Consider the following 576716-nt stretch of genomic DNA (forward strand, 5'->3'; position numbering starts at 1 on the left):
TAACTTCTTAATACTAAAATTATCAGAATTGACATTGAAGTATTTTTAACCAGAAATAACTCAGACTTTGCCACTCCCTTTGAGGCAGCTTGGGCAGAGAAATCATATTTGTTAATTTGGTGTTTAACTTTTCAGTCCTGTAAAGTGGAAGAATGCCATCTGGGTTTAATTTACTCAGAAGTCTAGCTTTTGCTAGATTAAAGGTTAGAAAGGTCAGAGAGAAGTAATTATTTACCACATCTGGATACCATTATAAGCAAGGCATATTGCAGGCAATTAAAAGGATTAGATTGAACGTTGTTTAGAAGGAGATAGAATAAATAATTCTAGATGATTTAGAATTTGTCTTATAAGGAATTCTGATTTCTGCTTATTTTAGAATATGTTTTATTCTGTATAATTAATAAGTTCTATTTCTATGTAGAATATCTTTCCAATTCAGTGTTACATCTTTGACTGACTTTTCAAGTGAGCTTTGTCTGCAGTTTAAAGAGGTCATCATCTGGTTTGAATTATCCACAGTCCTAGCGAGTTCTGTGTAGGAAGCTAATAGGTGAAAGAGGTCAGGGGAAAGTCAAGTCATCTCCTTAATTATAGCTAAATGAAGGACTGGTTTTCTGAAAGTAATAACAAATCATATATGTGTGCTATTAAGCAAGATTGGCCCCTTGACCCCTTAATGAATGCCAGAGTCCAGTTAGCAGTTAGTATGAAGCTATGACTGGGAATATGAGAATTTAATAATAATAAAATGTAAGAGATAGGTGCCACATTGTCTAGTTTGAGAGGCCCCAGGTCATAGGTCAGTTTAGGAAATATCAAACCTATGTAACTGATATTTTAAGTAATGTGTAAGTAATAATTAGTTCAAGGCAGGGTAATCAATCTATTCTTTACCATCTGGTGAGAAAGGGGGGCTAGAGAGGTGTAGGACCCTATATAACTGAGAGCAGAAGCAGCTTACGTCAGAAGAAAAGAAGAAGAGAAGGAGCTGAGACAGAAGCCACAAGACACAGAGAGCTGAGAAAGAGAAGAGACCTAGTGCTGATGTCCTACTTTGTTTGCTGGCAAATAAAGAAGATTTCTCTCTCATTCTGGTGTGTGGTGTTTGACTCCTGAAGTACCACAGATTCTGCTAACAATAGTGGTAATTCCTGCAACACCTTATCACTTTGCAAACTCACCAGCTTTTCTTCCCAATCCCATCCCCCTTTACGTCATTGAAAACGAACTTGTGCCTCATATAGCTAGTAGCATCCTGCTCTTTTTATTTAGCTTCCTGGAGTTACATTCCAAGAAATTTATCAAACGAATCCAATAAAAAGGTATCACCTTATATTCTGGATTCATTGTTTTACGGTTCTGTTTATATCTCACCCTCCTCTGGTTCTGCCCTAATTTCTTTTTCACTTTGCCTTACAACAGTGGATGTGAAAATAAACTGTATAACTATGAGGCAACTGTACTTTAGGAATGGGCAGTCAGAAAATTGTGTCACTTCTGGAAATATTTGTTTTAATTCTTTTTTTTTTCATGACAGGTGCAGAATCATATATCCTGGATTCTATAAAAGGTGCTTGAATTTGCACGTGGTCCTGAGATGCATACGCAACTAAACTGGGTAACATGCCAATTAATGTCAATAATTGGGTGCTAATAATCTATTATTGATGTTAACTGGCACCAGTTTGGATTTGTGCATGCATCTTGCTACATGCTATTCTATAAAACCGTTTGCCTAAATCCTATAGCATGCCAAAAGGGGGCATGGCCACCATGGATGGGTCACATATTGTTGGGCAGACTAGATGGACCGTGCAGGTCTTTTTCTGCTGTCATCTACTATGTTACTATGTTACTCTCCGTCCCCAAACATGCATGGGAAGCACACACGGATGCCAAAAATACCACATGCACCGTGGCAGTTTTTAATCTGTGGTAAGCATTTATTAGCCCTTACTGCAGCTTAGTAAAAGGGCCCCTAAGCGAGAAGAGGTAGATGAAGTCTGAGGTAGTGAAGTGATGGAAGAGAGGCAGAGACCGAAGATTATGAGGCATTGCTGAGGAAGAATGGGATTTGATAGGGCAAAAGCAATCAGATAAAGGGAAGATGGTAAAAGAACGTCAATGAAAAGTACAGAAATGAACAAATTGAACTGGGAAAAACAACACACACGTAAACTCTTGCATTTTTTTTTTTTGAAAGAAAAGATTTAAATACTGAAATATGTTCCTGAGGGTTTTCTTACTAGATCTGGCCTTGCAAACGTAGACAAACATGCCACAGTAACTAAAGACCATGACACAAAATTTTCCAGCCCTTGCCACAGTCAGTCTTTGAGCTCCAACAGAAAAATAATAAACCAGTGGCATCGCCTATATCTGGCTGAAGGACGAATTCAGTAAAAGTGTGCTGAACTATGTGCACAGAGCTGCAGTGAGATAAGCCAGAGATATGGACTTTCATAAAAAGGAACGGGCACAAGTTCAAATCCTTTCGCAACAGCTGGAATATAGGCAAACATTTGTGGTTTGTACCTAACCAAAACACTTCAAGCTGTGGGGTAAAAAAAAAAAACAAAAAACCCAACACTGTCTGAGCCGGAGCATTCCGGAAGTTGTATTTTTTGTGTGTGTACGGCGATAGCAATTTCTCCCACCGGGGTAGACCAAGTGGAACTACAACTCCCAGAGTGCGCGCTGTCCCTGGGGAGGGGGAAAGGGGTGGGGCGGGGCTGGCAGTCACATGCGGTGCCTGAGAGCGTGAGGCGTGTTGCTTGCAGTCGCTGCCGTGGCCGAAAGCTGCAAGGGGACGAGATGCCGGAGGTGGAGGAGAGCGATGAGAGCTCGGCAGTCAGGGTGGCGGAGCCGCTGCCCGAGGCTGGCTCGGAGCCTGCGGCGGGGGGAAGCCGCGATCAGGCGTCCAGGCTGCGCGGCCACCTGCAGAAGCTTTCGGGCAAGGGTCCGCTGCGGGGTTTCCGCAGTCGCTGGGTCGTGTTCGACCCCCGCCGCTGCCACCTCTACTACTTCAAGAGCCCGCAGGACGCGCTGCCTCTCGGCCACATCGACATCGCCGACGCCTCCTTCAGCTACGACCTGGAGGCCGAGGAGGGCCAGTTCGAGATCCGCAGCGCGGGCAGGGTGTCCCTGCTGAAAGTAAGTAAGGAGCCCCGGGGCACCACCCCTTTCCCCCTTCCCTTAGCTGAGCAAGGAACTGCCTCCACCCTGCAGATCACAGCGGGTCCTGCCCAGCACTTGGCAAGAGTTTCTGCGTGTGGTTTTTTTCTTTAAAGGAGTTTAATCATCATTGGGGTCAAGTGGCAGTCACAGCCAAAAAGTTAAGAGGATCTGAACTAATAGCTCACGATCTATTAGGAAAAACTAATGTAACCCATGTGCCCAGTTTGGGAATGGCCCCTTCTAAGCACTGTTGTTCTTTGGGTTGAGCGTTTACTGTCTTGAGTCTGTTTCACTTTCAAGGCTAAACCCTTCTACTGTGTTTTATAACGGAAATAACTGCAAACTTCTTTCTTCTATGTCCTTGGGAGAGGAAGATGCTGACAACGTAGTTGTAAATATGAAAAACGAATTGACGAGGGGAAAAAAATTCACATTGGCAAATATGAAGTTTTTGGCAGTAGCTTCTACTTCCTGTGTGTACTGTAGCCAAGCTGAGTTTAGGAAACGTTTCTTCATGAACCACAATTGCTGCAGCCCAGTAACGAATACATGAGTGAAAGACACTTTTCTTTGTGTCACTTCTGGTAGTGGCTGTACTTTTTAAAATCAGATATTACTTTCTAGCAGGTGGTTGGGAAACCTTTCCTAATACAAGAAGATGGAAGGAAGGTAAAAAGCATAGGACTAGAGGTTATGGAAAGAAATGGAATCTTATGGTAGGTTCTTTTCATAGAGGCAAATTCCCTTAAATGATAAATTGTAACAAAAGGCCATTTTTCCCAGTATTGCAGGCAGCCTGCCTGAATGCTGTCCTTGTCTGTTTAGTTGCTGCTGTCACATCGTCTGTCATGGAATTATCGCTTTTCCCCCAAATCTTCATCTGCAAGGTCTTCTGAGGCCTTCCTTTTCCCTCTGCACCTGTTTGGCTTTGAGTATTGTGCCTTCCTGTTCATTCTCCTTTTTAAATACATTTCTTCTCTCTTCGGATTTTTTTCTGCTTGATTCTCTCCTATCATCTAATGCCCAAGAAGTCTCAACCCCACCTGTCTTCAGCAGACAGTTTAAAAGCATCTTGATTCATAGTGGTCTCTTCTAGTGCGCTGTTCCTTGGCTTTCTTCTTGTCCTTCGTTATATAAACTTTGTATTATGATTTGCTTAGGTAGTATTTTAGCCTAAGGTATCCAGACAGAGCAGTTTATAAATGATGTGGATAGAGTTAATTAGAGAACCATTATGGAAGATCACAATGATTTCTCCGTTATTCCACATCATCTCCCATATCTGATAGACTTATTTTATTTTAAAACGTGTATTCCACCTAAATATGTAAGCGGGTTCCAAGTAGACATACATACTTATAAAGTACATGCAAAATATCTAACTAAAATGTTACAATTTAAAAAAAAAAAGTTTGACTCCACAAAACTACAGGTATATGTTCCTCGCTGCAATAAAGACAAAACTGGTTTAGGAAAAGATAGACCATGAACCACACAACTAATCTGTCCAACGTTTGAACACTGGACAGGGATCAGAGTTGCAGAAAAGTGCTTTTTTCACATCCAGCTCTTGATATTATTTAAATACCTTGATGATGAATTGACATGGAAAATATCTGATGGAGGTTTTTCTGATTGATGATTGCATTTAGAGCGACGTGGTTGATACAATAATAGCAGTTGAGACAGGTGCCAAGGGAGGTTTGCGTGCACTGTGTGATATATCAATGTTAAAACCTTATGTATAAAATTCAACTGGCAACCAATGATGATGCATCAGAATTGGACTAACATATTCACATTTAGAGCACTCTGCAATTAACCTTGCAGCAGCATTCTGGATCACTTGTAAAGCCTTAATTCTAGAAGCCAAAATTCACAGGTAAAGAGCATTACAATAATCAAGTTTACACATTACCTTGCTTTGTTTGTCACTTATATATACTGTTACTTATCAACATTTGGTTATCTCTGATGTGAAGATAAAAGTGTACTAACACGGCTACCACATCACTGTACCACTGTCCTAAAATCATAACATTAGATGAATCCATCTGCGTGAAGTATCGCGGTCAAATCATGTGCCTTGGTATGACGATTGGTTGAAAATGAAGAAACGTCAGCTTAGATGGGCAGAGAGAGCCTGGAGGAAATGTCCTTGGCGCCTTACTTTAGAAGATTATAATCTTCAGTTGCAGTTGTATTATTCTTTTAGGATGAATGTTCAGAAATCCTATTATAATAAAAGAATAGTTAAAAAAATTTAACATCTGCACGTAGTCTGAATCCAGCAGTCTCTCCATAAGATTCTACCGCAGGGCCCTTCTTACCTCAGATTGGTAAGAGAGCAGGAGACAACCCCCCCCCCCTTTCCCAAAGTGGGTCTCCCGCAGATGGCTTTCTGAAAATGACTTTCTTGCGCCCTATATATATGTGAAGTTGTTCTCTCTGTTCACTGATTTAAATCACTTTGACATGTTCAAATTAATGCACAGTGAAAATGAGCTGAGGTGCTGTTGAAAACGGGGCCATTTGAACAAAAAGCTCAGCAAGGCAGTTTACAGTCTAAAACTGGATCCTTAAATACTAGGATACATTGGGGGTAAAAGTGGGGAGAGGATTTGGATTTAGCTGTAGCTCCCACCATTCACAGTAGTTCAAGGTAATTTATATTCAGGTACTGTTTTTCTCCTTGTGTGGCTGTTTTAGTACTTTTCAGTAAGTCCTGAAAGCATTTGTCCAGTGGTTCAAACTTTCTGTACATAGATGTGGACAGATCATGGATAAGGCAGACACAGCTGTGGAATTTACCCTGCGTCTTGTGGCTATTTAGATTTTTCCAGGTAAATGCATAGGTTGCTCTTGCAGTGGCCTAAAGATTAGATACTGTTTAAACAGCAGTGCAAACAGTGAATTGTAAGATCCTCCCAAGAAATGTAACCGCTGTGCTTTAGCTTAATTTCCATTAATTAGTTCAGATCAAATACAGATGTAGTTCTGAATTCTCTAAGTGTGATGTTGCTATCTCACATAAACTGTTACTGATTAATGGAGGAAAAGCCTCAACAGACTCCTCATTATTTGGCCCTCAGGCCTTCAACAGTCTGGAGCATTTGCTTTCATCATCGGCATAAAAACCTCCTTAGGTCTTTGTATTCTTTTTTAAATATTTAAAGACTTTTTTTTTAATTTATAATTGATGCAAAATACAAAAACTTATCTTTGCAGTGGCACAGTCTCTCTTTCTTCCCATGGCCGACAATGGCCAAGGTTTCCAGTCCTTCTTCAGGGTCCGTGGTCAGTGCGACTGTTTCACTACTGTGGTTCGTTATTTTCTCCGGTAATCTTTTTCAAGTCCTTCACTGACCACGGACCCTGAAGAAGGACTGGAAACCTTGGCCAACAGGCTGTGGGAAGGAAGGGAGACTGTGCCACTGCAAAGAGAAGTTTTTGTATTTTGCATCAATTATAAATTCAAAAAAGTCTTTATTTAAAAAAGAATACAAAGACCTACAGAGGTTTTTATGCTGATGATGATAGCAAGTGCTCCAGACTGTTGAAGGCCTGAGGGCCAAATAATGAGGAGTCTATTGAGGCTTTTCCTCCATTAATCAGTAACAGTTTATGTAAGATAGCAACATCACATTAGAGAATTCAGAAGTACATGGGGATATCTGTATTTGATCTGCTTTACGTATTATTATCCTACTAGTAAGAAATGCCCGTTTCTGGAAAAAATGAAACGGGCGCTAGCAGGGTAATCCCCCCCCCCCGTCCTCCCTCCCGAGTTACAGACACCCCCTCCGTTCCGAGTTGCACACCTGTCCTCTTCCTCCCTTCGTCCCTCAGTGACGTGGTTGCGAGGGCCGCCCCGCCCTGAACGTCATCTCGTTTTGAAGCGAGGGCCGCCCCGCCCTCAACATCATCGCGTTTTGACGCGAGGGCGGAGCTTCAGTGACTGGAGCCTGCAGGCCAAACCAGATATCTCTGGCGCCTCAAGTTTCCGGCTTGAGGCTTCAAAGTGCCTTTTATATATATAGATTTTATATATAGATGTGGCACCTTGGGTCGATTATAGTTCCATTAATTAGTTCAGCCATTAAAAAAAAAAAAGTTAGTATACTTTACCAATAAATGAGATTATTAACCTTTGTCCATTGTGACCTCTTTCACTTTTTGAATATGCAAGACAGTTGTTGAAATTCATAATGTATAAAGTCTTAACTGGAATTGCAGTTTTAATTAGTCACTTGACTATTTGACCGCAGATAAGATTTATTGGTTTTACAGTTTGGATCTGAATTGGGTTTAGCTCACACTTTTCCCAGTAGTTCAAGACGAGTTGCATTCAGGTACAGTAGGTTGAAATGTAAAATCTCCAGTAATATTAAAATAACTGGTCTTGGAAAAACAGGCTGTCCCTCCCCCAGTAGCTTTATTCTTCTGAGGAAAAAGGAAAACAGCTGTGAACAAAAGGAGGTGAATATTGAGTGGTATTGGAAATTAGGTCAGTTTGAGTCCAGAGGTCACTTGTTGAACTGGATATTGTCTTTTAAATCAGCTCAGGAAGATGAGAAGCCTAATAATATAGCAGCAGGCTGAGAATCAGGGAACCTGATTCAAATCCCACTGCTTTTCCTTGTGATCTTGGATCAGTCACTTAACCCTCCTTTCCTCAGGTACATTATTTCTCTGCCCTCCTGGGATAGGGAAATAGTGTAGTTGAATGTAAGTTGCCTTGAATTACTGAGAAAGGTGTCTGCTAAATCTATATTTGTTCTCTTTTTATAAGAGAGAGAGAAATAATGCACAAGCAAATCTCTGCCAGTGGAAAGGAAGCTTTCTAGAACAATAGGTCATGGCCTTAGTCTCCAAAGGGATAGGCATGAGAATAGGCCTACGGCCAAGCTAATTGTACCCTGCGATGGGGTGTGATTCTCCCGAAGCTCCACTGGCCGAGGAAGGGGGAAATTGTGTTATGGGGGTTTCTTCCCTCAATATATGGCTTTTAGCGTGCAGCCATTCAGCAACCCAAAGGAGCTTCTAATTCCTTTTGTAGCTGCTGGTACCTTCTGACCAAGCCTGTCTGCACACTCCCTAAATGTGATCTGCTTCCTCCACCCCTTCCAATGGCCCTAATTGGGAGTAACAGAAAACCGTAAATACAGAAATGGTGGTAGATAGATGGAATGGTCTTCCAGGGAAGGTAATTGAAGAAAAAAACAGAGTTCACAAAATTAGGGAGTAAGCACTGAGGATCCCTTGTTGTGAGCATGTACCTACAGACCTGAAAACAATCGACGAAATAACTAACTTTCGCAAATCTCTGAAGACATATTTCTTCAACAAGGCCTACAAAGAAAACCTATAACCTCACTAATCCACTTCACCAAACCACCCAGTGTGAAAGTCCACCTTCTATACTTATCCCCTAATTACTTCCTTCTTTCTTCTATTATTAAATCTCTACACCTTACTAATAACTGTATCTGATAGCCTGGAATGACAATGTATTAACAAAATTATGTAAGCCATATTGAGCCTGCAAATAGGTGGGAAAATGTGGGATACAAATGCAACAAATAATAATAGCAAGAGAAGGGAGCCTAATGATCCTAATCCTGCCATCATTTTCTGTTTTTTGTTAAGGTTAGCTTGCTTTCTCTCTCTCTCTCTCTCTCTCTCTCTCGCCGTGCCTGCTGGTCATTCAGAGTGATTTTCCTTAAGGTGTGCCTAGGGAAGAGGGAAGATATTGAAAATGAAGAGAACTCCACCTGTTAACAAGGTGAATCAGGGATCCTCTCTTCCTGTTCCCAGAGCCTGACATTCCTATAATGGGTGCAGTAATAGTATTTGAGTTTGCAACATAAAACATATGTTTATAGTTCAATTTTTTTAACCGGATGCTCATTGTTCCTGGATCGTGAGAGTAGGTAGGTGCATATCTTAAGGAGCACGCCTTCATGACACCTGACAGTGGTTGTGTGGGGGAGTAAATAGTGTGTTGTTGAGGAGCTGCTTTCTTACAGATAGAAGATTCAAGGTAAAACCATGCAATTCAAAGCAATGGATCTTGACATATGGGGTTGCTCAGGGATTCCCATTGCCCTTGGTTAATGTTCTATGTGTGTTTAGAACCATTGGGGCAACTTCTTGAGATGTTAGGTTTCGTTCATTATTCATAGGCAGTTGACTTCCAGACCATCATACCTATTGAAGATATCTTAGAGCAGGGTAATGAACTATTGAACCAGAGTCTGATTGCTACACGGTTTATAGATGGAGGAGGATTTCATTAATGCAGAGAAGTCATTGATTACATCTGTTGTGGTATAGATGTGGCCACACCTTCACCAAACTGGAATGTGTCCTCAATGCGGACATGGACATGGCAAAATTGGCCGAGCATTGCCATCACTAGTGTCTTAAACAGTGTCACTGAGACAAGTTGGCTGTGTGATCCACCTTCACAATGCTAATGCAAAAAAAGCAGTTGGCAGTCTTGGACAACTATTAAAACATGAGCCTTTCTCAGATTATCTGGTTGTCACCCTGGACCACACACTGATGTACTGTGATCAGTTTATATAGACTGCAGGCAAATTGAAAAAAAATGTAATAATGTGTTGTCCAAACTAGTTGGCTCCTCTTGGGGTGCTAGTGCAGCCACTTTATATATGTCAGCCCTGGCTCGTTGTTACTCTGTTGCAAAGTATTGGGCGCTAGCCTGGGCATCACCTTCACATGCCAAACTCATCAATGTATTGCTTCATACCTTGATGTGGCTCATCACTGTTACTCTTATCTGACCCTGTTATGATGGCTTCTTGTTCTTCATGTTTGAACCTCCTGCGTTGCGTTGAAGGGCTGTGGCAGCAAGGCTCATTGGAAGATATGTGATCATCCTTACCAAGGGGCTGTTCCATGAAGTCTTACAGCTGCCAGCATACCATCTTACCTCTCGATATCCGCCAAGGAGAAACGAGGAATGCTTTGACTTATCAGCTGAGTGGAGAGAGGAAAAGAAGCTGGCATTTGTGACCAGTTTATCCTTTGTGGATGACCCTACTATTCTATAGCCAGGAATTAATCTTGCCCATTGCCAGTGGTCCCTCCTGAACCACTTCTGCATAGGACAGGGTCATTAAGGAGCCTAGCTCAAGAGATGGTGAATAGTGACCTGTACGATTTGCAGAGAAGTACAGGCAATGTCTCATGTCATTGTCTTATGTCCACTGACCTGACTAGACAGTGTTTGTGCAGCACTGTATGAGCAATGAGGCTGCCGTTGACTGGCTGACTATACATGGCTTCATTTGCACATGATAAAAAGTGAAGAGACACCACCACAATGGTGAAAAATCTTTCTTAAAGTTGCAACTGATTAAACGTTTCCTTGGAGAAACCAGTATCCAGAGCATCAAACATTTTTCAGGTAAAGGTTTGATGGTTGCATGTAGCAGAGAAAAGAATCTTAAAGATATTTTGGTTCTTTCAGCATTCCCATGTGAGACAACACGATTAGAAATGTACCAGGTGGATCTGGATCAGTGTGCTGTGCTAATTTGGAATGTCAAAGAATTTATACACCCAGTATCGGGGTATAAATTCATTTTGAGACAATGCTCTAGCTGTAAAACCGCTGGTGTATATGCTGCCATTTGTCCATGTAATTTAATTTATGTGGGCAAGACTAGACTAAGCGAAGGTTTAATACCAGGATTATAGAAAATCGAAGTGCACTGAAAAGAATCTCGGAGAAGCCGCTTGTGGAACATTATATTTTTGAAGATTACAGATTCTTTGTACTGGTCAACCACAAACCATCATGGAGAGGCGGGGACATGGATAAAGTTTTGCTGAGGATTGAAAAAAGACTTATCTTTAGATTTCAGACAGTGCATCCAAAAAGTCTGAACCAGGAGTTGGATCTATCTGTTTTCTTTGAAGCTGTATATGTAGTTAGAATATGTTTTTCAGATTTATTTTACTTTGTCAAAATATTATTTTTAGAGTTGGATAGAAGGTCCCTGCATTAGTGTATATTGTTTTTATGCTCTGATATGACTATACTGTATTAATTGGATGCTTACCTCTTTTAGTTTTTAATTCCTTATATATATATATATATATATATATATATATTGCATTTTTCTATTTATGTAATTTATATGTCTTCACTTAGATACACATGAATGTGTTAGTTGAAATAATTTAGTGGTGTCAGATGACTTTGCATTAGTGTGTGTAAGTATCCACTGTTTTTAAGTAGTGATAGATGAATATACTGTATTAGTTGGATTCTTACTCACCTCCATTTAATTTTTATTGCATTATTTATTTATTTACTTGTTTTTACGCACACAGTGAAATGTATTTGTTCCCACTGCAGTTTTCAGCTTTTATCGCCTGTTTTTAGTTTTCTTTTACTTCCTTTTTATAGTGTTTTTGCTTTCCAATAGGATCTCATGTTTTTTCCAGTTTTATTACGTTTACACTAATAGCCCACAATGCAATGGTTTTTGGAGTTCCAAGTGTACATTCTAAATTGTCCCAGACTTTTAACTCATATGGTTACATTCACAACATGCACTATTGTGTTTTTTGAGATTGTGGTTGTATATAAAGTTTTTTCACAACTGTGTGACCTCTGACCTACCCACAATCCCTATATAAGGTAGTAGAGACAGCAATGGTGGATTCACCACTGGACTCTTTGCTGCTTCTCTGGAAGTGAAGGCAAGACTTCTGCCACATTTTCTTTGCCTTTTTACTTTTTTGCAATTATGAGAGCAGTAGTGACGTTTTGGAACAGTGAGCCTTCAACTAAAGATTTTTCATTTATCCTAGCTGTTTTTACCTGTAAGGTGAAATTTTGTGGAACCACCTTTGGGGGTATATACTTATCTTTTTAACTGTGCTTTTGCCTGTATATGTTATTTTATTGTCTTTTTTATATATTCATTTTTTAGCGTCTTTTAAGTGGATTTTACATGTAACATTGCTTTTTTTTTTTTATACATGTGGCTTGTTGGTATGTTGCTTTGAGTGCTGCTTTAAGATTTCTTTTTGGTGGTTTTGATAACACGTTTGTATTTATGCTTACTGGCAGTTTTGTCATTGAAGCCCCTGATGCAGCCCTGGTTAGGGTGAAACAAGATTTATTTATTCAAAATTTATGGACCACCTAAAACTAGGTGGTTTCCAGTAATACATTCACAATCCAATATACATCATAGCACAAAGACAGTACATTTCAGAATACACTATGACAAATTCCTCAGAACATCAACAAAGTATTCAGAAAAACGCAGTCACAAAAAGCCTAGTCTTCAATAATTTTTTGAACTACATCAGACTATCACAAAAGCGAAGCTGTCCAGGAAGAGTGTTTCATAATGAAATTCCCGCTGAGGCAAAAGCAGTAGCTTGTGTGTCAGCATAATGTAAGCGCACTAGGAAGAGCGTTTCATAATGAAATTCCCGCTGAGGCAAAAGCAGTAGCTCGTGTGTCAGCATAATGTAAACGCACTAGGAAGAGCATTTCATAATGAAATTCCCGCTGAGGCAAAAGCAGTAGCTCGTGTGTCAGCATAATGTAAACGCACAAGGAAGAGCGTTTCATAATGAAATTACCGCTGAGGCAAAAGCAGTAGCTCGTGTGTCAGCATAATGTAAGTGCACTACCTCATCAGTTGACAGTCATATGGCAGCTTCTGATCTTAATACCCATCTTGGCTGATAGATAGGTAAAACTCGCTTCAGATAATACCGAGCATCACCATATAACCATCAGTACCTTAAATTGTATTCTTTGTAGCACAGGTAACCAGTGCAATTGTCTAAGCACTGGAGATATGAGAAAACGTAGGCTTTCCTACTAGGACTTGAGCAACCACATTCTGGATTACTTGCAGTGCCTTCACACTTGATGTAGACATACCAATATAAGGCATCGCAGTAATCTAGCAGCACTAAAACGACTTCGAAAGTCATATCAAGGTAATATGGTTTCAATTTAACTATCGTGCAAAAATTTGAAAGCTTTTTGAATCACACTGATAACCTGGGTCTTTATTGTAAGCTTACAGTCCAACATAACTCCCAGCATTCTCAATTCTTTCTTAACCGAAACAAGCATATTCCCCAAGCAAACCTTCTCTGGCCACTTTTCTGTTTCCTCTCTACCTACGATTACATCAGTTTTTCCACATTCAAAATAAAACCAAGATCTTGTCGGACCTTTTTTATGATTTATGATTCATATTTGTGTGGTGACTAAATTGGACTTTTATTGCTATCCTTGTGATCTGCTTCTTTTTAGCTCCCTTACGTTCTTATGTACATGCTTGAGTATATTATTCACATAATTATTAAAGCAAATTAAATTACAAGCAGTGTAATAAATTAATGACTCCTTTTATAAAGCGGCACTACTGATTAGAGTGCACTGAATGGGAATTGAATGGGTTCTTCACATTCAGCATATGCTAATCGGTAGCGCCGCTTCTTAAAAGGAGCCCAAGATCTTATTGAAAACTCGCAGAGTAATGTATAAGTATGTTCTTTAACAAGAGATTTATTAAACAAAGTTTTCCAAATGAGAGGGATCAAAATATGATGTACAAGCAACAAAGCCTGTTTCGTGAAAAATGAAACGGGCCCTAGGAAGGCTGTCATCTAAGCGATTTCTCCTCTCTCCCCTCCATGTCCAGCGATTCTCCTCTGCCCTGCCCTCCCATCTGTGTTCCGCGATTCTCCCCTCCCATCCCATCTATGTCCAGCGATTCTTCTCTGCCCTGCCATCCCATCCATGTCCAGTGACTCTCCCCTCCCATCCATGTCCAGCGATTATCCCCCTCCTCTGCTCTGCCCTCTTCTCCTTCCTGCCGCCTTTACTTTAAGCCATTCATGTTACCTCAGGTCGCAGTGGCGGCAGGCTTGGTTCGTGTCGCCTCCAGCCTTCCCTCTCAGTGTCCCGCCTTCCTCTGATGTCATTTCGTCTTTTCGCGAGGGCGGGACACTGAGAGGGAAGGTTACACTGGAGGCGAACTGATGTCAGCTCATTTGCATGCTGTTACGAATCCAGCCAGCCATCCAGGGAAGCAGAGTGACCAATTATTATATAGACTAGTAAAAAAAGCCCGTTTCTCATTGAAATGAAATGGGTGCTAAAAAGGGAGTCACCTTCTGCCATTAATGTTTTTAAGGGAAGTTCCAGCGTTCCCCCTCCCTCCCTCCCTCCCAGTTCCAGGGTCCCCCCTCCCTCCCTCCCTCTCAGTTCCAGGGTCCCCCCTCCCATCTTCCCAGTTCCAGGGTCATCGTCCCTCCCTCCGAGTTCCAGGGTCATCCTCCCTCCCTTCCAGTTCCAGGCCCCCTCCCTTCCAGTTCCAGGCCCCCTCCCTCCGAATTTTAAAAGTCATCCTGACTTACCTCGTTGGGATTACGGTGGCCGGCAGCAGCGGTAAAAAGCGTGCAGGCTTGGCACTTCAGTTTTCCCTTCTCTGACTCTCAGCTCTGGTCCCGCCCTCATTTCCTGTTTCCGCAAGGGTGGGACCAGAGCTGAGAGAAAACTGAAGCAAGTGCCGAGCCTGCACGCTTTTTACCGCGCGAGGTAAGTCAGGATGACTTTTAAAATTCGGAGGAAGGGGGCCTGAAACTGGGAGGGAGGGAGGGACGATGACCCTGGAACTGGGAGGGAGGGGGGACCCTGGAATTGGGAGGGAGGGAGGGGGGGATGGACAACGACCTTGGAGCTCGGACGAAGGGAACGAACGTCCGGTGGGTGAATATTATATGCAGCCTTCCCTTCCCTCCAAGGGCGGGGCACTGAGAGCGAGTGCGAGGCCTGTAGTTGGTCCCTTCTCCTTCTGACATCGCGTTTCTTTCCCTGGCAACTATAAAGAGTTCCCTCGAGGGTGGGGCAATTACGAACCCTACGAACACTACACAGCTTCACTGCCACGGAGTCAGCTTCAGAACGTTGGCGGTGCGAATTATTATATTAGATTGTCATATGTAACTAAACACTTCCAGGGGAATTTAAGAAAGAAGGTTGCTCCCACAGCTTAAGTTTTAGACCTTAGCTATAGAAAAGCTTTCTTCTGTAACTGCATAGGTTTGGCTACATCTGGAAATACCATATTTTTCCGCAATAAGGTATAACTGCTTATTTTCGCTCCTCAGACTGAATAAGTAACTAGGAGCATTGCTCTTTTTGTAATAATATAGGACATGAATTTTAATGGTTGAAACTAGGTATTTGCATTTATAGTATGCGCTGAACATTTCTGAGTTGTCTGGGTGTTTTTTGTTTTTTTTTAATAGAGTAATGGGAATTGAGTTTGTTAGAAGTGGGCTATAAACGTCATTTGATTGTGAGCACCCTTGCTGTGTTTTAGTACATCTTACATTTAAAATATTAGATCCTAATCTAATCCCTAATATAGAGAACACCTTTGGATAAATAACTCGGACAAAAAGGAAATATTTTCAACAAGAATCCAACAGTAAGCTTGTGTGTGTAACAAAACAACAAAAAAAGTATATGAATGCTTCATAGCAACTGATGGCTCCTTGGGCAGCAATAATTTCATTTAAATGCTTTCCTGTTAACTGTTGATCAGTCTGTAGAATCTGACCGCTACTACATAGAAAGTGATGAAAGATAAGAACCATATGGTCAGTCCAGTCTGCCCATTCAAACCAATTACTAAGCTTTGCAGTCCTGACCTCTCTGCTTGTCCCATGCTTTCTTGAATTCCGATGCAGGCCTCATCTTCAGTACCTCTGCTGGGAAGATTTCACCATCCTTTATGTAAAAAAAATATATCCATAGATTACTGCTGACTTTTACCCCCTTTCATACTCATTCTGTAGCCTTTGCTTCCATTCCTTTTGAAAGAGGCCTACATCTGTGCTCTTTTATCCTTGGAGGTTTTTACATGTCTGTCATAAAAATCTGTTTTACTGTTTTGGAATCTTCTGGATTGGCCACTGTTGGAAGCAAGATGCTGGGCTTGATTGACCATCGGTCTGTCCCAGTATAGCAATACTTTTGTTCTTATATCCAAGTTCTAAGTTTATTTATGCTGGCTGTAAGGAGTACCTGTTGAAAAAGCTCCAAACAGCTCAAAACACTGCAGCCAGGTTCATATACAAAATCTCTCGTTTTGAAAGTACCTCCCTTTTATTAATCAAATTACATTGGCTTCCTATCAAAGTGAGAATCACCTTCAAATTATGTACCTTTATCATTCAAATTCTAAATGGCACAGCTCCAGACTATATGGTACTATGAATAAACATACCTCAAAGAAACGCTAAATATGAGGCAAAAAACTATCTCAGACTACACCTCCCAAATTGCAAAAAAAGTGATTTACAAAACTGTCCACTCTGTAGACGTCACTTACCTAGGAACCAAATGGTGGAACTCCTTACCACCCAAAATAAGAAATATACAGGAATACACTAGATTCTGTAAAATCCTCAAATCGTTCCTATTCAAACAAACCCTCACAAAGAACAACCATATCTCAAACAATTACCTGAATTGGTTATCACTCTATTTACCATTAACTTTCTCTTTGCTGCATGTACAATTTCTCATTCATAATAGATTTTCTAAATGTTAAACATCCATAGCTATCCCAATATGTTTATGATACTATATTGTAAAATTGGATTCTTCAACAAATTACTTTCTTATGCATTATTTTTTGTTATGTATCCTATACTGTTTATTGTAAGCCACATTGAACTCAAACTTATTTGGGATAGTGTGGGATATAAATGTCACAAATAAATAAACTATTAATATTTGATATACTGTCTAAGGAACAACCATCAAGGTGGTTCACAATTTCAAAAATAAATTCATAATAGAAAAGGAAGAGAACTACAATAAAAACAGGAAAGCAGAGGCGAAGAATCTATAGAGTCGATGAGCATGTGGAGTAGGCCTGTGCAGGAAGGAAGGACGGGCATTATGTAGTCTGAGCCGCACCCGTGGTCGGTGAAGGCAAGCTGAGATCAAAAGCGAGTGTAAAGTTGGGATTTGAAGATGGACAGTGATGTCTCTGACCGTGGAGCCAGAGGGATGCGATTCCACAGAGAAGGGCCTATTACTACTCCTACTTTACAGTAAATATTCTGGAGTGAATAGTAGAGAGACGGACAGAGCGTAAGAGAGCCACTTGTAAGAGATGAGTTTGTGAGGAGCGGAGCGCCCTTGGTAGGCTGTAACTGGTTAAGCGTTGTGACAGATATTGGGGTTGACCCGATTGGAGAATCTTGTGAACTACAAGGAGTAATTTATGAGATCCAAAATGAGACAGGCAGCCAAATGTTCATCCCTCAGTAGTGGTGTTACATGGCCAAAGCAGTTGACTCCGGTGAGAAGCCAAATGGCTACATTCTGCAGCAGTTTTTTTTTGGTTACATTTGTACTCCGCGCTTTCCCACTCATGTCAGGCTCAATGTGGCTTACATATTGTATACAGGTACTTATTTGTACCTGGGGCAATGGAGGGTTAAGTGACTTGCCCTGAGTCACAAGGAGCTGCCTGTGCCTGAAGTGGGAATCGAACTCAGTTCCCCAGGACCAGAGTCCACCACCCTAACCACTAGGCCACTCCTCCACTTTAAGATATTGCGCATCTTTCTTCCGGATTCCCTGCAATAGTCTTATGGTAATCCAGTCCTGAGAGAACCAGGGAGTAGATGAGTGCTGAAGTGGTGAATAGTTTGTGGACAGAGTAGAGCTGTTTGAGTTTGAAGAAACAGATCCGTACTATTTTAGAAATCCAAGGGCGAAAGGTTAAGGTGTCATCTAGAATAACTCCCAGGACTCTGACTAAAGATACGCAGGGAGGATGACTGGCTATAGCAATGGTATGAACAGGTGAGGTAGTGGTCTGGCCAAAAATAGTACCTGTACATTTTTTATGATTGAGAGCGAGTTTGAGCGACGACCCAGGCAGCTAACATGTCCAGTTTGGCTTTAAGGATCTGGATCGAAAGTCAGAAGTAGATCTCCTTTATCCTGCTTTCTTCCAAAGTATACATATTTAGATCTTTGTTCCAATATGCTTTCTGATGGAGCCCACTAACCATTGTAGTAACTGTCCTCTGGACAAACTCCATTTGGTCTATATCCTTTTGAAGGTGCAGTGTCCAGTATTCATAAGTACATAAGTACATAAGTAGTGCCATACTGGGAAAGACCAAAGGTCCATCTAGCCCAGCATCCTGTCACCGACAGTGGCCAATCCAGGTCAAGGGCACCTGGCACGCTCCCCAAACGTAAAAACATTCCAGACAAGTTATACCTAAAAATGCGGAATTTTTCCAAGTCCATTTAATAGCGGTCTATGGACTTGTCCTTTAGGAATCTATCTAACCCCTTTTTAAACTCCGTCAAGCTAACCGCCCGTACCACGTTCTCCGGCAACGAATTCCAGAGTCTAATTACACGTTGGGTGAAGAAAAATTTTCTCCGATTCGTTTTAAATTTACCACACTGTAGCTTCAACTCATGCCCTCTAGTCCTATTATTTTGGATAGCGTGAACAGTCGCTTCACATCCACCCGATCCATTCCACTCATTATTTTATACACTTCTATCATATCTCCCCTCAGCCGTCTCTTCTCCAAGCTGAAAAGCCCTAGCCTTCTCAGCCTCTCTTCATAGGAAAGTCGTCCCATCCCCATTATCATTTTCGTCGCCCTTCGCTGTACCTTTTCCAATTCTACTATATCTTTTTGAGATACGGAGACCAGTACTGAACACAATACTCCAGGTGCGGTCGCACCATGGAGCGATACAACGGCATTATAACATCCGCACACCTGGACTCCATACCCTTCCTAATAACACCCAACATTCTATTTGCTTTCCTAGCCGCAGCAGCACACTGAGCAGAAGGTTTCAGCGTATCATCGACGACGACACCCAGATCCCTTTCTTGATCCGTAACTCCTAACGCGGAACCTTGCAAGACGTAGCTATAATTCGGGTTCCTCTTACCCACATGCATCACTTTGCACTTGTCAACATTGAACTTCATCTGCCACTTGCACGCCCATTCTCCCAGTCTCGCAAGGTCCTCCTGTAATCGTTCACATTCCTCCTGCGACTTGACGACCCTGAATAATTTTGTGTCATCGGCGAATTTAATTACCTCACTAGTTATTCCCATCTCTAGGTCATTTATAAATACATTAAAAAGCAACGGACCCAGCACAGACCCCTGCGGGACCCCACTAACTACCCTCCTCCACTGAGAATACTGGCCACGCAATCCTACTCTCTGCTTCCTATCTTTCAACCAGTTCTTAATCCATAATAATACCCTACCTCCGATTCCATGACTCTGCAATTTCTTCAGGAGTCTTTCGTGCGGCACTTTGTCAAACGCCTTCTGAAAATCCAGATATACAATATCAACCGGCTCCCCATTGTCCACATGTTTGCTTACCCCCTCAAAAAAATGCATTAGATTGGTGAGGCAAGACTTCCCTTCACTAAATCCGTGCTGACTTTGTCTCATCAGTCCATGTTTTTGTATATGCTCTGCAATTTTATTCTTAATAATAGCCTCCACCATCTTGCCCGGCACCGACGTCAGACTCACCGGTCTATAATTTCCCGGATCTCCTCTGGAACCTTTCTTAAAAATCGGAGTAACATTGGCTACCCTCCAGTCTTCCGGTATTACACTCGATTTTAGGGACAGATTGCATATTTCTAACAGTAGCTCCGCAAGTTCATTTTTTAGTTCTATTAATACTCTGGGATGAATACCATCAGGTCCCGGTGATTTACTACTCTTCAGCTTGCTGAACTGACCCATTACATCCTCCAAGGTTACAGAGAATTTGTTTAGTTTCTCCGACTCCCCCGCTTCAAATATTCTTTCCGGCACCGGTGTCCCCCCCAAATCCTCCTCGGTGAAGACCGAAGCAAAGAATTCATTTAATTTCTCCGCTACGGCTTTGTCCTCCTTGATCGCCCCTTTAACACCATTTTCGTCCAGCGGCCCAACCGACTCTTTGGCCGGTTTCCTGCTTTTAATGTATCTAAAAAAGTTTTTACTATGTATTTTTGCTTCCAACGCTAATTTCTTCTCAAAGTCCTTTTTTGCCCTCCTTATCTCCGCTTTGCATTTGGCTTGGCATTCCTTATGATCTATCCTGTTACTTTCAGTTGGTTCTCTTCTCCATTTCTGAAGGATTGTTTTTTGGCTCTAATGATTTCCTTTATCTTACTGTTTAGCCACGCCGGCTGACGTTTAGTCTTTTTTCCCTTTTTTCTAATACGTGGAATATATTTGTCCTGAACCTCCAGGATGGTGTTTTTAAACAGCATCCACGCCTGATGCAAGTTTTTTACTCTGCGAGCTGCTCCTTTCAGTCTTTTTTTCACCATTTTTCTCATTTTGTCGTAATCACCTTTTCTATAGTTAAACGCTAGCGTACTTGATTTCCTAGTTTCACTTCCTTCAATGCCAATATCAAAACCGATCATATTATGATCACTGTTATCAAGCGGCCCTCGTATCGTTACCCCCCTGCACTAGATCATGAGCACCACTAAGGACTAAGTCTAGTATTTTTCCTTCTCTTGTCGGCTCCTGAACTAGCTGTTCCATGAAGCTGTCCTTGATTTCATCAAGAAATCTTATGTCCCTTGCGTGTACAGATGTTACATTACCCCAGTCTATATGCGGGTAATTGAAATCCCCCATTATTATTGTGTTGCCCAGTTTGTTTGCGTCCCTGATTTCCTTTAACATTTCCGCATCCGTCTGTTCGTCCTGGCCAGGCGGACGGTAGTACACTCCTATCACTATCCTTTTCCCCTTTGCACATGGAATTTCAATCCACAGTGATTCCAAGGAGTGTTTTGCTTCCTGCAGAATTTTCAATCTATTTGATTCAAGGCTCTCGTTAATATACAATGCTACCCCTCCACCAATCCGATTCACCCTATCCACATGAGGTTTCATCAGAGATTTGTATAGAAGCTCCATCACCTCATTTTTTCCTGCTGGCCATTCTTCTCTCTTTGAACCCAAGCATCCTGACTTTTGCCATCGACCTTTTCTACTTCTTTTGTGCACAGATGTGTATTGTGCACTATACTGTACTGCTGCCAGCATCCAGGTCAATTCTGTGCCCCAGGAGTATGGGCAGCCATAAAAGCTCTGCTTACCTGGGCCCTTCTTATGTTTTGGGGAATCGCACGACTAAGTGAAAGATTCTCTGGGCAATTAAGTACATAAGTATTGCCATACGGGGACAGACCAAAGGTCCATCAATACTAGCATCCTGTTTCCAACAGTGGCCAATCCAGGTCACAAATACCTGTCAAGGTCCTGAAAATGTTCGATACAATTTTATCCCAGAAATAGCAGTGGATTTTCCCCAAGTCAATCCATTTTAATAATGGCTTATGGACTTTTAGGTAGCTGTCCAGACCATTTTTAAACTCCGCTAAGCTAACCTCTTTTACCACATTCTCTGGCAACGAATTCCAGAGTTTAATTACACATTGAGTGATGAACACTTTTCTCCGATTCATATTAAATTTACTGTTTTGTAGCTTCATCACATGCCCCCTAGCCATAGTATTTTTGGAAAGAGTAAATAAAAGATTCACGTCTACCCGTTCCACGCCACTCTTTATTTTATAGACCTCTATCATATCTCCCCTCAGCCATCTTTTCTCCAAGCTGAAGAGCCCTAGATGCTTCAGCCTTTCCTCATAGGGAAGTTATCTCATCCCCTTTATCATTTTCGTCATCCTTCTCTGTACCTTTTCTAAAATCCAGATTCACAATATCAATGTAATTCCCCAAAGTGTAATTTAAGCACCTGATTTTAATTAGGCAATCACTCTAGTGGAAACTAGAGATTAAATTACTATTTCACACACTGATTTTGAATTATATTTTCTACTTTTTGATGTTTGGGATACAATATACATTTATATTTACACACTGCATTTGTAAGATTGGTTTCGATTAAACAAGGGCATCATGGTAAGAGTATGCAATTCTAAATATTATACTTTGGGTTTACATAATGTTTTCTCAACGGTCAACGACATATGTTGATGGGGCCATGGGAGGCTGAATACAGTTTCTGCCTCACCTACCCCATGTCCCATTGCAGCCACAGTCTGGCAGGGGTTAGAGTGTTACTAACAGGTGGGGCTGAGTAGAGCAGGAAATAGAGAAGGCTGAGGGAAGCTTGAGAATAAGGTGGGGTGTGAGTTGAGGGAGGGAGTAAATGGAGCAGGAGATAAGGTGAACTAAGCGAGGGAGTGGGACAAGGAGAGATTGGTGTAAGAAGGGGGAAAGACGAGACTGCTGGGGTGGAAAAAAGAGTGGAGGATAGAGGGCTATATGGGGGAGGGGAAGGGGTGTTTGTTGACAGGGAAGAAATGCACTCACAGTGTATTCTTGCTGAGTTTAAATCTTATTTTTGTTATTTGAAATCTGTGATACAACTAGCCCTGATTCCAGTGGGAGAAGGGGAAAGATCAGCACATGGAAGAAGGGATTGGGGGTCAGAAGGGACAAGGGTGATCAATGTGTGGGGGTATGGGGAAGAGATGGGAGGAGGCCACCTGGCTACCTCTTGGCTGGCTCTAGTGGGATTTGCTGGTTTTCCACACTTGATAACAGCCAAACTTTGTACCTCTTGATGTAGAATAGAAGAAACCAGGGTTTGTGGTTATGCAATAGAAATAAGAGGCACAGTGCGATAGCATAAAATGCATTAGGACTGAGGGCAGTCTTGTGGTGAATGCTATGAGTCTCTGTCTAATTAAGAGGACATTACGGTTTTGGGCTGCAGAAGCAGGTTAAGTCTTGGCCTTGACTTACAGCTGTGCTTCATGATAGTATATTGGAGACATTGTTATAAGCTAAGAAAAAGCCCAAAACCTTATGATACAGAAAAAGAAAGGGGGAGGGGAGGGAGAATGCAGTAGGGATAGGATAAGACAGTGTAAATGGTAGGACTAATATTTTGGAAAGGAACCTTGACTGGACTGATCATAGAGGTGGGGGCTGAGTGCAGAAAGGATTGTGAGGTTGCACTGGTAGTTGTATTAGGACATGGAGCTGCAGTCCTCTAGCATCTGTATAAGTTGCTACATTTGGAGCAGGATTCTCAACCTAGCCAGTCAGGGTTTCAGGATGCCCACAATGAATATGCTGTCCTGTACTGTTTCTGTTGGTGAGCTCTCAAGTTCCCTAAGGCCCCGCAAGGCCCCAGAGGACAGCCGAGCACCCCGAATCTTCACCCGCGGCGACCGCCATTCACCGAGGGTTGAGCCCTCAGCTGCAGGTGGCCAGCAGGACTGCCGGAACCGCGGGGTGAGGGCTGACCTGGATGGTAATCAGACGCAGTCTTTAAGGGAGGACTAGCAGAGGCGGCTAGCTCTCCGAGAGGAAACAGTCACTGGAGGATAGCTGGCAAGGGCGGCCAGCACGTAGCACCGACTATGGGAGAGAGCTAGCCGGACGGCTAGCAAAAGTCGCAGTCTCTGAAAAGAGGGCTAGCAGGACGGCTAGCTGAAGGCACAACACTGAAGGAAAGGCTAGCAGGACGACTAGCTGAAACGGAACACAGTCTCTGGCGGTGGCTAGCAGGACGGCTAGCAGAAGTCACTGTCTCCGCAGGACGGCTAGCAGGAGATACCACACTGTCTCTGGAGGTGGCTAGCAGGACGGCTAGCAGAAGTCACGGTCTCCGCAGGAGGGCTAGCAGGACGGCTAGCAGGAGATACCACACTGTCTCTGGAGGTGGCTAGCAGGACGGCTAGCAGAAGTCACGGTCTCCGCAGGAGGGCTAGCAGGACGGCTAGCAGGAGATACAACACTGTCTCTGGAGGAAGGCTAGCAGGACGGCTAGCAGACGATACACACTGAAGGAAGGCTAGCAGGACGGCTAGCTGAAGATACACGCTGAAGGAAGGCTAGCAGGACGGCTAGCTGAAGATACACGCTGAAGGAAGGCTAGCAGGACGGCTAGCTGAAGATCCAACACTGAAGGAAGGCTAGCAGGACGGCTAGCTGAAGATCCAACACTGAAGGAAGGCTAGCAGGACAGCTAGCTGAAGATCCAACCCTGAAGGAACACAGTCTCTGGAAGTGGCAACACTCCGGGATCCACGGTGTCGGCTTCTGACGAACGAAACGGAAGCATTGGTCCCCTTCCGTTTCGTCGTTTAAATCCCCCGCCCGCCGGCCCCTGGGATCAGCTGGAACCAATCCCTCCGGCCTAGCCAGGCAAGGGAGGCCGGGATTGGCCAGCTGGCCTGGCGGGCGGGGTCTCTTTGTTCGAGCGCCAATCCGGCGCGAGGAGGCGGGGCTGGCTCGCTGGTCTGCTCCATCGAGGGAGATGCCGGCGCCGTCATCTTGGCCGGCGCCTCCCCGCCTCCGAGACCGGCGCTTGCTCCAGCGGATCGCCGGTCTCGGAGCGACCCGCGGCAGCGCTGGCCCCGTCGGCAGCTGGTCTTCGCCGCTCTGGATCCCGCGGCCTCCGTCGGTCTTCGCCCCCCGCTGGGGGCTTCCCGGTAAGGGCCCGGAACGGGACATATGCATTAGGTAGATTTGAATACAGTGAATATAGTAAATACAAGTTTCTCATGCATATTCATTGTGCATATTTGAAAATCCCCCAATTTGGAGGCAATGTACAGCTAATGTACAGCTAAAAAAAAGGAATGAACTAAATGCCAAACCCTTCCCTTTCCCTGTATTGAGAAGTGGTACTGAAAGATGGCACAATTTTTGTAAAGCGGTACTTTGAGTTCCCTTGGAGCAGGGTGCTTGTGCAGACCTGGTGGTTAGATGGAGGTTAAGAGAACTATTTGTGATACAATTGGAGCATCTTGTAAGGATGACTTTGCTCACAGATTAGCTATCTCATTCAGAAAGGATAATATCTATTTCTCAAACTGTTCCAAATACAGAATGTATCACTTCTTAGAATCTCATATCAAGTGCCTTTAACCTTAGGTCTGCCTCAGTAAAGACCAAGTTCTCTTGGCTGCAGAAGTGCATGTCAAACCTCTATACTGTGTTGTTGAGAAAAGACCACAGGATGTGGTGGTGTTACGATTTCCTAATCTTCAGTATTCAGAAATGGGTGGGAGGAGGATAGGAAAAATGAGTAATAATAATTTGCTTAGTTTCAGTCGTTGCATCCCTGATGGAAGATGACCAAAATGGCCCATTCAGTATGCTTAGTTGAGATGAGCATATAAGAGAGACCGTCATTAAGTATGAAATAAGTAACCACAGACTAAATACAGGTTGATGCATGTTCTTCTGTACAGTGCAAAATATAAAGACAGCAGATGTAAATTTCAAAAACTGACACATTCCAATCACTATATTACAAATTAACAAATACAATTAAACAAATAAAAAAAGAAAATAAGATGATACCTTTTTATTGGCCTAACAATACATTTTTGACTAGCTTTCAGAGGCCAAATCAATCCTCTTTTCTGAGGTCAGGGTGGTATACTGTAACAGCGGTGTACTGTCCTAACCTGAAAAGCTAGTCAAAAACATATTGATAGTCCAATAAGAAGGTATTATTTTATTTTCCATTCACATTTAGAGTGGGCTAACTTGGCTACCACATTACTTTTATCCTAAATTAAAAACATATTTTTCTACCTTTTGTTTTCGGACTAGCTAATTTTTCTTATTGTGTTGGTCCCAGTTTCTGGTTTCCTCTGTCTTAACTCTTTTGCCAGGGTTTCCTGACCGTTTATCATTTTTCTCTGTCCTGTAGTCTTTTCTTCTTTCACTACATCCATCACCTTTATAATGTCTTTGTATCGCTCCATGGTGCGACCACACTTCGAATATTGTGTGCAATTCTGGTTGCAAGATATAGTGGAATTAGAAAAGGTACTGAGAAGGGCAGCAAAAATGATAAAGGGGATGGGACGACTTCCCTATAAGGAAAGGCTGAAGCAGCTAGGGCTCTTCAGCTTGGAGAAAAGACAGTTGAGGGGAGATATGATAGAGGTCTATAAAATAATGAGTGGAGTAGAACGGGTAGATGTGAATCGCTTGTTTACTCTTTCCAAAAATACTTTGACTAGGGGGCACACAATGAAGCTACAAAGTAGTAAATTGAAAACAAATTGAAGAAAATATTTCTTCACTTGTAATTAAACTCTGGAATTCGTTGCCAGAGAATGTGGTAAAAGCAGTTAGCTTAGAGTTTAAAAAAGGTTTGGATAGCTTCCTAAAAGAAAAGTCCATAAGCCATTATTAAAATGGACTTGGGGAAAATCCACTGCTTATTTCTAGGATAAGCACCATAAAATATATTGTACTGTTTTGGGATCTTTCCAGATACTTGTAACCTGGATTGGCCACTGTTGGAAACAGGAATATTGTGCTTGATGGACCTTTGTTCTTTCCCAGTATGGAATACTTATGTTCTTATGACCTTTTTCCTTTTAACTTGCTTCCACTTGTTTCTCTGCCTCTGTCCTGATTTTGTTCATTCTTACTCTCCAGTCTTCAATTTCCCTCTTTACTATATTTAGCTATAGCTTTCCATCTCTTTCCTTCTCCCCCTGCCTTTGCATGCAGTATCCCCCCCCCCCCCCCCCCCTCGGCAGTGACAAAAAGAGAGAAAGGAATGGGTCCTGGCCTCTGCACACTGGAGCAGGGCATTGGGTGGGGATGGGTCTGGGTGGCTGTGGCCTTGTGAGTGTTTTCTACATTTTTGTTTGCTGTTGGTTTTGAGAAGCAGTAGAAATAAAGGAGGTGGCAGCGGGAGGGAGGCAGAGAAGGTCATGGCGGGGACTGGGGAAGTTTAGCCTCCCCAAACTACTACTACTACTATTTAACATTTCTGGAGTGCTACCAGGGTTACACAGCGCTGTACAAAAAAAACAAAGAACAGTCCCTGCTCAAAGGAGCTTACAATCTAAAGAACAAAAAGGTCAAAAAGTGCAGTCAATCAAAAATTGGGACAGTCTAGATTTCTTGGGTAGAGGTACAATGGTTAGGTGCCGAAAGCGACATTGAAGAGGTGGGCTTTGAGGAAGGATTTGAAGATGGATAAGGAGGGGGCTTGGCGTATGGGCTCAGGGAGTTTATTCCAGGCATAGGGTGAGGTGAGGCAGAAAGGGTGGAGTCTGGAGTTGGCGGTGGTGGAGAAGGGTACTGAGAGGAGGGATTTGTCCTGTGATTGGAGGTTACGGGTAGGAGCGTAAGGGGAGATGAGGGTAGAGAGGTAGTGAGGGGCTGCAAATTGAGTGCATTTGTAAGTTAGTAGGAGAAGCTTGAATTGTATGCGGTACCTGATCGGAAGCCAGTGAAGAGACTTGAGGAGAGGGTTGATGTGAGCATATCAGTCTTGGCGGAAGATAAGACACGCAGCCGAGTTCTGAACAGATTGAAGGGGGGATAGATGGTTAAGTGGGAAGCCAGTGAGGAGTAGGTTGCAATAGTCAAGGCAAGAGGTAATGAGAGAGTGGATGAGAGTTCGGGTGGTATGCTCAGAGAGGAAAGGGCGAATTTTGCTGATGTTGTAGAGAAAGAAGCGACAGGTCTTGGCTGTCTGCTGGATATGCGCAGAGAAGGAGAGGGAGGAGTCGAAGATGACTCCGAGGTTGCGGGCAGGTGAGACAGGGAGGATGAGGATGTTATTGACTGAGATAGAGAGTGGAGGGAGAGGAGAAGTGGGTTTGGCTGGAAAGACAATGAGCTCAGTCTTGGCCATGTTCAGTTTCAGGTGGCGGTTGGACATCCAGGCAGCAATGTCGGATAAGCAGGCCGATACTTTGGCCTGGGTTTCCGCAGTGATGTTTGGTGTGGAGAGATAAAGCTGGGTGTCGTCAGCATAAAGATGATATTGGAAACCATGAGATGAGATCAGCGAGCCCAGGGAAGAGGTGTAGATTGAAAAAAGAAGGGGTCCAAGGACAGATCCCTGAGGAACCCCAACAGAGAGCGGGATGGGGTGGAGGAAGATCCATGAGAGTGTACTCTGAAAGTACGGTGGGAGAGATAAGAGGAGAACCAGGAGAGGACAGCGCCCTGGAACCCAAATGAGGATAGTGTATCAAGAAGTAAATTATGATTGACAGTATCCAAAGCGGCGGATAGGTTGAGGAGGATGAGGATGGAGTAGTGACCTTTGGATTTGGCAAGGAACAGGTCATTACAGACTTTAGTGAGTGCCGTTTCTGTCGCGTGTAGAGGGCAAAAACCGTATTGAAGCGGGTCGAGGATGGCATGAGAGGAGAGAAAATCAAGGCAGTGGCTGTGAGTTCAAGTATCTTGGAGAGGAAGGGTAGGAGGGAGATGGGGCGGTAGTTGGGAGGACAGGTAGGGTCTAGTGAAGGTTTTTTGAGGAGTGGTGTGACTACAGCATGCTTGAAGGAGTCAGGGACAGTTGCAGTGGAGAGAGAGAGGTTGAGGATGTGATGGGGGGGGGGGGGGGGGTGACAGTAGGAGAGATGGTGTTTAGTAAGTTGGTGGGGATGAGATCAGAGGAACAGGTGGTGCATTTCGAGGAGGAGAGAAGGTGGGCGGTTTCCTCTTCGGTGATATCAGGAAAAAAGGAGAAGGAGGCCTGGGTTGGTTGGTTGAGGGAGTGGGTTAAAGGGTGACTAGGAGGAGGTGGCTTGGTAGTGAATTCAAGGTTGATCTTTTGCACCTTGTCACGGAAGTAGTCAGCCAGTGATTGAGGAGAGAGTGAGGGGGGTGGGAGCAGAGGGCACTTTGAGGAGGGAGTTAAGGGTGGCGAAGAGACGATGAGGGTTGGAGCCGAGAGAATTAGTCATTTGGGTGTAATAGTCCTGTTTGGCAAGGAATAGGGAGGACTGGAAGGAGGATAGCATGAATTTGTAATGAATGAAGTCGCTATGGGTGCGAGATTTCCTCCAAACCTCTTATAGTGGGTGTGTATGGTTCTAAGCATGCCCAAATCTGTCAAAGATGGCCACCACCTCCATTAGTAGGCTGTTCTTGGCCTTATCTTCCACGTTGCTCTTTACAAAACCGATAGCTTAAACCAACATGCAAACCTACTCCCTATGTCTTGTTATGCATTTTGCACCGTGGTCTGCAATGCTGTGGTTAAAGTAAAAGAAATAAATAAACAAACTGACCTGGCCATTCTCATTGAAGTTCAGGTTTTAACTATGATTTTTTTCCAGGTAGTTCACCTGGCCCTCTTTAAAGTTTTTGTTTGTTTGTTTATTTATTTTACTTTAACCAAACTGACCTGCCCATTCTCATTGAGGTTCAGGTTTTAACTGTGATTTTTCCCAGGTAGTTCACCTGGCCCTCTTTGAAGTCTGTCTATCTTGGTTAGCACTTCTTAATTGCCCATTAATGGTAATCACTTTGAACAGGGTACTGTTAGCCTGCCTTCCTTTCTTCATGGTCCAGCCCCAAGTGGTTGGCAGTGATCCATCTAGGGGAGGGACTGTGGCTGTGTGCACCTGGAGTTGGTGTCCAAGGTAAATCTGAACAATTTAACAGTATCCATAAAATGCTTGTTTCCAGTTTGCACAAAGCTGTTCCTTTGGTGTGATTCAGTATTTCAGAAATGCACCTCTGTAACTAAACATTGCTGCCCCAGATACCCTGCTCACCTTCTCTGTAAAAAGGTAGTACCTCGAAACCTTATCATTTGAATGTGGGGTATCCTCCAGATTCTGTAAGTGCCATGCTTTCCAGTATCTACTGGTCTAGATATTGTAAAGTTTTTTTTTTTTGTTTTTTTTTTTTTTTGGGGGGGGGGGGGTGGATATGCAGATTTAAAAAGGATTTTTCCTTTTTCAAAAGTACAAATCTTTCTTTGAGAGAATTTTTTTGAAAATGTGAATATTCATTATTGGACCATGATTTACTTAAAATCCATGTTAGCTAAACTGGCTCAAACCAGTATAAAAAGCCTAAATAAAATCTTTATTGTGCTTCATAGAGGCTGAGGCCCAGATGCACAAAACTTACTGAGCCAGCAACGTGCTTTTTATACTGGTTCAAGCTGGTTTAGCGAATATGAAGTTCAGCGAGACATGCACGAAGGGTTTCTGCAGGCTCTTTTGTTGTCCCAGTAGCAGCTAATCAGAATTGTATGCAAAGTTATTTTAATGAGCTAATTAATATTCAAATGTGCATTCTGAATGATGCAATGCATAGAAAGGGCTGTCTATCTTTAGGATTAAATTTTACGGGTGGTCAGGAGCTGTCAGTACTGCTATTTATTTCCTTCCCATTACCGCTGATTCTACCCTCGGTTGCAGCTGCCTGGATGGCTGAGAGCTGTGGCATCTGTAGAGCCCCCCCCCCTCGCAAGGCATGCATGCATGCATGCAATGCTTTGCTCTCTCCTTCGCCTTACTCTCCCTTGCTTCCCTCCCTCTCTTCCTGCTTGCAGAGTTGCCCTTGCTTCCCTCCCTCCCTCCCTTCCTACTTGCAGAGTTGACATGGCTGCCTGGCTGTACTGCTGCCAAGGAACAGATTGGGCAGATCTGGCTGCATGCCCAGGAAATCAAATGCTGCTTACACCAAAGGAGACAGCTGTGGTGGCAATATAAAAAAAAAAGTTTGAAAACAAAAAAAAAAGCTACACACTGCTTTCATACACACAGCTTGTATGCGTGTATGAAAGACGTATATAGCGTGTGCAGAGCAGCCACGCTTAGCAGTTGGCTGTTCTGCTCGTTCTCAGGTGAGCGATTGGCTTCCCCCCCCCCCCCCCCCCCCCCCCCCACCCCCCCCCGCCAAGCTGTTTGCTGTTTTTGTGAGCAGCTTATTTGCATCCTGTTTCTTGTGAGCTTCGCTGTCTATTTCCAACTCGGTAATTTTTAGCAAGGTGGAAATACCGATCGATGCTTTACCGGGACTTTGGTACATTTGCCACTGAGACAGGAAGGAAGAAAACCTTCAGACATATTTGGAGCTTGCTTGTTAAGTTCTGTGGATTATTTTAAACTAGGAAAAAAGGCCCGTTTCTGAAACCAATGAAATGGGCGCTAGCAAGGTTTTCCTCGAAGAGTGTATGTTTGAGAGAGTGTGTGAGAGTGAGTGAGTGAATGTGCGATTGTGTGTGTGTGAGTGAATGTGCGAGTGTGTGAGAGTGAGTGAATGTGCGATTGTGTGTGTGTGAGTGAATGTGCGATTGTGTGTGTGTGAGTGAATGTGCGAGTATGTGTGTGTGAGTGAATGTGCGAGTATGTGTGCGAGTGTGTGTGAATGTGCGAGTGAATGTGAGAGAGTGAATGTGCGAGTGTGTGTGTGTGAGAGAGAGAATGAATTTGTGTGTGAGAGAGTGAATGTGCGAGTGTGTATGAGAGAGTGAATGTGCGAGTGTGTGTGAGTGTGTGCCATGGCTCCCCCTCCCTCCCAGTTCCAGTGTCCCCCCTCCCTCCGAGCTCCAGGGTCCTCCCTCCCTCCAGGGTTGTCCTCTCCCTCCCTCACTTCAGGGCCCCCTCCCTCTCTCCTTCCCTCCCCCCCCCTCGTAACGCGACGTCACACGCATGAGGGTGTCGTCGTCCCTCCCTTACATAAGTAGATAAGTAATGCCACACTAGGAAAAGACCAAGGGTCCATCGAGCCCAGCATCCTGTCCACGGCAGCGGCCAATCCAGGCCAAGGGCACCTGGCAAGCTTCCCAAACGTACAAACATTCTATACATGTTATTCCCGGAATTGTGGATTTTTCCCAAGTCCATTTAGTAACGGTTTATGGACTTGTCCTTTAGGAAACTGTCTAATCCCCTTTTAAACTCTGCCAAGCTAACCGCCTTCACCACATTCTCCGGCAACGAATTCCAGAGTTTAATTACGTGTTGGGTGAAGAAAAATTTTCTCCGATTTGTTTTAAATTTACTACACTGTAGTTTCATCGCATGCCCCCTAGTCCTAGTATTTTTGGAAAGCGTGAACAGACGCTTCACATCCACCTGTTCCACTCCACTCATTATTTTATATACCTCTATCATGTCTCCTCTCAGCAGTCTCTTCTCCAAGCTGAAAAGCCCTAGCCTCCTTAGTCTTTCTTCATCGGGAAGTCGTCCCATCCCCGCTATCATTTTAGTCGCCCGTCGCTGCACCTTTTCCATTTCCACTATATTGTTCTTGTGATGCGGCGACCAGAATTGAACACAATACTCAAGGTGCGGTCGCACCATGGAGCGATATAACGGCATTATAACATCCTCACACCTGTTTTCCATACCTTTCCTAATAATACCCAACATTCTATTCGCTTTCCGAGCCGCAGTAGCACACTGAGCAGAATGTTTCAGTGCATTATCGACGACGGCACCCAGATCCCTTTCTTGGTCCGTAATTCCTAACATGGAACCTTGCATGACGTAGCTATAATTCGGGTTCTTTTTTCCCACATGCAACACCTTGCACTTGCTCACATTAAACGTCATCTGCCATTTAGCCGCCCCGTCTCCCAGTCTCGTAAGATCCTTCTGTAATTTTTCACAATCCTGTCGCGAGTTAACGACTTTGAATAACTTTGTGTCATCAGCAAATTTAATTACCTCGCTAGTTACTCCCATCTAAATCATTTATAAATATATTAAAAAGCAGCGGTCCTAGCACGCACCCCTGAGGAACCCTACTAACTACCCTTCTCCATTGTGAATACTGCCCATTTAACCCCACTCTCTGTTTCCTATCCTTCAACCAGTTTTTAATCCACAATAGGACTTTTCCTCCTATCCCATGATCCTCCAATTTCCTCTGTAGCCTTTCATGAGGTACCTTGTCAAACGCCTTTTGAAAATCCAGATAACACAATATCAGCCGGCTCCCCTTTGTCCACATGTTTGTTTACTCCTTCAAAGAATTGAAGTAAATTGGTCAGGCAAGATTTCCTCACTCTCTCAGCTCTGGTCCCTTATGAGGGCAGGACCAGAGCTGAGAGAGAGAGAAGGGTCGAGCCTGCACGCCTGTTACCGCTGCTGCTGTCGGCCGCCGTAAACCCGACTTCATAAGTGAAGTTGACTTTTAAAATTTGGAAGTAGGGGGCCTGGAACTGGAAGGGAGGGAGGGACGACGACACCACCCTTAATGCGTGTGACGTCACGTTCCGTTGCCTGGCAACTCTGTAGCGTTCCTTTCCAGTGATTGGTCTTTACGAAGACGGAAGTACGTGATGTCATTTCAGGAGATGGATACAGCAGGAGCACGAATGCTTCACTTTCTCAGCTTCAGAACGTTGGAGGTGCTTTTTATTATATAGGATAATTTACTTTTTCTTGCCACATGTTCTCTTTTTTTTTTGTAAGAGATTCTTCTGCTTAGCACAGTTATGACACACACAGTATGAGAGTCACGTGCCTTTTACGTTTGCTAAGTTGGGATATTATTGCTCACAGTACCGTGATTCTGTTTAAGGCTGTGAGAGCAGGAACAAGGGATGTGAGTGAGACTCTGAATATCTACCCCTTAATAATCAGTTTAAATAATATGAAACAGAGAAAAGAAAGCACAATACCCAGTGCCAAAGTGATTTAACTAGGCAGGAGAGGTTTCTGTCTGAATGTCACCTCACATAGTCTGGTCAGCCCTGCTAAATATTTGGACAGGCCACTGCAGTATTATTGGGTTAGTGCTGGAGTGGTCTAGGGGCATAGTTAAGGAAGAGCTGAGAGTTACCCAGATACTGCCGATACCCAGTGGACATAATGAAGGCTCTTCCTCGATGTGTTCAGCACCCCCAGAGCTGGCTACGATGAGTGGCAGGACCTGGATAGCTATTCGGTTAACTTAGGACTACAGTGATGATATCCTGGTAACTCCTGGCAGGCCACCAAGTACCCAGATAGGGGCCAGCAATGAATATCTGTGTCTGATTTAGAAGAAACACTGGCTGCCAGACTAGTTACTGAGTCTGAGGATGAAATTCTGTAATTAGTTTTTATAAATGTGTATCAGATATTTGTCAGATATTTTACTAGAGGTAAAATACTCTGCTAAAATTGTGATTTGCATGTCCCAATCCTTAGAGCTGTACACCTGGACATTTCTTCTGGTGAATTCAAGTGCAGCTCTTCAGATAGGTTACAGCAGACACATTCCTAAAATCTTAAGCCCACCCACCCCAAGACGGACACTTCATAAATAACTTCTCCAAATACACTACTTATCACAAATTAACTCCACCCATATTACAACTGTCTCTGAAAAGAAAACCCCTCATCACAGGAATCCCCAGTCTTCTACTCACCAGCTAAGGATTACGGCTCTAATAATAAGAATCTCAACCAACAGATCCATAGGCTGCTGTTCTCACTGTATCACACCCGTTCATACCCATTTCAACCAATCAGGATGACTTTTATTCTCTGTAATAATTGTGGTGCTTTAGTTTCAAGACCAATTATCTGGAGACTTAAGGCTTGGCCTGTCTGTCTGCAACTCACTAGATTAAAACACGAGCTCAGTAAAGTAAAACAGGAACTAGATGCACTTAAACAAGCATCTAGGACTGCACAATATCATACTGCACAGAATCATACCAAATTATCACCACTACCAAAAAGGATAAAACCACCTAAAAATAGATGGATCACTGTAGGCTCAGGCAGACTTCGTTATGTGACAAGAAAACATCTGACCTCACAAGTGTTGCCCCAACAAATTCTTTTACTCCATTACCAGCACTATGATGTTCTTGAAAACAGAACGGAAGCCATAGAAAAAACAATAAAAGTGAAACAAAAAGATATGAAGGTACCCAAAGAGAAAAGAAACCCCCAAATCACTAATGTTGAAACGCATACCAGGAAATGTAGATGGAAAGCAATGACCACAAATGCTCGCAGTCTAAGCAATAAAGTTCATGACCTTCAGGCCCTGATGTTGGAGGCAGACTTGGATGTTGTTGCAATCACGGAGACGTGGCTCAATGGTTCCCATGAATGGGATGCAAACATACCAGGCTATAATCTATTTAGGAAGGATAGAGAGGGTCGTAAAGGTGGAGGAGTAGCTCTGAATGTGAGGAATGATATCACTGCGACTGAAATGATAGGGACCTGGGGAAAGGAAGAAGCGATATGGATCACCTTAAAAAGAGATGATAGAACCTCTGTCCATGTGGGTGTTGTCTACAGACCTCCGACACAATTGGAGGAATTAGATAAAGACCTGATCGCAGATATTCAAAAGTTGGGAAGCAAGAGAGAGGTGCTGTTGCTGGGAGATTTCAATCTGCCGGATGTAGATTGGAAGGTTCCGTCTGCGGAATCGGAAAAAAGTAGAGGGATCGTGGATGCTTTCCAAAGTGTTTTGCTCAGACAAATGGTGATGGAACCCACGAAGGAGGGAGCGACACTGGATCTGGTGCTCACAAATGGGGATAGCGTGTCAAATATCCGAGTGGGTGCCCACCTGGGCGGCAGTGACCATCAAACGGTTTGGTTTGATATAACAGCTAAAGTGGAGAGCGGCCACTCAAAACTCAAAGTCCTGGATTTCAAGCGTGCTGACTTTAGTAAAATGGGGGAATACCTGAGGAAGGAGATGATGGGCTGGGAGGAAGTACAAGAAGTGGAAGGACAATGGTCCAGGCTGAAAGAAGCTATAAATAGGGCCACAAACCTTTTATGTAAGGAAAGTAAATAAAAGCAAGAGAAAAAGGAAACCGATATGGTTCTCCAAGCAAGTGGTTGAGAAAATAAAGGCTAAAGAGTTGGCGTTCCAGAAATACAGAAAAACTCAAGAAAAGGAACACATGGAGGAATACCGGATGAAACTGAAAGAAGCCAAGAGAGAGAGACGACTGGCAAAAGCGCAAGCAGAAGAACAAATGGCTAGAAATGTAAGGAGGGGTGACAAAAATTTCTTTAGGTATATTAGTGAAAGGAGAATGACTAAAAAAGGAATTGTGAGACTAAAAGATACTGCGAACCGCTATGTGGAAAATGATGAAGAAAAAGCAAATTTGCTAAATATATACTTTTGTTCTGTTTTCACAGAAGAAAATCCTGGAGAAGGACCGCGATGGACTGGAAATAGGACAACTGAGAATGAAGTGGATAGAGCACCATTCACGGAAGAAAGTGTGTATCAACAACTTGAAAAGCTAAAGGTGGACAAAGCCATGGGATCGAACGGGATCCACCCCAGGATATTGAGGGAGCTCAGAGAGGTTTTGGCGGGTCCTCTTAAAGATTTGTTTAATATATCCTTGCAGACAGGAAAGGTTCCGAGGGATTGGAGAATGGCAGAGGTGATCCCTCTTCACAAAAGTGGTGATAGGGAAGAAGCTGGAAACTACAGGACGGTAAGCCTCACTTCAGTTATTGGAAAAGTAATGGAAGCCATGCTGAAGGAAAGGATAGTGAATTTCCTGGAAGCAAATAAGTTGCAAGATCCGAGACAACATGGTTATACCAAAGGGAAATCGTGCCAAACGAATCTCATTGAGTTCTTTGAGTGGGTGACAGGAGAATTGAATCAGGGACGAGCTATGGACATAATCTACTTAGATTTCAGCAAAGCTTTTGACACGGTTCCCCACAGGAGGCTCTTAAATAAACTGGATGGGCTGAAGATAGGACCTGAAGTGGTGAACTGGATTAGGAACTGGTTGACGGATAGATGCCAGAGGGTGGTGGTGAATGGAATTCGCTCGGAGGAGGGAAAAGTGAGTAGTGGAGTGCCTCAGGGATTGGTACTGGGGCCGATTCTGTTCAATATATTTGTGAGTGACATTGCCGAAGGGTTACAAGGTAAAGTTTGCCTATTTGCGGATGATGCTAAGATCTGTAACAGAGTGGACACCCGGGAGGGAGTGGAAAACATGAAAAAGGATCTGAGGAAGCTAGAAGAATGGTCTATGGTTTGGCAATTAAAATTCAATGCGAAGAAATGCAAAGTGATGCTCTTAGGGAATAGAAATCCACGGGAGACGTATGTGTTAGGCAGGGAGAGTCTGATAGGTACGGGCGGAGAGAGGGATCTTGGGGTGATAGTATCTGAGGATTCGAAGGCGACGAAACAGTGTGACAAGGCGGTGGCCGTAGCTAGAAGGTTGTTAGGCTGCATAGAGAGAGGTGTGACCAGCAGAAGAAAGGGGGTGTTGGTGCCCCTGTATAAGTCGTTGGTGAGGCCCCACCTGGAGTATTGTGTTCAGTTTTGGAGGCCGTATCTTGTTAAAGATGTAAAAAGAATTGAAGCGGTGCAAAGAAAAGCTACGAGAATGGTATGGGATTTGTGTTACAAGACTTATGAGGAGAGACTTGCTGAACTAAACATGTATACTCTGGAGGAAAGGAGAAACGGGTGATATGATACAGACGTTCAAATATTTGAAAGGTATTAATCCGCAAACGAACCTTTTCCGGAGATGGAAAGATGGTAGAATGAGAGGACATGAAATGAGATTGAAGGGGGGCAGACTCAAGAAAAATGTCAGGAAGTATTTTTTCACGGAGAGAGTAGTGGATGCTTGGAATGCCCTCCCGCGGGAGGTGGTGGAAATGAAAACGGTAACGGAATTCAAACATGCGTGGGATAATCATAAAGGAATCCTGTGCCGAAGGAATGGATCCTCAGGAGCTTAATCAAGATCGGGAGGCGGGGCTGGTGGTAGGGAGGCGGGGATCGTGCTGGGAAGACTTATACAGTCTGTGCCAGAGCCGGTGGTGGGAAGCGGGACTGGTGGTTGGGAGGCGGGGATAGTGCTGGGCAGACTTGTACGGTCTGTGCCAGAGCCAGTGGTTGGGAGGCGGGGCTGGTGGTTGGGAGGCGAGGATAGAGCTGGGCAGACTTGTACGGTCTGTGCCAGAGCCAGTGGTTGGGAGGCGGGGCTGGTGGTTGGGAGGCGAGGATAGAGCTGGGCAAACTTATACGGTCTGTGCCCTGAAGAGCACAGGTACACAAAAAGTAGCACATATGAGTTATCTTGTTGGGCAGACTGGATGGACCGTGCAGATCTTTTTCTGCCGTCATCTACTATGTTACTATTGTTGGATTATTTGTAGTAAATAATTAGCAGATTTTAGTACACACAGCTTCAGCTTTAGAAATGTTAATTTCTATTTCTTCATCTCTCTCTCATTCACCCCTGAATAATTCACTGCTGAGTCACTTTAAAGTTGAAGTAACAAAACATCTGTTTACTCACAGTTTGCAGTTAGATTATTATCAGACAGGCTTATATATACATATTACTATACATTTGTATTATCAGCTCCTTCCATGTGCTTAGATGGTAATGGATGCTCACACCACCATAGATCCTCTCAGGTTAGGAGAGATCATGAGCTCCATGTGCTCCATGTGCTGCATCTGCTGTGTCTGCTGTGTCTAACCCCCACAGGAAGTTGCATAGCAGTGTGACCTCTCTAAGTAATTCACATCAGAGGTCACAGAGTAATCACAGAGAAATAATAGGTGACAGTCAATGCATGTAAAATACAATTACATTCCAACAACTATGTCAACCAAAACCAGGGTTTTCAGATTTGGCCGAAATACACTGCACAGTTTCAGCCAAAACCAGACAACTCACCCCTCTGACCAAAAGCAGGCTGTCCTCTGATCACCCGTATGCTCTCCCCAGGTCTACCTTAGAGGGCCCAGTGGCCACATTGGGGCAGGAGTGATCCCCAGTTGCTCCTTCCCATGCTGGCTTTTCATTCAAAATGGTACAGAAGCCAAATCCAAAATTTGTTCGGCCTCCGTGTTTTACACATGTCCTTTGTTCAAGAGCATCAATATTAAGCCCAGACCAACTGGAACAGGTCTCCTAAAACATTTTGTTATTGCACACCCGGTACTGGGTTCACTTTACTGTACCACACCATCATCCCCTCCTCCCCTGGTCCTTGGTACCCCAGAGTATGAAGACCTAAATTGAACTAAATAGAATTGAACTCTCCTCCTCACCCACTGGTATTGCATCTTTCTGTCCCTCCCCCTCTCCTTCTGGCATGACCTCTATCTCCTCTCTGAACTCTCACCCGCTGCTGGTGTCACCATCTTCCCTTTCCTCCTGCAGAGAGGAATTGGTTGACCAACTCTCCTTATCTGCTGTTGCCACATCCTCTGCTGGTTTTCTTCTCTAGTTGAAAATATGCAGGACCCTGTAGTCTCACTGGCCCAGTGCAGTGCTGCCATCTCTTTCCAGTGTGAGAAAGTTGTATGGGGGATAAAGAAGAGAACCAAAAACCTTGATGCTGAGTGCAGTAGCAGTGACTTATACCAGCCTTCTCTATGCAGGGGTTCAAACCCTCTCCTTCCGATGGCATGTACCATGGATCACTGACTGGGAACATCTGAGCTGGAGGATGACTCCCATTCTTAGGTGTGAGAATACAGGAAACTGAACTGGGGAAAAATAAAACTGAGCAAGCCTTGCAAGACACCCTCAATGGCTAGGATTCCTGTCCCTTTAATTTCTAACACCTTTTAAAAATTCCATATGATTCTGGAGAATATGAGCGTTTCATAAGTTAGGGTGGGGGAGAAAAATGAAAATATTACACAGTTTCAGTGACTTGAGTCTCACTTTTTCTCTTGTATTTCTTGCTTATTGTTGAAGTCAATAAAAAAATATATTTTTAAATTCCAGATGATATTTATGCTGTTTTTTGGCTGGTTGTAGCCTAGTGGTTAGTGCAGTGGACTTTGATCCTGGGGACCTGAGTTCGATTCCCACTGCAGCTCCTTGTGACTCTGGGCAAGTCACTTAACCCTCCATTGCCCCTGGTACAAAATAAGTACTTGAATATATGTAAACCGCTTTGAATGTTGTTGCAAAAACCTCAGAAAGGCGGTATATCAAGTCCCATTTCCCTTGTAGTTCTTTCATAGGGCGCAGCAAGTACTAAGGCCCATCCTCCGCCTCCGTGCTCCGCCCCCCTGAGTTCGTCGCCGCCACTCCCCCCCTCCACCGGTCCCCCCCCTCCGCCATAATGGCCGGTGCAGCGCCTCTCACCTAGGTTTGAAGGCGCTGCACGGGTTGGATCAGCTGTTCGTCGATCGCTTCTGTCTCCTCCGACGTCTCTCTCCTTCCTGTGCCCGCCCTCCTCTGACGTCAGTTACCTACGCAGATAACTGATGTCAGAGGAGGGCGGGCACAAGAAGAAGAGAGACGTCGGAGGAGACAGAATTGATTGACGAACAGCTGATCCAACCCGTGCAGCGCCTTCAAACATAGGTGAGAGGCGCTGCACCGGCCATTATGGCGGGGGGGGGGGAGCGGTGGCGACGAACTCAGGGGGGCGGGGCACGGAGGCGGAGGATGGCAGGAGGCGGAGCATTGGATACAGAAAGAGAAGAGAGACAGGAAGGGAGGGGGGCCCGGCACTGCAAAAGTTAAGATTTTTAACAGCTTTTATTTCACACACGGAGCAGCGGGGAGCAGCGGCGACCTCGGGGGGGGGGGGGGGGCAAGGTCGTCCATACAGAGGACGGTCCTTATGAGCGCCTTTGCCCCCTTCTGATCCTTTATGTTTGTGGAGACATGCAGGGGAAAGCGGGGAGCCATGTGTTTGCAAAAGTTTAGATTTTTTACAGCTTTTATTTCACACACGGAGCAGCGGGGAGCAGCGGCGACCTTGGGGGGGGGGGGGGGCAAGGCCGTCCATACAGGACGCTGCTGATGAGCGCCTTTGCCCCCTCCCGATCCTTTTTTAATTTTAGTTTCATTTTTTGTTTTTGGCAGAGGGAAGCGGGGGAGCTCACTTTTCTTTTTTAAACATGTTTTTTTATGGTGCAGGGGGCAGTGGGGAGATGACAGCTCAGGCCTTAACGACAGGTCTGAGCTCACTTTAAATTTCTGACGGTAAATGGTTCGTTGCAATCGTCTGTATGCTTAGTGCATTTCGAATTGTCCTCATTTCAATGGTAGTTTCTCGTTTGCATTCCGTTTTCGTTAGCTGCTAGCGTTGTCGGAAAATGGCCTTTAATGCATGCTACGTTTCAAAATATCCTCGTTAAAGGGTTGTTAAACGGTCATTAAAGTTTTGTGCATCTGGGCCTAAGTGGGAAAACTGAGCTGCTGTGAGTTTCTCCTGTACATCCTGCTTTAAAGGGCACGTTTATTACCGGCAGTGGGAATTGCAGTCCCTGAGATCTTATTTCCTGAGGAATTTAGACACCACCCCCCCTCGCTAAACTAGCAACATGTTTTGGGTTTTTGCAGTTCTGCTGGCTTTCCCTAGTTGTGGTTTTTAATCTGCAGAGGGTGGTGATGTTGATATGAAATTGGAAATAGTTCAAAAATGACATTTTTAGTCCAACAGTGGGTGTAACTACCTTCCTGTACTGCTACTAAGTGAACCTGGATGTACATACTCTCTTCCGTGTCCTAATGTGCTAGGGAGGAGCAGGGCCTGAGGATATCTAAACATCTTAGGATGTCCAAAAAGGTACATAATGTGATAGGAAAATCCAGACGTAGTCACTTAACTCCTCATTGCCCCAGGTACAAAAACTTAAGTTGTGAGCCCTCTAGGAACAGAGAAAGTACCTGCATATAATGTACTGACAGGGGGATGATCAGAAGCAAACGCCGGCGCTACAGGCTGTTAGCGCCATACTAGCGCCGGTGTTTGCTAACGCCCCATGATCAGAGCCCTCGAGCGTGTGAAACAATGCGCTCGAGGGCTCTGAACGCAGCTAACATGCAAATGCATTCTAAACAGGCTAAACATATTCATCCCCAATGATCAGCAGCCAGCGCGCCAAAAATTGGGTCACTGGCCGCTGCAAACCCTGCATGCTGGCAGGCCCCCATTCCCCCCAACAGCAAACCTGCCAGCGACAGGGGGCTAGAGGTCCATCGGATCTCCAGCCTTCCCTGAACCTGGGGGGGGATCGGTGGGGGACCGAAGGTCCACCGGACCTCCAGCCCCCCTTTTGCTGGGGGGGGGGGGGGGTTGGTTGGTCGACCACTAGGCCACCTGGGACCCTTTGCTGGGGGAGTTAGGGAGGGCTGGAGACCCACTGGATCTCCAGCCCTCTCTGAACCTGGTGGGGGGGATCGTCGGGGCAGGGGTAGTTTGTGGCCTGGTGGTCCCATGGATCTCCAGCCCCTGTGTTTGACAGGTTTGGGCTTTTGACAGCCCAGACCTGTCAAACAAGTGCGGAAGGATTGTGCTGAGCGTATGCTCAGGCACAATTCTCCCGCACTTCTACCCCATGATCAGAGATAATTGCGTGCTTAAATTTGCATGCAATTATCTCTGATCATAGGTCTAATAACACCCCGTGCTGTTCCAGCGCTATTTTTGTAGCGCTGTTTGGAACAGCGCAGGGTTTTGATCATCTGTCTGTCTGTACATCTAGTAGCACTATAGAAATGATTAGTAGTAGTAGTTAGTAGTATGTTTGGTTGCAATGGATGAGGAATGGGCAATAGGAAAAAGGAGGTGATAGTACCTGTAAAGGTCTCTAGTGAGGCCTTATTTGGAATACTGCACCTTGGAAAATACATAAACCAGATCAAGCCAGCCTAAAGGGTGGAGGAGTAGCCTAATGGTTAGTGCAGTGGTTCGATTTCCACTGCACCTCCTTGTGAACTTGGCCAAGACATTTAACCCTCCATTGCCCCAGGTACAAAATTGTGAGCCCTCTAGGAACAGAGAAAGTACCTGCATATAATGTGTACAGCACTGCGTACGTCTAGTAGTGCTATAGAAATGATTAGTAGTAGTAGTATGGTCAGTGGTCTTGGTCGTAAAGCATATGGGGCCAGACTTAGATGAGAGAAAGAAGAGGGGAGATATGATAGAGATTTAAATACTTCCAAGTCAGATCTTCAGAATAATAAAAGCAACTTAGCAGCTCATAAAAAAAAACTCCATAAATAAAGTACAAAAGATAAGCAATATATAAAACATAGCTTGAGATCAGATATAAATGGAATAAAATAGCATGAGATGACGAAAAAAATGCCCTTGCCAAACATAAACCAAATAGTCTGTTCACAGATTAAAAAGCAGATGTGCTAAATTAAATTTATTGTGAATTGTTGACCAAGTTAAAAGGAATTCTCAAGCTGTGATGAAGATAAAAATTATCCAGACTTGCCTTGAGTCATGTTTCATGCAGTTACTGTCAGTCTGGCACAAACCACTTCCTTTACAGTTAAAAGCAAGCAGGGACCCTTGGACACGATCAGCTGGGTGCAGTCAACATGCAAGCACAATGCACACTGCTAACCATAGAGGAGAAGCAATCATAACTGAGAGAGGAAATTTTCAGAAGCTTCTGTTCCCCCTCTGATCAACAATAAGTGGCATGCGTAATCTAGTTTATTGCAGTTGAGGGTTCAAAACATAGCAAGACTTTTCAAATGCTTTATGTTTCAACACTTTTTATTGATGATTCGACACAGAAAATCATACACATACAATTCCATGGTTGACAATTAAATTAACATAGCAGACTTATTTGCAGGAGTTATTAACTTCTATCATCAAATTTTGCAGTTTCTCCCACCTCCCTGCAAACCTATTATTATCTTCAGACTTTAATTCCCAAACATTAAACAATCTGCTATGGAACCAGAACTCACTCACAACAACTCTGATATACCTAGTACAACCATATCTAAATAGATAACCATTAATTCTGTGAATTCTCCTCCTCCTCACTCTCGCTACTGTCCCACTAAACATTCAGCTAGCATCATCCCTCCCCCAACCACTCCTTCCCCTTTACCCCCCCGCCCCCCAAACCCGGAGGATCACACAATCTTCTTTCACAAGTTCAGAATTTGGCTTTTATTTTGTGGCGTGAGCATGTCCCAGAATGGGGCCCATCTTTCTTGCAGATGTTGTAGCTCTATCAACGGGCAATTACGTATTATGCGCTCCATACGCAGCAGCAAAATCATTTGAACTCGCCATTTCTGTAAAGAAGGAGCATGTCTTGTCAGCCAATCTTGTAATATCGTTTTCTTTGCCATTATTACAGAGCATTGTACAAAGTGTTTGAACCCCTTCGGGATTGGGTAACTCTTTCAAATGCTTTATAATGTAATCCTCTTCACGGTCAGTGAGAGTTATGGTTTGTCCGCCAGATTAGCACATTTTGTTATTGTTGCTGTATGTATCTATCTAGGGGACATATTTGACAGTACCATCATTTAAGCAGTTTTGACAAGTGAAGTTGAGGGCGAGGGCCTTCTCAGTAGCAGTCCCAGGGCCTCTACCAGAAGAGTTGGGACAGGAATTCAATTATGGGAGGGAGCTATGTGAAGAGAATAGAATCTGTAGAAGATTATGAAATTTGGGGGGGGGGGGTGAGGAGAGTATATATATATATATATATATATATATATATAAAAATTTTTTAATTGTATTCGATTTGTTTGTACACTGGGCATTTTTGGGGGGGGGGGGGGGAATGCTGGGCAGTATAAAAAATGTTAAATATACATTAAAGATATTTTTCTTCCATATTGCAAAAATTACTGTTTTGTGCTGGTTAGTGTACTTTTGAAATGTGTGCTTTAGGGAGGCATCGGGCTGTTTCCATTTGTTTTTTCTTTGTTTGTTTTTGCTTACACCAGTGAAATGGTTTTGGGGCAAGTTTCATATCCTTTCAGATGAGAAACAAGCCAAAACAACAAATATTGATGTATTCCATGTAGTTTTAAATAACTTGCACATTACTAGTTTACATTGAGGGGCATAATCGAACGTCGCCGGCCAAATAGATCGCCGGCGCTACAGCTGGCCAGAACCGTATTATCGAAAAAGATGGCCGGCCATCTTTTTTGTCGATAATATGGTTTAGCCCGGCCAAATGCCATGGAGTTCGCCGGGTTTAAGATGGCCGGGTTTGTTTTTCAGCGATAATGGAAAGTTATGTCGGCCATCTCAAACCCCGGCCAAATTCAAGGCATTTGGCCGTGGGAGGAGCCAGCATTTTTAGTGCACTGGCCTCCCTGACATGCCAGGACACCAACCAGCCACCCTAGGGGTCACTGCGGTGGACTTCAGAAAAGCTCCCACGTGCATAGCTCCCTTACTTTGGGAGCTGAGCCCCCCCAAACCCACTACCCACAAATGTACTGCACCCACTAAAATTGCTCCAGGGACCTGCATACAGTCTCTATGAGTTATTGCTGCTGTATAACTTTGGCACACCAGTTCACACCTGAAGACTAATCTCTCTGAAAATGTCCTTTCTTGAAATAACCACGTTTACTCACAGTTAACTGCAGATCAGAGGTTGTGCCCCACTGGCAAAGAGTCCCCTGGTACTAAGATTAGCAGTAGGTCAGAGCCGGCACAATGGTGTACAATGCCCTCTTTCAGCACCATTCAAGGTAAGAACTACGTTCTCTAACATGGGTAACACAGGAAAGGGAACTAAAACTGGCTTACAAAAATGGCCACTACTGCATGGACTACAACAGGAAACAAAACAGGGCACACTCTGACCCAGTTAGCAGGGGGGGGAAAGCACCATGGGAGTAGAACCCAGTACCCTACACCCACCACAATGCATTGATAATGTGACTCTGCAGGGCACATAACAGAAAAGGTGTCACACTCACCCGAGAGCCACATCGCAACCAGGGAAAGGCTTTCCGAGGATACAACACATTCTGCTGTCATGGAGGTGGGTACGGCATTTGAGGCTGGCATACAGGCTGGCAAAAAAGGTTTTTAGTTTTATTTTTTAAGTATGGGAGGGGGTTGGTGACCACTGGGGGAGTATGGGGAGGTCATCCCCCATTCCCTCCAGTGGTCATCTGGTCAGTTGGGGCACATTTTTGAGGCTTGGTTGTGAAAATAAAAGGACCAAGTAAACTCGGTGAAATACTGCTTAATGCCGCTTTTTGTTTTCCCATTATCGGCGAAAGCCGGCCATCTGGTAGCCACGCCCATGCCCGCCCATGTTCCGCCTTCGCTAATCTACCGACACACCCCCTTGAACTTTTGCTGGCGAAACAACGGGAAAGCAGCGATGCTGTCAAAAATGCCGCTTTCGATTATACCGATTTCGCCGCTTTTAAGAAATCGCCGGCCATCTCCCGATTTGTGTCGGAAGATGGCTGGCGATCACTTTCGATTATAAGCTGGATTGCTTGTGTTTTATTTGTATATATTGTAAATTATCCAGTAAACAGATAAGTATTAATACCCATTCTGTCTCCTATTAAATATTGTGCCAGGTGATTTATTTACCATTTTTGGTTTTAAGTGGGCCCCCACCTCCCTAGAATTTCAGTGAATGGATCATTTGAAGGCAGCCAGGTTTCTAGGTTATCTTGTACAGACTAATGTTTGGCTCATGCAGTATGCACATTACATCATTTGTGACATTATAGCCCAAAGTGATATGCCAGGTTCATTGAATATGAGAATTTGTGATTCACTTGCTTCACTGTTCTGTAGGTGTTTATCCCCTCCTACCAGCAGATGGAAGCAGAGAAAAAACCTGATCTTTTCCAGGATAACCTGGTATAACTGGTATAACCTGCTGGTGCTCAAGGAAATCTTCAGTATTTTTCTCTACTTCTAGTTGTTCAGGTTGGTTCTTCTGGTCCCTGGTCTAGCTCCCTGCTCTGCTGGCCAAGACTGCATAGCGAAGTAGAGCCTAACCGACCACACCAGATTGAGCATGGAGCAGCATCCACTGGGCGAAGCACTTGGCTCGGCCATGCAAGGCCCTGCTGAAGGGGCACAAGTCTCATCCCCTCTGGCCCCTTGTAGCCTGTACACCCTGTTTGAATGTCTTCTCCCCCAGGCTCTCCTGATGCTCCCAGGAAATATAAAAAAATTTTGACTGGGGTCTGCCTAGTTTAGCTTTATTCCCTCTATTGTGGAATAAAGCTAATTGAGTTAGTGGGAGGGAGGGGGGAGAAGCTTTGTGCCTAAAAATTTTTTAAAAAGTGACAGAGCACACCTGCAAAGAGCCAGGGGGATGTCTGAGCCTCAGGCCGAAATCAGTTTGCGTGAGGAGTCAGGCCTGCACATGCCAGCTGTGTGGCCGGGCATGCCTGCCAGCAGATATTGCTCTGTGTGCAAGAGCCAGCAGCTTAGCACAGCTTCTGACTCTGCTCCTCCTGCGATGGGCCATTTTTGACTTTGGAAGTGGGCGGGGGGGGGGGGGGGGGGGTTCCTGCTGGAGCTGCTTGCTCTGCTCTGCTGTGCTGTGCTCTGAAGCATCTGGACCCTATGGTCCCAATGACTTTAGCAGGAACACCAACCATGTTTGCCTCCCCTTCTTTTTCTCCTGCTGCTGCTTCAGTGCAGCAGGAGAACTCAATCCCCATTGGGGCTGGGAGGGGCATATCTCTCCCATCCACTCCAGGTCTGCCAACAGGGAGGTGGATCTCGATGGGAGGCCACTAGGGGCCCCTAGCTCTCTTTGACTACAGAGTTTAACCTAAATGGTTAAGCAAGCCCTGCCCTGTAGGCGGAGGCTGGCCCTTCAGCCAGCAATTGGGCCACTAGGGGCCCAGAGGCTCCTGGCTGGCCCCAGTTCTTGGGTCCAAGTGTCACTAGAGTGAGGATTTGGGGCCCTACAAAAATCCAGGTGGTTCTGGATGGTCCCCAGAGGATTAGAAGGGCCTCTCGGATCCCTCTGTGTCCCTTGAGCTCTGATTTTGAAGAGGATTCTTCTTCCAGGGAGGCAGATGTGTTCCCATATTATTTGGCTCTTCTGTTAGGAGGTCACAGAGGCCCTTGGGATGCTCAGGGCTCCCGCTGCAGACCCTTCTGAGGGGAATCCTTTATTAAAAAGCCACACGGGGTCCCCAAAACATTTTCTGCTTCACAGGGCCCTCACATGATGCTGGTGGAGTGGTATTCCCTGTATACCTTTGCTCCGAGTATATGGACAGGTACTGGTTGTACCCCAAGATTGACACACTCATCATGGCAGTCCCCATGTAAAGAGAATCAGCTCTCCGTGAGCTTCATGAGAAGTGGCTGTGGTGGCACTGTTAGGTTGCAATGAGGCCTCCAAGAATCTTCTCAATCAGCTACCCTTTCAGGGGGTGGTTGTTGTTTGAAGACCTGCAGAAGCTGGTGAAGGGGCAGCGCACCCTCTTCTTCTTCTGGAACTGTGAGAAAAGGGCTCCTGGCGATCGTTGGCCACTAGAGGCCGCTCCAAGGCAGCCTGCCCAATGAGGTAGTGCTGGGCCCCTTGGTGGTTCTGGTAGGGGGCAGGTTGTCCCTCTTCCTCCACAAGTGGGCCTGCATCATGAGTTTGCCCACACCATTCCAGATATCTTCATGGTGTCTCAGTGTGGCTCGGAGCTTAAGTGATAGGCTGTCTTTCTTATCTTGCAACATTTGCTCAACCTTGAAAGCATTGGAACCTGTAATTTTTGAGAAGCAGGCTCTGGGCCAATATTCCATTTGTTTCATGATCTCAGAGACGGGAGTCTCCTTTCAACCCATCCTAGACCTAAAAGGAGTGGATGCTTACCTTCAGCTACAACACTTTCACAAGAATACGCTCAAGTCTGTGATCACTTTGATTCATCCAGGTGAGCTCTTGACATCTTTTGGCCTCATGGAAGCTTATCTGCATATTCTCATTGTGGATCACCTTAAGTGATATCTCCACTTCTGGGTGCCATTTCCATTTCAAGCTTTGCACCTTTTCCAAGGTGATGGTGGTGGTGGCCCACCTGTGACTCCAAGGCATCTGGTTTGCATCCCTACCTGGACAATTTGTTGATTGGGGGCTGACTTGGAGGCCTAGGCCAGGGCAGTGACTTCTCTGGTCATCTCCCTCCTGAAGGGTCTGGGCTGGCTTGTGAATCGCCTGAAGAGCCACTTGCACTCTACCCAGGTTCTGGAATATCTGGGACTCCACTTCGATACTGCTTGCGGGGGATGGTTTTTCTCCTAGAGGATTGGGCGGCCAAGCTACAGGCCCAGAAATGCAGGCAGTGCAAGCTGCTGACTCCCATGGTTTGGGACTACCTACAGCACCTGAGCTTCATGGCAACAACTCTGGAGGTGGTGCCTGAGGCACGGGTGCACATGCAGGCCCTGCAGTTGGCCCTTCATCCAGGTGGGCGCCAGTTTCTCAGGACTTCAAGTGCTTGTTGCCCCTCTCCGACAAGGCAAAAGCCAGTTTGGCCTGGTGGAACTGTCCCTTTCACCTCCTTTGGGGGGGGGGGGGGGAGGTCTCGTTGGACCCTCTGCAGTGGGTGGTGGTTACCACTAATGCGAATCTCCTTGGCTGGTAAGGCCTGTGTTAATTGTCCATTTAAGTTTGATGATACATACCAAATGTCAGGTTGGTAAGAGAATATCTCTCCAGGCACAAGGTAATGCATTACAGAGAAGACCAAAACTAAGGTGACACACTAAGGCAGTTAACTTATGATCATGATGATATAACAATTTCAAAACTAGCTAGGAATGTAAGATATTCAAAACTTAATTCTTTTGTCTCCCTCACCTTTCTTGGCAGGATATCCATGGCTACCTCTCCAAAGTCTTCAATTCTCCTCTCATATCCCTCCTGTACTGGTATTCTCTCTCAAGCAGTAGCTCACTGTCCATGGTTTGTTTACATATCCCTTTTGCTTCTTGACTTAGTGGCTTCAAAACCTGTAATGAACATGATCAAAACTGAATAAGGTATTTTATTTTAGGGTGTAAAATCAGTGACCTTCAGGCCAGAAGCGGAGCCAGGTTGACGGCGCGGGGGGAGCGAAAGCGACGCAAGAGTGGACTTCTGTCGGCGCCGGTGCACATTTTCAATGCAACATGACGAGAAAAAAATAGGCGCCGGTGCCAGCAGAACTCCATTTGGGGGAGCGGCCGCTCCCCTGGCGCCCCACCTAGCTACGCTACTGCTTCAGGCATCTAAACATAAATCCTTCATTAGTATTATAGTCAAAACAATGAAGTAAAGAGTAGAACAGTTAGAATGATTGCTCGAAGACCTCTGTTTAGAGATAATGAACAGCTTTATTGAGTTCATGGCTGTGTACAAATTACAGCATTATAATACATGGTGCTTGGGACTTCGCATGGGGAATTTCTTTGTCATATTTGACCTGAAGTCATCTCTATATGATTGCCCTGCTTTAAATATTCCAGAGTACTGAACACTGTATTGTAACATCTGACTTTTTTCACGGATGAAGGACTCTGTGATTTGACAAAGCTAATGCACACAGCATGTGAATATCAAGAAAGCCTCAAGAGCTTACTGTCATGTGTCCAGTATTTGAACTTTGTGCTCTAGGTGAGGAGCCAAGATTAGACTTGAAAGCTGTTGCTCTTGTGTAAATATTAAATGGGTCTCAAGCAAATAATCTTATCTTTCAACTGGTAATGTAACTGTTGTTTTTCCAACTCTGAATATCTTCCCCACAACACACACAACTCCTGGCCAGTTTGAGTTGTCTGTGGCACACACAATGGATCTCATTTGTCTCTGTTAATTATGATGATGTGAAATGTCACAGGCTGCAGGAATCTGTCCGTTTCCAGAGTGTACAGGGCAATTGTGGCACTGGTCTAAAATGTAGTACTATGTATATAGAGGGTGGAGGCAAGCTAATTTTCTCCCTAAATCCTCAGGTGGAGATAGTTGTGAAGTATTGGTGGAGAGCTGGCAGTGTTTAATAACTCCATTGGAAAACAATAGTATCCTGGCCTCAGCCTTGTTTTCCCTTCCTGCTAGGCTCTTCAGATGTACATTAGTTCCATTATTCTTCGTTAGCAAAAGTTTATATTTAAGATGCAGAAACATTTCCTCTCATTGTTTGTTATAATTGGACTTCAAATTATTGTATGATAAACAGCATTGGACAAAGAGAGCCCATTTTCCTGTGCAACCTGTTTTATTCAGATATTGTAAAATAGCTCTGTCGTCACCAAGTACATAGAAACATTAGAACTTGATGGAGGTCTACAAAATCCTGAGTTGTGTACTACGAGTAGAAGTAAATTGATTTTTTTTTTACTTGTTCCAAACATACAAAGACTAGGGGACACTCAAGGAAGTTACATGGAAATACTTTTAAAACAGGAGGAAATATTTTTTCACTCAATGAATAGTTAAGCTCTGGAACTCTTTGCCCAAAGATGTGGTAACAGCAGTTAGCATATCTGGGTTTAAAAAATGTTTGGACAAGTTCTTGGAGAAAAAGAGACATGGGGGAAGCAACTGCTTGCCCCAAGATTGGTAACATGGAATGTTGCTGCCAATTGGGTTTCTTCCAGGTGCTTGTGACCTGGCTAGGCCACTGTTTGGAAACGGGGATACTGGGCTAAACAGACCATTGGTCTGACCCAGTATGGCTATTCTTATGTTCTTATGTAGACCATACAGTGCATCCATCTGCCTGTCCTGTTCAGCTGTTCTACAATCTCATCCTCTCCCTCTGAGATACTCTGTGCTTCTACTGTGCTTGCTTGAAGTCCGATGCTGTCCTTGTGTCTGACATCTCCAGTTGGAAACTTTTCCATATATCCACCACCCATTCTGTAAAGAGATTATTCCTGAATCTTCCTGCTTGCACCTCTGTCAATTCATTGTAGAACATCTTTTCCATTGAAAGAAGCTTGACTCCTGTGTGTTAGTATTTGGAGGTAAGAATTGAATGTCTTATGTCCCCTTTCCTCCATGTTAAATATGTTTAGATTTTTCTGTCCTATATATCTTATTATATGAATTAACATCAAAATTATTGGGGGTGCTAAACCCAATACAAATTATTCCTATGTGGGTGCAGTGAAATAGTTTGGGGGTGCCCAACACCCACAGAGCTCGCACCATATAACAAAGATAGTTGACTATTTTAGGAGCCACCTTCTAAAACTTACAGTTTTTGTATCCTTTTGGAGGTGTAGTCTCTATAATTTTACAGTTTTTGTATCCTTTTGAAGGTGTAGTCGCTATAATTTTACACAAATGTCCAGATCTCATCCGAGACATGCAAAGGCAGTATTACCTCCTGGTTCCTGCTGGCTATTCCTCTCCCTCTACACCCAAGCATCCTTCTGGCTTTTGTTGGCATCTTATCTACCTGTTTGGCCATGTCAATTGTACCACAAAATTAGTTCAGGAGGATTCAGCAGATACCATATTGAGGTAACAGTGGTGGTCGCTGATGTGGATGAAACTTGCAATATAAAAACTGCTTTGACCTCCTCTCATGGTATTAGTTATACAGTGAGCAGTGTGTAAATAAATGTATTTCTTTGTGCAATTTGCTTATATAAGGAAAAAGGGTCTTTTTATTTATATAACATTTTCAATATTTTGCATTTCAAAATAACAGAAATAAGAAAATAGAACAGTAGTTCCAAGATTGTCTTGATATTTTCTAGGGAGCTTGTACTGATAGGATCTTTTGCCTGGCAAGTTAAGGTTCAAATTCCACTTCTCCCACTGATGGTCTTTCACCTTGATCAAGTCATGTCTTCCTTGTTAGCCCTCTGAAGTAGGAAACTACCTGCTTTGTCTCAAACACAGGTTCGGAAAGTAATAAAATCTAGATCCAGGCCAGGCTTTACAGAGGAAAGAAACAATATAACTTAAGCCTGGACTTAAAGGCAACCCAAGTAGCGGGCCAGTTCACATGTCATTTATAGAGTTGGCAACCCTACTCTGTATTTGGAAGTATTTATTATTTATTTGTTGCATTTGTATCCCACATTTTCCCACCTATTTGCAGGCTCAATGTGGCTTACATTATGCTGTAATGGCGGTCACCATTTCTGGAATGAGAAATACAAAGTGGTATTGCATTAAAGTTCATAAGTGACAGAGTAAATTAAGCAGTCAAGTATAGAGAGTTCATTTCCAGAATGAGAAATAAAGTGGTATTGCGTTAAAGTTCATTAGTGACAAAGTAAATGACGCAGTCAAGTATAGAGAGTTCGGTTTTGCCCAGTTTTGTTATAAGTTTCGTTGTCTGGTATTTAGGATGGATCATTGTGGTATGCCTTTTTGAACAGGTTGGTTTTTAGTGATTTTCGGAAGTTAGGTCGTGCATTGTTTTTATGACGTTTGGTAGTGCATTCCATAGTTGCGTGCTTATGTAGGAGAAGCTGGATGCATATGTTGATTTATATTTAAGTCCTTTGCAGCTGGGGTAATGGAGATTCAGGAATGTGCGTGCTGACCTTTTTGTGTTCCTGGTTGGTAAGTCTATGAGGTCTGACATGAAGACTGGGGCCTCTCCGTGAATGATTTTATGAACCAGGGTGCAAATTTTGAACGCAATGCATTCTTTAAGTGGGAGCCAGTGTAGTTTTTGAGTTTGGCGCTTTCGTTTTTCCAAATATGAGTCTGGCTGCTGTGTTTTGTGCAGTTTGGAGTTTCTTAATGGTTTGTTCTTTGCATCCGGCATAGATGGCATTGCAGTAATCTAGGTGGCTTAGCACCATTGATTGTACCAGGCTGCGGAATATTTCCCTTGGGAAGAAAGGTTTTACTCTTTTTTGAGTTTACACATTGAATGGAACATTTTCTTTGTTGTATGACACAGTTATTCAAAGTTGTTAAATCATGACAGGATTGTGAAAAATTACAAGAGGACCTTACGAGACTGGGAGACTGGGCAGCTAAATGGCAGATGACGTTTAATGTGAGCAAGTGCAAGGTGATGCATGTGGGGAAAAAAGAACCCGAATTATAGCTACGTCATGCAAGGTTCCACATTAGGAGTTACGGACCTAGAAAGGGATCTGGGTGTCGTCGTCGATAATACACTGAAACCTTCTGCTCAGTGTGCTGCTGTGGCTAGGTAAGCGAATAGAATGTTGGGTATCATTAGGAAAGGTATGGAAAACAGGTGTGAGGATGTTATAATGCTGTTGTATCGCTCCATGGTGCGACCGCACCTTGAGTATTGTGTTCAATTCTGGTCGCCACATCTCAAGAAAGGTATAGTAGAATTGGAAAAGGTGCAGCGAAGGGCGACTAAAATGATAGCGGGGATGGGACGACTTCCCTATGAAGAAAGATTAAGGAGGTTAGGGCTATTCAGCTTGGAGAAGAGACGGCTGAGGTGAGACATGATAGAGGTATATAAAATAATGAGTGGAGTGGAACAGGTGGATGTGAAGCGTCTGTTCACGCTTTCCAAAAATACTAGGACTAGGGGGCATGCGATGAAACTACAGTGTAGTAAATTTAAAACAAATCAGAGAAAAGTTTTCTTCACCCAACGTATAATTAAACTCTGGAATTCGTTGCTGGAGAAAGTTGTGAAGGTGGTTAGCTTAGCAGAGTTTTAAAAGGGGTTGGACGGTTTCCTAAAGGACAAGTCCATAAATCGCTACTAAATGGACTTGGGAAAAATCCACAATTCCGGGAATAACATGTATAGAATGTTTGTACGTTGGGAAGCTTGCCAGGTGCCCTTGGCCTGGATTGGCCGCTGTTGTGGACAGGATGCTGGGCTTGATGGACCCTTGGTCTTTTCCCAGTATGGCATTACTTATGTACTTATGTATTTTTCGCATGGCTTTATAGTGTGAGATTTCGGTCGATTGTAACTCTGAGAATTTTCAGGCTATCTGAAACAGGGAGGGTGTAGTTTGGGGTGTTTATGATGGTGGGCTTGTTCGTGTTATATTGTGATGAGAGGATACGACATTGTGTTTTTTCTGCGTTGAGTTTTAGTTGAAATGCATCCACCCATGAGTTCATGATTTGGAGGTTGTGTTTGATTTCATTTGTGATTTCTTTTAGATCATGTTTGAACAGGATGTAGATTGTGTCTTCGTCTGCGTAGATGTAAGGATTAAGGCCTTGGTTGGATAGTGATTTGGCTAGAGGTGTCATCATTAGGTTGAAAAGGGTCGGTGAAAGCGGTGATGCTTGGGGTACTCCACATTCTGGTTTCCATGGTGATGATGTATTCGAATTTGATATCACTCGGTATGTTCTTGTGGTTAAGAAGCCGTTGATCCAATTAAGTACGCTTCCTCCAATTCCGAAGTATTCTAGGATGTTTAATAGTATTTTATGGTTTACCATGTCGAACGCGCTGGACATGTCGAATTGTAGTAGAAATATACTATTGCCAGTTGCAATTGCTTGTTTGAATTTGGTTAGGAGAGTGATTAGTACTGTTTTGGCACTGTGGTTGGATCGAAATCCTGAATGTGATTCATGTAGTATTGAGAATTTGTTTAAGTAGTCGGTAAGCTGCATGGTTACCATACATTCCATTAGTTTGACTGCCAGAGGGATGGATGCTACCGGGCAGTAGTTGGTCATGTCATTTGCTTTTTTTCTTTGAATCTTTAGGTATTGGGGTGAGTAGTATGTTTTCTTTATCTTTATCCATGTTGTAACATGTAGTTTAGGTGTGACGTGAGGTCTGCTATGAAGCGTTGAGGGGCTGATTTTATTGGGTTGTTGGGACATATGTCCAGTTTGCAGTGGGATTTGGCAAACCTGTTGATTGCTTGGGTGACGGTTTCATCGGTAAGTAGAGCGAAGTTTGTCCAGATTCGGTCTGCTGGATATTTATTGGGGATTGGGTCCAGACAGTCAGTGAAATTTTCGTGGTCGGTGGTATTAAGTGGTAACATGATTCGTAGCTTTATAATTTTCTCGTTGAAGTATTTAGCAAGGTTGTCTGCTGATGGGGTGTCTGTGTTGGTTGTGGTAACCGGTGTAGTATGTAGTAGTGTGAGTTGGAAAAGTTTATGCGTGTCTTTGTAGTCTGGCCCTATTTTGGTTTTGTAGTATGACCTTTTGGTTTGTCTTATTGCATATTTGTATTTTCTTTGCATTTGTTTCCATGCGTTAAGTATCAGTACACACAAAGGTAAAATTATTTTTCATGGTGTGAATCATTTGCCAGAATGAAGTGCTTTCAGCATCACAGTTTCATATGTTCATGAAGTATGATTATAAAGTGTTTACAGGAAGTGTCACTGAAGAAAGCTTCCATACATTTTACAAGGCCTGTTTTACAGTATTGCATGTATTTGCTTGCAGAAAGGCTTTGCAGAAAGTTTAAAAATTGTTCTGTAACTGGTCATCAGAGACGTTTACCATACACTGTATGATTTTTCTAGTAAATTATAAAAAAAAGTGAAAAGTTCCCAGTTGCTTTTAAACTGAGTACCTTGTAATTCTGAGGGACATGTGATGTATTGAAAATTCCTGCACCACTACATTTTTTGTTAGTCCTTTGCAAGCACATTATCTCTTGCATATTTATTGTGGGTATCCTAAATACCTGAGTGGCTAGATGTTCCCATATGGCTTATTATGGGAACATTGGGCACTAATGGGTTAAAGGTATTGCAGCTTAAACTCCAGTTTCTTGCAGGTGCAAAATAGCTCTTAGAAATAACAATCATTGGGGGGGGGAGCTTTGCCAGTGTTTCCTGTACACACATACGGGAGTGTTCCTCTCTTCAGAGCCAACTTATAGTTAGAAAATCGATATATTCTCCGATTTTATGACGCAGTACCTCCCCGCTACTCTTATGGCTGCAAATCAAAAAAGGAAAGCAGGACCTGCTTCACCCTCTCTGAATGGGAAGAGGCCTAAGCCAGAAAACAAACACACCTGAAAAATGGTGTTGAAGACTTCAGGGTCTCAGCTCGATCTTCTGCTGCAGGAAATGAGATCTTTTAAAACTATAATGACTGAGTAAGTTGCTGCTACTAAAGCTATCCGCATTGAAATTAAATCATTAAATTCTTAGTTTGTGGAAGTGTGGATAAACAAATGCTACAAAAAGACCTGTAGGATTTGTCCAGTAGAAACCAGAGATGTAACGTACGGATCCTTGGGCAAACCGAGGTAAATGCATTCTCATTGTTTCAGTCTCAACAAAAGAATTTCTCCAGCTTCGATAGCCCTTAAAGGACATCGGGGCCAAATTTGGTCTCCTTTATTTCACCAAAATGAAAATCACGTATAACAATCTTCCTCACACTTATTTGGAACCCTTGGAACTTAAACTCTTCATAGAATCGATTAAAATGAATGAATGATGCCCACCTTATCCTGTATCCATCCTCTAATGCAATGCATCTTGCAATGCTACATCAGTTCCTAAAAGCCTACATTTGACATTGCACGATGCCTCCATTTATTTTGATGCATCTATATGTTCCTGATCCCGTGCTTTATATTCCTCATTTCATCAGGAGAAAATATATTATTGGTGATATTTAGTGGCTTCTGAAAGTGGAATTGCCCCAGAGTGATCTCTCGGAATCCAGTCCAGTCTCACCCACAGCTACATTCCTCTCCTCTGTTACTGTTTAGTATAACTCTGCTGGTTTGCAATGAGTTATTTCTGTTTATACTGATGATCCTATTAACCACATAATTATTTGTTGTATTTCAACTAATCCTTATTATTTGTTACATTTGTATCCCACATTTTCCCACCTAATTGCAGGCTCAATGTGGCTTACATAGTAGTGTAGAGGCGATCGCCAATACCGGTTTTAACAAATACAAAGTGAGGTTGTGGTAAAGTAAAGTTCATGTGTGTCAGACACATTGGGAAATTGTAAGAAGGAAGAGTTATGTCCAGTATGAGCTTTGGTTTTGTTGTGTTGCTGGGTTAAGGCATTTAAGTTGGATCGTTAGGGTATGCCTTTTTGAACAAGTTAGTTTTTAGTAATTTCCGGAAGTTCAGGTGGTCGTATGTTGTTTTCACGGCTTTTGGTATTGCGTTCCATAGTTGTGTGCTTATACAGGAGAAGCTAGATGCATAGGTTGATTTGTATTTGAGTCCTTTGCAGCTTGGGTGATGGAGATTTAGGTATGTTCGTGTTCGTTATATTAAATTATCTTGCAAAACAAACAAACATAAATGGAAGAAATGTCAACATCTGAAATGTAGACAACCCTGCTTAAGATAAATACTCAGTAAGCCACTTGCTATTCTAAATGTCAAACTGTGAAACATGATAACTAGATCTACCAGACATTAAAAACATTATGAACAATACAATGACTATCAAAACAATGTCCAATTCCAACACTAGAAAAGCACCACACAGCCACAATCTTCATCCACACTTACACTTATTTTGTTCTACCACTGTGGAAAACATGCCCAAGTAAGGAGAACACACAAACCAAACATAAAGGGCCCTACCGAAGAAATTATAGAGTCTGAGCAACAGGTATCAAACAAGAAAAGAAATGCACACAGGGTAAGAGGCTTGCAGCTACATATTCAGTGACAGGTGACTGCTCTCTTTTCTTCCGGAATGGTGATTTCTTGTATTATGGCATTTCATTTCATGTACTTCCTGTGCTAACGTATGACTGACCTCCACATTGTTACTTATAATGTTACTATCCCCCACATAACACATAGGCAAGGTTGGATTATTTCCTCATCTCTGCTGAGTATTATCTTCATCCATTATCCACCCTATCCATCTAGCTGACCATTCTGCAGTCTTACTGCACTTACATTCTCAGCCAGCCTCATGTTCTCCATTCTCTTGGAGACACGATGAGGACTATTGACAAAATTGTAAATTTCAGTATAGAATTTTTTTTTAGACATGATTCCACAGAGCTATCCCCGACTACTATCTGGGAAGTATATAAGGCCTCTCTTTGAGGCGAAACCATAAGCATGATGGCTTGGAAAAATAAGCATAATTCTAATAAAGAATGTGCTTTAGAACATGATATTAAGAAATTAGAATCTAAGCACATAGTAGATCCCAGTCATGCTGCTTATCAAATCCTCAAAGCTACGTATGAATATAACTCATTTTCCAGCAAAGCCAGAAATTATCTTTTTATACAGGCTTTTGGTCACTACTCTGGTACTAATAAAGTAGGCAAACTATTAGCAAAGTTTCTAAAAGTAAAGAGGCATAGAGAATAAATATCTACTTTACAAAGTGAGCAAGGACTGATAACTCAGCTAAGGATAAAACCACACTTTTTGAAAATTTCTATTCCTCCCTTTTTAAATCCAAGGCTAGGGGATCTGCTTAGGACACATCTAAATTTTTGTAAACCATTATTCACCCCACTCTTTCCCCTATCGCTCAAAAAATTCTGGGCTTTCCTATTTCCAAGAATGAAATAATTGCTGCTATTACTTCTCTTGCGTCTAGTAAAGCACCCAGCCCAGATGGCATCATCTCCGAATTTTATAAGAAATTTGCTAACTTACTTTAATTTTATCAGAGCCCATTCTAAGAAACAACGCAGATTCATTGAAGCTACAATAATTCTTATCTCCAAACCAGGAAGAGAGCCATATAAAGTACAGAACTATAGGCTCATTTCCTTTTTAAATTTAGACTATAAAATTCTTGCAAAAATTCTGTCTGAAATATTGAATAAGGTCATTGGCCAATTGATACATTCTGACCAAGCTGGCTTCATGAAACACAGATACATAGAAGATAATTTAAGACTTTTCCATGCCATTAACCACATGGCTAAGACCATCCAGAACCACCTAAATTACATGCTTCAACAAGGTCTCTTCCCTAAGGAAAATGGCAACATCCTACTTACCCCAATACCAAAAGACACCAAGAAAAAAACAGACTCAAAAAAGATGTCAGGAAGTATTTTTTCACAGAGAGAGTGGTGGATGCTTGGAATGCCCTCCGGGAGGTGGTGGAGATGAAAACGGTAACGGAATTCAAACATGCATGGGATATACATAAAGGAATCCTGTGCAGAAGGAATGGATCCTCAGAAGCTTAGCCGAAATTGGGTGGCGGAGCCGGTGGGGGGAAGAGGGGTTGGTGGTTGGGAGGCGAAGATAGTGGTGGCAGACTTATACGGTCTGTGCCAGATCCGGTGGTGGGAGGCGGGACTGGTGGTTGGGAGGCAGGGAATAGTGCTGGGCAGACTTATACGGTCTGTGCCAGAGCCGGTGGTGGGAGGCGGGGCTGGTGGTTGGGAGGAGGGGATAGTGCTGGGCAGACTTATACGGTCTGTGCCCTGAAAAAGACAGGTACAAATCAAGGTAAGGTATACACATGAGTTCATCTTGTTGGGCAGACTGGATGGACCGTGCCGGTCTTTTTCTGCTGTCATCTACTATGTTACTACGTAACTACCGCCTAGTAGTATCTATCCCACTGGTAGTCAAACTGATGGAAAGTATGGTAACCAAACAACTTACTGATTACATAAACAAATTTTCAATACTACATGAATCACAATCAGGATTTTGCCCCATCCACAGCACAGAAACAGTACTAATCACTCTCCTAGCCAAATTCAAACAGGAAATAGCAACAGGTAAAAGCATACTACTCCTTCAGTTCGACATGTCTAGTGCGTTTGACATGGTAAACCATAATATACTACTAAGACTCCTAAATTACTTGATTGGAGGAAGTGTACTTAGTTGGATCAAGGGTTTCCTAACCACCAGAACATATCAAGTGAAATCAAATTCGAATGTATCACCACCATGGAAAGCAGACTGCGGAGTACTTCAAGGATCACCATTATCACCGACCCTTTTCAATCTAATGATGACCTCACTAGCCAAGGCCTTAACCAACCAAGTCCTTAACCCATTACGCAGACGATGTCACAATATACATCCCGTTCAAACATGATCTAACAAATCACCAAGGAAATCAAACTCTGCTTGAACATCATGAACTCATGGGAGAATGCATTGCAACTAAAACTCAACACAGAAAAAACACACTTGTCTCATCCTGTCATCCCAAATCAACACGTACAAACCCACCAACTTAAATATCCCAGATTACACCCTCCCAATTTCAGACAGCTTGAAAATTCTCTGAGTTACAATCAACCGAAACCTCACGCTAGAGAGCCAAGTGAAATCTGCAACGAAGAAAATGTTCCACTCAATGTGGAAACTCAACGCGTGAAACCTTTCTTCCTGAGGGAAACATTTCATAACCTGTTACAAACTATGGTACTAAGCCATGTAGGCTACTGCAATGGAATCTATTCTGGGATGCAAAGAACAAATCATAAAGAAACGGCAGCTTATATTTGGGAAAACGCGGTTTGAAAGCGCCAAACCCCTCTGAGAACAACTGCACTGGCTCCCAATCAAAGAATGAATCGCATTCAAAATCTGCACTATGGTTCATAAAATTATCTACGGCACAGCCCCGGGATACATGACAGACCTCATAGACCTACCACCTAGAAACACAATAGGATCAACACGAAAATACCTAAATCACTACCCAAGCTGCAAAGGACTCAAATACAAATCAACGTATGCATCCAGCTTCTCCTACATAAGCACACAACTATGGAATGCATTACCTAAGGCTGTGAAAACACATGACCACCTAAACTTCCGGAAATTACTAAAAACCAACCTGTTCAAAAAGGCATACCCCACAAACCCAACTTAAATGCTTGAACAACTGCAACACAACGAAACCAAAGCTAGTACTGGACATGAATTAGCTCTTCCCCTCTACGAATCCCTAATGTGTCTGTCACACATGAACATTATTCTACCATTACATCATTTTGTATTCATACTGGAATTGGCGCTCACCTTTACGGTACCATGTAAGCCACATTGAGCCTGCAATTAGGTGGGAAAATGTGGAATACAAATGTAACAAATAAATTAAAATAAGACAAACCCCACTCATCCATGGCATCTAAATCAAACACTGCCAAATCAAATTAGCTACCTATGCAGATGTCATTTTGTTTGTCACAAAGCCACAAACTTCCCTCTCCACATTCACTGACCTAGTTTCTTCATACTCTATTTTCTGGTTACAAGGGTAACTGGGATAAGTTGGAAATCATTCCCTTGAATGATCTTTCCTCTCCATGTATATGGGCACATCACACTTTTAAATATCTCAGTATTCTTATCCACAAAGACTCAGAGCACCTCCTCAACCTTGAATGTTTCTAGAATAAAGAATATAATCACCAGACATCTTAGTAAGTGGTCCCCTTTGAATTTGACATGGTGGGGGACAATCTCAACGATAAGTACATAAGTATTGCCATACTGGGAAAGACCAAAGGTCCATCGAGCCCTGCATCCTGTTCCAACAGTGGCCAATCCAGGTCACAGATACCTGGCAAGATCCCAAAAATGTACAAAACATTTTATACTGCTTATCCCAGAAATAGTGGATTTTGCCCAAGTCCATTTATTAACGGTCTATGGACTTTTCCTTTAGGAAGCCGTCCAAACCTTTTTTAAACTCTGCTAAGCTAACTGCCTTTACCACATTCTCTGGCAACGAATTCCAGAGTTTAATTACATGTTGAGTAAAGAAAAATTTTCTCTGATTCGTTTTAAATTTACTACATTGTAGCTTCATCGCATGCCCCCTAGTCCTAGTATTTTTGGAAAGCGTGAACAGACGCTTCACATCTACCTGTTCAACTTCACTCATTATTTTGTAGACCTCTATCATATCTCCCCTCAGCCGCCTTTTCTCCAAGCTGAAGAGCCCTAGCCACTTTAGCCTTTCCTCATAGGGAAGTTGTCCCATCCCCTTTATCATTTTCGTCGCTTGCTCCTCGAATTGCTTACCGTATTTTTCGGACTATAAGACGCACTTTTTTCCCCCCAAATTTGGGAGGAAAATGGGGGGTGCGTCTTATAGTCCGAAGGCCGAGACCGTCAGGAAGCAGTCAGGAGCACGGAGAGCAGCGCGATGGGCAGGAAAGAGGGGGCTCTTTCCTGCCCCGACGTCACTAGACCACCAGGGAACATGGCATCGCGTAAGTAGGGGACGGCGATCCAAAACTCGGACAAGACGCACCGGAGCACCTAGGTTTTAGAGGAGGGAAAAAGGAAAACATTTTTTTTTCCTATTTCCCTCCTCTAAAACCTAGGTGCGTCTTATGGTCCGGTGCGTCTTATCGTCCGAAAAATACGGTATATACTTTGTTACCTTCTTTATGCCCTAAATCACTGTACAACTAGATTGATCGGAAATTTTTTGACTTTATCTGGAAAAACAAAAAATACTTTATTTCTTTGTGTAAACTTAAAGCATCTCACTTAATTTACCTGATCTTTATCACTATCCCCTGCCATCTTTTGATAAGTATGGTTCTTTTTTGACTTCAGTTCACTCATTCTGATAATGATACTCCCCACCCGCACCCCTCCCTGTACCTTTAGACGGTGGAGGTAGAAGTAATAGCTTCTCCTCCTGCCTTGGACCCACCCAGAACACAATGTTGGCACCCAGGCCCTGTCCATTGCAAGAGTGGATGCTGCTGTTGTGTTCTGGGCGGGCCCAAGGGAGGAACTGTTGCTCCTGCCCTCCTCCACCTTGTAAAGGTACAGGGAGGGGTGCGGGGGAGGTATGTGTGCACCATGGAGGGAAGGAGTCTGGTTCACTGGACCACCAGGGAACATTTTTAAAAGTGATTCAGCAGAGGTCACAGGGAGGAGGGGTCAGGGTCCACTAGACCAGCAGGGAAAAAAAAATTGGGGTGGGGGGAGGGGGGCATTGGGGGGTGAGAAGTGGGAAGCACAAACAGGCAGCCTTTGCAGCTGCCTGCTTTTGCTTCTCTACTCTACAACAGCTCCAGAGCAGCTGTAAAATGTGTTTCTTAAATTTCTGCTGCTCTGGAGCTGTGCATACCCCGAAATACACATTAGAATACTAATGAGCTCATTGTAATACATTTGCATGGGTTTTCAGTGGCTGCTAACAGCACACAGCCATAGAAAACCCCTTTGTGCATTATTAGCTACATAATCGCTTGCTTTAAACTGGCTAGAATCAGTCTAAAGTAGATGTTAATGGCAGGGTAAGCTTTGTGCATCTGGCCCCTGGATTGCAGGATCAGTGTAGTGTTGCTGTGTTTCATAAGTCAGGACCTACAGTATGCTTGAGACTGGAGTGTGTCTATTGATACAGTCTGTGTGCAGCTTACAGTCGGGATTTATTCATTTTAAAAAATTTGTATTCCGCACAATCCTAAGTTCTAGGCAAATCAGAATAAACATAAAAAATTTATAAAAGAAGGCTCTCTAAAAACAATACAAAGACTAACAATAGCCTTCCAAAAAATAAAATAAAAGTCAGCATTAAAGGTAAGATCAGACAATTGGGACATTTAAAAGTCAGCTTAACTAGTTACATCTCTGGGCTGTACGTTTTGCCAAACTATTTGTACAAAAGTAGGTTTTAAATTGCTTTCTGAACACCACTAATGAATCAATTTTCTTTGACTCCAAAGGTAAACTATTCCATAGCATAGCACCAACTACTTGGAAAACAGTGGAATGAAGTCCTGAGGAGCCCTTTTACTAAATGGTTGCTACGCGGCAACCCGGAACTACTGCCAGCACAACACCACCCCCAGTGCGGATCCATTTACGGTGCTAGTGGAAACATTAAAAAAATATTTCCACAGAGGGTTACCCAGTGTTAATCAGTTAGCGTGGGAGCCCTTACTTCCATCTCAGTGGGTGGCGGTAAGTGCTCCCTCCTTAAATGGCCGCACGTAGGGTTACCATATTTGCTCCCCCAAAAAAGAGGACACATGGCCCACCCCACTACACCCCAGCCACACACCCCCGTTCCCATGTCACGCTCCTGTCACACACTCCCCCGTCCTAATGTCATGCCCCTGTCACACACACCCCCATCCCCCTGTCACACACTCCTAAGGGTGTCCTACCCTCCCCTCCCCTTACCTTACTATACTGCCCTGGTGGTCTAGTGACCTCTTTGGGGCAGGAAAGAGCCCCTTCTTTCCTGCCCGAAGTGCCAGCATACTGTTCCTTGCTGACTCCTGTCCCGGCGCCAATTCAAAATTGCCGCCGAGAGTTGAAGCAGCCTCACGAGACTTCAATTCTCGGCGGCCATTTTGAATTGGCGCTGGGACCGTCAGCAAGAACAGTATGCAGGCGCTCTGGGCAGGAAAGAGGGGGCTCTTTCCTGTCTCAAAGAGGTCACTAGACCACCAGAGCAGTATAGTAAGGTAAGGGGAGTGGAAGATAGGACACCACACTAGGCCCGCCAGCCTGCCTGTTTGTCCAGAAATCCAGACAAATGGGCAGGCTGGCAAAACCCACCCGGCCATGTCCTCAAAAAGAGGACATGTCCAGGTAAAACCGGACATATGGTAACCATAGCCACACGGTAAGTGCAAACTTACTGCACGGCCATTTCTTTTTAGGCCTTTTTACCCGCTGCAGTAAAAGGGGCTCTGGCACATGGCAAAAACCCGCACTGCTGCTAGTGCAGGACCCCTTTTACCACAGCTTAATAAAAGGGCCTAAGAGACTAATTTATTTGAAAAGTTGGCATATATTGTTGCAGGAATTACCACTATTGTTAGCAGAATCTGTGGTACTTCAGGAGTCAAACACCACACACCAGAATGAGAAAGAAATCTTCTTTATTTGCCAGCAAACAAAGTAGGACATCAGCACTAGCTCTCTCCTTCTCTTCAGCTCTCTGTGTCTTGTGTCTCCTGTCTTGGTTCTTTCTCGTCTCAGCTCCTTCTCTAACGTAAGCTGCTTCTGTTCTCATTTATATAGGGTCCTAAACCCCTCTAGCCCCCCTTTCTCACCAGATGGTAAAGAATAGATTGATTACCCTGTCTTGAACTAATTATCTCTACACATTTACTCAAAATATCAGTTACATAGGTTTGAGATATTTCCTAAACTGACCTATGACCTGGGGCCTCTCAAACTAGACAATGTGGCACCTATCTCCTGCATTTTATTATTATTAAATTCTCAGATTCCCAACTAACTGCTAACTGGACTCTGGCATTCATTAAGGGGCCAATCTTGCTTAATGGCACACAGACATGGTTTGTTATTACTTTCAGGAGACCAGTCCTACACTTAGCTATAATCCATCAAGGAGAAGAGTTGACTTTTCCTGACCTCTTTCACCTAGCTAGGACTGTGGATAATTCAAACCAGAAGATGACCTCTTAAACTGCAGACAAATCTCACTTGAAAAGTCAGACAAAGATGTAACACTGAATTAAAAAGATATTTTACATAGAGAAATAGAACTTATTAATTAAACAGAATAAAACATATTTTAAAATAAGCAGAAATCAGAATTCCTTATAAGACAAAATCTAAATTATCTAGAATTATTTAAATCTAAACTATCTCCTTCTAAACAGCATTCAGTCTAATCTTTTAAAACTGCCAGCGAAACTGTCCAGTATGCCTTGCTTAGAGTGGCATCCAGATGTGGTTTATTTATTATGTCTTTGAACTAGCATTAACAATCCATCACTCAAAAAGGGACAAACAAAGTTTCATTTCTCTCTGACCTTTCTAACCTCTAGTCTAGCAAAAGCTAGACATTTGAGTAATTAAAACCAGATGGCATTCTACCACTTGCAGGCCTGAACCAAACTTAAGCAGAATTAACAAATTAATATGATTTCTCTGTCCAGACTGCCTCATTCCCCCCTTTGAGACTAAAATCAGCTTATGCAGAGATAAGTCTCGCAACTCAAACTCTGGGGACTATAGTGATCCCAACTCCATACCTCCTAGCCAAAGGCATAACATTCCAACAGTCTGTGCTAGTCACAGATTACTCTAATATAATGTTCTCAGTCTTTGAGTTCTTATACCAGTTGGGATAGAACCTCAACTGACAAGGATCAAGCTCTCGAATTCCAGGAAAGCCAGAATCAGGCAAGAAGGAGTCTCAGTATGAAGCCGAATTCCAGCAGCTCCTGCGGTATGCAGTTGACCCTTCTTTTCAGCTAGTAGATTCTCTGGTTCGGGTCAAGCGCAACTTCAATGGCTCCGCTGGATCACTTTCTGCTCTCCACTGTTTAGGCTCCGTCTGATCCGTGCTGGGCTCAGTCTGGTCAGCAGACTTGATTCGAGACCAATGGACCCATGGAGTTATCCCTGCGACCTTCACAGCTGTAGGGGTAGAAAGCAAAACAGTAAAAAGTCCTTTCCACCGGGGCCCCAAGGGCTGGAGCCTCCAGTCTTTCACCCAAACTCTATCCCCTGGCAGGAAGGAATGTACCTGAGCCTGGAAGGGGACCGGGTTTATTTCTCTCACATAAGACTGAAGCTCAGAAATTATCCTGCCCAAGAGGGCTACCTGCTCCTGCACCTGGGCAGACCCTAAAGTCCCTATGTCTCCCTTAATTCCCTGCAAAATGGCTGGGGGCTTCCCATACACAATTTCAAAGGGAGAGAGGGCTGTTCCTTTAGTTGGGGTGCATCGGAGGCGGAAGAGGGCTAGTGGCAGTGCCTGTGGCCATTTCAGTTGGGTTTCCTGACAAATCTTTGCTAGACTATTTTTCAAGGTTCTGTTTGCCCGCTCAACCTGTCTAATCTTTTAAAACTGCCAGCGAAACTGTCCAGTATGCCTTGCTTAGAATGGCATCCAGATGTGGTTTATTTATTATGCCTTTGAACTAACATTAACAATCCATCACTCAAAAAGGGACAAAGAAAGTTTCATTTCTCTCTGACCTTTCTAACCTCTAGTCTAGCAAAAGCTAGACATTTGAGTAATTAAAACCAGATGGCATTCTACCACTTGCAGGCCTGAACCAAACTTAAACAGAATTAACAAATTAATATGATTTCTCTGTCCAGACTGCCTCAATATAACAAATTCTTTTCCAAAGATCTCAAAGACCTTGCAGGTATGTAGACTTTGAGGGTAGAAGACATTGATGGTGCTGCTTTATTCTAAGCCTTAAAAATGAATATTAATACTTTAGGGTAGTTGCTGTCATGCTTTCTTTGCTTGTGTATGGAGCCTGAACCTTTGACCCCTTTCAGCTTTGTGATGCTGTCTCAAAACTTGGGAAGGAGGATAAGCAGAAGTGAAATCTTCTGCTTGAAAGTGTATCTGAAGGTCATTGATCTCAGCAGGCAAGAAGTGCTGACCTCTGAATTTTGAAACATGCTTGCGGGTCAAACAGAAAATATACACAGCAATTGGCAGCAGTGGAATGGGCTCCTGTCTCTTTTCTTTCGGGTCTTGAATGGGCATGATGCAGCAGTCTGTGTTGTCAAGTTTGCAGTGTGTGGAACCACTGGAGGTCTGTATAACTGCACACACTTTAAGAATATTGGTCAGCAAAGAGAAGGGTTGAGTACCAGGGGCTGGGCTAGGTTTCTGAGACCTATTCTGAAGCAGGGGACAGGCTAGAAACAAATACAGAATGCTGATTGAATTAGAGATCAGTAAAGTGAAGTGATGTATGAATCAGTTGAACAGTAATTGAATTCTGTTTGTATAATTCCTTCCCAAAAGATAAAGGCAAATTCATTCTAGCGCCAATCCCCAAGAACACAACCAACAAGATCAGCAATCTCACAAACTACAGATCAGTGGCCTGAATACCTCTATTGACCAAAATGATGGAGTGACTGCCAAACAACAACTGATGGAATACCTAACAAAATTCTCAGTCCGACACAGTCAGGTTTCAAACCACAATATAGCACTGAAACAGTCCTAACCACTCTGTTAGCTTATTATGCTTCTGAACTTCGTTAAGGTCAGAATGTACTACTAATGCAATTCGACATGCCCAGTTCATTTGATTTAGTAGACCACACAACACTGATGACCCTACTCAACTAATTGGGGAACAGTGGCCACATGGCTCAACGGCTTTCTAAAAACCAGATCTTACATTGTAAAGATGTCCAACCAGCTATCAACATCCTGGACCTCTGCATGTGAGGTACCACAGGGATCTCCAATATCATCGACACTGTTCGACTTAGTGATGGCACCACTTGGGGGGAAAAACAGTTCCGGACCTTATGGAAAAGTCTATAGGCCAATTTTTTTTTTTTTAATTTTGTAAGGGTTGATTCCTATGTTAGAACTAAAGGGAGGGCATCTCACAATGTAGATGCCAAAATACTAAGGGGGTCTTTTACTAAGGTGCACTAGCGTTTTTAGCTCGTACTAAAAATCAGCTGGCGCTAAAAGCCAGATTCTGTATATGGCGCCTAAAAAAATCTGTGCAGAATTCAGTTTCGCCTAAGCATATTCTATAAGATTTAAGCCTGGTATATATGCTTAGTCGATATCATCATTCCTAAATCTGCATGCGCCCATTTACACCAGAGAAAACCTGGCTTAAATCCCGGCGCATAGATTTAGGCAGCCTGGGCCGTATTCTATAACTATGCGCATAAATTTTGGAACGCCCACGAAACGCTCATAAACATGCCACTTTTGAACTGCATGCATTACCATTTAGGCGGTTCATTATAAAATGCGCTTACCGAGTGGTGCACTTGCAATTATTGTCAATTAGTGCTCATTATTGCTTAAGTGCTGTTAAAAACACTGATTGGCTTGAGCCAATTAAAGTTACATGCGTAGTTTTAGAATGCACCTGGATTTCGCGTGCAAAGCTTAAGCACCATGTATTTATTTATTAGGATTTATTTACTGCCTTTTTGAAAGAATTCTCTCGAGGCATTGTACAGTAAGAATAAATAAAACATAAGCTATAGACTATTACAGCAGTAAAAATATTCAAATAACAATACAAAGTATGGCATATATAGAATCCCCAGCCAAATGCTGAGATACCTATTATATTCCTATGGGCCTTCCTATGGGCCGCTCAGCATTTAGCACCAACTGATTTTTATCGTGAGCAAAAAACGCTAGCACGCCTTAGTAAAAGACACCCTAAATGCAGCACATCACATAAAATCTAATGTTTTTATATGCCTGTGGGATGATAGAACCAGTACATTGCATTGAGAAGAGTGTAAAGAACATGAAAGGATACGTGGAATTAAAAGACTTGAAAGAAAAAAAACAGTAACCCAGAGTAGAAAAATCGTATGGACCAGAATCAATAATTTGAAAGGTATCCTGAATGAATCAAGGAAACAGTGCTCCTCAAACAGAGTAACATGATCATAACTTTTTTTTAGGCAGTGGGTATTAATTTGATTTCATTATTTTGCACTAATTTAAGACCTAATATCTGAGACGTTAGATCAGAGGTTCTTTTTTTTTTGTTCCCACACCCCTTTAACTGATCAATGAAACACTTACACTCCCTTTCCTAAATCATGTGTTCACTAGTGACTTGCAGCTACAGATGTCAATGTTAGCCACTAATGGTACTAACTATAAACATGTCACTAAAATTACAGTAGTAGGGAAATGAAATTGGACTTGATATATATACCGCCTTTCTGTGGTTACAGTGGTTTACATACTATACTTACTTTGTACCTAGGGCAATAGAGGGTTAAGTGACTTGCCCAGTCACAAGGCGCTGCAGTAGGAATCAAACCCACTTCCCCAGGATTAATGTCCACTGCACTAACCTCCACTCCTAGCCTAGTACAGTTTATGCGACCAAAGAAATCACTCTTAAAAGCTACAGTGCTAAATGAATTGTACATAATGTTGTTAAACAACATGACTTTTTTTTTTAACAAACAGTAGGTACTAGGAGACATTTCATTCATAAGCAGTAATTTCAATCATTAAGTCACAGCCATTGTCGTCATGACACAATTGTGCAACCTGGAGAAGATGTGTGCAAATGAAATGTTAAGAAAAACATTGTTGCCATTAATGAGAGTGTCATTGCTGTTTACCCTTGACCAACTTTCAAAACTGTGGTTCAGTTTTTGACAGTGCAGCACACATATTGTCACATGCATTGTCTGTTTCTGTTCTGGGCAAATTTCTTTGAAAACTGTTCTAAAGTATGCCTTCAGTCTGTCTAGAAACTTTTAATAAATTGCTTCCGATTTTAAGACCCTTCTCTGCTCCCCATTTAACCTCTTTCCGCACCCATTGGGATTGTGGGTACCACTGGTTAAGAATTCCTGCCTTAGATCCTTGGAAGTGTTGTAATACTTTATGTAAATGAGTAACAGAAAAGGCCCATTTCAGGCAAAAATGAAACGGGTGCTAGCAAGGTTTCCCCCCCCCCCCCCCCCCCCCCGTTCCAGACCCCCCCTCCCTCCATCCATCCAAATTCCAGACCCCCCTCCCCTCCGAGTTCCAGACCCCTGGACCCCCCTGTCGCGACCCTCTCGAGCCCCCCTTCCCGCCGCGACCCTCTCGAGCCCCCCTTCCCGCCGCCAAACCTCCCCAACCTCCACCAGCCAAAGTCTCCTCGGCCGCGCGGTGTGGAGGAATGACGTGATCAAGTTTGAATCAGTTTGTGCTCGTGCGTCTGACGTTTGTCGCACGCACACAAACAGATTCCAACTTGATCACGTCCCCTGGGTTTTCGGCGTAATGCGTTGTGATGTCAGCTGGGGCTTCGGAGCCCAAAGTTACGGAGACAGGCAGCCAGGCTCAGAACGTTGGAGGGTGAGTATTATTATATAGGATCACCAATGAGTAAGCATAAAGGGAAATGACTCATCAGCATAATTCTTGGTCTATAATTGCGTAAGGGTCATCATTAAACATTTTTATTGAGATAGTTATGCCACAAATCCACAGCACAATGAAGCAGGACACATTTCTAGAAAACATCAAGGTCTCTAATTTTTTCTGGATTTAATTTATTTTGTAACAACCAATCCACAGTTGTATGTAGCTTGCAATGAAGAGTCAAAATATCCTAAGTGTTGTGTATGTCTATGGTGGCTCATAGATGGATGTCATCTCTGTAAATTAAAACTCAATATGTCAAGAATTTGAAATGGTTACCAGGAGAGACAAATATTCAGAAAGAAATGAGGACTAATGTTGAACTATATGGAAACCCCCAAGACAAACTGTGAGTGGAACAAATGAACTCTACAGCACCTAGGGGTCCTTTTTACTAAGCTGCGGCAAAAAAAAATGGCCTGCACTAGGGTCAGTGCGTATTTTTGACGCACACTGAGGCCCCCTTTTACCGCAGCGGGTAAAAAGGCTGTCTTGCTGGAAAAGAAATGGCTGAGTACTAACCGAGCTACTTGCCATGAGGCCATTTCGTGGGGGGGAGCACTTATCGCCACCCATTGAGGTGACGGTAAGGGCTCCCACGCTAAGCTGGCGGTAACTGCGCTGCCCAATACTGCTGGGTAAGCACCAGCACTACAAAAATAAGAAAATATTTTTGTAGCGCCAGAAATGGTGGTGGAAACCAACCCTGGGCTCCTGCAGTAGCACGGCTGTAGTTAAAGATTGGTGCACAGCAAGCCTGTTGCCACATGCCAACCCTTTAGTAAAAAGGCCCCTTAGTTTCCAAAAAAATAATTTAAATGAGTCTGGCAATTCTCTGCAGACCAAGTTCCTGCAGTGTTATGAACAGGGGCGTAGCCAGACCTTGGCGGGAGGGGGGCCCTGAGCCCGAGGTGGGGGGCATAGTTTAGCCCGCCTCCCCCAGTCGTGGACCCCCCACCACTTTGGACCCCCTGCCACCACTGACCCCCCAGCCGCCAGGTACCTTTGCTGGCGGGGGTCCCCAACCCCCACCAGCCAAAGTCTTCTTCAGTGCCGGTGGACTCTGGCGCCTTCACTGATGATCTGTTTCTAACTCCTGACATCCTGCGTGCACATCCTGTATGTAGCCCCAGGAGTCAGAAACATCATCAGCGAAGGCGCCGGAGTCGACTGGCGCTGAAGAAAACTTCGGCTGGCGGGGGTTTGGGACTCCCGCAGCAAAGGTACCTAGCGACGGGGGAGGGTCAGCAGCGGTGGGGTCAAAAGGAGAGGGGGCCAAGGCTTAATCTGTGGGGGCCCATGCCCCCGTGGCCCCACCTAGCTATGCCTCTGGTTATGAAGCAATAGTGTATGGTCCAAATAAAAAGGTGGAAGACAGACTGAGAGAGAAAAATAAAGCATTCTTGTGGTTCCTCTGCTCTTGTGGGTGCAGAATCTTGTTCTGGCTGTACCACCTGTTACACTGATGATATCTAAATTTTCAAATCTCTGCCTATATCTGCTAAGTAACCTATAGGTCTGGACTGGTCTAGCAAGATAATAAGGAAGTTGAATTTTCCCAGTATCCATCAGCACATTTTTTAAAACTTTTGATTTATTTTACAGGCTCGTAATCGTCAGGCTATGATGTTCTGGCTGCAGGAGTTACAACAGAAAAGATGGGAATACTGCAATAATCTCGATGCAACAAAAAAGGACAATGTCAGATCCCCCACTGTTAACTTCCCCACAGGTCTTGTTGCCAAAGACAATACAGGTAAAAATAAAAAGTTGTAGACAGCAAAATTATTTAATATTTTATGTTTTAATTTAATTTTGTATTTCTATTCCACCTTTTCTCAGAGCTTTCAAAGTATAACATCTGGGAGCAAATCACATTAACACAGATTTTATGCTTTGTGCTTATTTCTATTGATAAATACCAATAGTAAGATCAAAAATTACAAAAAAAAAAAAGAAGAAATCATCTAAAAGAGCCTAACTAGTTCCAACAAATTTATGAAACAGCCAAGTTTTCAACTCCACCGAAAAAGAGTAAGAGAGGGCATCCCTGAATTGTGTTAGCAGATTTATCCCAGTCTTAGGGACTGCTCTGCAAATTATTTTGGAATACATTGCTTTTAATTTAAAATGTTGAGGAAGGCAAACACAACTTCCTTAGCGTCCCTCCGGACTGGCCCAGGGTTGGACTGATGGGTTGTGCACGCCTTCCAGCAGGTGGAGACTGAGAAACCTCTGACTCTAGAGAACCAATAAGAGCCCTGGCCATGTGACCCTAGCCTCAGTATTTTCTCAGTCTCTAGCAGGTAGGAGGTGAGCCCATTAGTCTCTCACTTTCTCTTTCTCTAGTTAAAAAAAAAAAAAAAAAAAAAGGCCTTCTGTGCCTGAGGAATCTAGTTAAAGAGGCTAGGTAGGATAGTAACTTGTTTCCTCTCCAGTCTCTGAGGTGCTAAACTCAGGAGTCCCCGGGTCCCTCCCCCACTTCCTCCCCATCTCCCTTTGGTGCAGGGAAGGGCTAACCCTTTGGGAGGAAAGGTGTTTAGCCTTTGGGAGAGGCAGCCACTTTCTTGTTTGATTGGGAAAAAAAAGCACCAGTTTGTTACCGTCGTGCTGCACTGATTTGTGAGCCTGCTTCAGTTCCTCTCGGCTCCTGGTTTAAACACCCCCCCGTGGCATGAATGAGCAACCAGCTCCGCCGTGATTGCTGGTTTCTTTTCAGTTTTCTTTCTTCCTTGCGTTCAACAGCGGCTGAATTTGTTTAAAAAAAAGAGAGATGACACTATGGCAGAGGAGTTAAAGCGTTGTGCTGTATGACAGCGCAGGGGAGTAGGTGCGCTCGGGGCGTGTAAATTTTGCACTGCGATTGCTGTACCAGAGCCACCCTTTCCCACGAACGCAGTGGCCTCCCAGTCTTCTATACGCGTTTCCTCCGTGGCCTCCCTTGGGTTGTCTCTTACAAAGAATCGAGGCTCACAGGGGTCAGGTAGTCCAGTTCTTAAGCGCTATCTGAGGGTTACTGACGACTTCAGGCCCGCGGATCATCTGTTTGTACTCCAGGTCGATTTGCGTAAGGCTTTGGCTTCCTCTAAGCCCACTATTTCTCGGTGGCTCAAAGAGATGATAGCTTCTGCTTACTTGCTTGCTGGGTAAACAATCCCAAAAGGTGTTAAGGCTCACTCCACAAGGGGACAAGCAGCTTCTTGGGTGGAGCGATTCTTGGTGCCACCCGCAGACATTTGTAAGGCAGGGACGTGGACCTCGCTACATTCCTTTTCTAGACACTATAGACTGGATGTACAGTGTCAGCAGGAGGCGATTTTTGCAACTTGAGTGCTAACAGCGGGTTTGCTGGGGTCCCTCCCTTAGGTCTACTGCTTTGTTACTTCCCATCAGTCCAACCCTGGGCCAGTCTGGAAGGACGCTAAGGAAGGAGAAATTAAACCTCACCTGCTAATTTGCTTTCCTTTAGATCCTCCGGACCGACCCAGGTCCCTCCTGTGTTCTTTGAAGAGTGATTGTTTGTACATAGTTCCGGAGTTCTATGACAGAGTTGCTCTGCAAGTTGACAGTTCATTTATTTATTAAAAAAAAAATTCAAACAAAATAAAACATGGAAAAGAAAATAAGTTGATACCTTTTTTATTGGACATAACTTAATACATTTCTTGATTAGCTTTCGAAGATTGCCCTTCTTCGTCAGATCGGAAATAAACAAATGTGCACATTTGCTTATTTCCGATCTGATGAAGAAGGGCAACCTTCGAAAGCTAATCAAGAAATGTATTAAGTTATGTCCAATAAAAAAAGGTATCATCTTATTTTCTTTTCCATGTTTTTATTTTGTTTGATTTCTATTGATAACCTTAAGAGTGGACTAACACGGCTACCACACTCCTCTACTTAAAAAAAAAAAAAAAAAACCTAAATAAAACCCTGTTATGCCATACCTCTTCTCCTTGACGGAGTTGTTGGTGAGCGTTGCTGCATGGCTTGGCCATCGTTCAAGTACGATTTAAGACTGCTTGGTGGCTGCTTAGATTCCACAGGACACAGAAGGTTGGGTCTTTTTCTTTCCTGCTTTGTTAGTCAAATACTGAGGCTAGGGTCACATGGCCAGGGCTCTTATTGGCTCTCTAGAGTCAGAAGTTTCTCAGTCTCCACCTGCTGGAAGGTGTGCACAAACCCATCAGTCCAACCCTGGGCCGGTCCGGAGGGACTAAAGGAAAGCAAATTAGCAGGTAAGGTCTAATTTCTCCTTAGTTTCACCAGCCGAAAACAAAGAAGGAAGGTAGCACATAAAGTGCTGCAAAATCACATAAATATTTGAGGCTACATCATGCCTCAGAATAAAGTCTAAAATAGCTCCCATTCATTGACTCCTGGACCAACTACTCCATGAAACAGTGAACTATTTTATCTAGAAACTTCTTGTACTACCTCCCCAGCATGTCCTGCTGTGATATTTATCCAGGCAATATGGGCTAACTGAATCTCCCAATTATTGGGGGAAGGGGGAAATCAATATGTGACTGTCTCTGGGAAAAGGTGACTAAAGTAGAGGGATCCAAATGTTGAGAGTGGCTGATTTTTCAAGTAACAGGCCCATAAGCAGTCTGAAAAAGTTACATGTTTGAACTTCTTAACTTTTTTTCACATAAAAGAATGGTGTTTGGACTGCTGTATTAGAAATTGCTCTAACAGAATTCATTAAAATCTAATTTTTGTTTCTGGTGACTTTAGTCCTCTTTTACCAGAGAGGGCCATATATGGCTGCCAGCATAGGCTGTCTCCTCGAGCTCCAGTGACCTTTAAGGTTTTCCTTCAATTATGGGAAAAAGGAAAGCCAAACTTTGTACATACCCCGTGCCATCTACCCCAGCAGCTGGCACAATGAATTATTTTGTCCCTCATGGGAGATTGCCTGGAGAATTGTCAGCAGTTCTGTCCAGCATGGGAGGCATCTGCCTGTTGAACGACTTCTTGAGCTCAAGGGGAAGATCGATGCTGCAGCAGCTGGCGTTAGTCCTACAATTCTCTAAGTGCCTGAGAGTGAGGTCTTCAGTATCTTGGGTGGAGTATCGGTGTGCAGTGGAGCCTTCTAGAGGAGCAGGAGTTCCACTGAGTGCAGCAAGGAATGGTGATACCATACTTAGCCCCACCACTAAGTTTTCAGAGCATCTGACAGAGTTAGGTGACATTGAGCAGTTAGTGGGAACATCAGAAGCTGCTGTTCTAATCTGCCCCAGTTTGTTTACAACAAACGCCCAACTGCTTTGCCAGCAAATGTTTCACTGGGCAAGGTATGGACTTTGGTTTCCAGAATGAAGTCTTCGGATGTGTTTCCTCAACTATGTCAATTTACTGAACAGACAGCCTCCAAACTCCTGGAAGATAAAACTCATATTGACCATCAGGCAAGGTTGCAGCAGTGTGGTAACCTTTCACAGGACTAACGGTCTTATTAGTAAAGGACAACCAGCATCTGTTTCATACATCAGATATCTTGGGGGACCAATTGAAGTCAAGAAACTTTTGTTCTTAAAGTTTCACACTTGGATTCAGTTTTGCCACTTCATATGCTTAAATGTTACTTGACATTCCAAACACTAAGGGAAAGTACTACACTAGTGTTTAGCTTAAGTAAGGGAGACGCTGATAAAATGAGGAATACGGATAGGGAAAAAACTAAAAGGAACAGCGTCAGGATTGAGAGTTTATATAAAACATGGACATGTTTCAAAACAAAAGAGCTTTTTAATTTTCTCAGGTCTTTCATGAGGAAATTTCATATAATCTGGATTTTCAGAAAGCATTTGACAACCGGCTCACCTTTATTCACACTTTTAACCCCTTGGCAAAATGGAGCAGATCTGTGAGGCAAGACTTCCACTGGCTTTCCTATTAAACCAAGTCTCTGTTTGTTCAGTAATTTTGCTGTTTAGAATAGTTCCTACTATTTTACCTTGTGTGTTACATTGTCTATAGCTTCCCAGAAAACACCAATTAAGGAAAACAAAAAGAGCCCCAGGGGTGTTCTTTAGTACTCTGATGCATATATCACCTGGTCCAGGTGATGTACTACTTTTTAATTATCAAATTTGTTTATTACATCTGTCAGGTTAACTGTGATTTGTTTCAGTTACTTGAAAACACCACCTCTAAATATCATTTCTGGCATGGCCGTCTCCCCAATATACTCCTCTGTAAAGAACAAAGCAAAAGAATTCACTTACCCCCCCCCCCCCCCCCCCCTCCGTTTACAATGACTTGACTTGAAAAACCAGCCATTCTCAACATCTGGATCTTCTACTTTAGTCATCTTTTCCCAAAGACAGTCACATATTGACTGAATGGGCTGTATCGGCATTAGTGCGTGGCTTTGTAAACAGGGGTGTTAGTCTTTCTGCTATAGTCTTGCCCTCCCTGAATGCTCCTTTTACCCTATAATCATCTAATGGTCCAACTGACTCCCTGAAAGGTTTGTTGCTATGTACGTATTTTAAAAAGTTTTGATTATTAGTTTCTTTTCAAATTCTCTTTATGTCTGACTTATCAGCGCTTTCCATTTTACTTCCATTTTTTTTTTCACAAGGTGCTCTTTTGGCTTTAATGGCCTCTTTCACCTCTTAACCATGCCAACGGTCATTTGGCCTTCTTTAAACACAAGGAATACATCTGGTTTGGGCCAGGGGCGTATCTGGACTCTGGCGGTAGGGGGGGCCAGAGCCAGAGGGAGGGGGCACATTTTAGCCCCCCCGGCGCCACCGATCCCCCCCCTCGCCACCAATGACACCCTCCCCCGCTGCTGTCACTTACCTTTGCTGGCGGGGGACCACAGACCCCACTACCACAGACCCTCTCCACCTCCCCCTCCCTCCTGCCCGCCACCAACCCGTCACCGATCTTTGCTGGCGGGGGACCCCAAGCCCCCGCCAGCCGAAGTCCTCTCTTCCATGCAGGATGCAAGTTTCAACGCTTCCTGTTCTTCTGAGTCTGACGTCCTGCACGTACAACGCGCAGGACGTCAGACTGAATTCCAAATTCTGAGTCTGACGTTCTGCACGTTAGACTCAGAAGAACAGGAAGCGTTGAAACTTGCATCCTGCATGGAAGAGAGGACTTCGGCTGGCGGGGGCTTGGGGTCCCCCGCCAGCAAAGATCGGTGACGGGTTGGTGGCGGGCAGGAGGGAGGGGGAGGTGGAGAGGGTCTGTGGTAGTGGGGTCCAGGGCGAAATCTGCGGGGGCCCAGGCCCCTGTGGCCCCACGCAGATACGCCCCTGATTTGGGCTGCCAAGATGGTGTTATGTATTGGGAATTGGTTATGTGGTAAGTAACAGAGTAGGACTAAATGGTCAGTTTTCTGAATGGAAAAAGATTTAAAGATGCATAATGGATTGCCCCACAGGGATCTGTTTTGGTATCGGTGCTTTTTAACGTATTTAAATGATCTGGAAACAGAAGCAATAAAATCATGTTTGCAGACGAAATGAAATGAAAGCTGTTGATTCACAAGCAAATTGTGAGAAATTGTAGGAGGTCTTTACTTTTTCAGCTTGGAGATGACTGAGGAGAGGTGGCCTAGAGATCTATAAAATCACAAGTGGAGTTGAAGGGATAAATGTTAATCATTTGTACCTGCTAGAAGAGTAAACTACCGGGGTGAGAGAATATTCACTCAATGCAAATTTAAGGCCTCTTTTACCAAACTGCGCTAGCAATTCCCAGCGTGCCACAACAGCTCATTCACTTTGAACGGGCATTGTCAGCATTTCCTCACGGGAATCGCTATCATGGTTTGGTAAAAGAGGCCCTTAAAGCTGTATAATTTGTTGCCAGAATGTGGTAAAAGCATTTATAGCAAGATTCAAAAAATGTCTGGACAAGTTGCCAGAGGTGTAGTTGATAAGCTGCTGTTAGGTAGATTTGGGGAAAGCCACTGTTTCTCTTGGTTTAAGCAGCATGAAATCTATTCACTTTTTATAGTCCTGCCAGATATTTGTGACCTGAATTGGTCGCTGTTGGAAGCAGGATACTGGGCTTGAGGACCTTTGGTTTGGTTAAGTATGGCAGTTCTTTAATTCAGTGAGATGCTAAAAGGAGAGAGAAATGTTTCTGATAATGAAAAAGATTTCTGGATGTCAAAGAACAAATTCCTTTAAAAAAAATTGCAGATAAACATATTAGGTCATAATGTAAAAGGCTTTTAGCATGTTCATCTGTTAACCATAAACTCCCAAAGGCTATTTTCCAGGCTTTGAAACTTGAAACCATGGGTGATGACTAATTCTTTTGAGCAAACGTAGGTGGAAGAATTAGCCAATTTTGGATTCATTTACTGTGTTTGTTTTTAAACACTGCTGCATCTTATGACTCTCATGATCAGATCTAGCCTTCACAGCTGTGAGGTCCTGGGGATGGGGTAATGTGGGTAGGGGGTAGAAACATTATTAGAAAATGGGCATCATAGCAAGGGGATTGTTTAAAAACGTTAAATTGTAACTCACATTCAGTACAAGAATAACATATAGCACAAAGTAAGATCAAGAAAAACAAAACAAAGCTATAATAGTTAGAATTCCACTGCAAAGGAAATGAAGTAGCCAATAAAAGAAAAGTAATATCTTGTAGAAATCAAGGAAACTACCTACCCAAAAAATGCCTCTTATCAAACCAACCCTTCAATAACATCCCTCATTCATAGCCATTAGAATCCCACCATTCTAGGAAAACAGCCCTTAATTCGGCCAAGAAAGCTTTTAAATATTTCTGAAGATGAGTAGGATCCATAAAAGTATAGCTAGTGCCCTGCATAACCATAAGTATTTGCAAGGAAATCTTTAAAAGAGAAAACCACCTGCAGCCAAGACACTAGGCCTCAGTTACAAGAAGGCCTGCCTTCCTGTGAACTTGTGTGGCACGAACCACATCTGGGAACAGCTGAACCTTATGGCACAAAATAAAGCTTTTTTTATTCTTAAGATTTGTGGGCAAGTAATTTATCCTGCTATGCACCAAATAAGACTGAAGGTCACTCCAGTAGCATTCAAATCCTCAGAATCTTCCAGGAACCCAATAAGATCAAAATTAAAGGATATAAGATACTTAAGGCTCCCCTCTGTCCTGCAATACTGGTGTCTTCCCAAAGATTAAATAAAGACATAGCATCAACATTAGGAATTCCAGTACCTCCCAGAGATACTGTATTTTTCGGACTATAAGACGCATCGGACCATAAGACGCACCTAGGTTTTAGAGGAGGGAAATAGGAAAAAAAAATTTTCCTTTTCCCCTCCTCTAAAACCTAGGTGCTCCGGTGCATCTTGTCCGAGTTTTGGATCGCCCTCCCCTACTTACGTGACGCGATGTTCCCTGGTGGTCTAGTGACGTCGGGGCAGGAAAGAGCCCCCTCTTTCCTGCCCAGCGCGCTGCTCTCCGTGCTCCTGACTGCTTCCTGATGGTCTCGGCATTTTGAATCTCGCCGAGACCGTCAGGAAGCAGTCAGGAGCACGGAGAGCAGCGCGCTGGGCAGGAAAGAGGGGGCTCTTTCCTGCCCCGACGTCACTAGACCACCAGGGAACATCGCGTCACGTAAGTAGGGGAGGGCGATCCAAAACTCACTACCTTCGGACTATAAGACGCACCCCCCATTTTCCTCCCAAATTTTTGGGGAAAAAGTGCGTCTTATAGTCCGAAAAATACGGTACTTCTGAAGCAGTATTTCTGATGATAACTTAAGAGTCTTAGGAAAGTTCAAGAAATGCAGATTTTTAGATGGCAATTGATTCTCCAAAGCCTCTAATTTAGAATAGTTAAATTATTTTTAATCCCAGAAATGAAGGTATTATGAGATTCCAGAGACTTAATCTGTTTAGACAAGTACTCAAATCTACCATCAAGTGCCTCAAAGTTTTCAGCAGACTGCTTAGAAAAAGTCACACAATTGCTGTACTGAATATCTAAGCATATTCTGTCCTGGTAACTACTTGCGAAATGTCTTGTAGAGAAACTTCCCAAGAGGAATCTGGCAGTGATGGAACATCAGCACACATGATAGAACCACACACCTAGGACTTTAGGTAAAAAGGACAACATAGGAGAATGTCCCAACTCTCCTTGAACTTCTACAGAAGCCAAAGAGGAAGAACCATTTCTCCCCACTAAGGGAGAACTGAGAGGTGGAATAGGAAGAGTAGGTTTGCCACCAGAGCTTGAAGATGCTCTGGAATCAGAAGAAGAACCTTGCAAAAACAACTCTGGGTTTGACTCCTTAAGCACAGAGAAATCTTACCCAATGGCCCACACACCCAACCAGAGGGTACTGGAGTAGACTTCTCTTTTGCTCTTCCTCTGGAGTGGAGGAGTAGCCTACTGGTTAGTGCAGTTACTTTGATCCTGGGGAACGGAGTTCGATTCCCACTGCAGCTCCTTGTGACTCTGGGCAAGTCACTCAACCCTTTGCCCCTGTTACCTGAATATATGTAAACTGCTTTGAAGTTACTTGCAAAAAAAACCTCAGGCGATATATCAAGTCCCATTTCCCTTCCCCATTTCCTCTGTTTTCTTCCTTCCAGTGCCTTTAGTGTTTTCCCCTTTGGGCACACCCCTTCGGGCATACACCATAGCTTTGACGCACTTTTAGATAAAACTCCCCAGTTGCCACAGGATGACTTCAGCAGCGGGGTTCTCAGATGTTTGGGCAACCTGGAGACCTGCTCTTCCAGTATTACAAGGCACCCCTCGGCACCTGGTACACAAATTCCAGTACGTCATCACCTGATTTTTTTTTTTAACACTATGGACAGAGAAAGGGTCTGCATATAATAAATGTAAACTGCTTTGGTTGTACCAAAGAAAGGCGATATATCAAATCCATGACCCTTCACTCTTTTTAATAGCATAGTTTTTTAGATGTCCTTTTTAAAAACTCTTTCCTTTCCCTTTAGTTTGCTTTATATTACTTTCTTTACCCCTTCCCCCATCATTCCTTCCATTCCCCTCCTGTCACTCATGTTCAGTGGTCAGCAGCCATTGTGGCAGCTAACAGATGTCATCCCCTTACAGACCTAACTCTTCTCTAAACCAGTTAGAAGCTCCTCCCCTCTTCTTCCCAGGCTCTGATGGATGCTTCTCCCAGGTACCAATGATAACTCCTTGGGTGCCACCACTCTTCTGTTTTTGAATGCTACCAGAAGGTCCTTTCCAAGTTCTGGGTACGTGCACAAGGTACCAGATCTTAGGCATCCAGGTAACTTTCTCCCTAGATTTAAGCTGTATGATACCGATATTTTCAAAAATAGTCTCTCACAGTATTTGCATCGCTAAGCTTTCATTTTAGATCCTTGGGCTCATCACCACTATAGAATTAACTGACAAATACATACATTTTAATCTAATGAAAGGTTCATAAAACTGGGCTATTCACAGATTTAAAGGACAGGTCTTTCTAGAGGTTTTTCTTCCACTTTTCTTGAGAATTGAAACGTGCTTTGAGGAGTGCCCCAGAAGCCTCTAAAATATTTTCATGTGCACCTATGAAAGCCACTATGGGTCTGTTTTCCATGACCAAGTGGTGTCTGTCAGCCTCCTGCCACCAGGTTTCTTTTGTTTAAGCCTGGGGCATAAAAATTAATTTTTAGAGACCTTTTTTTCCTTCTCTTGGGGGGGGGGGGGGGGAGGGGAGAGACACATTTGCAGAAGGCCCAGGCTTGAACGGACAAAAATTACTTTGTGAGAATGAAAGATTTAGCTATGAACAATGACCAGAACAAGCAGTGATGACCACCATGCTGCTTGAAGGATCGGTGGGCAGTATTGTACTTTTTGGTAGTCTACTTGCTGCATATGGCTGCTGTTATTTCTGCGTAGCTCCTAGTCTTTGCTCTGTCAGTCATGGTTGGTATATCTTGGTTGTCCTTACAAACAGATGTCTTGTTAAATGGACTGTATTTTGGATAGTGATTGTAGAGAGAATAGGAATGACTACATACTGTATAATATTAAAGGTGAGTAACCCAGTGATTATAGTGGGTTGAAAACCATGGGAACCATGTTAAAGTTTCACTGCAGCTCTTTGTGACCATAGGCAAGTCACAACCCTCCATTGCCCAGATACAAAAAGCCTTGTTGAACCCACTAGGGACAGAAAAAAAATACCTGTATATAATATGTAAACTGCTTTGATTGCACCACAGAAAGGCGGTATATCAAATGCATGACCCTTATATAAAGAAAGCTGGACACTGTTACAGGAAGATGGTGGAGGCTGCTCATTTTAGGATGTTACCCTATTTATTAATACTTTTTAGTATTTCTGTGTTTTATTCAATGTATCATAAGTATACATAGCAAGTCCAACTTAACGCAACACATCTGCATGCTATGCTTCACGTTCTGTACAACACAAATTCAGTTGTGCATCGTATAGTGATCAAGTCTTCATGTCTGTCCACACTGAAATGCTTGATTGTATTTCTCTTCCATAATGGATTCATATTTTCTCTTTATATATATGATCCAGCAGATTGGGGAAACACACTTCTAATCAGAGTAAGACAAACCACTGAGTTATAAAATACACATCCAGTAGAAATTTAATATTCATCAGATCCAACACACTGTTCACAGAAATAATTAATCTGTAGCGCGTTTTCTTTGGTGTATTTTAATTAAAACAAAAAAAAAAACAGAAATGTGTACTTGATACCTATTTATAGCAAATTGAAGTTGTATCAACTGAACTTTTTTGTGTTAGACATTTATTATTAAAGTCTTATTTTGATTACTGATTTCTACAGGGAAATATGTTAGATTGTGACATTTATAGGACTTAAAGGTACAGACAAACCAGTGACTTTCGAACTTCATCCAGTTTCATATTTTTGTCATAGCCCTCTTTCCTACACTTTTCTGTTTTGGGATCTTGCCCAGGTACTTGTAACCTGGATTGGTCACTGTGGAAACAGAATGCTGGGCTTAATGGACTTTCGGTCTGTCCCAGTATGGCAATACTTATTTATGTACTTATGAGTATTGCATTCCGTTCTGGTCCCCACATCTCAAAAAAGATAACAGCGGAATTAGAAAATGTTCATAGAAGAGCAACCAGAATGATAAAGGGGATGGAATGCCTCTCATATGAGGAAAGGCTAAAGTGGTTAGGGCTTTTCAGCTTGGAAAACAGACGGATGAGGGGAGATATGATTGAGGTCTACAAAATCATGAGTGGCGTAGAACGAGTAGAAGTGAATTGATTATTTTTTTTTGTTCCAAAAGTATAAAGACTAGGGGACACTCAAGGAAGATACTTGGAAATACTTTTAAAACAAATAAGAGGAAATATTTTTTCACTCAACGAATAGTTAAGCTCTAGAACTCTTTGCCAGAGGATGTAGTAACAGTGGTTAGCATATCTGGGTTTAAAAAAAGGTTTGAGCAAGTCCCTGGAGGAAAAGTCCATAGTCTGCTATTGAGACAGACATGGGGAAGCTACTGCTCGCCCTGGGATTGGTAGCATGAAAGCTTGCTACTTTTTGGGATTCTGGAATGTTTCCACTATTTGGGTTTCTGCCAGGTATTATTGACCTAGATTGGCCACTGTTGGAAGCAGGATATTGGGCTAGATGGACCATTGCTCTGATCCAGTATGGCTATTCTTATGTTCTTATGTATCTTTCCTTAGGAGTACTGTAATAAAACATTATGAGGCCATCCTCTCTCCATTCCCCTGAGCTGAGCTCTTTGTCCCCTGACACCTAAACCCACACCTAAGTCTGAAACCTGCATTTTGTTTATTTATTTCTTGTATCTCATTATTATCTAAAACAAGTTTCTGTTCAAAGTGGCTTACAGTTTACAGTGAAACCACAGTAGTTTTACAGTTGTGACTTAAGAGGCCATTTGTGGCTTATGTGGTTAGTTATAGAATTTTTTTAAAGATGTGTATTTTAAGTTCTTTTCGAAACTGAAGATAGAGATGCTGATGATGATTTTGGTATCATGTTCCAGCATTTGGATCCCAGATAGTTGAAACCTGATGTGTAGATGGTTCTGTACATTGCTTCTTCAGTTGGGTAGGAGCAAAAGTAGGTAACTTTTGGTTTCTGGGCTTGCTTTTCATGGTGATAGTTCAATCATGTCTTGCATATATATAGGTGCCATTCCATATAGTTTCTTGAAAATGAGGGTGCTAGCTTTGATTGGCTGCCAGTGTAGTGCTTCAAGTGTAACATGGTGTCAGAATTATTGAGCAGTATGTCAGTTGATTGTGCTGAATCAGATACAAATATATATAGCAATACAAAAATACAGCTTTAAAAATATATTTGAAACTGCAGCAGAAACTGGCTCTCATTTCAAGCCCATCTTCTTTCGTCCCTTTTCCTGGGAAACTTTTGGGAACACTTAACAGAGACAAAAGGGCACTGCTTCACAGAGATATAAAACTTCCTTCTCCTCCCACTTGAAGGACTGGTAACAAAAGCATGACTAAGGTGGGTACCTGAAGGCTCACCAGCATCAAAACACAATTGCAGACAGAGGGTCTGGGAAGGCGTAACTCCAGCTATTGACAACAAAGAACTCAGAGGGAAAACCATAAACAAAACATTTGCTGGTCATCAGACATGCCCCCTCCCATCAGCTATCAGACATGAAGACGCCAAGACATGTGCAGAAAGGGAAGACTTATAATGTGATCTTGTGAACAGACTACAATAACCATAATGCCTTGCAAAATATCCAGTGCAAACCAGGAAGCAAATGATCCAGGACATGCACCCACCATGCTTCTATGCTAACTATAAAAAGCCTGGAAAAAGCCCAGCTCTCCAGCTCTTGGGACCTGCCTGCTCTTGGGAATCTGCTCTTGGAAATCTACTGCCATGAGAACCCCTCCTGTGACCACGCAGCTCATCACTCAGCTCTGTAACAAAGACTCTCCTGTAAGTTAAATTATAACCTTAACTTTTAAACTGGCTACCTTACTTTAAGCACAGATTCTCTGTAAAGATCTCTTAAAAGAACTATGTCTCGCTTGTAACCTTATTTATACGATTGCATTAATCATATTGTAACTTAATAAACCCTTTTGAATCTAAATATATAGTGCTCCTGTTCTTTCTTAAACCTGGTAATGCAGGCTGCAATTGTGAATATTGTTGCTTTAATCGGCAACTGGTGGATAATTATATATATAAAAACAAACATTAGCGAGTGCTCTAGAGCTCTTCCCCCAAGATAAATCATTTCAAGTAGTGGGGTAGCTCTTTCAAAAATCGACTTTTTGAAGATCAGCCTTGCTGCTGTGTTTTGGAAGGTTTGTAGTGATTTTAGTGTGCTTTCCTTACATCCTATGTATGCCGCATTACAGTACTCTAATTGTGATAGTATCTTCGCTTGTACCATTATCCTAAATGATTGGGAAAATAGTCTCTTATCCTTCTTAGTTTCCATAGTGTTGTGAAGCATTTTGATATTACTGCTGACATTTGATTGTCCATTGATAGATGTTTATCTAGGATATTTCCCAGTATTTTCAGTTGTGTTTTGATTTGGTATGTTTTATTGTTGATTGTGAAATTTTGGTGATCTGTGGGTTGTGTGGGCTGGATAGAACCAGGAATTTGGTTTTGTCTCTGTTTAGTTTGAGTTTGAAAGTTGTTGCCCATTTTTCCATAAAGTCCAGCCTGTTTTGACTTTATCCAGTATTTCTGGGATGCTGCTTCAATTTTTTTCCGAGCAGTGCCATCATTACATTGAACAGTATTGGTGATATTTGAGATCCCGTGGTACCCCACATTCAGGGATCCAGGACGATGATGTCTGGTTTGACATCTTTACAATTTAGGATCTGGTTTGTAGGAATCCATCGAACCATGCTGTCACTGCACCACATAGTCCCATGTTGTCGAGTAGGGTCCTTAGTGTTGTGTGGTCTACTAGGTTGAATTTGCTTGACATGTCAAATTGTAGCAGTAATATATTCTGTCCTTGGCATATTAGGCTTCTGAACTTCGTTATCAGGGTGGTTATTACCGTCTCTGTTCAATGTTGTGTTGTGGTCTGAATCCTGATTGGGAGTTGTGGAGGATTGAGAATTGTGTCAAGTATTCCATTAGTTGCTGTGCAAGGAATTATTTCTACCCCTCAACAGCTCACTTTTCCTCTGCACCTTGCTGTTTGCTTTTCACAGACCCTAAACCCCTATTCTCTCCACCCCCCTCAACCCCATCTTCCTGTGTACTCTTTCCCCTTCAATTCCAGACCCAAACCCCTCAATTCTCTTCCTTTCTTCCTTCCTTCCCCCCTTCACCCCAGATCCAGCCTCTACATTTTCTTTCTCTGTGCTTCTTTACCAGGCCTGATCTCTCATGTCACCTAGTATCACTCTCACCAAATTTCTTCCTGCAGATGCAGGCCAAAGCTTAGACTGACTTTCATTACGTTCTTTCCAACCACTATCCACTCTCCACACTGCATCTTTCTTCTCCTGGAGGAAGGGCAGCAGTGTGGACATTGGCCTGTATAGGCCAAGGTATGTCGCTCCCAACTTTGCCACTACCTCCTTCCATCTAATATGACTGATGTGATGTTCCTGAATCCTGAATCTATCCCTACAGACTGATATTGCAGCATATTCCCTTCCTTATTTGGCCTCCTGTAGTGTCAAATCATATGTGAAATGTGTCCCTCAGTGTAAATCCTATGTTGTAATATTGTACAGCATCCTCCAGGTGCGAACATCTGAAGATGGTTCGGGTATACTGTAGTATCATTGAGCATTTTTAAAGCTGCTCTGCTGTTGATTCACACATCAGTTTTGTAATAAACAGCCTACTTGTAGACTTCTGCATATACTTACCTATAAGTTCTTTATATTTACCTATAAGTTCTTTGTGGTTAGGTGTTTGCATTACTAAAAAAAATGTTACATTTTTATTTGAAATTCCATATGCATTATTTTTATTCAAGAGTACTCCTCTCCAGGAGGGGAACATCCTTTGCCCCGATAATTTTTCAAGGTAGTTCTGTATTGCTTTCCAATATAATTTAATTTTATGTTTCATTTGGTACATAAGTCCAGAATTCAGGTGCCATCATACTCTAAATCTGCAAAATGAATCAGTTAGGGTCCTGTGTACTAAGTTGTGTGGAGAGCAGGCAAGGCAAAAATTGTAGTTTTCAATCAAATAGCCACAGTTTCTGGTCATAATTTATTTGGACAACCTAATCTGTATTATTATTATTATTTATTGCATTTGTATCCCACATTTTCCCACCTCTTTGCAGGCTCAGTGTGGCTTACAATGTGTTGTTATTAGTAGATAGTATAAGTATTTTTCCTCAGGGTTTATAGTGAAAGTTTTTTGTTTTGTTTTTTTAAATTTAAAAATAAAACCCCACAGATTGAAGTGGAATAAATTGAGGTCTTTTACAAACTACAAGTGAAAATGTTTGATCATTTGCCTTGGTGAATTATCTCAGAGCTATACAAATCCTAGGCACTAGGTTGCTGTGAAGCCTAGAAATTGCACTCTGGTGTCCGGAATTTCAAGTCTCTTTATCTGTTCCTTTTGCAAAGCCTCCTTAGAAACCTGATCACTGGCAGTAAAATCATATATTCTACCTGCATCATGATGCAACGTCTGTTTTCCCATGAGGCAGGGTATGTCAGTGGGAAAGTTCCAGGGCAGGCATTGTATGTGAATTGCTGCTGCTGTTGCGAGCAACCTCTAGAAGTAAAGACAATGTAGACTTGGGGGGGGGGGGGGGGGGTGAGATTTGAGAGAGAGAGAGAAAGGGAGGTGCCCGATTGTGGGCAGGTAGGGAGAAGGTGAGGAACAGATGCCACCCACACAACTCAAAAGGAGACCAAAAAATCAGAACCCACTACTGCCAGTAATTTCCCACAGCTGGCCTTCAAAGCTATCCCTATATGGTGTGAAACCCGCCCATCTAGAGCACTGAACACATTTCTCACTTCCACACCTCAAAGTGGCACTCCATAAGCTTGAGCCACTCAGTGCAGGAAGTCTTACAGGGCTTGAAACCATAAGACCAGCCCATATTTCTTGCACTGAGTGGCTCAGCCTTACAGAGAGCTGAATTGCAGTTCAGAAGTGGGAGACATGTTTCTGAGACAGCTCTGCAAATAAGTCAAGGGGATAGATGATAGATTTTAAAGCACACTAGTTGTCTGGGAGTGATAGATAATGACAGCAAGAGAGACTGGACGAAGGCTGGAGGGGGGATATGAGGGAGAGAAGCTAGGGAAGATATATGAAAGAGAGAGACTGGATGAAAGTTGGGGGAAGGTTGTGAGAGAGAGAGAATGACTGGTGGGACCCTGGCCGTGCTGATTATGTGAAACAGATATGCAATTGCCTCTTTCACCTATCAAGTGGGTACTGTCACGCAGCTGACTGCATGCTTTGGGAAGGGAGACTGCTGACTTCCGCAATTTGGTTGACAAATGAACCAATTAGTGCTGTTAACTGGGTTCTAATAATCAGTTGAAATTAATTTACATTTACGTGCGCATCTTTAGATGCCGGGATCCGTGCGTAAATTTTATGCGTGGATCGAAAAAGGAAGCACAGCCATGGGAGGGGCATAGGTGGGTCAGGGGTGTTCTTGGAATTTGTGCACAGTGTTACAGAATAAGGGAGAACCGTGCCTAATTTAGGTATGAGAATTTACAGTACATTTCAGTTGGTATAAATCCTCATGCCCAAAATTGGGTGCAAATCCTGGTGCCAAATGCTATTCTATAAACAGCACACAACTCTGAGCTCCTAATCTTTATTGGCGTTGATTTTTTTTCAGCACCATATATAAAATTTAGCCCTACGTGACTGATTCACAAAAGTTTATTTGTCCACAGACACAGAATAGAAAAAGAGCCCCAGTAAATTAATTTCTAAAAGAGTTACTGCTGATTCCCACCCCTCCCCCCCTCAAAAAAAAAAAAGAAGCAACAAGCAAAAGAGATCTCGGCCACTGGCTCCTGCGTTTTTGGACTAGCTTCTAGATTTACTGAAAACTAGTTGAGGCATGGACTGTCGGAGGGAAGAATGTTTATAGAAGGTTGGTGCTGTCACAGGTATGGCACTCCAAGCCAGCAGAAGTTGGAAGCACAAAGAAAAACTTGCATTGCAACAGCATGATGTACTTGTTAATGAATACGTGGAAGATATAAGTTAATTTTCCCTATAATAAGCACTTTTTAATCTGTGTTTTTGTTTTGTTTTAACATTGCTTATTAAGCATAAGCAGATGCTTGTAACAGAAAATACATCTGGTTTTAATCATACACAAGTCTGTGTATGCAGGCTAAATTATTTTTTTCAACAAAATTTCATGGGCTGTAGGAAAATGTTAGCATATTGCTCAACTGTTCAGGGGGGGGGGTGGAGGAGGAGAAGAGGGGGGAAGGAGAATTAATGTAGCAAGCGAGAGGGGATGCATAGACATATCTTGCTAGGGTGTCATTTCTTGTATTTAGCCCAAAACAGGAAAAAAAACCCTGACATTTTTGGGGGGGGGGGGGGGGGTTGTCATAAACAGTGCATATTCTTTTTGGAATATGTATGCGCTCTTTCCAAAGAAGGCATACTCTTTCACAACATTGCCTCCAAAAACAATGGAAAATAACGCCAACATTCAAGTGACCTAGGAAACTAAAGAAAATTATATATCTAGATTTTCAGAAAGCATTTGACTAAATCCCTCGTGAGATACTCCTGAGGAAATTAAAAACCAATAGGATACAAGGCAATGTTCTGTTGTGGATGGTTAAAAGATAGAAAACAGAGTAGGGTTAAATGGCCAGTTTTCCGGATGGAGGAAGGGCAAATAGGGCCCCAGGAACCTCTACTGAGACCAATGCTTTTTAACATCTATAAATGATCTGAAATGAGATCACATTTGCAGAAGACACAAAATCACATGCAGACTGAGAAACTGCAGGAGGACCTTACAAGACTGGAAGATTGGGCATCCAGATTTAAGGGACAATTGCAAAGCAATAACACATTGGGAAGAATAACTTGAATTACTGCTACTTGATGCTAGATTCCACATTAGGAGTCTCCGCCAAGGAAAAGGATTTAGGTGTCATTATTGACAATGTTCTTCTCAGTGTGTGGTGGTGGCCAATAAAGCAAACAGAATGTTAGGCATTATTAGGAAAGTAATAGAAAATAAATAAAGAATATTATAATGCCTCTGTATTACTCCATGATGTGACTTCTTGAGTATTGTGTTCAGTTCTGGTCTCTGCATCTCAAAATGAGAAGTAGCAAAATTACAAAAGGTACAAAGAAGAGTGTCAAAAATGATAAAGGGAATAGAACTGTCATATGAGGAAAGAGGTTAGGACTGTTCAGCATGAAGAAAAACAGCTGAAGGGGGGATATGATAGCGGTGGGGTGGAATGAGTGTTTAAAATATTTATGGTCCACATCTGGAAATCTATCAGGCTTATTTTCAAAAGAGAAGGACGCTCATCTTTCGACACAAATCGGAAGATGGGCGTCCTTCTCCCAGGGTCGCCCAAATCGGTATAATCGAAAGCCGATTTTGGGAGTCCAGAACTGCTTTCCGTCGCGGGGACGACCAAAGTTCCCGGGCGCGTGTCGGAGGCGTAGCAAAGGCGGGACTTGGGCGTGCCTAACACATGGGCATCCTCGACCCATAATTGAAAAAAAGGGCGTCCCTGACGAGCACTTGGACGACTTTACTTGGTCCTTTTTTTTGTTACGACCAAGCTACGAAAAGGTGCCCGAACTGACCAGAAGGACGACTAAAATGATAGCGGGGATGGGACGACTTCCCTATGAAGAAAGACTAAGGAGGCTAGGGCTATACAGCTTGGAGAAGAGACGGCTGAGGGGAGACATGATAGAGGTATATAAAATAATGAGTGGAGTGGAACAGGTGGATGTGAAGCGTCTGTTCACGCTTTCCAAAAATACTAGGACTAGGGGGCATGCGATGAAACTACAGTGTAGTAAATTTAAAACAAATCGGAGAAAATTTTTCTTCACCCAACGTGTAATTAAACTCTGGAATTCGATGCCGGAGAAAGTGGTGAAGGCGGTTAGCTTAGCAGAGTTTAAAAAGGGGTTGGACGGTTTCCTAAAGGACAAGTCCATAAACCGCTACTAAACGGACTTGGAAAACTCCAAAATTCCAGGAATAACATGTATAGAATGTTTGTACGTTTGGGAAGCTTGCCAGGTGCCCTTGGTCTGGATTGGCCGCTGTCGTGGACAGGATGCTGGGCTCGATGGACCCTTGGTCTTTTCCCAGTATGGCATTACTTATGTACTTATGTACTATATGTACTCCCCCAGAGGCCACTAACCACCTCCCACCCTAAAAAAAAATAGTTTAAAAATACTTTGTGCCAGCCTCAAATGTCATACTCAGGTCCATCACATCTGTATGCAGGAGGTCCCTGGAGCAGATTTAGAGGGTGCAGTGCACTTCAGGCAGGCAGACCCAGGCCCATCCCCCCCCCCCCCCACCTGTTACACTTGTGGTGGTAAATGTGAGCCCTCCAAAGCCCACCAGAAACCCACTGTACCCACATCCAGGTGCCCCCCTTCACCCGTAAGGATTATGGTAGTGGTGTACAGTTGTGGGGAGTGGGTTTTGGGGGGCTCAGCACACAAGGTGAGGGAGCAGTGTACCTGGGAGCAATTTCTGAAGTCCACTGCAGTGCCCCCTTAGTGTGCTCGGTTGGTGTCCTGGCATGTGAGGGGGACCAGTGCAAATGCTGGCTCCTCCCACGTCCAAAAGGCTTGCATTTCGTCATTTCTGAGATGGGCGTCCTTAGTTTCCATTATCGCTGAAAATCAGAAATGACCAAGTCTAAGGACGACCATATCTAGGGACGACCTATATGTCAAGATTTGGGCGTCCCCGACCATATTATCGAAACGAAAGATGGACGCCCATCTTGTTTCGATAATATGGGTTTCCCCGCCCCTTCGCCAGGACATTTCAGGAAAACTTGGGCGCCTCTCTCGATTATGCCCTTCCACGTGACATACAATAAAACATATGAGGGTTAAATGAAAAATAATGCCTCTACCTCCATAATTCTTGTTTAAATGAAGTTATTGTAATGAATAAAAAATGATGATAATGCTTGAAACTTGCTTCTTTTATTACATGTCTTTACTTTCTACATAGACGCCACCATTCGCCACACATTTCTGCCAACAATGGACAAGTTTTTGAAATCCATCGCGAAAGAATTGCACATCTTGTCTCTTTAGCCAGTTGCTCAGAGTCCTTTCCACCTCTTCACAGGAGTCAAATAGATGCCCCCAAAGTTATTCCTTAATTTTGGATAAAAATGGAGATTGCATTGTGCTGAGTCTTGTTTTCCAAAAGCACAGAAGCAACAGGTGTGGCTATCCTTTCCTCATGTTTTATGCTTTACTGTATTCAGGAGTTTCTTTAGATCTGGTAGATTTCTGCTCTTAGAAAAAAGAAAGATGAGCTTAGCTTCCTGCATGGATTCCTACCTAGGAGATATGTGGGTCAGGACAAGGTAGTATTACACTGCTCTTGTTTTTCGATGCGGTTAGCATCGGCTCCCAGAGTAGCTTGTAATTTGTATTAGTCTCTGCTGCTCCCCACTACTTTCATTGGGTTCATTTTGTGATGGGCATTTCAATCCTTCCAAACTGCCTGCATAAATGCAAGCTGACTTGCATTTGGAAGCACAGTAAGGTTGACTGTTATGTCGATGCTTTTAAAATATCTGCCTCAACAGTCAGTGAGGACTGTCTGGAGACACAGTTCTGAATGCTGTTATCTCTGCTACTGCTACTAATCATTTCTTTAGTGCTAGTAGATGTACGCAGCGCTGTACACATTATATGCTTGTACTTTCTCAGTCCCTAGAGGGCTCATAATCTTAAGTTGATTCACCTGGGGCAATGGTGGGTTAAGAGACTTGCCCAGGGTCACAAGGAGTTGAAGTGGGAATTGAACCCAGGTTGCCAGGATCAAAACCCAATGCACTAACCATTAGGCTACTCCTCCAGTTACTTTCATTACTTTTAACATTGACACTCTAGAGAGCATCTTATGACTTGATTTGTTAACTGCTTTTATGAAGAGATTCTCTCCTGGCAATGTACAGCAGATTACACAGTATGCTTTGTCCTCCTACAAGGATTTCTTTACTGTGTTGAGGTTTTTCATTCAGCAGAATCATTGGATGAAATATCTGGTATGTTTTCTGCATGGTCTTCTGCCTGGACAGTGTTTTAATATGGGGTCACAGTGCTAATAGCCAGTGGCGTAGTGGGGGGGGCTGCCACCCAGGGCGGGGCGGTTTGCCATTGCACCCCTCCCCCCCCGGGTGCAGCACGATGACATCCCCCCCCTCAGTGCATTGACACCCCCCTCCCCCCGACCAGCTCCCGTACCCTACCTTTAAAAAGAATGTCTGAATTCGAGGCGAGGCGCAGCCCCTCGCGCCTGCCCTGCACGTAAAAGAAATGTGGACCATTGGGCCTTCTCTCGCTCTGTCTGTCCCGCACTTGCGGAAATAGGAAGTTGCGTCAGCGGAGGGCGGGACAGATAGAGCGAGGGAAGGCCCGACGGTCCACATTTCTTTTACGTGCAGGGCAGGCGCGAGGGGCTGCGCTTCGCCTGGGATTCCGATATTCTTTTTAAAGGTAGGGTGCGGGAGCTGGTCGGGGGGGGGGGGTCGATGCGCCGAGGGGGGGAGCTGGCAGGGAGCACACACACACACCCCCCCCCCGAGCTGACACTCGGGGCGGACTGCCCCTCCCGCCCCCTCCTTGCTACGCCACTTCTAATAGCTGTTGCCTATCTTGGATATACTCACTACCTTCAGCTTTCTCTATGTGGAATGTCCTGTATGTGATCTTTCTCTATAATTAGTGATTTTCTCTGGAACCTAAATTCTGAAGCTCTTCTTCATCACTGTTCAGCTCCATGATATCAGTACTGTCTACCTACATGGCTAGTGTTTTATTTCTCTTGGGCACATTGCTCTTTTTAGATATATATATACTAGTAAAAAAGCCCCGTTTCTGATGCAAATGAAACGGGGGCTAGAATGTTTTCTTTTGTGTGCATGTGGGAATGTGTGTGTCCCTGCCCTCTGGCCTCTCTCTCCCCTCCCCCCTCTGAGTCCTTCACTGTTACAGAGCCAACGATTTGATTTCGTGCTCTGCTGTTTTCCTTCACTGACTGTGTTACAGAGAGGGCGGGGCAGACACTCATAGGGAAACCGGATATCTCGCCCCCTTCACACTTCCGGCTGGAGGCTTCATAGAACGTTGGTGTTGCCTTTTATATATATATTCACACTTCCGGCTGGAGGCTTCATAGAACGTTGGTGTTGCCTTTTATATATATATATATATATATATATATATATATATATATATATATATATATATATATATATATATATATATATATATATATATATAATATATAGGGACTTCTTGTCCCTTGGTGTATCTTTAACGGTAAGCTGCGATCTTATTCTCTCTCATCAGTCAAACTTTGAGACTTTTTTTTAAAGAGTCTATTCTCCAGAGACCATTGGTAGTGGATTTTATTTCTTTTCCATGCTGCCATTTCACTTTTCTCTACAGTATTGCTTCCTGAGGGCGCTCAGGTTGTCTTTACCAGATTCTTTCTACATCTTGCTTGAGTATGTTATTGTGAAGAGTTACTGTCTAGAATCAGGCTGTGTGCGAGTTCACTTCATACAGTTTTACTTGCACCTTTACAGGGAGCTCTTAGATCTCCCCCTCCTTCCTGCTTTTCATCCTTTTATCTGCTCCCTGATGGGCGAGATAGCTTCCCCTGGAAGGTGTCCCTAGAGGGTCACAGGTGCATTTGTGGTTCTTCATCGTATCTCTCTTCCCTGGGAAAGGATGCAGCAGTTTGAGAGGTTCTACTGTCTCACACTGTGCATGTGTCCATTAGGTAAATACCTAAGTTTCATCAGAGCTTCCTATTCATTCATAATGTTTTTCATTTCTGCATACCTCATTTTCTGGTTGGCAGGTATGGTAATAGGTGTACCATTCATTCTCACCTTTACTTTTCTTACTCTAAGGTTAAGCTCTGCGTCAATAACCATGTGCAGTGTATCCTCCTGTTGTCTCCTCGTTGGTTTTGAGGTCTTTAATCATATACTACTTTCTGCTCCTTTTGTAGGTTTTATAGCCCTATCACTTACAAATTGATTTCTGAGCATTCATTGGTACCTCCCTTCTCATGGGTAAGCTAAGATTGACTGTTCTCATGGGAATAATCAGTGTTCTCCTTGTCCTCCTGGTGTGGTTCTATGGTTTACTATTTCCTAAGAGGCTGGTCTTTTAGGGAATTTTGCTTCACTGTATCTGCTTTTTTTTGTAAGCAATATTTCACCTTAATTTATTTGTCTAATGCACACAGCTTCTCCTACATTTAGAGTTCAGCTTCTCAGTTACAAGCCTTCAATCCCATCCTCATTGGATACTGCTTTGCTACATCCCACTAGCAGAAGCGTAGCCAGGTTTTGATGTCGGGGGGGGGGGGGGGGGGGGAGCAGACCTTTTGTAAAATAGGTGCCAGTGCAAAGCTGAATGGTTGATCTCCATTTCCAATCTTATACCTGAAGTAATGGATTCCACATCCCTGGACAGGCTACTGAGCCCTATTTGTATGTTCAAGCCTCAGTGAAGGACCGTTGAGTGGACCCTGATTCTGAAATCACAGAACCCTACTGCAGTTGATTTATATTATGAAATTTCTCCTTAGTTTGGATCTTGACAGATGCAGTAGAAGTATCTCTTATGGCCTGGCATTTTTCTGATGCCCTGTTGATCACTGAAGCTTTGATGTTCAGCCGAGTGTTCACAGTCTGGCAACCAGAATCTGGAAGAAACCCTTCCTTTTGGAAGCTATTTTCTCTTAGGTGCTGTATTTTATCACAAAATCCATAGAGAATATTTCAACCTTGCCAACTGTATTTGGTCATTTAAGTACAAGTATTGATTTAGCTTATGAATTCCCGGCTGTATGTGTTTTTGGTTTTGACCTGTGTTAATTCTGCAACTTGTTAATATAGATTTGGATTGTAAGAAAATATTATTACTCTGTCAAGAATAAGCACCATATCAATCTTCTTTTGCTCCCCCCTTCAGATTACCTGAGCATTCTGGATCCAAATGACTCAGCAGAAAAAGCCCGAAATGTCTTAGCTGTAGAAATGTCCCCCGAGGAGCTGGCAGGGGAGCAGACTATTCATCAGACACCAACAAGTCCCTTATCGACCAGTAACTTTTTTCTAAAGAATTGGGGTAGTGAGATCAGGTAAGACTGTCATTCTGCCATGTTAGTTCTCTTAAGTTTGCCTCAAGTTTAACTAGTTGCTGCTGATTTTTCTGTATGTCAAACCCGGCTGATGAATATGATCTGCACCTCCACTCTGATTTCAGAATGGCTATTTGGAATGCACAGTTACAGATTATTCTTTCTAGGACTAACACGAGGCAATAGGAAAGCAATGGCTAATATCATCAGGTTCTGGAAGTCATTCAAGTCTACTGGTATTTGTTGTATCCAGTGCCTGAGTAAAATAAGTCAAGAAATGCATTTGATGAGCGCATGATCTGTATATGTTGTGTGTTACAGAAGCTCTGGTTGTAAGTGTCTACAAGTGACTTTGGAAGATGGGGGAGAATTGAGTTGGGAGGGGAGTGACAGTATCTGGATGGTGGTTGGGTGCATGTGGATGTGTTTGGGGTTATGTGGGTATGTGTTTTTTTGTGTACTCCCTTCCCTTCCCCCTCCCCTTACCCAAGCTTTCAAGCCCTCTTCTACTGCCCCTTTGTGTACACACTTCCACAGCTGCCAGTGGCAGTTCCATGTCCTCTTAAAGCTTAGATGCGTGATTAGTCAATCTATGAATGAAATGAAATTTTCTGCTGGTATTGCCGTGGATCCTAGAAGCACTGGTTTTCCCATTCTTCCACGTCACTTAACCCTCCATTGCCCCAGGTACAAAACAAGTATCTATATATAATATATAAACCGCTTTGATTGATTGTAATCACAGAAAGGCTGTATATCAAGTCCCATCACCTTTCCCTTACTGGGTTTATCTGACTACTTGTCCTCTGTTACTCCCCTGTCTGTGACATCAGTGCCTTAGTAGGGCCAAAAGACCCAAACATAAGCACTCCTTTTTTCCTTTAAAAAAATTTATCTTTTTTCTAGTAAACTGAGTGCATATGTTTTCCTGACCACTAGGTTACTCTTCCTAAGTGGAGGAGTAGCCTAGTGGTTAGTGCAGCGGACTTTGATCCTGGGGAACTGAGTTCAGTTCCCACTGCAGCTCCTTTTGTGACTCTGGGCAAGTCACTTAAACCCTCCATTGCCCCTGGTACAAAATAAGTACCTGAATATATGTAAACCACTTTGTATGTAGTTGCAAAAAAAAACTCAGAAAGGCGGTATATCAAGTCCCATTTCCCTTTCCCTATTTGAGATTCTACATGGAATGTTTCTACTATTGGATAATCTAGATGGAATGTTGCTACTACCGTGTTTCCCCGAAAATAAGACACTGTCTTATATTAATTTTTGCCCCCCAAAATGCGCTAGGTCTTATTTTCAGGGGCTGTCTTATTTTTGGGGGAAACATCGGGGTTGGCCCACCCGCCCTCTGTCGCTCCCGAAACTAACCTTAAACGCCTCCTTTCACCTTCACAGCAAGCAGCAGCAGGGCAGGCCACTCCTTCCTTCCATGTCCCGCCCTCGCCTGACATAACGTCCGCGAGGGCGGGACACAGAAGGAAGGAGAGGTCTGCCCTGCTGCTGCTTGCTGCAAAAGTGAAAGGAGGCATTTAAGGTTAGTTCCGGGAGCGCCGGAGGGTAGGTGGAGGGGGGGGGGCCCGGCGACCTGGGGTGGGGGGGCAGCCTTGTCCGGCTCTCGGCGGCCCTGCTTTCAAACAAAAATTTGCTAGGTCTTACTTTTGGGGGGAGGCCTTATATCTACCAATTCAGGAAAACCTCTACTAGGTCTTATTTTCGGGGGATGTCTTACTTTCAGGGAAACAGGGTATTGAGATTCTGTTGCTACTATTTGAGATTCTACATGGAATGTTGCTATTCCACTAGCGACATTCCATGTGGAAGGACGTCAGACTCACAGAAACAAGCCTGCGCGGCCGCATTGCTGATCTGCAAAGGCAGGCTTCTACATGGAATGTCGCTAGTGGAGGAGTAGCCTAGCGGTTAGTGGAGTGGACTTTGATCCTGGGGAACTGAGTTCAATTCCCACTGCAGCTCCTTGTGACTCTGGGCAAGTCACTTAAACCCTCCATTGCCCCTGGTACAAAATAAGTACCTGAATATATGTAAACCGCTTTGAATGTAGTTGCAAAAACCTCAGAAAGGCAGTATATCACTCGTCCTTCCCTACACCCCTTCCCGTGCACTCCGCTCCATGGATAAATCCTTCTTATCTGTTTCCTTCTCCACTACTAGAAAGCACGAAGGCAGACGGTCTGCAAACTCCAAGATGGAAAACAAAAAAAGCAGATCGTGTAGAAATGAAATGCAATTTATTTAAACAATACAACAATATTTATATGAGTACAAACAGCCCGACACAGGCCGTATTTCGCCCAACTGGGCTGCTTCAGGGGCTATACAGAAAATCCTTTGTTGCCAAATATAAGGCAAAATGTAGAAATCATGCATCAAGGGTTGGTTTGGAAAAAACCCATGCATCAAGGGTTGGTTTGGAAAAAAACAGCTGAGTCAGAGATTTCAAAACGTGATCCACTGATATGGAGCCAGTGCTTCGGTCACATATCTCTGGGTTTGCTGAAAAAAACCCAGAGATATGTGACCGAAGCACTGGCTCCATATCAGTGGATCACGTTTTGAAATCTCTGACTCAGCTGTTTTTTTCCAAACCAACCCTTGATGCATGTATTGTTTAAATAAATTGCATTTCATTTCTACACGATCTGCTTTTTTTGTTTTCCTTCTCCACTACTGCCAACTCCAGACTTCGCGCCTTCTGTCTCGCTGCACCCTACGCCTGGAATAAACTTCCTGAGCTCCTACGTCTTGCCCCATCCTTGGCCACCTTTAAATCTAGACTGAAAGCCCACCTCTTTAACATTGCTTTTGACTCGTAACCACTTGTAACCACTCGCCTCCACCTACCCTCCTCTCTTCCTTCCCGTTCACATTAATTGATTTGATTTGCTTACTTTATTTATTTTATGTCTATTAGATTGTAAGCTCTTTGAGCAGGGACTGTCTTTATGTTTGTGCAGCGCTGCGTACGCCTTGTAGCGCTATAGAAATGCTAAATAGTAGTAGTAGTAATATCCAGTCCCATTTTCCTTTCCCTAAGCAACTTATCACCTTCCTATTTTCTTGTTATGCTTCCCAGTGAATTTAGCCACTAAAACTGCTATTATTTTTTTTTTGTGGGATTTATTCACTAACAGTGCACAGTAATGATTAGTGTGCATTACCTACCACAGGGCCCATTTTATTTCTGTAGGCCTAGCAGAAGATAAGTGGTCATTTGTTCATGGTTAACATACGCTAATATCTTTCTGCACAGGTACAATATGGGAGACCTTTTACAGATTATAGGCCACTACATACTATTTCCATAAATCTGATATAAGAGGAGATGGAAGATATGTGAGAAAAAGATACCAGTGTTAGTCATTTCAGGTGATGTAATGAATGTTAAAATAAATGTGAAGTAGAAGAAACAATGTCCACCCTGAATCTGCTGCACATGGTACTTGTCCTCAGTCTGCACATATTGTAAAATGAAGTGCTCAAGCTCATGTAGACTGACCAGGTCCTTGTACCATGGAATAATCTTGTTAGCTTAATAGAAGAAAAAAAAAATCCCTTGTTCTGTTCAAATGGTGATCATAGGTGCAACTGCAGTTAGAGGTGTGAAACCAGAGACATTTGTTTTATTATGTTGATCCCAGCTATGTGGTTTAATTGTATGACTGCATATTTCTGAGCTGATAGCTTTCTATTGAAACCAGTTCTGAGAAATTGTTCTTTGGTTGTGTGCAATGCATCTGTCAGATAGAAAATGTATAGCATACTTAGGGCAGCAGCTATCATTTTTTTAAACAATTGTTCCATTTCCTTGTATAACTGTTTTGTGTTTATTATTCCATGTGGTCATTGAAGACTTACATGTATCACAGAAATACCTCTCATGAGTTCAGCTGCCATCTGCTGCCTGCTTGCTCTGTACAGAATCTCTTAACGTTGCATTCCCTGTCCAGATGGTGACTTGTTTTGTCATGGATGTTGGATTGCAGTTTGGCTGGAGAAATAATCAGGCACAAAGAAAATTCCTCTTAATACAAGAGTGTTCCTGTTGTTCTAGTATTATTAAACTCTTTTTATTGAAGTTTGAGTAAATACAACTACTGCAAACAACATACAGAAGGAAATTCCCCTCCTCCATCCCAACCCAAGAACAATCCCACATCAGACAAATACAGCATACCACAGAAGAAGAATACATATCACAGTCAGAGGCCATAACTTTTGGACCCCCAACCAACAGCAGCAGACGATAAAACTCCCTAGAGCTCAAGACTCACTTGCAGGATCTGAAAGGTATCTGAAAATCTATTAAAAACTTGACTGCGCGCTGTAGGAGAGATCTTCTGTAAGTAGGCTCTCCAGACAGATAAAAATCTTTTCAGCCATCTGGGAGATAAGTGAGACCCAAATGATTCCCATAACATCAGAGTTAAGCCTGTTCCTCCAGTACCAGTTTGAGGGTGGATAGTCAGACAATCTGTGATTCAAGATATATTTCTTCCCCAAAATACAAGATTTACTAATAAATAATATGTCCCCAAGGCTTCTCAAACCCATGACCTTAGTCGAACCCAAAAGAACCTCTTCAATGGAGAGTCGAGGACGATAGCCCAAGACAAAATGCAAGTTTTGAAACCAAGCATCCCAAAATGCTGTAATAGAACTGCATTGCCAAATGCCTTTTAAAAACGGAATTGTGCCCTACCTGACACTTCTGACAGCTGGGGGCCTCTGTGCAGCCCACCAAAAAAGCTTGATGCTGCAAGAAATATGCCCTATGAATGGTACGAAAATGGCACTCCTGTAACTCTGCACTACAGGCGACATGAGGGATTGCCCAAACAGCGTCTGATATGCAGGAAGCACGAAGAGGCCGTCCCGTTCCCACAACACCACAAGCCGCTGAAAATCCTTCAAAGGTGTACCCCTAGATAATTCCCCATAGAACCAGAATACCGAGACCTGGCCTAAGGCATTCCCTTCCTAGAATTCTTGCAACTGAGCTATAAACCCAAGAGTCAAAACTATGCCGAGGCAAGGAAGAGATATAGGGAGATAATTGGATATAGGCAAACCGGTCCACCAGACTAGAACCACAGTGTTGTTGCAATTCAGAGAAAGTGAGAAATGTTCCGTCCTCTTTAATGAGATGTTCCAAAAGAGAGAGACTCTGGGCTCTCCACCTCCTAAAGCTGCCATTCTTCAGCCTGGGCAGGAACTCCGCATTGTCCACCAAGGGAAGTTGAACACTACTAGTGGGCACCTGCTGCCACCAAGGTAACAGTTCTCTCCAGAGAAGCCCACAAGGCTCGAAATAACAGACTTCGTTGTATCTAGGAGGGCAACTGCCCCAGGTCAACATGAAGCATATAGTTAAGATTCCATGGATGGAAACGGCACATCAGTAAAAATCAGAATTCAAAAGCCAGTCCTTTAAATGGCACAAAATATATGCCTGGTTATAGCATTTCAAATCCGGGATGCCCAAACACTCCTGTCTCCAAGAGCTAACCATATGTCATCCCATTTTGGGTTCTCTTCCCCCACCCCAACAAAATCACGCAAGAAGCCTTTGCAAGGCCTTGATATCTTCATGCAAAAAATGGAGCGGCAGAGACTGAAACACATATAGAGCCTGTTGTTCTAGAGAGGACAGTTTGAAATCTGTTTTGCAAACCTAGTGGTATTTGTATTGAGGTTTGGTTTTAGCAGTTCCTACCCTAAGATTTCAATTACAAGTCATGATTCCTGGTACCAAAATCATGGGCTAACGTAGTGACTTAGTTGATACTTACCTCAAGGGTAAGCAATGGCTTCCCTGGACCTCCTTGTCTATTTACTTTTCTTCAAGAACTAGTCAAAATATTTTAGAAACTCAGCTATGCTAACTTCTTTTACCACATTTTCCAACATTGAGTTCCAAAGCTTAACAATTCATTGAGTGAAAAATAGTTTCTCTTGTTTTAAATGTACTACTTTGTAACTTCATGGCATATCCTCTAGTGTTTGTTTGCTCATTCAAAAAATTGCAATCTGTTTGTGTTTACCTGTTCCCATTGCTCAGCATTTATAGAGCTATATCGTATCTCCTCTCAGCAGTATCTTCTCCAAACTGAAGGCCCCAGCCTCTCTAGCCTGCACTAACTGCACTAACCACTAGGAGTAGCCTAGTGGTTAGTGCAGCGGACTTTGATCCTGGGGAACTGGGTTTGATTCCCACTGCAGCTCCTTGTGACTCTGGGCAAGTCACTTAACCCTCCATTGCCCCTGGTACAAAATAAGTACCTGAATATATGTAAACCGCTTTGAAGTCTCGGTGGCCATTTTGAATCTCGCCGAGACCATCAGGCTGCATACAGGAGGATGGACAGCAGCGCGCTGGGCAGGAAAGAGGGGGCTCTTTCCTGCCCCGACGTCACTAGACCACCAGGGAAGATCGCGTGAGTAGGGAGAAGTGGTGACAGGGCCGGGGGGAGGGATTCGGACAAGACGCACCGAAGCACCTAGGTTTTAGAGGAGGGAAAAAGGAAACAATTTTTCCTATTTCCCTCCTCTAAAACCTAGGTGCGTCTTATGGTCCGGTGCGTCTTATAGTCCGAAAAATACGGACTTACCCCCTCCCTTTTTTTTTTTTTTTTTTACAAAGCCATGCAGCAATACTGACACAGCCCATTCACTTTGAATGGGTTGTATTGGCATTACCGCACTGGCAGCTTCTAGCATGGCTTTGTAAAGGGGGGGTAGTTGTTTTGATTAATAATGTGATGCAGTGTAACCTGTAAAATTTCTATTTTTTAATTTGATCAACATGAAGGTTGTATAATTTGTGGGGGGAGGGGGGGTTAATTGATTGATATTCACTATAGTTATGTTTTAATTCAGTCTGGCAGATGTGTTTCTGAATAAGTTATAATGGGTCCCAGATGAAGAACATTACAATAGTCCAGGTGTGGGAGGATAGTCATTTGGACCAAGAGGGCAAAAACATGTTGATCAAAGTAAGGCCTTTGAAGACGCAACTGCCTAAGCTAACAAGTGTTACGCCATAACTAATGAACTTGAGAGTCATAAGACAAAGAGGAATAAAGCAGCACACCTAAAACTCTGGATTCTGATTCAGAACCAACCGGTTAAATCAAATTTGATCATGTAATCGCTATTGCCAGTTGGCCCCAACACTATTAACATTTGCACCAAATCCTGCATTCCACTAAGGATTAGGTCTAAAATAGCTTACTCTCTCGTTGGTTCCTAAAGCAGTTGCTCCATGAAGCAGTCAGATATTTCATCTAGGAACTTTACCTCTACAGCAAGTGGCATAGCCAAGGGTGGGTCTGGGTGGGCCCAGGCCCACCTAGTAGCACCACACCTATGATGTGGCTGGCAGGGATTCCCAAGCCCCACCAGCTGAAACCTCTCAACAACTGTCCCTCCTGCATACCTTGTAAATAGCAGCACAAGCAGCAACTGATACATACTGCTCGCACCAGCCCCACAGCCTTCCCTCTGGTGTATTCCTGCCTATGCGGAAACAGGAAGTTGCATCAGTGGAAAGGCCATGAGCATGTGTATGAGTTGCTGCTCGCTGCCGGTGAAAATCTGCTATTTAAAAGATATGCAGGAGAGGGAGGATGTTTGAGACACCTTATGGCATGCAGGTGAGAGAAGGAGAGACCAAATCACCTGTGGGAGGGGACTGGGTTCTTCTGCCCACCCAAAATTGGGTGTCTGGCTACGCCCCTGTCTACAGCACGTCATGATATGACATTTATCCAGTCAGTAGTATACAAGAAAGAGTGCTCATGTAACAGCAGTACTGCGTTACGTTTTTCAGTAGCTTGTAAACTTTACGTTGGTAATATATTTAGAATTGGGCATGTCAGCTAGATCCAGTTCATGTTGGTGTTCTATTGTGAATTGCTTTTGGCTATTTTTAAGGAATATGGTATAGAGATTTAATAAAGGAATGAAAACCGTACCTTGTAGCACTTCCTTGCTGTCAGAATTTAACACTTTGATATCCTCTTATAATAGTACTCCTCACAGTTTCTTAACCAGACCAGTCCCAGATGTGTTGTAGATCTTTATAGACTGCAATTCATTTTTTGCTTTGCAGAAATTCAGTGTTGTATTTGCGAACAGGCAAAGGAAGCAATGAAAACAGGAAGAGTGTGTTTTATACCACAGATGAGTGGGAGATGCTAGACCCATCCCCCAAAGAACTGGAGGAGTCCTTGGCACATGAAGAAAGGAGAAGAGCCTCAGCTGAAGGAAACAAAGGTACAAGCACAGGTTTTTTTTTTCTCTTTACCCACACGCATATACGTCCTATTTGACAACAAATTGAACTTGAGTGTATGTGTAAAAGTATATACATGTATAGCCCTACCTGCTGTTAGTACCAATGTGCTATTCTTAGCTCTGATTGAAACCACATGGTGCCTTCTAGGTCTTGCAAGATCTGCAGGGCAATGCATGATTAAAACTGTAGAATTAATGGTGTACTGGAGACAGCAGGAGGTAAGTATGACCTGTACTCTTGTTGACTTGGGAGAGGGGAGCAGAGGACGAGTTAGAGGCTCACAGATGGAGAGGGGAAAGGGTCAAATAGAGGACTGCTGAAATGGGGCAGAGTGAACAGAATAATGCCTTGGAACCTTTTGTCATACCCCCCCCCCCCCTCCTGCCAGCACAACCCTTTCTGGACCTCAGGTTTGAAGGCCATGTAATACTACATTTCCCAGGATTCTCTGTTTATTTCTAATACCTAATTATTTATATTTATTGAGCATGTATCAATCACATCAAAACAGCAATAAAACATAATATCCAGCAGAAACAGAAGAATTTGATGATAACAAGCACGATAGGGCTACCCACCTCATTTAAGTAAGTAACAAAAGGCCACCCCTCACCTTCCCTTCCCTCCTCTCCCCCCCCCCCCCCCCTCCCAACCCAATAGGCTTGCACCAGAGGGCTACACATTCATGCAAAAGAAATAAAACGTAGAAAAGAAAACAAGATGATACGTTTTTTTATTGGACTAACTTAAGACATTTCTTTTTGATTAGCTTTCAAAGGTAACCCTTCAGATCGGAAATAAGCAAATGTTGACAAGTATCAGAATATATAAGTGAAACACAAAAGCATTCCAATGACAGTCTCACAGGAAGAGGGTGCGGTGGGTTAGATAAGAAACAGGGTGAGCTGGGTGGAATTTTATGGTTTATAGTTGGATAGAAAGCCCAGGTCTTTGAGTCCTGTCTGATGGGTGTCAAAGGTCTTACAAGTTCCTGGTTTGTCTTAAAATTTTCTTTTAGTATTCTTACCATAAGATCATTGATGTTTTGTGAAGTACTAAACAACAAAGGTGGCATCATGGTTGGCATTGAAACGTTTAATAGTGTGTCTGTGTAAACTGAGCCTCATCTTTAGCATCTGGCTTGTTTCTCCAATATAGCACCCTTCTTTACACTTTTTGCATTGAATGATGTATACCACATTTGAGGATGAGCATGTGAAGGAGCCCCTTATGCTGAATGTTTTTCCCATGTGAGTGATTGTTTTCCCATGTGATCCTGTGAGATGTGCTGGCACAGTTTGCAGCTAGGTATATTGCAGGGACGTGTGCTACACCACTTTGTGCAAAAGAAAGAAAAGGCAACCACTCAAACTAGGAAATATTCAGTACCCGACTGTGGGCTATAGGGGTGAGCATCTCCCAAAAATGCTTCTAGACTTATTGGAAAGCATGGCCCCTCACTGTAGCATTTTTTCCATCTAATACCTAATTATAATTATAAATCACACAGTTCCTTAAAGTGCCACTGAGTGAGCTGCAGTAAAATACATGAGCAATATTACAGAGAAGAAAAGTTTGAATTGGCAGATGCTTAGCTTCTTTTTGAAGAATTAATTAAAATACACTTTTCCCAAGTTCCTGCATTTTCCTGCTTGCCTGCTACATGAATGGTCTGTAAGATAATCTTGTGCGGCCCCAAAGCACTTATAAGAGGAACATACTATTTTTATACAACTCTCACTAATTAGGTAAGAGTACATACAGTATGTTTCCTGTGTGCTCATCTGTTCATAAAGTTGCTGGGATGTGCAGTCCTGTAATTACTACTGCTGTAGTTATTTTAATCCACGCTACTCTGTTTCTCATGGTAGTTTTATAGTAGGGCTTTGAAGTTATCACTAAAAGAACAATTGATACCTGGATCTAATTGACTCCCTAGAACGCCAAAATCTGGCCTTGTTTCAACATGGCATATCAGCAGCTGCTAAATCACTATATAATTGACTTTCTATAGTAAGTATATTGAGGATTAGGTGAGATGTACAGTACAATAACGTACCAGTGCAGGATATACAACCTTATACTTAAAAGTAAATTGCTACATGTCCTAGAATTCTTAAAATCTAGGATGGCTTCACTAGTGCTGTTTGTTGTGGACAGAAACATGCTGTGCTTGGCCACCTATTCCCCACAGAGTAAAATGTTGATAGTTTGTGCTTGAAGTGTAAGATGCATTAACTGAGGGACATGATGCAGCTAGTGGTGACCACTTAGATGTACTTACATGTCCTTTATCACACTGTTCAGTGAAAAAGCTAGCGGTTTCGTAGGCTGCGATACATTTTAAAGCAGTGGGTGTCAAACCTGTCCTAGGGGATCACCAGCCGGTCAGGTTGTCAGGATATCCCTAATGAATATGCATCAGATAGATTTGCATGCCTGTCACCTCCATTATATGTAAATATCTCGTGCATAGTCATTAAAAGGGGCGGACTGACCATTCGGGCAACCGGGCAGTGCCCTGAGGGCCCAGATCAGTGGGGGGCCCAATGCTAACCTCCCACGTGACGCACTGGTGCCTCTCCTGCACTGACTAGCCACTTGACTATGTGAAGCATGCAGCATGCAATTCTCTTTCCCTCTCCCTTTACCTTGTGCTCCGCTCTGCTCCTGTCACTCCACGCCCGCACCCCCCTCTTCCAGACTCCTCGGGTGCTGACCACGACTGGCGCTGCTGTTCCTCACAGCGCTTCTGCTGGCACTTGGTGCTCTGCTCCTACTTCCGCCTTCTGTCAGTCACCAGTCCCCACCATCCTGTTTCCTCATGGTGCCGCCGATCATGCTTTCTCTCTCTCTGAGTCTTTTCCCCGCGGCCCCACCTCTGCTGGCACTCGGCACTCAGTGCCTACCTCTGTCTCCTGGCTGTCAGTCACCAATGACCCCCCCCCCCCCCCCCCCGTTTGCTTGCGGCATGCAGGAAAGACCAAGGAGGTTTAACAGACAGGAGGTGAAGTGACGTCAAATCGCTGAAACCAATTAGGTTTGTCTGAGTTTTCCCTTACCCGCGGTGCTGTCATCCCCGTATACTCAAAACAAAGTAAACAAACCGATGAGCTGCTGCATCTATGTTGTCCTTTATTATTGGCAGCATTTTTATTTAATCTCACATATATTTTGCCAGCTTGTGCAGAATACGATGTACACAGAGAAAGCATAAAAATGGGATAACTTTTCATTCATAAGTAGAGTAGTAATTTGTTAAATCTTATTAATCAGTGGTCAGTTGGAGGGGCTGGTTACAGGGACATCTAGCATGTGTTACATTCGTGCAGAGATTTTTTTTCTCCTGGTAATGGGCCACTAAAACAGACATCATGTTGTGAGAATCAGGTGCTTAACATTCAAGAGTTTCTATTTATTTATTTATTGATGACAGTCATATCCCACATTCAACATGTATCAGGTTGAAACCTGGGAGCATTTGAAAGCTTTTTCTTTTACCTGTGCCTAGATGGTTTGTGGGAACTTGCTCCTTCTGTTTTGAAGAATGCAGTGGTATATTATAAAAATGCACTTAATATTGTTTATTACTATTATTTACTACTGGTTGATATACAGCAGAAGTTAACCAAATCAACTTCATGCTTTGTTATATAATTTTTAATAGCATTCTTCTCAGTCATTACCCAAATACAAATAAAATTATAATGTTAATTATACGACTGTGTCTGCCTCTAATGGTAGCTTTTGTTAATTAAAGCCGTGTCAGAAAAATATTTGCAAGTGCGATTTTATTATGCAGGCAAACAATACACCGCCAAAATACAAAATAGCAAGCAGCAAGTATTAGTCGCCAAGTTTATATAAAGTTGATTATTTCAAGTGGAAAATAAATCTGTTGGCTGCCTGCTGTGTGAATATTACATCACTGTTTAATTTTTGCTACCAAGTATTACATATTTAGGGCACATGCCTTAAACATTGTTTACATTTGTTTATCTAGACCTTACTTACACATGGTATTGCTTATTAAACCCGAAAGCAAAACCAAAGTGTGGTTAAACAATTTGGTATAACCTGTGTTTATGGCTTTACTTGTTATGAAGTGCTTTGAGTCCTACTGATCTATACATCTGTTGTGTTATTTTGGCGGGTGGAAACAGTTGGGCTTATAGGGAGGGAGGGGAAGGGTTCTTGGGGTAAAAGTAAAAGTTTTTTATTGTGCCATGTTGGATGGTTTACTGTTTCTTTTTCCTTGATCTGTATGAAGCTTATCAACCAACATGTTTTGCTTTTAATAAAGATGATTAAAACATAAAAAATAAGTTTTGGATGTTACTGAATTCTATTATTCTGTCTTGCTATATTTCCAGTTTTGGTACAGTATAAGCCATCACAAGAACAAAATATAAGAAAACCAGTGGGCTGCATTAGGGGCTTATAGCCCATTTAGTTATGTTTCCACAAATGAGAGATCTGTTTGACAGAAAATATTTTTATTATTTTGACTTATAAACCACTTATAAACCCTGAAACATGCTCAAACAGAATAATCCATTTGTGTATCTAAAAGGTAAAGTTCTACAAAACAGATGAAGATGTGATTACATGTGCCCCAATGAAAGGAGAGTTTTAATTCAACTTCCATTTAATTTCAATATATTCCATCATCTTTATAACACCAGGCTTCCCAAGGCAGATTACAACAACATTTACCATCAGGAAACAGGATATCCTTACTGAAATGTGGTCATCTGTATTGTATACAGTGTATTTATTTAGTTTTTAGTGTAGAAAAATGAGCACAAAATACAGAGTTTAAAATTGCTGTTTCTAGCAGCTATAATAATTTTTTAAGCTGTTTTAGTGATATTCAGTTGTTACTTCATGATATTTATATCTACACTAGTAAAACATGCCCGTTCCTTGCGCAAATGAAACGGGCGCTAGCACGGTTTCCTTCCGAACCTCCCCCCACCCTACTCACCCCTTCGGTGTTCTGAAGGCACTGACCGCCATTGTTGCGGACCTCGGCACGCCACCTTCAATCTGCTGAGTCGTTGGTTGTGAAGCCACTGACGCCATTGCTCCGCCCTCGACGTCATGACGTTTGACGCGAGGGCGGGGCCCCAACACAGTGTTTTCGGTGGCTTCACCACCACGAAGGCTTCGAACCGGAAGGAAGTGCCCGGAGGACCTGACAGTGACGTCAGTGTCCTCAGAACTTTGAGGGTGAGTTTTATTATATAGGATATGGGAAGCTTTCAAATAAATTAAAAAACTGTCCAATAAGTTGAAAAAAAACCCCCCCCAAAACCTTTGTCCTCCATCTTTTAAGGCACTGCCTATCCAATTGAAACAGCTTTAGACTTGTTACAGATGGACCAACAATTTAAAAAAAAAAAAAACGACAATGTGGATGCAGCAGCTCATAGGTTTGCTTGCTTTGTTTTGAGTAAACAGGGATGACAGCTGCGCTGGGAAGGGGAAAGTCAAACTGTCCTAATTGGCTTCATTGCTTACAATGGATTAGATAGACTCACTTCCACTCTTGTTTATTAAACCTCCTTGGGAAGGACACCACCAGAAGGCTACAGCTAGCTTCAATTGGCTGATGATGCAGGAGCTTCTCTCTCCTGTGGCCCGCCTCCCTTCAGAGATGACCTCCTTCCTCCGCAAGGGCAGGTCGCAGCAGAGGGAAATTAAGTTCCGGCGTCAGTTGGACCTCAGGTGACATTACCTCTCCACACCAGGCACCAAGCAGTCTTCATTGACGAAGAAGTTGGCAATGTGTTCGGGTTTCAGCTTCTACTAGCCTTGAAGCCTTGTAAGAAGTAAGCTGAGCAAGCACCCGCCACCTTGTGGAAAATTAAGGCAAGTCACACACACACACCTCCCCCTTTAAAAAAAAGCTCAGCCCGCCCCAGAGTTTTTTGTTAAAAGCAGCAGCAGTGGTGATGCTCTTTCTATGTGAGTTGGCTGCACTTTCAAAGTTGCAAGTGACGCTGCTCCTGACCTGAGGCTGATTCCTATCCTTGGACTTTTTAAAACAATTTTCTTTTTTTTTTTAATTGGCAGGTAGTGGTACCAGAGGGCACTGCAGAGGCTGCAGCCTAACACAGCAATTTCTCCCAAACTAAAAAGGGGAATCTTGATTTTGTTTCATTCTGCTGCGCTGAATGAAACAAAATAATCAAGGTTCCCCTTAGTTTAGCAGAAATTGCTGTGTTAGGCTGCAGTGCCCCCCCTGCCAATAAAAAAAAAAGAAATTTTGTTTTAAAAAGTCCAGGAAATGGAATTATGATATTAGTATTTGTTCAGGCTCAGCTCAGTCAGCTCGCCTGGTGCTTTCCTCAGGGAAGGGAATCCTTTATTATTCTAAGGGAGGAGGGGGTGCGGAACATTATTTAAATAGGAGAAAAAAAGAGTTCACTCATTGGGTTCATTAATTTAATAAAGACTAGGGGAACTGGCTTGCTTTTACTTGTATAAAATGGTACAGTAAATTTAGTGAGATTATTATGAGAACCCCTTACAATTAGAATTCAACTGGAACTAGCAGATAACTAAGTAAATAATGCTGGCCATACTGTGTGTGTACATTTCCAATGCTGCCTTTTCCTAGGAAGGTCCTTGTTGGTGCTGTTATGGAAGGGTAGATTTGTGTCATACAGGTCCCGAGTGACTTTTGTAGGGTTTTGTATAAATTCATAATATGCCTGCTGCTGGAGAGAGGTTATGTTGTTGTGTTCCTTAGATTAATGTTTGGTTTTCTCTTTTTCTGCTCATGATCCAACATGGTGGGAGGGAGGCAGCACAATGGGGAATGGGGCACTGGTGGCGGCAGCAGCAAGGCGGGGGGGGGGGGGCAGAGTACTCTCAGTCCGCCCCTGGTCATTAATTATTTAAATGGGATTACAAAATAGAAAGCTAAATTAGAACAATATCCCAGGTCAACAAATATCATAAATGTGACTCTTTCCTGTGTGTCAAAACAGGAAATCTATTTAAAAAATGTGATGGTGTTCAGAAAACCACTTGGTGATTTTTCACTTTCAGTCACAGTGGTTTTCTGAGCACCTTCACAAAAAGTTTTAATATATTTCTTTTTTGATTACTAGGAAATAATCATATTTATGCATGTTCAATAGAGAGATCCTGAAAGTCTGATTGGCTGGTGGTCCACTAGGGCAGGTTTGAGAACAGGGTCGTGCCAACACGGTAAGCGAGGTAAGCATGGCAGGAGGGCGCCATCCTCTGGGGGGCGCCCCGCCGCACCATGCTTACCTCGCCTTCTTCTCCCCAGATCCTTTTCCTTTTTTAAATTTCTGACGTCAGAAGAAGGCGGGAACTGAGCGAAGGGAAGACTGACGGGGCGGGGGAGCGCCGCCTCCTTCTCACTAACGCTACGCTGCCGCCGGACAGAGGTAAATTTAAACAAAAAGAAAAGGATCTGGGGAGAAGAGGGCGGGTAGTGTAACGATCGTTTTCGGAGGGGGGGGGGCGGGTAGTGTAGCGATCATTTTCCGGGGGGCGGGCGCGGGGCCAACTGCAGGGGGGTGCTGGAGACCCTAGGCATGGCCCTGTTTGAGAATCACTGTTTGAAAGGACCATCCACAAAGATGATGTTGTACAGAAGCTTTAGAGATCTCACAGGCCTGAGGAAGTAGCTTATGAAATATCTCAAGATCGTTTGCTGCAACATCTTTATGATTGGTTCTTTAAAATGTGTCACAGCCTAAAACTGTTTTCTCAAGGACTAATATTGCCAGGAACCCCAAACCAGTGGTTCACAAACCATATAAGGGAGTTGCATGCCCATCCTCCACTGCATACATGAAACTCATTCATAATCTGGCTGGTGGTTCCCTTGGAGAACACCTGCCCTGAACTGTGAACCTGTTATGGTATTTCAGTATGTTGTTCAGATATTGATGTTAGCCCATATTAAATCTATAGGGTGCCTAAATGCGAGAGTGTAACACCATTATACCATAAATTTCGTTGGTTGCCTGTTGAGCCATGACTTATCTTTAAATTGTGTGCTCTGTTCAGTCTTATTGTTCAAGGTTGAACCAAAGCTATAAGACTCATCTTGTTCACCTATCTGCAAGAAACTGTAACATCAGGAAAGCAAGTATGCAAATAAAGAAAAGAGAGCCAATACAATAAAACAGTAAAGACATTTTTTTTTTAGATACGTAAGTGATAGGTAAGTGGTATTGTGAGGCACAAGGCTGAAGGGGAGAAATATGTAGAAGGTGATAAGATTAACTGCTTAACAATTTCTGTTCTGTGTTCACGTTGAAAGGCTTGGGGGTAAGACTGCAGAAAACAAATGGTAGTGGATGTGTAGTAGACTAGGACCAATTCTCAGAAGACTGAGGAACTAGCTAAACTAAAAATAGACAAAGCAGTGGGGCCTGATGGGATACATCCAAGGAACTATGAGAAGTTCTGGTGACTCCGTTGCCTGACCTTTTCAGTGCTTCGTTAGAGTCTGGAGTGGTCCCTCCACACAAGAACGGAAGGACTTGCAGGCATGTTAGCCTGACCTCATTGGTGAGTAAACGAATGGAAACACTTCAGTTTCTAGAACTGAATGGGCTGTAGGACCTGAGGCAGCATGGTTTCATTAGGTCTTGTCAGACAAATCTGATTGATTTCTTTGACTGGGTAACTAAACAGTTGGATATGGGAGGGGTGCTAGATGTGGTATACTTGGATTTTAGCAAAGCCTTTGACACGATACTACATAGGCAACTGATAAACTGAGCCCTTGGTAAGGGCTCTAAATTGACTGGGTGAAAAACCGGTTAAATGGAACAAGAGGGTTGTGGTAAATGAAGTCTGCTCTGAGGAAGAGGATGTTATCGGTGGTCTATCGCAGGGATCTGTCCTTGGGCCAACTCTCTTTTTAATATCTTTGTGAGTGATATTGTGGAACGATTGTCTGTAAGGTTTGTCTCTTTGTGGATGATACCAAACTCTGTAGTAGGGTAGACACCCCAGAGGATGTAGATAGCATGAGGAGGCATCTAGCGAAGCTTGAAGAATGGTCCAGAAATTGGCAATTAAGATTTAATGCTAAAAAATGCAGGGTCATGAACTTGGGTTTCAAAAATCCAAGGGAATGGTATGGTATAGAGGGTGAAGTACTTCTGTGTACAAAACAGCAGGACTTCCCATCTGATGATCTTAAGGTGGCCAAACAGATAGAAAAGGTGACTGTCAATGCCAGAAGGATGCTTGGGTGTATAGGGAGAGGAATGGCCTGCAGGAAAAAAGAGGTGATAGTGCCCTCCTTTAAGTCTCTGGTGAGGCCCCACTTAGAATACTGTGCAATTTTGGGACCTCGCCTACAAAAAGATATAAACAGGATGGAGTCAGTCCAGAGACTAGAAACTGGTCAGTGGTCTCTGTCATAAAGCGTATGGGTACAGACTTATAGACCTCAATATGTATACTTTGGAAGAAAGGTGGGAGAGAGGGGTTATGATTGAAACGTTTAAATATCTCCGTGGCATTAATGTACAGGAGGTGAGACATTTTCAAGTGAAGGAAAACTCTGGAATGAGAGGGCATAGGATGAAGTTAAGAGGTTATAGGCTCAGGAGTAATCTAAGGAAATACTTTTTTATGGAAAGGGTAGTGGTACGTGTAGAATAGCCTCCTAGTGAAGGTGGTGGAGAAAAGGACTGTCTGAATTTAAGAAAGCGTGGGACAGGGATGTGGGATCGCTTAGGAAGAGGAGGAAATAGTGGATGCTGAGGATGGGCAGACTGCATGGATCATTTGGCCCTTATCAGCCATCATGTTTCTATCATGGCTAGACATTACTTCCCCTCCATAAAAAAATGTAGTAGTATATAAGCCCAGTTTATCGAGGCAGTTTGCATATCAATCGGCAAAATGGTGGAACTCTTTGCCTTTTCATATCAGACGACTTACTGAGTATAAAATATTTCGTAAACGGTCACATTTGTTCTGAAAATTTGTTGCTTGTAAAGTGTTGTTTTGGGAAAGTTGATGTAATATCCCAAAGATTGCCTGGCTTCTTTTATTATGTAAATCACGCTAAACTCAGGCTATTGTGGGTTGTGTATATTTTCTTTCTGAATCTCTTAAGTGCAGAATAGGGTGTGATGGGTTACTGTGTGATGCATGCAATATAACCTCCTCTGATTAGTTATTGTTAGCTATATCAGGTGTGGGGGGTGCATCTCCAGTTCTCAAGGGCTGCAAACTGGTCTGTTGAACTTGTGCAAGATATATTTGCCAACAGTGAAGCAGTGCATGTAAATAATCTTGCATATGCATTAATGAGGTCCTGAAAACTAAGGGGTCCTTTTACTAAGGTGCGCTGAAAAATGACCTGCAGTAGTGTAGACGCATGTTTTGGGCACGTGCAGAATCATTTTTCAGCTCACCTGCAAAAAATGCCTTTTTAAATTTTTCCGAAAATGGACATGCGGCAAAATGAAAATTGCCGCGTGTCCATTTTGGGTGTGAGACGTTACCACGGTAACTGGGCAGTAATGACCTACATGCTTCATATGCTACTTGGCATGCGCCTAATAGACACGTCTGAGAATAAAAATTATTTTTCAGATGCACGTATCAGACATGTGCCAAAAATGAAATTACCGCAAGAGCTACGCGGTAGCCAGGCGGTAACTCCGTTTTGGCACGTGTTGGGTGCGCTTAGACGCTTACATAGCTTAGTAAAAGGGCCCCTAAAGCAGTTTGTAGCCTATGAGAACTGGAAACCCTCGTAACAGGGATGTAAAGAAGTGATTTCTTTTTGACTGCCAAGCACTGAAGTTCAGTGAAAGAAATTTGGACTTCTGGAACTTTTCCCTGCACTATAAGATTCTCTATAAGGCTGAAGTAAATATGTTTTTTTAATTCATCTGTTTATGCTTATATACCTTTTTAAAGATTTGTACTCAGATTCCAACATAACATTTTAGTGTTAGCCCTGTGTTCCCCTTCTGCCAACTTAACTGTGGATGTCTTGAAAATTCTGCACAGAAGAATGTAAAATTAAAATCTTCAAACCTGTGTTGGCATCTGCCAAAGTATCAGATACTTAACTTTTAGAAAGGAAGTGCAGGTCATTTCTATAAGATCAATGGAGGTTATTCTGCCTAACAAATTGTGTTTTGAATAGGTGTGACAAGTTCAGCTTTTACATTTGATTTTGGACGAATTCAGTACAAAGGGAAACGACCTTTGAGAGAGATGATCACCTCAAACAAGAACAAGCACAGCTTTGAATCAGCTGCAGTTGAATGGGTTTCTAGTAATGGCAGCAAAGGTACATCGGATGTTTACCTGAAGTTTCAGAGCCAGCAAGAGGAAATAGAAAAATTAAAGAAAGATCTCGCCAGCCAAAAGGTAACACTTTTTATACTGTTAACAGATGAGAATAAAGTGGCAAGATGTGGAAAGCCCCAAGCAGTTTGTGCTGACAAATTCCTTCATCACCTTATTAGCGTTATGTCAGAGTGATTCATATAAAGATGTAATTTAGGAAAAAATTAAGATCGACTTGTGGCAGCACGTGGATGTTGGATGTTTCCCATTATTCAAACATAGAAAGATTGTTAAAGATATATATTTAATAAACATAGTCATGCTTATCTCCTGTAGCTCTTCATTGTGTGTTTTATGCAAACCTGTATTTATTTATTGCATTTGTATCCCACATTTTCCCACCTTTTTGCGGGTTCAGTGTGGCTTACAAATACGTTATGAAAGATGGAAATATAGTTTGTTACAACTCAGTTATGGATTACATTGTGAGGAGTTATGCGAGACAAAGTCAAGTATCATTGAGGAATATAACAATGGAAAAGATCAGATCATTGAGACATTGGAAAGGAAACAACGGGAAACTAAAAGGGGCAATATATAGTGACAGGAAAGCATTTGGTGTACATTTTCTGTGAGTAAAGGTATGAGTGTGGTGAGAAAAGCAGACCTTCAAAATGAGTTCTGTGACTTATAAAGAGGTTCGTTCGTACCAATTTATTTTCCTTTGAGTAACATAGTACATGATGGCAAATAAAGACCTGATCAGTCCATCCAGTCGACAGTCACACTCAATATCAATTAATGATTAAACCAACAATAAATGTGGTCTAAAATACTTGATCCTGGTCCTTTTACTGTTTTGGGGACATAGGGCGTAGAAGTCTGCCTGGCACTGTCCTCCAATTACAGGAGTTGCCTCGAAGCCCTCTCCAGTCCATTCTAAATTCTTGTCGTGTACGGGACATAGTCTGTAGAAGTCTGCCCGGCACTGGCCTTAGTTCTTCACAATTGGAGTCACCATCTAAGCACCATGGGACATTTCTCCCCTGTAAGAAAAGTACCCAGTTAACCCGTGTTCATATCCAGTCACATGTTTCCGGTAAAGCAATAGATGCTCCTGTATAAAACAGCAGTCCTCTCTAGGTAGTGCTAAACATTTGATTTTTGGTTTTGTTGCTTCCTCATTCAGTCCTTATGAGACCATCTTTCCTTTTTACCACAGATAGGTTTTTAGCATTTTTGCAACACTGAGTAATAAAAGATGTCCACTTTTTGTTATCCCATATTAAAAAAATTTATTTTTCTCATGCTTGAGCTGTATTAGTTTTTCACTTCTGTCAGTGAGTTCTCTGTTGTGCTTCTGTTCATAGTTGGGGGGAGGGGAGAATTATGTAGCCTCGTTGAGCACTAATATCTCTTTAGGAATTAAGCTCTGGAGGATATAATAAAAGTTGCTAGTATATTGGGGATTATAAAAGTTCCTGGAGTAAAAGTTTATAAGCTGTTGAGGTAGACCTGGGGAAAGCCACTACTGATCTCTGAGGATAAGCTGCATGGGACCTTCCACTTTTGGAGACCCTGCCAAGGTACTTGGGATCTGGATTGGCCATGGTTGCAATCAGGATACTAGGCTTGGTGGACCTTTAGATTTCATAAGAGGATAAGAATTGCCCTACTAAAACAATGCAAATCTGAGTTGCAGATGGCGGGGTGGAGGAGTCCAAATGTTGGATTAGAGCAACACTTTGGTAGTACTTCAGCTTTAGATTAATATTGGAATGTTTGTAAGTACAGATGCCCCTAACAATCGGTCATGTTGCATTCTAGGATAATTTTCCTATAGCAGCCACCCCAAGAAATATTGTAGGACAATCAAATCATGTGATCTTTCTGCATATCTTTTATAAGTGTGCTGTGAATCACATTCAAAGAACAGTGGTGGTCCTGACAGGTTATTCTTCTGCTGGTCCAATATAAATTATGGCGCAGCGAACAGGAGAGAACCTCTACGGAAAGTCAGCAAACACAGGAAAAAGTAGAGGCTGACCCAAAGACGCAGGGGATGTTTGCTTGAAAATACTTTATTCAGAACATCAGTTGGATCATCTTTTGGTCAGCCTCTACTTTTGCCAATATAAAGTATCACAGCTTACAAAAGAATTCAGGTTTGTTTGTTTTTTCAGATTAATATAGCTACGAGAACCCTAGCAAGACCATGTCTTTTTGGAGATCCAAGAAGTCAAAGAGAGTCTTGCACAGATCCTTTGCCACTGCTGTTAACTGATGCCTCCTTTCTTTTTTTTTTTTTTTTAAGAAAAAAGGTCCACTGCCCAATTTAAAAAATGGATTACATTTCACTGATGTTTCCTAATCAGTATGTGAGAAATTCTAAGAAGCAGTTATTTCAGACCTGGCTCTTATGATCTTTTCCCAGTTGATTTTGAAGGACACCTAGCTGCTGGAAACATTTTATTCCTGGATTACTGATAAAATGCCATTTGGATCTCATTTCTTTCAGCCTCTAGTTGAGTTCCTGTATTTAACTGTTTTCTACATCTGTTTTGGTCAATAAACATGTGAATAGAGTCGGTCAGTATCTGGCTTTTCTGATGTTATGTGAGGAAGTCCAATGCCTGAGGAAATTAAAGTTATAGGATAGGAAACACTGTCTTTTACGGATTGGGGACTGGCTAAAATATAGAAAACAAGACCCTTCTTTTCCCATAAAGAGAGTAATAGTAAGAGTGTTCATGCAGAAAAGAAAAGAATGTTCTTTTTTCAAGTCATTTCTGGACTTTTCCCAATATTCATACATACGTTCAGTTTATTTCATATATTTATTAATTTTTAACTTGGCACTTAAATGCAGTAACCCCATGTTAATTAAACACATGTAATTCATAAGTTAATGTGAACTAAGCTTTTTTTTTAATGTGCTCTAAGAAATGTCAAAAACTGGAAGCAGTGCAAAGAAAAGCTACAAAAATGGTATGAGATTTGCATTGCAAACCGTATGAGGAGGGACTTGCCGACCTGAAAGTGTATCTCTTGGAGGAAAAGAGAAACAGGGGTGACATGATAAAGACGTTCAAATATTTAAAAGGTATTAATCTACAAACAAACCTTTTCAGGAGACGGGAAGGCCATAGAATTAGAGGTCATGAATTGAGGTTGAAGGGGGGCAGACTCAGGAGTAATATCACAAAGTATTTTTTCACAGAAAGGGTGGTGGATACATGGAATACCCTCCTGTGGGAGGTGGTGGAGATGAAAATGGTAATGGAATTCAAACGTGTGAGATAAACACAAAGGAATCCTATTTAGAAGGAATGTATCCACGGAATCATAGTGGAGATGGGGGGCAACACAAAACCAGTGCTGGGCAGACTTCTCTGGTCTACTCCCTGATTGTGACTGAATAGATATGTATGTGCTGAAGTGTAAATTTTAAGTGGCTTCAACATTGACTTCAGAAGTTTTAGTACAAGAACGGTGCTGGGCAGACTTCTACGGTCTGTGCCCTGGAAATGGCAAGGACAAATCAAGCTCGACTATACATATAAAGTATTGCATACCATGTAAAATGAGTTTATCTTGTTGGGCAGACTGGATGGACCGTACAGGTCTTTATCTGCCATCATTTACTATGTTACTATGTATACCAAGTAAAAAAAAAGTAGAGTTCTCCAGGGATTTCTGTTGAGACTAGTGCTTTTTAACATATTTATAAATCCCTTGGAAAAGGGAGGGATTAGTGAGGTGACTGAACAAGTATGTGTGATCTGCGAATTTAAAGTTGCTATATCTCAAGTGGCTTGTGAGACTGCAGGAGGACCCAGCAAGACTAGGTTACTGGGCATTTAAATGACAGACAAAATTTTAATGTGGACAGTAGCAAAGTGAAGAGCATAGGGAACAGTAATCCTAACTATAAGTATGAGGTTGGGTCCTATATTAGGAGCCACCACCTAAGAAAAGAATGTGTGACTGTGGTCAAAAAATATTATACTGATAATCTAAAGTTTTCAATATTGTTCATTACCACGTCATCAGATACATTTCAGTAACAATAAGAATTACTACAACTGCTGGATTACATAAAACCTAGTTGAACTAAAATGTTAAGCAACTGTTAGCATTCATTAATAGTATTAGATACATAGCTGTGTAATTTGATTTTTCCCTAGCTGCCATTTTGTATGGCAGGTTATAGAAAGCGTTCAGGTAGTGTAGGTTAATAATTCAGACCTGCTGCCACCATGACATTGTAGCCTGTTGGTACCAGCCTGGCTACCTTGTGTTAAGAACACCTCTACACAAGTTCAGCCTGCCCTAAGCATTCTTGAGGTGGGGTTGAGAAGGGGTTTACATTTTGTGTGCGTGCTTTTGAAAATACACACACACCACACACACGATAGTGTGTGTAAAATGCAAGTGCATAAATTCCTGGGTTAATTTTGAAAACAGACATGTCTACATCATACTTTTGTTTAGAAAATCATCCGTACGTGCATAGGGAAAAGTGTGTCTGTGTGATGAGTGCTTCTAGCCAGTGAGTTGGAACTCCAAATAAATGGAAGACTAATCATACTTTATGCTTGATTTAATTCTTCAATCTTCAGTAGAGTACCATTGCTATTTTACTTTGAGTAGTCATGAATTTGCTTCATGAAATGTATATATGCTTATTGGCAATCAGTCTTTAATCAATCCTAATTTTCTTATAAGCTTTTAATATAAATGGACTTGTTGCTTCAGATGAATTCTTCCAGAATTTAGACAGTCCAATTATGTTCTTTTTCTTAGGAACTTGTGCGACTCTTGCAGCAGACAGTTAGATCTTCCCAATATGATAAGTACATAGTAAGTCCCCTTTGTGATGGCAATTCAAAGACAAGCTAGAGCTTGTGCACCAAAAGGATAATCAGATTTGGGCCTCAACAACCAGCTTGAAAAGCTGAACCTGGAAAAAGAGAACCTTCAACAGGAAGTTAGAAATCTCAAATCTACAGTTGGTGAACTGAATGACCAGTTGAGTATGCTGATGGAAACCATTCAAGCCAAAGATGAAGTGATAATGAAGCTCTCCCGCCAACTCAGTGACTGTGAGCATAATCAGGCCCCCCAGAGCGGAACACCTGATGCTTCTCTGTTAACAGCCACCCACAAAGATCTGCAGGACATGAACAAAATAAAGGTAAGCTTACAGGAGATGAATGATTCGCAAGAGCGAGGATTCATTGCAATGAAGTAAATACAATGATAAAAGCTGAAATGTTTTGTCTCTTGAGTTTGGCAAGGGGTAATATGTAGACATAGCTATTTGGAAATTTAATACCACAGTGTTTTCCTTGATGAACATCCAGGATTGTATGGTTAACATTCATTTTCCATTCAGTCTTTCAGTAATAAAGAAACTGAGAATAGACTTGGCTGGGTCAAATGTTTTTTTTTTTCCTAGAAACTATTTCTTAGCACAGTAAGAGAGTGGTTGCAATTAACTGTATTTTTTTTTCTCTAAAAAGTTCTCTATAAATGAGGTTTATGGTCTTTTAATTTGATAGAATGGAAGATGTCATCATTTGGATCAGTTCTTTTCAATAATAAATCAGGAATATATCCTCATAATCGATATTTGTGTACTTTCAGCTTTTATGGAAGCTGTCAATTTAGCAGTAGTTATGGCTACATTAGTTTGAACTTTTATTCACAAGTTGCCTTAATTTACTTGTGGGTGTTAACAGCATTTTCACCCATTGAAGCACTATAGGGCCCAGTTATAAGCAGTGCTATCCTTTATCACAGCAATTTCAATTTTCCTACACTAATCTCACTAACGATGTAGGAAAAGCACTGAGACCCTGATGCTCAAAAGCAAACGAGGGCTCTAGAGGCCACTAATGCTGGACTAGCACCTGCATTTGTTACCGCAGAATGCTGAGAGCCAATGAGTGTGTGAAACAATGAGCTCGCCTGCTCCCAGAGCAGTGAGCATGCAAATGCACGCCAATCAGCTCACTCCCTATTCCTCCCTGATGCTCAGCGGACAGCGCACCAAGCAAGGCTGCTCTTCCATATCATCATGCTGATTAATCCATAGACTGGTGGGTTGTGTCCATCTACCAGCAGGTGGAGATGGAGAGCAATCCTTTTGCCTCCCTATATGTGGTCATGTGCTGCCGGAAACTCCTCAGTATGTTCTCTATCTCAGCAGGTGGTGGTCACACACAGCAGCAGCTCTGGCTAGGCCTCCAAGCCTAATTTTTAGGTTTTGTTGAGTGCCTGTCAAAGCTTGAGCAAGTGCAAACCTGGTGGCGCCAGGTCCCTCCTTTTCTCCCCCCTCTCGCTGGCTCCGTTAAAAAAAAAAAAAATTTTGGACGTCCTTAAGGGCGTTTATTTCTACGTTTATTTAAACGTTTATTGCAGCTACTCACTGGGACACCAGGTCGTTACAGCTCGGAGCGAGAAGCAGGTAATTTTTACCTTTTTATAGCGGGCAGGGGGTTCCCCGATTGATCTCCACATGGCCTATGGCGTCGGAGGGCGAGGGCGCGAAGAATCGCTCCCCGGACCGCGTGTGCGCTTCTAGCGGGGATGCGGGGGTTTTAAAGTCTGATTCGCCCTTGTTGGGTGTCAGTTTGGAGGCCGGTCAGTGTCCCGGGTCTTCCTTCGGCGCGGAGGTTTTTCCCGCCTTAAACGCCCATCCCCCGCTGCTCGCCTCCGCCATATTGGCCGGCCACTCTGCTCGGACGGCTTCTTCTTGGACCGCCCTTGAGCTGGGAGACGTTCATGCCATGGCCGCCCTTGATTTGGGTGACGGCAAAAAAAGCGGCTAAAGTTAAGCGCCGTTCTTCCCGCGCGGCTCCTTCGCGGAGTGTCGCGCCGGACGCCATCTTGGATGCGCAGCATGTGGCTCCCCCGCTCTTGCGAGCGCCGGTTGAGGGTGCGTCTAGGGCTGTGGCCCAGGCTGCTGAAATACACAGTCTGGGGGGTTTCTCCCCCGAGTTTATTTTGTTGCTGCATCAGGCTTTCCTTATGCAAAACGCTGCCCCTTCTCCCTTGTCCGATAACGGGGTTGAGGCCCCCGGAAGTAAACGCCCTCGGGTGGATTCCCAGGCCTTAGAGGACGCTGTTTCCTCTGATGTAGATGAGGGCAGCGTATCTGAGTTCTCCCAACGGTCCTTTGGGGATTCCTTGGAGGAGACGGATTCCCGCTCGGATGGAGTGGATGACCCTTCTGCAGCGCGGATCTTTCGCTCAGAGGATTTGCCCAACCTGTTACTGCAGGCCATGAGCATTTTGAAGATTTCCTCGCCAGAGGACGTCTCTCCCTCAGCCCCTGTTGGCTCTGCCATTATGCTGGGGACGAAGCGCCCGCCTAGAACCTTCCACGTGCATGATGCCATGCACACTTTAATTTCGGCTCAATGGGATGTCCCGGAAGCGAGCCTCAAAGTGGCTAGGGCTATGTCCCGCCTCTATCCTTTGTCTGAAAGTGAACGTGAGGCCTTTCTTTGGCCTACCGTGGATTTCTTTAATCACTGCGGTGACTAAGAAGACGGCGTTGCCGGTGGAAGGTGGCACGGCCCTAAAGGACGCCCAAGACAGAAGATTGGAAGCGGCTTTAAGGTCGTCCTTCGAGGCGGCTGCCTTAAGTTTGCAGGCCTCAGTTTGCGACTCCTATGTGGCCAGGGCGTGCCTGACGATGGTGCAGTGGGCTTCCCCCTCGGATCCTTCCTTGAGGGCTGACTGGCCGGCCCTGGAATCGGGCTTGGCTTATTTGGCAGACTTACTGTATGATGTCTTGAGAGCCTCGGCTAAAGGCATGGCTCAGACAGTGTCTGCGCGGCGCTGGCTTTGGCTGAAACATTGGTCTGCGGACCACGCCTCTAAGTCCCGCCTGGCTAAGTTGCCTTTTAAAGGCAAGCTGCTCTTTGGGGTCGAGCTGGACAAAATCGTGACCGATCTCGGCACGTCTAAGGGCAAGAGGTTACCAGAGGTCAGGGCTCGGGCCAGTGCTCGCCCTGGTATCTCCAGAGGACGGTTTCAAGAAGCCCGTCGGTACCGCCCGGGCAAGTCGGGCTCCTCTGCCCCCTCTTCCTTCAAAAGGAACTTCTCCCCCAAGCAGCATTCCTTTCGCAGAGACCGCCGTCCCGGAGGTACGCCCTCCGGTCCTCCCCCAGGGTCTCGTACCCAATGACGGGGTCCTGGTCCATGGCCCAGTGCAGATTGGAGGACGCCTGTCCTCGTTTCTGGGCGAGTGGACCAAAGTAACTTCAGACGCTTGGGTGCTGGAAGTCATCAGAGACGGCTACAAGTTAGAGTTCTGCCGACCCTTAAGAGACGGGTTTGTACTCTCTCCCTGCAAGTCTCCGGTCAAAGCTGTGGCAGTGCAGCAGACCTTGGACAACCTGATCCGCCTGGGTGTGGTCGTTCCGGTGCCAGAAAATCAGACTGGCAAGGGACGTTACTCCATTTACTTTGTGGTACCAAAGAAAGGAGGTTCTGTCCGGCCTATCCTCGACCTCAAAGGGGTCAATCGGGCCTTGAAGGTGCGGCACTTTCGCATGGATACTCTCCGCTCTGTTATAGCGGCAGTGAAGGCAGGAGAGTTCTTGGCTTCCTTGGACATCAAGGAAGCGTACCTGCATATTCCCATCTGGCCTCCTCATCAACGCTTTCTGCGTTTTGCAGTCCTGGGCCGACACTTCCAGTTCAGAGCCCTCCCTTTCGGGTTGGCTACTGCTCCGCGGACCTTCTCCAAAGTAATGGTGGTCATCGCGGCCTTCCTGCAAAAGGAAGGAGTACAAGTCCATCCTTATCTGGACGACTGGTTGATCCGAGCCCCCTCTTATGCAGAGTGCGGCAAAGCTGTGGACCGGGTGGTTGCTCTTTTGAGCTCCCTGGGGTGGATCATCAACTGGGAGAAGAGCCAGCTGCGCCCGACTCAGTCCCTGGAGTATCTGGGAGTTCGATTCGACACCCAAGTGGGCAGAGTGTTCCTGCCAGACAATCGGATTGTCAAGCTTCAGGCTCAGGTGGACCAGTTCCTAGTAGCCTCTCCTCTTCGGGCTTGGGACTATGTGCAGCTGTTGGGCTCTATGACGGCCACGATGGAAGTAGTGCCCTGGGCCAGGGCTCATATGAGACCACTACAACACTCTCTGCTGCAGCGCTGGACTCCGATGTCGGAGGATTATGCTGTGCGCCTTCCCTTGGACCCAGCAGTGCTCAAGGCGCTGAGCTGGTGGATGCAGACAGACAAGTTGTCTGCAGGAATGCCTCTGGTGACCCCGGAGTGGATTGTCGTCACGACGGACGCCTCTTTGTCGGGCTGGGGAGCCCACTGCTTGGGAAGGACAGCGCAGGGGCTCTGGTCTCCTGCAGAGGCAAAGTGGTCTATCAACCTCCTGGAACTCAGGGCCATTCGGTTGGCGCTTTTGGAGTTCATCCCGGTACTGGCGTTGAAGCCAGTACGGGTCCTGTCGGACAATGCCACGGCTGTGGCCTATGTCAACCGCCAGGGAGGTACCCAGAGCGCCCCTCTAGCCAAGGAGGCCATGAATCTATGCCAGTGGGCGGAAGCGAACCTGGAACAGCTGTCAGCGGCCCACATTGCCGGAGTCATGAATGTCAAGGCGGACTTTCTCAGTCGCCATACCTTGGAGCCCGGAGAGTGGCAGCTATCTGCTCAGGCGTTCTTGGACATCACGAAGCGCTGGGGCCAGCCGAGCCTAGATCTGATGGCGTCATCGGCCAATTGCCAAGTGCCGCGCTTTTTCAGCAGAGGACGGGACCCTCGATCCCTGGGAGTAGATGCTCTTCTCCAACAGTGGCCGACACAAGAGCTTCTCTATGTGTTCCCGCCCTGGCCCATGTTGGACAGGGTGCTAGACCGGGTGGCAAAGCATCCGGGCCGGATAATCCTGGTGGGTCCGGACTGGCCCAGACGTCCCTGGTATGCGGACTTGATCAGGCTCTCAGTCGACGATCCTCTGCGGCTGCCAGTGGAGCAAGGCCTTTTACATCAGGGTCCCGTGGTGATGGAGGATCCCTCCCCCTTTGGTCTTACGGCCTGGCTATTGAGCGGCAGCGTCTGAGAAAGAAGGGCTTCTCAGACAAGGTCATCGCCACTATGCTGAGAGCGAGGAAGCGCTCTACTTCTACTGCTTACGCCAGGGTTTGGCGTATCTTTGCAGCGTGGTGTGAAGCAGGCTCACTTTTTCCCTTCACTGCTCCAATTTCTTCAGTGTTGGCGTTCCTGCAAGAAGGTCTGGAGAAAGGCCTGTCGCTCAGTTCCCTTAAAGTCCAGATAGCGGCTCTGGCTTGCTTCAGGGGCCGCCTGAAGGGTGTTTCCCTGGCTTCGCAGCCAGATGTGGTGCGCTTTCTCAAGGGAGTTAATCACCTGCGCCCTCCTCTGCACTCAGTGGTGCCTGCGTGGAATCTCAACCTGGTGCTAAGAGCATTGCAGAAGCCGCCTTTTGAACCCTTGTCGAGGGCATCTCTGAAAGACCTGACGTTGAAAGCAGTCTTTTTGGTGGCTATCACTTCAGCCAGAAGAGTTTCCGAGCTCCAGGCGCTCTCATGTAGAGAGCCTTTTCTGCAGTTCACTGAGGCAGGAGTGACTATTCGCACAGTGCCTTCCTTCCTGCCCAAGATTGTTTCTCGCTTCCATGTGAATCAGCAGCTCTGTCTCCCTTCCTTTCGTAGGGAGGACTACCCAGAGGAATACTCTGCTCTCAAATTTCTGGATGTGAGACGTGTCATCATCAGATACTTGGAAGTGACCAATGATTTCCGGAAATCGGATCATCTGTTTGTCCTGTTTGCAGGTCCTCGTAAGGGTCTGCAGGCTGCTAAGCCTACAGTGGCAAGATGGGTCAAGGAAGCCATTGCGGCGGCTTATGTGGCCGCGGGGAAGGTGCCGCCTATCCAGCTGAAGGCTCACTCCACTAGAGCTCAGGCGGCCTCGATGGCAGAGGCCGGGTCCGTCTCCTTGGAAGAGATTTGCAAGGCGGCAACTTGGGCTTCGGCCCATACCTTCTCCAGGCATTACCACTTGACTGTGGCTGCTCGGGCGGAGGCCCGGTTTGGAGCTTCAGTGTTGCGGTCAGGGATTTCAATGTCCCGCCCTGGGTGAGTACTGCTTCGGTACATCCCACCAGTCTATGGATTGATCAGCATGATGATATGGAAGGTAAAATTATGTATCATACCTGATAATTTTCTTTCCATTAATCATAGCTGATCAATCCATAGCCCCTCCCAGATATCTGTACTGTTTATATTCTGGTTGCATTTCAGGTTCAAGTTTAGTCTTCAGTTCCTGTTCAGGAGGACTTCGTGTTCAAGTTTTTCAATGAATTCTTCAAGAGTTGAGACGAATTTGTGTTACAGTGAGCTGCTGCATTCCTCTCCCCTCCGTTTTACGGGGCTGGATTGAGACTTAAATTCTGCCGGCGCTCCCTCCCGCTTTGTGCGGCAGTAGGGCAGTTTTGTACCCCTCCCGCTTCGGCAGTGTTAGGGTCAGTCAGCTCCTCCCGTGGTTGCGGTTGCAGGATAAGCCAGATTCCCCCGCATCGGCGGGTGTGGTGTCCCTCCCCCGCTCCGCGGGGATGAGCTGGACGGATTCCCCTCCCCCACTTGTGTGGGGATGAGCTGGGTTAATTCCCCTCCCCCGTTTCGGCGGTGGTGAGCTGGGCAGAGTGTCCCTTCGTGGGTGTAATTCTCTAAGTGCTGAGTCCTGCGGATGGAGCTTGGATATCGACATACTGAGGAGTTTCCGGCAGCACATGACCACATATAGGGAGGCAAAAGGATTGCTCTCTATCTCCACCTGCTGGTAGATGGACACAACCCACCAGTCTATGGATTGATCAGCTATGATTAATGGAAAGAAAATTATCAGGTATGATACATAATTTTACCTTGCTACTGAAAATCCTACGCCAGCTCGGAGTTGGTGTTAGGGTTGTCAGCAACAAGGTCTGTCTGGGAGGAATAGGAACAATACATTGGCCAGTGGCCACATAACCTTTCATATCCATAACAACTCTCACTGGTTTGTGCCCACACTCTTTGACCAGCAGTAACAGGAGAGAGAGCTCCAGGAGATAATCCTCTTCAATTTCCAGTCTGTTTGGCCGGGCTCTACCCCTACCTGCAAAAAAAAAATCTAAATAACTTTTTCTTCGTTTCAGAGAAACTGGCACATCTTCCTCCTCCCCTCTGGTGTTCTGGGTATGTGCTGAAGAGCAGTACTTAATGCACAACTCTTCAGCGCACATGCCAGACGTTGTCCTCCCAGTGAACTCCCAAATGCTCAATGCTAACACTGCACCTAAATTTATACATATTAGCATTGTGCATTTAAGAGTTTTTTCCGCTGTGCTGTTTAAGTATAGCACCACCGGAGTTTTGAGCATCTGGCCCTGAATGGTAACACAGCAAGCATGCAAAATGCATAAATGTCCGAATCTGTAATTATATGTGTATGTAGCAAAAAAAAAAACAAAAGAAAAATTGTTGTTTTTTTGTTTTTTTACAAAACCTGTAGCACCGAATTGTTGCTCTTTCGGGAGCAAAAAGTCATTCAAGGTGATCTGTGGTACTTCACATCAAATGACCCTGTTCAGCCCAAACCGCTGCTTACACCCCTGTCCCAGACCCACACAGCCCCAGTAGCCCAGGTGAGAGACTGTGCCTTTGAAGCAGTCTTGTCCTAGACCAGAGCTTCCAAAACTCAGTTGGGACCCCAATTGGGGTCAGAAAACCTGCACTGGGTCATAACCTAAGTGGGTTCTCCATAGGTGCATCATTATTCTGCAGCTCTGGAGGGTCACACAATTTTATTTGGCCATGATCATGAGGTGACAGCCACAAAAACATGGATAAGCACTGTCCTAGACAACAAGCACAAGGAGGTCATGTTCAGAGTCTCATACTGCAGTATTGCCCCCTGACCAATAATACCTGACTTTGGGAAGCGTCCAGTGGCATTCTCTTTGTCCAGCTGCCATCTTGCAAAATGGTTGTACCAGACCCTTACTAGTGCATCAGAACACACCATTAGGGGTCAGTCTACCAAATACGAGAGCATTTGCCTTGGCACACTGACCCCCTAGCAGTGCATCCTGACACAGCATTGATCAATGGGGGGTGTCACTTAATCTGGAGGCTCCTTATGCTGGGAAGGCTGGGCCCAGGGTGCTTCAGACCAGATAACCTCGAAGAGGATTGGCTCACACACTGAAAGGAATGAAAAAAAAAACATTCAACATAATGCAGTAAATGCTGGTCTTCATTGATTTTTCTCAGTGCACATGTTTTAACACTGCAATAATTTGCATGCTATTTTACTAAATCAAGAGTAAAGGTTTCTTGCAACCTGTGTGTGAAAAAGCTGAAGCTCCATGTGCCCTCGTAATGCATGGCTTATATCAGCCCCGTACTTCTAGCAGATACCAAAGTCAACTCCAGAGACTTAGCAACAGAATGTCATAGGAGTGCATTGGTCAAAATTGCCTGTTTATATTTCAGTATACTTCAACCTTGTGATAGTAACTTCCTTAATTTTGTATGTTTCCAGAGTCCTCATTTCTATCCTGTGATTTCAGTGGAAGACAAATCTCTGTTCAGTATATGAACAAGGCTTTAGAAAACAGGAAGTAGAATTTAGTTCCTTTAGTTAAGATTTTTGTGTGCTTTATACCCAAGCTTTTATCTTCTCCCATCAATGTATCCCCCCTCTCCCTCACCTCCAGTCTGTTAGTGTATCTTGTTCCAGACCTGGACACCTTGAAGTCTGAAATACTTCATCTCACTCTAACAGTATCTCTCCTGAAGAAGGTTTTGAATTAATATTCTTGTCAGAAATTAGCAGTGTTATCAAGTTTTATGTGATGAGTTTCTGATGTGCCCACAAGATTATTTTATTTGGGATTGAATCATGTTTTTAAATGAACTTCCGTGGAAGGAAGAGGCTTATACACATCCACTTTCCCACACAGGGGCCGATGCAATAAAGTACACGAGACTTTGTGCAGGGTCAGAGCAACAGCACACAATTTTGTGGGCACACAGATGCGAAAAAGGGTTTTGCGCAGCAAACACTATACAAAGCCTTATGTTAAATTGCATTGTTTTTTATTCACTCATTTCTAGTGGGTTTTTGCTGCTGCTTTGGATTTCCAGATAAATTGGAATCAGCCTCTGTCATGCTATGAAACAGTGAGACTACAGTTCTACTATCTACAGTTTGCCCCTATTTTCTTTCCCATCTACTGTAGTAGTAATAAAACATATATATAATGCGTCACCAGAGGTATTACTTAAGTTAGAATTTGAACTTCTTATGTGTTAAATGTGTAGATTTAGGTGTTTATTTTCAAGCCAATTATGGTTCCTTTGAAGATATATAAAATCAGTGGATGTTGAAATTTTTCAAGCATAAATTCTATTAATAGGTATCTTTTTGGTTGAATCAGATATGAACACCTGTGCAGCTGAGTAGTCATAAGCGTAGAAATGGAGCATACAGTGAAAGATCCAAGGCAGGACAACAGAAATATTACTAGAATAACTGGGATTTTTCCAGTATTTATAAACACTTGTTTTTGCTTTAGGGGTATTTTACTGGTGTTAGTTAAACTCTAAAATCAGAAGCCCTCCTAATAGGTTCCCTAATAACCTGTCATTCCAATAAAAGTCAATAATGGCACAGATGAGAGAGAATTCATTTTTCGTGGTGTGCTATATCTTTGTTAGTTTTAGCAGGTCCTGTAGTGTTCAGTTCCAGGCCTTGTGTCTCAAAATGAAGTGTTGTCAAAAAATACTACTACTACTACTTAACATTTCTAAAGCGCTACTAGAGTTACGCAGCACTGTACAATTTAACATAGAGGGACGGTCCCTGCTCAAAGAGCTTAGTCTAAGAGACAAATGAACGGTCAGTCCGATAGGGGCGGTCAAAATGGGGCAGTCTGGATTTACTGAACGGTAAGAGTTAGGTGCCGAATGCAGCATTGAAGAGGTGGGTTTTAAGCAAAGACTTGAAGATGGGCAGGGAGGGGGCTTGACGTAAGGGCTCAGGAAGGTTGTTCCAAGCTTAGGGTGAGGTGAGGCAGAGCGGAGCCTGGAGTTGGCGGTGGTGGAGAAGGGTACAGAGAGGAGGGATTTGTCCTGTGAACGGAGGTTACGGGCGGGAACGTAAGGGGAGATGAGGGTAGAAAGGTAGTGAGGGGCAGCAGACTGAGTGCATTTGTAGGTAAGAAGGAGAAGCTTGAATTGAATGCGGTATCTGATTGGAAGCCAGTGAAGTGACTTTAGGAGAGGGGTGATATGAGTATATTGGTTCTGGCAGAATATGAGACGTGCAGCAGAGTTCTGAACAGATTGAAGGGGGGATAGATGGCTAAGTGGGAGGCCAGTGAGGAGTAAGTTGCAGTAGTCAAGGCGAGAGGTAATGAGAGCGTGGACGAGAGTTCGGGTGGTGTGTTCAGAGAGGAAAGGGCGAATTTTGCTGATGTTAAAGAGGAAGAAGCGGCACGTCTTGGCTATCTGCTGGATATGCGCAGAGAAGGAGAGGGAGGAGTCAAAGATGACTCCGAGGTTGCGGGCAGATGAGACAGGGAGGATGAGGGTGTTATCAACCGAGATAAAAAGTGGAGGAAGAGGAGACATGGGTTTTGGTGGAAAGACAAGGAGCTCAGTCTTGGACATGTTCAGTTTCAGGTGGCGGTTGGACATCCAGGCAGCAATGTCGGATAAGCAGGCTGATACCTTAGTCTGGGTCTCTGCGGTGATGTGTGGTGTAGAGAGATATAGCTGGGTGTCATCAGCATAGAGATGATACTGGAAACCATGAGATGAGATCAGGGAGCCCAGGGAAGAGTTGTAGATTGAGAAGAGAAGGGGTCCAAGGACAGATCCCTGGGGAACACCAACAGATAGGGGATAGGGGTGGAGGAAGATCCATGAGAGTGAACTCTGAAGGTGCGGTGGGAGAGATAGGAGGAGAACCAGGAGAGGACAGAGCCCTGGAACCCAAATGAGGACAGTGTGGCAAGAAGTAAGTCATGATTGACAGTGTCAAAAGCGGTGGATAGATCAAGGAGGATGAGGATGGAGTAGTGGCCTCTGGATTTGGCAAGGAACAGGTCATTACAGACTTTAGAGAGAGCTGTTTCTGTCGAGTGAAGAGAGCGAAAGCCGGATTGAAGTGGATCGAGGATGGCATGAGAGGAGAGAAAATCAAGGCAGCGGCTGTGAATGGCACGCTCAAGTATTTTGGAGATGAAGGGTAGGAGGGAGATGGGGCGGTAGTTGGAGGGACAGGTAGGGTCAAGTGATGGTTTTTTGAGGAGAGGTGTGACTACGGCGTGCTTGAAGGTGTCAGGGGCAGTTGCAGTGGAGAGAGAGAGGTTGAGGATATGACAGATGGAGGGGGTGACAGTATGAGAGATGATGTTAAGTAAGTTGGTGGGGATGGGATCAGAAGAGCAGGTGGTGCATTTCGAGGAGGAAAGAAGGCGAGCGGTTTCCTCCTCGGTGATGACATGGAAGGAGGAGAAAAAGGCCTGGGTTGGGTGGTTGAGGGAGAGGGTTGAAGGGTGAAGAAGAGATGGCTTGGTAGTGAATTCAAGGTTGATCTTTTGCACCTTGTCGCGGAAGTAATCAGCTAGTGATTGAGGAGAGAGCGAGGGGGGGTGGGAGCAGAGGGCACTTTGAGGAGGGAGTTAAAGGTGGAGAAGAGACGACGGGGGTTGGAGCTGAGAGAATTGGTCAATTGGGTGTAATAGTCCTGTTTGGCAAGGAATAGGGAGGAGTGGAAGGAGGATAGCATGAATTTGTAATGAAGGAAGTCTGAATGGGTGCGAGATTTCCTCCAGAGGCATTCAGCAGATCGGGCGCAGGAGCGAAGGTAACGGATGCAAGGGGTCAGCCAGGGCTGGGGATTAGTATGCTTTGTGGGACGGGAGGTGGATGGTGCGAGGGTGTCCAGAGCAGAGGAGAGAGTTTCATTGTAAGTGGAGACAGACTCGGAGGACATGATGGAGGGGAGGAGATTAGAAATATTGGAGGATAGGGTGGGAGGGTCAATAGCCTGGAGAGTCCTGGAGGTAGTGGTTAAAGTTGGACGGGGCTGAGGGGGGGGGGGGGGTGAAGAAGTGTAAAGGTGATTAGGTGATGATCGGAGAGAGGAAGAGCTGAAACGTGGAAATTGGAGGGAGAGCCGGAGGAGGAGAGGACGAGGTCAAGAAAATGTCCGTCTCAGTGAGTAGGGGTGGTGGAGCAAAGCTGGAGGTTGAAGGAGGAAGTTAGAGTGAGGAACTGAGAAGCGTGAGGGTCGGACTGGTCATCAACGTGTATGTTAAAGTCTCCGAGAATGGGGGACGGAGATAAGGGTTCAAGAAAGACGGGAAGCCAGGCATCGAAGTCGGTGAGGAAGGAAGAGAGGGATTTATTAGGGGGGTGGTAAATGACTGCCACTCTGAGTGGTAATGGGTAGATTAGCCGGATGGAGTGAGCTTCAAAGGATGAGAAGCAGTGAGATTGCGGTAGGAGGAGGGGTTGGAAACTACAGGAGGGCGAGAGTAGTAGCCCGACGCCTCCACCGCAGCCAGCTGGGCGGGGAGTGTGGGAGAAGAGATAACCTCCATGACAAAGGGCCGCGACTGAGGCAGAGTCGTCAGGGGAGAGCCAGGTTTCAGTACATAAAGGACTATGAAAGAAACATCTAATCTGTTTTGCTTTTAAGAATAGCATAAACTTCATTAATGGTAGACAACCTAAAGTTCTGATAGTACTGCATGACTAAAGATTGTATCTCTATAACGGAGTATTGGCTTCATTATATGAGGCTGGATAGATTATTTTAGTGTACTTTGATCTGATAGTATGATGCTGTTATAAATATAATGTGTATGGGATATTTGTAAAAGGATTGTATTTATTGAAATTTTATTTATGATTGCCACAGTGTTGTACAATGAGACAGGTATGCAGATATGGATGGATAAATAGAATGCCTAACAAACAAAAAAACAAAAACGTGTATATCAACCAAATTATTTACTGCTAGAAGATGTCTCATCTGCTGTCTACTCATCGGCATTAATAATGGGGGTATGATGCTGCTGTTCCCTCTAAACTGAGCAGGAGTCATCCACCTTCAGTCCTACCAGTAGGGGGGTGCTATTTCACTATCACATTTTCATTAGTGACGGACAGGCAAGCTCTGTAGGACTCCATGGAACCTACCTGTCTCTAGCAATTGAAAATACAGTATTGAAGCACCATTTCCCACTGGCAGCAATGGAGTTCGAGGACTCCTGCTCAGCTTAGAGGGAACAGTGTATGATGCTATACCACAGTTCACAGCTAAGCAGGATGCCTTCTGAAAGCTTGCAAGTTGGCAACCATTTGTTTTTAAAAAAAAAAATCAAAAACTAAAAATAGAAAAATTGACCTGGATTTGAAAAAATACAGAAAATTAATTTGGAAAATCACTTGGTTATCAAAACTAAACAGCTTCACACAAGTCTGTCCTCAGTTTGGGTTTATGCCAGCTTATTTAGGATGAGTTCTTTTATTGGAATGCCTAATCACTTAAGATTTCTTCTTATTCATAGGACAGTCTTCAGGGGTACAAAATGCAGAACGCATTCCTCAACAAAGAGATCTTGGAACTTTCTGCTCTACGAAGAAATGCAGAACAGAGAGAGAGAGATTTGCAGTCTAAGGTCAGCATGAACTAGGTAGTTGCCTTCCGGTAACTAACAAGAGGACTGACATTTTTACAGGACTGGTAAACACCATGATATGAGCCATAAGTGATATTACAATGCTGTTATAAAATGAGGAGTTGATTTGATGGCTTGATTTTAGCTTTTCCAAGTAAGGAAGTCTCATGGTACTGAATGGTGGTTACAACCCCAAGCTATAGCAGTGTGATTGCATCAGGCTTTCAGCAAAGTACTGGGGATAAAGTTACAACCTGAAATTGGAGTTTTATGTTTGGAACAAGTCTTCAAAAAAAAAAAAAATGGGTAATCTATACCAAGCAGCAATTACAACCCTAAACAGCAGTGATGTAACAGCATCAGGCTTCCAGGAAGGTTGGGGTGTACTGCTTAGAGTGACAATGGATAAAACCCAAAATTCAATGAAAACCATGAGACTTTTGTATTTATTTTTAAAGCATACTTAACAGAGTGTCTGTGGGAAGTTGAAGAAGGCCTGAGTATTGGTCTTGTAAGAATCACAGATGAAGATGGTAAAGCCTAGAAAGTCCTGCTTGTAGAGGGTGGTGGTGGCTATCAGTTTGACAGAATTCTGAGCAGCCTTAAGACTAGTGTGGTGGTCAGTGGTAGGAATGAAGTGTGAAGCATCTACCAACAGTGTTTAAAGCTGGGAAGACTGGATGGGTCAATTTGGGCTTTACCCACTATCTTTTACAATGTGGTAGGTTAGTGATGATCTGAAGTTTTGTGCATACTTACATGAACCAATTCCATGCAATTGTAATGAAATATTTAACTAATTCTTGTCTTGTGAATATTTAACATACAGATCTCAGAACTAAATTCATCTTCCTTATCCCTCCAGACCCAGTTCAGCCACTGCCTGTGTGTTCTTCTGCCAGCAGGTGGAGACTGAGAATCACTCGCTCAATTATGTCACCCTGTAAGGATCCTGTGCAGCCTTCACTAGTCAGTATTTCTCTGTCTCCAGCAGTTGATAGGTATAGCAGCATCTTATGCAGTCTGGGTCTGGTCTGTTAGGCAGGGTCTAATCTCTTTTGGGACTTGAAATTATTTCCTTTGTTACTTAGTGGGAGGGAGTAGACAGGTGAGGACCAGCAAAATAGAGTAGGGTTAAATGGCAATTTTTCTCAGTGAAGGAGGATGATTAGTGGAGTTGCCACAGGGATCTGTACTGGGACCAGTGTTATTTAACATATTTATAAATGATCTGGAAATCAGAACGATGAATGAGGTGAGAGGTGATTAAATCTGCAGATGATACAAGACTATTGTATCATCTACAAATTTAATTACGTCACTCACTTATTCTTCCCAATGTGCATCACTTTGCATTTGTCCACGTTAAATTTCACCTGCCATTTGGACGCCGAGTCTTCCAGTTTCCTAAGGTCTTCCTGCAATTCTTTACAATCCGCATGTGCTCTGACAACTGTGAATAGTCTCACTCACAGTTGTCAGAGCACATGTAGATTGTGAAGAATTGCAGGAAGACCTTAGGAAACTGGAAGACTTGGCGTCCAAATGGCAGGTGAAATTTAACGTGGACAAATGCAAAGTGATGCACATTGGGAAGAATAATCCAAATCAATGGTGATCGGCTATTTGTGGTAGTCAGTGAAGCCAGGAAAGGAGAGGTACCTTTTAAAGTGATGGTGACGTACTGGATTAAGGGGGCTATAGATTTGGTATGTATTCTACATAGTCAGCTGGTGCCTTTGGTTCTGAAAGCTCACTTTACCAGGGGTTAGGCATCCTCTTGAGCTGAGCAGAGTCAGATTCCACTACAAGAAATTTGAAGAACGGCCACATCAACATTAATGCATTGCTTTGTACATCATTACAGATTGGATGTGCAAGCCCACCAGGGGGTAATATTTGAGGCAAGTGTATTGTCGGCAGGCTTGTGTGTATCCCAATTTTGATAATTCTCTGCTTTGGTACTTCCCTCGTATCTGGACTGGTCTGGAGAGACCGTAAGGAAGGGGGAATATTAGGCCTGTCTTGATGATAATTTAATCGAGTCTCTCCATACAGGTCTAGAACCCACCTGGATTGTTAAGGGGAAGTCACTGTTCCCGGCTTCTGTAGTTGCTGGTGCTGTTATAAAATAGTTATATGTTGGCAAGTTGGTTGTTGCTTGTTCCCTAGTTCAAGGGGAATATTGCTTGGTTACTGACTAGTAGAGGCTGTACAGAATACTTAATAGTAGTGTGACATCATTGAGTCAGTGGTTCTTGGTCTCTACCTGCTGGTAGGAGAGCACATACCCATGTGTGTAGACTGGTCTAGAGGCACTCAAGGAAAGAAAATCAACAGGTTAAAACCTATTTCCCTCTTACTCCTGCTTTTGGGAACTAAGCATATTGCATGAAATAATTTGTATGTTCAGTCTCAGATTTGGGAGCAGGAGTATGATTAGAAATATCACCTATTAGTCTAATTATAATTGGATTGAGTTGTGCAAAAAGTTTGAGATCAACCTCAAAATCAGGTGAATTTCAGACTGGCTTAAATTAGAGGGAGACCAAAACCAAATCTGTGGATGAAATTCACCACTCAGTTTTAGCTAAAATCAAAGCCACCTCCCCTTTACAGAAAATTGGTCCACCTGGGCTGCTCCACCCTCCCCAGCCTACCTTAGAAGCCTTGGTTGTCCAGTGGTCTCTTCGGGGCAATAGTGAATGGGCATCATTCCTGTCCTGAAGAGGCAGCTAGACTACTAGGTCAGCTCTTGTGGTTGATTTGGGGGGGGGGGGGGGGGCAGAGAGTGGGTCACGTTGTGGTTGGGGAAGAGGGTAGTTCTGGCTCCACTGGCATTTTCAGCCAAATGGCCAAATCTGGATTTTGGACCAGTTTTGGCACCAAAGCTGAAACCGAAATTTGGTTGGCCTTTAGTTCAAATTTGGAATCTTTCCCAAATAAAACTAGTTAATTTCCCCTGCTAATCATTGTAGCTGGGGAACATTCCCTCACATCTGATGCTGATTTGCAAGAAATCCACATTCAATTTGTCTAATCTTGATATCTTGAATTAGGAGTATCTGCTCAAGCTATGATCTGAAATTTAAAACAAAATTCACCAAAATATTTTGCAAATGTTATTTCAAGGCTATTTGAATTGTCCATATTTTAGCAGCATGTAGTTACTGTTTCTTTTTTGGTGTAGTATGCCAGCCTGGAAGCCAAACTGTGTCAAGTTGAAAGTAAATACTTGGTCTTACTTCAAGAAATGAAGACCCCTGTTTGCTCTGATGGGCAGGGTCCTCCTCGTGATGTGATAATGCAATTATTAGAAGATGCCCTGAAAGTGGAGAGCAATGAGCAGCCTGAGCAGGCATTCTTCAGACCTCACCCAGTCAGGTACAGTGGTAGCTACGCTTTTAAGGCAGTTTTCTTTAGGACACTTGTTGGGAAATGTTTTGTGGATTCCATTGCTCATGAAAATTCAGAACCAAAAGTGCAAGACACAGTGTTGCAAAAAGGCAGATCTTTGGGATCTGGAATTATCATGGGACCCCACCTGATCTTAAATTAAAAAAAAAATGCAGTAATGTTTTATCCATGCCTTGATTTTAATTGCTAAATGATTGTCATTGACAAAATATCCAACCTCACTGGGAAATAGATTGGATACTCAGTTGGTATGTAATTATTCCCCTTAAGCTTTCATATGTTTTGCCACCTTATAACATCCTTCATTTTACAGGAGTTGGAGGAGTTTTGTACATTGAAATCTTCAGCTTCTAGTGAAGGATTGGGATCACTTGATGAATCGGAAATAAAAGATGGTTTGGCATGGGCTTTTAACAGATCTTTTTAAATGTTTCTGGATTTTTTTGCTCCAAATGGATTTTATTAACTGTCTTAGAAGAGCAAGTTTCATAGTAGTTTCCATAGGTGGTAAAGTATTTTATGCAATTAAGTTGGCTCTAGAACCTACCTACCAAGTATATGGGTTAAAATATGTGCATTATTCCACAATATGCGTACTTCTCCCTACATTATAATTAGGGCTTCTGAATTTAGATTTTAACCAGTAAACACCGTTTTAAAAACCCACAATGCAAAAAAAAAAATCATAATAATAATTACTAGATAAACACTAGAAAACCTCCCCTCCCCTGTCTCAGATCCTACACACTTTTTTTGCCTTTTCCACACAGAATATTCCTCAGCTGTACAGTTTGAAACTTAAATTGAAATTTATTATTTCTGACCCACCCTTGTCCAGGCGGGGTACAAAGGAAACATGCACAATTTAAAAAAAAATGCACATAAAATACAAAAAATAAGAACAGCACACAGTTGTCAGTAAGGAGTCCAGTATCACATTTATTTATTTACTACATTTATATCCCGCCTTTGTCCGAGGCAAGTAACAATAGTCACATACGTAGTCTTGAACGCATAACAATCACTAAGCACACAACATGATCAGAAAAATGGTCCTGACCAAAAAAAAAAAATGCAAAATAAGAAACAAGAGGCATTTAGATAAGTCTTCATGTAGCCAAAAAGGCTTTCACAAACAGATACATTTTTAGCAGCCGCTTGAATTGTTGAACGTCTGCACATGATCTCGGGTGGGTTAAAGCATTCCATAAGGCCCGCAGTTTTGTGTATGTGATTATATGATTTAGCGGAAGGTAAACAGAGCTGATGGGACATCTCGGATCTTAGTGCTCGTTTTGGTTTATAAGATTGCAGAGTATTTCAAAAGTAGGCTGGAACACTCCCAAATATACGTTGATGGATCAGTACGAGAGTCTTGAATTGAACTCCGTATGTTACCGGAAGCCAGTGTAGTTTTTTTTAGTGTTGGAGTAATGTGTTCAGACTTTGAGATTCCAGTAATCAGTCATGCAGCTGCGTTTTGGATGATCCGCAGAGCTTGGATTCAGTATGATGATATTTCCAGGAATAGAGAGTTAGTAGTCAATCTTTGTCGGTACCAACCTTTGTACAGTCATCTGAAAATCGTATGGTGTTACCATATCTTTCAGCTTGCTGAACATGCAAAGTTGAAAAAAAGAGGCAGACTTACATGGTCTGTATGCTTTTGCATAGTTAAATTAGTGTCTTGGAAAACTCCTAAATTATAGACAAAGGGTTTCATGGTCATTTTGTCACCCTGATACAAACCTTGCTGATGGAGATGGGTCAAGGGTCCTATCTACATATATTATTTCTGTCTTAGCCACATTTAAAGACATCTTAGCTTGTCCCATCCGATCAATAATTTTGTCAAAAATATTCTTCAGTTGTACAATTAAATCCTGATCCTGTTTTTTTAACAGGGATAATGAATTGTACATCGTCTGCGTTTATTCTATACAATATGTGTAAACTTTGGAAAACATCCCCTAGAGATGCCATAAATAAGTTAGAGTGCCGAGAGGGCAGAGCCTTGTGGTACACCACACGTGATTGGAAAGCTGGTGGAAACTGCATCCTGTACTTTAGCATGAAATCTTTTTCTCTACAGGTGAGAGAAAGCAGGATAGGACTTGTCCACCAATGCCACAATCTGACAGCTTGTTGAGTAGGAGTTGATGGTTAAAGTGTCAAATGCTGATGCATTATCAAGTGTAATAACGCAGAAATTAATATTTTGATCCATTCCAATCCTTAATTCGTCCAGCATTGACAACAGCAAAATTCCACTCTATAGTTTGGTCTAAAACCATATTGAAAGACATTTAAGAAATGATTTTCTTCTACAAACTCTATTAGTTGGTGCAGCACAGTTTTCTCAACATTCATCATTTTGTGTCTCGCTTTTTGGTGGGGGTTTTTTTTTACCAAAAACAGCATCAGCAATATGAAGAACTATGCATATTATTATTTCCCAGACAGGAAGTGGGACAGCAGTTATTGAATACTTTCAGATTCTGTTCTCCGGATTAGAAGCGGGAGCACTGTGTGCTATTTAGAGGAACATGCAGAAGACTTCTTTCTGCCTCACATCACCTTATGCCTGGAACAGACTTCCCGAGCCCATATGCCATGCGCCCTCCCTGCCCATCTTCAAGTCCTTACTCAAAGCCCATCTCTTCTCCCTTGCTTTTGGCGCCTAACCACCTTCCCCATTCATGTTACCTACACTGACTACATAGTTTGTAACCTTTAGATTGTAAGCTATCTACACTGACCACATAAGTTGTAAGTTACCTACACTGATTACATAGTTTGTAACCTTTAGATTGTAAGCTCTCTCGAGCAGGGACTGTCCTTCCCCATGCTAAACTTGTACAGCGCTGCATAACCCTGGCAGCGCTATAGAAATACTAAGTAGTAGTATTTAAGAGTTCTGAGTTTCCAGTGACCCCTGATGCAGGCGCTTGGTGGCCAAAACAAGGCCCATGTTGGGTCTTGTCAATAAAGTACTTTCCACTGTATTGTTTCTGGAAGTTGACGTGTGCTCCTTTTGTTGCACTCTCTCTCAAATAGAATCATGATAGGCCTGATGTACTTGTTTCACTGGAAAAGCTACCATCTAATGGCACTCGTTCCATGAACACACAAATACCTTCAAAGGACCCCTGATTGGTTGGAAAATAAAAGCATGAATTTACTTTTAATAAGCCCATATAGTCAAGGTATTAGTGGGGTGGGGTTAAGTCAGGGGAGAAAAGAACACTTCATAATGTTAGATTTTAAAAATAGTCTCCTTGGGTACTTTTTCCTTGGGCAGGTTTTAAAGTGAAGTTATTATATTTGTTTTTGTTGTAGTTTTATTTCTTTGTAAAGAATGTGGTGTATAAGATTTTTTTTTAATAAAATTAAGTGTAAAGACCACAGATAAAAAGTAACAACCCCCTTAGGCCTGGCATTAAGCTTAGGTGTTTCATTCAAGTTAAGTCTGTAAGGAAATGTAGCAGGAATTCAAAGTATCTGAAACATTATCATGTTTCTGAGATGTTCTGTGTCTACAAAAATATACTTTTGGTCTTGCTAAGGGACTGACTATTAAATTTAGTTCAGTAAGAGAGACTAGTGGTCGTAGCCTATATTAAGGTCATAATGCTTATTTTTTTCCAGCTACAAGAAATGTTTGTGTATTCTCTAAAATGTGGTTTATGCATTTCTGAAGCAATACTTGAGTAAATATTTCAGCATGATGGTGCCGGTTACCTTCAGAATTCTGACCTTTGCTCACTCAACCTGTTATCAGATCCAACAGTAGTGTCTTGGCAGCTCTGCAGTGCCTTATTACCAGTGGCAGATTATCCCAGATTGTGGCCTATGAATGTAGTTTACGGGTAATGGACATTATGAAAATTTGCCCTAACTCGTGTGTGTATGTTGGAGTATTCTCAAGAGTGGGATGAGGCAGTGTACACACACATGCATACTTTCAAATATCCAGAAGCATGCACATCAGTTTGTAAATCTATGCATATACTTTTCCTGAGTTGATTTTTCAAAGGAAAATTGTTCCTTTTGTAAACTGACAGGAGCCTGCAGGTAAAAAGTACCCACACAACATGCTCTGTTTGAATGCTGCCCTTTGAATATCCTTCCATCATATTAGCACTACCACAGTATTAGAAGGTGGGGTTTGCTTTTTAGAACTGATGCTGCATGTATAGGTTTAAACAGAGTAGATGTGATCTACACAGTAGGTTTGGAAATGTTAGAATGAACTAACTTCTCTTTTCTCAACAGTGAGTACGACATCTATGGGTTTCAGACTGTCCCAGAAGATGATGAAGAGGAAAAGTTGGTAGCAAAGGTGCGAGCCTTGGATCTGAAAACACTTTCCATCACTGAAAACCAGGAAATTTCCACAGGGGTAAAATGGGAAAACTATTTCACAAGCACTGTCAACAGGGAAATGGTATGCACTCCTGAACTGAAGAGTCTCATTCGTGGAGGAATTCCACACGAGCATCGCTCCAAAATGTGGAAGTGGTGTGTCAACCTGCACATTAAAAAATTCAAGGACCGTACTGCCCCAGGATATTTCCAGTCTCTGCTCCAGAATGCCCTGGAAAAACAGAACCCTGCCTCTAAACAAATTGAGTTGGATCTGATGCGAACTTTGCCAAATAATAAGCATTACTCCTCTCCCACTTCTGAGGGAATACAGAAGCTGCGAAATATCTTACTGGCATTTTCTTGGAGGAATCCTGATATAGGATACTGTCAAGGTCTCAATAGGTATGATTTGAACTTATAGCACACTGAGCACTAAACTACTTGGTAGTGTACAGTATAGGTTTTGGGAAGAAGTGGAGCCCAGGACGTTTGGAACTGAGCCGTAAATTACAGTAATGGGCTTCACCACTGGATGTATTTCTAAATTTGAAACTGTTAACAGGCAAAGGCAGTTATCATGGGCTAGCCTTATGCTGAGGAGGAAGCTGTTGCTTTTAGAAAAAGGAGATCCTTTTTCTTTCCCTTTCCACCCCAGTGTTGAATTTTTTTTATTTTATTTCCACAGCTTTATTCTTACCCACCCTCCTTTTCTGACATGAAATAGTAAACAAATATGCATGTTATCAGTTTTTTTAGGAGGGGGATGGGAGAGAGACTCGGTAGCTTCTCCTTTCCCCTTTTGCTTCTGGTTCGTTCAGAAGAACACTGGCGTCTGATGTTAAGAACTTGTATTCAATTTGAAGGGATTTTTCCCCCTTGACAAAATTTCTCACTTTTCCTAGTCTTGATTTTTGTGGCAGCAGTCCTGAGGTTGAGAACCATGCACCACTTCTTCTGGAGCTCTGTGTCATTGGATTCTAAGTCCAGCTACCAGGTGTCCCTCTTAATGATCATAGCTCCCCCTGAAGTGAACGTAACTGAATGCATAATCCTCATTCCCAGCCACCTTGATGTTCAGAAGTCCCCCATTTGGGTAGCACAGAGTACTGCCACTAAGCCAGTCCATGCTTTTGTTGTGTTGAGCCTTCTGAAGAAGAACCTCGGGTGTTTTGTAGGTCCTGTACTTGTCTGTCCTGCTTTCTCGTGGCCCACCCTAATTAGATGTAATATTTTTCTTTCATTTTCCCTCCTGATTCTATTGTGAGGTACTGATGACTATATTCAGCTATTTGTTTTGATATTGCAAATGTTAAGAGTATCATAAAAAGTGCTCATGGTTTAAAAGAGGAAGAAGCAGTTCTTATAAGCCACTAGTTTGTTTCCATTTGACATTGCAACAGAGTAAAGTTACACTTAAGGGTTAAATGAAGATTTCCAAAAGCAGTTCTTATTAAAGAACCCACTTTCTCAGAAAGTAGAAGAAGCATCTTGTATAAACAGATGTTACATTTTAAAATAGAGCAGTCTGAAAGCAAATAAGTATGGGGCAACCTTGGTCTTTTGTAAGTAAGCATGTGGGAGCAGGGAAGAGGAAATGTTTCTTTCTGTGGATGTGTAATTAGCCTCTAGCATGCTGGCATTGGTCCAGGTTTGTTTCAAAACCATTGCAGATTGCAGCATTCCTCCTTTAACACTTATGGATGCTCCCAAAACCAGTGATTGGGTAAAATCCTCAGGTTAAAGTTTTTCTACCAAGCTGCTAGCAGTAGCCATCACTGGAAGGTGACCTCCAACACTTTTCAACTAACACCATCAAGTGGTTTTAACTGCCCTATTAGACAGTATCCCAAGCTGTAGTTTTCCATCATGAGGCCCATTTGATAGCTCTGATTGTTATGGAACCAACCATATAACTAAATAGGCATTTGTTCCAGCCTACTTGAAAGATAAAGTGGTTTACTGTAAAACATTTTAGATTTTCAGATACTTCGATGACATGAGCAAGAGGAAAGGTTTTCAAGCTTAGCTCACCATTGTACTAGTAGTGCTAAAGAAACAATTACAGCTAGTAGTAGTATGCATAAAACTGAGGAAAGCAAAACAGTCATTTATAAATTACTTTCACTTTCTCATATATTCTCAATTTCTCATACTTTCCTCAATTTTGAAGTTCTCTCATACTATATAATAATTCTCACCTCCAACGTTCTGACTTGCCTGGGACCGTGGCTCATTCCGAGTTGGTCTGCTAGGCTCCGTAGATCAGGCTGACATCACCGTAGCCATTATGATGTCAACTTCAGAATCCGGGGAGGAAAAAAAACATGCCTAACAGCTGATCCATGTCCAGAGGAGGATTGCTGGACATGGGTGGCTGGAGGGGGAGCAGGGGAGAGAGGAGGGCCGCTGGACATGGGTGGCTGCAGGGGGGCAGGGGGTCGCTGGACATGTGTGGCTGCAGGGAGGGCAGGGGAGAGAGGAGGGTCGCTGGGCATGGGTGGCAGGAGGGAGGGCAGGGGAGAGAGGAGGTTCGCTGGACATGGGTGGCTGCAGTGGGCACAGGGGGAGAGGAGGGTCGCTGGACATGGGTGGCTGCAGTGGGCGCAGGGGGAGAGGAGGGTCATTGGACATGTGTGGCTGCAGGGGAGCCGAGGAAAACCTTGCTAGCGCCCATTTCATTTGTGTCAGAAACGGGCCTTTTTTACTAGTACTACTGTAAGTTCTTGTGTTTTTTGCTACAGCCTTAAAGTAGGTTTTGACTAGAAAATTTTGGTCATCTTTGAATTAGTCGGACACCTTTTATTTTCATATTTACAAAAAATGAAGTGTACAGTCTGGTTGAATGACACCTTTGTCCATTAATCCCATAAATATATCTTATGTTTTGCAAACTTTCCACAACCCACTACTGCACCCTGTCCTCAGATTTGTAGGTAATGAACAGAGAATGGAAACAGTTGCTCTTAATATAACTGATGCCTCTGCATCTTACTCAAAACCAAGTAAAATTTCATTTCTTGTATCAAAGTTTTCTTCAGCAATAATACATTTTTCATGTCGACTCAGAATGAAACACAAATGTTGGCCGTTCTCCTTTTCTGCATCGTTTGCTCAAATTCCATTGGTACAATGAAGGTGAATGAGGTTTGCACAATATGTTTATCTGTATAGATAGGTTGAACATTTCCAGTATACCAAAAAGAAGCATTTTCCATATAATGAGCATCTCAAAGACAACAGGTTGTCGTATGAAGCTATAAGGAGGAAGGGCCAGAAGAAATGCAAGAAAATACTTTGTCACCCAGAGGGTGAAGAACAACTTGAACAGACTTCAGTGGAGGTGGTAGGAACAAAAAGAGTGGCAGAATTCAAGTGAGACACACAGAAACCTTAGTGGCAGGGGAGGAGGAAAGAAACAAATCCACAGATTAAGACATGGGATGGCACAGTAGGCTGCAAGATATGTGAGCAAACAGAATGGCCGACTGTTGTAGAATCCCTGGTGTCTAGTGGTTTGGACAGGAGCAACCCCCCAGTCACTCCTGCCGTCACTGGTGCCATCATACAGAGTAGTGCCTGCAACTCCCTACTAATGCTAAGGGGTCAGTTTTCCATATAAAGGCAGACTGCTGCTGGGGGGTCGCTGGTGTCATTCCAAATGATAGTGCCATCAATGGCAGGAACGATGGGGGATCACTTTTGCCCAAATCACTAGACTCCACAGATTCTAAAATGGTAGGCCTTCAGGTTGGGAGGGGGCAGTGAGGGAACCTTGATTTTTTTTTTAGGGGGGGGGGGTGGCTCTAGCCAGCTCTTTCAGATAAATGCTGGCCCCTTTAAGAGACAGCCCAGCAGTATCGGCTGCAGCATGGCAGACCAGTTCTGCAAGGTCAGTTGAATAACGCTGCTTGTGAGGTGGCTCACAAACAGCCTTTTTCATTTACCACAGGAGTCAGCAACTGCAGTACTGAGGTGCCGCAAGCTGGTGACTCCCATGGTGGAATGCCCTCCCGCGGGAGGTGGTGGAGATGAAAATGGTAACGGAATTCAAGCATGCGTGGGACAGGCATAAAGGAATCCTGTGCAGAAGGAATGGATCCACAGAAGCTTAGCTGAAATTGGGTGGCGGGGGGAAGAGGGGTTGGTGGTTGAGAGGCTAGGATGGGGGAGGGCAGACTTATACGGGGTCTGTGCCGGAGCCGGTGATGGGAGGCGGGACTGGTGGTTGGGAGGCGGGAAATACTGCTGCACAGACTTATATGGTCTGTGCCCTGAAAAAGACAGGTACAAATCAAGGTAAGGTATACACATGAGTTTATCGTGGGCAGACTAGATGGACTGTGCAGGTCTTTTTCTGCCGTCATCTACTATGTTACTATGAATCAAGGTGAGGTAACAACCTGTCTTTTACTGCATTTTGGTAACTTCCTCCCTGAATAGAAATTCCATCCCATCTGTGATACCAGTATTAAAGGGGGAGGGGGATATGGCTGCCTGGTATGATTTTAATTACTTTTATCATAGTATTATCAGCTAGGAAAGAGAATTAAAATTATTGACTATTTTGAACATTGTGCTGAAACAGTTCCACTAGAGCCCTTAATGTGGATCAGTTTTAGTCTTTTCTCTTGTTTTTGTTTTTTGTAGATTGGCAGCAATTGCGCTTTTGTACTTGGACCAAGAAGATGCATTTTGGTGTCTGGTTACTATAGTAGAGGTATTCATGCCTCGTGACTATTACACGAAAACTCTGCTAGGATCACAGGTATACACTGCATTATGAATGTGTTCATATATATTATGTGGTTCCTGTTCGCAGTTTAATGTGGTGTAGTCATAGCCCTACTTTGAAAGATGCCCATTGTACAAATATGTATACTTCAGAGGTCTTGCATGTGCCCTGTAATTATAAGAACCCAGGGAGTCAGAATGATGATATAAGGGCCATTTGTCAAAAAGGTTCAGGGCACTTAACTTAGCTGTCCCAAATTGAGCTAATTTTCAGCATCCTTTCTTCTTATCTTCTCTAGTGAGACATTTTGCTTCTATCTAACTGTCCCTTCCTTCCCCACCTCCAAAGAAATCCCCCAAATCTTGCGCTGAATCTTGGTTGTTGCAGAATTTAAGAACTGATTTGTCATGCTACACTACCCAGTATCAGAGCAATGCAGGATCCTAGTCCAGGCCCACCGAGAGGGGGAGGGCAAAATTCCCCATGGCCTGGCCTCCAAGGGGGCCCGCATGACACTGGCTTGGCTCAGATGGTCTCTCCTGCTCCTGTGTGTCGTAGCAGTGCCGGGTTAACACATTATCACGTTAACTCTGCTGTCTGTTCTGCCGGCCACAGGTCCTTATTCCTGCCTTGTCCCTTCTCCTGTGTGCAGCACTTCCTGTTCCTATTTGGACGTGGCAGGAAGAAAGACTTGTGCAGCAGAGTGGAGCAAGAGGAGACAAGCAAATGGGGGGGCCCCGGGGGTGCACACAGGGCCAGGGGGTGTACAGCGCTGTGTACATCTAGTAGCGCTATAGAAATGATTAGTAGTAGTAGCAGTAGTAGTGTTTGCCCCGGGCCCAGCTTTGTCTCTCAGTGGCCCTGTCCTAGTGCAGAAGGAGTAAGACTTATATATGCTGTTTTCTGTTCAACCTGGGAGCCTTGGGAGTTCTGCAAGGTAGGAGGCGGTTTGGGAGATGTTCACAATTTAGGTAGGGTGGTTTGATGCTTATAGATAAGGAGTGAGGGAGGACTGGTGACTTTTTATTTGAGATCAGGCAGGTGGGAAGAGTTGGATTGCTGGCTTCAGATTAGAGAGCTGCACAGGAACCGGGTTTGGGTAATCCCCTCCAAGGCCATGGGACTCCCTCGGGGAACCCCTCGAGGTCCGTGGGGATTGACGCAGGTCCTGCAGAGTTTCCGCGGTACTGCCTCCCAACAGGACAGAAAATGCAATTAGCAAAAGAAATAATAAGCGTGTTGGTGTTTTTATAGATGGTAACTTCAATTGCTGATTCTGCCTCATTCAGCTCACAGTCCCCTCCCTGTTTGTAAAAAGATATTGCAGTTTGTTTTTAATATTGTTTAAGATGAGTTTTCCCTGTGTTCTCACCGACACTCATTAAATTGTTCCAAAATGTTGCTATCCTACTTTAAAAAGGGAAAGCTAAAACTACGTGAAAATATCACACCACTTAAGGACAGAAAGCCATCCAAAAATACCACAGTACTGCTTGCAAAAAATATAGCTCGAAAAAGCATGCATTAAATATACTTTGTTGGAAACAAAGCTCCTACATAACTGGTTTTCCTTATTGCTGCTGTTTAGAACACAGTGTTCATTATCATAATGGGCAAAGCTACTGGCAAAAAGAAAATTTGTTTTGATTTGTCCTCTTGCTGCACACCAAAACAAATATTGTATGAGGGAGACAAGAAAGGCACTTCTAGAAATTAAAAAGTACATTTGGCTTAACTACTTACTGTGCATGGTGAAGGTAGCAGTCGAGCAAATGTCTTTGTTCCCTTTTGTATGAGGCCTTTAACTTTTCTAAGATCTGCCAGGGTTGGATTTGAGTCTCTAGTATCCATAGGTTATCACTGAAAGTGGGGATCTTAGACACCAGAGAATGGGGGGGGGGGGGGGGCCTTTTCCCACATTCCCCCTTCTGCATACATCCCAGTACAGTTACCTCTCCTCTCACCTCATATCCTTCACCTGTCTTAAGGAGCTAATGCTGCACACTCAAAAGCAATTGCTCTGCTCCTTTTCCAGCCCCTCCTTTCTTTTTCCCAGCATGTCATTTGAAGGGGAGGGGCCAAAGCAATAAACAAAGTTTTCAGACATAGGGGGTCAGTGATTCAGATGTTTGGGGGTGGGGCTAAAGTGGGGCGGGACTGGGACAGGGCATAGGTTGGGTTATTTTACCACAAGTCGGGTTAGTTTAGTACAGGGAACAGACGGGGATGGAGGAGATTACTTGTGGGGACGGGCATGGGCGTAGTTTGTTTCATTTGGGGGGGCAAAGGATGGGGCGGGCCATATTAGCATATTCATTTGCATATATATATGCAAATGAATATGCTAATATGGAGGGAGCGAGGAAGAAAGAGCTGGCCTTTTTGCGAATAACCATAATGAATATGAATGAGATATCATACATATTCATTATGGTTATTCCCAAAAAAAGCCAGCTCTTTCTCCTTTCTTTCCTCCTTATCCAGAGCTCCCTCTTCCCCACCCCCTTTCCCATACCATGCCAGTGTAGACCTTAGAAATGCATAAGTCCTATATGTAGATCCTTCAAGAGGTAGTGTGTCATGATTTAGGCTCTACACCCTTTCTGGTGTTTTGGTGCCACCTCAGTAAGGCCAACACACAGTCTCTCCACTGAAAAACACTATACACACTTGTGCAAAAACACACTCATAACCTTACCAAACCATAACAGCACTAATTCCAAGGACAGGACGAGCTACAACCTTATGTGTGGAAAGGCAGCACTGTAATTACACCGGGCTCTAAAACACCAGTACACTACCTAGTGACAAAAACAAAACAAAAAGGGCTGCAAATACTACACACTAGCAGAATAGTAGGCTTATATTTGGTAAAATGCTATTTGAAAGCGCAAAACCCCTCCGCGAAAAACTACACTGGCTCCCAATCAAAGAACACATCGCCTTCAAAATCTGCAACCTGTTTCACAAAATCATCTACGGAGAAGCCCCAAGTTACATGACAGACCTGATCGACTTACCAATCAGAAATACATCCGAATCAACACGAACTTATCTAAATCTGCACTACCCAAGCTGCAAAGGACTTAAATACAAAACAACTTACACATCCAGTTTTTCCTACATAAGCACACAACTGTGGAATGCATTACCAAAACCTTGAAAACAATGTACAACCACCTAAACTTCTGGAAATCACTAAAAACTAACCTGTTTAAAAAGGCATACCCTACTGATCCAACTTAAATGCCTAATTGCTACTACTACTTATCATTTCTAAAGCGCTACTAGGCGTACGCAGCGCTGTACACTTGAACATGAAAAGACAGTCCCTGCTCGACAGAGTTTACAATCTAATTAGGCCAGGCAAACAAGAGATAAGGGAATATTAAAGTGAGGATGATAGAATAAGGGTTAGGAGTTAAAAGCAGCATCAAAAAGGTGGGCTTTTAGCTTAGATTTGAAGACGGCCAGAGATGGAGCTTGGCGTACCGGCTCAGGAAGTCTATTCCAGGCATGTGGTGCAGCAAGATAAAAGGAACGGAGTTTGGAGTTAGCAGTGGAGGAGAAGGGTGCAGATAAGCGAGATTTACCCAGTGAACGGAGTTCCCGGGGAGGAATGTAGGGAGAGATGAGAGTGGAGAGGTACTGAGGAGCTGCAGAGTGAATGTACTTATAGGGCAATAAGAGGAGTTTGAACTGTTTGCAGAAACGGATAGGAAGCCAGTGAAGTGACTTGAGGAGAGGGCTAATATGAGTATAACGACACTGGCAGAATATTAGTCGTGCAGCAGAACTTTGAACAGATTGAAGAGGAGAGAGATGGCTAAGTGGGAGACCTGTGAGAAGCAAGTTGCAATAGTCTAAGCGAGAGGTGATAAGTGTGGATGAGGGCAGTGGCGTAGCAAGGGCGGGGCGGTGGGGGCGGTCCGCCCCGGGTGCACACTGCTGGAGGGTGCAGAAAGCAGCCCGCGCGCCTGTCAGCTCCGCTGGTTCCCTGCTCCCTCTGCCCCGGAACAGGTTACTTCCTAATAAGTCACTAAATATTTTGGGCCTTTATTAGCAAATTTATAAAGTAGCAATGAATTAACTGGAAACATGCCCAAACCTTTGCACCTGCTAATGTTCACATTATTTTCAGTCTAAATTAGGAAATAGTAATTATGTATTAATTTACAGAAAAGTTATGTTAACTTGGAACCATGTAGAGGCTGTCAGCTTCTGTTTAATTAGGTACTCAATGAAATGTAATTTGACCAGGAATGCCTAAAGTTTTGTTCACAGCTGTACTTAGCTTTGGTTAATTTATTGCAAATACATGCTTTGCTCAAAGTAGTTAGACTAACTGCCAAATGCTCTCTTCTCTGTAGGTTGACCAACGAGTATTCAAGGATCTTATAGCTGAGAAACTGCCTCGGCTACATGCACACTTTGAATATTACAAAGTGGATTATTCACTCATTACATTCAATTGGTTTCTAGTGGTATTTGCTGACAGTGTTGCTAGCGAGATCTTCTTTAAAATATGGGATTCATTCTTGTATGAGGGATCCAAGGTGAGTTAATGAACAGTTTGATTTGTTTTTAAACAAATGGATCTCAGCACAGGAACCTCTGCCCCTTACACTATGCAACCGACATTCCTTCCTTCCCAGTCCCCTTCCCCAAACCAACCATCCTCTTCCTTTTTCTTGAATTCCCCGCCCCTACCCCCCAGTACTGTCAGAGTCAGTTCCACCCTCTTCCTGCCCCCGCCCCCCCCCCTTATTTTGTTGTATTTATGCTTGACTTCTTTGCACAAGTATAGCACAAATTTGAGGAGTAGCCTAGTGGTTAGTGCAGTGGATTTTAAACCAAAGGACCCGGGTTCAAAGCACACTTTAATTCTTTAGGTACATTCAAATCTTTTTTAAACCCTACTAAGCTAACTGCTTTTACCACATTCTCTGGCAACGAATTCCAGAGTTTAATTATATGTTGAGTGAAGAAATATTTTCTCCGGTTGATGATAAATTTACTACTACGTAGCTTCATTCCCCGCCTACCCCCCCCCCAGTCCTAGTATTTTTTAAAAGAGTAAACAAGTGATTCACATTTACTCCTTCCACTCCACCCAGTATTTTATAGACGTCTATCATATCTCCCCAGTAAAGCTGTAACCAGAAAGACCCACAGTGAGAATCAAACCCACGTAACCTGCAATGAGGGCTCATAGCTCTAACCCCTACGCCACACATGTACCTAAAGAATTAAAGTAGGCTTTGAACCCGGGTCCCTTGGTTTAAAATCCACTGCACTAACCACTAGGCTACTCAAATTTGTGCTACACTTGTGCAAAGAAGTCAAGCATAGGAAACATCACATAAATGCACTAACATAAGGGGAGGGGACTAAAATCCACAAAACAGAGGAAGTTCAATTCCTAATTCTAAGGGAAAATCATAAATTCATAGATTATAGAGGCAGAAAGTAATCACTAATTTTCTCAGGACAAAATCTATAGTAGGGTTAACTTATTTCAGATGTGGGCAATGAAGCACTATCACCACCTCTAACCACACCATTCTTGCAGATATAGGAGGACAATTGTACAGAATAAAAAATATATTTACATGACAATGGCTTTAATGTATAATTCTCTTTAAAGGTGAGAGGATCAGAAATCTAAAGTAGGGGTAGGATATAATTATTTTTTTCTCACTTGTTTTAGTGACACAGGAGTTGCTGACTAGCAGCTTAAAAAAAAAACACTGGCATGAAATTATTCAGAATTTGTGTTTTTTTTAAGTTGTTCATTGCTGATGCTTCTAAACAGCATTTGAATATTTCCTGATGAATGTAATGCAGACACTGACATTCCTTTGGAACCAGTGCATGTTGAGTCTCTAACTTCATTGGGTGATTCAGATTTTGGGCGTTGTGGCTATTTGTATTGTGACATGGAGGATTAACCTCACTGCCTTTGCATGACCCATCAAAATAATGATTGCATATTTAATTATAACTTTAGCATGTCTATAAGGATTTCTTCTAATTGTTTAATTCTACACAGGTCATTTTTCGATTTGCCCTAGCACTTTTTAAGTACAAGGAAGAAGAAATATTAAAGCTGCAAGATTCAATGTCAATATTCAAGTATCTCCGATACTTTACACGAACGATCCTTGATGCTAGGTAGGTATTTAAGCTGTAAATGCAAATATCTTTGCAGAGGCTTTAAAATTCTTCTTATAGTAATGTATAAATATAGCACCATCAGCATATTTAGCATTGTACGGAAACACAAGCTAGACAGTCCATTAGTTTAGATATCTGATGGCTGCCTTAAAATGTATTTTCTGAATGCCTGAAACATAAATTTTTGTAGTTAGAAGTATACATAGAACTTCTTTCTTGTATTTATAAGTAAATGCACAGTATGTCATTACAAACTTTCAGATTTGACAATATATTATGCATTGTGAGCAGCTGGGCCTTGGAATATTTGAAGACATTTGCGTTTGGGCCTTGGGAGTGAGCTGTAACATCACTGAGACCTAGCCACTGCTTCTTACAACAGTTGCCACATGCAAGTGAAACCTTCCAGATTTCTGAGGAACAGCTATGAAATCAGGAAGGAAGTTTCATGTTGACGTAGTTTACCCTATGTGCACAAGTGTTTTTGTATGTTTTGTCCGGAGTAGTAATAGCTGACTTGGTAAACGTAGTCAGGGAATTCAGCAACTGTTAACCTGATTTTCACCTTAGCATGTCATCATTTGCAAGTAGCTGAATTTTGTTTTTCTATACCCACAATTTTTACACCCACAACTTTTTCAGCAACAGATTTCTTAGTGATCTGGACCCTTGCTGGGGTTTGAAGCGGTGAACACTGATATTGACCCAATGATTTTCCTTTTTTTAGTTCATCTGACATTTCAGTACTTTTCTGGAATGGCATGAGATATAAGATCATTTTTGTGGTGCTTTTAGTTATATGTTTGGAGGTGTCAGCAGAGCTGTGAAGTTGATACACCAAACTTTCAACTCTGACTCCTCTATTATTTTTTTTTATTGTCCAACTCTGACTCCTACTATGTATAGTAAATCTAAGGGAAATTAGATTAATTACAGAAACAGAATATTTCTTTATTTACAAAATTAGGAGGGACCAATAGTCCACGAAATATCTTTATTTGAAGTTTGCACAAAGAATTTGAAAAGAAATGCTGTCAAATGAAAATATGCAGATATCTGTTGTAAGCCTCCCCCCCCCCCCCCCCCCCCTCCCATTTTGAAGGGTTTCGCAGGCTAATTAAACCCCCTGTGTTGATATTTTGTTTCTGTTCTACTCTCCTCGATTGTTCCTTTGTCCAGAGTGGGTGGTTTAACAAAAATTGTAATTGGGGAGGAAGGGGATTCCTAATTTTTTTTTCTTTGCAGTCTAGAAAACAGAAGTTGGATTTATTTTTTTCTGATCAGGAGAAAATTGAGTTGATTTTACAGATCTGAACTTTTTGGAATATCCTGCTGTTGTCATTTTCTGCTTGAACCTAGCGAATTTTAGAACAGTTCTGTAGCGCCATCTGGTGAATTTAAAGATTATGAAAATTCAGCCAGGGCTGAAATCAGGGGCTAGAAATATACCAGCGCTATCTCTAGGTCCCTAGTGTTACTTCTTTTAATTGGACAGTTTTGAAAACATTATAGAGTGTTACCAAGCTGCTAATTAGATGTTAAATAATGGGTAGGATTTGACTCTGAACTATGACTGACTGATATTGAGGCCCATAAAGTAACAAAGATAGAAGAACATAAGAAAAGCCATGTTGAGTCAAATTGAGGTCTATCAAGCCCAACATCCAGCAGATTTCTCAGATTTTCACCTCACTAGTCTAAAAAACATCTGCAATTCTTTTATATAACTTTTCTCTCTCTCTCCCTGCTCTTTATTCTGTCAATGTGCCTCAAAAAATATTTAAAAAAAAAACTCTTCTTAATGGACACATGCTGTTATTCCCACTTCTTCAGCCATTTTAATGTGATCAGGAGCCCAAATCCATTTGTTTCATTTATTCACCTGCAACCTAAGTGGATTCCAATATAAAACATACACAATATAATAATACTCACTAAAACAACAAAACACAGCTGCTTCCCCATATCAGTAGTACTGTATGGTCTTACTCTCGTCCCTCAAAGTAGGACACCAGTCAACCTACAAAAAATGCAAACCCCATACTGTACTGCTATAGAAAAGGCCATTCATTGCCTTTTGATCAAGGTTGAGCTCATAGACTGCCTTAGGCCAGTAGCAGCTCTCAGCACACCAGGTTGAGATCTCAGACTCCAGTTCCCTCAGAATGTAGGCCAAGGCAGGTGATACACTCCATTTTAGGCTTAATATCAGTATAAGACTAATAGTGAACAAATACCGCAAGAGAAGGTCATAAAGAACTTTGACTGGAGGAGCAGCCTAATGGTTAGAGCATTGGACTGAAAACCAGAGAAGGCCACTTCAAATGCCACTGCAACTCCTTGCAATCTTGGGCAAGTCACTTAATCCTCCATTGCCTCAGGTACAGACTTAGGGCCCTGTTTACAAAGGCATGCTATCGTTTTAAGCGCACGCTAACCATGTAGACTTCCATAGCAATATTATGGGCATCTACATGGTTAGCATGCGCTAATTTTTAGCGCATGCTAAAAACGCTAGCGTGCCTTTGTAAACAGGGCCCTCAGATTGTGAGCCTTCCAGGGACAGGGAAATAGCTGCTGAAAAAGGTATGAGCTAAATGCAAAATTTGATCTCTTCCCTTCTCTTTGAAATGGCAGTTCAAGAGCGATGTGAAACCATTAAGAAGTCAACAGATAGGATCCACGCAGCCAACCTGTAGGATTCTACCCAGCAAGATGGTCAAATTGGGATGGTAGATACCCCAGTAGGAATGCCATCTGTGTTGCCCTGGTCATGTATATCTGTAGTGGTACACTGTTAGTTCAGTTCAGCTGGGGAGGAAGGGGCCATTGCTACAAATATGTGTCCTTGTTGCCATATGGCAACTGAAATACGATAGACTTACATATATAATGGCCACAAAAAGGTTAAAGCCCAGGACCAGAGAGGACCCTTCTGTTTTTGACTCTTGAATTTCCATGGCTCATAGGCTAAGTACCTGGGAAGTTCAGAGTTGACCCCGATCATATTTGATTTTGGAAAGATTGGATGAGAACAGTGTCTAGTGTTAAGCGTCATTGTTTTTTTTTAGGGGGGGGGGGGGGGCTATTAAGGAAAGGTCATGAAGTATATATAGAGAGAGAAGAGAACAAAAGCTGTGTAAAAATTGAGGTTTTTAGACTAATCATTATGAACATTTGTGGGCTTGTCTGGTAATAGCCCACTTCTCTGAGATATTTTTCCTCCAGTTTTATAACCCTTCCTTTGGTAAATTCAGGTGGCTCAGAGGAATGTGATAAGCTAACTAGTTACATTTTTAGTGTTTTGGAATAATTTGTGAATTCACTGTCTTCATTTGTGGTTTTTATAATTTGACCTTTATAAAATAGGCACTTTCTAGAAACATTTTTAGGCATCCTTTTCTGGAATTACCCTCCAAAATGGACCACTTATTGAAATGAAATAGATTAACTTGGACTGTCACTAACAGTAAGTCTTTCATCATAATTCCTACTTATATTTTCTCAGGAAGCTTATCAATATTGCCTTTGTGGGCATGAATCCCTTTCCTCTACGTCAGATTCGGAACCGCAGGGCTTTCCATCTGGAGAAAGTGCGTCTGGAACTGACAGAACTCGAAGCCATACGTGAGGACTTCCTGCGGGAACGTGAGACTAGTCCAGAAAGGAGGGATCTGATCAGTGATGACGAGGAGGACAGCTGAGAGACCATGACTCATATACTGTGTACTGTTTTCAATACTGTGACCAAAGCTTACCATGAGTGCTGACTTCATGACATGTTTCTGCTGAAGAAACCCTTCCAGACTGTGTGCAGCTGGTGGTAGCTGGGAATATGCAGGACGTATTTCCAGAATGCTGTATGCCCTTTTCATTTGCAGTCCAGTCAGTGACCAAGCTACTCTTGTTTACACTTGTGTCCTTGCAGCTACCTTAAGCAGTATGTGTAACCTGAGACTATGAAGGACTCTTCAGGGCCCTCAGCCTACCTTTTCCACCCAACTAGACATAAAAACAACTGGACTAAATAGAGTCTGTGCTCAACTGTTAACAACTGAAATAACACTGAACTGGGATCATTGAGAGCTGATTGAATGTTGAATGTGATCCATTAAGTTAAATGCAAGCTGATTAAGTATTGAATGTGGTCATTGAGTTATAGTTTGAATTTTTTTTGTAGATAACAAGTGCCATGTCCATTTTTTAACTTGGTTAAGCTGTGGTACAACTTTAAATGTTTTTGCGCCTTTGCCATTGTCAGAAGAACCTGGTAAAAGTAGGTACACTCTGTTGAGCAAGGCCAATTTACTGAGTACTTTTGACTGCTATGCACCAGGAGTATGTGGCATTCCAGACTGAAATGCCAGCTCTGGTTTCCACTTTGAAACTGTATTAGATGCCGGGAAGCCTGTGATGGAGCTCTGTTGCACCCAAAAGCAGGGTGCTAGCCACTTGGATATGCAAATAATGTCAACAAACAAGTTACAGAGGAGAGATTTTTATTGGATTAACTTATTTTTGTGACTTGCATTCCAGATCTACAGTCCTCTAATATGATGTGTTGTAGTTCACAAAAGCTAGTCACCAACTAATTAATCCAATAAAAAAAAGTATCATCTGCAACTTTTTTGGCCTTTTTATTCCAGTTACTGTTTCAAAACAAAGTAACTATTGAAGGTGGCAATGAATAGTAATATCTAGTTATTGGTTCGATTCCTGTTCATATCTGAATAGCATATTAACTTTGGGGTCATAATGCAAATATGCAAATTAGTTTTTATATATTGCCCATGACAAAACTGGGGGCAAAATGGACTGTGTCAGCTTCTTTCCCATAAATTAAAAAATGGGAGGAAGTCTTTCATGCATTCTGCTCTAAATACCTCCTCTTTACTTACATACCTACATACCTGTGGTGGTTAAATGTTTGATATATGGTTAAACCCTGAGTGGGGAGGGAGATACCTACTGCTCAGGCTTGGGGGGGCACAGATGCCAGGTTCTAGGAGGAGTTGCTGTCTGAATTCTCCTCACCCAAGGACTGGTCTAGCAATAACTGGGCTATATAAAGAGGGGATGAAGGTGGGGTGTTCAAAAATGGTTTAAAGCCTTGGGTAGCGTTGAATGAAGACTCATAGGGACATGGGCTGTGAAGGTTGACATTGATTGTAGCAAATGGTGAATGCCAAACCAAAACAAAAGATTTTTTTTCCAACTTTTCCATGTCAACAAAACTCAAAATCAATATATGGAAATGGTTTGAACAGCCTACAGTATATACAGAAGACTGTTCGAAGCCAGATGTGTAAAAAATCAAATCTGTAAGAGCGCTTGAAAGTTGTGATGAGACATTTTGCTGCTGTGCACATAAGTACATCTAATATCACTCTGAGGATCTAAGTCTCAGAATACTGTACCACTCCTTGTGCTGTCTGTTTTGCTGGGTTTCATTCTAAATCTAAAAGAAGTATTATTTTCCTTATAGTGAAATTTGTTGAACAAACTTGGCTTTTATAAGCATTTAAAAGAGTTTAATATTAAAATTTGTGGATGGTGATCCAAGTTACTTGGAAAAATAAGAAATTCAAAGATTGACTATCAACAGTTGCTTCATGACCCTTGAGTCCTCCAGTAAGTAGTTAGTTTTGCTATGCTGAAGACTTTTCTAGCCCAGCAGAAATGGGATAGAACACCTCTGATTCTGGAGCTCTAGTTAGCAGTCGGTGGACATCTTATTTCTACCTTAAAAGACGTCTTTGGATATAGGCAATGCATTTTTTTTTTTTTTTTTTTTTTAAGTATTACTGCCACCTTATCATAACAGCTTGCTTCAACATACATGCTTTTCATAAGTTTTAAAAACAGTATTTGCAAAAACAGTATAACTACAGTGTGTGTGTATATATATATATATATATATATATATATATATATATATATATATACACACACACACACACACACACACACACACACACACACACACAACAGTACAATGAAATTTGTAGTTGAAAAATGTCAAGGAACTTTTTTTTTCTCCATGTATCAGTATTTTGAGGGTCTTGTCTCTGTTGCCCAAGTCAGTGATGTAAAGTCTTATTTCATTTGTATGTTAAACATTCTCTGAGGACAAGCAGGCTGCTTGTTCTCACATGTTGGGTCGATGTCCATGGCGGCCCAGGAATCTGATATTTTGCAAGCAAAATAACAAAAGGTTTTTGCCAGAGAGTTCTGGCGCACATGCGCAGACGACTTCCCGCCCGTGGCACGAGCATGTACCTCAGTTCTTTTTTTTCTCCATAGTTAGGTGCGGCAGTGTTTTCGCTGCGCTCTATTCAGGCCCAGGAAGAGAACTTCTCTACGACACTTTCTTTCGCTTTGTTTTCACTTAGTTTTGTTATTCTTTTTCTTTCAATATAAAAAAAATTATAATTCCTGTAGTTTTCGTATTTCTTTTTGCCACCTTTAAAGTTTCCTTTCTTTTCGACAAGGTTGGCCTTTGGGCCACACGGTCCGGTTTACTCCCTTTTTATGCCTTCTCTTTTTGGCACAATCGCGTCATTTGATTTTGCTGAAGCTGTTTTTCCTTCCATGTCATCAAAGACACCCAGCGGCTTCAAACGTTGTACTTGGTGCAACCGGACCATCTCAGATACAGATACCCACGGCTGGTGTATCCAGTGCCTTGGGCCCAACCATAGCCCAGCCGCTTGTAGTCTGTGTCTTCGTATGAAGAAACAGATCCAAGTGTCTCGAGAAGCTTTTTGGGGCTCAGTCCGGTCCTTCGACATCGGTACCGAGGACGTCGGGAGCAAAGTTAATGGCTGGGAGCAGTGAGGCGTCGAGTGGGTCTCCACCTACCTTGAGGCCTCCTGCTATGCAGGCCCCCTGGGACCGCCCTTCGTTGGACCCGGCCTTGAGGAGACGTGAGGATTCCACGTCTTCCTCATCGGTACTGAGGAGTCTCGATGACAGGCATCGAGCGAAGGCAAAGAAGCATCATCATCGTTCTCCTTTGACACACGGTACCAGGAGCTCTGGGTCATCGAGAGAGTCTGCACCTGAGAAGCGTCGGTGCCAAGAGGACCACTCCCCCTCGATACAGGAGGTGCAGATGCGTCGGTCTCCTAGCAGCCCGGTACCTGCTCCTGAGCCTCCACGGATTCTGACATTGCCTGTTTCACCGACCCTGCAGCCTTCTCCGATGGTGGCTCTCGACAAGCGCATCCGGGCCTTGTTTCCAGAACTTCTGGAGGGACTGCTATGTCAGTCAGCATCGGTGATGCGGGTGCTTGTTCCTTCTGTACCATCTGCTGCAGCCGTGTCTGGCCCTTTACCTGTGGTGAGGTCCCCAACCGCAATGCCGCCTGCAGCATCGACATTGACTGCCACCCAGGTTGACTCCCCTTCGACGTCGATGGAAGGAGCTTCACCGCAGTCGGTCTTTCGACATTGTCACAGAGGACATCATTCCTCGGCGTCGAGGCGGGTCCAGTGTTGAAGCACCTTAACTCAGGTTTTATCAGACACTGAGCAGGAGAGTTCGTGGGAGTCAGATGAGGATCCCAGGTACTTCTGATGAGTCCTGGATTTCCTCTGAACCTTCCCCTCCACCAGAAAGGAGACTATCTCCACCGGAGAGTCTGTCCCTTCTCCTCTTTTGTCCAGGAAATTGCTACGTTTATTCCCTTCCCTGTGGAGGTTGAGGATGAATCCAGGACTGAGATGCTCTAAGTTCTGGATTATTCTTCTTCACCTAAAGAGGCTGTAACAGTTCCTTTTTTCATAAGGTACTGAAGGAAGTCCTAAACTGGTCAGCCCCTCTGTCTGGCCCCGTGGTCCCGAAAAAAGCTGAATCCCAGTATCGGATCCATGGTGAACCTGGGTTGATGAGGTCCCAGTTACCCCACAATTCTATGGTGGTGGACTCCGCCCTTAAGAGAGCCAGGAGTACTAGAGACTATGCTTCAGTGCCCCCAGGCAGAGAAGCTAGGACTCTTGATTCTCTTGGGAGGAAGACATATCAGGCCACTATGCTTGCTGCCAAGATCCAGTCATACCAGCTCTTCACGAGCATCCACTTGTGGGATTTGATACGTCAACTGTCCAGCTTGGTTGATGGACTCCCTGCGGAGCTGGCCGAGCATTTTCGCCAGGTGGTCAGGCAGCGGAATGCGTGTCGCAAGTTCCTGGCCGGGGTACTTTTGACATGACATCCAAGATCGCTGCTCAAGGTATAGTGATGCGCAGACTCTCATGGCTGTGTATCTGTGACCTGGATCATTCTGTCCAGCAGCGGATGGCGGATGTTCCTTGCCGGGGGGACAACCTTTTTGGAGAAAAAGTAGAGGATCTTGTTGATCAGATCAAGAAGCAAAATGATGCTATGGATTCTCTCTCCCACCGGGTGCCTTCTGCTACTGCCTCCTCATTTAGGAGGTATTTTGGAGGGAAGAGGAGTGCTCCCTATTCCTATCCTAGGCGTAGGTACACTCCTGTTTCTTGGCAGCCTAACCAGGCTCAGCCCCAGCGCGCTTGTTCTCATCAACAGCGTGCATTTAAGGCCCATACTGCTCCCCAGCAAAAGCAAGGGACGGGCTTTTGACTGGCTCCAGTTAAGCGTAGCCTCAATAAAAGTGTCCGTGCTGGACGACTTGCCGGTTGGAGGGAGGTTGATATTTTTTCACCAAAGGTGGCCTTTTATAACCTCCGACTGGTGGGTTCTTCAACTAGTCCAGTTAGGATACACCCTCAATCTAGAATCCAAACCTCCAAATTGCCCACCGGGAGCTCATTCTTACAGCTCCCAGCACAAGCAGGTACTTGCAGAGGAACTCTCCGCCCTTTTAAAAGCCAGTGCAGTCGAACCCGTTCCACCAGAGGAATAAGGGCTGGGATTTTATTCTAGGTACTTCCTTGTGCACAAAAAGACAGGGGGGATGCGTCCCATCCTAGACCTAAGAGGCCTGAACAAATTTCTGGTTCAAGAAAAGTTCAGCATGGTTTCTCTGGGCACCCTTCTTCCCATGATTCGAGAGAATGATTGGCTATGCTCTCTGGTCTTAAAGGATGCTTACACACACATCTCGATACTTCCATCGCACAGAAAGTATCTTCGATTTCGGCTGGCGTCTGCTCCCAGAGTGTTCACAAAGTGTCTGGCGGTAGTTGCAGCATCGCTACACAGACTAGGAGTGCATGTGTTCCCTTATCTCGATGATTGGCTGGTGAAGAGCACCTCGAAGGCAGGTGCTCAGCAGTCCATGTGAATGACTATTCAGGTGCTAGAGGTACAGGGGTTCGTAATAAATTATTCCAAGTCCCATCTCACCCCAGTTCAGGAATTGGAATTCATTGGAGCTCTGTTGAACACACAGACAGCTCGTGCTTATCTTCCCGAGGCAAGGGCGGACAACCTCCTGTCCCTAGTGTCCTTAGAACGAGCGTCTCAACAGATCACGGCTCTGCAGATGTTCAGACTCCTGGGGCACATGGCCTCCACAGTTCATGTAACTCATATGGCACGTCCACATGAGATCAGCTCAATGGACCCTAGCCTCCCAGTGGTGCCAAGCTACAGAAGATCTAGAGGATGTGATCCAACTGTCCACCGACTTCCGGAATTCTCTGCAGTGGTGGACGATTCGAACCAATTTGACCTTGGGACCAAATTCCTCAGCCACAAAAAGTGCTGACGACGGATGCATCCCTCCTAGGGTGGGGGGCTCATGTCGATGGGCTTCACGCGCAAGGAGCTTAGTCCTTTCAGGAAAAGGATCTTCAAATCAATCTCCTGGAATTACGAGCGATCTGGAACGCTCTAAAGGCTTTCAGAGATCAGCTGTCCAACCAAATCATATTGATTCAGACAGACAATCAGGTTGCCATATACTACACCAACAAACAGGGGCGCACCAGATCTTGCCCTCTCTGTCAGGAAGCCGTCCAGATATGGCTTTGGGCTAGCTGTCACGGCATGTTTCTCCAAGCCACTTATCTGGCAGGCATAAACAACAGTCTGGCCGACAGATTGAGCAGGATAATGCAACCTCACGAGTGGTCACTAAAGATGGACGTTGTCCGCAAGATCTTCCGAGCGTGGGGCACTCCCTCGGTGGATCTTTTTGCCACTCAGATCAATCACAAGGTCCCTCAGTTCTGTTCCAGGCTTCAGGCCTACGACAGACTAGCGTCAGATGCCTTTCTCCTGCATTGGGGGACAGGCCTTTTGTATGCGTATCCTCCCATACCTCTAGTAGGGAAGACCTTGCTGAAACTCAAGCAAGACTGCGGAACCACGATCCTGATTGCACCCTTCTGGCCGCGTCAGATTTGGTTCCCTCTTCTTCTGGAGTTGTCCTCCGAGGAACCGTGGAGATTGGAATGTTTTTCAACCCTCATCACCCAGAACGAGGGATCACTTCTACATCCCAACCTCCAGTCTCTGGCTCTCACGGCCTGGATGTTGAGAGCTTAGAATTTGCCTCCTTGGGTTTTTCAGAGGGTGTCTCCTGAATCTTGCTTGCTTCCAGAAAAGATTCCACGAAGAGGTGTTACTCTTTCAAATAGAGGAGGTTTGTCATCTGGTGTGACAGCAAGGCCCTAGATAATCTTTCTTGTCCTACACAGACCCTGCTTGAATACCTTCTACACTTATCAGAGTCTGGTCTCAAGACCAACCCCGTAAGAGTTCACCTTAGTGCGATTAGTGCTTATCATCGCCGAGAGGAGGATAAGCCTATCTCTGGACATCCTTTAGTAGTTCGCTTCATGAGAGGTTTGCTTTTGTCAAAGCTACTACTACTACTTATCATTTCTATAGCGCTACTAGACGTACGCAGCACTGTACACTTGAACATGAAGAGACAGTCCCTGCTCGATAGAGCTTACAATCTAATTAGGACAAACAGGACAAACAAGAGATAAGGGAATATTAAAGTGAGGATGGTAAAATAAGGGTTCTGAACAAGTGAACAAGGGTTAGGAGTTAAAAGCAGCATCAAAAAGGTGGGCTTTTAGCTTAGATTTGAAGACGGTCAGAGATGGAGCTTGACGTACCGGCTCAGGAAGTCTATTCCAGGCATATGGGTGCAGCAAGATACAAGGAACGGAGTCTGGAGTTAGCAGTGAAGGAGAAGGGTGCAGATAAGAGAGATTTACCCAGTGAACGGAGTTCCCGGGGAGGAATGTAAGGAGAGATGAGAGTGGAGAGGTACTGAGGAGCTGCAGAGTGAATGCACTTATAGGTCAATAAGAGGAGTTTGAACTCTATGTGGGAACGGATAGGAAGCCAGTGCAATGACTTGAGGAGAGGGCTAATATGAGCGTAACGACTCTGGCGGAATATTAGTCGTGCAGCAGCCCCCAGTCAAACCTCCACCAGTGTCATGGGATCTCAACGTCGTTCTCACCCAGCTGATGAAAGCTCCTTTTGAGCCACTGAATTCCTGCCATCTGAAGTACTTGACCTGGAAGGTCATTTTCTTGGTGGCTGTTACTTCAGCTCATAGGGTCAGTGAGCTTCAGGCCTTAGTAGTGCATGCACCTTATATTAAGTTTCATCACAACAGAGTAGTCCTCTGCACTCACTCTAAATTCCTGCCCAAGGTGGTGTCGATCTGAACCAGTCAATTGTCTTGCCAACATTCTTTCCCCGTCCTCTTACCCGCCCTGGCGAAAGCAGTTTACATACCTTGGACTGCAAGAGAGCATTTGCCTTTTATGTGGAGCAGCAAAGCCCTTCAGACAGTCGCCCAGTTGTTTGTTTCTTTCGACCCCAACAGGAGGGGAGTCGCCATCAGAAAACGCACAATCTCCAATTGGCTAGCAGATTACATTTCCTTCACTTATGCCCAGGCTGGGCTGACTCTAGAGAGCCATGTGAAGGCTCATAATGTTCGAACCATGGCTACGTCAGTGGCTCACTTAGCCTCCATTGAAGAGGTTTGCAAGGCTGCAACGTGGTCATCAGTCCACACATTCACATCTCACTGCTGCCTTCAGCGGAACACCCGACGTGACAGTCGGTTTGGGCAGTCAGTGCTGCAGAATCTGTTCAGGGTTTAGGATCCAACTCCACCCCCTTAGACCCATTTTTGTTCTGTTCCAGGCTGCACTCATGTTAGTTGTTTATGGTTTCAGGTCAATCTATGTTATGTCCTCGCCGTTGCGAGGCCCAGTTGACCAATGTTCATTGTTTTGAGTGAGCCTGGTTGCTAGGGATACCCCACATGTGAGGACAGCAGGCTGATCTCAAAAACCCACCCACCTCCCCTTTGGAATTGTTTGTTTTCTTTTTGATTCAACTTGAGGTACACGCTCGTGTGATAGGGCGGGAAGTCATGTGCGGTGCACGCGATTCGCACACCAGAACTCTCTGGCAAAAACCTTTTGTTACGTTGCTTGCAAAATATCCGATTCCTGGGCCGACGCGGAAGTCAACCCACATGTGAGAACAATCAGCCTGCTGTCCTCGGAGAATACCTGCTACAGGTAAGTATCTTTGCTGTATCTGTTTATTTCAAGATCAGAGTTTACTTTGATGTTTTTGGCCCTGCTTACTCAGAGGTGAATATTGGCTTTGCTTTCACTGACTCTCTGGTTTTTACCCTAACAGTTGTGAGCTATTGAAAAAAAAATGTTTACTTTCAGTACCATGATGATAAAGTACCCACCGCCATTGGAGAACAAAGAAAGGGTGAGGCTTACAGAGGAATGTGCTTTAATTTATTGCTGTTTTGAAAATCAGATAGTGTTACAATGCATAATGATAACAGATAGACCTGCATGGCCCATCCAGTTTGTAGAGAGCATCCCTTTTGTTCATATCTTCTATTGGACCTAAGAACGACCAGCATCTAACAGTATTAGTTTTCCTGTTCTTTTGGGAGTCCCAGTGCAGTCATGTATCTACTGTATCTTCCTGTGCTTTTAAGGGCCCCAGTGCCATATGTTAGGGATGTAACTAGTGTGATAAGTAGGTTATTCTCAAATTTGATTAACATCCATCTAGCCACTATGGATAGTCTTCATTCCATTATTATTTTTTTTTTTTTTTTCAAATTTGATACTGTTTTTCTTCACCACCACTTTCTCTGAAAGGACATTCCAGGTATCTGATCTGTAAAAGGCATTTCCTGATGCTCTGAATCTTCCCACTTGGAACTTCACCTTTTGACTTCCTCTGAAACAAGCTTGTGTCTTGTGTGATAATTCCTTTCAGGTGTTTGAATGTGTCTGTTATATCACTCCTGTTTTTTTTCTTTATCTCTAAGTATACATATTTAAAGGAGGGGGGGTCATGCATTTCATGTACCTCCTTTCTGTGGTACAACCAAAGCGGTTTACATATATATTATATGCAGGTACTTTCTCTGTCCCTAAGTATTTATACCTGGAGCAATTAAGGGTTAAGTGACTTACCCAGGGTCACAAAGGGGCTGCACTGTGCATCAAACCCAGATCCCCAGGTTCTCAGCCCACTGCGCTAACCCAGATTCTTCTTCCTAGAGCTGGATCTTTTTAATGTTTTATTTGTGTTTTTCTGAACCACCTCTAGGCTCTCTTTGCCAGTGCTTATTAATTTCTTTGGGCTATGACCCCATGATCATGGCTAAAAAAAAAATGTGTGCCCCCCCCCCCCCCCTCATCTTCACCCTTCAGAGATGCACAATATGCATCTATGGCAAGCCCATTTAGGTCGTGACCCCCAAATGTGATTTCTATGACACTACTTGGGGTTCCGACCCATAGTTTGGGAAGCTTTGCTCTACCCATATCAAGTTCTGGAAGCCGTATTCCAGGTCAGGCCCCACCACACCTTGTAAAGTGGCATTATCACTTTTATTCTGCTGGAGGAGTAGCCTAATGGTTAGTGCAGCGACCTGGGGAACTGGGTTTGATTCCCACTGCAGCTTGTTACACTTGGCAAGTCCCTTAACCCTCCATTGCCCTGGGTACAAAATAAGTCCCTGTATATAATATGTAAACCTCTTTAATTGTAACCACAGAAAGGCAATATATCAAATCTTCCTTTTCCCTTTTATACAGACCAGTATCCTCTTGGCACTGGTCATCAGCTGTGACATTATTTCACTACCTTAAGGTTATCAGGCTTTGCATAGCAAAAAATTGTGCATATCTGTGATATATGGCAGGGGTGGGGTACCCCAAGCTCCAGCTCCACCCATAACCCCCACCTATCTGTTCTTCAGTGTTCACCGGTCCCTGCCTATGCCCTTGCTTCTCCCACACCCCATTACTCATATCTCATCCCTTGATCAGCCTCTTGTGTCTTCCTCCCAGTCCCAGCTCACATTTCCACCTGTCCCCTTTTCAGTCCCTGATCACTTCTCCAACCTTTATATTCAGTCTGTTATCTCCGAGTCCTTTCCCTACCACAACATTGCCCCCTTTTGCCACCCTCATCTGCACATGAGCCCCTGATTGCCTTTCTCCCAACCTCAGCCCCTGCATCAGGTTCATCGCCAAGTTGCAGCCCCTTTCTCCTACCTAGTCCCTTGTCAGTCCCCAGTTCCTACATCAGATCCATCTCCACATCTGCCCCCTTGTTGCTCACCAGACCCTTTAAATCCCCTGCAGAGTGACAGGTGCTTTATGTTTCCACTGCCACCACACTGCAGGCGAGAGAAAGCGGGAGTTGGCAGGAAATTTTGGGTGAGGCCAGGAGCCCGTGTGGATCTGTGGCCACCCCCTCCCATTTTTAGTGCCTATAGTATATTTTCTGATCGTAACCACAACTTTCAGCAAACTCCAGTCATTCAGAGACCATCCTGTTTTTTAAACACCCAGTCCTTAACAGTAGGGAAATGCACTACAAATCTAAGAATGCCTAGTATTGGGCAGTTGGAAAACTTGGACTGATTCAGTGATCTTTATTGATTGAAAGTGTTAGTTAATCATAACCGAGTTCTGAAACTTTTTGCATACATTGGAGGGCGGCTTTCTGGTCTGAAGATTTTATTTATGGTGAAAGCAGGCCAAAAATAAAGCAAATTACTAAAATAAAAATTGTCTAGGAACCAAGAACTGATCTTTTAGCTGCTCATAGCAGTGACTCTGTCATTCTAGAGTTCTCTTCTTTTTGCAGTAGCCTTTGGAAAGAACTGGGACCCCATTTCCTAGAATATAATGGGTGTGAGAATGTAGATTATTCTTTTTCTCCACAATCAATTGCATTTCTTAGACTCTTGCAAAGAGAAAATTTGACAAATGAATGTGAAGAACAGCCAGCACTTAACACAAGTGGTGAAATTACAGTTTTATAATTAAGGGCCTTTTTAAAATTCAAGTAGAAAGGCAATATGCTGTACTTGGAAACGGTGACGCACAACTGGAGAATCTACAGGTCATAATTATTTGATGATGGGAACAAGTGCTTCAAAATGAAAGCAGTTATTTTTTTTTGTAAATAATGGCATATTCAGTCTTTTTACATTTCCTCACCACAGTTAAAACGTGGTTTGCTTTTTGTAAATTTATTTCCAGGTTATATATATAGTGTATGCAGAATGTTATGTTTTATGCATTCATATTCATGTAAACAAAGTTAAAATCTGTGCACGTTATTCTTCAATTCACTTATGCATGGCTGTGCAACCAGCATAAAACAGTGGCGTAGCCACAGATGGGCCTGGTTGGGCCAGGGCCCACCCACTTAGGACTCAGGCCTACCCAATAGCACAGGTTTAGTGGTAGCTGGTGGGGATCCCAAGCTCCACCAGCTGAAGATTTCCCCCTGATAATAGCGAAAACACTACTGTCCACGATACCGGCACCTGTGCATGCTCAGTTTTCAGCGCATGCCTGCTGCAGACTGCCAAGGTGGAAAGAAGTGTTTTCCCACCAGCTGAGGTATCTTTTTGGTGGGGGAGGGGGGAAAACTTGGTGCCCATCCACTTCTTGCCTAGGCCCACCCAAAATCTGTTGTTTGGCTACGCCCCTGGCATAAAAGATTATAGAATATATCATTGCAGAAATATGTGCTGTAGGTATAATTGCCAAATATTCTCAGTCGAACCATAGAGTATGTGCTCATCATAAACTAGTGCGTTCTCCTGGTCAAATGAATTATACACTGGACTCACCTGGATAGTAATAGGAGAGGGTGTAGCCTGATGTGTTAACTCTTGAGGTGGACACTGAGCAGTGAACTTTCCATGTGCAACCTCTGTAGGTGTTAAAAACAAACAAACAAACAAACAGTGGAACAGGTACACAAAGCCTGTGATTTTATCTCCCTGCAGATAGCTGAAAGCCAATACTAGTGGCTTTCAGCTTCTTAAAACATATAGAACTACCACATTTGTTTTAGAAAGTTATTTTCAATTTAGAATAATAAAATTTAAAACAAAAGCAAAAACCACTGAACACAAGTAGTTGTCAGTTCATTTTCTGGCAGTGTATTACTCTGCTAAAAAAAAACAAAACACCTAGGGCTAGGTTTACTAAGCGGCATTATGGGAGTGTTAGCGTTTTTAATGCACGTAAATGGTTTACGTGCATTAAACGCTAATGGGCCCATAGAAATGTATAGGTGCGTTAATGCCTTAAATTTACAGGTGCGTTAAAAATGCTAACGCACCTTAGTAAACATACCCCTTAGCCTTTTATGGATTGTTCCATGCTGTTACCATTTCAGAGCTTTTGTGCACTCAAAGTTCACATGAATCTTACATTTTTGTGTCTGCTGAAGAAGGGCCAACCTGACCATTACCTTGCAGCATAGTCTCCCTATGGAAGAGCTCCTGGCTAGAGCAGGGCCTTGAGCATTTGCGGATGCTTAAGGCCCACACTGGCCACTGTCTTCCATTGACATGCTGATTGCCACATTTGGTTAGACCCCCCCTTCCCCCCCCCCCCCCCCCGAAAGGGAGTGGGGTATGGGGAAGTAAGCTGCAGAACACCTCAGGGCAGGGAAACTGAAGGAATAGGGAAAGGGAGAGATGCTAGATGTGAGTGGGGTTGGGGGAGAGGAGACATAGCTGAAGTATCAGCTAGGGTGTCAGACACCCTTGGACAGAAAAGTCAACTGCACACTACAACTCAAAGCAGAAATGAAAGGTAAATATGTTTTTCTGGCAATTATAGCTACAGCTTTGCACATACTGATGATGTGTAAGGAGAACTGTTAACCAAGAGTATGAGAATCTTGTACATGGTAATAGGGTGTGCATTTGCCAAATGGAAAATCAGCAGTGTCTGTTTATTTTTGCATCAGTATATGGTACACTTCCTGTTAGGAGTGCCCTATTTTTGTACAAGATCTGAGCGTTTCATTAAAAATATTTACAGGTATCAAAGTTTCCTGGCTTTGTGTTCTAAAACTAAAGAAAAAAAAGCTGTGTTTCAGTTTTGATGATTTACATCTACATTTTTGTCCACTTTATAACTGGAATTGGTGGCTACATAGGAAATTAAAAGGAAAAGGGGATGGATTTGGTATGCCACCTTTCTGTGTTTACAATCAAAGCAGTTTACATATTATATATAGTACTCATTTTGTACCTGGGGCAGTGGATGGTTAAGTGACTTGCTCAGTCGCAAGGAGCTGTAGTGGGAATTGAGCCCAGTTTGATCATCCCTGCAGGTCTATTCCTTTCCCTGCTTCTCTTCTGTGCATTGTTTTTTGGGACACCATCATTTCTTGCAGCGTTTGGCCAATCAGTTAAGTGATCCTCACCAAATTATTTTCTTTCTAGAGTTCTACACACCTTACGAGCTGCTTTCTTAATCTTAGACATTCCTTAGTGCAGTTGTTCCCAAACTGGTTGTAAATCAGTGGATGGTTGGGGTGGGGGGTCACAGATATAATGCCATTGCTCCTGGATGGTCTTTCACTCCAAGCTTTAGCTGGCAGGGTCAGTCAGCATAGGGCTTGCTCTTCCTGTACAACTGCCCTGTTAATCTACAGAGCTGGCATCTGTGAGCATGCACTGACTCACTGGTTAAGTGCTGACTACTGCTGCTGGAGGTGAGTGGAGGGCTGCAATTTTGCTTTGGTCATAGGGGTTCATATGAAATTTCATTGTCAAAATGGGATCATATTGGATAAAAGTTTGGGAAGTGCTTCCTAAGAGGTTCATTTCTTATTTTCCTTGGTTGCTGCTTTTCACTTAATCCCACCTATAAACATCCTGGTTTGAGTTCGTCCTCCAGCATCATTGCTCACCTCAAGCACTTTTGCATATAAAGCGTGATTGATCAAGCACACACTTGGAGTGACGTCAGGAGAATGGAACAGCTCTTGCAGAGCTCAGAACTAAGTGTAAAGTTGAACACAGCAATCTCCTTAAGTCCTCAGTTTGGTAAATGGGCACAAAAAAACTCTACATTTTTGTCCACTTTATAACTGGAATTGGTGGCTACATAGGAAATTAAAAGGAAAAGGGGATGGATTTGGTATGCCACCTTTCTGTGTTTACAATCAAAGCAGTTTACATATTATATATAGTACTCATTTTGTACCTGGGGCAGTGGATGGTTAAGTGACTTGCTCAGTCAAGGAGCTGTAGTGGGAATTGAGCCCAGTTTGATCATCCCTGCAGGTCTATTCCTTTCCCTGCTTCTCTTCTGTGCATTGTTTTTTGGGACACCATCATTTCTTGCAGCGTTTGGCCAATCAGTTAAGTGATCCTCACCAAATTACTAAACACATGTCACAACACGATTAAATTTGAAGTTAAACATAGTGTTTCATCGATTGCTTTTCTAGATGTGGATGTACATTTAGACCAACTCCACGTGAACACCTCTGTACATATCAAACCCACTGACAGAAATACGACTTTACAATATAACAGCATGCATCCGTATCATTGCAGGACCAACATTCCTTTTGCACAATTTCTTCGATATAGAAGAATTTGTTCTTCTCGAGAGGGTTATGTACAACAAGCCACCCAATTACAATCTAAATTAATAGATCGAGGTTATCCTAAACAATTGGTGGCCAAGGCCAAAAAAAGAGCTGGATACAATCACAGAGATTGGTTGTTACACCCTCCACCAAAAACTCAGGAGATAGAAGAAACATTGACATTTGTTACACGTTTTAATGTTCATTCGAATAAAATGATCAAAATTGTCAAACGCCATCTATCTTTGTTACAAGTCCATCCTTGTCTTCAAGATTTACGCGTGATTTTTGCCTTCCAACGCAACAGTAACTTTAATGATGTGTTATGTCCTGCGGATGTTTGGAATAGAGACACCGTTGGACGAAGAGACGAGGGTTGCCACAGCTCATGTGGACATTGTTCTGTGTGCAATATTATGACACAGTCTCGCACTTTCATGGATCCCCAGTTAAAGAAAACGTATATGCTTCATGCCAATACTAACTGTGCTTCATCGCATGTAATATACGTTATTACATGCCCGTGTGGTTTATGTTATGTGGGACAAACTTCACGGAATTTAAGAACTCGGTTAATTGAACACCGACATTGCATACATACGGGTAAAGTGCATGAGCCCATGGTCACACATTGTTTGAAATATCAACATCAATTTTCGGCGTTAAAGTGCATTGTATTAGAACAAATTAAAATAACAGAAAGGAAGGGAGACATCAGACGAATGTTAAGACAAAGAGAACAACGTTGGATATTTAATTTACAGACTGTTATTCCCAAAGGTTTAAATGTGGCGATTGAGTGGAAAGCGTTTCTTTGAATAGTGCTCCGTCTGATTGGATGGAAATGAGATGACGTCAGACGCTGAGTATTTAAACTTTCCACGGGTATAGAGAAGCTGTCCGCCATTTTCTGTTCCAGTGAGATTGGAGACGGAGATATTTTACAGGCTTGGGATTGTGTACAGTGTGAAAGATTCCCCTGAAGCAGCTACTATATCTAGCGAAACAGGGCTTCCCTGTCGGGACCTTTCGAATGTCAAAAGAACATATTGAACACGGCTGGACTTTCTAAGCATTCTTACATTGAGATAAGTACTTTTGCCAAGCTTGAATGTATTTGAAAACAGTGTCTCTTATGCATCTGTTTGTTGGGACTAGACATTTATAAGTCATTTAGTGGAGTTTTTTTTGAGACCCATAACTGATAAGGCCTCCTCATTATACAAAAGGCTTGTCCTTTAAGAACGAGGATCAGCCGAGTGACCTGAGGTCTTTTTTTCTCCACTTTGTTGTTACATCAATAGTTTCCCGCAAACACGTTGCATAACGGGTAGGAGAGTGACAGTATTATTGAAAATAGATCCTACTTATTCCGGAATATTACAGTGATACTACACAAAAAAACTCTCCCATTTATACCACAGCTTTTCCCTCTCTATCTTATCCACTAATTATACTTTACTATTCCTTTTAAGCTTTCTTCTTCATCTCTCAGCCAAAGTCTGGGTTACATCCCTGCCTGCATTGCGACAGATAAATTGGAACTATGGTACCCATTCCCAGTATTTAATTTGCTTGTCTTCTGTATAGGCGCATGGTATAATCGCACCTCGTGTGCAGTCCATGTTTTGCCCAGCCCTGCAGCTTAGGCCATAGCACAGGTGTGATAAGATGCAGCTAAACTGGATTTGAGACTGCGTAGATGTGGCATGAAGGTAATGTGATTGAGCTCAACTTGCAGTTACGATTTATGAAATATACAACAGGTGTATACAGAGCTTTCCACAGAGACAATGGACAGTCTCTAGTCCTTTGGATATTACTGTCCAGTCAGGATAGACAGAACACGACTCAAAACAAGAGGTTTTGAGTTAAAATAGTGAGCAGGTGATTTTCCTTCAGCCAACCTCTGCTCAAGGGAAGTCATCTTCTTTTTTAGGCTAGTAGAAGCCTCTTTGCCACACCATGGTGGTTTCAAAGTTGGTTTAGGCAGTCCTTTTGAGCTTATGGATACATGTGGCCAGAGCAGTTGGAGACTTTAACTAAATTCCTTATATCAAGTTTCCTTTAAAACAAAAATAATGTTAAATGCTTTTGCAGCAGTTTTATTCAGTGATGATGTCAAATATAATTGCATAAGTGAACCTACTGTGAAGGATATCCACTACCTTGATGCCATTCATCAGCATCAGTCTGTATTCCCCTAAGAACTAGATCCAAAACATTCCCTGTTTTTTTGGTGCCATGGGCAGCTACTGCACAGAGCAGTCATTTGTGGCATCTAGGAAAGTTATCTCTGTAGCATGTCCTCATGTGCCATTCACCCAAAATCAATCAAACGTATAAACGGCAAGTGATTGACTCACCTGCAAATGCGCAGTAGAGTCTTCCCTCTCTGTCCCGCCCTCGCGTCAAGACGTGATGACGTCAGAGGGCGGAACAGAGAGGGAAACGGAGTCGGAGTCACTGTCGGATGCTGCTGCCTAGAAATGAACATCGCGCGCACCAACCTCCACCCTCCCCCCCATCCCCACCGCCGCTCCCGCCCTCCTCCGTATCGGGCCCCCTGCACTGACCTGAGAGCGCCTCTCACCTCTGTGTGGAAGCGCTGCAGGCAGCAGGTGAGAGGCGCTGTCAGGTCAGTGCAGGGGGCCTGGCACGGAGGGGGGAGGGAGCGGCGGCGAGGAGGATAGCTGGAAATCTTGCCCGTTTTAATGGGCTTAACGGCTAGTACTGAGATAATTGAGATCAATAATATTCATCCCCTCTCAGTCATATTCTGTTTGTAGATTCAGCTTCATGATGAAAGGGTTCAGAATTTCATTAGTTCAGACTTATTTTTGTAACTTTTAAATACAACTGAATTGCTAATTTTGAGTTGTCTTCACCATGTTCAGTTTGTACTAATAATCCCTATCTGATAGAGAGCCACGTTTTTGGACAGCACTGCATCAGCAAAATAGAAGAACAGACACACACACCAGAGCCACGTATGTCAATATGTTCACACTGATTCTTCTTTTGTATGGATTATTCATGTATATGGGTTTAGCTTATGATTTAATTTACCGCCTTTTTGAAGGAATTCACTCAAGGCAGTGTACAATAAGAATAAATCAAACATGGGCAATAGGCAATTATAGCAGTAAAAGTATTCAAATACAAAGTATGGCATACTACACTACTTACAATGTCAACACAATGCATAATAGAACGTTTAATTGACAGTAAACGGTATAAGCAAAGATGGAACATATAGATAGGTAAGAGAGTAAGAAGAATTAGAGAGTAAGGTGACTAATTTAAAGAAAGTTGCCCAGGAGGTCCGAGAGATGGTTAATATAGAGATAGGTAAGTGAAGTTAGAAAATAAGGTGACTAAAGAAATGTGCACATGAGGTCAGAGAGATGGTTAAATATTATATCAGGTAGTTCAAGGGTTATGCTATACTTCAGAGATTCTTAGCCTTTTGAGGTTGGGTGCCCCTTTAACTGATCAATGAGACCCTTGTACCCTCTTCCTAAACCACGTGTCCTCAAGTGACTACTGACAGCTACATGCCGTGCTTTTTTTGTGCCAGTATGTGCAGGTATGGCATACTGGCACCTTTTTTTTCTGAGGGCCGGCTCACCTGCCCGCCTGCAGCTTCCTGATTTTCCGTTCGTGCCCCCTGTGTTGAAATCTACTTTTTACCCAAAGTCGCAGTGGTGAAACAGCAGTGAAAGCAGCAGGCGGGCTCACCTTCTCCTCGCATCCCTTCTCTCTCAGCGTCCCACCTTCTTCTGATGTAATTTCCTTCCGTGAGGGTGGGACACTGAGAGGGAAGGGAAGCGAGGAGGAGGCAAGCCTGCCTGCTGCTTTCACTGCCGGTTTGCCACTGCAACTTTGGGTAAAATAGAAGATTTCAACGCAGGGGGCACAAACAGAAAGTCGGGGAGCTGACGGTGGGCAGGTGGAGCTGGGATTGGAATGATCTCAGGGGCAGGTGGAGGCTGGGGTGAGTCACTGGACATGGAAGGGAGGGGGAAGATAGGGGGCAAAGGAGAATCGCTGAACATGGAGGGGAGGGCAGAGGAGAATCAGTGAACATGGATGGGAGGGGGAAGATAGGGGGCAAAGGAGAATCGCTGAACATGGAGGGGAGGGCAGAGGAGAATCAGTGAACATGGATGGGAGGGAAGGATAGGGGCAAAGGAGAATCAGATGTGGATGGGAGGGGAGGCCAGAGGAGAATCGCTGGACAGGGAGGGGAGAGAGGAGAATCACTGGACATGGATGGGATGGAAGGATAGGGGCAAAGGAGAATCGCTGGACATGGAGGGGAGAGAGGAGAGTTGCTGGACATGGATGGATGGAGGGGAGGGCAGGAGATGCTGGACATAGATGGAGATGAGGGAAGACAGGAAGGAGATGCACATGGATGGAGGGGAGGAGTGAAAGGAGAAATGCTGGACATGGATAAAGTGGAGGGCAGGGAAGAGAAATGTTGGAGGGAAGGAAAGATAAAGGAAGGAGATGCACACGGATGGAGGGGAAGGGAGAGAGGAGAAATGCTGGACATTAATGGAGGAGAGGGAAGACAGAGGAAGGAGATGCACATGGATGGGAGGGGAGAGAGTTGAAATGCTTGACATGGATGGAGAGAAGGAAAAAGAGAGGACTGAGGAAGTGAGAGAAACATGGATGGAGGGGATGGGGAAAGGATAAATGCTGTACATGGGTGGGGAGAAAAGACAGAAGAGGAGATGCACATGGATTTAGAGGAGGTGAGAAATTCTGGACATGGATGGAGGAGAGGGAAAAGAGAGGAAGTGAGATGAACATGGATGGAGGAGAGGGAAGAGAGAGGAAGTAAGATGAACATGGATGGAGGGTAGGAGAGCGGAGAAATGCTGGAAATGGATGGAGGAGAGGGAAGAGAGAGGAAGGAGATGCATACTGACGGAGATGAAGGAAAGGGAAAAGAGGAGGAAAACTGCACATGAATGGAGAAAATAGGCAAAAACTGGATCCACTCTATACCTCCTCCAGTCAAGTCTGCGGAGGACCCAGCTTTTACCTATGAATTTAGAGCAAGAAATTAAGAAGAAAGGAGGAAAGTAAAGAAATAAATGGAAAAGAAGCCCTGGAAACGGAGTTAAGGGAACAGATAGAGAGCACATGGATGGATCAGAGACTGGGACCAACATGATCAGAAAAACAAAGTCACCAGACAACAAAGGTAGAAAAATAATTTCATTTTCATTTTAGTGTTTGGAATATGTCCAATTTGAGAATTTACATCTGCTGTCTGTTTTTTGCACTGGGTATACTGGAGCTGTAACAGCTTACAGAAATTAATTATAATGAAAAAAAAGCACAAGTTATTTTTTTTTCTTCTATATTGGTATAGTATTTTCAATGATAACTGTTTATATGCGCCATGGCTGGTATAAGGGGTGTGAATACTGTGGGTGTGGCTACCATATGGACAGAGCCATAGATGGTGACCCCCCACCCATAATGAGTACCAGTACCTTTTTTCCTACAAAAAAAAGCATTGGCTACATGTGCTCACTAACTGTGAGCTGCTAAAATTACAGTAATACACGGTTATAGTACCAAAGAAGTCACACTTAAAGCTCCAGTGCTACATAAATTGCACATAATGTTGAATAAAATGACTGTTTACAAACAATAGAGTACTAGGAAACATTTTCTTCTTAAGCATTACAACAACAATTCAGTAATTTCAGTAATTAAGTCACAGCTGGTACCTGTTCGACTTTCTCAAAGACGCATCTTGTTAACATAAGTTGGAGGTTTTCTTTATACACCTGTACAAAGCTAATTTCTTAGATAATATGTATACAGGCCAGCGTTTAAGTCATATTTTATTTCACTATTCCCATTGCCTCTTGGAAATACGTTTCATGACTCAGAGGGGCAACAAGCCTGAGAGAGAATTTAAAGAGATCCCGCATACTTATAACAGCAGTGGTGATGGCCTTTGGACTATGGTGGCTTGTGTGGAACCCCTTGGTGCCACTGTACATGCTAGGTTAGGAATACCCCTATACTTGCTATCTTTGTCCTCATAACCTTCCTGACAAGGTTGTTCCTATTCATGTCATCATAGTTGCTACTATATTACTGCAGCTGTGCAGTGCATAGAGTAAGTTGTTAATATTGTTAAATGGATAATCTCTTCTTGCCTTTGGATCTGCAGACACTTTTTCTTCACAGATCAAAGGAAAATAATTCAGAAAAGATTGCACTTGTTATTTTGGACACACTGATCTCACATGCTGCTACACTCCATTGATTGCTGTAGCTATGATAAGCGCTAATGTGTGCTTACCACAGGTTAAAATGGCTTACCGCAAGAGGCGCTCGGGTATCCTGCTGTAAGTTTTGGATTAGTATGTGCAAACCAGGGGCATAGTCAGACTTCGGCGGGAGGGGGGTCCAGAGCCTGAAGTGAGGGGCCCCACCGCCGCCACCAACAACAACTTTGACCCCCCCCCCCCCCCCCGCCGACTACCCTCTCGACCCCCCTCCCGCCGCCGCCAACCCTCCCCGCCATCGCCGTTGCCTACCTTTGCTGGCGGGGGACCCTAACCCCCACCAGCCGAGGTCCTCTTCTTCCTTCGTTCTGTTTCTGAGTCTGACGTCCTGCACGTATACGTTCAGGATGTCAGACTCTGAAACAGAGCAAAGGAAGAAGAGGACCTCGGCTGGCGGGGGTTGGGGTCCCCCGCCAGCAAAGGTAGGCAACGGGGGGTTGGCGATGGTAGGGGGGTCGAGAGGGTTGTCGGCAGGGGGGGTCCAGGGCCAAATCTGTGGCCCCACGTAGCTACGCCCCTGGCGCACACCACAGGCTAGAAAATATTTATTAATTTTGTTTTTGGGGGGGGGGGGAGAGGCGTGGATGTTTCTGGGCTAATCAGTTAGTGTACAGTAACTGATTAGCACAAGGGTTGCATGTGAGCCCCTTACCACCTACAAAATAGGCGTCGTAAGTGCTCACATGCTAATTTTTTTTTTAATGGCAGTCACTAATGGCAAAACTAGTGCATGGCTATTAATTCAGAACCTAGAAAAATCATTCACTTTACAGTTGCATAGAAATGGCCTTAGCATGTCCGTAAGGAGGCACTAGAGACACTTTTTACCACAGCTTAGGGCCTTACGGTTACATAGCTGAATTGTTCTACTAAATATAATGTTTGTATTTTATTTTCTAAATTGGTATTAAATCTTTCTCTTGGAAACTTTGACACCACCTGTGGAGATGACAATACATTTCTGAGATTGCTGGAGTCCAGTTTTTGAAAATGAACCCCTCCCATTTAGCTCACATAAATAAACTGAAGCTGCTGTACCATTAAAATGATGCTTGTGTTCTGCAGAAAACAAGGAAGTGTTGGGATTTACATTTTGTGGGACTTTTCTCCAATTTTGCTGGTTTTTATACCAAAATAGAAATCACAGGAGGTTTGTTTCAACAGGACTACAAGTGTCCCTGTCCTCTACTCAGACCATAGATATTTCCTTAAAGATGAGGTGGTTATCCCCACCATAACCAGTGCCTGCTTTGATTAACTACATTTTTTTTAAGTGAGCTGCTCTGCACTGTAGTGAACTTCCAGTTCCAGCAGCCAGACATTATGGAGCCTTCTGTATCTCCATCAAAACTATGCAAGCTATGAAGATAAATTGCTTTAAAGATAAACTTCAGTAATGTCCTTGTGAACATCAGCAGAATAATTTAGTTCCTTTCTTGATTGCTTGTGAAATATTTGAACAAATCCTTGGAAACTTCTGATTTAAATCAATTTATCTTAATTATAGCTTCTTATGTGCAGTTTGTGTAATTTCTGAATATGCTAGTGGGTTGTCTTCTGTCATATATTATAACTTGGGCATAAATTGATAGATTTATTTCTATTATTTTGAAGCAATAGACCCATTTTCTGTAGTGTAAGGCCCAGGCGCCTGTGATGGCTTCCACTGACTCCTAAGTATTTATTTATTTATTTTATTGCATTTGTATCCCACATTTTCCCACCTATTTGTGGGCTCAGTGTGGCTTACAATACATTGTGAATGATGGAAATACAATGTGTTACAGTACAATTATGGGTTACATTATGAGGAGTTGTGGGAAGACAAAGTCAAGTCAAAATAACATTTGGAGTGTAGAAAATATAGAATGTTACAAGGGGAAAAGATAGGGCGATAGAACAAAAGCACGAAAACCTTAAGGTATAGCAATTTTATATGTGGGTGGAGTGTTTGGGGTAAGAGAATTTAGAAGAAAGTGTATTGGTGCATTTCTGTTAGTATGTATGGAAATGCACCAATACACTTTCTTCTATGGCTTTCTGGCTCAGGATGTAGTGCTGCCTCTGGAGCAGCTATCCTGTTTTCTTCTGCCACTGCATGGCTCTCATGCTGTTTTTACAAGTCTTTGAGAACAGTTCAGGAGTTCAGGCATGGTGCAGTGCCACAAAGCGACAAACACAGAAGAACACAGGTCCTCCGCGTAGAAAAAGCAAACGAACACAGCGGAGGTGACACACAGGATCACGCAAAACAAAACGTCCAATGGACTCAAAGAGTTCACATCAGAAGCTTTATTCAAATTATAATGGACGACATGAATCGTGTTTCGGCCACAAAGGCCTGCTTCAGGAGTCCCTGTGAAATGTAAATATATGGCTGCTCAGTGCTATATAGGTATAGAAACCAAAGTAAACCTTGTCTGTATATGTCAGTAGCAGGAGCACCAACAAACAGAGTTGCTACTAAAGAAACAGCACTGACGTCAGGCCCACCGGTCTATAATTTCCCAGATCAGCTCTGGGAGCCGGTTGATATTGTGTATCTGGATTTTCAAAAGGGCATTTGAAACCCTCTCAGGGTGTGACAGCTGCCAAGAAAGCAAATAGAATGTTAGGTATTATTAGGAAAGGAATGGAAATCAAAAATGAGGACATTACGATGTCTTTGTATTGCTGTATAAACGACCGCACCTTGAATACTGTGTGCAATTCTGGTCACTGCATCTCAAAAAATATATGGTGGAATTAAAAAAAGGTACAGAGAAGGGTGACAGAAATGATAAAGGGGTGGGACAACTTTCCTATGACGTCCTACAGAGATCCCTGTTTCAGGACTCCATCAGGGATGCCAGTGCTGTACCTATTACGTTTTGAGCAGTTAGTGAAATAGCAACAAACTACTGAATCATGCACTAAATATTGAGAAGTTCGCTCCTTACTGTTTTTTGGACATACCTGTGTTGTTTATTTTAGAAATGTGATGACCGATACTCTGAGAGCTTTATTTCAGTCAACAGACATTGTGTTACTTTGTTTATTAGATTCCTTGTGGACCTTTTTACAATCATTGTTTGATACTAATTATTCCCTTCCCATGTTTTTTATTTTTAATAAGTGAGCCAAATTGCTGGACTTTATTCACTGTGAGAGTAAGTTCGGCAGTGGATTACAGCCTATACTGAATTCTCCTTTGTTTCCCTTTCAAAAAAAAATTTTTTTTTCAGATTGTTAGCCTGATATTAAAGCATAGGTCCCTTAGAACCTGATATATATATTTTTGTAGTGATTCTGTTTTTGTGATTTTTGTATATGTTTGTCTTTCCCTTGAGGGGTTTTGTATTTCTAGGATGAACAACATAACAAGCTACATTGAGCCTGCAAAGAGGTGGGAAAATGTGGGATACAAATGCAATAAATAAATAAATAAATCTTGCCAGGTACTTGTAACTTGGATTGGCCACTGTTCGAAACAGTATGCTGGTCTTGATGGACCTTCGTTCTGTCCCAGCATTTTAATGCTTATGTTCTTATGAACTGCATAGCTTTCTTAACTGTTGCTGTGGGACAGTGGCACCCTATGGTTAAATCATAAAGTCCATCTTTTGAAATTTGTTAACAGAAACCAGTGACGTAGCTAGGTGGGGCCAAGGGGGCCTGGGCCCCTCCAAATTACCTCCAGGCCCCTGGTTTTGCTGGCGGGGGTCCCCAACCCCCACCAGCTGAAGCCTTGTCCAGCACCGGTCTCTGGCGCCACCGAGTTGCCTGCTGTGCTATCTCTTCCCCCCTCATGTCCTGCACACTCCTCTTAGTGAAATTGACCATGACCACTGCCAGCCAAGGTACTTTGCTGCAGGAGTGGGTGGGGAATGGCAAGGGCGGCGGAGGGAGCGGCGATGGAGTGGCAGACTAAAATGTGCCCCCACCTCGTGTTCTGGCCCCCTCTCACCGTGAGGTCTGGCTACGCCCCTGACAGCAACATCTAATAGTCTGAGATATTATCGTGCTTGGTGTCCTTTTGTTGTACTTTCCAAATCAACAGAATGTATGGGTACCTTTCCAGTCAAACTGCACCACCTCTGTTTGTTCCAGATCAGAAACCCTATAAACAGGAGGAATAACTTCAAACAGGCTGCATGAGTATATGCATTACTTAAAACGGATATCTTGTCCATTTAAAATGATATCCCTGGTTTCCATCTGAAAATTGGCTTAGTTTCTCTAACAAAAGTATATATAGATACACCAACAGGTATAAGGTACTAGCAAGAGTCCCACTTATTTATTTCATAAAACTTGATATACCGTTGTGGCCTCACAAACAGGCATAAAGCGGTTTACAAAATGGAAAAACTAAAAACGATTAATGGTATACAATAAAAACAGAGTAATCATTTTTTTAAAAATTAACTAACTTCATGAGGTAGAAGGAAAGGTCAATGTGAACAGATGAGTCTTCAGGGCTCATTTAAAGGTCTGGAGCGAAGGCTGATTACGGGAAGATTGTTCAGAGTTTGGGCTCCAGATAACTGAAAGCAGTGTCATGTGTAGTTGTTAAGCAGAGTTGTGTAGAGGAGGGAAGGGAAGGGAAGGGCAAGAAGGTTGTGGTTAGCTGACTGGCCAAGCTTTTCTCTGCATAGGCTTATGTCTTTAATCTCCTTATTCCCTAAACAACTCAGTGCTGTCTACAGTCAGCTAACCAGAACCTTCTTACCCTTCCCTCCTCTACACAACTCTGCTTAACAACTACACATGACACTGCTTTCAGTTATCTGGAGCCCAAACTCTGAACAATCTTCCCGTAATCAGCCTTCGCTCCAGACCTTTAAATGAGCCCTGAAGACTCATCTGTTCACATTGACCTTTCCTTCTACCTCATGAAGTTAGTTAATTTTTAAAAAAATGATTACTCTGTTTTTATTGTATACCATTAATCGTTTTTAGTTTTTCCATTTTGTAAACCGCTTTATGCCTGTTTGTGAGGCCACAACGGTATATCAAGTTTTATGAAATAAATAAGTGGGACTCTTGCTAGTACCTTATACCTGTTGATGTATCTATATATACTTTTGTTAGAGAAACTAAGCCAATTTTTAGATGGAAACCAGGGATATCATTTTAAATGGACAAGATATCTGTTTTAAGTAGTGGAGGAGTGGCCTAGTGGTTAGGGTGGTGGACTTTGGTCCTGGGGAACTGAGTTCAATTCCCGGCACAGGCAGCTCCTTGTGACTCTGGGCAAGTCACTTAACCCTGCATTGCCTGCAGCATTGAGCCTGCCATGAGTGGGAAAGTGCGGGTACAAATGTAACTAAAATAAAAATAATATTTCTTGTGCTGTTGCTAGTGAAAAATAAAGATTCCTTTTCTTCTTCTAACTTAGCCTGAGTTTTTTTTAAATAAGAATAGCAACCAAACGCAGCCTAGTACAAACTGTATCAATCTGATAGAGCTTAAAAATGCACTCTTGACTTTTTACTGTGCTCAGTTACAACAATCCACACCAATTAATACAGCATGGTAGATTTTTAAACTGTACAAATGAAAGAAATACAAAGGGCTAGATTTAGTAAATGAGGCTGGAAAATTAGCACACAAAAAAAAAAAAAGTTGTGCTCAGTGCTACTCTATAATGGGCTCTCAATGATGAGCATCCCTAATTTGGGTACATATCCCCAGTGTTCTGTAACACGACACACACATTTTAGAATAGTGCCTAGCAAGATGTGTGTGAAAATTTAAATTGGTACCAATTAGCACCCAATTAGTGGCACTAATTGGCCCATTAGCCAATTTAGTTGGGTGTACATCTGGGATCGGTGCCCAATTTTGGGTGCCATATATAGAATCTGGGGGGAAATGCGTACAATAAACATTAACAAGAAACCTGTTGGCATTTTACTTTTTTATGACATAATGAAAACAAATGATTCAAAAGTTCCAGCACTGCAGTTCTGAAATATAAGTTATTAAGTCTAGTTACTCTGGTGCTATGTGAGACAATTACTTGCATATCTGTAAAGTGTGTCAAACCCTGACAGGCAAAAGACAGGAAAAACAGGAATGCAAGGCCACCTGTTTCACAAAAGACTTGGCCTTAGGTCTTCTTAGGAAACAGCCTATGACAAGGCCTCCCTACAGGACAGCTGAAGGCCAACTCTCAAACTGTGGTAGGTGGGTGGAAGCACAGAGATAGGACTAGAAACTGAAAGACTAGGAGAAAAGGCCGAGTACATAGTCATAAAAACTCCCAAAGCTCCACCAGATGCAGTTCTCCAGTGCCATTTTGGGCCATTCATGCCTTAGTACATAATAAACTATTTCCTTACACTTATACATTGTTGTTAGGAAAAGCAGTTTGCATTGCAAAACTTCAGAGTGGACTGATTTCAGAGTTAGACAGCTTCAAAAGGTTAAAACTTGGATCTCTATTCATTACATCACAGGATAATAGCATGTTAACACACTATGGACCGTACAGGTCTTTATCTGCCGTCATTTACTATGTTACTATTTAAAATTTATTTGGTGTTGCTGCAGCTAGAAACATCATGCATTGTAGTCACAGCAATAGCTTGTTGGGAAAAGAGAACAAGCTGGACTGTTACAAATCTCTACACAGGGACAAGGGAAAGGAGAAGAGATTTGATATACCGCCTTTCTGTGTTACACTCAGGAACTGCAATCACGCAATACCTCACCTTGTTCACATGTGCAAAATATAGTTAAATGACCATATATTAGAAATGGAAATGTGTATGGGATTACTGAAAAAGTAAATCCCTGGTTGAGAGTCACTGAGCGGAATGACTGGGAGGTCCCTGGGTGGGAGGAAGCCTAGCCCAAGGGGAGCAGCTTTGCAATAAGATGGAGAGGAAAAGTGCCCTGCTTTAGGGGTGGCCCAAGGCAATGTGTTGTCTGAGGCAGGAATGAGATGTCGCCTCCCCCGCCTGGTCTAGCATCTCCCTCCTCAACCCTCTTCCCCATGTTTACCTTATTTTTTTCCCCAAAAGTCAACAGTAGCAGCAATTCCCATAGGCTGCCCTGCTGCTGGCACTGGCCTCTTCACTACTGTGTCCCACCTCTGAGGAAACAGGAGGTTACATCAAAAGGCGGGCCACAGTGGGAGAAAGAGGCTGGTGGTGGCAGCAGGGCAGCCTATGGGAATCACTGCCACTGATGTCTTTTGGAAAAGAAACAAGGAAAATGGTTGAGAAGGGAAGGGGAGAGTGTTGCCCCTGGAGCATGCCACCTGAGGCCCCCACCTCAGGTGGCCTAATGGTAGGGCTACCACTGCCCTGCTGCATATGAGTGACAGGGGAGGTGGAGTTAGTGAGATGATACAAGTGATAGTTGCTCTTTGGTGGGGGGGGGGGGGGGCGGTCTTTGGTTGCCTGATGGTACCCTGCCTGGAGAGGAGTAAATGGAAATCCCAATGAGGAAAGAGTGAGAGACCCAGCATGGGAGAGGGGCCAGGGAGTGCCCATCCCAAGGCCGGGGTGGCTCCAATGCAAAGGCCATCCTGGAGGGAGGTCGGGCCATAGGGGTCTGGACCTGAGATACAGAGGACAGCACAATTTTTGGAGCACTGTTCTTGAGGAAAGGCATGGATGGGAGCCTGAACAAAATGTAAATATTCCTGCTTCAGAATAAGTGTCAGTATATCCCAGGGAGGAAAATATAGAAGAAGAACAGTTTACTTAAAGATTGCACCAGTTGATAGAGAGTTAATTCAGTTGGATGCTCCTGTGGTTTGAAGCTGAAGAATAAACAGTTTGAGTTTTACAAGCTGCTGACTACAGAGTGATCATTGGATCTGAAAGAGTATAGTTAACTCCCAAGACTGCATAACCTAACTACCAGCTTATTTCACCACTGTTCCTTTGGAGTTTGCATTTCTTTTGTGTCCTGGGGAAGAAGAGGGTAATCCCAGTGTCAACACTTCTTTGCCCCAGGTGGAGGCACCGAGCACCAAAAGAGTAAGGGACCAACGGAGACTGCCCTCTGGAGGCTCCAGCCAGATTGGACTCCGAATTCAGGAGCGCCCAAGTAAAGGGGCATTACATAAAATTCTGGAGGCACCGCTGGGGTGTGAAAGAGCTGGGAAAGTACTTTATTTTAAACTGTGGGAAAGACAGTCATCAAGTGAGTGAGCTGCCTTTTGTGGATTACAAATATCGGAGGGCCTGTCACGTAGACCTGGGATTTACAAATTTGTTACTAATAAAGGGACAGGACTATAGAGCAGGCCCAGTAAAAGTTCTACATTTTCCTGCCCAGAGGAAACCCATGCTAATGGACCACAGGAAAGCGTGCCAAAACTGAGTAACTGGGTATAGTGCAGGAAGAACTTGCTAAATCATTGTGGTGGTGATTCCAGTGCTGGTCAGGGAGGTAGAGGATAGTGTGCTCCCATGATGGCACACTATAGAGACTGTGGGAGCAAGTACATAAGTACGTAAGTAAGCACATAAGTAATTCCACACTGGGAAAAGACCAAGGGTCCATCGAGCCCAGCATCCTGTTCACAACAGCGGCCAATCCAGGCCAAGGGCACCTGGCGAGCTTCTCAAACGTACAAACATTCTATACATGTTATTCCTGGAATTGTGGATTTTTCCCAAGTTCATTTAGTAGTGGTTTATGGACTTGTCCTTTAGGAAACCATCTAACCCCTTTTTAAACTCTGCTAAGCCTTCACCACGTTCTCCGGCAACGAATTCCAGAGTTTAATTATGCGTTGGGTGAAGAAAATTTTTCTCCGATTTGTTTTAAATTTACTACACTGTAGTTTCATCGCTTCACATCCACCCGTTCCACTCCACTCATTATTTTATATACCTCTATCATGTCTCCCCTCAGCCATCTCTTCTCCAAGCTGAAAAGCCCTAGCCTCCTTAGTCTTTCTTCATAGGGAAGTCGTCCCATCCCCGCTATCATTTTAGTCGCCCTTCGCTGCACCTTTTCCAATTCTACTATATCTTTCTTGAGATGCGGCAACCAGAATTGAACACAATACTCAAGGTGCGGTCGCACCATGGAGCGATACAACAGCATTATAACATCCTCACACCTGTTTTCCTTACCTTTCCTAATAATACCCAACATTCTATTCGCTTTCCTAGCCGCAGCAGCACACTGAGCAGACAATTTCAGTGTACTATCGACGACGACGACGATGACACCCTGATCCCTTTCTTGGTCCGTAACTCCTAACATGGAACCTTGCATGACGTAGCTATAATTCGAGTTCTTTTTCCCCACATGCATCACCTTGCACTTGCTCACATTAAACGTCATTAAGTGTCATCACTCGCACATCTTCAGAGGACGGAGGACAAGCATGTGGGTTGAATGTGCGATACAGCCCTATATAAAGAGTGGAGGACCTGCCTAGCCAGGGTGGGATTTTGTTTGGTTAAAGCATGGCTAGCGAGGCGGGAGAATGGCGCATCGATTACAAGCCATCGAACTGGGAGTTGAGAGCATGGTAGTGGGGCAGATCTTGTGTCCCCGCTGTCCATATGGAAGTGAGCTGACCCCCACTAAGCTATGCTACCCGTGCTGTGGAACTGGATTCTATAAGCGTGAGGGGAGTAGCATGTCCTCTGGGAGCACGAGACCAGCACGCATCCCGGAGTAGATGCTGGTGTGGCCGGTCAGAGGGCTAGCTACCATAAAGACTTTGAGGTAGCTAGCCCTCTGACTTTGAGGCTGAGTTGGAGATACCAGCCAGTCCCATGGCGATGGGTATGGCACTGCTGGAAGTGGGATACAAAGGAGGGCTGGAGGGGACATCTGAACCAGAGAGGCCCTCCACCCCTGGATCAGTAAGGAAAGTTTGGAGAAGTATTGAAGAAGAAGAGCCGAGCGATAGCGTCCCCACCACTTCTTCCTCCCTGTCAGAGAGTAACCCAGAACCACCCAGTGAGTTGGATGAGGGACTGAGGCCAGAGGCAGCACCCTGTGGAGGAGGAAACTGTGTTACCCTGTGAGGGGACATGTGTCAGAGTAAGGAGAGCAACCCCAGTACCAGTACTCCTGCAGGGGAAGGTGGAACCATCAGCCAAATCCCAGGAGTTTGTAAGGACTTTCTGGAGCTGCATAATGTGGAAAATCCTGAAGGATACTGAGACCAGTTTGTCCACGCCGGCGACAATGTTAGACTTTCTGTGCCTGGCCACGGGAGAGCTAGATGCCAGTTTACCAGTCGATCTAACCTCCGAGTGGGTAGTTCATAGTCCAGACTTAGATCGCCTTCTATGGACCTTGCAAATAGCCACAAATGTCATGGACACAGAGGGAAAACCTGGGATAAACCCCAAGGCCAGCAAGGGGTGTTGGCTTGTAGAACCTGTGCCTGAAGGATTGAGGTATGGATTGAGAGTGGGAGAGCTGCAGGGACCAAATTACCCCAGATCAGTTGGGCAGACCACTATTTGAAAAGGTCCCCTGCCACTGACCTGGAGAGAAGTAAAGGGGAATACCAATGAGAAGGAGTGAAACCACTGGCTGTAAAGGAGAGCTGTGGCTCAGCAAAGCGACAACTGGGAAGTGGAACCAGGAGGGTAGAGGAGAGACCCAGTCTGGGAGCGTGGAAGAGGGGCCAGGGAGTGGATCAAACGCAAAGGCCATTCTGGGGGGAGGTCAGGCCGCAGAGATCAGGAACTGAGATACAGAGGACAGCACAGCTTTTGGACACTGTTCTTGGAGAGAGGCATGGACGGGAGCCTGTACAAAGTATAAATACTCCTCAGAGCACATGTAAATATATCCCAGGGAGGAGAATTACAGGAGTTCCCCTGGGGAACACCAGAAGGACAATTTATTTAAAGATTGCACTAGATGAAGAGTTCATTCAGCTGGATGTTCCTGTGGTGTGAGGTTGAACAATAAACAGTTTGAGTTTTATAAACTGCTGAATACAGAGTGATCATTGGATTTGAGAGAGTAAAGTTATCTCCCAAGACTGTACAACCTAACTGCCAGCTTATTTCACTACTGTTGCTTTGGAGTTTGGAGTGGAGGAGTTTGGAGTGGGTAGTGCAGTGGACTTTGATCCTGGCGAATTGAGTTCAATTCCCATTGCAGCTCCTTGTGACTCTGGGCAAATCACTTAACCCTCCATTGCCCCTCGTACAAAATAAGTGCCTGAATATATGTAAACCTCCCAATACAACACAAATAAATTCACCGCTATTAACACACCAAAACTACAATTGCCAATCTCCGAAACTTTAAAAATCCTTGGAGTCACTGTCGACTGCCACCTAACACTTGAGACTCATGCAAACAACACAACCAAAAAGATGTTCTACTCCATGTGGAAACTGAAAAGAATAAAACCATTCTTTCCGAGATCCGTCTTCCGTAACCTAGTGCAATCACTCGTACTTAGTCATTTAGACTACTGTAACTCACTATATGCAGGCTGCAAAGAACAAATACTGAGGAAACTACAAACAGCCCAGAATACAGCAGCCAGACTCATCTTCGGAAAACCAAAATACGAAAGTGCAAAACCCTTACGTGAGAAACTGCACTGGCTCCCTCTCAAAGAACGTATCACCTTTAAAGTATGCACCTTAGTCCACAAAATCATTCACGGTGAAGCCCCTGCATAAATGACTGATTTAATAGACCTGCCACCCAGAAACGCTAAAAGAACATCCTGAACTTTCCTCAACCTCCACTTCTCTAACTGCAAAGGGATAAAATACAAAGTACTGCATGCATCAACCTTCTTCTATATAAGCACGCAACTCTGGAATACACTACCACGCAACCTGAAAACGATCTACGAATTAACCGACTTCCGCAAACGACTGAAGACTTATCTCTTCGAGAAAATCTACTGCAAGGATCAAAACACATGAAGCCCATACACACCAACAGAAATGAATCAATACACTCTCCTTGAATTCTCTCACCCCGCATTTCCACCACAATTAATACTCTACCCACAAATAAAATTGTTATACCCTAAGGTTATCCGCTATTGTTCTATCGCCCCATCTTTTCCCCATTGTATCATTCCATTGTTCTACGCCCCAAAGATGTTCTGACTTGACTCTGTCTCTCATAACTCTTCACAATGTAACCATAATTGTACTGTAACATATTGTATTTCCATCACTCACAATGTATTGTAAGCCACACTAGCCTGCAAATAGGTGGGAAAATGTGGGATACAAATGCAATAAATAAATAAATAAATAAATAAACCACTTTGAATGTAGTTGCAAAAACCTCAGAAAGGCGGTATATCAAGTCCCATTTCCCTTTCCCCTTTTGTGTCCTGGGGGAAGAAGAGGGTGATCTCACCCGCCAACACTTCTTTACCCCATGTGGAGGCACTGATTGCCATAAGAGTATGGGACCCATGGAGACTGCCCTTGGGAGGCTCCAGCCAGGTCGGATCCTGAATTCAGAAGCACCGAATTAAAGGGGCATTACATGCGGAAAAAAATGAACAGTACAAAAAATAAGAAGCTGGATTCTGCTTACAGTTCAATGCTGGAGAAATAAAATCAGAAATGTAGTTCTTCTACTGTGCAAAACACAAAGATATCACAGGTGCCGCACATTTAAATTGCGAAAGCTGGAATATGCAAATCACTTAAACCAAAACTTAATTGGCACCTGTCTCCCACTTTTCACAGGGGCTGTTACATGCTGGCTACACATTGTTCTATGGGCCTGTAACACAGGGGCAGAGCCACATGGGCCAGTCCACCTCCAGCAGCTGTGCCCACCATTGCTGTAGCTAGTAGGGATCCCCAAGCCTCACCAGCTGAAGACATTCTCAGCCTGAACCCCCAGACCATCACAACACAGTGGAAGTCGGTGGCCACAGTCCCAGTCACCAATGCCAGTACTCCAACACTCAGTTTTTGTACAAGAACTGAGCATGTGCGGGGTGCCGGCGCTAGCGACTAGGATCACGGCCACTGACTGGCAATGTGTTATAACAGCCTGGGAGTTCAAGCTGACAATATCTTCAGCTGGTGGGGCTTGGGGTTGCCCACCAGTTAAGGTGGTGATTTGTTAAGTCTGATTCAGCCATTGCAAACTACTTAGAAATACATTGTTGGTAATTCAAGGGCGTTATTTTATCACTTTTACAATCTTAACTTACAGAGAATAAAGCAAAAACAATAGCAATATAATAATAAATGTAATGAAAAATATGCTACTAAACTTAGTCCACAACTCAAGAGCATTATTCATTGATAAAAGTATAACTAGTTTAGTATGCCAAGTGCCCATCCATATCTGTTGTGATGCCATTGAACTCATTACCTTTAATTCCAGTGCAGTCAAAGAACATATTCAAGTGTATGTCTGCTGGTTCTCTCAATTTTGGTATAGCAATTCAGACTTTTCTCGTCCATGAAGTATTTTATATACTTTAGTTGAGTTACCCTGAATTGCTTAATAAATCAACCAGTATAACCCATTTTACGCATCCAGTTTCTCCTTTTTGGGCAGCCAGCTTTGGAACGCTATACCCTAGACCAATCCGATTAATAAATGACTTCTTGCCCTTTAGAAAAATGCTGAAAGCTCATCTCTTTAAGCAAGCCTACCCAAATGCCCCAACCTAATCTCGCCAACTTCCACCCCCAATTCTGTTCTGACTTAAATACCAACCTCCCATCCTTCTCTTTCCATCTCTCCTTAATTTTATCCCTCCTTACCCTTTCTCCCAAATTACACTATCCTATCCTGTCTACCCTCTTTTATCCTAGTCATATATTATCTAGCTCAACTTATCATACACTACTAAGCCCAACTTCATATTGTTTTACTACTGTTTTATTAAAATTCTATTAACTTTGTATTTCAAATTACTATGTAAGCCGCATTGAGCCTGCATTGTGTGGGAAAGCGTGGGGTACAAATGTAATAATAATAATAATACCATGTGCTCTGCACCTTTTACCCACAGTATCAAGCCATTCTGGATCACCCAGAATTCTTTAGTCTCCGTTTCACTGATTCATTCTTGCTTTCTTCGTTTTTCTTTCTGTTTTTTTTTTCCATTTTCTTAAGGAAGCTGTCAAACAACAGATAAATAAAGCATTAATTTAAAAAATGATCAACAACCTTTTGACACAAGGAGTTCGATTTCTTGGCCCGCCTCCCATTGTCTGCAGTGGAATGCATTCAGCCTGCTATTTGGGTAAATAGTTCACTTCCATCCCGCTAATGGTCATCACTGTCTCGGGGTTTCTCAAACTATGTGCCAAGCTCCAGGACCTTGCTAATGTGCAAGACTGCAGAATTCTTTAGCAAACGCTATTGCATTTCACCTACCAAATAAACACAAAAAGAAAACATTCAGTTTCCATCAGTTTATGTAATAATGTGCATAATGTGTCATGACATTTGTTACACTTTTTTGTTGTAGAGTCAATCCTCTCCAGCCTTTGCTGTCTTATCTTAGAAAATGTATCCTTGCAGAGAGGAGGAGTAGCCTAGTGTTGAGGCAGCCAGCCCATTACCAGGGAAGCCTGCTTCAAATCTCAATTATGTTCTTTGTAACTTCGGGCAAGTCATTTTACCACCTCTTGCCTGAAGTACAAACTTGAAGGAAAGCCCTTTTGAGCTAGGGAAATTACAGGCTGACTGAATTTCAATTTTGGTTTCGGCTTCAACACTGAAACCGGCTGGTGCATTTTTGGCTTAAACTGAAACTCCCCCCTTTGACCAACCCTAAGCCTACTTTAGAAGCTCTGGTGGTCTACTGGCCTAACCAGGGTATGAGTGATCCTCAGTTGCTCCTGCCCCCACCACCTCCACTGTCAAAATGGCTGCTGAGAATCACTCCAATCTCAAAATTGCTGTCGTAACCTTCAGCGACAATTATGTGAGACTGCTGCTGAAGGTCTTGGCAGCCATTTTGATGGCGGAGAAGGCAGGGGCAGGAGCAACTGGGGAATCGCTCCTGCCCCAGTTAGGCTACTAGACCACCAAGATTTAAAGTAGGCCTGGAGGAGGGGAACTCATGAGTGGGTCTAGGAGAGGGGACTGTGTCTGCTTGGGGAGGGGGGAAGAAGAATCTGTCTGGTCATGGGGACAAGGAGTGGATGCTGTTCAGAGAGTGGGGCTGGGCCAGTTTTGGTTTTGGCTTCGATATCAGCCAAAACCGAGCAGCAAATTTCAGCCGCAGGTTTGGTTTCAGCTGAAACCAAAAACCCTACTTTCAGTCAGCCTCTAAGGGAAATACCAGGGCAAGCTTTAGGGTAGGGCAAGCATATGCATATGCCAAGATAGTAAAAATTTTTTTAGATACATTAAAAGCAGGAAACCGGCCAAAGAGTCGGTTGGGCCGCTGGACGAAAATGGTGTTAAAGGGGCGATCAAGGAGGACAAAGCCGTAGCGGAGAAATTAAATGAATTCTTTGCTTCGGTCTTCACCGAGGAGGATTTGGGGGGGACACCGGTGCCGGAAAGAATATTTGAAGCGGGGGAGTCGGAGAAACTAAACAAATTCTCTGTAACCTTGGAGGATGTAATGGGTCAGTTCAGCAAGCTGAAGAGTAGTAAATCACCGGGACCTGATGGTATTCATCCCAGAGTATTAATAGAACTAAAAAATGAACTTGCGGAGCTACTGTTAGAAATATGCAATCTGTCCCTAAAATCGAGTGTAGTACCGGAAGACTGGAGGGTAGCCAATGTTACTCCGATTTTTAAGAAGGGTTCCAGAGGAGATCCGGGAAATTATAGACCGGTGAGTCTGACGTCGGTGCCGGGCAAGATGGTGGAGGCTATTATTAAGAATAAAATTGCAGAGCATATACAAAAACATGGACTGATGAGACAAAGTCAGCACGGATTTAGTGAAGGGAAGTCTTGCCTCACCAATCTAATGCATTTTTTTGAGGGGGTAAGCAAACATGTGGACAATGGGGAGCCGGTTGATATTGTATATCTGGATTTTCAGAAGGCGTTTGACAAAGTGCCGCACGAAAGACTCCTGAAGAAATTGCAGAGTCATGGAATCGGAGGTAGGGTATTATTATGGATTAAGAACTGTTTGAAAGATAGGAAGCAGAGAGTAGGATTGCGTGGCCAGTATTCTCAGTGGAGGAGGGTAGTTAGTGGGGTCCCGCAGGGGTCTGTGCTGGGTCCGTTGCTTTTTAATGTATTTATAAATGACCTAGAGATGGGAATAACTAGTGAGGTAATTAAATTCGCCGATGACACAAAATTATTCAGGGTCGTCAAGTCGCAGGAGGAATGTGAACGATTACAGGAGGACCTTGCGAGACTGGGAGAATGGGCGTGCAAGTGGCAGATGAAGTTCAATGTTGACAAGTGCAAAGTGATGCATGTGGGTAAGAGGAACCCGAATTATAGCTACGTCTTGCAAGGTTCCGCGTTAGGAGTTACGGATCAAGAAAGGGATCTGGGTGTCGTCGTCGATGATACGCTGAAACCTTCTGCTCAGTGTGCTGCTGCGGCTAGGAAAGCGAATAGAATGTTGGGTGTTATTAGGAAGGGTATGGAGTCCAGGTGTGCGGATGTTATAATGCCGTTGTATCGCTCCATGGTGCGACCGCACCTGGAGTATTGTGTTCAGTACTGGTCTCCGTATCTCAAAAAAGATATAGTAGAATTGGAAAAGGTACAGCGAAGGGCGACGAAAATGATAGTGGGGATGGGACGACTTTCCTATGAAGAGAGGCTGAGAAGGCTAGGGCTTTTCAGCTTGGAGAAGAGACGGCTGAGGGGAGATATGATAGAAGTGTATAAAATAATGAGTGGAATGGATCGGGTGGATGTGAAGCGACTGTTCACGCTATCCAAAAATACTAGGACTAGAGGGCATGAGTTGAAGCTACAGTGTGGTAAATTTAAAACGAATCGGAGAAACATTTTCTTCACCCAACGTGTAATTAGACTCTGGAATTCGTTGCCGGAGAACGTGGTACGGGCGGTTAGCTTGACGGAGTTTAAAAAGGGGTTAGATAGATTCCTAAAGGACAAGTCCATAGACCGCTATTAAATGGACTTGGAAAAATTCCGCATTTTTAGGTATAACTTGTCTGGAATGTTTTTACGTTTGGGGAGCGTGCCAGGTGCCCTTGACCTGGATTGGCCACTGTCGGTGACAGGATGCTGGGCTAGATGGACCTTTGGTCTTTCCCAGTATGGCACTACTTATGTACTTATGTACTTATGTAAGATATCTGTGCAGCCTCCTGCTGACTAGTCCTGCCCTGATCACATGCAATCAAGAAGCACCACACAGTGGCACAGCCATGAGATCCTGCACTCACAAGCCCTCCTCTCTGCAGGATGAGTGCTATCAATGTCCTCCTCTCTCCGGAGGGGAGGACACCATGAACATTCCCCTTTCTCATTGAGGAACTCCATTGATAAGTAAATCTAAGTAGATAAATTGCATAACTCTGTGAGAGATGAAGCCAATTATTAAGCATCTCCAAAAGAAATTTGAATGATGTGAAAAGTCTGACGTTCACAGTTGCTTCTGGCACAACAAATAAAATATATCCTATAGCAATGAGCTCAATGGTCAATCTGTTTTTGAATTGGATTTTTATCCCTGTCATGAAGATGCCTATTAAAAGATCTTTAATATATTTTACATTGGAAGTAGAATCTGCATTTCCCCCAAAATCTTGATCTTTCCTTACTCCATGTACTTCCTCATCAGTTCTCATGTTCTTTTATTTTTCTTTGTAAGTTGCTATTTTGTCTCTAGAGTAGTCTTTGGCAGCTCCACATTTCATGAGAGCCAACTTTTCAAAACGATTGTGGGTGCTAAACCCAGTGGAAATTAGTCCTCCTGGGAGAATTCAAGGAGTTTTCTCAATATTGTGGGTGCTTGCACACACACAGAGCTGGCTCATATGTCACATTTATTTTCTCTAATTACTCTTTAAGAATAAAATGTAGAAATCTGGAGGAGTCAGGGAGAGCCACAGTGTGATACAGAAAATCAAAAGTGGTGCTGCTATAAAAATCTTGGCATAAAACAAGACAGCAAGGCAAAAGCACAGATTGTTCAGTGCTGGTGACCATAGGAGCCAGCTCTGTGAGTGGCTGTGGGTGAGGAGCACCCCCAAAATTGAGCAAGCTCCTTCACTGTGTCCAGGGAGGGATTTGTATTGTGTTTGGCACCTCCAATCATTTTGAAATGTCGGCGCCTACGTTTGTGACCTTCTATTTTAAAGCACATTAGACCTATGAGACCATGCAGGAGGCTCAAAAAGCTAAAACTCAAACAACGAAAGGGCAGATTCACACAATACGCAGGATGCAGTGTACATCAGAAGCAGGCAGACACTAGCTAATCTAACAGGCCAGTTACTGCCAATAGCACAGATAAGTGTGGTCTGTAAGGGTCAAAAAAAGATCACAAACCAGACCTGAAACCACTTAAAGATGCAGCCTGTGTTATAAACTTCCTGTCTATATATGCTTTTCAACCTCAAACGTCAGAAAGAATTCTGTAAAAGGGATCAGTGCCTGTCTGTCTGCCTCTCTGCCTGTATGTATGATAGATCTCCAAAAGTGAACAGAGGTTCACCAGTCGTAATACTGATAAGAATTAGGCTGTGCATTAGAGAATGACACGGGGATGGGGACAGAGCCCGCGGGGACAGAGACAGAGCCCACATGGAAAGGGCAGAAATGGAGACATAATCCTCAGGGTCGGGGACAAGCTTTGTCCCTGTCACTGTACTATTCTCTAATGCAGGCAGTGATGTTTTGATTTTTTGGAAAAACAAGCAAAAGTGCTAGCCAAAAAACTGGCAAAACTTGTATGGTGGGGGGGGGGGGGGGGGGGCGTTCCTGTGCATTCCTACTACCAGCACATCTTCTGAGCAGTGGTATAGCTACAGGTGGGCCTGAGTAGGCACAGGCCCACCTAGCAGCAGTGCCTCATTCCCCTCTATTCCTCTCCTCCTTCAGCAGCCTGTTATCTGCCCCCTCTCTGAATCCCCTCTTCCCGCAATGTACCTCAGAGGCCTACCGGCAGCTGCAGCGATTCATCTTCGTGGCCTGCACCGATCCCCTCAGGCTTCCCTCTGCCATGCCCCGTCCTTGCTGACATCACTTCCTGTTTCCTCACTGGCAGGATGTGATAGAGGGTAGCCTGTGGGAGCTGGTGTAGGCAGTGATAATGAATCACTGCAGCCACTGAGACACCTCTGAAGTACACCAGGGAGGGATGGGGGATTAAAAAAGGGGGCAGATGCTGGTCTTTGGGGACAGGGAGGTTGGGAAGGAGAGAACATGCTAAGTTAAAGGGGGGGGAGGTGGAAGGACCCACCCAAGTTAACTGTGGGCCAACCCAAAATAGTAGGTGGGCTATGCCACAGCTTCTGAGAGGACATTTTCTATCGTGGGAAGGACAGTGGAAGACAGGAGAACTAGACTGAATCTTGAGATTGCTGATGACGTATTATTCATCTACAGATCAAAAAATCATAACAGTGCTTCATAGGACATATTTCTCTCCCACTAGGGCATACAGAGCCAGTTGTATTTTGTCCCCCTGGACATTTTAATAGGGTGGATTAGGATTCCTTGGGGTAGTAGAAGTCAGCTATTGTTGGGGTTGGAAGGGTAGAGGGGGGGGGGGGTTGTTATAGTTGCTCTTTGTTGTTCTTGTTTTCTATTTGTGATGTATAAACAACAGTTGCACAGAATATTGTTTAATTTTATACTTTAATAATAAGATTTAAATATTCTAGGCATGTGCAGATGAGGACAGAGCCCATAGGGATGGAGACAGAGCTTGCGGGGATGGGGTGGGAAGGGGGGACAGAGCGTGTGGGGATGGGAACAAACTTTGTCCCTGTGTCATTCTCTACTACTACTACTACTATTTAGCATTTCTATAGCGCTACAAGGCGTACACAGCGCTGCACAAACATAGAAGAAAGACAGTCCCTGCTCAAAGAGCTTACAATCGAATAGACAAAAAAAAAAAAGATAAAAATAAAATAAAAATAAGCAAATCAAATTAATTAATGTGTACAGGAAGGAGGAGAGGAGGATAGGTGGAGGCGAGTGGTTACGAGTCAAAAGCAGATTTTGTTTCATTCCTTTCCATGTTTTTATTTGGGGGTTATTTGGTTTTGTTCTGGAAATAACATGTGCTATTTGACAAGAACTAGTGCACACTATTCCCAATATTAAATGAAACAAAATGAATTTTCTTTTCATTTGTTTTCAGCATTTTGTTTTGGAGCGAAGGAAAAAGAAAGAAAGCTCTTTTGTTGTTGTTTCATTTTGATACAAATGCACATCCCTATTATGACCAGTCAGCCACAGAAATTACAGGATGTAATTGGTATATATAGTGGTTCCCACATTTATACTGGAGGACCCCATTGCATGCAAGTCTATCATCAGATAAACATGCATAGTTGTCACAAAACGCCTAGCCACCCACCTGGGGCTAACCCTGTGGCCTCTTAAAGGGTCTATCCCTAGCACAGCTCAGGTTCACCTGCACCTGGGCATGTGCTGTACATTAGCACCCTCCTCCCACTGACTGGGTCTCAACTGCCTCTGGGCAGGTCTCCCGCTCTCAAGTTATCCCAAGTCTAGATTACTGGGGCCACACTCCCAGTGTTCTCACAGTTCCTAAAAAGCACTCACAGACCCAACACACAAACCACCAGGATTCTTAGTCCAGACAAGCAGAGTCAATAAACTAAAAAAAAAGGTTTATTGTCATAAAAAATATTCAACAGTGAACTATAAAACAAATGGAAAATAACAGGCAAATAACAGGTAACTGAATAAGGATCAATTATAAAGCTATCTCAACATCTTATCACTACCTGGATAGTGCCTGGGAAGTACAGGAAATGTAACTGCTCACAGGGTCTCAGTAAAGAGGTCTTTCTCTCTCTACTTTCAAACTGAGACTGGAGAAAAATCCAATATTTCCAGACTGAATTTGAGCTCCTGAGCCAATCAGAGTCCAGAACAACATTTTTAAAAGTAGCTGGCCACATTACTGCAGGTTACTTCCTCTTTGTTAAACTAAAGAAGAAACAGTCGTTTCTCTGTAACAGCTTTAAACATAAAATATGTACCACCTGCTGGCCAAATTAGAGAAATACACCCCCCACACACAATCGCTGCAACTGTCGCCGCAATCCCCGGTCTCCACCAGCCCACCCCCAGCCCCGTCGACAGACCCCCTCCGGCTGCTACCGGGCCCCTTGCATTCAAATCGCGGAAACAGGAAGTTACAGCAGACGAGGGCGGGACACAGTGAGGAAGGGCCCGAAGGGAGGCGATCTGCCGCTTTCACACAGAGGTGAGGTGCTGCCGATATGAATGCAGGGGGCCCGGTGGCGTTTTCATCTCCACCACCTCCCGCAGGAGGGCATTCCACATATCCACCACCCTCTCCATGAAAAAATACTTCCTGACATTAGTCCTGAGTCTGCCCCCCTTCAACATCAATTCATGTCCTCTAGTTCTACCGCCTTCCTGTCTCCGGAAAAGGTTCATTTGCGGATTAATACCTTTCAAATATTTGAACGTTTGTATCATATCTCCCCTGTTTCTCCTTTCCTCCAAGGTATACATGTTCAGGTCAGCAAGTCTCTCCTCGTATGGTTTGCAACGCAAATCCCATACCATTTTTGTAGCTTTTCTTTGCACCGCTTCCAGTCTTTTTACATCTTTAGCAAGATACGGCCTCCAAAACTGAACACAATACTCCAAGCGGGGCCTTACCAACGACTTGTAGAGGGGCATCAACACCTCCTTTCTTCTGATGGTTATGCCCCTCTCTACACAGCCTAGCATCCTTCTGGCCATGGCCGTCGCCTTGTCGCATTGTTTCTTCACCTTCAGATCCTCCGACACCAACACCCCAAGGTCTCTGTCCTGAGTCGAGCTTAGTAATCTCTCCCCTCCTATCTGGTATCTCTCTTTTGGGTTTCCGCACCCCAAGTGCATCACTCTACACTTCTTGGCATTAAATTTTAACTAAGTGAAATAAGTCTGGGGACCTATAAACTATAAGGTTTCTCCAAATATTTGATAAATACAAAAAAATATAAACCTATTATGTCTCTGCCTATAGTGACTAAAAAACTTATGTGATTTATTTTTTATTTTTGTTACATTTGTACCCCGCGCTTTCCCACTCATGGCAGGCTCAATGCGGCAGGCAATGGAGGGTTAAGTGACTTGTGATAAGTGTAAAACAATAAAGCTGTATAGATATAATTGAACAGTGCTCAGAAACTGGTTGCGTGAGTGAAGCTATAGGCCAGCTTTATGAACACAACACCACTTCCACCGTCAGCCCTCCCTTCCTCCCTGAATCTCGCTTAAAAAACCTAATTATACTGGTGGTCTAATATAAAAATTGCAAGCAAAAACATCGTCCAATAGACCAAAAACAGTACTTAGCTTGGGTTAGCAGGGTGCGACACGAGTGGGGTGTGCTGGACAACTATGCTTTGAACCCAGTTGTGTATTCTTTTTTTCTATGCAGTGCATGCAATAATAAAAACCAAGTGGTGTTGCCACATTATCTTTTCCTTCTCTTTCACGCGTGGGCATGGGAGGATGGTTTTATCAAGCAATTAAAGCACTTTACACAGGCCCCCCGGCGCGCTTGATTGTTAACTCATTGATTTCTTCTCCATTCGAAGTGCAAGTAGGGACCAGACAGGGGTGCCCACTCTCCCCACTGCTGTTTCTACTATATCTAGAGCCCTTACTGCGCACCATCTTAAAAGATGTAGATATAAAGGGGGTAGAGCTTCCCTCACAACTAGAACAAATATTGGCATATGCGGATGACCTCTTGCTGACTCTTACCTCACCCCGGGCCTCTTTGCTCAGATTGCTGTCGGCAGTGGATGAATTCGGGTTCTATTCGGGATTTAGGCTCAATCTGCAAAAATCGGTGGCATTACCTATCCAATTAGAAGTGAAGGAGCAGTGGGAGGGCAAATTCCCGCTTACATGGGTGACAGACTACATTGTATACCTGGGAGTTAAGATCCCTATTGATTTGGCCACCTTGTATATGCTAAACATAGATCCACTTAAGAACAGGGTAGCGGAGACCATGAAGGGGTGGCATTGTATAATATGCTCCTTTTCCCAACGTGGATATACACATTTCAAATGCTGCCCCTGTACTTGCTACGCAAGGATGAAAAATGGCTACATAAAAAGATCAATGGGTATCTTTGGAACGGGAAGAGGGCCAGAATGAGTATAGCGAGAGCACAGCTTCCCCGCCGTAAAGGGGGGCTGGGACTTTTAAACCTGCGGGTTTTTTCCATTTCCAGCTGTTTAAGACATCTGTCGGACTGGTTTAGATCAACATCATACTTCTCCTGTACCCCAGGGGAAACCAAGCTGTTTGGACATGTTCACTTTAGTAGTTGGTTGCAGGGGGGCGGGGAATGGTGTTAGGCCCAGCAGGCCACATTGTCCGGCCCCTGCAACAGACCTGGAGGTGGATGACGAAGTTTCTTTCTCTGGACAGTAGATGCTCACCACTGCTGCCAATCAGAGGCAACCCTGAGTTCCCGGTGGGGGACACATCGGCTACTTTCCGGGATTGGGAAACCCGAGGAATTCGATACTTATTTCATATCTTAACAGACCAAGGTGAAGTAAAGCCCTTACAGGACATATGTTCTGAATTTAAAATTACGTGGTCTGATGTGTTTGCTCATCAACAGCTGAGCCACTATGTTAACTCTTTGCCAAAGCACACGCTAACAGCAGAGGTGTGGGAGAAGCACCAAGAACTGTTGGGGCTGGAAGCCCAACAGCGTATCCCGTTGAAATACTTTCATGCCCACCTCAGGGATACCACGCAGGATTTCGACTTTTCAACAGTAGCGCGGCAATGGAGCTTGGAACTAGGAATCACACTAGATAAAGAACAATTGAAAAGACAACTGTTATTTGCCACCAAGCTTACGGAACAGGTAACGTGTCAGGAGATACAGCTTAAATTCATCCTGAGACTGTACATTTCACCATATAGAGCTTGGAGGGCCACACTAAAAAAAACGATACTTGCTCTAAGTATGGGGCACCTGGGACACGTTTTGGCAGTGCCCAGGAGTGCAGCAGTTTTGGAGGCCTGTGGCGGTGCAAGTCTCTGCATGTTGGCAGACCTGTTGGAAGCCCTCACCGGGACAGCTATTTGACAACTTTTCTTGTAGAGGGTGCAAGCATAGGCGTAGTTTGACTGTTTCATTTGGGGGGCCAAAGAATGGGCGGAGTATATTAGCATATCATTTGCATATATACATATGCAAATGAATATGCTAATATGGAGGAAGGAATTGAAATTTACAGGCAAAATATCACAGATGCACATTTGAAAAAGCTGACACATTTCAATTAATAAATTATGAATAAAATACTTTTATCTACCTTGTGGTTAGCAGCCACTCTAAACTCAAAGTCCTGGACTTCAAGCGAACTGACTTTAACAAAATGGGGGAATACCTGAGGAAGGAGCTGAAGGGCTGCGAGAACGCACAACACGTGGAAGGACAGTGGTCCAAGCTGAAAGAAGTAATAAACAGGGCCACAGACCTTTATGTAAGGAGGGTAAATAAAAGCAAGAGAAAAAGGAAATCGATATGGTTTTCAAAGCAAATGGCTGAGAAAATAAAGGCTAAAGAGTTAGCGTTCCAGAAATACAAAAAATCTCAAGTAGAGGAACACGGGGAGGAATACCGGATGAAACTGAAAGAAGCCAAGAGAGAGGTACGTCTGGCGAAGGCACAAGCGGAAGAACAAATGGCTAGAAATGTACGGAGGGGAGATAAAAACTTCTTCAGGTATATTAGTGAAAGGAGAAAGACTAAAAAGGGGATTGTGAGACTAAAAGATACAGCAAAACGCTATGTAGAAAATGATGAAGAAAAAGCCAATTTGCTAAATAGATACTTTTGTTCTGTTTTTACTGAAGAAAATCTTGGGGAAGGACCGAGAGGGACTGGCAAAAGTACACCTGAAAATGAAGTGGATAGAGCACCGTTCATGGAAGAGAGTGTGTATGAACAACTTGGAAAGCTAAAGGTGGACAAAGCCATGGGGCCGGACGGGATCCACCCCAGAATACTGAGGGAACTCAGAGAGGTTCTGGCAGGTCCTCTTAAAGATTTGTTTAATAAATCCTTGGAGACGGGAGAGGTTCCGAGGGATTGGAGAATGGCGGAGGTGGTCCCTCTTCACAAAAGTGGTGATGGGAAGAAGCTGGAAACTACAGGCCGGTAAGCCTCACTTCGGTTATTGGAAAAGTAATGGAAGCCATGCTGAAGGAAAGGATAGTGAATTTCCTGGAAGTCAATAAGTTGCAAGATCCGAGACAACATGGTTTCACCAAAGGGAAATCGTGCCAAACGAATCTCATTGAATTCTTTGACTGGGTGACAGGAGAATTAAATCAAGGACGTGCTATGGACATCATCTACTTAGATTTCAGCAAGGCTTTTGACACGGTTCCCCACAGGAGGCTCTTGAATAAACTAGAAGGGCTGAAGATAGGACCCGAAGTGGTGAACTGGATTAGGAACTGGTTGACGGGCAGACGCCAGAGGGTGGTAGTGAATGGAGTTCGCTCGGAGGAGGGAAAGGTGAGTAGTGGAGTGCCTCAGGGATCGGTGCTGGGGCCGATTCTGTTCAATATATTTGTGAGTGACATTGCCGAAGGGTTACAAGGTAAAGTTTGCCTTTTTGCGGATGACACCAAGATTTGCAACAGAGTGGACACCCCGGAGGGAGTGGAAAACATGAAAAACGATCTGAAGAAGCTGGAAAAATGGTCTAACATTTGGCAATTAAAATTCAATGCGAAGAAATGCAAAGTGATGCATTTAGGGAGTAGAAATCCAAGGGAGGCGTATGTGTTAGGTGGGGAGAGCCTGATAGACACGGACGGGGAGAGGGATCTTGGGGTGATAGTATCTGAGGACCTGAAGGCGATGAAACAGTGCGACAAGGCGGTGGTCATAGCGAGGTTGCTAGGCTGTATAGAGAGAGGTGTGACCAGCAGAAGAAAGGAGGTTTTAATGCCCCTGTATAAGACGTTGGTGAGGCCCCACCTGGAGTATTGTGTTCAGTTTTGGAGGCCGTACCTTGCGAAGGATGTTAAAAAAATGGAAGCGGTGCAAAGAAAAGCTACGAGGATGGTATGGGAGTTGCATTCCAAGACGTATGAAGAGAGACTTGCTGACCTGAACATGTATACTCTGGAGGAAAGGAGGAACAGGGGTGATATGATACAGACGTTCAAATATTTGAAAGGTATTAATCCGCAAATGAATCTTTTCCGGAGATGGGAAGGCGGTAGAACGAGAGGACATGAAATGAGATTGAAGGGGGGCAGACTCAGGAAAGATGTCAGGAAGTATTTCTTCACAGAGAGGGTGGTGAACGCTTGGAATGCTCTCCCGCGGGAGGTGGTGGAGATGAAAACGGTAACGGAATTCAAACATGCGTGGGACAGGCATAAAGGAATCCTGTGCAGAAGGAATGGATCCACAGAAGCTTAGCTGAAATTGGGTGGCGGGGGGAAGAGGGGTTGGTGGTTGAGAGGCTGGGATGGGGGAGGGCAGACTTATACGGGGTCTGTGCCGGAGCCGGTGATGGGAGGCGGGACTAGTGGTTGGGAGGCGGGAAATACTGCTGGACAGACTTATACGGTCTGTGCCCTGAAAAAGACAGGTACAAATCAAGGTAAGGTATACACATATGAGTTTATCATGGGCAGACTAGATGGACCGTGCAGGTCTTTTTCTGCCGTCATCTACTATGTTACTAGTTACTATGTTACTATGTTGTTGTCTGATCATTTCGTTTTTCTATTCGCTTTGGTCCCAGTGTCTTCTGTTTTATGCAGTGTCTTCTTTCCAGTAGGCTTCCCTCTGCTCCCCACCCTCCCAGTCCCATCCATCTTCTGTTCCTTCCCTCTGCTCACCATCCCTCCGTCCCATCCATCTTCTGCTCCTTCCCTCTGCTGTGCCTGACCTCTCCCAATCCCATCCATCTCCTGGTCCATCCCTCTGCTCCCCACCCCTCGCAGTCTCATCCATCTCTTGCTCCTTCCCTCTGCTCCCCACCCCTCCCAGTCCTAACCATCTCTTGCTCCTTCCCTCTGCTCCCCACCTCTCCCAGTCCCATCCATCTTCTGTTCCTTCCCTCTGCTCACCATCCCTCCGTCCCATCCATCTTCTGCTCCTTCCCTCTGCTGTGCCTGACCTCTCCCAATCCCATCCATCTCCTGGTCCATCCCTCTGCTCCCCACCCCTCGCAGTCCCATCCATCTCTTGCTCCTTCCCTCCGCCCCCCACCCCTCCCAGTCCCAACCATCTCTTGCTCCTTCCCTCTGCTCCCCACCTCTCCCAGTCCCATCCATCTTCTGTTCCTTCCCTCTGCTCACCATCCCTCCATCCCATCCATCTTCTGCTCCTTCCCTCTGCTGTGCCTGACCTCTCCCAATCCCATCCATCTCCTGGTCCATCCCTCTGCTCCCCACCCCTCGCAGTCCAATCCATCTCTTGCTCCTTCCCTCTGCTCCCCACCCCTCCCAGTCCCATCCATCTTCTGTTCCTTCCCTCTGTTCACAATCCCTCCGTCCCATCATCTTCTGCTCCTTCCCTCTGCTGTGCCTGACCTCTCCCAATCCCATCCATCTCCTGGTCCATCCCTCTGCTCCCCACCCCTCGCAGTCCCATCCATCTCTTGCTCCTTCCCTCTGCTCCCCACCCCTCCCAGTCCCAACCATCTCTTGCTCCTTCTCTCTGCCCCCCACCTCTCCCAGTCCCATCCATCTTCTGTTCCTTCCCTCTGCTCACCATCCCTCTGTCCCATCCATCTTCTGCTCCTTCCCTCTGCTGTGCCTGACCTCTCCCAATCCCATCCATCTCCTGGTCCATCCCTCTGCTCCCCACCCCTCGCAGTCCCATCCATCTCTTGCTCCTTCCCTCTGCTCCCCACCCCTCCCAGTCCCATCCAACTCTTGCTCCTTCCCTCTGCTCCCCACCCCTCCCAGTACCATCCATCTTCCCTCTGCTCCCCCCCCCCCCTGCGAGGTCCAAGATGGTGACTCCATTTACTCCCTCTCTTCCTCCCTCCCTCCGGCGCAGGCAACAGTCTTCAGCTTTTTCAGCGTTCCTGGCAGCGGTAGCGATGTACACGCTGCCTTCGGTCTGCCCCAGAAGCCTTCTCTTCAAGTTCCTGTTCCCACCTATGCCGGAACAGGAACTTGAAGAGAAGGCTTTGGGGCAGAGCCGAAGGCAGCGTGTACATCGCTACCGCTGCCAGGAATGCTGAAAAAGACTGCTGCCTGCGCCGGAGGGAGGGAGGAAGAGAGAGGGGTAGATGGACACGCTCCTCTCCATCCGCATGGCTTCCCTGCCCTCTCTGTCTGCGTCCCGCCTTCCTCTGATGTCAGAGGAAGGTGGGACGCAGACAGAGAGGGCAGGGAAGCCAAGCAGACGGAGAGGAGCGCGTGCCTGCATGTGTTTTTTTTAAACTAATGGCGCGGCGGCACCTCATCGTCGTTTGGGGGGGCATTGCCCCCCCTCGCCCTCCCCAGTCTAAGCCAATGAAAATGAAAGCATTCTTGCAACGAGTGGTTCTGATGGGAAAGAGGTCCATTTTGCTGCAGTGGAGAAGCACAGAATATCCCACGATAGAGCACTGGCGGTCGACCATGATCCAGATGTGCTCATTGGAAAAGAGGAGTGTAAAAGTCGTATCTTCTAAACAAGGGGACGCATTCTGTACAACGTGGGCACCTTTTTGGGACACGCTCACCCCGACTGCCTGAAGTTGAATTTTGAACTTGGAGGGGGAGGGGAAGGGGGAGGAGGGTGGAGAAAAGTGGTTTATTATGGTATAAATAAGAAGCACGTTACAGAGATTTTGTATTTGATTTGTTGTGACAAACACAGAGAAACAAGTATGTCATGTTCTGAAATGGTTAATAAAAATGAAGTTTAGAAAAAAAAAAGTTGTCATTTCCAAGGAAAGTTTACATAGAAGAACCCACCTAAAATCCTGGAAATGCATGCTGCTACCAACTCTGGCAATCCCATTTATAATTCTAAAGTCTGCCAATGTCAACCTTCTTCCTTGCTGTATTTACCTAGATTATAAACCCACAGGGAAATACCATACCTGAATTTAACACATTGAGCTACTACTGAAAACTTTTTTGTTAAAAAATCGTTGCAACACTGTACTCAGGCTTTTCCAATAAAAGTAGTCAAAGGTGCCAAAATTTCAAAATTAATTGGGGGCGCCAAACATAACACAAATTACCCTATCCTGGACACAATGAAAAACATTGCTCAGTGCTGGAGGTGCTCAGTATCGCTGCATCCACAGAGCTGGCGCCTATGATAAGCAATATAACCAGGATTTTGTTCCCTAGTTTCTACAGGACTGTGGTATCTGGGCTTGGGGAGAAATGTGTTTGGTTCAGATTTCTGAAAGCTGAGGTAAGAAGCACATCCCAGTTGCAGAGTCAAGCAACAAGTGAGTCTGTTATTGAGATGAACATGGGGGAAGCCACTACTAGTCCCTAGATCGGTAGCATGGAATGTTGCTACTATGTGGATTTCTGCCAGGTACTTGTGACCTGGATTGGCCACTGTTGCAAACAGGCTACTGGGCTAGTTGGAATATTGGTCTGACCCAGTATGGCTATTCTTATTTCCTAGACTTCCCTCCCAAGAGCGGCACCCTCACTTTTTCCTATTTGGCCACAGGCTCTTCCCTTTCCCCTCATTCCGCCTTACACAGCTCGCCTGGAAGCCGTAGCACAGTCCTGGGCCCAGCAGGGGGCGCTCGGCTTCACCCCCAACTCCCTCGCCGCGCGCTCCCGCAGGGAAGAGGTGGCCACGCCCCGACCTGGGCGTCGGGGGCGCGCCCCTCACTGTCGATCTGGGAAGTTAGTTGAAAGTTGGGAGCGAAGCGAGAGCATGAAGGGTTTGGGTGCATTGCTCCCGGTGAGTTCTCGGGTCCTGGGAAATAGCGCGGCTTCTTTGCACGTTTCTGCTTGGGATCGTGGGCACAGTGACATTCAAAGTCACTCGGAAGACCTGCGGGGGAGAGGCTTTGGGTTTTGGGATCGGTGTCCCGGTCCGATGCATGTGAGGCATATTTCTCCCCAAGACTTCTCCAGCCCAAATGACACCGTAAAAGATGAGTTCAAGAATTTACATGCAACTTTGATCATTTTACAGTCTTGTTTGCAAAAAAGTCTGATGAAGCTCTGATACTGTAATGAACAGTGGTGTAATTGCTAAAGTCGGTGTGTGTGTGTGTGTGTGTGTGTGTGTGTGTAGATAGGTATATGGATGAACATTTAGACGCATACACGGGCAAGACTGACTAGCGGAATAAGCGTAATACTATGATTTTCATCTTAAGGTTGCAAAAGGTCTGCGCTGGCGCTTTGTGAAAGTTTGAATAGTTGGCGTGAAGTGCTTAATGCTGGTGTACAATACAGTTATTATGGTTTGTATACGCCAGATCTGCAATATTTGTTTTCTGGGCACAGTTTTTGTTAAAAGTGTGATTAGTGGTTTCAAAACCTAAGAGTTTGAATATCGATTCATCACGGGGAAGTGTATGGGGTGTAGACACGCGGTAAATGACTGCTGAAGGGCAATTCATCTGTTTGCCTTTACCTGGACTGTAAAGTAAATGTCAAAAGTGAGGCTGCTATAGATTCTTTTTTCTTCACACTAGTAATAAAATCTGGATGGCAGTACATACGAATTCAGAGCATTCTCCTAGGCTGTAGTAATTTTGGAATATATGTCTCACTTGTACGAACAGGATCCCTTAATGTACACACAGAGGTACCTTTGCACAGTTCAGCCTCTAGTGCCCACGTTGGCTTCTGATCATCGGCCTGTTAGTTTGCGTGACAGCTTCATACCCAGCCTTCCCTAGGGTGAGGTTCTTTCTTGTAATGATATGTGCACAACAAACCTATTTGGTCGCACTGGCTCCTAAGAGATAGAAAAACATTTATTACTCAAGTGCAACTGTGTAATCTGAGGCCTGGCATCGTAAACTGACATCTGTGATCACATAGAAGTTCACTGGCACTGGATTAAAGCATATGTTCCAGAAGTTCTCGTGACTCCTAAATCCTCTGTTCAGTAACACACCTCATATATAGCTAAACCAAACTTGTTTAAGAGCAACATGTCTGTTTTGCCTCACATTTATGAAAACAGTGGCACACCAATGGGGAGGGGGTTGGGGCATTGGGAGGGGGCAATGATCTGGTTCCAGCCTGAGGGGCACAGTGGCACACCGATGGAGAGGGGGTTGGGGAATTGAGACGGGGCCATGATCTGGTGCCAGCCTGAAGGGGCACAGTGGCACACCAATGGGGAAGGGGTTGGGCATTGGGAGGGGGCAATGATCTGGTTCCAGCCTGAGGGGGCACAGTGGCACACCGATGGCGAGGGGGTTGGGGAATTGAGACGGGGCCATGATCTGGTGCCAGCCTGAGGGGGGGCACAGAAGGAAGAGCTGGAAGGTCAAAAAAAGTATGGGGGTCTTGTGATGTGGTGTGTGTTGGGGAGGGGGCACAGATGTAAGCACTGGAGACCCATGGTGTTCCCCTGTGTTAAAGAAAAGCAGTGCTGTTAAATTTATAAATTCAGCAATTTCAGTAGTTCTAGGATATTTAGTGAGCAAGTTGTGGAGAGAAGGTTGGGTGGGTGGGCTGGATCCTCTAAGATCTGTGTGTTGTCTGTTGGTGACTCTTTCAGGATTAAAGCAGTGCTGCATCTGGCTTGTTTTACAAATGGGTAAAAATGTAAAGCAAGCTTCCCCCCACCCCCTGGATTGCGTTTTCTGGGATAACCTTCTTCCATAATAACTTGTCGCAGAAGCAGTTTGTATTTCTTGTTAGCCTGAAGGTTTCAGTATTTGGCTTTTAAAGGAGCAAAAACTTCATGGTTGAGTCTAAGGACCGTTTTGGAGTTTGATGTGCAGTTCACACTTGGCAGCTGGGCACTTTCCTTTAAAATTAAGAGCTTGGGAATGTAGGAGTCACTGTTGACTTTGTTCTGAGGGTTGAAGAGAATGTACCATTTGTCTTTAAAACAGAATTTGCTAGATTCCATCTGGTACATCAGTTACAGCCCTATTTACAGTTGTCAGGTGTTAGAACTGTAAGGCATTCTTTGGAGATCTCTTGATCAGATTACTGCAGAGCTCTGTTCTTGTGGGAATTCCTATACAAAAATATTCATAAACTTCTATTAGTCCAGAACACCCATGTCTGGGTAGTTACTAGGGATGGTTTTAGGGATCACAGCAGCCCCATATTCTGCCATTTACATTGCCTACTGGAATATCAATGCCTGGGTAGTTACTGGGGATGGTTTTAGGGATCGCATCACCTTCAATTGTTTGCAGTTTATATTGGCTACTGGTAAGATTTCAGATACATTTTAAAATTATTATGTTGGCTTGCATGGCTTGAGACCCTATTTGGAAGAACATCTCTTCAGATAAAAACTTATCAGGACTTAAGATCGGTTTGGGAACCTTTTTAATTATCCCCTCACTGAAGGAATTCTGTTTGGGAATAGAGGAGCGTGGTAGCCGTGTTAGTCCACTCTTAAGGTTATCAATAGAAATCAAACAAAATAAAACATGGAAAAGAAAATGAGATGATACCTTTTTTATTGGCCATAACTTAATACATTTCTTGATTAGCTTTTGAAGGTTGCCCTTCTTCATCAGATCGGAAATAAGCAAATGTGCTAGCTGACAGTGTATATAAGTGAAAACATTCAAGCATTACTATGACAGTGACAGGGTGGGAGGATGGGGGTGGGTAGGAGGTATGCATGGGGACATCAAAGCATATCATTGATATTCTAACAGGATGGGTGTGGATAGGTGAGGGGTGGGGTGATCAACAGAGAAATACAGCTTTATGGTTTATAATGGGCTAGGAACCCCAGATCCTTGTTAAGTCTTTTCTGTTGGGTGTTAAAATATTCAATCATTCTGACTTCAAAGGTCTTACGTTCTTGTATGGTTTTAAAGTTACCTTTCAGGATTCTCACTGTGAAGTCACTGGTACAGTGTCCTGGTCCTGTAAAATGCTGACCAACAGGGATGGGAGCCCTACTGGCACCAGTATTGTTCATGTGATGTCTGTGTAAATTGAATCTTGTCTTAAGCATCTGGCCTGTTTCTCCAATATAGCATCCTTCCTTACATTTTTTACACTGAATGATATATACCACATTGGAAGATGAGCAAGTGAAAGATTCTTTTATGTTGAATATCTTTCCTTTGTGGATGACTTTGGGGTCCTGTGAAATGTTTTGGCATAGTTTGCAACTAAGGAATTTCCAAGGGAGGTTAATTTAAAGCCAAGTTACCTGTTTTTTATGCATTTATCTGAGATTTGGCTTTTGAAGTGCCCCTTATTAGCTGTTCATAGTTTTTTTTTTGGGGGGGGGGGGGCGGTTAAGGAAATGGGCTTTTAGTTGTTCTTATTGCTGCTGTATTACTGTATTTATGTTTGTTTATTTATTTATTTATTTATTTATTTATTTATGTGTAGCATTTGTATCCAACATTTTCCCACCTATTTGCAGGCTCAGTGTGGCTTACATTGTTCCGTAATGGTGATCACCAATTCCGGAATAGAGAAATACATAGTTAAGATGGAGATTTATTTATTTATTTATTTATTGCATTTGTATCCCACATTTTCCCACCTCTTTGCGGGTTCAGTGTGGCTTACAATAAGATATGAATAGTGGAAATACAATTGTACAGCTTGGTTATGGGTTACATTGTACAGGTTATGCGAGACCATCGAAGTATCGTTAGGAATATTACAATGGGACATCAACATTGAAACATTGGAAGGAGACAATGGGAAGCTTAAGGGCAGTAGTAAAGCACAAAGACATATGGTGTACATATTTCTGTGAGTACATGTATGGGTGATGTGGAATTGAGGGGGGTGATGCATTGATGAATAGTGAGTGTGGACTCTATGTGTTTTGGCTCTTTCCGTAGATTGTTTCAAACAGGTGGGTCTTCAATGATTTGCGGAAGGAAGCTTGTTCGTGAATCGTTCTTAGGTTGCGCGGCAGTGTATTCCAAAGCTGTGTGCTCATGTGAGAAAAGGTTGACGCGTGTAGCGTCTTGTATTTCACGCCCTTGCAATTAGGGAAGTGGAGGTTGAGGTATGTTCGGGTTGATCTTTTAGCATTTCTGGGTGGTAGGTCTATCAGCTCGGACATGTAGGCTGGGGCTTCACCGTTAATGATCTTGTGGACTAATGTGCATACCTTAAAAGTGACGCGTTCCCTAAGTGGAAGCCAGTGTAGTTTCTCTCATAGTGGTGTTGCCCTTTCATATTTTGGTTTTCCGAAGATCAGTCTGGCTGCTGTGTTCTGGGCTGTTTGAAGTTTCCTCAGTATTTGCTCTTTGCAGCCTGCGTATAGTGAGTTGCAATAATCCAGATGGCTGAGCATGAGGGATTGCACTAGGTTGCGAAAGACGAATCTTGGGAAGAATGGTCTTATCCTTTTCAATTTCCACATGCAGTAGAACATCTTCTTAGTTGTGTTATTTGCATGGGTTTCGAGTGTCAAGTGGCGGTCGATAGTGACTCCAAGGATTTTGAGCGTTTCTGAGATCGGAAGGTTTAGGTTTGGTGTGTTTATCGCGTTGAATTAATTTGTGTTGTATTGGGAGGTGAGTATCAGGCATTGAGTTTTTTCTGCATTTAATTTCAGATGAAATGCATCTGCCCATGTGTTCATGATGTATAGACTTTGATTGATTTCTTTGGAGATCTCTTTGATGTCTTGTTTGAAAGGGATGTATATTGTCACATCATCGGCGTATATATATGGGTTGAGGTTATGGTTTGATAGGAGTTTTGCTAAAGGGATCATCATTAGGTTGAAAATAGTAGGTGAGAGAGGTGATCCTTGTGGAACTCCACATTCAGGTGTCCATGCCTTGGACGTGGTTGAATTTGATGTGACTTGATACCAGTGGCGTAGCCAGACCTGAGATTTTGGGTGGGCCCAGAGCTAATATGGGTGGGCACGCACTGTCTATATAAGTATGAGTAGTGTCTCTTGGGATCCTACAAAATAATGCCTAAGAATTCACTTGATGATGGATTTCTAAGTAGTCTGCCCAACAGCTGCCCTGCATCAGTATAACCACATACATACTTAATGGAAAAATTGATATTTTTAAATATAATTACATTATCCCACAATCTCTCCACTGCAAAATGCTATACACAAACTTGTGCAAAAACACACTCATATCTTTAAAACCATAACAGCACTAATTCCAAGGACAGGATGAGCTACAACATTATGCTTGAAAAGGCAGAACTGTAATTACACTAGGCTCTAAAACACCAATACACTACCTCGTGAAAAAAAGCAAAACAAAAAGGGCTGCGAATACTACATGCTAGCAGAATACTGCACCTTGATCACACTTGAAAAACACATGACACAACAGATATGACACAAGGAACTAAAGATCAAAAAATATGAAGGCAAAATACTGAACTGGAAAGTTAACTCAAGAAGTCAGACTCAGCATGCAGCAATACCAGAAAAATTTAAACTTACATGCAAAATATCACAGATGCACATTTCCAAAAGATGACATATTCAAATTAATAAATTCTGAATAAAATACTTTTTTCTACCTTTGTTGTCTGATCTATTCGCTTTGGTCCCAGTGTCTTCTGTTTTATGCAGTGTCTTCTTTCCATTTGATATTTTTTCACTCACCATGTCCACCATACTCCTGTGTCCTTATGTGTCCTGTCTACCATCTGTAGCCCTGCCCCTATCCTTCCTCGAGTTTCAGTATCTGCCCTCAACGTGTTCCACCCCAGCCCTTAAACTCAGCAGTTTTCCCTCCATCCATATCCAGCATTTCTCCTCACTCCCCTCCATCCATGTACATCTACTTCCACTGTCTTCCCTTCCCTCCATTCATGTCCAGCATTTCTCCTCTCTCCCTTCCCCTCCATCCATGTGCATCTCCTTCCTTTGTCTTTCCTTACCTCCATCCTTGTCCAACATTTCTCCTCTCTTCCCTGCCCTCCACTCCATCCATGTCCAGCATTTCTCCTCTCTTCCATCCCCTCTATCCATGTGCACCTCCTTCCTGACTTCTCTCCCCTCCCTCCATCCATCCATTCGTCCAGCAACTCTCCATTCTCCCCTGCCCTCTCCTCCAGCCATCCATCTCCAGCAAATTTCCTCTCTCCCCTTTCCGCTCCATCCATTCATGTCCAGCAATTTTCTTCTTTCCCCTGCCCTCCGCTCCATGTCCAGCAACTCTCCATTCTCCCCTGCCCTCTCCTCCAGCCATCCAGCTCCAGCAAATTTCCACTCTCCCCTTTCCGCTCCATCCATTCATGTCCAGCAATTTTCTTCTTTCCCCTGCCCTCCGCTCCATGTCCAGCAACTCTCCATTCTCCCCTGCCCTCTCCTCCAGCCATCCAGCTCCAGCAAATTTCCACTCTCCCCTTTCCGCTCCATCCATTCATGTCCAGCAATTTTCTTCTTTCCCCTGCCCTCCGCTCCATGTCCAGCAACTCTCCATTCTCCCCTGCCCTCTCCTCCAGCCATCCAGCTCCAGCAAATTTCCACTCTCCCCTTTCCGCTCCATCCATTCATGTCCAGCAATTTTCTTCTTTCCCCTGCCCTCTGCTCCATGTCCAGCAACTCTCCATTTTCCCCTGCCCTCTCCTCCAGCCATCCAGCTCCAGCAAATTTCCACTCTCCCCTTTCCGCTCCATCCATTCATGTCCAGCAATTTTCTTCTTTCCCCAGCCCTCTGCTCCATGTCCAGCAACTCTCCATTCTCCCCTGCCCTCTCCTCCAGCCATCCAGCTCCAGCAAATTTCCACTCTCCCCTTTCCGCTCCATCCATTCATGTCCAGCAATTTTCTTCTTTCCCCTGCCCTCTGCTCCATGTCCAGCAACTCTCCATTCTCCCCTGCCCTCTCCTCTCCTCTAGCCATCCATCTCCAGCAAATTTCCTCTCCCCTTTCCCCTCCTTCCATCCCTGTTGTCCAGCAATTCACCTCTCTCCCCTGCCCATTCTCTTTCTGTCCATCCCCTTCCCCCTTCTATTCAGCGTGTCCCTCCTCCCCCTTCACAGCATCTCCAAGCCAACTTCCGTTCCAGTCTACTCCCGAAGTTGCAGCGACGAACGGGCATGCAGCGCTGCGGTAGTAAAAGCAACAAGGAGACTGGTTCGACTCTCCGTCCTTCACTTCCCTCCCTCTGCGTCCCGCCTTCCTCTGACGTCATTTCCTTTCGGGCGGGACGCAGAGGGAGGGAAGTGAAGGACGGAGAGTCGAACCAGTCTCCTTGTTGTTTTTACTACCGCAGCGCTGCCTGCCCGTTCGTCGTTGCGACTTTGGGTAAAAGTCGCCATTCCAGTCGTCGTCGCTTGGGCGGGCCTGAGCCAAGATTGGGTGGGCCTGGGCCCACCCAGGCCCACCCGTAGCTACGCCCCTGCTTGATATGAACGCAGGGTTAGGAACCCCTTGAACCAGTTCAGGACATTTCCTCCAATGCCAAAGTATTCAAGTATGTGTAGTAGGATTCCGTGGTCGACCATGTCGAAGGCGCTTGACATGTCAAATTGTAGGAGGAGTATATTATTGCCAGTTGCTATTATTTGTTTAAATTTAGTCATAAGGGTGACTAATACTGTTTCTGTGCTATGGTTCGACCGGAATCCTGATTGGGCATCATGCAGTATTGAGTGTTTGTTTAGATAGTTTGTGAGTTGTTTAGTTACCATTCCTTTGGTTATCTTGGTTATTAGTGGGATGGATGCTACTGGCCTGTAGTTGGTTATTTCGCTTGTGTTTTTCTTAGTATCTTTAGGAATTGGGGTGAGTAAGATTTTTCCTTTTTCTTTTGGGAAGAGTCCGTTTTGTAGCATGTAGTTTATATGGTTTGTTAGGTCTATTATGAATTGCTGAGGAGAAGATTTCATGAGGTTATTTGGGCATGTGTCAAGTTTGCAATTGGATTTGGCATATCTTTTGAGAGTTTTAGAGATGAGGTCTTCTGATATTATTTCGAATTCAGTCCAGGTTCTGTCTGCTGGGTGTGTTCCTTCTTCTGGATCTAGACAGTCTAGAAGAGTGGCGTATTCTATAGGACTAGCGGGTATTTTGTTTCGTAGTAGTATGATTTTCTCCTTGAAGTATTTCGCAAGGTTGTCGACGTCTGGTATATCTTTGCCGTTGTTTGTAACTGGTGTGGTGTCTAGCAGTTTGTTCACAAGGTTGAAGAGTTTATGTGTGTCTTTGTAGTTTGGTCCTATTATTGTTTTGTAATGTAGTCTTTTTGTCTGCTTTATGGTGTATTTGTATTTTCTCCGAAGTGACTTCCAGTCGTTTAGTATTTGTTCGTCTTTCTTTTTGTTCCAAGCTCGTTCTAGTTGCCTGACTTGTGTTTTAAGTTTTTTCAGCTCTTCGGTGAACCATGGGTTTGCTTTTTTCCTGTGTGATGTTCTGGTTTGGATTGGGGCGATTTTGTCTAATGTTGTTGTGCATATATCGTCCCATTCTTGGAGGAATTGGATGGTGTCAGCGTTTGTTGTCCATTCGTTCTGGTAGACCTGTTGCCAGAATGTTGTGGGGTCTATTTTTCCTCTTGTTGTGTATGTTGTTCGCTCATGTTTGTTGGTCGTGTTTAGATGTGTTTTTTGCCAGCAAAGAGTGACATTTGCTTTATGGTGGTCTGACCATAATGTAGGTGTCCATCTTGTGTCAGTGAGTATGATTGTCGAGTCCGATTCGAATTTGTTCGTTATGATATCTAGTGTGTGTCCTTTTTCGTGAGTTGGTTGCATGTTGGGTGATTGCAGATCCCAGAGTTTTAGGAATTCTTTGAACTCTCGTGTGCTTAGTAAGGTGTCATCTTCTAGGTGTAGGTTGATGTCTCCTAGTATCAGGATGTTTGAGGCAGATACGCAGGAGTTCGAGATGAAATCCATGAGTTGTGTTTGGGAGTCTTGCCATTTTCCTGGTGGCCTGTAGAATAGGACTGTGTTAAGGTGTCCTGTTAAGTTTGGATGGTTAATTCTTGTCGATGCAATTTCGAGTTGCGAGATGACAGACCAGCTTATAATCGAAAGAGAAAAACGCCATATTGCGACCCAAATCGGGAGATGGGCGTCTTTCTCCCGTGGGCGCCCAAATCAGTATAATCGAAAGCCAATTTTGGGCGTTTCCAACTTCAATCCGTCGCGGAAATGGGTAAAGTTGACGGGGACGTGTTGGAGGCTTGGTGAAGGCGGAACTGGGGCGTGGTTATCGGCCGATGAGAAATGGTCGTCTTTAGCTGATAATCGAAAAAAAAAAGGCGTTTTTACCGTGATTTTGAGTCACTTTTTTTGGACCCTTTTTTTTCACAAACAGGTCCCACAAAAGTGCCCCAACTGAGCAGATGACCACTGGAGGGAATCGGGGATGACCTCCCCGGACTCCCCCAGTGGTCACTAACCCCCTCCCACCAAAACAACCCCACTTTAAAAACTTTTTTTCCAGCCTGTATGCCAGCCTCAAATGCCGTACCCACCTCCATGACAGCAGAATGTGTTCTATCCTTTGACAGCCTTTCCCTGGTTCTGATGTGGCTCTCGGGTGAGTGTGACACCTTTTCTGTTAAGGGCACTGCAGAGTCACATCAGCAATGCATTGTGGTGGGTGTAGGGTATTGGGCTCCGTGATTCCAGTAGCTTGTGGCAAATGCTCACGATGTTGGTAGTTGGTAGGCTCTACTCCCATGGTGCTTTCCCCCCTGCTTACTGGGTCAGAGTGTGCCCTGTTTTGTTTCCGGTAGTCCATGAGGTAGTGGCCATTTTTGTAAGCCAGTTTTAGATCCCTTTCACGTGTTAGCCACGTTACAGAACTTAGTTCTTACCTTGAATGTGGCTGAAAGAGGGCATTGTACAGCATTCTGCCAGCTCGGACCTACTGCTAATCTCAGTACCAGGGAGACTCATTGCCAGTGGGGCACAACCTCTGATCTGCAGTTAACTGTGAGTAAGCGTGGTTATTCCAATAAAGGACGTTTTCGGAGAGATTAGTCTTCAGGTGTCAACTGGTGTGCCAATGTTATATAGCAGCAACAAGTCCTAGAGGCCTGCGTGTATGCAGGTCCCTGGAGCACTTTTAGTGGGTATTGCGGACCCAGGCCCATCACCCCCCTACCTGTAACACTTGTGCTGGTAAATGGGAGGTCTGCAAAACCCACTGTACCCACATGCAGGTGCCCCCTTCACCCCTAAGAGCTATGGCAGTGTTGTACATTTGTGGGTAGTGGGTTTTGGGGGAGGGGGCTGGGGGCTCAGCACCCATGGTAAGGGAGCTATGCATGTGGGAGCGTTGTCTGAAGTCCACCACACTGACCTCTAGGGTGCCCAGTTGGTGTCCTGGCATGTCAGGGGGGGTGAGTGTACTACGAATCGTGGCCCCTCCCACAACCAAATGGCTCGGATTAGGACATTTTTGAGCTGGGCATTTTTAGTTTCCATTATCGCTAAAAAAAACAAACGCCCAGCTGAAAAACATCCATTTTTTCGAAAATACGGTCTGTCCCACCTCTTCACGTACCCGTTTTCGGACATAGACGCCCATGGAGATAGGCGTTCGCGTTTGATTATGCCCCTCAGATCGGATTAGATAATCAGGTGAAGAAAGTTCATTTTCGTGATGAGAAATAAAAAGTATAAGATTAAAACTTCAATCGTGGTAAATCAGCTTGAACAGTCAGAAATAATAAACTTCAGTCGTGAAAAGATTAGTTTGAACAATCAGAAAATTGTAATTCATTTCATATTTCCATGCTTATATAGGAGAAACTGGAAGCATATGTTAATTTATATTTTAGACCTTTGCAGCTGGGGTAGTGGAGACTTAGGAACGTACGTGATAATCTAGTAGAATTGCTGGTTGGTAGGTCTGTAAGGCTTGACATATACCCCAGAGCTTCACCGTGTATGATCTTATGAACCAGAGTGCAGACCTTGAACACAATTCGTTCTCTTAGTGGAAGCCAGTGTAGTTTTTCTCTTAGGGGTCTGGCACTTTCATGTTTTGTTTTACCAAATATGAGTCTGGCAGCTGTGTTTTGTGCAGTTTGAAGCTTCTTAATGATTTGTTCTTTGCATCTGGCGTAAATTGCATTACAGTAGTCAAGTTGGCTTAGTACCATTGATTATACTAGTCTATAGAATGTTACTCTTGGGAAGAAAGGTTTTATTCTTTTGAGTTTCCACATTGAATGAAAAATGTTCTTGGTTGTGTTTTTCGCATGGTGTTCTAGTGTAAGATTTCTGTCAATTGTGACTCCTAGAATTTTCAGACTGGCTGATACAGGAAGGGTAAAGTTTGGGGTACTTAAAATGGTAGGTTTGTAGGTGTTGTATTGTAATGAGAGGATGAGACATTGAGTTTTATCTACATTGATTTTTATTTGGAATGCATCCGCCCAAGAGTTCATAATTTGGAGGCTGTGATTGATTTCTTTAGTGATTTCTGTTAGGTCATATTTAAATGGGATATAGATTGTGACATCACCTGCATATATAAAAGGATTAAGGCCTTGGTTGGATAGCGTTTTGGCTAAAGGTGTCATCATAAGGTTGAAAAGGGTCGGTGAGAGCGGTGATGCTTGAGGTACTCCGCATTCAGGTTTCCAAGGTGATGATATAATCGAATTTGATATCACTTGGTATGTTCTTGCTGTTAGGAAGCTTTTGATCCAATTAAGTACGTTTCCTGCAATTCCAAAATATTCTAAGATATTTAGTAGTATTTTGTGATTTACCATGTGATTTATAGTTGCTTTGTCTTTTTATTATGTTTCTATGGGGCCCTTTTACTAAACCGTGTTGTGCTAACATGTGCTTAACATGAGAAAAAAGGCTTATTGCAAAGCGTGTTAAAGTGTTTTGTGATAGATTGCCTGTCAGCGCATTCTAACTTGCATGTTAGCAATTTTTTAATAAGATTTTTTGCTTGGGGCATGTCATGGGTGGAGAATGGGCATGGAAGCATTTTAACCAGCTAGCATGTTTGCATTAGTGCGTGCTAACTAGTTAGCGCAGTTTTAATGTGGAAGCACTTAGCACCTCCTAAATAGGAGATAAGTGCTCCCATGATCACATTTTCAGGTATTAGTGCATGACCTGAATAAAAAAACATTGAAAAATGCCTACAATATTGCCTCATTAGAATATGAGCTTAACACAGGAAAGTCCCACATTAAATTATGCTAAGCTCATATTCTAATGTGGCTTAGTAAAAGGGTCCCTACGTGTTTTTTGCTATTTATGTACAAATGCTGGGTTTATTATATTTAATCACCTGATTTGTGTGCTTTTATGATGTTTTATATTTATATTGTCTCTTTTTTATGTTCTTTTAATGTTATTATTGCTCTGAGCAATTTCTTGGAAAGGCAGTTTAGACATTGAATCAATATAAAAAAAGAAAGAAGCATAACATACAGAGCAAAGGGCATGCCAGCCTTTGCCTACCAGTTGTCTTCCTCAGCATATACATACATGTTTGTTTGTTTGTTTTAATTACATGGACATAGGGGGTACCTGTGGAATGGGGTGGCAGTGTAACTACCTTGGTTGCACCCCCCCCCCCCCCCCCCCCCCACTGGCCTTGATCCCATTTTCTTTTATAATAAAACCCGGTGTCCATCTGTAATATTTGAGAAGGCTTCCTATTGGTTCTAGGCAATATTCCAACTCCTTCCGCATCATCGTTCACCTGATCCACCCATTAGGGAAGTGAGCTGCCACAGGTTCAGAGACCTAGCAGCTGATATAATGACAGGAAGAGCCAGAGGACATCAGCTGAGGCAGTCCCTTCCCTGTGTGCCACACCAAGTTTAGACCTTGGATAGAAGGCAAAGTCAGTGGGAACCTAAGCAAGTTGTAGTATTGAGTGCTGGGAATGAGGATGGCATGGGGCCATTGGCTCATGTATGACAGCGGCCATATAGATGGGAACGGGAGCCATAAGGGTGTTGGTGAGAGATGGGGGTCAGTTTTGGGAGCTGCTTTATTAGAATGACAATGGGAGGTGTTCAGCTAGCAGCTGGCATGAATTAAATCCATGGTATTTAATGGCAGAGTGAGGGCAGGCAGGGGAAAGAAAGCACTGTAGCGGAGAGAGAGACATGTTTAATACCATCAAAGAGATCTTCAGCTTCTCTTTTGGCTTTCACAGTACAAATTGTCAGATTTACCCTGACAGCACACAATGGTGACATTCGCTTTGTACAAGACTTTACAGGAAAGCAGAAGGGGTCTTGACCTTTTTCTGGAAGTGGTGCAAACAAAAGCTGTTAAGTACACATGTTCATTTAATGTCAGTTATTTATTTGTAATCCTTCTGTCTTATTACGATACTAGGCAGGATTCAGCAAACATAAAAACACCTTGACACATAAAACAACAAAAACACTCTTTAAAACATGGCAGTTATGAAAAAAACAACAACAACAACCAGAAACATGCTATATACATGCCTAGAAAACCAAACGCTGTACACAGCAAATGTACCTTCCACATCAGCTCCACAATAGTATACATAAATACATTTTCAATCTTTTTTTCAGTATCTTTATTTGGAAGCAATAGAGACAATAGGTAAAGGTACCCCCCCCCCCACACACACACACACCCACCCACCCACCGCTAATGAGATGGAAGATCTGATCTACAGGGTGGAAGGGGGGAGAATTAGAGGGTCAAGCAGAACAGCAGGATGGGGAGAGGGGGGAATGAACCAAATACGTACTGCATCATGAAATATCTGAACTTTTATATTTATTTTATTTAAAAACATGTATACACTGCACTATTCACTAGTCTGCCCGTACAAGGTAATATAAGCACTTGCATTTTATTACAGAGCAACCATCTCATGGTACAGACTACTTACAATGTTATAGCTCCTGGTCACAAAATTGACATCACACAGATCAGCAAATGTGAGGGGGGGGGGGGGGGGGGGGGGGGGGTAAAAAGGAGGCAGAGTAGCAGCACAGGAAGGGGAAGGAATGAACCAAATGTGTATTGTGTCATGAAATATCTGGTCTGTCAAATGCTTTCTTTTTTTCATAGGCATTCTGCTTGTACTTTCATAATGTTTTGGCCTGAATTTGATCTCCCTTTTCCCCTCAGACTGTGTCTGCTAAGGACAGGCCTTGCCAGCCTTAACTCAGTGACTCCAGAGCCAGGCTAGGTTTCACGATATCCACACATATGATAAATTTGTTCTGGTTGAAGGGTCACCAGGACAGCTTTGGGAAGCCCTGACTTACCATGTTTCTCTGAGACCTGACAGTGTTTTGTAGATAAGAGCTATTGTTCAGTGGGCTCCTTCAGTGCCACATTTCACATCAGATAGGGAAAAAGAAATAATCATTACACAGAGACTCTCATATCAAAAAGAATTTGAAAGAAGATTCAAGAATTAACCTTTCCCAGCACTGCAAAGGGTATCCCGTTCCACCTCTTGGCTTCTAGTGAATGGCACTGTGATGTCATAATGTTTTGTAGGCTTCTCAACAGGGCCAGTGCCAAGAATTTGGTGCCCCCTCCTCTTTCTAGCTCTCCTAAATTAGACCTTTTATCTTGAAAAAAAATACTGCTCCCCAGACAGGAAACTTGCTTTCTTCTGGGACCTCACCTTGAGTATTGTGTTCATTTCTGGTCGCAATATCTCAAAAAAGATATAGCAGAATTAGAAAGGTTCAAAGAAAAGCGACAAAAATGAAAAAGGGGATGGAACTCTTCCCATATGAGGAAAAGCTGAGGAGGTTAGGGCTCTTCAGTATGGAAAAGAAATAGCTGAGGGGGGATATGATAGAGATCTACAAAATCTTGAGTGGTATAGAACAGGTAAAGTGAATTGATTTTTCATTCTGTCAAAAAGTATAAAGATCAAGGGATTCTCAATGAAATTACATGGAAATACTTTTTAAATGAATAGTAGGAGGAAATATTTTTTCACTCAAAGAACAGTTAAGCTCTGGAACTCCCAGCTGGATAATGTGGTAACAGCGATTAGTGTATCTGGGTTTAAAAAACGTTTGGATAAGTTCCTGGAGGAAAAGTCTGTTATTGAGATAGACATGGAGAAGCCAGCCACTGCTTGCCTTGGGATTGATAGCTTGGAATGTTGCTACTAATTGGGTTTCTGCCCGGTACTTGTGACCTGGATTGGCCACTGCTAGAGGCAGGATACTGGGCTAGATGGACCATTGATCTGACCCAATATGGCTATTTTTGTTCTGTTTTATAAAGGAATGGTGTTTATACATATCTTGAGTCTTCGAGTCGCAGTAAAACACCAAAAAAAAAAACTGAGCACAATTTGAATTTTTATTTACATATATATTTTTCTGCACAATAAGTTTGCTTTATAAGACAAACATTTAGTTTAGGTTGTGATTTATTTTTTTCTTTGGTTTCTGTAAGAATTTCCAGTATACTGATTGGGAACTGAAAAAATTATCTTTAAACCCAGATTTACTATCTTTCTTATAAAGGAAAACATCAACCCTTCCCATGAATTACCACTATTTGACAATTTATTTAGATTTTGCTCAAGGTGAGTTACATTCAGGTACTCTGGATATTTCTCTGTCCCAGGAGGGCTCACAATCTAAGTTTGTACCTGAGGCAACAGAGGGTTCAGTGACTTGCCCAAGATCACAAGGAGCAGTAGTGGGATTTGAACTGGCCACCTCTAGATTTCAAGACCAGTGCTCTAACCACTAGGCCAGTCCTCCACTCCATGGTTCCTTGACTGGTTATATCTTTCAGTTGGGGTCCAGAACTATAGCGCACACAGTATAGCTAACCAAGCATTTTGAGGACTATATTTTTATTTTCAGTGACATATTCCCCCTTCTGTCTCTGTAAAGAGAATGGATCCTTTCACTCAATTAACAAATAGCAGAACAGTGATTTGGAAGTGCGTAACTGAAAAAAGAACACAGATTACCAGTCAGTAAACTGTGCCATGTAACCTTTTGCAGTTCTCCTGGACTTTGATTTTTCAGCTGTGAATCTGGCACCTAAATTAAGCTAACAATCCAGATTGGTGAAATGCCACTAAAGTGACATATTTCTAGTCTCTTTCCTGAGCAGACAGTGCAGTAGGGAGACCTTTACTTTTTACAAGTGTTTCTAGAATTTTCCAGAAAAAGCTCTGACATGTGGTCAAATAGTTGCATTTGTTCTTGTGGGCTTCTTTTACCTGCTGTACACCCAAGAAGTCTGGTTTCATTTTCCTAATTGCAGTACTCTGAAGCGTTGATGTGCTGGAGGGAGGGGGGCTCTGGTTTGAAAACAGCAGCTGAGCTAGTGGAAGGGAACTGGCCAAAATCGCTTGATAAGATGCTGGCGTCATATCGCTGGCTTGGTCATCCTGCCTCTTCGGATGGGCACAGAGAAAGCTAGGTTCCCATGATAGATTAATTTACATTTCTTTTATTTCTTTATTAGGATTTAGTTACTGCCTCTTTGAAGAAATTCACCCAAGGCTAGTTACAGCAAGTATAACTAGAACAAAGGCAATATGGCAGTAAAAATATTCAAATAATGGTACATTGACAAAAAGACCTATGCCTATATAAACACTACAAAACATTCTCACTGTTGTATACTGACCAAATAACGATGAAAGAAGGGAATCTATAGGAGGAAAAAGACTTCAGTTTAACAGTCGTCTGATAAGAAATTAGGCTAAACTGTATTCACCATCATAAGGGAAGGGGGAAGGGAATTGGGGCTTGATATACTGCCTTTCTGTGGTTTTTGCAACTACATTCAAAGCGGTTTACATAGTATATACAGGTCCTTATTTGTAGCTGGGGCAATGGAGGGTTAAGTGACTTGCCCAGAGCAGAGCCGTAGCAAGGAGAGCTGACACCCGGGGCGGGTTGCCGCTGCGCACCCCCCCCCCCCGGGTGCAGCACGGCGCACCCCCCCCCCCCCCCCGGAGTGCATACCTGCGGCGAGGGACGGGTGGGAGGGCCGATCCGCCCCGACTGCACGTTGCTGGGGTGTGTCAGCTCCGCGCTGATTCACTGCTCTCTCTGTCCAGGAACAGGAAGTAACCTGTTCCGGGGCAGAGAGGGCAGTGCACCAGCATGGAGCCGACACCCCCCAGCGGCGTGCACCCGGGGCGGACCGCCCCCCCTCTTCCTACGCCACTGGCCCAGAGTCACAAGAAGCTGCAGTGGGAATGGATCCCAGTTCCCCAGGATTAAAGTCTGCTGCACTAACTACTAGACTACTCTTCCTCCCTAGATATTTTTCAATTTTTTTCATTTTTAAATTCTTTTATACTTTTTTTTCAAACATTAATTATTTAATTATTAATATGGCATTCAAACGACCACTTAGCTTGTCGGGCCACGCTCTACAGAGTATATTCATTTCACTAGAATGAGCTTCTTCAGGAGCTCGCTGCCTCTTGACATATGCTGTTTTCTATCTGTCATACAAAGCAATAAAGGCTCTTATTTTCAGTGAAAAATATTAAATGATTTTTAAATGCAATTTTTTGAAAACTTTTTATCTCTTTAGCAGGAGTCACTGATTTGTCACAGCACTGTATAATTTATACTATTCCAAGATGGCGCCCAGATTTATAAAGATGGTAAGGTCTATTAACCAGAGTCCAAACTGCTCTTCCACAAATGCAACTCAAAGCTGAGAATTCTAGCTTCAAGAATCAAGCACTCAAATCATCACTGGTCTTTTTAAATGATAGTTTTTTCATTAACTTTTTAGCGATTCAAAATATGAATTTGCTTGCTTACTCTCAATGAAGTGTATTACTTAACATTTCAAATATGTACTAAACTTTATCGTCTCAGGGGCATGGATTATTGCTGGTCGGCAAGAGAAGGAGAACAGCTTTACTGGGGGTATGTCCTTGAAACAGCTTCAGGCGAAACATGTGCCATGTCAGACTGTTCCCCCAAGCCGACAAATTAAGTATGTATTTGGAAATGTTAAGTAATACACTTGATTGAGAGCAAGCAAGCAAATTAATAATTTGAATGACTAAAAAGTTAATGAAAAAGCTATAATTTAAAAAGAACAGGGACAATTTGAGTGCTTGATTCTTGAAGCTAGAATTTTCAGCTTTGAGTTGCACTGTTAAGGTCTTGTAAAGATCTATATATATAAAAGGCACCTCCAACGTTCCAATGAAGCCTCAAGCCGGAAACTTGAGGCGCCCGAGATATCTGGTTTGGCCTGCAGTCAGTGTAGCTCCGCCCTCGCGTCAAAACGCGATGACGCAGAGGGCGGGATGGGCCTGTAGTCAGTGCAATGACGTAGAGGGTGGGGCGGGGAAGGCACAACGCATGAGTTCCAGAGATTCAGTGACAGCAGCGGGGAGTCCCACACATTCAGTGACAGCAGCGGGGACAGCGCTGCGAACTTTAATCACAAACTCGCAACCAAGTGACTGAGGGAGGGAGAGGGGGGGTGTGGAACTCGGAAGGGAGGGACGGAGGAGGGGTCTGGAATTCGGAAGGGAGGGAGGGAGGATGGTGGCCGGGAAATTACCTTGCTAGTGCCCGTTTCATTTTTTCCCGAAACGGGCATTTCTTACTAGTTTATAATATACTGCATTTGTGGAACAGCAGTTTGGACTCTACTTTAGTCACTAGGGTTGGGAATAACCGGTTACTATAGCTGAAAAAGGTCTATTAACCAATCACTATCAAGTCTGTATTCGTTCCTTCATGTGCGGGAACCACTAGCTAATCACCGTTACATGGCTTTTAAAAGTGCCCTGATTTCAAAAAGACGCCAATATCTGCTAACCGATCTCGCTGAAAAATTATTTGCTCCTCTGCTGCTTGAAACCACCATTCACAGTATACTTTATAGAATACTCAATACTGTTTGTTGATCTCAGAAAAAAGCCTTCCAATCCTGACTGATATTCAGACCTATTGGATGTATTCAGTTGAAAAATCCACTTCTGTTCCCTCTACAGCAATCGTTTCCCTCTGTCCCCTCCTTTAATATTTTCCACAACTTGGTCTATAATAAAACACTGACAATCATCCACAGTATGTGAAAATGTTAAGCAGTGGGCTACTTTTGGTGCCTTTTGTTTCTGATGGTATAAGCAAAATCTATGCTCATTCATCCATATTTTAAATGGATGAATAGTTTTCCCTGTGTAAAGTTTTCACTGGAAATAAGACACTTCATTGCTTTTCATGACAGAGGGTAATCAATAGAAATAAAACAAAATAAAACATGGAAAAGAAAATAAGATGATACCTTTTTCATTGGACATAACTTAATACATTTCTTGATTAGCTTTCGAAGGTTGCCCTTCTTCATCAGATTGGAAATAAGCAAATGTTGGTAGATGAAAGCATAATGTCATCTACCAACATTTGCTTATTTCCAATCTGACGAAGAAGGGCAACCTTCGAAAGCTAATCAAGAAATGTATTAAGTTATGTCCAATGAAAAAGGTATCATCTTATTTTCTTTTCCATGTTTTATTTCTATTGATTTCCTTTAAAAGTGGACTAAGCGGCTACCACACCTCTATACTCATGACAGAGGGAAAACAGCATATGTCAAGAGGCAGCTCCTGAAGAGGCTCATTCTAGTGAAACGGAGAAACCCAGTAGAGCGTGGCTTGGAAAGCTAAGTGGTTTCTTGGATGCCATATTAGTAATTATATATTTAATGCTTGAAATGACAAGTATAAAAGATTTTGAAAATGAAAAAAATTGAAAAATCTAGGGAGGAGAAGGTTTTTTGTGACTTATGATGGTGAATACAGTTTAACCTAATTTCTTATCAGTCAGACACTGAAGTATTTTTCCTCCTATAGATTCCCCTCTTTCATCATTAGAATTTTGTGAGTGTAAAACAGTGAGACATATTACATGAGAACATAAGCATTGCTTTACAGGGACAGACCTAAGGTCCATCGTGCTCAGTATCCTGTTTCCAACAGTGGCTGATCTAGGTCACAAGTACTTGGCAAGATCCCAGAACAGTAACACAGATTTTATGCTGCTTATCCTAGAAATAAGCAATGGATTTTCCCAAATCCATCTTAATGGGCTTCTGGACTTTTAGGAAAGTATCCAAACCTTTTTTAAACCCTGCTATGTTAACTGCTTTTACCACATTCTCTGGCAAAAAATTTGAGAGTTTAATTACACATTGATTGAAAAAATATTTTCTCCCATTTGTTTTAAATATTCTACTTAATAGCTTCATTGTGTGCCCCCTAGTCCTAGTGTTTTTGGAAAGAGTAAACTAGCGATTAAAATCTACCTGTTCCACTCCACTCAGTATTTTATAGACCTCTGTCTTATCTCCCCTCAGTCATCTCTTCTCCAAGCTGAAAAGCCTTAGCCACTTTAGCCTGTCCTCATGCCATTCCCTTCTCTACCTTTTCTAATTCCGCTACATCTTTTTTGAGATGTGGTGACTAGAATTGCACACAGTATTCGAGGAGTGGTCGCACTATGGTGTGATACAAAGGCATTATAACATCCTCATTTTTGTTTTCCATTCCTTTCTTAATAATTCCTAAGATTCTATTTGCTTTCTTAGCCGCCACTGCACACTGAGCAGAGGGTTTCAACGTATCATCAACAATGACACTTAAATCCTTTTCCTGGTGGTGACTCCTAATGTGGAACCTTGCATCATGTATCTATAGTTAGGGTTCCTTTTTCCCACATGCATCACTTTGCACTTGCTCACATTAAATGTCATTTGCCATTTGGCATGCTACTGATAATGCCAACACAATTCACACAAAAAAAACATTTTAATAGATAGCATAGGGGTATAATGGGGGTATCAAGATTTGTTCATTAAAGTACATTTCTATACTTTAATGGTATTTCCTGCCACTAGTATCAACGGTTAGAGATCAGATGGACATGAGTTGTTGTTGCTAGTAATTAATCTCAGTCCCCTAGAATTGTTGCAAGGATTGGAAAATAAACTGGTGTGATCCCAGGATATATGCTGTGCATTCTATCACAGGCTGGCTCTGTGCAAGAACCAACCTGTCCAGCAATGTCTGGCCATCAGGGTGCTCAGCTCAGGCAAGCCATTCATACTTGCTGTTTCCATTCTGCTATTGTTTGATGGCCCTTGGAGGGGGCCGCAGCTCCCCCCTAGTGCAGCCATTCCCAACCTAGTCCCATCGGCTTTTATGGATATTTACCATGAATATGCCTGAGATAGATTTCCATGCACTGCCTCAGTGGCATCAAATCTAACTCATAAATATTCATTGTGGAAATCCTGAAAACCCGATGGGACTAGTTGTGCCCCGAGGACTGGGTTGGGAATGGCCGAGCAGTCTGCAGCAGACAAACTGAAGCTGGCAGCAAGAGGTTTATTTGTGCATCAGGAGCAGTGTTGGTTAAATACAGAGAACAGTTTGGCCTTTCAACAATGCAGTGAGAGTATCAATCACTACTGCAAGTTAATTGAATTGTAAATCAAAACAGACCAGTGCCAGCTTACTCACTCTGTGTGTGTACATGTGCACAAAGCAGCCAACATTTCAAAACAAATGGTGGTGCTACACTCAATCCAAATTACCCTCCCTGGACACAGTGAAGGAATTTTCTCAGTATTAGAGGTTCACAAGCAACCTGTACCCCAGGGATAAATACTGAGAAAAGTCTGTTCAAGTATGTTTGCCCATTTTTTCCCTTGGGGCAATGCGTCACTTTTGTGATTGGAAGCCCCATCCAGTGCATCCCAGGATGCACTGGGCAAGGCAGGGTGCTGCCATTTTGAAGGTGGCACTGGAAGAGGAGGGATTGTGCTACTCTGTCCTCCATCATGGAGATGCGGGGGGGGGGGGGGTGGGGGAGAGAGGTTGGCCACTAGAACACCAGGCAGTGGCGTAGCCACAGGTGGGCCTAGGTGGGCCGGGGCCCACCCACTTAGGGCTCAGGCCCATCCAACAGTAGCACATGGTAATGAAAATTCTGCTCTCCACAACACTGGCACCTTTGCATGCTCAGTTTTCAGCACATGCCTGCTGCAGACTACCAAGGTGGAGACTGGAGAGAAGCATTTTCCCACCACCAGCTGAGATATTTTTTTGGTATGGGGGTGAGGGAGAGAACATTTGGTGCCCACCCACTTCTTGCCTAGGCCCACCCAAAATCTGCTGTCTGGTTACGCCCCTGACACCAGGGTGGATGGGGGGTTGGGTTAGTAGCCCTCTGGGCCGCCAGGGATTTTTTTGGAGTGGGGGGCCACTAGGCCACCAGGGCTGAAGCGATAGTAGGGGGTCCAATGAACCCCCTGGACATGGTGGAAGCCTGGGCTGACGGTGACAGCCCGGGTCACCTGACTCTGATGGGGGGGAGGAGAGGACGGGGGGGGGGGGGTCAGAGCCTTAACCCTAATGCCAGCTCTGAGCTGGTGTAGGGTTAAGGCACTATGTTATGTTATGTTTGTTACATTTGTACCCCGCGCTTTCCCACTCATGGCAGGCTCAATGCGGCTTACATGGGGCAATGGAAGGTTAAGTGACTTGCCCAGAGTCACAAGGAGCTGCCTGTGCCTGAAGTGGGAATCGAACTCAGTTCCTCAGGACCAAAGTCCACCACCCTAACCACTAGGCCACTCCTCCACTATTTCGCCCATACAATCAGAGCACTGTTTTCTCTGATCATAGGGGCTTAATACAAGCAGAGCTTATATAAATCTAATTTAAATGAGCTCTGCGGTATTGAGGGGCATGGGCGCTGTTTGCCCGATGATCATGGGTGCGAAGATAAATGCGGGGGCTAGTCCAGTGCTAGTGGCCTCTAGCACCCACATTTACCTTTGATCATCGGGCTGTCAGAGTTTTGCTTACCCAATCACACAAAGCAGTTCTTGTGTTTCTTTCTCCTTCACCACTTTGGTTTTATTGCATCCAGCTTTTCATCAGTTGGAGTGGGAATATTCCAAGTGATCATAATCTCTTCATTCTCCATATTTCTCTGTAGACCATGATCCCAGTGCTTTTCTAGTACAAGAAAGTTATAATGTTTACAAAGTTTCCAATGTGGCAGCACAAGCTAGACATCTTATGCCCATTTACTAAGCCTTTTCCCTCTTACTAAACCATGACCTCTAGTGTCATTGGGTGGCAGCAGTCTTGGTAGCTAGAGGCGGAGCCTATTGAATTCCATAGAATTGGCCATGAGAAGTGCCAAGAGGCTAGTCCCCGTTGCTTAGCCCTGAATTAACCATTCAGCAAAATAAGCATGTGCTTAGGGCACCAAGGGAAAGGAGGCACCACAGTCTTTTACCGTAGCTATTATGCCTTTAACTCTTTCACTGCTGTCTGCCACAACTGTTATCCAACGTGAATTTTAATGTTTTTCTAATCATTATAAATATATATGATGTTTGTTTCATATAATAATGATATCTTTCAGCACTCAATGAGTCTTGTCAGTTAAGCAATGGAAGAGCCGAGGGGCACCATTATTTAGCTGTGCTTAGGGTATCAGTTGGCCTTAATCCAGCCTGGCCCATGCTATCACCATAGTCCTGTTTGCTTTCAATGACACTCTTTGGAGCCAGCAGTTTCCTTCTGTTCCCTTTTATTTCCAGTAGAACAGGGATCTGGTGCCTTGAGTCTTCATTTGCTCAAAACATGGCAGCTAGGCTTATATTTGGTAAAACGCGATTTGAAAGCGCAAAACCCCTCCGCGATAAACTACACTGGCTCCCAATCAAAGAATGCATCGCCTTCATAATCTGCACCCTGGTTCACAAAATCATCTACGGAGAAGCCCCGAGTTACATGACAGACTTGATCGACTTACCAATTAGAAATCCGAATCAACACGATCTTATCTAAATCTGCACTACCCAAGCTGCAAAGGACTTAAATACAAAACAACTTACGCATCTAGTTTTTCCTACATAAGCACACAACTGTGGAACGCATTACCAAAACCTTGAAAACGACGTACGACTACCTAAACTTCCGGAAATCACAAAAAACCAACCTGTTTAAAAAGGCATACCCTACCGATCCAACTTAAATGCCTGATCTCTGCAACACAACCAAACTAAAGCATGTAATGAACATAACACAACTCTTCCGTTCTCCGATTCCCTAATGTGGCTGTGCCACATGAACTTGATCTTACCACAACATCACCCTGTATTTGTTCACACCGGAGCCTGCAAAGGCCTCTCCGGTACTATGTAAGCCACATTGAGCCTACAAATAGGTGGGGAAATGTGGGATACAAATGTAACAAATAAATAATTCCCAATATTCTGTAAGTAACGCGTGTGACTGGGAGCTCTACCTATGTGTACGCCCCTTCCATATACATGCTATGAACCCTTCTAGAATGCACATAAGTGCTACTTTTTGTGCAAATTTGAATGCAAAAGGGTGCATAACTGCAGGTGCCTAGTTATACAATTGCTCTTATAGCGGGAAGAAACCCTTAATATATAAGGCCCTTAATTTTCTGATACTAAAACTATATTTCTATGGGGCTCAGTTTCAAAGCACTCAGACTTACAAAGTTCCACAGATTACTATGTAGCTTTATAAGTCTAAGGGGTTCTTTTCAAAGCTCCTGCAAAAGGGGGCCTGCGCTGGTGTCAGTTTTTTATTTTTAAAAAGAAATGGACGTGCGGCAAGGGAAGCATTTGCCGCTCACCCATTTTGGGTAGGAGCACTTACCGCCACCCATTGAGGTGGCGGTAAGGGCTCCTGCGCTATCCCGGTGATACCTACTACTACTACTACTATTACTACTATTTAGCATTTCTATAGCGCTACAAGGCATACGCAGCGCTGCACAAACATAGAAGACAGTCCCTGCTCAAAGAGCTTACAATCTAATAGACAAAAAAAAATAAAGTAAGCAAATCAAATCAATTAATGTGAACGGGAAGGAAGAGAGGAGGGTAGGTGGAGGCGAGTGGTTACAAGTGGTTACGAGTCAAAAGCAATGTTAAAGAGGTGGGCTTTCAGTCTAGATTTAAAGGTGGCCAAGGATGGGGCAAGATGTAGGGGCTCAGGAAGTTTATTCCAGGTGTAGGGTGCAGCGAGACAGAAGGCGCGAAGTCTGGAGTTGGCAGTAGTGGAGAAGGGAACAGATAAGAAGGATTTATCCATGGAGCGGAGTGCACGGGAAGGGGTGTAGGGAAGGACGAGTGTGGAGAGATACTGGGGAGCAGCAGAGTGAGTACATTTATAGGTTAGTAGAAGAAGTTTGAACAGGATGTGAAAACGGATAGGGAGCCAGTGAAGGGACTTGAGGAGAGGGGTAGTATGAGTAAAGCGACCCTGGCGGAAGACGAGACGGGCAGCAGAGTTTTGAACCGACTGGAGAGGGGAGAGGTGACTAAGTGGGAGGCCAGCAAGAAGCAGATTGCAGTAGTCTAAACGAGAGGTGACAAGGGTGTGGATGACGGTTTTGGTAGAGTGCTCGGAAAGAAAGGGGCGGATTTTATGGATGTTGTAAAGAAAGAAACGACAGGTCTTGGCAATCTGCTGGATATGAGCAGAGAAGGAGAGAGAAGAGTCAAAGATGACCCCAAGGTTTCGAGCTGAGGAGACAGGGAGAATGAGAGAGCCATCAACAGAAATAGAAAACGGTGGGGAGCGGGGAGGTGGCCGATTACCACTGGGTACACACTGGTGCAACAACAAAAAAATGTTTGTAGTGCCGAAAATGGCGCACACTGGGGGTGGGAACTTCCGCCGGGTTCCTAGGTGCCTTTATTTAGTTATTAGGATTTATTTACTGCCTCTTTTTGAAGGAATTCACTCAAGGCGGTGTACAATAAGAATAAATCAATCTTAAGCAATAGACAATTACAGCAGTAAAAATATTCAAGCAACAATACAAAGTATGGCTTAGTATGCTACATTACAATGTCATCACAATGCACAATAAAACATTTTAATAGACAGCATAGGGTGTAAGCAAAGATGGAACATATAGATAGATAAGATAGAGTAACAGGAGTAAGAAAATAAGGGGCTAATTTCAAGAAAATAGCAAATTAGATCAGAAAGGTGCTTGAACACATCTTAGCTAGGGTAGGAGTAGATAAACATGTTAGTATATTGACTAGCAAGTTAGTATCTTCTTCCATTAAAGGCCTGGTTGAAGAGCCAAGCTTTCACCTGCTTCCTGAAGTAGAGATAGTCTTGTGTTAAGCGAGCCTTTCAGGCAATGCATTCCCGAGTGTGTGGGCTACTCCGGAGAAGCTCGCTTGTGGGTATCACATCGTTCAACGTTCTTTGGAGAGGGTATGGTTATGGGTACTCCTTGGGAGGACCATAGTGACCTTGGAGGAGCGTAGAGGGAGATCCTGCTCTTCAAGTACTCTTAGTCATGCTGTGGCAGGGGAAACATTTGCATTCCCTGCTGTATTTCAAGACAAAAACTAAAGATGATTTCCAACAACCATCTTTACAGAAATCTAAGTTGGCCATGGCAAGCTGTCTGTAGTATTTTTAACAAAAATGTGGACCCCCAAACACACTGCAATGTGCATTTTCAATGGGACATTAAAGCTTAGTCTTTTCTGGAAGGTCTGTTAGCATCTCTTTGAAGGTTGGGTAGTTTGTTATGGTATTAATAAAGGCACTTGGGAAGTCCCATCTCAGCTGTAATGAAGCAACTAAGGCCCAGATGCACTAAACTTTAACGACCCTTTAACGACCCTTTAAGGAAGAAATTTTCAACCGTAGTATGCATTAAAGGCCATTTTCCGACGACGCTAGCAGCTAACGAAAACAGAATGCAAACGAGTAACTACCATTGTAATGTGGACAAATAATCATTTACCGCAATATATTTAACGTGAGCTCAGAGCTGTCGTTAAGGCCTGAGCTGTCAGACACGCCGCTGCTCCCCGCTTCCCCCTGCAGCATAAAAACCCAAACAGGTGAGATTAAACAAACACATGGCTCCCCGCTTCCCCCTGCATAAAATATAAAATCAAAACAAAAATAAAAAAAGGATCGGAAGGGGGCAAAGGTGCTCGTCAGGAGCATCCTGTATGGATGGCCTTGCCTCCCCCCCACGCTGCTCCCCACTTCCCCCTGCACGAAAACTCCAAATTTTAGCAGCCCTAGCCCCAGCCCCCCTCCCTTACTGTTCCTTTCTGTCTACTATCCCACAGCTCCGCCTCCCACCATCCTCCGCCCCCATGCCCCACCCCCGCCGCCCCCCCTGAGGTCATCGCCGCCGCTCCCCCCCTCCACCGGGCCCACGCAGCACCTCTCACCTCTGTATGAAGGTGCTGCACGGGCAAGAAGACCATCAGATCGCTGCAGTCTTCAGGACGTCTCTCTCCTTCCCTGAACTGGGCCCGCCCCCGTCTCACAGAGGTGAGAGGCGCTGCGCGGGCCCGGTGGAGGGGGGGAGCGGCGGCAACGACCTCAGGGGGGGCGGCGGGGGCGGGGCACAGGGGCGGAGGATGGCGGGAGGCGGAGCTGTGGGAGAGTAGAGAGAAAGGAACAGGAAGGAAGGGGGGCCGGGGCTGTTAAAATTTGGAGTTTTCGTGCAGGGGGAAGCGGGGAGCAGCGGGGGGGGGGGGGGGGGGGGCAAGGCCGTCCATACAGGATGCTCCTGACGAGTGCCTTTGCCCCCTCCTGATCCTTTTTTGATTTATGTTTTTAGTTTTCTCTTTAATGCAGGGGGAAGCAGGAAGCCACGTGTTTGTGTTTTTTTTTTTTTGTTGTTGTTGTTTTCACGTTTGTGGCATGCGCAGAGCAGCCAGCAAAACGCTTGGCTGCTCTGCGCATGCTTTAGGGGCCGATTACTGATGGGGATTGCACCACTTTAATGAATGTTTAATACATTGTACTTTTCAATACCGCACCAAACATGTGCGACTTGTTTTTTTGGTGCATTTTTTCGTTTTTTTCAAATTCGTTAAGGACTTTTACGTTTTAGAATTTTTTACGTTTGGTTGATGCATCTGGGCCTAAGACAGAACTATTGGAATCAAATAAGCTGCAGCTTTATTTGTGAGCACACATAATACATACACACACTCTGTTTTTCCAGAGGAGTCAAAGGGGTGAATGCCTGCCAATCTGTTGTCAACTAATGCTGCACCCACTCCCACCCCTGCAGGACCAGTGGCATTTCTGGATGGGCTTTCATTCTGATTTAACCTGAATTTGCTCACCTACTGGCTCAAACAACTGGCCTCATTGAACAACAATTAACAAAACAACATGAAAACAATCTCAGGGCAGGAGGGTCAGTAATTGCACTAGGTCAGGCTGAAGGAATGTGGCACAGATCTACCTTCAGGCACTTTCTTATCTACCCGCCAAGAGGACGGCATGGGGGGGGGGGGGGCAAAATTCCCCAGGCCTGGCCTCCATGGGGGTGCCTGGCATGATGAGGCAACAGCCCAGCAAGCCTCTTCCTGCCTGGCCTGCCTCCTGCTTCTGGGTCTGTCTCTCTCCTGCTCCTTCGTGTAAGCTGCATTGAGCCTGCCATGAGTGGGAAAGTGCGGGGTACAAATGTAAGAAAAAAAAATCTGGGTCCCGGCACACAGAAGCAGGAGACAACAGACCAAAGAGGTTAGATTAAACCTCCTTGTGACAGACCAAGGGAGGAGGAGGAGCAGTCAGACTGAGACACAGCCAGTAAGGGGGCGGGCAGCGCGCTCAGAGTGTGCGTGTGTGTGTGTGGGGGGAAAGGGGCGAGAGGATGGCCGTGCGAATATGGGAGAGCACGCGCATGGTGGCCCAAGTGGGGGTGGGGGAATAGTCCTTCCCTAGGCCCAGCTGTGTGTATTAGTGGCCCTGGGGGAAGAAATACATAAGGGGTAAAGAATGTCTGTCTGGAAAGAAAATAACTGTCCAAACATTTAATGGAAAAGGATCAAATTTGGCATATGAGAAAAACTAGCGAAAAGATACATCAGGTTTGAAACAGGCAAGATCAGAATGGGTGATCCAAAGACATAAAATCCTTAAAAATGGCCCAATGCATTTCTATGGGAGAATTCAAATCAATTCTTGTATACCGCTAATATCCCCCTTCCAGTGTTCAGTGCGGTTTACAATCTAGGTGAGACAAAAGATGATAATGTTAGTGTGAGGTATGAGAAAATTAGATATCATTGATGTAATGTATGAGATCAAAAATGTTATAAGAAATGATAGTGGAAGAGAGAGGTTTTTAGCCTCTTCCTGAAGTGCAGGTAGCTGTTTTCTGTTCTGATGGCAATAGGTAGAGTGTTCTATATTTTAACTCCAAGTACGGGGAGTAGAGAGCTGTAAATCTTCTGGTATCAAGTTGTCTTTTGAAACGGTGATGCTAGCATTTCAAGACTCTACAGCATAAAAACTATGATATACTGGAAGATAGAGGTTAGGGAATTACTTCTTTCAAACTGCCTCAGAAACACAGAACCGAAGCACCTGTGCGCACGCACACACATACACGCTCATACAAATATACACACTCACACACAGACATACCCAGATATACATACATAAGGGTTTCCAATGGCCAGTATTTTTAATGGCGCTACCGGCAGGCCATCAAAACTGGCAATACAAAAGTGGATTTTTAGTCCTTAATGCAATAGCCCAGAAGTGCCGGCATGTCCCTCCTTCTCTCTCCCATTCCCAGGTTAAGCATCTCTCCCGCTGCTTCTTCCTCTGCACATCCATCCCCTTGGTCCTGAAAACATGGTTTTGACATTCAGCAGCCACAGTGATTCAGGCAGGCGGCCTCTGGCCAACTTCAAGGCCTTGTCTTGTCATGTTCCGCCTCCTATGATGCAACTTCCTGTGTGCACATGGTGGGACAAGGCTGAGGAAAGACCCTGGTGCCAATTGAAGGCCACCTGTCTGACTAACTGCAGCTGCCAAATGTCAAAAGGTACATTTTCAGGACCTGGGGGAGGGGGGAGGAAAAGGCAGAAATGCTGGATCTTCATGGATCTGCTGGGGGGTAGTTGAAGGACAATTCTGAAATCATTGGAGGGGAAGGGAAGTGGGGGAGAGATGTTGGATCCAATGGGGAAGGGGAGGGAAAGAGGGAGAGAAATGCTGGATCAGCCCAAGAGAAGGAAAAGGGAGAAATTCTGAATCTGTCAAGATGGGTGTGTGTGTCTGAGGGAGATACTCAAGAGATGTTGAACTTGCCAGGGAGAGGGAGAAATGCTGGATCCATTGGGGAAGGGGAGAAAGAGAGAGATTGAGAGATGCTGGATATACCGGGAGGAAGGAGAGAAAGTATTCTCAATCCTCGGGGGGGGGGGGGGGGGAAGGGGGAGGGATAGAAACCAAACTGGAGAGAGGAGGCAGGATACCAAACCTGGGGGAGGGGGACATGAGTGTGGAGAGAGAGAGAGAGAGACTGGTTTTTGGGTGGGGGGTTAGCGAGGGAGAGAGACAATGGAACCATGGATGGAGGAAGAGATGCCAGATCATGAAGGGGACAGAGGAGAGAGAGAGAGAGGGAGGGATACTGGCCCCAGGTTGGGGTATGTAGGAGAAAAGGGAGAGAAAGGGACACAGAGAAGAGATGGACATGGAGGGGGTCTAGGGACAGGGATACAGAGGTGCAACTTTTGGGAAAAGGCGAGATAGGGACACAAAGGGGCAATGCTGGAAAAGGGGTAAGATAGGAACACTGAGAGGGCAGATGTTGAATACAGGAGGAGGATAGGTACAGGGATACAGAAGGCAGATGTTGACTATATGGATAGAGACACAGAGGGCAAGATGAATAGCAGACATGGAGACAGAAGAAATGACAAATGGACAGGAGACCTTGCAAATACAGGAAAAATACAGAAAGGCAGAAAAGAGACACTGGGATCAAAATGAATGGAAAAATATAATGCACAGACAACAAAGTAGGAAAAAAGTATTTTATTTGGAATTGTTTATTTGGAATATGTCGGCTTTTTCCCTTTCTCACTTTTTGCACCCCACAGGATCATAGTAGTATATTAAGTATCTTGTAGTTTATACAAGAGAAGTTGTGTTCATATGTTTTGTAGCTTTTAGAAATGGCCTGGAGGAGAAAGTAGGGGTTGCACCCCTATGTAAAAAGTACTTGATATCTTCCATTCCAGTTTCTATTTCTCTAGTACTTATGTGCTGTATATGCCGAGTCTGACTTCTTGAGGTTTTCAGTTCAGTTTTGTGCCTTCATATCTCTATTGAAGATCTGTGGTCTCTTGTTTCATAGTTCCTGAGGTTCTGTCTGTGTTTTGCATGTGTGACCAATGTGTAGTATTCTGCTGGTATGTAGTTTCTGTGTGGATATCTTGTAGCAGTCTAATTTGTTCCGTTTTCTCACTAGGTGGTGTATTGCTATTTTAGGACCCAGGCTATACTGAATAATGTTCCAGCATTATGTGAAATATAAAAATCGTATAAATAATATGAACATGTTTAGAAAGGCTGTTGAAAGTTTTCTGTCTCTGTGGAAGGAGCAGCTGCTGTATGTTTTGTCTTTGCTTGTCCATTTCTTTCTGCCCCTTCTGGGCATCCAGCTCATTCGGAACCATCCGAAACCTAATTGCATTGACATGAACCTTCATTCACAGTCCAAATATTACAGTAATAGTTCATGGCCGGGCCACAGAATACCTCTCCCTCTGGAACTTAGTATACCAGCACCATGTTTCTAGTCATAATGAGTGCAATTTCAAAGAGTTTTATATACAGAAATGAAACTTTTGAAAATTGTCAAGCACATATGCATGTATGCATACACATGTTTAACTGATATATGTGTGTATGAACATACTTATCAGGGAAATATTCCCAGGGACAGGGTTGAAGTAGATAGTACACTTTCATTTTTGAATACCCTCAGAATAGCAGGTGCAGATCTGTGTATGTATTTTTCCTGGACATTTTTCCTGTGAGTAAAATATACCCACAGACTTTGCATATGTATACTTTGAAAGCTGAAAGTGTCTCTGTTATACAAGGACTGATACTTCCTCTACCACCTCCTACAGAGCTTCTAAGTTACCCAGTTTCAGAAGGAAAATTGTAGGCCAGTCCTGGATTTCTGACAAATTTATCCTGATAAATTATGGGACCTGCAGTCCCGATTTAATTGGGTAGACTCAGAGCCTACACATACCATACTGCTATGGGATGTAAGTTTAAAACAAGGACTGGCCAAAAAGTCTCCCTCGTGGAATTGGGTAACTTGGTAGCTCTGCTCCTCTCCTAAAGAGCTGTAAATGCTGCCTCCTGTAGTATCACAAGGTCACTATAAATATTTTAATTAAATGGTATGGTGAAAACAGTTTGCCTTTTTATGGGCAGCAAAGGAATAGCCTAATCATTAAAACAGTAGACTGCAAATCAGGGAGACTGTCTTGGTTCAAATCCCACTAGGGCTCCTTGTGATGTTGGGCAAGTCACTTAGGAAGGAATTCATCAAGCAGCATTAGGGCTTGTACACAAGCATTCAGGCTTCACTCCTTTTCTCTCGAGGCACCTTATGCCTGGAATAGACTTCCTGGACCTATACGTCTAGCTCCATCTCTACCTGTTTTCAAATCTATGCTGAAAACCCACCTTTTCACTGCTGCTTTTTAGCTCCCATTACTTCCCTCGCCCGTAACTGTCTTGTCTGTCTGTATTATTTAGATTGTGAGCTCTTTTGAGCAGGGACTTGTCTCTTTGTATCAGGTGTTCAGTGCTGCGTGTGTCTGGTAGCGCTATACAAATGCTAATAATAATAATTAAGGTAATTAACACACTCTAATGTTAAGAAGCCCGTAGGTATAAAATGGGCTTCTTAGCATCTAGTGTGCATTAAGGGGCGCTGGTCCAACTCGGGTGCCGGCGATAGTTCCACCCCCAGCTCGCACCATTTCCGGCGCTAGCAGAAATATTGAAAAACTATTTCCACAGGGAGTTACCCGGCGGTAACTGGGCAGCATCGCACACTACCCAGTCACTACCGAGTTAGCACGGGAGCCCTCACCGCCATCTCAATGGGTGGCAATAAGTGCTCTCCCCCCCCCCCCCCCCCGAAGTGGCCCCACGGCAAGTGCGAATCTACCGCATGGCCATTTCATTTTTGCTATTTTCACTCACTGGGGTAGAAGAGGCCCTGGCGTGCAGCAAAAAGAGCCACCGCTGCTAACACAGGGCCCCCTTTATCACAGCTTAGTGAAAGGGGCCCCTGAGGCCCTAATTTTGCACTGCCTCAGGTGCAAATATTACATTGTAAACCCTCAGGGAACAGAAAGATACCTACTGTATCTGAATATGACTTCCTTTGAGCTACAACTAAAAAAAAGAAATAAAAAAGCATTTGCTAAATCCCTTCCCTGCCCCCATATAGTTCTGTATTTTTTCACAGAAGTGAACGTGCAAAGCTACTTCTCGTTTTTCCGTGGCTCAGACAGATCCTGGTGAAGAAAGTGTACACTCGCCAAACAGCAGAATAACAGCAGAGTGACAGTTCCAGAATCCAGGCTTTGGTTCACCACCAGAAACTCCTAGCAGAAAAAAAAACCACAACCAAGCACGCTTATTTGCCTTGATCTTGCTTCTGGATCATTTACTAATGGCATGCAGATAATGCATGTTAATGGTGTTAGCTCTTGCTGTTACTAAATGACCCTGTTAACTTTTAGTGGAGGGATTAGCCAATCTGTTAGACCTTTTCTCCTATCCAATTAAAAAGTCACAGGTGGCCACTGGATGGAAACATTTCTTTCTTGCCCCTCATCCTGTTTGTTAATACTGAACTTTTTTTTTTTTTTACATTGCGCTATCTTAACTGTATTCTTGAATGCCCAAATTACTTTCCTTTGTTTTATGTTAGCTCAATTTTAAAAAGATTTGGAATGAGGGAGCATAGGATGAAGATGAAAGGGGACAGGCTCAGAAGTAACTTGAGAAAATACCTCTTCACAGAAAGGTTGGTGAATTCATGTAATGGCCTCCTTGTAGAGGTGGTAGAGATAAAAACAGTACCTGAATTCAAGAAAGCTTGGGACAGATACATAGGATCTCTAAGGGAGAGGAAGGGATAGTAGATGGCATGGCTGGGCAGACTGGATAGGCTTTGTGGTCTTTATCTGCCATCATTTTTCTGTTTCTATATATAGAGCACATTTTGGCATGAGAGTTCTCATCATTTTCACTTTCTATCTTGAATATTGCAAGATAGATATAGAGTTTTAAGGCTTATCTGTGGGATGGATAGACAGTTTGTGGGTGTCCTTGCTGTTTTTCTTAGGCCCCTGGTTAAGATAATTTCCTTACTGTGTCATTAAAAATGAATTGCTAGGAGGTTACCATGAAGCTATTCCACGTGTCTTAATCTACTACTGCTTAATTTTCCTAGACTCACTGGGATGAGCCCAGAGACTTGTTTAAGAACTATTTGGTGGAGATATTGCATGTTTTCCTCTGATTATGTTCCTCCCGTAAATAAGATCTATTTTCTTCCTGTAGCTAGAATAGCTGAGGGTGGTTGTTTTTGGATCAGAAAGTTTGAGACTAGGTCTACACTGATGTGTCAACCATACAGGAGAGATGCAAAACCTTTTTGACAATTGGTGCCTCCTTTTTGTTAATACAATTAGATTCAACACTTACTCTGAAGGAAAATCTTATTCCAGTTGTGCTTGCCATGATAACATTTATTTATTTATTTATTGCATTTGTATCCCACATTTTCCACCTCTTTGTAGGCTCAATGTGGCTTACAATACATAATGAATGGTGGAAATATATAAGAGAATATACATTTAGTATTAGAAAAGGATATTGGGTAACATGATAGTGATGAAACATGATAGTAGTGTAGCAAGCAAATATTATAAGACAATTCTGGATATATGTGTAGGAGTTCACATTTGTTGATCTTTGTGGCATGCCTTGTTGAAGAGATGGGTATTCAGTAGTTTGTGGAAGTTAGTTAATTTATAGATTGTTTTCAGACTGCACGGCAGTGCGTTCCAGAATTGTGTGCTCAAGTAGGAAAAGGTTGATGCATACGTTAGTTTGTATTTTAGACCTTTACAGTTGGGGAAGTGAAGATTAAGGAATGTGCGGGATGGTTTTTTAGCATTCCTGGGTGGTAAGTCTATCAGGTCTGACATGTAGGCTGGGGCATCTCCATGAATGATTTTGTGAACTAGGGTACATATTTTGAAAGTGATGCGTTCTTTAAGTGGGAGCCACTGTAGCTTTTCTCATAGGGGTTTCGCACTTTCATATTTTGTTTTTCCGAATATGAGTCTAGCTGCAATGTTCTGAGCTGTTTGAAGTTTCTTGATTATTTGTTCTTTGCAGCCAGCGTATAGTGCATTGCAGTTGTCTAGATGACTGAGTACCATTGATTGTACCAGGTTGCGGAAGACGGTCCTTGGGAAGAAAGGTCTTACTTTTTTTTGTTTCCATATTGAGTGGAACATCTTTTTGGTTGTGTTTTTCACGTGACCCTCAAGAGTTAGGTGTCGATCAATGGTAATTCCAAGAATTTTTAGGGTATCCGAAATTGGAAGGTTCAATTTTGGTGTGTTAATGGTGGTAAATTTGTTCATATTATGTTGAGAGGTGAGGATTAGGCATTGGGTTTTTTCTGCATTGAGTTTCAGTTGAAATGCATCCGCCCATGAATGCATGATATGTAGGCTTTGGTTGATGTCATTGGAAATTTCCTTTAAATCTTGTTTAAATGGGATGTAGATCGTTACGTCGTCTGCGTATATGTATGGGTTGAGGTTTTGGTTTGATAGTAGTTTGGCCAAGGGTATCATCATTAGGTTGAATAAGGTCGGTGAGAGGGGGGATCCCTGTGGAACTCTGCATTCAGGTATCCATGTGGCTGATGTAGTCGAATTAGATGTCACTTGGTATGATTGTGTGGTTAGGAACCCCTTGAACCAATTGAGAACGTTGCCTCCAATTCCGAAGTACTCGAGGATATGTAGTAGTATACCATGATCAACCATGTCAAAGGCGTTAGACATGTCAAATTGCAGAAGTAGTATATTCTTGCCAGTTGCAATCGTTTGTTATAACTTATTCATGAGAGTAACTAGTACTGTTTTGGTACTATGGTTAGACCGAAATCCTGACTGGGAGTCGTGTAGTATTGAGAATTTGTTTAAGTGGTTTGTGAGTTGTTTGGTCACCATCCCTTCCGTTAGTTTGGTTATTAAGGGAATGGATGCTACTGGCCTGTAGTTGGTTAGTTCACTAGCACTTTTCTTTGCGTCTTTTGGGTATGGGGGTGAGTAGGATATTTCCTTTCTCCTTCAGGAAAAGTCCATTTTGTAACATATAGTTCACGTGATTTGTTAGGTCTGTTATAAATTGTTGAGGGGCAGATGTCATAAGGTTGTTTGGGCATATGTACTCTACAATGGTCTGAGTACAAAGAGTCTGCACCAATTGATTCAGAATGCTGCAGCAAGACTCTTAGAGGGTTGCAAGTAATGTGACCACTTCACACATTTTTGCAAAAACTTCATTGGCTACCAGTACAATACAGGGCTAAATTTAAAACTGTCTATTCTTCAAGGCCCTTAAAGGAAATGGCCCCCGAGTACTTGAAGAACAGGATGACCCTCTACACTCCTCCAAGGACACTAAGGTCCTATCCACACCCTCTCCAAAAGACATTACACGATGTGACACCTGCAAGCGAGCCTTCTCCGGAGTAACCCCCGCACTCTGGAATGCAGTCCCTGGCTTGTCCAGTTCATATTTTTTTTCTCTTGGCACAAGTTACCAGACAATAGACTTTTAATTGTCTGTGTCATAAATAAGTAAAACAGCCTGATAGTCACAATGCATCTTCTGTTTGTGAAGTGATTTTAACAAAAACAAAATATTGAAGCAGAATCAGGAAGTCCTAGCACACAGATAGTGAAAGGAACTTTTAGAACCTTTTGGAGGCTTAATCCTTCATTTTAGCCATGGTCATCACATAATCGTGTTTCAAAAGGGTTGAATGACAAGCTGTTAACTCTTACCCCTATATTTTACAGGTTCTCAAATTCAACCAGCAAGCCAAGAAGTAATAGTCTTAGCTCAGTGCTCTGACCTTACTTACACTTTGATCTAAGCTATACACCTATAGCAGTAGTTCTCAAACCTGTCCTGGGGGAACCTTCAGCCAGTCAGATTTTCAGGATATCCATAATGAATATTCATGAGAGAGATTTGCATGCACCTTCTCCCCAGGACAGGTTTGGAAACCACTACCCTATAAACTGTAGAATATTCACTCTCAGAACTTGAAAATCCAGCTAGTTAGCTACCCAGGTTTTCCCATATATGAAAACTCAAATCTTTTTGTACTTGATACAGTCACATTCAGAACGTAGAACAATTCCCAACAGAAATATGCCTTTTCAGGGACCCTGCGAATCTCAAGAATAGCAAATAAACTGACTGACTTTGGCCTTTTAGAGCAACTTATGGAGCTGCCTAATGGCTTACCAGCTTCATCACAGTATACATATGCTTCATTATTAATTTTCAGATAGGCAATGTCACTCTCCTGATATCATCAACATTTGGGATTAGGCAGATGAAGTGCTGTCAGCTCAAAGGAAGGGAGCATAACTCGTTCATTTTAGTTACCTCACTACCTAATTTATATATGTTGCAAAGCAGTTGCATGGCCGAACACTACAGGAAGCAATGAGGAGATAAAGATTAACACAAACAAAAAACACTTGCCTATGTATAAGGAAATAAATAATGTCATACAGGAGTTAGGAAAGTATCTTCTGCTGAAGCCATGAAAACGCACAGAGGTCCCAGTCCTGTTGCTCATTTTCGGTTTTGTCAACAGAAATAGTATAGTGAAAATCCTACTGCAGAGGATTCTGTACATAAAAAAAGCTAGATTAAGTATAGGGAGAGATTTATTTATTTATTTATTTATTACGTTTGTATCCCACATTTTCCCACCTATTTGCAGGCTCAATGTGGCTTACATAGTGCTGTAAGGCGTTAGCCAAGTCCGGCAGAGAAACAGGTGATGTTGTGGTCGAATAGGGTACATTAGAGTCAGGCACAAAGGGGTTCGAAGAGAGGGAAGATTATATAAATGTCCAGTACGATCGTTGGTTTTACTGTGTTGTAGAATGTAGGCATTTATGTTGGGTCAGTAGGGTATGCCTTTTTGAATAGGTTGGTTTTTAGTGATTTCCTGAAGTTTAGATGGTCATAGAATGTTTTTACTGCTTTTGGTAGTGTGTTCCATATTTGTGTGCTTATATAGGAGAAACTGGATGCATAGGTTGTTTTGTATTTGAGTCCTTTGCAGTTAGGGTAGGGGAGGTTTAGTTATGTTCGTGATGATTTGGTTCTGTTTCTGGTTGGTAAGTCTATGAGGTCTGACATGTATCCTGGGACATTGCTGTAGATAATTTTGTGGACCAGGATGCAGATTTTGAAGGTAATACGTTCTTTAATTGGGAACCAATGTAGTTTTTCTCGGAGGGGTTTAGCACTTTCGAATCGTATTTTGCCGAAAATCAATCAGTCTGACTGCTGTGTTTTGGGCGGTCTGGAGTTTCTTTATGAGTTGTTCTTTACATCCCGCATAGATTCCGCTGCAGTAGTCTGCATGGCTTTATTTATTTTATTTATTTATTGCATTTGTATCCCACATTTTCCCACCTCTTTGCAGGCTCAATGTGGCTTACAATGTGTCGTTGTTAGTAGATAGTAGATTAGGAGATAACCATTAGTGTTACATAAAAGTAGCAATTTAAAGAAGAAAATATAAGTAGAAAACATTGCTGATTATAGGTAAAGGTGTAGATGTCGTAGAGAATAGCGTGATCAAAATTTAACAAATAGATATAAGCAAGAGCATTGTTGATAGTAGGTAGGTTGCGATGTATTACATTTATAGTTGCTTCTCTTTTTGGTATGCCTTGTTGAATAGGTGGGTCTTCAGGGATTTGTGAAAGTTAATTGATTCATAAGTAGTTTTTAAGCTGCGTGGCAATGCGTTCCATAGCTGTGTACTCAGATAAGAGAAGTTAGTCGCATGCGTTAGTTTGTATTTTAGGCCCTTACAACTGGGGAAGTGCAGATTAAGGTTTAGTACCATTGATTGTATAAGATTGCGAAATATTTCCCTCGGAAAGAAAGATTTTATATGTTTAAGTTTCCACATTGAGTGGAACATTTTCTTTGTACTTGGCTCTCAAGAATAAGGTTATGGTCAATTGTGCCACCAAGTATTTTTAGGCTATCTGAGATAGGAAGGGTGTGGTTTGGGATCCAAATTATACTACATTTTAACTACTTGTATTTGGCAAACTCAGCTAACAGCACATTAAACAGTCTTAGAAATATGTGGAGATACTTATCACTTTCTGACAGAGTAATATTATTATATCATTCTAATGAACAGAGAATAGTTCTGGGACCTTACACCTTGGGCCTTTTTTTCTCTTTCAGCCCTGCTGCCCTTAGGCCTTTCTTGACACGTCCCCTTTCCATAGAACTAATGGGAGCTTTGATATGGGCTGTGGAGTGAGACAGGAGTGGATGCCTGGGAAATGGTGCTGTGGGAAAAAGACTTTGGACAAACCATGCTTCACTTGCCAGCGATCAGTCTCCCATCACTTACTGCTGGGTCTAGACTCTAGTCTAACTGATTGTGAAACAGGCTTCACAGGCAAACATTGAGCTCATCATGGCTCTTGTAGACCTGTGATGTAGCAGTCTGTACATGATCACTTACACTATAGAACTGGTGTAAATGCTCACGCCTTGATTGGCGAGATGCTTGCATATCTTCTAGTATTCTTTGTTACATGCTGCCCATAGTACATGCTATCCAAGATATGTCCACACTTAGCAGAATAATGCGTATATGATGTCTGTTTCATACGCTGTGCGAGCAGATGTGACCATGTCTGCCCACTACTGATTCATTTACGTTGTCTCTCAATTGTCTATCGTTTCAAATTTAAAGTACTTTTGCTAAACTTTAAGGCCCAAGTTACTTAAGTTGGCATCAGTAGTTATTCTGTACACTCCTTCAAGATTGAGTTATTTCATTGACCATTGTTTGGTTTGTCCCTTCCTGGCTATCGCTCATCTATACTCTACAAGGCAGAGTGCATTTTTCTTCTTGTAGAACAATCTCCCTAGAGAACAGTCCCTTAAATTTTTAAAGATATCTCTAAAAACTCATCTCTTTTGCTTGGCCTTTGAGGACTCTGGGCTAGGAGCCTAAAGTGATATGAATACTGGACCTGCATCTTTCTCTCTCCTGCTGTAACCAACATGAATGCTGTCCTCTCTGACATGAATTGTGGCTCTCCTGTCCATTATTGTAGTTCCTTTCCTGTAATTTGATTTATTATATACTAGTAAAAAAGGCCCGTTTCCGAAACAAATGAAACGGGCGCTAGCATGTAGTTTTTTTTTTCTCCTGTAGTTTTTCCTTTGAAGAGAAAAGCACTGTATGAAGTGGCGCTGTCTTTTCCCGGGGTGATTGAGGTCGGGGAATCCTTGAGGTGGGTTAGGGATTGCCTTATGCCGGGGATGTTTTTTGTTGGTTGGCGGGAGAGCAGCACTGTCTGGGGCCGTCGGTTTTAACGGTATTTTTGGTCCTTGTGGCAAGCAGCGGCATCTTGTTTTGGGTGGTGTGGTTTGCGGAAGGGAGAGTACGCCACTCTTTCGGTTTGTTATAGGGCAGCAGCGTAGGAACGATGCAGGAGGAATGCAGGATGAATGCGCAGCGGGAAGCAGCGCGGTGTGTGCATCCTCGAGGTGGGTGACGGGTTTTTTGAAGTGGGGGATGGTTTTGCACGTCCTGGGTTGCTTGATTCGTGAGAAGGTGAAGGGGGGGGAGGTGTTCCAGTTATGTGCACGTGCGTGATAATGTTTTTTTTTCTTTGTTGCCTCCGGTTTTGTATATTGAAGGAGTTAGCAGTTTTGCATATTCAAGCAGTTTGCCAGCCAGTCTGTACCGAATCCTAGGCTGGGGAGGAGTAGTGAAGTTTCCCTACTCCTCCCCCCGCCTGGGTCAGTCTGTGATGCAGGCTAGGTCGGGTTTAATTTTTGCAGGTGGCGGCACACGTCGCAGATGGCGAGGGGCACACTTCTTTTTTTTTTTTCTTTGTTGCCTCCGGTTTTGTATATTGAAGGAGTTAGCGGTTTTGTATATTCAAGCAGTTTGCCAGCCAGTCTCTACCGAATCCTAGGCTGGGGAGGAGTAGTGAAGTTTCCCTACTCCTCCCCCCGCCTGGGTCAGTCTGTGATGCAGGCTAGGTCGGGTTTAATTTTTGCAGGTGGCGGCGCACGTTGCAGATGGCGAGGGGCACGCTGTACTCCTGTTTCCCCGGGTCCAACAACAATATTTGTGTACATACCCAGTGCTGGGATATTCTCTTTTTCCAGCGGCGTTCGTCTGCTCTCTGTGCTGCTCAGACAATGAGGCATTCTACAGCTGAATGCTCCTCCCTTCTTCTGTTTTTTTCTTCTGATAGGTGAGTTCTATGTCGCATTCCGTTGCCTGGTAACAGTTCTGCTTTGTTAGTGGGCAAGCCCCTTCTGATAGGTCCCTTCTGATAGGTCTGTGTTATGTCGGATGGCTTCACCACCATGAAACCATGAACCCTTTATCGTGTGCTGAGACTTCAGAATCTTTGTCCTCAGAATGTTCACGGTGCGTTTTATTATATAAGATTGTAAATAGGTTTGAACTGCGTGCTAGCTAAGGCGGTATATCTAGCAGTGGTGTAGCCACGGCTGGGCTCACGTGAGCTGGGGCCAACCCAGTGGTGGCTCATATCATTGGTGTAGCTGACGGGGATCCCCGGGCCCTGCCAGTTGAAGAGTCCTTTCTGCCTGGAGTTCCCCGAGCAGTCTCAACCCCATTATAGTTAGCAGCATGTTTCCAGTCACTGACACCAGCACTGCCCCCCCCCCCCCCCCACACCTCTTGCGCATACTCAGTTCAATTGGCACCACCACGCATTTGGACATGGGGATACTGGTAGAACACAGCATGCACGGGGAGACAGTACCAGTGTCGATGGCTGGATACGCGCTGGTGACTGGCGCGGGGATGAGACTTGTCGGGCCTCGGAGGACTCCAGAATATTCTTCAGCTAGCGGGGCCCGGAGATCCCTGCCAGCCAAGGTATTTATCTTTACAGGGGGAGGGGATGGACAAAGAAATGTGTGGTTCATGCCCACCCAGTCCATCCCCAGGCCCACCCAGAAATTGAGGTCTGACTATGCTGCTGATATCAAGTGCCAATAAACTAAACTATTGTTATTTACACATGTATGTTTGAACAACTAGAATACCAGCATTTAAACATGTATTTGCTGCCTAAAGCTTCATAACTTCTGATAGAATTGGCTCCTAATTGCCCACTACCCTTGGGGCACTGTTATGACAATCACTGTTGCTCTCTGGTCTGTTCTGAGTCAGGGTCACCGTCCTATGCTTAGGTAATTCTGCCTCTTCACCAGTGGAAGCAGGAAAAGATGGATGTGGGGTGTGTGCATCTAGACTACATGCACCATTCCCATGCAGGACTGATTTTGGAGTGGAGGGTGTAAATGGAACAAATGAATAGGGCCCCAGCACCACATGGGTCCCCATTGACAAAGCTGTATGATGTCACTAAGGAGGAGCTTCAAGATGCTTGGCAGTGGCTGGCCCCACTCCTTAGTTTCTGCCCAGTGTCTCATGATGGCCTCTAGCTCTCATATTATCTCTCTTCCAGCCTCTGTAAACATTACTCCTGCACTGTTCTTCCTCAGGCTTCAAACTTACCATGCACTGTTTCTGACTGACAATGCAAGCCTATAGGTTTAACATTTTTGCTTAGTGTCTTATGCACAGGCTGCAGTGGGATACCTGACTAACACCTGGACAGCTGAACAACACCTGTGCACCTTTGCTTCCCAGTCAAAGAAAGAGCTCACTGGCAGGTGATCAAAAGCAAACAAGGGTGCTAGAGGCCAATAGCGCCGTACTAGCACCTACATTTGCTCCCGCCCAATGATCACAGCCGGCGAGCCTATATAGCAACAAGCTCACCAGTGCTGAATGCAATGTGCATGCAAATGTATGCTAAACAAGGCATTACCTATTCCTTCCTAATACTCAGTGGGCAGTGCACCAAACAAGGGCGCTGCTCCCGCAGCAAACCCTATACCAGCTTGGAGCTGGCATTTGGATTTGCCTAGGCATTAGGGAGGAATGGGAGACCCTGTCCAGCATGCATTCATATGCTCATGGGTCCCACCCCACACACAAAAGGGATAGGAGGTTCGGTGGACCTCCAGACCTCCCTACCCTACCCTCCCAACATATGGCTGGAGGTCTGGGGGACCTCTGCCCCCCATCAAAAAAGATAAAGTCCCTGGTGGTCCATTGTGACCCTAGTAGCTCCCCACCCCCACCTGACACAGGGGGCGGACCTCCAGACCTCCCTACCTTCCTGACACAGGGCTGGAGGTTTGGGGGCACAAAAAAAGATAAGTTCCTGGTGGTCCAGTGTGACCCTAGTAGCTCCCCACCCCCACCTGACACAGGGGGCTGAAAGTCTGGTGTACCTCCAGACCTCCCTACCCCCCTCCCCCGACATAGGGATGGAGGTCTGGGGGACCTCCAGCCCCCCCCCCCCACAAAAAAGATAAAGTCTCTAGTGGTCCAGTGTGACCCAAGTAGCCCCCTCCCCCCTGACACAGGGGGCTGAAAGTCTGGTGAATCTCCAGACCTCCATACTCCCCATCAATAAAGATCAAATCACTGGTGGTATAGGGTGACGCTAGTAGCCCCTCCCTCCACCTACCCTAGTGGCCTAGTGCCACCCAAGCACCCCAACCCTCCCCATACCTATAAGCTGGAAGAGGGAGTAGCACCCCCTCTTCCTGTGAGCACCGCCTTCAAAATGGTGGTGCCCTACCCTGCCCGGTGCATCTTGGGATGCACTGGGCAGGGCTTCCCTACCGTATAAGGGAGTTTCTCCCCCATGATGAAAACTAATAGTGCAGATAAATTTACATACTTAGTTTTGATCGTCAGGGCTTTAAGAACAGCACGGGGAGTTTGATCATCAGCCCTCAGGGTTTACCCTAAAGGGGAATTATGTAGTTAACATGATTATGAACTATGAGATGAGCCAAGCACAAAACGTTGTAGGTGCAAAATTGCATAATCCCCAAGATGCAGAAAAATGAGTTATGGAAGCTGAATGTTTTCTCAGTACCTTCCCCGGTAAATCAGTTGGAACTATTCCAAGCTAGCAGATAGAGAAATGGAATTAACTGTCAAGACAAGAAAAACTACCCACTGTTAAAAAAAACAAATGAAGAGCACAAAGAGAACTTAAAATATTCATCTCTTCCCTCTCCAATTATTTGGGCTGAAGACAAAGTTATCATGATTTAATTTCATTTTGTTACTGCTATCGTGCTTTGGGGTCAATAAAATAAGCTGTGTATTATAATTATGCTCTGCGTGGACATCTGTGTGGCCATTTTTATCAAAATGATGCCAGACAGGTGTCCCTGTCCTTTGTTTTTTGCTTCTAAGTTGGGCATTTCATTTTGGAAAATGGCTATTCATTTTGGACGTTCTCAGCACAAAAATGTCCATCTGACAGCCATTTTCAAACAAAACCTAGATGTTTTTCCTGTTTGAAAATGGCTGTGAGATAGATAGGGGTTTTGGACATTATAAACATAATGAGCATTCTGACTTAGACGACTTTTTGAAAATGCCCCTCAAAATGTGTCAGGTTCTGTTGGTTGGGTTTATTTTTTGTTCTACTGAAATAGCCATGAACAGCTACTGTACAAAATGTACTTTTGATTACTGTTGTGTGAATGGTTTTGCCTGGGGCATATGATGAAGATATACAAATAGATTAAGACTATAATTAACGTACATTAGGTAATCCATTTTTGAAAGGACACATTATCCTGACCATAATGTAGTGATCTTAATCTACATATTTGTGAACCTTAAGTAGGTTGAATCTTTTTACTAATGCGTGTTTTTAATGTATTTTTTTTAAACATTTTGTCAAGACAAAACATGCAGGTTCGTGATGTTGAAACTGTCATCTCTCAGAGTCTCATTCCCTGACCATGAATTCCTGAAAGAACTCCAGCATGCTAAAGCTTGCATATTTTGAAGGAATACCATAGTTGCTTTTTAGGTGTTTTTCTTCTACATTTATTTTGTATGCTACAACCCCCCCCCCCCCCCCCCAAATCTTTCTTTTGCTGTTGTCAATTTTATTTTCAGTTGATTTTGATACTGAGTAGGTAGGTGGGAAAAAGACCAATAAATCAACCAATCGGTCTTCCCTCATGTCTCTAGAAAGTTCCAGCTGCTCTCTGATCTGTGCTCTGCCATTCAAGTGATTGGTCAAGCTAGGATCAGTCAGAGCAAAAAGCAATAGGATGTCCTGAAAACTCTTTGTTTTGATCATTGTTCCCTCTAAGCAACATGCACACATTGTACTGCACAACCTTTTCTTAGTCCTTGCACATGGAAAAACTCCATTCATCTTTATGTGGCACAAGCCTGTGCTTTTTTGGTGGCCACATGAAGACCACAGATCATGGCATGAAACAGACATGGCACATCAGACGCAGCAAGGACACTGTCCTCTATAGGAGCCAGCTCTGTGGTTACTAGTAGGTCCTTAGCACACCTAATATCTACAAGCTCCTTCATTGTATCCAGGGAGGGGTGATTTGTATTGGTTTTGGCACTCCCAATCATTTTGAAATGTTGGTGCCTAGACTCCTCTCCCCAACCCAAGCCCAAGTTTCTCTGATCCCCTTCCCCCTTCTAAACTATATCCTCATTTTCTATTCCCCCCAACATCTCCAACCCTGCTCCTTGTTCTGACCTACAGAAATGCAGCTCTTTTCTTTGACAGAAAAGTTTAAAACATAGTAGGATGCGGCGGGTAAATGAAAGAGAGACACAAGAGTAATTTTATTTTCAGCTCTGATATTAGTGGTCTCATTGATTAGTGTGTTAAGGTTAATATGTTTTCAGGTCTATTCTATTTTATTATTTATGCTTTCAGAACTACGTTTTGGAAGAAGAGCATGAAGTTTGGGTTTGGAGAATGGTCGTCTTCAAAGCTATTGTCTAACCTGTACTTCCTGGTGTGATTAACCAAGGGCCTGGCTCTGAGTGTTTTTAGCGGACACGTGGAATGTTGTGACCCATACAGATTCTTTGTTACAAGTGTTTCCTTAGCGTCCCTCTGGACCGGCCCAGGATTGGACTGATGGGTTGTACACGCCTTCCAGCAGGTGGAGACTGAGAAACTTCTGACTCTAGAGAGCCAATAAGAGCCCTGGCCATGTGACCCTAGCCTCAGTATTTTCTCAGTCTCCAGCAGGTAGGAGGTGAGCCCATTAGTCTCTCTCTTTCTCTAGTTAAAAAAAAAAAGTCCTTCTGTGCCTGAGGAATCTAGTTAAAGAGGATAGGTAGATAGCAACTTGTTTCCTCTCCAGTCTCTGGGGTTCTAAACTCGGGAGTCCCCGGGTCCCTCCCCCACTTCATCCCCATCTCCCTTTGGTGTTGTGACCCATACAGATTCTTTGTTGCAAGTGTTTACTGAAGAAAAAAAGTTGTTTGCTCTCTCAAGAGACAGTCGCTAAGCTGAGTGAATATGAAGGGAGGTTTTGCCAAACTGAGGCCCAACTCTCCAAAATGGATTCCCAAGTGCAGATTTTTCAAGTAACGATAAAAAGGGCAGTTTGAGTTTGCACTGGCAGAAAGAGTCATTGGAGAATGTGATTAGATCCAAAAATCTTTGATTTTCAAATTTTCCAGACACGTTTATGGGCTCATGTTCAAAACAACAAAAAAAAAAGACCAAACAAAGTCATAAGGTGGTAAATGAATGTTTTTCTCTGAAAAGCGTCCAAGTTGCAATTTTCAACACTCCAATTTTAGATGTTTTTCTCCAAAGTTTGTCCAAATTCCAGAGGGGCTTGTTGGGGGGGGGGGGGGCGTATTTAGGGTGGGTCCTGAGTGTCACCAAAAGATAAATGTTTTTCTGCAATAATGAAACAAAACAAAAATGTCTAAGACCAAAATTAAGACATTTTTGGCTAGACCTGCTTCAGTCATGACTAAGTGACCAAAAGGTACCATAAATGATCAAATGACCAATGGAGAGACTAAGGCATAACCCCCCCCTTACTCCCCCAGTGTAGGGTTACCATATGGCTCCAGAAAAAGGAGGACAGAGTGAGCCAGTCCGGATTTTACTTCCACTGCTTTCAATGGAAGTAAAATCCAGACTGGCTCAATCTGTCCTCTTTTTTCTGGAGCCATATGGTAGCCCTACCCCAGTGGTCACAGACCCCCTCCCACCTCTCTGTGATGGTATATACCAGGCTCTATAACATCTTCAAATATAATGGCCATTCTTGTTAGAGCAGCAAGCAGGTCCCAGGAGTAGTCTAGTGGTCAGTTCATTGGACTGTAGAGAAGGGGCCCAGGCCCATATCCCACTCTAACTGGTACTCTTGTGGTAGAATGTGTGAGCCCTCCAAACACCACTAAATCCCTACTGTTCCTACATATAAATGACATCTGCAAGCTTGAGGGCTATTATAGTGGTATACAGTGAGGTACAGTACGTTTTTCTCTGTTCCTGGAGGGCTCACCATACAATATAAGGGCACTATGGTGAGATATGTATCTGGGACCTTTTATGTGAAGTCCACTGCATTGCCCTTCAGGCTGCCCCACTGCTCTGTTGGGATGTCTGTGTGGCCAGTCTACTAAGAATGATGGCCCCCAAACATCCCAGTTTTGGGGGGATTTTCTCTTGGACATTTTTTCCCCAAAAATGTTCCCAAAAGAAAAATGTACTTTGTTGATTCTGCCTGTGCCTATTCCACTACTACTACTACTACTACTACTACTATTTAGCATTTCTATAGCGCTACAAGGCGTACGCAGCGCTGCACAAACATAGAAGAAAGACAGTCCCTGCTCAAAGAGCTTACAATCTAATAGACAAAAAAATAAAGTAAGCAAATCAAATCAATTAATGTGAACGGGAAGGAAGAGAGGAGGGTAGGTGGAGGCGAGTGATTACAAGTGGTTACGAGTCAAAAGCAATGTTAAAGAGGTGGGCTTTCAGTCTAGATTTAAAGGTGGCCAAGGATGGGGCAAGACGTAGGGGCTCAGGAAGTTTATTCCAGGCGTAGGGTGCAGCGAGGCAGAAGGCGCGAAGTCTGGAGTTGGCAGTAGTGGAGAAGGGAACAGATAAGAAGGATTTATCCATGGAGCGGAGTGCACGGGAAGGGGTGTAGGGAAGGACGAGTGTGGAGAGATACTGGGGAGCAGCAGAGTGAGTACATTTATAGGTTAGTAGAAGAAGTTTGAACAGGATGCGAAAACGGATAGGGAGCCAGTGAAGGGTCTTGAGGAGAGGGGTAGTATGAGTAAAGCGACCTTGGCGGAAGACGAGACGGGCAGCAGAGTTTTGAACCGACTGGAGGGGGGAGAGGTGACTAAGTGGGAGGCCAGCAAGAAGCAGATTGCGCTTACCAGAACTGGTTCCTTAATTCCCCTGATGTAGCATCATCAGTGTTAGCCTGACCCAGAACAGCTCAAACTCTGCCCCTCGCTGACATCAGGGAAGGGCATCAAGGCTTAATGAAGTCAGGCATGATGCCATAGAAGAACTGTGAGGGCAGAGCTCTGAAGACAAATAGGAAGGATTTTGGAGTTTGCTGGTCATGTATGTTGTATCCCTGATTCCTGGCAACTGAACTTGCACCAAACCTGTATGCAGAGATATATCGATATCCAGTATGCAAATAAAAGCTAAGTGGTACTATTTACCTATGCTAAATGTCTGAGTGTTGTCTGCACATATCTTTGGGGAACCAAGAGAACTGTAATTGCAGTGACTATCAGTATAGACTGCCAGCTAACAGTGAAGAATTTACAGTGGCTGCCTAAGGACCTGGACAGGCAAGCAGGATAGCCTGTGGGCCAATGGCAAAGAGCTTGTAGTAAAGGCTGTCTAATGACTTGGCTGACCACATAGGCTGTGAGTTAGTTGAGCACAGAGCTCACAGTGTAGGCAGCTGCCTTGCAGCTCACAAGTACAGCCTGTGTAGAGGCTAAAAAACATTATTTTGTTTCCGCAATAGAAGCTGCTCCCTTAGAGTCCAAACAGCTGTTTTCTGTAGTAAGACATCTTACAGCCAACCCTGGATTGGTTACTTCATCCCCTGAGTCCAATTTAAATAGTCAGGATTTTGCAATAGGAATTCAGGATAAAATAGCAAAGATTAGTGTCCAATTTGACAAAGAAACAGAACCTACTGAGATGATCTGCCCTCTGCAAGAGGATGAGCTTTGGAAGAGTTTTTCATTAGTTAATGAAGATCAAGTGATGAAAACAATGAGTAAGATTACTAATTCACTTTGTCCTTTAGATTATTGTCATCCATCTTCTCTATCTATGAAGCTACAAGTTACTAAAATAGTTAGGGAAGTATTTTTTAAACTGAAAATGGTGAAAAGATTACGAGATCTTCTTAGTCCTTCCTTAGATTGGTTGTTCAAAGTGATGCCATGCTTTGACTATTGTAATAGTTTGTTGGTGGGTTTGAATAAGAATCAGTTGAAAGCTTTTCAAATAGCACAAAGTGCTGTGGCAAGAATTGTCTCGGGTTTCTCATGGTTTTGTCATTGAAAGAGCTTCATTGCTTCTGATAGAACAAAGAATCATGTTCAAGATCTTATTACTGGTGTTTAAGATTTTAAATAATTTAGACTTACCTGTTATTGCTACAACATTACGTCGCTTAGGTCATTCAACTCAAATTTCTTGGAAATACCATCCGCCCTTTTTACCTCGCCTCACCCCACGCGTGGAACAAACTCCCCGAGCCCATACGCCAGGCCCCCTCCCTGCCCATCTTCAAATCTCTGCTTAAAGCCCACCTCTTCAATGTCGCCTTCGGCACCTAACCTCTACACCTCTGCCCAGGAAACCTAGACTGCCCAACTTGACATTTCGTTCCTTAGATTGTAAGCTCCTTTGAGCAGGGACCGTCCTTCTTTGTTTATTTTGTACGGCGCTGTGTAACCCTAGTAGCGCTCTAGAAATGTTAAGTAGTAGTAGTAAAATGATTAAACTTGAAGAGTGTTGGTCCTCAGTGTTCAAGGTCCAAAGCTCTAGCATGGCTTACCATCCTCATTGAGAGTATTTACAGTATATACTGCCTAGACCTAAGCAGTTTACAATTTTCTTTTCCAGGTACTGGTACTGTCCCTAATGGGCTCATGATCTAATGTTATATTGTACCTGGGGCAATGGAGGGCTAAGTGACTTGCTCAGGGTCACACAGCGCTGCAGAGGGAATTGAACCCGGTTCCCCAGGATCTCAACCCACTGCGCTAAAAACACTAACACACCTTAGTAAGCACAGCCCTAGGTCTTTATGAGCACTCATCAATATGAAGAGCCTCAAATTCTTGCACAGATTTTAAAATGATTTGCTGCATAACAGGTGATCAGTAAAGGGTTTCCAATTGAAGACATTGCCTCATAGCATGTACAGCTCATAAAAGAGAGCACCAGTGTTCTGAATATGTTGAAATAACCTTTAATGCAATATCAGGTAGAGCTAGACAGTTACAGTAATCAGGTTTACATAGTATTAGAGTGACCTACAGATCTAAAATAGATGCACTAATTGAGGTTAAAAAAGAAGGCATCAATCATTTTGTTTAACTGCAAACTACTTGCCTAATATTTTTGAAGTAGAGGCGAAACATGGTTTATTCTTTTAGCACGGCAGAGAAGTTTTAATTGCAGTGTCCTGTGTCCAATCTGTGTTTCCTTTCTGAAGAAATTGTCTATGTCCAATTCTCTTCTTTCATTGAAAAGCCCCTGGTTCTACACCTGAGGCAACTGGGTTTTAGAGCACATCACAGTACCAAGACTGTTCTCACTGCACTTCTGAGCGAACTCCTTCTCATTTTGACAAACATAACGTTGTTTCAGCAATTTCTCTTGACCTATTATTCTCTGTTGCTTTCTTGTCTCACTGCACTTGGGCTATCAGGCTCTGTTTTCTCTTTGTTTTCTTCATTTTTGATAAGACATTCATATCGGTAGTCACTCCCACTCTTTCTGCTTCCCCTCAACCCCTGATCTGTGGAGTCCCCCTGGGCTCTGTTCTCTCTCCCTTTTTGTTTAATCTGTTCATAAGTCCACTAACAACTCTTATACAGTTCTTCGGAATTTCTTTTCACTTTTACGCAGACAGTATTCTCCTATTTTTCCCAACTAATCCATATTCGCCCACACTACAACCACTTCAGGACTGTTTAGAAGCAGTTCATAAATAGCTCATAGAACATAGGCTGGTTCTAAATAAAGAAAAGACTGTCGAATGCTGGTTCACTGGGTATGGTTCAACTCCTAACTTCCCTTTAAATCTCTTTGGCACCACTGTCACTCCTTTAGGTATTTGGGCGTTACTTTGGATTCTCGACTCACTTTCTGTACACAGATTTCCCAACTATGCAAGTCAGGTTTCTTTATTCTCCAACAACTCTGACTGGTTCGAAGTTATTTCAATCATGATACATTTCATTCACTTATTCTCTCCCTTCTGATGTCAAAAATTGATTATTGCAACATAATATACCTAAGATCTCCTCGTTATTCCCTAGCTTCACAATCTGCTGCACTAACCATTAGGCCACTCCTCCATTCCATTGTAGAACTGTGCAGAGTTTAAATGAAATTTGAAAACCTCCCATTCCCATTCCCCCTTCTGTTCCAGCAGGCTTTTGGATGTTAAAGAGTGAATGGAATGAATGGAGAAATATGACATCAGTATGCCTATGAGCAGAGTTTTTGTCGAGATGAAGCATTATATTTATGGTTATTTTGCATATTTTATGTATGTAAGATTTTGTTGTGTTTTATTTTGTAAACTTTTCTTATGTATGTTGATTTGTTCACCACCAAGTACTTTGGGATTGTGTGGCTATATAGACATTTTCTTATAAAACCAAGCTGACAGAAATCACCAACGAAATCAAGCTCGGCCTGAACATCATGGATTCATGGGCAAATGCATTTCAACTAAAACTCAATAAAGAAAAAACTCATTGTCTCATCCTCTCATCCCAACACAGCGCGGACATCCCTACAAGTATCAACACCCCAGATCACACCCTTCCTATCTCAGACAGCTTGAAAATCCTCGCCGTTACAATGGACAGGAACTTAACACTAGAGAGCCAAGTGGCATCCACAACAAAGAAAATGTTCCACTCAATGTGGAAACTCAAACACGTGAAGCAATTCTTCCCGAGGGAAACATTTCGCAACCTAATACAATCAATGGTACTAAGCCACTTAGATTATTGCAATGGAATTTATGCGGGATGTAAAGAACAAACCTTAAAGAAACTTCAGACTGCTCAAAACACGGCAGCTAGGCTTATATTTGGTAAAACGCGATTTGAAAGCGCAAAACCCCTCCGCAAAAAACTACACTGGCTCCCAATCAAAGAACGCATCACCTTCAAAATCTGTACCCTGGTTCACAAAATCATCTACGGAGAAGCCCTGAGTTACATGACAGACTTGATCGACTTACCAATTAGAAATACATCCAAATCAACACGATCTTATCTACATCTGCACTACCCAAGCTGCAAAGGACTTAAATACAAAACAACTTAAGCATCTAGTTTTTCCTACATAAGCACACAACTGTGGAACACATTACCAAAAGCCTTGAAAATGACATACGACTACCTAAACTTCCGGAAATCACTAAAAACCAGCCAGTTTAAAAAGGCATACCCTACCGATCCAACTTAAATGCCTAATCTCTGCAACACAACCAAACTAAAGCACGTAATGAACATAACACAACTCTTCCGTTCTCCGATTCCCTAATGTGGCTGTGCCACATGAACTTGATCTTACCATAACATCACCCTGTATTTGTTCACACCGGAGCCTGCAAAGGCCTCTCTGGTACTATGTAAGCCACATTGAGCCTACAAATAGGTAGGAAAATGTGGGATACAAATGTAACAAATAAAAATAAAACTTATTTAGGTTCAAAAATGGCTATGCTTGCCACTCGATTTGGATGTTTTTAGCAACATGTCCAAAATTAGACTTAGACATTTTATCGAAAATGCCCCTCCACTTGTTTTTGGGGGGAATTGCTCAAGAAATATTTTCAATATGAATTTGGACATCTCTAAGTTACACTGTTTCTTCTGAGAAATTGAGGAGAAATTAAGCAGAAGGTGGCTTAGATGTATTGGTCTATTCAGACAGCCTTGAGTTATCCAAGGGAGTCTTTTACTAAAGCTTAGCTCAAGTTATCTGCAGCAGGGCCCATAGGAATAAAATGGACCCTGCTGCAGATAACTTGAGCTAAGCTTCAGTAAAAGACCCCCTAAATTTCTAGAATCATTTTTGACTGAGATTCCAACTAAGACTACCCTTCTAGTTTCCTCTCTTATCCCCTCCCCAGGGGCGTAGCCACGGGTGGGCCTGGACAGGCCCAGGCCCACCCATTTTCCCTCCAGGCCCGCCCATCTGCATCTATCCCTTTTGTCCAATGGAGGCAGCGCTTCCTTCCTGCCCTGTCTTCTCCCCAAGCTCCGCTGCATCGGTCCCTCCCTGCAAGTGGAATCCTCCTTCGCCGGTCGCGCTGCGCTGCCATGCACACGCAGCTACGCTCCTCCCCCTGCCGCGTCTATCTGGCCCTCTGTGATGCACTTCCTGTTTAGGGCCGGATGAACGCGGCAGGGGGAGGAGACAGGAGACGCTGGATGCAAAAGAAAGAGGGGAGCTGCTGGATCGAAAGAGGGAGAGGACAGAGTAGGGAAAGACTGGAGAATAAGAGGAAGGGGCATGTGGAGAACAAGGGTGAGGAAAAGATGAAAAGCCATAGGTGGTGAATGGACAGGAAACCCTGGCAAGAGAAAGACGAAGGAAAGCAGAATCTAGAGACTGGGAGCCACACAATGAGAAAAAGTAAATGGCCATACAACAAAGGTAAAGAAAATAATTTTATTTTAATTTGGGATAAAGTAATATGGTACCTGTGTTAATAAAGTTTCAGAGACCAATACTTCCTTCCTTAGGTCAGGAGAGGATACCATAACAGCGTTATGCTGACCTGAGACAGGAGGTTTTGGCCTCTGAAAGCTCATTGAAAAGGGTGTTAGGCTTTTAAATAAATTTTCTGAAACCTGATGCACTGAAAAGCAGCACTTTACCCCTTTGTGACAAATGCATCTGATTAGTGTGACTAAATTTTGCTGGGGAAGGGGGATAGAGAGAAAAGTTTGTGCCCACCCACTTTAGGTTCAGGCCCATCCAAAATTGGCAGTCTGGCTACGCCACTGCCCCTCCCCTTTTCAAAACCATGTTAGCGGCTGCCGGTGCAGTAATGCCAACACAGCCCATTGAAAGTGAATGGGATGTGTCGGTATTACCGAGCAGCAGTGAACTAGATCATATCAAAATGCTGAAATTTTATTTTCTTAGGAAAGACATTGCCTTTTGTGGGCAGAGGATGTTTCTCAGGTAACTCAAGCATGACGTAACACGATTTCTTCAAAGTTTTGGCCCTGAGAGTTACATTTTTCCTGACTTTCTATGCAAATGCCTGATTTCCTTTCACAGGAATAGGTATGTCTTTGTAGAGTCATTCAGTAGGAGGAATTGCTTAAAAGAAAAATGCCTAGTGATGTTTCTAAGAAGGGATAATTTGTGTATATGGGTATAGATGGTACTAGTGCTCTCCTAGATGATATTTTTTATTTTAAGTTTGTGCATATTTTGTAGGATCTCCCTTTTTCTGTTATGAGTGCTATGGCATTGGTATTTCCTTTGGGTTGTGTGTGTGTGTGTGTATGTGTTATTCCATTTATTTGGATTTATCTCACCCCTTTTCAGTAATAGCTCAAGGTGAGTTACATTCAGGTACAGTAGGTCTTTTCCTGTCCCTGGAGGGCTTACAATCTGATTTAGTACCTGAGGCAATGGAGGGTTAAGTGATTTGCTTAAGGTCACGAGGAGACGGTGGGATTTGAACCAGTCTTTACTGTTTGTTAGGCTGGTACTGTAACCACTAGGCTATTCCTCCATTCCTGTTAATAAATTTTAGAAATGCTAATTTAAAAAATATTATTGCGGGGCAAGATGGCGACCGAGTAGGAAGTTGGCGAAACAGCTCCGTTAACTCACCTTGTTCTTATGAGTCTTTGAGTTTCCGAAAATCTTTTTCATGCCTAAAACCCCAGCTCCCCCTGTACGACCTCAGTTGGGTCCGATGGACCGTTTCGCTATCCGAGGAGGAACAACAGGGCACAATACTTCGCTGCTGGGAGAAGCGGTGAGAGGTGAACCGCTCTCCCAGCTAGAAGGGGACATCACTCTGAGCCCTGAAACGCGGAGCCCTCCTGTGATGCCGGCAATGCTGCAAGATGGATGTCGTGGACTGCCTAGACCCTGAACAGGGGAAGCCAACCCGAGAGCAGGGGCAGACATGAGCAGTGGAGCGCCGATTCCAGTGATGCAGGAAAGCGTCGCTGTGAGTTCCACAGGAGGAGCAGGAATGGTAACAGAAGAGGTGACGTTCAAGCCTAGTGGAGAATTCCAGGAAATGAGCCAGCTACAGTTTAAAGTACTACCGAGGAGAAACCAGAAACTATTACCCTGGGGACAATATGGGACGCCTTGGTGAGTCTAGAAAATTCCTTTATTCAGAAAATTTCCTCGACCTTGGTAGCTACTCAAACACTCCCAGGTAAAATGTTAGAGATAGAAGAACAATTGCAACAAACTAGAGAGTTTGAACAAACTATCAAGGCAGAGAATGACAAGATTAAAGGCTGCCAAGCGGCATTAATAAAAGAAAATTTATTATTACAAAGAAAAGTAGAAAATCTTGAGAATCAGCAGCGAATGAAAACTTTGAGACTCATAAACTTTCCTAAAGTGACATCTGTAGCACCTTTGTTAACTTTTAAGAGATATCTCTCAGAAGTATTAAAAATCTCAGAACAATTGTACCCGCCAGTCTCAAGAACTTACTACTTGTTACCTTATAGTAAGAAACCCACTGGTCAAGCATTAACGACAAAGTTGGAAACATCATTTGAGGAGTTAAATGTAAATCTTTCTCAAACAATAGAAAATGAGCTGTTGGGTGTACAACCAGCTACTCTGATAGTGGACTTTGTGTTGCAACCAGATCGGGACTGGATCTTAAAAACTTTTTTCTCTCGCAGAGAGGAAATCTTTCTATATTGCAAAGTAAAAATATTTCCTGATATTTCTAGGCAAACACAGAAAAGGCGCCAGGCATTTTTGAAACTCCGTCCTCGAGTCCTCCAATTAGGAGGAATTTTTTGGCTCAATTTTCCTTGTAAATGTGTGATAAAACTTCACTCAGTTAAGTATGTTTTTTATGAAAGTGAGCATTTGCAGAATTTCCTGGATTCTAAACAGGTTTTGGCCACTACCCCATTGTTAGTCATCCCTGTAACATCTACTCCGTAAGAGAAGTAAGCTTGGTTTATACTCCTTCTAATTATCCTGAAATTATTGAATTATTGTTTGATGATAAATTTTTAAAGTGTGGTTTTTTTCCTTTATATAAATGCTTGATGATAAATCTTTGAATTGTGCCTTGCCCGAATTTTGGACTTGAGATGTAATTGTCGTGGATAGATATATTTACTTAATAACTATTTCTTTAAGATGGTGACATTACTCTTTCTGTACAAGAAATTTCTTGTTAATTATTTTGAAATTAATAAATAAAATATAAAAAATATATATTATTGCATTTTATTACTTGTTAAAAAGTGTCCAGACATGCCTTGTCTCAATAGATTTTGTGTTGTTTTAAATGTGATCATTTATTTTATGTGATGAGTAGAGAGGGAACTTGCTGCCATGTTCACTTGCAAAATAACATGTAGTGTAGTACTGCACACACAAACCCACGCCCCTGGAAAAAATTGAGGGAGCATTGGTTTTAGTGACTCTTTTCAAATATAACAAAATAATAAAAACGTGAAGGTGTGCATGTAATATTACTGGATATGATTGGGGCACAGTTGGATCATTTTGGTTGTGTGGGGTAAATTTTAAGGGGGCTTCTATGTCCAGGTAGCAAAAATGACACCTGTATCATAATCCCCTCTCCATTGCTTGAAGTAATTCCAAGCCAGCGACTTGAAAAAGAGAACTGTCTGCATTTGTAACCTTCCTTCAAACAGCAAACTAAGGAAATTGTCAAATCCATGAACATGAGAGCTACACTGCGGCCTGTAGCCCGCTCTAAACTCTCCCTTCACAGCTGCCTATGGAGGAACAGCAGCCTGAAAGAGAAACCCTACCTAATAACTGGGAAGCAAACACTCTTTTTTTCATGGTCTCTGTGACCAGCTCCGATTGATTGCGGAGCCCTCTATATATGATAGATGCTGTTACAATTTTTTTTTGCCTGTTCTGTCTCAGTCTTTATAATACACAATTTGCACCATTGTGCATCAGGGAAAAATTGTGGAATAAAGTCAAGTTTACTAAGCGACTTGGATAGACCACTGGTGACTCCGGCAATTAACCTCTAATTACCACCACGCTACCAGAAGTCCCACAACATATGGCGAATATTAGATCATTGTTTTTCTACTGCATGATAATACTATGGATAACAGGGTTACAACCTGCCTCAATCAACGAATGGAACAAAATCCCCATACTTATTAAAGCAAGATGATGCCCCCCCCCCCCCCCCACCAACTGGAAAGACCAAACTATAAAAACCAAAACAAACCAGAGATCAACACCCTAACCAATACCAAAAAGATAAGCATAAATAACAACCATAATAGCCACAACATCAAAAAGACAGAATGCACAGACATTTACAGACTGTTAAGTACGCTAACGTCAACATTGATACATATGTACCCATTCGTATAGGTTACATAAATGCGAGATCAGCGATTAACAAGTCAACCATAATTAGACTGGATTGAAACCAATCAATTAGGTATACTATTCATAACAGAAACGTGGCTCCAAATGCAACCTAGTCCTGCTTGATTTATGCCCTCCAGGATATAAAATAACACACATCAAAAGAACTAAAAAGAAAGGAGGCAGGGTTGCCTTAATATACAAATCCTTCTTTATAGTAGAAACCATAGCTGAACATATACCCCATATGACTGAAATCATGACATGCAAAATCACAGACTCAACATTAACTGATCAATTATACGGTATAGGGAAAGGGAAATGGGACTTGATATACCGCCTTTCTGAGGTTTTTGCAACTACATTCAAAGCGGTTTACATATATTCAGGTACTTATTTTGTACCAGGGGCAATGGAACATGACAAAACAGGTAAACGCCACAAATGGGGGGGGGGGGGGGGGGGGGGGGGGGCGGCATCTTAGCTCTGCCTCAGACAGCATCTTGCCTTGGACTGGTACTGACTGGAACTACTGGACAAAAATTTGAGTTATTGTGTTCTCTAATTTTAGGGCAGGATAGTGTAATTTAGACACCAAAGTAGAGCATTTAGATGTGTGCATTTAAGCCTGCTATTGACATGGTGTAAAAGGCCAACTTAAATGCTGACTTTGGCCCTAACTCTTGACACACTTTGTAGAATTGCCTCCTATAGTTGTTGCTAATTAGTAGGTGAAATCCGAGCACACGGATAAATTTGTGTTTTTATATAGAACAGCGCCGACTTAAAAAGTGAGAAATAACGTTCTGTTTTCTTATTTCAGCTGTGTTTGTGAAGAGCACCGATGAGGAATCCAAGCATGGCTGCGTTCAAACAACAGAAGGTGGAAGATTTCTATGAGATTGGAGAAGAGCTAGGGAGGTGAGCAATGTGCTTTGTTTTAAGTGGGAAGAGTTTGAAGTTCACCTTGATGTGCAAAGGGAGCTGAACTGATTGTTACAGCGGGATGTAAGAAAACATTTAGGCCCTTATGTTCAGAAGCAAATGCGGGCGCTAGAGGCCATTAGTGTTGGGCTGCCCTGAATGCTTAGAGCCGACGAGTGCGTGAAATAACGTGCTCCCTGTCTCTGAGTGCAATGAGCATGCAAATGCATGCTAGATAGGATATCAGCTGTTCCTCCCCAATGCTCAGTGGGCTGTGTGCCAAACACGGACATTCCTCCCATTGCAAACTCTACACCAGCTCAGAGCTGGCATTAGGAGAGTGCCAAGCCTTGGGGAGAGGGGTTGACCTCTTGTCAAAGCCGTGGTGGTCCAGTGGACCCCATACCCCCTACTCCCCAAAAGTCATATGGGTCTGATGGTCCAGTGGACCCCAGATCCCCCCACCTCCCCCCAAAATAAATTAAAACCATGGTGGTCCAGTGGGACCACTGGCCAGGACCCCCTCCCCTTTTTTTCCCCTACACCCTATTTATCGGGGCGGCATACAAGGTAAGCTTACTTTCTAGGCGTCATCTAATTGCTGTTTATGTCCTTCCCCTTTTTTTAAATTGTATGCTGCCCATATAGTATATACTGTTGGGTGGGATAATAAGTCTCAGTAAAACTTGAAACTTATATAAAGACACTCATTTTCTCCAGTGTTCTACTGAAGGGGTTAGGAGAGACTGTCTCCATAATCCCTCCCCCCCCCCCCCCCCCCCCCCCCCCCCAGTATTTTTTTTTCAACCAGAAAATGATACTGGTAACTGATATTGGGCTCTGTGACTGGTTGGGAAATGTAGAATTGTAGGTTTCTAAAATATCAGGCATGCTGGCACATACACATTCATTTTCTGAAATACCAACATACACATCCATTCCTGCATGTATTTTAGAAATGCTGTACATCAGCTGATCCTTTTCTAAAATGCTACCCAGATTGACACATCCTGGCCTGGACGTCTGAATTCTGTTTATATGTTCTTTCTAAAATCTGCCTTCACATCAATTTAACTTGAATTAAGTTGATTAGAGTGTGTTAAGTTTTAAGACACATTAAAATTTTTTTTTAACAAAATGAATATGTGAAACAAACTGAAAAAAAAAAATCATGACAGAAAGGAAAATAAACTGACAATAAACTGACATTTTTTTACCACATGCACATCCCTAATGAAAGTGCAGTGGCAGCCCCTAAATTGTGGAATTAATTATTCAACATTTGCGGCAAGTTCAACTGGTTCTTTCCTTCGGGGAAACAACTAAAAGCTTTGTTTTTCAGCAGGCTTTTTGAATACATTTCAAATCCTATTTTACTGTATGAAAGATTTTTATTTTTACTGATACGTCTATACATTATAGTCATCAATGTATTATGTATGTTAATATGTAAGCCGCTCAACATTGTAGATGGAACAGGTTATAAATTTTAAATAAATTCTAGCTCTGATAATTGTGAACGCACCTTGTAGAAAGTGAGTCAGCGATTGCGTAGCACTTTTTCACCCAAACTCTGACATTAGTGCTTTATCCAAACCCTGCATGTAGGGGGCCGACGTACTAGTTGCACTTCTGTGGGAAGTCAGCTAAACTTCCTAGCACTAAGGCTATAGAATGAGGGGCAGTATTTTTTGGTATTTGACATTCTCTTGTGAAGGGCTAGAAAGAGGAATTGTAGTTTTACTCTGATTTCCTTCAAATGGACATCTCAGTCTAGACATTTGGTTTACAGAGTTGGGATTATTTCTGAAGCTTTCACTTTGATAAAGATCAGTACCAGATCCCCCCCCCCCCCCCCAATTTATGTAACTTTACAATCCCAGATGCTGCTGACTAGAAGCTCTATATACACGTTTAACTCTGCAAGAATGACATGGAGTGCAGTAGAGGAGTGGCCTAGTGGTTAGAGCACTGGTCTTGCAATCCAGAGGTGGCCGGTTCAAATCCCATTGCTGCTCCTTGTGATCTTGGGCAAGTCACTTAACCCTCCATTGCCTCAGATACAAACTTAGATTGTGAGCCCTCCTGGGACAGAGAAATATCCAGAGTACCTGAATGTAACTCACCTTGAGTTACTACTGAAAAAGGTGTGAGCAAAATCCAATTAAATAAATTAACAGATCAAAAGGAGGCTCAGTAATGTTTGTGTGAAAAATGGCTTAGCTAAACAGTTTTTCCCCCAGTAATGCTGCTTTGATAGAAAGTTAGCAGATGTCCCCTCCGTGGATTCCCCTTCTAGGGTCAAAAATGTTCCTCCTTACAGTGTTTCATCTGCAGGGAGGAACATCTCTAGAATGATACTGAAAATAAAGGGGGGGTCAATATTCAGTGTGGTTTAAGCGGACAGGAGAGGCTTTTGCTTGCTTAAACCACATCGACCAAGCCATCCCCGGATTTTCAGCAGTGTTGTTGGAAATCCACTAGTTCTTGCTAGGCAGTCTGGGGGTAGAGTCAGCAAGAACTGGGAGTTATACTGGCATTGGTATTATTTAGTGCTGGTGCCTGCATAGCTAACCAGACAGCAAATGAGATATTTAGTGGCATTAAGTGGACTGTGCCACTGAATATTCCCTCTGATCACCTTGGCACTATCCAAGCATGCTGAGGTGATCCACAGGAGCAGAGGTTATCTGGTTAGCAGCGATATTCAGACCACTAACCAGATAGATAACTAGATACAGTTAAGTACAAGAAAAAAGTCTCTCCTAACTTTATCCGATTATTGCCACTAAACAGATAGTACTGCTGGTCAGTGCTGATTCCCATATATTTAGTGATGACCGGTATCAAGATACCGGTTCTGAATACCTGGCATTTTTTTTTACCCACACTGGCCCGCATTTTAAATAGCACTGACTGTGTGAGGTTAATATCAGTCATTATATGATAATCCCCCACAAACTTCACAATTCCAAATCCAATATCCTCATGTGAAGTGCACAATATGTTTGAGAGCAAAGTTAAAACAAGTCCCTAGTAAGGGGCTGACACACCCCTTATGCACGTCCCTTTGGCAGTATACCTGAGACAGTGTTCCTCAGCATCCACTTGGATCTGAAGGGAGGAGACAGCCCAGAGTGATATCACAGGAATGAGTAGAGTTCACTGCTCCATTCAGAAATTCAGCAATTGAAAAATATGGCAACAAAATTTTTGAAGAGTGAAAATACAATCAGATGAGTTTTACAGCAAGGTCCAATAGCTGGATAGCCAAAACAAATTTCAGGGTGGCCTCAGTCATAATTATCTGAAATCTGTTGGGTGACTTGCATAAAATGATTGGTTGTTTTAAATCCAGGTGCCATCACGATTTGTCTCTAAATGGCACTGCTGCTGGCACTCTCAATAGAGAGCAAGCATGGAGGAAATACTTCTTCATGGAAAGGGTGGTGAATTCGTAGAATGGCCTCCCTATGGAAGTGGTGGAGATGAAAACAGTATCTGAATTCAAGAGAGCTTGGGACAAGTATATAGGATCTCTAAGTGATAGGAAGAATAGATGGCATGGATGGGCAGATTGAATAAGCCATATGGTCTTTATCTGCCTACAGATAAAGACCATATCACCCAACAGATTTCAGATAATGATGACTGAGGCCGCTCTGAAATTTGTTTTGGCTATCCAGCTATTGGACCTTGCTATAAAACCCATCTGATTGAATTTTCACTCGTCAAAGATTTTGTTGCCATATTTTCGTTGTGGAAATCTTGAAAACCCAATTGAGTTGTGGCCCTCAAAGACTATGGCTGGCCACCCCTGATGTAGATAGTGTGAGATAATCTGTAAGGATTTTCAGCAGCAGCCACTCAAAATTAATGAGTATGGGCTTGCTAGGGCACTCTCCAATAAGGACTTTTGAATATCGGGTTGAGTGGGACTGAAAATGAAACAGGAAAGCTGATACCATGAAGACTTGTGTGTGGTGCTGCAGTTTTAGGGGTTAGAGAAAATAGCTATTTTCTCTAACCCCTAAAACTGCAGCACCACACATGCCTTGAGACCCTGTAAAGAGCTCCATCAGCTATATCCCTGAATGCTGCTGCTGCTACTACTACTTATTTCTAAAGCGCTACTAGATGTACGCACCGCTGTACATTTGAACATGAAGAGACAGTCCCTGCTCAACAGAGCTTACAATCTAATTAGGACAGACAAACAGGACAAACAAGAGATAAGGGAATATTAAAGTGAGGATGATAAAATAAGGGTTCTGAACAAGTGAATAAGGGTTAGGAGTTAAAAGCAGCATCAAAAAGGTGGGCTTTTAGCTTAGATTTGAAGACAGCCAGAGTTGGAGCTTGACGTACCGGCTCGGGGAGTCTATTGCAGGCATATGATGAAGCAAGATAAAAGGAACAGAGTCTGGAGTTAGCAGTGGAGGAGAAGGGTGCAGATAAGAGAGATTTACCCAGTGAACGGAGTTCCCGGGGAGGAATGTAGGGAGAGATGAGAGTGGAAAGGTACTGAGGAGCTGCAGAGTGAATGCACTTATAGGTCAATAAGAGGAGTTTGAACAGTATGCGGAAATGGATAGGAAGCCAGTGAAGTGACTTGAGGAGAGGGCTAATATGAGCATAACGACACTGGCGGAATATTAGTCGTGCAGCAGAATTTTGAACAGATTGAAGAGGAGAGAGATGGCTAAGTGGGAGATCTGTGAGAAGCAAGTTGCAATGGTCTAAGCGAAAGGTGATAAGAGTGTGGATGAGGGTTCTGGTAGTGTGCTCAGAAAGGAAAGGGCGAATTTTGGTGATATTATAGAGAAAGAAACGACAGGTTTTAGCAGTCTGCTGAATATGTGCAGAGAAGGAGAGGGAGGAGTCGAAGATCACCCCAAGGTTACGAGCTTATGAGACAGGAAGGATGAGAGTGTTATCCACAGAAATAGAGAATGGGGGCGGAGGAGAGGTTGGTTTAGGGGGAAAGATAAGAAGCTCAGTCTTGGTCATATTTAGTTTCAGATGGCACTGAGACATCCATGCAGCAATGTCAGACAGGCAGGCTGATACTTTGGCCTGGATTTCGGCTGAGATTTCTGGTGTGGAGAGGTAGATCTGGGAGTCATCAGCGTAAAGCTGATACTGAAAACCATGGGATGAGATCAGAGTAGCAAGGGAAGAAATATAGATGGAGAAAAGAAGAGGTCCCAGGACAGATCCCTGAGGTACACCAACTGAAAGTGGGATAGAAGTAGAGGAGGATCCACTAGAGCATACACTAAAGTTACGCTGGGAGAGATAAGAAGAAAACCAGGAAAGAACAGAGCCCTGAAATCCAAATGAGGACAGCATATCAAGGAGTAGGCTGTGATCAACAGTGTCAAAAGCAGCAGATAGATCGAGAAGGATGAGGATAGAATAGAGACCTTTGGATCTAGCCAGGAACAGATCATTGGAGACTTTACCAAGCACTGTTTCAGTTGAATGAAGGGGTCAAAAGCCAGATTGAAGTGGATCAAGAATAGCTTGAGATGAAAGAAAGTCAAGGCAATGGCGGTGAACAACACGTTCAAGTATCTTGGATAGGAAAGGGAGGAGGGAGATGGGGCAATAGTTGGAAGGACAGGTAGGGTCCAATGAAGGTTTTTTAAGGAGTGGTGTGACTACGGCATGTTTGAAGGCATCAGGAACAGTCGCAGTGGACAGTGAAAGATTGAGGATATGACAGATAAAAGGGATGACAGTAGGAGAGATAGTGTTAAGTAGATGGGTGGGAATAGGATCAGAGGAACAGGTAGTTAGTTTCGAGGAGGAAATAAGATGTGTAGTTTCCTCTTCAGTGATTTCAGAAAAGGAAGAAAAGGAGGCAGGGGTTGGAGGGTTAAGAGAATGGACTAGAGGGAAGGAGAGGTGGAGGTGACCTGGTTGAGAATTCAAGTTTAATCTTGTGAACCTTATCATGAAAGAACTCAGCCAGAGTCTGGGGGAAACGTGAAGGGGGTGTTGGAGGTGAAGGCACTTTGAGGAGAGAGTTCAGTGTGCAAAGAGACGTCGAGGGTTTGAGCCAAGAGAATTTGTAAACTGGATGTAATAGTCAGTGCGTTTTTTCTAGCGAAAAAGGTGCTGGTACTCAAATGCCAGGCCACCCTTCAGGGGTGGGGTGATCACTGAGAGACACACCCCACAATAGTCAGGCCCCCTGCAACCATCCACAGAATCAATGACAAGGTAGAATTGGTGTGTAGAGCCTGAGCTCTTTCATTAAAACTTGGGGACCATGGGTCAATTTTAGCAGACAATGGAAAAGGTGCCGTTACTCAGTACTCCCAAGTACCCCCTCAAAAAAAGCTCTGGTAGTAGTCCTGTTTGGCAAGTAAAAGAGCAGACTGGAAGGAGGTCAGCAAGAATTTGAAATGTATGAACATCCTCCTTTAATCTCCAACTATGCTCCACCTCCCCCACTAATCAAAATGGTCACTTTCTTGATCTCATCTTCTCCTCCAACTGTTCACCCTCTAGTTTCCATGCCTCTGATCTTCCCCTCTCTGATCACCATCTTATAACTTTCACACTTAAATCTCCTCCCTCCCAGTCCCGTCCTATCTTATCTAATTTATCTAGGAATCTTCACGATATTGACCCTTCATCTCTATCCTCCCATGTTTCAAACCTCCTCTCTACTGTGGCACCATCCACGTCTGTCAATGAGGCTGTTTCTTCTTACAACAATACTCTATCCTCTGCCTTAGACACTCTTGCACCTTTGATGACCCGCCCTATAAGGCGTACAAAACCCCAACCTTGACTGACTTCTAATATCCGCTACCTACGTTCCTGTACCCGTTCCGCCAAATGCCTCTGGCGGAAATCTCGGGCCCTTGCTGATTTCTTACACTTTAAGTTCATGCTGACTTCCTTCCAATCTGCTCTTTTACGCGCCAAATAGGATTATTATATCCAACTGACCAACTCTCTTGGCTCTAACCCTCGACTTCTCTTCACCACATTGAACTCTCTCCTCAAGGTGCCCCCTCCCCCAACTCCCCCTTCATTATCTCCTCAGACCCTTGCTGAATTCTTTCACAACAAGGTTCAAAAGATAAACCTTGAATTCTCTACCTCGCCACCTCTCCCTCCACTAGTCCGTTCCCCTCTCTCTCCTTCCCCTCATTCCTTTTCCTCCTTTCCTGAAGTTACTATAGAGGAAACTACACTTCTCCTTTCTTCCTCAAAATGTACCACCTGTTCCTCTGATCCCATTCCCACCCACCTTCTTAATGCCATTTTACCTGCTCTTATTCCTTTTATCTGTCACATTCTCAACCTCTCACTTTCCACTGCAACTGTCCCTACTGCCTTTAAACATGCTGTGGTCACACCTCTCCTCAAGAAGCCTTCATTCGACCCTACTTGTCCCTCTAATTACCAACCCATCTCCCTTCTCCCTTTTCTCTCCAAATAACTTGAGCATGCCGTTCACCACCGCTGCCTTGATTTTCTCTCCTCACATACTAATATTGACCCACTACAATCTGGTTTTTACCCTCTCCACTCAAACGAAACTGTGCTTACTAAAGTCTCCAATGACCTATTACTGGCTAAATCCAGAGGTCTCTATTCCATCCTCATTCTTCTTGATCTTTCCGCTGTTTTTGACACTGTCGATCACAGCATACTCCTCGATACCCTGTCCTCACTTGGATTCCAGGGCTCGGTCCTTTCCTGGTTCTCTTCCTACCTCTCCCTCAGCACCTTCAGTGTTCACTCTGGTGGATCCTCTTCTACTTCTATCCCTCTGCCTGTCGGCGTACCTCAGGGTTCTGTTCTTGGTCCCTTCCTCTTTTCTATCTACACTTCTTCCCTTGGTTCATTAATCTCATCCCATGGCTTTTTCTACCATCTCTATGCTGATGACTCCCAAATCTACCTTTCAACCCCTGATATCTCACCTTGCATCCAAACCAAAGTTTCAGCGTGCTTGTCTGACATTGCTGTCTGGATGTCTCAACGCCACCTGAAATTAAACATGACCAAAACCGAGCTTCTCATTTTTCCCCCCAAACCCACCTCCCCACTCCCCCCGTTTTCTATTTCTGTTGATGGCTCTCTCATTCTCCCTGTCTCCTCAGCTCGAAACCTTGGGGTCATCTTTGACTCTTCTCTCTCCTTCTCTGCTCATATCCAGCAGATCGCCAAGACCTGTCGTTTCTTTCTTTATAACATCCGTAAAATCCGCCCCTTTCTTTCCGAGCACTCTACCAAAACCCTCATCCACACCCTTGTCACCTCTTGTTTAGACTACTGCAATCTGCTTCTTGCTAGCCTCCCACTTAATCACCTCTCCCCTCTCCAATCGGTTCAAAACTCTGCTGCCCGTCTCATCTTCCGCCAGGGTCGCTTTACTCATACCACCCCTCTCCTCAAGTCGCTTCACTGGCTCCCTATCCGTTTTTGCATCCTGTTCAAACTTCTTCTACTAACCTATAAATGTACTCACTCTGCTGCTCCCCAGTATCTCTCCACACTTGTCCTTCCCTACACCCCTTCCCGTGCACTCCGCTCCATGGATAAATCCTTCTTATCTGTTCCCTTCTCCACTACTGCCAACTCCAGACTTCGCGCCTTCTGTCTCACTGCAACCTACGCCTGGAATAGACTTCCTGAGCCCCTACATCTTGCCCCATCCTTGGCCACCTTTAAATCTAGACTGAAAGCCCACCTCTTTAACATTGCTTTTGACTCGTAACCACTTGTAACCACTCACCTCCACCTACCCTCCTCTCCTCATTCCTGTACACATTAATTGATTTGATTTGCTTAATTTATGTACGCCTTGTAGCACTATAGAAATGCTAAATAGTAGTAGTAGTAGTAGTAATGAAGTCATACAAATGTATGCTGCTCCAGTCTGAGCTGGTTTCCCTTCTCTTTGAAAGGGTGATCTGTATTTATAGCACTTTACAGAATTTTTCACAAGTAATTGTTTTCTTTATTGAGGTAACAGAATGCTAGGAATGTTCAAGCAGTTTTCAAGAAAGATCTTCTTTAAATGCTGAATGACTGTAACAGACTTTTCCCTGTGCCAGAGCTGGGTATATGTCCTCTCTGTCTGAAACAGTGATTTGGAGACCTGCATGAACACCAGCTGCAGGACTTGCTACACCAGGAAGAGGAAAAAGAAAAGATTTTGCTTGCGGATCTTTATAGACTAGCACTTAGCAAGATCCAAAGCAAATCCTAATTGGAGCCAATAACATAGTAACATAGTAGATGACGGCAGAAAAAGACCTGCACGGTCCATCCAGTCTGCCCAACAAGATAATTTCACGTGTGCTACTTTTTGTGTATACCTTACCTTGATTTATATCTGCCATTGTCAGGGCACAGACCGTATAAGTCTGCCCAGCAGCCAATTATTGCTAGTTAACAGCTCGTTACTCAAGATGGCCATACACTATGGGTGTGAACCCATATTTGGGTGCCATATATAGAATCCAGGAGGTAGTGCTATGAGAAAATTCACAGATAGGAGCCCATTCTATAAAGGTCACCCACATTTGGGCACTAGGATGCATAGCGCTGAATGCAAATTCTATAACACCATCTGGTGCCCAGATTCCATTATAGAACAGAGTGTAAGTTGGCATTTGCACGCCAACTTTTAGGCGCCATCACTTATGCCATGTAAAAGGCAGGTGTAGATACTAGCACATTAATGTTGCATTTGAACATATAACTTATTCTATAAGTTATGCACCTAAGTATGGGACCCCCCCAGGCCTCGTCATACATGTGTCCCCCCCCCCCTTACAGTTGTATGCTAACCCTATAGAATACCGCTTAGAACCCAACCGGCACTTATGTGCTTGAATACTACATTCAGACACGTGCTAGTATTCCATAATCAAGTTTCAAAATTCAACTTTTTTCAAAATTAAGTGGTTTACATAATTCGGGCATAAAATGGTGCTTACATTTAAGCACTAAGATTATAGAATTACAGAGTTATAGAGCAGCTGTATAAACTGGATATTAACAGTTACATGCCCATTGCATGCATAAATGTATGCCTCCAACAACGGATGGTGGCATTCCTCGCACACATGCTCAGTTCGCGTGAGAACTGACCAAACTCAGGGAGTCCTGGAGACGGTGGCTGAAGGCATGCTGTCAACTTCCTTTTTCCTGCAGCAGCAAGAGGAGGAGGGGAGCGGCAGTTTTCCTGTCATACCACAGCTTATACAGTGCCCTGTTACTAAAAGGACCCTGGATGACCCAGATCGTTGCTTTGGTGTCTGCATAAATTTCAACTTCTTTTTCCTTCAAATGACCCTGTACATTTGTACTGGGTCATGTGCGCCTAAGCAGTTCAGCATAGCCACAAGTTTCCTGCTGCTTTCACAAGCATATTTCACAGCTCTTCACACAAAAAAGAGCATGAACCCTGTGCCTTTTCTATGAGGGTCGTCTTGTGTGGTCAAAAAGTCCTGTTGTAAGCACCTCTCTGCAAGTTTCAGTAAAGAGAGAAAAAAAAAAAAGCATGCCTATTACAGCCATTACAGCACTGCAATAAGGGAACTAGAAGACCAAAAAAATGCAGACAACAAATGCATCATAATAAGCCAGTAAGATAAATGTATTAAGGAGATTACCCCTCAGACCCTTCAGAGAGATTCTCTTATAGTTGAAGGTACCACACAGTATCAGGAGAATTAAAAAAAATAGGGGATTTTGGGTTTAGCACATGCCTTCTTCAATAGTAGTTCAAAGTGGTTTACACTGAAGTACACCAGGTATATATGGATAAAATAGGCTAGGGCCTGATCTTTCAGTCTAGGCAATTTGTTATAAAATTTGTCTCTATACTTTTGCTGATAGTCCACCTTCCCTAGTTGCCTTCCCTCATTTTAGATTTCCTGTTCAGGCTCCTTCTCTGATACAGGCCCTTCCTGTTAACTTCAGTGTGCATGTACTTTTAATATAATCAGCGAATGTCTCTTACAGGCTTTCCCCTGATATTGTCAATCATTCTTCTTCAAATACTTCATCCTATCTGCTTCAGAGCTATTTATTGTATTTTTGACTGTTCACAGCTTTATAAGGTCTTTTGACTGCCGCTGATTTTGTGTTTATCTTGAAATACTTTCAGATCCTCTGTACTTTACTTAGCACCTCATTTTTTGGATTCTTTTCTGCTTGCCTGTTTCATGCTCAGATGATTAAAAACAAACACGGGTACTAGAGGCCAATAGCACCATACTAGCCCCAATGTTTGCTCTCGCCCGACGGTCAGAGCTCTGACCGCGAATTGCATGCAAATGCATGCAAACGAAGGTCTCCCACATTCCGCTCTCATGATCAGTAGGCAGCATACCAAACAAGGATTCTGCATCCGCTGCAAACCATATGCCAGCTTGGAGCTGGCATTAGGATTTGTAGGAATTAGGGAGATCAGGGTTTGAAATCCCAGACCTGTCAAACCTAAAACCCGCACCCTCAAACACAAGGCTGGTCAGACCCAACCCAACAACCCCCCTGGACAGAAAATGAACTGACGACCCCCCCCCCCCCCCAACACTGACAGAAAAGGCCTCCATGGTGGTCTAGCGCCCCCCTTACCTCAACCCGACCCCCCATCCCCCAATAGAAAAGACCTCCCTGGTGATCTAGCTCTTCCCCCTTACCCTGATCTGACCCCCACCCCCGATAGAAGAAAAGGGTTGGAGGTCCAGTGGACCCAGCCCCAACCTGATAGTCTATCAGCCCCCTCCCCCCCTCCCTGTACCTTTGATGACAAGGAGGGAGTAGCACTCCCTCCTCATTCCAGTGCCACCTTCAAAATGGTGGTTCACGCTGGGCAGGGCTTCCTTACCGTATAAGGAAACTCCACCCAGGATGAACTGGGCAGGGTAGTATGCTGCCATTTTGGAGGCAGCGCTGGAATGAGGCTGGAGTGCTACTCCTTCCTCGTCATCAAAGGTATGGAGAGGGGGCTGAGGGGGCCACTAGACCACCAGGTTAGGGCTGAAGGTTCACCAGATCTCCAACTCTTTTCTTCTATTGTGGGGATGGGGGTTGGGATGGGGTATGGGGGCACAAGACCACCAAGGAGGTCTTTTCTGTCACGGGGGTGGGGGAGGGTCGTCAGCTCATCTTCTGTGGTGGGAGGGGATAATCGGGTCAGGTCAGGTGGGTCTGCTCTGTCGGGCAGGGTGGGGTCTGGAGGTCCACAGGACCTCAAGCCCCGTGGAATGTTGAGCTTTTTTGACAGCCCAGACCTATCAAATAACTTCTGCGGTAGGATTATGCGTTGGGCGCATGCCCAGGCAGAATCCTCCCACAGAAGTATCCCTATGATCAGAGCTAATAGTGTGCCTATATTAGCTGTTCTGGCACTAATTTTAGAGCTTCTGATCATCTGCCTATCAGTGATTTTCCCCCTCATTGTTTGCAGAAATACTTTTCCCCCTGGATTCGATATATTATACCCAAGTTGCGCACAGAACTTAATTGATCAATAAGCCCTTAACTAGCAATAATTGGATGCTAATAACCAATTATTGCAGTTAATTGGCATTAGTTAGAATTTGTAGATATAACTGGCTCTACGTTATTCTATAAAGCTCCACACCTAACTCTCATAGGGTGTATCCAGGGGCGTATCTGACCTGCGGCGGTAGGGGGGGCCAGGGCCAGAGTGAGGGGGCACATTATAGCCGCCGCCGCCGCCATTGCCGATCCCCCTCCCCCCAGCCGCTGCCATTGCCAACCCTCCCCCTCCGTTGCTCGCCTACCTTCGCTGGCGGGGGACCCCAACCCCCGCCAGCCGAGGTCCGCGTCCTCCTGCCCCTGCCGGCTGCCTTTAAAGAATTCCGTCAGCTGGCGGGGGACCCCCAACCCCCGCCAGCCAAGCCAAGGTCCTTTCATTTTTCCACCGAAGCTGGCGCCGACGAAAGTTTCTTTTGAGTCTGACGTCGCTGCACGTTGTACGTGCAGGACGTCAGACTCAGAAACAGCTTCATTCTGTTTCTGAGTCTGACGTCCTGCACGTCCTGCACGTCCTGCACGTACAAAGTATATACTAACCACAATCGCTCAACTGCAAAACACTATGCACAACTTTGTGCAAAAACACATTCAGAACCTTACTGTACCATAAATATTACACTGGGCAGAACCTAATACACCAATATACCACCCATATGGAAAATGCAGACCGTCAACAATATGAAACAAGGGATCATAATATCACAATTCTCATGTAGAGCCACAAAACACCCTAATTCATGTTAAATGTGGGATAAAATGCCATAAATAAGTAAATAAATATAAACTTTTAATGTTGAGCATCTAATTCTCAAAGTGGACATATTCCAAACACTATAATGAAAATAAAATGATCTTTTCTACCTTTGTTGTCTGGTGACTTTGTTTTTCTGATCATCCAATTCTGCTGCTATCTGTCCTCTTAACTTCGTTTCCAGGGCTTCCTTTCCATTTATTTCTTTACTTTCCACCTTTTTTCTTCATTTCTTGCCCTACATCCAGAAGTAAAAGCTGGGTCCTCCACAGATTTGACTGTCCAGTGGATCCAGCTTCTGCCTATTTTCTTCCTCCATGTGCAGTTTTTCTCTCTTCCTTTTCCCTCATCTCATCTCCTTCCTCACTCTTCCCTCCCCTCCTTCCATGTCCAGCAACCCTCCTCTCCCCTCCATCCACCCATGTCCAGCAACCTTCCTTATGTACAGTGCAAAATATACAGATAGCAGATTTTAATTCCCAAAGCTGACAAATTTCAATCAATAAATGGAAAATAAAATTAATTTTCTACCTTTATGCCTGGTAATGCTATTTTTCTAAGCATAGTAGTCTCATTCTCTCTCTGTATCCCTTAGATCACTGTCCAGGGCCTCCTGTTCATTTGCCATGTTATATTTTCTCAATTTCTTCCACTCCGACATTGATTTTTCTTCATGCTCATCTTCCCCCAATACATTTTTTGCCTCTCAAACTTTATCCCTCTTTCTCATCCTCCAGTCTTCTAGCTCCCTCTTTTTACTGCTTCTATCTAGCTCTGCATCTCTTTCCCCACCCATTTCTAACATCTCCCCTCTCTCCTCTTTCCTTTCCATTGATGCCAAGCATCTCTCCTTTCTTCCCTTCCTTCTTGCCCAGCATCTCTTCCTGGTTTTCTCTTCCACCTTCCTTCCTAACCAGCATCTCCCTGATTTCTCTTTCCACCTTCCCTCCTCTCCAGCACCACCCCCTGATCTTTCCTCCCACCTTCACTCCTCTGTGCCCAGCATGTCACCCTAATCGCCCTTTTTCTACCCTCCTCCATGCCCAGCATGAACCCCCCATTTTCTTTCTCACATTTTTCCATGCCCAGCATGTCCCACAATCTCCCCTTCCACCATGTTCCCCAATCTTCCTTTCCACTGTCCATGCCCAGAATGTTCCCCAATCTCTCCTCTCCCATTCCTCTGTGCACAGCATGCCCTCAAACTCCCCTTCCACAATATCCAGCATGCTCCTCCAATCTCCATTTCCTTCTTCCTTTTTCCCAATCTTTCCTCCCACCTTCCTCTGTATCCAGAATGTCTTACTCTGATCTCCCATTTCCACTTTCCTCCAGTCCTTGCCCAGTATATTTTGCTTGTTATTAAAGCCTGAGGCATTCTCCCTCCGACGCCGACGAATCGGCGACGGCAATGCACATAGCCAGCCTTAATCTGCCTGCGTCGGAGCCTCTCCCTCAGACGCGTCCCGCCTCTGCATAAGACAGGAAGTTGAATTAGAGGAGGCGAGACGCGTCTGAGGGAGAGGCTCTGATGCAGGCAGATTAAGGCTGGCTATGTGCATCGCCGTCGCCGATTCGCCGGCGTCGGAGGGAGAACACCTCAGGTCGGAGATGGAGTGACAACATGGATGGATGGGTGAGAGCGGGGGGGGGAGGTGCAAGACTCGCGCAGGAGGGGGGAAGAGGCAGAGACCGCCGGTCACTGCAGCATTTTGGCGCTTAGGCGCCATCTCTTTTAAAGAGCAGCCAAGGGAAGTCCACGATTGGGCTGGGGAGGCTTAGCCTCCCCAAGCCTCTTATACGGGGCGCCTATGCTAAGACCTCTAGCTGATAGAAACAATTTTGTAACAAAATGTAAGTACCATGGAACCATGGCAGCTGAGAGGAGGAACAGCAGGGGCAAAATTCCCGGGGACCAGCCTCCAAGGGGGGGAGGGGGAGGGGGGAGGGGAGGGGGGCGGGCCCGGCAAGCTTCTTCCTGCCTGCTTCCGGATGGGTCTGTCTTCTCTTGGTCTTTCTCCTGCTGCATGCCGCCCAGGACCTGGATGATTGTATTAATGTGATATCACGTTAATGTAATCATCCAGGTCCTGGGCAGCACGCACAGCAGGAGCAGGAAGGGACAGAAGCAGTCGGTAGGGGGTGGGCTGCGCAAGTTGGTGTGGTGGCGGTCCAAGTGTGGGGAGGTGGCGCTGTGGTGGCCAGAGGGGGGGTGCAGTGGTCCGGTCCTGCCCCAGGACGGCTGGGTCTATCGGCAGCCCTGCATGCAACAATCCCATAGACAGTCTGATGCAACAAACATACTACCTTAAACTGTATTCTAAAGCATGCAGGTAGCCAGTGTAGCTGCCTCAAAGTGGGAGTCATATGGTCCCACCTTGAGGCATCTACCAGCACCCTTGCTACAGCGTTCTGTACTACTTTCTATTCTCAATCTTTTTAGTTAGAACAAAGTCCACTCTTGAATAGGTTATGCCCTATGTCTGCTTGAATATAAAGTGCAATTGTTTTTCAATAAGGTTCGTATATAATCATATATCTTCCAGTTTAAACTCCCACATGCATGTGGTGTGCTTCTGTTTAGTCGATCTCTCTATAGGATACAGTACAAATCAAAGTTCATATTCCCACTTAATATATAATATACCACCACTGTTTTAAATTGTGTTTGGTTGTAACTGGGAGGAGGGGGTCACTCTTGAGGGGGAGGGGAGGGCAGACTTCAGCATTTATGCCTGTCCCTTCAAGCAGGTTCTTACACATACCTGGGGACAAGTGTAAATGCCAGCATGTAGATTTTTCTCACCACTTGGATTCCCCTTGTAAAATGGGAAATCCGTGTCAATTCATTAGGCCTACCCTTCCCTCTCCTTGCCTCTACTACACCTTCCAATAAAATACACGTGGTGAGCATAACCACTTGTGAACAGCTCTCATGTCAAAATAGCCTTTACACGTTTATTTATGTATTCATGTTTATATCCCACAATTATCCAATTGGTTCAATGTGGCTTACATTTAACAGTTGTTAGAGATTACATTGATTCAATTACATTTATAAGCTTGTATGATGCTGTGTTTTACAGTGGTTGGCAAGATTAGTGAGTATGGAATAGTCATTGGGTTTCTTAAGGAGGAATGTCTTAATTCATTTCTTAAATGAAAAGATGTGTTACAGTTAGAGGTTGTGTAGTGTATTGTTGTTCCAGAATGATTAGTGCATATTTTACTCATAGAATTTCCTGAAGAGGTAGGTCTTTAGGTCTTTTCTGAACTGGAGGTGGTTTGTGATGCTTCTTATGACTATAGGAATCGAGTTCCACCATTTGCAGTTCACGTGGGTAAATGGTAGTATTTCCACTTGGTTCCTTTTAAAATAAGGACCTGAGGCTGGAAGTTGTTCAACACCTAAATATTATATTATATTATATTATATTATATTATCTTATATATAGATTATATTATATTATATTATATTATATATAGATTGTAAGCTCTTTTGAGCAGGGACCGTCCTTCCCCATGTTTTAACTTGTACAGCGCTGCGTAACCCTTGTAGCGCTATAGAAATGCTAAGTAGTAGTAGTATATTTATTTATTTGTTTGTTTGTTTATTTATTTATACATTTAATTTAATTACCCGCCTTGCACAGTGCTGCTGTGTGAAGAAGACAGACTTCCTTTCTAGCTCATGACAGTTAAGCAGTACCAATTCTGGGGATGACTTCAATGAAAAGTTACTTTGAAAAAAAATCAGAAGTCACATAATATTCTTCAGGTTTCTTGCAGTTTTCCTGTAAGGCCACAGCTTATACGGTGCCCTGTTACTAAAAGGACCATGGATGACCCAGATCGTTGCTTTGGTGTCTGCATAAATTTCAAGTTCTTTTCTATGAGGGTCTTGTGTGGTCAAAAAGTCCTGTTGTAAGCACTTCTCTGCAAGTTTCAGTAAAGAGAAAAAAATATCATGCCTAATACAGCCATTACAGCACTGCAATAAGGGAACTAGAAGACCAATAAAATGCAGAAAACAAATGCAACATAATAAGCCAGTAAGATAAATGTATGAAGGAGATTACCCCTCAGACCCTTCAGAGAGATTCTGTTATAGTTGAAGGTACCACACAGTATCAGGAGAGGTAAAAGCAAAAATAGGGGATTTTGGATTTAGCACATTCCTTCTTCAATTGTAGCTCAAAATGGTTTACATTCAGGTACACCAGGTATTTCCCTGTCCCCAGAGAGTTTACAGTATGTTTGTACCTAAGGTAAGCAGCTGCCGCTAATCATGTAAGTCTGCTATTCATGGATTTTCTTAGTAGCATAGTAACAGATGGTAGATAAAGACTAGCGTGGTCTATCTAACCTTCCCAGCAAGGTGGACAGAGTCGTACCTGGCACTCTGTGCAGAACGTGCAGGATAATTCCTCTATTATTAGCAGCCCTACCATTAGGCCAACTGAGGCAGGAGCCTCAGGTGGCATTCTCCAGGGACCAGCACGCTCCCCTTCCCTCCTCAACCCTCTTCCCACATTTACCTTATTTTTTTTCTTTTCCAAAAGGCGGCAGTGGCAGCGATTACCATAGGCTGCCCTGCCGCCGGCTCCGACCTCTTCTCCCTACTGCGGCCTGCCTCTTGACGTAACTTCCTGTTTTCTCAGAGGCGGGATACAGTAGAGCGAAGAGATTGGTGCCGTGGCAGGGCAGCCTATGGGAATCTCTGCCACCTTTTGGAAAAGAATAAAAAAGGTAAACTTAGGAAAGAGGGTTGAAGAGAGCAGGGGGGAGATGCTAGACCGGGCGGAAGCAGCAGCAGTGGGGGCAGCATTTCATCTCTGCCTCAGGCCAGATTGAGCTGCCCTCAGAGCTAGTGTTAGACATTCAGGGGCCCAGGGCAGAAACCAGGGAGGGGACCCCAAAACTGGCCCCCAGTCTATGCCTCCTTTAGCTTGAGGCAGTTTTGGGGCCCCATATGGTATGGGGGCCCAGGGCAATTGTCCTGTTTGCCACCCCCTAACGCCAGCCCTGGCTGCCCTGTCTTCTGTGCCTTTGTTAGGTCTGTGCAGGTCTGTTCAGGTTACACCCTTCTATATCATTTGTTTTGCTTTGATAAATAGAGATCCTTTGGGCTTAACCCACAACTTTTTGAATTCTGTCACAGGTTTTGTCTAACAACATCAAAACAGCAGAAATCTGCAGGTCAGGGCCGTTAGGAAGCATTTCTGTTAATGTCTTAATGACTAATAACTTGACTTTTTATCAGTTAGGGACAGTTCCTCTCATGAGTGGATCTGGAAGTGTCTGTATTTGCTACCACAGAGGTGGGGGTGGGGGGAATTTTGCACTTTCTGGTGGTTGACCTTTTCTTTTATCTTGCTTGAGATCATCTCATTACACTTGAATAAATGTGTGGGGTGTTTTTTTGTTTTTTAAGAGGGTATAAAACTTGGTTCAATAGTTTTCTTTTTCATTCTATTCCATTACATTTTTTTCATTCATTCAGTTACATTTTTGTCTTCTTTAAGACAATAAAAACATATTTTCCTAACATATTCTGGCCCTGGATGCTGTGCAGGGTATTATTGAAGTTGCAGCCCCTATTGATGGGTTTGCTTTCCTGAATGCTGACCCTGAAGTACTTCTAGCAGCCAGAATTCAGCCTGGACCTTTTATTTATTTATTTTAAAAATAATCTTTTTCACGGAGATACAGTCCCTGACTTCATCAAAGTCAGAAATTAAAGTAAATCTGCTCATACAACTGTCCATTGCATTACCCTGAAATTGCTTGTGAAAAACTGATGCATCTCTTAGTGCAGGGGTTTTACTTGAAAGGGTAATTTTTATAAAGGACTTTGTGTGTGTATGTTCCAGTATAAATGAGTAAAAGGTCTCTTATCGAATTATCCCACACATAAAATTACAGGAGGTTCAATTAAGCATGTATTTATATGTGATTCTAGATTAGACGTGTTCAGGAGAGGTGTTTGGGTGAAACAGGCAGAACTGCAATTACTCATTTATTTTATAAAATACGAGCAATTGTGTGTATTTTTGTGCATACATTTATGCCATCTCCTGAGCAGGTGTAAGTGTACATGGATGCATCTATTTTGTTGTCTATCAAAGTAGGGAAGGGATGTAGGCCAACAGAATTCAAGCACACGTGGGATAAACATAAAGGAATCCTGTTCAGAAGGAATGGATCCTAAGGAGCTTAGCCGAGATTGGGTGGCAGAGCCGGTGGCGGGAGGCAAGGATGGTGCTGGGCAGACTTATACGGACTGGGCCAGAGCCGGTGGTGGGAAGCGGGGCTGGTGGTTGGGAGGTGGGGATAGTGCTGGGCAGACTTACACAGTCTGTGCCCTGAAAAGGACAGGTACAAATCAAGGTAAGGTATACACAAAAAGTAGCACATATGAGTTTATCTTGTTGGGCAGACTGGATGGACCGTGCAGGTCTTTTTCTGCTGTCATCTACTATGTTACTATATGTAACCAAAAACAAGTCGGTGCCGAGCAAAATGGTAGGGACTATTATAAAGAGCAAACTTAAAGAGCTTATTCAAAAGCATGGATTAATGAGACAAGCCAGCATGGATTTAGTGGGATAAGCATAAAGGAATCCTGTGCCGAAGGAATGGATCCTCAGGAGCTTAGTCAGGATCGGAAGGCGGGGCTGGTGGTTGGGAGGCGGGGATAGTGCTGGACAGACTTGTACGGTCTGTGCCGGAGCTGGGGTTGGGAGGCGGGGCTGGTGGTTGGGAGGTGGGGATGGTGCTGGGCAGACTTGTGCGGTCTGTGCCGGAGCCGGTGGTTGGGAGGAGGGGCGGGTGGTTGGGAGGCGGGGATAGTGCTGGGCAGACTTATACGGTCTGTGCCCTGAAGTGCACAGGTACAAAAAGCAGCAAATATGAGTTATTTTGTTGGGCAGACTGGATGGACCGTGCAGGTCTTTTTCTGCCGTCATCTACTATGTTACTATGTTACTATGTAGTGAAGGGAAATCTTGCCTCACCAATCTATTACATTTTTTGAAGGGGTGAACAAACATGTGGATAAAGGTGACCCAGTCAATATTGTGTATCTGGGTTTTCAAAAGGCGTTTGACAAATTACCTCATGAAAGACTCCAGAGGAAATTGGAAAGTCATGGGATAGAAGGTAGTATTCTACTGTGGATTAAAAACTGGTTAAAAGATAGAAAACAGAGAGTAGGGTTAAATGGTCAGTATTCTCAATGGAGAAGAGTAGATAGTGGGGTTCCCCAGGGGCCTGTGCTGGGACCGCTGCTTTTAACATATTTATAAATAATCTAGAGGTGGGAATAACTAGTGAGGTAATTAAATTTGCTGACGACACAAAGTTATTCAAAGTTGTCAAATCACAAGAGGATTGTGAAAAATTACAAGAGGACCTTATGAGACTGGGCATCCAAATGGCAGATGGCGTTTAATGTGAGCAAGTGCAAAGTGATGCATGTGGGAAAGAGGAACCCAAATTATAGCTACGTAATGCAAGGTTCTAGATTAGGAGTCACCAACATGGAAAGGGATCTAGATGTCGTCGTTGATGAAATGTTGAAACTCTCTGGTCAGTGTGCGGCGGCTAAGAAAGCAAACAGAATGTTAGGTATTATTAGGAAAGGAATGGAAAACAAAAATGATGATGTTATAATGCCTTTGTATCGCTCCATGGTGTGACCGCACCTCGAATACTGTGTTCAATTCTGGTCGCCGCATCTTAAAAAAGATATAGTGGAATTAGAAAAGGTGCAGAGAAGGGCGACGAAAATGATAAAGGGGATGGGACAACTTCCCTATGAGGAAAGGCAAAAGTGGGCTCTTCAGCCTGGAGAAAAGATGGCTGAGGGGAGATATGATAGAGGTCTATAAAATAATGAGTGGAGTGAAATAGGTAGACGTGAATTGTTTGTTTACTCTTTCCAAAAATGCTAGGGCTAGGGAGCACGCAATGAAGCTACAAAGTAGTAAATTTAAAATAAATCGTAGAAAGTTTTTCTTCACTCAACATGTAATTAAAGTCTGGAATTCATTGCCAGAGAATGTAATAAAAGCAGTTAGCTTAGCGGGGTTTAAAAAATATTTGGCTGGCTTCCTAAATGAAAAGTCCATAGACCATTATTAAAATGACTTGGGGGAAATCCACTGCTTATTTCTAGGATATAACAATAGTTGGGCTAAGAAAATATATTGCAATAAGAACCTTGTTGACTACGGAGGTTATCTCATAACTCATTCAATGTCCACATGTGCCAAATATTGGTATGACTCAGGGGACTAAATGTATCTATAATCATAGATTACCTCCAGCCAACCAGTAGTATCAGACAGCGCTCATATATATACCTGAACTGGGGTGTCTCATAGATTTCTATTACTTAAATGCCCCAACAGGTCAACGAGCACTACACACTTTAAATATACTACTGTTCAATTGGTTCAATAATTAAACATTATTGCAGTACATAAGCAAATAATGCACTAAGGTTACTTAACTTGCGGGCTCCAGACTGTGTCGTGCTAGTTTCTAAAGCTGGAGCTTCCCGGGTTTCACCATACCATTGTGAAACCTGCCTGATAACTTCGATACCGTTGAACGCCCGACAGGACCCTGTTTCGCGGTCTCTTGCTTTGTCAAGGGCATGTATCTCTGCAAAACGGAAACGAAATTGTGATTATTAAAAACAGCTTAGTTAACATTTACTTGCTGAGCATGCCCGGCGCCTGGACTCACAGTATCGGTGGCTGATATCTGTATATCGCCAATCTAAGATGGCGCTGGCGTTTTAATTATAGCTGTCTTGACTCCACCTACAAAGGCTACGTCATCAACAGCTGATCTGCGATGATGTCAAAAAATCACCAATCAGAAAAGGCAATGATGTTATAGGATTGGCCATCTAAACTCCACCTCTGCAAACTGTGGCAAGGATTGCTGATCTAACATTAAAATTCAAATTAAAAGAAACAGTTCCATTGCAAATAAGCATTCAGGCCATACGGTTCAACTGTATTCAAACGAAAAATCCATTGTGTTTCTCTCTGTAATAATAATCTGTTGATGTTGCCTCCACGGATATTGGGAATAATGTGGTCAATAACCATACATCTTAAAGATTCCGTGGAGTGCTGAAACAAAATGCAGTGTTGAACGAGCGGAGCTCCTGTACTTCGAGTGGAGATTCTTGATCTATGTTCCACCATTCTTGCATTCAAAGATCTGTTGGATTTACCAATGTATGCCTTGCCACAGGGGCATTTGATGTAGTAAATAATATGGGTTGTGCGACAGGTTGTTTGGTGTCTAAGTTGAATAGAGCGCCCATTATGGTAGAAACTTGTTGTTTCGATGGTCTGAGGGCAGGTTCTACATCCAGTTTTATTGCATTTACTATGACTGCCTTGTGTGTTGAACTCGGTGGCTCTAGGACCTGGCAAATCAGCTGGACTTAAAATTTCACTCAAATTGCGTGCTCGGGAAAAGGCCATCCTCAGACGACAATTTTCAAAAATAGGGTGGGCACGCATAATGTCCCAATGCTGTTTGATGATGTGTGTAGCAGCTTCTCCACCTTGTACATATCTCATGATGAACGTCATCATAGGATCTTCTTGTGATTTAGGTGTCGTGTTTTCTAAAAGTAAATCACGATTCACATATTTAGCCTTAGTAAATGCTTTGTTCAAAATCGTTTTAGGGTAACTACGTTGTATTAATCTGGACCCGAACGTCTTGGCTTGTTGACAGAAGTCTGTTTCATTGGTACAAATCCGTTTGTATCTTAAGAATTGTGAAAAAGGTAAGCTTTGACGAAGAGTTTTAGGATGACAGCTGCCAAATTCCAAAATGGAATTTTTGTCGGTGGATTTGATGTATACCTTAGTGTAAAACTTATTATCTTTCAAGGTAATATCCACATCCAGGAAGTGTATATTGTCGGTAGAAAATGTCACTGTGAACTGGATCCGTGGGTGGCAGTTGTTTAACCATAACTGAAAGGCTACTAATTCACTAGTGGTGCCCTTCCATAGGACAAAGATGTCGTCTATATACCTGCGCCATAGCACTGTATTATGGTAGTGAGGAGAAGATTGTAGCCATTTGTTCTCAAACGCAGCCATATACAGGTTGGCTAGAGTTGGGGCAAAAGTGGCTCCCATGGCCACACCTGAGGTTTGAAGGTATAGATTGTTACCGAATTTAAAAAAATTCTTACAAAGGGCTATTTTCAGTAGTGACATCAAAGTGGTAGTATAGAGGTAGTACATATAGAACTAGAAAAGCGACAGAGACCTCATGAAGTTCCAACCAAATTTTTGATGTCACTACTGAAAATAGCCCTTTGTAAGAATTTTTTTAAATTCGGTAACAATCTATACCTTCAAACCTCAGGTGTGGCCATGGGAGCCACTTTTGCCCCAACTCTAGCCAACCTGTATATGGCTGCGTTTGAGAACAAATGGCTACAATCTTCTCCTCACTACCATAATACAGTGCTATGGCGCAGGTATATAGACGACATCTTTGTCCTATGGAAGGGCACCACTAGTGAATTAGTAGCCTTTCAGTTATGGTTAAACAACTGCCACCCACGGATCCAGTTCACAGTGACATTTTCTACCGACAATATACACTTCCTGGATGTGGATATTACCTTGAAAGATAATAAGTTTTACACTAAGGTATACATCAAATCCACCGACAAAAATTCCATTTTGGAATTTGGCAGCTGTCATCCTAAAACTCTTCGTCAAAGCTTACCTTTTTCACAATTCTTAAGATACAAACGGATTTGTACCAATGAAACAGACTTCTGTCAACAAGCCAAGACGTTCGGGTCCAGATTAATACAACGTAGTTACCCTAAAACGATTTTGAACAAAGCATTTACTAAGGCTAAATATGTGAATCGTGATTTACTTTTAGAAAACACGACACCTAAATCACAAGAAGATCCTATGATGACGTTCATCATGAGATATGTACAAGGTGGAGAAGCTGCTACACACATCATCAAACAGCATTGGGACATTATGCGTGCCCACCCTATTTTTGAAAATTGTCGTCTGAGGATGGCCTTTTCCCGAGCACGCAATTTGAGTGAAATTTTAAGTCCAGCTGATTTGCCAGGTCCTAGAGCCACCGAGTTCAACACACAAGGCAGTCATAGTAAATGCAATAAAACTGGATGTAGAACCTGCCCTCAGACCATCGAAACAACAAGTTTCTACCATAATGGGCGCTCTATTCAACTTAGACACCAAACAACCTGTCGCACAACCCATATTATTTACTACATCAAATGCCCCTGTGGCAAGGCATACATTGGTAAATCCAACAGATCTTTGAATGCAAGAATGGTGGAACATAGATCAAGAATCTCCACTCGAAGTACAGGAGCTCCGCTCGTTCAACACTGCATTTTGTTTCAGCACTCCACGGAATCTTTAAGATGTATGGTTATTGACCACATTATTCCCAATATCCGTGGAGGCAACATCAACAGATTATTATTACAGAGAGAAACACAATGGATTTTTCGTTTGAATACAGTTGAACCGTATGGCCTGAATGCTTATTTGCAATGGAACTGTTTCTTTTAATTTGAATTTTAATGTTAGATCAGCAATCCTTGCCACAGTTTGCAGAGGTGGAGTTTAGATGGCCAATCCTATAACATCATTGCCTTTTCTGATTGGTGATTTTTTGACATCATCGCAGATCAGCTGTTGATGACGTAGCCTTTGTAGGTGGAGTCAAGACAGCTATAATTAAAACGCCAGCGCCATCTTAGATTGGCGATATACAGATATCAGCCACCGATACTGTGAGTCCAGGCGCCGGGCATGCTCAGCAAGTAAATGTTAACTAAGCTGTTTTTAATAATCACAATTTCGTTTCCGTTTTGCAGAGATACATGCCCTTGACAAAGCAAGAGACCGCGAAACAGGGTCCTGTCGGGCGTTCAACGGTATCGAAGTTATCAGGCAGGTTTCACAATGGTATGGTGAAACCCGGGAAGCTCCAGCTTTAGAAACTAGCACGACACAGTCTGGAGCCCGCAAGTTAAGTAACCTTAGTGCATTATTTGCTTATGTACTGCAATAATGTTTAATTATTGAACCAATTGAACAGTAGTATATTTAAAGTGTGTAGTGCTCGTTGACCTGTTGGGGCATTTAAGTAATAGAAATCTATGAGACACCCCAGTTCAGGTATATATATGAGCGCTGTCTGATACTACTGGTTGGCTGGAGGTAATCTATGATTATAGATACATTTAGTCCCCTGAGTCATACCAATATTTGGCACATGTGGACATTGAATGAGTTATGAGATAACCTCCGTAGTCAACAAGGTTCTTATTGCAATATATTTTCTTAGCCCAACTATTGTTGTGTTTACACAAACTATTTAGGGTCAAAGTTTAGCCATTCATTTCTGCTTTTTTGTATTTCTAGGATAAGCAGCAGAAAATGTATTGTACTTTTTTGGGATCTTGCCAGGTACTTGTGACCTGGATTGACCACTGTTGGAAATTGGATGCTGGGCTTGATGGACCTTTGGTCTGTCCCAGTATGGCAATACTTATGTACTTGTGTACTTAAGTAGGACTTCAGTGGTTAATAGATAAAAAGTCTTTATTGCCAAAAGGTAGATACAATGGACTTGACACAGTCCCGTGTTTCGGCAACCATATGCCTGCTTCAATTCAATTCAATTCTTGTATACCGCTAATATCTCTTTTCCAGGGTTCAATGCAGTTTACATTCTAGGTGAGACAAAAGCAGATAGTGTTAGTGTAAGGTATGAGAAACATTAGAGACCATTGGTGTAATGAACGACAGGGGCGTAGCCACGGGCGGGCCTGGACGGGCCCAGGCCCAGCCACTTTCCCTCCAGGCCCGCCCATCCAACATCCTGCTGCTGTCGCCTTTTCTCCTGCGGCTCCGCCGGGTCCAGGAAGCAGCATTCAGCAGCGTTGCCTGCCTGCCTTTTAAAATAATTCGTCTCCCCAGGCTCCGCTGCATTTACTTCTTCGCCCATTGCAAAGCGCTGCCGTTCCCACAGGCAGCTCCGCTCCCGTTTGCCGCGTCCATCTGGCCCTACGTATCCACTACAGGAAGTGGATCGGAGAGGGCCAGATGGATGCGGCAAAGGGGAGCGGAGCTGCCTGTGCGAACGGCAGCGCTTTGCGACAGGCGAAGAAATAAATGCAGCGGAGCCTGGGGAGACAAATTATTTTAAAAGGCAGGGAGGCACGCAGGCAATTCTGCTGAACACTGTTTCCCACCACACTGGTGACTGACACAGGGATGAGACTTCTCAAGCCTTGGAGGCCTCCAGAAGATTCTTCAGCTGGCAGGGCCCGGAGATCCCTGCCAGCCCAGGTATTTATCTTTATGGGAGGGGGATGGACAGAGAGGAAATATGTGGGTCATGCCTACCCAGTCCACCCCCAGGCCCACCCAAAAATTGAGGTCTGGCTACGCTACTGATGCATGAGACTAAAAACATTAAAGGAAAGGATAATGGATGATACTAAGAAGCAGTATCTTTCAGGAGTCTAAGCATCTGTCAAACTGACTCAACATCTATTCACAGAAATCACGTAAAACTGACTCAACATCTATTCACAGAAATCACGTAATATAAGAACAACTGCAACAGTTTGTCCAAATCACCACACAAAACGTCAGAGTGTTGCTATGAAAGCACGGGAAAACCATACATCTATCCATAATTTCTGCAGTATTTATGCTAGTAGTTTATAAATATATAGTCAGCTATATGTCTTTATAAAATAGGCCCAAAAGATGTTCCTACTTGTCTTCTCCACCCTGGCAATTGTTTTTATAAAATTGCTCTCCACATGTCTTCACTATTTCCAACTGTCATGGACCTCTTTTGAATCCAAGTTCCCTATCTGGATAGTCTCTGTAGGTCACCTTAGCACTAATGTCACCTTGTCCCTTGTGTTTTCTCCAGCAAATAGGGCACAGCTGTCTTGGGGCAAATGATTGGAACTACCATCAGTGAGACTTTGGGGCTGGGGGTGATTTTAGCTCTGTAATATCTTATAGCCCAAAGGATGTCCCCTCCCCAATAGTCACTGCTCCCTATTAAAGTGATAAACAGCATGACACACCTCAAAATCAAATACCTAGAACCAACCGAGGGAGAAATATTTATATATATTGAATTTTTCTATTTTTCATTTCTTGTCACCGGAGGTCCTACTTAGGAAATATTTCATGGAGGTTTTGGCACTGCTGAGTGTTGATAGGTTATAACAGTTAGACGTGATAGTACTTTCTCAACAGATGATCAGTGGAACAGAAGGGTGGTTTGGATACAGAAGCATAGTTAGGTGGGATGCAAGGGGAGAGGTTGCTCCCCCAAATGGATTTTTGAATAAAATGGCACCTACGCAGATCATACATTCAGCTTCACACTGATGCCTATTTTACAAGAGGTCTGCTTCCCTTGACATCAAAACCTGGCTACACTTCTGTTTGGATGTGATAACTTCACCTGTAGATGTTGATCTCACAGGGTTTTTTTGTAACATCATAGGATGATATTTCGTCACACGCCACCCTGCTTGTGTCCTTGGTTTATTAATGTGATAAATGATAGGTTCTAAAAGGTTACTTTTAGAAAAGAGATTTCTTTTTTTTTTATGGCCAAAGATTGCAAGTTTTCCCAGATGTGGCCCAGTTGAAAGCTAAGATACTAGCATTTGAGGCTTCTTTTTCTTAAAAATTTCCCTGTTGCCATCAATGGAATACTTTAGCATTCTTTGAACTGAATCAATTGGATAATTTACTGGTTTTAATGTTTTTTGATCTAGTTGATGCTATAGGGCATGTAGCATGAGGAGCATTTCTCTTGATTGCTTTAGTAAATTAGATTATTTCTTATTATTTTTCCATGCTTTCCCCCTAATGGAGTGGAGGAGTGGCCTAGTGGTTAGGGTGGTGGACTTTGGTCCTGAGGAACTGAGTTCAATTCCCACTTCAGGCACAGGCAGCTCCCTGTGACTGTGGGCAAGTCACTTAACCCTCCATTGCCCCAGGTACAAATAAGTACCTGTATACAATATGTAAGCCACATTGAGCCTGCCATGAGTGGGAAAGCACAGGGTACAAATATAGCAAAATAAATAATGTGGAGTTTTTGCAATTGAGTTTTCATTATTTGTATATTTCAAAAGTCTAAACAAAATTAAATATCTTTCTCATTCTCTTAACAAAAAAATCAGCTGTGTTCCCCAAATTAACCTGCTTCAGTCACTCTCTGACAAATTTTTCTGTTGTCTATTCATCTTCCTGTTTAGTCTCTTTCACAATAGGGCGTAAGCACTTGGTTATCTACCAGTTACTTTCTCTTTCTTAATCTCCCAGCATGTGTAATTATGGGAGGATCAACCTAAAGGTTAGGTGATGACTAAAATGCAAATACAGATACACAGTATTTATTTCTCTTTTTTTCTGGATTACCTCATGGAGTTAGTCATAAAGAAATCAGAAAAAGGTTGGGCTTGATGGACCTCTAGTCTACTTTCAACATAACCAGCAATTTAGCTACATAACAAATGCAATTGATTGAAGGTCTGGCCCTCTTTCTTAAGGCAGAGCACTCTGTGCTGTGATGCAGTGAATGTGAGTTTAAGTGTGCTGTCCTTCAGAGACATCTGGAGTAGAAATTGGCATGGGGACACAATCTGGTCCTCATCCCCAGTGAATACATTTCCATCCCCACCCCATCCTATCAATACCATCCTCTCGCCATCATCCTAACACTTTCCTTTCCCATCCCTGCACCCAAATTGCATTCAAAGAAAATACAAAATGCGCCCTATAATTTGTTAAACTTTAACACAACACAATAGGTGTTACTTTGTTAAATATGCAAGGAAACCATATTCTTATTATTAACATTGTTTTCTTAAATATCAAAGTCCATAATGTTCTCATAGCCCATCATTTTGATGATGTGCTGGTGGCAGGAGTTCCAAGTAGAGATGTGCACGGGAACATAGTCTGGCTCTCTATGGGGTCCTTTTACTAAGGTGCGCTGAAAAATGGCCTGCAGTAGTGTAGGCGCATGTTTTGGCCGCTCACAGAATCATTTTTCAGCGCACCTGTAAAAAATGCCTTTCTTATTTTGGGCAAAAATGGACATGCGGCAAATTGAAAATTGGCACGTTTCCATTTTGGGTCCGAGACCTTACCACCAGCCATTGACTTAGTGGTAAGGTCTCATGCGTTATCCAGGAGGTAATGGTCAATGCGCGTTCAATTGCCGATTACCGCCCGCGCGCAAGAAAATAAAAATATTTTCCGGCGCACGTAGTGGATGCGCGTAAAAAATTAAATTACTGCCCAGGCCATGTGGTAGCCGGGCGGTAACTCAGAATTGATGCACGTTGGGTGCACGTAGGCGCTTACGTAGCTTAGTAAAAGGGCCCCTAAATCTATAAAATGTATATCTTATACAGGACAATAGGCAATTCAAACAAAACTTCAGTGATTTTGCACACTTGCACATAAACACAAAGAAGAAAAAGCCTCCGTAGACACCTGCTATCTCATATAATCATAGGCATTTGGGATTCTATTGTCTATCATTGGCATATAAAAACCTCTTTTGTGTTACTTTTTTAATTCAAAAAATATAATATGCTCTACTGCAAATTATTTCCCAAAAGCCGTACTTAACTTCTAAGTTTTAGAACCACCACTATAGCTGACAGTGGCCAGCGTTTCATTCTCTGCTTCAGGGACTTGCAGCAGTCAATAAGCAGGAGCACAACTTTTCAAAATGCAGGGAGCTCTTCTTAATAACGCTCTTGCCGACTTGAAAAGTTTGATGTTCAGGTCCAGATACACAAAGGTCAGATAGGTACTACTATATACTCGAAAAGTACTGATCGCAATTCCGTACGTGTGTTTAACAAAATGCATCCCATACATATTAAAAACAGTCTTCCAGTTTCTCAGTTTATGAGATACAGATTCATCTGGCACTCAGAAGTAAAGTATATAGAAAAAGTGATTAATAAATAAATTTACTGAAAGAGGATACTCACAAAAAAAAATAGTAAAAAAATCCTTATCAGAGAGCTTATTTACATAAATACATAAGTGTTGCCATACTGGGACAGACCGAAGGTCCTTCAAGCCCAGCATCCAATTTCCAACAATGGCCAATCCAGGTCACAAGTAACTGGCAAGATCCCAAAACAGTACAATACATTTTATGCTGCTTATCCTAGAAATAAGCAGTGGATTTTTCCCCAAGTCATTCTAATAATGGCTTATGGACTTTTCTTTTAGGAAGCCATCCAAACCTTTTTTATACCCCGCTAAGCTAAATTGCTTTTACTACATTCTCTGGCATCGAATTCCAGAGTTTAATTACACGTTGAGTGAATCAATAGAAATCAAACAAAATAAAACATGGAAAAGAAAATAAGATGATACCTTTTTTATTGGACATAACTTAATACATTTCTTGATTAGCTTTCAAAGGTTGCCCTTCTTCGTCAGATTGGAAATAAGCAAATGTGCTAGCTGACAGTGTATATAAGTGAAAACATTCAAGCATTACTATGACAGTCTGACAGGGTGGGAGGGTGGGGGTGGGTAGGAGGTATGAAGAAATATTTTCTCTAATTCATTTTGCATTTACTACTTTGTAGCTTCATTGCGTGCCCCCTAGCCCTGGTATTTTTGGAAAGAGTAAACAAGCGATTCACATCTACCCGTTCCACTCCACTCATTATTTTATAGTCCTCTATCATATCTCCCCTCAGCCGTCTTTTCTCCAAGCTGAAGAGCCCTAGCCACTTTAGACTTTCCTCATAGGAAAGTTATCCCATTCTCTTTAACATTTTTGTCGCCCTTCTCAATACTTTTTCTAATTCCACTACATCTTTTTAAGATGCAGTGACCAGAATTGCACACAGTATTCGAGGTGCGGTCATACCACGGAGTGATACAAAGGCATTGTAACAACCTCATTTTTGTTTTCCATTCCTTTCCTAATAATACCCAACATTCTATTTGCTTTCTTAGCCGCCACCACACACTGAGCAGAGGGTTTCGTTGGATCTTCAACGATGACACCTAGATCCCGTTCCTGGTCGGTGACTCCTCATGTGGATCCTTGCATTACATATCTGTAGTTCGGGTTCCTCTTTCCCACATGCATCACTTTGCACTTGCTCACATTAAACATCTGCCATTTGGATGCCCAGTCTTGTAAGGTCCGCTTGTAATTTTTCACAATCCTTTTGTGATTTAACAACTTTGAATAGCTTTGTGTTGTCAGTAAATTTAATTACCTCACTAGTTACTCCCATCTCTAGATAAATATGTTAAAAAGCAGCGGTCCCAGCACAGACCTCTGGGGATCCCCACTATCTACCCGTCTCCATTGAGAATACTGACCATTTAACCCTACTCTCTGTTTTCTACCTTTTAACTAGTTTTTAATCCAGAATAGTACACTACCATGACTCTTCAATAACAGACTACTGATGCTTCAATAAAAACAACAGGTAGAGAAGACTTTGTATGCATATTGAAATACACTAACTTTATCCCTGAAATAGGTAAATTAGTGCAGAAACATGGGAACGTTATTGGCACATACAATTTATTTCGGAAATCCCGATGTATGATATCATATGCCAGAAACAAAAACTTGGTGGACATCTTATCTTGCGTTCATTGTTCAGTATGTGAAAACAAGAAAGAAGGCAATCAATTTTGGTGCGCCAAAGGAAATATGATGATTCCTATATCTTGTACTACATATTGCAATACCACTAGGGTTATTTATTTAATCCGTTGCCCATGTGGATTTTTGTATGTGGGACAAACTAATCGTAAATTAAAGACATGACTAGTGCAGCACAGACACCATTTTAAAGCTAAAAAATTGGAAGCTCCTATGGTTAAACACTTCATAGATATGAATCAAAGTTTTGAGGAATTAAAGGGGTGATTTTACTAAGGTGCACCAAAAAGTGGCCTGCGCTGATGTAGACAAGTGTATTGGACATGCGCAGGTTCATTTTTCAGCGTACCTACAAAAGAGGCCTTTTTTTGGGCTGAAAATGGATGTATGGCAAAATGAAAATTGGCACACGGCCATTTTGGGTCTGAGATCTTACCGCCACCCATTGACTTAGCGATAAGGTCTCACGCGTTAACTGGGTGGTAACTGTCATCGCGTGTACAATGCCGATTACCACCCGGTTAGTTCCGAGGTGCATAGTGGGCACACGTAGAAAATGAAATTACCTCCTGGGCCACATGGTAGCCGGGTGGTAGTTCCAAAGTGGCGTGCATTGGGCATGCGTAGGCACCTATGCGGCTTAGTAAAAGGGCCCCAGAATGTGTGGCTATAAAATCCTTGCTATATCTCCTCTGTGACCATTATCGAATATAATGGTCACAGAGGAGATATAGCAAGGATTTTACGGCAACATGAGCAACAACTTGGGGAAAATCCACTGCTTATTTCTGGGATAAGCAGCATAAAATGTATTGAACATTTTTTGGATCTTGCCAGGTATTTGTGACCTGGATTGGCCACTGTTGGAAACAGAATGCTGGGTTTGATGGACCTTTGGTCTGTCCCAGTGTGGCAATGCTGATGTACTTATGTCATATTTAACAACTTGACATGATAGCCCCATGAGATTTGAACAGTCCAATGGAATGGGATGTATTCTTCTAATTGGTAAAGAATATTTGTGCAATAACTCTAGTTGAAAGAAAAAAGAACGCTGAGCGTCCTTAAATTCCTCATCACCATTTTGTGCCTTTATTGGTTTGAATAAGTTTCACCTCCTTATGCAGCTTTGCGAAACAAGGGGGCCCTTGTTGAGGATCAGGGCTGTGAGCAGTTTGCCTTTTGTCATTTGAATGCTGACTTTGTCGTGATGTGGACTTCTACAATTTGAAGAAATAGAAGTACATTTGTTTAAAGAAATGAAAGTTCAAAGGCACAGCTTGGATCCTTGAAACTGTTGCATGTATTTTAATTTGAAAATTGAGTTGAGTTGTTGCCAAAATTTGCAATTTATTGATTATATGTGGCAGTTGTTTTTTTTTCCAGTAGTGTTTTTTTTCTCCCCTTTTTGGGAGTTTTTTTTCACTTCACTTTTTACAATATGCCATTGAGCCAATGAGAGTTCACCCTAATGGGTTATATCCTGCAAACGTCTATGACTTATCCCAGGGCAGTTCAGGATCTAGTTTATTAATAGTATATTTATATTTGGCATGCACTCATTTTTAAGAGCAATATATATCTTTCATTTTTGTAGTATGTACTAATTGTTCTTTCATTAATACTTGTGGTGTTTACAACAATATAATCTAGTCCCCATCCCCACCCCAACACCAGTCAATTTATTTATTTTATTGTTTCTATCCCTACCTCATCCCCATCATATTGCTACTGTCTCCTCACCATCCCCGCTGATTTCCCGTTGTCCCCGTCCCTGTGCACACCTGTAATCTGGAGCTAGGTGCGGTGGAGGTGATATGCCTCGGTTCCAGGGAGGGAAGTAGAGTGGGTGCTGCTACTGTGACAGCCTCTGCTAAAGGAATAAATAAATAAAATCAAAGACAAGAAGATATTAGCAAGTAATCACCAACTGATTAGATCAATTAAAAGTGTTCACTTTGCACTGAGAGTTTTACCATGTGTGACAGGACATTGAAGCCAGTGCATTTGTAGGCTTTACAAATCCTCTCATAGCAACGTATTGCAACTCATAAATATTTACCTGGTAGTATGATAAAGGAAATCAGAATAAATTGAGATTCCAGCACTCTGAGCTATGCGTAATAGCCAAAGAGCAGAATCAGAAAGACTGAGCCAAAAAATATTACAGTAATCAACAAGAGGCAGTATCACAGCCTATACTACCAACCAAAGTCTGTTCTGTCTAGTAGAGTCTTTAAATATTGAAGAAATCATAATTTTAAAAATAGAGCTCATGCCACTTTTAAAACTGGAGACCAATAGCAGGAAAAAGGAGCTGTTAATGCCTCTGTATAAGTCTCTGGTGAGGCTATATTTAGAGTATTATGTATAGTTCTGGAGAGCGTACCTTCTAAAAGGTACCAACAGGATGGAGCTGGTCCAGAGTGAGGTTACTAAAATGGTTGGTGATCTTTGTCATAAAGCGTATGGGAAAAAACTTAAAGATCTCAATATATATGCTTTGGAAGAAAGGCAGGCGAGAGGAGATACAATAGAGGCTTTTAAATGCCTCCATAGCATAAATGCATAGAAGGCAAATCTCTTTCTATTTAAAGAAGTTCTGGAATGAGGGGGCATAGGTTGAAGGTGAAAAGGGATAGACACAGGAGTAATCTAAGGAAATGCTTCTTTATGGAAAGGGCATTGGATGCATGGAACAGCCTCCCAGTTGAGGTGGTAGAGACAAGGACTGTATCTGAATTCAGGAAAGTGTAGGGCAAGCGTAGAGGATGTCTAAGGGAGGGGGAACGATAGTAGAGATTAGTAGTTGGTATGGATGGGGCGACTAAATAGGTCTTGATGTTTAGCTGCTGTCATCTTCTGCCATAGCCACGGGGGCCTTTGCAGCCTATCATGGATTCAGGGATGATGAACCCTTGGGCCACAGCCAGGGCTATGGTAGACAAGTCCTCTGGGCTGGCTCAGGGCAGGAGTAACAAGAATAGGCAAGACAAGGGCAAGGCAAGAACTGGATCCGGACAGGACTGGAAAGGAGAAGACAAGACAAAGCTAGGCACAACTGGACAAAGCAGACAGACAAGTCAAGAGCTGGATTCAAACAAGGCAAAGAGAGCAAGACAACAGGGCTAGAACTGAACCCAGACAGGAACACAGCAAGACACAAGAACAAGGCTAGAACTGGGTTCAGACACAGCAAGACTAGGCAGGGCCAGAACTGGATCCAGACACGAGAAAGAGCAAAACAAGACAAGGCACAAGACATGGCAGGAGCAGGGTAAGACTGTAGCAAGAGTCAAGAGCAGTGTTAGTCAGTAACAAGAGCCAGAAGCAGGGTCAGACTGTAACAGAAACCAGGAGCAGGGTTTGGCTATAGCAGGAGCCAGGCTTTCAGAAACAAGGTTCAGAAACAAGACACACAGGAACAAGGATTCAGGGACAAGACTCACAGGAACAAAGCTAGGCAGGAATCAAGGCATACAGGAATAAGGTATCCATGAACAAGGTTTGCAAGTGCAAGGCTTTCAGGAACATGGTTTCAGAAACAAGACACACAGGAACAAGCATTCAGGGACAAGACTCACAGGAACAAAGCCAGAGAGGAAACAAGGCATGCAGGAACCAAGCCAAGCAGAAATTGGATCCAAACAGGGAACACAAAGACAAGGCTAAGAGACCTCTTGCAAAAACAAAGCATGAAAGTCCCAAGGTGCATTATAAAGGACCTCACTGGGTAGATCACGTGGTGCGATGCAGGAGTGAAGACGTGTCTGAGAGACGCTCCTGCCAGTCCCGCTCATCTAACGAATTTAATCAGCTATAACGCGGACTAATTGGCTTACCTGCTCCTGTAGTGGACAAGAGTAGGATTGAACGCTGTACGGCTGGAAGATCTGACAGCGTAAAACCGAATGGCGGCGAAAATACAGCGTAAAGAGAAAGACAAAAGTAAAGCGGCCGCGGAGCCTAAGATGGCCGCCGGACAACAATCCCCAAGTTCAAGCGTGGGGTCCATGTGGACAGCGGAAATCACGGCCGAAGTTACAGCGGCGGTGGAAGCAGCACTCGATAAAAAGCTGCAAGCAATATTTGACCGAGCGGATGCGGCACACGAGCGGCTGGACGGCTTCCACCTCGACCTAGATCAAATGCAGCAGCGTATTAGTGATATGGAAGATCGCCTGACAGAATCTGAGCAGCCAACGGGGACTTTGTTGAAAAGGATCACGGACTTAGAAAACAAGATTGATGATCTAGAAAATAGATCAAGAAGGAATAATCTGCGGCTAATTGGGATACCAGAACAAGTTAAAGAAACAGAGCTGGGCACATTTTTGGAGAATTGGATCCCGAAAACCTTACGCCTCAATAACTTACCGGGCCCGCTGAGGATTGAAAGAGCGCATCGGCTGGGCCCGAAGAGAGCGGGAAACGCGCGGCCTCGTGCGGTGATTTTAAAAATTCTGCATTATGGACACAAGCAAGCAATCCTGCAGGCGATACGCTCTGGAGGAGAATTGAAGCACGAAGGACAAAAAGTCCTTTGTTTTCAAGACTATTCAGCACGAGTGGCAGCAGCCAGAAAATAATTTTCGCCCATTTGCGCGGAGCTACACCGGAGAAACATCAGATTTGCCCTGATATATCCCGCGAAGCTAAAAATTCATCATGGCGGAACAGAGAAGCTTTTTGCGGAGGTGACAAAGGCGCAGGAGTTTATTAACAATTTGCAGCAAGAAGGCACGGAATGAGTTGCAAGAACATTGGGAAGCAGGCCAGTACCAGGAGCCGTTGAGGCGCTACTGCTCACCCCAGAGCGCAGAGGAGCACACAGAAGATGCAAGTTTAAGTGACTGTGGGTATAGAATTAAGTTTAAGTTTGCTGAACAGGGGGATACGTTAGAGCAATTGAAGTTCAGGTTTGTTTGGGGGGCCATGTTTGAATGAACGATGGATGGTTAATTGAGGAAAAAAAGGGCTTGGGAAATAGCTATGTTTATGGTTAATCACATGTTCGTGTTAAGCTGTTGGGAATGTATTCATGGGGGACGGAGAGCATCTATACGTGATGAGTTCTTATAAAGAACTTACAGAATGGGGAAGGGAGTGGGGGAGGGGAAGGGGAGGAGGGTGTGAAATAGGGGAGAATTGGAGCGACAGGGAGGGGAGAGAAGGGGGAAGAATAAGAGGGCTGGAATACCATAGGAGTAAACGAGGGAAGCTTGTGGAAATAACTAGAAGGTTTGGTGATTTGCGGAGGAAGACCGGGGAGAGGGGTAAGCTGGGATACCTTTCTCCCTTATTAATGAATGACCGGGTAAAAATGATACACAATGGAATGACTGAGGGGGAGTGATGGTAAAGATCATTTCATGGAATGTGGGGGGGATAAATTCTCCCACCAAACGCACGAAGATATTGCAGACATTGAACAGACATAAGGCACACATAGCTATGCTGCAGGAAACACACTTAACTGCATTAGAACACAGCAAACTATGTCGCTGGTGGGTTGGGGAAGTGGTGGATAGCCCTGCACTCAATAAAAAAGCAGGGGTGGCCATATTGATCCGTAAGGGGGTGCAATGTGTACTGAATCGTAAGATAATAGACCCACAGGGCCGATATGTTATACAACATGTTACACTTGGGACTAAGCCACTTCTGCTGGTTAATATATATGCCCCCAATCAGTATGACAAAAAGTTTTTCCAGAATGTTGTTCGACAGATACAAAAATTTGAGCAATCCCCAATAATAGTGGGAGGAGATTTCAATACGGTCTTTGATCCATGGGTTGACAGCACCGGCCCCTCGAAGCTCAAGCAGGTGAATTACTCTAGGGGGGTGCCATGGGTGTGCACGGCCTTGGATCTGTTGGATTCATGGCGCCTGCTACATCCAGGGGAACGGGACTTTACACACCTATCCAGGGCGCATGGGACACAGTCCCGTATAGATTATTTGTTACTGTCTCACAGCATTACCACTGTACTGATACATGCGGAGATAGGTCCCACACAAGTGTCTGACCATGCCATGATATGGGTCACGCTGAAATGGGATAGTGATTTGAGAAGCAGGTTTCAATGGAAATTCCCAAGAGCGTTATATTATGACGCAATGTTTCATGCTTTTTTAAAAGACAAATGGAAGGAATATGCAGAGCTTAATGGAGACAGCTATCAGTCAGATCCCATACTTTTTTGGGAAGCAGCTAAAGCAGTGCTGCGGGGACACATCATTGCATACTCAGCACATAAGAAAAAAGTGAGAGAGGCTGAAATGATTCGACTGGAGGCTAGAGTGCGGCACCTTCGACAGAGCTATGGTAAGACACGCTCTGTTGCTCACAAAAAATTATATATGGAGGCGCAGGTAGAATTAAATCAACTAAACCATTCTCGTGCACAACATTCTTTGATATACTATAGATATCAGATGTACCAGCATGCTAACAAACAGGGGAAACTATTGGCGCGATTAGTACAGCAGGTGGGGACAGAAGATGGGTGACACAGATTCAAGATGCGCGGGGCGTGAAACATCATAGGAACGAGGATATGGTGAGAGTCTTTGAAGCTTTCTATGCAGAGCTGTATTCCCCACCGGAGGATGAGGGACTAGAGCCGCTGGCGTATTTACAAGGAAAAGACTTACCACAAATTACAGATAGGCAGCAGACCGTACTGGAAGCGGAAATCTCTGAGGATGAGGTTAGTTGGAACATACGAAGCAGCCCATTGAACAAAACACTGGGAGTGGATGGGTTTTCCGCAGAGTTGTATAAACTCTTGGTAGAAGATGTTGCTCCGTGTATGGCAAGGGTACTAAATGCACATGTGCTTAAGGGAGAATTACCGGAATCGCTGAGAGTAGCGCAGATAATAGTGCTCTTAAAGCCGGGAAAAGACCCGGATAGAGCAGAATCATATAGGCCCATATCTTTAATATCCTTTGAGGCCAAATTGTTGGCCAAGATAATGGCCAATAGGTTGGCTAGATTTCTCCCTTGCTTGGTCTCAGACCCACAGGTGGGGTTCGTTAGGGGACGTTCAGTGGCGAAGAATATGAGAAAGATCCTACTAGCGCTGGAACAAATTAAACAGATGAAGTCTCCCTCGCTTCTTGTTAGCTTTGATGCACACAAAGCTTTTGACAGAGTGCGCTGGGATTTTATGTTTACGGCGCTGGAAGCCTATGGAATTCGGGGCTTTTTTATGGAGGCTATAAAAGTGATCTATAATTATCCAGTGGCGGAAGTGCTAGTAAATGGGGTGGCTTCCAAACAATTTGACATTGCTAGAGGCACGAGACAAGGGTGTCCGCTTTCGCCTCTGTTATTTGTGCTGGTGTTGGATCCCTTGATCAGAGACATTATACATACAACTGACGTTAAGGGAGTGCCTTTGGGAACTGAACAATTCAAAATCTCTGCTTTTGCGGACGATCTTCTGGTAATCCTTCAGAACCCAAAGGAGTCATTAGCAAATATTTTGGAACTATTTAGAGAGTTTGGCGATTTTTCAGGATTTTGTCTTAATCTAGACAAGTCAGAGGTACAAACACTATATATGCCGGAGACGGAATGGGGTACCTTGAATTGTCCATTCAGAAGAATTGATCATTCGTTCACATACTTGGGCATACAATTATCGGGAGATCCGGCGCAATTATATAGGTTAAATAGGACACATTTATTTGAATATACAAGGAGATTGCTGGGAAGGTGGTCCGATCTGCCAATTTCCCTATCAGGGAGGATCTCCCTTTATAATATGATACTTTTTCCAAAGTGGCTATATTACTTCCAGGTTCTGCCGCTCTATTTTACTAAAAGGGACTGGAAGAATATGATGGGCATGCTTTCCAAATTTTTTTGGAACAAGAAGCGGCCACAAGTAAAGTGGCAGAACCTGATGGACCCCTGGTACAGGGGGGGCTTTGGAGTCTTAGATCTGTATCGATACAATAGAGCGTGTTTGTTGAGACATATAGGAGACTGGATGAGGGGTACTTCGCATTATACCCCGAGGGGGGTAGAAGAGGATTGGGTACGCCCTTTGAAGCTGCAATATGTATTACAGGCGCACCACGGAACCTTGCCAATACACGTAAGGAATAATATAGTGATCCGTCCTCTCCGAATGGTATGGAAAGAATTGGGTCGGGAATGGCACTTTGATGAACATTATAGTAGGCTATTGCCTATTATGGGGAATGGAGAGTTTCTGCCAGGTATAGAAAATTCCTGTTTTAAAAGATGGTGTCAAAAAGAGATTGTCCTGCTTCATGATATAGTAGATGCAGATGGAACTATTCGGAAGTTGGACAATTTAGGGTTAGGAGAATTAATGTGGATGGATAAATTCGCATATCAGCAGATTTCCCCACTATGTTGCGAGTCTTCCTCGTGAGTTGCTAGCGGTAGACGTCATTGGCGTGATGGATCGGCTTTTTGAAACGCCTAATGAGGAAGCAGTATCGATATCTTTACTTCATAAAAGGTTGTTGCAACACAGAGAACTCCAGCATCTATCGTACAAATGGTCAGCAGATTTGAAGACAGCAGTAACAACGCAAATGATAGTTAATAGTATGCGACAAATTCCACAGAAAATAACCAGTGCAGACCTGCGGGAATGCCAGGGTAGAGTACTATATCGAGCATACACCTCTAAGTCGAGACTACATAAAATGGGGGGGGGGGTGGACTCACAGAGCTGTATAAATGTGGGGGAACAGAGTGTTCATACTTCCATGCTTTTTGGGATTGCCCAGAGATACAGAATTTTTGGATAAAACTGAATAGTTACATGGGACGTATTTTGAATAAACAGGTGCCATTGAAGCCGGAGAGTACATTGTTGGGATTGGGGCCATTGAGAGGGGCGGGTGCTGTTCATCATAATTTGCTATTATATAGGGCATATCTTATAGGTAAAAAATGCATCTTAGCTAATTGGGTTCAACAAGAGGCGCCTTCTTACTGGCAGTGGCGAAATAGACTGCATGCATTATTATTAATGGAGTTATGGGAGGTGCATTTAAAATTTAAGAAACAAAGAGAATTTTATTTAATTTGGAAAAGTTACATAAATAACCTTGCCCCATGGGCTCGTAGTGCTGTTCTTAATCAGATGGGGGGCCCAATTGGTAGGTAACGGAATGATACTATTAAGGGAGAACTCACCAGATCTTTTAGAAGATGAATACTCCTTATGAGAGAGCTACCAACACAATAGGGGGGAGGCTAGGAATGGGAGGATGGGAGGGTGGTAGGGGGGAGGGGTTACAATCGATGAATGGGTTGAATGTGTAGATATGGAATTGAGAAACACATTACCAGACAATTTAATTTTTACATGTTATTGAGTTGGTCTCCGGACTAACCTGAGAACTGTGGACACTCGAAGGAGACTAATAGTTTCAATTGGTGACAATAAGTGCTACTAATATGAATATGGAGAATAGTTTAAGAGTAAATGTAAATGTCTGGTGGAAAGGTTGAATAATAGTCTGTATATTCAATTTATTCTAAGTTAAATGGTTATTGACAAATATGAGGGTTTCAGAGCTTACGGGAGGGAAGGGGAGGGGGAGAGGGCAATATTAAAATAGATGACGACATGTAATAGAAAGCACAGAATTATTGTGTACACTGAGATTTCATGCATACAAAATGTGATATGTATATGCTATGTATAGTCATCAATAAAAAATTGTTGAATCATAAAGGACCTCACTGATTATATCAGAACTTGGAATGAGGCTTGGAATACACTGAAGAACACAGAAGGGCACCAGAGCGAGGCTAAGATACTGGGACATCAACCTGAGGCTTGGATAGACTCTGGAGTGGGGCTTGGATGCAGGAACACCAGAGTGAGGCTCGGATAGACTGGAATGGGGCTTGAATGCAGGAACAGCAGAGTGAGTCTTGGATAGACCAGGGGTGTAGCCAGACCTCGGCGGAAGGGGGTCCAGATCCCAAAGTGTGGGGGGGCACATTTTAGCCCGCCTCCCCAGCCGCCACCCCTCATCTGCCACTTCCGACAGCCCCCCCCCCCCCCCGCCACCACTACCGCAAGGTACCTTTCCTGATGGGGGTCCCCAACTCCCACCAGCTGAAGCCTTCTTCAGCGCTGGTCTCCAGCGTGCCGTGTTCACTGATCTGTGCTTTCTTCCTCGTGATGTCCGAACTAGGCCCTACTGTGCCTTCTAGAGGCTATCTGTTAATGCTATGGCAGAAAATTTAAGTTTTAAAACTTTGGGGAAAAGAGTATGGAGACTAGCTAATAAAGTTTGTTGTTTTTTTTTTTTTTTAATTCTAACTGTGTTTATCAATATCCTACAATTCCTCTTTTAAACCCAATTTAAGTTACCAAGCACAGAATAAAATAATGTCACTTACCCACATAAATGTCCTCTTCTCTCAGAACTTCTCAGAAAGAAAGTTAAGTGGGACCTTTCCCCTCTCTTAGTTTGGATCCTAAGGAGATTGTTTCAAACAAACCCTTTGAAGCTAGCCTAGTAATCCAGTTGCCCTTAATAACCTTTGCAAATATTCTACGTCCTCACACCTTAATTATCACCTAATTCAGGTCAGTAGCAGTGCTACCTCTCCAGCAGGCAAGAACAGAAAATAACTTTCTTGTAGGACAGTTTAAGCCTTGCTACTATCTTTTTTATACTCTTTGCTGTTAAATTTCTACCTCTAGAGAAAGTTTTAGTTTAAAACTATGGGAGAAAGGGTTGTACACTGTGGAAACTAGTTAATAATGCTTGCTTCTCTCACTTTTATTTTTATTGTTTGCTCTAGAGACTATCTGTTAATGCTGTGGCAGAAAATGTAAGTTTTAAAACTATGGGGAAAAAGGTATGGAGACTAGCTAATAAAATTTGCTTCTTTTTTTTTTTTATTCTAACTGTGGTTATCAATATCCTACAATTCCTCTTTTAAACCCAATCTTTAAGTTACCAAGCACAGACTAAAATAATGTCACTTACCCAAAGAAATGTTCTGTTCTCTCAGAACTTCTCAGAAACACTACCATTGTAGTAGTGATGGTGGGGTTGAGTGTTTCCATCCTCTGGCTATGACTAGCCATGCCGGGTGTGATGCTAAGTTCTCTTTTTGGTGGCACCTGTTCTGTGTTTCTCCCAGGTTGCCTAGCAGCATGATTTCTATTTTATGGTCCAATTTGTTGCCCATCAGGGTTTGAGTCCATCAGTATATGCTTTTCCAGAAGGTTTGTACGGCTGCGCACTCCCACCAGATATGGTTGAATGTTCCTTGTTGGCTGCCCCCCCCCCCCCCCCCCGGTTGTAGAAGTAGCCCTCTATTGTGGTTGGGTTTCTCAGGTAGTGTTGTTTGCCGGTGTGGAGATAATGTAGTACTTGCAGTATTGAGAAGACTGTTGGGGAGTGCCTGCATTTGGTTTCTATCTCTGTTCTATTATTTTCCCGTAGATAATGCAGTCTCTAACTTATTATTATCCAATGAAACTTGTTTTTCCCCCTCTCGGGAACTGAAGTTTGGATCATTCAGTATGTTCTTGATGGGAGAGTATTCTGGTGCCGTTGCTGCCCATTGTGTCACTTCATTCCATGCTTTTAGAGTGGGCCCCAGCATTGGATGTGCTTGCCATCCCTTGGGGAGAGTATCCCTCAGGTAAAATAGTAGAGCAGCTGGGGGATCTGATGCCAAGTCTTTGCCTTCTAAACCCCTCCAGTGCTGATCCACTTGCTCAGCGTATCAGTGCAATTGTGTTCTGAGCAGGGCAGCCTGGTGGTACTTTTGAAGGTTTGGCACTCCCAGTCCCCTCCCCTCCTATTTTTGGGCATTTGAGTAGCCTTAATGCTACTCTGGGGTTTTGTTTTTCTACAGGAAGGTACTATCATGGTGTGTAGCTGTTTGAAGAAGGTCTTTGGAATCTAGCAGGGTAACATCTGGAAGAGAAATAGGATCCTGGGGAGGACATTCGTTTTTATGACATTGGTTCTTGTGAGTAATGAATTTGGAAGGAAGTTATACCTCTCCAGGTCCTTCCACATATTCTTTAATAGCGGTGGGTAGTGTAGGTCATAGAGGTTATCTAACTGTGTCATAATTGTGATGCCTAAGTATCTTAGTGATGCTTGCCAAATGAAGGGGTACTTTTCCTTGAGGTGATTTTCTTGGTCTGGGGTAATGTTCAGAGACAGTACTATAGTTTTGTCTATGTTTAATTTGCATCCTGAGATCTTGCTGTAATCCACGCATATGTGGAGGAATTTGGGCAAGGAGGTTCCTGGGTTGGTTAGGAAAAGTAGGGAATCGTCTGCGTATAGGGCAATTTTATGTTCCTCCGACCCTATTGTGAATCCTGTTATCTGTTTGTTGGTGCAGACTGCCTCTGCTAATGGTTCCAGTGAGATTGCGAATAGAAGGGAGGGGAGAGGGGGCAGTCCTGTCTGGTGCCTCTGAAGCCTGAGGGCTCTGTTAGTTATCCATTGATTTTGAGGCTGGCCTTTGGTACATAATGCATTGCCTGTAGTTTGTTGAGAAAGTGGGGGGTCAAAGTTAAGTGCCCTCAACAGGGCGAGCAGATATTTTCACTCGACCCTGTTGAAGGCTTTTTCTGCGTCTAGTGCTACTATGAGCATTTGGTCCTGTGGGGTATTTTTGGTTAGGTGTATGATGTTGAGCACTCTTCAATTATTGTCTGTAGCATGTCTTCCAGCTATGAAGCCTGTTTGGTCTTTGTGTATGATTTGTTTTATTATTGGGTTTAGTCTGGCCGCTAGTGTCTTCGTGAGCAGTTTGGCATCTGCATTGAGCAGGGATATGGGACGATATGATCTGCATAGTTCCATACTCTTGCCCTCTTTGTGTATTAGTGTAATGAGGGCCTGTTGGAAGGAGTCTGTGGCTGTGGCATTCTTTAGGGCTGTGTTTAGGATTTTCAGTAGGAGCTGCTGTAATATTGGCCAGAACTTTTGTAGAATTCTATGGGGAGGCCATATAGGCCTGCAGCCATACCCTGGGGAATTTTTTAATGGCTTCCCATAGTTCTTGCCCTGTAATGGGTGCATTTAGGGCTTTTCTGTGTGTTTCATTTACTGCTTTGTCCCACATTATCAGGGTGAGCTGTTCCAGTTGTTCCTCTGTGCCTGTTCCCTCTGAAGAGTAAATTCTCTGGTAGTAATTCAGGAAGCTTTGGACTATCTCTTTCTGTGTTCTATGTAGTATCCCTTTTTCATCTCGTATACTTTGAATCATGTTCTGTGCTGTTCATTTTTTTATTTGGGCTGCCAATAGTTTATCAGTCTTCCCCCCCTGCATGCATTGTCTGATTCCTATTTGTTTGCATATTTTCTCTATATTTTGCATGTCATGTTTGTCGAGCTCCCTCCTTAGGTTTTTCATTTGTTGGTGAGGTCGTTAGTGGGTCCTCTCTTATGGGCAGTTTGTATCCTTTTCAGGTCCCTTTCTAGATGTTTCCTTGCTCCCTGGGATTGTTTCTTTGCTCTGGCCCCTAGTTCAATTAGTTTTCCCCTAACCACTACTTTCATGGCTTCCCATAGTGTAAGGATCCCTATTTCCCCCGTATCATTAAGTTGAAAGTAGTCTTCTAGGCATTTTTTGTACCTTTTCTGTATTCTTCTTTTTGTAGGTCCAGGGGAGGAATTTGTGCCCTGTTGTTTGGGTGTTTTTTAAGGATAGGGTCACTGGGGCATGGTCTGAGCTGGTTAGTAGTCCTATCTCGCATCTGTGTATTAATGTATTTTGTTTAGAATGAGTTGGTCTGTTAGTATGTAGTCGATTCTCGAGTACGTGTTATGGCTGGTGGAGAGGCAGGTATAGTCTCTGAGGTTTGAGTTCTCTTGCCTCCATACATCTATGAGTTTGTATTCCTGACTAGGCCAGGAGTAGGCAACTCCAGTACTCAAGAGCTACAAGCCGGTCAGGTTTTCAAGATATTTTAGAGAAAATGATGCATCTGCATACAATGGGAGCAGAGCCTGCAAATATCCTTTGATGCATATTCAATGTGGATGTCTTGGAAACCTGACTGGCTTGCAACATTTGAAAACCAGAGTTGCCTATCCTTAGACTATGCTACATAAATTAGGAGGGGATATAAACAGGAAGCCCAGGGAGCATAAGAAAATGAGTGGAACAAAGAAAAAGAACAAAAGGACATGGTTAAATGAACTGAATGGTTCTGATACTTGCTACTATTAAACCTGCTGATCAATTAAAGTATGCAGACAAAGCCCTTACTATTCAGAATCTCATCGACTGTCATAGTGACTGTGTAATTATGTGCACGGCATTTCTGGCGGTAGTCGGCAGTTGGCACGTGCCAAATAGTTACCACGCATGTAACGTGTGAGCCCTTACTGCTAATCAATGAATGGCGGTTAGGGGTCAGGCCGTAAATAGGTCATGCTAGTTTTAATTTTAGCACACGCCCATTTCCTGGCCCATTAAAAAAATGCCCTTTTCCCCAGATGTGGTAAAAAATGGCCCGGTGCCCACCAAAAACACACACCCACACTACCGTAGGCCACTTTTTACCACAGCTTATTAAAATGATCCCATAGTTTTGTAGACTCCATCACTTGTACATTTAAGTGCTGGCATTTAACACATCCAAAGTCGCAAGTGAAGCTATTCTTTTTCAGTTATATATTGGTAAAATTGTAGTTCCCTCTGTATGTGCCAACAGTACATCTGTTTTTCCCGCAGCTTTAAACAGACATGCACAGTTCCTTACAAAGTTATCAGCTTCTTTAGAACTCATGTATGTGTGTCAGGTTAGATTACAGTAAAGACATAAAACTTTTCTAAGTAGCTTTTTAAGAAGGCTGATTTGACGTTGGCAGGTTGGGACAGATAAAAGAATGTATTGTGCTTGTTTAGGTGATGAGTTCCGATCCATGACTAAACCGGAGGAGCTTAGTCAAGTTCAGGAAATAGATAAAAGGTAAATGCTTTAAAAAAAAAAAAAAGAGAGAGAACCATTTCAGATGTGACATTTAAAAGATTATTTTGCTAATATTGTGCTTCTTAATAATTAAAAAAATATTAAATTCAATTCTATGCTTGATGAAAACCTGAAAAGTGAGCAATAGGTTGGCTTAGTGTAGTGATATCCAGAATGTAAAGGTCTTCTAGTAGAGAATTTCTTTAGTAGCTGAAGCTGGGAGGATATTATGAAACCAGCATACTTGAATAAGAGGCCAGGGCCCACTACAGTCTCCAAAATCCTCAAAGGCCCCTGCCAGAGATTTCCCCTAGTTTGGGGCATTCAAAAAAAGAGTGTAACTGCCCTTACTGACTAAACATTTCTTACAAGTCTCCTTCTGCCAAAGATGCATTTTGGACCCTATTCGCCAAGCAGTTTTGGTGGTCAAAAACTACTACTACTACTACTATTTAGCATTTCTATAGCGCTACAAGGCATACGCAGCGCTACACAAACATGGAAGAAAGACAGTCCCTGCTCAAAGAGCTTACAATCTAATAGACAAAAAATAAATAAAGTAAGCAAATCAAAAATAAAGTAAGCAAATCAAAGGTTATTCTAAGAATTGAAGATGCACCCAGTCTCTGGGAGTGGCTGAACCATATGAGCAAACTTGAAGTCTGTGAGCTCCAGGATGCATGGGATAAAACCCAAACAGACTGGGCATATTATAAACAACTCTGGCATGACTTCCAATGGCAAAGCAAAAAAAAAACAATAATACACAAGGAAGTGGGAACGGAGGAAGGCTAGACAAACCTCAGCAAAAAAAAAAAAAAAGCACAATGGGCTTCCAAGGTGGGATGTGGCATTCAAACTTTAATAAGGGACCCAACACAGGCTATTTCAGCAGAACACCCGCGTCAGGAGTCTGTTAAAACCATATACAAAAAGCCATCTATAAAAATTACAAGCATACATTAACAATGTGCTATATACAAACTCTAAAATAGATATAAAATAAAATGACAGAATTGCAAAAGGATATTAAAAATAAACAAAAAAGGCAACAAACTGACCTGGAAAAGGAGCAGTATCCTAAAAGCAGTCAAGCTTTTAGGTCCTGAGCACCGTGCCCCAAGCATATCTTGGGAGTCAACATTTATCATCTAATGTATAACTTTATGGTGTGTTAGTAGAGCATTGACTAATTAAAAGGTTTATATAGGAAGTGGAAGAGGACCTCAGGATTGAGAATAGTTTGATAACTGGCAGTATTAATGTCCACAATCTTGCCAAAAAACAGCATTGGACAGGGACCTGACTTGAGTAGCCTCGGTGGGACCATCAATCGCAATGTGGTATTTTTTTTTAATTGAAATATACCATGCAGTAGTTTATTTTTTATTGTTTTATTTCAGATTTATTCTACAAAAGCTTTCCTTTCCTGGTTATTCTGTCAAACTAAAACCAAGAACAAAATCTTATATGTTACCTGAGCCAGTATCCAACTTCCAGCAGTTGTTCTGTTTTCATTTGCTAAGAATATTGTTGCTAGTTTTCTTCCAAGTTCATTACTTGAAAATGAATTAAAAATGAATTTAAACTAAAAAAAAAAAAGTCTTAAGATGAGTGTTATGAAAAGTGTGAATAAAGATGACATCATAAACACAACTGTGAGAATGTGCAGTATATTTGTGATTATTGTCAATATCAGTAGTGCCACAAAATTAAAAATCTTCTGTTCTTTGAATATAAATAAAAAATGCCAACAAGAAGAACAAAAAGAGCTAAAAAAAATACATAAATAACTGGTCAGAGGTAGAAGCTGAATAATGAAATATATAGAAATATAACTCAGAGAGGTGAATTAATACATGTTTTTGTAATTGTAATTAAAATTAATATTACTCCAGGGATGCAACATTGCTGTTGAAATATCATTGGGGCCATTTTACAACACCACGGTAGAGCTACCGCAGTGTTGTCGCACCCAGCATACACCATTTCCAGAGCGACATGAAATTTCTTTTACTGTCAGGTTAGCACGGAAGCCCTTACCGCCTTCTAACTAGGTGGAATAAGGGCTTCCCCAGAAACGGTCGTGTGGCAAGTTTGCACTTACCACCATAGCTATATCCTTTTTTTTTTTTTTTGCCTTTTACCCGCAGCAGTAAAAGGGGCCTTGGTGCACAGCAAATCCACACGCCAACACTACCGCACAGTTTGCGATCAATATAAAAAGATGCAAAAGAAAGACTTACTGAACTTAAAATGTGATAGAAAAATTTTAGAATAATACATATGATCTAAAATGAAAAATGAAGGTTGAAAAGAAACTTACATTGCAGCAAGCAAACTTCTTTTCATGTCTGGTTCATGTGGGGGAGGGGATAGGTGTGGACTGTTGGTGAGACTTTAGAACATTTTTAAAAACACGCAGAGCACAACAGAGTGCTTGGTGTCTCATAATTATACTGAGACATTTGTCTAGGCCTATTTGGGTTCAAGCCATGTTACACTGTGTCATTATTATTGTTTATAGGCTGTTGATTAAATTCACTTTTCCTTTTCTTTATGATATATATTTTAAATTAACTTTATAGTGATTACTTTACCTTGCTAAATGGGTGAATCTTCATAAAGGCAGTTAATAAATCCCAATGAATAAATAACTAAATGGTACCATGTTACTGTGCATCACCTTGTTTGTTAGTATTTTGGTGTTGCATTCTGCCTATTACCAATAAAGATATATACAAAAAAAAAAAAAAGAGTAAGAGACCAGCAATAAAACTCAACCCATGGCATGTGAAAAAGTCTCTGGTTAGTATAAATCTCCTCTCTGGCTCATCATCGTCAAGGGAGAAATGATTAAAAAAAAAAAAAGACCATCCTATCCAGACTATATCCTGCAAAGCACAAAAAAATCAGCAATAGTCATTGACTCAGAAAATACACAAGGGGGTCTTTTATAAAGACCCGGTAGTGTTTTTAATGCGCGCTAAATGCTAGAGATGCCCATAGACTCTAGCGTTTAGCGCACGCATATTTTTAGCGCATGCTAAAAACACTAGTGCGCCTTTGTAAAAGGCCCACCAATATTGTAATCCGCTCTCATGCTGAGGGGAAGAAAGGAAATCCATAGGGCCCAACTTCAAAATGATATAAATGGCCATGGAGGCTCCCGGCCATTTAAATCACCCATCTGGGGTTAACCGGGCATTTTCAGTGGCACTTAACTGGATAGTGCCACTGAAAATGCCTAGTTAGTGCCCAAGCCAAAACTGGCTATTTTCGGGGCTTTCCTGGGGCAGAGTTGGCACTTAGCTGGTTCATTGCCAATTTTCAGGACTTAAGGCCCCATTTACCAAGCAGAGGTAAAGGGGGCCCTGTGGTGGCATCGGCACACTGGTTTGTTGCATGCCGAGACCCCCCCCCCCTCCCCTTTTACCACCGCCTGGAAAATGGAAATTCAAGGCAGGGGATGGAGTAGATGAGTAGCCTAGTGGTTAGAGCACTAGTCTTGACATCCAGAGGTGGCCAGTTGAAATCCCACTGCCAGTGGCATATCGAAGGCGGGCGGTGGGGGCAGTTCACCCCAGGTGCACGCTGCAGGAGGGGTGTAGAGAGCAGCCGTGTGGCTATCTGCTCTGCTGGCTCCCTGCTCCCTCTGCTGTTACTTCGTGTTCCAGGGCAGAGGGAGCAGAGAACCGGCAGAGCCGACAGCTGCACAGCTGCTCCCAGCACCCCAGCAGGTAAGATCAATGCACCCGGGGGGGGGGGGGGGAGGCTTAGAGGTTGTAATCCGTTGGGTTGGTCGTGAGCCCTTGGGCCCTGGCCGAGGCCAGCAGGGCGCCGACCCAGGCCAAGGGGAGACCGACCCATCACCGCACACCCCAGCTACACAATACCCCCTAAGCTACTCCTCCCCCCAGTCCCTCAGGAAGAAGGGAAATAGGCATACAGGCGGGCCTTGCGGCTGAACCGGAACCCACGCACACAGAGCCACTCGTGCGAGCCTCATGGCTGAACTGGAACCCAATCACACACAGGGAGGGGTGAAAGAACCCAGAGGGCCCCAAGATGCCAGACACGCGCTGAACACCAGCAATAGGGCAGAGAGGGAAACAAAGGACCAGAGCGGGCCAAGCCCACGCAGGGGACTAGCGCACGACAGGGGAACTAACACAGCAACCCCCCCACCAGGGTAGGAGCTCCAGGCAGAACTCACTGAGCCAGCAGGCCGGGGCACTGGGGAGAGAAATCCTTAAAACAAACAAACAAAGGAGAACGCTCTCACTCAGCCCAGACACACACACACACACACACACACACACACACACACACACAAGCTAACCCAGAAGGAAGGAAAAGAATACTCTAAATCAACACAGATCCCTGTCAGAACCTAGAGCACGTTCTGAGAGAAACCTATCAGGCTTTCCTGTTACCACCAAATAAGTAACGCAAAAGCAGAGAAACTCTTCAGCTGCAGGCTAAAGTACTATCCCCTGACGTCAGCACAACCCCTGGCAGCCAATCAGAAGAGATGTCCCCCCTCCCCCTCAGCCAAACCGGCAGAATCATAACAGAGGTGACGCGCCGAGGGGAGTGGTGGTGATGCACTGGGGGGGGGGAGTGTTGTGCTGCACCTGGGGGTGCTGCACCCAGGGGGTGGGGGATAGACGGACGATGCTGCACCTGGAGGAGAAGAGGTGCACAGCGGTGAACCGCCCTGGGTGGCAGCCGATCAAGGAACGCCACTGCCCATTGCTGCTCCTTGTGATCTTGAGCAAATCACTTAATCCTCCATTGCCTCAAGTACAAATTCAGATAGTGAGCCCTCCAGGGACAGGGAAATACCCAGTGTACCTGAATGTAACTCACCTTGAGCTACTACTGAAAAAGTTGTGAGCAAAATCTAAATAGATAACCATTTCCCAGCGAGGCCTTACCACCACCTATTTAGGAGGCAGTAAGGGCTCCTTTGCTGTCCCAGAGGTAACCAGGCAGCACACGGCACTAGGGGTGTAGCTACGTGGGGGAATGGGCCCCCGCAGATTTGACCCTGACCCCCCGCCACCAACCCCTTCGACCCCCCTCCCGTCGCCGCACCCCCACCACTAAGGTACCCGACAGCGGCAGGAAGGGGGGGTCGCAAGGGTTGGTGCCGGGGGGGGGGGTCAAAGGTGGTGGTGGTGGGGGGGGGTCAAAAATGGCCGAGGGGGGGTTGGCGGCGCTGGGGGGGGGCTAAAATGTGCCCCCTCACCTTGGGCTCTAGACCCCCCTTCCGCCGAAGTCTGGCTATGCCCCAGCATGGCACTGCCCAATTACCAGCACAATTACCAGTAAGACCCCAGCACAAAAATCTTTTTTAAATCCAGTGCGCTGGAATGGCACGTGTTGAGGGCAGGCACTACTGCCGGGCTCCTGCAAGGCAAAGCGGTGGTATGTAAAAGTCAGTCCTGTTTTTATGTGGTTCTTCATAGCCGGTTATTGCACTTAACTGGCTATGTTTTCACTGGTTCTTTATACTAGGAAATTTAAGGGTCCTTTTACTAAGTCACGGCAAAAAGCAACCTGGGTTAGTGTGAGCATATGTTTTTGGCACGTGCCGGGCCAGTTTTTACTGCATCTGGGAAAAAGGGCTTTTTTTTCCAAAGGGCCAGGAAAAGGGCCTGCGGTAAAATTGAAACCCCAGCGCACATCTTTTTACGGCCTGAGCCCTTAACACCACCCATTGATCTAGCAATAAGGGCTCACGCGCTACACATGCGATGACCGGTCAGCATGCGCCAACTGCTGATTAATACCAGAAACGCCGCATGTGGTAGGACATTTTTAAAAATCTTTTGTTCTGGCAGTATGGGCACATGCCAAATCCACAATTACCACTGGGGGGCACTCTAGCATGGTGCTAGTCTCATTTGGGTGTGTGCTGCACGCACATAGAGTCTTCTGCGCCTTTGTAAAAGGGCCTCTCAGTGCCAAAGCCCGGATATGGCCTGTCATTGAACTTCTGGGGATAACACCTGTAGCAGTCAGCAAAATGCTGATCTCCGCCAGCTGAATATCAGGCCCAAATTGTGTAAAACCTAAGGGCCGGTTAAGTCTAATGCACTAGCAGCAGCCACTATCCAGATAAATACTCTATCACAGAGCTGATTGTGCTCAGAAGGTAAAAATTTCTGGTAAAAAAACACAAAACAAAAAAACTCATGGTCATAATGTCTCTTACAAAGAATAAAACATAAACTATCCGAAAAGAAACCCAGAATTTAAATAAATTTGTTCTGACTAGAAGAAACTTTCTGCAACCTGGGGATAGATGTTTTCAAAAGCTTTCATCCAGGTAACCAGTATAAAATTGGGTGTTTGAGAGTTATAATTGAAAAATTGATGCTGACAAGGGATCAGAAAATGAGGTCAAGGTTAAACAAGCAAGCCAGAGTCCCCTGGGTCAAATTGCTCAAGAAAGGCTTCACGGTCAGGAGATCTGTGTCAGTGTGTATAGGAACCAATAGAGAATGTGAATTAATATGATATGTGTGAGAATGATCAACCGTGAGGGCAATTAAGTACTTTAAAAAGCCTATTAAGTGCTCTGTAGCACTGCTGCTTCAGGTAATGTCTCAGGTAGTCTCTCTCACGGTGGCTTTGTTTTACACACACTGTGTCAGAAATGAACCTCCTCCCATAAGATGTTTGAAATGCTGGGAAAAACTGAATGACTCAGATCCACTAGTTAAAGTCTAACCGTTAGATAAAACCAACGTGTAACAGCTCCCTGCTATTGTGTATCCTCCAAGTTCACATGACATTCCCAATTTTAAATATTCTTGAATTCTCCTGGTGCCAGCCTGGTTTCCCTTAAAAGCCTTGTGGCCTAACATACAATTGTGCTATAACAGGGCCAGCTGGCTTGACATAGCAGACATAGCTCCGTTAGGAGAGCTTCTATCTTTAGTGGTGTTCATCTTCCCAGGAATGGGATCTCTGGAAGAAGCAGGATGTAATCTTCCTAATGCAGAGTGAGAACGCAGAACATTCCTTCTTATAAGGTAGCCATGGGTCCACCAGCTCTAGTCAGTGAACTTTAAAAGGATCTCCATGTCATTGAAGCTGAAGCTATGCTTCCTGCTGACGTTCATTCGCATGTCTGTCCTGTAATTTGCTGCTGTAGAGAGGAAAAACAAACAGCCCCTGAGTGATACAGCGGCATGCACTGTTTGTTTTACATCACTGTGTAATGTGGACGGGAGAAATTTTATAACAGATGGCCCAAGTTGTATAGCACATTTGTTCATACATTTATTTATTTAGATTTTGCTCACACCTTTTTCAGTAGTAGCTCAATGTGAGTTAAATTCAGGTACTCTGGATATTTCTCTATCCCAGGAGGACTCACAATCTAAGTTTGTACCTGAGGCAATGGAGGGTTAAGTGACTTGCCCAAGATCACAAGGAGCAGTAGTGGGATTTGAATTAGCTACTTCTGGATTGCAAGACCAGTGCTCTAGCCACTAGGCCACTCCTCCATTGCATCGTACATAATTTAATTTAGCATTTATAGTTTCCTTAGTCAAAACAGTTAATACAATAACCAAAATTGTCAGATATTATCTAACATTAAAAGCACTTACATAAAGAGTTCAAAAACCCCAAAACGAATACTTCAGTGACCTATAAAACTTACTATTTGCATCTGTTATTGATTATAAAAATTCAATAAAAATTTATTGATATGAAAATCTTAATCAGGTACTTTAAATACTGAAGAGTGGGTGTAAGTGTCTGCGTCTGTAAGGTCAATGTCATGTCTCCTGCTTATGCTGGTATTTTATAAAGACACTAGCCGTTGAGCCCGTTAAAACAGGCTAGTATGGGGATTTTCCAAGGCCCCCTCCCCTCGCCGCTGCAGGGCCCCCCCCCCCGAGGTCGCCGCTACCGGTCCCCCCCCAAAGTCACCGCCGCCGCCTCGTGTGACGTAACGTCAGTGAGGGTGGGACACAGGCAGGGAAGGAAGGCCGACGGGCGCTCAGCTGATCTGCCTGCTGCGTGTTGGCGATGTAAGTTCAATACCGAAGAGAGTGCTCGGGCCGGGTGGAGGGGTGGTGGCGGCGGCGACTCCGGGTGGGGGGAGCGGTAGCAGCAACCTCGGGGGGGGGGGGGAGCGGTAGCGACATCGGCGGTTCTCTTCCTCCCTCCCCTTCGCGCAGTTTCCCTCTCTGTCCCGCCCCCGTCATCACGTATTGACGCGGGGGCGGGACAGAGAGGGAAGTCTCTACTGCTCATTTGCGGGTGAGTACGATCACTTGCCATTTATATGTTTGATATAGGCATCAATGGTGCTCATTTTCAAAACAGATGGACTTCTCAAAATGGCCAGAAAGCTGTCCATCTGCCAAAAACATCCACATTTCAATTTTTGAAAGGCAGAATTTGGATGTTTCCCTCAGGAACATAGAAGTGAATTCCTTCAAAAAGGCAGTAAATAAATCCTAACAAATAAATAAATAAAAATACCTACTATACCTGAATTTACTGCGTGTGATGGCTATTGTAATGGTATAACCGAAAAAAAGGAAAAGGTCTTCCACAAAAAAGCACAACAAGAGCACAAGGGCAGAAGATACCACACACAATATCCATTGTATCAAGGTAAAATTTATTGTCCAAGAGTACAGGAAAGTATGTCAGCACTTTTCTGTACTCTTGGACAATAAACCTTTACCTTGAAGGGGAATTAGATTAATGGAAGAACTGACGGATAAAAGGCGGGGGAGGTACAATCCAGAAGCACTAGAATAGATATTGGGGCAAGACATGAATGGGGAAGGGGGAGCGGGGGTTAAGAGTGGAACAAGACTGGGATAAGAGGAAGAGGGGGTTTAGGCGGGAGGGGGGAGGGAGGGAGGGAGGGGGGAGGAGGGAATGGGTAGGGGAAGGGGGCAGGGGGTGACAAAAGGGGAGAAAAAGGGAGTGGAAACGGGTTTTGATGCCACTTCATGATTACATGTTTGTATCCCAAAGTTTCGATGGGGTCAGGTTCGATATTAAAGTAGAGAGGGAGCTGGAATTGTAATGTTTTATTTTTCTCTGTGGAATGATTTAATAAACTTTACAAATTAAAAAAAAAACTTTTACCTTGATTCAACGGACATTCTGTGTGGCGTCTTCCCCCTTGTGCTGTTATTGTAGTGGTGTACCTTTAGGGTACAGTAGGTTTTTATCTGTTCCTGGAGGGCTGACAATAACATATAAAGGTGGGATTAATACGTGGGTCCTATTGATTAAAGTCCATCACACTGACCACTAGGCTGCCCCTCTGCTCTGCAGGGACATCTGTGTGACTATTTTTGTACAAATGATGCTAGACAGACATTTTTATAGTTTTCATATTTTGGACATTTCATTTTAGAAAACGGCTGTTCATTTTGGACGTTTTCAGGGCAAGAACGTCCTTCTCACATAACGGGAAATCCCAACGTTTGTCCTGTTCAAAAATCGCTGTGAGGTGGACATTTTTTGGATGTTATGAGCAGAATGTCCCAATTCAGATGTGGACGCTCTATCAAAAAAGCCCCTCCATGTGTCTTAATAACGTACCACATAAGTAGGTGCTTACTTTGCCCTCTGTTATCAAATAACCTTCCATTAGGTTTGTTTGCTTGTTTTATTTATGAAACCTGCCTATTAACAATATTTTGAAGCAGCTAACAGAATAGTATCTGATATAATCAAGTACAAGACATTTCAACACATCCAGTTATTGTATAGAAGATCCACTATGTACAGCAAAAATCAAATAGGACTTTACACCCTTACAAAATCTTGAATAGCAAGCAGGTGATGAATTCCAAAGTGGCATCCCTGCGACACTAAGTTCTCCTGCCCTTGTACCACATATATGCAAACTCTCATTGGTGATGTCATGAGCAACCTTTGCTGTGATGACCTCAGAGTGCAGCCTCTTCTATAAAGCTGTAACATCACCTGTAATACCCTGGTGAATTACCATGCCGTGCTTTAAAAAGTAAGATAAGACATATCTTTCCCTTTTTCCAACTGTTCTTCAAGTAAAGATCTTGAAGTATAGGCATGTTGTAACTAAGCAACAGGGTTCTGTACAGATTGTACTTCTTTCCATGACATTGCCAGTAAACCATAATAAAGCACACTGCAAGAACCTAATACTAGAAAACATAATGGGTCAGCTGCCAATATTAGGTGACATTTAACCAGGCAATGCAACTGAATATCAACACCAATCATTCATTCTGAAAGCGTACAGATAACTAAGTGGGTGCCGGCACTGAATTTGGGCCTAACTGCATGGTCACCAAGCTGATGTTCCCACTTCCTGACCCCTCCACTCTGATCACTAAGGCAAGTAAGGGCCTACGCACTTGCAGCGTGCATCAAATCAGCATTACCACCCAGTTAGCGCATGCGCCTGGCAGTAATTCCGAGTTTGGCACATGCTGAAAACCCACAGTAGAAAATAAAAAAGACTGTTCTATTGTAAAAATCATAATATCATTTACATAAATCTAGTAAACAAACCCATGCTTCCTAATTATAGTACATTATAGGAGAAGGTAGATGTTAAATAAAACTGATGACAGAGTAAATCCATAAGGAATGTCTGAGGTTCAATATTTAACGAGCAAAAATCAACCTCTTCTTTCATTCAGTGATAAGGAACCTCAGATGTTGTATGGTTAAGCCGGCGGCACTGTGCCTCTCCACAACAGTAATATCACCAATTCCGTAAGTCTCTAAACAGGCTCAGTTTTTATTTTAACACTGGGGTTTTTTATATATATACCATTAAAAAAAAACAATACTCCCCTACATAGTTCATTCATCCAGTGACCCAACATAACTCTATGTTTCATTCTTCACTGCATCAGAGGTCCAAACTTCCACTCAGGAATTAGAACAGAGTGGAAGTTTCAGTCCCTCATAACTGTTTAGCTGATTATATATGATTATGTAAGAGACATTTCAGAATGGCTAACTAATAATCTTTTATCTCTTCATCTAAACAAGAGTGAAGTGCTCTCCGTTACAAGACTCACTTTAGATCATGTCAGACATCTGAACTTCCTTATCATTGAATGTAAGATCAGCTAAGTTTTTGCACTCGACCAAACTTATTGTTGATGTTTAGTATTTCTAGTCTGAGACCTTATTCCCTATTCTCACCTGCTGTGATCTTTCAGTTAAAAAGCTTTGAAACCAATTCCCAGTGGATTTTGTAGAAGCTTGTCGCATGTACAGCACCCGGCACAATTTGCAATGACACTGTGAATATGGTGGTGGCTGACCTTAAAAAAAAGAGAGTTTATGCCCTCTAGGAAGGAGAGAAGGAGCTTTGCAGTGATGGGTAAGGATGTTAACCTGCCTATCCCTGACATGCTGGTTTGGGTGAAGCTTCAGGGTTACTGATTGCAAGGGAAGATTTTAAGTTCTGTGTTACTACTACTACTACTACTACTACTATTTAGCATTTCTATAGCGCTACAAGGCGTACGCAGCGCTGCACAAACATAGAAGAAAGACAGTCCCTGCTCAAAGAGCTAACAATCTAATAGACAAAAAATAAATAAAGTAAGCAAATCAAATCAATTAATGTGAACGGGAAGGAAGAGAGGAGGGTAGGTGGAGGCGAGTGGTTACAAGTGGTTACGAGTCAAAAGCAATGTCAAAGAGGTGGGCTTTCAGTCTAGATTTAAAGGTGGCCAAGGATGGGGCAAGACGTAGGGGCTCAAGAAGTTTATTCCAGGCGTAGGGTGCAGCGAGACAGAAGGCGCGAAGTCTGGAGTTGGCAGTAGTGGAGAAGGGAACAGATAAGAAGGATTTATCCATGGAGCGGAGTGCACGGGAAGGGGTGTAGGGAAGGACGAGTGTGGAGAGATACTGGGGAGCAGCAGAGTGAGTACATTTATAGGTTAGTAGAAGAAGTTTGAACAGGATGCGAAAACGGATAGGGAGCCAGTGAAGGGTCTTGAGGAGAGGGGTAGTATGAGTAAAGCGACCCTGTGTTAGTCCCACATCTTCAATATTCCAGGAGGCAGGATCCTTGAAGAGGTAGGTCAAGGTAGATATAATTACAGTTTCATTTACTGCTATTTTTAGGTTCCCACTGGTTGCTGTTGACAGTGCTATTTGAATCCCAGCTCCCTTCTCTAAATACTGTAGGGCATAGCAGCACTCGCCACAATCAGAATGTGACAGATAGATTGCTATCCCAGAACAGTATCAAAATAAGCTTCAGAAAGGGGTAAACAACCCCATGGTTTCCATAGTTCTGCAGTACGACACACTTCAGCGGTCATTCCCATGATGGGGCATTATCGTGAGAATTTTATGCGCACTGATGGTTGTCTTGAACTAAAGATCAGGATGTTACCCAGAGGTTCTCAATTCAGTCCTTAGGACACACCAAGCCAATTTGTTTTTACAGATTTCCACAATATAAATTTTCCTGAGATAAATTTGAATGCACTGACTCCATTGTATTCAAATTTATATCATACATATTCATTGTGAGTATCCTGAAAACCTGACTGGCTGGGTGTGTCCCAAGGACTGAGTTGAGAACCCCTGGGCTAATGCCATCCTGGGCATTACCCTCATAGAAATGTCCACTGAGAAATGCATATCACTATTAGAAAATGGAATTTAAAAACTTCTTAATTTGAATTTACTGTTGGCAAGCTTCACTTGTCAGTTAATGGCTGTTGAAGTTGGCTGGCACTAATGGTTTACTTTGTGATATGTTAGAATAGCAAAGTTCTCATTTAGTGAGCATTGCCAGGTCTGGATGTGGACATAGGGCAACTGCATCTGGTGCCAAATTTTCATATTCTGGTCTCTGAGCCTGCTGGTGCCCTCAACAGCAGCATCTGTGATCCAGCACGTGTTGTATTCCCAGACCTTACACCATCCTCCCCCCACCCCGCACAGAATCCCTGTTTCTAGGGAAATCCATGTGACTGGCAAGGCCACCACAGGCCCAGTGAGCGTGTGTATGTTAGATGATAGGCCCGCAATCTCTTTTCTTGAAGTTCTTGCTGCTGGTGTTCACATCCCACAGTGAAGGGGACAGAAGGCAGTGCCACGGGAGGATGTAAGCTGGGTCAGTGGCCATTTCTACAGTCTCTTGAAATGGAGCCTGGGAAGATGTCACCCACTCTTATGTCACACTCTAGTGATTTTAGAGGTTAGAAGAGGGACCCATCCCCTTCTCCACCTGCTTCACATTGCTCACAGATGGTAATGAGAAGGTAGTTATAAGGATTGCTGTGCTCCTGCCAGAGTGAAGCTCAGTCTTAATGATTCCTTGTTCTATAGTTCTTTGTTCTGTTCCAGTGATATTAAAGGGAGTTCATTTGCCTTTTATGTTCATTATCACCAGATTCTCCTGCAGTGCTTTTCTCTCTAGCCAAGCATAGCCTCCCACAACAGCCTAAAAGTGCAGGTTTTGCAAAATTGCACCATTTCTTTCACTTCCAGAGGAGGCGTTAAGGGGTGGCAAACAGGGCAATTGCCCTGGGCCCCCATGCTACAAGGGGCTTCCAAGCCTGCCTCATGCTGAAGGAGGCATGGCTTTGGGGCCCCCTCCCCAGTTTCTGCTCTGGACCCCTGAATATCTAGCACCAGCCCTGTTCACTTCTCATAGAAAATGTTTTCCTTTTTATTAGATTGAATGATTAAAGATTTTGGCCACAGAGTGTCAAAATTGAACAGGTTATCCTGTGCACTGCTTTTTGGTTTGCCATGCAGAGTATTTCCAAACACAGAGAAATAACAAATTTATCACATTTTTTTAAAACTCTCTAAAATATTTTCTTATTCTGTTTTTAAAGATTTGTGCTTCCCCAAAAAAATATACAGTTCTGCTTGGTGGAGTTATTAACCTTTACATCCTGGTTGTCCCACCCCCAGCAAAAATTAACATGGCCAAAAGCATTTCCCCATTCGTATTGCATGACTTCAGTATGAATGGGGAAATAGTACAGAGTGGAGCCCATGAAGATGGATATCATTCCTCTACTTAACAGTACTGTGGCCAGAAACCAGGAACTTCACATGCTACTTTGACCTCATAAGAAGGAAATGGAATAAAATGGTCCCAACCACAATAAAAATTTCCAGTTTGGTTTAAAGAAGACGTGAGATCCATTATGCTGGCTCATAGCCATATTTAGCACCTGGGAGCCTTTGAAAGACCTGTGGTTTATTTTCAGCATGCGATTCATGTACTGAGGGGCACAGAGCAAGTGATGATCCTTTCATAGTACTTTGCCTGCTTATTTTGTGGGAGCACAGGGTAAGAAAATCATATGGTATTGGGTAGAGCAGGATCAATTTAGCATTAGCACTTACAATATTGGGGGGGGGCTGCCCCCATCCCCAGCTTAGACTATGTCTTTGTCTTCCCTCCTTCTTCATTTTTGTTGTTGATGAGTTTCACCTGCTGGAATAGCTCAGGGTTGAAATCAAAAGGAAGCCTTCAGCTCTATAATGGGTGTTGGTGGACAGGTGGCAGAACTACGAGGTATGTAGAAATAGCAGTATGTATAAGGGAAACTTTGCAGTGCTGAACCTACAGGATATGGAGAAATTCCCGATTCCCTATGACAGATATCAGAAACCTTGACTCAGTGGTGTAGTTATGGGGGGCCATGGGGGCCTGGGCCCCCATAATTGGCTCTGGGGTCTGAAAACAGGGTGCCAGGCAATGTGAGACCAGCGTGGGACAAATGCTTTAGCTGACAGGGGTTGGGGACCCCCGCCAGCCAAGGTACCTTTGCAGTGGCAGTGGGGAGGGAGCGGTGGGGGGGGGGGGGCGGAAGCAGCGGCAGGAAGGCGGTAGTGGCTGCGGGGGGGGGGGGGCAGAAGTGGCGGCAGGAGGGTAGCGGCAGGGAGGTGGCCAAAATGTTCCTCCCTACCTTGGGCTCTGGCACCCCCTCCCGTTGAGGTCTGGCTATGCCCCTGCCTTGACTGTGAGCTGTATTATTGACCCCTGAGCCTCAAGGTGTATTTTGAATTTAGGAATAACTGTGATTCATTTTCTTCCTCTTGATTCACTGGAGCTGTATAACATCTTTGTGGCAATCCAGAGCAAGACAAAAAAAATTCTTTCTGATGCCAAAGAACAAACTCCAGTTACAGCTCCTATTACTAATGAAGCCAAAGTACTGAAGCTTAGCATTAATCTCTAGGAACAAATCCAGCTTTACTTTAAAAATGTTAATTGAAATAGTGAGAACCTCATTTATGTATGGAACAGTGTAAGAGATTCAGGACAAGCCAATCTAATGATAGTGTTGACACCAATTTAACTAGATAAAACGCTTCATGTGATTTCATCAGACTGTTGGAGAGGCTGTTGAAACAAAGGCAGCTGAGTAGTCTTGTCCAAGAATACCAGATCTGGAGACAAGCAAGAGGAATTTTGAAAATGGATAATGGGAACCTACCCTTTCACCCACGGGTTCTACTACCCGCACAACCTGCGATCTAGCAGATTTGTATATTCTGTAATTACTGCCATGACACAATACTCGTTGGTTATAGAAAGCTCCAGAAAGTGTAGGGAGCATTACCTCTAGGAAAACTAAATTGTTGATGGAACAGATAAGAGTAAAAAATGAAAAGCTATGATTTGCACTTCGCAGTTTTCTTGAATTGGGGATCCATCAGCATACAAACCATTGACTTTCCAAGATTTCTTCCCCTGCTGTGAAAAAGAAGTATTAGCTTCCAAGATGGGAAACAGAATACGTCTAATGAGATGTGAAACGGTGTGTGCAGGACTAACTCAAGACATATGATGAATTGACACATAGCACTGTTCATGTCTCTCTTTTATCTTGTTGTTTGGTCGACATTTTGTTTCCAAGTTCTATGAGCTCAGTTCCTTGGGTGGGAGGCATTAGTGGTTATATATGTACTGATGGTAATTTTATAAAACTTTTTCTGCATTTTTAGCAATGTTGCTCACCTGTAACAGATGTTTTCTATAGACAGAAGGACTTAATAAGGCACGTAAGTGGGTAACGTCATCCAACAGCACCTGGACATGTACTTTCCCAGACCTCAGAACTTAGTATAAAGTTATGAGTATGCACAGCCTTTCCCGTGCACAGTGGTCTTCTCAACTCCTCAGTTAGCTCCAAAGCTCAACAGTGAAATAGCTCATGGGCAGGTGCAGTAGCATAGCCAGGAATTTGCAACAGGGGGTTTGTCTCACACTGCATTTTTCTCCCTTTTTTTATTTATTGCACTTGTATCCACATTTTCCCACCTATTTACGGGCTCAATGTGGCTTACAAAAACCTGTAATGGCATCACCATTTCAGGGAACAGAAATACATTTGGTGGTACAAAGATATAATAATAACAAGGCTAACATTCAATCTACTCAATCAGTTACAGGAAGAAGACGGTCCAAGCGAGGGAAAAGTGTTGATGAGTTGTAGTCAGTTATGGATTTTCATGGTAAGCCTCTTGCCACATCTCTCCCCTTCCCTTCCCTTCCCTTCCCAGCCCTGCAAAGCTCACACAATTTCCTCCATCCCCCCCCCCCCCCCATGTTAAAATCACCTCCAGTCTTTGTCCAGGCAGCCGCAGCAACAGTGGCACTCAGGGCTGCCTGCAGCCTGCACCAGGGCTTTCTCTCTGAAACATCCCACCCTTCAGAAAACAGAAATTTGCATCAGAAGGGGCAGGACAGTTCAGAGAAAAAGACCCGGTGCAGGCTGCAGGCAGCCTTTGAGTGCCATTGCCACTGGCACTGTCCAGATGAAGCCTGGAGGTGGTTTTAAGGCATGGGGGAGCAGGGGAGAGAAGGAATTGCGAGAGCTTTGCGGGGCAGGGAAGCAAAGGGAAAGATACGGCAGGAGGGAGAAGAGAGGGACTGACGGGTGGACATAATTCTAAACATAGATCTTCTATTGACTTCAAGTCTGGTAAAATGAAAAGAAGAGACCTGAACTAGGTCCTGATTACAAGAACGAAGAGTTCTAACAGGTTGATAGAGTTGTAGACTTGAGGCAGAAGTAGGAGAAATCATTTGATGACGTGCTTTGAAAACTAAGCAAATGATCTTAAACTTTATTCATTGCTCAATCAGTAACCAATGCAAATGTTTACGGACAGGAGTAATATGGGTATACCTAGGTACCCCCCGCCAAAATTCTAGCAGTAGAATTCTGTGCTGATTGCAAAGTTTTCAATGAGGTTTTTGGAAGTCCTAATAACAGTCTGCTACAATAGTCAAAGCAAGGAAATATCAGGGCTGAACTGCCATTCTAAAATTACAAGAAATTAAAAGATCTCTTAGCTGTCTTACAAGCATCAATTTGGAAAAAATCAGGCTAATCAATTTGGCTACTTGATGTTTCATTGTTAATTCGGTGTCCAAAATGACCCCCAAATTGCGCATCTTGTAAACTATCTCAATTTTCATCTTATCAGTTGCAAAGAAAAGTGGAATATCTGTTGTAACAAAATTAACAGCACTAAAATCTGACTATTTAACTTTATTGTGCGCGCGCACACACACACACACACACAATTAAGTTTCCTAAAGCATTTACCCGGGTAAGTTGGGTATTTGAAAACTGACCATCCTCACTGGGGGTTAAAGTCTTCTCTGATGGTTCTTTGAGTAATTGTAGTTCATGTGGTTTATTATTTTGCTTTGACCGCTGCAGTTTTTCTTTCCTACCCCTCAGAAGCTTTCACCCTAGGTGATTCCCCAGTCTGCCTGAAGGTTAAAGCCAGCTCTGGATAATGGACAGCCCCTACTCTCTGGAGCTTACAGTTTAGTCAAAACAGACAAGACACACAACAATAGAGCAAATAAGAGGTTTTGAGTGAAAACAGTGAACTCATGATTAGGAATAGCTGAATTAGGGGATTTGCAGCATATGTAAATATAATCATGTGTATTGTCTCGGGGCATAAATTTTTTTTGTCTTGGTTTAACAGTGGTCAATTCGCCATAGTGAAAAAATGCCGAGAGATCAGCCCAGGACTCGACTACGCAGCCAAGTTCATTAAGAAACGGCAGAGCCGGACCAGCCGCCGAGGAGTGAGGCGAGAGGAGATTGAGCGGGAGGTGGATATTCTGCAGCAGCTTCAACACTCCAACATCATCACCTTGCACGATGTCTATGAGAACAGGACAGATGTAGTGCTGATCCTGGAGCTGTAAGTAGAAGAATTTCCTATTCTTTGTGCTCGGAGGTGGAGGAGGAAAGCGAGAGCAGGAAGGGCTAGGATGGTCACCTTGCACAAGGGCAGCTTCTGAAATGGAACTTGCTAACTGCCAAGCTGCTAAAGTTATTAACAGATATTGGCCCCAAAACAGAAATGAGATCACTGCTATGCAGACATATCTCGCAAGTAGGTCACCACACAGTAACAGATCTGTCAGGGTGTTTAACAGTGCATTCTGAGGTATAATTGGGTTATTGTGAGTCTCAAGCCAGAGTACCTGGTACTTTGGCCAAGCTGTGGAGCTGACTCACCCCAAATCTTTCTAAAGAGGTGCTATCTTGCATTATTGTAAATTAACACTGTAATCACTTTACATAGGAGGTTTTTGCAGTGGCGTAGCAAGGGCGAGGCGGTGGGGGCGGTCCGCCCCGGGTGCACGCTGTTGGAGGGGTGCAGAGAGCAGCCGCGCGCCTGTCAGCTCTGCTGGTTCCTTGCTCCCTCTGCCCCGGAACAGGTTACTTCCTGCTCTGGGGCAGAGGGCGCCAGCGGAGCCGACAGCCGCTCGGCTGCTCCCTGCAGCTAAGAATGCACCCGGGGGGGGGGGATTGATGCGCCGGGGGAGGGGTGTCATTGCACCGGGGGGGGTGTCATGTTGCACCCTGGGGGGACGGACGCTGCTGCATCTGGGGGGGGGGGGGGTGCGCAGCAGCGATCCGCCCCGGGTGGCAGCTGACCTAGGAATGCCACTGGGTTTTTGTCTTGAAAGCAACATCTGCTTAAACATTGCATCTTTTCTACGTAGTCTTTATAAAGTAATGCAATGTAACAGGGACAGGCAGAGCTGTGGTTTAGGCCTTAGTGAATTTGGAGCCCCAATCTATTGCGGCTGGTCAGCAGGACAAGCCCAAGGGGGGGTGTGGGGAAGTGGGGGCTCTGACTGGGGAAGGCATTCATGAGATGGGGCTGATGATGATCTGTGAGCTATTGCCAGCAAAAAGCTACACAAACTATAGGATTCCATATTTTTCTTTCATCCACAGCAGGACATGTTGGTTACATTTAAGCACAAGACCATGGCCAGTAACCTCACTCAGGGGCCCTTTTACTAAGCCACATAGGCGCCTATGCATGCCCAACATGCGCCAATTTGGAACTATCATCTGGCTACCATGTAGCCCAGGCAGTAATTTTATTTTTTATGCATGTCCAGTACGTGAGCTGAAAAATATATTTTATTTTCCAGCGCGTGGCGCTAACTGGGTGATAATCGGCATTGTATGCGCGCTGACAATTACTGCCTGGTTAACGTCTGAGACCTTACCGCTAAGTGAATGGGTGGCAGTAAGGTCTCAGGCCCAAAATGGACATGTTCCAATTTTCATTTTGCTGCACGTCCGTTTTCAGCCAAACAAAAAAAAGGCCTTTTTTGCAGGGCGCGCTGAAAAATGGACATGTGCGCTTGCAATACATGTGTCTACAACAGCGCAGACCATTTTTCGGCGCACCTTAGTAATCAGACCCCTCAGTGTCCTGCTAATCAGATCTAGACATGCCATGGAAGTTACCGACATCCAAGCTGGGGACATTTTGAACAGTCCTGGTTTTGAACTTACATACCTAAGCAGTGTGGGATTTGTAGTGGGATTGCAGATGTATTGTCCAGCACGGCTCCTTCAGTCTCAGGCCCAGGCGTTATTGGATATTCCTTCGTTCCAGCGAGTTCATCTGCAGATGACTTGTTCTTGGGTTTTTTCTGTGGTTGGCCCGAGTTTATGGAATGCCCTTCCTTCCACTCTGCGTCAAGTTTCTTATCTTGCTTTATTTAGAAAGCAGTTAAAGGCTTTACTGTTTTGCAGAGCATTTGCTAGTTCTTAAATGAGGGTGGGGATTTTGGGGTTTTGCTGAGTATGTGTGATGTTGTTATATGTTTGTTTGATTTATCTGTTTATTGTAACCCGTTCAGATGGTTGGATGGCTGGGCTACAAGTTTTGTTAAATAAATAAGTAGTGCCTGATCCTGTTCATTGAAATCAGTGTTGCAAGTCCCAGAAGGCACCAGGATATGGTGGATCAGAAATCCAGGACTGTCTCAAAACCTCCAGCCTGGAAATGGGCCACTTGCCATCTCTGAAGTGGTGAGCTCAGTTCCAGAAATGGAGAAAAAAAATGGCTGCTGTTGCTATGACAACAGCAGCACTGAAGGTGTATCTTGAAGAACGAGGAGGGTGGACAGCAGATACCTTAAAGGAGGCATTTGGAAAAAGACAAAAACAACACCTACAAAATACCACATTATCTTTGTAATTGTCTCACAGAGTAGTGTGGTATTGGAAATGTGGCTACTGATGTTGCTGGAGGAATGCAAGTTCATATTTGGAGCTACAGTGATGTCAGGCCTAATGTAGTATTTCAAGTTTTCACCATCAGCTATCATGTTAGAAATACAAAAAAAATAAGATAAAAAAACCTGCTGGAGCTAGTTTTGCAAATAGATATAAAGGCCTATTTGACATAGAATGTTGAGATCGTAATTGAGACTTCCAGATCAGGAATTGCTCAGTTCTGGCAGTAATTTACACTCTCCTTAACACTGAGCATTTTGTAACATATAGGGTTACCATATTTGCTCCCCCCAAAAAGAGAACACATGTCCAGCCTGTCACACACCGCCCGCCCTGTCATACCTCAGCCCCGCCTCCTACCCCACCCTCTGCCACATAGCGCCCCACCCCTTTTAAACACCCCGCCCCAACACACCCCCCCTAAGGGTGTCCTATCCTTCCCTCCCCTTACCTTACTGTACTGCCCTGGTGGTCTAGTGACCTCTTCAGGGCAGGAAAGAGCCCCCTCTTTCCTGCCTGGAACAGCTGCAGAGACTGTCTTGCTCCCTCCCGTATTGGTGCTGATTCAAAATGGCCGCTGAGAGTGACCTTGCAATCGCAAGGTCGCTTCAACTTTCAGCAGCCATACTGAATCAGCACCAGTACCTTAGCACACAACAGTCTGCAGGCACTCTGGGCAGGAAAGAGGGGGCTCTTTCCTGCCCCAAAGAGGTCACTAGACCACCAGGGCAGTACAGTAAGGGGGGGGGGGGGGGGATAGGACACTACTAGGCCTGCCAGCCTGCCCGTTTGCCTGCCTGTTTGTATGGTAACCCAAGTAACATACTATAAGGACATGTAGGACTATAAGTGTATTTCCCTGCACATGAAGCAAATATACATGTTGTAAAAATGAGCAGCATGACCTCAGCGGTCTCCATGTGAAAGTGCCAGCTGGCCCATTTTACAAACCTGTATATATATAACCAGGGGCGTATCTGCGTGGGGGCTCAGGGGCCTGGGCCCCCGCAGATTTCGCCCTGGACCCCCCCTACCGCCGTTAACCCTCCCCCGCCTACCGCCGTCACCTACCCCCGAGGTCCGCTTCCTCCTGCCGGTTTTTTAAAATATTACTTCAGCTGGCGGGGGACCCCAACCCCCGCCAGCCCAGCCGAGGTCTTAAGCTCTTCATCCTTCCAGTTGGACGGAGTCTGACGTCGCAGCACGTTGACGTCCTGCACGTACAACGTGCTGCGACGTCAGACTCCGTCCAACTGGAAGGAAGCAGCTTTCACAGCACGAGGATGAAGAACTTAAACAAGACCTCGGCTGGGCTGGCGGGGGTTGGGGTCCCCCGCCAGCTGAAGTAAATATTTTAAAAAACCGGCAGGAGGAAGTGGACCTCGGGGGTAGGTGACGGCGGTAGACGGGGAAATGGTTGACGGCGGTAGGTGGGGGAGGGTTAATGGTGGTAGGGAGGGAGGGTTGACGGCGGTAGGGGGGGTGGCGGCCGGGGGGGGCTATAATGTGCCCCCTCACTCTAGCCCCTGCCCCCCCTACCGCCGAACCTCAGATACGCCCCTGTATATAACTGATGCCAACTAAGTACAGACACCACAATTATTGCAGTGTTTCATTTTTGAGACAGAGATGAGCAATGGGGGATTAAGGAGAATTATTCCCTTAGGGCCCCTTTTACTAAGGTGGGCTGAAACATGGCCTGCTGTAGTATAGATGCATGTTTTGGGCGCGCAGAATCATTTTTCAGCTCACCTGTAAAAAATGCCTTTTTAAAATTTTTGCCGAAAATGGACATGCGTCAAAATAAAAATTGCTGCGTGTCCATTTCGGGTCTGAGACCTTACTGCCAGCCATTGACCTAGCGGTAAGGTCTCATGCGGTAACTGGGCGATAATGGTCTATGTGCGTAAAATGCCAATTACCACCCGATTACCGCCTGTGCAACAGAAAATAAAAATATTTTCTGGTGCTCATAGTGGATGCGCGTCAAAAATGAAATTACCGCAAGAGCTACACGGTAGCTGGGCGGTAAGTCAAAATTAACGCACGTTGGGCATGCATAGGCGCCTATCAGGCTTATTTTCAAAAGGGATTGCTGGCCATCTTCCAACACAAATTGGGAGATCACCGGTGATCTCCTGTTCCCGGCCAAATTGGTATTATCGGAAGCCGATTTTGGCCGGCACCAACTGCTTTTTCGTCGCGGCGCTGGCCAACCTTCAAGGGGGCGTGTTGGTAGGGTAGCGGGGGGGCAGGACGGGGGCATGGGTACGGGATAGCTGGCTTCACCTTATAATGAAAAAAATGGTCGGCTCTAATGAGCATTTCGCCGGCCGGACTTGGTCCATTTATTTTTAGGACCAAGTCTGAAAAAAGTGCCCCAACTGAGCAGATGACCACTGGAGAGAAGCAGGGATCACCTCCCCTTACACCCCAAGTGGTCACCAACCCCCTCCCCCCCCCCCCCAAAAAAAAAGTAAAACATTTTTGGCCAGCCTGTATGCCAGCCTGTAATGTCGTACCCAGCTCCTTGACAGGAGTATGCAGGTCCCTGGAGCAAGTTTTAGAGGGTGCAGTGCAATTCAGGCAGGTGGACCCAGGCCCATCCCCCCCACCTGTTCCACCCTCAAAAAAACCCTCAAAAAACCCCAAAACCCACTGTACCCACATGTAGGTGCCCCCTTCACCCCTTAGGGCTATGATAATGGTGTAGAGTTGTGGCGAGTGGGTTTTGGGGGGGGATTTGGGGGGCTCAGCACACAAGGTAAGGGTGCTATGCACCTGGAAGCTATTTTTTTTTAAATTTTTTAAGTGCCCCCTAGGGTGCCCGGTTGGTGTCCTGGCATGTGAGGGGGGCCAGTGCACTACAAATGCTGGCTCCTCCCACGCCCAAATGCCTTGCATTTCGCCAGGTTTGAGATGGCCAGGCCCGGTTTCCATTATGGCTGAAAAACTAAGCCAGCCATCTCATATAAACCCGGCGATCCTGCTCTAAACCTGGCGAGTGATTTGGCCGGCACCAAACGTATTTTGAAAATACGCTTGGCTACGCCTCGTCGCAGAGCTGGCCCTGAAGATGGCCGGCCATCAATTTGGCCGGCACCGTTCGATTATGCCTCTCTATGTGGCTTAGTAAAAGGGCCCTTTAATTCTTCATGTAAAACTCTGGCTGAAATGAGCACTTAAAAAAAAAAAGTCTATGTGTGCCTCTGTGCTGATGCAAAACCCAAATGCAAAAAGATGTAACTTGGTCCAATGTGAAATTGGGCACACAAAACAACAGCAAAAATGACCAAGATAAATGCCACAGTAATGTTAAAATTATCAACAAATTAGGGGGAAAAGACCTTGAAAGCCCAACAGGCATAATTCACATAAATCATTTGACTAGTTTTTGAAATAGCTATGAAGCAATTTAAAGAATCTTTGACTATTTCATTTCTTTATAAAAAAAAAAAGAGAAAAAATATTTACGATAGAATAAAATTGAAGATACATAATAAATATTACAATATGGTCTTATAGGAGGTTTTTTGACCAGTGACTGAGAAATGGCAGCACTAAACGGACACTATAAAAATATATTTATATTAGTTGGGCTTCTGAGGTCTTTTCCTCCTAAATTTGTTGATAATTTTAGGTGTAGGCAGTATAAAAAATTTGAAAATAAATAAGTAAAGGCCTCTTGTACCAAACCACACTGAATGGGTTTTGTCGGCACTGCCACATGGGAATCTTCAAAGTGAATGGACTTTGTTGGCACTGCTGCGCCAGAAATCACTAGTGCAATTTGGTAAAATAGGCCCTAAATAAATTATTGTAGTGTTTATCTTGGTCATTTTTGCTGTTTGGTCTGCCCAATTGCATTTTTTTCCCATATGCATATATTCCCATTGTAAATTGGGGAATACTCATGTAGATTTTTGGCCCACCCGAGCCACCTCCACCACCCCCTTGAAATCTCTGTGTGGTGTGCATCTCCACCTGTATACAGCAGCTTTCTGAAATCACCATTTTCAGGTAAATGCTTCTCCTTATATCTGCAGATGTTCCTAAAATAAAGGCCATAGTCTCCAAATACAGAGGTCATTTACAGTTTCAAATAGTATTTAAATGAATCTGTGGTCATCTTCCTTTATATCAAGTCCACAGAGCATCACACTAAAGGGCCCTCTCACCAAAATATGCTAAAATTTTGGTTAGCAGTGTTCCCCCTAAGCAGCTTTGAGCTGCGCAGGAATCCTTTGCTGGCATTCCTGCTGGTGGGGGATGTGCGATGATATTGTGCTTTCAGTCACGAGAGACAGGTAGTTCCCTTGCAACTAAAAGTGCGTTATCATCACACCTCCCTCCACTAGCAAGAATGCTGCCTGAGGACTCATGCACAGCTCAAAGCAGTTTAACGGGAGCGTTGACAGTTACCATATGTTAGTTGCAAAAAATTAATGTGCGACTGACTACAGTGTTCTCGTGTTACCTGTTGGGAGCATGCCTATCGACTTTCTGTACAGTTAGGGATAGATTCAATAAATCACAGCCAAACTTAGTCTCCAGGATGATCCGTGCTAAGCTAGTGTTCTGCAAAGGGCACTCTGCATGGAACGACCTTTACAGAACACTAGTTTAGTACACATTTTGGGCTAGATTCTATATATGGCGCCTGAAAAATCCGCGTGAAAATAAATACGCCAAGGTGCATTCTCTAAAGTACACCTAAATTTTATAGAATCGGCTTAAAGTTCCGGGTGGTGTATAGAATACGCCGAGCAGCATTCCACTCGACCAGATTTAGTCACATTCATGTGGAACAGACACATTAGGGAATCGTAGAGTGGAAGAGTTATGTTATGTCCATTACATGCTTTGGTTTCGTTGTGTTGCAGAGTTCAGGCATTTAAGTTGGATCGGTAGGGTATGCCTTTTTGAACAGGTTGGTTTTTAGTGATTTCCGGAAGTTTAGGTGGTCATACGTTGTTTTCACGGCTTTTGGTTATGCATTCCACAGTTGTGTGCTTATGTAGGAAAAACTGGATGCATAAGTTGATTTGTATTTGAGTCCTTTGCAGCTTGGGTAGTGGAGATTTAGATATGTTCGTGTTGATCCGGATGTGTTTCTGGTTGGTAGGTCTATGAGGTCTGTCATGTATCCCGGGGCTTCGCTGTAGATGATTTTATGAACCAGGGTGCAGATTTTGAAAGCAATACGTTCTTTCATTGGGAGCCAGTGCAGTTTTTCACGGAGGGGCTTTGCGCTTTCAAATTGCGTTTTTCCAAATATAAGCCTGGCTGCCATGTTTTGGGCATAAATTCCGTTGCAATAGTCTACATTGCTTAGTACCATTGATTGTATCGGGTTGCGAAATGTTTCCCTCGGGAAGAATGGTTTCACGCGTTTGAGTTTCCACATTGAGTGGAACATTTTCTTTGTTGCAGATTTCACTTGGCTCTCTAGTGTGAGGCTACGGTCGAATGTAACGCCGAGGATTTTCAGGCTGTCTGAGATAGGGAGGGTGTAATTTGGGGTGTTTATATTTGTGTGTTTTTGTCCACATAATAGATTGTTAGCACCCAATTTTTGGCGCTAACAGGCTCGTTATGTAATTAAACTGTGCATGGAAATTGGGTGCACGCTGAATTTTGAGCGCTCAGTTGTAGAATTCCCCTGCACCTGCTTAAAGCACTTTAATAAAAAGCACACTCTGCACTGGTTCCCATGAAATATTCTTCCCTCTATTAGAAGACTGTGGAGCATCAGTCAAATGAACTGCTTTGCTTAAATTCCCTGATGCACTGTCAAACCCAGTTTCTGCAGTATGGACCAGATTCTATTTATGGTGTGTGAAAACCGGCGCCAAAAATATTTTCACTTAGGCATGTTCTGTAAACCGCGCCTAGATTTAGGCGTGGAGCAGGTGTATTCTAGAACCCTGCGCATAGACTTTTGGAATGCTCATGGCATGGCTCCCTTTTTGCAGCACGCATTAGAATTCATGTGCACAACTTTACAGAATACGCTTTTCAAGTTCACATAAATTCTAATTAATGCCAATTAGTGTCAATAATTGCTTGTTAAGTGGCAATTAAAGGCGCTGATTGGTTTGCTAAGTAATTAAATTGTGTGTACAAATCCAGAATACAACTGGATTTGTGCGCACAATTTCAATTGCACTATATAGAATTGGGGGTATATTCTCAAACTTAGCCATATGGTGTAATTTGTAAAATGTGATTGGTTTCTGTGTACTTGAGATTGAACTGGTTTGCAGAATTTTGTTGTTGAAAGCAGAAATAATAGTAGTTTGAAGGTGTGCTAATGCTAATGAGACTGTTATAATCACAATTATGTCATTTTTTCATTTATTTTAACCAGCTTATGTAGTCCTGTCTTTCTTTGAAACTCAGCAAAAAAATTGTCATTCCACTGAAGTTTTCTGAATCTGAGACACATTAATTGTAATGTGATTTATACTTTGAGATGCCTGCAGGTGGCAGAATCCTTCAAAACCACAAACTGATGGCATAGGAAGACCTCCAGGCCTGTGCAGTCTGTGTATTTTCTCTACCTCTTCCGCAGTTACACAGACACTGCATGATCACTAACTTTGTAGGTCTGTCAGCCAACATCTGTGCTTCCTTCCCCGTATGATTTCCTTCTTGGCTTGCACCCTCTGCTCTTCCTGACCCCACACACATTCTTTCACTCTTTTCCTTTTTTCGTTCTCCTGTGGAACTGAATCTTACATACTGAGTTGTTTTATATTATTTTAAGGAATACAGTCGCCTACTGTATAGTGTCAGAGGTAAAGGAGTCCTTGCCCACAACAGCTGACAGTCTAGCGTACGAAATGAGCATGAGGTGCTAGCCAATCAGTGGCTATATCAGGGGCGTAGCCAGACCTCGTGGTGGGAGAGGGCCAGAGCCCAAGGTGGGGGGGCACATTTTAGTCTGCTGCCCCGCCGCCTCTCACCCTCCCCCGCCGGCTCGCCACTCCCCCTCACCTCTTCCCCTCACCGCCTTGTCGCTCCCCCTCACCTCCTCGTCGCTCCCCCAAAAAAGCAAATACCTTTGCTGGCGGGGATCAACAACCTCCGCCAGCCGTAGCCTTCTTCAGCGCCGGTCTCCGGCGCAGCCGTGTTCGCTGCCCTGCTCTTTCTTCTTGCTGATGTCCTGTGCACGCTCCTTTATGTGAAACTGAGCATGCTCAGTTTCACCTAAAGGAACATGCAGGATGTCAGGAGGAAGAAAGAGCACAGGGCAGGGAACGCGACGTGCCGGAGACCAGCACTGAAGAAGGCTTTGGCTAGTGGGGGTTGGGGACCCCTTCCAGCAAAACCAGGGGCCTGGATGAAATTTGTGGGGGCCCAGGCTCCCGTGGCCCCACCTAGCTAGGCCCCTGCTACTGGTATTGATTGACAGCCAAAACCTTACGAACCTTGTTCTTGATGCAGTGGTTTACTTTTAGTCTTATTGCAGTTTCATATCTTTGCTGCTTTCAATACAGTGAATCATTCTTTGTTGTTATGCAAACTAAGTGAAATTGGTATTTCTGGTTCAGTTTATGAATATTTAAGAGTTTCCTTGGATAGAGGTATTACAGTGTGATTAAAATTGTGATTTCCTCTTTTCAATGGCATCCTACGTGTGGGGTTCCACAAGGATGTCCACTCTCTCCAATTTAGTTTAATATTTTTATGAGATCACCACTTGGTAATTACTTCATAGACAATGGAATTCAAGTCTACTCTTACACAGATAATATCTTTATGTTGGCACCTTTACAGGAGAATATACACACAGGGGTGAATTCTATATATGACACCAAGAAAATTGGCACCAAAAAAAAGTGCTATTCTATAAGCCACACTTAAAGTTAGGCACGGTTTATAGAATAGTGCATATGCCCAGGAATCGCACTAATTTTAGGCACGGCCATTCAACCAACTAATACCCATGCATAAACTTAAGAACGGATGCCCTAGATCTGTCCATGACCCTCCCATTTCCACACTCTCTTTTTTTACTGGCAAGTAAAATTTAGGCGCAGACCCCTTGACAAAATGTACATGTGTACATTTCAATTAAATCTAATTAGTGCCAATAAGTTCATGTTAAAAAGCCAATTATCAGCACTAATTAGCTCATTCAATTAAATTAGTGCAGCCAAACTGGATGCATGACGAAATTTGCAAGCGCGATTTTTAGCAACTTTTCTAGAATTAGGGGGATAATGGGCAGTTTTATAAAGGGCACTGAAAGTTAGGTGCCCAAAATCTAGGCGCTAAGCTAGTATTCTATAACATCAAATTTATGCGCCTAATGCATTATCGAATATTAACGTTAGTCAGCAATTAGGCATCTAAATTTAAGTGCCACCACTTATGCCTGCTGTACGGCTCGTGTAAATGTGAGCGCCTAAATGCTGTAGTTGGGCGCCTAACTGACAGTATTCAATGATATGCACACTGAAATAGTTGCAATGCCCATGACCTATCCATGTGTTTCTAAGTTTAATAAGAGTTTACTATCCCACCCATCAAACAAAGCATCTAGGTAGCTTACAAATCTGACAGAGAGAAAAAAAGACAGAGGCACAGGTCAGGAGGGACATGAACTACAATATGAACAGGATGGTGGGGGGAACGAACATAAAGGAATCAGCTGTGCCCTCCAGGCCCTCACCAGCAACCTAGAAGATAAGCTCTCTTTGCACTTATGCGCTAGAATATTTAGGCTATCATTTACAGAATAGCGCCTGAGTGCACTCAGGAGTCCTTCTACAAAGGCGTGGTAAAGAGTGGCCTGCGGTAATGTGGGCGCATCTTTTACAAGCACGCTGGGCCTTTTTTAATGGGCCATGAAATGGGCGTGCACTGAAATTAAGACTAGCGTGTGCCTATTTACAGCCTGAGCCCTTACTGCCACCCATTGACCTAGCAGTAAGATCTCATGCGCTACCCATGTGGTAACCATGCAGCATGCGCCAGCTACTGATTACCGCTGGGACCCCCCCCACAAGGTAGAAAATAGAAAATTATTTTCTACCTCGGGATTCAGCGCATGCAAACTCAGAATTACTGCTGGCTGCATGCGCTATCCTGGCGGTAATGCCAATTTGGAGCGCGCTACCCACACATTAGCCCTCCAGGGCCTTAGTAAAAGGGCCCCCATGTGAGGATCATATTCAAAATTGCTTGCGGGTTCTTGAGATTATAAATGGCATCAGAATATTTTTACAATTTATTTATTATTTATTTGTTGCATTTGTATCCCACGTTTTCCCACGTCTTTGCAGGCTCAATGTGGCTTACAATACATCATGAATAGTAGAAATGAGAAGAGAATAAACAATTGGTATTACAGAAGGATTTTGGGTTACATGATAATGATAAAGCATAATAGTGAAATAACAAGAAATCATTATAAGACAGTTCTGGATACATATGGGGATTCACATGTTTTGATCTTTGTGATATGTCTTGTCGAAAAGATAAGTCTTCAGTAGTTTGCGGAAGCTGGCTAGTTCATCGATCGTTTTCAGGTTGCGCGGTAGTGCGTTCCAGAACTGTGTGCTCATATAGGAAAAGGTTGATGCGTGCATTAGTTTATATTTTAGGCCTTTGCAGTTGGGGAAGTGAAGATTAAGGAATGTGCGGGATGATTTTTTGGCATTCCTGGGTGGTAGGTCTATCAGGTCTGACATGTAGGCTGGGGCATCACCATGGATGATTTTGTGAACCAGGGTGCATACCTTGAACGCGATGTGTTCTTTGAGTGGGAGCCAGTGTAGCTTCTCGTGTAGGGGCTTAGCACTTTCATACTTTGATTTTCCGAATATGAGTCTGGCTGCAGTGTTCTGGGCTGTGTGGAGTTTTTTGAGTATTTGCTCTTTGCAGCCAGCGTAAAGTGCATTACAATAGTCTAGATGACTGAGTACCAATGATTGGACCAAGTTACGGAAGACGGTCCTTGGGAAGAATGGCCTTACTCTTTTTAATTTCCACATTGAGTGGAACATCTTTTTGGTTGTGTTTTTCGCGTGACTTTCTAATGTTAGGTGCCGATCAATGGTAACTCCAAGAATTTTTAGGGTGTTCGAAATTGGTAGGTTCAGTTTTGGTGTGTTGATGGTGGTAAATTTGTCCGTGTTGTGTTGAGAGGTGAGTAGCATAGTAACATAGTAGATGACGGCAGAAAAAGACCTGCATGGTCCATCTAGTCTGCCCAACAAGATAAATTCATATGTGCTACTTCTTGTGTGTACCTTACCTTGATTTGTATCTGCCATTTTCAGGACACAGACCGTAGAAGTCTTGCCCAGAACTAGCCCCACCACCCAAACACCAGCCCCGCCTCCCAATCTCGGCTAAGCTTCTGAGGATCCATTCCTTCTGCACAGGATTCCTTTATGTTTATCCCACGCATGCTTGAATTCCGCTACCGTTTTCATCTCCACCACCTCCCGCGGGAGGACATTCCAAGTATCTACCACTCTCTCCGTGAAAAAATACTTCCTGACATTTTTCTTGAGTCTGCCCCCCTTCACTCTCATATCATGTCCTCTCGTTCTACCGCCCTCCCATCTCTGGAAAAGGTTCGTTTGCGGATTAATACCTTTCAAATATTTGAACATCTGTATCATATCACCCCTGTTTCTCCTTTCCTCCAGGGTATACATGTTCAGGTCCGCAAGTCTCTCCTCATACGTCTTATAACGCAAATCCCATACCATTCTCGTAGCTCTTCTTTGCACCACTTCCATATTTTTTACATCCTTAGCAAGGTACGGCCTCCAGAACTGAACACAATACTCCAGGTGGGGCCTCACCAATGACTTATACAGGGGCATCAACACCTCTTTTCTTCTGCTGGTCACACCTCTCTCTAACAACCTTCTGGCTACGGCCACCGCCTTGTCACACTGTTTTGTCGCCTTCAGATCCTCAGATACTATCACCCCAGGATCCCTCTCCCCCTCCGTAACTATCAGACTCTCCCCGCCTAACACATACTTCTCCCGTGGATTTCTACTCCCTAAGTGCATCACTTTGCATTTCTTCGCATTGAATTTTAATTGCTAAACCTTAGACCATTCTTCTAGTTTCTGCAGATCCTTTTTCATGTTTTCCACTCCCTCCCCAGTGTCCACTCTGTTACAAATCTTAGTATCATCCGCAAAAAGGCAAACTTTACCTTGTAACCCTTCGGCAATGTCACTCACAAATATATTGAACAGAATCGGTCCCAGCACTGATCCCTGAGGCACTCCACTACTCTCCTTCCCCTCCTCCGAGCGAATTCCATTCACCACTACCCTCTGGTTTCTGTCCATCAACCAGTTCCTAATCCAGTTCACCACTTCAGGTTCTATCTTCAGCCTGTCCAGTTTATTCAAGAGCCTCCTGTGGGGAACCGTGTCAAAAGCTTTGCTGAAATCTAAGTAGATTACGTCCATAGCACGTCCTTGATTCAATTCTCCAGTCACCCAGTCAAAGAATTCAATGAGGTTCATTTGACACGATTTCCCTTTGGTAAAACCATGTTGTTTCGGATCTTGCAACTTATTGGCTTCCAGGAAATTCACTATCCTGTCCTTTAGCATCGCTTCCATTACTTTTCCAATAATCGAAGTGAGGCTTACCGGCCTGTAGTTTCCAGCTTCTTCCCTATCACCACTTTTGTGAAGAGGGACCACCTCCGCCATTCTCCAATCGCATGGAACCTCTCCCGTCTCCAAGGATTTATTAAACAAATCTTTAAGAGGACCAGCCAGAGTATTAGGCATTAGGCATTGGGTTTTTTCTGCATTTAGTTTCAGCTGGAATGCATCTGCCCATGAATGCATGATATGTAGACTTTGGTTGATGTTGTTTGAAATTTCCTTTAAGTCTTGTTGAAATGGGATGTAGATCGTTACGTCATCAGCGTATATGTATGGGTTGAGGTTGTTGTTTGATAGTAGTTTGGCCAAGGGTATCATCATTAGGTTGAATAAGGTCGGTGACAGGGGGGATCCCTGTGGGACTCCACATTCAGGTGTCCATGTGGCTGATGTAGTCGAATTTGACTACATTTGACTACATTTGATGTAGTCGTATTTATCTGGCTGACTGAACTTTGTAGACCCTTTCATTCTTTGGCATTATTGTTGCTCCAGTTTCTACTTATAAAAAATATTTGCTATAAGCAGGGGCGGACTGACCATTTGGGCAACTGGACAGTGCCTGAGGGCCCAGATGCTTTGCCTGGATGCCCTGAAGGCCAGCGCGCATCTGGTGATCTAGTGGCCTCTTGGGGTGGGGGGGAAGCGTTCTTTCCTACCAGCCCACTGGCCTTCTTGTGCACTGAGATCAGCAGATAAATTGCTGCTTGACATTCCGTCTTTCCACCAGATTAAATTAAATGAATATCGGGCTTCTACAGTGGTGGAAATAAGTATTTGATCCCTTGCTGATTTTGTAAGTTTGCCCACTGACAAAGACATGAGCAGCCCATAATTGAAGGGTAGGTTATTGGTAACAGTGAGAGATAGCACATCACAAATTAAATCCGGAAAATCACATTGTGGAAAGTATATGAATTTATTTGCATTCTGCAGAGGGAAATAAGTATTTAATCCCTCTGGCAAACAAGACCTAATACTTGGTGGCAAAACCCTTGTTGGCAAGCACAGCGGTCAGACGTCTTCTGTAGTTGATGATGAGGTTTGCACACATGTCAGGAGGAATTTTGGTCCACTCCTCTTTGCAGATCATCTCTAAATCATTAAGAGTTCTGGGCTGTCGCTTGGCAACTCGCAGCTTCAGCTCCCTCCATAAGTTTTCAATGGGATTAAGGTCTGGTGACTGGCTAGGCCACTCCATGACCCTAATGTGCTTCTTCCTGAGCCACTCCTTTGTTGCCTTGGCTGTATGTTTTGGGTCATTGTCGTGCTGGAAGACCCAGCCACGACCCATTTTTAAGGCCCTGGCGGAGGGAAGGAGGTTGTCACTCAGAATTGTACGGTACATGGCCCCATCCATTCTCCCATTGATGCGGTGAAGTAGTCCTGTGCCCTTAGCAGAGAAACACCCCCAAAACATAACATTTCCACCTCCATGCTTGACAGTGGGGACGGTGTTCTTTGGGTCATAGGCAGCATTTCTCTTCCTCCAAACATGGCGAGTTGAGTTCATGCCAAAGAGCTCAATTTTTGTCTCATCTGACCACAGCACCTTCTCCCAATCACTCTCGGCATCATCCAGGTGTTCACTGGCAAACTTCAGACGGGCCGTCACATGTGCCTTCCGGAGCAGGGGACCTTGCGGGCACTGCAGGATTGCAATCCGTTATGTCGTAATGTGTTACCAATGGTTTTCGTGGTGACAGTGGTCCCAGCTGCCTTGAGATCATTGACAAGTTCCCCCCTTGTAGTTGTAGGCTGATTTCTAACCTTCCTCATGATCAAGGATACCCACGAGGTGAGATTTTGCGTGGAGCCCCAGATCTTTGTCGATTGACAGTCATTTTGTACTTCTTCCATTTTCTTACTATGGCACCAACAGTTGTCTCCTTCTCGCCCAGCGTCTTACTGATGGTTTTGTAGCCCATTCCAGCCTTGTGCAGGTGTATGATCTTGTCCCTGACATCCTTAGACAGCTCCTTGCTCTTGGCCATTTTGTAGAGGTTAGAGTCTGACTGATTCACTGAGTCTGTGGACAGGTGTCTTTCATACAGGTGACCATTGCCGACAGCTGTCTGTCATGCAGGTAACGAGTTGATTTGGAGCATCTACCTGGTCTGTAGGGGCCAGATCTCTTACTGGTTGGTGGGGGATCAAATACTTATTTCCCTCTGCAGAATGCAAATAAATTCATATACTTTCCACAATGTGATTTTCCGGATTTAATTTGTGATGTGCTATCTCTCACTGTTACCAATAACCTACCCTTCAATTATGGGCTGCTCATGTCTTTGTCAGTGGGCAAACTTACAAAATCAGCAAGGGATCAAATACTTATTTCCACCACTGTATTTTTTATATAGAGGGTGTGTTTCTTTGGAATGTCCTCCGCTATCTTTATGCAAGATTAATTCCATAATTCAATTTAGAAAGCATCTGAAGGGTCACCTGTTTGGTTTGGCCTTTGCTAATATGTAGTTACTGTTGTGTTGGTCTTCATTTATTTACTTTTGCAAGTGATTTTATTTTTTTATATTGATATGCTGCTGCTTTGCTTTGCCTGCTGCAATTGTATTGCTTTTGCCTGTTGCAATTATATTGTTTTGCCTCCTGTAATTGTATTATTTTATTATTTTAGATATTTATTTATTTTTTTTTATTATAATGTGAAGTTTGTCTTATTTTATTATGCATGTTCTTATGTTAACCGCCTAGAATTGTGAGATAGGCACCCTAAAAAATTTTGAATAAATAAGGGGCCCTTTTACAAAGCGGTGGTAAGCCTAGCGCGGGCTTACTGCTCAATAAAAGGGAAGTACTGCCAGGCTATTGCAGCAGCCCAGCAATAGTTCCTTCCCTCAGTGCGCACTATTTCTGGCGCTGCAAAAGTATTTCAATTTTTGTAGCGCCGGTGTGTACCTGGCAGTAATCCAACTCAATGGGTGGTGTTACGTGCTCCCCCCCCCCCCCAAAATGGCTGTGTGGCAAGTGCTTCACTTGCCGCATGGCCATTTCTTGATAAAAACAAAGACCTGCCTTTTACCCGCTGCGGTACAAAGGGTCCTTGGCGCATGTCAAAAAACACAAGCCGATGCCAGCGCAGGCCCCCTTTTGCCTCAGCTTCATAAAAGGACCCCTAAATGAATATTAGCCTTTGACCTGTGGGTAGATTCCCTACAGCGATTGGCACTGTCAAATAAGTATTCTAACTTATGGACATAACCAGTCTGACAATTTTAAAACACTTTTCAGCCTGTCTATTACCAATGGGTCAAGTGTGCTTAATTTTTTTGTGTTTTTATAGCGCTCTGTGAGCTCTGCTTCGTACATGGGTACTTTAAACAAGTCCACCATTCAGGATCTTGAATTGACAATGAAATTCGCTGTCACCGATAGTAAAGTGATGTGGTTTCTGTGTTAGTCCACTTTTAAAGGTAATAAATAGAAATAAAACAAAACATAGAAAAGAAAATAAGATGATGCCTTTTTTATTGGACTAACTTAATACATTTTTTGATTAGCTTTCAAAGGTAACTCTTCTTCTTCAGGTCAGAAATCTGTCACCGATGAAAACAGGATGCATTAGCCAATATGTAAACATACTTTTGGCAGCTCTGACCTCCGGAATAGTTCTTCATTGTGACAAAGTTCGTATAATGGTGAGCACGTGATTTGACTAAAGCAAAAGTCAGATGTGACTTTAACTCCGTTTCTTTCCTCTCAGACTTGGTAGTGTGGCTGTTGTGTTAGTGGACACAATCAGCTAGGCTTGAGGTTCTCAGTACATGACAGGAAATTGCAGGGTTCATTACAATTAATAACCTGCAACTTCCTGGCAGATAGAGATTTCCTTGTGCCTAGCTAACTCCGTGCTGTATAGTTCTCAAAAGACAGACAGACATATTAGACCAAATTCTATAAATGTCGCTGAAAAAAAAATCATGCTAAGTGCTATTCTATAAACAGTGCTCAATGTTAGAAGCTGTTTATAGATTAGCGCCTAACTTTAGGCCTGAGGACTTATACCAATTAACCCTGGTGTAAATCCTTATACTTAAATTACACGTGGATATAACAGTGCAAGTATTCCCCTGATCCACCCGTGATCCTCCCACAGCCGTGCCCCCCTTTTGGAACCACGTGTAAAATTTATGCGCAGATCCCAGTGTGTAAAAATCTGTGCATACATTTCAATTAATGCCAATTATCACCGATAATTGATTGCTCATTATTCAATTAAATTGTTTGTGCAAATTAGGTGCATGCCCAAATTTGCACGCACAGTGTGTAGCGCCATGTATAGAATTTGGGGGATTGAGTCTGGAGGTTGCCTGCTGGAATACAGATGGAAATAATCAGACCTAAGGAAATTAAGGAGTACCCTTCTTTTTGAACGTGTTTAAAATGTTTCCCTTGTACAAAAGTGTTTTAAAGTCAGCATTTTCCATTTTTTTCAGTGAAACTGTATCAGAAATAACCATGTAGTAGTGTCTTGTGATGTGAATTTCAGTAAGGGACTGTGAGGCTGTGAGGGACCTAGTGCAGATGTCCCTAGAGATATTTCCTTGGGGGAGTGGTAGTTCAGCCATTCTACAGCAGGTGGCGTTGGATCTGCTGTGTGTGTGGCTGAACTTCAAAACTACTAGGGCTGGACCCAGTGCATTATGGGGAAGTGAGACTGTCTGCCCAGGAGGGAGTGGCTTCATAGTGTATGGAGTTAAAAGCTCTAGGTCAGAGCAGAAGGGAGAGGCCCCAGGAGGAAAGAGCCCAGGAGGAGCAAGGTCCCGATACAGGGACCTTGGCAGGAGAGGCCTTGTGAGTAGGATGGTCCTGATAGAGGCCCAGAGGAGGAAGAGCAGGCGCTCAGAGTGTGATCTGCCTGATTGTATTTTGGAGCTCTAGTGTTCTGGCTGAGAGTTACCGTAAGAGTGAGTACAAGTTATGCCGTGTGGCTGAGGGTAGCCCTGAGTAGAAATAATGGTATATGGCTGGGGCAAAACCACAAGGTCATGTAGTGGACTATGGTAAACCAGACTGTTTAATTGAACTGTGCAAGAGTATTGAACTGCTGGTGTTGCTTAACTGATGGTTAGAGTGTTGGAGGTCAGGCTGGAGGTAGAGCTGACCCCTGGATTTTTTTTTTGTTACATTTGTACCCCATGCTTTCCCACTCATGGCAGGCTCAGTGCAGCTTACATGGGGCAATGGAGGGTTAAGTGACTTGCCCAGAGTCACAAGGAGCTGCCTGTGCCTGAAGTGGGAATTGAACTCAGTTCCTCAGGACCAAAGTCCTCCACCCTAACCACTAGGCCACTAGAGGTAAGGGACTGTGTTTTAGGCGTGGCAACCTTGCAGCCGTGGACTGGTTGAGCCGCCGCTAGAGGCTAGCTTACGACTGCTTGCTGAACCGCCGGGGTGGTAGCCTTCTTTATGCCTTGGGCTCTGAGAAGAATAAGCCCGAGGGTACATGAACATAATAATTGCTTGTTGAACCACAGAGGATTATCCTTGCTGTGACCCAGCCCTGTGAGGTAACAGGACCAAGACTTTGTTAACAAACACCTTTTATGATGAAATGTCACAAATAAATAAATAAAACCTATACTACTACTACTTACTATACATCGCGTTCAGCTGTATTATTGCTCCAGTCACGCCCAAAACCCACTTGGCATCTTACAGGGATGCAGTGCTGTGAGGAGCTCATATGGTAGAGGACCCACTTGGTTACCGCACTGCCATTCTAAGGCACATATCTTTAAGATTATTGTTTTACTACCTCAGTATGTCTTCTCTGTCTCTGTCTCTCTCTAATTTGCATACCTTTCTTCCAGCTGGATATGTAATGAAGGAATTGTCATTTTTGAATTATAAAATAAAGCTCTTGTAGGTTTCTAGAAGTGGGAAAATTGCTTAGGTGATTCAACAGAACCCCAGGGTGTTCCGTATAGGTTCTTAAGAGGAACTTATATTTACATGCATGAGCTATAAGAGTCATAAATGCTACCTGTTTCTTTATTTTTAGTGTTTAGCTCATGCCTCTCCCATACTAGTTCAAGGTGAGCTACTTTCAAGTACAGTAGGAATTTCCCTGTCCCCAGAGAGGTCACAGTGTAAGGGACAGATATTAAGCTGGCGGCAGTGAGCGGTTTTTTTTTTTTAGCTGTTGGCAGCTTTGTTCCTGGATATTCAGTGCTGAGTCATTGAATATCCAGGTTTATGCAGCCTTCTATCTCTTATGCAGTTAAACACGATATTCAGCACTTATCTGCCTAAGGGACACCACATAAAGATAGGACTGAGTTTATGGAATATGGCCGCTTAACTTAAGTAGTTAAGTGCAGAATATCAGCCAACTCCGCCCATGAACCACCCACAAAATAGCCGGCTTTCAGTTTAGTGGTCAGGGGTAATATTCAGCAGCAGTAACCTGTTAAATTCCACAGAATATCAGCAATATCAGCCCTGAACAAGCAATTTAACTGGCCAGGAGCCATTTTTGACCCATTAAATCATTTTGAATATCGACCCCTAAGTTTGCAGATGAGCCAAAGCCCACTTCATATTTACAGATTGGTATAACGTTGTCTGACCTCTCCTGGGCCATAAGCCTACACCAGTATCAGTGAGCACATAAAAATTCCAGTTTGCTAATCTTCTGAAATTTAATAGCTTATCAGTGAACAACAGTTCATCACATAACCCCAGTAAATTCCTGCCAGGGTGTAGCTGGAAGTTGGCTGCCCTGAAAACTCAATAAAACAGTTGTATGTGTTCTCTCTCTGCTGTATTTCATTTACTCAGATGTGGAGATGAGTTTGCCTGAAACAAGTGAATAGTGTCTGCCAGTGACTAACAGAGGTTCAAAGGTCTCCAGCAATGGAACATGGTCACCTTGTTGCATTCCCTGTTGTACAATTTCTTTGCTGTCTTTTGTTGCTGACCTCAGTTTTCTGAGCTAATACATTTTGATTTAATCAGTCCACTAATGAATTCACTGAATGTTTTGGTTCATTGTTTGCCTAGGGTAAGTGCACTGTCTAGTGAAGGTTATAACCTTCTGTTCTTCTTTAACCTAGAAATAAATGTCAGCGCACAAATTGTGGGTGATACCTTTTTATTGGACAAACGTCATGCATTTGTGACTAGCGTTTGAGAGATCTGCTTTCTTCATCAAGTTAGTGCAGAAAGAATTCAGTACACACAGTCCATAATTAAGTTGTAGAATTTTGCCAGAGGAAATGGTCAAGGTGACCAACATAGCAGGATTCAAAAGAGGTTTGAACAAGTTTCTGGAGGAAAAATTATTATTAGCCAAGTAACTTGAGAGTGCCATTGTTTATCCATGGAAATGAGATCTGCTTTTTGAGATCCGCCAGGTACTTATACTCGGAGACAGGATGCTGGGCTCGATGGACCTCAGTTTAGTTACTCCCATCTCTAGGTCATTTATAAATATGTTAAAAAGCAGAAGCCCCAGCACAGACCCCTGGGGAACCCCACTAACTACCCTTCTCCATTGAGAATACTGACCATTTAACCCTACTCTCTGTTTTCTATCTTTTAACCAGTTTTTAATCCACAATAGAACACTACCTCCTATCCCATGACTCTCCAAGTTCCTCTGGAGTCTTTCATGAGGTACTTTGTCAAATGCCTTCTGAAAATCCAGATACACAATATCAACCGGCTCACCTTTATCCACATGTTTGTTCACCCCTTCCAAGAAATGTAGTAGATTGGTGAGGGAAGATTTCCCTTCACTAAATCCATGTTGACTTTCCAGCTTATTTTCGAAAGTTATCGCCGGCCATCTTCCAACATAAATTGGGAGATGGCCGGCGATCTCTCAAAAGTGGCGAAATCGGTATAATCGAAATCTGCTTTTTTAACACCATTGCCGCTTTCCAGTCACCGAGCCAGCGAAAGTTCAAGGGGGTGTGTTAGTGGCATAGCGAAGGCGGGGCATGGGCATGGCTACCAGATGGCCGGCTTCGCCCAATAATGGAAAAAAGAAAGCCGGCCGTAAAGAGAATTTGGTCCACTTTATTTGGTCCCTTTTTTTTCAGGTCCAAGTCCCAAAAAAGTGCCCGAACTGACCAGATGACCACCGGAAGGAATCGGGGATCACCTCCCCTGACTCCCCCAGTGGTCACTAACCCCCTCCCACCCTCAAAAATACAACTTTGAAAACTTTTTTTGCCAGCCTCAAATGTCATACTCAGGTACATCGCATCAGTATGCAGGTCCCTGGAGCAGTTTTAGTGGGTTCAGTGGACTTCAGGCAGGTGGACCCAGGCCCATCCCCTCTACCTGTTACATTTGTGGTGGAAAATGGGAGCCCTCCAAAACCCACCCGAAACCCACTGTACCCATATCTAGGTGCCCCCCTTCACCGCTTAGGGCTGTGGTAGTGGTGTATAGTTGTGGGGAGTGGGTTTTGGGGGGGCTCAGCACCCAAGGTAAGGGAGCTATACACCTGGGAGCTATTTTAATTTTTTTTTTTTACTTTTTAGAAGTGCCCCCTAGGGTGCCCGGTTGGTGTCCTGGCATGTGAGGGGGACCAGTGCACTACGAATCCTGGCCCCTCCCATGACCAAATGCCTTGGATTTGGCCGGATTTGAGATCGCTGGCTTCGGTTTCCATTATAGGCAAAAACCGATGCCGGCCATCGCAAACCCGGCCATCTCTGTCATTTGGCCGGCCCCAACCGTATTATCGAAAACAAAGATGGCCGGCCATCTTTTTCGAAAATATGGTTGGCTCCTCCGTTCGTGGCGCCAGCCATGGAGATGGCCGGCACTGTTCGATTATGCCCCTCTTTGTCTCATTAATCCATGCTTTTGAATATGCTCTGTAATTTTGTCCACGCTCGATTTTAAGGATAAATTACATATTACTAACAATAGCTCTGCAAACTCATTTTTCAGTTCTATCAGTACTCTGGGATGAATACCATCCGGTCCAGGAGATTTGCTACTCTTCAGTTTGTAGAACTGCCCCATTATATCCTCCAGGTTTACAGAGAATTCATTAAGTTTCTCCGACTCGTCAGCTTCGAATACCATTTCTGGCACCGGTATCCCACCCAAATCTTCCTTGGTGAAGACCGAAGCAAAGAATTCATTTAATCTCTCCGCTATGGCTTTGTCTTCCCTGATCGCCCCCTTTACTCCTCGGTCATCTAGCAGTCCAACCGATTCTTTTGCCGACTTCCTGCTTTTAATATACCTAAAAAAAATTTTACTATGTGTTTTTGCCTCCAGTGCAATCTTTTTTTCGAAGTCCCTCTTAGCCTTCCTTATCAGCACTTTGCATTTGACTTGACATTCCTTATGCTGTTTCTTATTATTTTCAGTCGGTTCCTTCTTCCATTTTCTGAAGGATTTTCTTTTAGCTCTAATAGCTTCCTTCACCTCACTTTTTAACCACACCGGCTGTCGTTTGGTCTTCTGTCCTCCTTTTTTAATTTGCGGAATATATTTGGCCTGGGCTTCCAGGATGGTAGTTTTGAACAGCATCCACGCCTGATGTAAATTTTTGATCCTCGCAGTCGCTCCTCTAAGGTTTTTTTTTAACCGTTCTTCTCATTTTTTCTTCGTCTCCTTTTTTAAAGTTAAACGCTAATGTATTTGATTTCCTATGTATACTTACTTCAAAGCTAATATCAAATCCGATCATATTACGATCACTGTTATCAAGCGGCCCCAGCACCATTACCTCCCGCACCAGATCATGTGCTCCACTAAGGACTAGGTCTAGAATTTTTCCTTCTCTCGTCGGCTCCTGTACCAGCTGCTCCATAAAGCTGTCCTTGATTTCATCAAGGAATTTTACCTCCCTAGCATGCCCCGATGTTACATTTACCCAGTCAATATCGGGGTAATTGAAATCACCCATTATTATCATGTTGCCCAGTTTGTTTGCGTCCCTAATTTCCTTTAACATTTCTGCATCCGTCTGTTCATCCTGGCCAGGCGGATGGTAGTACACTCCTATCACTATCCTTTTCTCCTTTACACATGGAATTTCAATCCACAGTGATTCCAAGAAGTGTTTTGTTTCCTGCAGAATTTTCAATCTATTTGATTCAAGGCTCTCGTTAATATACAATGGTACCCCTCCACCAATTCGATCCACCCTATCACTACGATATAATTTGTACCCCGGTATGACATTGTCCCACTGGTTATCCTCCTTCCACCAGGTCTCAGAGATGACTATTATGTCTAACTAGTAAAAAAGCCCCGTTTCTGATGCAAATGAAACGGGGGCTAGCAATGTTTTCTTTTGTGTGCATGTGGGAGTGTGTGTGTCCCTGCCCTCTGGCCTCTCTCCCCTCCCCCCTCTGAGTCCTTCACTGTTACAGAGCCAGCGATTTGATTTCGTGCTCTGCTGTTTTCCTTCACTGACTGTGTTACAGAGAGGGCGGGGCAGGCACTCATAGGGAAACCGGATATCTCGCCCCCTTCACACTTCCGGCTGGAGGCTTCATAGAACGTTGGTGTTGCTTTTTATAGAGAGAGATTTTTTTTGTCTCCAGCAGTGGCAGCAATTCTCACACGCTGCCTGCCGCTAAGCTAGAAGACTCCTTTCTTCAGTGTCCCACCGCCCAGTCAGAACAGGAAGTTGTGATAAGGGGGCCGGGACATGGCAGAAAGGAGGCTTCCGGCTTAGCGGCACCAGCGGGAGCGTGTGGGATTCACCCCCGCTGCCACTGCCGGGGAACCTGTTCAAACGAGAGCAATACTTAAGAGAGGGAGATGCAGAACCGCAGGAGCCCAGCCTGATCCCCTCCACGCCAGCTATGTTAAAGGTGCAGCACTGCTGGGTAGGCCTGAGCCTAAACTGGGTGGGCATGGCTATGCCCCTGACACCAGTGCTCTGTTGTTCAATTAGAAATGCTGGAGACACTAAAGAAAAAACAGGTTTAAAAACACTGGAATGCTATGTGCTTGAACCTGGAAAGCATATGTGTTCCAACAACATTAGACATCAAATTCGTATTGGACGAACCAGAAACAACGTGTAAATGACACCAGGGCCAAGATATCTCAAAATTGAAATATGCTCTCATTTAGGATATCAGCGGCTTTGAGTAACAAAACCTAGAGAAGGTTTGGAGATGAATAATACCTTCTTATGAAATTTTGGTTAGATTTGTGAGCTTTTAGATTTTTTTCTTTTAAGTTTTAGCCTTTGACACTGAGGGGGTCCTTTTACTAAGGTGCACTGAAAAATGGCCTGCGGTAGTGTAGACGTGTGTTTTGGGTGCGCGCAGAATTATTTTTCAGCACACCTACAAAAAATGCCTTTTAAAAACTTTTTGCCGAAAATGAATGTGCGGCAAAATGAAAATTGTCACGCTTCCATTTTGGGTCTGAGATCTTACCATCAGCCATTGATCTAGCAGTAAAGTCTCACGTGGTAACCGGGCGGTAATGACCTACGCACGCCAAATGTCACTTGGTGCATGTCTGATATGTGCGGCAAAAAATAAAAATTATTTTTCCGCCGTGCTTATCAGACGCTTGCCAAGAATCACAAGAGCCACGCGGTAGCCATGCGGTAACTCCATTTTGGTGCACGTAGATGCTTACGCGGCTTAGTAAAAGGGCCCCCAAGAGAGAAAGTGCACTTAAGCAACCTAGGAACAGCAGTCTATTGTCATCAGGCCACCACCTTCAGGCCTTCCTGCAGGTATGAACTTGGCTGACCCTGGAAGGGCCCTTCCCTGGACACAGCACTCCCAGAAGCAGACTCCAAAAATATGCTTAAAACTGCTTTATTCCATCAGGCCTGATTCCTGGACACAGTTTTAAATCACCAGCATGGCAGTGTTCTGAACACAGTTCAAGTCACTCACTGTTTCCCCAGCATGGCACCACTTCTGGACACAGTTTAAATCACTCACTGCTTCCCCAGCATGGCCTGACTTCTGGACACAGTTCAAATCACTACCTGTTTCTCCAGCAAGGTCTGACTTCTGGCCACAGTTGAAATCATTCACTGCTTTACAGCATGGCACCTCTCTCCCCCTTGAGTGGAACAGCTGCTTAACTTTTTCTCCAAGCTTTCCCCAGCCTTGAAGAAGGTTTGTTATGAAGCCTTTCAACTTCTTCCCTTGTACCTGAGCTAGCGCAGCAATCTCCATGGGCTCACTTCCCCAGTCATCTTAGGCTTGGATCTCCTCTTCGACCTCTTTCTCCACCTCCCATTCCATGGGCTCCTCTCCCTTTATGGTCCTCAGCTGGTGCTCTCCTTCCTGATTATTCCTCCTCAGCCAATCCCCCTCCTCTCCCTCGGGATCCTGGGACTTGTAGTTCCCTTGCTGCTCCCTTTGCATGCCCCCAGGGCTTTGCAGGGGTTCTTTGGAACTGTAGTCCTCCTCCCTTCTCCGGCTCTTGGGAAACTTATGCCTCCTTGGGGGCATGGTTTCCCAGCCCCTAGGATCTTGGGACTTGCAGTTGGAATCCTGGGTATGAAACCTACCCATCTTGCTCCTCTCCCAGATCTCTTCTTCCCTGACCCTCAGGGGTTCTTCACACTATGTTAGGTATTGCTTGCTTCTGGCTGCTTCTGCTATGTGCCTTTTATGAGAATTGCTGGGTGAGTTTTATCTTTTTATATTATGCTTCAGTTCTTTGTATATTACTATCCTGTTGGCTGCTTAGTCTCAAAATGTGCTTTTGTAAGATTTGACTTATGTTTTTTTTTAATATGTTTTGTTGTTGTTTAGGAGTGTTCCTGGTTACTTATGCTCTGTTTAAGAACAAGCGTTATATGATTCACCGGATCACTGTGCGGTACTTAGGACCCCTTTTACCAAACTGTGGTAAAAGGGGGCCTGCGTTGGCATCGGCGTGTGTTTTTGATGTATGCCAAGGCCCCCGTTTACCGCAGCAGGTAAAAGGCTAGGTTTTTTGTTTCAATAAATGGCTGTGCAGTAAATGAACCGCTTGCCACGTGGCCATTTCCAGGGGGGAGCCCTTACTTCCACCTATTTACGTGACAGTAAGGGCTCCCGCACTAACCCAGTGGTACAAAAATACATAGAATGGCATAAGTGAAATGTAATTTAAAGATAAATGTAGAAGATGTTACTTTAACTGATGCTTCTCCTATCTCTTCCAGAGTTACCTTGGCTACTGATGTGTCCTGATCTGCTTCTGTTAAAAAGAATTTTAATGTAACTGATCTGAAATTTCTTCCATAAGTACACTGAGCTATATTAAGATGCTATAAAACTCTTCCTAAGATGGAAAAAAAAAAAAGCTCTTGCAAAAGAACTATTTCTTTCCATGGTTGCATTTGTCAGAGAGCCTGTGCTACCTCCTTGGTGATGTGCTCATCTGGTATAGGAAAAATTAATGAGAGATAACTCTGCAAGCAGCACCAAGCTGTCCAAGCTGGTGCAGGAAAAATTTCACATCAGTTATATTAAAATTCTTTTTAACAGAAGCAGATCAGGACACATCAGTAGCCAAGGTAACTCTGAAAGAGATAGGAGAGGCATCAGTTAAAGTAACACATCTTCTACATTTATCTTTAAAATAAATTTCACTTATGCCATTCTAGTGAATTTTGCTGACATCAGAAACCATGAGTGAATTTCAGACTGCAGGGCTAGACTTGTGTATCTCATATCTATGGAAATCCTAGCATAAACAGACATTTCCAAGAGTGTCGTAGATTAATGTGCATTCATCTCTAACGTGTATACAGTAATGCTGTGCAGATTGTAAATTATTAATGGCTATTGTAAGAAACTTGAAAGCATATTTAGTTACCTTTTTCAAAGAACAATTAAATTGAGGCAGCAAGCAATCAGAATAGCCTGAAGGTTCAAACCCATCTAAAATCAAGATTCCTCCACCATCAAAACCACAAGCATATATGAGGTCCAGGCCTATAGGTTCCACATAGGTGTTTCCAGATGGTGCATATGTGAAGGGCAAATCTACAATTTAAGCATCGATATGTATGTGCATGTTAAGGGCATAAATGTTTAGAATAATGGCATATATGCATGTAGTACGCACTTGTGCGCATAAATATGAAAATTCTGCCTAACTGCTATTCTTCAAATACTGGCTTACCTTCTATAGCACATATTTGCAAGGGGCTTACACAGGGGTGGAGCACGGACAGTACATAGGTGTGTCTCCCACTTATGCACATCTCTGCTGCACTTAGGCACTGGCACTTGCACTTACACCAGCTCAATAGCATAGCCAGGAACTTTTTACAGGCATCTCCCCTCCCATGCCACCCCCCCCCCCCCCCCCCAGTGCTGCTGCCGCCGCCCCCTCCTCCCATTCCTTAAAATCCTCCTGGATTTAGTCTTCACCCTGGCAAAGGCAGCAGCACTCATAGGCTGCTGGCAGCCTGCTCCATGACTTCCTCCCTGAACTGTCCCACCCCTTCTGATGCAACTTCCTCTTTTGTAAAGGGCCAGCATGGTTCATGGAGGAAATCCCGAACAGGCTGCGGGCAGCCTATGAGTGCCTCTGCCCAGGTGAGCTGAGAGGAATTTAAGGGGCTGGGTCTGACAGGTGGTACATAAGCCACGGACATACCTGGTTTAAATACACCACTGCACCAGCTCTGTGGTTGGCATAAGTGAGGGTACCTAGATGTTAGGTGCATCAATACCAAGTTACACTTGATTACTATTCTATAATGAACCTTAGACACCTAGATTCCTTTATAGAATAGGCTCCTTCTGCACACCTTTGGGTTTTTAAATGGAGGTGCCTGATTACAGAGCTAGAATCATGGGATTGTTACTGTTGTTTGGTCATAATGGCTGCTGTTCTCATGGGTTGCAAGACACAGATAATCTTAGTCTCAGTGCTCTTGTGTAGGCTGTAGTCATATGAGCCAACTTTCCAAAATGAATGGGGGTGCTAAACCCAATGGACATTACCTCTCCCTGGACACGGTCACAAAGTTTGCTCAATATTGGGGGTGCTCAAACACTCACAGAGCTGGATCCTAAGAGCAAGTAGTCTTTCTTTTATGAATGTCTTGTTACTTGAAAGGATTATTATTTAGATTTATTTTCTCAAATTTCTGCTGTGCTTTTGTGTTACGCTCCCTGGAGGTCAGTTTTCCAAAAGCACTTATACATTTGTCACAGCACTGCACCTTTAAGAGTCTTAAAAATATATATATTCATCAGCATTATGCGTATAAATTCTATAAATTTGCACACAAAGTTGTGCTCACTAGTTATAGACTAGTATCAGTTACGTGAGTAACTTAATTTAATAATTATTTGCTAATTGGAGTTAACTAATTATTGGCTATAATTGGTGTTAATTAATTAGGTGCCCTTTTACTAAGCTGTGGTAGGCTCTGTGCGCTTGCAGCATATGCCCAAATGAAACTACCGCCAGGCCAGCGCACCCGCCTGGCGGTAATTTCAGATTTGGCGTGCACCCATACGATGTGGATCAATTATTTATTTCTTTCCTCCTACACACACTGCTTCTGGTGCTAATTGGCACTTGGTGCGCACAGACCGGTCACCGTGTGTGTAGCATGTGAGCCTTTACCGCTAGATCGATGGGTGGCGTTAAGGACACAGGCCAGTTTTGGGCACGCCAGGGGCATAGCCAGACTTCGGCGGGAGGGGGGTCCAGAGCCCGAGGTGAGGGGGCACATTTTAGCCCCCCCCCACCCTAGCGCCGCCGACCCCCCCCCCCCCCCCCCCCCCCCCGCCCACCATTTAAAAAAAAACACACCGTTTTTGACCTCCCCCCCACCACCCCCACCTTTGACCCCCCCCCCCCCCCCCGAGCGCCAACCCTTTCGACCCCCTCTTCCTGCCACCGCCAACTCTCACCCGCCACCACCGTTGGGTAGCTTTGCTGGTGGGGGTCCCCAACCCCCCCCCCCCCCCAGCCAAAGTTCTTTTCTCCGGCGCATCCGCATTGCTGATCTGCAAGGGCAGGTTTCTGTTTCTGTGAGTCTGACATCCTGCAGATCAGCAACGCGGCTGCGGGGGTTGGGGACCCCCGCCAGCAAAGGTACCCGACGGCAGTGGGGGAGGGTTGGTGGCGGGGGGGTCGAAGAGGTTGGCGGCAGGGGAGGCCAGGGCCAAATCTACGGGGGCCCATGCCCCTGTGGCCCCACATAGCTACACCCCTGGGGCACGCACTGGCTTCATTGTTACTGCAGGCCCTTTTCCCGTCCCATTTTAAAAGAGTCCTTTTTTGTAGATGCAGTAAAAGCAGGCCCGGCGTGCGCCCAATACACACGCCTACACTACCGCAGGCGACTTTTTACCATGGCTTAGTAAAAGGACCCCCTTAGCTCCTTAATATGCTCCTGTTTTATGCATACATTTCTAAAATCCCAGCACATATACAGTTCTGTATACTGTCATATACACATGTGACTTGTCGAAATCGCCTCGACAAGAATCACTCATCCAAACCTACAAGGACACCTCAGCGCAATCTTATTCTACAGACCACCAGGAAAATGGAAAGACTCCCAAACGCAACTCATGGACTTCATCTCGAACACATGTGTCTCTGCCTCAAACATTCTCATAATAGGAGATATCAACCTACACCTCGAAGACGACACCTCAACAGGCACACAAGAATGCAAAGAATTCTTAAAACTCTGGGATTTTCACGCACCTAATAATCAACCAACACACGTAAAGGGACACACACTAGACATCATTACACACAAATTCGACTCAGACTCTAATCTCCTAATTACAGACACAAGATGGACACCCACACCATGGACTGACCACCATAAAGCATATGTCTCCCTCCACTGGCTAAAAATACACAGAAACGCAGTCAACAAACATGAACGAAAAACATACACCATGAGAGGAAAAATAGACCCCACAACATTCTGGCAACAGGTCTACCAAAATGAATGGCCAACAAATACAGACACCATACAATTCCTCCAAGAATGGGATGACATATGTAAGACAACATTAGACACAATTGCCCCAATCCAAACCAGAACATCACATAGAAAAAAATCAAATCCATGGTTCACCGAAGAGCTGAAAGAACTCAAAACACAAGTCAGAAAGCTAGAACGCGCATGGAACAAAAAGAAAGATGAACACATCTTGAATGCCTGGAAATCACTCCGGAGGAAATACAAATACACCATAAAACAGACTAAAAGCTTACACTACAAAACAATGATTGGACCAAATTACAAAGACACACACAAACTCTTCTACCTTGTAAATAAATTGCTAGACACCACACCAGTTACAAACAACAACAAAGATACACCAGGGGTCGACGACCTCGTGAAATACTTCAATGAGAAAATTATACAATTACGACTTAAAATACCCACCAGCCCTATTGAATATGCCACACTCCTAAATTGTCTAGACCCAGAAGATGGAATATACCCAGCAGACAGGATCTGGATCGAATTCGAATTACTTTCAGAAGACCTCATCTCTAAAACGCTCAAAAGATTCGCCAAATCCCAATGCAAACTAGACGTCTGCCCAAACAAGCTCATGAAATCAGCTCCTCAACAATTCATAGTAGACCTAACGAACCACCTGAATTTCATGCTACAAAACGGACATTTCCCAAAGGAAAAATTTTACTCACCCCTATACCCAAAGACACAAAGAAAAACGCAAACGAAATAACTAACTACAGACCAGTTGCATCTATACCACTAATAACCAAAATAACAGAAGGAATGGTAACCAAACAACTCACAAACTATCTCAACAAGTTCTCAATACTGCATGACGCCCAATCAGGATTCCAGTCTAATCACAGCACAGAAACAGTATTAATTACCCTAATGACCAAATTTAAGCAAATGATCGCAACCGGCACCAATATACTCCTCTTACAATTCGACATGTCAAGTGCCTTTGATATGGTTGACCACGGAATCCTATTACACATACTTGAATACTTTGGCATCGGAGGCAATGTCCTAAACTGGTTCAAGGGGTTCCTAACCTTAAGCTCATATCAAGTCACATCAAATTCAACTACGTCAGCCACATGGACACCTGAGTGCGGAGTACCGCAGGGGTCCCCCCTCTCGCCAACTATTTTCAACCTACTGATGACTCCCTTGGCAAAACTTCTATCAATTCACAACCTTAACCCTTACATATGCCGATGATGTAACGATATATATTCCTTTTAAACAAGACATCAATGAAATCTCCCACGAAATCAACCAAAGTCTACACATCATGAACACCTGGGCAGATGCATTCCGACTGAAACTGAACGCAGAAAAAACTCAATGCCTCATACTTACCTCCCAATACAACACGAAGAAATTTACTGCTATCAACACACCTAAACTAAATCTGCCAATATCAGAAAATTTAAAAATCCTTGGAGTCACTATCGACCGCCACCTAACACTTGAGACTCATGCGAACAGCATAACAAAAAAGATGTTCTACTCCTTGTGGAAACTGAAAAGAATAAAATCATTCTTTTCAAGATCTGTCTTCCGCAACCTAGTGCAATCACTCGTACTCAGTCATCTGGACTACTGCAACTCATTATACGCAGGCTGCAAAGAACAAATATTGAGAAAACATCAAACAGCCCAGAATACAGCAGCCAGACTCATCTTCGGAAAACCAAAATACGAAAGTGCAACACCCTTACGGGAGAAACTACACTGGCTCTCACTCAAGGAACGTATCACCTTTAAAGTATGCACGTTAGTTCACAAAATCATTCACGGTGAAGCCCCTGCATACATGTCAGACTTAATAGACCTGCCACCCAGAAATGCCAAAAGATCATCCCGAACTTTCCTCAATCTCCACTTCCCTAAGTGCAAAGGCATAAAGTACAAAGTACTACATGCATCAACCTTCTCCTATATGAGCACGCAATTCTGGAACACACTACCACGCAACCTGAAAACGATCTACAAATTAACCGACTTCCGCAAACGATTGAAGACTTATCGCTTTGAAAAAACTTACTGCAAGGACCAAAACACATGAACTCCATACACACTAATAGAAATGCACTCTCTTCTGAATTCTCTTCCCCTGTATTCTCTCCACACCTAAAATCTACCCACAAATAAAGTTGTCATACCCTAACGCCCTCTTGCTATTATTCGATCATCCTATCATTTCCCCAATGTCACATTCAATAATTTCCATGCCCCAAAGATGTTTTGACTTGACTTTGTCTTCCATAACTCTTCACAATGTAACTTTGTCTTCCATAACTCTTCACAATGTAACCTATAATCGCATTGTAACAAACTGTATTTCCATCATTCACAATGTATTGTAAGCCACACTGAGCCCGCAAATAGGTGGGAAAATGTGGGATACAAATGCAATAAATAAAATAAATAAAGATCAGCACCAACATATTAGATACTAGCACTCACACATTGAAATCCCCAATTGATGCCACTGTTTATTCTGCATATGTGCGTTTCTAAAATTCATGCTCCCTTTGTACATGGTTCAATTACATGATGGGGGAGGGGAATTTATACTAGATGGGGGTTGTGTGTTGGGAATTTTATTTAATTTCATTACAGTTTTAATTATTTTTAAGATGTTGCTAATCACTTTAACTTCTATGATAGAGGCAATAAAAAAATCAAAATAAATACATTTTTCCAGCATCTGTATATGTATTTTAGAAAAGGCTTCATGTTCAGCAGTGCCCTTTGTAAAATAGGGTCCTTTTACTAAGCCGTGGTAAAAAGTGGCCTGCGGTCATGTGGGCACATGTTGTGGGCGCGCACTGGGCCATTTTTAACTGCGGCTGGGAAAAAGGGCTGTTTTTAATGGGCTGGGAAATGGGCGAGCGCTGAAATTAAAACTAGCATGCACCTATTTACAGCCTGAGCCCTTACCGCCACTCATTGACCTAGTGGTAAGGGCTCGTGAGCTATCCACACAGTAACCATGCAGTGCATGCCAACTGCTGATTACCGCCAGGAACGCCCCCTGCGGTAGAAAATAGAAAATTATTTTCTACTACGGGATTCATCGTGTGCCAAACTCAGAATTACTGCCAGGTGCACATGCTAGCCTGGTGGTAGTGCTGATTTGGCGCCTACTATCTGCGCATTAGCCCTCCCGCGTCTCAGTAAAAGGGCCTCATGGTGAAGAAAATGGGCAAATTGGGGCTTTACATTTAGAAGTTCATTTATTTTTTAAACATCGAGCCCTATACATAGAGGTGCTGATTTTTGGCAGCTGTACATATAAAGGATCTTTTACTAAAGTGCAGTAAGGTTTTGTACAGGGCACACTCTTACCGCACGGTACCGGGCAAGTAGCCACTGTATATAATTTCAGTACAACCCACTCAATCCTTGCCCTCCTCTACATTTTAGGTGCAGTGATCAGCATTTCTGTTCCTGTTCCTGGCATTAAACCCAGAAATTCAATGCTGAGCCATGTCCAGGCACCAGCATTGAATATCCAGGTTTCTGGAACCAGCTAACTCATAGCTGGTTAAGCACGATATTCAGCACTTAACCAGCTATGGGTTACCACATAAAGACAGGGCTGACTTTTATTTGGTCCTATTTATGTGGTTAAACCTGGCCGGTTAAGTTCTGAATAATGGCGCTTAACTGGCTAAGTACTGACTCCGTCCCCGGAACACTCCAAAAATAGCAGGTTTTCAATTCAGCACTAACTGATTATTTTCTATAGGACGAACAGGTTAAATGCCACTGAAAATGACCAGTTAGCCTCGAACATCAATTTAACCAGCCAGAAGCCGTTTTCATCAGATTACATTGCTTTAAATATCGACCCCCCCCCCCCCTAGTTCGTTTATAAAATACAGTCTTAGCATGTGGTCTCCAGGCACCTGATTGGAAGCACCCAGTCATAGAATTGCCCTCTCTGTGTTCCCACGGACATAGTTTAGGTGAAGCAGGGACCAAGTTGCAATGTGCTAGTGCATTTTATAAAATACTAGTAAAAAATGCCCATTTCTGTGAGAAATGAAACGGTTTTGCTGTCCAGTGACCATCCTCTCCCCCGGCCCCCCCTGCAGCGACCCATGGCCAGCGACCCTGCTCTCCCCCTACCCCCTCCAGCCACCCTGCTCTCCCCCTGCCCCCCCCTGCGGCCACCCATGTCGTGCGACCGTCCTCTCCTCCTGCCCCCTTGCAGCCACCCATGTCCTGCAACCCTCCTGTCCCCCTGCCCCCTTGCAGGCACCTATGTGTAGCAGCGAGGCTCCTCTCCCCCTGCCCCGTTGCAGCCACCTATGTGCAGCAGCGACCTTCATCTCCCCCTGCCCCCCCTGCAGTCACCCATGCCAGCGACCCTGCTCTCGCCCTGCCCCCCCAGCAGACACCCATGTCTAGTGACCCTGCTGTCTCACCTGCCCCTCCATCCACTACTGTTGTTTTTTAGGAAATGTTCGTGGCAGACAGGAAAGATCCACATTCCTGCCTGGCCACGGCTGGCGCTGGCGCTCCGTGATGCCGGTTGTCTTTTGAAAATGGCCGCCGAGGGGCAGGGGGAGATCGCAATTCGTCGAGTGTCATTGCTCCACCCTCGATGTGATCACATTGTAACGTGAGGGTGGGGCAGACACTCATGGGGAAACCGGATATCTAGACCACTTCAAACTTCCAGCTGAGGCTTCATTAGAACGCTGGAGGTGCCTTTTATATATAGAGATGTGTGTGCACACCTGTGTTCATCTTCAGAGCAGGTGTAAATTTGTGCACTAGTGGGACAGGCTTTGAATGCCTATTCTATAAAGGTACATAGGTGTCCATGTTTCCTTTTCCCAGCTTTGACATAGGCACCCTGTTACTAAATGAGCTCAAATTAGCAGAGTTTTTATTTTTAAAAATGTGTATATATTGCAACACCACCCCTGCTTCATCCAAACTACACAGCATATCACATGAAAGTAGAGTGTGCCCCATGTTGCACATGTATGCCCAATGCAATTTAGAACATAAGAACAGCCATACTGGGTCAGACCAATGGTCCATCTAGCACTGTATCCTGCTTTCAGCAGTGACCAATCCAGGTCACAAGTAGCTGGCAGAAACCCAATTAGTAGCAGCATTCCATGCTACCAATCCTGGGGCAAGCAGTGGCTTTCCCCATGTCCATCTCAATAACAGACTATTGACTTTTCCTCCAGGAACTTGTCCAAACCTGTTTTAAACCCAGGTACGCTAACCGCCATTACCACATCCTCCAGCAATGAGTTCCAGAGCTTAACTATTCTTTGAATGAAAAAATATTTTCTCCTATCTGTTTCAAAAGTATTTCCATGCAAGTTCATTGCACTTTTTGAAAGTTCCGCACCACTCAGGATTTTGTAGACCTCAATCATATCCCCCCTCAGCCATCTCTTTTCTAAGCTGAAGAACCCTAACCTCTTTAGCCTTTCCTCATATAAGAGGAATTCCATCCCCTTAATCATTTTGGCTGCCCTTCTTTGAACCTTTTCTAATTCTTCTATATCTTTGTTGAGATATGGCAACCAGAACTGAACACAGTGTTCAAGGTAAGGTCGCATCATGTACAATGCAGAGTCATTATAATATTTTTGGTTTCATTTTGCATCTCTCTCCTAATAATTCCTAGCATCCTGTTTGCTTTTTTGGTCACCGCCGTGTACTAGGCAGAAGATTTCAGCATGTTGTCTACAATTTAATGAGAATTGTTTTCCACATGTAAAACCCGCTTTACCCACAGAAAACGCTTTACAAAAGTACCCCTGCAGAGTGGTGTTTACTATTCTGAAAGCAATAGGAGAGAGGCCTACATGTCCTTTACCTGCTCAGGTAAAAAGGCCCATGGTACTAGCAGCCCCTCAACCAACATTTTACACTTAAGGTTATTCTTTCTAATTTTTTCAAACTGCAATTCCTGTTTTCCCACAATTAAAAGGTAGTTTGCTAAAGGAAGGGTTCCCTGTATGTTTTCCAGTGTATCCGGAGGTGAGCTCTTTGACTTCCTGGCACAGAAAGAGTCCTTGAGTGAGGAGGAAGCAACTCGATTCATCAAGCAGATTTTAGATGGTGTGAACTACCTCCATGCAAAGAATATAGCTCATTTCGACTTAAAGGTAGGAACTGCTGATTTGATAGAAATGCATTTAAGAGCTTCCACTTGTGGTGTCTTCATTTCCCAAATAAAAGTCAAACGTTCCACAGAAGTTAGGAGCTACAATAAAGTAACATACAGTCAACACATGTATGTGATCTGAATAATTATTGGGAGATTAACCCTGGGAGAAACCCCAAGGTGTTTCTTTATTATCTGTGTTGTACTTTGCAATGGATATGAAATTGTGTGGCAGTTCAAGTCTTTGACTCAAGAATGACAGAGGCATTGGTTAGTCTACACTCTTTGCTGCTAAGGCCCTTGAGGAAAATTACTTTGAATTAAGCTGGAGCTCCAGGAAATTCTTTCCAAACTGACTGATGATGATAGATAGATAGGAAAGGAAAACATTAAGGCCCAGATGATCAAAAGCCCTGCGCTGTTCCAAACAACGCCCTAAAAATAGCGCCGGGACAGCGCAGGGCTTTTCTGCATCGATGATCAAAGATAATGCATGCAAATCTAAGCAGCGCTATTATCTTTGATTATCATGTTGAAGTGCGGGAGAATTGCGCCCGAGCATGCGCTCAGCACAATCCTCCCGCACTTCTTTGACAGGTCTGGGCTGTCAAAAGCCCAAAACTGTCAAAGTGGCCTGCCGATCCCCCAACAAAGAGGCCGCCGCCGCTGCCGGCCAAACCGACTCCCACCCAGCGATGGGGTGGGGCTGGAGTTCCGGTGGACCTCCGGTCCCCCCGACGACCCCCCCCCATGTTCACGGAGGGCTGGAGATACGGTGGTTCTCCAGCCCCCCCCCCCCCACGAACCCCCAGAGGACTTGGTTGCCAGCTTTAGAGAAACGCTGCCCTACCATCCCATCTGCGATGGGGGGTGGGGGCTGGAGGATCGGTGGGTCTCCAGCCCCCCAAACCCCCAGAAATCGTTGTGATCCATCGACGGGGGGGTGGGGCCTAGAGGTCCACCGGACCTTCAGCCCACCCCAACTCCCCCCCCCCTGGCGTTCTCCACAAATCCCTGGTGGTCCGTGGTGACACGTAACCCCACCCTCCTCCCTCCCTCCCGGTCCCCCTACCTTTGTTGGAGGAGGGACGCAGCCTGCATGCCTCCCTCCTCTTCCTTTCGACGCCGCTTCAAAATGGCAGCGCCCAGCCCTGCCCATTGCATCCTGGGATGCGCTGGGCGGGGTTACATACCATATAAGGGAGCGATTCCCTTACATGGTATGTAGCCCCGCCCAGCGCATCCCAGGATGCAATGGGCGGGGCTGTGCGCCGCCATTTTGAAGCGGCGTCGAAAGGAAGAGGAGGGAGGCATGCAGGCTGCGTCCCTCCTCCAACAAAAGGTAGGGGGGCCGGGAGGGAGGGAGGAGGTTGGGTTTACATGTCACCACGGACCACCAGAGATTTGTTGAGAACACGGGGGGGGGAGGAGTTGGGGTGGGCCTCCAGCCCCACCCCCCTCGTCGGTAGATTACAGCCCTTGGCCGGAGGCGGCCACAAGGATTTCTTGGGGTTTGGGGGGCTGGAGGCCCACCGAACCTCCAGCCCCCCCCCCCCAGCGCTGGTGGGAGGGTGGGACAATGCTTGGCTGGAGGCAGCCACAAAGATTTGGGGGGGGGGTTTGGGGGAGGGTCGGATCGTCAGGGGGGGGGACCGGAGGTCCACCGGACCTCCAGTCCCGTATGCTGTTGCCTTGGGGGGGAACGGGGGCCTGCCAGCATGCAACTGCATGCTGGACAGGGCTCACCATTCCTCCCCAATGATCCGCAAAATCTAACACCAGCTCGGAGCTGGCGTTGATTTTGCTGCAGCCAGCGACCCAATCTTTGGCGTGCTGGTCGCTGATCATTGGGGATGAATGCGTTAAGCGCCAATTAGCATGCATTTGCAAGCTAATTGCGCTAGAAGCCCTGTTTAGCATGCATTTGCATGCTACTTGCGCTGAGAGCCCTCAAGTGCGCTGTTTCAGGCGCTCGAGCTCTGATCATGGGTTGGCTGCAAACTCTGGCACTAGTATGGCGTTAACAGCCTCTAGCGCTAGAGTTTGCTTTTGATCATGAGGGCCTAAGAGCCCTATTTAAATGGAGTGTAGAGATTGGAATTGAGGTGTCCAGAGGCAGTAACAAAAGTCAAGGATTCCTGACCAGGACACACCTCATCCTGTCCCAGGCTCTTCAGAGAGAAGGGATGGCATTTGGGTTTAGCTTATGCCTTTTGTAGTTGTAGCCCAAGGCAAGTTACATTTAGGTACCAGTGGCGTAACTATGGGGGCCTGTGCCTCTGGTTTGACTGGCGGGGGTCCCCAACCCCTGCCAGATGAAGCATTTTTTCCCACTGCTGGTCTCCTGCGCTCCCCCATTTCCTGCCCTGCTCTCTCTTCCCCTCACATCTGGCACACTCGTTTTAGTGAAACTGAGCATGTACACATGATCAATTTCATTAAAACAAGCATGCTGGACATGAGGGGAAGAGAGAGCAGGGCAGGAGCACTGGAAAATGCCTTCAGCTGGCGGGGGTTGGGGACCTCTGACAGCCAAGGCATGTGTGGCGGCAGCGCTGATTCAGCTGTGGGGGTTGGGGACCCCTACCAGCCAAGGTATGTGCAGCAGCGGCAGTGAGCAGCAGGACGATGGTGGGTGGGGACGGCAAGGTGGCGGTGGGAGGGGGGCGCAGGGAGGCAGACCAAAATGTGCCCCCTCACTTTGGGCTCTGGCCCCCTCCCACCCCGAGGTCTGGCTACGCCCCTGTTAGGTACAGTGTTTTTTTTCCTGTTCCTAGAGGGTTTATAATTAAAGTTTGTACCCAAGGCAACATTGACTTGCCCAAGATCACAAGGAGTGGGATTTGAACTAGGCTTCCCTGACCATGGTTTGCCATACAAAGGTAGGACTGTGTTTTATGCAGTCCTATTTATGTGGTTACCCTGGCCAGTTAAGTGCTGAATATTGGCAACTAATAGGCCAAGTGCTGACTCCTCCCCTGGAACGCCCCCAAAATAGCTGTTTTTCTCTTAAGTGCTAAACAACAAGAGAGTTAACAAACAGCAACTTTTTCCTTTTTCACCTTTGTTGTCTGAGCATTTTATTTTTCTTATTGGGTTATCCCAGTCTATTCCACTTTCCTTGTTCCAGCCTTTTCCTATATTATTTTCCAGATTTGCTCCATTTCTTCTGTCTACTCTGTCTTCTTCCCTTTTTCTCTGTATCTGTCTGGTACTGCTCTTTCTTTTTTCATGCTTCTTTTTTCAATTTTCTCTTTTCTGCTTCTATATCCAAGCATATGTAGTTTTACCCTCATTCTCCCTTTCTCTCACCCTTTAGTTCGTAGTCTCCTTTTCACCTCTCATCTACCTACTGACTTTTCCCATCTCTCTCTCGTCCCCTTTCCAGCAATTCCATTCCCCCCTCCCCTGTCTCTCTTCTTCTCTTGTCTCCTATATCCCCTTTCACGCACCATCTAGTCCCCCATTTCCATCCTCTGTATTTACCCTGTCAGCCCTCATCTAACCTCCGTTGCCTCTCATCTCCTTATCAGCCCCAAATCTGTCCCTGTCTCTCCTTCCTTCTCTCGCCTGCAGGCCATTCTTCTGTCTTTTACCCTCTACTCCATCTTCTATTGCCGCTCTTTTACCATATTTTTAATCCCATTTCCACCCTCACTCGGCCCCTTCAAAAATCCATCCCCTTTCTCTCTCATACCCCCTCCGCAGTATCCCCATCATTTCTCGAGGTCTCTCATCCTTTCTCCAGTCCTCCAAATCATGTACACCATATCTCAGCCTCTTCATGTACTTCATCTCATTTCTCTTACCCCTATTTCACACCCTTAGTCATACTCCCAACCCATCTAACACACCCACATTCATACTAAATCCTCCAAATATCCATCAGTCTCACTATCCCCTATAACTTCCCACTCAGTCTTTCCCATCCAGAATTTCCTGCTCGTCTCCCCAACTCTTTCATACTCAGCCATCAAGCCCCAATTCTTCTGAGTCCAATTCTTCTTCTACTCTGTTCCCCCTCCCCCTCCAAACCCTACATCCTCTCTGCTCCTCTGCCCCAAATCCCACCCATCATCTCTGTTCTCCCCCAATACCATCTATCCTCATCTCTGTTCCCCTACACCCCCTTCCCGAGTCCCATCCAGCTTCTGTTTTCTTCCCCCTCCCCCCGAGTCCTGATCAGCTTCTGCTTTCTTAACCTTACCCCACCCCCAAGTCCAATCCAGCTTCTGGTCTGTTCTTCTCCACCCCCCCCCCCCCCCAAGTCCCATCCAGCTACTTCTCTCGTCCCCTACCCCATCCCTTCCAGCTTTTGTTCTGTTCCCGTTCCCTCAAGTTCCATCCATCTGTTCCTCTTCCCCATACCCAGTCCCTTCTAGCTTCTACTATGTTCCCCTCACCCCCAAGCCCCATCCCATCCAGCTTCCATTCTGTTCCTTCTCTCACCCTCTGATTCCCATTCAGCTTTTACTCGGTTCCCCTATCCCCTTCCCCCACAGTCTTCAAATGCCATCCTTGGCCAGTTGGCACAGCACCTGCTGCAGCTCTGATGCTGGCAAAGCAGCAGCTCCTTCTTACAAGGGCCATGGTGTGCTGTATGATTCAGTCCTGCTTCCTTTGAACCACATGGGTCTGTGTGTTCAGAGTCTTGTGCAATTCAAACAACTACACGATTAAAACAGATGATGTTCGAACCTAATATGCATTTTACAAAAAGCTCCATGTTCAGCAAAGCCTTTTGTAACATAACTGGGGGATTAGGAACTTCCTGACTTGGACACCCCAATTCCTGCCTATATGTCCTATGCAAAATGGAGCTTTATTAACCATCTAGGGTAGATTAATAAATTGCAGTTTATGGCTTGAGCTGTTGCCTCAGGGATCCTTTTACTAAGCAGTGATAAAAAGTGGCATGCAGTAGTGCGAGCACGTCTTTTGGGTGTGCGCTAGGCCATTTTTTACAGCATCTAGGAAAAAGGACCTTTTTCAAGTGGCCAGAAAATGGACACCCGCTAAAATTGAAACCAGCGCATGTCCATTTTCGGACTGAGACCTTACCACTACCCATAGACCTAGCGGTATAGTCTCATACTACCCACGCAATAAGCATGCAGCGCACGAGAACTGCATGCTTACCGCCGGGTAAATGGCCTGTGGTAGAAAATATTTTCTACTGTGGGATTTGGCATGCGGCAAATTCAGAATTACCACCCAGCTCACGAGCTAGCCATGCGGTAATGCCGATTTGGTGCACGCTGTATGTGCATAGGCCCTCCTACGCCTTTGTAAAAGCCCCCCTCAGTTTTTTTCTTTTCTTTTCCCTCTCAGTCTGTTTCTTCAGGGTTATTTCTGTTGCTGAACATTGATAATTTAAGCAAGAGAATATTTTTTAAACTAAGACAGCTTAGGGCAATCAGAACATCATTCTTTTTGGCTTAATTTAGAGCATTGGTACAGGCTATTATTTTGCCGCAATTGGATTATTGTAGCTCTTTATATGCAGGTATTAATCAAGCCCTTCAGAAGAGGATACGATTCTTGCAGAATTGGGCAGCTAGATTAATTGTTTGCTGCAGGAAGTTTGAGCATGTTACACCATTAGTGAGGGATTTACATTGGTTGCCAGTTAGAGCTAAAATTGTTTTTAAGATAATCTGCTTGATTTATAAGATTTATTATGGTTGTTGTCCAGAAGACCATCCTGCTTATAATCGAACGAGAAAAACGCCCAAGTTCCGACCTAAATCGGGAGATGGGCGTTTTTCTCACAAAAACAAATAAAGCGGTATAATCGAAAGCCGAACTTTGGACGCTTTCAACTGCACTCCGTCGCGGATGCGGACAAAGTTGACGGGGGCGTGTCGGAGGCGTGGTGAAGGCGGAACTGGGGCGTGGTTATCACCCGAACAGAGATGGGCGCCTTTCGCCGATAATGGATGCGTTTGTAGCTAGAATTTAGGGCACTTTTCCTGGACCCTGTTTTTTCACGAATAAGGCCCCCAAAAGTGCCCTAAATGACCAGATGACCCCCAGAGGGAGTCGGGGATGACCTCCCCTGACTCCCCCAGTGGTCACTAACCCCCTCCCACCACAAAAAAATGATGTTTCACAACTTTTTACTTTCACCCTCAAATGTCATACCCTCCTCCCAAGCAGCAGTATGCAGGTCCCTGGAGCAGTTGTTAGGGGGTGCAGTGGACGTCAGGCAGGTGGACCCAGGCCCATCCCCCCCTACCTGTTACAATTGTGCTGCTTAATGCTTAGTCGTCCAACCCCCCCAAACCCACTGTACCCACATGTAGGTGCCCCCCTTCACCTCTTAGGGCTATAGTAATGGTGTAGACTTGTGGGCAGTGGGTTTTGAGGGGGATTTGGGGGGCTCAACACCCAAGGGAAGGGTGCTATGCACCTGGGAGCTCTTTGACCTTTTTTTTTGTTTTTGTAAAAGTGCCCCCTAGGGTGCCCGGTTGGTGTCCTGGCATGTGAGGGGGACCAGTGCACTATGAATCCTGGCCCCTCCCACGAACAAATGCCTTGGAGTTATTCGTTTTTGAGCTGGGCGATTTCATTTTCCATTATCGGTGAAAAGCAAAAACGCCCAGCTCACACCTTGGCGAATAAAACATGGGCGTCTATTTGTTTTGGAACATACGGTTCACTCCGCCCCTTCACGGACCCGTTCTCGGAGATAAACGCCCATGGAGATAGGCGTTTCTGTTCGATTATGCCCCTCCATGTACTTTTAGTGTCTTATCCATCATCTCATTGGTCTTCTAGGTATAACTATTCTTTGAATTTAAATCTTCCATCGTTTAATAAGATCCGATACAAACGTTTTTATGATAGTTGTTTTAGTTGTTTTGTAGGTCAGGTTATGGAATTCGCTTCCAACCCAAGTTTTTGCTATTGCAGATGATTTTCAGTTTAGAAAAGCACTGAAAACTTTTTTATTTGATAAATATTTTTGATGTGTGAAATTTTAAATTGAATTGTACTTTTATTGTAACCCGCTATGGGGCTCATTTTCAAAAGAGAAAAGCATCCAAAAAGTGGCATAAATCTGCATTTGAACATTTTTCTCACAATCAGTATTTCCAGAAACAATTTTTAGACATTTTTCTATGAAGTCCATCAGATGTGCATTCAAATCACAAGGGGGATAACAGAGGTATGTTAAGGGCGGGATCTGGGCGTTCCTAAAACTTGGATGTTTTTCTGCCATAATGGAACAAAACAAAAGCATCCAGGGCTATAAGTTGGACGTTTTGGTCTAGACCTATTTTATTAATAAATAAGCCACAAAAAAGTGCTCTAATTGACCAGTTGACCACTGGAGTGAATCAGGGATGACCTCCCCTTACTCCCCCAGTGGTCACTAACCCCCTCCCACCTTCAAAAGATGTGATTAAAAACGTTACTTACCAACCTCTATGCCAGCCTCAGATGTTATACTTGGGTCCATTAGAGCAGGTCCCTGGAATAGTCTAGTGGTGCGTGCAGTGCACTGTAGAAAGGTGGACCTAGACCCATACCCCCCCCCCCCCACCTGCTACACTTGTGGTGGAAACTGTGAACCCTCCAAAACTCACCAGACATCCACTGTACCCATATATAGGTGCCTGGGTACCCCCTTCACCCATACGGGCTATTTTAGTGGTGTACATTTAGGGGATAATGGGATTTGGGTGGGTTTTGGGGAGGGTCAGCAGACAAGATAAGGGAGCAACAGTGAGATGTGCACCTGGGAGCATTTATTTGAGGTCTACTGCAGGCCCCCTAGGGTGCCCCATTGCTCTCCTGCGGTGTCTGTGTGGCCAGCTACTAAGAATACCAGATCCTCCTATATCCCAATGGCTTGATTTTGTGTGTTTTTCACTTGGAAGTTTTTGTTTGTTTGTTTGTTTGTTTAAAAATGGACCAAAAATGCCCCTCCATGACTCCTATTGGGAAATTTGTAGGATATAAGAGCTGGGAATGGAATAGATGTCATGTCATTAAGGAGGGCTAATACTGTTTTTGTCCCTATTGTATCTGTAGTAGTACTCTTTTGGTGAGGGGAAGGGGGAATTAGACCTAAATGTGTATAAATCTACCTTTGGATATCAAGACTGACTCTGTCTGTATGACCTGGACCTCTATCTTGGAGCAGCATTCACTGGTAACTGAAAATATTTTCAGCTGCTAAGTACTCTTGTCTGTAACTAGACAGTCCTAAAGACACTTAAGACTTTCCAGAGAAGCAGATAGTTCAATGATTGTAAATGCCTTCACTTTGTACATTTAATTGCAGCCTGCCTCTCTTTCCTCTCATCTGCTAACCAAGATCAGTCATGGCTGTGCAGTAACAAGGTGTTCTAGTTGCATGAGCTCCACTCCATACTCAGGAGAGAAAGGAGGTCGTTAACCAAAATAGAAATTGTCCCTCTTAGATGTTATTCATTCCTATTTTCTAATAATGTAAACTGATCCCTCCTTATTACAGACCTATCAGGGTTTTGCAAATATTTTATAGACATTTTGTTATAGCAGAACTTGACTGATGCAGCAAATAAACAGAGAAAAAAAATAGCTTTATGAAATCCCATTCCCTCAAACTTTGGGAGGGGGAGGGGATGCAGGCTGTGGTTTTGCCTTAAACACAACTTGTTTTACAGCTGAAAGGTGCACTTCGGTAAGATGACGCACCCAAGAATTCATCATAGCTAGAAAACAAGTTTAGTCCATGAATTGTGGCTTTTAATTGCTTTCCATTTGTCAAAATAATGAGCTTGGCCTTCATGGAATGTTATGGAACATGAGTTTTCATGATCCTGCTGTTGATAGCCATTCGTTTCTCCTGCTGAAACAATGTTCTATTTGGTATCTTAATGTTTTAGCCAGAGAATATCATGCTGTTGGACAAGAATATCTCAATACCACACATCAAGTTGATTGATTTTGGACTGGCCCATAAAATAGAAGATGGAGTGGAATTTAAAAATATTTTTGGTACACCAGAGTTTGTAGGTAAGTGCTTGTGTGTTTTGTTATTAAGGTACCTGAATTTAAGATGTTTGCAGTACGACAGCTTGGGTTCAGGGTATCCAGAACCTTTTAGTTTTAGTCCACAGACACCATGAACTGTCATTGGCTAACCCCTACCTAACAGCATGAATTCAAGTTACCTGTCTCTTTGGATTCTTTGGATTTCAGGAGTTCAGGCCCTAGATATCGAAATAAAAAGGGAAAAGATGCAAGAATTCAGGTGGCTTCCTCAGATTTGAAGCATCCTTGATGAAACAGCCCTCACCTGCTTTGCTCACATTCAAAGCATGGAACATTAGAGCAGGGCTGATTCAATGAGCATACCCAGCAGTGAAATGCATTGTGCCAGCACTTTAAATATTTCTGGCAAGCTTTTCTTGTCACAGAGATTTACCAGGGCACCCTGCGAATGAAACCTCAAATGACTTGAGTGAAATAGAACCACGCTGCCATGGCAACTGCTTGTGGGTTAGTGTCTGAGATATAGAAAATGTTTCCTGTAATCACTGAGCAGACAGTAGAAAGTGTTCACCATTAGAATGATCAAACAGTTTGAGACTGACACAAAAGGTCTCAATAGAGACATTGGCTTTCTCACCCATTATCAGAGGTCAGGCCGTTGAATTTCAAATTATTACTTTCTCATCACCCCTATCTATCCTTCCACCCTCTCTCACTGATCACCTACAACTTGGTGGTTGATCCTTAATTCCTTATACCCTGTATTCACTGATTAACAGAAGGTAAGTGGAGGAGTAGCCTATGCAGTGGCTTTGATCCTGGCGATCTGGGTTCAATTCCCACTGCAGCTCCTTGTGACCTTGGGCAAGTCACTTAACCCTCCATTGCCCCAGGTACCAAAACTTAGATTTGTGAGCCCTCTAGGGACAGAGAAAGTACCTGCATATAATGGGTACAGTGCTGCGTACGTCTAGCAGCGCTATAGAAATGATTAGTAGTAGTAAAAGAAAGCACTTGATAAATGATACCCATTGTCTGTCATCAGTGGCATCTGGATTGTGGCCTCTATAGGCCATCTCGGCATTACAGACTAGATTCGGTAAATGGCACCCACATTTGTGTACTGAAAAATATCCGTTCAGAGTGCTATTCTATAAACAGTGCGCCAAATTGTGCGCTGTTTATAGAAGAGCATTTAGAGCCGAGTCCACAGCAAATTTTGAGCGTGAGGATTTATACCAGCTTAAACCTGGAGTAAATCCTGGTACAAAATAAGTACCTGAATATATGTAAACCGCGTTGAATGTAGTTGCAAAAACCTCAGAAAGGCAGTATATCAAGTCCCATTTCCCTTTCCCTTACATAATGTAGGTGTGGACCCCTGGTATTGATTAATACTGTGGGCATCTTTAGTGAACCCCCCTGACCCGCTCATGCCCCTTCCATGGCCACACCCCCTTTTGAGTTGCATGCTAAAAGATTTGCATGCAGATCTTTATAGAATACTGCATGTGCAAATCCAAATTGTTGTCAATTAACATCAATAATTGATTGTCAGCACCCAAATATTTGCACTAATTGGCTCATTAGCCAATTTAGTTGCATGCACATCTCAGAATAGTGAACAATTTTGCATATGTAAATATGTGAATAGTGCTGGGACAGAGCATGGGCCCGACAGGGCAGTCCTGGAACTTATCCCGATAGTGGTAATATTCTGTCTTCTACCCAGATAACTTAGGACATATAACAGGCTGTCCTAAGGTATCCAGAGAAGTTATCAGGGTAGCAGCCAGAATATTGCCACTTTCCAGATAGGTTCTGATGCTAACCACCTCATCTGAATAGTGGCACTGAGTAGCTGGATATTTTTAAATATGTTTACAAATAAACATGCTGATTGCAGCAGCTGAATATTGACCCAAATATATTTGTAATTGATCATTGCATTATTTTGCTGTTACCTTAAAATTGCACAGTACTGTTTTTGGAATCCCACCCATCATTTCCTCCTGCTTCTTTTGTGCTTTAGCTGTTCTGGAACCAGAGCTGAGATCTGGCTCCATGAACTTTCATTCACAAGTTCCTATAGATTTTCTCCCCCCCCCCCCCCCCCCCCCCCCCATTTTTCACTCTTCTCACTTATTTTTGTCCAGTCACTGTAGTGATAGTTCTGTCAGGGACCATGCATCAGAGCTCTGCTTGTAATTCTAGACCCTAAATCCAGTCACTAGGTGTCGCCATTGCATGATGACTAGGACTCCTCTCCACAGCACCTGTGAGTGCTGCCTCTGCAGCATACCCATCCCTGGCCAAAAATACCAAGACTAGGGGGCACGCAATGAAGCTATAAAGTAGTAAATTTAAAACGAATCAGAGAAAATATTTTTTCACTCAACGTGTAATTAAACTCTGGAATTTGTTGCCAGAGAATGTGGTAAAAGCAGTTAGCTTAGCGGGGTTTTAAAAAGGTTTGGCTAGCTTCTTTAAAGAAAAGTCCATAAGCCATTAGTAAAATGGACTTGGGGAAAATCCACTGCTTATTTCTGGGATACGCAGCATAAAATGTATTGTACTGTTTTGGGATCTTGCCAGGTACTTGTGATTTGGATTGGCCTCTGTTGGAAACAGGATACTGGGCTTGATGGACCCTCAGTATGTCCCAGTATGGCAACACTTATGTACTTATGGAAGCAAAAGTTCAAAGCCAGAAACTGAACCCAGGTCCCATTATGTGACACCAGCCAGAGAGTGAGCTGAAGTATGTAGAACTTTAGCCTGAGTGCAACACTCTAGTTCTTTTTTTCCTTGATTCAAAATATACCTTCTTAAATGCCTGAGCCACAGTCTACCTAACCTTTAAATAAACCTTATCTTCAAACCGTGCAGCACTTATTTCAGTAAAATTGCATAGTCTTCCTTCCCCCCTTCCCCAAGAACACCTCCCAGAAAAAGGGTGGGATAGAGTCAAGGGACAGTGGCATATTGATGCCGAAATGTTACAGATCTGTAGTCTGCTCTGTATCTGAATCAGTCATGTCTATAAAACAACACCTGGCAGGATGTTAATGAGGTCAGAGTTGGAAGGCTTTCAAACATGCTTCTGGTCTTTTGAGGAGAAGAACTTGATGCAGGCCAATTTAAAATCTCCAGCCATACAGAGGACTCAGATGGGTGATTACATCAGTTTTATGTTCAGATGCTGATGACTGATTAATTCCTCCCTACAGCTCCAGAAATAGTGAACTATGAGCCACTCGGCCTAGCTGCAGATATGTGGTAAGTGGTTTTCCAAGTTATTGTGTCTTCCCTTTCCTATACTGAGAGTTCCTTCCTTCAAACTGTTAAGTGACAAGTACTCCATATATGAGGCTGACCTTAACTTGCTGGCCCTGATCAACTGGCCCTGATTGCCTGCATCTAATGTGCCTGTGAATGGAACTTTACATGTGCTGATTTTTTTTTAATCTGCTCTTAGTGTAGCCTGGATCCATTGGGGGTGGTGTTTTGGGTGGCCAACCCCAATGGGAACACAAAAGCAGTTGGGTTCTGATATGGGATTACCATATTTGCTTCCCCCAAAAAGAGGACACATGCTCCGCCCTACCACACACATGCCCCACCCCACCACAAAATGGTGCCAAAATGGCTGCCGACAGTGACCTTGCAAGACTTCTGCAGAAGTCTCGCAAGGCCGCCACTTCAACTCTCAGTAGCCATTTTGAATTGGTGCCGGGACTGGAGGCAGCAAGAGACAGTCTGCAGCTGCTCCAGGCAGGAAAGAAGGGGCTCTTTCCTGCCCTGAAGAGGTCACTAGACCACCAGGGCAGTATAGTAAGTTAAAAGGAGGGGAGGATAGGACACCCCTAGTCCCGCCCACAAGCCTGCCCATTTGTCCGCAAATCCGTGACTTTGCCCGTGGAATGCCCACAAGTTAGCCACTTTTGAATTTGGCACTAACCGATCATTTTCGGCGATAACCAGTTAATTGCCACTGAAAATGACCATATAGCTATGAACAAGGTGGCCATTTCCCACCAGTTAAATCATGTTGAATATCGGCAGGATACTATAAAGGAATATAGACGTCTACATTCCTCTATAGAATTGGTTCGAAATTTGTTCCCTGTTATAGAATGGCCGCCTATGAGGGTAATTCTATTAAGGGGTGCCTTTTTGGAGCTTACATTGCTTTCTGCCACTTATACCAGCCATAGAGCTGGTGTAAATGCTCACACTTATTGCCTTTATGTACATAATTGTATGCCCAGCCCATGCTCTACCCAGACTCCACCCACATGAATGCCTACCTGTAAAATACACACCATCACATCTAGGCTTATACTTAAAAGAATATTGCACTGTATGTGTTCACATACATGTAAATGACTAGAATTTATATGCGTACTTACTGCCTAAATGTTGGCAGCTCTTTATAGAATGACCTCCTAAGTGGGATCTGAGGAAAGACTTGTTCTTTCTTATATTTTCACCAATTTCAAGCTAGGAGAGTATGGGTGTGGGGGGGGGGGGGGGGGGTATTTTCCTCTGCCTATACTTTGGTATAATAACATCTGCTTTGTAATTGTTATTGGATTTTTTCTACTCAATTTAATTTATTGTTAGGAAAATCCCAGATCATACTCTCCCATTCTTTGAATAGTCTTAGCAAAGCATTCAGTTGGATTTTACTTTGTGCCCTGTTGCTTCTGCATATAATTGAAAGGGAGGGATTTTGGGGAGTTGTAAAGTGTATGTGGGGTAAATGGGAGGCTCAGTCTTCCTCTCCGCACCCTTCCCCAAATCAGTGAACCCCTCCCCTTCATACCAGCATTCATGTACCAGACGGGGTGATATATATGTTTGTCATAATATCTTATCCATAATTCATATTTCACATTACATTTTTTAAAAATCCCTTGTCTAAATAATCAGTAGTGTGCTGTGGCTTCCATTTGGTTGGGTCCTAATATGGATCCGAAATATGAGGAGAAGTGTTATGAATCCAAAGTGCACCTGTATTATATTATGTGAATGTATTTAGTTACTATGATGCATGTGGTAAGGCTACTCACTAAGAGTATGCACACTCCATGATTGTGCTGTAATTACTTAAAAGAAACATTGTGATATATGATGTCTGCTGTACCTCTACAAAATTCTGTCTTTGCTTTCCAGGAGCATTGGAGTCATCACTTATATACTGTAAGTACCAAATTGATGTGAATGCATCTGATTCGTTGAATTCTATTTCTGAATTCATATGTCATTTTATTATAGTTCAGACTCATCCTTTACCATCACTGATAATAGAATGCTAGATGCAAATCTTCATGTTATAAGCCTGCTCATTGCCTTGCCTTCATGGCTAGAAGTCCATTTTATACAAAGGGAATTCTTGGATCCCATACAGTATCTGGCTTCCAGGTTACATGGTTAAAGTTTGAATCCCTTTCTGACCTTGGAAAGTCATTGCTCAGTACAGTACGCGTTTGTGATCCCACTTTGTTTTGGAAGGACTTAGCGAAAACTAGAGCAATGGTTTGTAATTTGGCAGTTTAGATTTAATGCTAAAAAAATGCAAGTCATGCATTTGAACTGCAGAAGCCCCTGAGGGAACTCTAAGGGAGTGATAGGGAGAGTAAATGGTATGGACTGGCAGACAGTTTAGGGGATGAAGAACCTTTGTACATGAAAGAGGAGCAGGACTTGGGTGTGATCGTATGTGATCATAAGGTGGCCAAACAGGTAGAAAAGGCGATGGTGAAAGCTAGAAGGATGCTTGGGTGCATAGGGAGAGAATTGGCCAGTAAGAAAAAGGAGGTGATGATGCCTCTGTATAAGACTCTAGTGAGACATAATTTAGAATATTGTGTACAATTTTGGGGACCACACCTTCAAAAAGATATAAACAGGATGGAGTCGGTCCAGAGGGTAGCTACTAAAATGAGGAAAGGCTAAAGCGGCTAGGGCTCTTCAGCTTGGAGAAAAGGCGGCTGAGGGGAGATATGATAGAGGTCTATAAAATAATGAGTGGAGTTGAACAGGTAGATGGGAAGCGTCTGTTCACGCTTTCCAAAAATACTAGGACTAGGGGGCATGCGATGAAGCTACAATGTAGTAAATTTAAAACGAATCAGAGAAAGTTTTCTTCACTCATTGTGTAATTAAACTCTGAAATTCGTTGCCAGAGAATGTGGTAAAGACGGTTAGCTTAGCGGAGTTTAAAAAAGGTTTGGACGGCTTCCTAAAGGAAAAGTGCATAGACCGTTATTAAATGGATTTGGGGAAAATCCACTATTTCTGGGATAAGCAGTATAAAATGTTTTGTACATTTTTGGGATCTTGCCGGGTATTTGTGACCTGGATTGGCCACTGTTGGAAACAGGATGCTGGGCTCGATGGACCTTTGGTCTTTCCCAGTATGGCAATACTTATGTACTTATGGTCTTCATCATAAAGCATATGGGGACAGACTTAAGGATCTCAATATGTATTCTTTGGAAGAAAGGCAGGAGAGGGGAGATAGGATAGAGACATTTGAAAGGAAGCTCTGGATCGAGGGGGCATAGGATGAAGGTGAAAGTAATATGAGACAGTGGCGTAGCCAAGGGTGGGCCCAGGCCCACCCACTAGCAGCACACCTGTGATGTGGCTGGTAGGGATCCCCAAGCCCCATCAGACAAATACTCCCAACTGTCCTTCCTGCATACCTTATAAACAGCAGATCTTCACCTGCAGCAAGCAGCGACTGATACATACTGTTCGCACTGGCCCTACAGCCTTCCCTCTGATATATTCCCACCTATGTGTAAACAGGAAGTTGCATCAGCGGGAATGCTGTGGGGCCAACATGAGCAGTGTGTATTAGTCGCTGCTGGTGGAAATCTGCTACTTAAAAGGTATGCGGGGGAGGGGGTATATTTGAGAGTCCATATGGTTTGCAGGTGAGAGAGGGAGAGACCAAATCACTTGTGGGACAGGGCAGAGTTCTTCTACCCACCCATGTTTGGTCTAGGCCCACCTAAAATTATGTGTCTGGCTACGCCCCTGAAAAATACTTCTTCATGGAAAAGGTGGTGAATTTGTGGAATGGTCTCCCAGTGGAAGTGGTGAAGACAAAAACAGTATCTGAATTCAAGAGAGTAGATAGGGAGTGATAGGGAGAGTAGATGGCATAGGTAGGCAGCCTGGATAGGCCATATGGTCTTTATCTGCCTACAGTTTTCTCTGTTTCTTCCTTCTCACTGGGTCTTCAGTCAGATGTAAGCTCACTGTCTTGTCCATGTCATAAAGAGGCTCAATTCTACCACATCCTGTTGTTCTTGTTGTTGTTAATTATAACACTTCACTGATTGGATTATGTGATAAATAGGCCCCTGACAAATGGCTGTATAAAGTCACAACATGGCAGATTTTCAGAGATGCAAATTGCAGACATGCCTAAGAGAATGAATAATTTGGGCCAATGAAAAATTGCAACGTGTTCTATTCTATTGTATAAATATCTCAAGACCTGCAAAATTTCCATTGGATAACTAAGTTTTGAAAAGTGTAACTTTTAAGCAGATTCACTATCCATCCTGTTTACTAAGCTGTGCTAGCGTCTGTGATGCACTAATGACAGCAGAGCCCATTCACTTTGAATGGACTGTTTCGGCATTGCCACACAGCAGCCGCTAGCACAGCTTAGTAAACAGGGAGGTATATAAGAAGTCAGCAGTTTTTTGGCTGAATCTCTCAGCAATTTTCATCCCTTTTTTGACAACCATCAAACATTTGTAAAATGTTCATTTAGAAACTGGCAATTAAAATAATTTAATGTGAAGAAAGTTAATTTTACTCTGTCATTCCTCTCCTGAGTTACTACTACTACTGTTTAGCATTTCTATAGCGCTACAAAGCGTACGCAGCGCTGCACAAGCATAGAAGAAAGACAGTCCCTGCTCAAAGAGCTTACAATCTAGTTGACAAAAAATAAAGCAAACAAATCAATTAATGTGTAGAGGAAAGAGGAGAGGAGGGTAGGTGGAGGCGAGTGGATACAAGTGGTTACGAGTCAAAAGCAATGTTAAAGAGGTGGGCTTTCAATCTAGATTTAAAGATGGTCAAGGATGGGGCAAGAAGTAGGGGCTCAGGAAGTCTATTCCAGGCATAGGGCGCAGCAAGACAGAAGGAGCGAAGTCTGGAGTTGGCAGTAGCGGAGAAGGGAACAGATAAGAAAGATTTATCCAGGGAACAGAGTGCACAGGAAGGGGTGTAGGGAAGGACAAGTGTGGAGAGATACTGGGGAGCAGCAGAGTGAGTACATTTATAGGTTAGTAGAAGAAGTTTGAACAGGATACGAAAATGGATAGGGAGCCAGTGAAGCGACTTGAGGAGAGGGGTAGTATGAGTAAAGCAACCCTGGCGGAAGACGAGACAGGCAGCAGAGTTTTGAACCGACTGGAGAGGGGAGAGGTGACTAAGTGGGAGGCCAGCAAGAAGCAGATTGCAGTAGTCCAAACGAGAGGTGACAAGGGTGTGGATGAGGGTGAGTCAGTAATATATGGATGAAATTTATCATCTGTATGGTTAATGTCTATGGAATGTGTTGGACTTCAGTAAGGCTTTAAATACTGTTCCACTGAGAACAGGGATGCACAACTCAGATTCTAAGGAATTCCACAACAAATATGCATGAGATTTATTTCATATAATAGATGCAATGCATGCAAATAGATCTCATGCATATTTATTATCAAAATCTTGAAAACCCAACTGGCTTGTAGCTCTTGAGAGCAGACATTGTGTACCTCTGACACAGAAGAAGGGTAAGCAGATTAGCAAGTGTGGGAGTAAGACAGAACACTTTCATTTGTGTGAGGGGCTGGTTCAGCACAGTGGGCATTACCACCCCTGGTTAGAGCCTACTATGTTCCAGGCCTTGGAAGGGCTCTTAGAGAGCAAGGTGGGGAGATAGCTACTATGGACTTGACCGGCTTCCTTGAGTCAACTTTAGAAGTAGTTATTCAGAGGTCAACTATGATTTTAACCTTTGTGTTGGAATCTGACCGGGACCGAGTTTTGTGTATTTACTTTGGGCATTTGAATACGTTTTTGGGGTGGTCTCAAGTTTGTGTATTTCCTGATTTATCAAGAAATACACAGAAGAGATGCCAGGAGTTTTTGGCTGTAAGAGCTAGAACGCTGGCTCATGGAGCAAATTATATATTCATATTTCCTTGTGTTTGGTTGTTTTAGAAGGTAAATCCTTTTCATTTTTTGACCCAAAGCAACTTCTTGAGTTTCTTAAGCTACAAGAGAGTTCACATGCAAAGTAGTCATTACTAGAGAATTGCACTGTTAAGGTTGGCTGATATGTCCAGGGTTATCGTAGTCTAGTGTTAGATCAGAAAATTCTAGAGCACAATGTCAGGCCACCCGTCTGTGACAGTCAGTCCTAAACATTGAAGTACATTTGTTACGGAATGGCAGAAGATATGTTGAGCTGAGCAAGTGTCAGTCCTAATTAAATCCTAGCAAAATGTTGTGCCAAGGTCTGAAGAGAGCTGTTCATGCAAAGAAACCTTCAAATGTCACAGAGCTACAAAGGCCAAAATTCAGCAAGAGCAGCTGCTCAAGGAGGTTCTACCAGTTACTGAATGAAAGGTTTACTTTTCATACTGAGATATTTAGGGGAGATGTCCATGTGTCTACTATTAAGATGGATTATTTTATCACAAGTCATGCTATTTTACACAGGGTTCCATTTTATTCATTGAAATAATGTGGTAAAATAGCATGACTTGTGGTAAAATAACCCATTTTAATGGTAGTCCACATTGATAACTCCCCCACCCCCTTACTGTTAAATCCTTTTGCTGTTTAAATAATCCAACTATATCTTTATTGTCTGAGTCATTTATTCAGGGGATTATGTAAACTAACAGAAACTTGCAGGGGATTTTAAGTTTCAAGGTTATTTTATGTTTGATATACCACCAAATCAGAAAACTTTCAAGGCAGTTTGCAGACTACAGTTAAAATTTAATGTATGTACAAGGTCCAAGACAGCATAGAAGGATAGTTGAGAACCTTTGGAACTGGGTTGAAATCCCACTGCAGCCTAATGGTTAGTGCAGTGGGTAAAGACGTTGGGGAACTGGGTCAAGTCCCACTGCAGCTTCTTGTACCCTGGGCAAGTCACTTAACCCTCCATTGCCCCAGGTACAAATAACCTTAGATTGTGAGCCCGTTAGGGACAGAATGTAGTATTGCCTCTGTATTCACTGCTACTTGAATATTGTATTCAGTCCTGGAGGACAGACCTTTGTAAGGACAATGAGAGGATAGAAGCAGTTCAGAGAAGAGTTATTAAAATGGTACAGGGCCTACAACACAGAGAGGCTTAAGACATTCAAAATGAACTCTCTGGAGGAAAGACGGGGAAGGATATGATAAAAACATTCAGATGTTTATGAAAGTACCAGAAGTTGCAATTTCCCGTAGAAAAAGACATTCAAGGATAAAGGGTCATGACTGGAAGCTGTGGGGGAGGAAGACATGGAGAAAATACACGATTTTTTCATTAAAGACTGAAACAGATTAATTAAGCATGTTTGGGACAGATATAGGACTAAATTCTCTAAATGATGCCTGAACAATCAGCGCCAAAAAAAATAGTGCTTAACTCTATTCTATAAACGGCGCTTAAAGTTAGGCACTGTTTATAGAATAGCACTTAGCACCGGGAACTGCAACTACATTAGGTGTTACATTTACAGCAACGAAACCCTGATGTAAATCCTCATGCCTAAATAATTTATTTATTTATTGCATTTGTATGCCACATTTTCCCTGCTAGTGGAAGGTTCAGTGTGGCTTACAGTTAGAAAGAGGCTAGCAGTTTGCAGGTTCAAAGGCATAGATGGAAAAGATGAGATTTGTTTTCTTTAGGGGGGGGGGTCAAGTGTTCTGGGTCTTCCGGTGTGATTGAGTCTGGTCCAGTTTCATTTCTTCTTTCTTTTCTGCTCATTCCTTTTTTGTTTGTTTGAGGGTAATGATTGTAAGGGTGTTTCCTGATTAGTTGTGTTGTGGGATCGTCAGGAGGGTAGGTTGCTTTGTAGAAGTGGGCTTTCAGGTGTTTTCTGAATTGTAGGTGGTAGTTCTTGTATTTTAGAATGTAGAATGATAGAATAGAATAGAACGGCTAGGAAAGCGAATAGAATGTTGGGTATTATTAGGAAAGGTATGGAAAACAGGTGTGAGAATGTTATAATGCCGTTGTATCGCTCCATGGTGCGACTGCACCTTGAGTATTGTGTTCAATTCTGGTCGCCGCATCTCAAGAAAGATATTACCACCAATAATTGCGTGTTAAAATCTCAAGTATTGGCTTCTCCTAGAGCTTCCTTTCAACTAAAAGAGACTCACCTCCTATTCATTTATGCTGCATAGGTATTTAAACATCTCTTTCTTCTCTCCTGCCTTTCCTCCAAAGAATACATATTAAGATCTTAGTCTGTCCCCATATGCTTCATGATGAAGACCACTGACCATTTTAGTAGTCACCCTCTGGACCATCTCCATCCTGTTTGTATAGTCTATGATGGCAGATAAAGACCTGTATGGTCCATCCAGTCTGCCCAACATGATAAACTCATTACACATAGTATGTGATACTTCATATATATAACTGTCTTGATCTGTCCTTGCCATTTGCAGGTCACTGACCGTAGAAAGTGTGCCCAGCACTGTTCTTGTACTAAAATTTCTGAAGTTAATGTCACAGCCCCTTAACAGTTACACTCCAGCTCATCCATTTCTTTTGAAGGTGCGGTCTCCAGAATTGTACACAGTATTCTAAATGAGGTCTTATACAGGGGGCATCGTCACATCCTTTTTCCTACTGCCATTCTCTCCTTATGCACCCAAGCATCCTTCTAGCTTTTGCCGTCACCTTTTCTACCTGTTTGGCCACCTTAAGATCATCATGTACAATCACTAAATATTGTCTTCCCTAAACTGGTGTTATGCCAAGCTCTAAAATGCAACCTAAAATACAAAACTAGACTCTAAAACACTATTTATATGAAACCCTTACAGATCCTTAAAATGCTACTATTGTCTAAACTGACTTTGCTAAATAAGTAGAGTAATTTAACAAAAAAGACAATGGAATTACCTATTCAACCCCAAGTTTACCTTTTCCCTAGTTTGAATGCAATTTATAGCAGGTAAGATACACTAGTGAAGTTTTCCAACCATCAGCAGGTCCTCGCTGAGCACTTGTATGTAAGATTAATGAGATGGGTGGATCACTAATTCAGTTTCTCCCACTGTTACAAAATATTTGTGCTTCTCTGTTATTTTAATAATAGTGTCCATAGAAGTATGCACATTTCCAAGATAATTGCCCCAGCTCTTCTTTCTCTGTGAAAACAGTTGTTTTGGTTTGTATTTTAGGCTGAGTGGCGCATCCCCTTTCCTCGGAGAAACCAAACAGGAGACTCTGGCAAACATCACTGCCGTGAACTATGAATTTGATGAAGAATTCTTTAGTCACACCAGTGAGCTGGCAAAAGATTTCATCAGGAAGTTATTGGTAAAAGATACCAGGTGAGGTCTTAACTTGTTGTCGTAAGTTTTTCTGAAACATGTTTTCTGAAACATGTGGAAGCTACTTGATGGTAGTCATCACCTGGAAAAAGAATCTAGGTATCATCATGACAATAAATTGAAATCTGCTGAGTGTACAGCAGCAGCCAAAAAAGCTAACAAAATTTTGGGAATTAAGGGCCCTGTTTATTGAGCCTGCTATAGGCATGCTAGCGTTTTTAGTGTGCGCTAAAAATTAGCACATGCTATTGCTAGAGACCCATAGGAATATATAGGCATCTCTAGGTCTTTAGTTGCACGCCTTAGTAAATAGAGCCCTAAGAGAGGAATAGAGAATAAAATAAAGGATATCATATTGTCTCTGTTTCACTCCATGGTTCAACTGCAGCTTGGATATTGTAATATTGTATGCAGTTCTGGCCACTGCATCTCAAAAAATATAGTGGAATTAGAAAAGGTGCAGAGAAGGGCAACTAGAATTAGCTATTTGTTTATTAGGATTTATTAACCAGCTTAATGAAGAGTTTCACCCAAGGAGTGGAGGAGTGGCCTAGTGGTTAGGGTGGTGACTTTGGTCCTGGGGAACTAAGGAACTGAGTTCGATTTCCAGCACAGGCAGCTCCTTGTGACTCTGGGCAAGTCACTTAACCCTCCATTGCCCGCCGCATTGAGCCTGCCATGAGTGGGGAAAGCACGGGGTACAAATGTAACAAAACAAAGTGGTAGAAGAGGATAGGGCACCCACCATCCTTGCACTAGCTCTGGGAACAACTCTTCTATGAAGAAAGGCTAAAGAGGTTAGGGCTCTTCAGCTTGGAGGGGAGATATGATAGGAGGTCTATAAAATCTTGAGTGGAGTAAAATGAGTACTCTCTCAAAAAATACAAAGACTAGGGGACATCCAATGAAGTTACAAAGTAGCCTATTTAAAATAAGTAGGAGAAAATATTTTTTTCACACAACACATATTAAGCTGTGGAACTCATTGCCAGAGAATGTGGTAAATCAGTTGGCGTAGATGAATTTAAAAAGGTTTGAATAGGTTCCTGGTATTAAGGTAGACCTGGAGAAAGCCATTGCTTATTCCTGGGGGTTAGTAGCATAGAATCTAGCTAGTTTTTGAGATCCCTACCAGGTATTTATTGTCAGGATTAACCAATGTTGGAAAGAGGATGCTGGCCTACATGGAACCTTTGGTCTGACCCAGTATAGCAACTCTTATGTCCTCATGATCTTTTTTTCTCCTTTTCTATGCAAGAGCTGGAGTACCCCTGTACAGATGCTGTTCAGCCCATGCCATAAACAGCTTAGCTTTGTTTACGCTTTGGCCAGATTTCTTAGGGTCTGTTCACAATGTTGGAAAAATCCCCTTACTGAGGGCCCCATTTTTTTTCAATAGACACAAAATGACAGTTGTATAATTAGGTGCCTGCATTTTACACACCACTTGTGTATGTAAATGTACAGAATATTGACGCACTCATGGGTAAGTGTATTATGTGGTATGTGTAAGTAGTAGAGCATGGAAATGCAAGGGTGGACCATGGGAGAGGCATAGGCAGTGCTGCTATTTAAACATGCAACCTACAGAATAAATATTTTATTTATTTATTTATTTATTTATTTATTTATTTGCATTCATTTACCACCTTTTTGAAGGAATTCACTTAAGGTGGTGTTCAGCAAGAATAAGTCAAACATAAGCAATAGACAATTACAGCAGTAAAAATATTCAAGTAACAATGCTAAGTATGGTGTGGAGGAGCATTTTCAATATGATATCTAAGTCCAACTTTGGACGTTTTGCAAAAAAGGTCCAAAATCTGAATAGGAAAGAATGTCATTTTCAAAAAAAGAAAAATATCTTTTTTTTTTTTTTTTTTTCGAAAATACTGTTTTCAAATAAGGTTTTGTGCTTTAAACGTTTTGTTTTTTGGTCCATTTTTGAAAAAAAAAAAAATGAATAAGTGCAAAACGTAGAAAATCAAGCCATTGGGATGTAGGAGGTTCCATCATTTTTATCAGACTGGTCCCCCAGACATCACAGGAGAGCAATGGGGTATCCTAGGGGGCACTTCTGTGGACTTCTTAAAAATGCTCCCAGGTACACATCTCACCTTTGCTCCCTTATCTTGTTCCCTAAGCCCTCCAAACCCACCCAAAACCTACTGTTCCCCTCCCCCCCCCCCCCAATTGTACACCACTACAATAGCCCTTATGGGTGAAGGGGGCACTTATATGTGAATACAGTAGGGTTTTGATGACTTTGGGGAGAGGTCACAGTTTCCATCACAAGTGTGACATGTAGAGGGAGATAGGGACCCAAGTCCCCCACTCCATAGTGCACTGCACTTCTCAGGGACCTGCTTGCTGCCTAATAGACCTGGCTGTAACATCTGAGGCTGTCTTAGAGGCTGGTAAGTCATATTTTTATTCACATTTTTAGGGGGTGCAAGGGGGGTCAGTGACCACTGGGGGGGTATTGGGGGGGTCACCCCTAATTCCCTCCAGTGGTCATCTGGTCATTTAGGGTACGTTTTTGTGCCTTATAAAAACAGGTCTAGCTCAAAACCTCTTCTATTAGTTTTGTTTTGTTCCATTATGGCTGAAATATTTCTAAGTCTTAGGAATGCCCAAATCCCTCCCTTAATATGCCCCCGGATGCCCCCTCGAGATTTGGTTGCACCGCAGATGAACAGCATAGAAAAACATCTGAAAAATAGGTTCAAAAAATACTGATTTGGATGTTTTTTGTGAGAAAAACGTCCAAATGCTGCTTTATGCCACTTTTTAGAGGTTTTCTCTTCAAAAAATGAGCCCCATAGGATACTACTTACAATGTCAACACAATACACAATAAAACATTTTCATAGCATAGAGGGGCATAAGCGAAAGGGACGCCCAGGTTTCCTGGGGACATCCTCGCAGGACGGCTCCAGCAAGGGACGGGGAAACCTGTATTATGTAAAAACAAGATGGGCATCCATCTTTCGTTTCGATAATACGGTCGGGGACGCCCAAATCAGCAAATTTAGGTCGACCTTAGAGATGGAAAGCGAGGACGCCCATCTCAGAAACGACCAAATCCAAGCCATTTGGTCGTGGGAAGAGACAGCATTCGTAGTGCACTGGTCCCCCTGACATGCCAGGATACCAACCGGGCACCCTAAGGGGCACTGCAGTGGACTTCATAAATTGCTCCCAGGTTCATAGCTCCCTTACCTTCACCCAGATGTACTAACTGAACGGAAAAAGCCCTTCCCTTCTTATCCCTTAGCGATTCGGAAAGGAACGGGCATGCATGAAGGAAATTCCATGCAAATGAGCTGCTCGCTGTTAGCTCATTTGCACACGATTTCCTTCCTAAGGAGGGGAAGCCAGTGCAGAACAGCCAAGCATTATGTGTGGCTGCTCTGCGTATGCCAAAGACGGCATCATACATACAGACAAGCTGCGTGTATAATAGCCGTCTACAACCTTAGAAAAACACAAGTCCAGGTAAAAACGTTCAAGTGCTCGTCAGGGACATCTTTTTTTAGAGTATGGGTGAAGGACGTCCTTCACTATGCCTCCGTCCAAATGTGGATCTTTTTATGAGAAGGATGTTCATGCCTTTGCTATGCCTCCAACATCCCCTTTATTTATTTGGATTTTGGATTACAAGTAGCAGCAGGGATTTGAACCGGCCACCTCTGGATTGCAAGACCAGTGCTCTGACCACTAGGCCACGCCTCCACGCCACTCCCTTGAAATTTGGCTGTCCCTGTGGGGGAGGGGGAGAGCATTTCAGGACGTCCAAAATGTTTGAAAGAAGGACGTCCACGCCTTCGCTATGCCTACGCTGACACACACATTCCTCCCCCCACCCCATGGACCTGCATACTGCTGCGATGGACCTGAGTATGACATTTCAGGCTGGCAAAAAAAGTTTTTAAAGTTGTTTTTTTCAGGGTGGGAGGGGGTTAGTGACCACTGGGGGAGTCAGGGGAGGTCATCCCCGATTCCATCCGGTGGTCATCTGGTCAGTTTGGGCACCTTTTTGAAGCTTGGTGGTAAGAAAAAGTGGACCAAGTAAAGTCGCCCAAGTGCTCGTCAGGGACGCCCTTCTTTTTTCCATTATCACTGGAGGACACCCATCTGTTAGGCACGCCCCAGTCCCGCCTTCGCTACGCTTCCAATACGCCCCGGGAACTTTGGTCATCCCCACGATGGGAAGCAGTTGGGGACTCCCAAAATTGGCTTTCGATTATGCCGATTTGGGCGACCCTGAGAGAAGGACGCCCATCTCCCGATTTGTGTTGAAAGATGGGTGCCCTTCTCTTTTGAAAATAAGCCTGATAGATAGGTAAGAGAGTAAGAGGAGTTAGAAAATAAGAGGTCTAATTTAAGAAAATTGCACGGGAGGTCAGAAAGGTCATTAAATATTAACGCAGCCAGTGCCACTCATGTGTGTGGGTGATAGCGAGTCCTTGCTGCATTTAGACACCTGCAGTTACTCTGGCTGGTATAGCTGTGGATGTGTAAAATGTTAGGTGCACCAATCCCAGGTTCCACTAGTATTCTGTAACAAAATCTGGGTGCCCAGATGTCGTAAAATAGCCTCTTACCATGCTGTATCAGGGGACCTAAAAGGAGGCATCAACTTATAGATTTGCCCCTAAAATGGGAGACCTATGGTACACAAACCCCTTAAATCTGACCCATCCAGTTCCGGAGTTCAAGGGTTTCTTACTTCTGCATGATATATACCATCACTATTCTTCTAAAAATGACCTCATTATACCAAAAGGGCTGACTGGCTTGCACTTGTCTGCACGTGGCCTCACTAGAATTGCATATCAAGCACTATTTATCAGAGATTGCTCATTCCCCAAGACACAATTTGGTAGCTAGATTTGCCAGTTGGCTCCATTCTTTTCAGGAAAAACAGGATCACCTTAAAAAATTGAGCCTATTGGTAACTCTAAATTATAAGTCAGCTGGGTAAGGAACTATGAAAAAGATTCATGCTTTTGAAATTCAGTGCTTTCCAAATGGAATGGGCTTTCCCGGCACTTGGAGGTAAGTTACAGCGGCTGTTCACACTGTCACGTGATTCACAACTGCATTCAGACTTCACAATTGCAATGGTGGCATTGGAACCATATTAGGAAGGGGTTATACTTTACTGCTTGAAAATGTTTCTAGTTCCTCAAGCCATGCATTTTAAAGTGCAATTATTTTAAAAAAGTGGATATTGGAAATTTAGCATAATTCAGTATCTACAGAAGTGATTTGTATACCTGAGTTCCTTCCCTTAAGTGGCTTTTAGGGGCACCGGATTCACTCAGGAGAGACTGTTGTGGGCTCTGTGATCCTCTCTGTGTTTAAAGAGGAAAGGCAGGGTAGATATTTGTAACCATGCACAAAAATGGAAGGGCCTCTTTTACAAAGCCGCACTTGCGATTCTTGTGCGGTAAATGAGAGGAAGCCCATTCAATTCCTATGGGCTTCCCTCATTTGCCGCAAGAGAATCGTTAATGCGGCTTAGTAAATGAAGCCTTAAATGCCTTATAAGCTGAGGAGGAAAAAGAAAGGAAGGAATGAAATTGATGGAAAATTATGTAGAAAGATTCATGTGGAAATTTTTAAAATATAAACCATGTTTGATACATTCACTATCAAACCTAAGGTATGGTTGATAGTGAATGGGATGGCAAAAATCTGAATGAACACTTCATTCAGATTTTTGCCATCCCCTTATTTAGGAGAACAAAACCTTGCCCCCATTGTAAGTATCTCATCTTTCCTAGTGCTCATTGTTTATTTAACTTTTTTGCTGCTATTTTTTTGTTATAGGAAACGATTTACTATCCAACAGGCGCTGTCTCACCCTTGGATAACGGTAAGACCTCAAAGGATGGAAAATTATGAATAAGCATGTGTGTTGTATTTTAGCTGTGGCTTATAAAGTTTTTTTCTGCTACCTACCAGATGCATGAGGTAAACCTTCCAGTTTTTAATGTATTGCAAATATAAATGTTAACTTATAAGTAAAGTATACATATCTAGTTACCTTTTTGAACATCTTCTAGTTACTTCTTGAACGTCCTTAGCTGGAGTCACACAGTTGACATCTTTTGTCTTTGTTCAGTTCCTGGATTTTATTCTAACACCTTTGTAAAATCTTTGATTGAAAGATAGCTTTTGCTAATCTCAGCATGGAATTTAATGTTAGACTTTCAGTATCACACTCTACCAAAAAAGTGTTACATTCTTTGAAAATCCATTTTTCTCTGGTGATTTGTGATTTTGAGCATTTACTAACAGTTTGAAACTTGGCATGGAAACTACATACTGAATGATCCTTTTATCAGATGGGAATGCGTGTAATTCACTTCTGTTGGAATCCATGGAAATGCATGTCTAGATTGATTAGAAGCAGAGTTACGGTCTTGCTGAAATTATAGATATGCTATTTGAATCACCTGGCTGCAGTGTGGATATGAGTTTGAGTGATTTTGTTTTTTAACTTTACAAATAATAGTAATACTTAGTTCTTCTGTCTGATAACTCATCAGTCAAAAGAAGAAACAAAAATCCAAGGAAGCAAAAAGGCTGAGCATACACAGCTCAAGACAAAACGTCTGAAGGAATACACCATCAAGTCCCATTCAAGCATGCCACCCAATAACACTTACATCAACTTTGAACGGTTTGCTCAAGTGGTGGAAGATATAGCCATAATGGAAAACAATTTCAGTGCACTTGCTGGGTCCCATGATTCCCTACAGGAGGATATTGATACTCTGGTTTCAATATATAATGAAAAAGAGGCCTGGTACAAAGAAGAAAATGAAAACGTGAGACATGATCTTTCACAGCTTCGGTATGAGTTTCGGAAAGTTGAATCTATGAAGAAACATCTCCAGGATGATGTAAAGACAGTGGCCTCCAATCTCAATAGTGTTACTGGAAAATACACTAAGCTGGCATCCCAATACATGTCTCTGAGTCAGGAGCTTTCAGAAGACCTCAAGTGGATCCAGGAACTAATGAATGGATTTCAACTGGAGAAGAATGATGGGGGATACATGAATGAAAACTTTGTCTCTGTTTTCAACAAGGATGTTAATGAATCACTAACAGAGTTGTTAAACAGGACCTGTAATGACGAGCTGCTCTCAGGCTTGAACCTAAATGTTACAGACTCACGTCAGTAATTTTGGCTAGTATTCCTCTAGACTTACCCTCATCTGGAGAGGGCTCCCTTTTTGGTCCTCTTGTTCCCATATCATTTGCCTGGCTACAATGGCATAAATATCAGAATCACTGCATTGAATAAAGTCTATAGCATATCACTTTGCAGTGAATCAACCAACCAAGGGGTATGGTCTACTTGGATTGCTGAAGCAAAATTGAATCCCTGTTATTGAGCACACCAAAGGAATATTTTGATGAGTGTTAGCACATAAAGGACCTGATTTGTCAAGGTCTTTTCCCATTGGCACAGAATGGGAGAAAAGTCTTATTGGATCAAGCCCATAGAGAAATGACTTGTTGAATCTTGTCTAGAAATGGATAAACAGAGACAGACTGACTAGTTACAGAAGCCAGCAAGGGACATGTTGTTGTCATGTCATGTCGAGCTGGGAGTGATACACTGTGGGTAGTATTAAGCAAGTTGTTTCAAGCTGTGTTAAACAGTGAAGTGACAAAAACGTTCAATACAGGAATCACCATAAATGAATCAAATATGGTTAATATATGCAGCAGCATTATGTTTTGGTAAGTTAGTATTAATGGAGGGCCAGTATTTCATGATGCGTTCTGACATTTTAGGTGCAGTAATTAAAACTTTTTCTTCTTGAGTATGTATGTGTGTTATGAATCATTTGATTTCACTTTTAATAGATATTTCTTTTGCCCATTATTTCCCTCTTTTGTGCATCATTAAATTTAGATGCTGTGTCCGGGTGACATGCCCTCTCCAGGCTGGAGAGACATGTCTTCTGAGCCTTAACTCTCCATAAAGATGTTCTCGCTATATTCCCTCCTTCCCTGTGATTTAGTATGTCATTTTAACGAAACCCAGCACGCTCCCATTGTTTTTACTATGCATGTGTACCTTTGCCAAGGGAAGGATATTGTGCTTATTTTTCCATAAAGTAGATCCTAGCTAAAGTACAGAGGGACTCATTTCTCAAAGGTTTTCTATCATTTTCCCAGGGGGGAACTCAGACCCAAACTATACAGTAGTGATTCATTACACACACATCCAGGTCAGATTAAAAGGATTCATTCAGCTTGTTCAACCAAGTAACATAGAAACATGGAACATGATGGCAAATGACCCATCCAGACTACCCATTTTGCTTCTGTTTGGAATGTCATTGATTTTTGTCTTTCCATCCCCATCTTCCCAACTAGTGATCCTCTATAATCTTCTCTGCCATCTTGAATTCTGCTATTGGTTGTGCCTTCACCAGTTCCTCTAGAAGGCTGTTCCATGCATTCACTACCCGTTCCGTGAAGAAATATTTTCTAATCTATCTCCTCTGAGCCTTGAATTGTAACCTCTTGTTTCATTATCATTTATTAAGTCTTAATATATTGCCTAAGCTACATGAGATTAAGGTGGTTTATATAATCACAACACAACAGAAAAGAAAGGAAATCCAATCAATAAAAAGAACAGAACAGGCTCAGCAGGCACACACATTCAATAACCACAAGTACTTTCCCACCCCTTTAGCATCCCAGCACTGCATTCCCAAAGGCTCTCATAAAAAAGTGAGCTTTCAATAATGATCTAAACTTTTTATAGGAAGCTTCCACTTGAATAGAGACAGGTAGTAGATTCCAAAGAGCCAGAGTCTGTCCAGAGGTTGATATTACACTTCTAGCTTCCTCCCAAAACTCACATGCCCTTATTAGCAGTGAAAATAAGTTGAAAGGACAAAAGTAAAAGTTGTGTTTTGGGCCTAATGTTTCTATGCACCTCTCTAGGCATGATATAAACTGGTAGGTAGACAGGGTTGGTTTTACTGTAGATGAATGCAAGCAACGGAAATGCCTAGGGGCCAAAGCAACAGAAGGGCTCCCCCTTGGCAAAACTGAGTGATGTGACTGTAATCCCCCTTTATAATGGGGATTACTAAGTGATGGCTACCCCTCCCTAGAGTCACTGGGGGGAGGGAAGTTGGGTGGTAAAAAGAGAGGTGAAGCCCAAACCTAAGGGGAGTTTTTATGGGACGGTGCTGAGGGAAATGTTCCTGGTTGTTGAATGACAATTGGGGAAGAGATAGGAGTTAATAAATATTATTGTTGGGGAGAGCACAAGGTCTTTGGTTGCCTCCACTCCCACTGGGACCCTTGTGGAGAGGGGGGGGGGGTATCCTGGATGGCTAAGAAACTAAGGCTGACCAAAGTGAAGGTTTTTGCCAGTCCAAGCATTAGCTGTGAAGTGGATGAGTGCTCCAGGTGGGAAGTAGTGGATCCCAGCCTGGGAGCAGGAACAGGAAAGAGCCTGTTAAGAGCCAAAGGTGGTAGCCTGGAGAGGTACTCCTTTGGAGGAGAGGAGTGTGGACAGACAGGGAGGTCTGATGCAAAAGAAAGATCGCTTGTTGCACCAGTGCTGCAGGCACAGCCTTAGGTTGTTTCACTCAGGAAGGATGGGTATATGGACAGAAGGAGCTGTAAATATGTTCATGCTGTAGGATCTACAAGTTTGGATTAGAGGATCTGTACCATATCCTTAAATTGGCTTTTGACTGTTTGTACAAAGACATCAAGTTGGATTACAAATTAACTGATTTGATTCCAAGAGAATTTGAACTGCCTGATGCAGAAGTTCAATAAAGTTCTTGTTGTTGCATAAGACCTGGACTGGAATCTTTTCTTTGTGTGAGAGTGGAACTTACTTACTCCCAGACTGACAAAGACAAGCAAGGGTAAGAAATAGAGAACAAACCCCCAGCTCATTTTCCTACGGCATTCCGGATTTATGTCCAGCCCAGCTCAGTGAATTTAGAAGTGACTAAAAGAGAGAGAGCCCCCCTCTGTGTAGATTGGTTTTGTGGCCCTGGTCTTGGGTGCTGACCTGTAATGAACTAGCTGGCACCCGGACTGGGTGTGTGTGTGTGTGGTGAGACCAGGTTTGCATGGCTAATATAACGTTTTAGGACACCTAGTATGACTGGACCCATTTCTCCATTTCTGTACTGTTATGAATGTTATGAAGATGGAGTTTTAGAAGTAACTAGGGTAGGAATGTCAAAATGCAATTCAGAATGACCTCCAATGTAGGCAAATATATCTCATGAATATTCATTAGGGATATCCTGAAAACCCAACTAGCTTGCAGCTCTACAAGATTACAGTTTGAAAACCTGTAAAAATAGGGAGTCGGTGAAGCACCCGATTTCCTTGATGGTCAGATATATTGCCCTCTCCCTAGCTCAGAAGGTAAAGTATTTGAGAGTGGTCTTGGATTCACATTTGTCTTTAGGCCACCAAATTAGGAATGCGATTCAGGCTTAAGTGTTTATTCTTTGAACCTGACTTTCAGGTAGTTGTTCAGGCCTTAGTGTTATCAGGCCTGGACTATTGTTAATAATATTTATCTAGGACCCCTCAGTCTTATATTCACCCTTTACAATTGGTTGCTTGTAGTCTAACACATTAAATCCAATGTGCTCTACTTAATTTATCAGTTGCTGAAAGGTAAAAGGCAATGTTTTCTGCATTCATTGTGGGAATTCTAAACCCCCAGTACATCCTCTGCATTCCTCTGAAAAGCAGCTTTTTCAGCTTCCATCTTCCAGGGAGGCCCAAGTGGTAGAAACACAGGTTTGGCTATTTCAGTAGTAGGTCCCCTTTTCAGGAATGCGCTTTATGCCCAGTTACAATTAGAATACAATTACAGTACAGTCTCGATTATCCGACATAAACGGGACCGACCCATTGTTGGATGTGAAAAGTCAGATAATACGGAAAAATAATGATAACCCCTTAAACCATGCAAAAACAAAGGCATAGAGTTCCCAATTTTCAAAAACATCTTTATTAACAGCACTATAGCACATTCTGTAGCATGATTGGAGTGTTAAAGCATACTGTAATCACTGTACTATACTGCAAAATAAGACCAATACAGAACTGTAAAAACACAGTCAGAAAGAGTACTATACTGTATACCTAGTAGCAATGCAACTGGTAAACAGAAATTATAAAATTGTTTTGTAAAATGTTGTGATTAATGTTTGTTTTCCCATTTTACTTCTCTTCCTCCCTACAAGATCACACCAGTGTCTCAATAACATTACATCAGTAGCTGTCACTTCCTCTTGCTATTCCACATATGCCAGTGCAAGCTCAATTACCTTGACACCTTCACTATGATTGACTTTCACAATTGTATGTTCAGCCTCACTCAAGGTGTCTTCATCACCATCATCTTCATTCCCACCAGAGCAATTACATCATTGTCGGTTAGCGCTTCCTGCTTGTCTGCCTGCATCCATTCTTGTAATGTCATTCTCACAAGCATTATCACAGCCTGGTATTTCCTGTAAGAAAAGGAAGGATATCTTCCTTGGCTGCTCCGTATTCAGCGTCATGTCCTTGTTCATTTTCATTCTCAGGAATTAACTTTCTCCATGATTTTTCAAGGGTTGGGGGTTTGATTTCTTCCCATGTCTGCGTGAACCAGTAGATAACATCTTTGTTCTTCACTTTCTCTAAAGCTTCAGTTATTCCTTTCCCTTCATCCAGTGCACAAAAAAGCATTGTAAGAAGCTTACAGCGGTATATTTTCTTTAAGGCTTCCAATACACCTTGGTCCATTGGCTGACACAATGATGTGGCATTGAGAAGCAGAAAAAGCACTCTAATGTTAGCACTTCTCAGTTTGTCCTCGTCAGGATGAGATGGCGCATTATCCAAGAGAAGGATTGCTTTCTTAGGCAGATTTATCATTTTTAAGACGTTTTCTACTGATGGACCAAATTCCTTGAAAAACCAGTTACGGAAAATATATTTATCCATCCAAGCATTCCCCTGGTTCTTGTAGGACACTGGAAGTGCAGCAAAAGCCATGTTTTTTAAGGCCCTAGGATTTTTTTTTAATGCATTTACAAATTAATTCAAGTACACTTCTTGAAAACAGGAAAGATGACTAGTTATCTTGATAAATTCTAACTCGTATAATCAGTTCTATCACATTTATTCAATATCACATGATCAATTTACTCATCTATAGTCCACAATTAAGGAGGCAGTTCACAATTTTAAGGAAATAGTAAAGAAAAACTCTACCAATAAGGATTAGAAGGCTGAAAAAGAGATTCCAGGGTTACTAATGCTAATTACGGAGTAGAAGTAATTACAATTCTTGGTTGTGACATAGCTGATCCAGCTATCTTAGATTCCAAAAAGGAGCTTAGTTGTTTAGGATCAAAAAATACATACTTAATTGAGTTTAGCTTTAATACATACTTACAGGGAAAGTTTAACCAAAATAAAGCGCCCAGCTGTAAAACATTTGGGCGCAGTTTAAGAAACTCTTGTCATTTTCTTTGGGTTGCCTTAGAGACATCTGGAAATATTCTAACCTTTCAAGTCAAAAAAGATTGTTCTCCATGAAGAAAGAATTGCTTCAAAATCCAGTCTCCATCGGGCTGTAAAATGAAAGTCATTATCAGTGTTGCTGTTGTCAAACCCACTCTATTGTCTTCAAGTGTTTGAGTTAAATTCATGTTCAAAGTCTCTGTTGGCACTTCCATTCCTACTTCTTGCACTAATTCTTTTTTAACAAAAGGTAACAAATAGTAAATTTTTGATATAGGAGGATATGCCTGTTCTGGGATCTTCAGGATTTCAGTTAGGTATTTTTTAAAAGTTATGAGAGGAGCGATTGAAACCTGCTTAGGAACATTTATTAATCTCAATGTATTTGAGCGTTGTTGGTTTTCCATGATTTCAGTCTTATTCTGAAGATATATATTCTCTTTTATCAAATTAACTTGAATTTGTTGACAATTTTGTATTATTTTAGAATTGTTTCCAATCTCTTTATCCAATGTGGTAATCTATTACAGATATTTTTTCCGATAGAGTTTTAGATTGTTGACTTAAGAAAATAAACTTTTGTGAGAAAGAAATTTCTAGGCCCACTAAAGCCTCCCAAATAGCGTCTAAAGTTATTGTATCAGGTTTTTTAGGCAAAAAGGTCTTATTTAGTAAGCCAAGCTCAGATATAGAATCCTTCGATGGCTGTCTCCGCGTTGTCACGCTGTTCCCACCAAGAACGCTCTCTCCTCCGTCACCCACCATTGCCAATGTGGGGATATCCGGCTTTACAGCACTCGAGTTGGCGTCCGTGCCCGGAGACCCCATCGCTTCTTGAAGACTAAGGGTTTCCTGGTCCCTTCTTGGTGTATCCACCGGCATAGGAGGAGGATTCCGTAGTTTCGGGACTAAATGAAAGCTCTGCTTCTGGCTAGGAGCGTAGCAGACCTCTCCCTACACTTTCCAGCAGTGAAGATGATCCCAATGCTGTCCCTGGAACGAAGAAACGGTCCAGCGCCCCTACCACGGGCGAGACTGGTGCTGCGGAGCTAGCGCGTTGTCTGCTCCTCCTCTTAGGCATATGGAATAAGGAAAAAAGCTTTAATTCTCCAAAATAGCAGAGGTAAGTTAGGAGCGACTGCTCTCTTCAAGCCGCCATCTTGCCTCAACAAGGCCCTAGGATTTTTTTGACTTTCCATGAAAGTCAGTGGTAATTTATGTTTACCAGTTGCATTGCTAGAGGCCAGAATAATCACTCTTCTTTACTCGCTATATAACCTGGAGCCGAGCTATGATGCACGAATTCTTGATAGCAACATTTTAAAATTTAACCCGTTTCATTACAGTTTTATATCTGGTCCCTTGATACACCTTTCTTTTTAAGGAGGACACTGAAATTTTGCTTTGAATGCGACAAATTCCTCAGAATTCGCTGACAGTTTTTCTTCAGTAATGTAAAGCTGCCTTATTCCATATCTTTTTTTGCAATGATCAACCCGATACTAGCAGTGAAATCAGGGTCACCTTTGTTTAATTCCTTGCTAAAAACCAGGGCTTTCTCTTGCAATATAGGCCCTGATATAGGTATGCTCTTATCTCTTTGCTGGGTGAACCACATGAATAAGGCTTTGCTCACCTTCTCATATTCACATTTTTTCATAGTTTTTCTAGTGTCCAATGAAAAAGTAGAGGTATGATGTAAGCCTCATTTCTCCAGCTCACTGTGTTGCTTTTTCCAGTCAAGAACTGTTTGTTACTCTCCCCACTCCTAGTTCTGTTGCAATTTTTTGGATGGATTTACCCTTGTCAATTATTTTTAAAGCATCAAGTTTCTGCTCTATTGATAAAACAATTTTTTTCCTCTTTTGACTGGCCATTGCGGAAGTGATCTTCTACAGATCTGAAAGAGAAGAAGAAAAATATAGTACTGTAGTGTAGTACATATCTTATAAAAAATGTTGCAGAAATGTTGCAGAAAAAAAGAGTAAAACTCATTGCGCAGTACAAGCAGGTCCTGGGTCACAACAGTGCTGTTTTTGCAGTAAATGGGGAAGTGAAATGAACTTGATATACTCAGTGGCGTACCTAGGGTAGTTGACACCCGGGGCCGGTCATTTTTTAACACCCCCCCCCCCCCAAATCCAGTACTAGGCATACCGAGAATACAAAACATGAGGGCCTATAGAGCGATTCTACCATACCATAAGCAGTAATTTCTACGAGTCACATAAGGAAAAGGAAAGCATCTTAAACACTACAGTAAGCACTAGAACATCAATTCACCTATTGTAAAACGAAACCAGACAGAATAATACAGATCGTCGATCCTGCACAGTCAATGCCAACTGAAAGCCATGTCTTTTTCACAAACACAGATACACCCTAATCCACTATAGAATAAGTAGTAATATTTAAACTTTTTATTAAGACAAAAATTAAACTTAACCCCCAAGATGCCAGACTCTGCATACAATGCAACACCACAGAAACAGAAAACGTCCCCTAGTACTGTGCAAAATATAAAGACAGCAGATGTAAATTTGAAAAAACTAACAAATACCAATCACCACTTTACAATTAACAAATAGAAATAAAACAAATAATATCATTTATTGGACTAATACATTTAGCTTTCAGAGACCAAAATCTCCTTCCTCAGGTCAATACAGTATAGTGCTGTTACATTATCCTATCCTGACCTGAGGAAGGGGGTTTTGTTCTCTGAAAGTTAAGTCAAAATGTATTAAAATTAGTCCAATAAAAAGATGACCTTATTTACATGTTCTACTTATAAACATTTATTAACACAGCTACAATACTATATCCTAAAGCAAAATAATTAAAATATATATTTACAGTTTGTTGTCTCTGTTTCTGCTTTCCTCATCTTCTTTTCACTGTCTTCCTTCCATCCAGCATGTCTTCGCTCACTCTCTGCCATCCAGTGTCTGCCCTCTCTAATGTCCCTTCCATCCAGTGTCTGCCCTCTCTCTCTGCCCCTTCCATCCACTGTCTGCCCTCTCTCTTCCTTCCATCCACATCTGCCATCTATTTCTGCCCCTTCCATCCACCATCTGCCCCAGTCTGCCATCTCTCTCTCCCTTCCATCCACATCTGCCCTCTATCTCTGCCCCTTCCATCCACCATTTACCCCAGTCTGCCCTCTTTCTCTCTCCCCCTTCCACCCACCATCTGCCCTTTCTCTCTGCCCCTTCAATCCGTCTGCCCTCCCTCTCCCATCCATCCAAGCTCTGCCCTCCCTCACGCTCCCACTTCAATCCAGGGTCTGTCCCCTCTCTCTCTGCCCCCTCTTTTCAGCCCCCTTATTCCACCTGCCCCTAGTTCCAGCCCCAGCCCACATCTCCCACCTGCCCCCCTTTTCAGCCCCACTATCCACCAGTCCCCAGCCCTTTTCTCCCATCAGTCCCGAGCTTCAGCCCCAGCCAGTTCTCCCTGTCCCCTTTAAAAGCCCCCAGTTTCAGCCCCTGCCCCGTTTCAGCCCCCAGTTCCAGTACTAGCCCCCTTATCCCAAATACCCTCCTTTTCAGCCCCCAGTTCCAGCCCCCCTTCATCCACCACATGCCTTGCATCCCCCCTTTTCAGCCCCAGACCCATTCTCCCACCTGCCCCAGGCATGGACCCATTTCCCTGCTGCCCCCTTGTCAGACCCCCAGACCCCTTCTCCCATCTGAGCACTCCCCTCCCCAATCCCCTTCTCCCCTATGACCACCCCCCCCCTCCCCCAGTCCCCTTCTCCCCTCTAAGCACCCTCCCCAATCCCCTTCTCCCCTACGGTATGAGCACTCCCACCCTCTCCAATCCCCTTCTCCCCTCTGAGCACCCTCCCCAATCCCCTTCTCCCCTACGGTATGAGCACCCCCACCCTCTCCAATCCCTTTCTCCCCTTTGAGCACCCTCCCCAATCCCCTTCTCCCCTATGAGCATCCCCACCCTCCCCAATCCCCCTTCTCCCCTATGAGCATCCCCACCCTCCCCAATCCCCTTCTCCCTATGACCACCCTCCCCAATCCCCTTCTTCCCTCTGAGCACCCTCACCAATCCCCTTCTCCCCTCTGAGCCCCCCCTCTCCCATCTGAGCCCCACCCCTCTGTCGAGAGGCCTGAGCCCTCTTCACCTTAAAGCCACCACCCTGCTTTTTTTTTTAATCCGTGCAGCGATGCAGGCAGCACCTCGCGTCTGCCCTGCATGAACTGAAAAGAGGAAATTGCTTTGCTGACGTCGGGCCTTCCCTCACTTGTTGTCCCGCACCTCTTTTGAGGTAACGTCCTATTTCCTCGAGGGCGGGACAACAAGCGAGGGAAGGCCCGACGTCAGCAAAGCGATTTCCTCTTTTCAGTTCATGCAGGGCAGACGCGAGGCGCTGCCTGACATCGGCGATCGCTGCATGGATTTTAAAAAAAAACTGTCGGCTCTCGCGGCAGCACCCCACCCGCTGACACCCGGGGAGGACCGCCCCCACCGCCCCCCCTTGGTACGCCACTGGATATACTGCCTTTCTGTGGTTTTTGCAACTATGTTCAAAGTGGTTTACGTGGAGGGGCATAATCGAATGGAAACGCCTATCTCCATGGGTGTTTATCTCCGAGAATGGGTCCATGAAGCTGCGGGCTGAACCGAATTTCGAAAAAAATGGACGTTTTTGAGCTGTGGTGTTTGTTTTTTTTTAGCGATAATGGAAACTAAAAACGCCCAGCTGAAAAACGTCCTAATCCGAGCCGTTTGGTCGTGGGAGGGGCCCAGGATTGGTAGTACACTGGCCCCCCTGATATGCCAGGAACATCAACTGGGCACCCTAGGTCAGTGCGGTGGACTTCAGAAAAAGCTCCCAACCCCCCTCCCTCAAAACTCACTACCCACAAATGTACAACACTACCATAGCTCTTAGGGGTGAAGGGGGCACCCTACATGTGGGTACAGTGGGGTTTTGGAGGCCTCCCATTTACCAGCACAAGTGTTACAGGTGGGGGGGGATGGGCCTGGGGCCACCTGGCTAAAGTGCACTGCGGTACCCACTAAAAGTGCTCCAGGGACCTGCATACACGCAGGCCTCTAGGACTGGTTGCTGCTATATAACATTGGCACACCAGTTGACACCTGAAGACTAATCTCTCCGAAAACGTCCTTTATTGGAATAACCGCCTTTACTCACAGTTAACTGCAGATCAGAGGTTGTGCCCCACTGGCAACGAGTCTCCCTGGTACTGAGATGAGCAGTAGGTCAGAGCTGGTAGAATGCTGTACAATGCCCTCTTTCAGCCACATTCAAGGGAAGAACTAAGTTGTCTAACGTGGCTAACACAGGAAAGGGAGCTAAAACTGGCTTACAAAAATGGCCACTACCGCATGGACTACAACAGAAAACACACAGGGCACACTCTGACCCAGTAGGCAGGGGGAAAAGCACCATGGGAGAAGAGCCTATCAACTACCAACATCGTGAGACTGTAACACAAGCTAATGAAATCACGGAGCCCAATACCCTACACCCACCACAATGCAATGCTGATGTGACCCTGTAGTGCACCCGAGAGCCACATCTGACCCAGGGAAAGGCTGTGACAGGATTGAACACATTCTGCTGTCATGGAGGTGGGTACGGCATTTGAGGCTGGCTTAAAGGCTGGAAAAAAAGTTTGTAAAGTGAGGTTTTTTTTGGTGGGAGGGGGTTAGTGACCACTGGGGGAGTCCGGGGAGGTCATCCCCGATTCCCTCCAGTGGTCATCTGGTCAGTTGGAGCACTTTTTTGGGACTTGTTCGTGAAAAAAAAGGGTCCAAAAAAAGTGACCCAAAATTGCGGTAAAAATGCCTTTTTTTTTTTTCAATTATCAGCTAAAGACGCCCATCTCTCCTCGGCTGATAACCATGCCCCAGTTCCGCCTCCACCACGCCTCCGACACGCCCCCGTCAACTTTATTCGTTTCCACAAAGGAGTGCAGTTGGAAACACCCAAAATCGGCTTTCGATTATACCGATTTGGGCGCCTCTGCGAGACAAACATCTATCTCCCGATTTAGGTCGCACTATAGGCGTTTTTCTCTTTCGAAATAAGCTGGATAGTATATACAGGTGCTTATTTGCACCCGGGGCAAGTGACTTGCCCACAGTCACAAGAAGCTGTAGGATCAAAGTCCGCTGCACTAACCACTAGGCTATGCAGGGTCCCGGCTCACAATGGTGCTATTTTGCGGTAAAACTAGGGCCCCAGAATCGAATCTGATTGTCTCAGGTGCAAAATTTCCCTCTATGCTACGCTGTAAAATGGAAAGAGAAGCCAAGCGCTTCTTAACGGTGATATGATAGCATCGTCGGTGGGTCTATTGGATATGCCGGATGGTCAGATTAGAGAAGGTTGGATAATCAAGACTTTACTGTATGTGTGTTTTAGAGGAGACTGAAAACTGCACTTGTAGGAAAGTATTTAGGAGAGTGAAATTGTTTCGTTGTATTATATTGCTTGATTTGTCTTTTTATCCCTCTGTTTATTGGTTTTTAAGCATGTGATTTTGTAAGTCGCTATACTAAGACTGGATTAAAGGTTTAAAAAATTGTCTTAAATAAATAAATTCCAACAATACTTCAGGCAGTTAGTAGCAGTAGCATATTAAGCCCTATCTCATAACATTTAAGTCTGTTGAGATTCAGAGAAATTTTACTCCATCCTGGTGCATTACCCAGCAATAGCAGTTAAGTACATTCACCAAACACTAAATCACATTTGGCTCATTTTCGAACGAGAAGGGCGCCCATCTTTCGACACAAATTGGAAGATGGGCGTCCTTCTCCAAGGGTCACCCAAATCGGCAAAGCTGATTTTGGGCGCCCTCAACTGCTTTCCATCACGGGGACGACCAAAGTTCCCGGGGGCGTATCGGAAGCATAGCGAAGGCGGGACTGGGGCGTGCTTAACACATGGGCATCCTCGGCCGATAATGGAAACTACTACTACTACTACTATTTAGCATTTCTATAGCGCTACAAGGCATACGCAGCGCTGCACAAACATAGAAGAAAGACAGTCCCTGCTCAAAGAGCTTACAATCTAATAGACAAAAAATAAATAAAGTAAGCAAATCAAATCAATTAATGTGAACGGGAAGGAAGAGAGGAGGGTAGGTGGAGGCGAGTGGTTACAAGTGGTTACGAGTCAAAAGCAATGTTAAGAGGGTGGGCTTTCAGTCTAGATTTAAAGGTAGCCAAGGATGGGGCAAGACGTAGGGGCTCAGGAAGTTTATTCCAGGCGTAGGGTGCAGCGAGACAGAAGGCGCGAAGTCTGGAGTTGGCAGTAGTGGAGAAGGGAACAGATAAGAAGGATTTATCCATGGAGCGGAGTGCACGGGAAGGGGTGTAGGGAAGGACGAGTGTGGAGAGATACTGGGAGCAGCAGAGTGAGTACATTTATAGGTTAGTAGAAGAAGTTTGAACAGGATGCGAAAACGGATAGGGAGCCAGTGAAGGATCTTGAGGAGAGGGGTAGTATGAGTAAAGCGACCCTGGCGGAAGATGAGACGGGCAGCAGAGTTTTGAACCGACTGGAGAGGGGAGAGGTGACTAAGTGGGAGGCCAGCAAGAAGCAGATTGCAGTAGTCTAAACGAGAGGTGACAAGGGTGTGGATGAGGGTTTTGGTCGAGTGCTCGGAAAGAAAGGGGCGGATTTTACGGATGTTGTAAAGAAAGAAACGACAGGTCTTGGCGGTCTGCTGGATATGAGCAGAGAAGGAGAGAGAAGAGTCAAAGATGACCCCAAGGTTTCGAGCTGAGGAGACAGGGAGAATGAGAGAGCCATCAACAGAAATAGAAAACGGGGGGAGCGGGGAGGTGGGTTTGGGGGGGAAAATGAGAAGCTCGGTTTTGGTCATATTTAATTTCAGGTGGCGTTGAGACATCCAGGCAGCAATGTCAGACAAGCACGCTGAAACTTTGGTTTGGATGCAAGGTGAGATATCAGGGGTAGAAAGGTAGATTTGGGAGTCATCAGCATAGAGATGGTAGGAAAAAAGAAGGGCATCCCTGACAAGCACTTGGCTGACTTTACTTGGTCCATTTTTTCTTGCGACCAAGCCTCATAAAGGTGCCCGAACTGACCAAATGACCACCGGAGGGAATCGGGGATGACCTCCCCTTACTCCCCCAGTGGTCACTAACCCCCTCCCACTCTAAAAAATAAAACTTTAAAAATATTTTTGCCAGCCTCTATGCCAGCCTCAAATGTCATACCCAGCTCCCTGACAGCAGTATGCAGAACCCTGGAGCAGTTTTAGTGGGTGCAGTGCACTTCAGGCAGGTGGACCCAGGCCCATCCCCCCTACCTGTTACACTTGTGGTGGTAAATGTGAGCCCTTCAGAACCCACTGCAAACCCACTGTACCCACATGTAGGAGCCCCCCTTCACTCCTTAGGGCTATGGTAGTGTTGTACAGTTGTGGGGAGTGGGGTTTGGGGGGCTCACACACAAGGTAAGGGAGCTATGCACCTGGGAGCAATTTCTGAAGTCCACTGCAGTGCCCCCTTGGGTGCCCGGTTGGTGTCCTGGCATGTGAGGGGGACCAGTGCACTACGAATGCTGGCTCCTCCCATGACCAAAGGGCTTGGATTGGTCGTTTCTGAGATTGGCGTCCTCAGTTTCCATTATCACCGAAAACTGGGGAAGACCATCTCTAAGGTCGACCTAAATGTTGAGATTTGGACGTCCCCGACAGTATTATCAAAAACGAAAGATGGACGCCCATCTTGTTTCGATAATACGGGTTTCCCCGCCCCTTCGCCAAGACGTTCTTCGAGGACGTCCTCAGGAAAACTTGGGTGCCCCGTTCGATTATGCCCCTCTTTGTTTACTCTTTCCAAAAATATTAGGACTATTGGGCACGCAATGAAGCTACAAAGTAGTAAATTTAAAGCAAATCAGAGAAAATATTTCTTCACAACATGTAATTAAACTCTGGAATTCATTGCAAGAGAATGTGGTAAAAGCAGTTAGCTTATTGGGGTTTAAAAAGGTTTGGATAATTTTCTAAAAGAAACGTCCATAAGCCATTATTAAGATGAACTTGGAGAAATCCACTGTTTATTTCTAGGATAAGCAGCAAAAAATGTATTGTACTGTTTTGGGATCTTGCCAGGTACTTGTAACCTGCATTGGCCAGTGTTAGAAACAGGATGCTAGGCTTCATGGACCTTCAGTATGGACAACACTTATGTTCTTATGTAGATGGCAACTCCAGTAATTGGAAAACAAAGACTTCTGCAGTGTGTGCAATTATCATGATTAGACAGGTTGGATGGGCTGGAGTGGGGCTTTGATGACAGCTTCAGTAGCTGGGAAACAGGTTCTTATTAATCATTGTATTAACCCACCAGCCACTCCCAGATTTTCTCTTTTTGTTTTCATATCAGCCTTCAATTATTTCAAGGTGTTACTACTTACATGTCTTTGATTTTCCAATTAGAGATCTTAAATTTGCCTTACACAGTTTTCCCTTTCCGTTTCTTCCAGTTTTGGGTAGTCTCTCCTCATATACCTTCTCAATTTAAATATTGGTTTGTAGTATATAAAAGTAGCAGCACATTATCTCCTTTTTGTCTTCAGGGGTCTACATATTTCATTAGCATCAGTGGTCTGTCTTCCTGTTGCAGTGGACCCATGAAAAGGTTCACCATGGCCTATGGCTGCACCAGGTGTCATTAACTTTGCCTGAAGAGTCTGCTCTGTACTATCACTGCCATCATTCTGAGACTAAGGATGAGTGACTTTTTATTCTGGATGATAATGACCAGTATGAATTTCTCTTTTTCCTTCCTTCCATATGTCAGTTGTAGGGCTCCCCTTTCTGAGATTTGGTGGTTTACAGTAGATATTATACAATGAGGTCTCCACATGAATATACCCAGTAAGACTTAGAGAAAGGGAGAGAGAGATGTACTCATTCCCTGTAACTGGAGAATGTTTTGCTGTGATTACAGTGAATAGCTTCAGAGTTTTTCTTATTTCCTAATGACTGTGTTTGTGCAATATAAACAGCATACAAAGGAGGGGCTCAGAATTTAAGCAAAAGCAAGGGGGTGATCAGAGACTCCAGTGATCCTGTTAACGCCATCATTCTACTTCCACCAAAGTCCCTTTTGATGAATTATCTTTGCTCTAGTTCCCAGGCGAGGAGTCCTGTGTTGTATCATGCTAAGGGTCAACTGTCTTATTACTGCAAAACAGAAGTAGAAATGTTGATTTTTTTTTTTTAATGAAAATATCAGAAGATGTCAGCTATGTTTGATTGAATTTTATGTTTTGGTGCTTGTGCTGATTTCTTTCTAGTGGGGAAAATGGATGAGACCTGTGTCTCAGCATTGAATCTGGAGTGCTTCATTTCCACAAATGGACTTTTAATTCTATGGAAAAAATTACAAATCATTTAGAATTTTGAAAGCTGGTATTGCTGTATAAGATACTGCAAATGAGGCCTCTGTTTGTGGAAGAGGTGAGGTAGTAGCTTAGTGGATAGAGCAGTGGCCTGACAACTAGGGAATCCCGCTGCCACTTCTTGTCATCTTGGACAAGTCACTTCACCCTCCATTGCTTCGGGTACAAATTTAGGGGTCCTTTTACTAAGTTGCAGTAAAGAGTAGCCTGCACTAGGGCTAGTTCGTGGGTTTCCTGCATGCTGAGGCCACTTTTAGCATGGCTGTAAAATGGCTGCATTGCCTATTTATTATATACCTGGGGCAATGGAGGGTTAAGTGACTTGCCCAGGGTCATAAGGAGCTGCAGTGGAAATTGAACCCAGTTCTCCTGGTTTGCAGGCCACTGCACTAACCACTAGGCTGAGGCCACTTTTTTAGTATGGCTGTAAAATGGCTGCATTTCATATTTTCTCTATTAATGGCTACGGTGCATTAATTTCTAAATTAGCAGGTGACCATTAGCCTGTGAAAACTTAACAACACCTATTTTCTAGGCAGTAAGGGCTAGTGTGCTAATCAGTTAGCATGCAATGATATAGCTGCACTAAGGGGCCTTTTTCTAAGCCGAGGTAGGGCTAACGTGTGAGTAGCACACGCCACATTGACACTGCCGCCAGGGTAGTGCGGGAGCCTGGCGGTAATTTCGAAGTTGGTGCACACTGTTTCCCACAGTAGAAAATCATTTTCTACCACAGGGGGCGTTTCTTGGCGGTAATCAGCAGCGCAGTCACATTGGCGCGTGCTGCCTGATTACTGCATGAGTAACATGTGAGCCCTTTCCACTAAGTAAATAGGTGACATTAAAGGCTCAGACAGTAAATAGCCGCCTGCTACTTTTCATATTAGCACATGGCCATTTACTGCCCCATTAAAAAAAGGCCTTTTCTCAGCCACAGTAAAACAAAAGGTTTAAAAATTGTCTTAAATAAATAAATTCCGACAATACCTTCAGGCAGTTAGTAGCAGTAGCATATTAAGCCCTATCTCATAACATTTAAGTCTGTTGAGATTCAGAGAAATTTTACTCCATCCTGGTGCATTACCCAGCAATAGCAGTTAAGTACATTCACCAAACACTAAATCACATTTGGGCTCATTTTCGAACGAGAAGGGCGCCCATCTTTCGACACAAATTGGAAGATGGGCGTCCTTCTCCAAGGGTCACCCAAATCGGCAAAGCTGATTTTGGGCGCCCTCAACTGCTTTCCATCACGGGGACGACCAAAGTTCCCGGGGGCGTATCGGAAGCATAGCGAAGGCGGGACTGGGGCGTGCTTAACACATGGGCATCCTCGGCCGATAATGGAAACTACTACTACTACTACTATTTAGCATTTCTATAGCGCTACAAGGCATACGCAGCGCTGCACAAACGCGCACCAATTTCACACGTCCAAACTAGAACAGGCCACCTTTTACCGCACCTTAGTAAAAGGTCCCTAAATGATTAGCACTGGGCACATCTACTCTCTGCCTCCAAACACACCCCCAGCGCTAAGCGTGCACAGATGTCAAAACTACTGCAGGAGGCCTGAGTACGCTGCAAGGTAGTGGTTTTTAAGCTACGGTAAGCATACATTAGTGCAGCTTAGTCAAAGGGCTTCATAGATTTTGAGCCCTCCAGGGACAGGGAAATAAATACCTAGTGTGCCTGAATGTAACTCATCTTCAACTGCTCTGAAAAAAATGTGAGCTAAATCCAAAAAAAGGTTTTTTAAGTCATGAAAGCCAGATATTCCTGGCATTTATTGTTGCAATGACTTTTTTGTTTCCTGTTTGGTAAAAATAAAATCCTACCAGTGCCTGAAAGAAATGTCGTGGGTGTTTTATAGGGATATTCATTCCTTAGCACACATTTGGTTTGTTCAGGTGCCATAATGCATGCAAAATCAATTATGAATGTGCATACAATCAATTTGCTTGTGAAAAAAGTTCTAACTTCCTTAAAAATGATTGTGTGAAATGAACAGGAAAATCAGCCAAACATTGGAAAAAAGGCCGAACAAGCCAAAATGTTTTTGCCTGTACACATCCCTGTGAAGCTTTCAAGCAAATGATAGTGCTGAAACCAAACTATAACACTCAACAAATTAGTGAACATATTTCTACGAATCTGGCACTTTCTACAGCAGGGTCTGCCTTTACAAGCTCTCACCTGTTTTCATTCTAAAATTAAGGTTCTAAAGCACAGCTTTATCAGTGAATAAATTCAGATCCTACTAAGCCAATTTCAGCAAACTTGAGCAAAACCTATTTCTAGGGCTTTATTTTCCTTGAATAGGTTTTGAGGTGTCTGTTTGCTTTTAAGCTGCTGCATATCCTCACCAACCCTGCCAAGTTACTCAGTTCCAGGAGGGAAACTTTATGGCCAGACCTGGTTTTGAACTTACATCCCAATTCAGTGTACTATTTGTAGTTCTACAGGTCCCATAATGCAATGGAGTGGGCTTGTAACTCTCACTTTTGGAACTGGTAACTTGGAAGCTCTGGCATACTTTCAAAGTTCAATTGAGATGGAGGAGCACTGAGGATCTAACATCTTCCAAATCAAGAGCTATCACTAAATCATTAAAGAATCTTTATCTTTTTTTTTTTTTGGCCCATGATTTTCTTCCCCTCCTTCAGGCCATCAGCGTAATTCAGAGTGGACTCAGTTGGACTGCAGCACTATAAGCCTTCAATCTACACCCTGTTCTGTATCCTCTTCCCTCTTACTTAGCAGTAACAGTCCTCGGCCCAGGGTCTTGTACCAGGGTCCTTCTCTGGGTCTTAGGTCCAGCCACAGGGGTCACCATTGCATGATGATTTTATGGTCTCTCCAAGGCCTGTTCCTTTCCATCCTGAGAAACAAAAAACCTATCTAGGAATTTAACACACATCCTCCGCATGGTGGTGTGTAGTGCTGCTACACAGCTACTGAAACAGGTGGGAAATCAGGAGACGAAAGGCAAATTTTGGTTCCAAACAAGGCAACTTTATTGCTAGCAAGTGAACAGCACCGAGTAGCCTCGGGACACTGTGTGTCATAAATCATCTGACGCTTACATTTATACTTCCCTACTGGGCCTGCGCATTTGGCCCCTTACACGTCATACCTGTCATGCGCAGTAAACATCTGTAGTTCTTACAGTACAAAATTGTAGTCCCAGTACGTACACACGTCATAACACTGAAATGATACTGGCAAGAAAAACGAAACTTAGCAGCTTATTCTTCACACACACACAATGCTCCTTTCTAGCACAGGAGATAAGGTTCGGCTCAGGAATGCAGGGGGGTGTCAGCACCCTCCAAGGTCGTCTATTCAGATGGCGTTGCTACAGGCAAGCTGGTCTTGTATAGGCCTTGCTAACTACTGTTACAAGCTATATGTCTAATAGCCCTGCATTCTGTGTTTTCATTAGTAAACAGCAACTTCTTTCATTAGTAAACAGTAAAACTGGATAAGGCACAAATGTCCAGTGCAGTAATAAGGTGTGGCCAAACAGCCAAAAGCAGAGGTAGAGTGCATAAGTAAAAGTCCATCAGTAGGCACAAAACATGAGATTGTCCTGTTGCTCAGTAGTATTCAGGTAGTACCGGCGTTCCACTCCTTCATTCCCCCCTTTTGATACTTGAACATCCATTCTGGTGGAGAGTATCACCTCCATGAACCCTGAAAAGGAAAGAAAGGACAAGGATAGTTAGCGAGGGAGGCAACAAGCGAGCCCTAAGCCCTTGCGCAGCCGTTGGTTGCTTCGCCGGGGTTGAGACGGAGGGCCCCTAGTGGAATCCCCCCCCCTTTGTAGCCGGTCTTTTGCTGGCACAAGGGTGATGGCCCATTGAGTGACTCAGGGGGTTCAAAGTGCACATCAGCCACAAGGTGCTTCATCGTCAGCTTCATCAGACTGGGGAATGGGAGAGTACATCTGGAGAGCCATAAGTTGGGCAGCAGCACGGCGGTCAGCGATGCTTTCCATGGTGGAGCGGAGACACCTGAAAACTAAGGGGAGAGACAAAGGTATTATTAGGCAAGACAGCAAGAACAGGCCACCCATGACGAGGAGGCCTTGCAGGCTCCCGGAGGTTGGGAGCCAGCTGGTGAGGGAGGAAGTCCAATCCCACGCACTGTTCCAGGTCTGGACGGGGACGTGGGCTAGTTTGACCATCCGGTCAGTTATCTCCCTGATGACATGGCTCTGGTCATCAATCTGTAAGCAGCAATTACTGAGGTTAAACTTGCCACACACCCCGCCCTCCTGGGCTAAGAGGTAGTCAAGAGCCAAGCGATTTTGGTAGACGGCGGTAATGAGCTTAGTGTTCTGTCGAGCTAGGATATTGAGGGCCAGGGCAGAATCGTTAGTGAGGATTTCGAGTACGGCCTGTAGACGAATAATGCGATTCAGCATGTAGATAGGGGTGCGGTACCCGTAGGTACCATCTTCAGCCCATGTGGCCGGTCCATAGTAGTGAATGATACGTTCAGGCGGCCACTCGTTGTCCTTCCAGTCTCCAATCTGGACTTTGGGCTTGATGATTGGGAAAGACCGTTTTCGTCGGGTAGGGTTATCAGGCCCCTTTTCCACGTATAGGGGGATTCCCAGAGTTTCGCCGACTTGTATGGGCAGAAGGAAAAAACTAGGTCGGACCGTGCCCAAGAGGCAGGTACCGTACCAGCGGGTCGGGAGTTGTTCATAGGCCCTGCGTCCGCAGATATAGTAGTAGCCCGCCGGGGCTACCCACTTGAGGGAGGCGTTCCCTCCGTATGTCCATGTCGTGTTTAAGGTGGGTTCTGTCCAGATAGGCTCCGGGGCGGGCAGGTTGTCCGTTTGCCACCAGGTCGTCCGGCTGCCATTATACTGAAGAACCCCCGTACAAGCAGAGTCTCCCACTGGTACAGAGTAACGCTTCGATGGCGCTCGACTAGCGCAGAGGGTACCTATGATGTTTGTTCTCAGGGCCCATTCGTACGGCTTCGGCCGTTGGGGAAAGGTAATGTTAGTGGTGTTGAGTGCATCCCATGTGTGTTGTCGGATCTCTCTCGCTTCCCAGGGCCATTGTTCACCCATGTCGGTGCCTCCACAGACGAAACAGTTGGCAATTCCGAGGGAGAGGGCGATGTTTTCAGCCAAATTGAGGAACATATTTCGGGCTTCTGGGGAAATGGGGAATTTAGTCTCGGTCTGCTCAGCACGAGCAATTTCATCAAATACGTCTTGGTAGCCGACAACAGTAGTCTGGTAGTGCGTAGGAGGCTTCGTTTCGAGACTCTGATATATGGTAATATATGTCAACGGATCCATTCCTCCGCCGTCAATGCCGAGGCCCCACGTTCCTCTCCAGGGCATGTCGTGTCCTCGGATGGGCCAGTCTAGGGACACATAGTTACCAGAACCTCGACGAAATTCGCCCAGGCCGGCGCATCCGGCATATCCTCCTCCCGTATAAGCACATACTCGGTCCCAGCCCGAGGCTCGAGTATCGCCGGCGCATGGGAGCCACACCCACGGGGAGCAGCATCTCATGTCTGGACTGAAGGGGCAGACATATTTGTGGTCCTTAACGTATGCCTCTCGCCAACTCTGGCTACCACACTTGCGAGACCAAGGGTGCTTGTCCATGGCGGCACAGACGTCGAAGGTGAGGGTTGCTACAGTTTGGATGCCTCCGACAAGGATACGAGTAGAATTAATGTAATACAGAATGCCATCTCCCTCGACTCCCGGAGGTCCGGCCACATACGCAGGTAGTCCTACGCTGAGGGTGATATTGTAGTATCTTGGTTTGGTAGGGCTGTGGCAGATAGTGAGATTTCCTTGGAGGCATCTGTGGAACTGTTGGAGGCCATTCGGAGTGATGAGGGCGCAAGTCGGGAGAAACTGGCAATCGCCTTCCGGGGGCTGCGTCTGGTGAATGAGGGTAGTGACCAGGTGATATCCTCCCTCTATACGGTGGCGCACGAGGCGCAAACATTCAGTGCAATTCAGGCTCAGGGTGGCAGGATAATAGCTCGGAGCTGCACACAGGAGAAGGAAGATGGTCAACATTATATATGTGGTGGGAGGTATCCGAGCTTTTGCAGCAAGAAGATAATGAGGCCCACGATGAAGGCTGCGATAAAGAGAGAGCCAAAAACGCAGTGGGTCCAGAAACTGAGTTCCTGTTGCTGGGCAGGCATGAATCTGGTGGTTCACGTCTTTCTTAGAGTCAGCCGTAATGGAGCGTCAGGGTGTTGGTGCGCAGTCCAACGCTTCAGGGTGCTGCTAGTGGGAGCAGCAGGCTTCAATCGGGTCCAATGTATCCACACTGGGCTTCCTGCAATTTTAACAGCGGTGGAGGTCGTTAGGAGAACAAGGGAGGGCCCCTTCCATTTTGGCTTTAGGCAGTCAGATTCATCCCACTCTTTTACCCAGACCTCGTCTCCCACCCTGAACCTGTGCGTAGGATTGGTGAGGACCAAGGGAGCTACTCTTTCAGTGTACTGCTGGATGTCTTGCACTACCTGGTGTAAGGCTCTCATCTGTTTCACTAAGGAACTCTCACCCTGTATCTGCAAGGAGTCGGGAAAGGAGGGTAGTGGTGGTGGCCTAGCATACATCATCTCGTAGGGAGTAAGGCCGGTAGCCTTGGGGGTACACCTAAGATGCAGCAAGGCCAGTGGAAGCAGGTCGGGCCATTTGGCTTTTGCTTCTTGGCATAGCTTGGCTAGCTGGTTCTTCAGGGATCGGTTAGCCCTCTCCACTACTCCACTGCTTTGGGGTCTCCAGGCACAATGCAACTTCCAATCGAGGCCCAGTCTGGTACTGAGCTGTTGTGTTACTTCGCTAGCGAAGGCGGGACCGTTGTCAGAGTTTATTTGCTTGGGGAGGCCGTATCTGGGTAGGATTTGATGAAGCAGTAGGGAGGTGACTTCTTTAGCCATTTCCGTTCTAGTAGGCTGGGCTTCAATCCATCCGGTGTAGGTACACACGGCGACGAGGATAGCTTTGTAGCCGCGCGCCGGGGGCATGTGTGTGAAGTCAATCTGGCACACGTGGAAAGGGCTGGTGCCTCGGAGAACATGTCCTGGCATAGGGCCGGGCCCCGTTCGAGGGTTGTTCCGGGCACAAGTCGCGCATCGGCTGGAAGCGTTTTTGGTCCACAGGGATAGTTTGTTGATGTAGTAGGTCTTCTCAAGTAAGCGCCCCAGGGCGTCCCTTCCCAGGTGTGTGCGGTCGTGAGCCTCCTTGGCCACCGTCCAGGCCAAGGCTTCGGGTATCCATATGCGCCCATCCTGTAGTATCCACCAGCCGTTGCGTGACTGTAGACCCTCTTGTTGGGCCCATTCCGTTTCTTGGGGGGTGTAAATAGGGGTCTCCGTAGGGAGCTGGACGACGAGTACGGGGTCAGGAGGGTGAGAGGAGTAGGGGAGCTGACTTGCCCTTTTTGCAGCGTCGTCTGCCCGCTGATTTCCCCGGGCGATAGGGTCCGTTCTTCCAGTGTGGGCCCTGCAGTGCATCACAGCCACCTTCTTCGGCTTCCATACCGACTCGAGTAATTGGCAGATCTCAGCGGCATTTGCAAGTCCTTTCCCTTCAGCTGTCAGAAATCCCCTCTCCTTGTACAAGGCTCCGTGCACCTGGAGGGTGAGGAAAGCGTATTTGGAGTCGGTGTAAATGTTGACAACTTTTCCTTCAGCCCACAGGAGGGCTCTGGTGAGGGCGATTAGCTCCGCTTTCTGGGCTGATGTTCCGGGTGTCAGAGCCATAGCCTCGATCACATGGTCCTCAGATACCACCGCATAGCCAGCTCTTCGAATTCCCTCTATCACCTGGCTGCTTCCATCGGTAAAAAGGGTGATGCCCCCTTGCCAGGGTTGATCCTTCAGGTCAGGTCTGCTCGAGTGCACAGTGGCCATTACCTCTTCACAGTCGTGGAGTGGTGGTTCAGGGGCCGGAAGGAGGGTGGCAGGATTGAGGTTGGTCGTGTCCAGGATCCGCACCTCCGGATTCTCGCACAGGAGGGCTTGGTATTTGACCAATCGGGAGTTGGTCATCCATCTGGGTCCGTGGCTCTCGAGTAGGCCGCGGATGGTGTGGGGTGTGGTCACAAAAAGTGTTTGGCCGAATGTGAGTTTATTGGCCTCGTGTATCAGGAGACAAGCAGCCGCAATGCTTCGTAGGCAGCCCGGCCATCCTCGTGCCACGTTGTCCATGCTCTTGGAGAGGTATGCTACAGGGCGTTGCCAGGTACCGACCAGTTGGGTGAGGACTCCAAGTGCCAATCCCTTCTTTTCGTCGATGAACAAGTGGAACGGCCTAGTCACATCTGGCCGTCCGAGCGCTGGTGGAGCCGCAAGGGCATCCTTAAGGTCCTGAAGGGCTCTCAGTTCGCTTTTCTCCCACCGGAGATCTTGGCCCTCGAGTTCAGGTCCTTCAGTTTGGCGTACAAGTCTTGGGTCAGGACAGCAAATTGATAATCCAAATGCGGCAATATCCAGCGGCTCCGAGGAGTGCCGTAGTCCTTCTTATTGCAGGAGTGGGTTGGTTGCGGATGGCTGGGTTCGGGGGATACCGAGCCTTCGGTGTTCTTCTCGGAGGCGAACCCCAGATACTCGACTTCGATCTCGCATATCTGTGCCTTCTTGCGACTAGGCCCGGTACCCTGGGCTTCCAGGGTTCTCAAGAGGTAAAGGGTGGCTTCTGCACAGTCCGTGTACGTTTCACGGGCCACCAACAGGTCATCCACGTATTGGACGACCGGCCCATACTCGTCCTGATACGTCTTCAGGTCCTGGGCGAGTTGGTCGCCGAATGAGGGTAGGCGAGTTCTTGAACCCCTGGGGAAGACGGGTCCATGTATATTGCTCTTGGTTCCCGTCTGCAAGTCTTCCCAGTGAAGGCAAACAACTTTTGGCTGTCGACAGCAAGGTGGATGGAGAAGAAGGCGTCCTTCAAATCAATGACACTGTACCACTTGGTCTGAGATGGCACTTGGGCTAGGATGGAGTATGGATTTGGTACGAGGGCAACTATGTCGGCTACACTGGTTGTTGACTTTCCTCAGGTCCTGGACGGGTCTGTACTCGGATGTTCCTGGTTCTTAACGGGCCAACAATGGGGTGTTCCATGCGGATCTGATTGGTTTAAGGACTCCCTGTTGAAGGAGTTTCTGTAGATGTGTATGCATACTATGCCGGGTCTGCATAGGGGATGTGGTATTGTCCTTGGTTGACAAATTGAGCATTTGGTTGAGCTCAATCCAGATGGGGATAGCGTTAACGGCCAGTCCGCCGGGGTCAATTCTGCCCATACATCAGGCACTTCATCCATTTGGCTCGCCTCTGCTGGGCGAAAGGGGTGTTCTGTTCGTAACGGCAGTCGCCGGTCCTACAGTTGGGGGAAACGTGTAGTCTCCATTCTTCCATTACTGGACAGATAAGTGTCACTGGCCGATCTTCAAAGCGACTTCCACTTCACACCGTGGTCTTGAACTTCAAGGTGGCCTGGAGCTTACAGAGTAGGTCCGACCATCAAGGGGACCGGGCATCAGGGATGTGTATGAACTGATGGGACACCATCGTCCATCCGATCTGGACTTGGCGCTCCTTTGAGGAGGGGGGCCGCAAGGGATTTCCCGGAGGCTCCCACAATTGGTATAGTTTCTTTCGTGGCTGGGGCTATGGCTGTGGTGATAACAGATCGCTGGGCCCCTGTGTCTAGTAAGGTCTTCATAGATTCTGTCCCACCCGAATTTCCACCAGAAGGGTCAGTGGGGACTCTGCCCTCCCGGTCTCTTCATGCTGTGCCGTCTCGGGTAGCGTCCACAGCCATCTGCCATTCCCTCCGGTCTCCCGTCCTCTCTCTCTTCGGCCCCTTCCACGGCCTCGCCTAGGGGCCCCCTTGCGGTCGCCGGTCTCCTCCTCTCTCTGCCGGTCCCATGATTCCTCTTCTCCTCGGGTTGTCCCGTATCTCCTCTGGGCAATCAGCCCACCAGTGTCCTTCTTGTCGCAGTTTGCACACTGGTTACGCCCTATGGGGGACCGCGTTCCTCTTGTTCTCCTGCCCTCCCCTTTGGTCTAGACCTCATTCGTTCTTCCAGCACCGTGGCCAACACATCTGCCTTCTCCCGCTCCGTCTGGTCGATTCCTTCCGGGCCTCCACACTTCTCCTCCTGGTCGCGATAATCCGAATACGCGATCAGCTAAGCTTTCAGTTGGCTTAGGCTCATCCCTTCGAACCCCTCCGTTCTCTGTAGCTTTCTTCGTATATCCGGTGCTGACTGGCTAACAAACCTCATAACCACGGTTGGGAGGTTCTTAGGGTCTTCGGGATTTATCGGCTGTGCCTTCTGAATGCTTCCATAAGTCGTTCAAGGAAGTCCCCTGGACTCTCGTCCTTTTGTTGGACTACATGGGATTTTTCCATGTTGGTAACCTTCTGCTTCTCCCTTCTTTAAGGCGGCCAGGTACGCCTGTGGTATCGGCGGATAAAGGTTTGGCCTTCGGCGGTTCGGTAATCCCAAGTGGGGGCAGCGATGGGCGCCTCCGTTTCTAGTAGGTTCTGTAAATTGCATGGGCCGGATTCGCATCCCGGATGGCTTGCTACCTATTTTGTTGTAAAAGGCGGCGTTCTTCAGAGGTCAGGATGTGGGCGCTCAACTGCCTAAGGTCGGCCCAAGTTGGGTTGTAGCTGTATATAATGCCTTCCACCAGCTCTATCAGCTGCTCGGGTTTCTGGTGTAGGACGGCCCATGGAATTTCCAGTTATACAAGTCGGCACTTGAGAAGGGAACGTGGCTATAGACTGTCGATTCGATGGGCTGGCCCCCCCCTTCTGCCGGGTTAGGGGTATAGGTGGTGGACTGTCGGACTGGGAATAAGTGAGAGGTTTCCCCTTTTCGGCTGGATGGAAGGGCCTGTTGCGGACTCGATTGGGGAAACCGAGTAATATTCTTCACAACCCGTTTACTCTTCCGTGTGGTTGCGAGGCCAGGTGACTCAGGTGAGGCTGGGCGGGACGTCTCCCCGGCATCCGACTCTGACCCGGAAGTCCCGGCGTCAGCGGGGCCTTCTGCTAGGCCCGTAAGGTCAGGGTACATAGGAGCATAGGGCGGCGGCGCAATGTCGTCTTCGTATGCTTCCGCCGTAGCAAGTATCGGGGCTTTTGGAGGCTTCTCTCGGGCCGAACCCTGAACTTTCCCTGCGGTTTTCTTTGGGGGTTTCTTCCTAGAAAGTGTGTTGGTAGTACTGGGCGTAGTTCCTGCCTTAACTCTGGTAGCAGGGGGCGTGGCCTCAGTGGCTTCAGTGCTAGGGGCGGTAGGCCGTATGGGGCGGTCCCTGCGGCCTTCGGGACGGCAGCGGTTGCGAGCTTTGGAGAGCGAAGGCATGGGTCGGCAGGGTTCTAAGTTTGGTTTTCCGGCCTTTTCTCTGCTTTACCAACATAAGGGCGGCCTTTTTCTACCTTCCGTTGGGCCCAAGCCGGCGGATCCCGGACTACATCCAACCACGCTTCTATGTATGGAATGTCCTCGGGGCAGCCTGGGTTCCCCTCAATTATAACAATATTCATGACCGCCGCCACTTTTTCATACTCGAATGACCCTTCCGGGGGCCATCCAGCAATTCCTAGCCCTGGCCACATAAATTGACATCTCCTGTATCATCCCGGCCCTGCTACATTATCTAGGTCGAACACTTCGCTAAAGTGTTCCGTCATTAATCTAACGGTGAAGACCCACCCCCGCCCATCCTAACCTGAGTGCCAAAGGACAGGTGACGGAAAGGGGGGGAAAAGGGAGGTGGAGGAGTAAGGGGTCTCGTTCCACCAGACACAGAAGGGTCAACACTCGGCCTGACCAGGACGCGGTCGCCCGGCCTGGAACTGCAAGCCCACTCACACACTTTCATACGCCACAAGAAACCCCCCCGTTCGTTCGCGCTCGGTTCGTCGTCGGAGCCTAGTGAGTTTCGGGACCTAGTCGGATACAATAGTCCGTATTAGTCACTGGCTAAAAGAGGGTGATCACGCCTCTTCTTCGGTCCTTACTGGGCCGGTCACTACGTAGAGTATACTCGCCTGTCCGCGGGGTCGCAGGCTGCGCCGTCGTACGCTTCTCTCTGAAATGGAAAAAGGTGCCTTGTCGGAACCACACAGCCCCCTCTACAGTCAGGCGGAGTGGATCGGCCCTCCTCCGGGAGATGGACGCTGAAATCAGCGGTGGCCACTCACCACCTTCTCAGGTGGGGGTCGATGACCCGATCCGACCGCAGTGGGGGAGGGGAAGAATATAATCCGATTCCCCTTTCTACTTCTGTCCTATCTGGGTCGCCAATGAAACAGGTGGGAAATCAGGAGACGAAAGGCAAATTTTGGTTCCAAACAAGGCAACTTTATTGCTAGCAAGTGAACAGCACCGAGTAGCCTCGGGACACTGTGTGTCATAAATCATCTGACGCTTACATTTATACTTCCCTACTGGGCCTGCGCATTTGGCCCCTTACACGTCATACCTGTCATGCGCAGTAAACATCTGTAGTTCTTACAGTACAAAATTGTAGTCCCAGTACGTACACACGTCATAACACTGAAATGATACTGGCAAGAAAAACGAAACTTAGCAGCTTATTCTTCACACACACACAATGCTCCTTTCTAGCACAGGAGATAAGGTTCGGCTCAGGAATGCAGGGGGGTGTCAGCACCCTCCAAGGTCGTCTATTCAGATGGCGTTGCTACAGGCAAGCTGGTCTTGTATAGGCCTTGCTAACTACTGTTACAAGCTATATGTCTAATAGCCCTGCATTCTGTGTTTTCATTAGTAAACAGCAACTTCTTTCATTAGTAAACAGTAAAACTGGATAAGGCACAAATGTCCAGTGCAGTAATAAGGTGTGGCCAAACAGCCAAAAGCAGAGGTAGAGTGCATAAGTAAAAGTCCATCAGTAGGCACAAAACATGAGATTGTCCTGTTGCTCAGTAGTATTCAGGTAGTACCGGCGTTCCACTCCTTCACTACCAGACCAGCTCTGAATGTATTCTCTTATATTCTCAAAGGTAATCTAGATCTGAAAGCAAAAATTCATTTTAAGTTTCACAGACAACTCTTAAAACAGTATTTATTGACAAACGTGTAGTGCATTTCTGTTTCTGAAGCAAGCTGGAGTCTCCATAGGATGTGATACCCTTCAAGCCTACTGGTGTTGAAATTCAAGAGCTTAGACAACTATGCAAGCCTCTCCCTCGTGTAAGCATAAGGGTCAATATTAAGTGATTTAACTATCCAAAAATGGCTCCTGGCTGGTTAAATCGCTTGTTCGTTGCTGCTAATTTTCAGCTTTATTTAACTGGTTAGTGGCGCTGAAAATAATTGGTTAGCACCGAACTGAAAACTGGCTATTATGGGGGTGTTCTGGGGGCGGCATCAGCACCTGGCCAATTAACTGCTGATATTCAGCACTTAACTAGCCAGGTTAACTGCATAAATAGAACTGCATAAAAGTCAGTTCTATCTTTCTGAGGTAACCCATAGCTGGTTAAGTGGTGAATATTGCACTTAACTGACTAAGCATTAGCTGGCACTGCCCGAATGTGACCAGGCATTGAATTTCCAGGTTTAATGCTACCAGCGATCAGCAAAACACAGACCACCGCCAGCTGAATAGTGGGCCCATAATTTTTGCTTTTGGAAGACCAAAGGACATATAAAATCAAGATACTTTCCAGTGACATATAGACAAACCAGTTAACAGCCTTGAGGCCTGAATGGTTTCAGGCAGAGCTGCCCACAGAACATTTGTGGTAGAAGACTTTTGACCAACCTTGAGTTTTAACTGTACACCTCACTGCATTGCAGTATTGTTCTTTCCAATTTGAAATCAGTATTAGGAAAGAGTCAAAAATCAGGACCAACCATAAAGTCATCCTCTATCAGCTGGGCCACTTGGCACACAAGGATTGTTTCTGAATTCCCACTACTGCAGATGTCACCAGGTTAGAACAGCAGAAAAGACCTATGCAGCAAGAGCATGGCTAAAGGGAAAATGGCGCCATATTAAAAAGATGAACCACTAACGTTTACACTGGAGTTCCAGGTGGTGATCAGCTGAGATCTTAAATAATGCAGACAGCTCATGATCCTTATTAGCCAGGTCTCAAAAACATGCCCCGTGTCAACCACCAGTTAACATGTAGGGGCTGCATTTTGATTAAAAATTTAATCACGATTAATCCCACAATTAAAGGTATTTATTTATTTTTACCCATTTCAGCTCCTTGTGACTCTGGGTAAGTCACTTAGGGGCCCTTCTACAAAACTGCAGGAGGGCTAACGCATGGGTAGCGCATGCCAAATTGGTGCTAATGCATGGGTAGCGCATTCGTCCAGCGGTTTGGCTTGCACTGAATCCCGCAGTAGAAAATATTTTTCTATTTTCTACCACAGGGGTGTTCCCAGTGGTAATCAGCACCTCGACCACGTAGGCGTGCAATGCTTGGTTACCACATGGGTAACGCGTTGGCCCTTACCGCTAGGTCAATTTCTGGAGGTAAAGGCTCGGGCTGTAAATAGGTGCGTTCTAGTTTTAATTTTTGTGCATGCCCCTTTTCCAACCCATTACAAAATGGCCTTTTTCCCAGCTGCAGTAAAAAGTGGCCCAGTGCATCGGGCGGTAACTCCAATTTGGCGCACATTTGTCACACGTGGAGAGGCATAATCGAACTGGGCGCCCAAGTTTTCATGAGGGCGTCCTCACAGGACGGCCCCGTAAAGGGGCAGGGCAACCCATATTATCGAAACAAGATGGGCATTCATCTTTCGTTTCGATAATACGGTCGGGGACGCCCAAATCATGAAATTTAGGTTGACATTAAAGATGGTCGTCCTTAGGTCGTTTTTGAGATGGTCGTCCCCGGTTTTCGGCAATAATGGAAACCAAGGACGCCGATCTCAAAAACGACCAAATCCAAGCCATTTGGTCGTGGGAGGAGCCAGCATTCGTAGGGCACTGGTCCCCCCTCACATGCCAGGACACCAACCGGGCACCCTAGGGGCACAGCAGTGGACTTCAGAAAAAGGTCCCAGGTGCATAGTTCCCTTACCTTGGGTGCTGAGCCCCCCCAAAACCTCCAACCCTCCAACCCCAAACCCCACAACTGTACACCACTTAGGGATGAAGGGGGGCACCTACATGTGGGTTCAGTGGGTTTCTGGTGGGTTTTGGAGGGCTCACATTTACCACCACAAGTGTAACAGGTAGAGGGGGATGGGCCTGGGTTCGCCTGCCTGAAGTACACTGCACCCACTACAACTACTCCCGGTACCTGCATACTGCTGCGATGGACCTGAGTATGGCATTTGAGGCTGGCATAGAGGCTGGCAAAAAAGTATTTTTGAAGATTTTTTTTGAGAGTGGGAGGGGGTTGGTGACCACTGGGGGAGTAAGGGGAGGTCATCCCGATTCCCTCCGGTGATCATCTGGTCAGTTCGGGCACCTTTTTGATTCTTGGTCATGAAAAAAATGGACCAAGTAAAGTCGCCCAAGTGTTCGTCAGCATGATGCATCAGGGTAGATGAGCTGTGTGCCAAAACATCCAACTCTGTCAATAGCAAAGTTTCCCAATGCTTGGAGCTTAACAATGTTTATGGGTCAGAAGATGCTGCCAGCCATCCTATTCCTAGCAGGGCCTCTGATTGTCATAGCCCAGGAGACAACAATCTGATGTCCAAGACATTAAAGCCAGAAGGAGCAGAAGACCCAGGGACCTCTCAAAAAACTTGAGATATGCCCTTGTACTTAACCATAGTGTAAATGTTTGCAACAAAAACAATGTAAGAAGAAAGCGGAGTTTAAATACAGAGAACTGATTATCTTGTGCCATCTTAGATTTCCTTTCCATGCAATAGCCGTATGTCCACGTTTTAAATTATTTTCAACCATCTTAGGATGGTTATGAACATGCTATTATGGGGTCCTTTTACTAAGCTTGTGGGGAAAAGGGCCCTGCGGTAGCAGCAGGGGCAATTTTCTCACACACCAGGGCCTTTTTTTTACCACAGCTGCTAAAATGCCCAAAATAAATGTCCATTTTAACTCTTTCAGCTACCTCCTATTTTTCTCACTGAGAACTTCCTGCTCTTTTCAGTGATCTGTCTCTTTCCATTTGCACTTCTGAGCTCACTTTCCTTCCCTTTGTCACTGAGGCCCAGATGCACAAAACCTAATGAGCCAGCAACCTGGTTTTTACAGTGGTTTTTATCTGGTTTAGTGAGTAAGGAGTACAAGCAAGAATGCCCAAAAGGGTTCTCTGATCACCTTTCCTGTCATGGTAACAGCTAACAAAAATTGTATGCAAAGTTATTATGATGAGCTAATTATTATATAAATGTGCAAGCAAAATGATGCACAGCCATTTTCCGAACTATGCACAGAAGCAGTACCTACCTTTACCGTGGAAAATTTAATGGGAGGTCTGGATCTGTCAGTATTGCCTGGCTAGGGCTGTTGTGAGCTGTGAACCGTCTGTTGCTAGCGCTGGTACTGGTGAAAGGAACAACACAATTGAAGGGAAGTTCAGCCAGCCCTGCTCTGGAGATTCCTGCTCCGAGCCTCTCTTTCCCACCTCTCTCTCCTGTCCTTCCTGTAACTTCTCAAGCAGGAAAACTGCAGTACGGTTCATCTCCCCAGGAACTAATATTAGCTTTAGAAATGGTCGAGGGCACTTGGAGGCTCTGCCTGGAGGAGCGAGGAGAAGACAAAAGAAGCCAGAGATCCAGGAGAGACCAGCACTGGGGCACCAGGAGAAAGAGCGGAAAACAAAATCAAAACAAAAGGCTACATGCTTTCATACACGCAGCATGTCTATTTTCAAGTATTGAGTTTTTTTGTGATGTTTTCTTTTCTTATGTATGTGTATCTGTGCACCTCTCTGGATAAGGGCAGTATATAAATATTAATAAATGAAATGAAATGCTTTGTGTATCTGGGTGTGATTCTTTTCCCGCTGTACATAAGTACATAAGTACATAAGTAGTGCCATACTGGGAAAGACCAAAGGTCCATCTAGCCCAGCATCCTGTCACCGACAGTGGCCAATCCAGGTCAAGGGCACCTGGCACGCTCCCCAACGTAAAAATATTCCAGACAAGTTATACCTAAAAATGCGGATTTTCCAAGTCCATTTAATAGCGGTCTATGGACTTGTCCTTTAGGAATCTATCTAACCCCTTTTTAACTCCGTCAAGCTAACCGCCCCGTACCACGTTCTCCCGGCAACGAATTCCAGAGTCTAATTACACGTTGGGTGAAGAAAAATTTTCCTCCGATTCGTTTTAAATTTACCACACTGTAGCTTCAACTCATGCCCTCTAGTCCTAGTATTTTTGGATAGCGTGAACAGTCGCTTCACATCACCCGATCCATTCCACTCATTATTTTATACACTTCTATCATATCTCCCCTCAGCCGTCTCTTCTCCAAGCTGAAAAGCCCTAGCCTTCTCAGCCTCTCTTCATAGGAAAGTCGTCCCATCCCCACTATCATTTTCGTCGCCCTTCGCTGTACCTTTCAATTCTACTATATCTTTTTTGAGATACGGAGACCAGTACTGACCACAATACCCAGGTGCGGTCGCACCATGGAGCGATACAACGGCATTATAACATCCGCACACCTGGACTCCATACCCTTCCTAATAACACCCAACATTCTATTCGCTTTCCTAGCCGCAGCAGCACACTGAGCAGAAGGTTTCAGCGTATCATCGACGACGACACCCAGATCCCTTTCTTGATCCGTAACTCCTAACACGGAACCTTGCCAGACGTAGCGATAATTCGGGTTCCTCTACCCACATGCATCACTTTGCACTTGTCACATTGAACTTCATCTGCCACTTGCACGCCCATTCTCCCAGTCTCGCAAGGTCCTCCTGTAATCGTTCACATTCCTCCTGCGACTTGACGACCCTGAATAATTTTGTGTCATCGGCGAATTTAATTACCTCACTAGTTATTCCCATCTCTAGGTCATTTATAAATACATTAAAAAGCAAGGACCCAGCACAGACCCCTGCGGGACCCCACTAACTACCTCCTCCACTGAGAATACTGGCCACGCAAATCCTACTCTCTGCTTCCTATCTTTCAACCAGTTCTTAATCCTAATAATACCCTACCTCCGATTCCATGACTCTGCAATTCTTCAGGAGTCTTTCGTGCGGCACTTTGTCAAACGCCTTCTGAAAATCCAGATATACAATATCAACCGGCTCCCCATTGTCCACATGTTTGCTTACCCCCTCAAAAAATGCATTAGATTGGTGAGGCAAGACTTCCCTTCACTAAATCCGTGCTGACTTTGTCTCATCAGTCCATGTTTTTGTATATGCTCTGCAATTTTATTCTTAATAATAGCCTCCACCATCTTGCCCGGCACCGACGTCAGACTCACCGGTCTATAATTTCCCGGATCTCCTCTGGAACCCTTCTTAAAAATCGGAGTAACATTGGCTACCCTCCAGTCTTCCGGTACTACACTCGATTTTAGGGACAGATTGCATATTTCTAACAGTAGCTCCGCAAGTTCATTTTTAGTTCTATTAATACTCTGGGATGAATACCATCAGGTCCCGGTGATTTACTACCTTTCAGCTGTGCTGAACTGACCCATACATCCTCCAAGGTTACAGAGAATTTGTTAGGTTTACTCCGACTCCCCCGCTTCAAATATTCTTTCCGGCACGGTGTCCCCCCCCAAATCCTCCTCCGGTGAAGACCGAAGCAAAGAATTCATTAATTTCTCCGCTACGGCTTTGTCCTCCTTGATTGCCCCTTTAACACCATTTTCGTCCAGCGGCCCAACCGACTCTTTGGCCGGTTTCCTGCTTTTAATGTATCTAAAAAATTTTTACTATGTATTTTGCTTCCAACGCTAATTTCTTCTCAAAGTCCTTTTTTGCCCTCCTTATCTACGCTTGCATTTGGCTTGGCATTCCTTATGATCTATCCTGTCTATTTCAGTGGTTTCTCTTCTCCACTTTCTGAAGGATGTTGTTTGGCTCTAATGATTTCCTTTATCTTACTGTTTAGCCACGCCGGCTTGACGTTTAGTCTTTTTTCCCCTTTTTTCTAATACGTGGATATATTTGTCCTGAACCTCCAGGATGGTGTTTTTAAACAGCATCCACGCCTGATGCAAGTTTTTTACTCTGCGAGCTGCTCCTTTCAGTCTTTTTTTCACCATTTTTCTCATTTTGTCGTAATCACCTTTTCTATAGTTAAACGCTAGCGTACTTGATTTCCTAGTTTCACTTCCTTCAATGCCAATATCAAAAACCGATCATATTATGATCACTGTTATCAAGCGGCCCTCGTATCGTTACCCCTTGCCCTAGATCATGAGCACCACTAAGGACTAAGTCTAGTATTTTTCCTTCTCTTGTCGGCTCCTGAACTAGCTGTTCCATGAAGCTGTCCTTGATTTCATCAAGAAATCTTATGTCCCTTGCGTGTACAGATGTTACATTAACCCAGTCTATATGCGGGTAATTGAAATCCCCCCATTATTATGTGTTGCCCAGTTTGTTTGCGTCCCTGATTTCCTTTAACATTTCCGCATCCGTCTGTTCGTCCTGGCCAGGCGGACGGTAGTACACTCCTATCACTATCCTTTTCCCCTTTGCACATGGAATTTCAATCCACAGTGATTCCAAGGAGTGTTTTGTTTCCTGCAGAATTTTCAATCTATTTGATTCAAGGCTCTCGTAATATACAATGCTACCCCTCCACCAATCCGATTCACCCTATCACTACGATATAATTTGGACTGTTGTCTTGGGCCTTCTACGTTTGATACGGTTGTGAGCTCTCTGAAATTAAAACAAAAAACAAAACTTCAGATTTCCCACACATCTGCTGAGAGGCCACACGAGGCAGATGAGCACCCCAAATATTGAGTGAGCTCCTCATTTATGCCCAAGGGCAGTCATTATATTGTGTTTGGCAGCTCAATCATTTTGAAAACGGCATTCTATGCGAGAGGTCTGGAAGGAGCCCTCAGCCACAATGGTAAAGTGAATCCTTCAGGCTTCTTCCCATGTGCTCTGTTGATGGCCTTATTTTGCAGGGTCTTTTTCTCCCTTGGTCTTCTATACGCTGCTAGGCCTTCAGTTTTATTCCAGCACTGTGAACTTCTTTAGAGTAACTCTGCCACTCATAAGACCAGTTAAGGAATAAGCTTGTGGATCCTGATAGTTAAGGAAGGTTGAAACCCTGAGCTGCCTGCACATCCCTCTAACACAGTGGTTCTCAACCCAGTCTTTGGGACACACCAAGCCAGTCAGGTTTTCAGGATATCCACAATAAATATGCATGAGATAGATTTGCATTCACTGCTTCCATCATATGCAAATCTATCTTATGAATATTCATTGTGGGTATCCTGAAAACCTGACTGGCTGGGTGTGCCCAAAGGACTGAGTTGAGATCCTCTGCTCTAACAGAACCCAGTAAATGCATGATAAATAATTGTCTCTTGTATAGGAACATTTTCTTTTTCCATATAGCAGTGGCAACTTGCCTGAATATCCCCAAGAGGATGCAGACTGCAAACTGAAAACCTCTGTTGCACATACCCCGGATTCTATATCTGGCACTCTCAAATCATACACAGAAATTTGAAGTGTGTGCCCAAATTCCAAGTACAATTTAATTGAATAAAATAAATAAATAAATAAATAAGAATAACGAACCAATTAGCATAGATAATTGAGTACTAATAATCATTATCGATGCTAATTGGCAACAATTAGAATGGTATGGTGTGCAACTTGCTATTCTATAAAGATGTACACATAAATTCCAGTGTGCGGATCTGAAAAAAGGGCGTGGCTATGAGCAGGTCATGGGCATTCCAAGATTTTCATTCACTATTATGGAATACGTCCGATCTGTGCCTAATTTCGGCAGGGGGATTACACAAGGTTTCAGTTGGTGTAAATCCTCATGGCTAAAAGTTAGGAGTGGATCATGATGCTAAGCGCTATGCTACAAATAGCTTCCAACCAGAGCGCCATTTATAGAATAGCGCTTAGCGTTTATTTTCTTTCTGTGCCATATATAGAATTTTGGTCACTATGATTTACCCCAAGAACAGGAAAAACTCCATTAAGCCCCTATATTTAAGGTGAACATAGAGAATCACATTGTGTACTGCTCAGTACATGAGCTTAATGCTGTTTAGTCACACTAGAAGTGTTTTGACTGATATTTTTGTTCTGATTCATTAAATAATAATGATGGTGAATAAATATTGCAGTATACTTAATCCCCTTAGCAAAGAAATCTTCTGAACTTTCGGTTAATTTACAATGCTGTAATTTGAGAATGACAAGTATGATGTGTATCACTGTGGATCAAAGGAAGTCTCACCTAGACAATAAAAGGAAAAGAGAGACATACAGGCCTGGCACCTAGCTGGCAACAACCCTCCACCCTTCCAAAATAAAGCTTTCTCCAGTGCATAAGCCTTCAATGTCTGCATTTGATACCTAGTCTATGAAATCGTTTGGATTTTGCTAAATTAATTAAATACCTTAGAGCTCAGTTCATCAAGGCATAAAATGGGAAAGAAACCATTTGATAAATTAGGCCCTTCAGCACTTTAACTTTGGAACTATAACTGAGTGGGAATGGGATTAGCAGGAAAACCTGGGGGTGCTCTTTTCAAACACTGTTTGTTCTTCATGACCATTGTTCTACAGGATTAGCAAGCAGCATTAATGGATGGAAAGCTGGAGGTATTTGGCCCATAGGAAGATTTGTTCTTCCTGTAAGAAATATAAATAAATACATATATATATTTTTTTTTTGAGAGGGAGGGAGGCTGGCCTGATGGGTATTCAGCTCTGCTTCGTGGAGATTTATTCCTATGTATGTGTAACTGGGTTCTGTGTTACATCTCTGTGGGCCTTTATCCTGCCAGCAGCCAGGTGGGCTCTTGTACTACGAACAAAAGTACAGCTTCACTAACCAGCCAACATCAAAGAGCCAGGTCTTACTCTCTTAACCCTGACTTTTAAATGTCTGAGCATGCTCAGATCACCCAGCCATATGAATTGAAAACTGATTGGTTAAGGAGCCATTCATGGCCGGTTAAATGGTTTTAAATATCTGGCAGTAGAAGTTGAGCCCAAGTCTCCCAGTGGCGTAGCCACAGGTGGGCCCTGGCCCACCCAGGACCGCAGCAGCACAGCTGTGATGTGGCTGGCAGGGATACCCAAGCCCTGCCAGCTGAAGACTCATGGCATCTCTCCCTTCCCTCCCCTCCCCTGCAGGCAATTGGGTCTTTCTATTCCATATCCCCAATACCCCTCCCCCGGTACATTTTAAAGCCATTATTTTTTAATTTATTTTTGTTACATTTGTACCCCGCGCTTTCCCACTCATGGCAGGCTCAATGCGGTTTACATGGGGCAATGGAGGGTTAAATGACTTGCCCAGAGTCACAAGGAGCTGCCTGTGCCTGAAGTGGGAATCAAACTCAGTTCCTCAGTTCCCCAGGACCAAAGTCCACCACCCTAACTACTAGGCCACTCCTCCATTAGTTCTTCACTGGCAGCAAGCTGTGACCAGGGCCGGCGTTTGGGGGTGGCAAACAGGGTAGTTTCTCTGCCTGGGCCTGAAGCTGAAGGAGGCATAGCTTAAAGGAGGGCACTGGGGCCCCCTTTTCAGTTTCTGCCCAGGGCTTCTGCTTATCTATCACCAGCCCTGACAATGACTCATACCCACTGCTCACACCAGCTTCCCTCTGACAAACTTTCTGTTTCCGCATAGGTGGGACCAGGTCAGAGAGAGGTTCAGGTTGGCACGAGCAGCAGGTAGGAGTCGCAGCTCACTGCCAGAGACGAAATGAAGGCTTTAAAAGGTACTGGGGGTTAGGGGGTGGAGTTCAGAAACATGATCAGGGAGGGAGAGATGCCGGGCAGGGGGCAGGGTTGTCATGCCCACCCAAAATTGGGCATTTGGCTATGCCCCTACTCTCATGTGGCAGTATAGTGAACAAACAAAATCGCACTTCATTTCAGTGCTGTGTGGGAGACAAGCTTCTCACACTAAACCTTGCTATGTTAAGGAAGGCAAATCTGCAGGCATTTTACAGGCAGCAGGCCACAGGAAGGAGCCGTTTTTAGGAGCCCTTTTACTAAGGTGTGCTAGAATCTGGGCTTAGCGCATCTTATCATGGAATTTTCCTATACACTAAGCCCAGATTCAACATGGCACTTTTTAAGCCATTTTAAAATCTTTTCTATTTCAGGTTGCGTGCTAATGTTAACATGGGAGCACTTACTGTCTCCTATTTAGGAGGCTGTAAGAGCGCCCGCATCAACTCCACATCAGCCAACACACGGTAATCTGAATGTGCTAGCTGGTTAACGCTCCCGTGTTCATTCTCCAATCATGACGCCCCCTCAAAAAATATTTTTTTTAAAAATATGTAGCATACGTGTTAGTGCGCACTAACAGGAAAATACATTTTCATGCGCTTTGCAGTAGCCTGTTTTACATGTATTAAGTGCAAATTGGAGCTTAACGCCCTTTAGTGAACTTTCTACTTCATGTTGTAAGAAATGTGTTTATAATTGTCAATATTCTGGTTCAAATGGTGCAGAAGAACTGAACATGGAGTCTCTTGTCTTGCAGCCGGTGGACAAGCAGCAAGCCTTGGTCCGGAGACTATCGGTTGTCAACTTGGAAAACTTCAAAAAGCAATATGCCAGGAGGAGATGGAAGGTAAGGTGCAGGCTCGGTATGAAAATTGTAGCAGGAATTCTATGTATTCCTGGATCACTTCATTCCACCCTTATAACTGACTTCCCATCTGTATTGCAGCTCTCTTTCAGTATTGTTGCACTGTGTAACCACTTGAGTCGCTCAGTGAAGAAAAAGATATTTATGAAGCAGGATGAAAGTGGGGTAAGTACACTGAAAAAAGTATTTAATACATGATATTAAAAGCTCTGGAGAAAATTATCACGGAGGCTAATGTGGCTACACCCAGTCATCCTATGTTTTTCTTGTAATGGAGTTTTCTCATCTGTTGTCTCAAAGATGGAAAATAATATTCTGCTGGCTGGAGTGCAGCATCTCTCCATCCCTTCTTCCATCTGAAGTCACCCTAGAGCTCCACTTCTGTGTGGACGGCCAATGCTAGTCTTTGGGGGGGGGGGGGGTTCCCACTGCATGCTGGGACTTTTAGTTCTGTTGTGTTTCAGAAGTTACTAGTCAATGCATATAGTGCAAAGAAAAAAAACAGTGACTCCACTAGGACATTTATTTATTTATACATGGAGTTGTACAGTCAGCCTGTTTCTACTGTACCATTCATTCTAGGATGAAATAGAAAACTAGAAGAAAAACATTTTTTTTCAGGTCTGCAAATTTTTTTCTTCATTAAAATGCCATATTATTTGCTGCCGTACTGCTGGGTGCTGCTTTACCTTTCAATTATAACATGTGCACTAAAAGCACTAACATTTAACAAAGAATGTTGCTTTTCAGCTACTTAAGAACATAAGAATGGCCATACTTAGTCAGACCAATGGTCCATCTAGCCGACTATCCCACAATCCCAGATTCCAGGGACAAGCAGTGGCTTCCCTATGCCTATCTGAATAACAGACTTTGGACTTTTCCTCCAGGAACTTTTAACCCAGATATGCTAACTGATGTTACCACATCCTCTGGCAACCAGTTCCAGAGTTTAAACTATTCTTTGAGTGAAAAAATGTTTCCTCCTAGTCGTTTTAACAGAAGTACCATGTAACTTCCTTGAGTGTCCCCTAGTCAAAGTGCAGGGTCTGAGCCATGAGCTGAGCACGATGAAATAAACTATAAACCATCCCTTCTTGGCCTTTTAGCTGAAATGAAGAACATAGGCAATAAGGGGGGGAGATTAAGGCCCTGCCACCTGCTACCACTGGTGATCAGTTATAGCCATTGACAAAGCAGGTACATAAGTACATAAGTAATGCCACACTGGGAAAAGACCAAGGGTCCATCGAGCCTAGCATCCTGTCCACAACAGTGGCCAATCCAGGCCAAGGGCACCTGGCAAGCTTCCCAAACGTACAAACATTCTATACATGTTTTTTCTGGAATTGTGGATTTTTCCAAAATCCATTTAGTAGTGGTTTATGGACTTGTCTTTTAGGAAACCGTCTACCCCCTTTTTAAACTCTGCCAAGCTAACCGCCTTCACCACGTTCTCTGGCAACGAATTCCAGAGTTTAATTATGCATTGGGTGAAGAAAGATTTTCTCCCATTTGTTTTAAATTTACCACACTGTAGTTTCGTCACATGCCCCCTAGTCCTAGTATTTTTGGAAAGCATGAACTGAAAAAAAAACCAAGAAAGATAGTGAGACCCAGCAGAGGCATTTCTTCTTAATTCTGTCACTTAATCTTTGCCTATTGTTTGTTTTTCACCTCATTAGCTTCTGTAGGATGGGTCTGAAAATAGGTCATTGGTGTTATCAGTAAATAATGCTGTCATTTGATCTCTCTATTAAAGGCAGGCCCTATTCTTTTTTCTTGCTTCTTCCTTGAAATTATGGACTGCGTACAGTGTTCCCTTCCCTGGGAGCCCGGGAGCTCTTGTTTGTACACACAATTCAGTATGGAAACTACCTGAAAGCAGAGAAAGTGGTTAAAGAACTTTGTGGGACCTACAAACCAAGAGTATTACTTTTTAAAAGTAATGGATTTTTTTGAGGATATTTTTGAAGTAGGTTTCTTTTCACAAATAAGTGGTTTGCCTATGTCACATTCCAAGGAGTTGTGCTTCTGCTGCAGAGTGAAATCGAGGCTTCGTCAACACACTGACACTTGTACAGACTTACCTCGCACTGTCAGAGAACACTTGTGGCAAAGCTGATCAGACTGAAGCTGATTACTCAGAGTGATGGATTTCATATATTTAAACAGACTGATGTCACTGTATAAACTTTTTTTGGGGGGGGGGATGGGTTGAGGGAGCAGGATCTACAGTAGGGGAATACAGTCTTATGATTCCTTCTAGACAGGAATTCATTCCCCAACCATCTTACATAAGTACATAAATATTGTCACACTGGGACAGACCAAAGGTCCATCAAGCCCAGCATTCTGTTTCCAACAGTGGCCAATCCAGGTCACAAATACCTGGCAAGATCCCGAAACACTTCAATACATTTTATGCTGCTTATTCCAGAAATAAGCAGTGGATTTTCCCCAAGTCAATTTAATAATGGTCTATGAACTTTTCCTTTAGGAAGCCGGTCAGACCTTTTTTAAACCCCGCTAAGCTAACCACTTTTACCACATTCTCTGGCAACAAATTCCAGAGTTTAATTGCACGTTGAGTGAAGAAACGTTTTCTCCGATTCGTATTAAATTTACTACTTTGTAGCTTCAATGCATTCCCCCTAGTCCTAGTATTTTTTGAAAGAGTAAATGAACGATTCATGTCTACCGATTCCACTTCACTTATTATTTTATAGACCTCTATCATATCTCCCCTCAGCCGTCTTTTCTCCAAGCTGAAGAGCCCTAGATGCTTCAGCCTTTCTTCATAGGGAAGTCGTCCCATTCCCTTTATCATTTTCTCTGTACCTTTTCTAATTCCACTATCCTGCTTATAATCGAAAGAGAAAAACGCCTATATTGTGACCCAAATCGGGAGATAGACGTTTATCTCACAAAAACGAATAAAGCGGTATAATTGAAAGCCGAATTTGGACGTTTTCAACTGCACTCCGTCGCGGATGCGGACAAAGTTGATGGGGGCGTGTCGAAGGCGTGGTGAAGGCGGAACTGGGGCGTGGTTATCTGCCGATCAGAGATGGGCGCCTTTCGCCGATAATGGAAAAAAAATATGCGCTTTTAGCGAGAATTTAGGGCACTTTTCCTGGACCCTGTTTTTCCACGAATAAGGCCCCAAAAAGTGCCCTAAATGACCAGATGACCACTGGAGGGAATCGGGGATGACCTCCCCTGACTCCCCCAGTGGTCACAAACCCCCTCCCACCACAAAATATGCCGTTTCACAACTGTTTATTTTTACCCTCAAATGTCATACCCACCTCCCTGGCAGCAGTATGCAGGTCACTGGAGCAGTTATTAGGGGGTGCAGTGGACTTCAGGCAGGTGGACCCAGGCCCATCCCCCCCCAACTGTTACACTTGTGCTGGTAAATGGGAGCCCTCCAACCCGCCCCACAAACCCACTGTACCCACATGTAGGTGCCCCCCTTCACCCCTTAGGGCTATAGTAATGGTGTAGACTTGTGGGCAGTGGGTTTTGAGGGGGATTTGGGGGGCTCAACACCCAAGGGAAGGGTGCTATGCACCTGGGAGCTGTTTTACCTTTTTTTTTTTTTTTTTTGTAAAAGTGCCCCCTAGGGTGCCTGGTTGGTGTCCTGGCATGTGACGGGGACCAGTGCACTACGAATCCTGGCCCCTCCCACGAATAAATGTCTTGGAGTTATTCGTTTTTGAGCTGAGCGCTTTCGGTTTCCATTATCGCTGAAAAACAAAAACGCCCAGCTCAAAAAAAGATAAACGTCCATGTTTTTCGGAAATACGGTTCGGTCCGCCCCTTCACAGACCCATTCTCGGAGATAAACGCCCATGGAGATAGACGTTTCCGTTCGATTATGCCCCTTCATATCTTTTTTGAGATGCAGCGACCAGAATTGAACACAACATTCGAGGTGCGGTCACACCATGGACTGATAACAAGGCATTATAACGTCCTCACTTTTTTTTCCATTCCTTTCCTAATAATACCCAACATTCTATTTGCTTTCTTAGCCGTCGCCGTACACTGAGCAGAGGGTTTCAACGTATCATCAACAACGACGCCGAGATCCTTTTCTTGGTCGGTGACTCCTAACGTAGAACTTTGCATTACGTAGCTATAGTTCAGATTCCTCTTTCCCAAATGCATCACTTTGCACTTGCTCACATTAAATGTCATCTGCCATTTAGACACTGTCAGTCTCCCACTTTCGTGAAGTCCTCTTGTAATTTTTCACAAACTTCTCGCAATTTAACAACTTTGAATAACTTTCCTGCTTATTTTCGAAAGGAGAAAAACGCCCATGTTTGGGAGATGGGTGTCCGTTTCCCGTGGGCGGCCAAATCGGTATAATCGAAAGCCGATTTTGGTCGTCTTCAACTGCACTCCGTCGTGGGAATGAATAAAGTTGACGGGGGATTGTCGGAGGCATGGTGAAGGCGGGACTGGGGCATGGTTATCGGCCGAGCAGAGATGGGCGCGCTCAGCTAATAATGGAAAAAAGAAAGGCGTTTTTAGCAAGAATTTAGGACACTTTTTTGGACCCTTTTTTCTCACGAACAGGTCCCAAAAAAGTGGCCTAAATGACCAGATGACCACTGGAGGGAATCGGGAATCACCTCCCCTGACTCCCCCAGTGGTCACTAACCCCCTCCCACCAAAAAAAACCCACTTGCAAAAACCTTATTTCTCAGCCTCTAAGCCACCCTCAAATTCCATACCCACCTCCATGACAGCAGAATCCTCACAGCCTTTCCCTGGGTCAGATGTGGCTCTCGGGTGCACTGCAGGGTCACATCAGCATTGCATTGTGGTGGGTGTAGGGTATTGGGCTCCGTGATTTCACTAGCTTGTGTTACAGTCTCACGATGTTGGTAGTTAGTAGGCTCTTCTCCCATGGTGCTTTTCCCCCTGCCTACTGGGTCAGAGTGTGCCCTGTTTTGTTTCCGGTAGTCCACGAGGTAGTGGCCATTTTTGTAAGTCCGTTTTAGATCCCTTTCGTGTGTTAGCCACGTTACAGAACTTAGCTCTTACCTTGAATGTTGCTGAAATAGGGCATTGTACACCATTCTGCCAGCTCTGAGCTACTGCTAATCTTAGTACCAGGGAGACTCGTTGCCAGTGGGGCACAAGCTCTGATCTGCAGTTAACTGTGAGTAAACGCGGTTATTGAAATAAAGGACGTTTTCAGCGAGATTAGTCTTACGGTGTGAACTGCTGTGCCAAGGTTATACAGCAGCAACAAGTCCTGTCCCTGGAGCAGTTTTAGTGGGTAATGCAGTGCACTTCAGGTAGGCGGACCCAGGCCCATCCCCCCCTACCTGTACCACTTGTGGTGGTAAATGGGAGCCCTCTAACCCCTCCCCAAAACCCACTGTACCCACATGTAGGTGCCTCCCTTCACTATTAAGTGCTATGGTAATGGTGTTGAGTTGTGGGGAGTTGGTTTTGGGGGGGATTTGGGGGTCTCAGTACCCAAGGTAAAGGAGCTATGCACCTGGGAGGTAATTTAATGTTTTTTCCTATTTTTTAAAAGTGCCCCCTAGGGTGCCCGGTTGGTGTCCTGGCATGTGAGGGGGACCAGTGCACTACGAATCCTGGCCCCTCCCACGACCCAAAGCCTTGGATTTGGTCGTTTTTGAACTGGGACGCTTTGGTTTTGATTATCGTTGAAAAACGAAAACGCCCAGCTCAAACAAACGCCCACATCTCAAAAACGCCCACATCCAATGCATTTGCCTGGCACAAACCGTATTTTCAAAACTAAAGATAAGCGTCCATCTTTTTCGAAAATACGATTCGGCCCACCCCTTCATGGACCCATTCTCGGAGATGGACGTTCTTCCACATGGGCGTTTGCGTTCGATTATGCCCCTCCACGTGTCGTCAGCAAATTTAATTACCTCACAAGTTACTCCCATCTCTAGGTCATTTATAAATATGTTGAAAAGCAGCAGTTTCAGCACAGACCCCTGGGGAGCCCCACTAACTACCCTTCTCCATTGAGAACACTGACCGTTTAACCCTACTCTCTGTTTTCTATCTTTTAACCAGTTTTTAATCCACAATAGAACGCTACCTCCTATCCCATGACTCTCCAAGTTCCTCTGGAGTCTTTCATGAGGTACTTTGTCAAACGCCTTCTGAAAATCCAGATACACAATATCTGGTCCCACCTATGCGGAAACAGAAAGTTGCGTCAAAGGACAGGCTCAGAGCTGGTGTGAGCAGCGAGTATGAGCCTATGCGTATGGCAAAAAATTGAAGGCTTTAAAAGGTACCATAGCCCTTATGGGTGAAGGGGGGCACCTACATGTGGGTAGAGTAGGTTTTGGGGGGGGGGTTTGGAGAGCTTAACATTTACCACCACAAGTGTAACAGGTAGTGGGGGGATGGACCTGGGTCTGCCTGCCTGAAGTGCACTGCACCCATTAAAAACTGCTCCAGGGACCTGCATACTGCTGTCAGGGAGCTGGGTAGGACATTTGAGGCTGGCATACAGGCTGGTTAAAAAAAGGTTTTGATTTGTATTTTTTAGTGTGGAAGGGGGTTGGTGACCACTGGGGGAGCACAGGGAGGTCATCCCCCATTCCCTCCAGTGGTTATCTGATCAGTTGGGGCACCTTTTTGAGGCTTGGTTGTGAAAATAATAGGACCAAGTAAACCCAGTGAAATACTGCTTAACACCGCTTTTTTTTCCATTATCCGCGAAAGCCGGCCATCTGGGCCCATGCCCGCCTTCACTACGCCGCCGACGCACCCCCTTGAACTTTCGCCGGCGAGACGACGGGAAAGCGGCTATGCTGTCAAAAAAGCCGCTTTCAATTATACTGATTTCGCCGCTTTTGAGAGATCGCCAGCCATCTCCCGATTTATGTCGGGAAATGGCCTGCGATCACTTTCGAAAATAAGCCTGATAGTGGATGAGAGGAGAGGTGAATGTCTAACAGAACAAAAGTCACCTTAAGGCAATAAAGGAGGCCTTTACAACTGCAGAAACTTGATTGTCAAACCTCAATTTACGGTCAACAGTGTAACTTAAGATCTTAACAGAGTCCATGAGCATAACTGAGCACATTGGTCTTAATGCCTTGACAGTGATTCAGAATGCCTGTGACATGGTGGGGCTTAACTTCAAATATTTGGAAGCAGTCCACTGAGACACTACATCCAGGCAAGAAGCCAAAGATCTGGGATAAGGGGATCTATATACACAGTAAGCTGTAAATCATCGGTGTAATAGTACCCTCTTACTCCATGATCTTGAACTAACTGTGCTCGGGGGTCTTAGGAACAGATTAAAAAGTGTGGGATCCAACAAAGATTCCCATGGCACCCCACTTTTATTAGCTTTAATCCCAGAGAGATAACATCACACCTACTATTTGAGGGGATTTGAATCTACTACTACTACTACTACTTAGCATTTCTATAGCGCTGCCAGGGTTACGCAGCGCTGTACAAGTTTAAACATGGGGAAGGACAGTCCCTGCTCAAGAAAGCTTACAATCTAAAGGTACAGTTCCTGTGATCAGCATTTGATGGAGCAATTCCAGTTAGCAAAGAATCTCTCAAATGATATCAGGATGACTTTTGGTGTGAATAATATTCAAAGATAACCTTTTGTAATGGAAAAGTAAGGAGAACTGAAAATCTCTATGACAAAGAAGACATAAAAGAGTTTGAGCAGGAAGGTGTATTTAAATATGTAGAAGAAACTGCAACAGTCGAGCACACATTACCGAGAGAAAAGATCAGCAAAGAATAATACAGAAGACAAACTAATAATGAAAAGTGCTTTAGTACCATGAAATAAGATACAATGCTATCGATCAGCTTACAATTCCTGTGCTCTCAAACAGGTTTGGAATCAGAGGGACACCATAAAGTACATAAGTACACATCACTGCAGATGGAGGCAGATTGGATGCGTCCTTTGCATTTTAACTATGTCTTACAGGCCGAAGCTTCGGATTTGCCTACTTATATACGTAGAAGTATTTTGATAAAATCGATGCGGCTGATATGGGGAGAGATAGCGAGGCTCTGGTCCTTTGATGCACATGTTAGTAGACTTTTGCCCATAAGAGGAAACGGAGCCTTTAAACCAGGGCTAGAGAATAAGCGTATCAGGGGTTGGGGGGATAAAGGGCTTCATATGGTAGATGATTTTGTGGACAGGGAGGGGCGCCTTAAATCCATGGCCTCCTTGAACCTAGACCATAATACATGGGCAGAGATATGCCTTTAAACAGGTTTCCCACTACATTCACACGTTGCCTACACACCTGTTGGAAGTTGATGTGGCCTCCAAATTCAATGAACTATATGAAACGCCAACAACAGATCCAGCTTCTATTTCAATGATACACAAAAGGCTGCTAGTAAGTCGACCAAAAAAGAACCTTGAAAAGTTGGCCAGAAAGTGGACAGCAGACATACAGAAACAAATTAGTATCAGCTTATTGCTGAGTAGTATGAGGCAAATAAAAGAAAAAGTTAGTAGTGCGGAACTGAGGGAGTGCCAGGGACGTAGTATATACAGGGCGTACACCTCACTGTCGAGATTATATCACATGGGCAGGGCGGATTCGCCTACTTGTTGCAGGTGTGGGGCGCCCTACTATACTTATTATCATGCAATGTGGGCTTGCCCAGAGATATCCAAATACTGGGAGCAAATAGCGAAGTTCTTAGGGGACGTCCTGGGGCGGAGGGTGACATTAACGCCGGAGACGGCCCTTCTGGGGGTCGACCTACTGAAGGGAAACAGTACTGTCTACTATAATCTGCTAATTTATAAAGCGTGTGTAGTGGGGAAGAAAGGCATTTTAGTTAACTGGACACAGTTAGAAGCACCATCGTTTTGGCAATGGTGCAATAGGTGGCACCCGCTGTTACTATTGGAGTTGAGAGATTCCTACTACAAACCCAAAACACAACGTAAATTCTACCTGACCTGGGAACAGTATATTAATATTCTGGCCCCTAGGGCCCGAAGTTCCATTTTAAATCGACTAAGCCTGGACTCAGCAAAGATAGCTAAGAGACTTGGTTAATACAGTAATCAATTTCCATGGGTTATTGGAGACATGTTGCTGCCTGGAATGGGGTAGAGAAAGGGAGGGGCGGTATGGGGGGGGGAGGGGGGAGAACTTTAGAGGGGTAAGGCGGGGTAGGGTGGGAAGATGGGGGCAGGGGGAGGTAGGATGGGAGTTACTGAGGGGAAAAATGTGACGATCAATGTTTTTGTCATGATTATCGGTCATTTATCTGTTCATGTTGTGTTCTGTATATGACTTACGAGTATTGTATTGTTTATACTGAGTCATTAATAAAACTGTTAAAAAGTAAAAAAAAAAAAAAAGTACATAAGTATTGCCATACTGGGACAGACCAAAGGTCCATCAAGCCCAGCATCCTGCTTCCAACAGTGGCCAATCCAGGTCACAAATACCTGGCAAGATCCCCCAAAAGTACAAAACATTTTATGATGCTTATTCCAGAAATAAGCAGTGGATTTTCCCCAAGTCCATTTTAATAATGGTCTATGGACTTTTCCTTTAGGAAGCCGTCCAAACCTTTTTAAAACCCCGCTAAGCTACCCACCTTTAGCACATTCTCTGGCAACGAATTCCAGGGTTTAATTACACATTCAGTGAAGAAAAATTTCTTCGATTCGTTTTAAATTTACTACTTTGTACCTTCATTGAATGCCCCCTAGTCCTAGTATTTTTGGAAAGAGTAAATAGACACTTCATGTCTACCCTTTCCACTCCACTCATTATTTTATAGACCTTTAGCTTATCTCCCCTCAGACGTCTTTTCTCCAAGCTGAAGAGCCTTAGCCGCTTTAGCCTTTCCTCATAGGGAAGTTGTCCCATCCCCTTTATCATTTTTGTCGCCCTTCTCTGCACCTTTTCTAATTCCACTATATCTTTTTTTAAATGTGGTGACCAGAATTGAACACAGTATTTGAGATGCAGGCGCACCATGGAGCGATACAAAGGCATAATATTGCCCTCATTTTTATTTTCCATTCCTTTCCTAATAATACCTATCATCCTATTTGCTTTCTTAGCCACCATAGCACACTGAGCAGAAGGTTTCAACGTATCATCAATGATGACACGTAGATCCCTTTCTTGGTCGGTGACTCCTAATGTAGAACCTTGCATTACTAGCTATAATTTGGTCTTTAAACATTAGATGTAAGTACAAGAAAACTCCACGGTGCCCATTAAGTAATGTATAACAACCAGTGTATGCTACAGTTGTACATCTCAAGAGATGAAAGTGGTATGGATCTTATAGAAATACAGTACCCATATCTTGTGACTCTGGGCAAGTCACTTAATCCTCCATTGCCCAAGGTACAAATAAGTACCTGTATATGTAAGCCACATTGAGCCTGCCATGAGTGGGAAAGCGCGGGTTACAAAGGTAACTAAAATAAAATAAATATAAAAATAGTATCATAGGCTTCCTGGCTTGCGTAGCAGTGACAGACCCAAATACTCAAGTGCTGAAGTTTGAAAGCAAATGACCAATTTGGCATCATCTTTAAACATGGATATGCATCTACCAAATAGAATGAATGCAGCAGAATTTGCCATCACACGAAGGAATAGAAGCAATGGAATGTGTACAATGAGATTTTTTTTAAAAGAATTTTAGAGCTGCAAATGAGGGGGAAGAACTGGCTAAAGCACAAATTCAGTGGGGAATACATCGAGTTACTTCTGGAAGTACAAGATCAAAACCTGAACCAGGAATGCCTAAGAAAAGGGAAATGGGACTTGATGTTCTGCCTTTCTAAAGTTTTTTGCAACTACATTCAAAGCAGTTTACATATATTCAGGTACTTATTTTGTACCAGGGGCAATGGAGGGTTAAGTGACTTGGCCAGAGTCACAAGGAGCTGCAATGGGAATCGAACTCAGTTCCCCAGGATCAAAGTCCACTGCACTAACCACTAGTGGTTAGGAGAGGTGAATTTAAACCTAAAGATGAGAGACTGATAAATGCAGCACAGGACAGTAAACAACAGACAAGATGGTTCATAGCCAACATATTTTTAAAAAAACAGAACAGACAAATGTAAATTCTGTAGCACTAAACTAGAAATAGTCATACATTACATCACATACACAGAAGAGCGTAATAAGGGTTTGCAACCCTGATAGAACTGTGGAAAACAAAGAAGTTCTGCTCACTTAGAATATTCCCATTCCCACTGATAAAAAGCTTAGGATAAAAAGTGTCATAGGTGCCCCTGGCCAGATATTTTCTGTACTTCAGCTGCTTGATGGTCAACTGGCGAAGCTCAGCAGCCTGCTCCTGAGGGAGAGAGTCCATGAGACTAACGCGTACTGTGTAGCAAAGACTTCAAGTAAATGCTCATATAGAGCTAGTAGGACTGGATGCTGGCAATAAGCATCGAGGCCTGATAAACATTCCTCCCAAATGATCCCATGCCACCAGTCTGATTGAAAAGAATTACCAGGTACACACCATATGTTACCTGGATATGTTTCTTCTTATGAACTCTAGGAGGAATCTCTCATGGACACAATGCGAGTGTTGAGATATGCACAAGCAGTAAACTTGAGCAATTAAGATAATTTCCAAGATACCCCAGTGAAGGAAAGAGATTCATCCTGTCCTGAAATAGGTAAAGCTTACCCATTTGGAGATGTTGCACTAAATGAGATCCATACACAAGATGACAAGAAAATCACTTTTTAATAGATCTTCATTTTCTCTGTAATTGGTGGCTTGTCACAGACCTTGAGAACTCACTTCTCAGCCCTCTTATGAGTTTGTCAAAGGTATATGCACTTGCAGTCAGACATTACAGATAGGTGCAGAATAAAGTTAGAGCAGGGCAGGTCTTAGCATTTGCAGGGCCCTGTGCAGACCAGTTTGGTGGCCCTGCCCCACCTAGCCCTGCCTCGTGTTGACAAGATGTGGGTTGTTGTTTTTTTTTTTTAATTTATGCAATTTTTAATACATTCCAAAGCAAAGCTTTGTCAAGAAACATACACAATATAACGTCAGTAGTAATAAACTTAATTAAGGGATATCCCCCATAGGAAACTATTATTAAATCATAGTCCTCGAGGTACAGGGAGACTGATTTAAACCTTACAAGAGGATAAGGATATTAAACAAAAAGAAAATATATTTTTTAGAGACAAGAAAAGTGTCGGATTTGTTACAGCTTAAGTAAATTAAAGTCCGTCGTGGAGACCTATGGAGGCTTGGGTAACCTTGCATTTAAAAACGAACGAAGTTATAAAGAATCAAAGAAATTATATCTTATTTTCAAAATAAACTACGCATTTGCAGGGAAATCTAAGCTGAAATTTAGCCCCCAATTGTGTTGTCTCATGTCTCATCGTCAAGATTTTTTTCCTCCGCTCCTCTGTAGATCTAGATACATCCGGAAATATTTGAATTCTTTCCCCCATAAATACCACAGAGAAAATTTGTCTTAAATATTATCTCAAAATAGCTTCTTTATCCATGAAGAAGACAAAAGATATCAGCAGAGTAGATCTAAATTCAACCTCTTCTTGTGATTGCTCAAGTAAAGCCGATACATTCAATGTTTCCACTGTACTTTCCATGGGTATATTATCTTTCACCTTGGTGTTTCGAACAGGCAACAAATAAAGTTTTTGTATTGGGGGAAAGTTAGCCTCAGAATAATTAAACACTTCCTTCAGAAATTTATGAAACAAATCTCTCAATGGGGTATATTTAACATAGGGAAAATTCAAAAACCTCAAGTTCAAATTTCTAACCCCATTCTCCAAATTCTCAATCTTCCTATGCACCAGGTCTGCATTTTGGAGCAGCTTATTTTCTTGTTCTTTTAATTGAGACAATGAGGCCTCACATTGTTTCAAATTTTTTGCTTGGGAAGTCATTTCAGTCTGAAGAGAGTCTATCCTCAAAGCATTTGCATTTGAACTAGAGACAAAAGTAAGACAAATCTTATGCAACGATTCCATCGCCCCCCACAAAGACTCCAACATCACCTTTGCTGGCTTCTCCAAGGGTAGAAGTTGCAGTGCTGGTTCGAGTCGTTTTTCCGCCATCTTCTGGGCAGCATGAGCTTCTACCAGGTTATTACCCACACTACTGCTAGTCTTGGGTGTGGATGTTTGGCTCGGTTCTTCGCGGGAAATTCCCGCCTGGGGTAGCGCAGTGCCGGAGGAGTTCTCCTTCCCCGACTCTTCAGCTTCAATACCAAGCTGTTGGGCGGGACTTCCTCCCGTGTCGTTTCCTGCCTCACAAGGCAAACGCGGACTTCGTGGGCTGAGTGATATCTCACTCTCCTGACCGAGGCTTCTCTCCGCCTCGGTCTGCGGAACGCCCGCTGGTGTAACAGGGACTGTAAAGACTGTAATCGGAGGTTGCCGTCGAGTAAAGTCTGTGGGGGGTAAGGAGAAACCTCCTCGCACTTTTCCTTTCCTTTTAGGCATAGTTTTAAGGAAAATAACGGAACTAAGTAAAGATATCTCCGGAGACCGAAACTCCACTTCCTAGCCCGACGCCATCTTGGATCAGTCTCCGACAAGATGTGTTTAAAAAAAAATTTATTTCAAGTAAAGACAAATCAAGCAAAACTTGTACAGAAAAACTAATTCAAATATGCACAATGCTATCATAGGAAACCTTTGGGTTTAAAAAGCAAAACTATGTGCATGTAAGGATTAGATAAATGAACTCTGATCTTGCCAGGTACTTGTGACCTGGATTGGCCACTGTTAGAAACAGGATGCTTGATGGACCTTCAGACTGTCCCAGTATGGCAGTACTTACAGTATGTACTTATGAATTAAAACAAATCGCCTTAATATGTAATACTTGGTAGCAATAATGAAACAGTGATTGAATATTCACATAGCAAGCAACCTGAGCTAACAGATTTATTTTCCACTGAACATAATTAACTTTGTATGAACTTGGCTGCTAATAGTGTGCTGAACTGGACAATGTTGGCACATTTAGACTGACTCTGAACAGTTCTGCACGAAGAAAACCCTTCCCTCATTAATCAATACCTTCTCTGTGAAATAGTAGTAATAAAAAAAAGCAAGTGCATTTTTATAATACACCACTGCATTCCGCAAAGCAAAAGGAGCAAGTTCCCACATGCCATCTTTTTTTCTTTGATGTAGGCACAGGAAAAAAAAATTTTAATGCTCCCAGGTTTCAACCTAATTCATGTTTAATATGAGATAAAATGTCATAAATAAGTAAATAAATAGATTTATTTAGAAGATAGGACCCGAAGTGGTGAACTGGATTAGGAACTGGTTGACGGACAGACACCAGAGGGTGGCGGTGAATGGAATTCGCTCAGAGGAGGGAAAGGTGAGTAGTGGAGTGCCTCAGGGATTGGTGCTGGGGCAGATCCTGTTCAATATCTTTGTGAGTGACATTGCCGAAGAGTTAGAAGGTAAAGTTTGCCTATTTGCGGATGATACTAAGATCTGTAACAGAGTGGACACCTGGGAGGGAGTGGAAAACATGAAAAAGGATCTGAGGAAGCTAGAAGAATGGTCTAAGGTTTGGCAATTAAAATTCAATGCGAAGAAATGCAAAGTGATGCACTTAGGGAATAGAAATCCACGGGAGACGTATGTGTTAGGCGGGGAGAGTCTGATAGGTACGGACGGGGAGAGGGATCTTGGGGTGATAGTATCTGAGGATTTGAAGGCAAAGAAACAGTGTGACAAGGCGATGGCCGTAGCTAGAAGGTTGTTAGGCTGTATAGAGAGAGGTGTGACCAACAGAAGAAAGGGGGTGTTGATGCCCCTGCGTAAGTCGTTGGTGAGGCCCCACCTGGAGTATTGTGTTCAGTTTTGGAGGCTGTATCTTGCTAAGGATGTAAAAAGAATTAAAGCGGTGCAAAGAAAAGCTATGAGAATGGTATGGGATTTGTGTTACAAGATGTATGAGGAGAGACTTGCTGAACTAAACATGTATACTCTGAAGGAAAGGAGAAACAGGGGTGATATGATACAGACATTCAAATATTTGAAAGGTATTAATCCGCAAACGAACCTTTTCCGGAGATGGGAAGGTGGTAGAACGAGAGGACATGAAATGAGATTGAAGGGGGGCAGACTCAAGAAAAATGTCAGGAAGCATTTTTTCACAGAGAGAGTAGTGGATGCTTGGAATGCCCTTCCGCGGGAGGTGGTGGAAATGAAAACGGTAAGGGAATTCAAACATGCGTGGGATAAGCATAAAGGAATCCTGTGCAGAAGGAATGGATCCTCAGGAGCTTAGTTGAGAGCGGGAGGCGGGGCTGGTGGTTGGGAGGCGGGGATAGTGCTGGGCAGACGTATACGGTCTGTGCCAGAGCCGGTGGTGGGAGGCAGGAATAGTGCTGGGCAGACTTATATGGTCTGTGCCAGAGCCGGTGGTGGGAGGCAAGGCTGGTGGTTGGGAGGCGAGGATAGTGCTGGGCAGACTTATACAGTCTGTGCCAGAGCCGGTGGTTGGGAGGCAGGGCTGGTGGTTGGGAGGCGGGGATAGTGCTAGGCAGACTTATACAGCCTGTGCCCTGAAGAGCACAGGTACAAATCAAAGTAGGGTATACACAAAAAGTAGCACATATGAGTTGTCTTGTTGGGCAGACTGGATGGATCATGCAGGTCTTTTTTCTGCCGTCATCTACTATGATTGAAACTCTGAATGTTGAGCACCTGATTCTCTTAACATGATGTCTGTTTAGTGGCCCTTTACCAGGAGAAAAAAAAAATCTCTGCATGAATATAACAGTACTAGGGTGTCCCTTTAACCAGCCCCTCCAAATGACACACTGATTACAATTTATAACAAATTACTACTCTGCTTATTAAACTTCCTCTATGTACAAACCGTATACACAAGCTAGCATGTTTGTAAATCTGAGATTAAGTACAAGTTACACCAACAATAAAGGCAGACAATGTGGATGCAGCAGCTCATAGGTTTGCTTGCTTGTTTTGAGTGCACAGGGATCCGGCTGCATGAGGAAGGTGAAACAGATATTACCTTGGGGTTTTTTGTTTTTTTTTAGAGTATCCTCCCCTCCCATCCACCCACATATATATTCCAGACCTCCTCCCTGCTCCTCCAAGTCGCAGGGTGTCATCCCAGCACATACCTGAAGCCACCTTAGTGGTCTAGTGGATTCTTTGGGGTAAGAAAGATCCCCAGTCTTTCCTGCCCACTACCGCTGACCTCTTGCTGCTGCATCTTCTTTAAAATTGCTGCAGAGGCTTCCAGTGATGACCTTGCAAGACTTCAGAGGAAGTTTCGCAAGGCTGCCGCTGGAAGTCTCGGCAGCTATTTTTAAAAAGCGATGTGGCAGCAACAGGGTCAGAGGCAGCGGGCAGGAAAGACTGCCCCGAAGAATCCACTAGACAACCAGGGTGGCTTCAGGTATGTGCCGAGAGGACACCCTCTGGCTCGTCGGAGGAGAGGCAAAGCCATCAGATCGCTGTGCATTCCAGGAGATGGCAATAGCAGGGAGCAGCCACTGCAAAGCCCCTGGAAGCGCGAGGCCCTATGCTGTCGCCCCTGCCTAAGACTGCCCCAAGATAAAGGACAGCTGCGTGTATGACAGACTAAAGCCCCAGAGTTGCAGTGAATATTCATAGTATCTTAAAGGTGGTTTTTCCTGCATCTGTGCAGGGTCATGTTTTGGTACTGTATATCCATGGGAAAGAGGTAGGTCACAGTGCCCTTCTCTTTGATTGAGTAGATCATAAAGATGCTTTTATAGCCAAGGCATTGTTTTGAAAATCATTATCTTGAGCAGGTGATACCTTCTGCTTAAGTCTCATAATCTCACCTTTTGCTTGTACACAACCATGAAAAATACTTTACCAGACTTTGGTTCTCATTTTCAAAGCACATAGAATTACAAAGTTTGAAAATGAGCTTCTTTACTAGTTAAAATTGATGTGTGGTTTACATGAGAGACGCAGACAAGCCCTTAGTCACAATGCTATACCATGTCCTGGATCAATGGCTGTAAATTCAGTATCGTAAGCAAAACTGTTTATTCAAGGTTGTTCAAGGATGAGTAATATTGGATAAATAAGACAGGATGAAGAGTCCTTAATAAAAGGGCCTTAAGTAGTGTTCTTAAGACAGAGCACTTGATGACGGAAGAGCAGAATACTTCAGAATACATGCCCTGCCATTACCTGAAATGGAGGAAGGAGGAGCACTTGGAGGCACAGTTATCAATGTAGGCTACCACTAAGATGTGTTATTTTTCCACATTTATTTTGTGCAGTAAGACCTACCTACTAATAACTGGGGTTAACAGTAAAATAACACATCTCCATGGTGGTCTATGTTGATAATTTCTTCACTCCAGCGAGCCAGACTCAGTAGCAGGAACTTTATCCACAGTTCCACAACAGCTTATAAGCAGCAAACAAAAAACAGACATTCTTGCACAGTCCAATAGATAATTAGCATCTTTACTAACAGTACCTCCTTCAGTTACATACTAATCCTCTAATTCTATTAATTGCATGCATATGTACAGAATAGTACCACTTATTGGCCCTTGATTGGTGCTTAATTGGTGATAACTATCAATACTTGACCTTAACTAGCATTAATTGACACTAATTTGCCATTATGCGCGAGTTATGACCCTGTTCTAGAAAGTGTGTGTTAATTGTCAAGTGTGTAACTGCACAAAGGACGTTGATGTGGGAAGGCCACAGGCATTCCAACTAGAGGAGTAGCCTAGTGGTTAAGGCAGTGAACTTTGATCTTCGATAACTTGGTTTGATTCCCACTGCTGCTCCTTGTGGCTCTGGTCAAGTCACTTAACCCTCCGTTACCTCAGGTACAAATAAGCCATCCAACCCTTTTTTTTTTTTAAACCCCGCTAAGCTAACTGCTTTTAATGCATTCTCTGGCAACAAATTCCAGAGTTTAATTGCACGTTGAATGAGGAAATATTTTCTCCAATTCATGATAAATTTACTACTTTGTAGTTTCATCGAATGCCCCCTAGTCCTAGTATTTTTGGAAAGAGGAAACAGATGCTTCACGTCTACCCTTTCCACTCCACTCATTATTTTATAGACCTCTATCATATCTCCCTTCAGCCATCTTTTCTCCAAGCTGAAAAGCCCTAGCCGCATTAGCCTTTCCTCATAGGGAAGTCATCCCATCCCCTTTATCATTTTCGTCATCCTTCTCTGTACCTTTTCTAATTCCACTCTATCTTTTTTGAGGTACGTTGACCAGAATTGCACACAGTATTCGAGGTGCGGTCGCTTAGAGCATAAAATTTAGGCATCGTAACCTTAGATGACCTCTCTTGCTTTGACACCTAAGTAGCCACCCTCAGCAGAAAACAGCTGTGGATTCAGACTACAGTAACTGAGGGACTAGGGGTTTACGTTTCCTTTGCTGGAAAAACTTGAGCTCAGCAGACCTCTCAGCCCCAGATGCTGTATGTGTATACTAAAGCCATCCTCAGCACTTAATAAAACAATAAATATAGATATGTCATTATTAATCATGTCTGATTGCTGGATTTAGCTCATACCCTTTTTTTAGGGAAGCTCAAATAAGTTGCAGTTAGGTATTTCTCCGTCCCAGAGGGTTCACAATTTATTTTTGTTACATTTGTACTCTGTGCTTTCCCACTCATGGCAGGCTCAATGCAGCGGGCAATGGAGGGTTAAGTGATTTGCCCAGAGTCACAAGGAGCTGCCTGTGCTGGGAATTGAACTCAGTTCCTCAGGACCAAAGTCCACCACCCTAACCACTAGGCCACGCCTCCACAAGCTGTTTCTGGGCTAAAGGAGGGTTAAGTGACTTACCCAACATCACAAGGATCATCAGTAGGATTTGAACCCTGGTTTCCCAGTTTTATATCTTGCAGGCCTAAGCCACTCTGGCTATTCCTCCACACAGTCAATCACTTTTCATTTGTATAGCACATCCCAAAAGGAGAGGCAGCACTGCCCAGAGACCCAGAGAGGTAATTTTCTAAGCCACGTTTAGGCAGAACTCTATATTTTAGCTGCAGAAAATGGTGCTTATAAAGTTGTGCAATGTAATAAAAGAAACAGAACCCAGAGACAATGCTAATTATACAGAACTTTAATCAAATAATAAATAAGCATAAAAATACTTAAAATGAGCTCAGTATGGCTTTGTTTCACTTGTATACTGCATCAAGGGTATTGTTTACAAAATAACTGAAAAAGAACCATAAAACATCCAGATCATTGAGCACAAGATGTGCGATAATGGTACTGTGTGTAGGTTTTAGCTGATAGTGAAGAATTTGAGACTGCAGAAAACAATTCATGAGTCTTTTCATTTGGATGCTTGCTCTGATATCCTGTTATGTATGTGTTTCTAAAGCTCCAGGTCCTGGTTAATTCCACTGTATCTCTGGGCTCATATTCAGGCTTTAGTTAAAGAAATCAGAGGGGTAAAACAAAACCAGAGAGAGAGAGAAGGTGTTTGGGTCTAATATTCTTAGCGCGAAATGCCATGTTGAAGACATTTGCTGAAGAAGTGGTAAGATGCAAACTCTACCCCACTGTAGTCATTTCATTTTGTTCTGAGAAGAGATTTATTTCTCATTTTCAAAAAAAGCAAAGGTAGACGGTTATGTGACTGCCCAGAATGGCCCTAATTTGTGAGTGCCCAGAAAAATGTCTTTCGGAATCAGACACCTCTTTGGCAGATTTGCTTAACGACTTCTGAACACATGTTCATTCTATTCTAGAGAACCTGTGAAAGTGACACCGAGGAAGACATTGCAAAGAGGAAACTGATCCATTCGAGGAGGAGGAGCAGCACTTAAGGGTGTCCTTGCACCCATTTCTGTAAAGTAGCAACCCAGTGGAGGCAGTGATAACAGAATCCTGTTCACTGGCAGTGTGTGTCTAGTGCAGGCACTCACTCCCCTGCGTAATGGAAGAGCTGGGATTCTCCAGGAGTCATTGCCTGCCCTACAGGATCACTGACACACCAGGAATCTTTTTATTTGTAAAGCCTTATTCATTTGCATTAGAATACTTTACCATGCAGTTGAATGCATATATTTAAGATATTGTGGGTTTACTGACATTGTTCCTTGCAATTTGACATTAAGCAAATCTTGACCCGTACACCAGAGTAAGCATGCCATAGCATTCCTACGTCAGCGTTTTTGGTTACAAAAATTAATATTTATTACTCTGTTGACATAATTTTTCAGTGTTTTTTAAAAGAATTTTTAACTTTTGTAAATTGTTCAGTTGTTTAAGCTGTATTGATATTTCAAAATACGTGGCCGTGACACAGATCACATTATCAAAAAGCCACAGGGGCAGCTACCTTTAAGACTGCACCGTCATTTCATTGACAGTATAAAATGAGTATTCATGTATATTTTGCTGGGAGACGTAAAAAAAGGAAGTGAGGACAATCCAAGGAGGATACCAGAAAAGTCTTTATTTGAAATACTAAAAACCGACCTGACACGGCCATGTTTCAGCCCTAAGGCCTGCCTCATGTTGTGAACTGATAATATTAACCTTATCAGCTGACAACACGACATTTTTTACAAGAGAGGAGACGAACAAAGTTTTGATTAACAACACTTCTGTGCATATTCTCTTCAGTGTATATCTTTACACTGCAACACCAGAGATTGATCAAGACCCCTGAGCCTTAGGGCTGAAACATGGCTGTGTCGGGTCGGTTTTTAGTATTTCAAATAAACATTTTTCTGGTATCCTCCTTGGATTGTCCTCACTTCCTTTTTTTACGTCTCACGGTTTCGTGAGGTTCTTTTCACCTCCTTTTTTTTGTTTATTTTGCTGGGAGATCATGAGCTCTTGGACTGGCATACAGGGCTGACACTACCGTGATACTGCTCGGCAAGAAACAGTGCCAAAAGTGCCAGTTTGTGGATGAGATATATGACTCAGTTTGTGTCTGCTCTGCAAAGAGCAGAGCTCTAATGAAAAGAATACAGATGCTCAAGAACCGGGGCCATGTCCCACCATTTTCATGCAGTTTTCTGTTGCATTGGTACATGAAAACAGTACTCTTCTCACCTTCTTTGCTCCTCGATTTCCTCTCTTCTCTTTTGAGGTATATTGAAATAGTAGTAGTTTGATTGACCAGCTGGGTGTGTACATAGTTTTGGGGTTCTTCCATCACTATAACTAGGTAGTGACAAAGGGGACATTCTGAGCTATCAAGGAGAGTCATCAGCATTAAACATGGTCTCCAAAAGGAGATTTATTCTTTGAGATTCTAACTGTAAATAAAATGTATGTAGTAATGTAGCAAATAACTGCAGATAAAGACCTATACAGTCCGTCCAGTCTGCACAAGAAGACAGCAAGAGACACACCCGCTACTCCATGCAGGTTATACTCCTTCATGATTGAACATTGGCATAACAAAGAGGGCAGTCAGCAATTCATCACCATGCCAACCACTTATAGGCAGTATATATGATTAAACTAACAATTTGAAGCAAAAACGGGGGGGGGGGGGGGTCCACACCTTCCACAGAAAGAACAAGCGCAGCACACAGGGGTGGAAGCGAGACCAAGTCCAAATGACCAGCTCAGAAAGGAAGTAAGCGCGTCAAACCAAGTTTGTTAGGACCCAACATGGTCTGTGTTTCGGCAACTAGCCTTCCTCAGGGGTCTAAAAGCATAAAATTAAACATTAAAATCAAACATTAAAAAGTTTAAACATGAAAACAAAGATTTAAAGTATAAGATATAATGGTAGTGATGACACACACAACTATACTTAAGAATATAAATATGTATGTATGCAGTGGCGTACCAAGGGGGGGGTGGGGGGGCAGTCCGCCCCGGGTGCACGCCACTGGGGGGGGGGATGCCGCGCGCCTGTTGGCCGAGTCCGCTCGTTCCCTCCCTGCTGCTCCCTCTGCGCGGAACAGGTTACTTCCTGTTCCGGGGCAGAGGGAGCAGCAGAGAGGGAACGAGCGGACTCGGCCAACAGGCGCGTGGCACCCCCCCCCCCCCCCCCCCCAGCAGGTAAAAATGCACCCGGGAGGAGAGGGTGTAATTTCGCCGGGGGGTGGGGGGGCGCATCGGTGATCCACCTCGGGTGTCAGGCAGCCTAGGAACGCCACTGATGTATGTATACAAATTATATATAAACATAGACATCATCAAAAAAATTGCAAATAATATGAGTGCAGGCATCATTGGAAAATCAAAGAGCCGGTAATCACATAAGGGGTAATATTACATGGTAATAACGTAGTAATATCCAGTTGGTCATTTCAACTTGGTCTCGCTTCCACCCCTGTGTGCTGTGCTTAAACTAACAATTCAACAGCCTTAATCCAATTTCAGCCTTAAAATGTCTCCCTCCCCCATTGAGATACACATAGCATATGTTATGAATGTGATATAAACTACACATACCCGATCCTGATCTGTCTTTTTGCCATTTTGGGGAAACAGACCATAGAAGTCTGCAGCACTGGCCTTGCTCCCCTAATACTGGAGTTGTTGAAGCTCATTTCAACCATCCTACTATGGTTTTGTCCAGATAAAATCACATTAACATAAATGCCAGAAGAGACACGAGTGTACTTTTAATAAAGATGCTGTATATTAGCTGGACACTTTTGCTTCATCCAGACTCATCTCTATTTCAGTGGTTTGCCTCAGATCAATGCATTGCAGTAAACTCCACAACGGTTTCCAGCTGTTACAGTTTTAGAAAGGAACACTCTGACGTAAAGTGGAGAGAGTGAGAGGTACCAAGAAGATGAAAGAGGCATTTAGAGTAAGAAATAGGGAATAAGGTCTCAGTTTATCCATATGTGGAATATAGAAAAAGTATTGGTCAGGTCTGGCAAATGAAAAGTATCCCATTCTTCAGCAGTTGCTAGAGAAACGTGTGCTAGGCTTAGTACATGTGTTGCAGTGCTGTGGCCATAATGGGGGTAATTCTGAAAAGGTCACTGAAATTTAGATGCTAGGATGCTGTGTGCTAAGCATGAATTCTGTATTGGCAATTACATGCATAATGCTAGCATAAGTGGGCGTTTATGTGCTAACATTTAGGTGTGACCGCTTACACCATGTCAGTGGCTGATGTAACAAACAGTATTCTAGAATTGTAGTGCCCCTGACATGCCCATGCCCCTCCCATGTCCATAGCCCCTCTTTGCAATTTCTGCACTAAGGGGGTCTTTTACGAAGGCACACTAGCGTGAATTGTGACTAAGTGCAGTTACCTATGTAACTGCAAACTAGTGCCAATTAACTCCAATTATCAGTGATTATTGGTTGTTAGTGTCAATTATGGCTAATTTGACAATAAGAACGAAAATACTATGTCTATCGCTCCATGGTGCGACCTCACCTTGAGTATTGCATTCAATTCTGGTTGCCGTATCTCAAAAAAGATAAAGCGGAAGTAGAAAAGATTCAAAGAAGAGCAACCAAAATGATAAAGGGGATGGAACTTCTCTTGTAAAGGCTAAAGAGGTTAGGGCTCTTCAGCTTGGAAAAGAGACAGATGAGGGGATGTATGATTGAGGTCTACAAAATCCTGAGTGGTGTAGAGCGAATAGAAGTACATTGATTTTTTACTCGTTCCAGAAGTACAGAGGGACACTCAAGGAAGTTACATGGAAATACTTTTAAAACAAATAGGAGGAAATATTTTTTCACTCAACAAATATTTTAGCTCTGGAACTCTTCGCTAGAGGATGTAGTAACAGTGGTTAGTGTATCTGGGTTTAAAAAAGGTTTGGACAAGTTCCTGGGGTCTGCTATTGAGACAGACATGGGGAAGCAACTGCTTGCCCTGGGATTTGTACTATGGAATGTTGCCACCATTTGGGTTTCTGCCAGGTACTTGTAACCTGGCTTGGCCACCATTGGAAACAGGATACTGGGTTAGATGGACCATTGGTCTGACCCAGTATGGCTACTCTTATGTTCTTATGTAACTTGCATGCATAACTGGCAGTATTCTATAACCTGTGCATGCAATTTTGCATGCCAAACACAGAAATATGCATGCAAAATTATAGAATGAGGGGGGAATATCTGCTGGAGAGAACCTTTAGTGGAATTGGTATTATTACAGTATTGTAACCGCAAATAGACATGTTTTCAGGATAAAGAGTATTGAAGGTATACAAGTTCCTTAGATTATTCAGTATTCAGCAGTATTTACTTCAAAAAAAGATACCTGGAGGAGAAGACATATGGTAATCACCAAAACAGGAAAGAGACCTGGAGGTCATCGTGCCCTTAAAACGCTTGGGTGTATTATTTCTCTGTAGATTTCTGGTGAGACCCCCATCTCAATACTGTGTTTAGTTCAAGAGATCATACCTGCAGAAGAGTCCAAGGAAAAGCAGAGGAAAGAAGCCCAACAGATAACAACACCAGAAAAAAAAAGGATCCCAAAATCCAGACAACAATGAGAAAAAAGTCCAAAAATTTTTTAATAATATAATTCAACATACAACCCAATATTTCCATATTTTGATTATCTTCATCAAGGATGACAATACTCAGAGTCAACAAAAATGTAAATATCTCACTTCACAGTAAGTTGTCACATGCTTAGTTGGGGAAGGACCTAATACCTGAAAAAGTATTGGAAACATCTTGAACTAAAACTGGAAATATAAAACCATGTATTTTTGTATAAAGGATGGAAGAGCGAGTTCTTAGAAACTTTCAAATATCTAGAAGTTACAATTATCTGCCTGGAGTTAGCATTTTTTCAAAGACTGTATATAGTTCAAGAAAAAGAGGTCATGCTATGAAGCCCCCCCCCCCCCCCCAAAAAAAAAAAAGAAGCGTCAGCAAGAAAGCAAGAGGGCTTGCAAGCATGTAGAAAGAATGTTAGATGTATATGAGGAAGGAAGATAAAGATTAACTAGAAGGAACAGGACCACCGAGAGGGGGTGGGCAAGATTCCCCAGGCCCGGCCTCCAAGGGGGGGCCTGTGCCGGGGTCTGTCTCTCTCCTGCTCCTGTGTGTCCGGACCCGGTTGATTGTGTTAATGTGATAACTCGGGTCACAGCACACAGGAGCAGGAGAGTGACAGACCAAAGAAGGAGAATATGCAGGAAGGTAAAGGGCAGTGACTGCCAGAGTGGGGGTGGCCCGAGTGGGGTTGGGGTGAGGCAGGTGGGTCAGCTCTGTTTCTCAGGGGCCCTGAGAAGGAAAAGCAGATATGGTGAAAGGATGTGTATGTTATGAATGAGATGCTAGAGGGTAGAGTAAATCAAGGTTCAGCTTGGTTTCTGTTTTGTTTTAAAGTGAAGGCTGATATCCCCCAATGGGAAGAGCTGCACTGGCTATTTTAAAGTAGATTTTCCATGAAAACCTTGAACCCAACATTTAGAAGTTGGAAAGGCCATTACCACTTTTGAAGGACAAATGAGAAAGGGAATGGGACTTGATACACTGCCTTTCTGTGGTTTTTGCAACTACATTCAAAGTAGTTTACATGGTATACACAGGTGCTTATTTGTATCTAGGGCAATGTATCTGGGGTTAAGTGACTTGCAATGAGTCACAAGGAGCTGCAGCTGGAATTGAACCCAGATCTCCAAGGTCTGCTAAACTAACCACTAGGCTATTCCTCCACTCCAAGAAATTTTGTAGGTGTGTTACATGTGAGAGTAAAAGAAAATTATATGTTGCAGCTTTCTTTCTTTTTTCCCAAAAGTTGCTAAATAGTTTTAAGAGCATCAAAATAATTCCCATAGGAATATAAGCTGTACCCACCATGTTCCTGGATTTATGTCAGTTTAGAGCAGAGGGAAAAATGCTGAGGTCTGTGGGTTCCATGTCCTATATTATTCTCACCTCCAACGTTCTATGCGTCTGCCTGCCTGTGTCCATAACTTTCTTCACAGGTGGGCTCTGAAGCCTAGCTGACGTCACTAGACTCATTATGACGTGACCCGGACCCCCTTGAAATCTGTGTGTGATGCAAGTAGAGGCTTTTCTAAAATTACTTACACATGTAAACCAGCTTTTTGCACATGTAAATGCTGCCTGAGCTTTCTAAAATGACCTCCATGATGTTTACAGTGATTTTTCACATTGATTTTTTGTTGATAAATGTACCACATATAATGTCTCCAGTTTGTATGTAGCAGAAGTAAAATAAATCTGCCTTCCTGAGGTGGTGGACTGTAATATATGTGTATTTTGGTTTCAAGAATATAAATTGGACTTAGGTTTGTTAAACGGGGAACCTCTGGGAGAGGAGAGGGGGTGGAGCCAAGATGGTGGTGTGAGCTGGTCGGTGTTTTTTTGCGATCCTACCTGATCTCTTCCTTTGACTCTGTTTGCTGGACTGGGGACGATGTACTGTCGGGGGAGCAGCCTTAATCATCCCCGTCTTCTTAATGTGGGGAATATCAAGCAATCATCAGGTACACTGCCAGGACCGCTGCGACTTTAACTAGGCGATAGCAGCCTGCTGTGGATTCTGGTTGAACACCCCTAATGTTCAATCCTCCACCACGTCCGCTTGACCCTGCAGCACCGGAGGAACTTCCCAGTATGGATCTCGCAGGGGTAGAAGCTCCAATCAGGGGCCTGGGTGCTGCGAGGTTCAGTGGTGAGAGTGTCAGCATCGGATCCTCAGCCATTGAGACAGTGAGGAAGGCTCCCATGGTGGTTTCTATGGAGAGCATTTGGGTGGCTGTCCAGAGAGTAGACTCAACAGTTGTCAAGTCAGACTACCCCCCCCCCTTTTACAAAGCTACGCTAGCGGCTGTCGCACAGCAATGCCAACACTGCCCATTCACTTTGAATGAGCTGTGTCGGCATTACCACACAGGCAGCCGCTAGCATGGCTTTGTAAAAAAAAAAGGGGGGGTAACTTTGCTAGTCTCTTTTGTATTTGAACAGGATTTGAATGCTGTAATGAGGTTATTTTTTAGGAACTTCCAAACTGTCTTCTGTGGTACAAAGGTTTGGATTTATCCCAAGGTGACCTGCTTATTTTCGAAGGAGAAGGGCGGCCATCTTCCGACACAAATCGGGAGATGGCCGGCCTTCTCCTAAAGCTGGCCAAATCGGTATAATCGAAAGCCAATTTTGGCCAGCTTCAACTGCTTTCCGTCGCAGAGCCAGCCAAAGTTCAAGGGGGCGTGACGGCAGTTTACCAAAGGCGGGACTGGGGGTGGTTAAGATATGGCCGGCCTCGGTCGATAATGGAAAAAAGAAGGCCGGCCCTGATGAGCATTTGGCCGGCTTTATGTGATCCCTTTTTATTCACGACCAAGCCTTGAAAAGGTGCCCAAACTGACTAGATGAAAACCGGAGGGAATCAGGGATCACCTCCCCTTACTCCCCCAGTGGTCACCAACCCCCTCCCACCCAAAAGAAATAATTAAAACACATTTTTTGCCAGCCTCAAATGTCATACCCAGCTCCATCATAGCACTTTGCAGGTCCCTAGAGCAGTTTTTAGTGGGTACTGCAGGCGGACCCAGGCCCATCCCCCCCTACCTGTTACACTTGTGGTGGTAAATGGCAGCCTTCCAAAACCCACCTGAAACCCACTGTACCCACATCTAGGTGCCCCCCTTCATCCCTAAGGGCTATGGTAGTGTTGTACAGTTGTGGGGAGTGGGTTTGAGGGGGCTCAGCACCCAAGGTAAGGGAGCTAAGCACCTGGGATCATTTTGTGAAGTCCACTACAGTGCCCCCTAGGGTGCCCGGTTGGTGTCCTGGCATGTGAGGGGGACCAGTGCACTACAAATGCTGGCGCCCCTGACGACCAAATGGCTTGGATTTGGCCAGGTTTGAGATAGCCACCATTAGTTTCCATTATCGGCAAAAACCGATGGCGGCCATCTCTAACGTCGGCGATCTCTAAGGGTGGCCCAAATGTTGAGATTTGGCCGGCCCCGACCGTATTATCAAAACAAAAGATGGCCGGCCATCTTGTTTCGATAATACAGTCGGGTACGCCGCTTAACGGGGCCGTCATTAGTGATGGCCACCCTTGATGGCTGGCCCCGTTCAATTGTGCCCCTGTATGTTAACACAGGAATGTAGGAAATTGTTTCTGGCTATGAAACAGGAGATATTGGCCCTGGGAGCTTCCTTTCTATTGGCGTATCCATGTAATATTTAGTTAAGTCTCTTAGATTGAAATACACCTTCTTTTCCCTTGAACCATTGAGGGCTTTCATAAACTTAAACTGAGGAGCCCACTTAATTGGTAGACAATGCAATATTTGTGCAGGGGTTAAATCACGCTAAGTCTTACTTACAGTGGGGGAAATAAGTATTTGATCCCTTGCTGATTTTGTAAGTTTGCCCACTGACAAAGACATGAGCAGCCCATAATTGAAGGGTAGGTTATTGGTAACAGTGAGAGATAGCACATCACAAATTAAATCCGGAAAATCACATTGTGGAAAGTATATGAATTTATTTGCATTCTGCAGAGGGAAATAAGTATTTGATCCCCCACCAACCAGTAAGAGATCTGGCCCCTACAGACCAGGTAGATGCTCCAAATCAACTCGTTACTGCATGACAGACAGCTGTCGGCAATGGTCACCTGTATGAAAGACACCTGTCCACAGACTCAGTGAATCAGTCAGACTCTAACCTCTACAAAATGGCCAAGAGCAAGGAGCTGTCTAAGGATGTCAGGGACAAGATCATACACCTGCACAAGGCTGGAATGGGCTATAAAACCATCAGTAAGACGCTGGGCGAGAAGGAGACAACTGTTGGTGCCATAGTAAGAAAATGGAAGAAGTACAAAATGACTGTCAATCGACAAAGATCTGGGGCTCCACGCAAAATCTCACCTCGTGGGGTATCCTTGATCATGAGGAAGGTTAGAAATCAGCCTACAACTACAAGGGGGGAACTTGTCAATGATCTCAAGGCAGCTGGGACCACTGTCACCACGAAAACCATTGGTAACACATTACGACATAACGGATTGCAATCCTGCAGTGCCCGCAAGGTCCCCCTGCTCCGGAAGGCACATGTGACGGCCCGTCTGAAGTTTGCCAGTGAACACCTGGATGATGCCGAGAGTGATTGGGAGAAGGTGCTGTGGTCAGATGAGACAAAAATTGAGCTCTTTGGCATGAACTCAACTCGCCGTGTTTGGAGGAAGAGAAATGCTGCCTATGACCCAAAGAACACCGTCCCCACTGTCAAGCATGGAGGTGGAAATGTTATGTTTTGGGGGTGTTTCTCTGCTAAGGGCACAGGACTACTTCACCGCATCAATGGGAGAATGGATGGGGCCATGTACCGTACAATTCTGAGTGACAACCTCCTTCCCTCCGCCAGGGCCTTAAAAATGGGTCGTGGCTGGGTCTTCCAGCACGACAATGACCCAAAACATACAGCCAAGGCAACAAAGGAGTGGCTCAGGAAGAAGCACATTAGGGTCATGGAGTGGCCTAGCCAGTCACCAGACCTTAATCCCATTGAAAACTTATGGAGGGAGCTGAAGCTGCGAGTTGCCAAGCGACAGCCCAGAACTCTTAATGATTTAGAGATGATCTGCAAAGAGGAGTGGACCAAAATTCCTCCTGACATGTGTGCAAACCTCATCATCAACTACAGAAGACGTCTGACCGCTGTGCTTGCCAACAAGGGTTTTGCCACCAAGTATTAGGTCTTGTTTGCCAGAGGGATCAAATACTTATTTCCCTCTGCAGAATGCAAATAAATTCATATACTTTCCACAATGTGATTTTCCGGATTTAATTTGTGATGTGCTATCTCTCACTGTTACCAATAACCTACCCTTCAATTATGGGCTGCTCATGTCTTTGTCAGTGGGCAAACTTACAAAATCAGCAAGGGATCAAATACTTATTTCCCCCACTGTATATATTTTTTTCTTTTCCCCTAGTGATTTAAGCTCCTATTTTTTCTGTGTTCACCCTCTCTGATTTTGTGGACTAAGAAGGATGTTTGGAAAACAAATTTTTGTATTAGAAATATGTAATGTTTCTTTGTTTCTTTAAACTATTGGATCTGTTTTTCCTACACAAGTGTTAATGCTTCCATAGTTTGCTTAACATACAAATATTTTTTTAAAAATTGTTAACAGGGATCACCTTACAGATGGCCTAACTGCCACCCTTGCATACACAAAGGAAGCAAAGAGCTGCTCATGGTCTGTACTTCACAAATAAGGAAAGTAGGTACTTGGTGTACCATGCATTCTCCAAATAGTGTACACTCCCCTCCCAGCTTTTGTATAGAGCTAGGCAGTTATTCTTTATATTTAAAATTATGTGCAAAGAGGGATGAGATTGCTAAAGGAATTCAATGCAGGCTAACAAGCCTTCTCTAACTAACATTTCTAAAGCGCTACTAGGGTTACGCAGCGCTGTACAATTTAAACATAGAAGGACAGTCCCTGCTCAAAGAGCTTACAATCTAAAAGACAAGAGAACAATCTAAAGACAAGTGTACAATCTAGAGGATGAGTGAACAGTTAATCTGATAGGGTGGATAGATTGGGGCATTCTATACTTCTCAAGCGGTTAGGCACCGAAGGCAGCATTGAAGAGGTGAGTTTTAAGCAGAGATTTGAAGATGGGTAGGGAGGGGGCATGGCATATGGGTAAAGGAAGATTATTCCAGGCATAGGGTGAGGCAAGGCAGAATGAGCGGAGCCTGGAGTTGGCAGTGGTGGAGAAGGGTACTGAGAGAAGGGCTTTGTCCTGTGAGCGGAGGTTACGGGCGGGAACATAGGGGGAGATGAGGGTGGAGAGGTAGTGAGGAGCCGCAGACTGAGTGCATTTGTAGGTAAGGAGGAGGAGCTTGAATTGTATGCGATATCTGATCGGAAGCCAATGAAGTGATTTGAGGAGAGGGGTGATATGAGTATATCGGTTCTGGTGGAATATAAGACGTGCGGCAGCGTTCTGAACGGATTGAAGGGGGGATAGATGGCTGAGTGGGAGGCCGGTGAGGAGTAAGTTGCAGTAATCAAGGCGAGAGGTAATGAGAGCGTGGACGAGAGTTCTGGTGGTGTGCTCAGAGAGGAAAGGGCGAATTTTGCTGATGTTGAAGAGGAAGAAGCGACAGGTCTTGGCAGTCTGTTGGATATGCGCAGAGAAGGAGAGGGAGGAGTCGAGGGACAGTGCTTCTAGTGACATTTGGTATTGCATGGAAAGCCATTGGCTGACCTATGTGAAATAAAGTTGGTGGTCTCAGGCACGTCAGTGGACATCAGTGCATGCCAGAATCATAATTTGGCACTTATTGGCATTGTTACCAGCAGTCTCTGTAGAAGAATCAAAGACTGCATAGGTACAGGTGTTGACTTGCCCTCTCCCCCTTAAAGGTGGACCGGGACAAGGAACTGCAACTGACCTTGTGATGTATGGAACCTGGTGATAGCTGCACAGAATTTTGGTTGTATAGTAAGTTTATTATCACGTGAAAACAAGGAGAAGCATGAATAATTATCCTTCACCACCATCTCTTTAACAAACTGAGGGCCATGTTTACTAAGGTGCGCTAGCGTCTTTAGCATGTGCTAAAAATTAGCACGCGCTAACCATGTAAACACCCATAGGAATATTATGAGCATCTACACAGTTATCACACGCTAACGTGCCTCTAGCGCACCTTAGTAAACAGGACCCTGAGCAATGTCATATCAGCATGCCTTGCAAACTCACAAATGGCAAAACTGCACAATTCTAATCATACATCCACTCTGATTTTTTTTGTCCACATTTTTAGCATTTTTAAAGTTTTGTTTCTTATAATTGCAAATAGGTTATAATCAAAGTTGCTTCTAAATTCATTCCTAAAATGTCTTAAAATACAAACATATCAGCTAAAACATTGTCTAAATATGTAAAAAAAATAAAAAAAAAAAACACCCTAACCATGCTGAGGTGGCACTTCTGATTCTTGTTTTGTTGTTACTGCATCTGATCATTGAAATAAAATAAATATATTTTAAAAAACAGAAGCACTTATCTGGAGGAATGAAGTCCCAGATGTACACTGCTGAGAGGGGAAGTTATCAATGTGGGCTACCATTAAGAGATGTTATTGTACTGTTGACCTCAGTTATTACTAATTAGGAAACATTTTAGCAGTAACTTGTCCCATCCCATTCAATGAAATAACACATCTTAATGGTAGCCATATTGATAACTCTCCCCCCTCCCGTCTTGTATCATAGTGTCATCATATACTGCACAACTCTGCCCACTGCAGTGGCTCCAGGACTGTCAATTGTCCACATTAAAAAGACCATTACCAAACTTCTTCAAATCCAGATTAATGTCTCATTCTTATTCGGCTACATCCTGGATGTTTTCATAGCTTTCTACTTACTAGAGCTCTAATCCATGTTTTTTGACACATTAATATGACACCGTTGCTCAGTTGTTGTTGTTTTAATAATATGGCAGTGAAAGATAACTATTCCTGCTCTCCTTATCTTCAGATCTGACAGTACAAAACATTCACTAGGGATGTCCCTTTGTTTGAAATGAAATAGGAAACCTCAATAAAATTTAATGAGACCCTTTTACTAAGATGCTAAAAAATGTGGCCTGTGCTATTTTTAGAATGTGGATTTCCCACCTGCTGAGGCCACTTTTAGCATAGCGGTAAAACAGCTGCAATTGTGTCTGTGGGGGGGGGGTTCCATTAATGGCCATGTGCTAATTTCCCAATTAGCGTGCAACCATTTATTTCTTTATTAGGATTTATTTACCGCTTTTTGAAGGAATTCACTCAAGGCAGTGTACAGTAAGAATAGATCAAACAGGAGCAATAGGCAATTACAGCAGTAAAAATATTCAAGTAACAATACAAAATATGGCAAGGTATACTACTTGCAATGTCAACACAATACGTAATAGAACATTATAATTGGTAGTGAAGGGTATGGCAAAGTTGTAACATATAGATGAGTAGGAAAGTAGGAAGAGTTAGAAAGTAAGGTGATAGATTTGAAGAAACTTGCACATGAGGTCAGAGAGATGGTTAAATATTATTTCAGCTAGGGTAGGAGTGGATAAACATGTCCCGCTGCAGTATGTGCAGCCCGAGTCAATCCTTGTGTGTGTGAGTGAGACTAACAAGTTAGTTACTTCTTCCGGTAAAGGCTTGGTTGAAGAGCCAAGCTTTCACCTGCCTCCTGAAGTAGAGATAGTCTTGTGTTAAGCGGAGCCTCTCAGTCAATGCATTCCAGACTGTGGGGGCTACTCCGGAGAAGGCTCTCTTGCGGGTATTACATCGTGTAATGTCTTTTGGAGAGGGTGTAGTTAGTGAAAGTCCTTGGGAGGACCTTAGTGTCCTTGGTGGTGTGTGGAGGATCATCCTATTCTTCAGATACTCGGGGCCATTTCCTTTCAGGACTTTGAAAATCAGACATAGAGTTTTAAATTTAGCCCTGCATTGTACTGGTAGCCAATGAAGTTTTATTACCATTATTACCGCAACCTATTTACTAGGAGGTAAGGGTGCCCACACTAAACCCACGCTAATTGGCAGCACATAGGGACCCTTTTACTAAGCCGCGTAAGCATCTATGTGCGCTCAACGCACACCAAAATAGAGTTACCGCACAGCTCTTGCGGTAATTTCATTTTTGCCAGGTGTCCGATACGCATGGCCAAAAAATATTTTTTATTTTCTGCCACACGTATTGGACACGTGCCAAGTGGCATTTGGCGCACGTATGTCATTACTGCCCGATTACCGCATGAGATTTTACTGCTAGGTCAATGGCTGACGGTAAGGTCTCAGACCCAAAATGGACGAGTGGCAATTTTCATTTTGGTGTATGTCCATTTTTAGCAAAATTTTTTAAAGGTTTTTTTTTTTCTACAGGTGTGCTGAAAAATGATTCAGCACATGCCCAAAACCTGCGCCTACACTACCACAGGCCATTTTTCAGCGCAACTTAGTAAAGGACCCCATAGTGATTTGCCAATTAGTGCAGAGCATGCCTACTCTCCACCGCCAAACACACCCCCACACTAAAATCTATTTTATATTTTTTAGGGTGGGATTGGCATGTTCTGATCCTGGAACTCCTATGGGTTACCTGAGCGCATCCCACGGTAGTATCTTTTAGCAGGTGGTAAGCACACATTAGTGCTTACTGCGACTTAGTACATGGGCCACAATGTTTTTTTCATGGGCCACAATGCTTTTTTCACAATAAAACAAAAAAATGAATTTTCATTAATTTTTTTGTTCTGTTTTGAAAAATAAATAGCAGTAGTAGGATTAGCCAAAGAAACTTAAAAAAAAAAAACCCTTGATTTTCTGAAATTTAAAACAAAAACATTTCCTGGCTTATGCCATCCCCTCCTTCCCTCTCACCCTGTTTCTTTTCCCACCTGTGGGTATTCATGAGCAGCAGCAATGTCCAGGTGCTGCTGTTTCCAACATGCATTGACTGACCTGTGACTGGCCATAGGAGCACAGACATGATGGGTTTCAAGTTATGTCAAATGGATGATTCCTTATTCTCAGCTCACACTGCCCCTGTGTACAATTATGCCAAACTGGCAGTGCTGATCTGCAGGTTCTATATGTGATTGTTAAGTGGTACATTTCTGGTGATAAACATACAGGTTTCAGTCTTTCAAGGAAGGGTTATAACTACCTTATCGTACTGTACTTTGGGGGGGTATATGAAACGGTAAGCAGTTCTGAGAATAATTTATCAAGGTTTCCTGGCAGACAGAGGGAAAGCCCCTTCGCACTTTCTTTGATTTTCTGTATCCCTGGGGTTAGTGTTTGTGCTGCTGTATTAATAAACTGACTTTATTGGTAACTGTCCCAGTGTAATGTCCCTGCTCTAGACGCTGGATACTGCTGCTCTGCACAGATTTGCATCTACAAACAATACGCTCTGGGGGTAATTTTATAAGCCACTTAAGCCTGTAGAATAATGATTTTTGTTTATTCAGCGCAATAAACAGGCATGACAAATTGTGCAAGCAATTCTTTCAACACCAAAGACAACACCATACCCCAACTCCAAACTTTTCAACTCAAATCAGATGAAATCTTTCACAACAAAGGGAAATGTGCAGGAAACATAAAGTGCTGCAATCCCGCCTGGTAAAGGACCGATCTGTACCTGTGCCACATTTTCCTCCTCTTTTTATTCCCCTTTCCCCTTGCACACATACCCCCACTGTCACTCAAGCCCAACACCCCCCCCCCTCCCAATGGACTATCCCAAATGTGCATTTAAAAAAACATCATCAAGATCTGAATACGTTTGTGCTAATTGTCCTGATGTATAGCATACAGTTGTCTTAAAAAGGGTGGCTCCAGGAGACAGTACCTTCTTTTCATGTGTGTTTAAATCTTATAAATAATGATTTACTTGTTCAAGTTGGCACTTAAAATTGCCCTGGCGCACACACACATAAATGTAAGTGCTAGGAAAACATACCATCTACTTTTTACCCATTATTTTTTTCCAAATAACAGCACAGAATAACATTATATAAATCATCCGTGTCTTCCTGTTGTAACATAATCTTAACTTCCTAACACACATTAACCTTGCTACTTATCATCACCAGTCAACTCAGTTATCCTCCCTCTCCCCCTATGCAGTACATTATTCTTGATGCAAAAATGCATTTTAAAGGGGGGGCATGGGGGGGCTACAGTTCATAAGGGGTCCTTTTACCAAGCTGCAGGAAAAAGGGCCCTGTAGTAGCAGCGGGAGCCTTTTCCCCACACACCATTGCCCTTTTTACCACTGCGGGTAGAAATCCCTCCCCCCCCCAAAAAAAAAATGGCAACACGGTAACATAACTCTTACCGCATGGCCATGTGGCAGGGAGCACTAAGGGCTCCCATGGTAATTCGGCAGTGACCAGGCAGAGTGATGCTGGGTTAGTGCCACTCTAGAAACCAATTAAGAATTTACAGAGTGCCAGAAATGGCGCACATGAGACCTGGAACTACTGGCCGGCAGTAGTTCAGCCCGCATTGGGCTTACCGCTGCTTTGTAAAAAACCTCCTAAATCTTGCCATCATCATCATCATCCTGATTGTCGCAGTCAATTTTTCCATCTCATATGCACATCCAGTGATAGGCTCTGTTTTGTTTAAGGATGGCTTAGGGAATCTGTGCAGAGCTCTCCCTCTCACCTATTCTTAGGAATCATCTACTTTTATGCAATGTATTTGTATGTATTGCCAAGGGTGGAGCAGAAGTGACATTAATATTTACACATATATCTTAGAAATTACCTGAATGCACAGTGATTCTTACCAGCACATACCCACACAGTTATTCTGCCTCAGAGCAATGTAACTATGTGTGGCAGCCTTGGGTTTTTATAAAGATGCATAGGCGCATATGTTGCCTTTATGAAGCAGGTACAACATATGCGCATATGTACTTTCACAGCCTAAGTGGAGGAGTAGCCTAGTGGTTAGTGCAGTGGACTTTGATCCTGGGGAGCTGAGTTTGATTCCCACTGCAGCTCCTTGTGACTCTGGGCAAGTCACTTAACCCTCCATTGCCCCTGGTACAAAATAAGTACCTGAATATATGTAAACCGCTTTGAATGTAGTTGCAAAAACCTCAGAAAGGCTGTATATCAAGTCCCATTTCCCTTTCCCTATTTGAGATTCTACATGGAATGTTGCTACTATTGGAGATTCTGTTTCTACTATTTGAGATTCTACATGAAATGTTGCTATTCCATGTCAAAGCCTGCCCTTGCAGATCAGCTGCGCAGGCTTCTGTTTCTGTGTGTCTGACGTCCTGCACGTACATTAATTGATCTATTAATGTGCAGAGAATAAAACTGTTTTTATCAACAAGGAGAGTAAAATTAGAATAAACAGAGAATAATTATAGGCTCCTGGCCACTTAAATTCCTTGGGTACAACTGTCTGATATTCAGCAGCTCTTAACCAGTTAGTGCCACTGAATATCACCCCAGATCGCTACACTCAAAGCTGGCTATTTGCACCTGGAGTCTATATATGGCACCAAAATTATGTTAAAAAGGTGTTGACTCACATCTTAATTCCTGAGTCTTTGTATGTACACCCAAAAAAACTGAGCACATATTAAACAATATTTAAGCAATTAAAAAAAAATTAAGTTTGTGATTTTGATTTATATAGATAAATAATACCTTGGTTTCTGAGTAACTATACTAACTGATATATAAAGAAACTGATCTGGTAGAACACCCGGTGTTTGAGTAGTATATACCAAAATTATGCACCCAACTTTGGGCGCGCTTCTGAGATATGCGCACAAATAAACTGGATAATGAGCTCTGAACCATCAATAATTGGGTGCTAACAACCAATTATTGATGTTACATCTGGATATGCGCTATTCTATAAGGCAGGGCACCTAACTCCCATGGCGTGTATCTCAAAAGGGGTCATGGGGATGTTCCAAAAAGTTGCGCGTAGAATTACAGAATACTGGCTAACCACGCCTAACTTGGGGCCGGCATTTACACCATGTTTTAACAAGTGTGAGTCTGGTGCCCAAACATTAGGCGTGGAATCTGTGCTAACCGCTATCCTATATTTATTTATTTTTGTTTATTCCAGACTTTCTATAACGCTTTAACTGGCAAGCAGGGCAAAGCAGATTACAATCTAAGGGGCCCTTTTACAAAGGCATGGTAGGGCATACCAAATCGGCCCTACCGCCAGGATAGCGCAGGATCCTGGCAGTAGTTCCAAAGTTGGTGTGTGCAGTTTCCCACGGTAGAAAATAATTTTCTATTTTCTAGTATGGGGGCATTTCCGATGATAATTGGCAGCACGACCACATTGCCGCACTGCCCGAATGTCGCAGGAATAGTGTGTAAGCCCTTATCGCCTAAATAGGTGGCGGTAAGGGATCAGGCAGTAAATAGCCATGTGCTGATTTTAATATTAGCGCACAGCCATTTACTGCCCCATTTTTTAAAAAGCCTTTTTCCCACCACGGTAAAAAGTGGCTCAGCACACGCCAATTTCATGTGCCAAAACCAGCACAGGCCACTTTTTACTGCAGCTTAATAAAAGGGCCCCTAAGTACAATAAAGGAACTAGAAAAGGACCTACAATAAAAGATTGGAAAGAATGTGCTTTCTAGGATTCTGTGGGGGTTTGGAGGGGGGATGAGAGGCGGAATTCGTTTAGATGTACTTTTGCACTGGTATTGAAGGTAGGGAGTGGGATAGTAGGGAGGGAGCGGGAATAAAAGTTGGGTTTGGATTTCCAAACATTATGTTGTCTGAATATGTATTGCATCTTGTTGTATTTGGTTTTCTCCATAATAAAAAAAGATTTCACATAAAAGTTTGGAAAGAGAGACATCATTCAAACAAAGATTCCACGAGTACAAAGTCTAGTCTTCCAGCAATTGCTGCCAAACCATGTCTTCCAAACACTCAGTTGTTAGTAATAGTATAGCCTTGCTCAAACAGCCAGGTCTTCAACAAAGACTAAAGCTTTTTCGGGGAGGGTTCGCTGTGCAGTGACATGGGCATAGAACTCCATAATAATGATGCGATGAAAAAGAAAGCGCTGTGCCAGGTGCTCTCCATCCAGGCTGTGCGAGGCCCAGGCAGCACCAGACGATGGTCATTTAGCGATCTCAGGACTCACACAGGAGAATAAGGAATAAAGAGCGCTCCCTTCATAAAATAGCACCTAAGTTCTAGCACCGTTTATTGAATTCCCTCCCAAGTGGACCCTCTGTGGATGGAGTCGGCACTTCTGCAGTTAAGTGACGATATTCACTTAGGGGGTCTTTTACAAAGGCACAGTAGCGTTTTTAGTGCACACTAATGATTAACATGCGCTAAACGCTGGAGACACCCTTAAGAATATATGGGCATCTCTACCGTTTAGCGCACGCTTATTTTTAGCGTGTGCTAAAAACACTAGTGCGTCTTTGAATGAGGACCCTTTAACTGTCTACATTTAGCAGTCAAATCAGACTGCATAAAGTCAGTCCTATGTTTATGCGGTGTTGATTATGTGGTTAAGAGCTGAATATCATAGTTAATCACATATGAGGTAGCCGGAAGTATAAACCTATTCAGTGCTGGTGCCTCGACATGTCTCAGCATTGAATATCTGGGAATAACGCCTACAGTGACTACAAAATGCTCACCGCTGCTGTCTGAATATCAACCCCTCATATCTGAGCAACATTTTGCTATAGCACTACTGGATGTACGCAGTACTGTAGTAATACACGTAAATTATCCTTCCACCATGAAACTTACAGGTCTTGTTAAGACATGTTGGCAAAATTCTCAGAGGTGTATTTATTACTGTTGATATTACAAAACTAGTGATCCACTAACAAAAATACAAAAAAAAAAAAGCGAGACTCGTGTTCCAAATAATCATATGTTAAAGGAAGGAAAAGCCTCAAAGAACTCCAAATCCGAAGTTCCCATAGCTTCCTGCTTTAGCTGGACTCTGCAGCTCCTGAAGAATGGGTAATTCTTTCCCAACTGAACACTGGTTCAGAAACAGCCTTTCTCCTTTACTTGTGACATGGAAACATGAACTGAACGCTAGTTGCCTTAAATGCTAGTAGGAGGTAGAAAGAAAATTCTATTTATGTTTGATATGTTCATCTTGTACGCATCTAAATTTATTTATACAGTGAAAGAAAATCAACATTATATTTAGAAACTGTAGCTCAGCGTAATACTACACATGTGAAAATAACACACTGGCAGGAGGCCCCTTACAGACAACCTGATCTCTGGAGGCAGAGTTTTTGAGGACAAGAGTAAGACCACAGCCTAGCACAGCTACCCTTCTGAAAGTTTTACTATACCTGAGGAATTACTCAGGGCCCCGATGCTCAAAACTCTGGCGCTGTTCCAAATAGTGCTGTAAAAATACCACCGGAACAGTGCAGAAGAGCAACACCCTAATGCTCTACACTAATAAGATGCAAATATAGGCACTTCAGAGTTCAGCGGGAGGATTGTGCTTGGTGCATGTGCAGAAGAGTTACGCAGTAATCTCGGCTCCTGTGCGTATGTGCCTGTTCCAATCCGAACGTAAAGCACACATTGGCATCTGTTTTCAGCGGCATAAATAAGTAAACGTTTTTTTTTAAATGTTTAGCTTGGACACGTATTTAGACACAGGAAACTGTATTTAAATCATGTACTGACTTTATCATAACCTTACTCTGTAAGCCACATTGAGCCTGCAAAAAGGTGGGATAATGTGGGGTACAAATGCAATAAATAAATAAACAGAAGCCAATGTGTGCTTTCACTGGGCATTTTTATTTTATTTTATTTTTTTGTAGCATGGATGCTTTAAATTTGGATGCAGGAAACAGGCACCAATGTGTGCTTTTGATTGGGTTTGCTGTTTCTACGACCAGTGCTTAAGGGCTTGTATAGGCTTCCTTTTGCTTCCAAAAGCAATCAAAACTGGAACATTTTGCAGAAAGAATCTTGAGAAATCGTCTCTTCCAACACCCTAACAGCTGCTCCAACCTGGTGTTATTTTTTGCAGCAGTAAGGCAGTTTTGTTTCAGGCAGTCTTTTCTGAGCATTGGGGAGGAATACAAAATGACCTCATTTACATGAGCTTGACTACATTTGCAAGCTCTCTGCACTAAGGCCTAGTGTGCTTGTTTTCCATGCTAAGCCCCTCTGAACTTTCTGTGCAGGTAAATGCAGTAGCCTCTAGTGCCCCCCCCCCCCCCCCCCTTTACTTTTGAGCATCAGGGCCTCTGTATTAAAAAAAACAGGGGAAGTGGAAAGTATTGATAAGTGGCTCCCTTTCAAAAAGAAAGAGCTAGCTTTTGAAATGCTGGAGGTAAACGAGGTCCATTCTTCTTCATCTATTTTGAAAATAAGCCAAGATTGTTATCACCCAGGATCAATAAAGATGATTACTCATTGTTGCAGGCCTGAGCACACCATGAAATCTTGCAAGGGAAGTGATACCTAAGGGAGAGCTAGTAATCAAGACCTTGCTTTTTAAGAATATCAGAGGGCTACTTTTTTTAACCAGTAGTGGTGATTAATTTTTAGCTGGGGCTACAGTGGATCCAAAGGGCAAGGGAAATGGTACTTGATGGACTGCCTTTCTATGGTTTTTGCAACTACATTCAAAACAGTTTACATAGTATGTACAGGTATTTGTACCTGGGGCAATGGAGGGTTAGGTGGCTTGCCCAGAGCCACAGGGAGCTGTAGTGGGAATTGAACCCACTTCTGCAGGATTATTAAAGATAGATCATAAGGAATGCCAAGCCAAATGCAAAGCGGAGATAAGGAGGGCAAAAAAGGACTTTGAGAAGAAATTAGCGTTGGAAGCAAAAATACATAGTAAAAAATTTTTTAGATACATTAAAAGCAGGAAACCGGCCAAAGAGTCGGTTGGGCCGCTGGACGAAAATGGTGTTAAAGGGGCGATCAAGGAGGACAAAGCCGTAGCGGAGAAATTAAATGAATTCTTTGCTTCGGTCTTCACCGAGGAGGATTTGGGGGGGACACCGGTGCCGGAAAGAATATTTGAAGCGGGGGAGTCGGAGAAACTAAACAAATTCTCTGTAACCTTGGAGGATGTAATGGGTCAGTTCAGCAAGCTGAAGAGTAGTAAATCACCGGGACCTGATGGTATTCATCCCAGAGTATTAATAGAACTAAAAAATGAACTTGCGGAGCTACTGTTAGAAATATGCAATCTGTCCCTAAAATCGAGTGTAGTACCGGAAGACTGGAGGGTAGCCAATGTTACTCCGATTTTTAAGAAGGGTTCCAGAGGAGATCCGGGAAATTATAGACCGGTGAGTCTGACGTCGGTGCCGGGCAAGATGGTGGAGGCTATTATTAAGAATAAAATTGCAGAGCATATACAAAAACATGGACTGATGAGACAAAGTCAGCACGGATTTAGTGAAGGGAAGTCTTGCCTCACCAATCTAATGCATTTTTTTGAGGGGGTAAGCAAACATGTGGACAATGGGGAGCCGGTTGATATTGTATATCTGGATTTTCAGAAGGCGTTTGACAAAGTGCCGCACGAAAGACTCCTGAAGAAATTGCAGAGTCATGGAATCGGAGGTAGGGTATTATTATGGATTAAGAACTGGTTGAAAGATAGGAAGCAGAGAGTAGGATTGCGTGGCCAGTATTCTCAGTGGAGGAGGGTAGTTAGTGGGGTCCCGCAGGGGTCTGTGCTGGGTCCGTTGCTTTTTAATGTATTTATAAATGACCTAGAGATGGGAATAACTAGTGAGGTAATTAAATTCGCCGATGACACAAAATTATTCAGGGTCGTCAAGTCGCAGGAGGAATGTGAACGATTACAGGAGGACCTTGCGAGACTGGGAGAATGGGCGTGCAAGTGGCAGATGAAGTTCAATGTTGACAAGTGCAAAGTGATGCATGTGGGTAAGAGGAACCCGAATTATAGCTACGTCTTGCAAGGTTCCGCGTTAGGAGTTACGGATCAAGAAAGGGATCTGGGTGTCGTCGTCGATGATACGCTGAAACCTTCTGCTCAGTGTGCTGCTGCGGCTAGGAAAGCGAATAGAATGTTGGGTGTTATTAGGAAGGGTATGGAGTCCAGGTGTGCGGATGTTATAATGCCGTTGTATCGCTCCATGGTGCGACCGCACCTGGAGTATTGTGTTCAGTACTGGTCTCCGTATCTCAAAAAAGATATAGTAGAATTGGAAAAGGTACAGCGAAGGGCGACGAAAATGATAGTGGGGATGGGACGACTTTCCTATGAAGAGAGGCTGAGAAGGCTAGGGCTTTTCAGCTTGGAGAAGAGACGGCTGAGGGGAGATATGATAGAAGTGTATAAAATAATGAGTGGAATGGATCGGGTGGATGTGAAGCGACTGTTCACGCTATCCAAAAATACTAGGACTAGAGGGCATGAGTTGAAGCTACAGTGTGGTAAATTTAAAACGAATCGGAGAAAATTTTTCTTCACCCAACGTGTAATTAGACTCTGGAATTCGTTGCCGGAGAACGTGGTACGGGCGGTTAGCTTGACGGAGTTTAAAAAGGGGTTAGATAGATTCCTAAAGGACAAGTCCATAGACCGCTATTAAATGGACTTGGAAAAATTCCGCATTTTTAGGTATAACTTGTCTGGAATGTTTTTACGTTTGGGGAGCGTGCCAGGTGCCCTTGACCTGGATTGGCCACTGTCGGTGACAGGATGCTGGGCTAGATGGACCTTTGGTCTTTCCCAGTATGGCACTACTTATGTACTTATGTACTTATGTACTTATGCACTAACCACTAGGCTACTCCTCCACTCCAAAGAGACTAATAAGAGCCAGATGCACTAACTCTACGGAAAGAGCCCTTCCCTTACCGATCCCTTAGCGAATCGGTAAAAAACGGGCATGCATGAAGGAAATCGCATGCAAATGAGCTGCTCGCTGTTAGCTCATTTGCACGCGATTTCCTTCCTAAGGAGGGGAAGCCAGTCGGCCAGCTCAGCATGCGCAGAGCAGTCAATCGTTATGCTGGCTGCTCTGCGCATGCCAAAGACGATTTCATACACGTCCTTCATTCAAAAAAACAAAAAGGACATTCCTGACGAGAACTTGGACATTTTTCCCTTCAGATTTTGTGATGGGCGTCCTTCTCTTGGATGTGTTTTTCTTACGTGCCCAAAATGACCATGCCGGAGAGAATCGGAGATCGGGACGTGTAAGGACGTCCAAATCAAAACTATTTGGACGTCCCTTTTAATTATGCCCCTCCAGGTCTCTCTCAGCCAATCACAGCAGCCCCAACGAGAGATGTAGACCTCCCATTAGGTTTTCCACGGTGCATGGGGTCGGAAATGGTAGTGCATCGCATTCACATTATAATAGTAATTATCTCATTTGAATTCCGTTTTCGTTAGCTGCTACCGTCACAGGAAAATGGCTTGGAGAACCCTTTTGTGCATGTCCCGGTTTACTACTTGCGCGCTAAACTCAGTTTGAAAACCACGTGGCTGGCTCGTTAAATTTAGTGCACCTGGCCCTCCATGAGAACCAGCACTGCTGATTATGACATCCTATTCCCACCGGTTTGCCTCTCAACCTTGTGCTGCCAATCTCTCTCTCTCTCTCTCTCTCTCTCTCTCTCTCTGCCATTGCAGATCTTTGTGACTCTGGGCAAGTCATTTAACCCTCCATTGCCCCAAGTACAAAAACCTAGATTGTGAGCCCACTAGGGACAGAGAAAGTACCTGCATATAATAAATCTAAACTACTTTGATTGTACCACAGAAAAGCAATATATCAAATCCCATTGCCCTTATCAGCTTCCCTTTTTCTGTCATCCCACAGGCCTGCATTGGTATCTCCACTCCGACTCTGTCCTCACCAGCACCATTATCTCTTTTTTTTCCAGTGCCCCAACAGCATAAACCTCCCCATCATGGCCTGCATCAGTATCCTCTTCCCTCCATCTCCTTACCAGTACCAGAATCACCCGTAGCATTTCTCTAGTGGCAGTGGTGGCTCCCTTCTGCACTCTACCACAGGATCCTCCTGAGCACATTCTTCCCATCTCAGCTGCAGCAACTACTTCACTGGTAACAATTATCTATGGGTGACAGCCTAGGTATAACAATGGTGGCCAAACACACAGCTCACATAGTACCACATCCAGAAGTTGCTGCATCCAGAAGCTACTGCATCTGCATCACTGCAATGCCCTGCTGTTACAAATAGACCTCAAGCATTCCTACTCTCATTAGCCCTCCCCCAAAAAAGGGATGGTGACAGGGTCAGCCGAAGGGATCCACAGGGACCACCAATGCATCATAGGCCTTGCAATGAAGATCACTTCATTAACCAATAAACAGAGTGTCAAATTTCTATTCCAAAGATTCAGTGGACCAGATTTACTATGGGAAGCTCATGGGAAGATTCTGGGTAAATCTGTCCCCAGGACCCCTATTACCTCCATTAGTAGAAACAAAAATGAAGAACAGAACCAGAATGCAAAGCAGAAGTTTGAAATGTTGATTCTAAGAGGACTCTTGTGTGAGTGGAGAGTAGGATTACAACAGGTTGCCTATGTGTGAAAAATAAGTAGATGCTTATTTCTAGTCTATTTAATGAAGACATATAGGTGCCTATAAGACTCATTTTGGACAGGTCATGGAGAGAGAGTAATTGAGATGTTTAGTTAGAATAGGCTCAAGTCCACCTTTACTTTACAAAATGTTCTGCTGAATGCTGAGCCCTTTGTAAAATAACTAGAAGAACACCTTTTGGCCTGAAATGGTGCAACTCTGAAATTAAATATCTAGGTATCAAATTCAAACCAACTTGGGAAGAAACAATACAATACAACACAAATCTTATCATTACACAAGTTAAAACTACTTGTGCCAAATGGTCCCCGCTATCCCTCACTTGGTGGGGCAGATTAGAATTTGTTAAAATGATTATTGTACCCCAAATTGTATATGTATTACAAATGCTACCACCACCTTTCCCGTCCTCCTTTTTCAAATTATTGAACAAGACTTTGCATACTTGTGGTTCTCAAAACCACCAAGGATTTCACTAGCCAACTTAAAGACCCATGAATCTGGGAGGAGTAGGATTCCCAGACTTCGCCACCTATGCTAAAGCAGCCTTGTTATGTTCTGCTAGTTGGTGGACACAATCCTCCTCGGCAGATTCTATGCCATACTGGCTACTACTTGAACAGGACATAGTCTCACCATACTCATTAATGTCAATTATTGGCTCTATAAACCTACCGATTATACAGGATTGGCTGGTGTTATTACATCAGAGATTCAAACTACTCTGTGCACAACCAATATATCTACTCATATCGCTTCTAAGATATGTGGAGAGGCATTTTTGATATAACGTCTAAGTCTGACTATGGATGTTTTGTGCTAAATGTCTCAAATCCAAATAGCAAATGTAACCATTTTCAAAAAAGCAAAACATCTATCTTTTTTTTTTTTTTCGAAAATACTATTTGTAACAAGGTTTTGTGCTCTGTGCATTTATCTTTTCAGGCCATTTTTGGAAATAAAAATGCACAAATTAAAAACAGAGAAAATCAAGCTATTGGGATGTAGGAGGGGCCAGTATTTTTAGTAGACTGGTCCCCCAGACATCCCAGGAGAGCAAAGGGGCACCCTAGGGGGCACTGGTGTGGACTTCATATACATGCTCCCTTGTCTGCTGAGCCCTCCAAAACTCATCCAAACCCACTACCCTCAACTGTACACCACTACAATAGTCTTTATGGGTGAAGGTGGCACCTATTTGTGGGTACAGTAGGTTAATGGTGAATTTTGGAGGGTTCGCAGTTTCCACCACAAGTGTAACAGGTAGTTGGAGGTAAGGGCCTGGGTCCACCTGCCTACAGTGAACTGCATCCACCACTACACTACTCCAGGGACCTGCCTACTGCTCTAATGGACCTGGCTATAACATCTGACACTGTCATAGTGTAACCCCCGTCTCTCCTGAGAATTAAACTTTCCAATCAAGAAATCAGAGTGCCTCTGAGATGTAGTCTGGCCAGACACTCTGACATTCCTCAGGAGCAAGATGAGGAATACAGATGGAATGAATTTTTCAGAAAAAACAAATTTATTGTATTAAATTTTTAACTTCAGTGAACACAAGTTTTGCAACTCCTACTGCAATCACTCAGTTGCTATTCACATCAACTTAGTAACATTCAGCATACAGTTACAACTTAACATCATGGACTTTTACAAATTTGGATAACCTTTACCTTTATCATCTAATTCTATGTTTAATTCTATGAGGCAGATGCACTAAAGCTAAATGAGCCTTTAATGACCCTCCAACGAGGAAAATTTGATCCGTTGCATGCATCAAAGGGCTTTTACCGAGGAAGCCAGCAGCTAACGAAAAAGGAATGGAGATGAGCAATTAGTGTGAAAACCCCATTGAAACGACATGCACTAACCTTTTCCGATTGCCTTTACGCAGGAAAAAGGCAGGAAAACTAACGAGAGGTCTGGACCTCTCGTTAGGACAGCTCTGTGCCAGGAAAAATCATTAAGTGAAAAAATAAACAAACTTTGAGCCAATCCCAGCGCATTAGCAGAGCTAAAAGCGCTGTGATTGGTCCAAAGGACGTCAGCAAACACATCAAATAAAAAAAATAAAAAAAGGATCGGGAGGGGGCAAGGGCGCTCATCAGGAGCATCCTGTATGGACGGCCTTGCCCCCCCCCCCCGCTGCTCCCCACTTTCCGCCGCTCCCCCCCCTCGAAAAAGCAAAATGCTAGCTGCCCCGGTCCCCCTCCCTTCCTGTTCCTGTGTTCTGCAGAGCTAACTCTGCCTCCCGTCATTCTTCTGCCCCGTGCCCCGCCCCCGCTGCCCCCCCTGAGGTCGACTACGCCGCTCCCCCCCCTCCACCGAGACCCCCCTCCCTATTAACGACCCGAGCAGCGCCTCTCACCTCTTTCAGAAGCGCTGCACGGGCAGGAAGATCTATTGTGTTGGTTGTAGTCTCCATGACGTCTCTTCTTCCCTGGCCTAGGCCCCGCCTCCTTCTGACGTAAGTAACCTTCTTCTTTCCTTTCCTCTTTTACACGTTGGGTACCATATGACTCACTGCAGTGATGATCTCTGGCCAGAGTGCAGGTTTCAGGAACTGAAGCACCTACTAACCTAAGCTTCTAAAAATCAACAATTAAAAACCCTAAACTTAACTAAACCACTTAACACGTTTTCTGTAGGCACACTTAAATGTTTTACCTAACTAGCTAGCCCAGTTAAAAAAAACAGATAATTATTTTTTCCCTATTCTATTCCCTCCCACAGTTATCCCATCAGAAATCAATTCAATAACCCCTATCCTCTTCCAGTATTAACATATTCCGTCACCAGAATTAATAAGATACTCAATTCTTACAATCACTGCATACTCAGCCCAACTAGGTGATCCTTAATCAAACACTTAAAAGAAGTGTTTTTTATTCCCTCTTATCTGCCAGGACTCTAAATAACAGCTTTTACAGCAGTTTCAGATTTATTCTAAATCCAGATTTTCCCATGGCAGAATTAGTCAGGAGCTGTGCTACTTACTGCCCAGCCTGGTCACACACAGCTCTCAGTATTCATCAGTCACCACACTTTCATCATATTACAAATGTGATAGACTGCTGAAACACTGTAATTAACAGCAATCACCTTTAACAGCAATCACCTCTTTCCTAAATCAGTCACCTTAACCACAGAACATATTCTCTTTAAAAATAAACTTTCTGTAACATACAGCTGTACTCAGTTAACACACATCCTACCAGCTTCAACCTTACCTCCCAACTGCCCAGCAAGCCCTTTCCCAAACAACCAATTGCTCAGCTGAGTGATGTCTGAGAGTAGGGTTACCATTTTGTGTCCTCTGAAAAAGAGGACACATGTCACGCCCCCCTACCCCGCCCCTGCCACGCCTCATGCCCCGCCCCTGCCACGCCCCCTTCAGGTCCGGGTTCCGCCCCTATTCCTCCCCCCCCCGTCACATAGTCCCCTCCCCCCCATCACATACCCCCCCCCTCACTTACTGTCTAGCCCTGGTGGTCTAGTAGCGTCTTCTCTTCGGGGCAGGAAAGAGCCCCCTCTTTCCTGCCCGGAGCGCTGCCTGCCCTTGCCTGCTGCATCCTCCTCGGTATGGCTGGGGATTCAAAATGGCCACCGAGAGTTGAAGCGGCCTCGCGAGAGTTCAACTCTCGGTGGCCATTTTGAATCCCCAGCCAGACCGAGAAGGATGATAGACAGGGGAGGCAGCGCTCCGGGCAGGAAAGAGAGGGGCTCTTTCCTGCCCCGAAGACGTCACTAGACCACCAGGGAACATGGTAAGGAAGGGGAGGGGACGGGAGACCAGGTCACCAGACCCACGGCGCCGATCGCCCGCCCACACGCCCACCGCACGCACGCGCCTGCCCGCACCCGCGCCCACGTTTGTCCAGAAATCCGGACAAACGTGGGTGGGGGCAAAATCCGCCGGACGCCCCGGACATGCCCTCAAAAAGAGGACATGTCCGGGGAAATCCGGACGTATGGTAACCCTATCTGAGAGTGATGTCACTGAATAGAACCCTTATTCAGCCCAGTTGATATTATTTAACCCCTTGGGTTACAATAGAGGTTGGTGAGTACTATTTTGTATTCACATTTTTGGGACTGGGTGAGGTCAGTGACCATTCAGGGAATAAGGGGGGGGGGGTCATTTCTGAATCCCTCCAGTGGTCATTTAGGGCACCCTTTTGTGTCTTATTCATTAGAAAAACAGGTCTAGGCCAAAACATTGAAGTTTTTGCCCTAGACGTTTTGGTTTTGTTTCATTATGGCTGTAAAATGTCCAAGTATTAGGCCCGCCCTAATCCCACCTTTGAACCACCTCTGACATGCCCCCTTGTGATCTGGAAATACTGCAGATAAAATTCATAGATGTCTGCAAAACAGGTTTCGAAAATACCGATTTGGACCTCCTTCCAAATGGTACTTTATGACACTTTTTGGACATTTTTCTCTTTCGAAAATGAGACCCATAAACATTTTATTTTCTATTTGTTCAAATTGCCTCTGACTATTCAATCTATTTTGGAAAAAGAGCTGAATTACTCAATCTCTTCTGCACAAGGAAAATATCTGTGGCAACATAGTGATAAAGCACTCAATTTTGCTTCTCTCATGCAGCCTCTGTATTTCTTACGTCATAAAGCTATCTGGATGCCTGTGAAGATTCATCATATCTCAGGAAAGATAACTTCATCTACCTGCTGGAGATGCCATTCAGAGACTGGAACACTTCAACACATGTTAAATGATTGTAAACTTTAAAGTCCTTATTGGTTGGAACTATATCAAACAAATTCTACCAATTATTGATTCTTTATCATTTCATATTCTTATATTTTGCTCTTCAATCCTGGTAGATAAATTCTCAGACACACAACAAATATTTGATATTTCGTTAGCAACTGCAATAAAAGCTGTTCTTCACTGGAAAGCAAATTCTGCTTGTTAAGTATTTCACTGGTGGTACCACGTCTGCTCTATACTACCTACTAGCTGAAAAGTGTAACACTTTGAAGAAGTACCATCTCATATGGTCACTGATACTGAACTTTTTAGCAAATACAACTTAATATAGTGTTACCTTTTTATCAATAGGTTTATATATCACAGCTCATATTATAAGAGCCTATTTGCTACTTGTTACCCAAATTATATGCATTTCTTGGTCAAAGTACTTATACTTAACTCCTCAACCATATATAATATACCTATTTTGGGTTCTGTTGCATATATTTCAATCAAAATTATTTGATAAAAATAAGGAGCAGTGATTTAAGAATGAAAACATGAAAAAAGGAGCATCTCAACTTCTCAAGATCTTCAAGTGACAGTGCTGCAGTGAGAAACATTGCAGATTCCTGGCTGCAGCAATGAAATAGCAAACCCCAAGTCAGGCACACTATCTATTACAGGGGCCGTTGGAGGGGGGGGTTCCAACTTCACCACCCCAGACTGGTCTCAATATCCACAATAACTCCAACCCCCCACTCTTCTGGATCTCCCCCACCCAACATCTCCAATACACCTTTACCGCCACACTCTGACCCTCTCTAAAATCCTACCTCCTCCGGACTCCCCTTGACAACTCCAAGATGCTCAATACACCTGCCCCATCCATTCCCCCATACCCTCTTGATGTCTACAATACCTCCTTTCACTCCCAGAACCCCACCCTCAGCTTTAACTAGAGTGTCTATCTGATATATATATTGGCTGGCGGGAGTCTTTTTTCTTATTCAAGAAAAATGTAAAAACCTATGTTTTTAAGTACATAACTATTGCCATACTGGGAGAGACCGAAGGTCCATCAAGCCCAGCATCCTATTTCCAACAGTGACCAATCCAGGTCACAAGCACCTGGCAAGATCCCAAAACAGTACAATACATTTTATGCTGCTTATCCTAGAAATAAGCAATGGATTTTCCCCAAGTCCATTTTAATAATGGCATATGGACTTTTCCTTTAGGACGCCATTCAAAAAATTTTTAAACCCCGCTAAGCTAACTGCTTTCACTACATTCTCTGGCAACAAATTCCCGAGTTTAATTACACATTGAGCTTCATTGCATGCCCCCCAGTCCTAGTATTTTTGGAAAGAGTAAACAAGCGATTCACATCTACCCGTTCCACTCCACTCATTATTTTATAGACCTCTATCATATGTCCCCTCAGCTGTCTTTTCTCCAAGCTGAAGAGCCCAAGCCACTTTAGACTTTTCTCATAGGGAAGATGTCCCATCCCCTTTATGGTTTTCGCCCCCTTCTCTGTACTTTTTCTAATTCCACTATCTCTTTTTTGAGATGTGATGACCAGAATTGAACAAATATTTGAGGTGCGGTATTATAATGTCCTCATTTTTGTTTTCCATTGCTTTCCTAATAATACCTAACATTCTATCACTTTCTTAGTTGCCGCCGCACACTGAGCAGAGGGTTTCAACATATCATCAACGATGACGCCTAGATAGATAGAAGTTTGTTAAAATTAGTTCTTGAATAAGATTCTCTGTTTTCTGCTTCCCAAGAAACTGTCTTGGTTTTTTAATTATTGTAAACCACTAAGAACCTGAAGGAATCAGCAGTATAGAAGTATATTGTAATGTAATGGCAGTCCTGCTCCATCAGGTGCCCAGGTTCAAAATGGTACCTCTGACCCCTAGCAGTAGCTTAAACCCTACATATGTACATAAGTAATGCCATACTGGGAAAAGACCAAGGGTCCATCGAGCCCAGCATCCTGTCCACGACAGCGGCCAATCCAGGCCAAGGGCACCTGGCAAACTTCCCAAACGTACAAACATTCTATACATGTTATTCCTGGAATTGTGGATTTTTCCCAAGTCCATTTAGTAGCGGTTTATGGACTTGCCCTTTAGGAAACCGTCCAACTCCTTTTTAAACTCTGCTAAGCTAACCGCCTTCACCACTTTCTTCGGCAACGAATTCCAGAGTTTAATTATACATTGGGTGATAAGTACATAAGTAATAACCCTAGAAGTAGTACTGCGAGATTACCGCTAAGGGGTCAGAGGCATCCTTTTGAACCCAGGTGCCATATATGGAGGAAAGCCACTGCTTATTCCTGTGGGTAAGCCACATGAAATCTTGTTAGTTTTGGGGATCCTGCCAGGTACTTGTGATCTGAATTGGCAACTACTGTAAACAGGATACTGGGTTTGATGGATCTTTGGTCTAAGTCAGTATGGCACATCAAGGCTATAGTCTGTGACATATAGAGAAAGGCAAACCAAGAGATGCAGTTAAGAAACCATCAAAGGAAGTCAGCAGATATATTAATGATCTTCCTTTGTACAGTGGAATTTCAGACAAACTAAAAAGAGGGAAACTTTATTGGAAACGTACTTTGGATTAAGTTGAGCAAGGGGGCTGTATGATAGCTGTGGAAAGTTGTTAATGAGTTGTCCATGGTGAAGCATTCACTTAAAATTGTAAATAAAAACACATAAATAATACACCAGTGGTCTACTCATCTATGGAAAAGGGAAGCTTTTGTTGAGTTTCAGGGTCCAGAGAGCTATACTAGAGGAGCTACTCTGTGACAGCAGCATGATAACTCAAGATAATGCATCATCAAACTAAGAAGACAATAAACAAATGCCCTGTTTCTTTCTCTGAAAGGACACGTTAAGGGGCATTTTCGATATGACATCATTTTCGATATGACGTCTAAGTCCGATTTTGGACATTTTGCAAAAACATACAAAATCTAAATAGGAAACAAGGTACTTTTCGAAAAAGAAAAATGTCTATCTTTTCTTTCGAAAATGATTTGGATGGGGTTTTTTTTGGACCTTTTGTGATTTGGACATTTTTTTTTTGGGGGGGGGGGGGGTCCATTTTCGAAGAAAAAAATCGTCCAAGTGCAAAACACACAAAATCAAGCCATTGGGATGTAGGAGGAGCCAGCATTTTTAGTACACTGGTCCCCCTGACATCCCAAGACAGCAATAGGACACTTTAGAGGGAACTGAAATGGACTTCATAAAAAGCTCCCAGGTACACATCTCACAATTTCTCCCTTGCCTTGTCTGCTGAGCCCCCCCAAAACCCACTACCCCCAACTGTACACCACTACCATAGCCCTTACGGGTGAAGGGGGCACCAATATGTGGGTACAGTGGGTTTCTGGTGAGTTTTGGAGAGTTCACAGTTTCCTCCACAAGTGTAACAGGTAGAGGGAGGTAGAAGCCTGGGTCCACCTGTCTGCAGTGCACTGCACCACTACTAGACTACTCCAGGGACCTGTATGCTATTCTAATGGAACTGAGTATAACATCTAAGGTTGGCATAAAGGCTGGCAGGTAACATTTTTCATCACATTTTATGGAGGTGGGAGGGGTTAGTGACCACTGGGAGAATAAGGGAAGATCGTGCCTTATTCATTATAAAAACAGGTCTAGCTCAAAACATCTAAGTTTTAGTCCTGGACGTTTTTGTTTTATTCCATTATGGCTGAAAAACGTCTAAGTCTTGGGAGCATCCAAGTCCCAACCTGAACACGCCTCTGAAACGCCCCCTCGAGATTTGGACGGACTTCTGACAGACTTCATAGAAAAACGTCTAAAAATAGGTTTCAAAAATACTGATTTGGATGTTTTTGAACATCCAAATGCTGCTTTATGCCACTTTTTAGATGTTTTTCTCTTTTGAAAATGAGCCTGAAAGTAATAGAATTTTAAAAATCTGCTCAGAATCAGGAATTTTTGAAATATTTATATTTTTTATTAATAGGTTTTGAGCTTTTTTATTTTTAAATAATGAATATGATGATTCCAGGCAAACTCCATGGTAATATGTTCAAGAATGATGGGTCCTGACCATTCAATGTTCTCTTTCTTCTGTCAGCCTGATTAGAGGGAGTAAATTTTGTACCTGAGGCAACAGAGGGTTAACTTTTCTCTCTACAGCCTGAGGGTTGCACTTGGGACCAATAGTGGGGTGGATGAAGCCCCTGAGATTTGCCCAACCGGAACTACCAGTGGACACAGCTTATTCCTTCTTCTCCTTAAGACCTCTCTGAGCTCCTTCAGTATCCTGGGATGTATCCCATTCGGCCCCATCGCTTTGTTCACCATCAGATTCTCCAGCTGTTTATAAACCCTTTCTTCCATAAACAGTGTAGTATCCACTCAATTCCCAGACGTTCTCTCAGCAGCCAACCGCAGTCCTTCTCCAGGATTTTCCTCCGTGAACACCGAAGAGAAATAATTGTTTAGCACGTTCGCTTTATCTTCATCACTCTCCATATAGCCATTCTCATTATCTTTCAGTCTCACAATTCCATTCCTATCTCTTCTCCTTTCTCCAATATATCTGAAAAAAGTCTTGTCACCTCTCTTTACATCTTTAGCCATTTTTTCTTCTGCTCGCACTTTCACTATCCGTATTTCCCTCTTTACTTCTTTCAGTTTAATCCGATAATCTTTTCCGTGATCCTCTCGTTGCGCTCTTTTGTATTTCTTGAACAAAGCCTCTTTTGCTCTTATTTTTTCAGCTAGGTGCGTATGCCTTGTAGCGCTATAGAAATGATAAATAGTAGTAGTAGTAGTACTTGTTTGGAGAACTACTACTACTACTACTTAACATTTCTAGAGCGCTACTAGGGTTACGCAGCGCTGTACAGTTTAACAAAAGGACAGTCCCTGCTCAAAAGAGCTTACAATCTTGGTTTTTGCAACTACATTCAAAGTGCTTTACATAGTATATACAGATAATTATTTGTACCTGGGGCAATGGAGGGTTAAATGATTTGCCCAGAGTCACAAGGAGCTGAAGTATAAATCGAACCCAGTTCCCCAGGATCAAAGTCCACTCCACTAGCCACTAGGCTACTCCTCCACTCTCATATCTAAGAGATCTCACCAATCTATGGAACTTCACCGGCTGCGATAAATACAAAGTGCCACGGTGTACAGCCCTGTAGATGAGAGTCAACACTTTCTACTGTAAACATAGAAACACGACAGCAGATAAAGGCCATATGACCTATCCAGTCTTCCCATCCTCTGTAACCCCTAACCATATAGGCTTCCTGCTTCTCTTGTTTACTTTCCTCATAAAAAGATCAGTCACCATATTTATAGCAGCCTTTAGAGTGGGAAAGGGTGGGAAACTGAATTTCAATATGCCCTTGAAAAGAAGGCTGTGTTTTGACAGGAAAACAGTGAAAGCCAAATGGCAGGCACTTGCTAGATTGAAAGAAACAACTAATCAAGAAAATTAACCTAAACAAATTGATCAGAAAAGAAAAATTAGTGTTAGGTAGGGATCCAGTCTCCACATTTTCTGATTTACTCAGTAATTCTCACACACCCTCACTACTACTACTTACTACTACTTAACATTTCTAGAGCGCTACTAGGGTTACGCAGCGCTGTACAAATTAACAAAGAAGGACGGTCCCTGTTCAAAGGAGCTTACAATCTAAAGGACAAAATGTCAATTTGGGCAGTCTAGATTTCCTGAGTAGAGGTGTAGTGGTTAGGTGCCAAAAGCGACATTGAAGAGGTGGGTTTTGAGCAAGGATTTGAAGATGGGCAGGGAGAGGGCCTGGCTTATGGGCTCAGGGAGTTTGTTCCAAGCATGGGGTGAGGCGAGGCATGGGGTGAGTTTCCACTGGATGAGAGGGGTGCACTAAGGAAGGGGTGAAAGAAAGCAGAAAGGTTTTGGTGCACGGACAAATGGATTGATAGGAGGCGCTGCATCTGTTAATGAAACGACTCAAAGCATGGCAGATGAGGGGGCAAGTAGAAGGTGGAAATAAAGTACTACAGAGTGAAAAATAATGGGGCTGGGAAGTTAGGAGGGAGATATGGGGGGGTAGGAGACAGTTAAGTGTGTAGATGAGAAAGAGGGCTGGAGTGTGACAAGGGAGAATAAGATGTAAAATCTAATTATGAATGAGAACACGGAGAAAATGATGGAAGAGAAAGACCAAACGCTGGGCTCACTCACACTCAACATTCTAATACAGCACTCAGCAAAACACCCCACTCACACTCGCCCATTCTCACACACCCCTCAGCAAAACAACCCCAATCACACATCCCAGAATAGCACACCCCCACTGACAATCACCCCTCGGGGCCAGACCCCACTGACACTCACCCGTTCTCACAAATCCCAGAGTAGCACACCTTCACGCACACTCACCCTTCAGCATACTTACACAGTGTTATTACACACAAATAAACCTTGCTTTTCTCAAGTACAAAGTACTAACCTATCACTGAGCAATGCCAGCGGGGACAGCTAGTATCTGATACTTTGAAACAGATGACAGAACGTATCTACTTTAATACACTGCATGTCTATCATCTCAGGGGTTGATGCTTGGTATGTCGTTGGTATAAGACTGAAAGCTCTCCTCTTTGAGAGTTTTCTATCCATTCATGGAGTATCTTAGATTGCAACTGGCCAGGTCTATATTTGATATTTTGTGTATGGCTTTGTAAACCTTGTCTGCTGTTTATTTACTGTTAGCCACATTAAACTTTAGTATGTTCGGGATAATGTGGGGTATAAATGTCAAAATAAATAAATAAATAAATTTACATAATTCAGAATTATTGGTTGTCAGAATTCAAATATTACCATTCCTGCTGAACTTGATACTGGTGGTCAAAAATACTAATTTTATGTAAAGTTCAGTATCGAGAAACTGTCTTGGGTTCTGAATTGTCATCTTTATACTAGGCATAGCCCAAAGATCTTTTGCCAGCTGTGTTTATTAAGAAGACTGAAAGCCGTCCTTGAGTTCTCAGATTTTAGAACAGTGCTGTAGCTGTTAGTTTTGTTACCCCTTGATTGCTGCAATTCACCACTTTTCACAACAGAAATAGGGTGGAGAGGGCCCAATGTCAAGAGATCAGTCACCACACACAAGGGTAAGATGCTCCAAAAAACTTTAATCAGGACCCTGATTAAAGTTTTTTGGAGCATCTTACCCTTGTGTGTGGTGACTGATCTCTTGACATTGGGCCCTCTCCACCCTATTTCTGTTGTGTTCGATTGCTGTGGAGAGTGTGAACCCCGCTTTGTCTCTCTGTGTATTCACCACTTTTCAACATCCCTGTTTCCTCCATTAAGCTGTTACATATTATAATAAGAACATCACTGCCCAGTTGCTCCCGGGCATGAAGCTGCAGTATCATATTACTCCTCTGTTATTCCTTTAAACTGGTCACCAATTAGGTGGAACATTTGATTTAATGTTATAATGTTTTTTTTTAAGTAGTGCAGTTTTTCCTTTTACTGTTCCCCCAGGATTCTATAAACCTAGATGGCGATTAAGGCTGCAGGATTGTGAATTATTTAGTTTGGCATCCATAACTTGTGGATATGGATTGCAAGATTTAAATAGGATGATATTCTTTTCTGGACCTAGTGCCTGCAATCAATTGCCTGCAGAGGTTAGGTTATTATCCAGCTTATTTTCGAAAGAGATCGCCGGCCATCTTCCAACACAAATCAGGAGATGGCCGGTGATCGCCTGAACCCGGCCAAATTGGTATAATCGAAAGCTGATTTTGGCCAGCACCAAATGCTTTCCGTCGCGGAGCCGGCCAAACTTCAAGGGGGCGTGTCGGTAGGGTAGCAAAGGCGGGATGGGGCGGGACAGGGGCATGGTACGAGATGGCCGGCTTCACCCGATAATGGAAAAAAGAAAGCCGGCCTTGATGAGCATTTTGCCGGCTTCACTTGGTTCTTTTTCAGGACCAAGCTTCAAAAAGGTGCCCCAACTGATCAAATGACCACCGGAGGGAATCAGGGATGACTTCCCCTTACTCCCCCACTGGTCACCAACCCCCTCCCACCCAAAAAAAAAAATTTTTTGCCAGCCTCTATGCCAGCCTGAAATGTCATCCCCAGCTCCCTGACAGCAGTATGCAGGTCCATGGAGCAGGTTTTTGTGGGTGCAGTGCACTTCAGGCAGGTGGACCCAGGCCCATCCCCCCCTACCTGTTACACTTGTGGTTGTAAATGGGAGCCCTCCAAACCCCCACAAAACCCACTGTACCCACATGTAGGTGCCCCCCTTCACCCATAAGGGCTATGGTAATGGTGTAGAGTTGTGGGGATTGGGTTTTGGGGGGATTTGGGTGGCTCAGCACACAAGGTAAGGGAGGTATGCACCTGGGAGCAATTTTTGAAGTCCAGTGCAGTGCCCCCTAGGGCACCCGGTTGGTGTCCTGGCATGTCAGGGGGACCAGTGCACTACAAATTCTGTCCCCTCCCACAACCAAATGGTTTGCATTTGGTCATTTCTGAGATGGACATCCTTGGTTTCGATTATCGCCGAAAATCAGAAATGACCAAGTCTAGGGATGACCATCTCTAAGAATGACCAAATTTCAGGATTTGGGCGGCCCTGACCGTATTATCAAAACAAAAAATGGACGGTGTTAGAAGCTGATATCAAATTAACCAGCTGAGAACTTATGGATATAATTGAAAGTTGGTAAAAAAGTGGAGGTCACTCTGGACACATATAGAGGGGCATAATCGAACACGAACGCCCATGTGTAAAAACGTCCATCTCCGGAGACGGCTCCGCGAAGAGGCGGAGCGAACCGTAAAATCGAAACTAGATGGCCGTCCATCTTCGGTTTCGATTATACGGTTTAGCCCGCTGAAATCCCATCATTTGTGTCGACTCTAGAGATAGACAACACAAATGGTGAGATCGCTGGACCTAGAGATGGCCGTCCGCGGTTTTCAGCGATAATCAAAGCTGCTGCCGGCCATCTCAAAAACGGACCTAATCCAAGCCATTTCGTCGTGGGAGAGGCCAGCATTCATAGTGCACTGGTCCCCCTGAGATGCCTCTATGCCAGCCTCAAATATCATACCTAGCTCCATGATAGCAGTATGCAGGTCCCTGGAGCAATTTTAGTTTAGTTGGTGCTGCGCGGGATCCATGCAGAGAGCAAAACTCGGAAGAAAAAAAAACATGCAAGTGCAGTCAGGGACGTCCAAATTAAATCAATAGTAATAGGGGGATTCGAACCACTGCACCCCTTATTCAGGTGCCTAGACCTCCTTCCCTTTCCATTAAGTCCCTCCAAGTTTCTGTCAGCCAATCATGTTAAGCAACTGAATAAGTGGTGCAGTGGTTAGAGCACAAGTCTTATAATCAGAAGGTGGCTGGTTTAAATCCCCCTATTACTATTGTTTTAATTTGGACGTCCCTGACTACACTTGCATGGGTTTTTTTTTAATGTCCCTGACTTCACTTGCATGTTTTTTTTTCTTCCGATTTTTGCTCTCTGCATGGGTCCCACGCAGCACCAACTAAACTAAAATTGCTCGGGGGACCTGCATACTGCTATCATGGAGCTAGGTATGGTATTTGAGGCTGTCATAGAGGCTGGAAAAAATATTTAAACAGTTTGTTTTTTAGGGTGGGAGGGGGTTAGTGACCACTGGGGGAGACAGGGGAGATCATCCCCGATTCCCTCTGGTGGTCATCTGGTCAGTTTGGGCACTTTTTGGAAGCTTGGTCATGAAAAAAACAGGACCAACTTTGTGTGGACGTCTTGCTTCTTTCCATTATCAGGCGCGGAGGTCAATCTGTTAACCACGCCCCAGAATGCCCCTGTCCCGCCTTCACTACCGTTCAGCCAAGCCCCCGAGAATTTCACCCGTCCCCATGACAGAAAGCAGTTGGGGCCGTCCAAATTCAGCTTTTGATTATACCTGTTTTTGAGACGGATGTCCATCTCCCGATTTGTGTCCAAAGATGGGCATCCGTCTCTTTCAAAAATAAGCTGGATAGTGAACTGCATTGAGGAGTGAAGGGATGTGCATCAGTGGCGTAGCCACAGGTGGGCCAGGGCCCACCCACTTAGGGCTCAGGCCCATCCAACAGTAGCACATGGTAATGAAAACGCTGCTCTCCACAATACTGGCACCTTCGCATGCTCAATTTTCAGCGCATGCCTGCTGCAGACTACCAAGGTGGAGACTGGAGAGAAGCATTTTCCCACCAGCTGAGATATGTTTTTGGTGTGGGGGTGGGGGGAGAGAACATTTGGTGCCCACCCACTTCTTGCCTAGGCCCACCCAAAATCTGCTGTCCCGCCCCTGATGTGCATACAAAGTTTTTTTTTTTACATTTGTACCCTGGTTTTCCCACTCATGGCAGGCTCAATGTGGTGGGCAATGGAGAATTAAGTGACTTGCCCAGAGTCACAAGGAGCTGCCTGTGCTGGGAATTGAATTCAGTTCCTCAGTTCCCCAGGACCAAAGTACACCACCTTAACCACTAGGCCACTCCTCCACTCCTCTAAAAGGTATCCAGCGGAGGAAACATAAATAACTCAAAGACGTTTGAAGCATTGGGTCTACGACCTAGGATTTCGGATTAATGTGAAATCTCATGGACATATGGAGGGAGCACATCTTTAGGGAAGTAAAACTTTGGTCAAAAGCATTATTGCATGTTGTTCAACACCTTCTATGGAAGAGTGAAAAATCAATGTTGAAATATTGTTAAAGAGAGAATTTCATTTGTTGAACTTTAGACTCTATCAATTCTGGAAGGTTGTGTATCAGAGAATAATATTATTAGCACTAGTTATGACTGAATAAGAATGAATGGAGAGTATGATTGATGGAGGTAAATTTTGATATGATACCAGTAATGGGAAATTGTTGAATATAAATAATATGTCATAAGTGAATTCTAACATATTAAAGGGGATTTGGGAAAGTTGGGGAATCCTACGTTTTCTAGTTATTCCATCCTCCTATTAATCACCTCTCTCTCTTTAATTATAATATTTACCAGCATCTGGATAAACACAACATATGAATAGCCATAGTGGGTCAGACCAATGGTCCATCTAGCCTAGTATACTGCTTCCAGCAGTGGCCAAGCCAGGTCACAAGTACCTGGCAGAAACACAATTAGTAGCAACATTCCATGCTACTGAACCAGGGACAAGCAGTGGCTTTGTGGGCATTCCAGGGCTGGAATCAGCATTTAGCCAGCTAGGATAACCACACAACTAGGACCATATAAAGGGCTAGATTCTATATATGGCACCTGAAAATTCTGTGTGAAAAAAAAATATGCCTAGGCGTATTCTCTAAAATATGCCTACATTTTATAGAATAGGCTAAAATTATACTGAAAACCTCTCCACGTGACCACATTTAGTCGCAGTCATTTACACCATGTTTTACTCGGTGTAAATTCCAACGCCTAAATTAGGCGCAGAGTGTGTGTATTCTATAGCATGCATAGATTTTAGAAACGCCCACACCCTGTCCATGGCCATGCCACCTTTTCAACTATCAGGCTTATTTTCGAAAGTGATCGCCGGCCATCTTCCGACATAAATCGGGAGATGGCTGGCGATTTCGAAAAAGCGGTGAAATCAGTATAATCGAAAGCGGCGTTTTTGACACCATTGCTGCTTTCCGTCTCCGCACTGGCGAAAGTTCAAGGGGGCGTGTCGGCGGCAAAGCGAAGGCGGGACATGGGCGGCCATGGGCGTGGCTACCAGATGGCCGGCTTTTGCAGATAATGGGAAAAAAAAGCGGCGTTAATCAGTATTTCGCTGGGTTTACTTTGTCCTTTAATTTTCATGACCAAGCCTCAAAAAGGTGCCCCAATTGACCAGATGACCACCGGAGGGAATGGTGGATGACCTCCCCATACTCCCCCAGTGATCACCAACCCCCTCCCACACTAAAAAAATAAAAATAAAACACTTTTTTGCCAGCCTCTATGCCAGCCTCAAATGTCATACCCAGCTCCCTGACAGCAGTATGCGGGTCCATGGAGCAGTTTTTAATGGGTGCAATGCACTCCACACAGGCAGACCCAGGTCCATCCCCCACCTACCTGTTACACTTGTGGTGCTAAGTGTTGAGCCCTCCAACCCCCCCCCCCAAAACCCACTGTACCCACATGTAGGTGCCCCCCTTCACCCATAAGGGCTATGGTAATGGTGTAGAGTTGTGGGGAGTGGGTTTGGGGGGGATTTGGGGGGGCTCAGCACTCAAGGTAAGGGAGGTATGCACCTGGGAGCTATTTGTGTATTTTTTAAACATTTTTAGTAGTGCCCCCTAGGGTACCCGGTTGGTGTCCTGGTATGTCAGGGGGACCAGTGCACTACAAATGCTGGCTCTTCATATGACCAAATGCCTTGCATTTCGCTGGGTTTGAGATGGCCGGCATTTTTTTCCATTATCGCTGAAAAACAAAATCGGTGATCTCAAACCCGGCGAACTCTGGCATTTGGCTGGGCTAAACCGTATTATCGAAAACAAAGATGGCTGGCCATCTTTTTCGAAAATACGGTTACGGCCAGCTGTTGCACCGCTGCCAAAATAGATCGCTGGCGACCTATTTCGCCGGTGACGTTCGATTATGCCCCTCTATGTGACTTAGAATTTACATGCACCATGTTACAGAATACGCTTAGCAAGTTCTGCATGTAAATCTTAATTAATGCCAATTGGTGCTGATAATTGCTTGTTAACATCCAATTGACAGCGCTGATTAGCAAGTTAACCAATTAAGTTACGCACATTTTTATATAATACGCTTCAATTTCCGCACAAAAATTAAGGCATCATATATATAGAATCTGGCAGAAAATGCTGTCCTATAGGCTGTTCATCAAAGCCAGTTAAATGCTGAATATTATATTTAACTGGCTATGTTTTATCCAGCCATGTATGCCCAGATATTTAATGCTGGTGCCCGGAGATGGTCCAACATTTAAATATCTGAAAATAAAGCCGATAGCGATCAACAAAATGTTAACCATCGATGGCTGAATATCAGGCCCTGTATTTATTATTTCACTAGTAAAAAAGGCCCGTTTCCGAAACCAATGAAACGGGCGCTAGCATGTGGTTTTTTTGTGTGTATGTGTCACAGAGTTATTTTGTGTGTGTGTGTGTGTGAATGTGTGAGGGTGCGGTGTGTGTGCAGGTTGTTGATGTGTGTCTTTTTTTGTTTTGTTTTGTTTTTTTGCTTGGGGGTTGGGGGATGTGCTGTGCTGTGCTGGCAAAGTGGGTTGGATTGGTGTGTGGCTTTGAGGGTGTGTTTCTGTTGTATTGTGTGTGTGTGGTTTAGTCTGTCAAGGAGGTTTGTGGAGGGGGGTCTTTCTGTTGGTGAAATGTAAATGTGGTTGTAGGGGGGGTCAGCCTTTGTTGAGTGTTGTTTTTTTTTTCCATGGTTTTTTTTTGTGTTGTGCTGAGGCAGCAGTGTTGTTTTAGATGGGCAGAAGGTAGAGGAGCACATTCTTTGTCTGTCGGTATTTTTTGGCCGTTTCAGGGCTGCTGTAGGGGAATGCTGGAAGAGAAATGTGCTGTTGGAAGCAGCGCCATCTTTTTCCATTGGGCTGGGGTTCTGGGCATCCTGGAGGTGGGTGACGGCTTGCCTGAGGACGGGGATGGTTGTTTTAAGTTGGCGGAAGGGAGAAGAGCACGGTCTCGGGCCGTCGGGGGGTGATCCGGTATGTTTGGTCCATTTCAGGCTGGCTGCAGGGGAATGCTGGAACATTTATGCGCTGCAGGAATCAGCGCCATCTTTTTCCGGGTGCTCGGGGAATCCCCGAGGTGGGAGACAGCTTGCCTGAGGCTGGGGATGGTTGGGCACGTCCTTGGCCGCTTTGGCAAAAGGGGAAGAGGAAGGGGGTGGGGAGTTACCTGCAGCCGCCTGAGAAACCATGTATTCTTTGTTTGTTTTGTATTATTAGTTTGCATTTCTGTTGAAGAAAGAGTGGATGCCTTTCGAATGATGGAGGTGGTGCGTCGATGTGTGTTTGTTTCGTTAGTTTGGCAGCCAGTCTCCAGTGATTCCTAGGCAGGGAAGGAGTACTCCTCCCCCTTCCTTGGTCGCTGTTTGCTGCTGGCTGGGTCGCAGGTAATCCTTCCAGCTGGGCCGCAGCTTGTCCTGTTTGCCCACGTCCCAGATGGTGACGGACATGTTGTTTTTCGGCTCCTCTGACTCCATGTCAAGCGATCCCAAATATAGTCTGTGCTATAGGCCCTCTGGCACTCTTCAGTACTGGCATTAGGCATTTAAAAATTTCTCCCTCCCCCCCCCCCCCCCGGTCTATTTTTGCACATACCCACAGCAGGAATATTCTTCTCTCGTTCCAGCGGTGTTTCTGTGCTCTCCGTGCTGCACAGATAATGAGCCATTCTGCTGGGGAATGCTCCTCCCTTATTGTCACGTAGTTTCCTCTGATTGGTCCGTCTTACGTTGCCTAGTGTTGCCTGGGAACGGTGTTGTGATGGTCCTTTGTGTTTCAGAATGTTGAGGGTGTTTTTTCTGATTGGTCCGTCATGTGAGGGCGGGGCAGAGAGACATGGTCAGTGTTGTGGCTTCACCACCATGAATCCATGAACCCTTCAGTGAGTGACTGAGTGACTTCAGAATGTTGTCTTCAGAATGTTGAGGGTGAGTTTTATTATAGTAGATATGTTAAAAATTGTGACCCGCTTAGAAATAACTGTGATTTGCAGTATACAAATATAACTCACTGAGCAAAACGGTACCAAAAGTGGGGTATATGACTTATTTATACCATAAGATATAGGGATACCAACTGCATAATCCTGCAAAATTTTAGCATCATGAATGGACTAATTACATCTTCAAAAAATTAGAAACATTTATCAATAAAAAAGAAATTAATCGGAGGATCCATGATGGCACCGAGGGAGGACGTACGTTGAGTTCCCGTTTTATACCAGAATACCTGAAGAAGTAGGCGCGCTCCCCAGAGAATGGGGAAGAAAAAAGGCAAAGCCATGGTGTTGTCCTCCTCGAACACAGCTGGGGTTCCCACCACTTCTCAGTCTACTTTGGAGAGATTCGGGGTCATAACGTTGGGGATATCGGTTCCTGCTTCAGGGAACAGCAAGGCTTTATTGCCAAATCTCAGTGGAGAGGGAGTGACTTTGAGTCCCCCTATTGGCATGACATCTCCAAGACCCGGAAACAGTAACGCTTCGCTATGGAGGTCGACAGTGGAAACACCCGAAGTGGGTTAGGATTCTCACGCGATCCGAGGAGGTCCTGGCACAGCATTGACTCCGGATAATAAACCAACTGGGGGATTGGAGAGTGAGCTCTTCCCCCCGAAGATATCTGGAGCGGTTTCTGTGGAGAAATTGGACCTGGTGAAGCCAAAAAATGTCATCATGGACGCACTATGGGAAGTGCTGCAGAGTGTGAATAATTCTTTTCTTCAGATGTCAAAAAATTTTCAGGAATAAATATGTGATTATATCAATACTTATCTAACAAAGTGGAAGTCCAAGATATAAAAACAGAGACTTTGATTACGGAAAAGGTTTCTCTACAAAAATCAGTTAATCTGGTAATGAAGGACAGTCATGTTTCTTGTAAAAAAGTGGAACTTCTGGAGAACCAATTAAGGAAAAATAACTTGAGAATGATAAATCTTCCTAAAATACCCTATATAGAGAGTTCTATTACTAGTGACTTTTGCCTTTGATTTAGATAGGAACAATGTTTTGAAATTGTATTTCTGATATATGGCTGATAGTTTTTTGGGTTCAAAGATAAATATATTTCCTGATATACCAAGCGAATCGCAGACTAGGAGGTGTGAACTCTTGGCTTTTAAGCCAAGAATCATTGCCCTAGGTGGGACCTTCCTAGAGCGATTCCCTTGTAAGTGTTTTATTTCCTTATTACTTATTTGTTGAACCCAAGAAATTACAAGAGTTTGTGGAGTTAAAAGAACAGATGAAGAACCCTCTGCAGCAACTTCCTTTAGTTACCACTGTACCGGCTGCAATTACCGATTAACCTTCCTCCCTCAGAAAATATGAATTTGTAAGATTAACCACTTGGTGTTTTTCTTATTTTCTTTGAGATTGTTTTCCTGATCTTGGATCCCCCAATTGTGGACAATTATTTATATATGTTGTTGAGAGAAAATGTTTTTTATTTTTCCTTATATTAATTTCTGTTTTTCCTTACATTTACGTGATAAATGTGAATGTAATTAAGTAAAATGATAAATAAATAAAAAGAAATTAATCCCAGAAATCACCATACCCCACTTTAGACTGTAGAATATGTAAAACATCAAAGTTGTAAACAAAAAAAAATTACATAGTCCTATTCTACTGACCCCATGGTTCACAAAACTTTGACAATGAAAATTGCCCCGCCAAATGTTTAGAACCTTTATCTTTGTTATTTGTAATCCCACTTTTGGTACCTGTTTGCTCACCACAAATGTTTTTAAATAAATAAATGAATGAATTAATGAATGAATGAATATTAAGTAAGTAAAAATAAAAGAAGCCAGTGAGGTTACAAATGAGACCTCCATCCCCCTAATAAAGGGGTTCTCAACCTAGTCCTTAGGACACACCTAGACAGTCAGATTTTCAGGATACCCACAATGAATATGCATGAGATCAATTTGCATACCCTACTTCAACTGAAAGCAAGTTTATTTTATGCATATTCATTGTGGGTATCCTGAAAACCTGATTGGCTAGGTGTGTCCCAAAGGACTGGGTTGAGAACTCCTGCCCTAGGCTAGTGAGAAGGGAGCTGCTCCTCTTCTCTCCCTGTCCCTTCAAATGAGAAAAAATGATGTTGAAAGTGCACCCTTGGCATGGTCCACATTTGTATCCTTTTCTATGGCAATGGTTCGCAACCCAGTCCTTAAAGCACACCTAGCCAGTCAGACTTTCCGGATATCCATAATGAATATACATTAAATATTTATTTATTTAGATTTAGATTTTGCTCACACCTTTTCCAGTAGTAGCTCAAGGTGAGTTACATTCAGGTACACTGGATATTTACTACTACTACTACTTATCATTTCTAAAGCGCTACTAGACGTACGCAGCGCTGTACACTTGAACATGAAGAGACAGTCCCTGCTCGACAGAGCTTACAATCTAATTAGGACAGACAAACAGGTCTGAAATATATTTGCATATGGTGCAAGGAATGCAAGCAAATTTACCTCATGCATATTCATTGTGGATATCTTGAAAAGCTAGCCAGCTGGGTGTGCCCCAAGGACTGGGTTTAGAAGCACTGGTTTATGGGGATAGGGAAAGAGGACCTGACCGAACCTTAGTGGTATATCAGGCAGCTCTGAAGTAGTGACCACCAGCAATGGGGATAAAGGAACAAGTTCCAAAGGGTTGCAACCAAGTATGATCTGGTAGAAAATCACCACTGATATTAGGGCAAAACAGCACAAAGGGTTGGGCAACCTTGATCCTCTAGGGCCGCAACCCAGTCAGATCTTCAGGATTTTCCTAATTAATATGCATGAGATCTATTTGCATGCACGTGCCTCCATTGTATGCAAATAGATTTGCATGTATTCATTGGGAAAATCCTGAAAACCCAACTGGGTTGCGGCCTTCAAGGATTGAGGTTTCCCACCTCTGTCCTAGAATCTTCTTTTGATTGGAAGCTTGTTACTGCAATGCTTTGCTGCAGATCTAGTTCATTGATTTTTTCATGACTCACCAATTTGTACTAAGTGTTACCTCCACATTGCATTTAATCTATTGAATGTAAATAAACTACAATACGGTTTGCACTTCATCTTCCTGTAGAATAGTTTGCCAATCACAGCCACTCACTACTGTAACACAACTAGTGGCTGTTCATTTTATGCACATTCACCACTAGGGGTCAGGTTTTTCCACTTCATAAAAAAGCCCGTACTACCTTCAGGCTAACCTAAATTAAATATTTTAAGTTTACAACAGAAGTTAAACAGTTATAAATGGTGCCGTTTGCCAATAGGATGTGTGTAATATCAGAAGCTGGCAGTTACAAAACACAAAGATTAGTGTAGTTGCTATGTTAGTCAGTTTTAATATGTGAAGTTACAATTTCTGTGAAAACAAAAAAAAGCTGCAGTGTCTTGTCTTGGGGATTCTCTTTTCAAACAGCCCAAATTAAAAGATTTTCTGAGCGAGAAATCTTCTGGGGTTCGTCCAGTACAGTTGGTTGTATCCTGGTCATATGTTACAAATGCCACCTGTGAGTACAGAAATTGCAGGTAGAACAATTTTATTTTCTGTTTGTTACAGGTGGTTTCCCTCTAGGGGTACCCAGGGCCGGTCTTAGCAAGGGCGGGGCCCTATGCAGACCAATTTGATGGGGCCCCATCCTAGCCCCACCCCACCCTAGCTCCACCCCCACCCTAGCTCCAGGGCCGGCCACCCCTCCCTCTGAGCTCCCGGGCCATCCCCAGGGCTCCCCAGCTCCAGGGCTGAGCTCCCTCCCTCCCTCCCTCCCTCCAAGCTCCAAGGCCAGTCTCTCTCTCTCTCTCTCCCTCCCACCCACCAGCTCCAAGGCCTTCCACCCAGCTCCAAGGGCCCCCTCCCACCCAGCTCCAAGGCCGGTCTCTCTCTCTCTCCCTCCCTCCTACCCACCCAGCTCCAAGGCCTCCCACCCAGCTCCAAGGCCCCCCTCCCTACCTCCCACCCAGCTCCAAGGGAAAGACTGCTCAAAAACCGTACATTTTATACATCGCAAAGACAGTACAACAGAATGCTGCTCAAAGAAAGCCAGAAAAAAAAAAAAACAGATTACAAAATAAAAGCAGATTGTAAAATAAAACTTACTGTGTTAAAGTCTCTCAGTGTCTACTCACTCTCAAGTTCAGTATCGCTACAGCAGCAAATGAAAAAAAGTTACCTCGACGTCGGGTTAAAGTGGCCGGCACTGGTAGCAGCAGCAGTGAAAAGCATGCGAGCTGCTCGGCGGCGCTTCGGGAGTTTTCCTTTCCCTCATTCAGCTCTGGTCCCGCCCCCACGAGGGCGGGACCAGAGCTGAACGAGGGAAAGGAAGACTCCCGAAGCGCCGCCGAGCAGCTCGCACGCTTTTCATTGCTGCTGCTACCTGCCAGCCGCTTTAACCCGATATAGAGGTAACTTTTCAAATTCAGAGGGAGGGGGAACTGGAGCTTGGGCAGTCGGGGCGACTTCAGGCACGCCGCGCGGGGCCCCCCTGAGCGCGAGGCCCTATGCGGTCGCCTCGCCCTAAGACCGGCCCTGGGGGTACCCTCCACTTCCTAGAGGGATCACAGGAACTTACACAACAGCCAGAATGACCCATCACATATGTTTCCTGATGTGACCAAAGATACCTAAGCAAGAAGGAAAAGATATTCTCTTATGAGGTGGGAGAGATGCAGTTAGTGTGAGTGTTTTATTAAATATAATAGTGTTCTAAATACATTTTGTGAAACTGCATATTATCAGGTTTTTCTGCATTATGGCTGCTCAGACACCAGAAGGGTCATAACTCCTCCTGACTCTGACGCTTGCTAGCAAGAGACAGGGCCAGTGTTTGCTATCTGTGGTGTATTTCTTTTAGAATTATGTAATATTTTTATTTAAATTGTATAGGGGCTTCCCTCCTCCCCCCTTCCAAAAAAAATTGGGAGACTTGATAAAATTTATTTCTGATTTGTTTTTCTTTCTTACTAAAATATTTGTTGATATACAATTGCTATTTTCTATACAAGATTGTTTTCTTGGTACTATTTGTGGAATCAATTGTACAAATGTTTAAAAATCTGCATTTTCATAGGAAGAGACAAATCCAAGATAATTCCCAGGTTTTTAAGCTGTTATTCTGGAATTAAGAAAGTCCCATTCTCCAGTGAATGGATCAGCCAAAGCCTGGATGAAAATCTGAATAGCTTTGTGGCTGGCCACTGAGCATGGGGGTTCTGATCATCAGAGCGTCAATTTGTTTTGTCTTCTCTTTGTTCCTTCCTGGAGTACCTTGCTCCCAAATTTCAGCTCTCCTCACGTAAAATGCTGCTTATACAATTACCCCTGCCTAGAAGTACTCACTGCGACAAATGCACATCTGTGTGACTCAGGGGTATGCATGTTCAGGAACAGGTCTTGGACAGAATGTAGGAAGAGTCACAATTTATATACAGTTTCTATGTGAGAATTTTTACACCTGCTTCTGAGCAGGCGGAGATGTCCACCACTTCATTGTAGCAATGATTTCAGCTGTTTTGGGGGAGTAATGTTGCCTTTATGAAATAGGCCCAAAATAGTGCCCACTTGCCATCCTAACCCAGGTAACCTGTTATTAAATCATCCTCATAGTGTCATAATAGGCCCAGCATTGTATGATTGGCCTGCTTGGACCACAGACCCTTCCCTTTGCCAAGTTCCTCCTTTCTTCTCACTCTTTTTATCCTTTATACAACTGTAATTGTAGCTTTCCTGTATTCTTCTGTTTTATCTTCCCTGGTTTGCCTGTCCATGCTCAATCCACGTTAAGTACACTCTCTACACATGGGTAATTTCAAAATTATGTAAGCAAGCTGATTTGCAAGGGTTTTGCATTTTTTGTGCCTGACTTTTGCAAGAAGGTTAATCCAGTAGTAATAAATACAGAGGATTTGTTCTGTTATACAATACTCTTCCTATTTGAAGAAATTATGTAACGTGGTCACTGTGTTAGTGAACTTAGAGGTCCTTTTACTAAAGGGCATTAAGTCCTAACAAGGGCTTAGCATGTGAAAAACAGGCACTGCAAAACTCATTAAAGCATTTTGCACTATTTTGCCTGGAGGGAGTGTGTCATGAGCAGAGAATGGGAGTGGAAGTGCTAACCAGCTAGCGTGTTTGCATTAGCACACGCTAACTGGATAATGCGGAGTTAACGCAGGAGCGCTTAGTGTTTTTTTTTTATTATTCCTCATTTAAAATTCTTCCAACCAAGAAACCTCTTGCACAGAAAAGTATAGCTATCCAACATAATTAGTTATAAAGAAAAAAAAAAAAGAAAGGAAGACAAATTTCCCATCACTAAAGATGTCCATTAAGGTAGCTTGACTCAAGTCCACAACTATGGATCTAAGATTACATATGGTAGAGTTTTTACCAAGGAAATTTAAATTAAAAGATTTAACCAGGGCTGTGGAGTAGGTACAAAAATCCTTCGACTCCGACTCTGACTCCGACTCCTCAGTTTATGGTACCTCTGACTCCGACTCTGACTCCTCAGTTTTTAATATGTATTTTTTTTGCATGTTGACTGAAAGAGTGCAGCATGCAAGGCTGCATGTTAATGTTTGGGTTTAAAATCTATGTCATTGTGACTTTTTATTTTATTTATTAAAGAAACTATAAATATTCATTAATCCTAAAGTTTAAACAAAAAAAAACAAGGTTATGTTTATTGTTTTTTTTATCAAGTATAAAGTCATCATAGCATTAGCAAGTATAAAAATCTGGAACAACCACATCCTTTGGAAATTCTAGAACAATATCCTTTGGAAATTAGAACAAAATCAAAGTTAACCTACATAAACCAAAAACATTTGGAAAACCTAAAACAACTTATATATTATTTAAACTTAGCATATATATAGCTGTAGAATAGCTGTTAAACATAATCCAAAATTAACTAATATATTGTTCTTAGAAACAGAATTGCTTCTGCCAGATCCTCCTTCATAGAAGCCCTTAAATCTGATTTGATTATTTTCAGTGCTGAAAACTGTCTTTCAACACTGACTTGGGTGGGTGGCATTGTTGTTACAGTTCTAGCTGCATCACTGACAATCTCTGGATAAACAATGATGGCTTCTTCTATAGTCAGTTTTGATGAGCGGTCAAACTTTTCCACTTCTTTTAATCCTTTAAAAAACTCTTGCATGGATTTCTTTATATGGACATTTACAGGTTGCTTTTCCATGCTTAACCGACATCGCTTTGCTTTTGAAGCTTCCATTTTGTCCAAATAGGCTTGAAAATTCTCTTCTTCATTTGAAGAGGATGAACCTGAGTTACCATTACCACCAGTATTTATAGCTTTAGCCTCATCCAGTGGTTTATGAGTTTCAGGTAGCAACCCTTTCATGCGAACTGCTATGTCATAGAGTGCCTGTTTTCCTGTAGCAATTTGGTCAACAAAATTCGGCTCATTGGATCAACATAAATAGCAGCTAAGAAAATTTGATTATCCAGCAAGAGCTCCTCTCTTTTCCTCATTGAAGATACAATGCCATCAGCAATTAACCCCCCACTTTTGTTAAGGTTATATATCAAGCCCTTCCATTCCAAGAAGAATTTACCTGGTGTTAAATCTTCATATTGCAGCTTCTTGGTAACAGCAAAAGGGTAAGAAAGTAGCCTTTCTAATTCTGTAACTTGTGCCCACTGGTTTTCTTTTAATGAAACATTTACATTGTCCAGTTCTTCAAGAAAGTCTTTTAGTTCAAGCAAACGCTTTATCATCAAGTAAGTGCTTCCCCAACGCGTTGCTTGATCCAAAATGGCTCCTTTTCCAGCACATCTCTTCAGAATAGCATCTGTTTTAGGGATCCTGGCTGCAACAGCTACTTGCCTCAACTTGCTAATTAGTGTAGCCGCATGGCAATCCTTCAATCCATCTCTTATTGCTAGTTGCAGAGTATGAACAGCACAACGCATATGTTGAATGGTAATAAGCTTAGATGCTTCTTCAGCAATATCATCCAAACTTTCACAGCTTTCTTGAATTGCAGAACTGTTATCTTCTGATATTTGTATGCTGCTTTCTTCATCAACTTCATTCATTTTTTCAATTGTGCTTAACATATTTGAAGCATTATCAGTTACAATACATAGAATGTGTCCTTTTTAATTTCAAAATCTTCTAAAACACCTTCCACTAACTTCTGCAGATACTCACTGGTATGATGTGCCTGAGTATCCTTTACTCCTAATGTCCGGGATATTGTTTTTTTTGTTTTCATCATGCAAAATAACTGACTCTGTGATGTGTGCATGCATCCATTTTAATAAAGACAAAACATCCCTTCAGACTTTTTCTTAGTTCTTCCTTCTTACATTTGGCCTCTTCAAGTATAAGTCTCCTTATACTTTCTCATTCCAGAGAAACTCCAAGCTTTTTAGCCATTTCTCCATTTAAGCCTAAAAAGGCTGGTTGTGAAAAAAAAAGATAGTGGTATACTATTCTTTACTGCCATTTCAATGATGTGGTTTTTGAATTTTTCTGGTGTCATTGTTATAGTAACTTTGTCAGCTGTAAGAAATCTTGATAGTTGTGCCTGACCTCCAGTAGATTTCTGATCTTTTATTGACCCTGAAGTAGATGGAATGTTTTCATTGCTATCTTTCTCATTCACAGCTTCTAACACTTTAGGATGGAAATGCTGCAAGTGTCTTTTTAAATTTCATGCTCTTGTAGGTGCATTTTTTTCATAAGCACTGAAACTGCTAATTTTTGCATCACATGCTTTTTCACCATCATCATCTTCTATAAAACATTGACATACATAATGTTTCCCATCTGTTGATATAGTAAAGTGTTCATAAACAGCAGACTTTGTCATGTTTCCTGACATTCTTTTTGCCATTGTGAATGGTGTGCCACTTCCACTAAAATATAAAGCTGTTCTTGCAGAGAGAGAGGAAGTTGGGTGGAGTCTCTCTGCTGCCTTATCTGTGTGTGCTGAATGATCTTCTCTTGGAGCTTAAGTTCACTGTGAGGTCAGAGAGGAGGTGCTCTACAGCAGGTCAGTAAATGCAAAGGGAGACTGAGCAGAGGGAAGCTCTCCAGCAAAATAGTTCAGCTGGACTTCACACTAGTGAAACAACTAGGTACTAAGCTTTATTCACAGCAGAGAAGTACTTTATTCAAATGTATGAGGAGTCGGTACATTTTTGCCGACTCCAACTCCGACTCAATGTACCCAAAATTGCTGTTGACTCCGACTCCACGACTCCGACTCCTCAGCCCTGGATTTAACACCTGAGATACTAAGAAATCCCATACTTAATTAGAGCTATCATGAGGGTACAATCACACTCCCACAATCCCCTTTTACCTGCAAGAAAAACAGTGAGTTGAGAAGGTTAAAAAAATACATATTTTACAGCTTGGTGCCTAACTACATATTTACAGGGGTATTGAGGAGGAGTAGTAGTAGTATTGTAAATAAAATGTAGCTCCTATCTGAAGGACACCTGGTTTAAGTAAAAGAAACTGTCGATGTTTCCTCTGAGTTTCTCTTGTTACATCTGGAAAAATCTGGATTTTAAAACCCAAAAAGGAGTTTTCTCTATTTTTGAAGAATAATTTAATCAGCCAGCTTTTATCTGGAGCAAGAGTAGCAGTTATAAGCAATGTTGAAGATGTCGCAATTTCAGTGTCCGAGGACTCTAAAATATCTGAGACATTCAAAGGTAAATTATCTTGAGCCAAATCTTTTTGCTGACCCTCCAGAACTTTTGCTGGTAGATAGTACACTTGAGAAAACGGAGGTATATTGTTTTCAGAAACCCCTAGGATTTCCTTAATGTAACGCTTTAACATCTCTCTTTGGGATATAGAAAAAAAACTTAGGAAAATTTACAAAACATAGATTGTTAGCTCTTGTTATATTCCCCAATGTTTCTAGCTTCCTGCTGGCTTAGCATGTGAAAAACAGGTACTGCAAAACTCATTAAAGCGTTTTGCACTATTTTGTCTGGAGGGAGTGTGTCATGGGCAGAGAATGGGAATGGAAGTGTTAACCAGCTAGCGTGTTCGCAATAGCGCATGCTAACTGGATAATGTGGAGTTAACGCAGGAGCGCTTAGCGCTTCTTAAATAGGAGGCAGTAAGTGCCCCTGTGTTAATTTTTTATAGGTGACGCATGTCAGGAGTGCTGAAAGTCAAAATTATTGCTGGTCATACTTATATTAATATGAAACCAGCTTGACAATATTAAACCAGCTTCTGACCTCTGAGAACCACCCCTCCCTCAGGAAGCACTGAGGATGGCACCAAATGATGATCAGAGGCCTGATAGCCCTTTGGTTTCTCAATTACTCTTGATTAACATACCTTTTGTTCCATCTGGGAGCAGGGCTTCAGAGCAACAAAGGAAGCCAGACAGTGAGGCTCCATGACTAGTAACTTCAAACAGGACAACCTGTGAAAGTTGTCACCTTTCCTGACTTCAGAAAGTAATCTGGAGTTCTGTAAAGGAAATAACTGGGAAGGAGAGAAGTTTTTGATCTCTCTCTGCTCCTGTTCCCGCACTCTGTTCTTAGTAGGTATAAAGCAGAGCACAGGGGGGCACTTCTCTCTCGGTCTCTGAGCCCGCAGGGCACAGGACTCTGTTGGGCTGCCTTTGTTTCTCCTTCTTCTTTCTCTGCACACCTCCATCTTTAGCCAACAGAACACAGAGCTCTGGTGAATGGCAGCTTCTCTCTCTTCCTTTCCCTCTACACACATATATACCTCTTGCAGCACAACCCCGAGGCTTCTCCCTTCCTCTGAACAAACACCCTATCCTTTCTTTCTCTCCCTAAACACACACAGATACAGCCCTGTACCAGTTACCTGTACTAAGTGCTGTGAGCCAATACATATATGCAAATATAATATACTTTATATATCCATATCAGTGTGGATTGTGTATTCTTTGGGAACCCACTGCCTCTGTGAACTGGACCCCGGGACAACCCTAGACAACGATTGCTAACATCTTGAGTGCTCGTCTCGGTTTCAAAAAGAGGATCTCCAGCTGGGTAAGTAAGACATTGTTTTGCTTTCTGCATGTTTGCATATGTACTTCTAGGCTTGTTAAGGGGGATTGAAAGTTGAAGTAATTTAATGCTGTGTTTGGGGCTGCTCAGAAAAGACTGATAGATCTTCCAACTTTATTGGAAGGGGTACCAAGTGAAACAGTCCCACATTTTTAAACACTACATATCTGTCTTTGGTAATCACTAAATTTCCTGTCACTTTGAACTATTTCTCTATATCCGGCCAGTCTCTGTCTTGCTGAAAAGTCAGCTCTGCCTGACAGGAACCAACAGTTGGCATATCTAATTTAACAATCACCAACGGAGCAATAGGCAGTCGAATCTTTCATATATCAACACACATATAATTTTAGACTCCTAAATAGATATTGATTGCGTCAAATATGAATTCTATTTAGATTATAGAGGAAAAGCCTCAATCCTGGCGTGTGCTCCTTGTGTTGTAAAACAACGTTAGGGAGCACCGCCCAATCATCACTGGCTCAAAAGCCTCTATTAAGTAACCCACTTCTATTTTCTTATTTCAATCAAATTAACCTTCATGGGTACTTAGCTTGCTGCTAGAAAACTTCTGGGCAGTCTCACAAACGGAATACAGCCACATAAACCCCGTCCATGGCCCGACTCGGCCCAAGTTTCACCTTCTTCCTCAGGGTCCATGGGTCAATCGACTATATTGCAATCAGCACTCAGCTTGAGTGCCGAGCTGAGTGCCCTGCACGTCGGGTCTTCCCTTGCTCTATCTGTCCCGCCCTCCGCTGACGTAACTTCCTATTTCCGCAAGGGCGGGACAGACAGAGCGAGGGAAGACCCGACGGTCCACATTTCTTTTACGTGCAGGGCAGGCGCGAGGCGCTGCGCCTCGCCTCCCGATATTCTTTTTAATGATAGGGTGCAGGAGCTGGGGGGGGGGGTGTCGATTCGCCGAGGGGGGGAGCTGGCAGGGAGCACCCCCCCTGAGCTGACACCTGGGGCGGACCGCCCCTCTCACCCCCCCTTGCTACGCCACTGACCGCCAGCCTATGAAACACCCTACAAGCCAGGTTTTCAATTCATAGAACCACAAAAGCACACAGAAGTGTGTGTAGTGGATTTGAGAAGTGGGGGCAAATCTAAGACTGAAAGCACTGACTTAAGCACTCGCACACTAATGTGGACAAATTGTGGCACACTGAATCTGGGCTAGGTTGTGGGAAAGTCTTGCATTAAGATGCACTAAGTCCAGATTCTAAAATCCTTGAATAAAAAGGCCCCTTAAACAAGTATAAATCAAGATCAACAAAAAGAAAAACTTATGGGAGATGATATATTTGTACTGGACTAAATACATGTTTGAGAATTTTTATAGGTTTACACTACCCAGGTCATATTTTTGCAACTAAAAGTGTTATATCCAAAGTCTCAGATATAAAGTTAATAAGTTTTATAGGTGCTAGTTATTGGATAAAAAATATATATATATATTTTGTACCCCGCGCTTTCCCACTCATGGCAGGCTCAATGTGGCTTACATATTGTATACAGGTACTTATTTGTACCTGGGGCAATGGAGGGTTAAGTGACTTGCCCAGAGTCACAAGGAGCTGTATGTGATTCCCGTTTTGAAGATGGAAATCGTATATATTTCAGTTTCCTTCCTGACTTATGAGATGTACAATTTATACAAATTTACAGCAAGCACTCATCCAGGATGCTTATGTTGTTCTGATAATAACTCTGTCATTTCACTGTAGAATTTTACGTGGATTAGATGTGTAAGCTATGATCTTGTTTAGCTAAGCAGATTTGAAGCCATCTATGATCTCATTCCCTGATCAAAGGAAAGGAATTTCTAGAACAGGCTTGTCCAATTTCAGTCTTCAAGGGTTGTAAGCAGGCCAAATTTTCAGAGTATCTCTAACGAATATGCGTCAACAATACAAATCAACTTACGCATCCAGCTTTTCCTACATAAGCACACAGCTGTGGAACGTGTTACCAAGGGTCTTGAGGACAACGTTCAACCACCTCAACTTCTAGAAATTCCTAAAGACAAACCTGTTTGAAAAGGCATACCATACCAACCCAACCTAGTTGCCTGATCCCGGCAACACAACAAAAGTAAATTACGTATTGGACATAACACAACTCTACCACTAACTGTTCCACCTGAACTCTTTATTACCAAAATATCACTTTGTATTTGTTCCCACCAGAGTCTGCGAACGCCTCTCCGGTACTATGTAAGCCACATTAAGCCTGCAAATAGGTGGGAAAATGTGGGATACAAATATTACAAATAAATAAATCAATCATTTACTTGTACTGCTAGCCACTCCTCTTTCTACCTATGTCATGCCGAGATCCTGCCCTCTCCTGCATTAGGCAGCTAACTCGGGGTTTTTAGCACAAAAGCTCCCTTTTTAGTGCAGTAGACAGTAGCACAGGCCTGCACTACTGTCTACAGCACTGAAAACCCCACACTTGCTGCTTAACACAGCTTAGTAGAAGGGCCCTATGTTAGGGGTATCAGGAAGTAAGCTGTGCAGGCTACAAGGATCTTACTGATCTTATCTGCAATCATATTCTCTTTCTAGACTTTATTAAGGTAAAGGGCAATTCTATAAGCTGGCGTCTAGAAATGCACACCACTTAGACACGTCAAAGGCATTAATTGACAAGTGCCTATGTGCGCTATTCTATAAGGTAACACCTAACTGCTAGGGGGGGCATACATGTAGATGGGCCTTGGGTATGTCTCCTAGTTACAAGCGTGGTTTATAGACTACAATAAATTACATGTGTCACTCGCCACACGTGGAGGGAGATTTTCAAAAGGACATCCAAATCAGAACAGAGAGGTCCAGCTCATAGCATTCAAAACGCAGACTGGGTGGACCCTGCAGGTCTTTTTCTGCCGTCATCTACTATGTTACTATGATAGGAATTGAATGGGCTTCTCTCATTTGTCACACCAAGAATTGGTAACGCGGCTTTGTAAAAGAAGCACTAAAAGAGTTAAAGTGGGAGCTGAACCTGTGGCCCTTGGTTTACCAACTACGCTAACCACTAGACTACTCCTCTAAGGTTACCATATTTGCCGTGACAAAAAGGAGGACACAAAATAAAATTCAGCCCCGCCCCATCAAACCCCTGCTCCATACCCTGTCACGCCCCTACCCCAACCCCACCACGCCCCTGCACCGCAGTGTCACCTTGAACCCCCCCCCCCCCCCCCAAAGAAAGCCAGATTCTGTAAGCAGTACAAATACTGGTAAAGTAACAGAATTGCATTTTCTTCTATACTCTGATAAATACAAAATGAAAAGATATATATGGCATGCACATGCAATGTACATTTCATAAGCATGCCCCCCTTTCTTTTCCCTCCCATCCATGAGCAGCATATCCCCCTCTCCTTTTCTCTCCATCCTGGGCAGATGCATTCCAACTAAAACTTAATGCAGAAAAAACACAATGTCTTGTACTTACCTCACAATACAACACAAAGAACTTCTCCACCATAACCACACCATATTGTTCTCTTCCTGTCTCACAAAACTTGAAAATTCTTGGAGTCAGCATTGATCGAAACTTCACTCGTGATGCCCACGTGAAAAACAGTTCGAAAAAGATGTTCTACTCCATGTGGAAACTCAAAAGAGTAAAACCTTTCTTCCCGAGATACATCTTCCGTACATTAGTACAGTCAATGGTAATAAGCCATCTGGACTACTGCAATGCACTGTACGCTGGCTGCAAAGAACAGACTATTAAAAAACTCCAGACTGTCCAGAATACGGCTGCCAGACTCATATATGGAAAAACTAAATATGAAAGTGCAAAACCCTTAAGAGAGAAACTCCACTGGCTCCCACTTAAGGAACGCATTGCATTCAAGATCTGCACGATTGTACACAAAATCATTCACGCAGACGCCCCAACCTACATGCTAAACCTCGTGGACCTACCTCCCAGAAACGCCACAAGATCATCTCGCAAATTTCTCAACCTACACTTCCCCAGCTGTAAAGGACTAAAATACAAGCTGATGCATGCCACCACCTTCTCTTACATGAGCACGCAGTTATGAAATGCATTACCCACAGATCTAAAAACAATTGACGAAACAACTACCTTTCGCAAATCTCTGAAGACATATTTCTTCAAGAAGGCCTACAATGAGAACCTACAGCCCCATTAATCCACTTCACCAACCCATTCAGTTATGAAAGCCCATCTTCTATAAATACCCTAATAAATTCCTTCCTTCTTCTTTCTTCCCTTAATTAATCTCTACACAATACTAACTATACTTGATATACTGGAATACTTATGTTAACAATACTATGTAAGCCACTTTGAGCCTGCAAATAGGTGGGATAAGGTGGGATACAAATGCAATAAATAAATAAAATAAAATCCCCTTCTATGTATTTCTCTCTTCCCTCCCTCCCATATATGTCCCTTCCACAATCCTTTTTTTCCAGTCTCCAGTGTTTTTTATTCTACAGTAAAGCCGCGCTGGACCGGGACTCTTTGCATACTGCAGCTGCTTCCTTTGGGCCAGCCCCGCCTTTTCAGATATTGGCTCCCCACCTCCTCCAAAAGATTAAGTTATATCTGAGAAGCTGGGGCTGGCCCGAAGGAAGCAGCCGCAGCATGCAAAGAGTCCCAGTCCAGCGCGGCTTTGCTGTAGAATAAAAAATGTGGCCCAGAAGTGATAGTAAGCGAGGGAGGGAACAAAACTTGCAGAATACCAGACAGGAGTGGGGGCAATACCAGTGAAGTAGCAGGCAGTGGAGAAAGCCGCTTCTCCAAGCCTTATACTCTGCAGCATGTCGGTGGTGGGTGGCTTTGGGGAGGGTGTGGGGGAGTAAAACAAGGCAATGCTAGGTGGGGTGGAGAAATAATTATTGGACATGCAGGGATGGGGGAGTGAGATGCTGCACGGGGAGAAGAGGGAGCGGGAGGGAAAATTGTTTTACATGGGTGGGGAGAGGCACAGGAGTGATGAAGGACGAGAGAGGGAAACAATGCTGGACAACACCCTGGAGCTCCTGGCACCGTGTGTCGAAGGAGAACGATGACGGTGCTTCGCTCAACGCCTGTCATCGAGACTCCTCGGTACAGATGAAGAGGACATGGAATCCTCACGCCTGCTCTGGGCCGGGTCTGACAAAGGTCGGTCCCGGGGGGCCTGCATAACAGGAGGCCTCGAGGCAGGTGGAGAGCCACTCAATGCCTCACTTCTCCCAGTGCAAATTGGTCTTTCAGCAGCCATTACCTCTGCTCCCGACACCAATGCTTCCCTCGATGTCGATGCCGCCGACCTTGGTACCGATGACCATGTCAAAGGACCGGACCGAGCCCCAAAAAGCTTTTCTCGTTGGGCTTATCGAGACGCTTGGGTCCGTTTCTTCATACGAAGACACAGACTACAAGCGGCTGGGCTATGGTCAGGCCCAAGGCACAGGATACACCAGGCGTGGGTATCGGTACCTGAGATGGTCCAGTTGCACCGAGTACAACGTTTGAAGCCGCTGGGAGTCTTTAATGACATGGAAGGAAAAACGGCTTTGGCGAAATTAAAAGACGCGATTGTGCCTGTTAAAAGAAAAAGGCACAAAAATAAGGGAAAAAAACCTGGCTGCGTCGAAAAATAAAGGAAACTTTAAAAGGGAGAAAAAAACTAACAAAAGTAAAGGTACTCTTTCTTCTCTTTTTTTTTTTTTTTAAACCAATAATATAATAAAAAAATCAAAGAAAACAAAGACTCTCCCCTGGGCCTGAGAGGAGCAGCGAAACTCAACGCGGAGACAAAACAACCAAGGGAACGCGCTCACGCGATGGGCGGGAAATTGGGGGTGCGTGCTGTGCACACACCAGAAGACTCTGGCAAAACTTTTTTAAATATTTTGCTGGCAAAATGCCGATTCCTGGGCCGATGCGGATGTCAACCCACATGTGAGAACAAGCAGCCTGCTTGTCCTCGGAGAAAAGGGAGTTCTAGCCTTCTTTGGAGGAAGTCTTCAGCTGACAGAGCTTGAGGATCCTCATCAGCTAAAGTATTTATATTTGGAGTTGGGAGGTGCTGGGGGGGGGGGGCAGAGAGAAACCTTTGATGTCCAGATAAAACCAGACATATGGTAACCCTATACTCCTCAAACTTGTGTCTTGCTTTGCTAAGAATGCCCATAATACCTGAAGCTCTCATAGAGCCTGGTATCCTCTTTCAGTTTCACTTTCAGGGGAGAGGGTTGGAGAGAGCAACTGAGAGATTAAGGTGGTCAACTCATGCCTTAATCCCTGAAGTGGTCAACTGCTCAGTCAGAGCACCTTTTTGTACTCTAGATGTGAGTGAAACAGGTCTAACTTGGGACATCCTTCTTTTTAGGCACGGACGTTGCTTTCCCTTCGGTAATCGCTGTTGGAGGTCCTGATTTTGGACCCTCCAAAGTCATGCCCAAAACACACCCACAACATGCCCCCTGGCTATTTGGACATACTGCAGTATTGGACGTCCCTTTTCTGCCTTTGCAGAATCAGGATTTGGATGTTTTAAGCACATGGACATCCATTTGGGCATTTTGTAACATCCATATGCTTGGAAAATAAGCTTCTTGGGTACTAACACCCATTTTAAATTTAAATATTTGGAAATTTATTTATTTATTTATTGCATTTGTATCCCACATTTTCCCACCTTTTTGCGGGCTCAGTGTGGCTTACAATACATTATGAATAATGGAAATACAATTTGTTACAATTCAGGTTATGGATTACATTGTGAAAGTTAAACGAGGCAAAATCAAAATCATTAAGGAATACATCGATTGAAAGAACATTGAGACATTGGAAAGAGACAACAGGAAATTAAGGGGCGCTATGTGAAGCATATGGTATACATTTTTCTGTGAGTAGAGGTATGGGTGTGGTGAGATTAGGGGTTGAGAGTTCATAAGTGGATGTATTGATGTATTACTGAACAGTGAGTGTGAGCTTTATGTGTTTTGGTTCTTTCCATAGATTTTATCAAAAAGATGTGTCTTCAGTGATTTACGGAAGTTGGTTTGTTCATAGATTGTTTTTAGGTTCCGCGGCAGTTTGTTCCAGAACTGCGTGCTCATGTAAGTAAAGGTTGATGCGTGCAGCGTCTTGTATTTCAGGCCCTTGCAGTTAGGTAAGTGGAGGTTGAGGAAAGTTCGAGATGATCTATTAGCGTTTCTGGGTGGTAAGTCGATTAAGTCAGACATGTAGGCTGGGGCTTCGCCGTGAATGATTTTGTGGACTAATGTGCATACTTTGAAAGTGATGCGTCCCTTGAGTGGGAGCCAGTGTAACTTCTCTCGTAAGGGTTTTGCGCTTTCATATTTTGGTGTTCCGAAGATAAGTCTGGCTGCTGTATTCTTGGCTGTTTGAAGTTTCCTCAAGATTTGCTCTTTGCAGCCTGCGTACAGTGAGTTGCAGTAATCCAGATGGCTGAGTACGAGGGATTGTACTAGGCTTCGGAAGACGGATCTTGGGAAGAATGGTCTTATTCTTTTCAGTTACATGCAGTAGAACATCTTTTTTGTTGTGTTGTTTGCATGGGTTTCGAGTGTTAGGTGTCGGTCGATAGTAACTCCAAGGATTTTTAACGTTTCTGAGATTGGAAGGCTTAGGTTAGGTGTATTTATGGCGGTAAATTCATTCGTGTTGTATTGGGAGGTAAGTATCAGGCATTGAGTTTTTTCTGCATTTAGTTTCAAACGAAATGCATCTGCCCAGGTGTTCATGATGTGTAGACTTTGGTTGATTTCATTGTAGATTTCTTTGATGTCTTGTTTGAAAGGGATGTATATTGTTACATCATCAGCGTAGATATATGGGTTGAGGTTATGGTTTAATAAATAAATAAATCCGGAGGTCCTGAAAAGTTAAAATAAGTGTACAGAAGAGAGCAGCGATGACAGGAAGGAATAATATGTAAGTCTCAGAGAAGTGGTCTATTTGTATAAACAGCTGAAAAATGTTTGTCACCCATTTTGGGAAATTTTGAGTTTTAAAAAATGTGGATTTTTCCATAATTCACATAAGAATCTGTTTGTGGCCTGTTGTGAGGGGTTTTGAAAAATGAAGGTTATTTATGTGAAAAATGTACAGTTTTAAGAACATCTGAAGTGTGCATGCATGCTGAAATCTCAGAATTCCAGTGCATGGCACCTATCTTACTGCACATTTTGTATCATCCGGAAAGATGCAAACCTTTCTTGACAGCCCTTCTGCAACATCACTTTTCCATCCAAACACAAGAACAGAAAAGCAAACTGCAGCAAAACCAAATATGCCACCACCAAAGATGAAGAATTGAAGATGGAACACATTAATCAGCACTCCTAACTGAAAGGAATCTAAACCAGAATTTTTTTCTCTACCTTCTTGAAGACTAAGCGATCATGAAGCAATTTAAGTTATTTGGGAAGATCGTTCCACGATTTTAAGAGTTATTTTTTCACTACGTAGGGAAGATCATGGACAGTCCGTTCTCGCTATCCGCATGTTCGGTATTCATGGATTCGCTTATTAACGGAAGATAAAGTATAACCCATTCTCGCTTTTCACGGGCATTTTCACTTATTCACGGCCTGCACAGTATAGTGCAAGTGCAAATGAAAGTGTGTTCCCATGAGGAAGAAGATATTCATAGAGCTGTGTGTGAGTAATGTTACACCAAAAACCTGCATATACTATACTTAAAAAAAGCGTATAAAATATATTTATAAAATGCACAATATAATAAGTAAGCTGTTCTTTACAAGAAGCCTACATGAAATGGTTAATTTATAGTGTTCACTGTACAGTTTTGCTACCTATCAGGGTCATACAGGAACCTAATCCCCAATGGTTCCTTATTTGTGTTTTCAGTATTCATGGGGTTTTCTAGGAATCTAACCCCAGTGAATAGTGAGAATGGACTGTATCTCCTTTCCTGGCTAAACTTCATTGGTTACCAGTAATTGTAAGATCTCAATTTAAGCTACATGTTGTGGTTTTTAGGGCAATGCATGGGGATCTTCCATTATATTTTGCCAAGTTATTTTGTTTTTTAGATAATTAGATCGTGGACAGGCAATTTTGAGATTCCCTTCTATGGTTTTAGTTAAACTTAAGAGACAGTTGAATTAATGTTTATCGTACAGGGCCGTTTCAATCAGGAATTCTCTTTCCATTACAATTAGCTCATCAAAGGAATATTTGGCTTTCAGAAAACAGCTAAAATCTTTTCTTTTTTTTTTTTTTTAATATTGTAAAGAGTATGTAGGACAGGCCCCAAAGGAACCCTGGGATAGGCCAGAATACCCCCGTTATAGGCAGGCATTCCCCAGAAAAAAACTAGAAATAAAGAACTACAACTCCCAGCATGCCCCAAGGGAGACCGGGGATAAGAGAAACTATCTGCATTCCCTGGAGTCTCCAGAGGAGGGCTGCAGGGGAAGGAATAAGGCTGATTCTCCAACCTGGTGGAAGAGGTGGTGGAACAGGTGGGTGGAGAAAGAAGAGCCACCAAAGAGCTTTAATGAAAGAAAGGGTGAGCAGCTGGGAGAAGGGCGGGGCGAGGAGAATATGGATTGGGCTCCTGAGGAGGAGAGAGAGGCAGAGAGTGAGCCTTGCCCTATGGAGTTGACTGAACCGGAGAACACCCTGGAAGAGCCGATGGACTTTTCAGCTCTGGCTCCGCGAAAGCCAAGGAAGTAGCGGGGCCAAGCCGGGTCAAGCGGGAGGAGGTCAGGTAGGAGTATGACTGACCAAGAGGGTGGGACCCTAGGCTTTGAGCCCGCGCAAAGCCATTACTGTGTATTTTGAAAGCCTGGCTAAACTGAGCTGTGTTTTGAAAGCTTGGGCCTAAAATTGAACTGTGTTTTTTTTTGAAAGCCTGGCTAAATTGAGCTGTGTTTTGGGAAAGCTTGGCTAGAACTGAACTGTATTTTGAAAGCCTAGCTGGACTGAGCTATGTTTTTTGAGCGTGGCTAGAACTGAACTGTATTTTGAAAGCCTGGCTAAATTGAGCTGTGTTTTTTTTGAAAGCCTGGCTAAACTGAGCTGTGTTTTGCAAGCTGGGCTAGAAATGGACTGTGTTTTGAAAGCCTGGCCAAACTGAGCACTGGGGGTAAAGCTTGGCTAAAAGTGAACTGTGTTTTGGAAAACCCCGCTGCACTGAACAGGGTATTTTTTTTTCTTGTTTTTTTATTATTTGCTGCTACTCTTCCCCCCCCAGGAGGGAGGGAGAGGAAGCAGCTGTGGAAGCCTGGACGGGGTAAACTAACCGGCTTGAGAAAGATGAACTATAACTGTGCTTTGGTTTTTCTGTTTTGGAGCCACAACGGAGGGAAGGAGGGAAGCCCCTCCTAGGCAGTAAAAAGCTTCACTGTTCTGAGCGGAAAAGGAGCAGTACTGGAAGGTGTTCTTCAGGGTGTGGAGAGCTGCAACCGCTGAGGAAAGAGGATCCACTTTACAATTGGTGTTAGAAGTGGGATCGCGTCGCGGACCTGTCGCTCGAGGAGGCCAAGACCAGCAGGACAGAAAAGCCCGACGGAGGGGCCAACGCTGAGAAAGGCGCAGACCCGTCTGGGGTTCCGGTAAGCGGGGCCTAGATTGGGGGAAATAAAGGGATCCTAGTAAAAGGGGAAACATAAGTAGTGAAACCGCACTTGGAGGTGTCCTCTGTGTTTTTTTTCCCACCAGGAGTCGCTGTTCCGGAGCAAAGATGGACCCCAAGGAGATCTTCGCTTGGATGACGATGCAGTTCCAGAAACAGCAAGAACTGACGGGGAAGATGGTGGAAGACTCCTTGACGGCGGCACGAGAGCAACAACAACCGGTGCTGAATATGCTCCAGGACTTTTTTCAGCGAGGGATCGAGGCTCCCAGGGGCGGTGGAGCCGGAGCAACTGGACAGGGGCCAGGAGGAAGCGGTGCGGTAGGACCTTTATCCCTGAACTCACTTACATGGGGAAAGTTGTCTGAGCAGGATAATGTAGATGATTTCCTGACCGCCTTCGAGAGGGTGGCAGTGGCCGCAGGATGGCCACAAGAGCAGTGGGCCATGCGGTTAGTGCCTTCATTATCTGGGGAGGCTCTAGGAGCCTTTAGAGACTTGGCTCCTGGGGACGCTGCCAACTATGGGAGGTTGAGAGAGGCCATTAAAGACCGGTATGGACTGAGTACCCAGGCTTATAGGCGTAAGTTTCGGTCCACTAAATGGGAAAAGGGGGAAACCCCTAAAGCGCTGGCCACTAGACTGATGGACTTGGTAAAAAAATGGTTGGAACCTGATCGCCACACCACAGGAGAGATTCTTCAAGAATTAGTAGTGGAGCAGTTCCTGCAGGGCCTTCCCAAGGAGATTAGGGCAGGATTGGTCCAAAGGGGCTGTAAGACGGTGGAGGCCGTGACAGCTGGGTTGGAGTGTTGTTTGGAAGCCCAACATTGGGGAGAACCCGACCTGGAGGGGGGTAAGCCCCGAACTGTGGGAGGCTGGGGTTCCAAAAGTTCCTTCTTTAATCTAGATCCCAAGGGGGGGAAACCCGATTACGGCTGCGGGGGTAAAGAGCCCATAGTGCCCTCAAGCCCTGAAAGAAAGGCCCCCTCGTATGAAGGAAAAATCTGTTATAAGTGTGGGAAGACTGGGCACTTCCGGAGGGATTGCCCAGGTCGAGAGGGATGGACCTCGCAGGTTGCCCAAGGGTTTAGGCCTCGGTATACTGCTAAGGTGGAGGTTGAGGGTTTACCGATTGTAGCCATGTTAGACTCCGGGGCAGACCAGTCCATGATCTCTAGGAGGTTATGGGAACAAATAAGAAAGAGGAGGACAGGAGGTAAGGATACCTATGAGGGAGCAGTGGCTATTCAATGTATACATGGGGCCAGTACTCGTTATACCCTCCATAGGGTTCACGTGAAGGGGCCTACAGGGGAGATAGAGATAGCTGTTGCCGTTCTGCCCAGACTGCCACAGGAGATGATTTTGGGAAGGGACTGGCCCCCCTTTACCGAGTGTATTAGTGAAAAAAGAGTGTTGGTCACTACCCGCTCTCAGGCTCGGCGAGACCCTGAGACTGAGGAAGAGGGAATAGGAGGTATTTTTCCTTTTCAAGGTGAGGTCTTAGGGGAGCCGGGAAAAGAGAGAAAGGGGAAAGCTTTGAAAAAAAAGGAGCAGAGGGGCAGACGGGAGGCCTTGGAGCAGGCAAGAAACGAAAGTTATCTGCCAGTGGCCCCGAAAGAATTGAGCGAGCAGTTTCCCCAGTTTCATAGGGAGCAGGCCACGGACCCTACTTTAGAATATGCCTGGGAACGGGCCCGACAGGGGGAGGGCCAGGAAGCCCCGGGGTTCATGATAGAAAGGGACATTCTATATCGCAGGGTACCCAATTGGGAAAACTCGAAAGCGGAGAGACAGCTAGTAGTCCCCCAAGCTTTCCGTCCCCTAGTAGTAAGGCTCGCGCATGATCACCCTTTGGGGGGGCATAAGGGCTCCCAAGCTACCCTGACTCAGATATTGGGCCGGTTTTATTGGCCAGGAGTTTATGGGGAGGTGGAGAGGTATTGCAAGTCCTGCCCCAACTGTCAGAAGGTGACAGACCGGCTACCGCCTAAGGCTCCGTTAAAACCCCTTGCTAGAGTGGAACAACCGGGGAGGAGGGTAGCCATGGATATTATTGGCCCAGTAACAAAATCTCAGAGAGGCTTCCTCTACGTTTTAGTGGTTATGGATATGGCCACTAGGTACCCCTGGGCCATTCCTTTGAGAAGTATATCAGCGAAGGTCATTGCCAGGGAACTGATAAAAATCTTTTGTGAGGTGGGATTCCCCCAAGAAGTTTTGACCGACAGGGGGTCCAACTTTATGTCAAGTACCTTAAGGCAAGTGTGGGAGGCTTTTGGGATACAACATATCCGTACAGCGGCCTACCATCCTCAAACTAATGGGATGGTGGAACGTTTTAATAGAACTTTAAAGGGTATGTTAAAGAAAGCATTAGGCGAGGATAGGACAGGTTGGGATCAGCTGTTGCCCTTCGTGCTATATGCCTACAGGGAGAAGGTGCAAGACTCCTTAGGTGTTTCGCCTTATGAACTAATGTTTGGCCGGAGGCCCAGGGGAATTTTAGATATATTGCAGGAGCACTGGGTACCCCCGGACACCTCCGATCAGTCAGTGGTCGAATACCTACAGGATCTGAGGACCAGATTAGATAAGTTACAGGAATATTCCCAGGAAAGGCTTGAACAGAGCCAAAATCGGCAAAAGGAATATTATGATAAGGGTACTCGGGAGAGGGAGTTTGTAATAGGAGATAGGGTCCTTATCCTAATCTCGGAGGATCCTCATAAGTTTGCCTCTAGGTGGAAGGGTCCCTGGGTGGTGAGGAGGAGACTTGGACCTCTTACATATGAGGTGGCGAACGAAAAGGGGCGGGTCCAAACCTTCCACGTTAACCTGATGAAACCCTGGGTAGCAAGGGTAGGCTTTCAGACCCGGGGAGATGAAAAAGAGGGAGAGGAGTTGGGACCGCAAATAAGAGATATTTTCAAGCCCGGAGAACCAGGGGTTAATCCCCGGTTGACACAAGTACAAAAGAAAGAGATAGGAAGGCTCTTGAAAGGGTTTGATGATGTGTTGACGGCTTGCCCTGGAAATACTCACCTAGTGGAGCATGACATCATAACGGAAAGGGGTAAAGTAGTTCGGCAAAAGCCATATAGGCTGTCCCCCATGAAAAGGAGGGAGGTGATAAAACAGGTACAGGAAATGTTGGACTTCGGGGTGATCGAAGAGTCAAATAGCCCCTGGTCAAGCCCAGTGGTGTTAGTACCAAAACCCGAAGGGGAGTGGAGATTCTGCATAGATTTCCGCCAGCTTAACAATATTTCTCAAGCAGATGCATATCCTATGCCCTATATTGAGGAGCTGGTGGACCGGCTAGGATCTGCACAATATCTCACCACCCTGGACTTGACAAAAGGGTACTGGCAGATTCCCCTTACGTCAGGGGCACAAGCTAAGACCGCCTTTAGTAAGCCCATAGGCCTGTACCAGTTCAAAAGATTGCCCTTTGGCCTTAATTCAGCTGCTGCAAGTTGCCAGAGGTTGCTGGACAGGGTTCTCCGACCACATCAGGCATATGCCGCCGCATATATGGATGATGTGGTAATACATAGTGGAGACTGGAACACCCATTTAAACCAGGTAGAGGCAGTGCTGCAGGCTTTTAGGGAGGCAGGTCTCACCCTGAACCCAAAAAAATGTTATTTTGCGCAGTACAGGGTGAAGTATTTAGGGTATAATGTGGGAAGGGGAGAGGTCCGGCCCTTATTGAATAAGGTTAAAAGCATCCAAGAGTTTCCCAGACCAAACACCAAGAAACAATTGCGTAGATTCCTGGGGATGGTAGGGTATTACCGCAGGTTCATCCCTCATTTTTCCGCAATGGCCACTCCCTTAACTGACATGCTGAGAGGGAAGAATCCGGACCACTTGAGGTGGGGAGGGGAGGAGTTGAGGGCATTTGAACAGATGCAGAGGGCCCTGTGCCAGGAACCTGTGCTGAAGGCAGTTGATTTTGAAAAGCCCTTTATCCTTCAAACAGATGCTTCAGGGAGGGGGTTAGGCGCAGTGCTGTCCCAAGAGCATGAAGGGGAGGAACACCCGGTGCTTTATTTAAGCTGGAAGCTCCTGCCTCATGAGGAACATTACTCCACCATAGAAAAGGAGTGTTTAGCCATACGATGGGCAGTGCAGCAGTGCAGTGTTTATTTAGAAGGGAGAAAATTTAAGTTGGTAACGGACCATGCTCCCCTGAAATGGTTGAATGTAATGAAGAATAATAATGGGAGACTAATGCGTTGGTACTTAGCATTGCAGCCTTTCCAATATGCTGTGGAGCATCGTCCCGGGCGATGTTTAGGAAATGTTGATGCTCTGTCCCGGGTGGAGGAGGAGGAGGAAAAAGAATGCGGGGGTGGAAATTTAAGGGGGGGGGGGTATGTAAAGAGTATGTAGGACAGGCCCCAAAGGAACCCTGGGATAGGCCAGAATACCCCCGTTATAGGCAGGCATTCCCCAGAAAAAAACTAGAAATAAAGAACTACAACTCCCAGCATGCCCCAAGGGAGACCGGGGATAAGAGAAACTATCTGCATTCCCTGGAGTCTCCAGAGGAGGGCTGCAGGGGAAGGAATAAGGCTGATTCTCCAACCTGGTGGAAGAGGTGGTGGAACAGGTGGGTGGAGAAAGAAGAGCCACCAAAGAGCTTTAATGAAAGAAAGGGTGAGCAGCTGGGAGAAGGGCGGGGCGAGGAGAATATGGATTGGGCTCCTGAGGAGAGAGAGGCAGAGAGTGAGCCTTGCCCTATGGAGTTGACTGAACCGGAGAACACCCTGGAAGAGCCGATGGACTTTTCAGCTCTGGCTCAGCGAAAGCCAAGGAAGTAGCGGGGCCAAGCCGGGTCAAGCGGGAGGAGGTCAGGTAGAAGTATGACTGACCAAGAGGGTGGGACCCTAGGCTTTGAGCCCGCGCAAAGCCATTACTGTGTATTTTGAAAGCTTGGCTAAACTGAGCTGTGTTTTGAAAGCTTGGGCCTAAAATTGAACTGTGTTTTTTTTTGAAAGCCTGGCTAAATTGAGCTGTGTTTTGGGAAAGCTTGGCTAGAACTGAACTGTATTTTGAAAGCCTGGCTGGACTGAGCTATGTTTTTTGACCGTGGCTAGAACTGAACTGTATTTTGAAAGCCTGGCTAAATTGAGCTGTGTTTTTTTGAAAGCCTGGCTAAACTGAGCTGTGTTTTGCAAGCTGGGCTAGAAATGGACTGTGTTTTGAAAGCCTGGCCAAACTGAGCAGTGGGGGTAAAGCTTAGCTAAAAGTGAACTGTGTTTTGGAAAACCCCGCTGCACTGAACAGGGTATTTTTTTTTCTTGTTTTTTTATTATTTGCTGCTACTCTTCCCCCCAGGAGGGAGGGAGAGGAAGCAGCTGTGGAAGCCTGGACGGGGTAAACTAACCGGCTTGAGAAAGATGAACTATAACTGTGCTTTGGTTTTTCTGTTTTGGAGCCACAATGGAGGGAAGGAGGGAAGCCCCTCCTAGGCAGTAAAAAGCTTCACTGTTCTGAGCGGAAAAGGAGCAGTACTGGAAGGTGTTCTTCAGGGTGTGGAGAGCTGCAACCGCTGAGGAAAGAGGATCCACTTTACAATATGTAGGTTGAATTTTTAAAAATATTTTGTACCATATTTGTCATTTCTCAATTTGTCTTGGTTCTTAGTTTTTTTGTTATCCGCACTGATGGGCCGATGATCAGAAGCAAACGCAGGCGAGAGAGACTGTTAATGCCATACTAGCCCTGCATTTGCTACCACCCCATGATCAGAGCCCCCGAGCTTGTGAAATATGTGCTCGCGGGCTCTGAATGCAACTAGCATGCAAATGCATGCAAAATAGGGCTCTTAGCTCAAGTAGCATGCAAATGCATGCTAAATGTATTCCTCCCCAATGATCAGCTTACAGTGCGCAGCTCGGAGCTGGCGTTAGGGTTTGAAGACCATTGGGGAGGAATGATGAGCCCTGTCCAGCATGCATTTGCATGAGGTCCTCCCGACACAGGTTCAGGAGGGCTGGGGATTCGGTGGGTCTCCAGCCCTCCTAACTCCCCTAGCATCCACTCATATGTCCCTGGTGGCCCAGTGGGCCGTGAGTCAATCCCCCCTGACCTGGTGGTCTAGAGGCCCTTCCCCACCCCCTACCTTTGTTGGAGGAGGGAGCTCCCTCCTCTTCCATCGGCGCTATCTCAAAAATTGTGGCGCCCAGCCCTGCCCAGTAAATCCTGGGATGAACTGGGCGGGGCTTCATACCATATAAGGGAGTTTCTCCCTTATATAGTGTGAAGCTCCGCCCAGCGCATCCCAGGATGCGCTGGGCAGGGCACCACCATTTTCAAGGCTGCGCGATGGAAGAGGAGGGAGGCCACCTCCCTCCTCCAACAAAGGTAGGGGGTGGGGAAGGGCACCTAGACCACCAGGTGGGGAGGGGATGCTAGGGGGGTTTGGGGGTGCTGGAGACCCAACGGATCTCCAGCCCCCCCAAACTTGTGTCAGGGGGGTCAGGGGGACCGGAGGTCCGCTGGACCTCCAGCCCCCATTTCACTTTGTTTGGAGTGGGGGTACTTGGGATCTGGTGGACCCATGGATCTCTAGCCCCTGTGTTTGACAGGTCTGGGCTTTTGACAGCCCAAACCTGTCAAACAAGTGCGGGAGGACTGAACTCAGGCACAATCCTCCTGCACTTCTACCCTATGATCAGAGAAAATAGCATGCTTAAATTTGCATGCTATTATCCTGATCATAGGGGCGGTAAAGCCCCATGTTGTTCCAGCATTATTTTTAGAGCGCTGTTTGGAACAGCGCAGGGCTTTCGATCATCTGCCCATGAATTCTGAAAGTTTTGCGAAATACAATATTAATGTGTAATGCAATGTAATGCAATTTGGAGCCTGCATAGCAGTATTACCCCTGTATCAAATGCTGGTTCTTAATTCCTAGCTACGGTGGTAACACATTTTGAGGGTATACTCTCTGTGAGTTAATCCTAAAAAAGAAATGTGTCTTTAAGACTTTGAGGTAGCCAGGCACTTGTTCACACCCTTCAGCTTAACAGTTAATAATCAGGTACAAAGATTCTTATTTATCTGATTTTGTTCTACCTGCAGCTGTGCAGGGTTTTTTTTCAGGACCTGACAATATAGTACTTTCAAGGTTAATTTCCTCCAGTGACCTCATCTAGAGGAAAAATGCCAGCAAAAACACCAAGACACAGCTGACTTGTGATGAACAAATCAAAGTGAGTATGGAACCAATGTCCTTCTCACTCCCTAGTGTTGAAAACAGAGGAGTTGGGGGAAGATCAGCTTGATCAGTGGAGCAGGGAGGAGATAAGCTGAATGCCTGGTCTGGAGAAAAGACAACATTAAAAAAAAGCTTTGTTCCCCTCTCTGAAAAGACAAGACTGTTAAACCTTATGCAATTAGTGAAGAAGATATGCTGGTTCTATCTATTTGTAGAGTGCTAAATACTCCAACAGCTCCTCCCCCCCTGATCCTGCAGCTTGTGTGACTGAACTCACAACATACAGAAGATAAGTAACAGAGGCAACCCAGAATCTAACCAATGAGACATGAACTTTGAGACTGTGAGGCTAATGCAGAAAGCTACCAGGAGTCTAACTGTGCTGTTGCCATGGGTTGTGCATACGCACTTTACTGGTCCAGCAATGCAGAGAGAGGATGAGCGCAGATGTGCCGACTCCATGGGTGCTGTGAGTGCTCGAGCACCCCCAATATTTTCACCCGCCGGAAGTCGGAAGTTCCCTTCCCAGCCAGCCCGACCTGCCCGGTGCCCACCCTCGCCTTCCTGCGTGCCACCCAGAATTAAAAAGTCATCTTAGCTCGGGGTCCCGGTAGCAGCAGTGAATGGCAAGCAGGCTCAGCGCTTCAGCTTTCCCTTCTCTCTCAGCTCTGGTCCTGCCCTCATTTGGGAGGGGGGGCCTGGAACTCGGAGGAGGGGGAGAGGAGGGAGCGGAATGCACCACCTGTAAAAAAAAAAATGTGAGCACCCCCAATCATTTTGAAAAGTTGGCTCCTATGGATGAGCGCAGAGCAGGTATTAACAGGCACACACAGCATTAAAGTGAATGGTAATGAGGCCATTCAGTAGTCTGCTGCAATGGACAGAAGGAAATGGTGCTTTTGACATGCACACAATGTGAGAAATTTTTCGCTAGGTCTCACTCAGTGTAGAAGGATTGGCTGAGAAGATTTTATGACCTTTCTGCAATTTAAAATGTCCCGTGTTTCTTTTTTCTCCAATTAGAACAGTATTTGCAACTTTAATTAAAACCCAGACAGGAGGTAACAGCAATAATGTGCACATGTCCGAACAACAATGAAAGTGCCTGCGGCTGTTTTCCTGTGCATAAAAATATTAGCCCTGCAAAAATAACTCCTGTTTACTAAGATGCACTAGCGGCTGCCGCGCAGCAATGCCAACATAGCCCCTTCAAAGTGAATGGGCTGTGTCAGCATTAGCACATGGCAGCAGCTAGCGCAGCTTAGAAAACAGAGGTTAATGCACAAGAAATTTTTTGCTAGGCTATTACTTATTTAGTATTTAGAAATGCTGGTTCTAACACCCTGCAGACATACGTAGCATCTTAGCCAAATGTTTACTAGCCATTTCACACTAAGCTTCTAAGGGGGGAAGTTATAAAGATGTGCTAGGGCTTTAAGTTGTGTTATTTGCCTCTTAACTTGACATAAAGGGCCCTAATGCAGCCTGACAAAATTTACTGTAAGCAGGCTGGATATGGAAATGGGACTTGATTCATTCAAAGCAGTTTACATGGTATATACAGGTACCTATTTGTACCTAGGGCAATGGAGGGTTAGGTGACTTGCCCAGAGAGTCACAAGAAGCTACAGTGGGAATTGAACTCAGTTCCACAGGATCAAGGTCTGCTGCACTGACCACTAGGCTACTCCTTCACTCTCATATGTCATGTGGTCTTTATCTGCTGCCATTTTCTATATTTCTGTTTTTATGGATTGAGGGGTTGCAGTAGTATGGGGAAGGACTGATGGAATTTTGGTGGTCTTTATATTGAATAAATTTTACTTAAGCATAATCTCAGTCTTGTTTTATATGGTTTTAATGTAATGTCTCATTTTGAGATCACTGTGTTATAGATATTGCAATTAACTGTAACTCACATCAAGCACTGGTGCAGCGAAGAAAGCAAGACAGCAATATCAATAAAATAAATAAACTGTTCTGTGTGTATCTTCTGCTACGTTTTCATTCTTTCAATGCTATACAGATAAAAAAAAAAAGTTGCTACCCAGAGACTGTAATGGAGGATGATGCAATAACAGGAAAGACTTAGCTTACAGTTTCAATCCCAAGAGTGATTTTCACCATGGAACAAGTGGCAAAACAGGAACTGGATCTTAAAAAAAGCTATAAATAAATATGCACTCACTAGGAAGACATTTATTTATTTATTTACCACCTTTTTTAAGGAATTCACTCAAGTTGGTGTACAGTAAGAATAAATCAAACATGAGCAATTGACAATTACAGTAGTAAAAATATTCAAATAACAATACAAAGTATGGCGTGAGTATACTACTTACAATGTCAACACAATATGTAATAGAACATGTTAATAGACAGTGTAGGGTATAAGCAAAAATGGAACATATAGATAGGTAAGAGAGTAAGAGGGGTTAGAAAGTAAGGTGACTAATTTAAAGAAAGCTGCACATGAGATCAGAGAGATGGTTAACATATAGAGGGTATGTTTACTAAGGCACACTATAGGCACGTTAGCGTTTTTAATGTGCACTAATGGTTGACGCACGTTAAATGCTAATGCGCCCATAGGAATGTATTGACGTGTTAGCGTTAACGCACCTTAACTTTAAAGGTATGTTAAAAACGCTAACACGCCTTAGTAAACATACCTCATAGATAGGTAAGAGAGTAACAAGAGTTAGAGAATAAGGTGACTAATTTAAAGAAAGGCGCACATGAGGTCAGAGAGATGGTTAAATATTAGCTCAGCTAGGGTAGGAGTGGATAAACATGCCCTACTGCAGTATGTGCAGCCCAAGTCAATCCTTGTGTGTGTGTGTGTGTGTGAGATTAACAAGTTAGCTACTTCTTCCATTAAAGGCCTGGCTGAAGAGCCAAGCTTTCACCTGCTTCCTGAAGTAGAGATAGTCTTGTGTTAAGGGATGCTAAGCTACTTAGGGCCCCTTTTATCAAGCTGTATTAAACGGCACCCTGCAGTGGCATCAGCATGTGGATTTACTGTGTGCCGAAGCCCCAGTGGGTAAAAAGAAAAAAAAAGAAAAGGAAATGGCTGTGAAATAAGTTAAACAGTGACTGCACGGCCATTTCCTGGGGAAGCCCTTACCACCACCTATTAAGGAGGTGGTAAAGGCCCCCATGCTAACCCAGTGGTGACTGTATGCTGCTCGATTACTGCCAGGTAAGCCCCTGGTGCTACAAATATCAACATATTTTTCAAGTGACGGAAATGGTGTGTGGTGGGGGGCAGGAAGTACCTCCAGGCCCTGTGGTAGCCTGGAGGTAGCCCACGGTAGGCTTGCCACTCCATTGTAAACATTTTTTTCAAGTTAGGCTTATACAGTCTTGGTTTTACCCCACTTCATGCATGAACTTCTAGCTGTGAATTCCCTAAGAATGGCAATAATGCAAGTAAGTGTATGCAACTTGAGTAAAACTAGGAGTGGATCAGTCTGACCTGAAAAACAAAATCAAGCCAGCTGGCAACCCTAGGAGGGTATCATTGTTATGCTAACATGTATTACCCTAACATATGAGCATAAGAATAGCCATACTGGGTCAGACCAATGGTCCATCTAGCCCAGTATCCTGCTTCCAACAGTGACCAATCCAGGTCACAACTACCTGGCAGAAACCCAAATAGTAGCAACATTCCATGCTAGCAATCCCAGGGCAAGCAGTGGCTTCCCCCATATCCATCTTAATAACAGACTATGGACTTTTCCTCCAGGAACTTGTCCAAACCTTTTTTAAACCCAGATACACTAACCGCTGTTACCACATCCTCCGGCAGTGAGTTCCAGAGCTTAACTATTCTTTGAGTGAAAAAAATATTTCTTCCTATTTGTTACCACTCTTGATTATTCGAAGCTACACCCATAAACCAGGAACAAAAGAAATAGGGGCAGCTTAAAAAAATCAAGTTCAGTAGGGGTACATGACAGGGATGCCCCCTCTCCCCTTTGTTATACATATTGGGCTGGATTCTATATAAGGAGCAGCGAGCAATTGTACATGCGGCCAATTACACACCCTACTCAACTGAGTAACAAGACAATCAGTGCTGATAATTGGCTGATAACAACCAATTACCATCACTGTCAATAATTGGAATTTACATGCGCTTTTTAGGCATATTCTAAAAAGAGGAGCATGTAAATTTCAATGTGCATAGCTGAAAAGGGAGCACGGCCATGGGAAGAGTGTGGGCATGTCAGGGCATTAATCGAATTTACAAGTGTTGTTATAGAATTTGGGGGAACGTGCCTATATTTAGGCACAGGTATTTACACCAGGATTTCAGTGGCCTAAATGTAGACATGTTCCCTGGTCCTCTGTGCTATTCTATACATAGCTCCTAACTTTAGGCGCATTAATTGGATGCGTCTAGATTTTAGACATCATTTACAGAATCTGGTCCGTCATTTCCTAAACCTTTGCTCATATAGTTGAAATGTAATCCAAACATTCCAAGGGTGGTGGTGGAGGGGTACAGGTGAAGTGTAAGGCCTTTGCTGATGATATTATGTTGGTGGTGACGCAGCCCCAAGCAGCTTTACCAATAGTACTACTGACTTTTGTTGATTTTGGATCAATTTGGGGCCTTAAATTAAATGTTTCAAAATCTGAAGCGTTACCTATATTATTAAATGTTGCTCGATCTTGAAATGTGTTTCCATTAAAGGAGGTCCAACATTTGGTGAAGTATTTGGGAACATATATTCTCCCTGTGCTCTGTTATGTTTACAATTTGAATGTGACACCTCTTCATAGAAAGTCCATAGAATGTCTTAAAATATGGAGGCTTTTTCTTTAGCCTTATCAGGGAAGATATTTTTGTACAATATGCTTATAGTTCCACGCTAGTTATACTTTATGCAAACTTTACCAATATGTATCTGGGAGGGAGATATGAAAAAAATAGTATTTTAGTGGTGGTGGGGGGAACCAACATTTTTTGAAGATTCTTATGTTACCAAAACTGAAGAGAGGTTAGGGCCTCTTGGACCTAAAAAGTATCACTTAGTGAGTGGTTTACGGCATGTACGGAATTGGTTTAATGGGTCCTCTTCTTTTATGCCTCTGACATTGGAAAGTGCTTTGCTGTCCCTATTGTCTGACTTTTACTTTCTGCATGCTAAAACTTCCAATTTGGATGCTAAATTTAATTCACATATTGTGTCGACTTACATGAGAATGACATGGCACAAGCTGAGCCGTTTCCTGGGGATAGTCGATATCTCTCTCCATTGTTACCCATAGTAGGCAATGCAGACTTCCTGTCTGGGTTGGAGAGGGGGATTTTTCTTGTTTGGAAGGAGAAAGACCTTTAGGGGAAGTGATGACACTAGAGGGTAAACTGTTGACTTTATGATCTCGACTCGTTGTTGCAACTGCGACAGTATGTTGCTACCCTTAAGAATACATCTACCTTTGCAGCTCAGGCAAGTAAGCTAGAAGCTTGTTTACACCTTCTTAGATTGGGCCAATATCAGGCTTATTTTTGAAAGAGAAGGGCGCCCATCTTTCGACACAAATTGGGAGATGGGCGCCCTTCTCCCAGGGTCGCCCAAATCAGCATAATTGAAAGCCGATTTTGGGCGTCCTCAACTGCTTTCCATCGCGGGAACGACCAAAGTTCACGGGGCGTGTTGAAAGCATAGTGAAGGTGGGACTGGGGCGTGCATAACACATGGGCATCCTCGGCCAATAATGGAAAAAAGAAGGGCGTCCCTGACGAACACTTGGCTGACTTTACTTGGTCCTTTTTTTTTTAACAATCAAGCCACATAAATGTGCCCTAAATGACCAGATGACCACTGGAGAGAATCGGGGATAACCTTCCCCTACTCCCCCAGTGGTCACTAACCCCCTCCCACCCTAAAAAAAATGTTTAATATTTTTTCCAGCCTCTATGCCAGCCTCAAATATCATACCCAGCTCCATGACAGCAGTATGCAGGTCCCTGGAGCAGTTTTAGTGGGTACTGCAGTGCACTTCAGGCAGGCGGACCCAGGCCCATCTCCCCCTACCTGTTAAACTTGTGCTGGTAAATGTGAGCCCTCCAAAACCTACTATGAACCCACTGTACCCACAAGGTAAGGGAGCTATGCACCTGGGAGCTTTTTCTGAAGTCCACTGCAGTGCCCCCTAGGGTGCCCGGTTGGTGTCCTGGCATGTCAGGGGGACCAGTGTGTAACATGATGTCAGCTCAATTGTCAGAATTAAATATGCAGCAGAATTATTGAAATATGTAGAATTGTGCTTAATCAGGTACCAATATAAAAATACAGTTTTAAAGGACTGCAGCAGAGAAACTGGTCTGGCTTTATGGTCTGGCTTTCATCTCCCCCCTTCCTCCCCCTAACAAAAGACTACTGATCAAAACCATTGTGGGTGTAAATATCAACACAGCAAAGGATCAAAGATGGATAGCAGAAAACCAGACCTAGGAGTTATTACAATAACCTATCTGCTAGGATGCTTTGTGATCAAAGAGGGATAGCAGAAAACCAGACCTAGGAGCTACTACAATAAACTCTCTGCTAGGATGCTTGCAATAAACCAACAGGAAGCCATAAAAACTTTTTGCCTGCTTGCTGGCTACAGACAAAGGACCCAGCACCAGGGGCGTAGCTATGGGTGGGCCTGGGTGGGCCCAGCCCCACCCAATTTCAGCTCTGGCCCGCCCACCCACTTTTCCTTCAGGCCCGCCCGTCTCTTACGTCACTGCCCCTGGAGCGAAGCAGGGGCAGTGATGTAAGAGATGGGAGGAGCCTGCAGAGCCAGCAGCCAATGCTTCGAGGCTGCCTGTGGTGCCGCGTTTTTAAAAAAACATTTTTTCTCGTCGAGTGAGTCGTCGTTTGCGTTGGCGCTCAGCTCAGTCAGCTAAGCGCTTCTTCTTTTTGTAGCGCCGGCCCTGATGCTCATCAGGAAAAGCAGCAGTGGCCGGCAATGGGAGCTGGGGCTGGTGGGCCTGAATCGGGAGAGGGAAAATGGATGGCAGGATGGGAAGAAAGAGGGAAAATGGAAGGATGGGGAGAGAAAGAGGGAAACCAGATGGGAGGATGGCAGAGAAAGAGGGAAAACGGAGGATGGGGAGAGAAAGAGGGAAAACAGATGGGAGGATGGCAGAGAAAGAGGGAAAATGGAAGGATGGGGAGAGAAAGAGGGAAAACAGATGGGAGGATGGCAGAGAAAGAGGGAAAATGGAGGATGGGGAGAGAAAGAGGGAAAACAGATGGGAGGATGGCAGAGAAAGAGGGAAAATGGAAGGATGGGGAGAGAAAGAGGGAAAACAGATGGGAGGATGGCAGAGAAAGAGGGAAAATGGAAGGATGGGGAGAGAAAGAGGGAAAACAGATGGGAGGATGGCAGAGAAAGAGGGAAAACGGAAGGATGGGGAGAGAAAGAGGGAAAACGGAAGGATGGCAGAGAAAGAGGGAAAACAGATGGAAGGATGGCAGAGAAAGAGGGGAGATGGATGAAAGGATGCAGAGAAAAAGGGGAGAGACTGGAAGGATGTGGAGAGAGAAGGGACACTGAACAGAAAAGGGTAGAGAGATAGACACTGGTTAGAAGGAGGGAGAGAGACAATAGATGGAAGGATCAGGAGAAAAGGTAGATGGGTAGAAGGATGGGGAGAGAAAGAGGGAAGACGCTGGATGGAAGGGTAGGGAGAAAGAGGTGACACGATGGAAGGATGCAGAAAGAAAGAGGGGAGACTATTGGAAGGATGGAGAGAGAGAGAGGGGAGACACTGGAAGGATAGGGAGAGAAAGAGGAGAGCTGCTGCATGGAAAGGGGGAGTAGTGAAAGATTGGAGAATAAGAGGAAGGGACATGGGGAGAACAAGGGTGAGAAAAAGATGAAAAGCCATAAGTAGATGAAGGAAATTAAAGAATGGATAGTAAGAATGAATTAAATCTGGACACAGAGAGAGGCAGAAAAATATTGAAGAACGCAAAGAAAAAGGAGAGAAAAATGACAAATGGCCAGGAAACCCTGGCAGAAGAGTTAAGCGAAAACGAAGGAAAGCAGAATCTAGAGACTGGGAGCAACACAATGAGAAAAAGTAAATGGCCATACAACAAAGGTAAAGAAAATAATTTTATTATTAATTTAGGATAAAGTAATATGGTGTTAATAAAGTTTCAGAGACCAATACTTCCTTCCTTAGGTCAGGAGAGGATACCGTAACAGCATTATACTGACCTGAGGCAGGAGGTTTTGGCCTCTGAAAGCTCGCTGAAAAGGATTAGGCTGTAAGAGAGCGTTCGCCTTTTACATGTAGCGGACAAAGCCCTTCAGACCGCCCAGTTGTTTGTTTCTTTTGTTCCCAACAGGAGGGAAGTCTCCATCGGAAAACACACAGTCTCCAGTTGGCTAGCAGATTACATTTCCTTTGCTTATACCCAAGCTGAACTGACTCTGGAGGGCCATGTCATATCTCATAATGTCAGAGCCATGGCTGCGTCGGTGGCTCACTTAAAGTCAGCCTCCATAGAAGAGATTTGCAAGGCTGCAATGTGGTCTTCAGTCCACACATTCACGTCACACTACTGCCTTGAGCAGGACACCCGGCGCGACAGTCAGTTTGGGCAGTCGGTGCTGCAGAATCTGTTCAGGGTTTAGAATCCAACTGCAGCCCCCTAGACACTTTTTTTTTGTTCTGTTCCAGGCCTACACCCCTTCCCGTGCACTCCGCTCCATGGATAAATCCTTCTTATCTGTTCCCTTCTCCACTACTGCCAACTCCAGACTTCGCGCCTTCTGTCTCGCTGCACCCTACGCCTGGAATAAACTTCCTGAGCCCCTACGTCTTGCCCCATCCTTGGCCACCTTTAAATCTAGACTGAAAGCCCACCTCTTTAACATTGCTTTTGACTCGTAACCACTCGCCTCCACCTACCCTCCTCTCTTCCTTCCCGTCCACATTAATTGATTTGATTTGCTTACTTTATTTATTTTTTGTCTATTAGATTGTAAGCTCTTTGAGCAGGGACTGTCTTTCTTCTATGTTTGTGCAGCGCTGCGTATGCCTTGTAGCGCTATAGAAATGCTAAATAGTAGTAGTAGTAGTAGTAGTATTAAATAAATTGTCTGAAATCAGATGCACTGAAAAGCAGCACTTTACCCTGTGTGACAAATGCATCTGAGTGTGACTACATTTTGCTGGGGGGGGGGGGGGGGGGGGGGGTAGAGAGAAAATTTTGTGCCCACCCACTTTGGGTTCAGGCCCACCCAAAATTGGCAGTCTGGCTACGCCACTGCCCAGCACACATGTGCAGAAGATAAGGACTTATCATGTTACAACTACACACCAACCAATGAAACCAGGACCATAATGCTTTGCAAATACCCAGAGTCCAGTACAAACCAGGAAGCAAATGATCCAGGGCTTGCACTCATTTCTCCCTGCAAACTAAGAATATAAAAGGAAGAAGTGTTCCACACAACGCATATTCTTCTCTTCAACTGCGACTCAGATCCATCTCTGCAGAAGCTGTGAGGATGTCCAGCCTCCTGCTATACCTCTGCCACTTGGCTCATCACTCAGCTGAATAATAGAACTTTTCCAAAAGACGTTTTCTCTCTCAGCTGCCATAACATGGACTTATAAGTAACTTGTGATTTAAGTCTGTTGTGTTGTTTCCTAAGCACAAATTCTTCTGTTCTAAGATCCCTAAGGTAGCTCTTGCTTGTAGCATAACTAATTTTGTATTATAAATAAAACTTTTGAATTTAAACATATGGTTGTTTGTTATGTCCTGTGCACATGTTTTTAAAACTTGTTATGCAGATTAAAGCAAGATCGCCTTAAAACTCAGTGCTGTACTTGGAGCAATTTCCCCCTGTTCTTAACATCATATTAGAACTGTGACATTTTTTAACATTTTAATGGATATTAAGAACTTCTCATAATATTTCATGTAACAAGTGCACTATGAATGCTGGCTCCTCCCATGACCAAAGGGCTTGGATTTGGCCGTTTCTGAGATGGGCGTCCTTGGTTTCCATTATCGCTGAAAATAGGGGACGACCATCTCTAAGGTCGACCTAAATGTTGAGATTTGGGCGTCCCCAACCATATTATCGAAATGAAAGATGGCCGCCCATCTTGTTTCGATAATACGGGTTTCCCCGCCCCTTCGTGGGGACGTCCTGTGAGGACGCCCTCAGGAAAACTTGGGCGCCCTGTTCGATTATACCCCTCCACGTCATATATTTATTTGAACTTCTCCCTGGGTTAATACTAGCCCTATTACACAGGCCCATGTTTGGAATTAGGCTGCACGGTTTCGCCTGAGCTTTCTCAGGGCTTGTTTGACAGGCTGACCAGAATCTCTGATAATACGTAACACTGTGAGAAGGAATATAAATTTATCTTTAGGGCATACATAACCCCCTGGAAAGCACACAAAGCAGGATTCTCCAAAGATGGCAGTTGTCTGAAATGTGGGGAAGAAAAAGCCAGTTTGGGGCATATGCTGTGGTCATGCCTTATGGTATAGGTAAAGTTTTGGATCTGGGTTCGGGAATTATTACAGGACTTTTTGAGTTACCTTATCCAGGAGTGCCCTAGTGGTTAGTGCAGTGGACTTTGAGCCTGGGGAACTGAGTTCAATTCCCACTGCAGCTCCTTGTGACCCCCTAAATCTTGCCGCCATCATCATCATCCTGATTGTCGCAGTCAATTTTTCCATCTCATATGCACATCCAGTGATAGGCTGTTTTTTTAAAGATGGCTTAGGGAATCTGTGCAGAGCTCTCCCTCTCACCTATTCTTAGGAATCATCTACTTTTATGCAATGTATTTGTAGGTATTGCCAAGGGTGGAGCAGAAGTGAAATTAACATTTACACATATATCTTACAAATTACCTGCATGCACAGCGATTCTTACCAGCACATACCCACACAGTTATTCTGCCTCGGAGCAGTGTAACTTTGTGTGGCAGCCTTGGGTTTTGATAAAGATGCATAGGTGCATATGTTGCCTTTATGAAGCAGGTACAACATATGCGCATATGTACTTTCACAGTCTAAGTGGAGGAGTAGCCTCGTGGTTAGTGCAGAGAACTTTGATCCTAGGGAACTGAGTTTGATTCCCACTGCAGCTCCTTGTGACTCTGGGCAAGTCACTTAACCCTTCATTGCTCCTGGTACAAAATAAGTACCTGAATATATGTAAACCACTTTGAATGTAGTTGCAAAAACCTCAGAAAGGCAGTATATCAAGTCCCATTTCCCTTTCCAACCCATTTACTTTTCGTTCCATGACTGGGCTGGCTTATTATCTTTGTCTGATGGACATTTTTTTGTTTACAAAAGCAATGCTCATAGCAAAGAAAGCAATCAGTGTGTTAGAGAACCCCAAATGCCCTGCAGCGGATGTACTGGAAGGCCCTCTTATTTGATGTAGCTCTTCTAGAGCAGAAAATTGCAGGCAATGGGGATGCTAAAAGATGGGATATCTTTCAATCAATTTGGAGGATTATTGGTGCACCTTCTTACATAAACAAATAAGCTAGTTGTTGAATTGATTGTGGGTATCTACCTGGCAGAGACCATTCATTCATTATCACAGTCTCTCATTTTGCTTTACTTTACACATTATTATCCAACTGTTACTTGCTGAACTTGGTGCTTCCTGTTCCTTGACATGACGAAATGTATGGGCTACATTCTTGGTTACTGTTTGGTTCTAGGTTTTTTTGGCTTTGTATGTTGGGGAGGGAGGGTAGGGGGTGTGGGATCTGTGGAGGGTTGAAATATTATAAAATTTGTTGGATATGCTCTGTCTTTTCAATTTGTGAATGTCTATGAATTCAGTTTTAGTGTCTTTTTTTCCCCAGCTCACAGATAAGAGCACATTGCGATCTGGGGTCTCTTTTTCCTGACAATGATCTTGTATATGCTCATGTTCATGCTTTGCTATTTCCTTCTGTATGACTGTTTTGGTTATTTATTCTTTATTGGTTATACCCAATAAAGAGAAGTTTTAAAGAATCAAGTTATAATTTTACTGAAGCTCCATAATTACCGATTGTTAATGGCTCGTTAAGCTAAGTTGCGTGCATATCTTGGCAGTGTGCCCAAATTTCAGCGCACAACTTAGAGCAGCATATATAAAATCCAGGGGTACATCCATCAGGTTCAAGAGATCTTAATCTAACATCCTTTTCTGTTCAGGCTGTCAAAGATCCTTGCCCTAATCATCCCTATGTTATCAATCAGGAGGCATGTCCAATACAGCTCACTGCAGAATGGGGAACCATGTTGATACTCCATACAATGGGGGTCTTAAGCTGCTTCCAACTTAACTTTTTTCAAGCAATGTTTATTATGTTCTGCAAAATGTGTCCATAACTGCTGCGTGGTCTTTCCTATGTAGATATTATCACATGGGCACCACGACATACACTACATATGAAGACTGACAGATAGTATGTTACTTAAGATGGAAACCGACCCGATCTAAAGACTTTTTTTTATTTGGCACCATTTCTATGGAATCATCTCCCAAATTAAAATTTGGTTGAAGACTTTCTTTTTTAAGGAAGCCTTTCATACTGATATTGAACTAGATGTTAAATAGCATTATACACTAACTTATCTGCAGAACACAATTTGTAATGGAATGGGATGAATTTGAATGATTCTCTTGTGAGAGTGTGTTTAGGTCTTTCTATCAAAACAATGGAGTTCCTTTTATTAGATTTTAATTTACTTTTTTCTTTTATTCACCTGTTTTATACGTATTGTAATCCATGTATAAGTTAAGCGGAATATTAAATTTTAATACATATCAACATACTTTAACCATTCATATGGATGTTGTGTTGTAGCACTATGCCACAAAACGTACATTTTCCACCACTTGAATGTCCTCCCTATCTGTGGAAAGTAGAATGAAAAACAGCAAGGTTCAGTATTTCTTTCAAATACCTAACCCTGCAAAATGCAATTAAAGGCTTCTTATCCACAAAACAAGAATGCACAGACAACTCTACAATGCTTTTTAATGAATGCTAACAATTTGACGGCAATGGGGAATACAGAAAATTACACACCATCAGTTAGTCTGTAGGGGATCATCGTGATGTTGAAGCCAGCAACCACAGTTGTTGGCCAAGGTAATTTACAGGACTGCTTAAGCATATTCTTAGGGTAGCCATGCAACAAAAATGTTTGAAACAAAATAAATGTCTGATTTTTACATTCAACAAAGACTTCTAAATCATAAAAACTGTGAAAAGGTTATTCTGAGAATTGTGTGAATAAGGTATAGCATACAGCCAGAAATACATAATGGGTACATCTATTGTATAAGACCCAAGTGGTACAATCTGGTCATGCTAAGCTTGTGTGCACCCTTAGATTCTCACATTTGACCACTGATATTAAGAAAATTATAACAAAGGCATTGGCATGTTGTCCAGAATCTGGAGATTTTCCAGGAAAAGCGGTTACTGGTGGCACACATGAGAGATATATTGGTCCCCTCTGTTCTCCTGCACTTAGAGACAAGCTCCTCTATTATTGGTCATCATAGATGTGGAAGACGTATGTTCTGTAAATAAATGATTGAGACTGATGTGTTTCACCGGCAGGCATTTCTGTCAATATTAAATTAAACAGTAGCACACTTGTAGAAAAGAGACATGTTTTTGAAGATCTTAAAGTTGTGTAGCACACGTGTTGAGAAGACATCTTGGCATGGAGGAAATATTGACAAGGCTGCAATTTGAATACTTTGCACCAATGTTTCCTCTAAGGAGTGGACAGGTGTGCACATTTATTTTTGAGTGAGCAACAAAAAACAACAATTTTTGAGCGTCAGTATTAGCAATGCATTTCTGTATACAGCAAAAAAGAAACATTTTTTGTGAGCAACGCTCCTCAAATGCATGAGAAATCGCTCATGTCTTCTGCTTAGAGGGAACATTGCTCTGCACCCTTATGGTCTCAATTAAGCAATTGATTTTACTATTTTTATGAATCATGTAGTTCTTATGGGAGAGTTGGGGTGCTTTTAAGTTTTGCAAAAATGAACGAGTGGTAAATGGAAAGTCTTTGGCCTGCATTTACTGCACAGGGTAGAAAGTTATTGCACAGGCACTGCATGTAATGTGTCGCAAGGAATTCACCTGGCAGTACATCCTCTCCCAATCTAATCCTTCTAGTCACACTCCTGCACCACAACTCTGCCCTCAACATGAAAACCCCCTGACCAGATCACCCTCTGGATCACACCTCAACATCAAAAATCCCTCTCGATCTCCTCTGTCAAATCCCCCTCCCCAACTTTAGATCCTTCCTTTTTTTTCAAATTATTTTTATTTTATTATAACAATTCTTCAAACTTCGATCAACAACATCAAAGACAGCAACCTTTGCTTACATTTCACATCAATGATAAATTTCTATCAACAAAACTTTATACCCCTATCTAACCTTCCCCCCCCATTAACTTCCCCCCCTCTCCCCCCCCCACCTCACATTGTCGTAGTTTACAACAGTTTACTTTTTACATTCTCATATGGTTGCCACATTTTCTGGTATATGTGTAGTTGACCTAACAGCTGTCAATCTCGACATCAGGTGTAGGTAATCTACTCTAGTTAACACCTCTTTCATGGTGGGCACTGCTATTTTTTCCAGGCCTTTGCCAATGCCATCTTTGCCGCCACAAAAAATTGGATTGCTAGCTTATGTCCATATTTCCGGCTTTTCGGAGGCCTAGAGTGTAGTAGAAATGTATCTGCCTGACGGGGGTATTGCATCTGCACTACTTTCCCCACTAACTCAGTGATCTCAGTCCAGTAAGCTTGTATCTTTGGGCATTCCCACCAGATATGCATAAAGGTTCCATGCCCTCCACATTCTCTCCAACAGTCCATAGAGGCCTGGGGATACATTTTATGCAACCTGCCTGGGGTATAATACCACCAGTATAGTATTTTATAACCGCTCTCTATTGAGGTCTGGGCGATGGAGGGGTTAAGCAAGTACCTATAACTACCCGCCCACCAACCTGGAGAAAATCTAGTCTGGAGTGCCCCCCCCCCCATCTCCCAGTATAATCGTCTTGTGGTGACGAGAGGAGCAGCAGAGCTCTATAAATTCGGGTAATACTACCTCGCCCTCCTCTTCCCCTCATGGCCTTTTCAAGCCACGTTTCTTTAGATCCTCCTTCCAATCCCATATTTGGTATCATGCCCCCCTCCCTCAATAGCAAAACCCAGCTCTCCAGAGCCTTATCCTCCCTCCACCCCCTCCCATGGATTTTTCTGGGGGCTCCACTGGTAATTCAGGTGGTTCTGCACAACAGAAGTCACCCACCGCTGCTGCCCAGATCAGCAATGTCATCCAAAATGTTGCCGTTAACGGTAGTGTTGCAGTGCTACTGTTAGGAGGCATCCTTCCATATAAAGAAATGTACTACCCTAGCAGTCCCACTAGAGGTCATCGGTGCCGAGCCAGGTGTCCAGAACCCTCCAAACTAATGGAGTCTCTGAGTAAGTCCTGTAGGGGAAGGGAAGATGATAGGGCTCTGGAGAGGCAGGCTTTTGCTATGGTGGGCGGGACTTGATGTCAGAGTGAGGGGATCAGGAGGATGTGAAGTAGAGACTTGCACGGGAATGGGGTTCGCGGGAATCCTGTGAAACCCGTGGGCTTCCTGCAGGGACAGAAGCAGTTCTGAAGGGTTCCCGTGGGGATGAAAGCTCTTCCTGCGGGGTTCCCATGGGGATGGAAGCCGTTCCTGTGGGGTTCTTGTGCGGACGGAAACAAGTCCTGTGGGGTTCCTGTGTATGCTACACTTGCACCAGCCTCTCACTTACTGAGTACCAAATTCTTTGAGTGCAGTCTCTTCCTCCTCCTTGCTTTAACAGCACAGATGCGGATGAACACACAGGATCTCTAATTAGAAAATGGAAGTTATAAAAAACCTAAACTTAAATGGCTGCATGTGTGTGGATGTGTTGAGTGACGTTTAGATGGTGACTCTGGCTGTGATGAACTAGGGCCGATACTGGGCAGACTTGTATGTTCTGTGTCTCATATAAGGCAGTCTGGTTTAGGATGGGCTGGAAACGGCTTAGACAGCAACTTTAGTAGCTAGAACATGAGAACAGTGCTGGACAGCCTTTTATGGTCTTTTTCCCCACAAATGAGAAGACAAATAGGTCGGAGTGGGCTTTGACGACAGCTCCAGCAGTTGGAACATGAGGATAGGGCTGGGTGGACTTCTATGGTCTATCTCCCAGAAATGCCAAAAAACAGGCCATAATCAAGTATATATCACATTATGCTCATTGTTGATTTAATTATAAATTGATAATGAGCATGACTATTGGGCAGACTGGACTGTTCAAGTTTTTATCTGCTGTCACTTACTATGTTACTATTAATCCTCTTTGCTCCCAGGCTGATGCGCAGACCTCAGCTCTGACACAGGCACAAGCATCAGATGTCACCTGACCTACTGGTGGCGACTTCTCAGCACACAGTGCCAGTGAATCAGAGACAAGTCTTACATGTGCGCACCACAGTGTTCCAACTTCTGTTCCTTCCTTGCCTGCAGTGCTGTGGCTCGAACACAAAGAGAGCGAGCGAGCTGACCGGAATTTGTTTTTAATGTACCATTAAATTATTGCGGACACGGATGAAAGTGGTTTACATATTATATTAGGGTACTTATGTTGTACCGAGGGCAATGGAGGGTTAAGTGACTTGCCCAGAGTCATAAGGAACTACAGTAGGAATCTAACTACTCCTATTTGGCTGCTGGGTTATCTCTGTGATACTTTGTACCATACTTTGTATTATCTCTGTGATACTCTGTACCATACCTTGTAAGCCGCACTGAACCTGCTATCGAGCGGGAAAGAGTGGGGTATAAATGCTATAAATAAATAAATAGATAATTTATTTTGGCCTTGGGAAAATTTCTGTTTTTATCGTTTGACATGGTTCGTTATTTTTTGTTAGCCTGGACATCCACCTAGCACTGCAGAATTTGACGGGCAGTAGTGCAGGACATTAATGCTGTTCTCAGCTAAGCACAGCACAGGGCTTTTAAGTATAAGATCCCTTGAACAGGAAGTTTGCATAGGGAAGAGGGGTGGGAGGCAGAAATTATGCGCCGGCCTATGCTTTAAAATCCTGTGCGCCTAAACTCATGCAGACAGCAGAGTTCAGAAGTAAGTTGGCTCTGATGGTAGCAGAGAGGCGACAGATGAGATTCGGGAGACCTGAGGGTTGGGAGAAGATATACTGGTGGCCACTGGTGTGGGTCGCTTAAATAATCATTTAAGGTGATACTCGGAAGATCCGGTGAATCCGGTTTTTTCCTTTTCCCGCTGGCCATGGGGGGAGGAGGGGGAGGAGGAGGAGGAGTAAGGTAGGAAGGTTAAGAAGAGACATGCTAGCTACGATGGGTCACGGGTGGGAGGGGTGAGAAGAAGAAAGGGGAAGAAAAGATGCTGAACACATTCTTGGTCGGAAAGGGGCGATGAAGAACTAGGTGGTGGGGTCCTGAGCTGCCCCGAGTGGGGGTGGTGGCGGGTATGCACGGCTGAAAAGTTTGCCTAAGGCATGGGATACCCTTGTGGACCTGCAACATATGCCAACACCTGAAAGGGAGAGAAATATCCATATCCTAAATACCTACTTAAATTATTAAAGTTAAGGAATTAAGAAACAATACCAACACAGCGAAAAAAATCCCTACTACCGCGCAAAATTCCCTCAACACAGCAAACGTAAACATTTTCCTTAACGCCTTAATCCCTATCCCTTCCCACTTCGGGTTCGTTCGCCCCCGACGTATACGTCAATCCCGCCCCCTTCCGCCATCCTATCCCAGCACAGCACTTCTTGGTCTCCAGGCAGCGCACCAGTTGTCGCGGTCGGAGCTCGCGAGATTTCGCTCCGCTCGCGAGAATTACCTGTGACGTCACCTCACATTATTTCCATCCCGTTCTCTTTTGACAAGCCGCCGCTGCAGGGAAATAAAAGAAGAAGCGCCGCAGCTATCACCGCTCGTCCTCAGGGTACCAGCAACGGTAAATGGCAGTGTTAGTAACCGGGGCCCATACCGAGGGAGAGTGTCGGGCGCTGTCTTTGTTTTTTTTTTTTTTCCCCCAGTGATGGGTCCTTTCAGGGGCTGGAGGAGACGTGGGAGGCCTCTGGTCGCCCTCGGTTCTGCGCATGGACTTACCTTTCTCATTCCTCAGTCTGCTAGTACCGTGGGTGCTGTGTATTAGTAGCACAGCCAGCTGCAGGATACCTGCCAGCATATGCTGTGTAGCCCGAAGAAGATGTATCTGTATTCTCCCGTATCAGTAACCTTTGATAGTGTCTATAATTTAGGGCGGGCAAACACGCTGTGGTTACAAGTGACCGTTTTTTGTTGTCACTTAGTGCATTTAGTTCAGGGTGAATGGAAAACGTATGGAGGAGGGTGGGGAGGACACTCTTAAGATTGGGCATGCCTGATCTGATGGTCTTCCTACGAAGCCAACACCCACAGAGGGTGATCTCACCACAGGAGAAAGCAAAAGTCAAATGTACAACAAGTGGATCCAAAACAAAAGGGGTCATTTTATGTTATTTATTCTGATAAAGACCTTGTTTGGGAAACACCATTTGTGCGAGGACCCCTTTTGTTTTGGATCCACTTGTTGTACATTTGACTGATGGTCTTCCTGACATTATTTATCTTTGGGTTAATTTCCCTGGCCGTTCGGTACGGTTATTGAAAGTTTATGATAAATCTGATTTCAGAAAGATGTATGCCAAGGTTTCTAAAGTGTCAGCACATTTGAGAGTTTATTCTGACAAAACTAGCAGGAATACTCCTGTCTAAAGTAGTTTATTTGGTATGATTTGGATTGCCAGGAGTAATTTAGTGATGGGCTTCGAAATCAATAGAAGGTACTGGTGGCAAAATGTACTGTTTGGTAGTCTTTTATTTTATTTTTTAAATTTTATGTAACGTTATAATGGCCAGAGCTTGCTGGAGAGAAGAATCACTTGGGTAAATAATTGGACTCAATAGGCAATATATATTTTTTAATGACCTTTCATTATTAGGGGAAATATGTGAAACTACAGAAACACAAGAGAACTCTTTGGGGAGTGAGACTGAGAAGTAGTATTCTGAGATGATTGAGGGGCCCTTATATAAAGCAGTGGTATAAAGTGCTAAGGCCATTTTTAGCGCAGCAGTAAAATGGACAAGTTTTGTATTAATGGACACGTGCTAATGTTGCAGTGTCTATTAATACAAAGTTGCAGGCTGATTAGCATGTGAGCCCTTACCGCCACCTATTTTGTAAGTGGTAAGGGTTCACATGCTAATCAGCCTGCAAATGTGTTAATGGATTACCATAGAAACACCCCCAAACATGCAGGGCTGCCGAGAGGGGGGGGGGGGGGGCAAAATTCTTTGGTTGTGGTGCTGGCCTTAGAAACTTAGACATGCCCTTTGTGGTTCAGTATCGCTGTCGTCCTTCCCTCCTCCCTTTCTGTGGTCCTCTTTCATTTCTGTGGGCTGTTGGCAGCATCAATAAGGAAATTAAGCTGCCTCTGGCTGGCCCCAGAAGTGTTCCCTCCTCTGACACAACTTCCTGTGTGCATAGGTGATACACAGCAGAGGAAATACTTTCAGGGCCAGCCAGAGGCAGCTTGCTCTCCTTATTGATGCCACTGACAGCCCGCAGAAACAACGGAGAACCACCAAAGGGGAGGAGGGAAGGATGACCGTGATAGTGGACTGCGGTTGGGGGGAGGGGGGAGAAGGGTAATAGATGCCTGCATACTGTCATCTCTCTTCCTCCCTGCATACAGGCTGGCAATGGGGACAGAGATGGCAGACCACTGGGGTGGTGGCGGGGCCCTTAAGATTTGCCTCAGGCCCAACTTTGTCTCTCGGTGGCCCTGTAGATGTGATCCCTCTGTAATTAAGGTTAAAAAATTTTTAGCATGTGGTGTGTGTGTGTGTGTGTGCTAGCGTGGAACTTACTGGAGGACACATAAGCACGTCCTGCGGTAAGCCCTTTTAAGCTATGGTAAGCCACACTAGTGTTTACTGCAGCTTGGCAAAAGGACCCCTGAATGATTTGGACCACTGTTTTGGGAAATAGATTAAAATTTAAAGGATTAGAACTCCCGTAGTGCTTTCTAGTTGTAAATATTGAACCTTCATGGTCGGGTTTTTTTTAAGAACTGTCATTTTCAGTGACTTAAAAAATGCCTCTGTATCGCTCCATGGTGTGACCTCACCTTGAGTATTGCATTCAATTCATGTAGCCTTATCTCAAACAAGGAGAGTGACAAAGGGGGTGGAACTCCCATATGAGGAAAGGCTAAAGAGGATAAGGCTCTTCAACTTGGAAAAGAGAGGGGGTGGGGGGATATGATAGAGGTCTATTAAATCCTGAGTGGTGTAGAACGGTTTAAAGTGAATCAATTTTTCGCTCTTTCAAAAAGTGCATAGACCAGGGGACACTCCATGAATTTGTGTGGAAATACCTTTAAAATAAATTGGAGCAAATATTTTTTCACTCATTGAATAGTTAAGCTCTGGAACTCGCTGTTGGAGGTTGTGGTGACAGCGGTTAACATATGGGTTTAAAAAAGGTTTGCACAAGTTGCTGGAGGAAAAGTCCATAGTCCGTTATTGAGATGGACATGGGGGAAGCCACTGCTTGCCCCGGGATTGGTAGCATGGGATGTTGCTACTAATTGAGTTTCTGCCAGGTACTTGTGACCTGGATTGGCCACTGCTGGAAGCAGGTCACTAGGCTAGATGGACCATTGGTTTGACCCAGTATGGAAATTCTTATGTACAGAAATTCACTGTGTGTATCTGGAAATGATTGGTGCGGAATATTTTGATTTTTGGTGGTTAGTGGTAGTTCTGACTGGGCATTTTTACTGTTCTGACTTGATTTGGATAATTATCCAGTAAACATACTGGATATTGTCGGTGTCGTTGCTAACCTGATCACTTCCAGCTCTGCTCTCATGCTGCCCCCATACTTCCCTAGCATTGTCTGGTGGACAGGGCCAAGGCAGTTTGTAAAACTATTCAGTGGCACTTGCAGGGGGGGGGGGGGGGTTATCAACATGGATTACTATTATTAGTATCTGGGTTTCATTGTATAAAATTGGACTTGTGCTAAAATAACTCATTCTAATGGTACTCCATGTTGATAAACTCCTCCATTGATATCCCAGTCAACAGCACCTGCTATTAAGATAAGTGTTGTTGAATACTGACATGAAGACTTCAATTTTACTGCTTATGGGATTCTGTATTTGCTTACATTTGATTGCCTAAAGCGAGTTACCTGGAAAAGACATAACATAATACAATCATACACACATTTTATGAAAAGCATGCAGTTCACCTAAATAAACTTTATTGAATGCAACAAATACAAAGAATCACATTGATTACACTCTGTCCAATGAACTAATCATAGGAATCTGCCTTACAATGGCAGCCATGAATAACACTAGAGGCCCTGGAAAACTGCCAATTTCTATTGCCTTGACTGCAATAAAACTTGAAGAACTGGGGCAAAATAGCTGAAGTCCCTGTGTCTGGCGGAAGCCACCTGAACCATAGATAGACTGAGAATGGTTAAAAGTACCCACAGGGATGACCGTAATTACCTACTTGGTCTATAACTAGACAACAGTTTGTAAAATACCTATGCCCAATTTGAAACTAGTTTTCCATGGGCAGCCAGTGCAGCTCCTCCAAATGGAGGTGATCTGATCTGAACTCTTCCCCCCACCTTTCTTATCAGCAGTCTTGCAGCTGTGTTTTGGAGGCGTTGCAGATCTATAGACTTTTCTGAGCCAGTCCTTGATCTATAGCATTGCTGTACTAATAGACAAAGCTGGTGAATCATGTGTAGACTTGTAAAGAAACATTTCTTCCCTCCTCTAAGCCTTCAGTACTGAAGAGATATGTGCATTTGATGTAAACAGATTAGGCCTACTGGGTATAATTACGCTAAATAGTTGTGGGTTTATTTATTTCCTGTTGGCCCCATTGAGGCTGTTGGGCAAATAGGCTTGACTTTAGCTCTGTGGTTTCTAGCTCAATGCAGAGGGCAGAGGGGCTTCAGAGGTGAGTCCAGGGGAGGCAGTTTAAGCATAGGATAAGGCAGTAATAGAAGTCAGACGCTATATAGGGTTTACATATTTGCTGGAAATGTCTATTTCTTCCTGTCCTGCTAATGATGTATGTCCCACTTGCCATGGAATGTAAGTTTTGGCCTTCAAGGGTTAACTGTGGTATATAAATTGGTTTAGCTTGGTATATTTATGAAACTGTAAACACAGATTAAAAAAAATTATGGTACTGGCCTCATTTTTAAGTGAAGAATAAACAGGGATATGTGGTAAAGCTGTATAACCAGGACTCGATTCCAGTCAGTCAAAAGGTTTGCATAATAGTCTTTGTATTAGCTACCAGCCAGAACCACAAATGAGTTTCTTATTGTGCAAAAAAATACCCTTGTGCTGTACATACAAAATAACACACCTTTTATATCATAATGTGTACAAGCATCTGAAGCCTGCCTTGCATGTGTTTCAGACAGGTCTTCCTAGTCACTGCCAAATTTTAAGAAGAAAATGTTTGCTGCTGTGGACACATTAATAGTGTTCTGAATCTTAATAAAATAAACTCGAACACATTTATACCTACTTTGGAGCAGGTTTCAATTTGAGTGTGGGATACAAATAAATAGTGTAAACGCCCACACTCAAATTGAAACCTGCTCCAAAGTAGGTATAAATGTGTTCATGCTTTCTATTCGCATATACATATGTTTTATAAAATATGTGAGAACGTTGCAACTCTATCCTTGCTTCTCCGAAATTAAAGGCTATTCATGTATAAAACAGAATTTACATGTGCAAAAAGCTTTATAAAATTGCCCCTGCACTCCCAAATTCTATAAGGGTGTTAAAAATTCGGCATTTATGTGCTATTTATGCATGTAAATAAGGGGCTTTTTTTACCAAAGCTTATCACATGCTAATGGAATTAGTGCACACCAAATGCTGCGCTTCCTATTTTATACCCCATGTGGCACTTAGTATATGCTAATGTCTGTTAGCACATGCTAAGCTTTAGATAATTCACCTTGATATGAACACTACTGATTACGTGGTGCGGGGATTACTATATATGTCTTTGTTTAAATAATTCCCAGGCACATTTTACTTAATTACCAGTTATAAAGAGATCATAGTCTTATGAGGTGTGGTGGATCTTCAGACCTACTGCATCTTGGCTATTGCATTAGCGTTTTTTTATGTAGTCAGATGCACATCCTCATTAATCCTCATTTATCTAAGTAGTGTGTTTGTTCTACTTCCTATGGCACGTTATCACAACTTTTAATTTTTTGATTTTTTTTCCTTTTTTTTATGCCTTCATGCCTCATATCTCATCATTCAAATATATTTCTCATAGTATTTTGTGTATCTTTATCATATTATTACTTAACTGGCAGCAAAGTGCTTATCACAACTTTCACCCACTAAGACCCTCAGCCGACTTGGCCAGGTTTCGAGACTTCTTCAGGCTGGAGGTTCTCTGCAAACAACAACATGTGCATTAGATATATGTTCTTCACTCCTCTGCATTCATACAGCCTACAATAGTATTACTAATCAACATTTCTTCCTTCTACATCATACCTCGTACTTCTCTCTCCTTTGAATAAATGCCAGGGCCGCCAGCGGATTAGTACTGAATTTTTGATGGCTTTGGCAGATTTAGTAGTTAAAAATTTTTCTTTCTGGTTTCAACAACAATTTTATGAACAACAACTGGGTGTTGCGATGGGAGCTTCTTTAGCCCCGTTAATTGCCACTCTTTACTTGGTTAAAAATTTGAGGATATTTATATCTATACGGCAGAAGAATTTAGGAAGATCATTATCTGGAAAAGGTTTCTGGATGACATATTCTTCATTTGCAATGGTTGACAACATGAACTATTGAAGTTCATTAACTGGATGAACCCTCTCCAACCAAATCTGAAGTTTACTTGTCACTCTAGTCAAGATGGGATAGAGTTTCTTGATGTGTGGATATTTAGAGAAAATCACAATATCCAAACTAAATTGTTCCAGAAGCCCGTATCAAGAAATACTTTATTGCATTTCTCTAGTTGCCATCCTTACCATTTAAAAAGAAGCTTACCGATTAGTCAATTCTTACGTATTAGAAGAATCTGTTCGAAACATGAAGATTTTGAGTTAGAAGCTGAGAGGATGGCCACTAGATTTGTGGATAGAGGATATCCAATGAAGATAATCAGGAAAGCTTATCTAAGAGCCAAATATTCTCAACGGGACCTGCTGCTACAATATAAACAATCGATGGAAGAAAAAAAATTAGTGGCAGTAATTCCTTTTTTTTTCCAGCAAGTTCTGCAATCAGTACATCCATTCATGCGAATTGGAGCATTCTGCAAGTGCATGAATGCTTTGAGAACCATCTGATATGTGCATACTGTCGAGGTAGAACAGTAGGTGAGATGTTGACATACAAACGGTTGGATTATAATAACAGGAGGAGCTTCCAGGGCATTTCAAGTGTAATAGTTGTCAATGGTGTGTTTTCACCATGAAAGGGATAGATTGGGAACACCCAGTTTCAAAATGACGCATTACGGCATGAACCAGAACCAACTGTACATGGGCGCGCAAGGGCTGGTGGGGCGTCTTTGCTGGTGGGGATTCCGGTTGGGGGGGGGGGTGCCGTGGACGTCATCCATCGGTGAGAGCAAGCAGCCTGCTTGTCCTCGGAGAAAGAAAGCTAAAATAGAAAACGAAGAAAAACTTGCAGCAGAGATGAAAACTCATAACAACACTCAGGTATATCAGAAGCAGGAAGCCTGCGAGGGAATCTGTGGGACTGTTAGATCAGGAAGGAGTAAGAGAAGCACTCAAAGAGGACAAGGCTATAGTAGAGAGACTGAATGAATTTTTTGCTTCAGTCTTTACAGAAGAAGATATAAGAGATCTATCTGTACCAGAAATGGTTTTCAGAAGTGACGATGCGGAGGAACTGAATAAATCTCAGTGATCTTGGAAGATATACTGAGCCAAATTGACAAGTTAAAGGGTGATAAATCACCTGGACCGGATGGTATACACCTCAGGGTATTGAAAAAATGTAAACATGAAATTGCTGATCTGCTGCTAGTGATCTGCAACCTGTCGTCGTCTGTAGTACATGAGGACTAGAGGGTGGCCAATGTGACGCTGATCTTTAAAAAGGGTTCCAGAGGTGATCCGAGTATTTATAGATCAGTAAGCCTGACTTCAGTGATGGGTAAAATAGTGGAAACTATTATAAAGAATAAAATTACAGAACACGTAGACAAACATGGTTTAAAGGGACAGAGTCAGCACAGATTCAGCCATGGGAGGTCCTGTCTCACCAATTTGCTTCATTTCTTTGAAAACATGATTAAACATGCAGATAATTATGAGCCGGTTGACGTAGTGTATCTAGAATTTCAGAAAGCTTTTGACAAAGTTCCTCATGAGACTCCTGAGAAAATTAAAGAGTTGTGGAATAGAATGCAATGTTCTACTGTGGATTAGGAATTGATTATTGGACAGAAAACAGAGGGTAGGATTAAATGGCCATTTTTCTCAATGGAGGAGGGTGAATAGTGGAGTGCCACAAGGATCTGTACTGGGACCAGTGCTATTTAACATATTTATAAATGATCTGGAAATTGGAACGACGAGCAAGATGATTAAATTTGCGGATGTCACAAAACTATTCAAAGTTATATGTTGCAGGACTTCCGACCGTGTGGATTGTTGGGCACTCGTTCATTAAGTGGGCAGCGCACAGAGCCGAGACAAGACCAGGTGGTGCACATTTAGGCTTGGCTACAAGAGGAGTGAGGATTCATTGGTCAGGTGTGCCAGGCATGAAATGGCCCCAGCTGGTGCCACTACTCCGCCGCAAAGCCGACATCCTTGCCCCCCCCCCCCCCCCGCAGCTGTAATAATTCACCTGGGGGGAAACGACATCGGAACACTCCCCTGCATTGACTTAGTCCGCGTTGCCGAGCGAAACCTGTCACTAATTGCACAACTTTTTCCCAATACCGACATTGTCTGGTCCGACATAATCCCAAGATGGCGGCACAGACAGTGGAAGATCTGGGGAGGAAAGGAGGAACAGGGGTGATATGATACAGACGTTCAAATACTTGAAGGGTATTAATCCGCAAAAAAATATTTTCCGGAGATGAGAAGGCGGTAGAACGAGAGGACATGAAATGAGATTGAAGGGGGGCAGACTCAAAAAAGATGTCAGGAAGTATTTTTTCACGGAGAGGGTGGTGGATGCTTGGAATGCCCTCCCGCGGGAGGTGGTGGAGATGAAAACGGTAACGGAATTCAAACATGCGTGGGATGTGCATAAAGGAATCCTGTGCAGTAGGAATGGATCCTCAGAAGCTTAGCCAAAATTGGGTGGCGGAGCAGGTGAGGGAAGAGAGGTTGGTAGTTGGGAGGCGAGGATAGTGGAGGGCAGACTTATACGGTCTGTGCCAGAGCTGGAGATGGGAGGCGGGACTGGTGGTTGGGAGGCGGGAAATACTGCTGGGCAGACTTGTACGGTCTGTGCCCTGAAAAAGGCAGGTACAAATCAAGGTAAGGTATACACAGATGAGTTTATCTTGTTGGGCAGACTGGATGGACCATGCAGGTCTTTTTCTGCCGTCATCTACTATGTTACTATGTATGAAAAATGTAATTTATGTAATTACATGTCCATGCCCCTTGTTATATATAGGGAGGTCATCAAGAATGATTAAAAAACGCTTGAATGAACATAAATCAAGGATAAAAAAACGCAGTAATGACTGCACCTCAAACTCAGCATTGGATAGAGTAGAAACATGAATTGGAGGATATTAAATGGAGGGTCCTTGACAGTGTCCAGTTGGGGTGGGAGGGAGGTAACTTTCCTTAATTTGAAAGAATAAAAATGGATTTTTGATCTAAATACGCTACAGCCAGCAGGACTGAATTCAGAACTAGATTGGTGGTCTGTCATTTGATTGGTGTGAAGCACGCAGTAACCCACCAGTCGGAATATGGACACATACGATCAGCTGACTAAGATTTAAAGGCGGGCGCAGTATGTAGACGCCACAGCCATTTTGATCTACAAGAAGAAGAAGGAGAGAAAAGTACGAGGTATGCTGTAGAAGGAAGAAATGTTGATTAGTAATAATATATTGTAGGCTGTATGAATGCAGAGGAGTGAAGAACAAATATCTAATGCACATGTTGTTTGCAGAGAACCTCCACCCTGAAGAAGTCTTCAAACCCGGCCAAGTCGGCTGAGGGTCTTCGCGGGTGAAAGTTGTGGTAAGCACTTTGTTGCTGCCAGTTAAGTAATAATATGATAAAGATATACAAAATACTATGAGAAATATATTTGAATGATGAGATATGAGGCATGAAGGCATAAAAAAAGGAAAAAATCAAAAAGTTATGATAATGTGCCATAGGAAGTAGAACAAACACACTACTTAGACAAATGAGGATTAATGAGGATGTGCATCTGACTACATAAAAAAAACGCTAATGTAGTAGCCAAGATGCAGTAGGTCTGAAGATCCTCCACACCATACCTCATGATCTCTTTATAATTGGTAATTAAGTAAAATGTGCCTGGGAATTATTTAAACAAAGCTTTAGATAATGGCATTAAATGGTGTCAACAAGCACTAATTGGTACTAATTTATTGAGATTTATTAATCACCTGTATGAAGAGATTCACCCAAGGCGGTGTACAGTAGTTGCAGTTCAATATCAAACTTATAATTTTGTTTTCAGCATAACAATAGTAAAATGTACAAGTATAAACATAAATGCAGCAAATTGAAACGTAATAGGATTACCATGAAACAGGATAAAAAAATGTGTAGTTACGTGCATAAATGATTTACACCCCTATTCAGTAAACTTAGTGCCTAACTTCTATGGCACACAACTCTAAGGGGGGCATGGATGTGGGAGGAGTGTGGACTGGTCAGGGATGTGCCAAGTAATTAGGTGCTAGGTTTATAGAATACTGCCAGTTATATGCATAAATGTCGGTATTTGGGCACGAGCATTTACACCAGCCGTTGACACAGTGTAAGTGCTTGCGCCTAGAGTTAGGCACCAAACTGCGGACTTGCCATATAGTATTCTATAATGGCAACTAAATACAGTATTGCCTTTGTAGAATTTGCACATTAGCACCCAACTTCTAGCACCCTTTACTGAATTGAGACCCTGATGCACAAAGCCTCCGTAAAAAAACAAAACTGTTGCTTTGGGATCCCCGGTAAAAGTTAAAACAATTCTAAAATAGCGGGCGATGCTGAAAGGAAATCGCTTGCAGTCCAGCTGCTCACAGTTACAGCTCATTTGCACGGTTGAGAAAAAGCCAGCACATGCGTAGAACAGCCACCCATTAAGTGGCGCATGTGTTATGCTCAATATGGGATGGGTAGGAGGCTGCTAGAACTGCACAGCAGGAAACTGTAAATGGGCTGAGAAAAACTTTTGCTAGAACTGCCTGGCAAGGCTGGCGTTTAGCTAGTGTGTAATAGAACTTGCTTTGAGTTCCAGACAATGCCGAATTGGACACTCTTTCCACTGCTATCCATGGCTTTCATACACTAGTTTATTGTGCGTGTATGAAAGCTGCATGTAGCTTTTTTCTAAACTACAAAGTGGGTGCGTCTCTTGCTTTTTGCCCCAAAAGACAAGCTCTCAATCAGCCGACTTGAAAGAAATTAATACCTCTTCTAGTTTAGTTTCTCTTCAGGGAGAAGGAGGGGGTTAAAAGGTACAAGGAGAGGTTAAAGGCACAGGTGTAAATGTGTACGTTGGCATTTTTGCACTACTCGGTGCATATTTTATAAAGGCACCTAGAAACTTATGTTGCCTTTCTAAAGTAGGCTTAAATTGGACATTGTACTTCTAGGGGAAGTTATTAACATGGGCTACTGCTGATGGGTTATTTTAACACAAGTTGTGCTATTTTAGCACAAGGTCTCATTACATAAAATAGCACGACTTGTGCAGGGCGAAGACTTACTGCAAGACAAAGTAAACTTGGAGGGGAGAGAAGAGTCACCGGTGATCGGAGCTAGTAGAAAGAGATGCAATTAATGGGCAGCTCTAATCTAAAGTGTAAAAAAAGTGACCCATTCATAGCAGGACCTAGAAAATTGCATGCTGTATCCACCTTTTTCACTTCCCCCATTATTTATTAATCACTAGTAAAAAAGGCCCGTTTCTGGCTGAAATGAAACGGGCGCTAGCAAGGTTTTGCGTGGAGTGTGTATGTTTGAGAGAGTGTCTGTGAGAGTGACTGTGTGAGAGTGAGAATGTGCAAGTGGGTGTGAGTGTGTCTGTGAGAGAGCGTGTGTGTATGTGAGAATGAGTGTGTGCGAGTGCGTATGTGAGACAGTGAGTGTCCTTCCCTGTCCCCCCTGTCACGTGTCAGGACTGGGGGGGGGACTGTGGACAGTCATGAAGGCAGCCCCTACCAAAATAATGAAAGCAAGACCATTTGTATAATAATCACTGCATTCCAGAGAACAAAATGGAGCAAGTTCCCACATGCTATCTTTTGCTTTCTGTATTCAGTAGCTGACAGGCTTGCTAGACTTACCTAAGTGGCTGCAGCTGCAATACACTGAAAAGAAAGCAAGGAAACCTATGAGACGTAGATAGGGCCGTCCCCTTGGCCTCTGACGCTCCTCCCTTCTTCTATTTGACTTCCCTCTGATAGGTCCATCATTTGGTGTGACGCTCCTCCCTTTTCCTGTTTCAGTTCCCTTTGATAGGTCAGAGCAGTGCAGCTGTGACACTCCTCCCTTCTCTGATAGGTCAGGGCGGGGCAGAGATGTAGTGTGCTTAAAAATGGTTACAGAGCTTCGAACATACAAACTGTTGAAGCCTCAGAGTGTGCCTTAGAACGTTGAGGGTGCTTTTTATGTGCAGATGGGGCGTGGCTGAGACTGAGGGTGAGTAGTCCGAATAGCCTAGCCTACCAGGAGGACAGGAGTTCAGGACAGATGGAGTGAGGGGGGATTTTATTTATATAGATTTTTATATGCAGCTGACTTTATCAGCTGTGTACAGTTAAACCAAATTGGGAAATAAAAGGGGGATACTGCATTTTATAAGATGTAGGTGAGCGTGGCATGAGTAAAGCATTTGCCACCTTTGAAGACAGAAGAGTGACTGCTGCCACCCACTCTCCCTGCCCCTTTTATTTTGTATTCATTTCCAAATTTTTACATCAAAGAAAACTAATCTTTGAGAAATAGGGGCCTTCTTTAAAAAAAAAAGCTGCATTTTAAAAGTGAGGTATTTTTGAAGGCTTTTAATCACAATGATATGACATGTTTGACATGAAAATGCCATTTTAAACAGGAGTAAGGCTGGTTTAACTTAGAATTCAATTTGGTACATTGCTGTGTGTTTGAAAAGCTGCTTAAAAGGTTAAAATGGTGTTTTTTTAAAAACTTTTCCCTAGATGTTTTATTTTTACTTTCACTTTCGGGTCCTTTTACTAAGCTGCATTAAAAAGTGGCCTTAGTGCACCCTATGCTTTCCCTCAGTGAGAAAAATCACTTCTGTGAAATTGTTGACATCATCACTGTCTTATCAGGCTGTATCTGTTTGGAATTCTCTGCCATCTTTTATTTGAACTACTAGGTCCTATTTGAGATTAAGAAGAATTAAAAAAAATTATATTTTTCTATTTTGCAGTTTCCTATTATAGCAACTTAGGGCCTCTTGCGGGCTCATTTTCAAAGCACTTAGCCTTCCAAAGTTCCATAGAAACCTATGGAACTTTGGAAGGCTAAGTGCTTTGAAAATATGCCTCTTGGTCCCCGGTGCGGCAATGCTGACAAAGCCTATTCACTTTGAATGGGCTTTGTGGGCATTGCCACGTGGCTTGATAACAGGCCCTTAATAAGGTTGTCTTAAATGGATTGAATCAATAAAGGGTTCTTATATATCTCTTTCAAACGACAGTTTTATGATGTTCCTTTGTAATTCCTGAGTGATTAATGATTTGGTTATTCTTATTTGTTTAATTTGCAGAAAACTAAGTGAGGAAACTGTGTAATAAGATTTGTATAATGTATTATGCTGTTTTTCCCGTGCACTATGGCTGTTCTTACCGCAGCCTGAAAATTGCTGATTTTTTTTTCCATTTTCTGAATTAATGGCCATGTGTCCTTACCAATACCAGTTTTGTAGGTGGTAAGGGTTCACATGCTAATCAGCGTGCACTAATTTTGCTTTGCTAACTGGTTTACGCTGTCATGCTGATTCTCAGCCCCCAGACATGCAAATAAAGGAACATTTTTTAGTGTGTGGTTTGCATGTGTACATTGGGCTTTTGCTGCATGATGCCTCAGTACATCCTGTGGTAAGCTCTTTTAAGATGTGGTAAGTGTTGCGCTAGCATTTACCTCAGTAAAAGGAGCTCTTTGTTATTTAAATCATTTTTAGGCTTAAAACAGCATTTAAAAAAAACCTTTTTTAGTTTTATGATGCCAGCCTCATTTAGATGCTTACAAAGTGGTTGGTTTTTTGGGGGAAAAATTATTTTTCCTCTAAATTTGCATTGATGTTTCTTTCAAGCTGGCACTCACAGGCTAGGGAGCTGTGATGAAGGTGTAGTTTTTACACCTGTGTATAGTGATGTAATTTTAATTTTCATGCCTCACCTTGTTAGAAATTAACTTTTGATAAATTCATCTGAAATTTTGTGTTATATTTAAAGATACCATATGTTTATATTTAAATATATGGCTTTCTGGGGAATTTTTTGAGATATTATTTGGAGTGAACCGACCTGCTTTGAGATCTGTGCTATTTGATAGCTGGTGATGCTTATTATGAGACCTGTACCAGAAGGTCCTGAATGGTTAATAATGTTTTAATTCTAGTTCTGCTTTTTATTCTGATATGTATCTGGTTTTAAAGATAGTTCTGTCATGTTTTTTTTGTTTTCCAGAACTATCATTAAGGGTTCTGTTTATTGGTAGTGTTGAGGTAGTACAGCTTACTAGGTAAAAATATACACACACATACTTATTTTGCTAATTTTTTTGTTTTGTCCCTTGTCTGATCTTGTTTTGTTTTTCTTGGTTATAGGTGGATGTAAATATGGTGTCCAGCATATAATCAATTCTCAAGTTACCCTTGATGCAGGTATTATGTTAAAACATTGGCTGGATTAATTTTTATATATAAAGTCTGGGCATATACACATTTGAGGACCATCTAGTTGCTTGGCCATATCATTTGGAATAAGCTGGTGTTTTTCTCTCCTACCATAACACCTACCAGCAGATGGAGGAGGAGAAAACTGATTTTGTTTTTTTTCCAGTGACTTCGCCAGTATAACCTGCTGGTGCTCAGTGGAAATCTCTTTACCTCTAGCAGCTGGTAGGTTGTTCAGGCTGGTTCTTGGCTTAGCTCCCCAGCTCTGCAGGCTAAGACAGCACTACTTGGTTGAGTCTAACGGCTACTACTACTACTACTATTTAGCATTTCTATAGCGCTACAAGGCGTACACAGCGCTGCACAAACATAGAAGACAGTCCCTGCTCAAAGAGCTTACAATCTAATAGACAAAAAAATAAATAAAGTAAGCAAATCAAATCAATTAATGTGAATGGGTAATCTTAATTAATGTGAACGGCTGCTCCTAGGTTTTAGTTCCAAGGACTAGACCTGGTTGAGCGTGGCGCATGACTCTGCTGCCCCTTGTCACTCCTTTTGGCTTCCACTAGGTGAGTTGTTTGACTCATCCTGTGGGGCCCTGCTGGAGGGGGTGTGGGGGGTCCCCATCCTCTCTCATCCGTGCACCATATTTGGATGCCTTTCCCCCAGGCTTCCCTGCAGCTCCAAGGCTTATAAAAAAAAAAAAAAATCAATTTTGCTGTGCCTGGGCTTAGCTCTATTCTCTTGTATAAAGAATAAAGCTAATTTGGAAGAAAAAAAAAGCCCCAAAAAACCTGAACATACCCACAAAGAGCTCAAAATGTGGGCTGATTATGGCTGGTTATTTTGTTTTTATTATTTTTTTCTGTAACTTTTATCTCTTTGTTCTGGACTGTTGTTTTATATGCTTGTGAACCATTTGAATGATCTAATTTGTTGAGGAAAATGGTATATAAGTGCAAATAAATGAGCAGGGGGCCAGTGGAGATCTAGAAGCCCCAGGCTGAGGTCAGTTTAAGCAGCTGGGCAGATCTGCATGCACTGACCCAGCAGCTGAGCTTCTGGCTGCTTATGCCACTCCTGCGACAGACTGTTTCCGAAATGTTCCCTGAGGGCATCAGGGGACCGCCCAAAGTGGCTCACAGGTTCCCTGCACAGAGGCATTGGTACCCATGGTCCCAATATTTTTGGCAGGAAATGTGGCCATTTTTGAAGCTGCAGAGTTTTCTCTTCTGCAATTCCTTTGCAGCCGGAGCTTTCTCAGTTCACCTTCAGAACCCTTGACAGTGAGGACCCCAACCCAGTTTTGGTTCTAGAACCTGACTCAGATGGTCAGGCGTGCCATGCAAGTAGAGGCTGGAGGGGGGAGGGGCTTGAGAGTCCTGGCCTTTCCATGGAAGCAGAGATCACAGTGGGGAGTATTTGATGTTGGAGTCCTGGCTGGTTCTGAAGTTCTTTGCAAGGAGACTGGGGATCTTTTGCACTTCCCAGTCTCCTTTGGACTTTGATTTGGAGCTAAATCCTTGGCGAGATCCCATGTTATACAGCTATTCAGACAGGAGGAACTTTCCTATCTGATTCTGTTTTTGGTGCCCTTGGCCTCTCGAAGGCAGCGGACACCGACCCATCTGAAGGCAACCCTCTTTTGAAGGATCTGGTAGGGCCTCTGAAACATTTCTCCCTCCACAAGGGACCAGGTGAGCTCTTGACCTCCCTCGGTCTCATGGAGGTGTATTTTTATATTTCCATTGTGGAGTATCACAAGTGCTACCTGTGCTTTTGGATGCTGGGTTGCCCCTTCCAGTTTCATGCTCTTCATTTCATTTCAGTATTTATATACCACTTAGACCTAAACAGTTTACAATTTCATTTTACAGGTACTGGGTCTGTCCCTGGTGGGACCACAATCTAAATAGTACATTGTACTACTTTTGTACCCGAGGCAGTGGAGGGTTAAATGACTTGCCCAGGGTCATATGGAACTGCAGAGGGAATTGAACCTGGTTCCCCAGGATCTCAACTCACTGCCAACCATCAGACAGAATCAGGGAATCGAACACAGTTCCCCAGGTCCACAACCTGCTGCACTAACCATTAGGCCACTCGTCCACTCTGCCCTCTGGGTTGGTGACAGTGGCCTGCACCCTCTCCAGTGGTGATGGTGGTGGCTTACATGTGCTGCCAGGGCATTTGCGTCCATTCCTACCTGGATGATTGGTTTATCTAAGCCGACTCAACTGTAGATTCCAAGATGTCCACTCTCAGGTCATTGGCCTGCTGGAGAATCTGGGCTGGTTCTAGAGTACCTGCAGATCCGTTTTGACACGGCTTGGGGGGGGGGGGGGGGGGGGCGGCACCAAGTGCTATCACTACCCTCTATTCCACTCTCAAAGGTGGTAAAAATGTCAGTGTAGCTGATCTTAATAAAAGATTTGGACAGGTTCCTGGAGAAAGGCAATAGTTATTAAGGTAGGCCTGGGAAAAGCCAGTGCTTATCCCTGAAGGTAACTAGCATGGAATGTAGTTACCCAATTGCTTGTGGATATTGGGCTTGATGGACCTTTGGCAGATCCAGTATGGCAATTCTTATCTTTTAGCTTGGCTAAGAAGGGGTTGAAATTCTTTCTGTCCAACCTGGTAGGTAGTAACATGTTTTACAATAATAAATACAGTAGAGTCTCGATTATCCAGCTTAAATGGGACCAACCTGTTGTCGGATAATTGAAAAGTCTGATAATACAGAAAACAATGTAATCCCTTAAAATATGTGTGTAGCCAGACCTCAATGCTCTATCCCATTTAGTATTATTCTAAAATTGCTTATGATCATTTTTGTGGTTCCCAAAAAGCACTGGAACAGACTGTGTGTGGGCGAAGCAGCAGTTTCACCATTAATTTCTTGACTTTTACTCCTTCTCCTTTAGGAATGTGTGCTTTAGCCCATTACCAGACACCAAGAGGCATATTTTATTTATTTATTTATTTTTATTTATTTGTTGCATTTGTATCCCACCTCTTTGCAGGCTCTAAGTGGCTTACAATACATCATGAGTAGTGGAAGAATGTTAGTAGATAAATATTTGGTATTGCAGGATCTTGATCAGCATGTTGTTAATAAAACAAAATAGTATACAAGCAGATATTATGAAACAGTTCTGAATATAGATGTGTGCGTTGTGCATTTCACATTTGTTGATCTTTGTGGTACACTTTGTTAAAGAGATGTGTCTTCAGTAATATGCGGAAGTTCGTTCTTTCGTATATCGATTTCAAGCTGCGCGGCAGTGCGTTCCATAACTTTGTGCTCAGGTAGGTAAAGTTTGACGCATGCATTATTTTGTATTTCATTCCTTTACAGCTGGGGAAGTGCAGATCAAGGAATGTGCGGGATGATCTTCTGGCTTTCCTAGGTGGTAGGTCTGTCAGGTCTGACATGTAAGCTGGTGCGTCTCCATGGATAATTTTATGAACTAGAAGGCATATTTTGAACGTGATGCGTTCCTTAAGTGGGAGCCAGTGTAATTTTTCTCGTAGGGGCTTGGCACTTTCAAACTTTGGTTTGCCAACTATGAGTCCAGCTGCAGTGTTCTGGGCTGTCTGGAGTTTCTTGATTATTTGTTCTTTGCAGCCGGCATATAGTGCGTTGCAATAGTCTAGATGACTGAGCACCATTGATTGTACCAGGTGGCAGAATACACTCCTTGGGAAGAAAGGTCTTATTCTTTAAAATTTTTTAATTTCCACATTGAGTGGACCATCTTCTTGGTTGTGTGTTTTTTGTGTGGTTCTCTAGTGTTAGGTGTCGATCAATAGTGAACTCCAAGAATTTTTAGGGTTTCTGAAATAGGAAGGTTTAGAGTTGGTGTGTTAATGGCGGTGAATTCTTTCTTGTTGTGTTGTGAGGTGAGTAATAGGCACTGGGTTTTATCTGCATTGCGTTTTAGCCAAAATGCATCCGCCCAAGAGTGCATGATATTGATATTTTGAAAGCACTTAGCCTTCCAAAGTTCCATAGGTTTCTATGGAACTTTGGAAGGCTAAGTGCTTTGAAAATATGCCTCCAAGTGCATCGCACCTGAGACTCGGCCAAAGCTTGATGCGCAGCACCCCTCACCTGACATCACACGCTCCCTTTTTTACTATTCTCACAGTGTATATGTGGGCACATGAGACAGATATTAGGCAACAAAATAGGGAATGTGAGCTGATTTTAAGCAATAGGATGTACTGACCATTCCCTAGTGCAGTGATTCTCAAACAAGTCCTGGGGGAACCTCTAGTAGTCAGGTTTTCAGGATATCTTCAGTGAATGTTTGAGATTTGCATGCATTGCCCCCATTACATGCACATGTATCTCATACATGTATATTGCAGATAGTCTGAAAATTTGGCTGGTCTAGGGGTTCCCCTCAGCCACATTGGTAACAACTGTCTTAGTGTTTCATAAAGCAATAATGCCCATTAGAGCAGTTGAAAAGGCAAGAATAGTTAACTCTGCTGAAGTATTTTCGTACACGAAATACCCACTTGGCAGGACAATTTTTATTAAGCATTGAATGATAGTCACATATATATATCATCATTGTATAATGGTGGCACCGTAGGCACTGTGTAAAGTCAGATGTGCATGCAATGGTGCTTGCATAAAGTGTAATTCATCCGTGGTTTCTGTAATACTTTACAGCATGTTTTCTAATACAAATTGTGGTGTAATGTTATCCAGTTAATTGGATTAATTATTAGACATGATGATCAATGACTTGATATAGATTGACCAGATCTGACTGTACAAGTCATTGTTATCTACTCATAAAATCTGGAGAAAGTAAATGATTGAAATGGGATAGTAAATGATCATGTATGAAGTGTATTAGAATGTGAGAGAGGGCATCCCTTAACCCTTATTTGCAAGGTCAGAGTAGGTGAAGAAGGTGCAACAGGAAAGACCTGTTACGAGATAACCAGTAAGTAAATACATTTCTATTTTTGTTATATTGAGTTAACATTAGTCTTCAACAGTGATTTCTTAGTCATTTTCTAAATATTTGTATTTCATTTATGTTATTGGTGTTATGTAAGAAATAAAACTGACTTGCATTATAGGAGACATGGAGAACTTTGATATCACTTGGGTAAATCAAAATGAGTAGCTTTGGTAATCTGATGGTTTGTTTTGAGTCAAGCCAATTTTGAGTTAAACTTTTTGTTTATTTGATGAGCTTATTTCACAAATCCAAACCATTAACTTAATTAAACTTGAGAAAATTAAACCTTAAGCTTGTTCCTGAATAGTAAATAATTCCTGTCAGCTTAACAGAAACTGGTAAAACAATTCCACAGTCCTGGTCCAATGGTAGGTAATGCACAATCATAAGTTGCCCCAAGATGAGCCACCTAAGTGAAGGGACAATCAGTTATAAGGAACCTACCAATTGAAGGTGAGCCAATTTATTTAACTTACTAAGGTATTTTTAGTGCACACTAATGATTAGTGTGCTCTAAATGCTAGAGACACTCATAGGAATATAATAGTGTCTAGCGTTTAGCGCGTGCTAAAACACTAACACACCTTAGTAAGCACAGCCCTAGGTCTTTATGAGCACTCATCAATATGAAGAGCCTCAAATTCTTGCACAGATTTTAAAATGATTTGCTGCATAACAGGTGACCAGTAAAGGGTTTCCAATTGAAGACTTTGCCTCATAGCTTGTACAGCTCATAAAAGAGAGCACCAGTGTTCTGAATATGTTGAAATAACTTTTAATGCAATATCAGGTAGAGCTAGACAGTTACAGTAATCAGGTTTACATAGTATTAGAGTGACCTACAGATCTAAAATAGATGCACTAATTGAGGTTAAAAAAGAAGGCATCAATCATTTTGTTTAACTGCAAACTACTGAAGTAGAGGTGAAACATGGTTTGTTCTTTTAGCATGGCAGAGAAGTTTTAATCGCAGTGTTTTGTAATGTTTGCAGACACTTTAAAGAATAATGATGAGATCTTAGGTATATTATGTTGCAATAATCAATTTTTGACATCAGAAGGGAGAGAATAAGTGAATGAAATGTATCATGATTGAAATAACTTCGAACCAGTCAGAGTTGTTGGAGAATAAAGAAACCTGACTTGCATAGTTGGGAAATCTGTGTAGAGAAAGTGAGTCGAGAATCCAAAGTAACGCCCAAATACCTAAAGGAGTGACAGTGGTGCCAAAGAGATTTAAAGGGAAGTTAGGTGTTGAACCATACCCAGTGAACCAGCATTCGACAGTCTTTTTTTTTTTTTTTTTTTTTAGAATCAGCCTATGTTTTATGAGCTATTTATGAACTGCTTCTAAACAATCCTGAAGTGGTTGTAGTGTGGGCGAATATGGATTAGTTGGGAAAAAATAGGAGAATATCGTCTGCGTAAAAGTGAAAAGAGATTCCGAAGGACTGTATAAGAGTTGTTAGTGGACTTATGAACAGATTAAAAAAAAGGGAGAGACAACAGAGCCCTGGGGGATTCCACAGATCAGGGGTTGAGGGGAAGTAGAAAGAGTGGGGAGTGACTACCGATATGAATGTTTTCAAAAATGAAGAAAACAAAGAGAAAACAGAGCCTGATAGCCCAAGTGCAGCGAGACAAGAAAGCAACAGAGAATAATAGGTCAAGAGAAATTGCTGAAACAACATTATGTTTGTCAAAATGAGAAGGAGTTCGCTCAGAAGTGCAGTGCGAACAGTCTTGGTACTGTGATGTGCTATAAAACCCAGTTGCCTCAGGTGTAGAACCAGGGGCTATTCAATGAAAGAAGGTTATCAATAGAAATCAAACAAAATAAAACATGGAAAAGAAAATAATATGATACCTTTTTTATTGGACATAACTTAATACATTTCTTGATTAGCTTTCGAAGGTTGCCCTTTGTCAGATCGGAAATAAGCAAATGTGCTAGCTGACAGTGTATATAAGTGAAAACATTCAGGCATTACTATGACAGTCTGACAGGGTGGGAGGATGGGGGTGGGTAGGAGGTTTGCAAGGGGACATCAAAGCATATCATTGATATTCTAACAGGATGGGTGTTGATAGGTGAGGGGTGGGGTGATCAACAGAGACATACAGCTTTATGGTTTATAATGGGCTAGGAACCCCAGATCCTTGTTAAGTCCTTTCTGTTGGGTGTTAAAATATTCAGTCATTCTGACTTCAAAGGTCTTGCGTTCTTGTATGGTTTTAAAGTTACCTTTCAGGATTCTCACTGAAGTCACTGGTACAGTGTCCTGGTCTTGTAAAATGCTGACCAACAGGCGTGGGAGCCCTACTGGCACCAGTATTGTTCATGTGATGTCTATGTATATTGAATCTTGTCTTAAGCATCTGGCCTGTTTCTCCAATATAGCATCCTTCGTTACATTTTTTACACTGAATGATATATACCACATTGGAAGATGAGCAAGTGAAAGATCCCTTTATGTTGAATATCTTTCCTTTGTGGATGACTGTGGGGTCCTGTGAAATATTTTGGCATAGTTTGCAACTGGATAAATTACAGGGAAGTGTGCCCTTCGGTTCCTTTTCAGTCTGTGATGGAAGTTTACTTCTGATTAGCTTGTGTTTTAAGTTGGGTGGCTGTCGGAAGGCCAGTACTGTTGGGGATGGGAATATCTCTTTCAGTAATTCATCCTCCTGGAGTATAAGTTGTAGATCTCTTATGATTTTCCTCAGTTTTTCCAGCTCTGGATTGTATGTCACTACAAGGGGGATTCTGTCTATGGATTTTTTCTCCTTGTACTGTAGCAGATTCTCCCTGGGTGTTTTGAGGGAGGAGGCAATATTCTTGGAGATTATTTTGGGGTTGTAGCCTTTCTGTTTGAAGGATGCAGTCAGGCTTTTAAGGTCCGTCTCTGTCCCCTGGGTCAGAGCAGATACGGTGGTATCTTGTGGCTTGGCTGTAAATGATGGATCTTTTTGTATGTGAAGGATGGAAGCTGGAGTTGTGGAGGTAGCTGCATCTGTCTGTGGGTTTCTTGTATATAGATGTTTGTATACAGCCATCACTGATTGAGACCGTGGTGTCCAAAAAATTGACTTTTTCTGGGGAGTAGTCAATTTTGAATCTGATTGTAGGATGGTATGTATTGAAGGCAGAATAAAATTGTTTCAGAGTTTCTTCACCCTCCGTCCAAATCATAAAAATGTCATCGATGTACCGGTAGTATTTTAGAGGTTTGGTCTGGTGTGTATTCAGAAATGTCTCTTCCAGCTCAGCCATAAAAAGGTTGGCCTATTGGGGTGCTATCCTAGTGCCCATTATTTGTAGATAGATATCATTGTTAAAGCGGAAGTAGTTGTGAGTTAAAATGAATTTGATTAATTTTGTAATAGTTTCTGGTGAGTACTGATGGTCCAGTGTGGATTTTTTTTAGGAATCTTCCACATGCAGCTATGCCATCCGCATGTGGAATGTTGCTGTGTAGTGATTCTACATCCATCGTGACCAGAAGGGTGTTAGGTGGTAGTTGCTTGATATTTTTCAATTTATTCAGAAAGTCTGTGGTGTCTTGTATGAAGCTGTTAGTTTTGTGTACGAGAAGTTTCAGAATTCCCTCTATGAATCCAGATATTTCTTCCGTGAGTGTGCCAATACCTGATATGATTGGTCTGCCAGGGTTTCCCGGTTTGTGGATCTTGGGTAGCATGTAGAATGTGCCCACAGCAGGCTGGTTTGGTATGAGTTTCTTCAGGTGAGGTTGCGCTTGTATAGGAAATGTTTTGATAAGGTCTTACAGCTGTTTTGTGTAATCCTGTGTGGGGTCCTCAGTTAGTTTCCTGTAGTATTTATTGTCTGAGAGCTGTCTGTGCCCCTCTTCAATGTATTTTTGTATGTCCATAATTACCACTGTGCCTCCTTTGTCTGCGGGTTTGATGATAATGCGTTCGTTAGTAGGGTTCTTATGGCCGCTCTTTCCCAGGGAGAATCTGCTACAGTACAAGGAGAAAAAATCCACAGACAGAATCCCCCTTGTAGTGACATACAATCCAGAGCTGGAAAAACTGTCAGACTGTCATAGTAATGCTTGAATGTTTTCACTTATATACACTCTCAGCTAGCACATTTGCTTATTTCCGATCTGACGAAGAAGGGCAACCTTCGAAAGCTAATCAAGAAATGTATTAAGTTATGTCCAATAAAAAAGGTATCATATTATTTTCTTTTCCATGTTTTATTTTGTTTGATTTCTATTGATAACCTTAAGAGTGGACTAACACGGCTACCATACTCCTCTACAATGAAAGAAGAGAATTGGACATAGCCAACTTTTTTCTAATACTTCAGAAAGGAAACACAGATTGGACACAGAATGGTAATGAGCTGGGGACTGGGTCTCAAGGGTGGGTTTCCTTAGAATAGGACGAACAACCACCGTTTTCCAGAGAAGCGGAACTTGGCCGTTAGAAAGGCTGTTATTTATCAACAGAAGTATCTTGGAAATCAGTTGCAAAGTGGGGAGTTTGATTCAAGCTGAGGGGAAAGGGTCAGGGGAGACAGGTGGTATTATGCATAGTGGAAAGTGTCTTAGTGAGTGAGACCAGTGTTTGTAGTTGAAGCGAGGACCATGAAGAGGAGCCAGATGACGATGGAATAATGGCATTTAGGGAAATCTGACGATTAAGATATTTTGTTGAGAAGAACTAGGTAAAGTAGTTAAGTCGGTGGTGGGTAATGAAGAAAAGGATGCCGCCACTTTTGTAGAGAAGGCTAGACGAATTTTATATTTAATATAAACAGTGTATTTACAATTTTTCTGCATAGCTCAATGGGCTAGTGCAGGAAGCATTTCTTGATAAGCAATATACAAGCCAGAATGAATGATTAAAACAAAGCAATGTAAAGCAAAGAAATCAGAATGCTATATGCAGAGAGAGAAATCTATATACAGACAAAGACAAATTCAAAATGCTTGCTACCTCTTTGTTCCAATCTGATTTTATATCGTTCTTCTTTGGCATCTGACCAATTCTCTCATACAACATTCCTGTGCAAGTCTCTGAATACCACAAACTGTTAATCATGGGCAGAACATGCTACATCTGTTTTCCCTTATTCCACAGACTTTCTGGAGTCTGCCTTTGGCTGATGTGGGCCCCATCATGTCCCAGGAGATTTTAGTGTTGAAACAGCTTGTTGTAATCATGGAGCCTTCCACTCCGCATTTTTCATACTTTTAATCTTTCATGCTTTTATTCAACATCCTCCCTTTGAGGGCTGATTGTTTCAGGCCTCAACACATCTGTTTCAGCTCCAGTCTGTTTCTTCACCTCCCTTCTAAATCTCCTCCCCCCTTGTTTGTGGCATTCAGTTTCTGCACGCTTTTTCAATATTTTTGGCTGACATATTAAAGTTCTATTTATTCTGAATTTCAGTTATCATTGTTATTTTAAAAACATTCTGGCACATCTTTGCAAATATGCTAATACATGTTGCATTAAACAGATTCAATTGTACTAGGGTACAAAATTTATATTTCTTTTGAATACAGACAGTGAGTTTCATCAAAGGGAAGTACACTGTCATTCTTATGTTTCATATAAGAACAATTATAAGGATAATGCCCAATTGCATTAGTTAATGTGGCATTAAAAATTACACAAATTAAAAGCATAACATTCATTGAATCAGTTGTTACAACATTCTGCGTGTAAGTGCACTTTATCGGGGGAATGTGTTCAGTTGTCATACTATTCATCAGACACCAACATGATGTCTGTGGATACTTGTCCATAAGCAAGGCTTGCTTATAAATAGTCTCATTTGTCCAATGAAGTCCC

At 43.8% G+C, this 576716-nt stretch overlaps 3 protein-coding genes and 3 long non-coding RNA genes across 7 annotated transcripts in view; 4 read left to right on the forward strand and 2 right to left on the reverse strand.

Annotated features, from left to right (window-relative positions):
• The first annotated feature begins 2782 nt into the window (after nt 1–2782).
• TBC1D2B (TBC1 domain family member 2B) lies at nt 2783–160846 on the forward strand. Its single transcript, XM_030188140.1, is given in 15 exon segments — nt 2783–3156; nt 73098–73248; nt 97688–97856; nt 105994–106157; nt 117353–117579; nt 122305–122383; nt 122386–122424; nt 122427–122695; nt 136131–136241; nt 139432–139625; nt 143934–144428; nt 148674–148791; nt 153129–153314; nt 154811–154932; nt 158444–160846. Coding segments are annotated over 15 exon segments (2859 nt in total). The 5' UTR covers nt 2783–2817; the 3' UTR covers nt 158640–160846.
• On the reverse strand, nt 76226–93650 carry LOC115458284. Its single transcript, XR_003940034.1, has 3 exons — nt 93556–93650; nt 85256–85261; nt 76226–76236 (listed from the first exon to the last, which is right to left on the reverse strand). It is a non-coding gene; the product is annotated as an uncharacterized LOC115458284 (long non-coding RNA).
• Nucleotides 160847–168916: 8070 nt separating the features above from the next.
• On the forward strand, nt 168917–185538 carry LOC115458292. Its single transcript, XR_003940035.1, has 3 exons — nt 168917–170361; nt 181660–181664; nt 185525–185538. It is a non-coding gene; the product is annotated as an uncharacterized LOC115458292 (long non-coding RNA).
• Nucleotides 185539–210085: 24547 nt separating this feature from the next.
• On the forward strand, nt 210086–460775 carry DAPK2 (death associated protein kinase 2). Of its 2 annotated transcripts, XM_030188175.1 has the most exons (12): nt 210086–210152; nt 269129–269226; nt 334270–334491; nt 371455–371593; nt 380472–380601; nt 383811–383859; nt 385759–385785; nt 393028–393180; nt 399019–399064; nt 439858–439947; nt 440047–440130; nt 459779–460775. In XM_030188175.1, the coding sequence occupies exons 2-12, from the start codon at nt 269150–269152 to the stop codon at nt 459854–459856; spliced, it is 1095 nt and encodes a 364-aa protein (XP_030044035.1). In that variant the 5' UTR covers nt 210086–210152; nt 269129–269149; the 3' UTR covers nt 459857–460775. The 2 variants fall into 2 exon arrangements, with proteins under 2 accessions (XP_030044035.1, XP_030044024.1); XM_030188164.1 differs by lacking the exons at nt 439858–439947; nt 440047–440130; nt 459779–460775 and adding an exon at nt 399741–403039.
• On the reverse strand, nt 305135–317421 carry LOC115458305. The gene is made up of 4 exons (XR_003940037.1): nt 317317–317421; nt 316994–316995; nt 312339–312350; nt 305135–305145 (listed from the first exon to the last, which is right to left on the reverse strand). It is a non-coding gene; the product is annotated as an uncharacterized LOC115458305 (long non-coding RNA).
• A 90789-nt stretch (nt 460776–551564) lies between the features above and the next one.
• Nucleotides 551565–576716, forward strand: part of HERC1 (HECT and RLD domain containing E3 ubiquitin protein ligase family member 1) — a 736289-nt gene continuing 711137 nt past the window's right edge. Inside the window, exons 1-2 of the mRNA XM_030188195.1 lie at nt 551565–551639; nt 565828–565884. The gene's annotated coding sequence lies outside the window, so the exon portion shown is untranslated. The remainder of the gene's footprint in view (nt 551640–565827; nt 565885–576716) is intronic.

Source organism: Microcaecilia unicolor, chromosome 1 (genome assembly GCF_901765095.1).
Source record: "Microcaecilia unicolor chromosome 1, aMicUni1.1, whole genome shotgun sequence".
Classification (NCBI taxonomy): Eukaryota; Metazoa; Chordata; class Amphibia; order Gymnophiona; family Siphonopidae; genus Microcaecilia; species Microcaecilia unicolor.

Excerpts from the sequence above, each read along its gene's own strand:
- DAPK2 (XM_030188164.1), top strand. The coding sequence starts at position 269,150 with ATGAGGAATCCAAGCATGGCTGCGTTCAAACAACAGAAGGTGGAAGAT. Across the intron at positions 269,227-334,269 it reads ATTGGAGAAGAGCTAGGGAG|TGGTCAATTCGCCATAGTGA; the intron begins GTGAGCAATGTG and ends TTGGTTTAACAG. Across the intron at positions 393,181-399,018 it reads TTATTGGTAAAAGATACCAG|GAAACGATTTACTATCCAAC; the intron begins GTGAGGTCTTAA and ends TTTTTGTTATAG.